Genomic DNA, 556,589 nt, shown 5'->3' on the forward strand with positions numbered 1-556,589 from the left:
CCTACCTCGTATTGCTCATCCCCACCTTCTGCCTCCTTGTCCTCATTGTTAGAATACAAGGAGTCAAGAGTCACTGCTCCAAATAGATGTGTCAAAGGAACAGGTTTGGATTTCTGATTCGAGACTTAGGTTCCTAGCATTACTTCCTTCAAGCTGGCCTGGAATCGTTTCCAAAGAAGAGGGAAGCAGGGATTGGTGTAAGAAAAAGAGTAGGGAAAGAAACGCCTTTCTCTGTCTCTATGTACAAAGAGGAACATGTAGCCAGTCCCTACACATGTCATAAAGGAATAAAAAACACTCCTGGTGTAAGTCACTCCTTTACCATGAAGCAGACATTTCTGGAAATGGCCCTAGCTCTTTTAGACACTGGAGTAACCCTTCATGAATGGTTGCTTCTCTGCACTAATGTTGCCCTGGAAAAGTGTAGCTTCCAAAAATCTCTTGTCCAATTAGGGGCTCTTGTGTGAACTATGGCCCAACTCAAGTTACATTAAGATACACACGTAGGTCCAGTCTTGGGTTCTTGTATGGCAGCCATTCATGTGATATGACCTCAGCAGTTCTAGTCAAACAAACACACACCCCCAAATACTTCCCTGTGTCCCAGTGGATGCCTCAAGTCAAGCTTCATTTCTACGGTGTAGGGCTTTGTCAGCTCCACTTCCATTTAAATGCCATATTCGAGGGTAACATTTTTAGCCTAACATTTTAGCCTAAAATTAGCCTAATGTTTAGCCTGTCTTTCCCACCTAGAATCATGGGGACGAAAGTGTTCTAGAAATATCACTCACCTAGTTCAACCCTCTCATTGTATCAGTGAGGACCCTGGAGCCCAAAGAGGTGACACAGTTCACCTGACATACACCCCAGGACAAAGTGGTAACGAAGCCAGCATCAGGCCTATGGCCCCTTATTCCCTCTCCAAGGCTGTCAGAGTCTTCGCTTCGGTGTAAATAAATTTAATGAAGTATTTCCTAAGAGCAGAGTGAGAGAAATGGCAAGAAGGTGGGTATTGGATTCTTGAAGTAGGTAGAGACGCAGAGAGAAAATGAGTAGACTCAATTCACAAATTTTGCCTAGGGCTAGACCTTTATACATTTAATATATGATAATAATAATAATAGATCCACTCATTCCTTCTTTTCTTCTGAGGGACTAAATTCGCCAGTTCTTTTTGATGGTCAGATAGGAATGATATTTGAGGGCAATGACATTCCATATACATTATGCCCTTGACGTCCCAGGGTGCATCTTCCTTGAGGGTTATAATTCTTTAGCCGGCTTCTCGTCTACTCCTGGTTCTCACACCAATGACTTACACCCAAGAGTGTATATCTATTATAATTGCTACCTAAAGAGAATAAGAATTACAGATAAGTAATTTTCTTTTTCTAATCTAACCCCCTGGAGGCATTTCAGCAGCTAATACGGGTGATGACAGGCATTTCTGCTATAATTTATACAATTTCATTTTTCTTAATCATGAATTTTAGTTCTCTTACGTCACCTGCTTGAAATGGAAGCAGGGCTTTTTTTTGTCACTGCTTTTGCATTTGTAGTCTCTCTTGCAAAGCACTTAAAATGTCCACACAATTATGAGAAATGTGGATTAGCCTCTTCTCTGAAATAGCTTGCCTCTAGTCACCTGTAAATCCTTTTCAAACAATGTATAAAGCATTAATTTAGGTGCTTCGGTGGGACGACACAGTTTGAGTATTTAAGAATATATGTGAAAAGTTGCTAAGTGGATCCAACAGACGATTTATAAATAGCTATTTGCCTTGGCAGAGAAATTAGTGATTAAGATGGATATTTAATATAATCTATATAGCATAATTTGGAAGAGAATTTAGGGAATGCCTAGGGTGAGTTTGTACAGTTTCTTTTTGTGGTTTTCATATTTGACACAATGCTTGATGCATGAAAAGATGTCAGTAAATATTCATTTGCATTTAATATAATTAAGAGGCTATTAAATAATGAAGCATTCTGATCACACCTTTAACCTCCCTATCACTCCTTCAAAGCCAATTCAGTTCAGCCAGCCCTGAGGAATCCAAGACAAATTAGTGTTCTCCAATCAAGAGAGTCTAAACATTCTGATATAGCCCAGGATCCTCTGAGATCTAGAATTGTTGGTGGCAACAGGTCATGTGATCAATTTAGTAGATCGGTAAACAGGATTTTGTTGAAGTAGCCCACAATGATGTAGAATAGAATGAAACATAGTACATCTCACATGTACTATGAATGGTACGGTAAGAGAAAGTACCGTTTCTGTAAAACTTTTTCATTTCCATGAGGCACTTGGGTGGCTCAGTCAGTTGAGCAGCCAACTCTTGGTTTTGGCTCAGGTTGTGATCTCAGGGTCCTGGGGTGGAGCCTCACACTGGGCTCCATGCTCAGTGTGTCTGCTAGAGGTTCTCTCCCTCTGTCCCTCCCTCCATTCATGTTCTCTCTCCTGCTCCCTCTCTCTCTCTCTTTCTAAAAATAAATAAATCTTTTTTAAAATAAATAAATAAAATTATTTCATTTCCTGTATGCAGGGGAGCTAGATTATACTGTAAGCTGTATTTCTTCCCATGATTTAGAAGAAGTTTGAAAGCTACCATAGCAGGTTAAACAGAGGCTCCCAAAAAGACATGTCCACATCCTCATCCCTAGAACCTGTGAATGTTATTTTATTTGGGGAAAGGGTCTTTGCAAATGTAATTAAGGTAAGGATCTGAGAATGAGAAGATCATTCTAGATCATGCAGGTGGGCCTCAAAATCCAATGGCCAATGTCCTTATGAGAGAAAGGAAAGGGGAGATTTGAGACAGAATGAAGAGGAGGAAGCAACGTGATCATGGAGACAGAGATTTCAGTGATTTCACAAGTCAATGGACACCTGGAGCCACGAGCAGAAGAAGGAATGGATTCTCCTTAAGCCTCAGGAGGGAGCACCTGCCAACACATTGTTCCAGACTCCTGACCTCTATAACTTTGATAGAATAGATTTCTGTTGTTTTAAGCTCCCCAGTTAGTGGTGATTTGTTACAGCAGCCACAGGATACTAATACAGCCATTGATCAGAAAGATCCAAAATCCTAGGTGTTTTCAAAAACTCCAGAACCAGCCTTATCCCACCCCAAAGTTACCCAAAGAATGAAGTCCCATTTCTTTAGTTACCCAAAGTTCACTAATATTTCTTCTTTATGAGAAACATAGATATCCAAGGCCCACAATCTGATCCAGCCCCTGCGGAGGGAAAAAGGACCTCGTACTCTCACAAAAACCAACTAAAGACAATCCTCAGCCTATTCTTCTCTGAAAAAGAAATTTTATTGAGCTTCACTTTTTGTTCAGTAGGTATTTTTTAATTTTCCTATATAAATTTATAATAATAACTATGCATTTTCAAACTGAAATAATGGATTAGAACATCACTATTTTATTTTTTTAAGAGTTTATTTATTCATGAGAGACACAGAGAGAGAGAGAGTGAGGCAGAGACACAGGGAGAGGGAAAAGCAGGCTCCATGCAGGGAGCCCAACGTGGGACTCGATCCCAGGACTCCAGGATCATGCCCTGGGCTGAAGGCGGCACTAAACCGCTGAGCCACCCGGGCTGCCCAAACATCACTATTTTAAACTTCTCCCTAATCACTAGAGCCAGCCAATAAAAGGAACTTGGCAAGAATGAGGAAAGATGGCTCACTTAATAATAATAAAATTTTCAATTCTTCCTATATTTTTTTCCAAGATTGGCCAGGAGAAATGTTGTTTCTAGAAATGTCCACACATCAATCACCATGGGGCATGCTTACCCATTTTGCTGGTCTTAGCCATAGGCCTTAGCAACCATAAGATATCTAAGCTGTATGGCATATACTTTAATTGGAGCATGATAAAATGGAGTTATAAGTGCTTATAACTAATCCATTATCGGGGATCCCTGGGTGGCGCAGCGGTTTGGCGCCTGCCTTTGGCCCAGGGCGCGATCCTGGAGACCCGGGATCGAGTCCCACATCAGGCTCCCGGTGCATGGAGCCTGCTTCTCCCTCTGCCTGTGTCTCTGCCTCTCTCTCCCTCTCTCTCTGTGACTATCATAAATAAATAAAAATTAAAAAAAAAAAAAAAACTAATCCATTATCCTATTTGTATCAGCAGTAATTAGTGTTATAAATTACCAAGTTCCTATCATAGTTTTAAGGTCCTGGAATTCTTTGGCTTTTCTCCAGTTTTACATGAGAACTGCCATATGCATCATTCCAAGACCAGCACCTATGTGAAAAAGGAGGCAAGACAGCCCAAATCTCCACGAATTCATTTAGCAATCATCATCTTTCCATCTTCATGTAGCGACTCATTGCACTAATTTTAGAAAACCTAATATAATGCTTTGCACATAGTAACCATTCAATAAATGTATCTAACCTAATTGAGTTATATATTTTGAGAACATGATGAAAATTAGATGGTAAAGATAATTGTCAAGTGGTGGGGTGGGGGGAATGAAAGAGGTTATAAGATGAATTATGACAAAAACCATCAAGTAGTCCATTGCATTTCTGATCAGCATCTTTTCCCATTACATCATTAAAAAAAAAAAGAGTCAAGACAAACAACATTTTCAAACTGGCATAGGTCTCCTCTAATAATATGTCAGTTGAAGTTCAAACCTCTCACCAACCATAACCCCTCCATCGCCCAGCAAACCACGGCAGATGAACTTCACTAGGGACTCTCTGGCCTGGCAAAGACAAACCACCCTTCATCCAGGACAGGTTGGCCTTCAGGGATTGCTCTCTCCAAACTCATGACTCTGTAGAGGTGATTTGTGCACATCGGATGGTTGTAAGAAATGACATGAGATCTTAGAAACTAGCCCTTTATCTGATATGTCATTTGCAAATATCTTCTCCCATTCTGTAGGTTGTCTTTGAGTTTTGTTGACTGTATCCTTTGCTGTGCAAAAGCTTCTTATCTTGATGAAGTCCCAATAGTTCATTTTTGCTTTTGTTTCTTTTGCCTTTGTGGATGTATCTTGCAAGAGGTTACTGTGGCCGAGTTCAAAAAGGGTGTTGCCTGTGTTCTTCTCTAGGATTTTGATGGAATCTTGTCTCACATTTAGATCTTTCATCCATTTTGAGTTTATCTTTGTGTATGGTGAAAGAGAGTGGTCTAGTTTCATTCTTCTGCATGTGGATGTCCAATTTTCCCAGCACCATTTATTGAAGAGACTGTCTTTCTTTCAATGGATAGTCTTTCCTCCTTTATCGAATATTAGTTGACCATAAAGTTCAGGGTCCACTTCTGGATTCTCTATTCTGTTCCACTGATCTATGCGTCTGTTTTTGTGCCAGTACCACACTGTCTTGATGACCACAGCTTTGTAGTACAACCTGAAATCTGGCATTGTGATGCCCCCAGATATGGTTTTCTTTTTTAAAATTCCCCTGGCTATTCGGGGTCTTTTCTGATTCCACACAAATCTTAAAATAATTTGTTCTAACTCTCTGAAGAAAGTCCATGGTATTTTGATAGGGATTGCATTAAACGTGTATATTGCCCTGGGTAACATTGACATTTTCACAATATTAATTCTGCCAATCCATGAGCATGGAATATTTTTCCATCTCTTTGTGTCTTCCTCAATTTCTTTCAGAAATGTTCTATAGTTTTGAGGGTATAGATCCTTTACCTCTTTGGTTAGGTTTATTCCTAGGTATCTTATGCTTTTGGGTGCAATTGTAAATGGGATTGACTCCTTAATTTCTCTTTCTTCAGTCTCAGTGTTAGTGTATAGAAATGCCATTGATTTCTGGGCATTGATTTTGTATCCTGCCACGCTACCGAATTGCTGTATGAGTTCTAGCAATCTTGGGGTGGAGACTTTTGGGTTTTCTATGTAGAGTATCATGTCATCGGAGAAGAGGGAGAGTTTGACTTCTTCTTTGCCAATTTGAATGCCTTTAATGTCTTTTTGTTGTCTGATTGCTGAGGCTAGGACTTATTAAACTCAACACCAAAGAAACAAACAATCCAATCATGAAATGGGCAAAAGACATGAACAGAAATCTCACAGAGGAAGACATAGACATGGCCAACATGCATATGATAAAATGCTCTGCATCACTTGCCATCAGGGAAATACAAATCAAAACCACAATGAGATACCACCTCACACCAGTGAGAATGGGGAAAATTAACAAGGCAGGAAACAACAAATGTTGGAGAGGATGCGGAGAAAAGGGAACCCTCTTACACTGTTGGTGGGAATGTGAACTGGTGCAGCCACTCTGGAAAACTGTGTGGAGGTTCCTCAAACAGTTAAAAATAGACCTGCCCTACGACCCAGCAATTGCACTGTTGGGGATTTACCCCAAAGATACAGATGCAATGAAACGCTGGGACACCTGCACCCCGATGTTTATAGCAGCAATGGCCACGATAGCCAAACTGTGGAAGGAGCCTCGGTGTCCAACGAAAGATGAATGGATAAAGAAGATGTGGTTTATGTATACAATGGAATATTACTCAGCTATTAGAAATGACAAATACCCACCATTTGCTTCAACGTGGATGGAACTGGAGGGTATTATGCTGAGTGAAGTAAGTCAGTCGTTGAAGGACAAACATTACATGTTCTCATTCATTTGGGGAATATAAATAATAGTGAAAGGGAATATAAGGGAAGGGAGAAGAAATGTGTGGGAAATATCAGAAAGGGAGACAGAACGTAAAGACTGCTAACTCTGGGAAACAAACTAGGGGTGGTGGAAGGGGAGATGGGCGGGGGGTGGGAGTGAATGGGTGACGGGCACTGGGGGTTATTCTGTATGTTAGTAAATTGAACACCAATAAAAAATAAATTAAAAAAAAAAAAGAAATGACATGAGAACCCCTTAGGAATGAACTGAGACAAAGAGAAGAGATGGCTGGGAACAGTCAAGGAGCTGCCAGAGTTGATGGGGCCAGAGATGTTCAGGGGAAGACCACTTTCTCAGATAGAAGGATTGAGCGGAGACTTTTTTTAAATTAATATTCTTTCAGGTTTTTAGGCAAATAGCAAGAGATAGAATAGCACAAAGTTATATAAACATACAGTCCTGGATTTGAAGATTGTCTGCCCCATTTAACTCTAACCTTGAACAATGAATTAATAACATCTCTGAGCCTCAGTTTTCCTTCCTGTGAATCTATGATAACACCAGACTTCAGGTGGTTATAATTACTCATTGAGCTAATGTCTGTAATGTGCTTAGCACAGTAATTGACACTACACTCAATAAGGTTTTATATGTTTTAAATGCAACCCTGTTCTTAGCTTCCCTGGGTTCACTTAGCCTAGTAGAATCTAAGGAAATGAATACTTTAACTTTTCTTCAGACACAAATTAGCATATTTCTTTTTTGAGGATAATACTGATAAACTGTATTTTCTCCAGCCCAGCCTACACACTTCCACTAGCTTCCTGAGCAAAGAGCTCCAATGCTGCCACTCTTCTGCTCAAAACATCTCTATAGGCTCCTCTCCTACTGTTACATTAGAGTTTCATTCAAGACAGCATGGAAATATGGAAAAAATGTGTGCATCAGATCTGGGCTTAAATGCTAGTCCTGCTGCTTAGTGAGAGGTGACTTCTAGCAAGTTCCTTAATTTCTCTATGCCCCAGATTCCCTTTGTAGAAAAGGAACAGTAACACTTTACAAAAGGAAAAATAACACTTATTTGAGGACAGTTGGCGTAGAGATTAAAAAAATTATGACATCCTCAAAAAGATATATCAATGCCTGGCACAAAGTAAGCCCTAAGTAAATTTTAATATTTTCATTCTTTTCCAGCTTTATTCCATATCTCCCATCCTTCCATCCCATATTCCTTTCAGACTGAAGGCTCCCCTTCAATGCCTGTGTTGCCTCTCCTTGGCTTTGCCTACACACTGCATTCTGCCTTTCTGGAATGCCATGGCCCCAGCCCTAAGTATACAAATCTTGCCTGTTCTTCAAAACTCAAGTTAGGTGGGCGGGGGGTTGGGGTGACTGGGTGATGAGCACTGAGGGGGGCGCTTGGCAGGATGAGCACTGGGTGTTATGCTATATGTTGGCAAATTGAACTCCAATTAAAAAAATTTTTTTTAAATAATAAAAAAAGAAAAAGAAATAAAATTCACATTTAAAAAAAAAAAAAAAAAAAAAACCTCAAGTTAGGGTTGCCTAGATGGCTCAGTTGGTTATTTGTCTGATTCTTGGTTTCAGCTCAGGTTGTGATCTTGGGGTCCTGAGATCAAACCCCACTTCTGGCTCACGCTCAATGTAGAGTCTGCTTGTCACTCTCCCTCTGCTCCTCCCCCCAGTGCTCTATCTCCTTCTTGAATAAATAAATAAAATCTTTAAAAAAAAAAAAAAAAAAAAAAAAAACACCTCAAGCTAAACACTATCTTTCCCACAAAGCCTTATTATTGCCCAGAAGAGATAATTGCCTCTCTGAGCTTCCTGGACCATTGTCTTTGGCCTTCATGTAACCTTTCACATTGCCTTTGTAATCATTGCTCTGAGTTTTATCTCCCCAAAAAAGTAAATTCCCTAAGGGCACAGTCTTCTGCATCTTCTTCCTTACAGACCTGGCATACCTCAATCACTCAAAAAATATTTGTTAAATGAACAAATCAATAACAAATTATGTGCATTTAAAGAAAAATGTAAATAAAATACCTATACTTAATTAACAAATAAGAAATTTAAATGAAATATCTGCACTAAAGCAAAGATTCTTTCATCTTACTTTGTATGTGTACATAAAGGTAACTGCATATGTTTATAAGCAAGCTTAAGAAGATTCCCAATGCCTGTCTTCAATGTTTCATTTTTAGGGTTTCCTATTTCCTGTAAAAAGCAAATGGGGAGTGATGTCACCAAGACGGCAACATGGGTTGTTCCTGACTTCATTCCCCTTCACAAGAAGAACAACTAACAACTATTCAACAACAAGATGCTAGTGAGGGAATCTTAGAGCACAGTGAACCATTCCCTTGCACCATAGAGACCAAGACAGACTGTATCAGAGGAGGAACAGAAGCAGTTATATGTGGACCACACTGCCTCTCTCCCAGGCCAGTGCAACACCACACAGAGAGGGCTCTCCTGAGCCTTCAGTTCTTTGGTGGGAAAAGACAACCCAGAAGAGACAACCAAACCCCCAGAATTATGGGTCAATTTGTGGAGGCCTCTGCTCCAAACTCACACCACAGGGACTGCAGGGGCATCTGTGTGGCTCAGCACTGGGAATCCGAATATTATGGAGAAGGGAGGAGGGGCTTGCAATAACCAGCACAGGGATCTTAGCAGAGCAAGTGCATACCTGCACTGCCCAAGTAGGAATCCCGGCTAGCAGTTTTGATCATCTGCAGAACCAAGTCAAGGATGCACTCTAGCCAGGGAACAGAGTGGGGTGCAGATCTGCCCGATTTTGGCCCTAAAGCCTAGTCTGCCCATGCCCAGGCAGGGAGCTATGTCAGCACCACCCTCAGTGGGGAGTACTTTCTGCCTCATCTGACCAGAAGTGCTGGAGAAAACTGAAAGAAATCAAAGCACACTGATCCCAAGAACATCAAAACACAAAAAGACAGCTGTATAAGAAACAAGAATCTACAAAACAGGAAACAATTAACAAAATGGTGTTAAATTAGTGTTTACTGATGAATTTATAAAGCATTTAAAGAATTAACACTAATTGGTGTTAAATCTTTACTTGTCAATAATTACTTTAAAAGCAAACAGATTTAATTATTCAATCAAAAGACACAGAATGGCTGAACGGACTAAAACAAACAAACAAACAAAAACCAAGATCCAAAAATACACTGCCTACAAAAGATTCACTTTAGACTTGAGGACACAGATGGAAGGGATGGAAAAAGACATTCAAAGCAAATGGTAACCCAACAACAGCAGGAGTAGGTAGTTATCCTTATACCAAACAAAATAAACTTTAAACCAAAAATGATAAAAGACGAAAAAGTCACTACATAATGATAAAAAAGATAAGTACATCAAGAAGAGGTAACAGTTGTTAATATTTATACACCCAACAACAGAGCACCTAGATACCTAAAGCAAAAAATAACAGCCAAAAGGAGAAATAATCATAATACAATAATAGTTGGGGAATTTAACAGTCCAAAAATATATATAGACAATCCAGACAGAGAATCAATAAGAAACCCGTGGATTCAAACAACACTATAGATCAAACGAAACTAACAGACATATAAAAGACATTTATCCAACAACAGAATACATATTCTCATGTACACAGGGAATATTTTCTATAATAAACCATATTTTAGGCCATTGCAGTCTTACAAATTCAAGAAGATGAAATCATACCAAGTATCTTCTCTGACCACCATGGCATGAAACTGCATATGAATAACAAGAGGAAAACTGAACAATTCACGAACACATAGAAATTACACATCACTCTCCTAAACAACCAATGGATCAGAGAAGAAATTAAAGGGGAAATTAAAATGTTTCTCCAATCTAACAAAAACCAGAACTTGCAGAATGCCGCAAAAATAGTTCTAAGAGGGAAGTTCATAGCAATAAATATCTACATGAAGAAACAAGAAAGATCCCAAATAAACTACCTAACTCTGTGCTTTAGGGAACTGAAATAAAAGAACTTGAGTCCAAAGTAACCAGAAGAAAGGAAATAAGAAACATTAGAGCATAAATCAGTGAAATAGAAAAAAGAAAAACAATAAAAAAAGTTAACCAGACTAAGAGTTGGTTCTTTGAAAAGCTAAACAAAACTGGCAAACCTTTGGCTACACTAAATAAGGAAAAACAGGAAAAAGACCAAAATCAACAAAATTATAAATGAAGAATGAGACATTACAACTGATACTACCAACATTCATATACCACTATGAACAACTATATGTCAATAAACTAGACAACCTAGAAGAAACGAAAAAAGTTTTGGAAATCTTAAGATTAAATCAAGAAGAAATAAAAAATATGTATACATTAATTATTGGTAAAGAGATTGGATCATGAACCAAAAATCTCCCAAAGAAGAAAGCCCAGAACCAGATGTCTATACTGATGAATTTATAAAACATTTTAAAAATTAATACTAATCCTTCAAAAAAAATTAATACTAATCCTCAAACTCTTCCAAGAAAACTGAAAAGGAAAGAACACTCCCAAACCTATTTTAGGAGGCCAGCATTATCCTTATACCAAAATCAGAGGGAAAAAAAATTTTTAAAAACCACTGTAGGTAAACTTTCCAATGATATAGATGCAAGTTTTCCCAATAAAATACTAGCAAACTGAATTCAGCAGCATAATAAAATGATCATTCTCTGTGATCAAGTGGAATTTATCCCTGGAATGCAGGATTGGTTTAACACACACACATATCAATGTGCTACATCACATTAATAGAATGAAAGAAAAGAATCATATGATCATTTCAATAGAGGCAAAATAAGCATTTGACAAAATTCAACATCCATTCATGATTTTAAAAAACTTTTAAATTAGGCATAGAAGGAACATATCTCAACATAATAAAGGCCATTTATGACAAGCCCATAGCTACATCATACTTGGTGGTGAAAGCATTTTCTCTAAGATCAGGAACAAGAGAAGAGTGTCCACTCTCATCACTACTATTCAACATAGTATCAGAAATCCTACTTGAACAATCAGGAAAGAAAATGAAATAAAGGGATCCCTGGGTGGCTCAGCGGTTTAGCGCCTGCATTTGGCCCAGGGCGCTATCCTGGAGACCCGGGATCGAATCCACGTCGGGCCCCCTGCATGGAGCCTGATTCTCCCTCTGCCTGTGTCTCTGCCTCTCTCTCTCTCTCTCTCTCTCTCTCTCTGTGACTATCATTAATAAATAAATAAAATCTTTAAAAAAAGAAAACGAAATAAAATATATCAGAATTGGAAATTAAAAAGTAAACTTGGGGGATCCCTGGGTGGCTCAGCGGTTTAGCACCTGCCTTTGGTCCAGGGCATGATCCTGGAGTCCTGGGATCGAGTCCCGCATCGGGCCCTGCATGGAGCCTGCTTCTCCCTCTGCCTGTATCTCTGCCTCTCTCTCTCTCTCTCTCTCTATCATAAATAAATAAATAAATTTTAAAAAATAAAATAAAAAGTAAACATGTCTCTATTTTCTGATGACATGATTTTATACACAGAAAATCTTGAAGACTCAACCAAAAAAAATCTCTTGGATCTAAATCAATCAATACAGGCAATACAGTAGAGTGGCAGGATTCAAAATTACCATACCAAAATCAGCATTTCTATACATTAACAACAAATTTTCTGAAAAAGGAAGAAATCAATCCCATTTAAAATGGCCTCAAATCCATAAGATACTTAGTAGCAAATGTACCTAAGGAGGTAAAAGATCTCTATTCTGAAAATTATAAGATATTGATGAAAGAAATGGAAGAAGACACAAATAAATGGAAAGATATCTCAGGTTCCTGGATTAGAAGAATTAATAGTGTTAAAATGTCAACACTACCAAAAGCTATCTATAGATTCAGTGTAATCTCTATCCAGATTCTATTAGCATTTTTTGCAGAAGTAAGGGAAAAAATCATACTGAGAAAAAAGAACAAAGCAGTAGGTATTCCAGTTCTTGATTTCAAGCTACCTTATAAAGCTACAGTCATCAGAACAATATGGTATTGACATAAAGACAAATGGATCAATGGAACAGAACTGAAGCCCACAAGTAAACCCACACATATATAGCTGACTAATATTTGACAAGGCAGCCAATAATACTCAATGGAGGAAAGACAATGTCTTCAATAAATGGTGTTGGGATAATGATTCACATGTAAAAGAATGAAACTATACCCATATATATGTCACCCACAAAAATTAACTCAAAATGGATTAAAGATTTAAGTGGTGGGGAGATGAAGAATTAGAGGAAGTTGGTCAAAAGATACAAGCTTCCAGTTATAAGATAAATAAGTACCAGAGATATAATGTACAAGGTGATAGCTATTACCACTGTATGATATACATAAAAGTTAAGAGAGTAAATCCTAAGAGTTCTCATCACATGGAGAATTTTTTCCTTTATTCTTTCTTCTTTTTTTTTAATTGTGTCGGTATGAGGAGATAGATGTTAGCTGAACTTACTGCAGCAAACATTTCATAATATATGCAAATCAAACCAAAGTGCTTTATACCTTATAAGGTGATATACATCAATTATTTCTTAATAAAATTGAGAAAAAAGTAAATGAATTTAATTATGCTACTTGATAGCATTTGACAGCTTTGGGGCTTTGTGTAAGAGAAATCAAAGCAGTTATTTCATTAATTCAATGGCAAGAAATGTCAAAATATCACCTGTCTTTGTGTACGTTAGTGCATTAACTGTATTCTTCTCTTTTAAATTGCTTAGGGATCACATAAACAACACTTCAAATACAACTAAAATATTTAGTTTCCTGAAAATCCATCTTTACAAATTCTTTGTTTTATTTAAATTTTTAAAAATCTTTAACAGTTAAAAAAAATGAATAAATGTTAATTGTTCGAAGTCGTACAAGGAAAACAATACTTTTCCTTTAGGACAACCAAAGATCAAGAAACTGAGCCCATCAGCTAATTCCAAACTATAAACAGTAGAAATGCAAGTCCTACTGTCTTGTGTAATTGGAACCAAATTCCTCCACCCCATTGTAGTGTCCTGAGTATGAAAGGTAAACTCTTTACTCAGGACGAGGCAAAGAAGAAGCCTAGTTATATGGAAGGTCAACAAGGCCTTACACTTTCATCCCACCTTATTATATATTTTGTCTTTGACAAGAGGCCCTGGGACAAGAAACCTTGTGAGGCCTTAGATCCCACAGAAACCACTCCTAGTGCATTATTATTTGGCTACCATTTGCTCGGGATTTAGAAACAATCCAAACAATCCATTGATACAGAATTACAAAACTGTGAGATTTTTGACAGATATATTTTGATTCAATTGTCCTGCTTATAGGAAGAATGTCATGATGTAATGATGCAGACACTACCAGCCTGAAATCTAAGCTTGTCTTGTTCCACAACCTCTAACAAATCCTTTTTCATGGCAGTGACTCCCTTTTCAAATGCAAAGCAAGATATTTCTGCCATCTTCTAAGAATATTATTAGAGCTTATTTTTTAAAAATATTTTATTTATTTATTCATGAGAGTCACACAGAGAGGCAAAGATATGGGCAGAGGGAGAAGCAGGCTCCCTACAGGAAGCCTGATACAGGACTCTATCCCAGGACCCCCAGATCATGACCTGAGCCAAAGGCAGACATTCAACCACTGAGCTACGCAGGTGCTCATGAAAGCTGATTTTTAAAAATATATAGCATTTTCCAAAAAAAATGCTTTGTTTTGTTGACAAACCTCTGAGACTATTAATGACCAATATCATTATATCAATGCTGTTCTCTCCAATGTTAGAATATACCCAAATCTCTTTTTGTGATTAAAGTGTTTTCTGCTGAACCCACTTAATGTTGTAGAAGACTACCTGACGTGATAGACTACAGGATGAGACGGCACACCTATATCAAGTCTGACCTTGTCACCTGGACCTTATCTAATTCACTGCCATTAAATTGTCGAAGAAAAGAGTGACCTCAGAAAGATGATAAGCAAGGAAACTCCAGGCCCTTGTTCACCCATAGAAAACATTGGGAAAACAAAAACAAAAATAGAGACTGACTAAATAACTTTATAGAAAAACAAGTCAAAGTTATAGGAACTAAGTAAATATTCAGGCAAGAAAAAGCCACATTCAAAATAGTAGGATATTTGGTGGCATTTTACTTTCCTTTGTCCCACTTTCTGCTCAGAACTGCACAATCAGAAAGAAGGAGCAGAACAGAATTTATTAGCAACATGTCTGTTGGCTAGAATTACTTTTCTGATTCTGTATCAGTAGGTTACCTCTCAATCCTCAAAGGAAAGCCTAGAAACAGATGGCTTCACTGGTGAAGTCTACCAAACATTTTTTTTTTTTTTCTACCAAACATTTAAAGAAGAATTAACACCAATCTTTCTCAAACTCTTCTTTAAAAAAAAAAAAATTGAAGAAGATAAAACACTTCAAAATTCATTTTATGAGGCCAACATTACTCTGATGCCAAAGCCAGACAAAGACACTGTAAGAAAAGAAAACATAGACTAATATATCTAATGAATAATAATATAGAAATACCAGCAAACAGAATACTAGCAAATAGAATTCAGGAGCACATTAGAAGAACTATACATCATGAACAAGTTGAACAAATTCCTACAATGCAAGGATGGTTCAAGATATGAAAATCAGTAAATATAATATACTGCATTTGCAAAATGAAGGGGAAACCCCACATGATCATGTCACTTCATGCAGAAAAAGTGTTTGGCAAAATTCAACACTCTTTCATAATAAAAACACTCAACAAGCTAGGAACAAAGGGAAACTACCTCAACACAATAAAGACCATTTATTAAAAAACCCATAGCTAAATGATTAAACCCAATGATTAAACATTAATTTTTTTCCTCTAATACCAGGAACAAGACAAAGATGCCTATTTTTGTCACATCTATTCAATGTAGTACTCAAAGTCCTAACCAGAGCAGTTAGGCAAGGAAAAGAAACAAAAGGAAAAGAGGTAAAAGCATTTTTCTTAAATGCAGAAAATCATAAACTCTACCCAAAAACAATCCATAAAACATTAGAACTAATAAATGAATTCATCAAAATTGCAAGGCACAAAAAATTGTTCTTATACACTACCAATGACAAATCTGAAAAGTAAATTAAGAAAACAATTCCGTTCCCAATAACACTGAAAAGAATAACATATTTAAGAATAAACTTAACCAAAGAGACCAAAGACTTGTACCTTGGAAGCTACAAAACATTGCTAAAAGAAATGAAAGTAGACACAAATAAATGGAAAAAAATAATCTGTGCTCAAGGACAAGAAGTTTAAATACTGTTAAGATGTCTATATGACCCAAAGAGATGTACAAATTCAATGCAATTCCCATCAAAATCCTAATGATTTTTTTTTACAGAAATAGAAAATATCATCCTAAATTTCATATGGAATCTCTAGGGACCCCCAAAATAGACCAAACAATCTTGAAAAAGAAGAACGAAGTTGAAGTCTCATACTCCCTGATTTCAAACCTTACTACAAAATTATACTAGTCAAGAGATGCCTGGGTGGTGCAAACGATTAAGTGTCTAACTCTTGACTTTGGCTCAGGTTATGATTTCAGTGTCATGAAATCCAGCCCCACATCAGGCTCTGTGTTGAGTGATAAGTCTGCTTCTCTCTCTCTCTTATTACTCCTACCCCCTACTTCAAGTAAATAAATAAATCTTTTTTAAAAATTACACTAGTCCAAAAAGTGTAGTACCAATATAAAGACATATATGGACCAATGGAATAAAGTAGAGAGCCCATAAATAAATCTTTATATATGTGGTCAAATGATTTTTGACAAGGGAGCCAACCTTTTTTGCAACAAATGATGCTGATTCTTTCATGCAAAAGAATGAAGTTGGACTCTTATACTGTATACAAAAATTAACTCAAAATGGGCCAAAGATTTAAATTAAGATCCAAACTATAAAACTCTTAGAAAGAGTTTTCTTAGAAGAAAACAGAGGCAGGGCTTCTTGACACTGGATATGGCAATTATTTCTTGAATGTGACACTGAAAATGCAGGCAATAAAAATAAAAGTAGATAAATTGAGCTTCATCAAAATTTTAAAACTTTTATATTTGAAAGGATATAATAAACAGACTGAAGAGACAATCTATGGATTAGGAGTAAATATTTACAAATCATATATGTGATAAGGGATTTATATCCAGAATACATAAAGATCTTCTACAACTCAACAATAAAAAAATGGGCAAAGGGCTTGAATGGACATTTCTCCAAGGAAGATATACAAATGGCCAAAAAACACATGAAAAGATGTTCAACCTCACAATCACTAGAGAAATGCAAATCAAAATCACAATGAGATATCACTTGACATCCATTAGGATGGTTATCATTTTTGCAAAGCTTAAAATAATAAGTATCGGTGATGATATAGAAAAAAAACAGAACCTTTGTGCATTGCTGATGGAAATGTTAAATGGTACAATTCATATGGAAAATAGTGTGGTGGTTCCTCAAAAAACTAAACATAGAATTACCCTATAGTCCAGCAATTCCACTTCTGGGTATATACTCCAAAGAATTGAAAGCAGGTACTTGAGCAGATTTTTGTACAACTGCATTCACAGCATTACTCACAGTAGCCAAAATTTTGACATATCCAAATGTCTATCAACAGATGAATGGAGAAACAAAATGTGATGTATACATACAATGGAATATGATGTAGCCCTAAAAAGAAAGGGAATTCTGATGGATGAACCTTGAAGACCTGCTCAGTGAAATAAGCTGGACACAAAAGGACAAATACTATGTGATTCCCTTATTTGAGAAACCTAGAGTAGTCAAATCATAGAAACAGAGAGAAGGGAGTTGGCTGGAGGAGAAGGGGGCAGTTAGTGTAATGGGTACAGAGTTTCAGTTTGGGAAGATGAAATTGTTCTATGGATGGTGGTGGTGGTTGCACAATAATGTCAATGCCACCTGATGCCACTGAACTGCACACTTGAAAACGGTTGAAGTAAAAGAAATTATGAAAAAACAATAAAAAAGATCTGAATCCTTTTCACATTATCAGAAATACTAAACATATGATAGTACTGCTGCAAGAAATGTTGTGCTATAAAATATTTAAAATTGGGGCATCTGGGTAGGCTCAGTCAGTGAAGCATCTGCCTTCAGCTCAGGTCACAGTTCCAGGGTCCTGGGATTGAGCCCCACATCAGGCTTCCTACTCAGCGGGGAGTCTGATTCTCCTTCTGCCTCTCCCCTTGCTCATGCTCTGTCTCTGTCTCTCTCTGAAATAAATAAAACTTAAGAAAGTAATAATAAATATTTAAAATTCCTTAAAAGATGAAAGGATATACTCTATTCGACACACAACGGTGTGTACTGCTCCTGGCCAACAATATCTCTCTATGATCAAATAATGGTCAAACCTCCACATTTCATATCTCCATACTTTCCTCCTATTTTCTTTTCTTTTTTTTTTTGTATATTTTTTTATTGGAGTTCAATTTGCCAACATACAGTATAACACTCAGGACTCATCCTGTCAAGTGCCCTCCTCAGTGCCCATCACCCAGTTACCCATCTCCCCACCGACCTCCCCTTCCACTACATCTTGTTCAGTTCCCAGAGTTCTTTCCTCCTATTTTTCAAACATCTTTACTAAACCATGGTCCTGGAAAAAATAAATAAATAAATAAATAAATAAATAAATAAATAAATACCTCTACACTTAAGACCTAAGTAGCATTGAATTATTAAAATCAGAGTGAAAAATAAAATAAAATAAAATCAGAGTGAATTCGCAGAATTTGTAGTAAGTGAAATCACAGGAATTCAGGAAAGTAAGCCCTAAAACAATCAAAATTAGCAGACCATTCTGCAAAGAAAAGCTAGATTCGAGTTTTAAAGAAGGTGACAATACAGGGGTAGCATGTGGGAGTGTTTCTCGTGTGCTTGTGATTGCATGACTAGTTCTGCATGTGTTCAAATTCGTACAACAAAAAGGAGTAAAAATGTCTTTCAACAGCATAGATCCCTGTGTTTAATTTAATGATTTCTGTCTTTTGCATTTTCTCTCAGTCGGAGAATCCACGTCCTAGGCCTCTCCATCAGCCACGAGAGTGTACTTGCACTTCTACAGGATAAGAGAGGAGAGCTAATAACCACCCTCAAGTACTAAACACTCCACAATCTCTTTAAGCAATTGAAAGAAAGTTAATCTAAATTAAGCATATGATATGACATTCCACTCTTGGTCTCTCCTAGTTCCCCCCTTGATCTCTCTGAAGCTTCAGAAGTGTGCACCCAATAAATATTAACTACCAGACATAGGCCAGCATCTCCTGTTCCAGAATGTGCCTCTTGTCAGCTCTCCTTAGGATGTAATCAGACCTACATTTAATATACTTGTAACAATAGCAAAGCGCCTCCGGGTTACGATGTGAAAAGTAGAAGTCAGAAATCATTTTTGCTTTATTTATTATGCTGTCATTTACTGTCATGTGGTAAAGGCCAAAGAATCTAATTCCCTTCACTACTGGGATTATAGCAGCTTGTCTTTTTTTATGCAGATTTCATATTGGAAAGATGCTTACCTGGGCTCGCACTGTTACCTGATGCTGCTGATCTGGTCTTCCTTTCCCACTCTTTGGCTCTTAGATGGAAAAAAGTGAATTTGGCCCGAGTCATCTTGCTGAACCTTGTCATCTCTTGCAGTGTCTGCCTGAGACAAAACTGAAATATAATATTTTCATGTGAATATAATTGCATCTATGCCCTTCATTATATGCATTTTTAAACTTAGTTGTATTGTTCAGATGTTGACAGCAGTGCCACGCCAGGCCACGCTGAGGCAGAAGGAAAAATGGATAATACTTTGAGTCTGTGTTTAAAATTTTGAGATTTTTGACGCCTGTGTGGCTCAGTGGTTGAGTGTCTGCCTTCAGCTCAGGTGGTGATCCCTGGACCCTACAATCAGGACCTGCATCAGGCTCCCCACAGGGAACCTGCTTCTCCTGCTTCTCCCTCTGCTTCTCTGTGTCTCTCATGAATAAATAAATAAAATCTTTTTTAAATTTTTTTTAAATAAGATAAAATTTTGATATTTGGTTCACCGTGGCTTTCTTGCATTAATTTTAATTTTTTAAAAAAATATATTGCAAAAAAAAAATTAAAAAATAAAAAATAAAAATAAAAAAATAAAAAAATATTGCCCCCATATGCTATATATCTGAATTGTTGAACTTTTGGGAGCTGAGGAGAATGCATGCCTTGCTCACCTCACTCTGGTCCCTGATAGCAGCACAAAATACCTAAGTGAAAAGTAATGGAATTTCCTTAAGAAAAACAAAAAATGCAAAAGACTGAGAAATATAATTTGATTCTGTCGTTCAGAATTGTGTTTTACCAACTATATTCATTTCCTAGGGCTGCCATTACAAAGTACCACAAACTGAGTAGCTTAAAACAACATGAATTTATTGTCTCAATGATTCTGGAGGCCGGAAGACTGAAGTTAAGGGATCCTCAGGGCCTTGTTCCCTCTAAGGACTGTAGAGAGAGAATCCTTCCTTGTCTCTTGATGGCTTCAGGTGGTGGCTGGAAACCCTTGGCTTTGCCTGGCTGGCAACTACATCACTCCATGTTCCGCCTCTTTCATCACATGGCCTTCTCTCTACGTGCCTTCCTATCATCTTGTAAGGACGCCGAGGGTATTGGATTAAGGCCCTATCCTCCTCCTCCAATATGACCTCATTTTAACGAATTACATCTATAATGACCTTATTTCTCAGTTAGGCCAATTCTGAGGGCTAGAGGTTAGGGCTCCCACATGTCTTCTTGGAGGACACAACACAGCACAGAACGCGCACCAAAAGAGTTGATCATTCTTATGTAACTACTTATCTAACCTGCCAGCACACGAACAAGTTCCTTGGTGGGATTTGTGTGCAATGTGGCAGTGTGTTGGTGGCAAAGGAAGGCCTCACTGGCTGTCTGGTGGTCCCCCTCTGCTTTCTCAACCACCGAATACACTGCCTTCTGCCTCGGCGCCCCCTCCTGCTCTCTTTTTCCTCTTCACCCTCTCTGCTCCTACTTGCTGTCTGTTACCACCTACCCTCATTCACTCTATTCTGACTCTCAGCACAGTTCCCTAATCTCTTCTCTTCCCAGTGCCCCACGGGTGCAGAGCCTGTATGTAGCCTAAACAGCCCACCATCCTTTGCTTCGCTTCTTCCTATACTCATTCAACTGACCTGACTCTCCTGCTCAAATCTTGTGCCTCAACTCTGCAACAGCTGGGTTGTGGAGACCTCACATGAGGGGATTCTCATGCATGCTATCTATTTTCTACCAACTTCCTCTCCTCACTACATGGGGAGACTCTCCCAACCTGCTCCTGTGAGCCACCATCAGGCTCCAGATTCCATGAGGGTTGGGGGGAGCAGGAAAAGAGAGAGAGCTAAGACTTAGAAACGCCACATTTGTCCATCTGCCCCACACACTGGTTTTCTATTCTTCTTGGCCAGCCACCACCTAAGAGCAGTAAACCATTTGTTTAATCACTTTGCTTTTCCCCGACTGCTAGTAATGAAATGCTGCCCTCTCTAAAATAATTTCCTGACTATTTGCTAAGATTCATCTCTGACATTTCATTAAATATGATCATTTAACTGTACAAGTACAAATGCATTTTTAATTTAGCTTACTGCAGATATTACAGATGTGGGGAAATGAATTCGTATTGCTCTAGGACAAATATATCATTCACATATGCATGCGACAAAAGAACAAATTATTAAAAATTACTGAAACTTCCATGAAGATTTATATTTAACTTTTCCATTTTCAATCTCCATGTCATTGTGAAAACATATAGCATGTCACTTTGTCAGCCATGATTCTGTGAAGAATGTGGGAGGGATTCCATAAGGATCTTGATCAATAGCCTGCATCTGTCCTTGACACAGTGCAGAACGAAAGAAGATGGAGACCGATTTCAAGTGTGAAGTTATGAGGTTCACAGTCTTATTGCTAAAGGAGTGGGTTGTTTGCCTTCTCCACAAAAGAAAACAGCAGTAGGAAGTGTGTCTTCTATCCCATGTACTCTAAATCCAACCATAATACATGCTAATGTTTTATTTAGTAGAAAAATACTGAAAGTGTAAACTGACATTCTTGGGGCTCTTGGCTGGCTCAGTCCGTAAAGCATGAGAATCCTGATCTCAGGATTGTGGGCTCAAGCTCCATGTTGGGTATGGGGCCTACTGTAAAAAAAAAAAAAATGTTAACTGACATTCTTGAATGTCTTCTTGTTGTCTATCATCACTGAACTCAAAATTGACCAATGGAAAGCACAAAGTTGGCTTTTTTGGCTTCGAGCTGCAAAACCTAGAACTGACGAGTCAGGAGCTAACAATTATTATCTTATAGGGTGCCAAGTATTTCCAGAGAACGGACTTTTATTACTACGGAAAGAAATAAGCTTATTTTCAAAAATCTTTATGGTTTATTATAGACAGAGGACAAAAGCCAAATAATAGAGGTTTGAGGCAGAAGAAAATTCTTTCCAAAGTAGGAGTTAGAAGCTTGTCATTTCCAGATATTAAAAAGCTAAAAGAATTCAAATAATGCTTTACACGTAAGACGCCAATAAAAGAAAAATAGGGATCCCTGGGTGGCGCAGCGGTTTGGCACCTGCCTTTGGCCCAGGGCACGATCCTGGAGACTCGGGATCGAATCCCACGTCGGGCACCCGGTGCATGGAGCCTGCTTCTCCCTCTGCCTGTGTCTCTGCCTCTCTCTCTCTCTGTGTGTGACTATCATAAATAAATAAAAATTAAAAAAAAAAAGAAAGAAAACTAGTTTTCTAGTCATCTACCGATTATAAGATTTGAAGTTTGGAAGAGACTTTGGAGATCATGCAAGTTATGCCTGACTTGGTTGTTTTATAAATAAAAGTAATGAGGCTCAAATAATTTGCATGAACACAAAGAAGTCGGTGGCCAAATCCAAATAAAAAGCCAGGCCACCCAATTCCTGGTCAGCACATGATTCTTAAGGTATTTCTACCTAAAGGCCACACAGGCAGGGAACGTAAGCCTCACTGTTTATGAAGATAGGAAGCTCTGCAAAGGACCAGTATGCAGCTGAGCAATTAGCCACCAACTGAGTGACCTGTGGCTCACCCACCCACATTGGCAGGGGTAAGAAGGTTTGTGCAATAACAAGGAGTTAGAAGAATTTGCCTCATCAGCCTAGTTAAAAAAAAACTAATTTCACAGACCTCTTGACTCCCTGTACTTTGTTAGTTGATGCCTGTGGTGGTTAAGTTTATGTGTCCTTTTGACTTTGTGTGTCAACCATGCCATTCTGGGTGCATCTATTAGTGTTTCTGGATAAAATTACTATTTGAATAGGTAGACTGAGTAAAGCAATTTGTTTTCCCTATTGTTGGTGGGCCTCATCTAATCCAGTTGAAGATCTGACTAAACCAAAAGGGTTGACTCTTCATCAGAGTCACAGAGTCCCTCCTACCTCATTGGCTTTGAACTAGGACATTGGCTTTTCCCTGCCTTCAGACTCAAACTGAAACATCAGCTCTTCCTTCAGGTTCTGTACCATTAGCTCTCCTGGGTCTCCAGCTTGCCAACTATAGACTTTGGGATTTATCAACCTCTAAATCACACGAGCCAACTCCTTACAACAAATCTCTTCCTCCATATACATGAATCCTATTGATTTTGTTTCTCTGAAGAACTCTGCTACAATGTCTGGGGTATCTCTCCTTTTCTTAAAGAGAGAGAGAGTGTGCAAGCACGATGGAGGGGCAGAGAGATAGAATTTTAAGAAGGCTCCATGCTCAGAGCTCCATGTCCAGCGTGGAGCCTGATGGGGGCTCAATCTCATGACCCTGAGACTTGAGCCATAATCAAGAGTCAGACCCTTAACTGACTGAGTCACCCAGGCAGCCCTCCCTGACATCTTTCAATTTCACACTATTTATAATTGGGTTTTTTTTTTTTCATTTCCAGTTCTCCATTCAGAAGAAAGTTTAACTCAGGCAAACATTGTAGAAATCCAACACTCAAAAAGAGTTTGCAGAAATACAAAAACTTGCATACCAGGGCTATTAGATTATAGTTCAAAAATTGATGGCACATAAATATCACACATAAAATTTTCTGTGTTATAATGAGAAGACTGTCATTCTCCCAGTGTGAAACTGACCAACCCAATCATCTTTTGCCAACAGAGGAGGTTTTGAAATAATCACACTGAGTGATCACACTAGTTTGCAAGATTACTGGCCCTGCACCAGTCACTCACATTTGATTTGGTTTTTCTCCCTTTTAACGAACAAAATATCTTTCTCCCTCACCAAACTATGAAGGGGGATGTTTCCAGACACAGCGAGTTAAAATATAAGTTCTCTTACTTTTGAGTGGTAGCCTAGGATCACCTTGCTATGTGATGAAGCAATGAGGCCAGCCAGTAAGAGCCTAATTCATGCGCTCCAGGCTTTACAATACCTTCATTCACAAGTGTTATTTTTCTGCTTCTGTTACAACTGATGGCACTGAACGAGACTATGTGCCTGTGAGGACTTTGTTCATCGCCAGTGAGGAGGAATGAGGGGCCACATAAGCATCCCAAAGCGATAAAGTTGAAGGGAGATGATCATTGACAAAGATTTTTTTTAACATGGGAACACATATGCCATTTTTCAAAAGCTGAACCATAATCTGCTAATGCAAACAGATTTTTGAATGCAATGTGTCAAAACATTAAGAGAATAAGTCTGTCTCTTCGAGACTTAGCAAACAGCTGGACCCAAGATAGAAACGAACAACTCTCCTGCCATAAGTGTTTGTTTCCAAATATTTTTAGTGTGCAAGTCTGCTGCTGAGTATAACATGCAAACACATAATAGTGAGGACTTGTACCACACCTTTAATTTAAGAAAGTCTGGTGGCTGCCTCTCTTTTGTCTTTTATGGGAACAATAGCATTGTTTCCATTACTTGTAGTGTGCGGAAGGACGTTGAATCCTCTGGTTGCTCAAACAGAAATTTTCCTTTTCATGATGAATGGTAAGGAAAGAGCAACTGCATTTTCATGGAGGTGGGAATAATAGAAATGATCCACTCACCTGAAAGGAGATGAAGCTTTAACCACCTACAGTGATAACCCAAGGGGAAATACCAATAGGCTTATCCTGACTGCATTCTCATCCTCTCTTCCTAAGAATTTGGAGTGCCAAGCAAAGCCTTATATGGGACGTACAGTTTGACCCCATCACCAACCCCATTCAGTAGCAAACAAGCCTCTGTAAAACAAATGCCTGCAGTTTCCCAGCCCTGATGCAGTTTGGTCCAGAACTTCCACATCGCCTCAACTTGATCCCATACATGTCTTGACTATTACAGATTTCTACTCATTTGTCAATCACCTTTCTGGTGCCCTCCCTCTGTCCCAAGCTCCATGTTCAAATTTGCTACCCACACCCCCAGCCCTTTGAACTCTGATCTCTTCTGTTCCCTATCAGGAACTGATAAGACTGATAATGACCTCACTGTTGAGAATCAACTCCCCCACCTGTGTATGATGTTTGCATGTAGTGCCTTTTAGAAATGAGTTACCCTTTGGATGCATGTGAGTGGTTACACCGTGAAGGTGGAGGAAGATAGAAATTCAGCTTCCCATCCAAACATAAATCCGCACAAGTTTTCCCCACCCGTGTAAGCAGGTTATCCCAACCTGGAAAATCTACAACATCAGCAAAGTTCATTTCCATAGGCTCAGCCTCCCTCTTGTGTGCTCCTATTCATCCTCCAAAGCCCTGCCTCGCCCCATCTCTCTTGCAGGCATCAAGACTCTCATTACCTTTCTGCTAATCCTTCAACTTTCTATCAGCTTCCACTTTCAAGAAAGGATATACTACCAATTCCTCACCCCCCCAAACAGTGTGAAATCTATTTGTGTTGCCTCTACTGACAATTATTCAGTGCCCAGGAAGCTCACTGCTCTGCCTAATAAGAGAAGCAGCAGGGAGAGAACAGACTGCACCTGCTCAGAGTCCAGAAACCTGATCCCGGGCTCAGCCACGCTAACCAGTTCTGCAACTTTGCCTCTGAGAACATCAGTGTTCTCACCTCTTGAACAAGAGCTCTGGCCTAGGGTAGTACCTAAAAGATCTGTCCTTCTTTGTACCTGTGGACTTGAATCTGCACAGGGTTTTATACTTTTCAACATTTTTTCACATATTTATTCAACATATATTATCTCATCCTTATACATTATCTCATCCTTAGCTTCAAAACAGCCCGTGGGGTAGGTTGGGAAGATATTAGTAGTACTCACATATTACAGATGGGAACTTGAACGCTCGGTCAGATTACATGGCTTCCACTAGGTTACGTCTCTTAAGAGGCTCGCTAGGTGGTTAGAATTCATGCAAGAAAGAATAAATAATAATAAAAAGTAACATTTGTTTTGTAAGGCAGTAAATACTGTGGGGATTCAGAAGAACAACCCCAACCTTCCAAACCCTAAATATCACCAGGGACAGCTGTAGTTGAAAAAAATACCTCCCAAGAGAGGGACATCCCAGGCCACACCAGAATGGAAGAGCAGGTTTTAGTAAATGATGGTGACCCAAAAAAGGCATTTGTGGCAAGGAAAACAGCATGAGCAAAGGACTAACGAGTAATTATCATTTTTCTAGATCTATATTTGGCAGAGGATCTTCCTTTCAATTCTCCCGGGAAACATGTTGATTTCAGAAAGGTAAGAAGTAACTAAACCGCTATTTCTGGACCCTAAATGAGAGAAGTGCCCACTGAGTTCTAGGGTGAGGTGGTACTTAAGATAAATAGAAATCAGGAGAACATTTTCACTGAACCAGATCAAGTAAAATACCTTGCCATGTAGCAGGGCTACTTTTGATCACCAAAGAAATGACTATCCCCAACTTACCATGACTGCTGTCCAGGATCAGCCAAAGGAAACAATCCCACTTTCATAAAAATTACTTAGATAATTTTACTTATATTTTTAAGATTTTATTCATTTATTCATGAGAGACACGGAGACAGAGACACAGACGGAGGGAGAAGCAGGCTCCTCGCGGGGAGCCCTATGCGGAACTCGATCCCAGGACCCCGGGATCATGACCTAAGCCAAAGGCAGATGCTCAACCACTGATCCACCCAGGGGTCCCCTAGGATGATTTTTAAAAAGGTGTCAGTGTGGCTGAAATACCCTATCAAGCAAGACATCTGCTTCCCTTTTCCAAAGCATTTTCTAAAATAATGGTTTTCCTCATTATCCGTCTGACAAATGAGAGGAATGGGTAAAAACATTCTCCTGCCCCTGCCCTGTATGAAGTACACAACAGTTGTAGTTTCCCTCACTCCTCATGCTTTAAAAAAATAAAATAAAATGTTATATGTAAGGGCAACATTTCAATTATTTCTGTGATCTAAGCTCTTGTTTATTCTTTATTCAAAATGCAATCATTTATTGTTAACTTATGTATGAATCAGTTGCCTTGAATTGCATGACAGAGAGGCAGGATTTTGTGCATTTAATTCCATCTTTATGGCATTCCTAGTGCTACGACACATACACACAAGTACCCAGGGGCAGTGAAAACACAGACAACGCTGGTGAAGATGATGCTGGTGAAGGGGAGGAGGAGGATGGCAAGGCTCACAGGATTAAAGATAACGTCTTCCTCTGCGGGAGCTCCTGGATCCAATATAAGCCATTTTTCCATGGCTTTCCAATTTCTTTCCTCCTCAGTGACACCAAGTTTCACTAAAAGGCTTTCACCAGCTCTTCAGAATGAAAGTGGGAAGGAAATCATCTTCGGGATGATTTGGTGGGACGAAAGAAAATGAGAAGTTGTCCATAATTCAGGAGAACTCTTGCTTCATCACAAGGGAACTCTGCAATAAAACATGTCAAGTGGGATAAAGGAGAAATTACAGAAGAGAAATAAATCAGTAGGAGCCCCAGATGACCTCCATCTGAGTAGGAGGATTATCCAAATAGAACAGCAAAAAAATGCAAGAAAGTTACGTTTTTGCCAATAAATGTTTGAAACTTGAGCCCATCTAAGGAGATGCTGGAGGCAAAGATGCCATCGGATAACAGCGCTTGGTCTGAAGAGGCAGGACGAGGCCACCTCTTCCCATCAGCCAGGGCCAGGGCTGACTAGCTGTGACAGGTGGCTTTGAATAATTGCTCTAATCGCTTCAGTGAGCTCTCTACCTTGTCCGAGCAGAGGAGTGATGCGTTAGCCGGCCTCAGAGGCCAGACGCCCCTAAACCTGACATCTCTAACAAAGATGCACTTATTTTAATGCGACCATTCCTTGATGTGGTTCATTGGAAGAGGAGAGGCAAAAGAGTTCTTTGGAGATCTCAGTGCTGGGTGTAGATGTAAGGGCCTCATTCTCATTAAGTGACTCAGAGAGTTTCTATTTGCAAGTTGACTTGATGTGATGACCAGTCAGTGGAGAATGATAAGAGCAAGAAGGCAAAAAAAAAAAAAAAAAAAAAAGTCACCCAGAATTGGGTTGTGGATCCAGCCCTTCCAGAGAGTAGGGATAATTAGGGCGGTGTGTCATCTAAACTTTTCATGTCAACTAAGGAACGCGCTCTCTCTAAATAAGAAACTGTCAGATCTGTTTAAAGCGATGAGCGACAGGGACTTCTTCCCAGCCTGTACCTTCCCACTGGAAATGCCAACTTTCCTTAGAAGGCTACGTGGTGAGATGCTTCACTTGTTTCTTGGCCTCTTTGCTACTAAATAAAACGTAAATGATAAAACTTCTTAACCCTTGAGGGATCGAGTGTCCATGGCTTTCCCCAACGCTCAAGCATGTTTGCCTCACTACCCAAATAATTTTTAGAGAAGCCAAAATAACTGATCCTGAATCTGAGCAACAAATTACCCCACCTGCCCATCCAATGGCAAGGAATGTTCGTGGGCGAAGAGCACTGCATGAAAATCTCTGTAATGTGCTGGAGACTGTGGGAGCTCACAAAGCTTCAGCTGAGTAATCTGTGTAGTGTCACATCACCCATCCGCTCCCCAATGTGTGAACTCTTCTTTGTTACAGAACTTAGCCTATTTTATTGGAGATAATTGCTTTTGCATCTATTTCCCCACATGAACTTGAGCTCCTTGGGGTTGGAATGAGTCTGCTCACCATTTAATCCCTTGTGCCCAGTCCCAGCACCTAGCAATTCGTAGATGCTAAACAAATGTGGCACAACCAATTTTTCTTTAAAGCCTGAATTACTTTGGTTAACACAATGCCAATGATCATTTTAGCTAAACTTGTGCTTCCAAACTAATTTTTATGTCACGCTGACACAATTCCTTTACTCTTTTATTCTTCTCTTTTTTCCTCTCTCTCCCTTCCTTTTTCCAGGGCTTCATTCCTTCTATCTCATTCATTATAAGGTTAATGTAAGATTTCCCTTAAGGAAAGAGTATGTCAGAGAAGAAAGTGAAAAAGAATGGATATTTATTGAGTGACTATTGTGTTTGATGAAATGCTAATTTTTTATATATTATCTCATTCAATATTCATAAAAAGAGAAGTAGCTAATACTATGTCAACTGAGAAGCTGGGTCTTAAAAAAAGACAGACAAAAAAAAAAAAAAAAAAGACAGACACTTTGCCCTGTGTCTATTCTAACTCCAAATGGCATAAGCTTTTCCCTGTACCAAACTGCAAGGAAATAAAATAGGAAAGTTGCCAACCAAAGTAAGGTAAAACATGTTCTTAAAAAAAAAGGCTCAAAGTGCCAGTGGATTCCTTTATCATCCAGCCAAACTTTCTATACCTCTCTTCTAAGGAAACTAAATTTTGGACCAACCAAAGCTCTTCTCATCTTGCCTTCAGCCTTACTGGCTATGTAAATGTGGAAGCTCACAGGGTCTGCTACATAAAAGAATGTTTTAGAAAACATACACATACTCACACAGACAGGGCCTCTGCCCTTCTTTCCAGGAAACCTATAAAAATTCTATGTCCTTTTATGGGGGGAGAAGGTAAAAATGAACGAAGAACTAATCCATCTGCAGATTAGTTAACATCGTACTTTTAATTACAGAAATGACGACTGATAGAGCACACCCCTAAAATTTGGTTAAAGCTGCTTTTCCAAGGATAACACGTGGTTAAGAAAAAATGGATTCTATTTCAGTAGTGAACAAAAATAAGTCATTCTCAAAAGGAAGCATACTGTTACATTTAGAGCTTTAGCCAAGAATTGGAAGGTCTCCAATGCCATGTGACTTTACACAGGGGATGTGCGCTCATCGAGACCAGCATCCACAGGACTGCTTCCCAGTTGAATGCAACCAGGCTGCAGAGCCACTGGAGCATTTGGTTAATAATCTGACAGTTATCTGAGAAACAGGACATTAAAAAACATAACCTTGAGTGAAGTAACTGAATTTTCTCTTCAGCACAGAAAGACACCTGAAGGCCCCCTAAAGCCAGGAGGCACAAAAGTAGCACGACTTTCGGCTTCTATGTAAACAAGAACCTTTTTTATTTTTGTTTAAGCTTGTATTTCTTAAATAATCTCTATACCCAACATGGGGCTCGAACTTACAACCCTGAGATCAAGACTCACATGCTCGACCAGCTAGGCCAGCCTGGTGCCCCTACATGAGCATGTTTTTATGGGGCTATTACACCCATTGGTGCCCAGCTCTCCAACTTTGACCCCGTAAAACAAGCAGAGGGCACAACCTTGCGAGCCTCTCCAACTGGGATTCTGATTAACTGATTGCAAGCTAGTCTGCCTTCTGAAGGTAAGCACTTGGCTTTATTCAGCTGTGCCTAACCTCAGACAATCGTCACAAACATTTAAAAAGACATTAATGGGGGATCCCTGGGTGGCTCAGCGGTTTAGTGCCTGCCTTTGGCCCAGGGCACGATCCTGGAGTCTTGGGATCGAGTCCTATGTCAGGCTCCCGGAGCCTGCTTCTCCCTCCTCCTGTGTCTCTGCCTCTCTCTATGTCTATCATAAATAAATAAATAAATAAATAAATAAATAAATAAATAAATAAATCTTTTTTTAAAAAATAAAAAGACATTAATGTATCCTTCATACATAGATTGAGTGGCTAAAGCTGAGCGGATCAGGCAAGAATCTGGAAAGTTAGGACCTCCATTTATAATTCTTATGCCATACACGTAGGTTGTTGTTGCTGTTGTTGTTGTTAATCTATAGGCCAAATATTCAAGAATTGCCTCAAATAGTTAGGGGGTGATACGTATATAAAATATGTAGATTTGGAAATGGAGAGTAAGATCCCTAGGAGAAAACATGCCTTTCCATGACATGGGAAAGCTGATTCCTTGCATTCCGGGTCCCCACTCCATAAACTTCACTGTAGACTTCCCTCTTAAGAACTTAGGGAAAGCCTCCAATCTCCCTTATAAATCTATGTAATTACACATAACATGTAGCAATAAACTTCTCCCTCTAATTTTCTCTTTTACTTACAGCGACGAGTGACATTTGCTGAAAAGATAACTCTTGAGCTTAAGATTCATGATCCCAAATCTTCCTTTCTGATTCTCTCGGCAACAAATGTTCAGACCCCTTTTACACCTGCCTTCACCACTTTTTGGATCAAAGTCCCAGCTGCACAGACCTTGCTTTATACTTACAACTGCTGCTATCACAGTAACCAGACCCACACCACAGGATCAGAGCCCATTTCTTCAGCTGCTCCTTCCTTCAACTATTCCATTAGCATCCCAGAGACAAAACAAGACAGCACGTGGACGCATGGGAAGACATAATAAAGCACAGAATAAGAACAAACATTGTATAATTACTGCCAAGAACCGACTCACACAGGATAGCCGTAACTACCATGCAGGAAACTTCAACAAACAGGAAACCAAACCTACTGATACAATTAAATACCAGAGTTTACATGTTACAATTCCTTAATTTGGACAAAAATATTGGTACATGACTCTCCCTGCCCCCACCCCCAAAAAAGGATGCATTTTATTTGCTTGAATTCTGCAGACTTCCACTAAACCATCTGTTCCCAATCGTGTCATCTTGAGCACCCAAAAACTGGATGCAGATACTCCCCCTGCATATGGTACAGAATCTGCAAACAGATCAGCTCAAGCTGATAGGCATCTTAAAGCAAAGGGCCTGGGTGCTAACTTCATGTCAATCCATTTCTCGAAAGCAACAAATTCATGCATCTTCATGGGAATACTTCTGACATGTCTCCCTCTGAGCTTAATGAGGATTGAGCTAGGAAGCTGGAGGGAGAAAAGGGAAGGAGCCAGATGCAAGAGGAGATCTGAGAGGGAGGTTCCCTGGGCCACATCTTGGTCTGGAGAAAGCTCTCTCTCCTCCTCTCCTTGGCTAACCCATCACCCTCAGTTTTCTTACCACGTATACCTGAAAGCCTGGGCAGCATCTGTTTTCACACAGAAGTCACTTGGGTGCCAGCAAAGCTAAGTTAATCACTATTTTCAGATATCCCATTTCCACAGGAAATTGAGATATTTTAACATTCCATATTTTGTATAATATTTTATGATGTAATAGAGTTACAGGCATCAGAGCAGGTTATACTGACGTAACAAGCTATACCCCAAATTTCAGTGTCTTGCCGTATCATGTATGTCTTTTGATCATTTTATTTGTCCACGACATGTCACCTGAACATGGGGAGATTACAATCCCACCAGATTTTTAAATGTATGTGCTTTAATCTTTGAGTCATTACATATTGAGGTTTTTTGGTATCATAATTAATTTTCAATGGAGCATGGGTAGGAAAGAAACTATGGAATATATAGAATTTCCAGTAAGTTAAAATTTTCTGACAAAATCTTAGTGTATGTTAGTGATTTCCATTTTTCCAGGAAAAAAAAAAAAAGCAATTGTGTTTAATGATGTTGAATGCCAACTTGTGACCTAAAAAGGAGATTTAAAAAAAAAAAAAAAAAGGAGATTTCGCTGGACTAGTCATATCTTTCTTCAAAAATACCTAGACCAATGCGATAGACCCCTCTGACCTGTCCCTTACAGGACAGCCCAGTCATCGTCCCACAGAGACAATGTGACCATGTCACTCCTTCAGCTTACAAACCTTCAGTGGCTTCCCAGTGCTCTGAGACCGTGGTCTTTGTGGTTGTCACAGACCATCTCACATGGCCCCAGCTCCCTTCCCCAGCCTCATCTTTTGCTGCTCCCAGCTCCACCTAAACACACCTTCCTTCTATCTTTCAGCCTCTCAAATAAGCCTGCTATCGACACATGCTATTCTCTGCCTAGAACGTGTGCTCCCCCTCTCAATCCTCCGCTCTCAAAATCTCTCTGCACTTGGCCAGGTTACCTCCTTCCTGAACACCCTTCAGACTATAGTTTGACAGCAACTTTTCACAGAAGCCTGTCTTGGGAACTTGAGACTGAGTCCAGCACCTCTGATTCACACATCCCCTGATACTCAGTACTTCCTCTATCACAGCACTTATTATACTTTATGCAAATTGCTTCTTTAATTATGAGCCTCCTTCAATAGACTCTTAAGTGAAAGTACTAAGAGAACCAATAGCCCATGGAGGTCTGGAGTCAGTTCAAACAGATCTCAGAGTTCGGGGACCGCTGAATTCCCCAGCACGTGCTAGGAGGGTGCCCAAGGCCCACGCGGAACCCACTGTACTTCAGCAGAATCCCTGTCAGGGTACAAAGTGGCCAGGAAGGAGTGGACACCCCAGCCCCTAGGAGTAGTCATGGGCTTCTCCCTTCATTAACATGCCATCTTGAGAAGAGTGAGTGACAAAAGAGCCTGAAAGGGAATTTGAAGTTTTTGAGTTAAACCAATTCATTTGAAAAGGACTATTTTAAAGAGAAAGAGACCAATACATTTAGTTGTCAAATGTAAGTGTATTCTGGGGCGCCTGGGTGGCTCAGTCAGTTAGACATCCAACTCTTGATTTCGGCTCAGGTCATGATCTCAGGGCCATGAGATCAAGCCCCATATCAGGCTCCACAGTCAGTGAGGAGTCTGCCTGAGATTCTTTCCCCCTCCTTGCCCCTGTACCTCTCTCCTTGCTCATACTCTCTATTTCTGAAATAAAAAAATAAAATCTTTTTTAAAATATGTCTTCAAGCATCAATGAGAATGGGGCTCAAGAGTAATACATGGGTGCCTGGGTGGCTTAATCAGTTAAGCATCTGCCTTCGGCTCAGATCATGACCCCAGTGTCCTGAGATCAAGTCCCAAGTCAGGCTCCCTGCTCAGTGGGGAGTCTGCTTCTCCTTCTGCCTCTCCCTCCACTCATGTGCATGCTCTCTTTCTCTCAAATAAATAAATAAAACCAAAAAAATATATACATATTTAAGTTAAAAACAATGAGGACAACTACATTTTTTTTCACACATCTATAGTAAAGTATTTGATTTTATTCTGCTTTATCAATGGGCAAATTATCAACTCAACACCTTTGACCAAATTATTGTATTTGAACATTACAGATGTATGAAGAATAATGAATTTCATACTTTCAAGAAATACTCATCATCCTTAAGGAGGGCACTTGTTATGATGAGCGCTGGGTGTTGTATTTAAGTGATGAATCACTGAATTCTACTCCAGAAGCCAATATTGCACTGTATGTTAACAACCCAAAATTTAATTTAAAGAAATAACAATAAAAGCTATCAGCCTCAAAAAAAAAAGAAAAGAAAAAAGAAAAGAAAAGAAAAGAAAAAGAGAAAGACTCATCATCCTTAACAGAAACTTCCTTATTGTGATCAATTTATGGGATATATTTTAGAATTCTACAAAGGATAACATTAACCTAGAGCTCACTATTTCTCAGGGAAAGCATTTTCATGTTATAAATGAAGAACCTGAGGTAGAGGGAGGGGTAAACGTACAGCCAAAGATCCCACAGTAGCATGAGGACTTTAAGGCTCCTTATGTTCAATTACAAAGCCTCTGCGGGTTCTACTTTTTCCAAAAAAGTAGTTGGAGTTTCTGTCTTTAAGGCATGTAGTTAAAAATATATTTTTTTAACCTCTAATACAAGATTTGAAGTCCTAGAAATACGGAGTGTCATTGATATAAGTAAACAGCATGATTTTCTAAAAAAAAATAAATAGATAAAGTTCCTATTTTAGGAATCAAAATCTTGACTCTTCTATTGATAGCTCTGTGACACCTTGGACAAGTGATTTAACCATTTTGAGCTCAGTGTTGCCTCAGTGGTAAGATGAAAGGAATGATACTGACATCAAAGAAAGTGCTGGAGGTGTAGTAAACATTAAATGAATCTGCCATTGAACTCCTCCCTTCCCTGGGGGAATCAAGAGGAAAATGAACTTTCTTTGAAGAGAGTGGAGGTCAGATCATGGTCTGACAATGGCTTCTTCCATCCCCCTGTACTACATTGCTCTGGTTGTTGACATGACAGTTCTTGATGCACTTCTCCTCTCTAGCTGCAGGAGCAACAAAGATGGGCTATTCCTCTCCAGCATTGGTCTTGAAGCGTGTAGAACAAGAGCAGAGCTCGGCTACATGTCCCCAGAATCAGACCTACAAAAGAAGTCCTTGTGCACGTGCCTCTCTCCATGTCTTCCAGAGCAAGGACTGCGGCTGTTCACAGTAGACTTCCATTCCACGAGCAACAGCATGCAGGACCAGAGAGAGAAGATAACCTCACAGAAGTGTGCAGCAAATTTAATGCTGATATCTTGATTGATTAAATCTACTAACAGTATGATGGTTTTACATGGCCACTGTTCACTGTTGAGGACATACTTTCCCAAAACTTCATATTAAATTAGGCTGACCTGGTGATAAAAATGTGGTTGTCCAGATGACAACAAGCAAGCCTGGGCTTTATAACACATACAGTCGACCCTTGAACAACATGCGTTTGAATTCTGTGGTCCACTAATACATGGATTTTTTCCCCAATAAAAACGGTACGGTACTATAAACGCATTTTCTCTTCCTTATGATTTTCTTAATAACATTTTCTTTTCCCTAGCTTGCTTTCTTGTAAGAATATAGTATTTAATAGTTATATAACTAACAAAATACATGTTAACAAACTGTTAATGCAATCTGTAAGGCTTCTGGCCAACAGCAGGCTATTAGTAGTTAAACTTGGGGGGAGTCAAAAGTTACACGCAAATTTTTGACTACATGGTGGAAAGGGGTTGATGTACCTAATCCCAGTGTTTTCAAGGGTCAACTGTATACATTTTTCAGGATGGCAGGCACTGTCTTTTGGCTATAATCCTACTGGCTGGTCCTAACAGCAAAGAAAGAGAAAGTCTTTTAAGCTTAAAAAAGAAAAGCCACCCATGTTTAATCAAGAAACTACAGTTTTTTTAAATAAAATTAATAATCAGACATAAGTATAAGAAGGAGTATAAATGAAATATATTATTTTATATCTATTCTTTTCAGGGTTTTTTAAAAAGGCAAGTCATAGTCCAACACATAGATATTATCTTACTATTTAATATATGTTTTAAAATAAAAAATAGAAGCAGGGGCAGCCCTGCTCAGCGGCTTAGTGCCGCCTTCAGTCCAGGGTGTGATCCCGGAGGCCCGGGATCGAGTCCCACATCGGGCTCCCTGCATGGAGCCTGCTTCTCCCTCTGCCTGTGTCTCTGCCTCTCTCTCTCTCTCTCTATCTCTATCTCTCATGAATAAATAAAATCTTTTTTTAAAAAATAGAGGCAGTTCAGAGGGGATGCCTGGGTGGCTCAGCCAGTTAAACGTCTGCCTTAGGCTCAGGTCATCATCTCAGGGTCCTAGAATCAAGCCCCAAGTCAGGCTTCCTGCTCAGCAGGGAGTCTGTTTTTCCCTCTCCCTCTCTCTCCACTTATGCTCTCTCTGTCTCTCTGTCAAAAAAATAAATAAAAAAATTTTTAAAAAGCAGTTCAAAGAAATTAAGTATAAAACATAACTCTCCAGAGTTAGAATCAAGACCTTTGTTGTTAAGAATTAAGGAGCACATTTTCCCTAAACATATATTTGAGTTTCAGGAATGTTTGATAAATTATATTATTTGTAATAGGAAATAAGTAGAATAACAACAACAAGAAAGTTTCCTCATAAGTAGAACCAACCTTCCCAGGAAGAAAATTAAGAGGTTATAATTGTGATGATTTAAGTTTTCCTACATGACCTGTGGGTGGTGTGGTAGAGACCAAGTTTTTAATTTCATGATTATGACCTAAAATCTGTTTAAAAAAAACAAACAAACAAACTTACTTACCTCAAGGCACTGATTCCACTTAAAATACAAAACATTTAAGAAGGGGGTACATTTTAAGCTTTTACCAGTTATTTACCACTTAGTGTAAGTTTTCTACTAAAAGCAAATGTTGGCAGCAAGAGTGTAGGGGAAATTGGGGCAGGAAGAAAGATGGAGTAAGGTCTTAGAGGCACTAGGTCCTTATAAGGTGATGTTTAGAACACTCACCAAAAGAAAAGGAAATTTACCCAAAATGTCTGACCTCCTGAAAGCTATCTTCTATTTAACATTTTTGCTCAATGCAAATGCTGAAAGAACTAAAGAATCCCCAAGTAACTTTAGTGAGAGGCAACTCAACTCCATTTATAATGTCTATTTATTTCCTTTTTGAGTGTGATTCAAATGATGACAAAGGTTCACATCTTTTCTGACATATTGCACATTACTTTTTATCAGTTGAGCAAAGGAAGCAAAGGGAACCAGGAAAGGTCTCCCTGGATAGATGGGGAAAAGCTGGATCAGTACTCCATCATGTGTTACCCTCTGAGGGAGGGTACTATCTCTGCCTTCTTTGATCCTATGCTCCCAACACCAAGCACAGACCTTGGACATGGTCCTCAATGATGGATCATATGAGTAATTATCAGATGCTCATCACTGAACCCCTAAAAAATATGGCGGGCTGGTATGATTTGGCCACTGAGGATACTGAGACCGAAAGAAGTTAAGAGATTTCCCCAGGACAAAAGAGTCACCCAGGACAAAAATACAGGTGTTACTGTTTCCTTCTGCAAACTAGTTCTTATCCAACTGGGTGCCTCTCTTAATGGACTGAATGTTTCCTTCCTCCCAAAGTTCATATGTTGAAGCGCCAAGCCCCAAGGTTTTGGTATTTACAGGTGGGGCCTTTAGAAGATAATTAGGTTGAGATGAGGTCATGAGTGCAGTCTCCATGATAGAATTAACCACCAGAACACACAACCCCACACACACTCTCTCTCTCCCTCTCTTTCTAGATACAGCAAGTAGGGACCTTTTGCAAGCTAGGAAGAGGATCCTGCTGATCAGGAGCCGAATTCAAATCTGCAGGCATCTTGACCTATACTTCCATCCTCCAGGACTGTGAGAAAAAATCTGTTGTTTAAGCCAACCAGGCTATGGCATTTTGTTATAGCAGCCTGAGCTAACTAGTATGACCTCCAAGTCTACTTTGAATTTATTTGAGTCACTTATTACTACCTGACACAGCACCATACTTCATAGAATCTAAAATACTATTGAGGGATGCCTGGGTAGCTCAGTGGTTGAGCATCTGCCTTTGGTTCAGGTTGTGATCCCAGAATCCCGGGATCGAGTCCCACATCGAGCGCCCTACAGGAAGCCTGGTTCTCCCTCTGCCTATGCCCCTGCCTCTCTCTCTGTGTCTCTCAACAACAAATAAATAAAATCTTAAAAAAAAATACTATTGAGACATGCACCAGTATTTTATGTGACCACCAAGAGAAAACCTACTTCCATTCCAGGAAACAGTGCTTCCTTACCCCACAGAAAATCTTTTTACACCCACTAAGAAAGCATTTTTAAACAGAATTAGGCATGGATTTTATCAGAGATCTCTTATGTACACATTTTAGAAAGTGAAATAAATTGGTTAAGATATTCCTCAAACAAATGGGAAGCCTGGGTGGCTCAGCGGTTGAGCATCTGCCCTTGGCTCAGGGCATATCCCGTGGTTCTGGGATCAGGTCCCACACCAGGCTTCCTGCATGGGGGCCTGCTTCTCCCTCTCTCACTCTCTGTCTCTCATGAATGAATAAATAAAATCTTTAAAAAAAAAAAAGATATTCCTCAAACTTTTCCATAAAGTCTAACTTTTTGAATCATTTTTTGATCCAGACCGGTCTCTTTTCTTTTAATTTTTATGTAAAACTCAGCCCCATCCATCTTATGTTTATGTCTTTTCATGCAATGTCATGTTTGGTGCCTTAAAATCTTTGGCCATACAACATTTCTCACAATAAATCCATAGACAGGGACGCCTGGATGGCTCAGTGGTTGAGCGTCTGCCTTTGGCTCAGGTCATAATCCCGAGGTCCTGGGATCGAGTCCCACATCGGGCTCCCTGTGAGGAGCCTGCTTCTCCCTCTGTCTATGTCTCTGCCTCTCTCTCTGCATCTCTCATGAATAAATTAAAACTTAAAAAAAATAAATTCATAGACAACCTTAAACTCACTGGAACTGGGATCCTGCTCAGCTTTGCATCATGCAATGTGGGCCTGTCTTGGAGCCCATCTTCCTGAAGGCTGCTACATTCCTCAGACTCATCACTGTTCCAACTCCCACGCCATGACCAACCATTTCAAAGGAGTTAAAAGACTGATGGCTACTGTCCCCAGAATTTTCTTCCAAGCTCTTGGTACTCACTGTGAAGTCTCTGATGTCACAAGTTTCAGGCAGTGACCAATATAGACCAATGGTGACTATAATATGCATCTCAGTGTCAAAGATTTTTAAAAATTAAATGTATTTGGAATCAATGAAATGCACTTTTATGGATTTTCTACTTGCTCTGTGTCTCTTCATTCGCATGTGAGATCAGAGATTTTCCCTATTTATTTACAGCCGTGTCTCCAGCCCTACAACAGTCCTGGCATGGACTGTGCTCAATGCCATTTAAGGAAGAAATGATTGAATTTATTTATTCATATAGCCTATCAAGTTACTAATTTAGGAGAAGCTTCATTCTTTTCAGTTATAATTTGTTCTTTTTTGGAAAACAGTATTTATAGTATGATATTTTCAGAGAAAAATTTTAAAAAGATAAATAACCCTATGTTAAGAGTTGTAGCTAATTGATTTTTCTTCCTTTTATTTATCTATAACTTTCTAAATTTTCTAACATGGCATTATCATGCTACTAATTTTATAATAAAAGTATAATATCTGCACATTATTTTAACTTGCATTGCTTTCATTTTATTTGGTAAAAGGCTAGAGCCATCTATACTACACAGCAAAAGCACAATCTCAATCCAATTATTTTCGCATTAACTCTATTTTCAATAATTTAAGTTTTAGAGCATCTTGGTATAGGGTTCCTAAAAAATGCATATCTACAGCCTGAGGATAAATGGAAGGAGTCCAAGTTAAGGTACTTTGGGATCAATCAAAATCTCATTATGAACCCCAGGCTTGAGGCTCAGCTCCTGCTGGCTTGAGTAGATCCCGGTTCTCTCAGGTTCTGTGGTCTTCAGGGGGTATCCCTAGTCATCCAGAAGTTCCCTGAGATCTTATAGTTCTGAAGAGACTATTGGCAAAAATAGTCTATGCTACTGAAAAAGACAAAAAGAAGCTAAGGAAATTGAGAAACACTTCTGTTGAATAATCAGCACCCGAGATGATCTATCAATCTAGATATTGATTATGGGCTGAACTGTTTTCCTCCCTAAAATCCACTTGCTAAAGCCCTAATCCCCAGTACCTCTGAATGGGGCTACATTTGGAGACAGAGACATTAAAGAGGTGTTTAAATTAAAATGAGGCCCATAGGGTAGGTCCTAATCTAATCTAACTAGTTTCTCTGTATAGAAAAGAAATTAGGACATACACAAGAGACACCAAGGATGCTCACCTATACAGAAGGGTGGCCATGTGAGGACACAGCTGAGGAGAGGAGCCTCAGAAGTAACCAATCCTGTCCCCACCTTGATCTTGGACTTCTAGAAAGTAAGAAAATAAATTTCTGTTGCTCAAGGCACCCAATCTGTGATACTTTATTACGATGACTCTAGCAAAGGATCCCAGGGGGTGTTCAGTTAGTGACCCTGACTCAGTAGGACTCTTCTTTTAATACAACTTTAAAACTGAAATATAAAGTGATCCCCGGTGGGGGCCTTGGTGGCTCAGTTGATTAAGTGTCTGACTCTTGATTTCGGCTCACGTCATGATCTCAGGGTTGTGAGATCAAGCCCTGCTTCCCTGCTTCGGGCTCCACGCTGGGTGTGGAGTGTGCTTATGATTCTCTCTCTCCCTCTTCCTCTGCCCACATCCTTTCTCTCTTTCTCTAAAAAAAAATAATAAAATAAAATATAAATAAATAAGTAAATAAAGAGATCCCCTGTGGCCTCTGAGAACCTGTATGTGATTTGTCACACTGATAGGACAAGGTGGCATCAATACCATCTACTTCTAGATAGTTCCAAAACTCTTACTAGCTCTTCCTCTCAAAGTTTCCCCACCACTTCTAAAACTTTGTGACCAACAGACTGATTTGAAGTCTCAGGTCCAGCTGGGACTCTGTGATAGCCCAAATAGATCAATGGCAGGCATAGAAAAGGATACAAGGACATAAGTAGTTTAGAAAACACACCATCCGGTTAATCAGCCCCTTTAGAGATAGTTCTAAGTTAGTTGTACCTAATGATGGAAATGAAAGCTTATAGCGTAGGAAAAAGAAACTGACAGATTATTAGCCTGACACTCTCCATTTGCTAAACAGAGATAATAGATTCATTATCTCGGCCCTCTCTCCTTAACAGTATGGGTTTGATTGCCTTCTTGCCTACAGGTAATCCTCCATCAAAATTAAATCCGTCAGCTAGTTCTCAATTTTATAAACTATGCAGGCAGGGGGAGAAAGGAGGTCGGGGCGGAGGCTGGCGCTGGGTGGGAGGGAGGTTATCTTTCCTGGGGCTGCTAACGTCAATCCAAAGTTTTTCTGAACCGAGGGCCTTGAAATATGCCTGCATTCACGGTCCCATAGTGACATCATCTGGTCAGATCCCAAACAACAGCCCAGCTAGGGAGGAAAGGGTTCAGGAAAATGTTTAAAAGTCAACTATAGCCAGGAATCACTGGGTAAACATATTTTTTCAGCACTGGCACATAAGCTAGATTTTCATATTTCTTCCAAATATGTGCAGGCAGGCCTCATTTTACTGCACTTGTCTTTACCATGTTTTGCAGATACTGCATTTTCTACAAATTGAAAAAAAAAATGTGGCAACCCTGGGTCAAGCAAGTTTACCAGCACCATTTTTCCAACAGTATTTGCCCATGTCATGTCTCTGTGTCACATTTTAGTAATTCTCACACTGTAAATTTTTTCAATATTATTGTGATTGTTATGATGATCTGTGATCACTGATTAGGACACACTTGAAAGCCAATGATAGCATTTTTTTGCAATAACGTATTTTTCAATTTAGACATGTACATTGTTCTTTTAGATACAATGCCATTGCACACTTAACAGATTCTAGTGGAGTATACACATAACTTCTGTATTCACTGGGAAGCCAAAAAAATCCATTTGACTCGATTTATTGTGATACTCATTCTATTGCTATGGTCTGGAACCAAATCCACAATATCTCCTGGTATGCCTATACAGTTAATAACTGGTGGTAAATAGAAATTTAGAAGAAGCTTCTAGAAATGGGACTTGAAAGCCTTCCAGTGGCAACAGTATGATAATAAGTCCAAATTAGATACATGAATATTATATATCAGGAGTGAGTTTTATTTTTATAATATTGAGTGACAATTGAGTGCAAGTGAGCTAGGATCTCCAACAATATTAAGACATAAGGTGATTCCTTTTGGAGAGCTACACAGCTGTAGCAATTAGGCCAGACCCAGTTGAAAATACAGGAAAACTAATGATTCAGGGGTTTCATCATAAGAAAATATAGCAAAGCCTATGTTAGACTTCTTTTATTGGTTTACCAGAGGAAGGTCTATGGTAGGAATTTTAGCACAGTGCTGATAATTTCTTAACCCTGTGATTTCCTTTTTTTTTTAATAGTACAGGAGATTCAGTGGTTGAACCTGAACCAGAATGCAAGGATGAAGGAAGAATCTAGAGCGCTATGCTTATAATTCACAGTGGGGAGCAGAGGAAAGATTAAAATATGTTCTTGGAATCAACAGCACAGTTTGAAAACAACTGTCTAAAACCTAACAGAGTACTGAGGAAAAGAAATCAGATGACCAGGTATTAAACGAAAGAAGCTAAGAACTCAGGAAATGACTTATTTAAAAACTCATTGTAAGAGTAAAGGAAATATATTGTTAAAGAAAGAATAAGGAGATTTATTAAAACTGAAAAAGAGCCTTCAAATTTAAATCCTGGAATACTGTGTCATCATTAAAAACACAATCAATAGTTCAATAATTTCAGTTGATTTTCTTATGCAGAAGGTAGCTAAGCTCTTATTTGTCATGACTGCCTACAACAAAGATTTCTTGCTCACTATCCACCTCAGCCACAGATCTGCCCTTGCTCTGTTCTATGTGCCTTCTTCATCCAGATTCCGGCTGAAGAAGTGCCCATGTCTAGGACACAGTAATTTCATGGCAGAGAAAAGAGCTAAGACCAAATCCTTTGATGGCTTTTTAAGTTTCTGCTTCCATTTCATTGACCAAAATGAGTCAAATATCCACCGCTAGCATCATTGGGGCAGGGAAATATAATCCTCACTTAGGGAGACACTGTGAGCCACATAGCTACAAACAAGGGTATATAATGCTCTTAAAGAGAGGGAAGAAAACAATTAGAAACAATAAAGCAATTCACCAATCCACAAAATGCTCAGTGTCTAGTGCAAGATCTTATGCAAAGTAGATGCTCAATAAATGCTTTGAATTAGTGTGTGAATGACTTAACATTAACAGTGACCTCACACTAAATGTAGATTTATCTTCACTAGTACAGAGTTTTATCCCATGAAATGTTACAGAATAATTTCCCCTTTTCTCCCACAGATGTCTTACTAAGAATGAATCTCACAAACATCATGTTGACCAAAATAAGCCAGATGCCCAGAAGTACTTACTAAAAGGTGCATGGGTGAAGAAACTTTGGTACGTCCATGCAAAGGAATACTACTCAGCTGCAACAAGGAATGATCTTTTGATACACACAACAGCACAAGTGAGTCTCAAAATGATTATGGGGAGTGAAAAAAAAAAAAAGAAGAGTACATTCTGTAAGATTATATTTATATAAAATTCTAGAAAATGCAAAGTAATCTGTGGTGACAGAATGTGGTGGCCTGAGGAAAGGAAAGGTAGGGGTGGCAGAGAGTGATAAGGAAACTCGGGGGATGATGGATATGCTCATTATCTTAATTGTGGTGATGGCTTCATGAGTGCATCCATACGTCAAAACCCATCAAATTATATACTCCAAACATATGCAATTTATTTATGTCAATTATGCCTCGATAAAGCTTTTCAAGAGAACTTGCCATATGATTACATTTATATGACATTCGACAACAGGCAAAACTAATCTATAGTGCTTCCTCTTCGGATAGGTCATGACTAGAAAGGGTGCGGGAAATCTTGCTTCTTGATCTGGATGCACGTTCAAGTTACACATGTGTGTTCTATTGGTGAGATTTCACTGAGTCATATTTTTATGATTGGTGTACTTTTCTGTAGGCAAGTTGTGCTGCTATTCTTTTAACAAATCATAACAAATAGAAATTATCCTTTTATAAGATTTATTTATTTATTTATTTGAGAGAGGGAGAAAGCATGAGGGTGGGAGGGGCAGAGGGAAAGAGAAAGGAGAGAAGCAGAATTCTTGCTGGGCATGGAGACACAACATGGTGCTCAATTTGTGACCTTGAGATCATGACCTGAGCTGAAATCAAGAGTTGGATGCTCAACCAACTGAGCCACCCAGGTGCCCCCAAATAGCAACCATCTTAAAAATATGAAAGAAAGTCATCCTCATCAATAATTTATGACAGAAAAAATAATAGTTATGTTAACTGCATTCAGTTACCATCTACCTTTGAAATTCAATTCAAAGGCAGTGAGTGGATTTTTTTCCTGAAAGTCTTCATGATTGAGGACAGACTACACAGATTTATAGGCTGTAGACAAAGGGAGTGAGCAATCACAGAGATGGACCAGTGGAGGAATGCATCAGCATATTGAACACGGGGGGCACTATCTGTCCCTAAAAATGTGTAAATGCTCATGCTTCTCTCTTTTGTGTCCCTCATTTGAATTACCACCGCTTGCACTCTCTTTTAAGGCAGGGACATGGGGAGGCCACATATATATACAGATGGTGCACAGACACCAAAAACAACTCAAAAAGCAAGTGAGCTATGTCAAACTCCCACAGATGGGATCATACTATTGTAGAAGGCTGAGCTAAGAAATGAAAGTTCCCAGCCATTTTTATGAACTCATCATTTTCACCATTTACTATATTTTAAAAAGAAAATCTCATTCCCACTGATTGATTACTTTAATGAATAAATGTAATGTAGAGTCAATAATCTGATGGTCAAAGTGGATTAAATTTCACTTCCTGATAAGAATGAACTTAAATAAAAATGAGTTGAAAGTTTATCATTTTCAACAACTCTCACCCCACGAAATGAAGATAGAAAATCAGTCTGAATGTCAAATGCCTTTGATCTTTGTGTTTATTTTATAAATGATTACCTGGTAATTGTGAAAACTCCTATGTAGTAAAAACACACTGCAGTGTCTCAGATTGCTTATGTAATTTTAAATTACTTAATAATTAGTCATAAATAATTGTAAAAGAAAATTTCTCAAAATGCCATTAATCTGCTGTAAAAACTACTACTACTCTCTTGTCATGCATAAAACTTTAAGATTAAGACTCCATTTAATTAAAAAAATGAAAATAACATAACCACTATGATTATCACTGAAAATGTGAAAAAGACAAAAATAAAGAGCTCACAATTCCATTCCACATCAGATGTCCACTACTTACCAAGTGCTGAGCTACAGACAACACGGATAAATTAAAAACTGATTTGGGTACGCAAAAGTGGGCTACTGCCGTAACCAAATCGGAGAATATATGTAAGTTTTCAGGACACAGTGGTTGGTAGGTTCTCCTGAAGACCTAGGAGCGGCCCTTGAGCAGAATATTAATGATAGCCTCAAGGACACAGTTGCAGAGAGCTCAAAGTAAAATGAAGAAAATGTTCTGAGAAGCTAGAGGAAAGGGGATCCTTGTGTTGTAGTATCAGAAAATTTAGCAACACCGTGGCTCTGCAAAGGTAGAAACGTGCTTCTGAAAAGAGATAATCTAGCTAAGGAGATACTCAACCAAAGTATTGAGAATGCCACCTGCCTCTATTTGCTGCATATAGGAAAATGTCAGGAGAGAAATAAAGTAAATTGAATAAGCTAAAGAACTGATACATATAAAGGATCCAGGGCTTGCTAGGTTCAAAAATAACACTGTTGGGGCACCTGGGTGGCTCCATCAGTTAAGTCTCTGACTCTTGATTTCGGCTCAGGTCATGATCTCAGTGTCATGAGATACAACCTCACATCTCTCTCTCCTCTAAAAAATAGATAGATTAGATAGATGATAGATAGATAGATAGATAGATAGATAGATAGATAGATAGATAGATTTTTAGAAAAAGAAAGAAAAGAAAGAAAAGGAAGGAAGGAAGGAAGGAAGGAAGGAAGGAAGGAAGGAAGGAAGGAAGGAAGGAAGGAAGGGAAAGAAAGAAAGAAAGAAAGAAAGAAGAAAGAAAGAAAGAAAGAAAGAAAGAAAGAAAGAAAGAAAGAAAGAAAGAAAGAAAAAATTCTCCTTATTTCCAGGCTTTCCAGACAGCAAACGATGATGAGACTAAGAAATACCTTATGGACAAAGATCAAATCCAAAGTATGATCAAAAAAACATAGTCTAAAGATGAAGCCAACAGCATGACTATAAAGCCTTTTGTTAAGATCTCAGAAGACTTTCAAATAGGTAAACATCTCTGAGGATCTTAAAGTCACAGTCCCTCAGCTTCCTTTCAGGGCTAGGCTGCAGAGGGGTTCATTCAAGGGATTTGTTTTTGTCTAAGGAATGGGTTGTAAACCAATTTGTGCCCCCCCCCCAGAAAAATCTATGAATTTTTAAAAGGAATAATATTAGTTTGAATTGAGAGAAACAGTACAAAATGAGTGCTAAAATTCACACAGCAAGGAAGTAGACTGAGGAATGACTCAGCTTCCAAAAAGGGCAACATCGGAAGGAAGAGGAAAACTATTTCAGAGGACAGAGCCAAGAACAACACTGAATCATTCCCAAGTATTAATCATGGAACTGGCCTTTATCATGAAACCCAGCTGGGTTTCAGGATTGTCATGAACCTTAGGGGCAATGTACCTTCACCTTTTCTGAACAGGAATGTCTACAATGCTTATCCCATTACTATCCCATCACTGTGTGTTGGGTTAAGTGGGGTCAAGGTAATGTATCACTGTACTTACAGGTGTTTCAGTCAAAAAGAAGAGTTCTCAAGGAGTTGTTTCAGAGGTATAATGTTCAAAATCCTTATCTTCGCCTGGATAAATAACTTAAATGAGAGGATACTGGACACTGAATAGGAGCCTGTGCTTCAGGTGAGGCTTTGGGGCAACTATAGTTTCCATACGGGAGAGTCTTGAATTATTGTGGCCAGAAGGGAGACTCTAGCAGATGGTATTTTCCAAAAATGGCTGCAACAATAGTTCTAATCCCACATGCTCTTCCAGAACTTTGTGACTGCTCTTCCAGAGATAGAGTCTATTTCCCCTGTCCCTGAATCAGGGCACCCTTGATTAATAGACTGGGATAGAACTGATACTCTGAGACTCCCAAGCCTTGGTAATTTTAGAAGTAAATTTTTCAAAATGTCATCGATCTGTATGAAAGCTGCAACTTTCTTCTCATGCATAAAGCTTTAAGATTCCCCATAAATCCCCACCAGAAAAGAGGAAAAAATTAAAACAACCAGAATAACCTATGGCCATCACTTGCAATGGAAAAAAAAAAAAAAAAGACCAAAAGAAAGAAATAAAAAGTACACTCAGAACTGGATATTCACCACTGGTCTGGTGCTGGGATAAGACTGGGTGTGCCCAGATAGATGAGAAGCAATTTCCTCATGTAGTTCACTGATAGGAGGGACAGCACGTGACCATTAACTATGAAAGATGCCCGCATACAATGCTTTAGATATTAAATAGGACAGCAAATAATTCTTTGGTGGAGAAGCCCCAAAAACACTAGTTTCAAGGAGATTATATTTGAATTAAGTGTTGAAGGATGAATAGGAACCTTCCAGGTAGCAAAAGTCATTCACATAAAGGCCCTCAAATAATTAGGACTAGGTTGCACAATGCATGTGACAGGAAAACACACACACACACACACACACACACACACACACATTACTTGGCTTAATAAAACAAGATTTTATTTCTCTATCACAAAGAGGCATCTGGAGCTGGTATGGCATCTCCATGATCATCAGTGAATCAGATTTCTATCTTGCTTATCTGTCATCCTCCAAGTGTGGCTTCCTTCTCATGGTCCAAGATAGTTCTTCCAACACAAGCCATCACATCTGCCTTCCAGCAAAGAAAGGAGAGCTCCTGTGTGTGGCACTTTAGCATAAATCATGCCTGCCAGAATGTGGTCTCCCCTGGATGCCTGAGAGACTGGGCAATGGGGTCTTTATTCTGGACAGTCACGAGTCCAGGGGAGAATCAAAGCTTCCATAACTAAGGAAGAAGGATGGAACACTGGAAGATACTAAGAGTCTCTGCCACAGCTGAGGAGGAATTAAAGTGTGCCACTCATGGAAGGAGGGCGAGCAATTCAGCATCTTAAGAACATAGCAAGTGAGAAAGTTAAAAAAGCAGCTGGAAGGTAGGTGGGAGCCACTTGATGATGCGTCCCCAGCTGAGCTATTTAGAGAATGGCTCTCTAAACAATAGGGAGTCCCATGGAGATGTCTACACAGATAAACTACATGATTAGAGCATTGGTTTATGATAATTTTGGCAAGAGTGAGGTGATAGCTCTCAAAGTAAAAGAGGATATAGGTAATATAGTACATATTCATCACATGTGGCCAACTAGCACCTCTGAACATCTTCTCTACATCCTGGGAATTTCCCTAATTATGGGTTCCACCATCTCAAGGTAGAAGCCAGAAACTCTCAACCCCAGACTCCCTTGGGGCTGATAAATGGAATCAGGTCACAACCCCAGACTCCCTAGTGAAATTGTATAAACCTCTGAATGGAAGAAATGAGATTAGGGGATCCCTGGGTGGCGCAGCGGTTTGGCGCCTACCTTTGGCCCAGGGCGCGATCCTGGAGACCCAGGATCGAATCCCACGTCGGGCTCCCGGTGCATGGAGCCTGCTTCTCCCTCTGCCTGTGTCTCTGCCTCTCTCTCTCTCTCTCTCTCTCTGTGACTATCATAAATAAATAAAAATTAAAAAAAAAAAAAAGGAAGAAATGAGATTAGGATTTGGAAATACCCTTGAGGGTATCCTGGGTATAATTCCTCAGGAATTAGGAATTCCTGGGATAGGGACCAGTTCTTGAACTAACAAGCCAGTCAAATTTAACCTTCTTCCTTTTGTAATTCCCTGTAGGTGCCTTGACCCTTCAGTATTCAGGTGGTGTGAAAGAAAAGAGAGGAAGAGAGCAGAAACAGGTGTGGGGTGTGCCTATCTTGACCCCTCCACAGGCACGCGAAGAGGAAGTAATATGTATCCGAAAAATTGTATCCAGCAGAGAAATGAGTAGATGTCCAAGGGAAAGATGGGAGCAGAGATGAGAGGACCAGTGGCCAAGAGAACAGTTCAGGGGGAGCACAAATCAAAATCTTCTCATTCAACTTATACCAAGACCCTTCAAGACAGGAAAGCTTAAGTTGCCTATAAAATTGAATCATGGGAACCTGAGACATCACCCAAACCAGCAATTTCTAAATTCATGTTCAGTGGCAGCACCTCCCTTCAAAAGAAATGTTCTAATTGTCGAAACTGAGGTATTGGTATAGTATGAGAAATTCATTATATTATTCTATTTGGTGTATATTTGAAATTTTCCATAAATCTTATTTTAAAGAACTATTGCATTGAAATTTAATCTACAAAACAAACTGAATGCATGCAATTTAAACACTGTCAAATTATGCTTCCAAGATTCAGCAGACTTGCTAAGAATCATTTCCAAGGTGGTCTACCATTGCCTACATACTCACAATGATAATTTTGAGGCACTCAGAGGTGGATACCTCTGCTTGTCAGAAAATGATATGACCCCTTATAACTTCAAGTGAGAACCAGACAGTTCCCCCATCAAGAAATTATATTTATCCCTTTTGCTTCATCCAGTGCATTTTCAAATAACCCCAAGTAATGGGCAAAGTTTGGTATTCTGTATCACACTAATACACGCTACAAAGTTGGCTAGAGAGATGCTGAGGGCCATGTTTCCATCCTCTGGGTTAAAACGATGTGAGCAAAATATTTAAGTTAAATTAAGATACCTACAGGCAAAACCTGACAGAGTGTTTTACATTGTGCTACATAACAGATTGAGATTTTTTTTTTTAATATCATGCTACTCTCCATCTTCACCTACCTGTCAGCCCCACATCATTTGTTATTAATTTAACACCAGAGAGCCTGGAAAGAGCTGGAAGCTAGTGAGGGCACACAAATCAAGAGCAAAGATGGCAAAGCCTCCCTGGCGATTCTTGTTCGCAAACTTTAAGGGAATTTGAAAAATGCCTCTCAATTTGGAAAATGCTTGATATGAAAGTCTAGCAACACAAGTTTCAGTTGGTTAATCTAAATGCAGCTACTGAGAATAAGGTACAAGCAGCCAGGTCATCTGTGGGATTCCAAGACCAGTGTAGGAATACGTATCTGTCCTCCTGATCGTCTTTGGCGTCTCCTTCCTTAATTACATGGACCTATTTCCAGCACCAGCTGATTCTAAGCCAGGGGCATCTAAGTGCACCTCAGCCAGATGAGTTGGAGGAAACAGTGTGTCTGCTTTGCAGGCTGATCTTTACCGCTGCTCCTTTACAATCTTGATTGGCCTTGCACTGAAAAATTACATGAAACATCCTTGTCCCATGTGAACCAAGGTCCAGTCTCAGGTGGCTAGTGTTCATTCCAATTCATGTCTAAATGCTATCCTACCTTCAAAAATGTTTTAAAGCAAAATGACATGTTAGTGTCCAGTACATGGAAAAGACCCTCCTCTACTAAATTTCCTAATCAAATCCCATCTACTTAGGTCGGCAAGCATATGTATCCAAATATGTTGAAAGTCGAGGATAAACTCTAAAGGTTGGCACTGAGCATCATGTGATAGTAGCTGATTAAATGTTCAGCAAATCTGTTTCCTCTTCTACTGTCAGTCAGGATTCTTGCAGGAAACAGAACCCAACTCTGATGAATCAAAAAACTTTAATGAAAGAATTATTTATAGAAGTGTGGAAATTATTAAGAAAATCAGTAAGGGATGCTGAGGTGTCCAGGGACTAGCAAGAAGAAAAAGCCATTACCATTGCTAGGTTGCCAACTGATCTCAGGTAGCGTGGCCCATCTTCTTGTCCTCCCATACACATAGGATGGACCCCTCCTCAAGATGGGCCATCTTGACTGATGACGCTTCTTTACTCACCATGAGAGTTGGAAGGAAGTCTATTACTCACACCCAAAGGACTTCAGGGGAGAGAAAGGTAGATGCAAGGCTGTCTAGAATAGCAAGCAAAGAGCCGAGTGGTTATAGCCTTCATCATGCCTAGGGCATCAGAATGAAGGAGGGTTCCCAGGCCCAAACTAGATCTAGGAGGTTCGAACTTTCCATTGACATCGAGGGCTCAAGGAGATGTGTAGAGTTTCCTTACATAAAGTATCAGATGTGTGCTGGTGGGGAAGGGTTAGCTGGAAGCCTAAATGCTGTCAGCCATCAAACATCAAATAGGGAGTCAGATTTTATCAGACGGCTAAATAAATGCAAGAAGGGAGCAAGGCATAGAAACTCCAAACTCTAGCCATCCAATCCCTTACCTGTGCTTCCCACACTGAACCTTTCTGGAAGCCAGAGATGAGAAATCGTGGGTAATGCCATCCATAGGGTGATGTCAGTCTCTGGGGCCCAGAGTGGAGCTAAAGAGAGTGGAGTATGCAACCTGGGAGCAAATATAGAAGAAGCAGAAGATATACAGATACCATTACTCAGCCTCTCAGTTGGTGAGGCTTCATAACAGAAGTGACATGCGACATTTCCAGTCCTAGCCCATGCACTTGGCATAGATAGACTATCCCATAGGATATTCTTGTGTTTTCATCTATAGTCTGGATTGAAAGGGTCCAGAGGAGGATTCTGAGGTCTTCAATGATCATGGAGCCACTAGACTAGCTGAGTCTGAGTTCTTAAATGACTGTCTTGACTGACGTGAGTGAGAAATCAATTCATATGTGCTAAGCTTCTGAGACTGTGGAATTACATGTTATGTGGACAACTGCAACCAATATGCACGTGAACATTGCAGGGAAAGAAAATGAGCTGAAGTTTGCAAAAGAGACTAAGAATAACTTTTTAAAATCCATTCTAAAAAATTATTAGCAAAGAAGGACCATGAAAGAAATAATAGGTTCCTATTTGGGGCCAAAGTGATCGAACCTTTGTTTCATTAGTTGTGTATATTCTGGAGGGATGATAGAAGGTGTGCTCTATTGTATGGAAGAAAAGGAAGGAAAGTAGTTTTGGGGTAGAAATCCTATCACATCTGCCACAGTGAGGTCCTTCAACAGCAGCATGTGGACTGCTAGTCCTTGCAGGTGCGTACAGTTTGGACTACTGTAAAGCCCATCCTCTTCCTTCAGTGCTATTCTGTCTCCCTAAGATTTCATTCCTAAGATTACTATTCATTTAATCTTTGTTCGCTCATTTGAGAAATATTAATTGAATGGCAACTCTGTGCCAGTCACATTCCCAGTGACTTAGCATCTACTTGGAAGAGTCCTAGATGTGAAGTGTAGCAAGTGCTTTGTTAAAAGTACTTTGGGGTTCCGTGGGACCCAAAATGGGGAGTGAAAAGCTCTGCCTTGGTCAGGAGGAGTATGGATGGATTAGGAACATCTTCAGAGAGGGATGCCTGGGTGGCTCAGTGGTTGAGCATCTGCCTTCGGCTCAGGGCATGATCCCGGGATCCAGATCGAGTCCCACATCGGGCTCTCTGCAAGGAGCCTGCTTCTCCCTCTGCCTGTGTCTCTGCCTCTCATGAATAAATAAATAAAATGTTAAAAAAAAAAAAAAGGAGGGGATCCCTGGGTGGCGCAGCGGTTTAGCACCTGCCTTTGGCCCAGGGCGCGATCCTGGAGACCCGGGATCGAATCCCACGTCGGGCTCTCGGTGCATGGAGCCTGCTTCTCCCTCTGCCTATGTCTCTGCCTCACTCTCTCTCTCTGTGACTATCATAAATAAATAAAAAAAATAATAATAAAAAAATATATATTAAAAAAAAAAAAAGGAAAGTCTTCAGAGAAAAGGTAACCCGGAACAGGTTGAAAGAAAGTAGCTATATGGGCACATGTTCTTCCAACAGCCTGTACTCCCCTTATGAGAAAGAATTAGCCTGTCCCAATGGATGGGTCAGTGTATGTTGGTCACAGGCTAACTCTTGACTCTAAGGGTAGCACAGAGGACATGCTTCGTCTTTGGGCCTTCCTCCAGAGAGGTTGGGAAGATATTCTGCTGCTACAAATCCTGTGATTATCTGCCATCATCACCCCCAGGGCTGAGATTGAAGCTGTGCCAACAGCTCTTCCCTAACACATTCTCAGCTCAGCAACAATGTTGGCACCAGCAGCAGCTGCTGGCAGGCGGGCAAGCCACCACTGCGTGGCAGTGACCCCTGGATGGCTCTCAGGCTGAGCTCTAGCTGAGTTCTGATGAAGTGGTGTCCCCATGAAGAGCCTAGAGCTTCACTGAGTTGCCACTGAGTCTGAGAGGTATGAGGCTGCAAGGAACCCATCCAGCAGGGGCAGGCCTGAAAACCTGGGGGAAACTGTGTTCTCTCATTCTTCTAAGTTACTTCCTTCTCTGAATGTTTTGAAAATTCATTTTCTGGCCCTCATGCAAGCCTCAATTTTCTCATCTGTATAACAGGGTTTCATAATAGTATTTGCTTCAAAGGTTGTTGTGAGGACCCACAAGTTAACATGAGTAAAGAGCTTAGCACGGTGTCCAGGACACAGCAGTAAGTGACAAATGTCTGATCATCCAATGACAGGGACGACAGTGAGATGGTGCCGATGCGATGATAAAGAGCCACTTTCTGAGCTCAAAGTAGGTGGTTCAGGTGATCAGTGAATGAATGATTGGGAGCCACTGAAAGGAAATGATTTTTCCTTGAGGAAACTGCTTGCAAACTCCCGATTTGTAGTTTTCTGAATCATTTTATTTGCACTGGCCTACTGACCACCTATGGATTTCTTGCATTTGGGTTTTTAACATGCACTTAAAGGCAGGACTCTATCATATCCTCACTATTTGCGTGTTCATCATTTTGAACCATTGGCCTAGCTTTCCACATCATTCTGTGTCTTTGTACTTTCATTTTTCCCATTCAACAAATGAATTTGAGTCTGTACTTCTGTCCTGAGCCTTGTGTCTAGTGTTGATGACTCAGCAGTAAACAGAACACAGTCTATACCCTAAGCTTGTGGTGGTGGGCAGAGAGACAAGAAAGAGGTTTCAGTGCAGTGGGTACTTCTTGTGGAGGGACCATTCCCAAGGCAGTCGTGAGAGCTCAGAGTCCCAGCACTAGATGAGGGCAAGGGTGGGAGGGTAGGGGCATTCCTGGTGGAGACAACCACAGATGCTGAGACTCAAAGGCAAGAGAGCACAAGGGGCCTTTCAGGACTGTGAGGAGACAGGCAAAGCTGGAGCAGACAACACTGTGTAGGAAGTGATCAAAAGATGAGTCAGAAGAAGTCAATGATGGTCAAGTTATAAAGGACCTTAGCTGCTGGGCCAAGGAGTCTGGACTAAATTCTCATTCCTTAGCAGGGGACTGACAAAATAGACTGGCAATTTAGATAGATGTCTAGAGCTGCAGACTAGAGGACAGAAAGGAAGAGGACAAAATGGATATTGGACACATTGTTTATCATGTGTTTCTAGTGCTTGGTTCAGTGCCTGGCATGTAGTAATGGCTTAACAAACACAGAGGACAACCATAAATATGAGAGCTATCTGTGACAAAGAGAAACCAGCACATGTGGCACATCTACCACCTATTTATCTCACAGTTGATGTCATTTGAACATGGATTCAGAACTCCAATATATTCTGAAATAGAAAGTTACACTCTTGGGACGCCTGGGTGGCTCAGCGGTTGAGCATATACCTTTGGCTCAGGGTGTGATCCCGGGTCCAGGAATTGAGTCCCAGAGCAGGCTCCCTGCGAGGAGCCTGCTTCTCTCTCTATGTCTCTGCTTCTCTCTCTCTCTCTCTCATAAATAAATAAATAAATAAATAAATAAATAAATAAATAAATAATTTAAAAAAAAAAAAAAGAAAGTTACACTCTCCTTAAAACTGAAACTTGTCTGATAGGCACAGCTAAGAGCAATCTGATACAATAACAGTTTCTGGCATATGCAGCTCATTTTAACAGATGCCAATATGACATACAGAAAGCTGTCAGGCCTGCTCCAAAAAGGAAAGTCAGCCAGTTCATGTTCCACTTGCCAAATTAATTTCATTTGACGTTCAATTTGTATCCTAAGGTACTGTGGATTGAAGACAGCAGATTAGAGAAGTGTTCCATCTGACAAAATCAAATCCTCAAGTTACTTTTATTGTGAGTGAGGCAGTCTTGACAGAGATATCTCCAATCAAATATGTAAATCATCTAAGGAATATATTCATTATTTTAAATACAATATCTTTTTCCCCTTCCTTATGCTTATTCTTGAGTGAAGAACATGCATCAGCTCATCATAATCACAGAGAAAGGAGACAGCAGGAAGTTCGAACTCTATGGGTTTGTGAACAGAAAGCTGAGTTGAAATCTCAGATCCTCTGTCTACTAAAGGGGGTCGCAACCTCAGTTGCACATTAGAATCACCTGGACTTAGAGGTTTCTGGGTGGCTCGGTCCATTTCGGCTCAGGTCATGATCTCATAGTTGTGGGATCAAGCCCCTGAGTCAGCCCTGTGGGATCAAGCTCTGCCCTCAGTGTGGAGTCTTCTTGAGATTCTCTCTCTCCCTCTGCCTTTGCCCCTCCCCCCCAGTGAAACTTTCTCTCTCTTCCTTTCTCTCTCTTCCTCCCTCTCTCAAAATAAATAAATAGAGTCTTAAAAAAAAAATCACCTGGGGTTTGTTTTTCGTTTTGTTTTCTTTCAGTACCAATATCTGGTCCCAACCCAAATAAAGCAAATCAGAATCTCCTGGAATATATGGCATCATGCTTGCATTTTTTTAAACTCCAGGTGATTCACATATGTATTTATTAGCCAGGTGAATTTGGGCAAGTAATTTAATATCCCTGGCATACAAAATGGAGTGTAATACAAAATATAATACGTAATACAAATATAATACAAAATGACATCCACCATTATCATGGCTGCCAACCCAACTTTTTTTTTTTTAATTTAGCAGGGTTTTTTTGCTAGAATTGGGCTTAAGAAAATAGCCATACATTGCAGGTAAGGAGTTAAGATGGTAGAATAGTAGGGAAATCCTAATAGTAGGGAAATTCTCACCTATTCTGATGGGAATAATGGTGCTTCTGTGGAGGAGGGCAGACGCCTGGAGCAGACAGCCTGGTCTAGGATCCCCTGGGTTACACTGGGAAAGACCGTTCCCCTTCTTGGAGTGCATTTGGGAGAGGTGGCACTGCCTCTCATGGGACAAAAGATCCTATGGGTGCCATTGAGTTGTCTCATACTTCAGCATAGCAGCAGAGACACCTGCTGAGGACAGCTAACCTGTAGGTCAGCTTTTGGCTGCACTTTATCATAAACCCTGAACCCCTACATAGTTATGCGACTGCTTTTCTGGGACAAACTGACACCAGTCACAGCATGGCAAGACCCTTCCCCAGAAGATAAGTGCAGGTCCACACTGTTGTAGTCCCTAAAATCTGGAGTTTTTAAACCCAGATGCATGCCTGAGATAAAACACAGGAGCATTGTGCCACCAGGTGGGTAAAGGGCTCAGATACAGACAGGATCAAGATAGAAATCTGACAGAAACCTGGAACACAGCTCTTCTGTGAGGGCTTCCTGAACAGCAGTGGGCACAAACTCCCCTCTCCAGAGAGGAGACCAGGCTCACACCATTTTTCGCCCTCCCCATCAGCATGGACTTCAGCAAGTGGCACAGTGCACATAGTGGAGGTTGAGCTGCTTACACCAAGCCCCACCCACTCCCTGCACTCTGCAGGGACTTTTTACTAGGGCAAGTGTGTGTAAAAGTCAGAGCTGCAGTGGACCCCTCCCCCAGAAGACCAGCACAACCCCTGCATGCACCAGGTCTATTGATCATAGAGTGCTGCAAAGCTTCAGCTCTAGTGGAAATAAACCAGGTACAGGATCTCCTAACACACTAAAGACAGAAACCTAGACCAAATGCCAAGATGCAGGAATTCATCCATCCCAAAAGAAGGAACAAGAAGAGGTCATGGCCAGGGAGTTAATCAAAACAGATATAAGTAACATGCCTGAACCAGAATTTATAACAATGATCATAAGAATACTAGCTGGGCTTAAGAATAGCATAGAAGAAACAAGAGAGACCCTTACTGCAGAGATGAAAGATCTAAAAACTAGTCATGCCTAAATAAAAAATGCTATAACTGAGATGCAAAACTGAATGGATGTAATGACCACAAGGATGGAAGAATCAGAGGAAGAAATAAGTGATACAGAAGCTAAATTAGGGAAAATAATGAAGAAGGAAAGAAAAATATTGAACCACGAATGTAGACTTAGGGAATTCAGTGACTCCACAAAGTCTAATAACATTCATATCACAGGAGTCCTAGAAGAAAAAGAAAGGGACAGGAGGCAGGTTTATTTGAGCAAATTATAGCTGAAAACTTCCCTAATCTGGGAAAAGAAACAGACATCCAAATCCAGGAGGCACAGACACTCCATCAAAATCAGTAAAAGCCAGTGAACACCAAGACATATCCTAGTAAAATTTGCAAAATACAGAGATAAGAGCATCAAGGGAAAATAAATCCTTAGCTTACAAGGGAAGACTCATAAGGCTAGCTGCAGACTTATTAACATAAATTTGTCAGGCCAAAAAAAACAAAAAAACAAAAAAACAAAAGAAAAGAAAAAAAAAGAACATTGTCAGGCCAGAAGAGAGTGGTATGATACATTCAACATGCTGAATAGAAAAAAATTTGCAGCCATGTATACCCTATCCAGCAAAGCTGTCATTTAGAATAGAAGGAGTGGTAGAGTTTCCCAGACAAACAAAAACTAAAGGAGTTCATGCATACTACCAGCCCTGCAAGAAATGTTAAAGTAGACCATTTGAGTCGGAAAGAAAGACCAAAAGCAACAAAGGCTAAAAAGGAGCAGAGAACATCTCCAGAAAGAGTGATTTTGCAAGTAATACAATGGAACTAAATTCTTATCTCTCAATAATTACTCTGAATGTAAATGGACTAACTTGCTCCAAGCAAAAGACATAGGATATCAGAATGGGTTTAAAAAACATATGCTGCTTACAAGAGACTAATTTTAGACCTATAGACACCTCCAGATTGAAAGTGACAGGATGGAGACCAATCTATCATGCTAATGGAAAGAAAACTGGAGTAGCCATTCTTATATCAGACAAACTAAACTTTAAACCAAAAACTGTTAAAAAAAGTTAAAAAAAAATAAACCAAAGACTGTAACAAGAGATGAAGAAGGGCATTATATCATAATAAAGGGGTCTATCCAACAAGAAGATCTAATAATTATAAATATGTATGCCTCCAACTTGGGAGCAGCAAATATATAAAACAATTACAAACATAAAGGAACTCATTGGTGATAATATAATAATAGTAGGGAACTTTAACACCCTACTTACAGCAATGGACAGATCATCTAAGCAGAAAATGAACAAGGAAACAATGGCTTTGAATGACACACTGGCCCAGATGGACTTAACAGATATATTCAGAATACTTCATCCTAAAGTAGCAGAATACATATTTTTTCAAGTACACACGGGACATTCTCCAGGATGGATCACTTACCGACTGGGTCAGGCCTCAACAAATAAAAAAGATTGAGATCATGTCATGCATATTTTCTGACCATAACACTATGAAACTTAAAGTCAACCACAAGAAAAGATTTAGAGGGATCCCTGGGTGGCGCAGCGGTTTAGCGCCTGCCTTTGGCCCAGGGCGCGATCCTGGAGACTTGGGATCAAATCCCACGTCGGGCTCCCGGTGCATGGAGCCTGCTTCTCCCTTTGCCTGTGTCTCTGCCTCTCTCTCTCTCTCTCTCTCTCTCTCTCTGTGTGCCTATCATTAATTAAGTAAGTAAGTAAAAAAAGAAATAAAAAAAAGAAAAGATTTAGAAAGACCACAAATACACAGAGATAAAAGAATATCCTACTAAAGAATGAATGGGTCAATCAGGAAATTAAAGAAGAAATTTTAAAAATACCTGGAAACAAATTATAATGAAAACACAATGGTCCAAAACCTTAAGGGTGCAGCAAGGGCAGTTCTAAGAGGGAAATACATAACAATACAGGCCTACCTCAAGAAGCAAGAAAAACTTCAAAGACACAACCTAACTTTATACCTAAAGGACCTAGCAAAGGAGCAATTAAAGCCTAAAGCCAGAGCAGCCCTGGTGGCTCAGTGGTTTAGTGCTGCCTTTGGCTCAGGGTGTAATTCTGGGGTCCCAGGATCAAGTCCTGCATCAGGCCCCCTGCATGGAGCCTGCTTCTCCCTCTGCCCCTCTCTCTCTCTCTCTCTCTCTCTCTCTCTCTCTGTGTGTGTGTGTCTCATGAATAAATAAATAAAATCTTTTAAAAAATAAAATAAAATTTAAAAAATAAAGCCTAAAGCCAGCAGAAGAAGGGAGAGTAAAAAAGATTGGAGGAGAAATAAATGATTTTTAAAAAACAGTAGAACAGATCAACAAAACTAAGAGCTGGTTCCCTGAAAAAATTAATACAATTTATAAACCTCTAGCCAGACTTATCAAAAAGAAAGGAGAATATCATGAAAAATTATATGCCAACAAACTGGGCAATCTGGAAGGAATGTATAAATCCCTAGACACATGCAAACTACCACCACAAATGAAACAGGAAGAAATAGAAAATTTGAACAGACCCATAACCAGCAGAGAAATTCAATCAATAATCAAAAATCTCTCAACAAACAAGAGTCCAGGGCCAGATGTCTTCCCAGGGAAATTTAATCAGACATTTAAAGAAGACTTAACACTTATTCTTCTCAAACCATTCCAAAAAACAGAAATGGAAGGAAAACTTCTAAATTCATCCTAGGAGGCCAGCATGATCTTGATTCCAAAACCAGACTAAGACCTCACTAAAAGGAAAATTACAGGTCAATATCCCTGATGAACATGGATGCAAAAGTTCTCAACAAGATACTAGCAAATTGAATCCAATAGTACATTAAAAGAATCATTCATCACAATCAAGTGGGATTTATTCCTGAGCTTCAGGGGTGGTTCAATATTTGCAAGTCAATCAATGTGACTCACTACATTAATAAAAGAAAGGATAAGATTCATATGATCTTCTTCGTAAATGTAGAAAAAGCATGTGACAAAATATACCATCCATTCTTGATAAAACCCTCAACAAAGCAGGGAGAGTGGGAATATACCTCAATATCATAAAGGCCATATGTGAAAGATCCACAGCTAATATATATCATCCTCCTAAGATCAGGAACAAGACAGGGATATTCAGTCTCATTATTCTTATTGAACATAGTAGTGGAAGTCCTATCCTCAGCAATCAGACAACAAAAGAAATAAAAGGCAGCCAAATCATCAAGGAAGAAGTCAAACTTTCACTCTTTGCAGACTACATGATGTAGAACACCCAAAAAGACTCCATCGAAAAAATGCTAGAACTGATACATGAATTCAGCAAAGTCGCAGGATACTAACATACAGAAGTCTGTTGCATTTCTATATACCAATAATGAATAAAGAGAAATCAAAGGACCAATTCCATTTACTATTGCAACAAAAACCATAAGGTAATAGGAATAAACCTAACCAAAGAGGTAAAAGACCTGTACTCTGAAAACTATAGAAAGAAATTGAAGATGACACAAAGAAATGGAAAAACATTCCATGCTCATGATTTGGAAGAACAAATATTTTTAAAATGTCTATTCTACCCAAAGCAATCTCCACTTTAATGCAATCTCTATCAAAATACCACCAGCATTTTTCACAGAGGTAGTAGAACACAGTCCTAAAATTTGTATGGCAGCACAACAGACCCCAAATAGCTAGCAACGCTGAAAAAGAAAAGCAAAGCTGGAAGACATCACAATTCCAGACTTCAAGCTATATCCAAAGCTGTAGTCATCAAAATACTGTGGTACTGGTACAAGAGCAGACATATAGATCAATGGAACAGAATAGAAAATCTAGAAATGGACCCACAACTTTATAGTCAACTAATCTTCAACAAGTAGGAAATATCCAATGGAAAATGTGGAATATCCAATGGAAAAAAAAGACAGTCTCTTCAATAAATGGTGTTGCAAAATTGGACAGCCACATGCCAAAGAAGGAAACTGGACCACTTCCTTACACCATACACAAAAATAAATTCAAAATGGACAAAAGACCTAAGTGTGAGACAGGAAACCATCAAAATCCCATGTAGTAACCTTTTTGACCTCAGTCATAGTAACTTCTTACTAGACACATCTCTAGACGCAAAGGAAACAAAAGCAAATATGAACCATTGGGACCTCACCAAGATAAAAAAAAAAAAAAAACTTCTGCACAGTGAAGGAAATAACTAAACTAAAAGGCAATGTATGGAATGGGAGAAGATATTTGCAAATAACATATCTGATAAAGGATTAGTATCTCAAATTTATAAAGGACTTATCAACCTCAACACCCAAAAAGCCCAAATAATCCAGTTAAGAAATGGGCAGAAGACACAAATAGACATTATCTCCAAAGAAGACATCCAGATGGTTAACAGACACATGAAAAGATGTTCAACATCCCTCATCATCAGAGAAATACATATCAAAACCACAATGAGATACCGTCTCACACCTGTCATCTCACACAAGAAACAGCAGGTATTGGCAAGGTTGCAGAGAGAGGGGAACCCTCTTACACTGTCGGTAGGAATGCAAACTGGTGCAGCCACTGAGGAAAACAGTATGTAATTTTCTTAAAAAGTTAAAAATAGAACTACTCTACAACCTAGCACTACTAGGTATTTATCCAAAGGATACAAAAGGGGGCATATGAACCCCAATACTTATAGCAGCATTATCAACAATAGCTAAATTATGGAAAGAGCTCTTATGTCCATCAACTGATGAATGCATAAGAAGAGGTGATATATATATATATATATATATATATATATATATATATATAAAATGGAATATTACTCAGCGATCAAAAAGAATGAAATCTTGTCATTTGCAATGATGTGGATGGAGCTAGAGTGTATTATGCTACATTAAATAAATCACTCAGAGAAAGACAAATCCCATATGATTTCACTCATATGTGAAACTTACGAGACAAAACAGATGAACATAAGGGAAAGAGAAAAAAAGAAAAGGAAGCAAAGCGTAAAAGACTTAATGATAGAGAATAAACTGAGGATTGATGGAGGGGAGTGGACAGGGGATGAGCTAAGTGAGTGATGGGTATTAAGAAGTGTTGTTGTGTTGCAATGAGCACTGGGTGTTATATATAAGTGATGAATCACTAAATTTTACTCCTGAAACCAATATTATATTATATATGTTAACTAACAAAAATTTAAATAAAATTTGGAAAAAAAAGAAAATATCTATACATTGCAATTGGTTAGATATGTCCCTAGAACTCTTTAAATTTATAAGTTTTACCTCCCTCCTTTATTTTTTTAAATTTATTAATGAAATAGATCATTTGTTCCTTAGAGCTCTCTATGATAGAATTTGCTGATTGTTTGTCCATGGTACTAGTTAACATGTTCCTCTTTCCCCGTTACTTCCTGTAAACTGGTTGCTAGAGCAAAAGACTTAATCAGATTCAAATTCAATTGGCAAGACTACATCAACTGTCAAGACTACTTGTTAATGAGTAATGTGAACAATTATTAATAATCATTGCCTAGATCTATATTTCCATTATATGATAATAATAATCATCACCTAGATCCAATTGTATAGAATATTATTATTCTATTGTTTTATCTTGACTTATTAGCTGGAACACTTCCATAAAGAGAAACTTTCCCTTCAACAGTATTTGGTTTCCCTGAAATATAATATCAATAGAATAATCAAGAAAAATGTTTTTTTCCCATTATTTATCACTTTTCAAAATAATGAACTGGATCACTAGAATTATCCACATGTGATCAATGCTTTGAGTCTATTCTTTTTTGTTTTTTAGTATCATTATTAGCTCACAGATTCAAATATATTTAAAGTGTTTTAATCCACTGCAATTATTCTGACACTCAAATGATCCTATCCCATCCTAAAAACACTTTCTCATTACTTTTTGATAAGTTCTTTGCTTTCTGCTATGACAAGATGACCTAAACTCATCTTATACATGTCTTAGCCCAGACCTGGAATCAGTCAATTCACCAAAGAACCATTATTTCTTTTAGTGGAAATCGTATTTGAAACTAGAATCTGGGTACAATTGGCTCTGAGTGTTACTGAGTTGTCCCCATTTCTAAGACTTTTAAGTGAACAGAGCTAGATAGGAAATACTTTTCATTTTCTTTAAGATAAAATCATCATGAACTCATATTGATATTTCGATTCAAACTCAGAACTGAGGAGTTTTGATTTAGCTTATCTTAACATCTGTTTCTCTTTTCAACCATACCAAAACCCCTACTTTCTAGCAACAGCACATAATTACTCCTTTGCTTTGTGCCACAGCACACACGCCTTAGAATAACAACACTGCCAGTATGCTAATCCAACAAAAATAAATAAATCTGACATTTTTTATTGAACTTTTTTCTTTAGAATATATCTCACTAAGAATGTACAACTAAATAACCGTGTTATAAAGTCATTTAAAAAAGTTCCACACTATGTGATTGTGCCACCAACTTGATGTGCCATTTGCTTTATTTTGCTTTCAGTTTTTAGGGATAACTTTTTAGAATTTAATATGTTTATAATTATGTGAAAATATGTACGTGGTTCCAAAGTCAAACCTATAAGAAAAAGTATAGTCACAAAAGTCTAGTTTCTATTCCTGTCCCCTTAATTTTTTTAAGTTTTTGGTTTATTATTCCACTTTTTACATAGAAGCAATAATGTGTGTATATTTGTACTATCCCCTCCTTCATTAGATGAATGGTAGCATACTATAAACATTTTATCCACCTTGCTTTTTTTACACTTAACAATGTATTCTGGAGATCATTCTGTGCCACTGTGTAAAGGTGGTCTTCATTCATTTTTGGAGCGACATGGTACTCTGTCCCCTATTTCAGGACATTTGGATGTTTACAATTTTTATTATCATAAACAAGATGGCATTCAATAGCCTTATACACACATCTTTTTGTTGCCATCAGTATTCCATGGAATCAATCCTAGAGGTGGAATTTCTGGGCCAAAGGCTAAACATGTTTGTAATTTTGCTAGGCCCCACCCAATTCCCCACATGGGGATTATATCATTGTGCAGTCACCTGAAGTGTATGAGTTCCCATTTCTTCACATGACCCACCATAGAGTGTGTTCTCATCCCTTTGGATTATTGCCAATATGATAGACAAGAAGTGGTGTCAATGTGGTTATAATTTTTATTCCTCTTATTATGAGTACATAATACATTTTGTGTTATTATGAGAACATAGTGTAAGTACAAATTACTCATATTTTCTTTTAGTACTGGTAAGCTTTATTTTATACCTTAAAATCTCGAATATATTTTGGAATTTATCTGTGGGGGGGGCTATTGAATACCATTTATTAAAAAGTCCATCTTTTCCCCCACTGATTTGAGATCCTGACTTTATTGCATATTAAATACTGCTGGGTCTATATCTGGATTTTCTATTCTGTTCCTTTGATCCATCTCTTTTTTTTTAAGATTTTATTTATTTATTCATGAGAGACACAGAGAGAGAGGCAGAGACACAGGCAGAGGGAGAATCAGATTCCATGCAGGGAGCCCGATGTGAGACTCGATCCCGGGACCCCAGGATCACACCCTGGGCCAAAGGCAGGTGCTAAACCACTGAGCCACCCAGGGATCCCCTGATCCATCTCTTAATATGTCAGTAGCATCTTGTTTTGATTATAAAGGATTTATAATTAAAGTTTTAATATCTTAAAGTGTTCTCCCAGCTCCTACCCTCCATTGCTCTTTTTTCACCCATGGAATTTTTATGTTCTTTCTGAACGAACTCTGTTCTTCTAATAAACTCTTTTCTTATCCAGTTCCATATATTTTTTAAACTACCTGTTATTTTTTATTGGAATTTAGTAATTTATAAATTCATACAGCATGTTTGTCCATGTACTTTTTTTTTAATAAATTTTTATTTATTTATGATAGTCACACAGAGAGAGAGAGAGGCAGAGACACAGGCAGAGGAGAAGCAGGCTCCATGCACCGGGAGCCCGACGTGGGACTCGACCCCGGGTCTCCAGGATCGCGCCCTGGGCCAAAGGCAGGCGCCAAACCGCTGCGCCACCCAGGGATCCCCTCCATGTACTTTTCAATGCACTTTTGCAGCTTTGTGTTTTTATATTGTTATTCATATGACTAACACTTACTATATTTTTATATCTCCATTTTTAAATATTTAATACAAATGTTATCTTCTCTTTATAACTTCTAACTACTGATTTTTTACATTCTTATTATAATCTGCTGCTTTGATAAATTCTCTTATTATTTGTAGTTCTTCCATTGATTATCTTGAGTTTTCAGGATATAAAATCAAATTCTCTACAGATTTTAAACTCTCATTTCTATTTGAATGCCTCTAATTAATTTTTCTTATGTAAAAGCATTGGCTGACACTCTCTCACACAATGTTATTAAATAGTGGAGATGGTGATTTTGCTTTTTTCCTGATTTTAACAAGAAAGCTTCCCACGTTTTTCCATTAAATAAAAAGTAAACTCTACCCTTGGAATTTTGGCACACACGTGCACACACACACACACACACACACTTGTACATTAATTGCTATTTTATTGAGTGTTCTTAATGTGAATGAGTATTAAATAATGTCAAATGGTTTTTGAGCCTGCAGTAATGATTATATGATTTTTCTCGTTAGCCACGTTAACATGATGCAATATATTAACAGATTCCCTAATTTTGGACCACCCTAGCATTCTTGGAATGAATTCCATGTATTTATGATGTATTTTTTAATATGCAATTGGATTCTATTTGCTAATATTTATTTGCCATTTTTACACATATATTTATAACTGAGATTGTTCTGTAGTTTTCCTGTTTAGAGAAATCTTTGACAGGTTTAGGGATCAATGCTTTAGGCTCTTCATAAAACAAATTTTCAAGTTTTTCTTCTTTGCTGTGGAGTAATCTAATGAGCATTAAGATGATCTGATCTTTAATTTCGGTAGAATCCCACTGTGAACACATCTGGAATTGATCCTTTTTATAAGGCAGCTCTTTTATTACTTCCTCTATTTCTTCCATAGTAACTACAATGGAATCTTTAGGATTTCTTTCTCACTGGTGTCAATTTTATTATATTGCATTTTTCTAGAAAACAATTCAAAAAATTTTTTCTAGGAAACTTCATCTAAGTGTACATTTATTTACAGAGACTTATACAAAATAAATCTCTATGATTTTTAAAATTCTGTTATAATGGTTATTGCCTTCTTGACACTTTTAATTTTGTGTATTTATGGTTTCTCCTTTTCATATTTTTCATTACATATAGTAGCTAGTGGTTTGTTAATTTTGTGAATTTTTCAACTTTTATGATTTGAATTTATTCATAAGTTCTACTCTTCTGTTGTTATTGTTGTTTTCTTATACATTTCTTTTATATTTATCATTTCTTTCCTTGTGCTTTCTTTTGGCTTATTTTCAAATTATTTACATTTCAGTTTTAGTTTATTTTTCATTTTTATTCATATAAATATTTCACGGTATAAATTTTCCTCTCAGAACTTCATTCATAGATCCACAATATTCTATTTCAGCCGTGTTTCTCTTTGACCCAAAAGTTGCTTATTAAAATGTTTTTACATTTCTAAAAGACATCTTTTTAAATTTTCATTTTTATTAGTTTCTGATTCTACTGCATTGTGGGTCAAAAAATTAGGTTTTCATTATTTTTAATTTTAGAATTTATTACTTTTCAAATTTATTTTCTTCATGACCTAAGATGCAATCAATTTTCATGAATGTTCATGTGCATTCAAAATGAAGGTATAGAAGGCTGACAATGGACCCCTAATATATTAGGTCTTATGCTTAGAACCTGGAAATATACTACTCTATAAAGGAATATAAAAAAGGGTCTTTGCAGGTATGATTAAGTTAAGGATTTATAGATGAGGGATTATCCTCATTTATCCAACTGGGCCCTGTATGCAATTACAAGCATCTTTATGAGAGAGGGACAGAGAGAGACTTGACACAAAGGACAAGGGTTTCTAAAGATGTAACAGAAAGAAATATGAGGACGCTGGCCTTTATTGGAATGATGCACCCTGCCAACATCTTCATTTTGGTGTAACGAATTTTGGACTTCTAGCCTCCAGAATGCAATGGAATGAATTCCTACTCAAGAGGGTAGGAATTTGTCACAGCAGCCATAGGAATACTAATAAATAAGGTGTTTCCTTTATGTATCAAGATTCAGGGATTTGTACATATGTCTATCTTCTACATTACTGCTTATCTTTCTGGATTTTCTATATTCTTCTGATTTTTTTCCCCACTTACTCTTGTCTCAGATTGAGAGAGATATACCAAAGCCTCCTGAGTTTCTGCTTCTCCTGCATTTTCTGTTGTTTCTGCTTGGGTGAAAATTTTGTCACGTTTTTTGGTACATAACATTAGCATTAATTACTATTCTATCTTTAGCCCATATTGTAGCCTTTAGCCTTTAGCATTGTAAAGTGCCCTTTGTGCTCTTGTAAACAACAGAATGTGAGTGTTACTTTGTTAGCCAATACTTAAATTCTTATCAGGGTGCCTGGGCAGCTCAGTCAGTTAAGCATCTGTCCTGGGATCAAGCCCTGCTTGGGCTCCCTGCTCAGCAAGGACACTGCTTCTCTCTCTCTCCCTCTGCCCCTCCTCCTTGCTTATATGCTCTTTCTAATAAACAAATAAAATCTTTAAAAAAATAAAATCCTTTTATAGGTGAATTAAACCTACATATTTATTAATATAATGTATATGCTTGGCCTCAGTTCCATCAGTACAGACAGACAGTCATCCATGGTCTGCTTTATTTGTTTGCATTCTCTCTTTCTTTTAGTGTTTAGGAAAGCTTATATTTTTGCTCTGAGGTTACCTTTATATAATAACCAAATCCTCCCTTTTTTGGGATACTGCCTATCACTTGCCTATTATGAACAATGTTGGAATTTGCTAGAAATTTTTTCTTTCTCCTTCCCTCCTGCTTCTTCAGCACCTAATGTAAAATAATGGCTTTTTTTCTTCTAATCAGCACCAATAGAGCAATCAGCAAGCTAGTCTCATTTCCAAACATCCTTTATCTTATCTCCCCACTTTTGATAATTATATAAATAGTTATAGTTTGGGATAGTCATACATTTTTTATTATTCTATTGTTCCTACAGTGCACAGCAGATAAGATTGTAGAATGACCAATCATTTCCATTATTTTGATCACTTAGGCATGGAAGTAGAGATTAATATATAATCAATTCCCCTTGAATATGGAAGACAAAATTCAATTTCCTGGGTTATCTTACAGACTGGACACAAGCAAGTGACTAAGTTCTGACAATCAGAACTTTGATCCAGAAGTAAAGAATGTTAGGAAGCCACTGTGCATGCACCTGCCATTTCTCCTGGAAAAGCTAGTAGCCCAGGCATCCAGCTTCCACAGGTAATGATGAAAAAGAAGTTTCCTAACAATTTGAAGGTCATATTCCTGAGGCAGAAGTGGCATTGGTGCTGGTAGCAGGAGTAGCTGTAATAAGATCTAATTTCTGGTGTTTGTACTTTGCAGCCAGGATATAAGTGGTAGAAGTTTCCTAACGGGCCAATTCTCCAACTTGGCTTTGAACCCTATGTTTGAGATTGTTTCTTTAGCCTCCAGCTTAATATTACTGTGAACTTCCTAAAATATTTTCCTTTATTCCCCAGCTCTGCTTAAATTAACCAGAGTAGATACTGTAGTTTGCATCCAAAAGCCCTGTCTCAAATCATACCTGGAGGGTCACACACTTCCTATTATTCATTTGCAGAAACTGAAGGATAAATAAGTTATGCTAACGCATCGAACACACACACACAATAGTGCTCAGCAAGTATTAAGTTTCCCTCTGGGTTCCCTGAGGAGGTAAATAATGGGTACACAGGCAGCCATGCTAGATCATGTTGAAGTTTCTGAAATATATCTGCATTTACTAAAGATCTATTTGAGCACTAGACACAGAATGTCAAAATCTCAAATGCTTGGAATCTTCTTAGTCTATTAAACTCAAGAGCAAAGTTGACAAGCTTTACAGGCATGACTGGCTAGAAAAGTCATGGCGCCCACTACAAAAGGAAAACGCAGGGTCCTTAAAAAAAAAAAAAAACTTCAATGGGGAGCACCTGGGTGGCTCAGTTGGATAAGGGCCTGACTCTTGATTTTGGCTCAGGTCATGATCTGAGGGTTGTGAGATCAAGTCCTGTGTGAAGCTACATGCTAGGCATGGAGGCTGCTTGGGATTCTCTCCCTCTCACTCTGCCCCCACCCCCTGCTCATACAAGTAGGTGTGTGGATACATGCATTCTCTCTCTCTCTCTCTTTCTCAAAACAAAACAGTAATGAATTTCAATATGGCAACAGTATTAAACCAAGCACAGGGTCCTTCTAAGCGTGCGTGTCCACGAAGCCTGCCCTGTCTACATGAAGCACTTCTGATCCCTTTCTCATCTGTTGGTGTTAAGAATAGAGAATACGACAGGGACGTCTGGATCCCTCTCTCTATTGCCACCTCTAACTTCTGTTTAAAACAAGCAAGCCGTGATATTTATGTACGACAACTGGCACAACAAAAGGCTTTCCAGCCAACCATACAGAATTACTTTAGTGGTGCAATCACATTTCAAAATTATAATTACAAAATTGCATCAGTCATACAAAAACACATGTTCACTTTAAGGCAAAAGTATACAATAATGAATGATCACTTTAAGGCAAAAAGTGAAATACATGTGTTCACCTTAAATATTGAAAGACAGGATGTCAACGCCAAAAGGAACCAGAGAGAATCCAAGCCCACTGTGGTTATATTTGGGGAAATTGAGTCTTAATTAGGCTAATTGCCTGCCTACAGCGACATAACCAGTTAGTACTGAATAGAGAAAAGAATCTCTGGTTTCTGAAATCCAGTTTAAATTTGCCTCTTTTTACGTAGTGCCACCTCCTTTGCCTTTCATCTCAGAAGTACTGCAGTGGTTAACCAATTTTCTCCCCCAGCCATGAACATCCACAACAAAAGTAAGAACACCAGAGAATTAAAAAAAAAAATTTTTTTTTTACCCTGAACCTCAAATCACAGTTCAGATCATTTAGGTCAAGCCTTATTTTAAATATACCATCCGCTGATATCACATAACTGTGGAATTTTTTTTAAATGTTTTATTATAAGCAGAAACTGAACCTAGACCCTGAAAATATATATGTAAATTTTCTCAGAGGGCTGGCCAATTCTCTTTATATGGAGAAAAGACAGAAAATCAATGTGCAACAGCAACCTACTTACACTGGAATTTCCTTTGGATTTTGTTTATGTTGATTTGGCCAAATTTCCTTTTCCTTATATTTAATTCTGCTGCCAGTGTTAGCTCATTAAGTATTTGAGGGTGGGGAAGGGACAGCCTTCCCCCACGAACCCTCTACATTTCTGAATTAGTAATGAGCTACCTTGCAGTCCTTCTTTTCCATTTCTCTCAGACTAACACACATTTTGTTTATTCACTTTTCAATGTGGAAAAAAAAAAGTCTCCAGAAATCTTTTGGAAGTAGTCCAAGCTTCAACATACCTGCTCATTTTCTACTTTGAAGATATAAGAATAAAACAGCTCAGGGAAGAACTGCTAGGTGCATTGCTTATTTTCATGCCAAAAGCTACGTAAACCACATCATCGCTTTACCTTTGTGGGACTGCAAATAAAGATCATCAAAACTATTAGCGGCTGATTTTCTTGGGCCTCGGGAATTGCTAGATGGTTTGCTTGATGGTATCTAAGGTACCCAGTGCTCTATAGCAATCCTTACATTTATAATGCTACTGCTACTATTGAGCTGCAAATGGAAAGAAGAAAAATTAGTTTTTCCAATACACCGTTACAGCGCAATTAAACTCCCCACGAATAACGCCGTTAGAAGCTTCTAATAAGATTGTGAACCCTCTGCTCTTCCATTTGAGTGTTCAAATTCACAGGTTCCCAAGGCAAGCTAAGGTACATCTCGACTCCAATTATGCATACAGATTTTTCCCAGCATGCCAAATCAGCTAAGCCGTTAACTCTGGCAGCCTAGAAGTTGGCAGACCCCGTCTACCGCGACACCAAAGCCCGCTCTGCCCGGAGCTCCCTCCCAGAGATGTTTGCCATCATCACCTCCCCACCTGTCTCACCCCCATCCTCCCGCCCCGCCCCTTACCTTGGTCCCGCCTCCCGCGCTCAGGCGCGTTTTCCACGCCCCCTTTACGTTCAGCCAATAGTTGGTCACGTTTGTGGGAGGGGGCGGGGCCTTCCCTCCCAGCCAATGGGGGGAGAGCCTTGCTGTCCTGGTCCCGCCCCTGCCAGCAGCTCCTGCCGGAAGATGGCGGCGGCCGCGGAGTTGACGCTGTTGGAGAAGTCCCTGGGGCTGAGTAAAGGGAACAAATACAGCGCTCAGGGCGAGCGCCAGGTGAGAAGCGGGGAGTGGAGGGGAAGCGGTGGACAGGAGCGCAGGGAAGACGGGCTGGCCGGCGGAGACGGAGGATGCGGTCCTGTCCTCCCCACGTGTCTGCGCCGCGGGGCGGGCGGGCTGGCGTCTCTCGGGCTCCTGCGGCCCTGGCTGCGCCCCGCTCCGGCTTGGCCTGACCTTTTCTTTTTTTTATTTTATTTTATTTATTCATGAGAGACACAGAGAGAGAGAGAGGCAGAGACACAGGCAGAGGGAGATGCAGGCAGGGAGCCGGATGCGGGACTCGATCCGGGGTCTCCAGGGTCACGCCCCGGGCTGGAGGCGGCGCTAACCACGGAGCCACCCGGGCATCCCTTGAACCGCGGAGACTGTCGTCCTGTCCGGGGAAGGCGAGCAGGGCCCGGACACCAGCGTGGAGGCCCCGCATTCGCGTCCGGTGACAGCGCTCGCTGCAGCCCGGCCTTGCGTTCCGAGGCGCGCCGTGCCGGGTGGGAGGGACCGGGGGCCGCTTGCAGCTGCGGTGGAGAAGCCCGACCCCCTCCCTCCTCGGGGAGCCGGGTTGTCCCCCTAGGAGGACACACCTGGCTGCTCTTTTTTTTTTTAATAACGGCAGTAAGTGGAAAGTGCTACGTGGGAGCGGAGCCTGCAGATCGTTGGCCTTGGTCCCGCCTGTAGGAGATTCCAGGAAGGTTGCTTCCTGAGCTGCTCGAGTTCAGTGTGCGACGTGCGCAGGACGAAGGGGAAGGTTAATACAGCCTGAAGTTGGTAAGGTTCTTGGACTCGGCTTTCTCAGGCGTCGAAGAGCATTTGCGCTTCGTGAACGTGGTGGTTGGACGTGGATGGAATGCGTTAGGAAAGGAGGATGATGGTAGGGAGGCTGCTCTGGGGAGAGAGCGTTTTTGGGCCCCCTTGAGATTTTTTTTTTTTTTCCCCATGTGATGTTTCTTTTTTTTTGTTCTTAGTTTTTCATTCTTCGTTTGGTTTATGCGAGAAGCAGTCAATACACATCAGTTAAACTGAAACCGTGAAAGGTCTTGGAGACAAAGCCTCATGCTTTTGCTTTTTCCTCCAGCCTCATGCGGATTCTGGTTCCTTCCCTTTACCAGCTGCTCCCCAGTTTGGTTTCTGTTTTTTTTTTATTATTTTGTTTTTTTTGTTTGTTTGTTTGTTTGTTTGTTTGTTTAGAGAACGTTGCCAAGTCAGGAATTTTGCCCTCAGGAAGCTTATCTAGTATGAGAAACCGACATTGGCAATTAATTTAAGGCAGAATAGAATATACACTAAACAGAGGAAACGTTGTTGAAGAATGAGGGGGAGAAAATTCGTTTCGATTGTAAGAACAGATTTGTAAAATGCACAGAGAAGCTGGTGTTTAAAGCATATAAGACCAAAATTACGGAAAATTGGGACGTTTGGGGCAAGAAGCAGATCCACATGAAGTGCTACAACACAAAGTAAGCCCAAAATTATAGTTTGAGCCCTCTTGGGAGGGCTTTGGAATTCAGAGTGTGGTTTCTTATTTTATTTTAATTTAAACTTTTTTTTTGGGGGGGGGGTCTCAGCAAAGGGCAGCTATTAAAAATTTCTATTTATATGTTTGGAGAAAGGGATGGGAATATATGAAAAGATTCAGTCTTTTTATGTATTTACTTATTTATTTGGTGGGAGGAGGAGCCCACTGATGGCAGTAAGCCAGCAATGATGTGAAAATATTGGGGTCCTAGAATGAATGGTCAAGTAAGAATTCTTGAAGCATCTTTGATGCAAAAAGGGTGGCTCTGTTAAAGCATAGGGACAGAACCGTGGGCAGAAAGAGCTGCCCTGGGGTTGTGAGGAGTGTCTGATTTTTGTACTTTCAAGTTGGGAAGGGGTTAGGGAGAGTGTAGGTCTCTAAGGCATTTGGAAGCTAGGTTTCCAGGACCTTGAGGAGGTCAGCTATTGTTAGGAAAAGGTCATTTACTACTGTCTAGTAAAACCCCTAAGACCCTTCAGATGTATGTCAGTGGGCCATATTCTTGGAGGATGATTGCCAACATATATATCTTGGGGGGTAGAGATAAAGGAAGTTCCAAAAGGGATTTTTATACATTAAAGAAGACTTAAAGGATCCTGGAGGTCGGGCTAATGTTAAGCCAAAGTTGGGTTTTGCCCTTAGCAAAGTATTAACATCGTGGCAGTTGAGTTCCTAGAGGAATATCACTCTGCCTGTCTTGAACATGGGCTGCAAATCACAAGGAAACAATTTTTTTTCTTTTGTCTTTGTTCTCCACATGAAGCAATAAGGCATTCCCTGTAACATTATCAACTATATAGTAGTCACCCTCTCTACCCGTGGTTTCAATATCTGCAGTTTCAAGGATCCCTGGGTGGCACAGCAGTTTGGCGCCTGCCTTTGGCCCAGGGCGCGATCCTGGAGACCCGGGATCGAATCCCACGTCGGGCTCCCAGTGCATGGAGCCGGCTTCTCCCTCTGCCTGTGTCTCTGCCTCTCTCTCTCTCTCTCTCTCTCTGTGACTATCATAAATAAATAAAAATTAAAAAATATATATATCTGCAGTTTCAGTTACCCAGGGTTAGCTATGCCCAGAAACATCATCCTCCTTCTGACATAGTGTCAGAAGGTCAGGAGTAGCCTAGCACTGGGTCACAATGCCTACGTCATTCACCTGACTTCATCTGCTTACATGGGCATTTTGAAGTCTTACATCATCACAAGAAGTGTGAGTTGAGTAGAACAGGATATTTTGAGAGAGACTAACCACATTCACATAACTTTTATTACAATATATTATAATTGTTATACTTTATTGTTAGTTATTGCTGTTAATCTCGTACTGTACCTAATTTAGAACTTCAATTTTATCATCATATCATATTTATGTATAGGGAAAAAACATAGTATATATAGGTTTTGGTACTATCCATGGTTTCAGACCTCCCCTAGGGGTATTGGAACATATTCCCCACAGGTAAGGGGAGGGGACTACATAATTGAAAACAATCTAGGGTAGTCTGGCTGGCTCAGTAGAGGATGCAACTCTTGATCTCTCAGGGTCATGAGTTCGAGCCCCATATTGGGTGTAGAGATTATTTAAGGAAATTTTTTAAAAAATGGAAAAAAATCCAGAGGTCCAGCTTTAGGAGAATGGTTCGTTAAATTATAGTACATCAGCACATTGTAATAGTTCTCATTTGCCATCGTCAGTGATTGCTTAGAAGACCATGGCATCCTAACATGAATATGGAAAAAGTATGTGTCTCACAATTGCAACTACTTAAGATTTGTGTACGTGAGGCTGTATGAAGCAAAGACAAGGGACTTTCAAGTCAATCTTACTTTATTTAAACTCTGATCCTGCCATGACAAAGCAGGTGACCTTGGTTCTTTGTCCATACGATGATGACAAAATTACCAACTTAGAAGATGCAATGAGAAGGTAACTGGGAAGTTTTTGAGTTATCAGTGTAGGATTGTGGATAATTTATTTTTACAAATAATTCTCTTTAGAATTAAATGTCATTTCCCCTCACACACTCATTGATTGCAAGTTCTTTTTCCGTTTTTGTTTTGTTTTATAAGTATAACATACCTTCAGAAAAGCAAATAAATCTTGATGCGTTCCCACAAAGTGAACACAGGTGGGTAACCTCACACAGAACCAACCAACCAGGAATAGAACAATAGAACCAACACCCCCAGGGGATTTCCTTATTATTTTCTTTCAGTGCATTTTTTTGAAAGAGTATTATTGGTGATCATAGAGGTAGAGGCTTCATTTGAGTGTAAAGGCAAAAGTGAAAATTAAGCTAAGTAGTGAGTGGGAAGTAGGTAAGGAAGTAGAAAATCAGAGTACCTTTCATTAATTCCTATAACATGTAGGAGATAACCTTGGAATTTGTATTTGTAAAATGTTAATCTCTATACTTCCCAGAGTCCTGTTGACCTAGATGTGAGCAGGGAAGTGCCCTGCAAGGTGTAAATCATCTTACAAGTACAAGATACTATTTAATGACTGCAAAAACCATCTGTCTTCCCAAGAAAATACTTTTTTTGGTTTGTTTGAGTCGTTTAGATTGTATATTATTATTTGTAACTGGTCAGTCTCCCAGTCTGATTATCCCTTCCATATTCTTTTAAATTTCTCATAGTGCTTTGCTTGGTTGTGCATCAAGAACATTTAAATTAATTGGCAATTTCTTACAATCCGAACCTTTGTATTGCCGTTCTAATAAGGGAAACAAAAACAGGATTATTTTTCAGATGATTACCTGAGCCCGGGCTACTATCAGTGGCCTCAACTGTATTTCGGAACATTTTTTAAAATATGAAATATTGGCCAATAGTGACTTCACTCTAAATGATTCCAAAATTGATGGATATGCAGTTCATGGCAACCAAGTCACTGTCTCAGTCCATATCTACCTAATTAACGAGATAGTGAATTACATTAGATCACATATCACTAAAACCAGGCCAGATCTCATTTGGTGGTTCTAACTACATCAACATTAAGTCACTGTTACTATAATTGTATCCTTTTGTTATTACAGAAGTCAGATTTAAGTTTGTTCGTCTTGCTAAAATTAGAGTATTGGTAAACTTGACTAAAATCAATGCAGTATTCCAGGATTTCCTTTTTTTCCTCTTGTATACGCACAGTTGTAAATTATATAGAAATATATTGATTTTTTGCAATGTTACTACTGGTTTTACTTCAAACATCTGTTATCAAATTGTAAATAACATAACTACTATTTTCCTGATTTTCGTTTGAATATGATTTAGTGTTTTAGAGTAGAATCCCAGGGTGTTTGAAAGGACAGTGAGAGATTTAGTGATTACTTAGAACTTAGGGTCATGGGCACCTGGGTGGCTCAGTCAGTTAAGCGTCTGCCTTCAGCTCAGGTCATGATCCCAGGGTGCTGGGATAGAAGCCCACATCAGGCTCCCTGCTTAGTGGGGACTCTCCTTCTCCCCCTACCTCCTCCCTCATTTTATCTTTTTCTCTCAAATAAATAAAATCTTTAAAAAGAAGAAGAAGAATTTAAGGTCATGATGGTATTTGTGTTTTAAATTTATCTGAAGAACTTCTTTTTCTTAAGATTCCAGTTCTTCAGACAAACAATGGTCCGAGTCTAACAGGACTGACAACTATAGCAGCTCATCTTGTCAAGCAGGCCAACAAAGAATATTTGCTTGGGAGCACTGCAGAAGAAAAAGCGATCGTTCAGCAGTGGTTGGAATACAGGGTAACTCGAGTAGATGGACACTCCAATAAAGATGATATCCGCACTCTGTTGAAGGTACTGTGACTTCTCTTTTAAAATGCATGAACTATTAGTAGCAGGAAGCTCTCCCCCTTGAGATTCACTAGCCAAAGCCATTGGCCTTCTTGTTTCCTTCTGCCTTAGGGTAGTTTTTACCTGTTACTACCTGTACTGGAGACAGGACTATGCCCGCCTTCCCCCTTAGATCTCAGCCCCTTCCCCAGAAATGTTCTTGACCACCTCTCTCCCTAACACATATGGGTCCTTGTTCTATATGCTTGTTGTAAACACTCAACACAGTCAACAGTTATTTGTATGATTTTTTTTTTAATGTGATGTCTTTAATACTTAGTTTCTCCACTCAGCAGTAAAATACTTTCTCAAAGGCAAGAAGGGAATCAGAATCTTTGAGAGCTACTGAGAAAAACTGTTAGATTGATCTGAGAAATGAGAAAGCCCATGTTTTTTTCCTTGAGACTTACTGCTTTAAGATTTGTATTTTCTTTCCAAAGAAGCAAAATCAGAATGAAAGGCTCTGTTGGTACAAGGTATAAGCTGAATATGGAACCAGAGTCACCAGCAGTGAAAAACATTCCAAATAATATTTATTATTTACATAAAAATAAAGCAGATTAAAACCAAATTTTTAATAGAAGCTTAGAATTTGAAGGAAATTTAGAAATCATCCAGACAACCACACATCACTGCAGGAATCCCTTCTGTTTTCTGATTTTATTCCCATCATCATATAAATTGATAGTGTAAGTTGTGCAAGAAGGTCTCATAGAACTGAAAGCATTTCATTTGTCACTCTAGGGAGAATGGTTTTAACTATATTTTTGATAGCTATCAAGAGAACTGGTAGAAAATAAATTTTAGAACTTGTACCTTTATAGGTCTATTCATGCTCAATATCCATATTGACCGCTCCCACTGGTCTCTGCCATGCTCAGCAGCCTTTCCAGAGGGAAGCAAGCATGTCTTTCCTCTAAGGGAATATAAGGATTTCAGCCAAATAAAATATAAATATAACTCTCTCATAATTTTCCAGAAGAAAGGATAGTAATAAAGTACTTAGTTCTAAAAGATACGAACAGGATTTCACTGAATTAGGTTTAAAATTCAAAGTTGTATTCAGAGATTTGGTATTAAGAACATGGAAGTAATTCTACCAAAACATTGTATTTGGGATATGTAAATATTATTTGTAATTCCAATCAAGAGACTCTGGAGATAGTACCATTTTTGAAATGTACAAGGGAACAGATGATTTGGTTGTCATCCTTGCTCTGCCAGTTTGCTTATCTGTACCTGCACTGATTTGCCAGATGCGGTTCTAAGGGCCAGTGGTACAGTAACAGTCCCTGCCCGTGCAGAGCTCAGAGCAGTGGGGGAGACAAATGTATAATGTACATTATACATAATGTACTACAGTGTGATTTTTGCCATATGAGCATAGATGAGAAAGGGTTGTTTTCTGTTTTGTTTTGCCTTTTGCTGTTTTTGTCTTAAAGGCAATAAAAATTTATTATAAAAATTTAGGAGCTATAAATAAGGAAAAAAAATTCCAAGCATTAGTAGTTCCACTAAAAGAGAAGTGCTAATAACACTTATATTTAATCATCAAATACTTATTGAACTCCCTTTGTGATCTTCCATGCTTTTCCTTTCCGTATAGACATGTGTTTTTTATTTTACAAGTGGGCACCTGTTGGACACTGTAACTTGCATTTTTTCATTGACATTGTATTGTGAACATCTTTTGTGTCCACAAAGTACTGATTTATACTATCTTTTTGAGAACCCGTGAGTATTGCATCATATAGTTGTACCAGGATTTAAATCATTTTTATTTTTATTTTATTTTTTTTTTACAAGCAATCATCTGATTTATAGAAAGATGCAACAATACTTAAAATGATATAAAATACTGATTTCAAAACATCAAAAAATGAATATATTTAACCATACTCAGCTCGTAACAGAGCAAATGGGTAAGAAGAATAATTCATACTATAGCATATTGCTAATATGAACTGGCAACAGAAAAAGTTGGTATAAGAAGACAGAAAAACTATCTTTTAAGAATTAGAACCGAGGGGCTCCATAATCATCTGGCATCCGCTCAATGTTGTACCTATGGTTAGAAATGTACATGATGGGAACTCCAGGGCTCTTCCAGATCCTTCTAAGGTCCCGGTCAACTGTGGCCACAATGTAACACTTGTGCTGAGTTACTCTCTGTACTAAGCAGTCATCTGCATAGGTTCCTTTGTGTGTGCATGGCAATTGTTCAAATCTTGGATCCTTGGCAATCCTTAGAGCCACTTGATACTTTTGCCCCAGTTTCTCAGTTTCAGCCATTACACAGTCAGTTATACAAGGGATACACTTGGCATACAGACAGTCCATCATTGACTGTACTAAGTCAAGTTTGGCTTTAATGGAAAAGTTGGTATCAACCAGGATGTGGTAAGGTGGGCCCAGCTGTGTGTTATATTGGGAGAATAAGCAGGAAGGATGTTGGGGGACTTCTCTTTCCTTGAGTGCACTGAGATCTTTCTTTTCTTTCTTTTTAGGTTTTAATCTATCCTTCTCTTTAAGCCTCTGATCTCGGAGACTAAGCATTCGCTTCATGATCGCATACTTTCTTGCTTTCTTTTGCTTCCCATGTTCACGCCGCACCCTTGTTTCTTCCGGAATCCTAAATCATTTTTAAAAATTTCCTTGTATGTATGCTTTACCCCTTTAATACTGGGCTATTTTTCTTTGTATTACTTATTTTTACTTCATACTCTCTAAAGTTCCATTTTAGGCTAAAACCACGACTCTAAGCTCAAATGGCTCATAATTAAGGTAATACATAATTTCAAAATGGCAGGCATTGCAGAGCACTAATATATTGAATCTAGATGGAAGGTATATAGCTTATATATAGTTTATTATACTGCTTTTTTAATGTTGCTAGAAAATGTAATACTAATTAGGGAAAAAAACTCAGGTAGAACTCTAGAGGAGGGGGAATACTTGATAAAGTTTGGAAGTGGCACGGGAAAGTCTTATTTAAAACAAAGGAGTTGAACATTGTTAATTCTGGGAATATTCTGAATATATGAAATTCTGTAATATAGCAGAGAAAATTTGAATATCACTAAGAAAAATATACTTAATTATAAAGATGTTTTAAAGACAGTAACCTTAGAGTCTCTGTTACTAAAACTTACACATGGATTCTATTTTAACAAAAGCAATGTTAAATTATTTAGACCTTTTTAAAAATGCTTCTTAAAATCGAAGATAATTTTATTTTACTCTTAAACTTTATCCAAGCTGTTTCATTTTAAGACATTTAGAGAGAAACCATCTACATTCAACAGATCACTATATAATTTAAGTGGTAGCTTCTTATATGCCAGTCCATTTCACCCTCCCTACCCGAACTTTATTTTGATTTTTCTGCATTTGTCTCCTTTTTGTCCATATTCCTTTATGCCCTCATCTGTAACACCCCTAGCAGTTCCATGTTTATATAGCATTTTGAAAATTACGGTCTTTAGATGAAGACATGGGCATACTCAAAGAGATTAAATTCAGTTCAGCAAATAATTACTACTTATGGGAACTACCATTTGCCAGGCATTTGGGATGTGATTTGAGAAAACAAAATGTTCTCTCCAGTTTACGGAATTTTTCTGGAATAAGTACTATTGACCACTGACCACTAAGGATAACTAGTCCTTAGAGGGCCCTCTGAGGATATCTGATAGGAATCCATGTAACTGATTTATAAATCTTTGTCTAAAAGTTATATGAATCTTTTATCTCATTTGATTTTAATGTAATGTAATGAATGCAGCATGAATTCCTGTGCTGTTAAAGTACATGTTAATTTTGAGAGGAATCCAAAGTACTCCTATCTTTTTTTTAATCTACATTTTTTTCTTTTCTCAGGAAGCTAATTGGTTCATTCATACTGGTCTGTCAGACTTTACTTCTAATTTAGATTAGGATCTCTTAAGATTTTTATTTCATTTTTTAATGTACTTTAATTCTTTTTTTCCTTCCAAAGTACCTACTGGGCACTGAGGGAGCTCCGTGCTTACTAGTATTTTGTTGTTAAAGATTTTAAATCAATTATTTTGTGTATATTTAACATTGTCCTTTGAAAATTGATGATTATAGTTTGGAGAACAAATGGCAAAGAACTTTCTGTAGCTTTGGTGTTTAAAACTGGAGTTCTTCAGGGGTGGCTCAGTCAGTTAAGTGTGGGATTCTTCATTTGGCTCAGGTCATGATCTCATGGGTCGTGAGATGGAGCTCTGCACAGGGCTGTACACTCAGCACACCCACACGTGCATATATATTCTCTCTCTTTCTCAGGTAAATAAATATTTAAAACAACAACAACAACAGAAAAAACCCTGTGGAGTCTTGCAGTTTTTGGAAAAACTGGATCTCCAATTATAAAAGAATGAAGTTGGAATGTTACTTTACATGATATATAGAAATTAACTCAAAATGGATTGAAGTCCTGAATGTAAAAGCTAAATTTATAAAACTCTTATAAAACCTAGGGGAAAAAATACGTTGTTTGATTTGGCAGTGATTTCTTGGGTATGACACAAAAGTATAGGCAACAAAAATAAAAATGGATAAATTGGACTACATCAAAATGTAAAACTTCTGTGCATCAACGGACACAATCAACAGAATGAAAAGGCAACCCATGGAATGGGAAAAAATACTTGCAAAGCATGTAACTGATAAATAATTAATATCCAAAATATATAAAGAACTCTTACAACTCAGCAACAAAAAAACTAAGAACCCAGTTAAAAGTGTAAAATGGTGCAGCTCTATGAAAAACAATATGCTGGTTCCTCAAAAGATTAAAAATAGAATTACCATATATTCAATAATTCTACTTATGGGTATATACCCAAAATAATTCAAAGTGGGCCTTAGAGAGAAATGTGTACACCCATATCCATATCAATATTATTGACAGTAGCTGAGAAGTGGAAACAACACATGCGTCCATTTACAGATGATTAAAGTATATATATAAACAATGGAATATTATTTAGCCTCAAAAGAGAAGAAAATTCGAACCTTGAGGGTATTATGGTAAGTATAAGCTAGTCACAAAAAGACAAATGCCCTATGGTTCCACTTACATGCAGTATCTAAAGTCGTCAATTCATAGAAATAGAAAGAATGGTGGTTGCCAGGGTCTGGGGTGAGGGGGAAGTGGGGAGGTGTTAATAGGATAGAGTTCTAGTTTTGCAAGGTGAAAAAATTCTGAAGACTGGTTACACAACAGTGTGGATACCCCTGATATTTACTGAATTATACACTTAAAAGTGACTAAATGGTAACATTAATTAAAAACTTTTAAATATACATATATAAAAAATGCAGCAAATCAATAAACTATAATTCTCTTAAGAGAGTTGTTAAAGAGCTTTTTATATTTTAATGGAAAAAGTAAATCTGGGGCAGCCCGGGTGGCTCAGCAGTTTAGCGCCGCTTTCAGCCCAGGGTGTGATCCTGGAGACCCGGGATCAAGTCCCACATCAGGCTCCCTGCATGGAGCCTGCTTCTCCCTCTGCCTATGTCTGTGCCTCTCTCTCTGTGTCTTTCGTGAATAAATAAAAATCTTTAAAAAAAAAAAAAAAAAAAAAAAAAAAGAAAAGAAAAAGTAAATCTAACATGAACATAATTTACAAAATGATCTCCCCTTCCTCAAAATTGGTGTCTTTGAAATGGTCATAGATGGCATTTTGAATAGCATTTTTTAAAGTTTTCTTATTTCTTTAAAATAAAATAAGATTAATAATGTTTGCCCTATTTTTAAAAATGAGTTGACTGACATATTATCTGTTCTTTTGAATAAAACTTAGTCTATGAATGTCAGATTCAATTTATCAAATTAAGTCAGTGTTTTGTTTTCTAATAGTCTTCTGAATGTTTGAAGTCCAATGATATGATAGTTAACTCTATTATTACTGGGTAGGGTTTTTTTTTTTTTTTCCAAATATTTATTTATTTGAGAGAGAAAGAGCAAGCATGCATACGTGCGTATGCATGAGTGGGAGGTGAAGGAGGGGCAGAGGGAAACGGAGAATCTCAAGCCGACTCTGCACCGAGTGTGGAGACTACTGTGGGGCTTCATCAGATGACCTGAGCCGAAATCAAGAGTTGGATACTTAACGTGCTAAACCACCCAGGGGCCCCAATTATTACTGTTTTTTAAATTAAAATTTTATATATTTGTTTTTGTTTTAGGATCTTAATTCGTATCTTGAAGATAAAGTGTACCTTACAGGATATAACTTTACCTTAGCAGATATCCTATTGTACTACGGACTTCATCGCTTTATAGTGAGTATTTAAATAGTCATTAGTTTTTTCCTCTGTAATGTTCAGAATGATTTTTTTGTCTTAAATTTAAGTCATTTTTGCACTTTTGCCTTCTCAAATAAAAATGAGTTATTTTTATACAAGGTACTTATGTACGTATTCCTTCCACAAATCCATCAAATATAGTAGCTTCCTGTTTGCTTCCTGTTGTTTCTACTCTTGTTCACAACTACTTCTCTTGCTGCCCTTTGAACTTGATTGTCATAACCTGGCCCCCATCAACACGTCCCACTCCTTGTAACATCTTAATTCCAGTACCCCATGTTCTGTGCGGCCTCTAATCCTTAGCTTTTAATCTCTTACTCACTAATCCCACCATTATCTGAAGCAACTAGATTCCTTCCCATTTTCCAAACTTAGGTACTTTTTTCCCATCCAACCTAGATCCCCTTTTGTGTAACTTCTGATACTTTTGTTAGTGTCTTCAGCTTTGCTCCACCGTACATTCACCACCCTTTACCTGAAAATCCCCACCTCTTGGTCACTTCTAATAATCGCCTTCAATCCCATATCCAGGCTGAGATCTGTTGGAGAAATCCCAAAGCCACAGATTGGTGCCACTATAAATTTATACTATTCAGTTTCAGCCAGGCTCTCCTACGGATCAGATCTTTCATTCCTCCCAGGCATACTTCCAGACTTCTAGCACTTTCCTTAACCCCACTCTTTCCCTCTCCCTTTATCTTCAGTTATCATGCAGCAGTCCTCCCTGTTTGAGCTAGAAATTTGAGACTTTTCTTTTGAATGCCCTCATCTCCCACCCCACCTGAACACTCATCCTCATCTGTCTTGTCTCCTCCCTCTGCCCTCTTACTTGAACTCACCCTCCTGCCCCCCCCCCTTTTTTTAAGATTTCATTTATTTAATCATGAGAGAGAGAGAGAGAGAAAGGCAGAGACACAGGCAGAGGAAGAAGCAGGCTCCATGCAGGATGCCTAATGTGGGACTCAGTCCCAGGTCTCCAGAGCCATGACCTGGGCCGAAGGCAGTGCTAAACCGCTGAGCCACCCAGGCTGCCCTCCTACCCCCTCTCTGCCCCAATTTTGTATCCTTTCTTTCCCATATGTGCAATTTTTCCTTTTATCTGGTCAGTCTCTCTATTTTTTTTAAATTTGTTTATATATTTTAGAGAGAGTGAGAGTGTGAGTTGCGGGAGGGAGAGAGAGAATCCTTAAGCAGATTCCCCGCTGAGTGCAGAGCCCAAATCAGGGCTCAATCTCAGCACCCTGAGATCAAGACCTGAGATGAAATCAAGAGAAGCCCAGCTGACCAAGCCACCCAGGTACCCAATGGTCAGTCTCTAAATTGTATTAATTCTTCAATTTATTTACAGACAATTATATGGTACTGGCTGTGTTCTCTGTGCTTCCTAAATGTTAATTAATTTAATCCTCATAACAACCCTATGAGGTAGGTGCTATTACTATCATCCCCATTTGCAAAGGAAGTAAGAGAGCCACAAAGAGCTCTGATACCTTCCTTCCAATGACCCAGTTAGTAGCAAAACCAGGTCTGGAAACCAGGCAGTTTGAAACGCTCCACAGCTTGTGCTTCCTTAAGTCTTTCTGCACCTAAAACATCTTCCCAACACCCATCTTCTCCCCGTGGAAAAAAATGACCTGTCCGTTTTTCTGTATTCTGCACCTTGTGTGTCCAGTTAATCAGATTCTTTTGTTTCCACCTCCTGGATGCCTCTCACACGTGTCCTCCTGTGATCCTGGGTGATACTGCCCTAGTTCCAGAATTCGTCATCTGCTGTCACGGCTACTGAAATGGCCTCCTGCCACCAGTCTTCTCTCATCCGTCTTCTTTGCCACTGCAGCGATTTTTCTCATGATGTGGCTTCTTTTCTCAGAATAACCAAGTACCTCTTTGCTGTCTAGGATGGGAGCCCCTTCTTCATGTTGACTCTGCCTCCGACCTCATTGCCCTCGTTCTCCCCACATGCCTCTCTCTCAGCCACAACAGACTCCCTGATCTCTCAGCCTGTGCTCTTCTCTTTTGCTCCCTGGGCCCAGCCTTGTCTTCCTCCCAGATTTGTTCACATGTCACCAAGTATCACTCAGCTACGGCACTGATTTCCTGGTGAAGCACCCTCAGGCTCCTGAAGCGTGCTGAAGTACTCATTCCTCTGTGCCTCACACACTCCCTCAGCTCTGGCTTGTTTCACTGTGTACTCTAATCCTTGGAAAACTTCTCTGTCTTTTAAATCATAAGCTGCTACAGATGCCTGGGTGGCTCAGTGGTTGAGCATCTGCCTTTGGCTCAAGTCATGAGCAGGGAACCTGCTTCTCCCTCTGCCTATGTCTCTGCCTCTCTCTGTGTGTCTCTCGTGAATAAATAAATACAATCTTTACAGATAGATAGATAGATAGATAGATAGATAGATAGATAGATGCTTGAGCGAGAGACTGCAGCAATTCCTATGTGTAACACTCCTGTCCAACATAATTCCTCCCACATGCATATAGTCTGCACTCCCCTCCGTAAACATTGAATAACCTAATTAACGGGTTTCTCTAGATTTTTCAGTTTTATGTATAGTTTTTCTTTCTACCTCATAACTCTAAAGGAGGGCAGCCCGGGTGGCTCAGCGGTTTAGCGCTGCCTTCAGCCCAGGATGTGGTCCTGGAGACCCGGGATCAAGTCCCACATCGGGCTCCCTGCATGGAGCCTGCTGCTCCCTCTGCCTGTGTCTCTGCCTATCTCACTGTCTCTCATGAATAAATAAATAAAATTTAAAAAAATAAATAACTCTAAAGGAGATGAGGCTAGTGGTATCATCCTCCTACTATAGAGAAGGAAATTAAGGCTTAGGAACATCGACTTTGTGCACAGTATGTGGGGACACCTTTACATGCTGCTGGATACCATAATGTATGATAGTTTTTCTTTATCCCCCATACAAGCTCTAATTCCTTAGTTAGATTTACTCCACTTATGAAGCATTGTTCCTCTAAGATCTCCAAGAGATTGGGATGCCTGGGTGGCTCAGTGGTTGAGCCTCTGCCTTTGGCTCAGGTCATGATCCCGGGGTCCCGGGATCGAGTCCCACATCGGGCTCCCTGCAGGGAGCCTACTTCTTCCTCTGCCTGTGTCTCTGCCTCTCTCTATGTGTCTCTCATGAATGAATAATAAAATCTTAAAAAAAAAAAAGGATCCCTGAAGGATTATGCTCAGTTCTATAACATTATTGCTGCAACCACCTAGTTAGATCCTTCACTCAGCCCAACAGTCCTTATTGAATTCATTGCATGTGTCCATACTACAGTCCTTGAGAGACATAAAACAAATATAAAAACCTCTTTTCAAGCAACTCTTGATCTCTTCAAAGAGATGACTGTTTCACATGAAAAGAACTGAGTAAGGCAAAGTGCTGATTTCTGCTCAGAATATTACATGAAAAGTTAAAAAAACAAAGTAAAATGTAGAATCATGAAATTGTCAGAAAAATATCTGTAGGATTCAGATGTCTGGCTATTTAAGGGAACTTGTATTGTTTTAGAAACCTTATGATAAGTTTGAATATAAATCTTGCATTTAAGTAGGATGACCATATGATTTCTCATCCAGAATAATACTTTTGACAGTAAAAGGAAGGTTATTAATAATTATTCACGGGCAGCCTGGGTGACTCAGTGGTTTAGCGCCGCCTTCAGCCCAGGGCTTGATTCTGGACACCTGATCGAGTCCCACGTTGGACTCCCTGCTTGGAGCCTGCTTCTCCCTCTGCCTGTGTCTGTGTCTCTCTCTCATGAATAAATAAATAAAATCCTAAAAAAAATTATTATTCATAATTACTGGTACAATAAGAATAAAGTAGGACAAATGTTCCTTGTACATAGAAGAGATAAATAACTCACAATTTGAAGCAAAATAAGAGGACTGAAGAGAATCGTGTCATATTTCTCTTTGTAGCTCTCCAGCTCTTAGCACAATGCATCATGCAACCAAATGCTTACCGAGATCAGCAGGACTTTGCAGTCTCTCCCTCCTGTATTTCCTGTTTCAGGTTGTAGATCATTGTAATGCTATCTTTAGTTTTATACTTCAGTATGATTAACTCTAAAATCATCTTATTTGAATGTGAAGACAGTTCAAGTAGAGCTGATATAATCTGATCGAACCAGCCTCCTTTTATTCCATTCTAGATTCAACATATTTTAGTCACTTTTTTGAATGTAGAATGGTGACATGGCACGTTTTAACCTCATTTTAAAATGCAAAAGCCTCCAAACTAAGAGTTTGCTGTTATGATATCTACATATTTTCATCCTGGTGACACACCTAGGAGGTATCCATAACTTGACTTAGAGAGTCCACTGTTAAAAGCATGGCTACTTTCTAGGGGAGCTTAAAAAAAACTTATATCTAACAACGGCACCCTTGGAGACATCTTTAAAACATTTAAATGTGGCATTACTTAGTTTTAAAGCTTGCATTAGGAGAAATGTCATCTCTAATCCTATGTATGATGCTGTCAGCCGGCTAGTGAAGGCCTGTTGGGACCTTCACAAGGCCTGGCTTCTTGTGACATTGAACTCCTATTAAGAAGGACAGCATTTCCCCATCTAATTAAAAAAAAAAAAAAAGTAATAAAGTATAACTCTTGCAAACCGAGTGTGTATTTGTGTTTTTCTCTCTTCCGGCTTATGCAGGTCATGCAGTAGGGAAAGGAAATAGTCAGGAGGGAGCTTGTCTGGAATTTCTGGGCCAGCATGGTGAACAAGGTCAAAATTCTATAAGGCAAAATATTCATATCACAAGCTACAAAGTTATTTAATTATGAGTCTAGGTACCCTGAGGGGCATTGGGTTTCAAGCAGGTCTTAGAAGTGTCTTGTTCAGTGCAACATGTTAAAACTCAGGTCACATTAACAATATTTAGTGATACGTGCCCTTTTATATTTCCTGTTTGGGAATATATGTTTTCTTTACATGTAGTGACTAGGATATTATGATGAAGGATATTATGCTTATTTTTTTTCAAAACAAAAACGAATATAATAATACATAAATCATTCAGCTCGCCATCCTTTTGGGTTCAAGAAATGAGTCCATAACAAAAGCATCTCTCCTATCCTGGTCCATATGCAGGCAAAGTACATCAAAGAAATAAACACCTTCTCAAGGAACTCCTCACAGACTCAAACCTGTACTGTGATATAATTGGACAGTGGTGTTAAATGACATCCCTCTTGAGTTAGGTGTAACTATATCCAGATGAGAAAAAGGTGATTATTCAGTATTAAATTTAGGCAGAGTAGATGTGAAGCTCAGATTGGTTACCTGCTCACATTCATCAGACAGTTTCTTGTGCTCTGTTTGCTTTGGCAGTATATTTATTTTTGCCCTCACGCATTCCTTCATTTATTTGTTCCTGCTATTAAATACTTAAAATGTAATCAGGCCGCCTGGGTGGCTCAGTCAGTTAAGCATCTGCCTTTGGCTCAGGTCATGATCCCAGAGTCCTGTTATCGAGCCCCACATCAGGTTCCTTGTTCAGTGGGGATTCTGCTTCTCCTTCTACCCCTTCTCCCTGCTCATGGTCTCTCTCTCTCTCTTTCAATAAATAAATAAAATCTTTAAAAAAAAAATACTTAATAAGTAATCAGTACCATGCACAAGACAGCAGTCAGGGAACCTTCAAGTCATCAGATAATCCCACAGTATTTTGTTTCATTTGGAGCCCAATTTTAGTTGTGGCTAAGTTACTCCTAATTTTCAGATCTGGTCTATCTTAATTCTCTTTGAGAATATTACATTGTTCTTCCTTTGTGAAATTGCCAGTTATGTGGCTGGCTGTTTATTATCATACTCACTGACTCGTTGCTTTCTGAGAGTGATTTCACCCGTAGATAGCAGTCCCTGTGAACAGGCTGTTACTCAAAATTATTGAAATCCTTTGTAGCATGATGTGCCGCTTGACTCTGAGATAGTTATCAACTAAAATACATTTGTTTTGAAGTTTGGAACACCAGTGGAGGTATGTCGTTTTTTTAGAAAGAAAGAAAAGTACAAGAAGCAGCTGCAATGCAGTCCAGGAGCACCAGCCGTAAAGAATGTCCGGAAGGTAGCAGACCAGCCTCTCACCCTGATCTGGAATGGGTCACTTAAAGTGGTGTCTCCATGGGAAATTAATGACTAAGAGTATTATCTGTTTGGCTTTAAAGGTTCAGACTAGGTGTAGAGAACCAATATAAATAAGAAAGGATGATTAGTTAGAAAGATCCAAGCTTCATCGCTGCAGACACAGTAGCATGGAGGCCAGTAAGAAGCAGGAAATAGTGACTGGAAAGTCGCACTGTGTCTCCTGTTGCAAGAAAGGAAAAGAAACTAGCCGAGTAGAGAGGGATGCTGGAAAACCAGTGTTGTAAGTGAAAGGGCCCAGGGGATCCTATCTGGGAAGTTCTAGAAAAAACTGTAAGGTTTTTGGGGGGAGGGAGTAGGGAATGGTAATCTGTCTTCTCTTTGTTTACAGTAAGGTCAGAAATAGAATATCTACCAAAAATGTAGCAGAGATAACCAATAGAGATCAGTCATAATTTTCTCAGATTCAAGGGACAAGCTCCAATTTAAACTAAAAGAAGAGTAAGTGATCACCTGATCCTTTTGGAAAAACTCTTGTGTATTTCTGACAAAATTTTCTGAGGGAAAATGAACAGATTTACATTTTCTGAAATAGATCATCTAGTTAAAAATTATTGGAATAAATTGGAAATGTTAGAAGAAGCTTTAGAAGCTCTTGGAATAAAAATTATTTTGTGCCTTAGTGGCTCAGTCTGTTAAGTGTCCAACTCTTGCTTTCAGCTCAGGTCATGATCTCAGGGTCCTAGGAGTGAGCTCTACATCCAGGTTCCATGCCCAGCAGGGAGCCTGCTGGAGAGAGAGTGTGTGTGTGTGTCCCCGCCACACTCACTTGCTCTCTCTAAAATAAATAAAGCTTGGGGCAGCCCCGGTGGCCCAGCGGTTTAGCGGGATCGGGTCCCATGTCAGGCTCACTGCATGGAGCCTGCTTCTCCCTCTGCCTGTGTCTCTGCCTCTCTCTCTCTCTCTCTCTCTCTCTCTCTCATGAATAAATAAATATTTTAATAAAGAAATAAATAAATAAATAAACCTTAACTTACTTTGTACACCCCAAAAAATTAAAAAAAAAATTTATTTCGTGCCATGAGTCTACTCGTAACCCTTTATACTAAAGACTCTAAATGTGAAATTTTTATATTGGAGAATATCGATTTTGCTGTGTGTTGTATCTTACTGTTGTTTTTGCTATTTTAAATAATAGGCCAAGTAGCAGCATTGTAACCAGTCTTCTGCTCTGAAATATGAATAGTAAGCAGACACTGCCCTTTGACTCAGATCCAGAGTCTGAGTGACCAATCTGCACAAAGATCAAACAAGCATTAGTGCTATATTGTCTGGAAATGCTTCTCAGTGTATTTTAATTCATTCAGAAAAATTAACATCTCACAAAGTGGCTGAATAGAGACTTTTAAATGAGTTTTGAAAAGAGTAAATTGTAGAAAATGGTCAGATATGAATCCTGTATTGCAGCAACTGACATGAAATCAGTTTGAGAGTGAAACTTGCTGTTCCCTTATAATTGGGAAAGGTTTGCTGAAGTTGATTTCGAATGTATGTATATATGTGTGTGGGTGACGAAAACTCAGCCCCTATTTCCCATTAGATTTGTAGCTATGTTTACTAGTGGTTGAGCTTTTTAAAAATCTTACGTCTTCTTTTGAAGTCAGTGGTGAAGTTCACATATGGGAAAGATTTAGAAAAAGAATGAAGCTCTTTTACAAAATGTGTTTTACCTTTTGAAATATAAACTGATACTCAGTTTATTCTGCAATGGTTATTTGCCTCCTGTGTACAGACCAGACAGTTAGGCATAAGGTAATTCTTCACATGTGAAAGCCATGAATTCTCTAATAAAAAACACCTTTTATATCAAAAAAGACCAGTTTTTGACCAGTTTTCTTGACTACTGTGTTAATTTTCTATTTCCATGCCATAGACTAACAATAGCGTAGGTGAAACAGAGTAATATATTTCTAATAACTAGATGCAATCTTACACAGCCTTAAAGGAGATGAGTATATTTTCATAATATGTGTAGCACTTACAAGTAAGAACTTAAACCTGAAACTTAAAATTTTTTTAGATAGCAGAAGTAGGAGACTCTCCTGCTAATAATTTAAGTAAACTGAGCCAGCAGAGTTGGATGTCTGAGGCCATCAAAGACAATGTTAAAAGATAAGATATTGATACAATAGTATCCTTCTATCAGAGGTAAAAGGAAATTTTTCCTCCTATCTAAGGAAAGCAGGATTATTTGCATCAGTTTTTCTTTTTAAATTGCCTTATAGTAAACATGAACTGGGAATAGGAGTTCAATGACAGATTTTTTGAGAAAATACTGTGTGTCTACCTTTGAATTTTATTAATATTATTTTGTATTCTGCAACACATTTTGCGTACCATGGTGGTTTGTCCTTCAGTTTTGTTGACCCAGTAACAGCAGAATATTTGCCTGTAGACACAAGTATGCTCAATTCTGACCAGCCACAGGACATCTGTCTCACTAAACCACCTTCCATCAAGCAGGCTACTAATGGGTTTGAATCACAGGAGGGGTTTTTTCTTCCTTGTGTAAATATTCCAAAAAAAAAAAAAATATTCCAGTCAGTTTTACAGAGACTAGCAATGTCTGTTGAATAAATGTTGCTTTAACAACAGAAAAAGGAGATAGCTATACGACTTTTAAACACGGGTCATAGCTGGTAGTTACTGTCCCGCTGGCTCTCTCTTACCTGACAGCTCTCTATGATTCTAGTCCAAATCTCTGAATCACCTACTCTGGACTTAAAGCCCAGTAAAATAATAGGTACCAACTGTTTTTATTGCACCTTTCTCTAACCAAATCTCTGGGCATTCTTGTAGCTTGACAGGAAATTGTGTGACTTACAACATCCACTGGAGATAGAGTTCAGCTTTTTAGCAAACCCAGTTGAGAAGATCTGTTGTTCATCTGAGGCATGTGCCACTGGAAATAGCCAGCTCTTCCTTCTTGTTAGGCAATAATCTCTTGAAATTAAGTAAGTCATTGTCTTGAGTAGTTTTTCCCCAGAATTTAATAGAAAGGAAATTTTATTTATATACATATAAAAAACTAAGTTTTTTTGGGGGGGGGAGTAAAGAATGGGGATAAATTTCAGGTTTAAGTCCTTATAAAATATTATAAAGTTTATATATAAATATATATATAATTATAAAATGTATGTATATGAGTTTACATAGAATTGCCTTGTTAAGAATGTTAGATCCTAACCTTGCTTTTACGTTTGCTAAAAAATGTTGTAGAAAGAACCAATGTCTTAGCCTTTTGGAAGCTCTTCTCTTCCTTTCTCCTTTTGAAATATAAAGGAAAATAAAATTTTCCTTTCCAAAAAGTAAAAAACGAGCTCTTTGTATTAGGAGTTAGACAGTTAGGTAGTCGGGGCCAGGCTCCCCAACAGGAAAATACGGAGTCAGGACAGCTAAGATAAAACTGCACTGACATTCTGCTCTGCAGCCTTTGCAGAAATGACTTCTCCAAAACGTCCTAAAATAAGACAATGAACCACAAATGCATTTGTCAGTATCACAGGCAAGAGGCAGTTAAGACCTGAGCCCACAAATGTGAACAAGAAAAGACCATCAGCACATGGACATTAACCTAATAGGTCAACAGATATGTGACCAAAGCCCCCGTTGGCATGACTCAGCACACCCTGATTGCTTAAGATAGTTCTGCAGAAGAGCTTATTAAAACCCCTAAACTTAGAAACTCCGGGGGCAGCCTACTCCGCCCCCCTCCCTCTCCAGGAGCTTTATACTCTTGCTCAATACACCTTGCTTTGCTGCCCACCACTCTTCATCTGGTCCACCTCTTCCTTCTTCAGAGCGGCGCAACCAAGAACCCGGGGCACAAAGGAAACACAAGTCCTGTGTTGTTTGGACCTCCAGATGCTGGGTTAATGTAATTTTTGCATTTGTTGAAAATCCGAGACTTCTCTAAAAAGCGTGTCTGGTGTTGAACAGAACATAAAAGCATTAAACGAATGGCTCTTCTAACTGGCTGAAACTTTTTGCTCCCATCTAAATATGTTGGCTTTTCTTGAGTGTTTATCTTCTACGCAAATGATACTGATAATTATTCTTACGCACTGTGTTGTGTGTGTTTTTAATCTCTATTTAGGTTGACCTCACAGTTCAAGAAAAGGAGAAATATCTTAATGTGTCTCGCTGGTTTTGTCACATTCAACATTATCCAGGAATCAGGCAACATCTGTCCGTTGTTGTCTTCCTCAAGAACAGACTATATACTAATTCTCTCTAGAAGCTATCGATGACATACAGAAGCGTGATCACAAATATTTAAAATGGAAAGTGTATTCTGGACCAGAGAGCCAATGTAAATTGAATCACAGTCATTCTTTATTTGCTGAAGTTGATGGAATAAACTTATGTCCGAATGTTTTACTTGTTCTCTAGTTGAAATTTTGCAGCTTTTATGTAAAAATTCAACTGTCAAAACTTAAGTCAAGATCAAGTTATAAATTAACCTTTTTTTAATAGATGAAATTTATTTTAGTAAAACTTGCAAATCAATGGCTTAATCTTAAGGAAAAAATAGTCCTTTCAGTAGCTGACATATTTGGCTGTTTATCGACCTCCCTCTCATATTTTAAAATTCATTTTCCCCTATGGATATTTACAGTAATTTGTTTATTAAGGACTATAATAAATTGTGCCAAGGATACAGAAAGGGAAGACAGATGGATTTGTTTTCAAATATTTATGTGAGCCAGTAAATGTGGTTGAAAAAAATCTTTTTTTTTTTCTTTCTTTCCTGTAGTCAGTATTCATTGAGGTGAAACTAACTACTGAACTGCCCTGGAGGGAGCTGGAATAAGATACATTCAGCGGAGTTAATGGTTCTTTTGTTGTTGTTGGGCTTATTGGAATAGAAGTGGCTAAAAACAAGATGGGAAATTCCTGCTATCCCACTAGCTTTAGACTTGACAATTACTAGATCTTTCTAAACTAAACTGGCTTCTAAACTAAAAGCCAACTCAGGGCTGCTGCCGAAACACAATAAAGAACAAAGAGACGTGTTATTAGCAAATCTATACATCTTACAACTTACAGAGTAAATAAGTGATTATTGAGAGCTAAAGAGCTTATATTTCCAAATAATAAGAAAAATGGAGCCTTTTAGGAGTGCCTGGCTGGCTCAGTTGGTTAAGTGTCTGCCTTTAGCTCAGGTCATGCATCCAGCTCCCTGCTCAGCAGGGAGTCAACTTGTCCCTCTCTGCTGCGCCCTTTAGTTCATGCTGCCTCATGTGCTCGCCCTCTCTCTCTCTCTCTCCCATGCTCTCTAGTGCACACTCTCTCTCAAAAAAATAAAATCTTTAAAAAAAAAAAAAGAGCCTTTGAGTGTTTTACTGTTTCATACGACTATTTTGATGCTGATGGTGAATCTAAATAATATACAGTTCAAAGGTCAAGTGAAAAAAAACAGATTGGGGAAATATACAGCCCTTTGGTTGAGTTCTGCTTTTATCACTAGCTATATGACCTTGAGCAAATCAGTTAACCGTATTCCTTAACCTATAAAAATAAAATGAGATAATATATATGGGAAAAGCCTAACATAGAGTCCATGTTTATCAGTAAAGTTTTCTCTGTAAGATCCTCCCCTTCCCATTTTATGTAACTAAGTCAGATTTAAGAGACCAACTGTGTGTGATTATTTTGTAATAGGACAATTTTTATAGGATTAGATCTCATAATTCATTGCCCTTGGGAGCATATTTAATTTTATAATCCCGCCTTTAAAATGAGAAACTGTAAATTTGTATTTGCACACTGAGACCAGAGGAATCTAGTCTTGGGAGTTAGAATGTGTGTCATAGAGGCAGACCCAGTCTGACTTTTCATGCAAAAACACTGCCCCAGCTGGGTCTACTACAACATGCATATCATGTTTTACTGCTGCAAATTCTTCCTTCCCCTAACACTTCCTTCTCTGCCCAGAGGACTGCTGGGGGAGGTAAGCAGGACAGACAGGATGGATGACAGATGGACTACCAAGCTTTTCCTTTCCAGCCATTTCCTTCTTTTCTTCAGGTTAGGTCAGGTTTAGGAAAGGGTAAGATGACACACCTGTCTACCTCTTTGCCAAATGTCCCCTCTCCCCATGTCTATCTTGTGCGTTTAAGTATCTTTACAACCGCTGGTCATTGCCCTTATGCAAGTACACAGTATTGCTTCCACAGATATTACCTGGTGCTATTATGTGCTAGCTAATTCTTGTCACTAACTTGGAACTTACAGGATGACAGTATTGCAGAAATGTAAAGACCTAGCTCCTGAAGCAGCAGCTAGATAATGTTCTCAGCATCTAATGTAGAAATGTTGCATTGCATCATGGTTCATTTGTCAGGTCCTACTATGCCAGAAATGCCCTTCCCTTCTCACCTGATACTCTTCAACTGTGTCATGTCCTTGTGAAAGGTCTATCCTGACCAACCCATCTCTTCCTATCCCTGATTCTGGCCCTTAATGTCATTGTACTACTATGATGATTTGTCTCTTCTACCAGACTGTTGATTCCTTGAGCACAGAGACTCTTCCCTTACATATCAGCCCTCAAAATAATGGCTGGCATGCAACCACAGATGCTCAGCGTATGTTTGTCAAAAGAATATAGTAGGGCAGCCCAGGTGGCTCAGCGGTTTAGCTCTGCCTTCGGCCCAGGGCGTGATCCTGGAAACCCGGGATTGAGTCCCATGTCGGGCTCCCTGTGTGGAGCCTGCTTCTCCCTCTGCCTATGTCTCTGCCTCTGTCTCTCATGAATGGATAAATAAAATCTTTAAAAAAAAAAAAAAAAAAGTATAGTACTAAGTCCATTTTGCAATGGCCAAGGAAAGTATAAGGATGAATTGCAATTCATTCAATTCATTACATACAGCTGTTGGTAGCAGAAAAATCAAGTAAAGTGGTTTGTTTTCCTCTCATGTGAAAGAAGACAGTTCACAATTGGTATAAGGCATCCATCCAGCAGCTCCCATCTTTCTGCTCCATCTGAACGAGTCGTTCCATTTCTCAAGTTCAACTTCTTGTCCAAGATGGCTACCAGAGCACCAGACATCACGTCCATGATCAAGACCCAGAGAAGGAGGAAGAGAGGAAGGGCAAAATGTCTTCTCCCAGTTGAGACAACCGAAGGACCTTTTCTGGAAGCCCTGTTCAGCAATAATCTGTTTACATCTCTGGCCATCCCAGCTGAGAAGAAGGCCAGAAACATAATCCGTTGGCCCACATATTGTCATCCAGAATGAAATCGGTGCTCTGTCAATGATAAAGAAGGAAAGATGGGATACTAGGCAGGCAGCTAGGTACCTCTCACAGTAATATTTAAATGGGAAAATGCCTTCTGAATACCAAATAGTTTATAAAAGAATTTTTATCAGTAAAGTGTTGACACTCCATAGATCATCAATTTGCAAAGGATTAGAATACGGTAAATACTTTTCACTGACCACGATTTACATGATGCAGAAGCTGTTTCAGAATTCTGCAATACTCAAGAGCTGCCAGGAGGATCTATTGTGCTTTTAATAATAATAGCTAACATTTATTGAGCATTTAATATGTATCCGGCAGTATTCTAAGTACTGTGAGTGAGTTCACTCCTTTAATTATTACCCTTTTTTTGCAATGAATGAAACTGAAGCACACAGATTGGTTAAGGAACATGTACAAGATCACACAGGATGCAGGAGCTGGGATTCAGACCAGAGTTTGGCTCAAACTTAACCTGTAAACTAACCGTGTGCAAGTACGGTTCCACTTAAATCATTTTGAGAAATTAGTTTTTACCAACCTTAGGAAAAAAGCTGCCTTAAGCATTGGGTGAAACAAATGAGTACATAACTTCAAAAATAAATGAGATACACACTGAATATGCTAAAGCCCACTGACTTGTACACTTTAAATAGGTAAACTGTCATATGTGAATTACAGCTAGGTAAAGCTTTTTTTTTTTTTTTCTTAAGGAATGGAATTCTGCATCAGCCTCTCCATATATTATGAGGCCTTGAAGAAGTCCATGCCCATGACATCTCTTTTATGAAACAGATAAAAATTCCTGATCTCATGATTTAATTGGCAATGAAAATGTATAAAAACTACCTTGTATGATGCTAAAAAAAATATGCGAGGGATTATTGAATGATCAGTGATGCAATCTAGGTAAAGTGATCAGTACAGACAAACTGCTATGAAGGTTATGATTTCATGACCTACAATTTTATAAACTCAATTTTTTTTTTTAAGATTTTATTTATCCATGAGAGACACACAGAGACACAGGCAGTGGGAGAAGCAGGCTCCCTGCAGGGAGCCCAATGCAGGACTCAATCCCAGGACCCCGGGATCATGACCTGAGCCCAAGGCAGATGCTCAACTACTGAGCCACCCAGGGGCCCCATGAACTTGAACTGTTAAACTAATTCTTAAGTCTTTCCTCTTCTGTCCCTGAGGCACCTGTGCATTGTGGCCCATCAGAGATGGTGTGATTTTGGTAAAACATGAATTTATCTTCTTACTTACAATTCAAAACTCTCTGGTCCTCACGTCTTTCAAGCTGTTCAAAAAAAGGACCATACTATTCATTGTTTTGTTTTCTAAAAGAGCAGTGAGAGGACTCTAAAAGAAAGTGGGGCAATCTTTGTGCATGCCATTTCTTCTGAAAGGCAAATGCCCCTTTACTAGCATTTTCTTTCTGTGATTCTCAGAAGCCTGCATCACTGACCATTCAATAATCCTTCAAATATTTAATACCTACTATGTATCAGAAACGGCTTGTCCCTGAGAATGACAATGACATTATTGCTCACATTTACAATCCAATAGCCGGTGACCAAATTTCTGAAAAGCCATGTAAAGTTTCTTTGGGAGGCTGCTGTTACTCAGCATTGTTTGAAAGCAAGTAAGAACAGTCAGATGCCACTTACTGAATATCTACTATTTTGCAGGCTCTATGCCAGATACTACACATTCACGTTATATTAATTGAGGATTTAGGATGGGGGCATAGACCAATCCACATGCTAATTAATACCTCAATTAAACCATGTGTGGAATGAATGGAAATTGTACAATTCGAGTCAAGGGGACATGGTCTGTCACCATATTTTACACACAGGTTGAACTGACTGCCCTGCCTCTTCCACTTGGTATTTTCAAGATCAGATACAAAATTTCAAATAGAGAAGGAACATTCTTTAGTCTAATTTTTTCATTCATTAAGATGAACACGGATTTTAAAACAAAAATAATAGGACAGGAAGCAATATCAAACGTCATTTGCCTTTAGGCACAGTTATATTCAAAGCGTCTAAGATGTCATGAAGTATTTTATGAAGTTGTGTGGCTGTAAATCTCAAGTAGATGCTGTGGTGATATGATAGAGCAAGTTAACATAGATTCAGGGATGACATAATCACCCATCCATGACCTGACTTTCTGGTTAAAACTCCACTCCCTCCCAATCCAGATTCAGCAATGAGATTATTGGACTGAGGTTTTTAACAGATAGGTGGGCATTCTCATTTTTACTCTCTGTTAAACATAGGTCCTCCATCGGCTCCACCCAGTTACATCTGAAGCCATAGTTAAGCACAGTCAATGATAAGCACATAAGGTGTCCTGTAGGGATGAAGGCAGGAAAGTAGGAGCAGAATGAATGGGAAGATCACCTACTGCCAGGGCATGACATGAAAGCCCTGCTGAAAGTCCTTCAAGAAAAGCCTCAAGATGCATTGATAAAAATTTAAGCAGATCTATTGTTGGGAAAGAATAGAACTCTATTATAACCAGGTACAGGTACATCACACTGAAATATCAAATACGCAACTATTTGACAAGTAATCAAATTAGGATTATTGTGAAGTATAGCTTTTCCATTTTTTTTTCATTTAACTTCATTCCTTAAAAAAAAAAAAAGTCAGACGTTACATGAACTTTAATATTAATCTAGCTTTGGCAGAGGTGTGGTGGTTTAATGGATTAGAGCATTTAGCTTTTTACCCCAGAGAGCAGTATTTCTTCTTTCTCTCCATAATTAGATAATCTGCTCCTACCCATTACCAGGGCACTAAATTTCAAATTCTCCATACACCTGAGCAGGCTGCTACATATCTGGCCATCTTAATTTTAGTCTTGATTTATTGAAGCTGAATTACATTCCTAACTTCCTGGAGCTCTGGGTGAATTTTATTGCAAAAGCAATGGGGAGAAAGTTACCATCATATATCTCTCTTGCTGGGCAGAGCTTTTAGGTACACAAGGGGCTCTATATCCCACTGCTCCATGTCTTGTATGCTGAATTTATAACACTTCAAAGCCCAGCTCTAGGGTTACATACAGGCATATCAGAGATGAGATGGGGAATTTGATTTTGCAATAATGATTACTTGTTGCTGGAGCCCACATTCCTGCAGGCTCTGCCTTTATTCCCAATACTGCTGGTGAATAAAACTAATTCCAACTGCTACCTAATCTAGCAAAACTCATCTTTCACTTACAAGAGAGGCCAAAAGAAGGTTAGACAGGAAGTCAGGTGAATTTGAGATGTTGGCTATTTTTGCTATTAAGTCTCAAGGATTTCTGCTTCCATTATCATGATTCCTTTAGGAATATCTTAATCTTTTAAACTTTCATTTCTTTTCAGGGAGGATGAAAGCCTTGCATCTTTTCCAGCCTGGTGAGTTAATGTGATGGCTCGTTCGTGCTGTCTCTTCCACTTCAAAGAGACTGATCCCCAGGGCTAGCCAATTGTATTATGAATCCGGCAGATTTGGCTTGCCATTCCTGCTGAGTGTCATCTGTCCTAACAGTCTCGCCGTGGATAATTTTTGTCCTCCCTAACATCATCTGCTTGAGAAATTTGTGCCTGGCAGGCCTGTCTGTCCAAGTTAAGCTTGAAATACAGTAGCCACACCACTAATATGACAAGGCATAGCTCTAAACAATAAGGCCAGAGGCTTGCTTTGACCAGGACCAGAAACTTCCAGCCATCTGATTACCAATTCCAAAGTTTCTTTGGTGTAGTCCATGAACTAGTCTGTTCATATAACATAGGCTACCGTTCCTCTATTGTCTCATTGTTCCTGACCTTCTGCAACACACACACTCTTATCCCACAGTCACTTAGAGATTTTTAACCATTTGGTTGGCCTCATAAGCTTTGTAGTATCTGACTGCTTTCAGCATTTGACTTCAGCCCTGTCACTTCCATAAAAGAACTCTAGAGTTGACTATCATTGTCGGAAGTTTGGGGAATGTGTAACAGACATTACACTAAAGCAGTGGTTCTCAGACTTTCACATGCATGGTAAATCACCTAGTACTTTTCAAAACACAAGTTGCTGGGCTCCAATTTGAGTTTGTGTGATTCAAGAGATCTGGTTGGTGACCACGCCATAAGGACCATTGTACTACAGCTGTCCAAAGCTTGGGTGACAGTCAGGCATAGAGTAGCTCTAGCACTCAACAACTGGTACCTTGGAGGCACCTGGGGGGCTCAGTCGGTTAAGCGTCTGTCCATGATCTCAGGGTCCTGGGATTGAACCCCGCATCAGGCTTCCTGCCCAGTGGGGAACATGCTTCTCCTTCTCCTGCTGCTGCTTTCCCTGCTTGTGCATGTGTGTTCACTTTCCCTTTCTCTCTGTCAAATAAATAAAATCTTTAAAAAAAAAACTGGTATTTTTTGTCAAATTCTCTGAAGGTTTGACCAGCGGTGGTGATGGAGCAGTCTATGTTTTGACTGGTTGGCCCCATCAGAGGAGCACAGTTCTTCTTTGGGGTGGCCCTGCATTAGACTCTCTAATCTTTTTCTCTCCTTTGCTTTTATTAGTTTCTTCTATTTTTAATTTTTTTCATCTGCTTCAAAAATAGGTTAGACAAAAGGGGATAAATAGTAATGTCAACAAAAAATGTTTCAGAGGAAATCTCACAAAGTGGATACGATGAAAACCAAAATAAATTTAGGAAATCCCTTCCCCCAATTATGCTTATCCTTGGTGCGCTTATACCAAGGAATAAATTTCAATTTTCTCAATATGTATATAATTAAGTGCCCATTTCATTTCTATTTTCTGATTTTTGTAAGCTTCAATATGGATTTAGCAAATATTACCCTGAAGTCAGAACTTTACTCCTACTAAATTATTTCCATGATTTAGATGTCTTAATTCTCAAAAAAAAAACAATAGTTGGAAAAAGTCTCTTGTAGTTCCATAGTTTAAAAGTGTCTGATATTGAGTCTCTGGAAAATGATCTTGTATGGTGTAATATGAAGAGACCAGCTATTTTTAAAAACAGAATATGAGAACAGCTCTTCTTAAAAACACAGAAGTACCTAGTATATGCTTCACAATATTTTTTGAAAAGACAGAACTTTAGAATTGGAGGATATAATATAGGTTGCCACAGGCTGGGATGGGGACAGAGAGGAAGGTAGGTGTGACTTCAAAAAGGCATCCTGGGGACCCTATGGCTTTGAAACTTTTCAATATATTGACTGTGATGATAGAGACATGAACCTATCTATAGGTTCATGTATAATAAAATTGTAGAAAGCCAGGGACACCAGGGTTGCTCAGTCTGTTGAGCATCTGACTCTTGGATTTAGCTCAGGTCATGGTCTCAGGGTGGTGAGTTCAAGTCCCACATCAGGCTCCATGGAGTTTACTTGGGATTCTCTCCCTCTCTCGTTGTCCCTCCCCCTCCTAACACATCTTTTTTTTTTTTTAAGATTTTATTTATTTATTCATGAGAAACACAGAGAGAGGCAGAGACACAGGCATAGGGAGAAGCAGGCTCCCTGCAGGGAGCCCAACGTGGAACTCGATCCCAGGACCCCGGGATCACGCCCTGAGCCAAAGGCAGACACTCAACCGCTGAGCCACCCAGGCGTCCCTCTAATAAATGAATCTTTTAAAAAATTGCATACAGCTAAATACTCACACACACACACCATAAATACAAGTAAAATGGGAAAAGTGGATAAGATTAGTGGATTGTATCAATGTTAATATCCTGGTTGTGATAGTAACAATTACAAAATGTTACCATTGGGAGGAAAACCAGGTGAAGTGTACAAGGAATCCCTCTGTATTATTTCTTGCAGCTCTGTGAGAATCCATAATTATCTCAAAGTTTTATTTAAGGATACGGAAAGATCTCATCAATCCAGACAACAAGAGATAGCACTAGACCTTCTGCAAGATGACACACAGTCCAAGAACATCCTGATCCTAGCTGGAGATGCAACAGCGCTGCTAATGTGGCTCTTCTCTGACTCCTTGCTATGGACCTACCCATCCCAGAGAAGGACATAACTCAGTGGTGCGCAGAATGGTACAATCAAACAGCTAGGACATGTATCTGCAGACGGTAAGCAACACAATTGCAGAAAAGTAATTGTGTCCTGATTTAATATTGTTCTCTTTGGTAGACTGTACCCTCACTGAGGAAGGGAAAAAGCTGAGCAGTCTTCCTCACCACTCTGTCTCGGCTCCTAGCACTGCACTTGGTACGTAGAAAGTGCTCACTACATGCTTGTCAAATGTGTTTGAATGAAAAAAACGCACAGCCCATACAGCCTGTTGGAGGCAGAATGGCTTCTCTCTTCCCTCTTCCCAACTTCCCTTCCCCTCTCTCTCCTCACCCACCATCTACATGTAAACACACACACAGGGATCAAGGTTCCTTCTGCCACCAGTCATCTAACTTGGGACCAGTCATTTAACCTCTCTGTGCCTCAGCATCTTCTATCCTCTTTGAAGATGCGGATAATAATAACAATTATGCCTCCCTAAAAGGACTGATATGAGGGTTAAATGAATTAATATGTGAAGAGCACTTACAGCATTATCTGGCAAGTCATGGATGTCATGTAGGTGTTTGTTCAACTGCAACACAACCCTGACACTGACTATAGGAGTTAGCTTAGACCCCACAGGTAAAGGACACCATCCTCTACAAGATTGCCCTTGCTTCAGATACCAGGCATAAGCTCCAGGTTCCCAAGCCACCTGTGTTTCTGACCAGCTGTCTACAAATTTTGGAGGTTCCCACTCTACCCCTCTCGGGTTCAATAATTCATTAGAATGGTTCACAGAACTCAGGAAAGCACCATACTTATTATTATGGTTCTATTGTAAGGGATACAAATCGGGGCCAGCCAAATGAGTATATGCATGGGGTAAGATCTGAGAGGGTCCCAAACACGAAGCTTCTATATCCTCAGTATGCCCCACCCTCTAGACACATCAGTGAGAGATTACCAACTTGGAAGATCCCTGGAGCTTCTGTGTCCAGGAGGTTCTCTTGAGGTTGCATTACTTAGGCATAGATGCTTGAATTATTGGCCATGTGACTGGACTCAGTCCCCAGTCCCCCTCCTCTCCTAGGAGGTCAGTTTGATATTACATGGCTCAGAGCCCCAACCCTCTAATCACACGCTGGTCTTCAAGCATGGCCAGGTACCATCTTGAAACCATCTAAGGGCCCTTGAGAGTCACCTTGTTGGCATAAACCCAGGCCACCATGAATAACAAAGACACTGCTGTCACTTGAGATATTCCAAAGATTTGGAGGTGATCTCCAAGGAACCAGGAACCTGAAAGATCAGCCAAATTCTTTATTATACAACATATATAAAGTCTACTGAAGTAAACAGGCAGAGGGGGCAAGGAAAGCATTTTCCTTGGAAAATGAAGGGAGTGTCTATAAAGAGAGGAAGCAGAAATATGCCTGGCAAGTCATGGCACAGTGGAAAGAGCCCCTAGCTGACTGGGCTTTGCTACACTGAAGTGCACCAGCCTTGTAGTGTCTCAAGACCAGAGCTCTGACTATGGTTCTGCTGTTTTATAGCTACGATGCCATCTTCCAGGAGTATGTGGATCATTGTAACCCATCGTAAACCCTGTCTATGGGAGGTGGGCATAATTGAAACACACACAATTTAGTGAATTTATTAATTATTTCTTAAAATCTTATTATTTCTCAAAAATGTATGGTTTCTCACAAAATTCATTATCTCTCACATTCCTATGCGTCGATTAGGCAGTTGTCTGGCTTCCTGTGGTGGTATCAGCTCCACTGCAGTTTGTGTGACTCCATTCCAAAAGGCTGATGGCTGGGATGGAAAGAGCCAAGAATGGCTCCCTCACACATCGGGAGCCTTGTGCTGACTGTCTGGTGCATCAGTTCTCACCCACACAGCCTCTCTCTACCCATGGTGTCTCACCTTCCAGTGCTTCTCCATGTGAGGCCTTGCTACAGAAGGACAGCCTGGACTTCCTGACAAGAGAGCAAAAGTAGGAACTAACAGGGGTCTCAAGGCCTCAGCCTGGTACAACATCTTTTCCACCGTGTTCTATTTGTCCAAGCAAGTCACAGAGCCAGTGCAGATTCAAGGGGAGGGGAAACAAACTCCACCTATTGATGGGAAGAGCAGCATGTTGCATATGTACACAGGTAGGGAAGGAATCACTGCAGTCGCCTTTGGATTCTCTACCATATTCTCTGACCCTCAGTTCACTCATCAAAATGGGTATTTTGATAGCTACCTCAACTAGATTCATGAGAAGATTAAAAGACATGGCATATGTGGTAGCATTTTATAAATGGTAAAGTGCTTTTAAAAAGTACAAGATGGGTGGCCCGGGTGGCTCAGCAGTTTAGTGCCGCCTTCAGCCCAGGGCCTGATCTTGGAGACCCAGGATCAAGTCCCATGTTGGGCTCCCTGTATGGAGCCTGCTTCTTCCTCTGCCTGTGTCTCTGCCTCTCTCTCTCTGTATGTCTCTCATTAATAAATAAATAAATAAAATCTTAAAAAAAAAAAAGTACAAGATATTTTAGTGGTGGGTGATAAAGGTGGATCGGAAGAATGAGAACAGATTACACAGGGCCTTAAAAAGAGATGGAGGAGGTTATTGTAGTCATAACATGCATTGAGCATTTGCTATGTGCCAATCATTGTATTAAGTGCTTAGTGGGAATTATCTTCTTTAGTCATCACAGTCTTGTAAATGGATATATTTTTAAAGATTTTTTATTTGTTCATGAGAGACAGAGAAAGAGAGACAGAGACACAGGCCGAGGGAGAAGGAGGCTCCATGCAGGGAGTCCGACGTGGGATTCGATCCTGGGTCTCCAGGATTACACCCTGGGCTGAAGGCAGATGCTCAACCACTGAGCCACCCAGGCTGCCCTTAGAATTCTTTTTTCAGTTATAATCAGGGAGGTGGCTGCTACCCTACAACTACTGAAACAGAATTTTTGTTCTTTTTTTAAAAAGATTTTTTAAAAAGATTTTATTTATTTATTCATGAGACACAGAGAGGCAGGGATACAGGCAGAGGGAGAAGGAGGCTCTTCGCAGGGAGCCCAACATGGGACTCGATCCCCAGAGTGGGATCACACCCGAAGCTGAAGGCAGGTGCTTAACTGCTGAGCCACCGGGGCCACCCGAAACAGAATTTTTCAATGTGGAACCTAGAATCTGCATACTTAGCAGCCTTGTTATTGTGGAAGAAGCATTAACCTCCCTCTACAATTATGAGCCTTCTCAGGTTTTTCAGTATTTCAAAGGCACTAAGAAAAAAAAAAAGGCACTAAGAAGACAAGCTGAAAGGAAGTTTAAACTAGCAGGTGCAGAAGGAAATATGAATAAGAGAAGTACTTAAAAGTGGGGAAAATAATGACCGCTTTAAAAATAATTACATTTTCTAGAGATTGCTGCTAAAACTTAAGGAGATGAAATTGAGTCTGGAAGGGTCACAAACCAGACTCAACCATGTGCAATTAACCAAATGTGCACTTCATGCATTCATTCATCTACTCTAGGCCTCTTTGCTATTTCCTCTGCCAGAAATCCCCCAAGTTCCATCTTCTTCTCCCCCAACCTAACATCTCTTCGTTCCAGTTCTGAGGACAGATGTGTGTCTAGCACGTGTACTGCACCTTCCTCTACACTATCACTTGTAGGCTTCCGATTGAAAGTGTTGGCTTCCATCCCATCCTCAACACTAGACTGCAAGACCCTTGAGGGTGAGGGTTGAACAGGAGGGGAGGGACAGGGGGAGGCTGGATCATCCTTAGAAAGAGCCCCTGGATGAGCACAGGAGTGAAGGAGCCACTGGGAAGCTACACATTGAACTGTGAGCAAACACGAAGACTCGCTGAGATCCCGGGATGAACTTCATGGAGTTTTCACAAACAGCAGCAATCAGATGCGCGCAGCCCCTAAGCTGACATCATGACCACAATCCAAAGCAGCCTAGCAGGCCGGTCCCTTCCATAATCACATGCACTTTATTTCAGCCTATGTAACACCTGGCTGAAATTTTGCACATACAAATGCCAAGGACACATGGGCACGAATGAGCCTAAGTGGGCAAGGTACCTAACCTTTAACCCTATTTCTTCATTTGTTGGAAAGAGACGATAAAACCCTTTCCCCAGGTTGCTAGGATGACCTCAGGTGGCAATGCACGGCAAGGTGCTTTGCAAAACACTGGTGGCAGGTAAGAATAGAGATAATATACTTCTACTACCGTTAATATTATTCCTCGACTGTGTCCCGTCTCTCCCAACCTCTCTAAACCGGAATAAATTCCAGCGGGTCTAAGGAGAAGTAGGAGTTTCGCTCAGCCTTGCAATACCGGCAGCAGCTGCCCTCACCCAACATGGCCGCAGCTGCTTCCCGCAGTTCCCGTCTCCGGCTACGCTAACGCAGCTGCCCGCCGCGGAGACTCAGCTCTCCCCCGCGCGCTTTGATGACGTCCCGAACCCGCGCCCGGAAGGCGGGCAGCGCGGGGCTGCGCAGGCGCAGGGCAGGAGGCGGGTGGGCGGAGCAGGCCGCGATGAGTGGCGGAGGGACGGAGACCTCTGCGGGTGGTGAGGCCGCCCCGGGCGGCGGCGACAAGAAGAGGGAGTCGCTGGGGACGGCGGGCTCGCCCGCGCATCTCATTATCAAGGGTACGGAGTGGTAGGTGTGCGGCTGCGGGCGCGCCCGGCGCCACTCCACGCCCCGGCGGCGCCCTCTGACCCTGGCCGCTCCCAGGGCGCCCCCCCCCCGCCCGGGCGGCCCCGCCTTCTGGAGGTGGGAGCGCGGCCGGCGTCCGCAGGGCTTCCTGCGCCAGGTGCCTCCCGGGGACGCCAGCCGACCCGGCCCCTCTAAGCTTTTTCGAAAAAGCCGCGGACGCGAGTCGCGGCCCCGCCCCCCGCCCCCTTCCCAGGCCGGGGACCTGTGGGCGCGGATCCCCCCTGGACGCCGCCTGACGACCGCTCCGCGAGCCCGGGAGCCGGGACGGGCCTGCGCCCCGCTGCGGGTCGCTCAGCGCCAGGGCGGCTTCGGGTGGTCCCGCCGCCGTCGGCCCCTGCGTCGTCGACGGGCAGTGACGCGACGTGCGCGACAGCATCTTGAGCCTTACGGCGCCCCGACGTGCGCCCACGGCTGCGTGTCTGGTCGGCCCCGCGCCGCCCGGAGGTCCCGCCCTGGGTCCCGGTAACAGGGCCTTGGCCGCTTGGATGCTGCGCTTTCTCATCCCCATCGTTCCCCCTCCTCTTCCCCCTCCCCCCTCCTCTTCCCCCCTCCTCCTCCCCTCCTTTCTCCTTCTCCCCCTCCTCCTGCTCCTCCCCCTCCCCCTCCCCTTCCCCTCCTTGTCCCCCTTCCCTTCTCCTCCTCCCCTTCCCCTTCTCCCCTCCCATTCCCCCTTCTCCCCTCCCCCTCCTCCTGCCCTTCCCTTCCCCTCCTTCCCCTTCCCCCCTCCCCCTTCTCCCCTCCCCCTCCTCCTGCCCTTCCCTTCCCCTCCTTCCCCTTCCCCCCTCCCCCTTCTCCCCTCCCCCTCCTCCCCTCCTCCCATGCTGATCCCGTCTGTCCCAACATCTTGCGGCGTTGAGGCCCCCGTAGGATGCCAGAGTCCTTCAGCGCTGCCAAGGAAATGACGCCCTCCGTCGCTGCCTATCTCACCTAAACCTCCCCTGTGGGGATTGTCGACAGCTCCAGCACAGCTGGCTGGGGCTGTTTCTGAGACTTCAGGTTGCCTTTTAAACCTGATTAGGAGTGTGGGAGTGGTGCGGGAGTGTTAGCGCTAAATTATAAATGTGTATATGTGCGATCTAAGAGAACTGCTCTTTATTTTTTTAAAAAAAAAGTTTTAAAAGATTATTTATTTATTTATTTATTCATGAGAGAGAGAGAGAGAGAGAGGCAGAGGGAGAAGCAGGCTCCATGCAGGGAGCCCGCGGTGGAACTCGATCCCGGGTCTCCAGGGTCACGCCCTGGGCTGAAGGCGGCGCTAAACCGCTGAGCCACCAGGGATCCCCTAAAAGTATTTTTAACTGCAGTGGAATACATATAACGTAGACTTTCCCTTGACCATGTCTAAGTGTACAGGTCAGTGGCTTTGGTACATCCACATTGTTGTGCAGCCATCACCCCATCCATCTCCATAACGTGTCGTCCTCCCAAACTCATTGTACCGGTGAAATACTGACTCCCAAACTCCCCTTCCCGCTAGTCCCTGGCAACCACCTAAGTTTTACTTTCTCTGTATGTGACTACTCTGGGTAATTCATGTAAATGAAATCATACGATATTTGCCCGTTTTGTGACTGGCTTATTTCACTGTGCGTAATGCTCCCAGGGTTTATCCATGTGGTAGCATGTGTCAGAATTTCTTTCCTTTTAAGAGCTAAAATCCTATTCCGCAGAATATATAGACCACATTTTATGTATCCATCTGTGGATGGACCAGGTTGCTTCTACCTTTTGGTTACTGTGAATAATGCTGCTGTGACCATAGGTATGCAAATATCTGTTTGAGTCCTTGCTTTCGGTTCTTTGGAGCATGTACCCAGAACTGGAATTGCTCCATCAAACGATAATTCTATTTTTGCTCCATCAAACGATATTTTTATTTTTAATTTTTAATTTTTTTGTCTTCCCTAGTGGCTACACTATTTTACAGTTTCTCACAGGGCCCAAGGGCTCCAATTCTCTACATCCTCACCAACACTTTTTTTTTTTTAATTTTTTTATTTATTTATCATAGTCACACAGAGAGAGAGAGAGAGAGAGGCAGAGACACAGGCAGAGGGAGAACCAGGCTCCATGCACCGGGAGCCTGACGTGGGACTCGATCCCGGGTCTCCAGGATCGCGCCCTGGGCCAAAGGCAGGCGCCAAACCGCTGCCCCCCCCCCCCCCCCCCCCCCCCGGGATCCTACACTTGTTATTTTTTATCTTTGGTAGCAGGCCTCCTAATGGTTCAGAAGTAGTGTCTGGTAGTTCCGATTTGCATTTTCCTAATGGTCATTGATGTTGAGCATCTTTTAATGTGCATATTGGCCATTTGTATATCTTTGGGGAAAGGTCTGTTTGTCCTTTGTCCATTTCTCAATCATGTAGTTTTTTGTTGTTGAGTTGTAAAAGTTCTCTATGTAAACTGGATATTAACTCTCTTGTTCATGGATGACTTGCATATATTTTCTGCCATTCCATGGGTTGCCTTTCACTCTGTTGATTGTATCCCTTGACATAGTTTTTTTATTTTCACGTATTTTTTAAAGGTTATTCAAGTAAAGTTTTTCAAATTAATTGAAAATGCTTTTATTTTAGAGTATGTCTAGAATTTCCTTGGCTTTTTAAATGGGACCATTCACTCTTTTCATTATGAAAATCTGTTTTTAGCTCATCCTTATTTGAAGACCTTCGGTTGTGAACAGATGACTGTTGCTTTTAATTGCCAGAGTCTAGTGAAAAGAAAACCTATATAAATGATTTCACTACTTGTACTCTGGGTCTTTAAGGGTTTCTGGCCCGTGGTTTGGGTGTTAGGAGGTAAGGACTAGGAAACAGGAAGGGATTCCTGGACATTGGAGTGTCTGGTCAGAGTCTTGAAGAGTAAAGTGTTAGCACTTAAGAGGGCAAGGGTGTTTTGGACTGAGTTTGGAACAGCATGAGCAAAGCCAAAGTGTGGAGGCCTCAAACAGCATGCCACGTTTGCAGAACTACATGTATTGCTACGACGTGACACTGAGAGAAGTGGAGTGTGGTGGAAATCAGACCATAGCAGATTTCTTGCCTTTTTTTAAGGGGATTGGACTTTTTCTTGAATGACAGAAACTATCTAGCAGTAAGTATGAGAATCGTGTGTTAAATTTGTATGTTAAATAAAGCACTCATGCAGGTAACAGTGGCTCCTCATCTTGTGGATTGGGTGTTTGTGAATTAATTTGTCTCATTGGTAAAATGAATTTGTAACTCCAAAATCAGCGCCGATGGTGCACATTTGTAGTTGAGACCGAACAAGGCAGTGTTTGTTTTAGCTCTTATACCATAAATAAGTGTCCTGTTTGCTTTTTATTTAATGCCATATATTTCACATTTTTGTGCTTTTTGATGGTGATTTTTCATTTTAAAATGATTCCCAAGGTGTGGTGCTGAGTTTTCCCTGATCACAAGAAAGCTACGGTATGCCTTACAGAGAAAATATTATATTCTAGAAGTTTCTTTCAGGTATGAGTTACGGTGCTGTTTGGTGTGAAGTAAATATTAATCAGTCAACAATCTAGAAAAAAGAAAGCGGTTCACCAATTTGTGTGTTTGCCATTTCGGAAAGTGTCAAAGTATGTGATGAAGTGATGGGAAAGCAGCTAAATTTGTGGATTTCTGGAATGATTGAGAGAGCGTAGTGGACAGCATTATGGTGAAGCTGAAAGGCACAGAAATTTATAGTCAGTTGGAAGAGATCAGGAAAATGTTAAACGCTTCTGGTCTAGTGCTGGCCGCACTTTCAGACGTGGTGTAGTGTGAACCAAGTTCCACTTGCGGGTGAAGTAGGTTATGCAAGTAAAAATACCAGGTAAGTGTTATACAGGAAACATTGTGGAATTGGAAGAGCGTTTTGGAGCACTAAGACTGACATGTTTTACAAGGATGTTGGTAAACAAACCTGTGTGATACAAATGGCGTTTTAGTTTGACAAAAACGTGACTAGTGGTGTGCAGGAAACTGATCCTGTATTTCCTCTTGGAGCAGTAGTTCAGTGCTTGCTAGTTCAGTGTTTGAGGCAGCTCTATAAACATTACTGCTGCAAGCGACTCGAACTCTGTGTGAAGTGGGTTACAGAGAGGTGTGACTAACTGTTCACATAGTCCTAGTGAGACAAGCAGGTGCGGAAACAGGAATGGATTTGAGAAGTAGTAAGGAAGAGCATCATCTGGTGATGCAAGGGATGCTATCAGAAAAAATTGCAGTAAATTGTTCCATATGATATTACATTAAAGGCCTGGAAATTCAGGGCCAGAGGAGAAACTTCTTTTATTGGGTAATGAGAGAGCTACAGTTGACTGTTTCTCCTTGTTCCATAGCCACAGCGCATATTGATCTTCCGTGAAAGTGCTTATCTCTGACTTTTGTGTAAAGGGATGTTTGTCCAACTCCCACCTTAGAGGAGGAACATCTGGAGGACAAAAGATTATGTCCGACAACAAAAGAATGCTTTGCACATAGCAAGGTTAGGGTTGAACTTATGTGAAAATCTGTAGCTTTTACATTTACACTATCAGACTTGGAGAATTTGTAGCCCTTGGGACTCCTGCATTGTAATGTGCTTCCTTGTTGTTATAGTGTTATAAAAAAAACTAGTTAGTGGCTTAATTTCTTTTTTTTTTTTTAAGATTTTGTTTATTTATTCATAAGAGACACACAGAGAGAGAGGCAGAGACACAGGCAGAGAGAGAAGCAGACTCCTTGCAGGGAGCCCAGTGCAGGACTACATCTCAGGACCTCAGGATCATGACCTGAGCCAAAGGCAAACACTCAACCACTGAGCCACCCAGGTGCCCCAGTGGGTTAATTTCTGTGGTAATGTGTTTTTTCTCCCCAGATCTTTACTCTCTTAAATTTTGGGGCACAGTCAGGTTTTTAGAAGGGATCACTATCTTCTTCCAATTATCCATTATCAATTCCAGAATTGAATTCTCTCTCCAAAGGCCACGAAAGTTCTCATTATATCAGGCTGCAGAAGATCTCCCTCCCCAGTTCAGCAAAGCTTAATGGCTTCTCCATTATGTAGAAAATACATGTTAACCCATATATCTTCTGTAGATGATATAAGTAATTTGGTCTGAGATACTCACTGGAAGAGAGATGCAATTTCAGGACAATATAGTGAGTAGTATGACAGAATTGCCCTGGGTGCTTTGGGAGCAGAAAGTAGGGGCACTCCTTGAAACCTAGGAGGAAGCTGAATAGAACAAATGAAAATTTCAAGGACATGTGATGTCTGAGCAGTTTTGAAGGAAGATCAGGGATCGGGGGAGGGTTCCAGAGCATGAACTGTGGCAAGGATGCATGAGCAGCATGATGTGTTTGGAGAACTGCAAGTAGTTCAGAATTGCCAACATCGGGGAGAGGAGGCCAGAGCCAGACATGGAGGACCAGATGTGGCTACTAGGAGGTTTGAACCTCAGCATGTTAGCCACTTGTGTTTCAGGGACACTGGTGTTTATTTAAATGTAAACAGATACTCTCTGCCACATAGGTTCTCTTATCAAATAAGGTCCATAAATTTCTGCATACTGTAGCCCTCACTTGGGCATTAATAATTCATATAAGTAAACTATAGGCTCTCAAAGTGTGAGGTAAAGGAACCTCTCTAACCTGATTTTATCTAATGTTTCCCAAACTTACCTAAACATAGACTCAATCTAATCTAATCTTCTCTTCTCTTCTTTTCTTTCTTTCTTTCTTTCTTTCTTTCTTTCTTTCTTGAAGTATTATTTTCTTGTAGAGGTGTTCTGGGTAATGAATCATTGGAGGACTTAAGCATAAGTAATACTCTATTTTTTTGCTTAGCATACTTGCCAATATGTATCCTATTAAAACTCCTTAAATATAGAATTGAAATACTGCCCCATTGCCTGTCGCAAAAATAAAATTTGGAGGAACAGGTTATGACAGTCAATGAACATGAATGGTATATGTTCTTATTTGTAGATTTGATTTCCTCCAGGGGTTTTGAGTTTTTTTTTTTTTTTTCTTAAACTATATAGTTTTACAAAGTAGGATGAATAGAATAGAACCAAAAACAGTTAAAATTCACAACTTTTCCCCTTAATTTTAACTTTTTCAGACTTCTCAAAAAAAACAGACCTACAGTGAACACTCACCACCCATCTTAATAAACATTCAGAGCCCACTAGAGTACCTTGCTCTAATTGCATTGCTCACCCTCCTCTCTGAAGGCAAGATTTGGATTTGCTCTTTATCATTCTCATGCATTTTTTCTAGTTTTATTGTTTCTGTATGTGTCCCAAAAGGAAGTGTCTTGCATATTTTTAAAATTTATATAAATGGCTTATCCTTCTGAAACTTGTTTTTGTTGAACCTTATATTTGTGGGACTTATCCACGTTAATAAATGTAACCCTAGTGTATTCATTTTTACCAGCTGATTTATAGCATTCTATTATAGGAGTATGTTAGATTGTTTCCTTTTTTTTCTTTCCACATCACACATGTCATAGTAAACATTTACATATGTCTTCCATTTGTGTGAGTTTCTTTCTGGGGTACACATGTAGACATGAAATTGCTAGGTATACATGTCCTGAGTTTTATCAGTTATTGCCAAATTGCTCTCAGAAGTACCTGTACCAATTTACTGGCAATGGGTGAAATTTCTTCTCAGTCCGAGTCTAAGCTAGATTTTAACCTACATCTATTCATGGGAATTGGGAAGAATAAAACAAACTAGAGATGCTAGAGATTGTGCCACCCAGTGTGGATTAACTCTGAATTTCATTTTGTTTTTATAGACCTTGGAGAAATTCATTCAAGGCTTTTAGATCACAGACCAGTTATTCAAGGTGAAACCCGTTATTTTGTGAAAGAATTTGAAGTGAGTATTTGAAACTATTTTGTAAAAATATTGCCCTAGTTGTTAGTATGTTAATATACAGAAGGGGAATTCTCTGGTTTTTAAATCTCTGATTTCCATTCATGTGTTCATAAAATAGGCAAAGTAAAACTCCTTAAGAGGCATTTACCATTCATGGAAGGAGCATAAGACTAGACAGCAGGAGACCTGGGCTCAAGTTCTGGTGCCTCTCGGGTATTTAGTATCTGTTGAACTCAGTTTTTTCGTCTATAAAATGAGAATATAGTGGAAGAAAATATTTTAAAGACTGATGGATATAGGTCTTCCAGATCCATTTTCTATATTTTTTTCTCAGTTGGAGCATCAGCACCCACCCAAAGCACTCAGGTTAAAACAGTAGACTCATCTTTGGCTGTTCTTTCCCAGTTAAGGCCCACATTCAATGACCATTTCTTTTGGATATTACTCATAACTCACCATCCCTTCTGATTTGTGTGCCTGCCTCTTACCCAGTCAAATCCAGTCTTTACCATGGTGCCAGAGTGCTCTGACATTTTTTCACTTTTTAAAATCCTTTAATAATATTTGCTGTCTACAGGATGAAGTCCAAACATTCTTCTATGACCTGACCCCTACCTTGCTGGCTTTACCATCTGCCACTTGACATTTCATGTTGTGCTCCAGCAATACCGATGGCCTCAGCCTGCCATCCTGTTTCGTTTTGCTGTTGTTTTACACATTGGTTCATTGTACATTAAACAATAACATCCCAAGCTACTGTCAGATAGATGGCAAATGACGTTGCACAAAAATGTATGTAAGCTGGGGTTCTATTTTCAAATAAGACTCCAGCCAAAAAGGAAATCTAAACCTGCCAAAAGGAAAGAACCTTTTCATAAATCCTTTAAAACTACAGAAAGCCTGTGGTGCGGAGCACTCAAGATAGAGGAACAGAGCTGTTCAGTAGACTCTTGTGTAAAAATCTGCGTAATACCTAACTCTCACGGTTGTTGTACAGATTGTATGTATGTGTACACAATGCCTGTATGTGTCTGTGTGTATCTTAGAATATCATCTTTTACCTAGGAATAAATAAGGAAATGGGATCTTTGGTGTGATATGGATAATCTGGAACACACAGAATATTATCCAGACGTGATTCCCTTATCATGCTCTATGAAGATTATTAACAGTTCCTTAGTGAGAATAAAGTCTAGCCATGGCATGGCTGGGTTCTGTGCTTATGAGTCTCTCAAGGCTAAAATCAAGGTGTTGGTCAGACATCACTCTTTGGAGCTCAGAATCCTCTTTCTAATTCACATGATTGTACCAAGACTCAGTTCTCTGCCCCGGTACAGTAAAGTTCCCATTTCCTTATTTGTTGTCAGCCAGGGGCCCCTCTGAACTCCTAGAGGCCACTCCACATTCCTTTGGCATGTGGCTCTTTCCATCTTCAAAGCCATAAATTGGGGGCCTGGTTGGCTCAGTCAGTAGAGCATGTGACTCTTGATCTTGGGGTTGTAAGTTTGAGCCCCACATTGTGTTTTTCTTAAAAAAAAAAAAAAAAAAAAAAAAACCATAAATCAGTCTCATTCAAGTGATGTCCCTTCCTCTCATGCTTGTCAGGAAGAGCCTAGAGTCTGTAAAGGACTCACCTATTTAAGTCAGACCCACTAAAGATAATCCCCTTTTCTTAAAGTCAGCTGATGTGGGACCTTAATAAATCTGTAGAATATATATATAGTAGCACCTAGATTAGGGTTTGATTGAGTAACAGAGAAGGTGTGTGAACACTAGGGGTGGGGTCTTGGGAGCCATCTTAGAATTTTACTGCCATAAGCTCTTGTAACTACCCAATATTTTTCTTGTTATATGTTTGTTGCCTGTCTTCCTTCGTTAGAATAGAAGTACCATAAGAGTTGGAACTCTTCGTTGTATAAATATACCTTATTTTCCATTGTATTAAAAATGCCTAAACCAAGGGCACTTGGGTGGCTCAGTTGGTTAAGTGTCCAACTCTTGATTTTGGTCTCAGATCATGATCTCAGGGTTGTGAGATCGAGCCCTGTGTCAGGTTCCATGCTCAGCGGGGAGTCCGGTTGGGATTCTCTCTCTCCTCCTCTGCCTCTGTCCCTCTCCCTACCCCCACACGTGTGCCTGATTTAAATAAATAAATATTTTTTTAAAATTGCCTAAACCAATGTCTGATGTATTTTGGGTGCTTAATATGATTCAAAAGAACAATCAGCAGAGCCTTGACTAAAACTTGAGTTTTCTGACGTCTAGTGATGTCATAAGTCATCTTTTTCGTAAGTGTGAAAAGTTACACATTGCTAATTGGTGGCTGCCTTATCCATAGGATCTGTGTCGTCATACTTACATCACTGTTCTTTAAATAATATAGATGACTTATGTGAAAGGGCCATCTATATAAGTGAAACTGAGTGTTGAATGGAAAATGAAAGAAGTGTTAGATTTATGCTGTTGAATATCTTACGTTCAAAAGCTCACTTCCTGTTGAAGCCAACACCTGTTTTCACTGGGATAGAAGATAGTTGCCAAGAGAAGATGAGCTTGGGTCTGAGAGGAGAGGAATTAACTGTGTTTCACAGTGTGTGAAGCCTTCCGAGGTCTTTCTGGAAAGGAGGGTATGTTGAGGAGTGGGAAAAGAACACGGACCTTGGAGCTTGATATCTCTGGGTTCAAATCCTGCCCCCCTTACTGGCTCTGATAACCTGGTTTACTAAGGCTTAAGGTGCCTACTTAAAAATGGGAACAATGACATATACGATACTGTTTTTGTGAAAATAAAATGGTATGTTATTTTTAAAAATCCCTGACACAGAGGTGTTAAATGAATGTTGTAAACTGTTATTATTAAGAGAGAGATTGTAGCAAGTACAGGAAAATAAAAATGGGTTAATTCAGATTTTGTAAGAATTTGAATGAGGTTGGGTTCCATTTTAGTAATTTTAGGGAAAATAGAGACTTGCTAAGCAAATGGCATAAGCATTATATTAGAAAAATGTTTACTAGAAAATAAGATTACCACACTGGGCATGACAGAAACAAGCTTATTCTGTGTCTCAAGCAGTTATTTTGTGTGAGACATAATGTCAGGAATCAGTGCTGTACTGGTGAAGAAGACTGATACAGACCCACCCTTCACAAAGCATTCTCATATTGTCATTAAAGACTGGCTTCTGAAGGTCTCAAAAATATCTTGTCAGCTAGGTTTAAGTGACTGAATGTAATATAACTCCTTTTCTTTCTATTTTTTTAAAATTTACTTTAGAGTGCGAGCAGTGGGGGGAGGTGGGGACAAGCCGACTCTGCACTGAGAATAAAACCAGATGGGACCCCCAAGATCATGATGTGAACCGAAACCAAGATGACATGGTTGGACAGTGAGGAATGATGAAGCAGAGTTATCAGGACTTCTTATAACTTTCATCTCTCTCAAATTTAAATGTAGCTCACCTTAAGAAAACGTGGCTGATATTTCAAACTAAAGTTGTTTATAGTTTTTATATTTCAAAAAGTTAATGCACAGGGGAACGATCATCTTTTTCTTTACAAAATTTTATTTCTAGAAGAGGGGAATAAGTGCCACATGGTGGCAGCATTACTTAAATTATTGAAGTTCAGTTATATTTAAGCTCTCTTTTTGTTTGTTGGTGTTTCTGGACAGTTGACTGTCTTTCTCCTGACCTTATACAGATCTTTTATATCCTTGATTCCAGTGGACAGAGATCCCAGTAGGGCCTTTTCAGTGTGCATCAGTTTAGTAGTGGGTAATGACATTGTCTGCTGTACCATTAACATTCTAGCCATATAGGAAATGTCATGGCCTCTCTCATGTGGAACAGAGGAAAGACCCATGATAGTGGGCACTTCTGAAGTGCTTTTGGAGTATATGGTCCTGTACAAGTTCCTTACTACCTTTTTTTTTTTTTTTTTTTTTTAGTTTCACATGTCTCTCTTTTAATGGAAAAACTTTTTTTATTGAATTGTAGTTGATACACAATGTTACACTCATTTCAAGTGTACAACATAGTAATTCAGCAAATCTCTGCATTATGCTGTGCTCCCCACAAGTGTAACATCACCATATCACCATACAATGCTATTACAGTACCTTTAATTATATTCCCTGGGCTGTATCTTATATCTCTGACCTGTTTTTTCATTTTATAACTGGAAGCTTCTGTCTCCTGCTCCCCTTCACCCATTTTGCCCATCACCCCACCTCTTCCCCTCTGGTTGCTTATTTCATTTTTAGCAAATTTTATTCTTTGAATGCTTTAATTGCATACTTACTGATTACCTAGGTATATCAGTAAGGACCGTGTTCAGTTACTAATAACAGATACTTGAAAAATAGTGTTGTTTTAACAAGTTTTTATGTTTCTCTCACAATACCCAGAGCATAGGACTGGAGTGGTTGCTCTATGATGTCAGCTTTTTCTTAACTTTGCCTTCCACCTGCCTGGAGTGTTCTTCCTATCTTTGTGCTTACAGGGTAGCCTTGGGATTTCCAACCATGAAATCTGCATTTCATGTAGCAAAAAAGAAATGGGAAATAGCAAGCAGTCTCTATACAGGCATATTTACCATTCCAAAATAATATTTGGAGATTGATAGGAAGAAAGGAGAATGGATCCAGAACAAATGAATGTCAAGGAGATATAAAAAAAAAAAAAGAGAGAGAGAGAGAGAAACAATCTATATCTATGAAGTTTACAGTTTAGGGAGAAAAAAGACATGAACAATGAATTTTAATGGTGGATTTATTATAAAATAAGCACAAAGCACTTGAGATCTTAGGAGGAAACAACTCCAGAAACAAATCCCAACAGAGCTGGAAGGAAAATATTCTTAGAGGGGGTGGTATTTAAGCTAAGAAAGAAAAATGGATGTTAGCCAATAGGAAAAAAAAAGATGGAGAAAATAATTAAAATTAGAGGCCAAAAAAAAAGTATTCAAATAAGTACAGTAATTACAGGAGCCAGGAGGGATTATGTTGATGAGTTTGAATGTGGATTGAATAAGAAAATCCCTTAAAAGGCAGGACAAACTAGAATTTCACTTGACATCCTGATCTCTCATTTTTTGTTAGATTATTAGAGTAACTGTTAGATTATTAAGTATCAGGATAAAGTGTGCCCTACAAGGCATGTAATAAACATATCATACACACAGACAATATGGTTTTAAGCCTTAGGGGACTGACCATTTTAATGTTTGAAAGAAAATTTTAAATTATTGTGTTGGTCTCTCATTTCTTTTCTAATAGTATCAAGTTATGTCTTAAATATAAATATTATAGTAATTGCACTAATATTATTAATAATTGGTAGTTTGTTTAGAGGGAGAGAGCCTGTGCAGGGAGTGTTGGGGGAGGGACTGAGGGAGAGGGAAAGAGAATCTCAAACAAGCTCTATGCTCAAAGTGGAGCCCGACATAGGGCTGGATCTCATAACCCTGAGATCATAACCTGAGCTGAAATCAAGAGTCAGATGCTTAACTAATTGAGCCACCCAGGTGCTCTTATTGGTAGCATTTTTTTTTTAAGATTTATTTATTAATTTATTTATGATAGACATAGAGAGAGGCAGAGATGCAGGAGGAGGGAGAAGCAGGCTCCATGCTGGGACTGGGGCCAAAGGCAGGCACTAAACCGCTGAGCCACCCAGGGATCCCCTATTGGTAGCATTTTTAAGCACATAGTGGCAGGCACTGTTTTAAGTACATTACATGAGCACTTGTTATTAATTTCAACTTACAAGTTAACTGTGTGTGTAATATTATGGGGTGTTATACATCAGAAGCCAAGCTTCATTAATGCTGAACTTTGTTCTGAGAATTTATGCCCCAGAATATATGTGTATATATACACAATTAAATGGTAAAGTCCTTGGATTGAACCCCACATCAGGCTTCCCATTCAGTGAGGAGTCTGCTTCTCACCTTCCTCTCCCTCTGCTCCTTCTCTGCCTCTCTCTCTAATAAATAAATATTTTTTTAAAAAAAGATTTTATTTATTTATTCATGAGAGGCAGAGACACAGGCAGAGGGAGAAGCAGGCCCCACACAGGGAGCCCAATGCGGGACTTGATATCGGGACTCCAGGATCACACCCTGGGCCGAAGGCAGGTGCTAAATCGCTGAGCCACCCCGGGATCCCCTAAATCTTTAAAAAAATAAATGGATGTTATAGCTTTCCTTTTTTAATAAGTGTCAACAGTGCACCTTGGTCAAAAATATTAGCATAAAAACAAGCACATACCAGAGAGTAAGTTTAACAGCAGAGACTGTTTTTAATATCCTGTCTTATGTAGCACTATCATTGGGCCTATTTATTCTTTAAATGAATGAGGCTGAAAACTCCCTCTCTACAATGTGAGACTACCAGTTTCCCTGCTAGAAGAAATAACCCTCTAAATAAGTGGTTCTTTTAAAATTTTTATGGAAGTATAATTGATACACATTACATTACTTTCAGATATATAAATTAGTAATTCAACAAGTCTATACATCATGCTGTGCTCACAAGTGTAGCTACCATCTGTCCCCATTTAATGCTATTACAATACCATTGACCGTATTCCCTTTATCCTTGAGATGTACTCATTCTCAAGTGGAAGCCTGTATTTATTACCCTCTTCACTCATTTTGCCCATCCCGTCCTTACCTTCCCCCCCAGCAGCCATCTCTGTTTTCTGTATTTATGGGTTTATTTCTACTTTTTGTGTTATTTTTAAAAATTCTACATATAAGTGAAATCATATGGTGTTTGTCCTTTTTTTTGACCAATCTATTTGTTGGGGAGGAAGGGCAGAGGGAAGAGGGAAAGAATCCTCAAGCAGACTCCCTGATGAGCATGGAGCCTGCCTGATCTGAAGTGTGGGGCTTGATCTCATGACCCTGAGATCACAAGAGCTGGGTGCTCAACCGACTGAGCCACCCACGTGCCTCTGTCCTTTTCTGTCTGACTTATTTCACTAAGCATAGTACATGCTGGGTCCATCCATGTTGTTGCAGATGGCAAGATCTCATCCTTTTTGTGGTCGAGTAATATTCCAGTGTGTGCGCACGTGTGTGTATGAACACACATCTCACATCTTCTGTGTCCATTCATCTATTAATGGACACTTGTGTTGCTTCTGTATCTTAGCTATTAGAAATAATTTTGCGGTAAACGTAGGGATGTATGTATCTTTTTAAAATAGTGTTTTTGTTTTCTTTGGGTAAATATCCAGTAGTGGAATTACTGAATTGTATGTTGTTTCTATTTTTTTTAAAGATTTTATTTATTCATGAGAGAGACAGAGAGAGATGGAGAGACACGGGCAGAGGGAGAAGCAGGCTTCCCTGCAGGGAGCCCAATGTGGGACTCGATCCCAGGACCCAGGGATCATACCCTGAGCCAAAGGCAGACACTCAATCACTGAGCTACCCAGGAGTCCCTGTTATTTCTATTTTTAATTTTTTGAGGAACCTCTATACCGTTTTCCAGAGTGATTGTACCAGTTTGCATTCTCACCAACAGTACATAAGATTTCTTTTTTTCCACATCCTTGCTAACACTTGGTATTTCTTGTTTTCTGATTGTAGGCTTCTGACAGGTAAAAGGTGATATCCCACTGTGTGTTTTTTTTTTTTTTTTTTTTAATCTCACGGGTTTTGATTTACATTTCCCTGATGATGAGTGATGTTGAGCATTTTTTCATGTGTCTTTTGGTCTTCTGTATGTGTTCTTTTAAAAAAGGCTATTCAGTCTCTGCCCATTTTTAAATTGAATTATTTGTTTTTGGTGTTGAATTGTATAAATTTTTTTTGTATTTTGGATATAAACATCTTATCAGATATATCATTTGCAGATACTTTCTCCCATTCAGTAGGTTGCCTTTTTATTTTGCTGATACTTTCTTTTGCTGTGCAGAAGCTTTTTACTTTGGTGGAGTTCTATAGCTAATTTTTGCTTTTGTTTCTTTTGTGTAAGGCCAGTGTTAAAGAGATCACTACCTATGTTTTCTTCTAGGATTTTTATGGTCTCAGGTCTCACATTTAGGTCTATAGTCCAATTTGAGTTTACTTTTGTGTACAATGTAAGAAAGTGGTCCAGTTTTTTCCTTTTGCATGTGGCTGTCCAGTTTCCCCAGCACCATTTATTGAAGAGACTGTGTTTTTGTCATTGCCTACTCTTGACTCCTTTGTCATAGCTTGAGCCTATAAGTGTGATTTATTTCTAGGCTCTGTATTCTGTTCCATTGATATATGTGTCTATTTTTGTACCAGTACCATACTTTTTTTGATTATTGTAGTATATCCTGAAATGTGGGATTTTGATACCTCCAGTTTTTTTTGTTTTTTTTTTCCTCCTCAAGACTGCTTTGGTTATTTGGGGTCTTTAGTGATTCCATGCAAATTTCACTATTATTTGTTCTATTTCTGAAAAATGCTATTGGTGTTTTGATAGGGATTCTTAACTTTATGTCTTATTTTAACTCTGATAGTGTTTCTTAACTTTAATAGGTCATGGTCTCCTTGGAGAATTTTTTTCTCCCAGAAAAATGTATAGAGGACGTATATATTCAATTTGAGTACAATTTCAGGGGGATTCTGGAATCCCAAAGCCCATCCATGGACCTCAGAGTAAGACCTATACTTTGAATAGAACTGCAGACCTCTCTGTTCATGGTCTTTATATTTGAATTGAGAGGCCACTCCTTTGCATCTTGATAAAGAAAAAAAAATGTACCATAAGGAACGCAATAATTTCGGTGTTCTTGATTTATTCAGATTCCAAAGCGATGGGGTTAAGGTGGCAGCAGTTAAGACCTTGGTTTTTTTTTTTGTTTGTTTGTTTTTTTGCTTCAATCTGTCTATAGAGATAGAGCAACTAGGATAGCAAATTCAAGCAACATCTGTAATAAAACCAGGGGACAAGGTACCCCCAAATACCAAATGACCAAGTCACCAACAGCTAAAAAGCTCCTGTGGAATCAGAAACTGGAAGAAGATGTAGAAGAATGGCCACAGGCCTTATGAAGCCTTGAATGCTAGAAAACTTCAAAATTACCATCAGGAATGCTTGAAGGGCCATTCTGAGGAGAAAGCAAAACCTGGGAGGTGACTTCACAGGCTCTAATTTATAAGTGAGTGGTAGCAGACTCCAGGAAAGTCTAATGGGCTGAAGTTATCTGTGAGTTTGAAACTCACAAACCAAAATACCCTTCCTGAACAAGGCCCTGCACCTTAGAGAAACTAAAGGAAATTGGATACTTTGTAAAACAACGGGAAAGGGGAGTTCTAGAACTTGGAAGTTAGAAAGGCCCTCCTGATCACCCTTCCCCACCTTCTAAAGATAGAAGAAAAGTAATTTCACTGAAAAGTAAGCAGGAGTCAAATCCCACAACAATGTCCTTTAAGGCAATGAGTGTAAGTATGACCACGGAAGGAAGGAAGGAAGGAGGGAAGGAAGGAAGGAAGGAAGGAAGGAAGGAAGGAAGGAAGGAAGGAAGGAAGGAAGGAAGGAAGGAAGAAGAGAATAGAGAAAAGAAGAGAAAAGAAAGAAAAGAAAAGAAAAGAAAAGAAAAGAAAAAAGAAAAGAAAAAGAAAGAAGAAAGAAAAAACTGTAACCTGATATTTTAAAGTGAGCTTGGGAAGCATAAGAAAATTATTAGAAGTGAAGAAAGAAAGTGAAGAGAATTATTAAAAGTGAAGAAAGAATCAGAAAAACTCAAAATTGATTGGCTAAAACAAATGGAAAAAAATAGAAGGTAAGGTAAAAAAAATCAGGAAAAAAACTTTAAAAATTATTTTGGGAATGAAAACTAAACTAGAAGGAACTCAAGAATGAATAAACACAATGGATAGTCCTTATGTGAAATTTAAAAGACATAGTAAAAGAGAGAAAAAGAATTCAAGAGAAAGGAATAGTTACTGATAGGAAATACAAAAGATGCAATACAATATATGCATGATAATCAGCCCCTAGAGAAGAAAGCAATTGCCAAAGCAATGTAATGTAACAAATGTGAAAACTAAAATTTAAGAAAACTTCCCTGAAATAAGATACTAGTGAAATTCTGTGGAAGGGCACACAGCTGTCAGGAAAAGTTAACCCAGAACAGCCTACCCTGAGAAATTTTTTTAATATATTGAATTTTACAGAAAAAAAATTCTTTTAGGTGGAGAGACAAAATGGCTAAGTTTTTTTTATTAGGGGAGGAAAATCTGATTGTTAACAGATTTATCTGTCTTATGCCAGAAGACAATGGATTTGAACAGCCAGGGATTTTGTCTAGCCTAACTGACCCCTAGCTATAGGGACTACAAATCCACTATTGCTGGGTCTGCAGAACTTCGCAGATATTTTTCAAATTAGCCTTTCCTGAGGAATCTATTACATAATCAACAGAATTTTACGTGACCAAAATGATTAGCAATAGTTGGTAAGCATTAAATATATATTTCTTACAGAACTAAGACTGAATGGTAGTTGTAAGGGAGAGAGTGCAACGTGCACTGGCTCCTTTCTGACAATGCAGACCGTCTGGATCAGAAAGTGGAAGCAGAGGGAAGGGTATATGAAAAGTAGAATATCCTTTCCTGTTGCTTAATAAACATTAACTTAGTAAAAGGATACTGTTTCACATTGGATCCTGAGGGAGTGAGAAAGGCTAGAGAAGATGATCATAATACTAATAGTGCTTATAGTAGGGAACCAGTAGACACTAACCAAAAAGTGGAGACAAAGGGTATTGTGTAAAGTATTAATATAAATGTAACCATGAGAACAAAAACACCAAATTCTATTCAATGCTGAAAGATATACCAAAAAAAAGAAATCACATGACCACAGAGAAAAAGATTATATACATTATCTGTGTGTGTGTTTATGAATTTCTCTCATAAAGTAAAATAAGAATAGTCTGTATGTTACCATTTAAGAAGGAAGGAATTGGAAATATGTATATACTTAAATATATATGAATAAATATGACTTAGGGAACAAAGGCAAAAGAGAAAAAGTTAAATTTCCTTAAAACTTAAGCTGTTTTTCAATCATCATTTTGTTGATGCTAGTGTCGTCATTGTCATTTTAGTGAAGTGCCGATAAAGTGAATGGTAGTTCCGTTGATGTTTTGAGAACTACAAAGAAACAGGTAAGAGGGATCTCTGGGTGGCGCAGCAGTTTGGCGCCTGCCTTTGGCCCAGGACGCGATCCCGGAGACCCAGGATCGAATCCCACGTCGGGCTCCCGGTGCATGGAGCCTGCTTCTCCCTCTGCCTGTGTCTCTGCCTCTCTCTTTCTCTCTGTCTGTGACTATCATAAATAAATAATAAATAAAAATTAAAAAAAAAAACACAGGTAAGAAAGGAAGGTAATTAAAAACCTATTCTTAATTTGTATGTATGAACTTAATAAATGTATCTTTTCATAGCACATAACTTGTTTTGTGGCCTTGTCCACCAGAAGGCCTAGAAATAATGACTGATCAGTAGCAGTGAACACCCCCCTCGTGATCATTCTCTAAATACCGTTCTAAATATTAGTGGTGATTAGAGACCTGCTAATTCTGAGTCCAGAAATGTATAAGGTGAGCTTGGAGCACCAAGTTAGAGTATCAGAAAGCAAAGAGGCTACTAAAGAACATAGAATTTTGTCTAAAGTATTGCAGAATGAACTTGACCGGGCTCCCCCTGGACAAAGATCGAACAGTTTAAACACCAATAAGGAAAAATACTGTAATGGCTTGAAAACTTCAAATATGTTAATTCTGTGAGTCACAGGAATGCATAGAAACAAACAGAAACCTCTAGAGAATATTAGGGAACCAAATCATTTTTTTAAACTGTTAACTAAAAGGAAATAATCAAGTGTTTTATTTTGCCTTTCACATGTAAGCATTCCTCAGAGTAACCAAACAGTTGAGGGGAAATATCTCTTTCCAGAGGTATGCATCCTGCTGAATACGCAGACGGAATGCTACCAACATCCTGCTGCAAGTACACAACCCACCTCTCAAATATTCTTGCAAACAAAAAAACAAAACCCTGAATCTGATCAAGCCTTTCGTTCTAACTACTAATTTACAGGAAAGAACAGACAAAGGGATACGTTAAATTACACCACAGGGATTCATTCAGCCAAATAACAGACTGTGGGAAACTGCAGAATAGATGACTCACTTTTTTTCAACGAGTTGCTAAGGAAAAAGTGATGGAGGAGAAATCTATAGATTAAAAAATATTTAAGAAACATATTGGCCAGTTGCAGTAAATAAGTTTTACTTCGATTTTGGTTTAAACAGGGATAAAAAAAGAACATTCACGGGATATTTGAGGAAATAGGAATATTGCCTTGGCATATAAGAGTATTGAAGAATTATTTTTGAGCGTGTGTGTGAGCATGAGGGAAGAAGGGGACAGAGAGGTGGTCTTCCTGTGTGGTTTTTTTTTTTTTTTCCAAGAGGAATCTTTGTCTTTTAAACATGTTGAAATATTTACAGTTGAAATGATGTGCTGCCTGGGATTTGCTTCAATAGAATCTAGGATTGTGGGTAGATGTATGGAATGTTACAGAGGGAACAAAATCAGCCAGGAATTGAGAATTGTTGATTGGTGATAAGTTCAGGATTTAGTTTTGATTCTTTTTCAACTGGGTATAACATTTTCATTTTTACTATGGAAGAATTGGAATAAAAATCTGGCCATAGCTGCTCCCTAAGAATGGTTCAAAAGGAAAACACCAGTAATACACCTGATTTATTACTTCTGTACAATCAAGTTTATTATCCTTTTTTAAAGAAACTTTTTATTTTGTATGAATTTTAAACTGACAGTAAAAGTTGCTAAGATAATATAAAGAGTTCTTGTGTTCCCCTCACTCAATTTCTTTCCTTATTAATGTCTTATATTATCATCTAAATGGGTTATGACTAAGAAGCTAACATTGATACGTTGCTATTGATGAAATATCAGTTTATGAGTTTTACTAGTTTTTCCATTATGGCCCTTTTTTTTTGTTCTTGGACCTAATCCAGGGTACCACATTGCATTTAGTTGTCTGTCTTTCTTGTCTTTTTTGGTCAGTTATCTCTCTTTCCTTGTTTTTTCATGACCTTTATAGTCTTGAATACTGGCCAGTAGCCTGTAGAATGTCCCCTAGTCTGGGTTTGTCTGATGTTTTTCTTAAGATTAGACTGGGCTTATGGGTTTTAGGGAAGTGCCCTTCTTGTCACATTACATCAGAGGGTACATGTTATCACCATGACATCACTGGTGATGTCAACCTTCATTGTCTTCACTGTGAAGTCATTATTTTTCTCTTTCCCTACTCTGTTCTTTGGAAGCAAGTCACTAAACCTAGCCTACCCTCAGTTGGTGGTGGTGTAGTGTTTAAGTCTGCTTTCTGAAGGGGTGTGTGTCAGGGGTCCTCAAGACTACATCCAGGTTCATGATTGACAAATAGGCCTTAGCATATGGTCATAGTGGTGGGTAGGCTTTATTACAGCAGAAGGATACAGAGCAAAATCAGCAGAGGGAATAGGTGCATGATGAAGAGTTTAGGGAAACCAAGTAGAAGCTTGCAAGGGTGTCCTTCCAGTGGAGTCACACAGAATGTGCTTCATTCCCTCAGCAATGAGCTGTGGCAGCACATGTGAAATGCCTATCAGAGAAGCTCACCCAAGTCCAGGAATATAGGGATTTTATTGGCAGTTGGTCAGGTAGCAGTCTGTGCCTGCATGTATCAAAATTCCAGATTCCCAGAAGAAAAGATGTGTCTTATCATTTATAGAAAGTTTTATACTAGCGTAGGGAACTATTTACTACTGGTCAAGTTCCCAGCCCCTGGCCAAAGGCCAACTTTGCAAGCAGGCCTTTCTAAGGAGAGCAGTTTCTGTATAGGGAGGTATCTACATATTGTTACCTTTACCACACATTTTTGAGAAAAATAGAATTAGATTAAAAAAACAGCGTAATAATGGGAGCTATTAGATCAAGAGTGTCTACTTTCTTTGCTGTACAGAATGAAATATGTGGCACTTTAAGCCTCTTTTTTTTTCATTTAGTGTTTCTCATGCTCACTTTTAAACATTGCTATAAAAATATTACTCATATTGCAACTTTTGAAGCATTTCATAATAAAAAAATGCCTCCAGGTTGTGACCTCATTTATTGCCAAATAATTGGAAGAAAGCTGTGTAAATTTCATTAATAAGTAATAACATAACAACCAAAACCTGGCAGGAGATCCCAGAAAGTAATTACTGAGATTTAAGACACAGTATGTATTAGTAATTTACTTTCTTTTAATAGGAAAAACGTGGTCTTCGAGAAATGCGAGTTCTTGAAAATTTGAAGAATATGATCCATGAAACAAATGAACATACTCTTCCTAAATGTACAGAAATAATGCAGGACAACTTAAGCCAAGTTCTCCAGAGATGTAAGCCAGCGGTTTTTTTTGTTTGTTTGTTTGTTTTTAAATACTTTTTCATTTCAAATGAATGCTATGACAAAATGTATTTCCTTCAGTATTTTGGTAGTAGGTGGGGAGGGAATTCTCAACTGAAATATATAAAATGGAAGCCCTGTCACAGAGAACATTGACTGTCTAGTGATTAATGTATGTTGCTGTTGATGTTAAGAGCATTAATATCCAAAGTGAGATGCGTGCATCTGGGGTACACAAGACAATCAGTCCTTTTAGGATGTGAGAAAATTGCAACATTTTTTGCCTTTTAAAAAAAATTATCCATAAGAAGTTTGATAACTGGGAATTAGGATATGACACAAAACTGCTTTTTCAAACAGGATATTACCGTTTTTAACTTTTAAAAAAATAATCCTGTCATAAATGTTTCTATTTTATAACTTTTTTCTTTAAGCAAAATATTATAATGTGGAGAGAGATTCCAAAAGAATCCTTATTAAACATACCAGACATTAAAATAAAAGAAGTTTTATTAATAACTGATTTTACTCAAGGCCTCCTTGAATCTATATTGACACTATTCAGGTTGTCCAAGGATAGATAAGGCTGGTAAATAATGATGGATTACTGAAAAAATATCTTTCTGGGAGAAAAAAAGAAAACAAAACTAGCCAGTAATATAATGACCTGTGAAGGAAAATAGCAGAGAGAGTTGGTTAATAATTGAATTAAAAGCAGGTCTTTGTATTCAAGTCCAAGTTAGTCTTGTGTACTATAATGCTAAAAGGAGCTTGGAGAGAATTAATGCCCAAGGATTACATTTGGTTTCTTTGAGTGGAACAGTAGAAAGTCTAAAATTGACTGTAGGCTTTTGTACTTTACTTCAGACTGCCCTTGTTTGTTTATACCAATACTTCTTAACCCTGGCTAACATTCTAGATGTTATACTAAAAGTAAAACTTGAATTATTAATAAGAATACGTATTAATGCATTTGAGATACGCCTTGAACTTTCCTTTTCTACACTTTGAGTATATAAAAATAAATTGGGTAAAATTTGGTAAAAATCTGTGGTTACTGTGACTTACTTAATTCTTGGGCTAATGTTCTTATTGATTTGAGGGCTAGCCTCTTAAAAGAAGAGTTCACAATGAAAGAGAAAGATATTACTGGTAGAATGAGATTCAGACTATACATGTATCCTAAAAAGAAGACATGAAACACATAAAATGCAAAGTTGATAGTTAAGGTTTTAAGATCTGTGGACTACTCAGGGTGTAGTTAGCTCTATGAAATGGCTTTTGGAGGTGTTTTCCTGCCAGAAGTAAGAAAGGCTTCTTCACTAGGCTTCCACCCAGGAATTTTCTGATAAGTTTTATGAGCATGGGTAGAATGGAGATGATGATCTGCATTAGTTTTAACGATTTACCTGGGCCCAGCTGTTGTTCCTGGGAAATTGCACATTTAAAAATCTGCTATTTTAAGTCAGAGTGCTAGCTTGTTTATTTTCAATACTAATTGATCAGGGAGTTGTACAAAATCATGCAAACAAGCTTATATGGAATATATTCTGCTCTAAGTAGCACTTTACAAGTCTAGGGATGAGTTTTGTTTTGTGCCTGTTAGCACAACTGCCACATTTACCTCTTCCCCATGCAGGGTGAAGAGCTGCGTGCCCAGAATTCTGCAGGTGTGGCATTAGGCTGGTAGTCCCACATGTTGCACAGAACTAAGTAATTATTGAGCAGTACAGTGGGGACGTCTAGATTACGGGAATGTAGACCCATGAAGGAATCCTCAACTTGGAACTGTTTCCGCTTTGGGCTGGGTAGCCACCCACCTTGCAGAGTGGCTCTGCGTTGGATGACCAGGAGCTTTAGAACAGAAACTGACCTGTGTCTCCTTTAAAATCACTAAATGTATGGGATCCCTGGGTGGCGCCACGGTTTGGCGCCTGCCTTTGGCCCAGGGCGTGATCCTGGAGACCCGGGATCGAGTCCCACGTCGGGCTCCCGGTGCATGGAGCCTGCTTCTCCCTCTGCCTGTGTCTCTGCCTCTCTCTCTCTGTGTGACTATCATAAATAAATTTTAAAAATTTTTTTTTAAATTCTTTAAAAAAAATCACAAAATGTAAATGAGAGCCGTAGGAGGGTACAGAAAAAGCAGCCCATAAGGCTGCCCATAAGCAGCCTTTATGTTATTTTCATCCTGAAAACAATAGTAGTGTCTGTACCCGGCTTACGGATTATTTCACAGACTCATGGGCTTCACCAACTTTGTGTCTGGAGATCTCACCATGACCTTGATTTGAGAATAAGAAGGGCAGAGCCTCTGGATTATTCCTTATTCACATTTATTAGCATGCAGTTTTCTCTCATTTCTTGCCTCTCTCTTTTTAAAAAATGACTTTTTGAATCATTATTTGAACAGAAGGATATATGTTTTAAATAATAAGAAAAAAAATGAAAAAGAAGAAAGGAATCAATTACCTTAGTAACCTCCTGAAGATAACATTGCTTAACTCTGGTGAACATCATTTCAGACATCTTTGTGTGTCTCCATATAGAAGGACGGATAGAGAGATGATGGCTGAATGAATTATTAGGAAGATATGAGGGGGAAAGAGTGTTTGATAAAATGGGGTCATACCCTTTTTAAGCTCAGGTATTAATTTTAAAGTTTATTTGAATTTAACAGAACAAACACTTAAAGCTGAGGGGAATACCTTAAAATAAATGTTTCTTTACTGTAAAAGATAGTAGTTAACTAAAAGATCAAAGAAAAATAATTAGAAAAACAAAAAAGTTATAAATAACATTCAGAAGTTAGTCGTGTTGTTATTTCTGCATTGATTGAGGCCCCAAGAGTTGGAGGCGTTAGGAATCTCACTGCTCCTCTCCTGCCTTTCTTCCCCAACTTCTCACTTGTGAATTTTAACTTGATTGAGGTTTATAGTATTTGCTTTCTGTCCTGCAGTTCTAGTGCTGCCAATTGTTTATTTAGCCTTAGACCATTTAGTTCCTTCTGATTTATTAGATCTGTAATGGTATTGTCACAGTTCTGTTTCCTCAGCACTGCAATTTCATTTTTCATTTCATATGATGTGTTTGCTTTCTTTTAATACGCTCATATTGTTATTTTATATAATGAGGTACTTACGGAAAACTATCAGTTTTTCTTTCAGAATAGGTGCTTTGTCTGTCTTATCTGTCTCTCAGCTATCATGTGCTTTCTCCACCCTCCAAATCCATTTCTGTACAAATTAAAGCATATTAGAGTTCTAAGAATTTTGTCAACTCGTTTTCTTTTTCTAACTTTTGCGAGATGAGGTAATTACAGTGGGGTTAGGAGTCTGAGTTCTTGGCCGCCACATTTCACACTTTATAGTATACAGTTCGGATTAGTCGGTTCAGTAAATCATGGAATTTCTTACCTTTTGTTTTTCTTAGCTTTTTATTTATTTTGTGCATTATTTAGGGGACTAAATTTGCTTGGTTTTGCTTTCACTCTGTCTCTACCTAGAAATCTTTAGGAATTCAACAATTTAAGATACTAACCAGTTTTTTTATAGCACTTTACCAGTAAGAATTTTCACCAGTATTTTGTCTTTACTGCCTGCCTCTTCCTCGCTCCATCTCTGTCCTGATTCTGGGGTCCTGGGATTTAGCCCCATGTCAGGCTCCCTTCCTCCCCCTTTCCCTCTCCCTCTGCCACTTCCCCTGCTTGTGTTCTCTGTCAAATAAATAAAATCTTAAAAAAAAAAAAAAAAAAAAGGAATGAATGAGAATTCAGCCAACATCTTCTGATACCAAACCAAAATTATTTGCTTATGTATGTATTTGAAGTTTACGTATACACATTGTGGTAGAATGTATTTGCTTCTCTTGTGTGAGGACAGTTGGGATGTTGTTAGCTGTTGTCTGTGGCACAATTTCCATATGTGGTGCTAATTTCAAAAAGTTTTGGTTTAGAGAATATAATTTGATAAATTCTCGATGCTTTAAAATCCTGTCTCCTAAAATACTGAGACAACAGGGGAAATAGCTTCCTACTGAATTAATATAACCAGTAGAAGTGATAGGAAGGTTTGCATAATACACCTTTTCCTCTTAGGGTCTCTAATCATGAAGAAGGAATGTTTGGTATAGTCACATGATTTTCTTGTATTTTAGAAAAGCAAATTGCATGAAATTTAGAAAGTAAACCTTTATTAATATGTGGCTAAAGAATTAAAGTCAGTTAGTTCTAAGGGACTGAAATTTCTAAAAATGGTCATTCTGTCTGAGTATAAAGACAATCCCTATAAGAACAAAAGTGTGCCTCTGTCAGATGTGTTCTAATTAAAAATTTAAAGGACATAACAAATGACAAAATAATGTCATAGTTTTGTAACTCTTCTTTTAGATTAAGCCCAGAATGATTTGAAAATGATAAAGCACCCAAAGACTACAAAATGGATTTTTTAAAGTTATGTTCAGCGTCAGGGGAAAAAATCCAATCAGGAAATGATAGAACCACTGCTTGGGAAAGATGATGTAATATTAATATGCCACAGAAAGAAGGCAGATCTAATCAGCTCCCATTTTGTTTTGTTTTCATCTTTTCTGTTAGAACAAACAATGATTGGGAACATAATTTTCAGTCCTAAAGTATTATCTTTATATAACTAAAATAAATAGTTACTGATAAAAACATTACTTTTGAAAAGCAGAATCCTCCTCTTTTACCATATTCTCACAGGGAGGGACCTAACATTTTTCAGAAAGGGAAATCACAGTCCCTGCCCTGTTATGGAATTTGTGAGCTATTTGGGGCTAGGTTTGGGTAGGATAGGAAAGCAGAATTATAAGACACTAGGCAAACCTCTGTTGAAGCAAAGGCAAGATAAATGGTAAGATGCACACCTACCTGATAAAGGAATTTCAAATAAGAGAAAAATTCTTCTAGGGAAAGCATTAATCTGGGAGGGCTTTATTATGAAGGCAGTTAACCTTGAACTGTTCTTTGAAGACAAGTAAAACATTTTCATTAGAAGAAAGGAGTAAGGAAAGCATTTTCAGTAGGGATAGTACAGTAAGAAGAAAAATAGTAATAATCACATTCCTTGACTGCTTACACTGTGTGCAGAACTGTTACCAGGGGCATTAATATTTCAATTATTTGTAAGCTTAATATCTTATTTGATATCAATTCTGAAGTCCTCTTATTAGTTGTTAGGTTCATTTTACAAATGAGAAATTAAGGCATCAGGAACAGCAACAGTCAAGCGCCTGGCACATAGTAAGTGCTCACTCAGTATTTGACAAGTGAATGAAGGAGCAGGCACACATGCTAAGTCATGCAGCTAAGTCCTCAACTGTAGATTTGACTCCAGTTCACTGTTAACCGGCATGTGAAACAATGAAGTAAGTGAGACATTTGTGTATGGAAATACTATGGATTCAGTCAGTGAAGAGGTCTGAAAAACTGATGGATGAAGACCAGTTTGATTGATGAGGTCATAAGAGGAGTTGAGTGTTGAGGAGAGAATTTTGAGCCAAGTTTTTAGAGGTAGTGGTTGGATTTTAAATCCTGCTCTCTGTACTTACTAGTCGTATTACCTTCTCTTTCTACCTCGTTTTTTTTGCCAAAAATCTGTAAAATGGGACAGTGATCCTCTCCTAAGAGGAAAGTGGGATTAAGAAGAATAATACATGGCAGGTACTTAGCATGGGCCTGGGCACAGAGTAATACTCAGTAAATAACTCTAATAATTATTACTAGTAGTTGTGGTTCATTAGGAAGGGAAATCACTCCATGAGAATAGTGCAGGGAAATTTGAATCTGGCAGTGGCAGCCAGGGTGAATTAGCAGATGAGAGAGCAGAAGCAGGAATAGAAAGTTGTGGAAGTGTTGTACATATCAAGTACTGTCTGCAAGAGAGAAGTTTGTATGAATGAGGAAAAGGGGAGAGAGAGTGAATGAATCGGAGAGACACTGTAAGACTAAAAATGTAATGATAAATTTTTTTTGGCATTTTACATCTTTTTTGAGAATTCTGAAGTTTTTGTTGACAACTTGTCACTAGAATTAGTTAAATGCTTTTATCTCAAGGCTCAAGAATGATGGTGGTTCTGATTATGACATCCTGAATATATTGGCAAAACTTCTTTTTTTCCCTTCTAGCCACGACCAAAATACTATCATATCAGTTCTTTTGCATAGTCTCTTAAGATCTAAAACAGTCCAAGTTTCCTTTTTTTTTTCTTTTCTCCAGGTGAGTCTTAAATATGAGCTGATTGAAACCCATTGTCTGTTTTATTTCAGTGCAAGCAGCTTCTGACTCAGTCTGTAGACTCCAACAGAGGGAGCAGGAACGAAAGAAGGTAAAAGTAGATCATTTGGATAATGGGGCCTATAACTCATATTATTAGCAGTTGCTTTGATTTAAAAAAAACTCTAAATTTGTTTTCTTTATGCAGTGATTTAAAAATATTTAAAAACGGCTAATTCATTGAAGATATGTTGAGGTATGAGCACATGATTGCACCATGCATATTTTTATAAGTCAAATTGCAGACCTTTTTTTTTTTTTCTTTTTCAACACTTCCATCTTTTCCCTGAAAGTAGTGTTCATCTGATGGAGAACAAAGAGTAAGACTTTCATATGGAACAAAAAATACCCACCAGATTGGAAATACACATTTTTTCTTTGAGCCTGAAACATTGATGAGCATGTTATATATATTTCTTCTAGAAAAGGAACCATTCATGCCTGTGAATAGGTTATTTAATGAAAAGTCCTATGAGTATGTGAATCACTTGCTGGGTAGTGCTTTGCTTATTGAAAATATATCTTAAGTAAATTCAGATGTGGACAAATAGCACAAAAATTTAAGTTCCTGTGATAATTTGCTCTTTTCACTTATAATTTCCAAAAAATATATTTATAACTTATTCATTGTTCTAAACTAATAAAGATATATTTTTAAAGAAATGTTGAAAATACGAAATCACTCTGAATGGAATGCCTTTTCTGTATCAACAAGTGTTGCTATCTCCATTTCTCTGGAATGTGTTGTGGTTAATCTACAATAATAGTTCAGATCTGCACTATATAAAAATACAGTGGAATAAATAAAGCTTGCCAGAGTTTGAGTTTCTACCCCCTCAGTTCAACTGTAAATATTGATACAGAGTTTTTAAATGCAACAATTTGATGAATTAGGCCTTACTGAAAGGACTCAACATTTCAGGCAGGTGGGAAGACTGCCCAAGAGGAGGAGGGTCCTAGCAGGCTGGGTCAGAGAGCAGAGCCACTGAGCATGTTGATAAAATGGCAAGGTACAGCCGTGGCCAGGAAAATTTGTCTGGGTGTAGTACTTGGATAGTGTCCAAAGAGCACTTATGCAGGCACGAGAGCTTAACGTGGGCAGTGCCAGACTGGAGAGCAGATATTGTGAGGTGCCACTGGGGAGGAAAGATTTTGGTTTAAGTTTAAGGCTGTTCATACACTCAGGAACTAATGGTCCAGAAGAGGATTCCCAAACCACTAATGCTAGTATGATGTAGGATAAAGTAACAGCTGTTGGTCAGGTTACAAAGAACTTCATAGGATCTTGGCAAAGGGGTAGTAATAATGTGTGAGGAAAAATGGTGGCATTCCAGCCCAATCTTGGTCAGTGAGTAGGAATTCATTTAGTGTAGGGTGAGGGATACAGTGTAAGCAAAGACAAAAGATATGAGAAGTCAGTAGTCTCACATAGCTGTATGTGAGTATCTAAATGGATATTTCTAGAGATGATTGTGGAGAATCTTCAGTGCTACATTAAACAATTTGTTGAGGGCACAAGGAGCATTTCTGGTTTTGAGAAACAGAAACACTCTGATAGAACACTGGCTGCACTGGCTTTTACTCACTGTAAATAAGCAATTCTCTATATTTTCAAAATAAAAATGAACAGTGTTCTGTGTAGCATGTTACTGTGTGATTTAAGCAGATTCATGTGAATATGCACTCATACATTGTTGATCTTTCTTCCTAAGACATTGTCAGAGCAGTTATGATTGTGATAAAATGTCAATTCTTGTCATTCTTGAGCAGAACTAACCTAAAATTAAATTATATTTGGAATAGTTCCTCTTGTCATTTGGAACTTTTTCACATTTGGTATCTTAACTGTATATAAGTATGAAAATGACCAGCTTAGATGAAAAAATATCTAGAGTCTTCTACTTCTGGTAGTTCCTTTTGTTGGCTAGCTGTATGCCCTTACATAAATCCCCTTGAGCTTTAAGCTCCTCATTTGCAAAATAAATACCATTTCTACTTACCAGATAAGTTTTATTATATAATCTATGTGAAACAGCTTTGCAAATTGTATATGGCTCCAGATGGAAGGCACAATTTTTCTCCTCCCAGATCGATTTAAGATGCAGGCAGTCACTCTATGGATAAGAGCCCTGCTGTTGTGTCTCTTAGAATTGGTGAATCACTTGAGAATCCCACCCATTCACAGTTTCATAAATTAAAAGGTACTAAAATACTGTACCACGGTTTGAATAAAAACGGCCTCAGGAAATAAAGTTCTTAGATTATGTTAGTCTTAAATATATTATAGGTATTATGTCAGAGAATATTACTAAACTTTTGAATGTGGAATATACATTAAAAATTAGTATTTTAGAATGTACTAAAGTGTGTTTCACTTAGAATTAGTATGGCATTTATGAAACCTACATGTATAAGAATCCACTCTGATTATTTTCTTTTTTCAAGATAATTTAATAAAATAAACCAGCTGAATGTTACACAAAGTGCATTATCAGAGCTCAGAGAAAAGTAAAAATTCTTTATATTTTGCAGGTCAATCTTTTTTAGTGCTCGTATAGTTAGTAGAACATTTGAAATATGTATTAAGGACTTTCTGGTTTTTGCTGAAACTGACATGGTAGAGATTTCAGTATATATATATATATATATATATATATATATATATATATATATATATATATAAAAGATACAGACATGAAGCTTCATTTTTCATCTGGCAAATGTGTACAAAGCAAAATTGACCTCTAGCTGCGTTTTACAGTCTAATGTTAATTGTTGCCCTTGGTTATACTGTTGGCTACATATTATATATTTGAATGGTTCTCAGAACAAAGAAAGATGGGAGTAGTAATGGAATAAAATAGACTATTGCCGTTAATCTTTAATTCTTTTATGTCAAGACAATTTGTGGAATTCTGTGGGAAGTAAATTATGATAAACGTCATTCATCCAAATTATACTTCCCACAATTGATACCTAAAAGTACATTCAGAAGAACAATAAATGCACATTCCCCAGTTGTTTGACATGTGTCTTGAAAACTACCCATTAGTACAAAGTTGCATTTTGAAAGCTGGCATTAAAAGTAGTGAAATGAAAATACAACTAGTTTAGAAAATTCACTGACTCTTAAAAATATACCACCAAAGGAAATGAGCTGTGAATATCTGTCAGTAGTTTAAACTTAGGTTCATGCACACATGTCAACTTTTGAAGCCACATTCAACCAGACTAGAGATAATAATAAAGTAAATATGGATCCTTTGATTCATCTTGTCTGCAGATATTTACTAGATTTAGTTCTACTCCTGCATGATTTTTTTCATGAAAGCAACAAAATAGCAATACATTGTTTGTGATAGAGTCTGAAAATACAAAGGAATAGATCAGTATGTAGTAGTCTGTTTAAAGTTGTTACTGACGGCTGTTATCCTGAGACTTTTTACGAAAGTAAATTCTGTTTTATTTATTGGTGTAAGTCCTAGGTAAAATTAATGACAGCGTATTACTGATAGATGTTTGAAAGGGCCTTTTAGGCCTTAGTTGGCTTATTCAGAGTTTCCCTATAGACCAGGGTTTCTCAAACTCTGCCCTATGGACATTTTGGAACAGATAATTCTTTGTTGTGGAGGCTGGCCTGTGCTTTGTAGGATGTTTAGCTGCATCGTTGGCTTTTACCCACTAGATACCTATAGCACTTCCCCCTAACCTGTGCTGTGATGACCAAAAATTTGAGGGACAAGAGGGTTATAATACACCCCCCACCCCACCCCCCCAGTTAAGAATCACTTAAAATTTTGTGTTTATTATATATCCCAGAGTTCATTTATAGAACCGTTCCTAGACACAGGTTAGCCTCAGGATTGGCTTCTCTTTGAATGTATCTCTAATGAGATATATGTAAGCCATTTTTTATTACTATTTCTTTCTCTCTTGTAGAAAGAGACAAAATCATCACAGCTAAATACTCTCTGTACATGGTTGTAGCTCATTTATAAACTTTCTCTTCATTTTCTTTTAAAGTTGGCATTTTCTAATTTTATCTTAAAAGCAAATGTATCCACTCATTTAAGAATGAAATTGATTCATTTAGAAAGGACTCTCTGAAACCTGATTTGAGAATTTTTTTGTTGTGGTAAAATACATACAACATAAAATTTACCTTTTTTATTATTTTTAAGTGTACAGTTCTGTGACATTAAGTACATTGACATTTCTCTACAACCATCACTACCATCCATTTCCAGAACTTTTCATCTTCCCCAATGAGACTCTGTACCCATTAAACACTAACTCCCCCTTCCCCCCTCCCTTTATTCTTGGCAACCACCATTCCACTTCCTGTCTATAATTTGAGTAGTCTAGGTACCTGTTCTAAGTGGAATCATACAACATTTATCGTTTTGCCACTGACTTATTTCTTTAATATAGTGTCTTCAGGGTTCATCAGTGTTATTGCCAGTATCAGAATTTCATTCCTTTTTAAGATTGACTAGTATTCTTTTATATGTATAGTCCATATTTTACATATCCCTTCATTTGTCTATGGATAGTTGGGTTACTTCCACATTTTCACTGTTGTGAATAATATTGCTATTATCCTGAGTGTACACCTATTTGTTTAAACCCCTGCCTCCAGTTCTTTTGAATATATACTCAGAAGTAGAATTACTGGATGAAATGGTAATGCTATTTTTAATTTTCTGAGGAACTACCATCCTGTTTTCCACGTTCGCATCATTCTGTATTCCCAACTGCAGTGTGCAAGTGTTCCATTTTCCCTACATCCTTGTCAACACTTCGTTATTTTCTGTTTCTTTGGTAGTAGCAGTCCTAATGGGTGTAAGGTGGTATCTTACTGTGATTTTGATTTGCATTTCCTTTTTTTTTTTTTTTAAGATTTTATTTATTTATTTATTTATTTATTCAAGAGACACAGGCAGAGACACGGGCGGAGGGAGAAGCAGGCTCTCCATGGGGAGCCTGATGTCAGGACTCAGTCCCTGGACCCTGGGATCATGCCCTGAGCTGAAAGCAGACACTCCACTACTGAGGAACCCAGGTGTTTCTTTTAATGATTAGTGATGTTGAGTATTTTTTTCCTTTGCTTATTGGCTGTTTGTGTATCTTCCTTGTAGAAATGTTCATTCAAGCCCTTTGCCTATTTTTGGATCAGGTTATTTGGTTTTACTGTTGTTGAGTTTGTAGGAGTTCTTTATACATTTTGGATATTAACCTCTTACGATATATATGATTTGCAAATACTTCCTCCCATTCTGTGGATTGACTTTTACTCTGTTGATAGTATCCTTTGATGCACAAAAGTTTTTAATTTTGATGAAGTTCAATTTATCTATTTTTACTTTTGTTGCCTGTACTTTTGGTGGGATAGCCAAGAAATCATTGCCAAATCCAATGTCATGGTGCTTTCCTTCTGTTGTCTTCTAAGAATTTTATGTTTTAGGACTTAGATTTAGATCTTTGACCTATTCTGAGTTTATTTTTGTATGTGATGCAAGGCATAAGGGTCTGTTTTCACTTTTTATTTGTATATGGTTATACATTTTCCCAGCACCATTTGTTGGAAGGATTGCCCTTTTCCTACTGAATGATTTTGACACCCTTTATCAAAATTCACTCGACCATATATGTGAGGGTTTATTTCTGAACTCTTCTTTTCTGGTGGTCTCTGTGTTTTTCTGTATGCCAGTACCACACTGTTTTGACTACAATAGCTTTGTGGTAAGTTTTGAAATCAAGAAATATACTTTATAAAATGTAGGTTTTATTATTAGATATGGTAAGGCCAACAGATAAGGGGATGATTGCCATAGAAAGATTGTTGATTATAGTTTCCAAGAGGAGGATGCATGTCATACCATGCCACATAGGACCATATGAGGAAGCATCAGGGTTAGTCGGGGGGTGGGAGGCGGAACTGGTTATTTATGGTTTCAGCAGGAAGGGAAATGTAACAGGTAATGTTTAGCAGGCTTAAGATTGGCTAATTTGAATAATTTTAGCACACTCTGGGGGATAGGGGTTGTCCCTAGCTGTCTGGCCTTGTGTAATTAAGACAAGTAGATAGTGGCCAATAAAGGTGGTTGGGGTATAGGCTCTGGATTGATTGACTTATATAAAAGGTACACTCACAGGGGAGTCATGAGTCCTATTTCTAGGAATAGGCTAGCCTGGGAAGGACAGTCTTTCCAGGGTTAGTGAGGCCCCAGATATCAAAGCCTTATGAATAGAATACATGGTTAATACAGTGTGAGACCTCCAACTTCCTTCTTTTTTCAGGATTGTTTGGGGTTCTTGGTGTCACTTGAGATTTCATATGACTTTTAGGATGACTTCTCTTTCTGTTAAATAGATGAATTTAATAGATGACTTCTATTCCTGTTAAAAAAATAAAAAACACCAAAACATTATTGGGATTTTAATAGGGATGCCATTAACCCTGCAGATCACTTTGGATAGTACTGACATCTTAACAATATTAAGTCTTCCAATCCATGAACATGAGACTTATGTCTTTATTTTTTAGGAATATTTTCTAGTTATCAGTGTATAAGTCTTTTGCCTCCTTGGTTAAATTCATTTCTAAATATTCTTTTCAATACTATTGTAAACAGAATTTTCTTAATATCCTTTTCGGATTATTCATCATTAGTATATGGAAATGCAACTGATTTTTGAGTGTTAATTTTGTATCCTACAGATTTTCTGAATTTGCTCATTCTAGTAGGTTTTTTTGTGAAACCTTATGGTTTTCTACATACAAGACTATGCTGTCTATAAGCACAGATAATTTTATTTCTCCAATTTGGGTGCCTTCTTTTTTTTCTCTCCTAATTGCCCTAGCTAGGACTTCTAATACTATGTTGAGTAGAAGTGACAAAAGCAAAATTTTGTCTCCTTCCTGATATTAGAGAGAAAACTTTAAGTTTTATGCCATTGGATATAATGCTAGCTGTGAGTTTTTACATATTTGCCTTTATTCTGTTGAGATAGTTACCTTCTATCACTAGTTGTGGAATGTTTTTATCATGGAAGGATCTTGAACTTGGGATAAATATGTTTTCTGCATTAGATTGAGATGGTTATGTGTTTTTTTTTTTCCCTTCATTCTATTGATGTAATATATTTTACTCATTGATTCTCATGTGTTTTAAACAATCCTTACATTCCAAGAACAAAATAGTCTATGACCCTTTTAATATGCTGTTGAAGTCAGTTTGCTAGTAATTTATTGAGGATTTTATATCAGTATTTATCAGAAATACTGATCTGCACTTCTTTTTTCTTATATTGCCTTTGTCTGGCTTTGGTCTCAGTACATTGCAGGCCTCATAGAATGAGTTGAGAAGTCTTTCCTCCTAGTCAAATTTTTTGAAGAGTTTGAGAAGGATTAGTATTAATTCTTCTTTAAATATTTGGTAGAATTCACCAGTAAACTCATCTGGTTCTGGAATGACTTGATTTTTAATACCACATGCTTTCATATTTTCTCTTCTTAGAAAAACTATTTCAAAGTTAGTTGCACTTTGTTTTGAAAATTCGTGGAAGCCCCACATATAAATCCCAAAGTGGCTTATAGTGTGTGCCTGTAGACTTTTTTTCTGCCTATTCAGGCATATTCAGTTAGTTTTTTTAAATCTCTTAATTACTTTTGAAATTGAAATGTGAAATACTTGTTAGTTTCTGTCATTTTTAAAAAACATTGCCAATCCTAAGAGCCTAATAATTTAGTATAGTTGGTTTAAACGGCATTGTATAGCTTTTAGAAAACTGGAGTTTTACTCTTGATTCTACCCTGTTCTCACTGTGTGTGTGACTTTTGGAAATATGTCTATATAGGAACAGTATATGTACCATATTTGGCACCTAGAACAGACCATTTTTTAACACTCCCCCCAACAAAATTATGTTTAATAATAAGTCTGATATTAAAGAATAATGACAAGAACAAAAATGCAGGTGGTGGTGTTTTTAACTTCATGTATGTAGTCACACCGGTAAAAAAATTTAAAAAGTACTGTCACACTAGAGAAAAAGTAAGAGATTAATAAATTTAAGTACATTGATTAGTTTTTTGGGGGAAAAAACTGTTATTTACGTATTGGTCTATTGTAATGAGTAATAATATTATAGTTTGCTTTTGATTCTTATGCAGATTTGTTAATAACGTCATCAAATTTGACCTTTGACTATTCAAATTAAATAAATAGTATAGACAGATTTATTAATCTAGTTCGACTCACAGTTGATTAAAAATGCTTTTTTAAATTATGATTTTGAAAAATTTCTTTCACATGAAGCAATAGATACATAGTTCAGGAAAGTTTTAAGCATAAGAAAAAGTCTGGAAGAGCTTCATAAAAATCACATGTCACAATAAATTCCAGAAATTGCAATACTGTCTTTGTTCTTTGGCAATCATTCTAGTGGCTCCCAGTATCCCCACAGGATAAAAAATTTTAAGTACAAATAAAAACATAGGCAAATTTAATTATTAAAAAATGGTAATATAGAATAATGGATTTGAACCGATTCACATTTTATCTCCATTTGCTCTACCATCATTGTTTAAGTCAATAAAATTTATTACCCAGGAATTGGAGGGGCTGAATGGCCTAAAGAAAACTGAAATGATTCTGGACTCTTTGGAATTTACTTTTGAAATAAACATGTATAGCCGACTTCATCTTGGTGCAGGACTGGCTATGTAACTGGAAGTCCTCTAAATTAACTCAGTGTAAAATACAAAATTTATTAAAGGATAAACCATAAAAATGTGTTAATTAGAAACATTAAAATTCAACAGTAACCAATTGTTTAGAGCTTTAGACTAAGGAAAGATTTTTGGTTTAGGAGTATTTTATCACCTACATTTTTCAGTATTGTCAGTGCCTGGTGATGATAAAAAACAGTCTTTCATTTGTTTGTGTCATTGATTTAAATTCTATACAGACAATACACCCTCTTATTGCTTGCACCCAGGGCAGAGCTCTCCCACCCTCCTGCTGCTGCTGTGCCCCTGGTACATATTGTATCATTACTGAAGAGGGAAAGCTGCAGACCATCCTGTGTAATGTGACTTCATTTTTTTTTTTTTTAATGTGACTTCATTTTGTTGTTGTTAAAGAAATATGTTTGTACAAACATCAGGAAATCATCTTTAGTACTCATGAACTATTAATAATACCAGGAAAAAGGATACTAGAGAAAGGATTTGGTATGTCTGTAGGGGAGCTATGACATCCTATCAGACTTGTATGAAGCTATTTGAATATAACTGTAATTAGATGGGATCATTGTTTTTCAAATGAGGGACACCTATTCCAGACTAAATCTCATGTAAGACCCCATTTCTTAAACATAAATGCAGAATTGCTGTTGCTGGAAGTGATGTGCACAGGTGATAATGGTCTACAGCTCCCTTAGTATTTACAAAAGATTTTTCCTTATTTCTGAGAGTTCTTTGTAGGTATGAACAAATTCATTGGTACATCAGGCTAAATCCTTGGATTTAGTGACTTCCTCATGTGTGAACTGGGGTGCACACCGACTTGAGAAGGGCTTCAGTGGAGTTGAAGTATTGTGGCAGACGGTTAGGAGGCGGCATATGTGCTGCTTTCGATTAAGCAGCTGCTCAGCTCCTTGTCATTCTATTCCAGGAAGTTACAGCTGAGCCAGACTGCATTTCCCTGCATTTTGAGTAGCTGTACCCTAGGATAACCTTCACTCCTGTCGGCTTAGAATACTCTCTTAATTTTTTGTCTAGGTGATATGTAATATACAGATAATTGGGGATTTTTCTGCTGTTACATACATTAAAACCTTGTGTGTCTAAGAATGTTAGAAAAATGAATCATTCCATCTAGCCAAGTTTATCACAAAACTGAGGTTTTATCTTCTTCAGGCACACCACTTTTATAACTTTATTTTGGGTAGAAATCTTTAAAAATATATTTCATACTTTTCTAGTTTTCACAAAAAATGCATTAAATATTATAGGCTAAATTTCTTTATGAATTAAGAATTGTTGAGAATAGGCAGTTTTACATTATGGTGAATATGGGGGGTGGTCCTCAAGGAATTAAAGAGAATGAGAGTGTTTCTCTGTACCAAATGCCCTCAAATACTATGTGTTTTAAGTTTTTTTTTTTTTTTTTAAGTTTTTGTATCTGTGTTCTCCTTCCCCATAAGGCTGACTATAATTTCTTCCTATCTCATTTATCAGCATTTTTTTTCTAATTTGTGACTTTTAATAATATAGTATACTTTTGGAAACCAGTTAATTAACATGGTTAGAACTGTGTGTAAAGTAAAGTAAGTCGATTCAGGATCAGAAGAGCTTTTCATGAATACTACAGTATTTGTAATTGGACTTGTTGGTATCTTTTTTTTTTCTTTTGATAGTTTAAAAGTCTTACCATATAGTTCTCAACTAAGTTTCAGGTAGATGTTATTTCCAGGTAGTCAGATTTTATTTATGTAAAGATTGTGGTATTGTCAGTATACATGAATGTATAAACTGCCCTTTTTTCTTTACTGTTTGTTAAGAGGAATGCAAGATTATGTAGCACTTACTGTTCTTAAAACTGAGAGGCTAAGATAAAATAAAAGTGACTTCAAGAACTTGATCAGAAAGCAAAACTAGGGGCAGCCGCCCGGGTGGCTTAGTGGTTTAGCACCGCCTTCAGCCCAGGGCCTGATCCTTGAGACCCAGGATCGAGTCCCATGTCGGGCTCCCTGCATGGAGCCTGCCTCTGCCTGTGTCTCTGCCTCTTTCTCTCTCTCTCTGTCTCTTTCTGTTTCTCTCTCTCTCTCCTCTCATGAATAAATAAATAATCTTAAAAAAAAAAAAAAGAAAGCAAAACTAGATTTTCAACTGAGTTAGAGAGTAGTCAGCATTCAGCTTCTTTTCATCTGAACTGTGAGGCCAAGAACTGATCTATCATATATGCAAAAGCTTAGAACTACAAAATAAACATAATGATATTTAGTGACATCCTAAAGTCTTTTTTTAGAGCCAGATGGTAAGTAGTAGAATCATCAAGGAAGATTGAATTGAATTTAGGAGTGAGAAGGGGAAACTCACTTTTATTTGAGTTGCCTGTATTCAAATTATTAGAAGAATCTATTGCTTAAATTAAATTACAAAATTAGGAGCACCTAGGTGGCACAGTCTCAAATTAAGTGTCTGCCTTTGGCTCAGGTCATGATCTCAGGGTTCTGAGATGGAGCCCCACATCGGGCTCATTGCTCTTTGAGGAGCCTGCTTCTGCTTCTCCCTCTGCCTCCCCATCTGTGCATGCGTTCTCTCTCTCTCTCTCTCTCTCTCTCTCTCGAAAAATAAAATCTTTTAAAAAATTTATTAAAATTAAATGACAAAAAAATGGAGAGGATAAAAAGTGTTTGATCTTCCTTTTAGATGTTTTGCTTATAATTTGTATAATAATGATAATTAATTTTCATTAAGTTCCACAGGCACTGAGCTAGGAACTTGACATGTATTACCCCTGGTCTTCATAAATATTTATTTATTGAGTGTAAAGTATTATTTTCCTCATTTTAAAGTTAAAGAAACTTTAACTTGCTCAGGGTCATGCAGCTGGTAGCAAATGAACCAGAATTTGAAGTGACGTTTATATGCCTCCCAAATCTTCATTTTTCCATTGAGTTGCGCTGGAAAAAGTGCTCTCTAGTGGGAAGTGGAATCAGGGTTGTTGCCTTGTGGTCCAAATCACAGGGTCGGCTGAGCCAATTGTGGTGCATATCTTAAAAGAATAAAAAGAAAAGAAAAATCTATTAAATAGCATCTGAGTGTGCATAATTTTTCTGTACTTATTAAAAAATAATTTACAGCTAAAACAGGATCCTATTTTGAGGAAGTTTATTTTCATCTTCTTCTCTCTTTAGTCTGACTGTGGCTTTTCTCTTAGAATATAATAGTTTTTGCCAAAGTTCCATGAAAAGAGTTTAACAAACTCTTCATGTTTTATTCATCTTTTGGAGAATTACAGTCCATGAAGCTGTAAAGTTAAAAAGTAAAGTTTTGAGTTTTGTTTAACCTATTTCCCAAATGTATTGCATCAGCAAACCCCTCCCTAACCCTCTCCCCCTCACTGTAGAGCCTATGCGGATCCCAGGGGTCTGAGGCCCATATTGTAAGGGAATGTTTGACTTTAACACAAACTTCAGACTCACTTCAACCTCTTTTCACTTGGAAAGCCTCTGTGCAGAGGAACAGCTGATCAGATTGGCGGAAAGAGCTCTCACAATAGTTGTTTTTGTCTTGTGAAAGAGACTTCTGGCTACCTGTGTAAACCTTCCTCTGGAAAGATCCAGTTTGCACTTTGGATAGAAAAGGCATAGATCGGGTGTCATGGAGACCTAAGTTTGAATCAAAAACGTAATAGCTGAGACCATGGAGACATGCATTTAGTGTCCTTTTCACCTTAATTTCTTTATCTGTAAAATGAAAATAATGTAATTTTATAAGAGCAGTTTTTAGGAGTAGATGAGATACGCAGAACAGCTAGCAAAATGTGCATTTCATAGATACTTGGAGAACGATGGATTATCCATCCACTTTTCATCATGCTTATCATGTCAGATGAAAGAGAAAATGGAGCAGCAAGGACATTATGACAGCAGGAAAGCAGTTTCCATTTTTTTCCTAGCTATCTTTTTGGTATGACCAAGCATCTGGGCACCAGTATCTGAGTATAGTAGGTGTCCTCTTTTCATGAGCATTTCTAGAATTTATCATGACTTCGGGTGCTTTATAACTTTTTATGGTATGTATCTGTCACAAGTTTTTTTTTTTGTTTAATAGGATTTAGTCTGTATCAAAACTTCTAAAGACATGTATGTGGGACATTTAAAGGCAGGGATATAAAGTCATTTTTCATACTCTTCCTGTTTAGCTCCTCTTTGTTGTATAATAATTGAAGATAATTCTTGAAATTGTACTAAGCTTATGTCTTTTTCACTTATACATTATTTTATCTTTATTGTTGTGGTACTCAAAAGAAAATTTTTTCTTCTTCATATTGAAATAGTAAGAAACATCTCAAGAAGAGCTGAAGATAGTTGCACAGATGCTTTTGGTGTTCATTTGCTTTAAGGAACGGAGCTGAGCCAGAAGGGGATGTCTTGAGCTCTCGTCCAACGATTAATAATCTATGCATTTTTAGTGCATCTAAAAAATATTTTATGTAAGACACGTACTTTACTTTCTCATAATAAGGATTTTTTTAGTATATATTCTTTAAGCTTGATTTTAAAATTACATACAGTTACATGGAATTTGAGGAGAAATAAAGGCATGAAAATTTACCTGGATTGTGTTTGATTTTATCATTTAAAGATATTTGACATTATTGAAATTTCAAAAATATGATTACCCATCCATGTTCAGTCATAGTAAGAGAAGCCTTAGATGTTTCTAATTTATTAGTCATGTTCTTGTTGGACATTAAAACTGTAATGCAATTTTAGCATTGTGACTTTCAAATTGATTGCTGTAGTAACCAAATATCAAGAGGTAAAATTATGTTTGTCTCTTCTGCATAGAAGAAAAATTGTCTGGAAAATGTTATATGATTTTCAAATTTCTTTTCTCAGATTCTTAATGACCATTTAATAGCTAGCGAAAAACAGCATATAATCCAGTGGGAAGATTTCATGAAAGAACAACACAGCAAACAGGCTGAAGTGGATGAAGAACACAGAAAAGCCATGGAGAGGCTTAAAGAACAGTATGCCGAGATGGAGAAGGACCTAGCAAAATTTTCCACCTTTTAAGAACTTTAACCACAACGGTGACAAATTAATAAGAGAACATTGAGTTCCCTGCAAAAAACTGTTGCCACCAAACCATTTAGCCTCTGCTTCAAGCTTAGCAATATATTCAGTGGCACTCTTATATCGGAAAAAAAGTTCTACTAGTCTTTAGACTCTGTTTAATAGAAGAAGAGTGCTACATCTTCCCAGTTTTAAGTGCCTATATATGATTATTTGAATGGGGAGGAGTAGGAGGAAAAATGAGATAATTTTTTTTTTCTTTTTGTTAATCAGAATTGGGTCTTTTCCATTGATTATCTCAGAGGACTGTAAGTATAGACTTATTAGAAAAATGATTTAATTCATTCTCACACAGGGTGAATATTAGTTATTGTGGCTTAGAAGACAGATGTAATAGCTGCCTGTCATAACGTCCTTGGCTATATTATAAGAATGTATACAGTATTATTCCATGGGCAATGTGGACAAAAACAACTGTCTTTGGAGCAGAGATCACATTTAAGAGAGGCAAGTGTCAAAACCTTTTCTCTACTGAAGCAAAGATGGCCACGTTGGTCTTTGAATTGCCCATTGGGAAAGGTTACAGATTTTGCAGTACAGCATAATACCATGTGTTTCACTGAATGACAAAACACACTTGTTAAGTTTTGTGGCCTTCCAGCACTTAATATTTTCAGCTTTTAAAATATACTTAGAAGGAAAAGCTTACCAAAAATATACTTGACGTTCAGCCTTTCCAAGAACCATAATCTTGTCCATAGTATTTACCTCATTTTTGTCTGTTTTGCTGTGGGTAAGCTTTGTAAGATAAATAATGTCTATACATGTTTCAACTGTTTAATGAGTAATCAGCAAAATCTGCCAAGGAGTCCCTCTGGAACCATATAAAGATTCTGGCTCTGAATAAACCAGAAGTGTTTGCCCACATGGCAAATGATCCATGTTAAATGTAAATCCTTTTTTAGTGTTTAACGTCTGTTCTCATAAGCAGGTGTATTATGATGAAACATGTACCAATTCTGTCATCACTGTGATCTTTAAAAAATCTGCATTTAATAGTCTAATTAAGGAACTAAGTTGATTTTTTTATTTGCCGTAAACCAAGCAAAATTAAATGCAATAATTTCTGAGACTTATGGCAAATGAATTGGAGGTATGGATAAATCTTTCAAATATTTTTTACTGCTCTTCAGTAAAGAAAGGCACAAGAAAATACCCAACTCTCTTGTGTTATCTCAGTGTTGCTACTGCAGAAAAGTGACAATGCTTACTTGTGTAAATTTATGGCTTACTGTCAAAGCTTCATTCTTGGCTGCATGTTGAAAATGTGATTAAAGTTAATAGAGGAGATGAAATAAGTATTTGAGATTTCTTTCAATAACACTGAACTTCTGCCAACTTTCTCTGTCCGCTACTGTAGGCTTGACAGGTTCATCAATCATTCTCTGGTACCTGGACTAAAAAAAGAGCACTTGCTGACACTAAGGCATGTTGGAATTTTCTTAATTCTCTTTCAGTGGATGGAAAAAAATAAGACCTTACTTCCAAAAATAGCCCACACATGAAAAGGGAGGGGAACCTTAAATGAAAATTCTCTTTGTACTGTAGGCAGTGTTTGGAATGCTATTAATTGCCAACGCACCATTTGAACAGATGTTATAACCAAGAAGTCAGGACTGTGTGTGAGAGCAAATGTGCTCTTAACTGTGGTTACTCCACTTGTGCAGCGAAGGTTTCTGATGGTATATGTTCCTCTCATATGAATAATAAATACCATACAAGGTTGTATGTTTTATATGAGGATCTAAAGGACTTCCTAAACCAAAATAAATTGGTAGGCTTTTTGAACCATAAACATTAAGACAGTAAATTCTTCCTTTGTAACCTTGTTAGCTCATCAACATAGTGTATAAATAGGACAGTTGATTTGCCTTCCCCTTAATATTTTCACTTATATTTCACAGTTTCCAAATCATTTTTGATATTTTATTTACATATAAAAATCAACTTTAGTAATTACATAATTTACAACATTTCTGTTTATGCTGTTGAGCAGAGATAATATGGGTTCTGTGTAGCTCACAGGATTATTTTGTAATGAGCAAGTGAAGTAATGTTCTGGCCTTTTAAAGTACTATAGAAATATTTATTTTTAAGGTCTGAGTATTGTCTTTTTTTTTTTTTTGACTTACATGTTTGTGGGTTTGTTTTTTTTTTTTTTTTTTCACTTCTTAACCTGTAGATTTTTAAATTGTTCTTGTTGATTTAAGCTTCAGTTGGATTGTGGTTAGAGAATAGGTTGGTATAAGACCTATACATTGAAATGTGTTATCTTATGACCTGTAAAGTATTGTTAATTTTTGTGTTTCATTAGTCCCTAACATAATGGTGTTTTCTAGTTGTTGGGTATCCATTAGACAAAACTTACTCTGTAGTTCAAATAATCCCTTACTTTACTGTTGTTTTCCTTCCGTGTAATCCCTGAGATGTGTTGAAATTTCCTATACTAGTGAATTTTCTAATTCTTCCTGTAATTCTATCAATTTTTTTCCTATATTTTGTAGCTTTGTTACTAGATACGTGACAATTTTAGAATTTTTTTTATCTTTCAAGCTTAAAATTGAATCTTGTAGTCATAGCCTCTATTTCTAGTAATGTTTTTATTTCATTTTTTATTGCTTTTAAGTTCTATAGGCTACACACATCAGCAGGTTAGTATTTGTAAGTTAAAAGTTATAACTGGGGATCCCTGGGTGGTGCAGTGGTTTAGCCCCTGCCTTTGGCCTAGGGCGCGATCCTGGAGACCCGGGATCGAATCCCACATCGGGCTCCCGGTGCATGGAGCCTGCTTCTCCCTCTGCCTATGTCTCTGCCTCTCTCTCTCTCTCTCTCTCTCTCTCTCTCTGTGTGTGACTATCATAAATAAATAATTTAAAAAAAAAAAGTTATAACTGGATTTTTTTTTTCTATCTAATACATTTAAATTTGTTGAAACTATTAATGTATTAGGACTCATTTGTATCATCTTTTGTGCTTTTTGTTCTACCTTTTCTGTTTCCTCACTGCCTATTGTGTTGGTTTTTGTTTTCTTTTGCTTTCTTGAAGATTAATTTTTATTTGCTTTTCCCATTTATTCTACCTCGACTAGTTGAGAGGGTAAAACTCAGTTTTTAACCTTTAATGCTTACCAAGAAATTTAACATGCATAGTTTAAAAAATCTAAAGTTAGTAACTTTACTGTGTTCCTAAACATGGGAGACTTTTGGGCAAAGTTTGATTCCTCAATTAATTAGTGTCTAAAATTTTAATTTATCTCAGTTTAACTCTAAAAATAGCTCTTTTATTTTATATGATCGGTATTTTTTAGATTTACCCATGGTTTATCATTTTATTATCCTTGAAAGTTAGCTGGGTCTACAATTCTAGATTGATGGTTATTTTCTCTCAGTATTGAGTGATATTCTTTAATTATCTTCTTGTTTCAGTGTTGCTTCTGAAATCTCAGTTTTAAGTCTGATCAGTACTCCTTTGAAGCTAATCTGTCTTCTCTCTCAGGTTTACAGTCTGTATCTTTGGTGTTTCATAATTAAAGTCCATATAATAATATGTGTCTAGCTGTGAATTTTTTAATTATTTTAATTCTAGTGTTTTTAAGTGTTTTGAAATTTCTTTTTATTATCCTGTCCACATTTTTTGAGCTTCCTAAACCCGAAAATTAGTGGTTTTCATAAATTCTGGAAACTTTGAACCATTATCTCTTTTAAATATTGTGTATCACTCATTCTATCTGTTCTCTCCTTTAGGAAGTCATCACACCCTGTTCTCTGTATCTCTTTTATATCGTTCCATATTTTCAGTCTCTTTCTTTAGTGTGTTGAATTCTGAATAATTTCTTAAAATCTGTTTTCCATTTCCCTAATTCTTGTGTTCTCACCATCTCTAACCTATTTATAACCTGTTGAGTTTTTAATTACAGGTGTTTTTTTTTTTCTTTTAATTTCCAAAAGTGTTGTATTTTTCTTTCTCAAACATTCCTGATCATTTGGGATAGTTCCATTATTTCCTTGTTTTCTTTTCTTAAAATATATTAAATGTACTTATGTTCTATATATGATAATTTCACATTTTTCTCTTTTTGTGGCTGTAAATCTACAATTTGTTGTGCGTTGTTTTATTTGAAACAAGTCTATGGTGATTTGTTTTCTAATAAGATCAGTGGTTGTGAGTTGGTATCCCTCTAAGCTTTATATTGGGAGATTTTTGTTTAAAATATGTTCTTATAGAGAAGATAGTTTTTCTTTTTCTTGAACTACCAGTTTCTTGTGGCATGACAATCCCTGGATCACTTCATTTTCCACTGCCCTTCAGTGCATACACATACATTTACTCACAAGTAGTGTGAACTTCATCCTCAAACATATGTATTGGCATTCTCCCCTTCACAGATCTACTTAGAGTAAGGAAGGGGACATTTGGGTACTTTCTGGTTTACTCATTGAGAGTACTACCTTTTGGGGAGTTCACCAGTCCTGCTGCTCATTTAGGTCTGTCCCTGTTATGAACTAATTGTGCCCCCACAAATCATTATGTTGAAGCCCTAACCCCCAATGTGATTGTATTTGGAGATAGCACCTTTAAGGAGGTAACTAAGGTTAAATGAAGTCACAAGGATGGGGCCCTAGTCCTATAACACAGTGCTCTTATTAAAAAAAAAGAGGAAGAGACAACAGAGCACTCTCTCCACTTGCACACAGAGAAAAGGTTCATAAGAAGATACAGCAAAAATTGGCCATCTGCAAGCCTCACCAGAAATCAGATTTTCTGGAATTACGATTGTGGACTCTGCCTCCAGAACTGTGAGAAAACCGGTTTCTTTTGTTTAAGCTACCCCATCTGTAGTATTTTGTTATGGCAATCAGAAGGGAAGAATACAGTACCAAACTGTAATTCCTGTCCTCTATGCAAGCATGGCTCCTTAAAACTGGGGCCCTTCTAGGATAGTTACCAATTCCCAATCTAAATTATGCTGTGGATTTTCACTTTTTTCTGTCCACCTTCAGTTGTTTACCATTACTCAACCAGGAATAAATGTTTTCTCCAGTGTTTTTGATACTCAGTAGCTAGTGAGATTTCTCTGTACAGAAATGTTAGACAAGTATGTGTTGATTTTATTAAAATCTACCTCCAAAAGAAATGTCCATATTCTGGAATTGAAAAGTGATACTTTTCCTTTTCATTATTGTGCCAAATATTGTCCATTTCATTATTTATTTTCTGTGAACTAATTATTCCTGTTACTTCTGTTGGATTCTTTCCTTTTACTATTTGCAAACTACTGAAGATAAGAGCATAGTAGTCTTGTTCTGAACCTACGTCACTTTTATCTGAATACTTCACTTGGATTCTTTTCTGTTTCGGACATTACTGTGGTTTGTGAATATGTAAATAGATATTATCGATACGTAGATATAGGTGTACTAGATCTGTGGTATTAAACCTGACGTGCCACGAAAACCTGAGGAGTCACAAATGCCTCCAAAATACATCATAAATTCTCATAAGGTTTCCATCTGAACACTTCCATTCACTTTCTGAACTGTTTCTTAATGTATGTGTATTTTGATGTATTAGGTTCTGGTTGCCATTGCAAATTAAAAATAGAGGGTTTTATTGCTTTGGAATTTAGCATAATGACTGCCTTTCCCGAAACTGTACCCTAAGGCTCTTATGTTGCCATTTGATGCTGTAAGTCTGTATCTCAGGATGAAAAATACCAGAAAAAATATTTTAAACATTCATTCCGTTGAAGTTACCATTATAGAAAATATATTTTCTAATAGTTTGTTCTTATTTCCTCAGAAAAGTTTTATGATCATTTAATTAATTTTCAACTCCAATAAATATGGATATTAATATTTTATTGATTTAGGTGCAATTCAAGGTCATAGAATGGAGAGTCAAAAGCAGTCATATCATTTACTTCATGCTCTTCCTTTTCATGTTTAAACTTTAATTGCTAAAAACAGTGCTTTCTTATGACTGATCTGGCAAAATTAACAAAACAGTATTTCCCTTTGATATTTTCATATTTATAAAAAGAGGAGAAACTGACATTTTCACATACAATGCATTGCACAGAGTAGCAAATTAATAAGAACACAACATCTGATCCTCACAAAAATTCAAGATTCAAATGATCTCTGCAGAAATAATCAAAATCAATTTAAGGTAAGTAGTCAATTCACATTTGTATAACCCAGCATATAGCTTACAGTTTACATTGCACATTTAAGTTATTTAATCTTATTTCATCCTTGTAACCAAAACTTACACACTTTGTTCTTTTGGAGGAAAAGTAAAATAGTAGAAATAACAGGGAATATATTGTTTTGCTCACCTAACATTGAGCCAGCAGCATTAGATAGATAAGTAATACTTTTATGTTTTTTAATTCCATAAATGATATCATGAAAATCCACAGTATAGATGTGTCCCCTAATTTTTCTTTACCATTACATAGTTGTTGTTTTTTAAATGCTTCATGTACTACAAAGATTAATGGTCAATATGTAAAATTTCAGTTTTCTAAAATCTTCTGAATTACTAAAGGTATTTACTGTTTCTGACTGTGCCACAGGATAAAAATTATATTAGTGTGGCCAAGGTTAAAAGGCAGATAAGTGCCAGTAGGGAACAGACCACTGTGTGACTTGAGGTCACTGAGAACAGTCAACAAACACACCAGGTCCAAATGGTCTAGCCTTTTCTTAAAGAAGAAAGGGAATACAAGAGCCAGCCCTTTGCGATGCAGTTAGCCTTCCTGGCCACTCCATAGCCAACGTGGTCAATACTATACTTTATAAAAATGAAAGTGAATACAGATATGTGATTCCCATTATTCCTATAGAGTAATTGTTTTCCTCCCTTAAAGAAAAGAAAAGTGTAATTGAGGCCAGGTGGGCATGGATAAGTTTAGCTTTCATGGCAAATAATCACCGTGTATGGTTGAAAAATTTGACTATAAAGGAAGTCAGTGTCATCTGCAAATACAGTTTTACTTCTTTCGTGGTATTATATATATAGAAAACTCCTGGCAATTTCAGCAAAATACTGTTAGAACTAATCAACGAATCCAGTAAAGTTATAGGATACAAAATAAACACATGAAAATCAGTTGTTTCTGTACACTAACAACAAAAAAGTAAGAGAAATCAGAAAGTGAAATTAAGAAAACAACGCCATTTACATTGCATCAAAAAGATAAAATACCTAGGAATAAATTTAACCAGATGTAAAAGATTGATAAACTAAAAACTACCAGACATTGATGAAAGAACTTGAAGAAGACATAAATAATTGGAAAGGTAATTCATGCTGAAGAATTAGAAGACTTGAACAATTTATAAAATGTCTGTGCTACCCAAATTCAGTGCAGTCACTGCAGATTCAATGTAGGCCCTAACAAAATTCCCATGGCACTTTTTTCACAGTAACAGAACAACCCTAAAATTAGTATGGGACCACAAAAGACTGAATAGCTAAAGCTATCTTGGGAAAGAAGATCAAGGCTGGAAGCATCATACATCCTTGTTTCAAAGTATGTTACAAAGCTGTAATAAAACAATATGGTATTGGCCTAAAAACAGATAAATCATTGGAACAGAATAGAGCGCCCAGACATAAACTCATATGTATATGGTCATTTAATTTATGACGAAAGACTCAAGAATATACAATGGGGAAAGGATAGTTTTCTTCAATAAATAATGTTGGGAAAAGTGGACTGCCACGCGCAAAAAAAAAAAAAAAAAAAAAAAAAAAAAAAACTAGATCACTACTTTATACCATACACAAAAATTAAAATGGATTAAAGACTTGAATGTATATCCTGTAACCATAAAGCCCCTAGAAGATGGTATAGCAGTAAGCTCTTTGACACTTGATGATGATTTGGATTTGATACCGAAAGCAAAAAGTGAGACTACTTTAAAAAGTTTCTGTACATTAATAAAATGAAAGTTATGGAATGGGAGAAAATATTTTCAAATCCTATCCGATAAGAGGTTAATAATCAAAATATATAAAGAACTACAACTCAATAGCATAAAAGCAAAAATTCAAAAAAAAAAAAAAAGAGGACCTGAGTAGACAACTTTCCAAAAAAGTCATACAAATGGCCCACAGGTGCGTGATGTGTTCAACATCACTAATTATTAGAGAAATGCAAATCAAAAGCACGGTGGGACATGACCTCACACCTGTTAGAGTGGCTACTATCAAAAAGTATTGGCAAAGATGTGAAGAAAAGGGAACCTTGTGCACTGTTGGTAGGAATGTAAGTTGGTGCAGCTACTATGAAAAATAGTATAGAGGTTCCTCAAAAGATTAGAACTACCATAGGATCCAGCATTTCCACATCTGGGTATGTATTTACAGGAAATCTTAACACTATCTGGAAGAGATAACTGCACCCTATGTTCATTGCAGTACTTACAGTAACCGAGATGTGGAAACAACCTAAATCCTCAGTGGTTGAATAGATAAAATGTGATCATATACACACAATGGGATGGTAAGCAGCCACAGAGAAGAAGGGTTATTTTGTCATTTGTGAAAACATGGATGGGCCTGAAGAGCATTTTCTACCTATATGTAGAATCTAAAAAAAAGATCACAACAAACTGAACAGATTGGTGGTTGCCAGAGGTGGGGGTGGGGAGTGAATGAAATGGACAAAGAAGATCGAAAGATACAAATTTTCATTATAAAATTAAGTCATGAGATGTACAGCATGGTGACTGCAGTAAACAGGACTATATTGTGTATTTGAAAGTCGCTAAGAGAATAGTTCTTAAAAGTTCTCATCACAAGAAAATTTTATAACTGTGAAGTGGTGGATATTATTGTGGTGAACATTTGCCAGTATATACATATATCAAATCACATTGTACACCTGAAACTAATGTTCCATGTCAGTTACATCTCAATAAAGCTGAGAGGAAAAAGTCCATATATGAGGTTAGCTAGATTGTATTTAAAAGTTTCTCTATTACATAGATGTAATTCTCAACTTTTATGAAATTGCTTACATTGCAAAAATTACAATTCTACAAAGTATCTTGTAAAGGTTTAATATAATGCATTCCCTTAAAATATATTTGTAGAGAATTTGAAAAGGAAGCCACAAGGCAAATTACTTAAAAAAAAAAAAGTCATGTACTCTGAAAGGCTTACACAGCTTTTTTGAAAATGTATCTTTTTTAAGAAAATAGTTTATGGGGGTGCCTGGGTGGCTCAGTGGTTGAGCGTCTGCCTTTGGCTCAGGCAGGGAGTGATCCTGGGGTCCTGGGATTGAGTCCCGCATCGGGCTCCCCGCCCTCTGCCTATGTCTCTGCCTCTCTCTCTGTGTCTCTCATGAATAAATAAAATCTTTAGGAAAAAAAAAATGGTTTATATAGTTACAGTAAGATCACTGTCACAAAATTTTAAAAATGTGCTCAATTGCATATTAAATATTAATTTTAAAATTAATTATACATCAATTTATTAAGATGGAAAACATTAATGTTTAACTTTACTAAGCACAATTTTGATGCTAAATGGGATCTGCCCTTCACTTGGAATCTAAAATTTATAACTAAAGCCAGCAGGTGTCACTGTGATAACAGATTTTTTTTTTCCTCCTTCATCTAAGCAGTTCTATATACCATCTATGAACAAAGATGTGTAAGAGATAATTTAAGTTACATCACTGGACAAAAATACCAAAATGCAGGAAAGTATGTGCTGGATTTCAGGAGAGTTAGGATTACTTTTGAGAATACTTTTGAGAATTATATTCTTTCTTTATTCGTGTTACAAACCTAGATTTCTTTCATTATATTATTGATGTGAGGGTTTTATTAGTGGTAACAGCGTATAGTGAAAGACCCCAGGTGATGTTTTGGACTTTATACTGAAGTATAGACTAGTACACAGATGATTGGGTTTCAGCTGTGTAACCAAAACCAAATCAAGAAACAGCATTCCCAGGAATGTTTTCAGATGAATTTTGAAAAGCCATTGGTCTTTTCCTCCAAAGTAAGGTAGAGTAATTTCTAAATGAATGTTTAGAGACAAAAATATGTAATCAATGGAAAATAATAGGAATTGAAGAGCTGGTTGTGAGGGCAATTTTCCCCTACCTGATATGGAAGCCAAGGTAAAATTTAATGAACATCTGTTCACTGAGCATTGTGTAGTGTCTGGATTTTATTCCAAGAGAAATATAGTCAACATAGTCCTCAATCTTAAAGGAATTTATGATCAAGTTGTGCATATATAATAATAAAATAGATCAAAACAATAATATGAATCAAGGACCATACTAGTATGTCAAAGACCATTTTTGGCATATATATGTGTATATATGTATGTATGTATACACAGACACACACCCCATTGTATACAAGCAAGTAGTTTAAGCAAATTCCAGGTAGGGACTATCTCTGTGAATTGTAATCAGAGAATCGTTCTATTATTAATACAGGTAGAACTTGAATTCATTAGGATTTAGAGAATGAAAAGGATGGCAAAATATTTCCAGTTCAGTTTAGTTCAGTATGCATTTATGGAGGACCCATGTTCCAGCCACTCTATTCCTCAATACATACTAAGGCCAAAGAAGTGAGTAAAGCTTGGTTTCCACCCTTGTTTACTGAAAACACAGGAATGCTCCTGGCAAATTCGATGGGTAACTTGCAGACTCTTCAATGTGGAAGACGGTGATAGGGAAGACTAGGAATTGGAAAGCTCACTGGTTTGAGAGCCAGAAGACTTACGTTTCAGCCATGCTTCCATCACTACATTTATACAGGGACTTAAAACACATCACTTAGAAAATTTTCACGTCATTTCGAACCTGAGTAATTTGTGTTTATCCTGTAGGCAATGAGACTGTTAGAATAAGTGGCACTGTGAAAGTTACAGGAAGCTTATTCTGTGGACTCAGATGTATGCCTGATTGATAGAGGAAATTACTAACCTGCTCGTGGATTTTGAGAATGTAGCTGAAAACAGCAATTCCTAGTCTAGACAGGGCAGGGCTAGAGATGAAGATCTGGGTTTGGAATTTAAGGTAGTGGGAGTTCTTAACATCCATATATAGATACATTTGTGTGCTGTTTGTATTACGTATGCCAATCACTAGCACAGCTTCAGATTTAGATATTTCCTTTTCATATACATTCTTAATTGGTACCCAAGTGACCAAATTTTTGCTTTTGAGAATACCATCACTATAAGTTAGCAAAGTAAAATGGTACCAAAGGGTCTTCTCTTCACCTTTTAGGTATTTTGCTTTTATATAATTAGTGAGAAAGTACGATGGGGTTTTATTAAGCAGCTAACCCCTCATTAAGGATTTCCTGTTTCCTTTCCCAGAAGACTAAATTGTTCAAGGACAAAGAATGTGTTTTACGCTATTTTATATCCCATGCCGAAAACATGTGCTAGCTATGTAGTAAACAAGGGAAACTCCCTACTTCAGAGCTAGTCATGGGTTTGGTTAAGGAATATTTGAATTATCCTCACCGTTTACACTAGTGTTTTACCAGGATTGAATACGAAGAAATACGTAGACTTGATTAACGTGTTCCATTATTTTTAGTCTACACCATCAGGCTTCTGGTCTATCACCATCTAATTTATAATATTTGCTATTTTTCTTAGGAAAGCTTTTAAAATGAACTATCTACTGCAAAAATAGAAACATGAAATCTTACCTTTTTGTGAAACACACACACATAATTACTCCCAATTAACCTATATATATATTTTTTTTTTCTAAAAATTTAAGTCATTTGTTTGGAACTTGAAATGGATCTCTAGATGGAAACAATGATGTACATAGTGATTAGGCTCTTAGCTAGCCCACAAAAACTAGTATGTCTCAAATATCATGGTACCAATAATAGTGCCAGTAATATGTAATGCTCTAAGCCACTATGTTTAATTTTTTTTTTTTTAAGAAGTCCAGAGTTTCAACTTGAGAGACCTGCAATGAAAATATGTTGCCTGATAGGGTCAGAGGAAGCAGGAATTCCTCAGTTCCTGAAGAGGGACTAATACAGTATAGGCCAAACCCTTCTGTATCCTCCGTCCTGGCCTCCCACCATTCTGCTTGCCTCTCTATTGTTCTACTCACTGTCTTGAAACAGAATGTTCTGCATCTCATTTCCAAATGAAATCACAGTTTCTCTCTTATCTGGTGTTGAAGAGATTTTGGAATTCTTAATAGAATTTGTTGAGAAGCAGCAGCAGATGACAGAAGAGAAGCACCTTTCCCTACCACCACCATGCACACTCACACACTTTTGTAAATGTACCCGGGTGACAATGATACTTTTTAAAACCCTCCACTGGATAAAATAAAGGTATCTTCATTTGCAGATTCGATGAGCTTCATACATTTTTGTCTGAAGTTCTCTAAGTGTAGGATGTTCTGTGACGTGGCTGAGCCAGCTGTGAGGTTGCTGCCTACAGGCTTACACTGGAGCTTGAGAAACAAGTGGCTGCAGAGAGCAAGGGAGTTGCTCCCAATTGCACTACTTTAGTTTCTTCCTTTCCTTCTTGCCCAAACTGGTCCTGCTATCACAGACCTAGGTTATCGTGAAGTGCGTTAGATTGGTGGTGGAGATCCCAGGTCCCAGTGGCTATAAGATGATAACAAAACACCTTCCTGTATCTGATATATGACGTGTAGCTCTTGTGTTGATCTTGGGTTTATTGTCTTATAATCTCACATAAGTATCTTCTTGAGGACACAGAGTGAGACTGTACTTGAGTCCTGGAATGCGTGGACATTACTGCCCATCACCTGAGAAAGCGGAGATTCTTAGGACCGGTGGGGCTGAGGACCTCTCCCCCCCCCCCACCCTCCGTTTCTCTTCTGGATTTTCAGAAATCTAGTTACACTTAGCATTCCTGGTGGGTTGGGGTTACAGATAACCCGTACCACATGGAGCTAGTCAGGGAGTCCTCTTGATAGGAGTGCTTGAGCCTAAAATGAGTGAGATTATTTTATTTTATTTTATTTTATTTTATTTTATTTTATTTTATTTTAATCTTATTTTATTTTATTTTTTTGTGAGTTATGTTTTATAAACCAGATTATCTGATCAGGGAAAGGAAAATGATTATAGTAACAGGAAAATAGGAGGCGATACTCATAGTTGCTGCGGCCACCTGACTGGCTGAGCCAAGTCTAGATGCCCATTTGTATGCTACCTTGTATTTTAAAAAAGCAACAAAACAAAACCTTGATTAAATGTATGCAGAAGAAAAATGCATGTTTCAAACATTAGTTAAGTTAAACTAATTTTATTTCTTTTATTTCCTGTTTTTCAGATGAAGAGAGAAAAATTTAGAGACCATTGCAAAATCATTAATTTAACGAATTACAAATGTGTTAAAACTACCACCTAGACCCCAGATGCCCTCCAGAGGCTCCACATTTACCCTTAGCTACTGCTCCATTTATCTGCTCACATTTAGAGTAAAATGCCTGAATATTTGCGGCTGTCTGCACTTACCTTATAGTCCCTTGAGGCCTTTCTAGCCTCCTTTTCAGTACCACTCCTCCATTGAACCCCCTCTTGTCAAGGTCAGCAGCAACCCCTATCAAGCCAAATCCAATGCTTGGTCCTGAATTCATAGTAATCTATCTCAGCAGTTGACACAGTTGATTACTCCCTCCTTCTAGAAACACTGTCTTCACTTGGCTCTCTGATCGCCATATATTCCCAGTATGCCTTCCGCCTCTCTAGATATTCCTCTTCTTTCCAGCCTCTAATTTTATATGTGCCTCAGGGTCAGACCTCCAACCTATTCTCTTCCCAACAGCCATGACTTTAACCAGCCCAATTTATAGCTGACTCTTCCCCTCACCCATTCAAAAATCTGCCCGATGAGCATCTCTACTTAGATAGCTAACAGGTATCAAGCTTCAGTGTCTAAACAGAACTCTTGATGCCTCTTGCTCCCAAACTGTTCCTCCCCCAGTCTTCCAAATCTCAGGATGAGATCCCACTGTTTATGCAGTTGCGTGGATCGAAATCTAGGCAGTGTGCTTGGTTCTTCTGTCACACACCACATCCAGGACACCAGGTAGCCACGTTGGCTCTGCCTTCATAATATATCCCAAATCTAACCGCCTGATTTTACCAGCTCACTGCTGCAATTCTGGTCTAAGCCACTATCGGGTTTTTCTCCTAGACTCCTGCTTCTTAACCAGTCTCCTTGCATTTGCTCTTGTTCCCCACTGATTCATTTCCCTCACTGCAGCCATGTGTCTTAGAAAGCATTGTCATGGTCATTCACCTGCTTAAAACTAATGATGGCCTCTCCCACTCAACAAAATCTATACTCATTGGCATGGCCAGTGAGGTCCTGTCTATGTCACATTTTATCTTCTGTCCCTGTGCACCTTGCTTAGTTTCATCTAGTTACACTGGCTTTCTTGCTGATCTTCAAACATACCCAACCCCATTCCCACCTAGGTGCCCCTGCCCAACATGCTTTTTCACCATATCCAATTAAGACTCCCTCCTTCACTTTCTTTAGCTCTCTGTTCAAACATCACCCCCTCAGAGAGGCCTTCCTGGATCACTCAGTCTAAAATAGTTCCCTCACATTTGTGTTTAATGTCCCCTGACTGAAATATGAGCTCCATGAGGGCAGGCCCCTCGTCTGTCTCACCCGTTCTGTACTCTTAGTGCCTGGCATATGGGACTCATTGATTAGATGGGTGGATGGATGGATGGATGGATGGATGGATGGATGGATGGGTAAATAGTTGGGTGGGTCGATGGATGGAAGGATATGCTGTAGTCTAGCACTCTGAATTTCTTCACACCTGATTTTTTTAAAGTGTAATATGGAAGAACTGAGGGATTTCTTAATAACTTAATTCTGGCTCAGCGGTTAAGCGTCACCTTCAGCCCAGGGCGTGATCCTGGAGACCCGGGATCGAGTCCCACGTCAGGCTCCCTGCATGGAGCCTGCTTCCCTCTCTGCCTATGTCTCTGCCTCCCTCTCTCTGTCTCTCGTGAATAAATAAATAAATAAAATCTTTAAAAAAAATAACTTAATTCTGCATTTGGTAATGGATTTTTTAAAAACCTTTAAAGGTAGTACATCCTTAAACATTTAATAGTACATCCTTAAACATTTGAATGACAATGCCAGGCCTGGATACTTCATAGAGATGGCTTTCTATTTGCTGACATCCTACCTATAGTAATATACTGTTCAAAGGGAAATGAATTCTCTACAACAACTATTGGAAACTAATGTTGAGTCATAATAGAGAATAGAGACTCCAACTAGAAAATTTTCAGTACTTCCCAATTCATTAACAAACCAATCTATTAGGAGATACGACTATTGTCTGAGTCAGACAGAAGTGTCTGAGAACCATGAGAGATGGGATAACTGAGGTGGTGAGAGTATTCACTGTGAGTTCAGTTCTATCTTGACTCCTTATTAATTAGGGGACCATGGGTAAGTTACTTTGCTGCTCTGTACCTCAGTTTCCTTATCTGTAAAATAGGGGTGGTAAAAGTATCAAAACTTACCTCATAAGTTTGTTCTAAGGGTTAAATGAGCTAACTTATGTAATATATTTACAACATAGCCTGACGTATAAGTGCCATATTTAATGTTTGTTTTTTAACAGTTTTATCATCATCAGCATCATCACCATTGATTCTAGATGTCCATCTGGGAATTTATTCTTTGCAATCCATCCATAAAAATGTTGATAGATCATGATTGTAAACAGTTTAAGCTTCTTAAAGTGAAGTCCATAGCAGTTCCCCTTGAGGCACTTAGCTGGATTAGACTGCTTTCTATGATCTTAAAATACATATTAAAGCAAAAGAAATACTAGTTTTGTAAATCCTTAGATGGCACACCCATACAGCTGGTACCACAAATGATGTCACATTTCAGGAAGATCGGCTAATATATTCCATGGAATCAAAGGTACTTCTCAGGATGAAATGTTTTACTTCTAGCTCCCAGGCTGGTCTTTGATTCAGACCCAAATTAGAGAAAAACCTCGCCTTTCAAATAGGTCTTTGCTGAACCAATTTTGACAGCACTTAATGTACCAGCGTTATTTATTACCACATTTAGTAATTTTGGTGAAATTTCTCATTTCTCAAAACAAGTTTTGCTTACACCCTTTCAGAAGAATGTTATTGGTATGTGGGTAGGTTGTCTGGGGCCAGCCTCTTATCTAGAGCCCAGATTCAAAAAGTCTGAGTTCAGCGAAGTGACTTAGACTGCGTGCTTTTGTTTTGTTTTGTTTAATAAGCATGTATGGGTCTTGCTAAACCACAGAGCTACCCCCATCCAAGAACAATGCCGCACACATCATTTCCTGAAATAATGGAGTTGGAAGGCAATTATCTACTCCCAAAACAGGCTGAAACAACAGTTCCTGATATTCTTCTCAAATACTTTAACTTCCCAAGGAATCCGGAAAAAATAATTCCATGAGCCGGTGTTGTGAATGAAGGTATGACATTTCAGTTTCCTCCGCTGGAATCCAGTGACCAGCAGTAATGAATTACTACCCACTTGGCGTTACTAAGAGGGGCTCTGGCTGGGTAAGTTGTTTGTCTTTGCTTTGGGAACACCGCTCTGCGTTATTTAGCCTCTTATGAGATGGTGGCCTTGGGTCCTTTCTTGTCCACTTCTGGGAACCATCTCAGAGATTACCTGCAGCTTCTCGAACTATGCTTATTTATGGCATTGTTTTTCTTTTACTCCTTAAGAGAATTTGGGGCTCCTGTTTCAGGCTCTCCAAAAGAAGTGTACACTTTCTAGACAGCATTACTATCCATTTCATCAAAACATGTTTTTGAGTAGTGTGAGAGCTTTTTGAACCCTGTGGGTCCTTTATATTTAGTGCGGCTTGTGAGATATTCACAATAAGAACTGGCTTCTCTGTGATCCTTAACAATCTGGACATCACCGAGGTAGCCTCATCGTGTTCATGGCAAACAAGAGAAATAAAGACTTCTAATATTTAGACATTGCCTTCTGGAATTCTCATCTGAAGGAAAACTGGCATAATAAAGGATTTCATCACAGGTTTTCTTCTTTGTGTCCTGAAAACCTGGGGACAGTCGTTTGGACTTTGAGCCTATATACTTTGGACTATGCCAACTATATACCTTTGGAAACTTCCAGAAGATTGCCTGTTTGAAATTTTATCTGAATACTGGCCTTTATATCGACACACTCCATTGACGAAATAAGAGGTATAATATATTGTATGTAAGTGTCACAAGGAGTGACATTTAGCAGAATGAAGAGAAACTCGCGACACGTTACATTACTTAGGGAGGTTGCGTACGCTGTCTCCGAAGTTTTTCACAGTAGGGTAGACTAATTTCAGTCTGGCTTGTTTAGGTATTCATCCATCTTCTCCCTGGAAGCAGAGGTATTGATTTAGTGTCTCTTCATTATGATCCATCAGAATCAAATTGCTGGTCATGTTCTGTAGCGAAATATGTAACTTTTAGAAGTGTAGTGTGAAATTTTGCATTTGAAATTATTTATTTCTGATTGATTTAGAAATTGACCAGCTCTTCAGGAATAGTAGAAATAGCTATATTGAGGTTTTCTTCCTTTAAGATACCTTTCCATTTAGCCTGGCCCTTACTTGGCCAACCAGTATGGTTGGCAGCCTTCATCTAACTCCTCCTGTTGGTCCTGTGTCCACATGAAAGAATTATTCACCCACTTGGTCTTGTCTTTTGACTCCCACTGACCCTTTTCAAGCCAAGAGACTCAAATTGAGAAACTGTAGCTGGAAATGGTCAATTAGAAATGGTAATAGATAAAATTAAGAACATCTAAAGAAGAGTCCATGACAACAACTAAAAACAAAAGTAGGGCCTGTGCCATCACACAGGTCTTGAGGGAAAGCAGACCATGTGTGGATTGTGGTTAAAGTAGTCTTTCTGGTTGGAAGAGAGCCAGGCAGGAGGTCTTGGCACTTTGTTGCTTCTGTGGAGTGTGCCGGGCCAGGTTTTGGTGGTCTTCAGTCTAATTTAAGAACTTAGAGAGAATGGACTATGTCTGGAGCCTTAAATCAGTTGTCTTTGTTGTTTTGGTTGTGGTTTGTATCAGTGGAATCATTTTTGGCCTCTTATCTTGGCTCACTCCCAGGATTGGCTTAACACAATAGTTAGCCAATTCTACAAATTCCAGTTACTTTAATAGTCCTTATAATTACCTCAGAGGGAAATCACCAGCTATGAATAATTAACACGTCCATGAAGCCCTGAAATCCTAATTGCTGCCATACATATTTAAGGATGGGTGCTATTAATGTTTTCTAGTACCGACATGGATTCCTCAGTAGTACAGCGGTTCAGTAATAGAGTATAGCTTCCTAGATACCAAGAGTTTGTTAGCCTTCAACAACCAGGTACACCACAGAAAGAAAGTTAAATTAGAACTTGTTCCTCATTTTCTTTTTTTTTTTTTTTTTTAATTTTTATTTATTCATGATAGGCACACAGTGAAAGAGAGAGAGGCAGAGACACAGGCAGAGGGAGAAGCAAGCTCCATGCACCGGGAGCCCGACGTGGGATTCGATCCCGGATCTCCAGGATCGCGCCCTGGGCCAAAGGCAGGCGCCAAACCGCTGCGCCACCCAGGGATCCCTGTTCCTCATTTTCAACTCCTTGCTACCCAGGCTGGATAAATGATAAATTATGAATCTGTATTGACCATAATACTTTTCTATAAGCATTTTCTAAGATAGAATGCAATTGTTCTAAAGCAAGATCTATCTTAGTATCCAGGGGGCTGCATTGCTGGTGCAGCCAACATTTATCTAGTTCTTATGATGTATTTTGCAAAGCTCAGGGGACGTAAATGAAGGTAAATAGGTTGCTACTGCCTAGAAATTATTTTAGATGGAAAAGCAAAAGCTAACCTAAATGAAATAGTTGGAACACAATTTAAAACTAAAATTTAGAACTCTTGGGTTATACAGGAGGGAGAAATCACTGTAGGCTGGAATAGTTCATTCTTTCTTCCAAGGAGGCTTCATGGACGTGACTGAATGTGAAAGATGAGTAGAATGTAACTGGACAGAAAAGAAAAGGGACACAAACCATTTTTGGAGCCTCTTGAATGCCAGATTGCTTGATAGTAGCTTCGTATACATTATCTCATTCATCCAGCAGAGTGGGCATTTATTCAGGAGAGTGTTTTATACGGGAGGGTGTTAAGGATTGGACAGATTCAGCAGCTTGCTCAAGCTAATACGATACAGCTAGTGAGTTGGGAATCAGTAATGGCCAAGATCAGGGGCTCTGAGTTCCGGGCGTTTTGGGATTTGAATCCCAGCTCCTCTGCCAACTGGCTGTGCTTAATTTCTTTGTGCTTCAGCATTTTCAGCATTTTCACCTATAAACTGGGGGGAAGTAAGAATAGCTGCCTCATAGGTTTAATTTACGAGACAAAGAATCAAGCTGTTTCTGATGTACTGTATCCAGTTAACAAATGTTTAAATATATCTCTCTATATTTAAGTAAATTAAATATATATGTGTGTGTGTGTGTGTGTAAACACACACAAACAGAGAGAGAGAGAGTGTTTGAGATTCTCATCTCTATCTTGTCTGACTCCGAAGTCTACATACTTGGTATTATATCACCTTGCAAAGGGAGTACTTTGAAAATTCCACGCAGGGTAAGAGCAAGCATTCTATGGCTAAAGAAAAGTGTAAAGTTGCCCACATGCCTGAAGGGTTGGGTTGATGAAGTAATGAAAGAGTGATGGGACAAATCATATGGAAGTGAGTTATAGAAGACCTTAGGGGAGAGATGCCACAGGGACCAGCAGAGCCAGCTTGTCTATGGACAGGAGAAGGGCAAGGTAAAAGTGTTGCTGTAAACCTGTATGGGGTTGGGATGGATGGGGGCGGGGGTTGCTGGGAGTCTGCTTGGGAAGCCGCCAGGTAAAGCACATGGTATGTGGTCCTGCTTGGGGGCAAGTCACAGAAAGTCAAAAGAAAGGGCACATATGGGGGATGCTGGTCCTAGTGGCACCACATTGCTCAGTGCACAACAGGACTAGTGGGCTCTCCATGCCGTCCTTGCTGCTGGTGGACCCTGCCCACTAGTGCTGCCCCGCCATGGTTTCTCTGCTCTAGACCTTAAACTACCAAAGCTGCATTCAACTTTAACTAAAGATGACCTGTCTTGAGTAAAAGAAGAAAATCAATGATGTTCTATCCTAGATAAATCACAAAACAAAATGAATGAGAAAAACCAGTCTACTGCAGAGTCCCTTAATAGTTTTTTGGCTTCAGCCAGCCTCACCGGTGCCCATAAATCTCTCCTCTTCCTGCGGCCTGGACTGTGCCCCAAACATGTCCTGGCCTCCCCACTGCTTCTGAGCTGCTGCCCCTTCCAGACCTCTGGAGACCTGTCCCCCAGGGACACCTGCTGGCTGAGTGGCAGGAGGGGAGGGTGAGGGATGGGGTACTGTTGTAATGCCTAACTATAATTTACTAAAGATTTAGTAAATTGAATCAACACTTCTCACACTGACTTCACATTTTGAATTTCATAACCTATACGCCCCCCCTTTTTTTTTTACATTTTTACCCAGTGATATATGTCCACTTTGAATATAATAATGCCCAGTCTTCTTTCTTAGCAATGTGGGCTGGTGGTTACACCGGCTAGATCTTAACAGCAAGCTACACAGGTTGATATTTAAAAAAAAAAAGTGACACGTTAGCAGAATGATTCCTAAGCAAATCCTTTGTTATTTCCTTTTAAGATTTTGTTTATTTATTCATGAGAGACACACAGAGAGAGGCAGAGACACAGGCAGAAGGAGAAGCAGGCTCCCCGAGGGAAGCCCGATGTGGGACTCGATCCTGGGACCCCGGAATCACGCCCTGAGCCATAGGCAGAAGCTCAACCACTGAGCCACCCAGGCATCCCGCAAATCCTTTGTTATTAAACTAAAAGCTATCATCTGTAGGTATTGCTGATCTACCAGAGGAGCCTAAGTCTGGCCAATGATTAATAATTACTGTATGTTCAGCCAGGAGCTGGAATTAAAATCTACAAGAATTGTAATAATAATAATAATAGTAATAATTATATGATCAAGTAGGAAAGTGTGTTGTGGTGATGACTAAGAATATGGAATTAGAACCAGGCAGCCAGGGAGTCAAGTCCTCACCTTACTCCTCACCAGTTGAATAAACCTAGCACATTACTTTATCCTCCCTCCGCTGCAGCTTCCCTCATCTGGTGGCTACAAGGACTAGAGGGGGTAATATTGTATAAAACAGTGTCTGGCACTTTAGGGGCACCTGGCTGCACAGTCCATTAAGCATCCGACTCTTGGTTTTGGCTCAGGTCATGATCCCAGGGTCCTGGGATGGAGCCCCGAGCTGGGCTCCACACTCAGCAGGGAGTCAGCTTGAAATTCTCTCCCTCACTCCCTCTGCCCCTCCCACTTGCTACACACTCTGGCTCTCTCTCTCTCAAATAAATAATAAAATAAATCTTCAAATAAAACAGTATCTGGCACTTTAGCAATGCTCAGGAAATATTTCTTTGGATTTTTGTTTCTTCTTAATATGTGTTAGTACTTAAAGTTCATCTCACATTATACTTTTCGAAAGAAAAAAAAAACACTTGCTCACCTACTTGTTTTATTTGAACCTGTCAGTCCTGTGAAACAGCAGGGAAGGTGTAAGTCTTCTCATGTGATGTCAAGAACTGAAGTTCAAAGAGAGGTTAAGTGACTTAATTAATGGCAAACCCAGGACTCAAAATCTGGTGCTCGTTCCTCTGGGTTTTTCAGTTGAGCAGGGAGCCCTGGCTTTCATGAATGTAAGAGCCAGGCCCTGATTCCAGTAATTTCCAAGTGCCAGTCCACAGGTAGTGATGATACGAGACCGAGTTTCGCTGCCTGCACCATTCAGATCCTTGGGTCAGACGACTGAAGTGAGAAAATGAGGGTCAGTGTAGGGACTTTTAAACAGAGTTAATTGTACTCAGTTTAAGGACTCTGCCTTTTACTCTAAAGCTGCATCTTTCCTACTTTTCGATGTTAAAATATTCTTACAAGGGACGCCTGATGGCTCAGCAGTTGAGCATCTACTTTGGCCCAGGACGTGACCCCGGGGACCTGGGATCGAGTCCCACATCGGGCTCCCTGCATGGAGCCTGCTTCTCCCTCTGCCTGTGTCTCTGCCTGTGTGTCTCTCATGAGTAAATAAAATCTTTTAAAAATATATTCTTACAAAATAATAGCAGAGCATAAGTTATTTTTTTATGAACATCTCTGCCTGATGTCATAGAACTTGGACAAAACTACATTGGGCCACATATTTTGTTTTTGAAATGTTTTCTAATCTTGTGGATTTTAAGAAACAAAACGGATGAACATAGGGGAAGGGAAGGAAAAACAGAGTAAGATAAAAACAGAGGGAGGCAAGCCATGAGAGAGACTGTTAACTAACTCTAGGAAACAAACAGGGTTGCTGGAGGGGAGGTGGGGGGGATGGGGTAACTGGGTGACGGGCATTAGGGAGGGCACGTGATAAGAGCACTGGGTGTTGTGTGCAACTGATGAATCACTAAATTCCACCCTTGAAGCTAATAATACACCATAAATTAACTAAATTGAGTTTAAAGAAAAAAGTTTTAAGAAACTAATCCAGAATTTGAGAAGCCATTCTAGCTCTAGTGTGATTTCATTATTTTATGTCTTAATAGTTCTAAGTTTGCAGTGTTATTTAGTATATCCACATTAGGCCTTACAATCAGGCACTTGGACTTGTGTGCAGTTTTACTTCTATGTCTTTCTCTCTCTCTCTTTTTTTTTTATTATGTAGGTTACTGATTCCTAGCCTTTTGGCAGAAGTAGATCATTTTAGGAATCTAATGAAAATTGTGGATTCCTCTCTCCACCTCCACCCCTCAAAAGCACACACACACACAATTACTGGTACAGATTGAACAGTTCACAAACTTGGTGGTACTAAAACCCAGGAACCTCTAGGTGGCTCTAGTTGTTTGTTCCTGTAACCCATTTTATTTGTTTCATCTTTCATTTTACTTCTTTTTCTCTATCAAGTAATAGAGCTTTCGCAGGTGAGATTGGTTTTACCAGAGTAGAATGTTCAGTGTCAGGACTCAGTGTTTATTTGGAGGATCCTACACCGTGTGTGATTTTTCAGGTAGAACTAGCATTTGATGGAAGATTGTGGGAGATGAGGACTCTTAGGTAGAGTTGGTAAGAGTAGAAATTAACATAACATCTTTGGAGGGCGATCTGGGAATATTTAGAACATGTCAAATACACATACTCATATTTGTATATTAAGGCATATATATACAAAGATCTTTGTTGGGGCTTTTCATATGTGAGCAAACCACTGGGAACACGTAAATATCCATCAATTTGGAACTTACTTAGTTAAATAAATTATTCATATTCAAATTAGTATACGATGCAGCCATGAAGAAAAGATAATGTCACAGACAAAATGGAATGATTTCCAAGATATGTGAAAATGCATTTAAAAAAAAGGAAAAGCAAGAATCTATGGGTTTGGATATCTCTGCAGTATACTCTAGCAGCTGGTGGGATCCTACTGCCTTGGGGTGGGGATTGGAAAGCCAAGGGTCTGCAATGGGAGAGATAACTTGCTTTTTTCATTTATTGTAATGCCTAAAGATTTTAATTAGGTCCATGTATTATTCCATTTTTTTAAAGGCAGCTTTAAAAAATTAATTCCCTTTTTTAAGGTAAAAAAACTGGATTAATTTTTAAAATTACTATGCACCATGAGAAAAAGAGGTTAGAGTCTATTTAGGTTAAGTTGCCTAGATGAAAAGGGGTAAGAAGTGCCTGGGTGGCTCGGTCGGTGAGGCGTCCAACCCTTGGTTCTGGCTCAGGTCATGATCTCAGGTGGTGAGCCCCGAGTTGAATCATTGCCTCCTGGCTCCATGCTTAGCAGGGAGTCAGCTGCAGATTCTCTCCCTCTGCCCCTCCCCCCACCCATGTGCTCTCCCTCTCAAATAAATACATAAATCTTTAAAAAAAAAAAAAAGAAAGAAAGAAAGAAAGATGATGCAAGATAAACAGACCTTTCTTTTGGCCTCGTTCTCTAATGTGGGAACCAGGGGGCACCTGATAGCGCTAAGAACTGGCAAATGAATAAATCAAAGGAAATGGCTGTTCACACGGCATGTGGCCAGGCTAAGGAATTTACCACCACAGGCAGTCATGGAGTCAAATATTGTGGCTGGAGCTTTTTTTTGGGGGGGAAGTCTGGTCACTTATGTCCAGTCATAACATTTGTGGTTATGCAAGAAAAGATAAGGATAATCAAATCTGATGGTGCAGGATGTAAGCTGATCATTACAAAGGAAGGAGTTTCTCCCCAGCCTCTTTTTTGGCTTCTTCCAATGCCTCAGAATAACATTACACAATTAGCTAGGTTCACTTTGAAGAATTGACAGTACTTCCTCTGAATCATTAGGTATTATCCATGGCCAAGGGAAGGATTCCAGACCTGACAGGGCAGCAAAGCTCATAACTCTTTTTTTTTTTTTTTTTTTTTTTTTGCACCCAGAGTGATGGCCCCTTGAGTTCAGAGTTAAGCATTTTGGCAGGGCAGCCCTCCCGCTGTTGTTCTGCTCCTGACATTCCCAGGAAAGAACATGTTCAAAGGGAATTAATGGGTTTCAGTTCTTCTCCTGCGGAGCTGGCAATCTCCTATAAACAGCCAACGCTAGATTATTGAGGGAGGGACTGAATAGATACTCAGGAAATAATTCATGCTTTTTTTTCTCTTTTTTATCCTTCTTTGGCTACAACTTGTAATGAGTCCCTCCACCAGGGGGTAGACAGAAGACATAAACTAGCGCCTACCAATCTCATTTAGCCGCAGTTACAGGTTTGACATTGTTACTGGTCTCATTTATTCACATGATGCAAGAAATACTGCACCCTTCCGTGTACATCTGTCTTGCGTTTTAAGATTAACAGTAGAATGTATCAAATTGACTTGGATTTTGAGCAAGTAAATGGAGTGTAGAAAAGCATACTATGGCAATGTGAGCAAGAGAAGTTGCACTTAGCAAAATCACTGCAGAATGACTCCATGCTGTGCCTCTCGTGTGATCAGGTCAAGGGCAGACCTTTACGTCTCATCACGTGAATAAAAGGACCCTCTTGTTCAATGGGATTTCTCTCATATTATGGAATCCAATAGTAGGCAGACAGGCCAATTGTTAAATTGCAGGATGAATGTGCATCCTTATTTCGGTGCTTTGCTTTGAAGGGGCCTTTTCCATCAAGCAGCGCCTGGAAGACCTGGAGACGACACAGTTAGTGACCCCAGGCCCATCTGGTAGCTGGACACAGGGGCGCAGCGTCTTGCATACCCCACAGACACAGTTCCAACAGTTGGTCATCCAAACACCCAAAGCCAGAAGAAAGTGTATCTCCATCTTTATTGTTTGACTTAATTACATGCTAGAAAGTTCCAAGTGAACTTAAAAACAAAACAAAACAAAAAAACACCTCTCATTCCATTGAATTATAATTCCTTTTTTTTTCCCCCCCAAATCCATTGACACTTGCAACCTTTTTAAGAGACCCATTCCATTTACTGTTTGCAGTGATGGAAATGTGCTGTATCTGTGCTGTCCAGTGTGGTAGCCGTTAACTCCACATGACTATTGAACACTCAGGATGTGGCCAGTGGAACTGAGGAACTGAATGCTTAATATGATTTGGCTAATGATTTGGCTAATTAACTTGTGAGCCATAACGCCATCTGAACTTCAGCACTCCCTACGTCCCCGTCCGATTTTGATATTAAAAAAGTGACAGCCTTTTTCTTCCTTCCTGAGCAGATCTTTGACTCCCTTTTCTGTCATTAGGATTTAAAAGCAAAACTAAGATGTCATTTTGCTGTTTTCGCACGGTTTTAGCGAAAGCCATGCAGGCTTGTCACTGCATAAGGGCCCCAGTTGTTACTCAGATTCTGTCCTGAGACCTGCACTTATACCTAGTACCTGAACAGCCATCTCAATGAACAGCCTTCGGGAGGCCTCTTTTTCTAAATGGAATAACCATGAGCGAAAATCTAGGAATCCAATGTTTGCATAACCAAGAGCAACATGGGGTACTAGGAAATTCCATCAGTAAGCCAAGCAACTTCTTGGCAGCAGGGACCATGTCTTTTATCTGTTTCCTTAGTTCCTAGCATAAATTTTAATAAGTGTTTCTCAAATGAGTGAAATAGTATGTGAAGGGATAAATTGATAGGACTCCGAAGCAATGCTGGTAACAGAACACTGAAGAAGGTATCTTCATTAGCAGATACATTACAGAAACACCCGGTACGACCAGTAATACTCTGCACTTACGGAGCAACTCCTATAAAGACCCTGCCAACCCATCTAGGACTACGGTTGAGGCCTGTACAGAAGAAGTGGTTCCTCCATTTAGAAAATCTCTGAATCCAGAAAAAAATTTCCATTTCCCACAACATTTTTCCTTCTGTTTGGATTTAGTTGTTTTTTGTTTTTTTTTTTTAGGATTTAGTTTTTACGATGGCCTTTAGGCCTTCCTGGCCATCCCTTCCCTTCTGGACCTGCTTTCCACCAGGGCACTGACAGAGGTGCACAGTCAGTCGCCTCCCTTCCCTTACTCCTGCCCCCTTTACCATCATCATGGTCCAGTATGTGAAAATACTTTGTAAACTGAAACACTTAAAAAACAAGAGCCTCACCTTTCTACCTTAAGATGCTTTCACAGGGTAACCTCCGCTTTTCCTAGTCCCCTGTCCACTTTTTTCATTGTTCTCATTGAAACAGTCCATCAGCTTCTTTCTTTGATAACTCACTCCTGCTGTTACAGCTTTTCTTCCCCGCCCCCCCCCCTTTAGGTTGTATCTGATGAGACTTGTATGTGCTACCATTACAAGGGCTTTAGCCTCATTTCCTTCTCGGTATGAAAGCATACTTGAGACCCCAGCTCATGTTGGTTTTCTCCAACAGCAAAAGTGGTGTGTTATGGAAAAAACTCAGCACTCTGTCATTAACTGATACAAGAATTTACTTGTGTCATTAGCTGGTTGTATGATAAACTCTACTTCAATTTTTAAAAATGTAAAAATAAACAGAATAGAATACCAAATGATGTTAAAAAATAGAGAGAGGGGGGCACCGGGGTGGCTCAGTCGGTTAAGCATCTGCTGTCAGCTCAGGTATGATCCCATGGTTCTGGGATCAAGCCCCACATCGGGCTCCCTGCTCAGTGGGGAGTCCGCTTCTTCCTCTGCCTCTGCCTCTGCTCATGCTCTCTCCTTGTCTCTCAAGTGAATAAGTAAAATCTTTGAAAAAAAAAATGTAAATACTAAAAGATTTTTTTAGATTCTCAGCAGTAATCAGGATGGTTTAAGTGAAATTACTCCAAGGTCCCTTGCATTTAGAAGTAAAAGTATGAATGATATTAGCCTTTTTAAAAAAGATTCTATTTATTTATTTATTTATTTATTTATTTATTTATTTATTTATTATAAATGTAATCTCTACTCCAAGTATGGGACTGAAACTCACAACCCCAAGATTAAGAGTCTTGTGCTCTACCGACTGAGCCAGCCAGGCACCCTGATAATTAGCTTTTGACATTCAATAATGCCTGTTTGGTAATCTCTCCAACAAAAATTGTAGAAGATTGAAAACTGCCAAGTTAATGGAAGAAAATTATCTTAAAATATTGAGTCAATTCTAAAGGAGGCAAAAAAGAAGAGGGCAAAAAAAGGACCTAGATCAGGCAAGATGAACATAAATCTGATAGGAAGATGGTAGATTTTGGAACAAATATATATCACAAAATACATTATATATATAGTGACAAAATGCTTTTCTTAATATATAAACATCGATGGCCAAGTTTATTTTTAAAAACTATGATTTTACAAGAGACACACTGAATTATGAGAACACAGAAATGGTTGAAAGCAAACAAATAGAGATAGATAGGAAAAGGTATATTGTGGAAACACTAACCAAAAAAAAAACCTAGTGATTAAATTAACATCAGAGAAAGGATACAGAGCAAAAGATATTCCAAGAGATAAAGAGAAATATTTCAGAATGATAAAATACTTAATTCACCAACAAAGTATAATAATTCTAAATTTCCAGTAAATAATGTAACTGCTTTAATAATGGACAAAAAAAGGCACTTAAAGACCAGTAAAACAAAAGATTTGAACAAGACCATTAACAAGCTTGATCAGATTGGTGTCCATAGGACAGAGACCTATTGCCGCACAATATGCAGCATATATATTATTCTTAAATACACAGGAGTATTTATGAAAAGTGACTCCATGTTGGGCCATAAAACAAGTTTCAACAGATTTCAAAATATGAAGATAATACACACTGTGTTCTGACAACTTAGAATAAAGCTGCAAATTAATAAGAAAACTATTACTAGAAATAAACATTATTTCTAAATAAGCCCAGGGTCAAAGGGGTAAATCACAGTGGAAGTCAGAAAAATACTGAAAACTGAAAGAGAATTTATGAAATTGAAACTTTGGGGATGCAACTAAAGCCACGCTTAAAGGAAAATTTGGGGCAGCCTGGGTGGCTCAATGGTTTAGTGCCACCTTCAGCCCAGGTTGTGATCCTGGAGACCCCGGATCGAATCCCACGCCTGCGCCTTTCATGGAGCCTGCTTCTCCCTCTGCCTGTGTCTCTGCCTCTCTCTGTGTGTCTCTCATGAATAAATAAATAAAATATTTTAAAAAGACAAAGGAAAATTGACAGTTGAAAAATTTTAAACTGTGAATTTAAATTTCAATTTACCCAAAATTATAAAATAGTAAATTTACAAAATAATTTTAATTTACAGAAAAATCACTTATGGAAAGGAAATATTAAAAATCAGTTTTTCTAAGCACTCATCTCTAGAAGTTCAAGAAAAACAGCAAATTAAACCTAAAGAAAGTAGAAATAAGAAGGTGTGCCTGAGTGGCTCAGGGTAAGGATCTGCCTTTGGCTCAGGTCATGATCCTGAAGTCTTGGTATGGGAGCCCCTACTCAGCGGGGAGTCTAGTTGTCTCCCTCTCCCTCTGCCCCTCCTCCACCTCTCTCTGTCTAAAACAATAAATAAATCTTTTTAAAAAAGAGAGTAGAAATAATGAATAAATAGATGAGACGTATTAAAACAGAAAATAGGAATAGAGAGGATCTTTGAGCTAAAAGTTGTATATTTGACAAGACTAAAGAAATGATGCAAGACTAGGTGTAAGAGCATGATTTGTAACAGTCCCCAATTGGAAAGAACCCAAATGTCTATTAGCAGCATAAATAAATTGTGGTGTGTTCATACAATGCAACACTCTACAGATGCCCAGGAACTAACCCAGCTACAGACAATAATGTGGATGCATCTCACAAATGTAATGCGGAGTGAAACCAGCTAGATGCAAAATCATATATACTATATGATTCCATTTACACAGTGTTCAAAATAGTACAACTAGTAGTACCTGGTTATCCTTGGGGAAGTGAGAGAATGTAGGATTGGGAGGGAGCGGGCTCAAGGGGGGACTTCGGAGGTGCCAATAATTTTCTACTTCTCCGGGATCCCTGGGTGGCGCAGCGGTTTGGCGCCTGCCTTTGGCCCAGGGCGTGATCCTGGAGACCCGGGATCGAATCCCACATCAGGCTCCCGGTGCATGGAGCCTGCTTCTCCCTCTGCCTGTGTCTCTGCCTCTCTCTCTCTCTCTGTGACTATCATAATAAATAAATAAATAAATAAATAAAATAAAATAAAAAAATTTTCTACTTCTCCACCTAGGTGACAGTCACCCAGGAATGTTCTCTGGATTATTCATTGAGTTGTACACCTTTTTTTAAAGATCCAAACCCATGATTATGTTTATTCAAAAATAGGATTTGTTATTTAACTGAACTGTGGGTTAAATGCCAGAATCGGAAAGGTGACTCAGAGGTAGTGTCTGTCTGGCTTCCAGGAATTCAGCGGAGCTGTGGACCACGACTTACAGACAGATCGCTGTGACATGATGATGCGCTGAGTGCCATCAGGATCAATACACAGACTAGGACCCGTCTCGCCTCGTGGAAACGGGATTGGTTTCCCAAGGAGTCAGCAAATGAATTGGGTCTTAAAGTAGGATTGGCCTCAGAACGAATAAAGAAGTGTTTAGGGATGTTGAGGTAGAAAATTCATGAACAGAAGCAAAGTGTAAAGGTGCAGGCATGTTCATTCAGCTACTGAAATTTTTAAAAATGATTAGAAAAACCAATACTTATTAAATTTTGCATTAGTGCCGAAGGCTGATAATAAGAGAGAATGGTCTGCTGCCAGGAGACGTGTAAGTAAAACTAGAACCGAGGGAGAAGTCGTCTTTGTTAATCTCACACTCCACGCGTGGATCTTAGCTTCTGTAGAGTGGATTTATTTTATGTTTGGTAGTAGCCACGCACTGATAGGGCTAAATATTGAAATTAAAAAGTGTGCGTTTCTTTAGGGAAGAGGTGAGTGCTTCTGTGCGCCTGCCTGTTCACACTCTGCTCTCCAGAAGCTTCCTGAAGCAAGAAACTTGTCTCCTCCAGGGCTTTATGGTTTTCTGTGCTGCCCCTGCCATCCCCACCTGCCAGCCAGCACAGACCCCAGATGATTTTCCAAGTGGAGGTTTTGAAGACACACTGAGGTCCTAGTGTGTGTGTGTGTGTGTCTGCTGCACGCTTGACACAGGGCCCTGTAGTCCTTGTCCCTCAGACTCACATGGCCACCCCCCTGCCTACCACGGTGGCTGGCACCCCACCTGGGGGCCCAACAAATGTTTGCCAAAACCGCCTTAGATAAAAGCCCAGGTGGTGGGTGGCCCTCAGGGTGCAGCTGTGGCCTCAGGGATGCTTAGCTCTCGCTCCCCTTGGGGTGGGGACCCTTTACCATGCCAGTGAAGAAGACTTTGGAGTGTGAAAAGTGGTGTTAATAAAACATATGAAAAACAAACAAACAAAAAAACATACGGCAGAGGAGGGCCTCCTGGGTGGCTCAGTTGGTTAAGCGTCTGTCTGCCTTGGGCTCAGGTCCTGATCCCGGGCTCCTGGGATGGAGCGTCTGCCTCTCCTCTCCCTCTTTCCCTCCCCCACCTTCTTAAATCAATGAATGAATGAATCAACTTAATTAACAAAAATACATATGCCAGGATTTTCTGGCGGAAACCAAGAGATCTGGTCAGCCCTCCCGCTTCTCTTAGCACAGGATTATTGCGAGATGTGCCTGTGCCCTCCGCCCCCGGGAGTCCCGTGACCCCTGTGCGCCGATCCCAGGGGACCTCAGAGTGTCCGTTCAGGATCTCCGAGAGGAGGGTGGCCCTGGGGACCCGAGCGGACCTCCTCCCCCACCCCCGGGGTTCCTGACAGCCCCGTGCCCCTCGGGGACACGCCACACTCTTCAGGCTGAGCTCGCGTCTCCTGTGAGCCCCGGGGTCCTACCCAACGGCCGGGCGTCGAGGGCGGGACCCCTCCCCCTCTCCCCCTCTCCCCGCCTCCCCTACCCCACCTCCCCCGCCTCCCCGCAGCGCGGGGCGGGGCCGCTTCTCGGTCGGCTGGAGGGGCCCGCGGGCGGGGCACGGGGCTGGCGGCCGGGCAGTGAGCTCGGGACTCAGCAGGTGTCCCGGGAGCCTCACAGGAGGCAGAGGAGGGCAGCCCGGGGGCCCGGCGGTTAGCGCCGCCTGCAGCCCGGGGCCTGACCCCGGGGTCCGGGGATCGAGTCCCACGACGGGCTCCCTGCGTGGAGCCTGCTTCTCCCCCTGCCTGGGTCTCTGCCTCTCTCTGTGTGTGTGTCTCATGAATAAATAAGTAAAATCAGAAAAAAGAAAAGAAAAGAAAAGAAAAAAAAGAAAAGGGAAGGGAAGAGAAGAAAAGAAAAGACTAAAAGGCAGAGGAATGACGGAGGCACGAGTCTGCAGTCCGAGGGAGCAGCCCCCGCCCCGAAGAGTCCCCTCGGGGCTGTGTGAGCCGGGGCCGCGGCGGGGCAGGTGTGGGCCGCGCAGGCGCAGGAGGGCCGCGGGCCCAGGTACGCGCAGGTGCTCTGCGGCCCGGGCTCTGCTGCGGGAGCGGGAGCGGGAGCGCGCGGAGCCCCCCCCCCCCCCCCAACGGGACCCGCCGGGGCCCAGCGCGGTCGGAGCGGCGGGTCGCCCAGCGGAGCCTGCCCGCCAGGCCGAGAGCGGGCGGGATGGGCCGGGCGGGGGCGCTCCCCGCTTCCCGGATGGCCCGGAGCACCGGCTCTGGCCCTGGCGGGGGGGGGGGGGGGGGGGTTGATTTTAAAAAAAAAAAGATTAATTAATTAATTCACTCATGAGAGACCCAGACACTCAACCACTGAGCCCCCCAGGTGCCCCCAGAGATGTGTTAAAAAAAAAAAAAAAAGAAAGAAAAATTGCTCAGCGGTTAGCGCCGCCTTCAGCCCGGGGCATGACCCTGGAAACCTGGGATCGAGTCCCACGTCGGGCTCCCTGCATGGAGCCTGCTTCTCCCTCTGCCTGTGTCTCTGCATCTCTCTCTTTAAAAACAGAGAGAGTGGGGGATCCCTGGGTGTCTCAGCAGTTAGCACCTGCCTCCAACCCAGGGTGTGATCCTGGAGTCCTGGGATCGAGTCCCACGTCGGGCTCCCTGCCTGGAACCTGCTTCTCCCTCTGCCTGTGTTGTTGTGCCTCTGCCTCTCTCTCTGTGTCTCTCATGAATAAATAAAATCTTCAAAAAAAAAAAAAATGAATGCAAGCCAATCATCTTGGAGAGAGAATCTGTCCATGTGCAGTTGCTCTGGTTAAAAAAAAAAAAACCACCACACGATCTCCCATGAATGAATAAAACAAGAGAGAAAGAAAGAAAGAAAGAAGAAAGAAAGAAAGAAAGAAAGAAAGAAAGAAAGAAAGAAAGAAAGAAAGAAAAGAAAAGAAAGAAGAGAGAGAAGAAGAGAAGAGAAGAGAAGAGAAGAGGAGAAGAGAAGAGAAAGAAGAGAAGAGAAGAGAAGAGAAGAGAAGAGAAGAGAAGAGAAGAGAAGAGAAGAGAAGAGAAAAAGAACACACGACCGTGTGATGAGGCGAGGGTTGGGTTGTCTTATGTCCCTCCTCTCAAGGGCTGACCATCCTTTCACTCTTAAGGCCGGGCCCTGACCCCCAGGGGGGAGCTGAGGACGCCCGGAGCCGTCCAGCGAGCATCTGAAACCAGCATCAACTGCTGTCCTGGCCGGGCAGGCTCCCCGGGGCTCCAGGCCTGCGGTGCACCCTTCACAGCTTCCACTGTCCATCTGCCATGAACATTTCCTCCGTTGTGTCGTGGAACCTGCTGGAGCAAGAGCTGAAACAGCAGTAAGGGGACGACTCCCCTATGGGTAGGTTCAGCGCGGGCCTGTGGGTCAGGCCACAAAGGGCTCCCCAAGTCCTGGCCAGCGGGTCGGTGCGAATAACCATCATGAATTTGAGGGCAGGGGACAGCAGGGAATCCGAGTTCTCTTCCCTCTGCGTTCAAAGCCACAGGACTTGTTCTTCAAGAGTGACTCAAAGCAAATGTCACAGCTGCTGGGTTATTGGAATTCTGATACATAATTGATATTTACATAGTGATTTAGGATTCCGGCCTGAAAGCTCCGACGTCAGTGCGAAGTAACTTAATTACACTGTGTGTAAATACAGTATAGTCCTTCCCCGGCCAGCACTGCCTGGCAGGGACTCCTAGTCCCACAGTGACACAGCGGTCATCAGGTGACCCGCGGAGCATTTAGCAGGCATCCGTCGTGGTATCGTGCTCCATCACCTAAAACGTACCCCTCCAGATGTTACAGCAGTCCTTTCTTTTAATATATGGATAGGTTTGTTTTTATATGTTAGTTATTTAAATCCCCTGAAGAGGGGAAGCTCATCAGAGTGTGAGTCTTGCCTTTATAAAAGCCATGGTTTCATTTCTTCTTTTCTTTTCTTTTCTTTTCTTTTCTTTTCTTTTCTTTTCTTCTTTTCTTTTCTTTTCTTTTCTTCTTTTCTTTTCTTTTTTTTCCTTTCTTTTCTTTCCTTTCCTTTCCTTTCTTTTCTTTCTTTTTTTCTCTTCTTTTTCTCTTTTTCTTTTCTTTCTTTCTTTTTTTTTAACTGGCTATCATACAAGGTGTTTTCAGTAAGATTTTGGCAGGTGAAGCCTAGATTTAGCTATAGATTGCATAAGGGAGGGTAAGGACCACACACTGTGGGCAACACTTGGTCCTTAGTCTCTTGGTCTAACTAAAATTGTGATTAGCTGGAATGCCTGGGTGGCTCAGTCGCTTAAGCGTCTGCCTTGGGCTCAGGTCGTGATCCCAGGGTCCTGGGATCCAGCCCGGCATTGGACTCTCTGCTCAGTGGCAAGTCTGCTTCTCCCTCTCCCTCTGTGATCTCTCTGGCTCCCACTCTCTCTCAAATAAATAAATAAAATCTAAAAAAAAAAAAAAAAAAGGACTGTGATTAGTCATCTGATCTCAGTAGTAGCTAGTTTCTTACACTGGGTGGTTCATTAATTTAATATAGAGAACTCAAATTTCAAGGTCAGAGAGGCATAAAATGGACTTACTTGTTATGAAGGGATTTTAATGCACAGAGCCCTAAAAATAGACTTCTGGATTTTGTGTCTCTGCCTCCCTTGGGCTGGCCATCTGGAGGGCAGGTGGAAAACGATATAGTGATCCAGCAGCCCTAGGGTTGACTTCTGAATCATCTTCTCCATATAGAAAAACAGGACCTAGTGGGGGAATAATACCTGCCCGCTCCATGGAAGGCTGGCGGTTTATCCATATACATGAAACAAAGCTGGTTTGTCAACGTAGAATGCATCGTGTGATCAGTGAAGAATCATTTTCCAAAATTCAGTTAATGTAGAAAATCAAGCAGTTTTCAATTTTTAGAATGCTTGTTGTGGAATGAAATAGACCCCTGTCGCAGCCCCTAAGCCCCCAATCTAGACATTTTATTATAAACACTTAGGCTTTGAGACAGTAATGTTTAGAACAGAAAACTGGTTAAGGAAAAAGTGATTCCATTGAACACATAGGGCAGCTCATTTGATAGTCAAAGAGAAGCAAAGGTGGATCTTAATGATATCATCATGTTTTCTCAAATCTAAGATGCGCTTTATTATTTTTACGTTTCCAGTTCTGTAGTGGGTAATATCTTAGAGTGGATATCTATACTGAGTGTGGAAATGTTACTTTCCTCTCCCGATTCTCCCCAAATTCCCCCCAAAATCTGTCATCAACTCATCCTCTGAAAAATCAGAGGCAACTTCGAATTATTTCAAAAATAAGCCAAGAACTAAGCAGAGATAAATTTCTCTACATTTCTGCAGAGCCTGTAACTTTATATATGAAAGTGTAAAGATCAAATATTGTCTTATTTGATTAAAGGAGTGTCCCAAATGAGATCATTCTACTCTGTATTTCTTTGATTAAAAATCATCACCTATCATAACATTTTGAATTCTTGAATGATTGTCAGCAACTAAGAATAGTGGGAAATAAAATATAAAATCCATTCGAAATCTTTCCATTTGGAGCTAGGCCTCTAAAAATCCCTATAGACCTTAGCAACTGTTGTGTGATCCATGCGAGCAAACTATAGGCATTTACCCATGTAAATGCTCCGTGTCCACCCCAAGTGGGTGTCCTGCAACACAATGCCCACAGCAGCTACCTGGTTAGCATCACGCTCCACAGGTTTAAGGGCTCTTACAAGACTGTCCTCACTTCAGACACCACCTGAAAGTCTCAGGGCCACCCATGCTCCTTACCAACCATCTATAAATTTAAGGGTTCCCATGAGCCACTCAGGTTCAATAACTCATTGGGATACCATAGAACTCAGGAGAGCGCTATACTTAGGATGATAGTTTTATCAAAATGGACACAAACCATGACCAGCCGAATGGAACACATGCTCAGTGCAAGGTCTAGGAGAGTCCAGAGCTTCCATGCCTCTCATTGTGGAATCGAGGTGCACTACCCTCCCGGCACATCAGTGGGTTCACCAACCAGGAAGTTCCGCTGACCCTGAGTCCAGAGTTTTTACTGGGGTTTCATTACGTAAGCACGATTGATTAAATCATCGGCTACATGATTGAACTAAATCTCCAGTCCCACTTCTCAGGGATGGGGCTGGTCCATATTCCCACCTTCCAGTTACATGGTTGGTCTTTCTGATTACCAGCCGCCCTCTGAAGCTACCTGGGGGAGAGGGGTCCACCTTGAGTCATCTCTTTACCAGATCATTGACACCTGGCACTCTGGAAACTTCAAGGATTTCTGAAGCTTTGTGGCAGGAAAAGGAGTCAAGTATCAGATATATATTCCCCATTATAGTAGATAGTATAATCCAGATTTTGTATAAGGTTCTCATTTGTGTTCCTCCCTTTCTGCTGGCTTACTCACAGGCTACTGCAGTCACTGAGACATATCTTGCTGCCAGGTAGCTCAGCAAGCTCCAAGTTATGCTTATTCCCCAAATTAGCTTGTCCAAATTCCCCATAATGGTTAATAGAAATCGCTGTCCTCCTGGACATTACAGCTCCAAATTTCAGATTCATCCTTGACTCTCTCCCTAACGTTATTAAGATTTCCTACAAATCTCCTCCGATCACATTACTGAGATCACTTTCCAACCTTTCTGAACCTAGGCCCCTTGCTAATATATGTTAAAAATCCAAAAGCAAACAAAGCATGTAAAATTCCACACACTTCACTTTGTCCTTTATCCCAGAGATTCTGGGACTACCCTTGTGGTTGAAAATTTCTGAGCTGGATGATGGCTGCATCACAAATATGACTTTAGTCATTTTCAGCCCTTCCAAATCAAAGATCATCAGTAATGTTTCAGGGAAACTTGGCTCCCTGGGCCCTTGAACACACTGCCACTAGCTCCATTGGCTCTGAAAATAATAGTAAGGGACTTAAACATTCCACTTCATCAATGGATAGATCATCCAGGCAGAAAATCAATACGGAAACAATGTCTTTGACCATCAGATGAGATGCACATAACAGACATATATGGTACATTCCATCTTACAGAGCACTTTTTTGGATTTAAATAAGCATAGGGGGACACCTGGGTGGCTCAGTGGTTGAGCGTCTGTCTGCCTTTGGCTCAGGGTGTGATCCTAGAATCTGGGGATCAAGTCCCATATCAGGCTCCTCACGGGGAGCCTGCTTCTCCCTCTGCCTATGTCTCTGCCTCTCTCTCTCTCATGAATAAATAAATAAATAAATAAAATCTTTAAAAAATATATAATTAATGTTGGGCTGGGTAGCTTGAGAGCGGCCGAGAGCTTGCAGGCAGTAGGCAGTGGCAGGTTGCAAACACACTAACCTCATTTTTCCTTTTCTTTCCTCTTCCTCGTTGTTCTATTTTATACATCCCACAAATTAAAATTTTCCAACCCACTTCTTTTGGTGCATCCATGCACCCATTTGTTTTTTTTTGTTTGTTTGTTTTGTTTTGTTTTGGGGTTTTTTTGTTTGTTTGTTTTTGTTTCTTGTTTTTTGTTTTTGTTTTTGTTTTCATGCACCCATTTGATCCTTAATTTATTCATTCATTTGATAATCTCTTGAGCACCCCCAGGCCCAGGCACAGTTTTAGTGTCAGGGTAGAACAGTGTTTAACAATATCCAGCCCCTGGCCTCAGGGAGATACAGTCTCATGGCAGGGGTAACAGGTAGATAAACAGACAGCATAACTTCAGAGTGTAATAAGTGCTATGAGAACAATATTAAAATAGGCTAAGGCGATAAAAGGGGGAGGGTGATGGGGGAGGGTGATGTGTAAGTTAGGTCGGGTGTGCAGAGAATGTCTTTCTGAGTGGGCAGCATTTGAGGCAAACCCTGCATGACCTTGATTTGTCTCTTGACTCCTGTTTCCCAGAGGCGGCCCCCATTTCCCTATGAAATGGGGAGGGGAAGAGAGCATTCTAGGATCACACTGCATGGAAGCCAGAGTCTGCAGAAGTTGAGAATATGGGATTTGGAGACAAGCAGACCTGTCTTAGGGTCACAAAGGCTTTTTGATCTTAACTCTGAAATTAGAGAAATTGGGCCCCAATGGAGTTTGCTCTTAGTTTTCATCTTGGGGAACTCTGTGCCCTGGGAGAGCCCTAGCATTCTTTCCTGGAAGCTCAGTGTGAGCAGACCACACCATCAAGCTGCTGCGTCCTCCTACACCGCTTCCCTGAGTGTCCCCCAAAGAGCCTTGAAGGGTGTATATGGGTTTCCTGCTACAGTAGGAGCTCAGCAATGAAGAGCTCTGCTTCTGCTCTCTTAGATTCTGTGGCTCTCCTTCTCTCTCTCCCCGCTCCGCTCCTCTCTCCATAAATAAACCTTCCTTCTGTTTATTTAGGGTGGTGAGCAAGTCGCACTCAGCCCCAGGGCCCTCCTTGAGGTCTGCTGCATTCAGGAATCTTTGTGGGGAGCACACCTCTGGGGATTAATAGGAACAGGCAGGGCAGTGACAGTGAAATGTGAAGAATGTTTGGGGGGTGGGGAGGGCTCTGCAGGCATAGGGCCGTTTTCATAGGCCGGAGCCCCGAGGTGAGTGAATGCCTTATTATTAAGTCATGCAGAGGGGGAAAAAGTCACTTTGGGGCTGAAACCAAATATGGGAACTTTCAACACCAAAGGCAACTTTTTCAGAATATTTTATTAAAGACCCCTGTGTCACGCTTCAAGCCAGTATATTATCAGACTTTATAAAAGATAGGCTTTTGTTGAGGTTCTTAATTGGAACTCATTTGAAATACAGGTACCTAGATTTGCGTCTGCATGAATGCATCGGGACATCACAATATTTAATGCAAAGTAACGTAACAGATATAGGATACTTTTTGTACGTGCTTGTGCCTGGAAGGTCTGGAAATTCCTTCTGGCTTCCCACTCCTTTCCCTCTTCCCAGCTCACGTTCACTCTGTTCCCACACCGCACCAGACCATCACTCCCTATGGCCTGGTAGCAATTCCTCTCCCTTTCTCTCTGTCTTAATTCGTTCTAGAAGAAGTACAAATGGAGAGGAGCAGAAATTAAAAGAGCTTTCTCGCTGGTGTTTCCCAGGGATAAGCTGGGTTTCTTTTCAGGTGTCTTCCCTGCTATTTCCTGCTAAACTTGATGCTTACGCCCAGCCTGAAGCTGCAGAGAAAGAGAAAAGTCAACAGAGGAATCGAATCCAAACCAGAACTTTGCCCTAACTATACCGCAGCTGATTTTGTAAAGACTTCATTAAATATCAGACATGGCCTGCTCATGGCGAATTAAATTAAAAGTTGCCCATAGAGAATGCAAAGCTGGTGCAGCCACTCTGGAACACAGTTGGAGGTTCCTCAAGAAGTTAAAAATAGAGCTACCCTATGATGCAGCAATTGCCCTACTGGGTATTACCCCAAAGATACAGATGTAGTGAAAGACCGAGACACCTGCACCCCGATGTTCACAGCAGCAATGTCCACAATAGCCCACCTGTGGAAGGAGCCTCGATGTCTTTCAAAAGATGAATGGATAAAGAAAATGTGGTATATATATTCCATGGAATATTACTCAGCCATCAGAGAGGGTGAATACCTATCATTTGCTTCGACATAGATGGAACTGGAGGGTATTATGCTGAGTGAATTAGGTCATTTGGAGAAAGACAATTATCATATGGTTTCACTCATATGTGGAATTTAAGAAATAGTGAAAGGGACCATGTGGGAGAGCAGGGAAACTGAGTGGGGAAAAATTAGAGAGGGAGACAAACCTCAAGAGGCTCCTAACTCTGGGAAACAAAGGGCTGCAGAAGGGGAGGTGGGTTGGGGAAATGGGGTAGCTGAGTGACGGGCACTAAGGAGAGCATTGGGTGATGAGATGAGCACTGGGTGTTACACTATATGTTGGCAAACTGAATTTAAATGGAATATTTTTTTAAGTTGCCCATAGAGAGCATATCACATTTAAGAGAATAAGTCGTATCAATGCTAGATGGACAAACAAGCCCGCAAGTCCGAAGACTCTCCATCCACAGTGCTTTAAACCTCTGAGAACCTGAAAGCCTCTGGGGTTCATTAAAGCTCCTGAAGCTCCGTTCCAGTATTGACCAGCTCCAACTGTTAGTTCTTTCTTGAGCTACAATTTCTCTCTACCCCCTGGAAATAGCTCTGCATCTGGTGGGAGGGCGGGCGTGCAGAGTAGGCCCAGTTTTCCTTTTGGTTGAAAGCACTATCCTATCTCTAGGTTTAACACATTTGATTTAAGTGAATACTTTTCACCTGATGTTTTTTGCAAGTCCCCTCAACAGCCTGCTTTCTCTCTTGAATTCTTTCTAATTAGTCTCTAACCCAATTAGACTGGCACGTTCTAAATATCTTCTTTCAATGACCTCTCACTTCACTTTTTTGGCCCACTTTTCCTCTGATGAAACACTGGGATGATATCCACTAGCTGCTACCCCCACCTTTGCCATTTGCTTTTGTGGCCCTGCTCTTTTTATAAAAACAACCACTTAAAAACTTAGATGAGGGCAGCCCGGGTGGCTCAGTGGTTTAGCGACACCTTCAGCCCAGCGCCTGATCCTGGAGACCCAGAATCGAGTCCCATGTCAGGCTCCCTGCATGGAGCCTGCTTCTCCCTCTGCCTGTGTCTCTGCCTCTTTTTCTCTGTCTCTCATGAATAAATAAATAAAAATCTTAAAAAAAAAAAACAAAAACTTAGATGATGTGTATGAATAGGAATCTATATTCTTGATGTAATAGGTAGTTCATATATATTTGTCTCTGTGCTTCTATGCCTGGGAGAGGCAGACTATAGGAAAATCTGTCGTTCCAAAAGGAACTTTTCCAAATGTCTCAGGACACTGAAAGTAGCGCTTTCTTTCATATTGCGGGCTATTTGATAGCAGCCACTGTTCTGAAAGCTTCACGTGAGTATTCTCATATACTTTAATTCTCACAAATTCATAAGGTAGATGAAGCTGAGGCTTAGAAGGATTTTGTGGCTATCGCATGGCTCTGTAGCTAACATGATGGAGTCAGGATTATAACCCACCTTCACAACCAGTGTGATATCCTGCAGCCACTCCTGTGGTCTTTGTCATAATGTCTGATATAAATACGTGTTGATTTACTAATTATCAAGTTAATCAAAACCTAACATTGTCTTCCAATTTTGCCCATCTGGAGTGTTCATCTAAATAGCTTTAAGAAACACTCCAAGTATTTTTGAAGCCCATTCCCTAGGTAATGATCCGAGGATTTGGCTCTTTTAGGACATGTGTTTTTTTCCTCATGCTTATTCTCTCTCTTTTTTTTTTTTTAATTTTTATTTATTTATGATAGTCACACAGAGAGAGAGGCAGAGACACAGGCAGAGGGAGAAGCAGGCTCCATGCACCGGGAGCCCGACGTGGGATTCGATCCCGGGTCTCCAGGATCGGGCCCTGGGCCAAAGGCAGGCGCCAGACCGCTGCGCCACCCAGGGATCCCTTTCTCTCTTTTTTTAAGATTTTATTTATTTATTCATGAGAGACACAGAGAGAGACAGAGACACCGGGAGACGGAGAAGCATGCTCCATGCAGGACTCGATCCCAGAACCCTGGGATCACAACCTGAGCCGAAGGCAGACACTCAACCACTGAGCCACCCGGGCGCCCCTCATATTTATTCTCTTAACAAGATTTGCGGGGTAATTATCACAAACACATCAAAATTATGTAAATGTCTTTCCTCCTAGATCAACTATAATCGAATGACTGCTTTTGTGTGCGTGTTTTAAATAAACTTTACTGAGGTGTACTCTACTTACCATAAAATGTGTACACTTAAAGGGTTGATGAGTACTGACAAATACATAAATCCATGTGACACCACCCTAATCAAGGGACAGGACATTTCTGTTAATCCAGAAAGTTACCTGTGTCCCTTTCTGCAATAGGTCTTCCCTCTGCCCACCCGAAGTCAACCAGTAACCTAATTTTATCACTAAATCTGATTTCTATCACTACAGCATCACAAAGTAGAATGATACCTACATAGATGGGATCTTTTATTTCTGGCTACTTTCACTCAGCCTGAGGTTTCTAAGAACCTTTTGGGTTGTTCTGTGAGCTAGTATTCATTCCTTTTTATTGGTGAGTGGCAGTGTGTTGTATGAACATAGCACAGTGTTCATCCATTTGCGCATTTGAGTCGTTTCTACTCTGTGGCTAATATGAATAAAGCTGCTATAAATACAGACAAGTCTTATGTGGACATATAATTTCATTACCCTTTTGTAAAAACCTAGGTTGCAAGTTAAGTGTATGCGTAACTCCAAAATGATCATACTGTTTTATATCCCACTGGCAGTATATGAGAATTTCAGTTCCATATGTCTGCCAACACTTGGTGGTCAATTGGATTTTTTTTTTTTTTTTTTTTTTTTTTTACTTTATCCTTTCTAGGGGGTGGTATCTCTTTGTGGTTTTAAGTTGCATTTCTCAGATGACTAAATATGTTGAGTACCTTTTCATGTTATTTTGGCCATCTGGTTATTTTTGGTCTTTTTTTTGGGGTTATTTTTGTACATCTTATTTTGGGAAGTATCTGTTCTTTTAGGTTTAGCTTGTTTCTTTTTTTTTTTTTTTTTTGGTGGGGTTTGTCTCATTGTGAGTAATAAGAGATCTTTATATATCCTAGATGTAAGTTCTTTGTCAGATTCATTTATTACAATTATTTTCTCTTGGTTTGTGGCTTGCCTTTTTTGTTTGTGCCCAATTTTTTATTTAAAGTTAGCATCTAATATAATTCTGGTTTCAGGAGTAGAATTTAGTGATTCATTACTTACATATAATTCATTACTTACATATTCATTACAGCCCGTGTTCAACATAACAAGTGCACAGCTTGCCTTTTTAACTTCTCAACAACGTGTGTTAATTTTAATTTAATTTAATTTAATTTTTGTATTAACACAGCTTTATTTGAGGTGAAAAATAAAGTCACACTTTTAAAAACAAAGTAAGCCTCATTGGCCATCTTTTTTATTTTTAATAAATAGGACTGACTCTGCTGATTGGATTATATGGTGGACGTTTTCCATAAATTCAAGGAACTTAAACCAGCAGCGTAAGAGGGTTTTTTTTCCAGCTTTGAGATGTAATTAACATGTAATATTACATGTTTAAGGTATACAAAGTGCTGATTTGATACATTTATAAATTGTAAAATGATTATTACTATAGAATTACTTCCATCCTGTCATATAGTAACCATTTTTGGGGGGCACTGAGAACATTTAAGACCTTCTCTCTTAGCCACATTCGGGTATATGATACAGTATTATTAGCTATAATAGCTATGCTGTACATTAGATCCCAAAAGTTATTAATCTTATAACTGAAAGTTTGTACCCCTTTGACCAACATCTCCCCATTTCCACCACCCTCCCCAACTCTTGGTAACCACCATACTACTGTTTCTCCAAGTTTGTCTTTTTTAGTTTCCACATATAAATGAGACCAATACAGTATTTAGTCTTTTTCTGTCTGACTTATTTCACTTAGCATAAAGCCCTCAAGGCCCATCCAAGTTGTTGCAAACTGCAGGATTTCCTTCTTTCTCAGGGCTGAATAATATTCCATTGTGTGTATATGTACACACATATTCTTCATTAGCCAGTCACCTGTTGACAGGCACTTAGGTTGTTTCCATATCTTGGCTATTGTGAGTAAAGTTACTGTAGACATGGGAGTGCAGAGGTCTCTATGAGATTCTGATTTCACTCCCTTTGGGTATTTACCCAGGAGTGGGACTGCTCGATCATATGGTAGTTTTATTTTTAATTTTTTTTTGAACCTCCATACCATTTTCCATAGTGGCTGCACCAATTTATATTCCTACCAACAGTGCACAAGGGTTCTCTTTTCTCTACATCTTTACTATCACTCGTTATCTCTTGTGGTTTTTTTTTTTTTTTTTTTTTTTTTATAATAGCCATTCTAGCAGGTGTGAGGTGGTATCTCATTGTGGTTTTGATTTGCATTTTCCTGATGATTGGTAATGTTGAACATTTTTTCATGTGTCTGATGATCGTTTGTGTCTTCTTTGTGAAACGCTGTTCAGTTCCTCTGCCTGCTTTTAAAAAGAGTTGTTAGGGGTGCCTGAGTGGTGCAGTTGGTTAAGTTTCTGATTCTTGGTTTCAGCTCAAGTCATGATCTCATGGCTCATGGGATTGAGCTCTGCTGCATCTGGCTCTGCTCAGCAAGGGGATCTGCTTGAGATTCTCCCCCTGGCCCTCTCCCTACCATGCTCTCTCTCTCTCTCTTGAACATAAATAAATCTTTTTAAAAACTTTTTAAAAATAAAAAGAATTGTTAGTTTTTTTGATACAGAAGTGTATGAATTCTTTTTATATTTTGGATATTAACCCCCTATCAGATGTAGGATTTGCAAATATTATAAAATTATACAGCTTCAGGTCTTAGATTTAAGTGTTGAATCCATTTTGAGTTCAGTTTTGTGAGTGGTGTAAGGTAGAGGTTGAAGTATAATTTACAATAAATAAACCACATATGTTTAAATTGTAAAATTTGATTAGTTTTGATATATATATATATATATATATATATATACCATTGAAACCATCATAACAATCAAGATAATAAACATTTCCATCAGCCTCTAAAAGAATTTCTCTTGAAGAACAAAATTTTTTTAACTTTGTAGTTCAGTTTATCAAATATTTCTTTTATGGTGATATTTATTTATTTATTTTAGAAAATCTGTAAAATATTTTTGCCTAAGAGAGTGAAAGTTCTAGCCCATGTATTTTTCTAGAAGAATTTTTAGCCCATATCCATAGGCCAAGAAACCATCTTAAATCAATTTTTGTGAATAGAGAAATAGGATCCAAGATTTATTTTTCCCTGTGTGGACATCTAATTGTTCAAACACCCATTTGTTGAAAACACTGTCTTTTTCCCCCATTGAACTACTTTTGTGACTTTGTTGAAAATTACCACATATATATGGATATATTTTTGGGCTACTATAGCCTTATCCTAAGTCTTAATATCAGATAGTATAAGTTCTCCAACTTTTTCAAAATTATTTTAGCTCTTCATTCTTTCATTTCTACAAAAATTTTAGAATTAGCCCATCAATTTTGCACAAAAAAAAAAAAAAATCTGCCAGAATTTTGTTTGGTATTATTTGACCCTATAGATAAATTTGGAGAGGATTGACATCTTAACAGTATCCAATGATGATGGTAGACTTCTTATATTGAAACTTTCTCATTTATTTATTCAAATCTTTTATTTCTCTTAGTAGTGTTTGTTGGATTTCAGAGGTCTTACACACTGCTTGTTAAGTTTATTCCTAACAATTTATAGGGTTTTGATGCAACTTTAAATGGTATTGTTTAAAAATTCAGTTTCTAATTACTTGTTGCCAGTGTATAGAAAGATAATTCATGTTTGTGTATTGATCTTGTATCCTGTGACCTTGTAAAATTTACTTATTAGTAAATTAGTATTTTTTTTTAATTTTTATTTATTCATGATAGGCACACAGTGAGAGAGAGAGAGGCAGAGACACAGGCAGAGGGATTTTTTTTGCTTTTTTCTGCTTTTTTCTGCTGCGCCACCCAGGGATCCCAGTAAATTAGTATTAGTAGTAGTAGTAGTAGTATTGTTTTTAGATTTGTTAGGATTTTTAAAATGTAATCATCTGCAAGTACAAAAAAAATCATCTGCAAGTACAGATAGTTTTACTTTTTTCTCTCCAATCTCTATGTTTCCTCTTATGTATTTATTTGTTTATTTGCCTTGTTCCACTGGCAAGGACCTCCTATACAATATTGAAAAAAAGTGATGACATTGGGCATCCTTGCTCAATAACTGATCTTTGAAGAAATGTATTCAATATTTCAACATTAAATATGATGCTTGCTATAGGTTTCTCCCCATTGAGGAAGTTTTTATAAAAATGAGGAAGTTTTTTCAATTCCTTGTTTGCTTAGAGTTTGTGTGTGTTGTTTTAACCATTAATGAATGTTGACTTTTGTAAACGCCTTTTCTGCACAACTTGAGATCATATGATTTTTTCCCCCTTATTTTATAATGTGTCGAATTTCATTGACTGATTTTTTGGATGTGAAATCTTGCATCCCTGAAAAAACCCTCACTTCACCATGATACATTACCCTTTTTATATGTTTATGTATTTTATTTTGTGAGAATGTTTGCATCTGTTTATGAGAGATGGTGTGTATTGTCTTTGTATTAGGAAACGTTCCTCCTTTTGTATTTCCTGGAAGAATTTGCTTAAGATTATTATCATTAATTCTCCGCTAGAATCCACTGGTGATATATTTAGGCCTCAAGTTGTCTGTATGGGATGGTGATGGTGGTGATGATTAAATATCTTAAATAGGTATTGAACTCTTTAGAGTTTTTATTTTCCCTTGAGTCAATTTTGGTAAGTTGTGTTGTTCAGTCATATTCTCTGGTCAGTCCTATGTAGTATAATCCTATACATGTGCAGCCCAGCAAAGGACCTGAAGGGAATTTTCACAGTTTTTTGCCCACATATATTCCCCAACTCCTAAGCAGCTCCCTTTTCTCTTGCACCCTTCCCGTATAGATTCCAGCAACTCTAACAGCTCTGAATTCTGATCTCTGCCTTCTCAGCTCAAGGGGACTACCATGTACTGTTTGGGCTCCAGCTTCCTGCACCATGATCAGGAAATTGTCCCTGGAAAACAGCCAGAGCAATCAGAAGACACACTTCATGAGTTTTCCTTCTTTTAGAGCTCACAGTCTTATACTACCTTGTGTCCAATAGCAGAAAACATTAGTTTCATATCGCTTGTCCAGCTTTATAATTATTTATGGTGGGGGGGGGGCTAGTCTGATCCTAGGCATTCTATTATGGCCACAAATAGAAATAACTTTCTTGTGTTTAGAAAAACAAAAATTATTAGTGAAGGTGTCCAAATTTCTATATATAGACTATGTGACCTCTTGTGACCTAGCTTGTCTATCCTGCCTGTCCATCTAACCTTATCTGTTGCCACACTGCCAAGCACTTTATGCTTCAGAAAAACTGTGCTACCTAGTGTTACTCTTTGCTACACATATGCACAAATGAGGCTGGATTCTTGGGTGTTTGGTATATGCTGCCTTTTTTGCCTTAAATGTTTCCTACCCCTTCACCCATGTATGCTTTTTCTCCAGAACTTTTTCTGACCCATATTGCTGGATCACAGGGCCCTCTTTTTTCTTCACTATGTTTTTACTCTCAGCATAGCAAATTAGACTTGGCCATTCATCTTTTTTCTGCTTCTTCCACTTGCAGACAGCAGTTTTTTCTTTTTTGTCTCTAGATAAACATCCAGAAAGTCCTTAATAAATATTTGCAGAATGACTAATGCAATACCATTAATAGAAACTTTAACTTAAGACATATGTTTTAGTGTTTCACTGCTTTAAATAATTACCTTTAGTGATTTGGTTATTAATCTATCTTAGTGTGCCACACTAGAAATAAATTACAGTCTTTCAAGCCCAGCTCCTGCCCATCAACCTTAGTGAGATGGTGTCTTTAGGAATTAGGGGCAATAATGGTATCCCATAGGCCAGACTCCACAGCAGTCTGGAGTGAGACCTTTCATGACGTGTCACTTTCATGTTTTTGGCTCATCTGATATCTTGATTCATGATCTTGGGACTGGTGATTCTTTTCTCTGACAGATCACCTGAGAATCTGGCAGCTGTTACTTCTGCAGGATTCCTGGTGCTCCAGGTTCCAAGGCCGCCCCACTCTGTGTTTTCCATTGCTTCACACATTCTGCAGTGGCTGGTTTCCTTTGCTAGAGATTAGATGTCTGATATCTGAACATCAGGCTTTCAGTTTCTGGGGACTTCTTCTGTTTGTATTCCATTTTAACATGTTCTAATTTTTCCTTGCTCTTTTATCTAAGAGGAGATGATTTCTTTATTGGGTGCATTACTTTCTTGTTTACATGAACATTCTACGAAGGATTGGAGTATCATATGCCTCAGAATTGCTCTAAATGTGACATTCTGAACATAGATTCTGATACTGAAACTAAAACTTTCTTAAAAGTGTGACTTCTCCCTCAAAAGAATAACTTATTGGTCAAAACCCGTTTGCTGAGAGATCTTGACTTTCTAGAGCTTCAAAGTTGAGTCCTTATAAGCAATGTTAGCCAGCTGCTGCCCTTCTTCTAAGGACCACGAGGCCTTCTTTTGTACCTTAAAACCACTAGCATTTATACAGGCAAACACAAGCATCTATGAAAGAGCTCATGACTTAAACTACTACTCAGGACTAAACTTATGGAAATTGAAGTTAATTCAATTAACAATACATAGATAAAAAAAAAAACATAGATCAATCTGTTTCCTTACTATTTTCCAGTAATAACAAAATTTTATATTTACTTTATAGACATGAATAAATAACTTCCTGACGTCTATATTTGAGAACACTTCTATACTTTATAGATTTTTTTTCTTTAGCAGTGGGATGACATCTACCAGCAGAAATGTCAGAACTTATCGGATGGATTATTTGATGACTTTCTACATTTTTTTCTTGATATTTGATCTATTCAAAATTTCATCAATTTCAATCACCTTTTTTTTTTTTTCCAGAATTTTTTTCTATTTCTGGGGCCCCTGGGTGGCTCAGTCAGCTAAGTGTCTGACTCTTGATTTCAGAACAGGTCATGATCTCAGGGATCTGGGATCAAGCCCCACATAGGGTTCCCTGCTCAGGGGGGAGCCTGCTTGACTCCCTCTCCATATGCCCCTTCCCCTCCCTCTGATTGTGCTTACTCCTCTCTCTCTCAAATAAATAAATATTTTTTTTTAAATTTTTTTCTATCTCAACAAGTTTATTGAACCTGTAAGCATGCGATTAAATAGACTCCTCTTATAATTTTAGTGAATTATCTGGTTATTTTTAGGAATTGAGAAGAGACCACGGAGTTGATTTTTCTGATTGTTTTAATATGTTATTTGGCCAGGAAATCCAGAAATCTCCAAATCCGGCCTTGGTCCAGTTGGTCCTCTTTTCTGAAGGGACTCCAAGGGAACTAAAAGAACAGGAAACAATAGCAAAGTGACACAAAGGAAAGCAAAGTTGAGCTTCAACTGGACTCTGCCTTGGCACTGCAGAGCGAATGGCAGTAGGCTGCATTGGGTCTGGGGTGCACAGCCAGGTCTTCTGACTATTGAGAATGGGGAGAGCAAGTATCTCATCATCCCACTCTGATGATCCAGAAGAAAAGTAGACAGAAGACCCACTATTTGCCCCCATAGCTAGCATTGCCCTAGGACATTTCTGGTAAGCCAGTAGTTTCCTGCCCAATCGCCACATTGGAGAAAAGATACAGGAGGAGAAAAAGAAAGATGACCAGTGCCTCCTGACAGCCACAGAGAGGGACCTATGTCTTGGGGATGGGGGAGGTGTTGTGGAAGGAGGGCGCAAGTAATAAATTGGGAGAAACAAGAATCTCTGTACATTTTAAGATTTTCTCCTTTGGTAACAACTTTATTATTACAAATTTATTGTTGACAGATTTTAGTGTTGACATTTTAGTGGAAGCACAATTAACCTCTCCGCCTTCTCAGCCAGGGGTCTGCTGCTGAGTCATTGTAATGCGCATTTTCAATACGAAATGGACGCCCCCTTTTAAATGAGGCCAGAGAAGAGAGAGTTAGGGGTTACTTCATTTTAATCTAATACTTTCTTCTTTCATATTCTATATTCTTTAACGTCTGGTTCAAATATGATTTATCATGGGTGTTATTTTACATGATGTAGATGTCTTCCATCCTTGTGAAATTTTGAGGTGGCAAAGTGGACCTTCTGCTTTGAATTCATCTTCATAAAATGTGAAGAATTGCCAGGTAGGGTTTTCTCTTGACTTATGACCTAAAGGGAATGAAATATATATATTCTACTTTCTGTTGCTGTGAGTTTAATATCGTAAATACTAGTACAAGAAACAATTCTGCAAAAAAATAGGCTTGTGATCCAATCTCCATTATTTTGCCTTGTTCCTGAAAATTGTAGAAAATGAGTTGGCTAAACAAGAATTAATACGGGGATCCCTGGGTGGCTCAGCGGTTTAGCGCCTGCCTTCAGCCCAGGGCGTGATCCTCAAGTCCTGGGATCAAGTCCCTGCATGGAGCCTGCTTCTCCCTCTGCCTGTGCCTCTGCCTCTCTCTCTCTGTGTCTCTCAGGAATAAATAAATTAAATCTTTAAAGAAAATTAATACTTTTCCTAAAATTATCTACCTAATACATTCGCTTACCCAGTTGTTTCAATTGCCAATCTGTGTTCACGATTTAAATCTTGTTCACGATTTAACTGTTTGAAAGTTATGTTGTTTTGAAAAAAATTAAATTTTTGCAGGAACTTTATTCTTGCATGGCAAATATACATCTATATTTTCACTGACTGATAGAATTTCAACCAGTAAAGTATATAAAAAGTTTCATCTAAGTTCCCTTAAATGAGCATTTAGATTTTAACAGTAAATTAGACTGGCAGGTCTCATTGTAAACTGACGTCACAGTACTTAGAAATTTTGATCACATGATCATCGACCATTCTTAAGTTCAGGAACACTAAAATTGAAATAGAATTCAGCTATTTGACCGTGTGACCATGAGCAAAACTGAAACAAGTTTATATCTAGTTGAAAGTTGCAGCTGAAACTTGGTACTTCTTAATATTTACTTACATTTTTTCCTATTTTTTTTCTAAATAATTACAATTATGATGTTATATTCTGCTTAACCATGGTTAGACTTTTTTGGGATTTCTCAGTAATTATTTTTTTAGACAAAAATTTTTTATTACTTTTAAATTTTATATTATGATCAAATAATGTCTACTTTTAACATGACTCATTTTTATATTTTGTTCATTTCTTATGTACTTAGTCTGTCTTATACATTAAGCAGTGAAGGTTAAAATAGTCTTACAGTGACTGGCTGTATAAGATGTTCTATGCATTTTTTAAAACAAAGTTTCCTATATATGTTTTGATGCCATGTTATTCATTTTTTTTTTTTCCATGTTATTCATGTATTAAAAGTTCACTCTAGGGACTCCTGGTTGGCTCAGTCAGTGGAGTGTATGACTCTTGATCTCAGGGTTGTAAGTTTGAGCCCCATATTGGGTGTAGAGATTACTTAAAATGTTAAAAAAAAAAAAAAAAAAAAAAAACATGAAAACCTCACTCTACTGTTTTCTGTTGTGACCATGGCAAGTTGTTTAAATTTTCTGGGCTTCAGTTCCTTCTTTGTAACCCAGGGTTGCAAGACTAACTTTTCTGTAGCCTTTACTGGAGGATTAAATGAAATAATTTGCACAAAGGGAAAGTGCACATTTAATAGCGGTTATTGTACGTTCTTTGTGTTTTATGCATTTTGTCAATGGCATTTTTTATTCTGTTTGATCCATTTTCAATTTTGCCTGGTGTCAAATTAATATTGTTATACTTGTTTTCTTTTGGTTTCAGTATGCCTGAAATATCATTCCCTATTGCTTTATTTTTTTTTATTGTGATAAGCTATACATAACATAAAACTTACCATTTGAACCATGTGTAAGTGTACAATTCACTGGCCTTAAGTACATTCACAGTGTTACGCAACTACTACCATTATCCACTTCTGGAACTTTTTCATCATCCCAGGTAGAAAGTCCTTTCCCATTAAATGGCTCCCTATTCTCCTCTCCTTGTAGCCCCTGGTAACCTCTATTCTACTTTTGTCTCTATGAATTTGTCTTTTCTAGGTACCTCATATAGATGGAATCATGCAATATTTGACCTTTTGTGTCTGGTTCACTTAGCATAATGTTCTGTTTTCAGAGGTCATTCATGATGTGGCCTATATCAAAATTTCATATATTTTTATTGCTGAGTATTATTCCACTGTATGTATATTGTATTTGTTTATCCGTTTATTTGTCAGTGGACCCTTGGATTGTTTCCTCCTTTTGGCTGTTGTGAATAATGCTGCCATGAATATTGATCTCTAAGTATGTGCTTGAGTCTCCTAATTTCAATTCTTTGAGTATGTACCTAGAAGTGGACTTGCTGGATCATATGGTAATTCTATGTTTAACATTTTGAGGTACTGTCATAGTGCTATTCTTTTTTTTTTTTTTTTTCCATTATTCAGAGTTCTGTGTTAGGTGTATCTCTTGTGAGCAAGTATATAGTTGGTTTTTATTTTTTTCAAAACTGTACATATACTCTCATTTCACCCTCACAAAATACACATGAGATGTGCGTGATTATTTTTAACTTAAAAGAAATAAACTTTCACTAATAGGATAGTTTCCTCAAGCCACACAACTGATTAATTTCAGAGAGCTTAAGTGATTCCAGATATCTGATTCTAACTATAGTGTTCTCTTTTTATCTGATGGATCCCATTTCTTTCCCAGTAGATTTTAAGTTACTAAAAGATGGGCCTAAAAAAAAAAAAAAAAAAAAAGATGGGCCTATGTCTGATGCATTTTTATGATCCTCTGCACTTTGATGAGTACTTTGCAAGCAACAGAAACAAACACATACTTGTTGGTTGGCAGATTCATCATGCATCTAGATCATCATGCCTAGAATATCCACATTTCTGACCAACCTTTTACTAAATCCTATGCATCAGCCAAAGGATATATCATATTTCACCAAATTTATTAAACCGTGGCTGCATACGTTTCTCTGAGTCTCTGTTCTCCTAATATACTTGTTTTCTGTTGGGCACTTCATCCTATGACACCTTATTACCTGCTTCACATCTCATGTGTCAAATATTTTATGTTTGTTATTTGATCATTCTTTTCTGTGCTTGGTCTGAGATACTTATTATTTGCAAAGAGGCATAACTCTTCTTAAGATTTTTCTCTTAGTCTTGATTCTCTGCAGTTTGAGTGTGATCTGCCTCGGTGTAGATGTTTTTGGTGTTTATTATGCTTAGTGTTTTTTTTTCTGAGCTTCCTGCATCTGTGGTTTAGCTCTGGAAAATTCTCAATCATTATTTCTTCAACTATTTCTTCTGTTCCTTTCTTGTTTTTACTCATGTTCTGTTCATTGTAGTTTTAGGATATTCTGTTCATCTGTTTCATTATTTTTTCTCTTTACATTTCAAGTTTCAAAGTTTCTTCTGACATCTCTTCAAGCTCATTGATTCTTTTACTGGCCAAATTCAGTTTACCAACGACCTCATCAACTACATTTTTTCATTTATATTACATCTTCATTTCATTACAGTATTTCTTTTATTTCTAACATTTCTTTTTCTTTATTGGAGTTTCCATTGCTCTATTTCTATTACTTTTTGTCCTAGAGCCCTTAACATACTAATCATAGTTATTTGAAGTCATTGGTCTTATAATTCTAAAATCTCTTCCATCTATGAATCTAGTCCTCAGACTTGATTTGTCTCATCACATTATGTTTTTTTGCCTTTTAGCATGCCTTGCAACTTTTTGATGAAACCAGGCATGATGCATCAGTTAAAAGGAACTGATGTTGGTAGAGCTTTTGTGTCAAGTTTTATGTTTATCTGATTAGGAGTTAGGCTGTTTTTACTCTGCTGTAGCCTTGATCTTAGAAGCTAAACTTCTCTCTTCTATCCCTATTTTGGTCTCTTTTGTTATTTGTGGGCGTCCCTAAAATTTCTTAAGTCAGATCTGAAGCTCACAGTTTTGTTTTTGTTTGTTTATTTTTAAGGTGTAGTCCCTTTTTTTTTTTTTTTTTTTTATGGGAGTTCTCTTGATGTGGTGGTTAGGTGAGAAGGGAGGGGAAGCATTCTACAGTTCTATGATTGGGTCTCTGTCTTTTAGTGAACTTGAGTATCTCTCTTCCCCCACATGGAAGGCTAGAAGGGGCTGAAGTTGAGTGTTTTCCTACCCTCGGGTCAGTTTGGCTTTGGTATAACCCCAGTGGGTTAGGTTCTGGTAAAACAGTTTCCTTTCAAGGCAGGCCTTGTTAAAAAGAGTAGAAAGCTCTGGGAATATTTCAAAATGGTTATATTTCCCCACTTTCCCCTGGAAGCACTAAGGGATTATTCTATTATCTTCACAAGCTGGTAGGGCAAAATGTGGGAGCTCTTCAAAGAATGGGTCCCCTTGGAGATTTTAACTCTAAAGAGAGTCTACAGTGAGCCTCCAGCAGTCAATCAGTCAATTGTTTAAAATGTTCCTACTGATATTGTCTCCAGCTGTGGCCTTCTGGCTCTGTTTTGCTCCTGGTGTGCTGCGATTATCTGTATCCATCTGTCTCACGAGTTTTCAGGGCAGTTTGCCCTGTGACCTCAGTTCTGATGGATTTAAGAGGAGTTGTTGATTTTCAGTTTGTTCAGGTTTCTTTTTCTTGTTATGAGTATGGAAACGATGACTTCCCAGCTCTTTACATGTCAGGCTAGAAACCAGAAGTCAAATTTATAAATATTTTCCCAAGTGGTTGGATCTTCATTGCTTTCTCATTCACCTGAGTTGTCTCTAGAGCCACCAAGACCCAAAAGACACATGAATCAAATAATCGTAAGAGAATGGATGAGAACTTTTTATGTTTTTATGATGTTAATTAGCATTCTTTTACTTCCACTGAAAGAATTCCCTTTAGCACTTCTTGTGAGATAGGTGTGGTGGTAATCAAATCCCTCAGCTTTTGTTTGTTCTGAAAAGTCTTCATCTTTTTTTTTTTTTTTTTTTTTTGAAGGTTGGCTTCACAGAGGATAGAAGTCTTGGTTGACAGTTATTTTCTCTTACTCTTTTGAACATGTCATCCCATTCTCTCCTGGCCTGAAAAGTTTCTGTTGAGAAATCTGTCACTAGTCTTATGGGAATTCCCTGGTATGCAATTTCTCTTTTCTCTTGCTGATCTTCAAATTATTTGTCTTTGACTTTTGACAATTTAATTATAGTGTGTCTCAAGGTAGTCCCATGCAGGTTCAACCCAATGGCATTTTGGGCATCTTGAACCTAGACATCCATTTCTCTTCCCAAGCTTGGAAAGTTTTCAGCCATTATTATTTTAAATCAGCCAATATTATTTTAAATTAAAAAAAAATTTTTTTAATTCTGTCCCTTTCTCTTCCTCTTCTCTCTCTGGAATTCTCATAAAGTGAATATTGTGTCTTTTCGTTGTGTCCTGTAATTCCTGCAGGCTTTCTTCACTTTTTTCATTTTGTTCCTCTGACTGTAATTTCCAATGTCCTGTCCTCCAGATCACTTATTCTTTTGTCTGCATGATCAAATCTACTTTTGAAACTCTAGAATTCTTCAGTTCAGTTATTGTATTCTTGAACTCAAGGATTTCTGTTTGTTTTTGATGGTTGCTGTTGCTTTGTCAAACTTCTCATTGTGTTCATGTATTGTTTTCTTAACTTCATATAGTTATCTGTCTGTGTTTTCTTGTAGGTCACTAAACTTCCTTAAGAGGATTATTCTGAATTCTTTTTCTGACAGTTCGTAGATCTCCATTTCTTTTGGGTCAGTTATTGGAGCTTTATTAGTTTCCTTTAGTGGCCTCCTATTTACCTGATTTTTCATGATCCTTGATTCCTTACATTGGTAGTATCTGCACATTTGAGTAACAGAGCTCCTCTTTTAGACTTTACAGGTTTCTTTCAGCAGACACAGTTCTTCCTCACCAACCAGCTCAGTTTGGATTTCTGGATGGGTCTGCTGGTAATGTTCTTGGGCAGATGGGACCTACTAATAAGGTCTATTTGGGGGCAAGACAATCATTTGAGCTCTAGGATAGGGATAGGGGAATGTGCCACTGGCTGAGAATAGTTGGGTAGGACTTCTGGTTTGGCTCACTACCGAAGTAAGGCTATAAGATGGGCTCAGGAGTTGCTTGGATGTTCTGGTCCTGCTTACTAGATGGTCAGGACTGGGTTCTAGATGGTCAGGAGTAGTTGGGGCTACGAATTAGCTTTCCTGCCCTGGCACGGCAGCAGGATAGGACCCCAAGCCCATATAGCTTTGGGGAGCTGGATCAAGCCAGAGTGTATGTTGAATTCCCTGGTTAGGTGAGGCTGCCAGTTTCACTGCAGATGGGGGTAAGCCATGGGCTGTACTCTCTGTTCAATCACCTCTGCACATAGGGATGTTGAATTGGCTACAGAGCTTCTCACATGCTCTGGTTAAGTTCCCTGGTTGGACAGGCTGAACGCTGTGTTCTACAATGAGCAGGACCGTGAATAACTCTATCTGGGCACAGTGAGGAAAGCAGTAAGGATGTTCGTTCATTGTCTAATCAAGCCAACCTGCACCGCAGGGCCACTGGCTTTTTTCTGCAAACCATCAGCTCTGCCTGCCTACCTCAGCTTGAGTACCATTGGGTTGCACAGCTAGGAGTTGTCTCCAACTGTTCTGGTCAGATGAGGTCTGAAAACACTCTCCACAGTAGGTGGGGCTATGTCACAGTCTCGTGGCCTGGGTGGGAGGGTAAGGGCCACTCCAGGCAACTCTCAGTTTCCCCAACAGGATCTCCAGTTTGGAGGGGCCGGGGGCTACACTCAGCCTTGTCTGTGAATTAATCCTCCTGTTTGTGTGTAATGTGGGAATGCTGCACACCTGGTATTGGCTTTGCTCTGGGGGCAGTCAGCTCTGCCTGCCCCCCTCTTGGTTAAAGCACCATGGGCCACACAAGGTCGAGAGCTGTTGCCAACCCTTTTGGTAGGATAGGGCTGGAAAACTCTCTCCACAGTGGGCAGGGTAGGATTCAGTTCCTTGCCTGGGTGTAGACAAATCGGGCTCTAGGGCTAGTAAAACTCCTTGTTTGAGGATCAAAATCAGGCAGATCTGTACCCCACTGAGTTCCCTGGTCAGAGTGTACCCCTGACTTGGTTCTACAGATGAGCAAACCTGCTGGTTGGGATTACTCTTTGGGCACTACAGGTGTGAACTCAGTCTGCCAAGATTCATGTGCTGGTTCTTGCAAGCCCTTCCCCACTTTTCTAGCACCATCAGATTTCCAACGGTTGACTCCCAGGACTCCCCTGCAGTCCTTGTAGTACAAGATCAGCATGGGGCCTCGCACAAAACAGTCCACAATGCTGGGATTGGGGGAGCCCTGGTTGACTTTTCTCACTGAAAAAACAAGTGGCTCGGGGAAAGCCTCTCCACTTGGTGCTGCCCTGTCCGGGGGAGAAACAATATAGTCAATGTGTAGCCACCTCTCTTATCCGTCTAATGCAATCTGTCCTGTTCTCTGTGGTTCATGGGTGCTTCAGCTTCATACTCATGTTCTAGGATTCTCTCAGTGGCATCTTGTTCTTGAATAGTTGTTAGTTGTTCTTATGAGGGGGTCTGAATTCAGAAACAGTCCATGTCACTGTCTTGGTGACATCACTTACTTCTACTTTTAACCCCAAACTGTCTTTGATTTTAACTATCCCAATACTTTATTAGAGTTTGCTTTTAATGGTTTTTCAAAAATCCAATCTCCATCTTCAGACTCAAAAATTATAAAGATGCCTTATGACCTACCTGTCCCACCCACAATTCCCATGTAAGGTGTGAAATTTAAATTGTTTCCACCTCTTCATCTTGATTGTGCTTTAATCCCAATCTTCATTAATATAATCAGGAGTTTAAAACTCAGGCTACTGTTATTATTTTATATTTTGTAGATATACACACATTCATTTTCAAATGTTGCGTCCCACATTTGCCTTGAGCTTAGCATCTGTATTTGTGATAGTGTATTTTCTATAGCCCTATCTTTAACTGCCTTTAGTGCTCTCAGCTAATGCTTTTGGTTCCTGATTTTCAGCTTCTTGTATGTTTATTTGCTCTCTTAGTCAACTAAATAGATTGAACCTTCAAGGAATTTTTTCAAGAGGAAATGAAGGCAGTTCAGATTAGAGGCAGCTTTACCAAGTGCCCCTGAAGGGTAAGCCATACGACATCTCACATAGAGTACTCCTACCCCATCCCCAAGGTTGCATTTGTAATGCTACAGATTTTTCGGGGGGAATGCTATTTTTAAAGAAGTTCCCCAAATTGTATTAGCTTTAGAATCCTCAAGAGGTTGATCAGCCTTTGATTCTATTAATTAACCTTTGAGTGTTTGCAACTGTTACTTTCCCTTGGGAAAGATTTGTGGAGCTAAGTTTGAAAAAAAAAAAAACAATCAGATTTTTAAGTCTTTTTAGGAAATACCCGATCTGGAATTCATGTGAGATCATTTTTTATCCTCAGAATTCAAAAATTTCACTAGATTATGTCCCTCCACCCCCCACCCCCACCACTTTCTATCCTGGGTATTTTCTTGAAGTGTTACTGTCTCCAAATAATGGTAGAAAGAGAGCTGTGGGATGGGATGTGGATGGAGGGCTTTATTCTGGTTGTCTGTAGAATAACCAAAGCATAAATCCCAGTGTGAGTCTTAGTTTTGGTGGCAGGTTTCAGACAGTTGGGTAGGGATGATACTTTGGTCTATCTTTTTCCAAATATGGTAGAGCTGCCATAATTTGTAAGAAGCATGGGCTGTTTTTCTCAGTCCAATCCCACTAGACTTATAATTTGTGGCAAGATCAGCCTGACCATTTTTTTTAAGTAACAGTTTTATTGACATATAATTCACATACTGTATGACTCACACTTTTCAAGTATACAATTCAGTGGTTTGTTGTATATTCACAGATATGTGCGAAGCCCATCACGATCAATTTTAGAACATTTTCATCACCTCAGAAAGAAAGCCCATGTCCCTTAACTATTACCCTCCCTCTAACCATTCATCCCCGTTGTCCCTAAGCAACCACTAATCTACTTTCTATACCTATAGATTTGTCTAGTTTGCACATTTTATATAAATGGTATCATGTAATATACAATCTTTCATGACTGATTCCTTTCCTTTGGCATAATGTTTTTTTTAAAAAGGTTTTTATTTATTTATTTATTTGAGAGAGAGAGAACAGGAAGGAGGGGTCCAGGGAGAGAGAGAGTCTTAAGCAGAATGCAGGCTGGGTCCCCCGCCTAATACAGGGCTCAGTCCCACAACTCCAAGATCATGACCTGAGCCAAAATCAAGAGTTGGATGCTTAACTGACTGAGCCATCCAGACACCCATAGCATAATGTTTTTAAGGATCATCCATGGTGTAGCATATATTAGAACTTTGTGACCAAATCACATTCCATTATGTGAATATTACCACGTTTTATTTATCCCTTCATTAGTTAATAGACATATGTTTCTACCTTTTGGCTATTATGAATGTTGGCTGATGTAAGCATTTGTGTAAATGTTTTTATGGGCATGTATTTTCATTCCTCTTGGATAGATACCTAGGAGTGGGATTTCTTTTTTTTTTTTTAAGATTTTTATTTATTTATTCATGAGACAGAGAGAGAGAGAGAGAGAGAGAGAGAGAGGCAGAGACACAGGCAGGGGGAGAAGCAGGCTCCATGCAGGGAACCTGACGTAGGACTCGATCCCAGGTCCCCAGGATCAGGTCCTGGGCTGAAGGCAGCGCTAAACCGCTGAGCCACCCAGGAGTGGGATTTCTGAGTCATATTCTCACTCTGTGTTTAACCATTTTAGGAACTACCACACTGTAGCTGCTCCATTTTACATTTGCTTCAACCATTTAGGAGATTTCTGATTTTTTTATGTCCCCATCACTACTTCTTATTATCCAACTTTTTGTTTATGGCAATTCTTGTGGATATGAAGTGGTATCTCACTGTGGTTTTGATTTGCATTTCCCTGTTGACTAATAATGTTGAGCATCTTTTCATGTGGTTTTTGGCCATTTGTATGTTTCCTTTGGTGAAATGTCTATTCAGATCCCTTGCCCATTTTTTTTTAAGATTTTATTTTTATTTATTTATTCATAAGAGACCCAGAGAGAGAGGTAGAGACATTGGCAGAGGGAGAAGCAGGCTCCCTGCGAGGAGTCTGTTGCAAGACTTGATCCGAGGACCCTGGGATCACAACCTTTGAGCCAAAGGCTCAACCTTTGAGCTCAACCTTTGTGGCTCAACCACTGAGCAACCCAGGTGCCCCTCCCTTGCCCATTTTTAAGTTGGCTTATTTGTCTTTTTATTATTGAGTTGTAAGAGTTCTTTATAAATTCTGGCTATGGTCTCTTATCGAATATGCTACTTGCAAATATTTTCTCTTACTCTGTGTGTCAGCTTTTAACCCTCTTGATACTGTCCTTTGAACCCTTTTATTTTGATGAAATCCTATCTATTTATTTTTCTTTTGTTGCCAGTGCTCTTGGTGTCATATCTATGAACCATTGCTTAATTCAAGGTTATGAAGATTTACGCCTATGGTTTCTTCTGTGAGTTTTATCATTTTAGCTCTTATATTTAGGTCTTTCTTTTTTTAAACATCTTATTCATTTATTCATGAGAGACACAGATTGAGAGACAGAGAGAGGCAAAGACATAGGCAGAGGAAGAAGCAGGCTCCATGCAGGTAGCCCGATGCGGGACTCAATCCTGGAACTCTAGGATCACTCCCTGAACCAAAGGCAGATGCTCAACCACTGAGCCACCCAGGCGTCCCTCATTTAGGTCTTTGATCCATTTTGAATAAGCATTTTATATGGTGTGAGGTTAAGGGTCTCACCGTTTTTGTTTTTGTTTTTTGTTTTGCTTTTTTGGCATGTGGAAATCCAGCTGTCCTAGCACAATTTATTGCACAAACTATTGTTTTCCTACTGAATTGTCTTGGAACCCTTGTCAAAGATCAACTGACCTCAAATATAAGGGGTTATTTCTGACACTCTGTTGTGTTTCATCGATCTATATGTCTGACCATAGGCTAATTCCACACAGTTTTGATTTCTGTAGCTGTGTAATTTTTAAAAAAGATTTATTTACTTATTTGAAAGAGAAAAAGAGAAAGGAGAGCTCTTTCTGCCCCCCTCTTTCATTCTTGGATTCCCATTATGCATGTGTTGATATACTTGATGGTGTCCTAGGGGTCTCTGAGGTCATTTTTCTTCATTCTTTTATTTTAATTTTTTCTTTCTATCAGACTAGATAATCTCAATTGAACTTTCTCCCTCAAAGGGTGAGAGAGAGAAATCCTCAAGCCGACTCGCTCCTGAGGACCCTGAGATCATGATCTGAACAGAAATCAAGAGTGGGGTGCTTAATCAACTGAGCCACCCAGACACCCCTGTAGCTGTGTAATTTTTGAAATCAAGAGATTAATAGTCTGTTACCTTTATGCTTCTTTTTTAAGGTTGTTCTGGCTATTTGCAGTCCCTTCTGATTTCATAGGAATTTTAGGACCAGCTCGTCTATTTCTGCAGAAAATCCAACTGCAATTTTAATAAGGATGTCTCTTATAGACAGCATATAGTTGAGTCATTTTTAAAAATATTTCTAATCTGCTCTGCCAGTCGCTGTACTTTTATTGAAGCATATAATTCATTTAATGTAATTACCAATAAGATAAAATTTAGGTGTACCATTTCCTAATTTGTCTTATGTATTTTTTGTTCCTTTATTCTTCCATTACTGCCTCTTTTTGTATTAAATAGATATTTTCTAGCGTACCGTTTATAATCTTTTTTCTCATCTTTTACTATATATATATTTTAGTCATTCATTTTGGCGGTTGCTTTGGTAATTACAATTAACATCTTAACACAACAATTTTATTAAAATTAATACCAATTGAATTTCAGTAGTACATGAAAACTTTGTCTCTCCATAACTCCATTCCTAGTTTCCTCTTTTGGGTTATTATTTTCAAGTAAATGACATCTTTTATACATTTTATGCCCATCCTCAGAGATATATGATTGTTGCTTTATTCAGTTGTCTTTTAAGTTAGTTAAGAGGGAAGAAAAGAGTTGCAAAAAATACATTTGTAATGTCTTTTATGTTCACCCATGTAGTTACTTTTGCTGATACTCTATTTCTTTAGTGGATTCAAGTTACTGCCTATAGTCTTTTCATTTCAACCTGAAAGACTGTTAATTTCTAATTAATTTCTTGTAAAGCAGTTCTGCTAGTGACAGTTCCATTTCATTTATCTCAGAGTGTCTTAACTTCTTTCTTTTGAATGATAGTTTTGCTGTATATAGAATTCTTTGTTGGCTTTTTCTTTCAATGCCTTGAATATGGCATCCCACTGCCTTCTTACTTCCATGGTTTCTGATAAGAAATCATCTCTTAATCTTATTGAGGATCACTTCGTTTAACACTTACATGCTTTTTGTTGAACTTGGATGTGTGTGTTAATGTCTTTCATTGAATTTGGGGAGTTTGGGGCCATTATTTCTTCAATTACTCTTTCTTCCCCCCTCTTTCATTCTTGGATTCCCATTATGCATGTGTAGATATACTTGGTGGTGTCCTAGGGGTCTCTGAGGTCATTTTTCTTCATTCTTTTATTTTAATTTTTTCTGTTCATCAGACTAGATAATCTCAATTGAACTCAATTGACTTTGGAATTCTCAAATTGACTTCATGAATGCTTTCTTATGTCTGCTCAAATATCCTGTTGAACTATCTAAAGACCTTTAAAATTTTCATGTAATGTACTTTTAAGTTTCAGAATTTCTGTTTGGTTCTTTCTATAGTCTTTATTGATATTCTCTATTTGGTGAGACAGTGAGACATCATTCTTACACTTTTGTTTAGTTTCTTTTCTTTGATATATTCAAAATAGCTGACTTAAAGTTCTTGTCTGGTAAATCCAATATCTAGGCTTCTTTAGGGACAGTTTCTATTGATTGCCTTTTTCCCTGTATATAGGCCACTTTCTTCTTCTTCTTTATGTTTTATTATTTTTGTTGATTATCAGGCATTTTAAAAAATATAAGTTTACATATCTGGAAAGGAAATTCTCCTCTTCCCCAGGGTTTTTTGCTTTTGGTGTTTGTTGTGGTGGTGGTGGTTGTTTTAATGACTCTCCTGAACTAATTTTCTAAAGTCTATATTCTTGTGTGTGATCACTGAAGTTTCTTTTCCTTTATTTTAGTGGTCAACTAATTATTGGAGAAATATTTCCTTAGATGCCTAAAACATCTGAAAAATAAGTCTCTCAGTCTTTGCTGAGAATCTCTGTGTGCATGTTGGACATGCCTTCAACACTTGGTCAGGCAGTTGACAACTGCCTTAGTCTTCAATTCCTGTTTGCACAGAGCTTCAACATTATCCAGAGGTGAGAGCCTGGTGCCTTCCCAGGTCTTTCCTGAATATTCACACACTCCTCTAGAATTCCAGGAGTTTGTTAGAGATTTTGAAACCCACCCCCCTTCTTTTTCCTTTTTCTTTCTTTCTTTCTTTCTTTCTTTCTTTCTTTCTTTCTTTCTTTCTTTCTTTCCTTCCTTCCTTCCTTCCTTCCTTCCTTCCTTCCTTCCTTCCCTCCCTCTTCTTTTAAAGATTTTATTTGAGATAGAGAGCAGAGTGCATGAAAGAGAGAGTGAGCAGGGGTGAGGGGCAGAGGGAGAAGGACAAGCAGACTCCCTGCCAACCAGGGAGCCCAATGGAGGGCTTGATCCTAGGAGAGGCTTAATCCCCTGAGATCATGACCTGAGCCCAAGGAGATACTTAACCAAATGAGCCACCCAGGCACCCCCAGCTTTTCTTTCTTAAGTGTTTTTGTCAACCTGTTTTTTGATCCCCAACTGTTATTACCGCCTCAGGCAGCTGCAATATTAAGGAATAGCCACTAATTTTTTTCAACAAATACCCTCAAAGGAAAAGCTGTTTATATTCAATGATCTCTGAGTCAGATCAAATGAAGACAAGTTCTCTGAGTGAGATTTTCCGAAGAAATTCCAGGTAGGTCTTTAGGTGTGGGGATTTGTGCCCCCTCCAGTGGCTGCTGGGCTTCTGATATTCGCCAAGATTGTGGGACTGGTTGGTTACAAGGCTACCTCAGAGGCTGGTAGAGAAGGATGGGCACGGAGCAAGTTAAAATACCTCAAAGTTGTTCTTATAATTGGAATTCAGGCTTTTTAAAATTTTTTAATAAATGCTCCCCAGATTGTTGCAAGCCTTTAGTTAATTTCCAGAGTTTGAAAAAAAGTTGATGTGGACAAGTTTTGAGTGTTCTCTTTGCTTTTTTGGAAGAAGATGATTTCCAGAGGTTTTTACTTGCCCATTCCCAGCCACATCACCCTTTTAAAAATCTTTAATCAAATTGTATCACTGTGTCTTGAAAATCTCCCAAAGGCTACTCCTTATAGTTCAAGTTCCAATCCCTTAGCAGGATGTATTAAGTCCTGTGTGAGTCTGCCCCTCCTGCCCCTCTGGTCTCACTACCTATTGCTCTATTTCTCTCACTCTACAGCCTCTCTATTCTTCTTTCCATTCCTTAAATACAGAAGGCTGTTTCTTTCTGGTCACTCATGTCTTGGTTCATTGCCGCCTCCTCACAGAGACTATGCCTTTGCTACCCACCCTCCTTCTCTTTTTTTATTTTATTTTATTTTATTTTTTTTTTCCTCCTTCTCTTTATCACATTTCCCTCATTTATTTATAGCAATAAATAAAATATTTTATAACATTTTATAATGTAATGTTTATAATATTTTATAACATTATATAACATATAAATAAAATATTTATAACATTTAGCACTACCTGAAAAGATTATGTTTTTTATTTCTTTATTGTGAATGAGCTCTCTCCTTCAGGCGACTGTAAACCCTATAAGATCAAAGGCCTTATCTGTCTTCTTCTCTGCCATATCTTCATTGCCTAGAGTGCATTTTCAGCATATAATTAGGTATTCATCGTAGAGTGAATTAAAAGCTAAGTTCATAGTTGCACGGGCCCCCCAAAGAGACCCACTCCAGTTTGGGAAGAGGATTAGAACTTCGTTTTTTTCCCCCTAAAATTTCTCAGATCTGTAATCTAGCTGTTAAAGTGTAGTTACTAAACTTTCTCTTTAAAGACAGTTGTGACAATTATTTTGTGAAACTAGTCATAGTCTTTGTTAGTTATGCCCAGTATACATTCTCAACCTCTTTACACTCCTGGCCTCATATCTTAAGACCTCTGTTTATTTTAGAATTCAACTTTATATGTTATATAACCTTACCTTCCCTTAACACTAGGGAAAAAAAAAATCACAGGAAATTCTGAAGAATTTCAGTCCCTAAAGTGAGAGACCATAAGATCTGAAAGGAAATTGAACTATAATAACCTGTAGAGGGTAAGACCTGTGGAAGTTTTGGTTGTTAAGTTAGGGTCTTCAGCATACAAATCTATTCTTCATGCTATCACTTAATACGCTTAGTGCTACAGTATTCCCACAGAGTGAACAAACCAAATCTGTATTTAATATAAGAAAAATTTCCATCGTTCCCCTGCCACTCTTATGTGTAAGAACCATTTTCCTCTTATGGCACTCCTTGCAGAGATGAAATCTAGATTATTGTGAGTCCTGTATTAGTATCCTAGTGTTGAGCACACTGAGGTGTGGCATTATGACTCATTCTGTGTAACTAACTCCACTCTATCCAGGAACTGAGCCGTATCCATAAGTGTAAGAGATCCAACACCAGATGTCAAAAAGTCAATGTTTATTTAAGAAAGGAAATATGTCATTGTGCGATTAACTCCTAAAAGCAATAGTAATCTTTTTAATCATCTGAGTTTGTTTTAAAGTGCCACTGTTCTTTACTTTGTAGTTGGGATTGTTTACTAAATACTAGGTTTTCAATGAGAAACCAACATGAACACTTGTCAGCCTCAAGAGTTTCTTTCTGATGGTTAGTCGATAAAATTAGCCTGGGAAATTCAGAAGTTAATAATTTCCTGCTTTGAGAGAAGCGTTGAACCTTATCAGGATTGTACCTGGGTGGATTCCGCTGAGGTATATTCTCCTGGAGGCAGGGAGTAGCCTGTGTGCATAGAAGGAGGCTGGAAACCAGACCACGTGGCAGTGAATGGCACAGGCAGGTTATAAGAAAGGTTCATTCAAGGAACCTTTTTTTTTTTTTTTTTTTTTTTTTTCATTCAAGGAACCTTTGATCCCCAAAGGCCTTCCGTGGTAGACATGCTGCAGGGTATCTCATTGACTCAACACACACCAGGCTGAGAGGCACTGGCAAGCATATTTGGTTGGTTCAGTGGGTTGAAGCATGATACTAAGAGGGTCCAAGGACACCCTCCCTGATTCTTCTCAGGCCAGTTTGCCTGGTTCAGGGGTAGAGAGTCTAACCCAAGGCCATAAACATTATCCTTGGTTATTCACTTAAACCAATGCTAATTAAAATTCTGTTTCACAGTTATGCTCTTGGTTCTATAGGGGATAATGGTAAACAGCCTATAGAAGTCACCTTCTAAATGCTATTCTCTTAGTTTGTCCGTGTTCCAAGTTTATTTCTAGAGAGAAATATTTTGTAATGTGAATGGAAAAGCTACATATGGGAGAATTATATAAGTTGTACAAAACATATCCAGGCATTTGCTAGCTGATTCATTTAACCAATATAGAGTATGTGTTTAGGACCAGGTTCTAAGAATACAAAGCAAGTAAGAAATAATTCCTGCTGTCAAAAACTTACAATATAATTAATACCCTGTTTTGATTATTTGTAATATACACACTTTTAGGGAGGAAAACAATAATATGAGGTCACATGAAAGTCAAGTATTCTCACACAGTTCTACAAGTAAGCTCTTTATTTTTTCCTTCTTATTAAAAATATCAAATCTATTTCTCTTGATGTTGCAAAGTAAATGGTTAATATTTTTTAAAAAACTGTATTTCTAATAAACATTATATATACACGTATTATTATATATAAATTAGTTCCAGGTGCTTTAAAAAAGAAATCTAAATTGAGTATTCTATTTAAGAATATAATTCTGGGACAAGTAAAATCAACAACATAAGAAACAACAAGTGGTGGCTAGGATATGGAGAAAGGAGAACCCTTATTCCCACTGTTGGTGGGAATGCAAAGTGGTGCAGCCACTCTGGAAAACAGTATGGAGGTTCTTCAAAAAGTTACAAATAGAACTATGATCCAGCAATTACACTACTAGATTACACCCAAAGAATACAAAAACACTAATCCAAAGGGGTACATGCACCCCTGTGTTTATAGCAGCATTATCTATAGTAGCCAAATTATGGAAACAGCCCAAGTATCCATTAACTGATGAATGGATAAAGAAGATGTGGTATATATATATATATATATATATATATATATATATATATATATTAGATTATTACTCAGCCATAAAAAAGAATGAAATCTTACCATTTGCCATGACACAGATGGAGCTAGAGAGTATTTTTATAGCTGAGTAATATTTCATTATATATCTATATATACCATATCTTCTTTATTTATCTATTGATGGACACTTGGGTTGCTTCTATATCCTGCCTATTGTAAATAATGCTGCAGTAACATAGGGGTGCCTGTATCTTTGAATCATTGTTTTACTTTTCTTTGGGTAAGTATCTAGTATTAGATACTAGATATGGTCATATGGTAGTTCTATTTTAAATTTTTTGAGGAGCCTCCATACTGTTTCACAGTGGCTGCATTGCTTTACATTCGCATCAGCGGTACACAAGGATTTCCTTTTCTTCACATCTTCACCAACACTTGATATTTTTGTCTTTTTTGGTACTAGCTGCTCTGACTAGTGTGATGTGATATCTCATGGTGGTTTTGATTTGCATTACCCTGAGATGATGAGTGATGTTGAGCATCTTTTCATGTGTCTGTTGGCCCTCTGAATTTTTTTTTTTAATAAAAATATCTATTCAGATGCTGTGCCCATTTTTAAATTCTATTGTTTGTTTTTTTAATGTTGAGTAATGTAAGTTCTTTATATATTTTGAACATTAACCCCTTATCAGATATGTCATTCACAGATATATTCTCCCATTTATTAGGTTGCCTTTTGGTATTGCTGTTGGTTTCTTTCACTGTGCCTTTTATTTTGTTATAGACCCAATAGTTGATTTTCGCTTTTGTTTTCCTTGCCTGAGGAGATAAATATGTTGCTAAGGGCAATGTTGAAGAGATTATTGCTCATGTTTTCTTTTAGGAATTTTGTTGTTTCAAATCTCACGTTTAGGTCTTTAATCCATTTTGAATTTGTTTTTGTGTAGGATGTAATAGAGTAGTCTAGTTTCATTCTTTTGCCTGTAGCTTTTCCCCATTGTATAATAATTCATGCTTCCTCTGTCATAGATTAATTGACCACATAGGTGTGGGTGTATTTCTGGGATCTCTCTTCAGTTTCATTGATCTATATGTCTATTTTTGTGCCAGTACCATATTATTTGATAATAATAGAGCATAAAATCTGGAATTGTGATACTTCCAGGTTTGTTCTTCTTTCTCAAGAGTGGTCTGGCTGTTTAGTGGTTCCATACAAATTTTAAAATTATTTTTTCTAGTTGTGTGAAAAAACACTACTGATATTTTGATAGGGATTGCATTGAATCTGTAGATGGTTTTGGGTAGTATGAACATTTGAACAATATTAATTCTTCCAGTCTATGGGCATGGTATACCTTTCCATTTATTCGTGTTATCTTCCTCTTCATATGTTTCGTGGCAGTTTATGATTTAATATATTGTGTATTACTTTCCTTTTCATTAAATAGTCTACTGAGGCATCATTCGGAGTGGGTACATGGTGTTTGTTTTTAAGATTTATTTACTTGAGAGAGAGAGAGAGAGAGAGAGAGAGAGTGGGGGAGGGGCAGAGAGTCTTAAGCAGACTCCGTGTTGAGCACAGAGCCCAACACAGGGCTTGATCTCAAGACTCTGAGATCAGGACTGGAGCTGAAACCAAGAGTCAGAGACACTGACTGTGTCACCTGGGTGCCTCATGCCTGGTGTTTTAACCATAGATGTACTTAATCAAATTTTTAAATATTTTGAACTTTTTTTGATAGTTATGTTGTTATTATAATAAGTGCTAATGAGAAGCATCTGTTGTTTATAATAGCAAATAAAACAAAATACAACAAGCAAGAAAGTATTTTGTAACCTCCCAGTTTATTTTCTTAGGATGAATTCTTAGCAACAGTTCTGAAAACAAGTGCTTGAATAATTTTGCAACTTGTTATAGAAATACCAAGAGCATATTCTTTTTGCATTCGGTGCCTATATTTCCAGAACATAATGGGCATAATGATGATCTGATATTTTTCCATTATTATCCATTCATTTAGTACACAAAGCGAACTATGTTACTGCTCTTGGGTTGTCCATCCCTTCAGCAGCTGCAGCTCTTGAGTTGCCAGGAACTCACTCGACCGGCAAAACCTTGGAACACTTTATTGGGCTCATGGTACCTACTTATAGCACTGGGGGAGATGATGCATTTCTTTCAGTTCAAAGAAATGAATTCAAATAAGTTTGTGTAAGTTTAAATGCCAAATGAAGGTTTTTGTATGTTCAAACCTACCCTGCAACTTTTTTTTTTCCATAGCCCCCTCCTATCACCATAACATCCAGGCTCTAAGACATATCTGAGGAATTATCAAGAAAAATTAGAAAAGGGAATAAGTCTAGTCTAATAATGTGGGGATATTTGAACTTGGAGATCGCATCTGAGGATCTTAAAACCCTTCTGGGCCTGGGCATCTTGAGACATATAGCATTCACTAGCAGCCTTGAAAAAAATCCCTGGAAAGTTTTGGATGCTCTCAACATCAGCACTGAGGAGACTGCCTAAATCTTCTATATGTCCTTGCCAGTGTTTGGCAACTATTGATAAAATAAATACAAAAATTGTATAGAATGTGCATGTCAAATAGTGAGAACATTAAAAAATCAACTCTAGGAGTACTTGGGTGTCTCAGTCAGTTGAGCATCTGCCTTCAGCTCAAGTCATGATCTCAGGGTCCTGGGATCGAGACCTACATGGGGCTCCCTGTGGGAGCCTACTTCTCCCTCTCCCTCCATCTCCCGCCCCCCTACTTGCTCTCTATCAAATATATAAATAAAATCTTTTTTTTTTAAAGTCAACTCTAATATGCCCCTAACACAAAAGGAGATTCTATTTGTTATTTAAGACCAAAGAAGGGACGCCTGGGTGGCTCAGCGGTTGAGTGTCTTCGGCTCAGGGCCTGATCCTAGAGTCCCAGGATCAAGTCCTGAATCAGGCTCCCTACATGGAGCCTGCCTCCCCCTCTGCCTCTCTCTCTCTCTATGTCTCTCATGAATAAATAAATCAAATCTTAAAAAAAAAAAAAAAAAAAAGAAAAGAAAAGAAAAAGAAAAAAGAAAATGCCAGTCTTGGCTAAATACTAGAGAACTATAAAGATTCCCTCTAGGGAGACAAAATGATGATGATGATGATGATGGTGATGATAATGATGATAAGTGATCAAGGCAAATTTGACCTCTAACCTCTCCCCTACTCATAATCTTCCCAGTTTCTTAATTCCTTTGGATTTTGTTCTAAAACTTTCTGGAATCATTTGGTCCTATATTTGTGACTTTGTTTTGGAAAATGGTGTAATGTAATTGGAAACTTTAAAAATATTTTCTCACAAAAATACTAAGCACATAAGTTAAAACAAAACAAAACCCTACCTAATTCTTTGAGTCTCCTCAACTCCAGCCATACTTGAGTAAGTCTCATGTATGGATTCTACAGAAAGGGAGCTGACTGGCAATAGTGGTTCTTTCTTCTGTGCAGAATCCAGCTGTAAAAAATAGTTAAATATCACCTGCACTTTGGTGGGCTTATAAGTACTTTGAAATATTTAATATCATATTTCCTGTGTTAGCTTAGAAGGTGGGGAAGTAGTTGCATATTTACTTTGGTCTGCTGTGGGTGCTAGTGGCAAGTTCTATTGTGTCTCTGACAAGCCCTTCATAATGGGCTTTCTGACTTCCTACTCTACCTACACGTTTCAGAGAAGCACGTAGAGTCAGTCTGGAATAGTTTCTAAGGTAATAACGTCTTTAAGGCTGAAAAACCTTCTTGTACCGTCCATGGTACATTCTATAAATGTCCTTTGATAAGCTTGTGGTTTAAAAAATGAACTTTTTGCCTTGAGGTGGAAATAAAATCACAGATTTAGTTAAAAGTAGGATACTTTCCTGGCTTCTGTAGATTTAGCTAGGCCCCAGGGAATACAGTTCCTGGTATAATATCTTAAGTCTCAATATTACACATTGAGTTATAAATGTTGATGTTGCTTTTTAAACAGGTTTTCCATTAAAGGCATGACTTTTAAAAATTTACCTCCTCCTTTACCGTGATTTTTATTGCTTGACTGTATCACATGTTGGAATATACCTTCAATTTTGTAAGGAAAGCTAATGATGATATAATAAGCATAAATTTACTTTCACTGGGGGCATCTGGGTGGCTCAGTGGGTGAGCATCTGCCTTGGGCTCAGGTTGTGATCCCAGGGTCCTGGGATCGAGTCCCGCATTGGGATCCCTGCATGGAGCCTGCTTCTCCCTCTGCCTGTGTCTCTGCCTCTCTCTCTGTGTGTCTCTCATTAATAAATAAATAAACTTTTTAAAAAATTTACTTTCACTAAAGGATCTGTATTCCATAAAGTGAGGTATGACTTGGCTGGTGTAAAACGTATCAACTTGTAATGTAGATTTAATGATTATATTTAGTATTTAGCAATATCTTTTATTCTCTTACATTTATTACTACTATTGTTTATGGTATATATATGGGTGTGTGTGTGTACATGTATGTGTATATATGTAGTTCTTCTTAATATTGGAAATAATATTTTTTAAAGAAAACATGACTCATATATTCAGCACGAACATTTGTTAGTCATGCATCAAACACTGATTATATGCTAAGTCCGTGCAAATAATTTCTGGTTAGAGATGATAGTAACTAACTGCGAAAAGTCTTTATTGTGCCCTTTTCAAGGGCAATTGAGCATTCAACTTTAAAATAGCTCTTAGAGCTGCTTTAGTTATTTAGGGATGCTTCTATTTTTAAAGACATCTTTACTAACCGTTTTCGAATTACACAGAAATGCTTAATATAGGATTTGCAAATTGTTCATGATGTCCTCTTATTATTATTGTGGCTGTGTGTGCATGCACGTGTGTGCGCAGGCGTGTGTGTGTGTGTGTGTGTTGTCACTCCTTCGGCTCCTTCGTTCTCCCCCACATTCCCACTGTGTGGTTGGATTATATGCGTTCGGTATACCCAGTGGTGTTGTAAGCTACCTCTTTGTGACAGTTCTCCCTTCTCGGGTGGGTTTTCCTTATAGGTTCTCTCCTTAAAAGATGCTTGTGCTCACCTGTATTAAAACCAGGACATCCAAGAAGCATTTGAGTATTTGGAAGAAGATAGAACTTAAGATTCAGTCAGGGTTGGGAGGCCTGGGTGGCTCACTGGTTGGGCGCCTGCCTTCGGCTCAGGGCATGACCCCAGGGTCCTGGGATCGAGTCCTTCATTGGGCTCCTGGTGGGGAGTCTGCTTCTCCCTCTGCCTGGGTCTCTGCCTCTGTGTGTGTGCGTATGCCTCATGAATAAATAAATACAATCTTAATAAAATAAAATAAAATAAGATGGAGTCAGGGTGACAAGCTTCCTGGAACCTGGCTCTCCCCTGAGTACACCGAGTACACCTCTCCCTTGTAGTACCTTCCCGTAACACCTGCCCGTTCTCCATGTGATATTCCACAGGCAGGGAGACTGCAGGCCTCCTGTCTGCCCCTCCCTGCTGCTCTTGACGAGGAAAAGGGACAGCAGTAAACTAGAAGCAGCCTTTCCACCCTCACGCAAAAGCCCTTTACTCCTCTGGAATGGAAGAAATGCCACCTCTGTCATTAATTCACAGATCTTTAGGAGGGTGCCAGATTGGGGTTAGGCCTCGGGGAAACAAAATTGAAGAAAGCAACCTGACATCGCCGAGCTCCCCAGATAGGGAGGGAGATGGACAGTCCCCAGACAGTGACGGGGGACGCTCCCCAGGAGGGGTTAAGAGGTGGAATTGAGGGCAGCCCCGGTGGCCCAACGGTTAGCGCCACCTTCAGCCCGGGGTGTGATCCTGGAGTCCCAGGATCGAGTCCCGCATCGGGCTCCCTGCATGGAGCCTGCTTCTCCCTCTGCCTGTGCCTCTGCCTCTCTCTCTCTCTGTGTTTCTCATGAATAAATAAATAACATTAAAAAAAAAAAAAGAGAGATGGAATTGAGGACAGAGGGGTGCCTGCCTGAGTGAGGGGGTCAGAAAACCAGGGGATGTTCCTGGAGGGAGTCAACACCTGAGTCCCCCCCGAGGCACTGGCCTTCCGGGGGGCCTGTAGACACAGCACACAGCCGGGCCGGGCGCTGGACAGGAAAGGGAGAAGCCACGTCCCCGGGGACTGGGAGCCTTCAGTGTCCAGGAGGTTCCCCGTCCAGGGAGGCCGCGACGGCGGGAAGGGCGCGAGGCCGAGGCTGGCGCCCAGGGACTCGGAGCCTGTCCCGCTGCTGCGGGAAGCCGGTGTCATCGGGGGGCCACGAGCCGCTGGAAGCTGCACTTGAGCTTGGAGGCTTGGCAGGGGTGCGACTGGCTGGTGGCCCACGGGCCGGAGGCCGCGCCTGGCCTGGAGGCCCCCGAGGCTCAGGGCGCGCTAGGCTGGTGGGCCGCGGGGCTGGGACAGGAGCCGGCACAGGGGCCGCCAGCGGGGCGGGGTGCGCTCGGCGCTGGCCCCGCGACACCGGCCACCGTGCTCCCGGCTCGGCCAGCAGTGGCTCCCTCTGCCCCGCAGCGCGTGTGCCCCGAGCCCAGAGGGCGCCTGAGCCGGGACGCGCTGAGCCCCCTGCGGACCCTGTCGTCCTGTGCGCACGGACCCGTGGTCAAGCTCAATGTATAAACTAGGTGACAGAGTGACAATAATAATAATAATAATAATAATTTGAGTAATAATAATAATAATATAATAAAGTAGGGCAGCCCCAGTGGTCCAGGGGTTTTGCACGGCCTTCGGCCCAGGGCATGACCCTGGAGACCCGGGATCGAGTCCCACGTCGGGCTCCCTGCATGGAGCCTGCTTCTCCCCCTGCCTGTGTCTCTGCCTCTCTCTCTCTCTCTGTGTCTCTCATGAATAAATAAATAAAATCTTTAAAAAAATAATAATAATAAAGTAGAGCAATTGTACAGTATAACAATATACTGTAATAGCAGTTGTGCAAATGCGGTCTCTCTCTCTCCCTCTCTTCTCTCAGAGTATCTTACTGGACTGTATGCACCTTTCTTGGGAGGATGTGAGGTGATAACGTGCCTAGGGGACGAGAGGAAGTGAGGGGAATGGTGTTGGCTTTGTGATGTAGTCTCAGGCCACTACTGGCTTCCCACACACTGTGATGACCTGAGGATCATCTGCTTGGAGCAGAAAGCGCTGCTGTTCTGGTGGCCCCCAGACCAGAGGGGCCCCCTCCCTCCCTCTCTCAGCACCCCAGCTCCCGCCTCGCCACTCTCCTTCTTCTCTTCCTCATCTCCCGGAGTAAAGCCCAGGTGGTCTCTCAGGATGGCTTGCAATCTAGAAACTTCAGACTCCCACTTCTCTCCTCCCTCTCACGCAACCCCCTCTCCCTCTTAGTCACCAGATTTGACTGATGCTACTGACCGTTTCCCAGTCTGGTTCCTCTCGGGCCCCTGCTGCTGCTCTGAGTCCTTTCCCTCTGCTCCTTCATCCCTCCCTGCTCCCTGGATCTACCCCTGAAATCCTTGTCAGCACTGATTAGCAGGAAGAAAGATCAGAGAGGCGAGGAAATAGAACTCATTCCACCCAGCCAATTTCAATTTTTGGAAGATTTAAGCAACGAACTAATGACATTTGGGGAAGTTTTTTTTTTTTTTTAATCACAATTTAATCTGCCTTTTCAGGTCTATAAAAGTTGATCGAATAAAAGAATTAGGACAACTTTCTTTTCCCTGAAATACAATGAATTATATAAAACAGTAGGTCTTTATCTAAAATTATTATTGAAGAAACTACCTGTCCCTTCCTGTCTCCTTTTCACCAAGAAAAAGCTAATGTATTTCAATGAGGAACAAAAGGTTTTTAAAAATTCACCCCTCTTGTATAGGAAAGTGATGATACATTATGAAAAACCCCAAAATGAGGGCACCTGGGTGGCTCAGTGGTTGAGCATCTGCTTTCAGCTCAGGTCATGATCCCGGGGCCCTGAGATCAAGTCCCACATGGGCCTCCCTGCATGGAGCCTGCTTCTCCCTCTGCCTGTGTCTCTGCCTCTCTCTGTGCACCTCTCATCAATCAATAAATAAAATCTTAAAAAAAAAACACCTCAAAATGATTGCAAGGGATTACTAGGATTGCAAATATCTAATTCAAATATTCTACACTATTGTATGTATTCTAAAACAGAGATGATGAAAACGAGAAAGAGTTCCCTAAGAACAGTATGGTGAACATCTTTTTGCGCAGATGGGACAAGTTCTTAGGCACTCTTGCCAAATAGTGTGTGCTGTTTAGAGCAGCCACTAATACCAGATCTCATTAATAAGCACTAATCTCTTTTCAATAGACTGCATTGGATATCAGATTCATAAAGTAAACTCTCACCCCGGGGTGCATGAGTGGCTCAGTAGGTTGAGCATCCGACTCTCGGTTTCAGCTCCAGTCATAATCTCAGGGTCCTGAGATGGAGCCACGCATTGGGCTCCATGCTCAGTGGGGAGTCTGCTCGAGGTCCTTTATCTCTCCTCCTTCCCCTCCCCACCTCGTGCATTCTCTCTCTCGAAGAGGTAAATAAATAAAATGCTAAATAAAAGAAAAGAAACTCTCATTTCTCATGATGACACTTTGTTCCTGAGAACTTTCTAGGCTTGCCTCAAAGACTTGATGTTTGAAGATTTTTATGTTTCAGAATATATCTGGAATACTTCTTCCTTGAATGGGAAAGGCTTTCTGTATTGCAGAGAAAAATGTGTTTCTGGAATGGGAAGGCTTAGACTATAAACCATAGAAGCCATTAGAAGAAGGAGGAAGGGGGGATCCCTGGGTGGCTCAGCAGCTCAGCGGTTTAGTGCCTGCCTTTGGCCCAGGGCGTGATCCTGGAGTCCCGGGATCGAGTCCCGCATCGGGCTCCCGGTGTGGAGCCTGCTTCTCCCTCCTCCTGTGTCTCTGCCTCTCTCTCTCTCTATGTCTATCATAAATAAATAAATAAATAAATAAATAAATAAATAAATCTTAAAAAAAAAAGGAGGAGGAGGAGGGGGAGAAGGAAGGGGAAGGGGGCGGGCTATTCCTTCTTAGAACTTGGCTTTAAGACAAATAGACAACATATGAATTTACATTCTTTGCTGAAGGTCATGATACAACTATGATCATGAAAAAGGTGATTTTAGAAGATCAAAACTGGTGAATCGCATACCTTTGTAACACTATAGCAGCAATTATAAAACAAATGAAATGTCCAGTTAAGGCACTGCCATCGGTAGAGGATGGGACATTATTTAAATCTGGCAAATTTCCATCGGTAAAATGCCTGAGAACTTCCAAGACTGTGCTCCCAGGTTAAACTGGCCCAGATGTTGGGGGGATGGAGGTGGGGCCCCCAACAAGCTGGGAGATGGCCTCCCTTAATCGAAGGAGACCCTCCCCCCTTTTAGCTGAAAGCATGTCTCTGCACAATGACCTCTGACACTAGGCATGGTGTTAGGAATCCACAGGAGAGTGGAATCTGATGGCAGAAAACACAAAGAACAGCAAGAGGGAGGACATTTGGGTTGTAGTACCATCATTTCTACTCGTAGGCTCTTTGTCACACACAGCAATTATCTTAATGTCTTTCATCCTGATTTTTCTCACCTCTAGACATGTGTGCGGTCGATACAGCATTGCTTATGTATGACCAAAAATATGGCAAGGAAGGGTCAAGGGAAAAGATGGAAACGAGGGCACGTTGCAAGAGGGTTTCATAAAGATAAGGTGGTGCCCTGTGCTTTGGTGTGTGTGCCTGAGGGGCTTCCTGAAGGCCAGGGAGTCCTGTGAAAGGAAAACTGAGATGAGAAGGGGAATCACTTCCATCTTTTGCTTCATCTCTATTATTGGCATTTTTAAGTAGAGAACGTGTATTAGTAGATTACTTGTAAAATTTTAAAACCTGAGAGTATAGAAATAAGACTATGGCATTTTTTTAAAGGAATATTTTATCAGTTATAGAAATTTAACGTAAAAGAAGTAATTCATTTGTTTTTCGCTTTGAATATAGGTCAGTGGTCCTTCATTATTCTGAAATCCAAAAACTTTGAAGACAAAATGTTTTAAGAGAAGTTTTCAGCAAACTTATTCGATGATAAAATAGAACCTGGACTGAGGTTAGTCTTTATTCCTTTTCTTACACTTTTTGTAAATGTACACACTGAGAACATACATCATACGTGAGTCATTTTGTCTTGTGAAAAGCTAAAAAAATTCTGATATAGCGTGACTCTGAAGTTTTCCTATAAGGAATTGGTGTATCTGAATATGTATATCAAATTCACGAATAAAACCAATAGTCTAGTGGCTCGCTTTCTAGAGATTTAGTCAGGAGAAATCCAGGTGCCTCAGGTCTGGTAGCTTTATTCAAGGCATAATTCTAAACAACAACGTTTACTAAATTGGTACTTTCAGGGGAATTATCAAGATTAATAAGAGGTGATTGTTGGGGCGACCAGGTGGCTCAGTTGGTTAAGCCATTGACTCTTGATTTCAGCTCAGGTCATGATCTCAAGGTTGTGAGATGGAGCCCCTCAAGGGGCTCTGCCCTGGGTGTGGAGCCTGCTCAAGATTCTCTCTCTCCCTTTCCCTCTGCCCCTCCTCCCTCAAAAAAACCCTCAAAACAAGAGATGAGGGATCCCTGGGTGGCTCAGTGCTGCCTTCAGCCCAGGGCCTGATCCTGGAAACCCAGGATCGAGTCCCACATCGGGCTCCCTGCATGGAGCCTGCTTCTCCCTCTGCCTGTGTCTCTGCCTCTCTCTCTCTCTCTCTCTCTCGAATAAATAAATAAAATCTTAAAAAAAAAAAAAGAGAGAGATGATTGTTGTTCCCAAGGAATTTGCATTTTCATGAGGAATGCATTTGCACTGAAATTTAATATAAATTACATCAAAATCAATGCTGTCGCAGGACTATAATCAGAAGGCAAAGACCCGTGAGAGTCCCAGACTCCAGGAGGAGGACGATGGGTCTAGACTGGGGGACGCTGAGAGAGGAGACAGTTTCAAATTTTGAAAACTCAATTCCTTTTCTCTTTCTAAGTAACAGGTCGCGTTGCTGACAACACGTTTCTGCAAGCTCTGGGAGGCCCTGGGGAGTCTGTGTTCCCGGGCCACCCCCCAGAGTTAGGAGACATATAGAAAGTGTAAACACTGGGGACTCCTGACCCGGTCGTTCACAGTTCTGGTGATCAGGAGTCAGGGGTCCTCCTGTTACCCAGGGGCCATCTCACCCAGGTGCACGAGTTCCAGCTGTCCCTGAAAAGATAAGCTTGCAGCCTCACAGTTTTGGTGATAGACACCCAAGCACATTGGTTGTAAAGCCACCGAAAGAGTAGTAGATAGTGAAGAAAGAAACTGATGATTAAAACACGATTAAAGGGGATCCCTGGTGGCTCAGCGGTTTAGTGCCCGCCTTTGGCCCAGGGTGTGATCCTGGAGTCCCGGGATCGAGTCCCACGTTGGGCTCCCTGCATGGAACCTGCTTCTCCCTCTGCCTGTCTCTGCCTCTCTCCTCTCTCTATGTCTATCATAAATAAGTAAATAAATAAATCTTTAAAAATAAATAAATAAATAAAACACGATTAAAGCCAAGTTTTCCACTGAAGCCTAAGTGGGCTACACCAAGCCCTGAGAGTGAGCAAATGAGAGACTTGTGATTTAAACGCCTTATAGTGGGATCCCTGGGTGGTGCAGTGGTTTAGCGCCTGCTTTTGGCCCAGGGCGCGATCCTGGAGAACCGGGATCGAATCCCACGTCGGGCTCCTGGTGTATGGAGCCTGCTTCTCCCTCTGCCTGTGTCTCTGCCTCTCTCTCTCTCACTGTGTGCCTATCATAAATAAATAAAATAAATAAACGCCTTATAGCTTTAGTGCCATTCGTTCCCTTGAAATCACTTCCTTTTGCTTATTTCCATTTTTATGATTATGATTATGGTGGTGGATTTACCGTATCCAGAATGACGGTGCCAGGGGTGCTGCAGGTAGAAGCTTCGCCAGGTATTGAGAAGAAGGGATGTGTCCTGTAACGGCAGAGAATTCGGGCATAGTCCACATGGGCCGAGCATTCCAGCAAATGCATGAGAGCAGCTGCCAAATCAGCAGGCAGGAAATGCTCTCTTGGGGACCCGGGACGACTTCAGGGTGCGTGGGGCAGGTACCAGCTGTGGCGGCCTAAGTGGAAAGTCCGGGGACCAGCGTTATAGGTGGGAAACTAGCAGTACTAACAGCAGGACAGTGTCTACACCCGCTGAAACGTCAGCCTCCGGAGCCCCATGTTGTGGACGCTCTATGGAAAAGGCCTTTAGGCTCTTGTCATTCCACGCGAGGGAGCTGTTGGCCACGGCTCTGGGGACGTTCGTGGCTGTTGTCGCGCTCATCGTGTTAGTGCGGTGGCAGCTGCCAAACCAAAACAGAAAATAGAAGAAAACAACTTCCATGAAAATATCTCCTCTCAAACACACACAACTTGTTGACTTAGTTGGCGTTGTGTTCCTTCCAGCCCGGTGCCATCTTCTGGGCTGTCACATTCGTAAGACTGGTGGGTGGCAAGATGATGTCAACTGGATTCGGCGGCTCGTAGTCATTTCCACTCCCGGCCCCGCTCACGGGTGGAGATGATTGCAGTCAATGGGCTCCGAGCTCACAGATGAAAGCCTCACTTTTCTTTTCCATTGAGATCACAATACTGTCCCCTCTAGCAGGATGACAGTTGTGCTGTCACCAACATCATGTCATACCATCTCCCTCGCAGTGGCCTCGTCTAAGCGTGTGAGCGCAGCCGTGAGAACAAAACATACGTTACCGTGAGCTTTGTGAATCCTCAAGGCACGTATTAATGAGTTTGCCTTTTTAAAATAATGTCAAAAATGTAACGTAAGAGGCGTGGCCACTGTGAGGGAGGAGGAGCAGGACCCAGGAGGCCGGAGGGCAGTGAGTCGGGAGAGGGAGAGGTCGGGCCTGGCTGCTGGCCTCTTGCCGTGGGCCTACCTGCCTCGCAGGTGAAAGTGGGGGTTCCTCTGCAGCCTCGGGACACGTGCCCCTGACCAGCCCAGGGAGACACTGCTGAGTCACCTGGGACCACAGGACGCAGGGCCGCTTATATCACCAGGTTATCACCGGGTGATGACCGAAGGGACATCGAGTGATTGTATCGTGTTCTGGACACAGCACGGACCATCCAGCTCCCGAGATCTGGAGGGCTGAGTCCGTGCTACAGCTGCAGGGCCCCGACCCGGAGAAGCATCAGCAAATACCCAGAACAAGTGTCCAAGGATCAGATATCGTCACCTGGCAGGCAGGGCAAAGCCAGAGAAGGTTCCTGGCGTTGGAAATAAGCTTCAGCTGACCGGATGTTATGCTGATGGACGCAGGAGGATTAGACACAACTAACTGTGCAGGAAAACACCAGCCACAGGAAGGTTCGCTTCCTTTGTTCCCAAGTGGCAAAAACCGTCGAACTCCGAGAAGTGCGTACTTGGTGGTTAGCAGCAGTGACTCCGTCCATACGTGCTGTGCGAAGTGCGCCTTCTGAGAAGCTGAGGCACGGCCTGTGCAGCCCGAGTCGGGTGGGCCGGGAGCAGCGTGGGGCCCTCGGGGGTCCCGCTTCACAGAGAGCTGCGCTGCGGCTGGAGCCCCCCTAGCAACTGGGCCTGGTCTCTTGCTCTTTGGTCTTGCCTTTTGCTGCGTTAAAATGTGCAGAGAGGAAAATAAGAAACGGAAGGTCACCGTGATGTCAGACAAGGGTGCCTCGTTCCGAGAGCTGGGCATCGACAGGCAGAAGCTGTCTGGCCACCTGTCCTGTTCCCAGGGTGCACCGCTCCCTCCCAAAGGGAAGGCTCTTCCAAGGCTCAGCATCACCAAGGGAAGGAAAGACTTGCATGGTGTTTCACGTCGCTGGGGTTGTGCACCAAGAACCACAGACGGGGTGGCGAAAACAACAGAAATGTGTATTCTAACAGTGCTGGCAACTGGAAGTTCGAGATCAAGATGCTGGCAGGTCTGGTTTCTTCTGAGGCCTCCTCTGTCCTTGGCTTGTAGATGGCTCTCCCTGGGTTCTCACCTGGTCTTTCTGCGTGTCTGTGGCCTAATCTCCTCTTCTTTTAAGGACACCCATCCTGTTAGATTAGAGCCCACCCCATATGGCCTCACTCAATTACTTCTGTAAAGTTCCCATTAACTTAGATACAGTCGCATTCTGAGGCACTGGGGGTTCCAAATTCAACATATGAATTTGGAGGACACACAGCTCAGCCCAGACCCAACATGAGCAGCCTCAGAGTCTGTGTCTCCCACCAGCTAAACTCAGGCATGCTGACTGGGCTGACCGGACAGGATCACAGTGGGGTAACTCGGGGGACCACTCAAGAGCCTGCAAGATTGGCCCATTGAGACTTGGCTTCAGGGCCCTAGTGTCAAATTCTGTCCCTAGTCCCCCCCCCCTTTTTTTTTGGATTTAAAAACAGCTCTTAATGTCTTATATGAGGGACAAGGTTTCAAGCTGCTGTGGAAATTTTTTTCCTAGGGAAAGAGTGGATTTCTTCCTTGACTTCTTCCAAAAGAAGTTTCCAGGGTGTAGGGCATTTCTCAAAATCCATATGAGGTCCTCATTATTGTGTCTGTTTTGCAGACAAAACACTTTGCCAGGAAGTCTTTGGCAGAGGCAGCCCTGTAACTCAGAAATTCCAAAAAAAAAAAAAAAAAAAAAAAGAAAGAAATTCCAGACTCCTTGAGTCTTGGGGACACAGAAGGAAGCGGTTCCCAGGACCGACGCATACTGCCTGTCTGCACGGAGCAGCTCCACACACCCCACTAGGCCCTGAGCTTCTTCCTGTGATAGGGGACGGAGGACGCCACTGCGCGTGGAGGGCTTTGGCTGGAACAACAGGACTAGGACTGCTGTGTCTTGAAAACTGCAAAGAGATTTTTAGTGGAGCAGAAAAGCTACAGTTACATCACTGGGTTTGCCCATCATTAAATGCATTGGCTTATTTTATATTATGTCTGACCTACATGTGTGAGGCTGTAGAGTCTTCCCTGTTTAGTAAAACATGGAGCAAGAAGGCACAACTGAATAAATACCAGATATTCAAGACTCGATTTTTAATGTTGGTCGAAAGGTACACAGCTTCACAGCTGGCTCATTATTTCTAAGCATGAAGACTGAAGACCTGATTTTGTTGCCTTAGTGCAATCCGTTATTAAAATGTTTGAAACTTTGGTCTTTATACTCATGGGATTATTTTTTTTTAAGAGGGGAAAATAAAAGGTAATGACATATACAGAAAAAGACTGATTTGGACTGAAAATCCTTAAACAGATACTTTTATTTCTATGGAGACATAATTCTAACAATTTAAAAAGAGAAGTAGATGAAAAAATTTTTTTTTTTTTTTTGGAAAACATCTCTCCAAGTTTCCATAAACGTCTCTGTTTATAAACAACTTTAAAATTAACTTCAGTGCCTTAGGTGCCAAAAAGTTAGACTCTAACAAGGGACATTTGGATATATTCCTTAAATGCAATGGACACCCCGAAGGAGGCATCGCTCTGTGGAAGTTCAGAGGAATACACTGATGCTTTTTTCAGTGCTTGATACCAGCTTGTTTTGGGGTAGATTCTTTTTTTCAGAGATGAATGCTAATTCACTCTGAATTAGTTACACAGAATAAGTGTTAACAATATTTCAAAATTAGCTGTTTATAAAATAAAGCACCATATGGGGGTGAGGATCTCTTCCATTGAAGAACGAGGGCATTCGCTTTTACTAGAACTTCTCAACTCAAAGCAAACAAACTCATGAACAGGCTGTCTTTAGTCAGGAAGGCAGCGTCTTAACTTCCAGTCTATTTAATCCCACGGTGCAAAAGGGCAATGCAAGTTTTAAGTTTTCAAGTTCACAGTGTGCCATTTGGGAAAGGCCATGTTGTTTAAAAGCATCAAGGAAGAGGAAGGAAACCCTAGTGGAATCACTGTGCCTGAGATAATTCTACTCTCATTTTAAAAAATGTTCTGAGACTGCCATACACTGAATATTCATATCGCCCCAGATTTCATCTGTTGAAATCCTAACCCCTAATGTGACGGTGTTGGAAGGTGTGGCCTTTGGGAGGTCATGAGGTCACGAGGGTGGAGCCCTTGTGGATGGGATCTGTGCCCTCACAGAAGAGACCCCAGAGAGCTCCGTGGCCCTGCTCTGCCATGTGGGGTCATCTATGAACGGGGAAGTAGGGCCTCCTTACTACACACCAAATGTTCCACCCCTTGCTCTTGGACTTCCCAGCCTCCAGAACTTTGAAATAAACATCCGTGGGCTATAAGCCATCCATGGTTAGAAGACTGTGGTGGTCAGTGAGAGCAGCTTGACTGGACTAAGACAGGCACTTTTGGGTAGAGAGGCTTGGCTTTTGGTCCCATTTTATTTCTGAACACTCGTCTCCCATCAATTCCCAAATAACTCAAAAACTATAAAGTTGAGAAAAGCAGCCATTTTTCAGAAAACTGTGGAAACAAATCATCAAAATGGCAGAAATAAACTTGTTCCCAGATGCATGGCATGGCTCCTGGGAAGTAAATGTAAAGTCCTGGCCTCCGTGGAGTCTCTGGGGGTGGGGGGAGGTGGGGGGAGGGCTGAGTTCTGGAGGAAAGTGTGGGCTGTGAGGCTCACCCTGGAGAGCCCCCTGTGAAGTCTGTGCAGACCCTCCCCACCCACAGAGCCAGGGCAGGACTCAGGACATCCAGGCTGCCGTGATGAGTGAAGAGCTGTGGTTTCTAGCTCAGGAGAGGATATAAGTGTGAAGGTGGTTGTAACCGTGGTCGGCAGCCTGGGGAGACTGGGACACCCCCCCACACACACCACCATGGAACAAGAAGCTGCTGGGAGTGGTGGGAGCCCAGCCTGGATGGTGGCCAGTCTTTGGGGACACAGCGACAGCCATATAGAGAGATGGGACTGAGGAGACAGATATCCAGATGCCAGACAGGAGGCCTCCCCGTCATCCTGGTGCCAGGCAGAGTGGCTTCACTCTAGATAGAGACCAAACCCCCTAGTCAGCGTAGCCTGAGGCTCTGTTGCTCTCCGGGCTCCCTCAGGCTGGCTCACTGATTAGCAACAATCAGTGAGCAAGAACAAAAGTAATATGCTGTCCATGGAAAGATTCTTTCTCATGAAATCCTATCAGTAAGATCCAGAGAAAGTGTATAATTTTGAAAAGAATTTGTGGCAAAAAAAAAAAAAAAAAAAGAAGAAGAAGAATTTCAGACAGCATCTACTCTTTACTGTCAACGGTAAAAAAAAATATGCTCTCCATAAAATTAGATGAACTGTAAAATGATGTGACAGTGGAAGATTATGCTGAGATAGAGGCAGAACCATCCAGAGAAATAAATGAGGGTTTGAATAAATGTTGTAGAACTAAACAGATAATATCAGAGTGTCATAATGCATCCAAAGCAATGAAGAGCAGAATTATGCCAAAAATGCCAAAAATTATTTCAGTGATACAGAAGACAGGCCAGGAAATATATATAACGCAAAAAAAAAATAATGAAAAAAGAGAAAAAGAATATGCAGTATTTCATAGATATACAATGGAGATTCAGTATGTAGGTGGCTATATTTCCGAAGAAGATACCAGAACAAATTGACCAAAACAATATTCAAACGCATATAAAACTTCTTAAAGACCTCAGTCTCCCAATTAAAATAGCTCACTGGATACTAAGCAAAATGAAGAGATTCAAACTCTTAATATGCCCTGGTGAAAGTTCCAAAATGTATGTAAAATTAGGAACTCTATTAATGCCCTAAAACAAGATTGCATACAAAAAAAGGGGGGGGGGGGATTCAAACTGGTCCCAGAGTTCCTTATTTTTTAAGATTTATTTATTTATGAGAGAGAGACAGACAGACAGACAGATAGGGGGTGGGAGGAGCAGAGGGAGAGGGACAAGGAGGTTCCACACTGTGCTCAGAGCCTGACATGGGGCTGGATCTGAGGACCCTGAGATCACGAACTGAGCTGAAACCAAGAGTCGGATACTTAACAACTGAGACACCCAGGAACCCCAGAATTCCTTAAAAAAAATACTATAGATGCTGAAATCAATGATGCAATCCATGACCATTAGAGTTTTGAGGGAGAAACTCTGTGACCCCAAATTCTTTATATAGCCAAGTTGTCTCTCACTGTCAAGAACATTAAAATATTTTCAGAGATTCAAGGGCTCAAAATACACAATCCATGTGCTTTTCGTGGGGAGAACCACTCAGATGTGGTCCACAGTCTGGCAGCATCCTATCACCTGGGACTTTTCTGGGAATCAGAATTTCAGAACCAGACTCCATCTCAGATCTACCGAATCGGAATCTGCATTTTAACAAGATCTCCACATAATTTATATGCACATTAAAGTTCAAAAAGTACTGCTCTAATAAACCAAGTAATTAATAAAAAATGTAGCTACTCCCTCCCAAACAGTAAAGTCACAGCTTCTCAGCCTTGAGCATTTAAATTAAATACCCTAGAATCAAATCTTTTTTTTTTTTTTAAGATTTATTTATTTATGATAGACAGAGAGAGAGAGAGAGGCAGAGACACAGGAGGAGGGAGAAGCAGGCTCCATGCAGGGAGCCTGATGTGGGACCTGATCCCGGGACTCCAGGATCGCGCCCTGGGCCAAAGGCAGGCGCTAAACCGCTGAGCCACCCAGGGATCCCCTAGAATAAAATCTTAATAAATGTATATTGAAAGTCTATGTATACATTTATATGACATAAAATCATAACCTGAAAATTGATGTCTAAAATTTAACATAAATAGGGGAAAAGAGTAGATGACAGGAAGTAAAATGAGCCTACATCATGTCTTATGGTTCAAAGGCACTCAATGGAATTCTTAAGTTGGGACATTTTATCCTTGAATTGGTAGACAGGTATGTCTTCTTTTTTTTTTTTTTAAGATTTTATTTATTTATTCATGAGAGACACAGAGAGAGAGGCACAGACACAGGCAGAGGGAGAAGCAGGCTCCATGCAGGGAACCCGACGTGGGACTCGATCCCAGGACCCCAGGATCACACCCTGGGCCCAAGGCAGACGCTGTAACTGCTGAGCCACCCAGGCGTCCCGATGGGTATGTCTTCAATATGTTCTTGAAACTCTTAAAGAACAACGATGATCAAATTATAAATTAGCTATGTAACAAACTATTTGAGAGGGGAAAGTTCATAATTCATAATGTAAAGGAAAAAATAAAACATTTGAAAACTGAAGAATGAACCAGAATACATTCTTTGTGAAAATAAAGGTAAATGAGATTAGATTACTTCCTGAAAGAATTAGGTTTTTGTCGATGAAAATAGTTTTGTTGCTTATCTTCAATTCAAAAAAAAAAAAGGGGGGGGGGAGTACAAAGCACCACAGGGGTGAGAGCTGAAGTTCAAATCTGAGTTGTCATTTGCAGTGGCTGTACCATTAACCACTAAAATGTACTGTCGTGCATGTTGTGACTGTTTTGAATATACCTTTCCCTTTTTAACTCAGTCCCCTCCTAAGGGCTGTAGGGTTAACTCAGTCCCCTCCTAAGGGCTGTAGGGTTGTGGGCTATTATAAACAATGCTGCAATGACCTTGTGAAGTTTTCTCCCAAAGATAAGGTCCTCAACCAACGGCTAGGTGAGGGGGTATACTTACTTACATTTAAGCTACCTATTGCCAAATTGCAACTAAGAAGCATTTCTTAATTAAATTTAAACGGTTTCCAACGGCAAAATTACAAAAGTGATATGAAAACAGGCTTATTGCAAACATTCAGATGAACTGTTAACTGCGTATGTATGTGCACATGCGTGCATACACACACACACACACACACACACACACAGCCCTCAGATCCCGGTCCTCTCCTTGTGTCAGCCACTATCACAGTTTAGAATGTTTAGCACACAGGATTTTGAAAAGCAGAGCGAGGATTTCACGCCGAAAGCATTAGCATGAGCAGCATCTGACAAGGGCAATAGGAAGGCCAGCCTGTCTGGGACAGAGTTACATGATGCAAGAAATAAGTTTGCAGGGGCACCTGCGTGGCTCAGTTGGTTGAGCGTCTTCATCTGGTTTTGGCTCAGGTCATGATCCCTGGGTCCTGAGATCAAGCTCCACATCGAGCTCTCCGCTCCGTAGGGAACCCGCTTCTCCCTCTCCCTCTGCCTCCTCCTCCCTACTCATGCTCATGCTCTGTGTCTCTTTCTCAAGTAAATAAATAAAATCTTATTTTTAAAAAAAGGAGTTTGCAGAAGCAGAGGGAGCTGTGAACCCCACGCAGATGATGTGGGGTGTCAAGTAGTAGGAAATACAGAGCTGTTCTTTATTTTGGGGCAAAGCAGTGGCATGACAAAGCTGCTTTTTACAGTATTTTGGACTATCTCTGTTAATCTGTTTATATTGCTTATTAGTCATTAGTCATTAATTAGATTATCATGGCCAAGATGGTTGCACATGGAACTGGTAGTAAGAGCCAAGATCCTGGGGAGAGAATCCAGGGAGGAAATGAGCTCAAGAGTAGTAGCAAAACTCGAGGAGGACGTGTGGAAGGAGACTTCTCAATAAGCTGACCGGTGACCTACTGGAAATTCCCAGCGTATCCAAGCCGCAATGAACCTGCGTACTGTATGGACACACGGCCGAGCACGACAGCTTCTTCAGATCATCCACCCAGCTTCAATCCCATGGTCAAGTGGTATCATTTCCTCCCTGTGTCCACTCTCACTCCGTGGCCTCTCTCTGCGTCTGCGCCCTCGCTTGACTAAAGCAGCAGCCTGGCCAAACTCAACAGCTCGGCTGCCCCATGGCCGGACTATACAGCGGATCCGCTGACAGGTGCACCTGGAGAATGTTCCCATACGTCACATTGACTTCCAAGGGTCCTCAAGACCCCCAGGCAGTCGTACCAGCCTGCCCGGGTCCCTCACTTCCCCATCCTCTTCTGGACCCCCACCTCAGACTTCTCTTCCCTCCCCAAACCTCCAGTGCTTCTTCCCCCATCTTCCGTCCCACCTCCTGACATCGCTTCCCATCACCATGACACAGTAGAAGCAGCCAGAAGAGGATCAGTGCAGGTTCCCATCTACCCACCTGTCGGGATCACTGCTCACCCCTGTGTCTGCCCGCCTCTTGATACATGCGACTGGCCACGCTCCTTGGGCCAGCCAACCTCTCCCCCTATGCAGCTAGTGGCCTCCCCCCACACTCACCCATGAACAGTGCCCCACAAATCCTCCCTTCTCTCTCGTGCACCCTCACTGCTTCCTTCTTTTCTGGATCAGCCTAGAAACCTGCTGGCTTTCCTTCCACGTTGAAGAAACAAAACCCTCTTAGCCACACTCTCTCTTCCTATTGTGTTCCTCCCCCCCCCCTTTTTTTATATACGAAAGAAGTTCTTAAATGTGTTTTTATACTCATTTCTCTGGTTCCTCTCTTCCTGCCCCCTGGAAACCACTCCAATCACATTTTTGTGGCCACCTCTCCACTGAGACTTACCACGATCGAGGTCACCGTGACCTCAATATTGCCAAATTCAAAGCCAAGTCCTCTTCCCAAAGGGACAACACAGCCTGTTGGCCCATCACACCTGACTGATCATAGGATGACCTGTGAACGTGCCGTCCACGCTGGCACACATTTGAGAGGGAATGGGGTACTAACAATGATCACACCTGCCCCTCAGGTGCAAACAGGGATTTCCAGGGCAAGTGAAGACATATTAGCAGATTTACAACATCTACACACTCCCTCCTCTTTGAAACATTTCTACTCTTTTTTTTTTTAATTGTGTTTATTTATTCATGAGAGACACCCAGAGAGAGGCAGAGACACAGGCAGAGGGAGAAGCAGGCTCCATGCAGGGAGCCCGATGTGGGACTTGATCCCAGGACCCCAGGATCATGCCCTGAATCAAAGGCAGACGCTTAACCACTGAGCCCCCCCAGGCGCCCCAACTTTCTACTCTTGCCTTTTAGGGCAACGGTTACCACATTGTCCTCCCATTGTACTCGCTGCTCCCTGTGAGTCTTTTTTTTTATGCTCCTGCTCACCTGCTGGTCTTCTAGACCGTGAGGGGTCCCAGGGCTCAGCCCTTGAACCTCTTCTCTTGTCCAGACTCTCCCACAGGGATCTCGTCCTGTGTCATGGCTTTAAATTTCACCTACATGCTTATGGCCCTCAAATTCCTCTCTGGCCCCATCTCTGCCCTGAACTCGAATAGCCAGCTGCCTACCCCACGTACCTACAGACACCTCTAATTTCATGTGTTCAGTTCTGAATGACTATTTCCCCCCAAAACCTGTTTCCCATCAAAGGGAATGACGTTTTGATCCTCTAGCAAAGAACCCCAAGGTCCTCCCTAACTCCTGTCTTTGTCACACAACCCTCCTCTGCTCAAGTGGCACATCCTATTGGCATTTATATCAAAAAGTGTGCGTGGCCGGCTGGCATGCAGTGACTTCCCTTCCCGTTCATAGAAGCCAGCCTTCTCCCTCTGAGCTGCCCTACCCTGTGGCTGTCCCCCCTCTGATCACCTAATACTCGCCCCTTCGTCCCTTCTGCTCTGAGTCCTCTGCTGTTGCTGTGTCCTCAGCTAGGATGCTCTTCCTCCCAATGGTCACCGGCGTCCCTCTATGTCACCGCCCTTGCACCTTTGCTCAAAAACCACCTTCCCGGCGAGCCCTTCTTAAAACATAAGTGCCACCGGAACCCTAACACCTCACATCTCCCTTCCCCGCCTCGTGCCTGCTCCTTGGCATTTGCCCCCGACAGAGGATGGATCTCCCTTATCTTAAAATTCTAGTAAAACAGGAGGGTTTTGGGGGGACCTGGGTGGCTCAGCGGTTGAGCGTCTGCCTTTGGCTCAGGGTGTGATCCCGGGTCCTGGGATCGAGTCCCACATCGGGCTCCCTGCATGGAGCCTGCTTCTCCCTCTGCCTCTCTCTCTGTGTCTCTCATGAATAAATAAATAAAATCTTAAAAAAAAAATTTTTTTTAAAGACAGGCGGGTTTTTTTTCCCCTACTTCAGTCATTGCTGACTCCCCAGCACCCAGAGGTGTGCCTGACACAAACTGGACCCCAGTACATGTGTGAGTGAATTTCCCTGCAGTTAGGTGCACAGAACGGTGGAGAACATGCTGCACTTACAGCGAGCCCAGGAAGCCAGATATTCATCTTTGACTCTGAAATAGTACCTTAATCGAGCTGTTCACAAAGCGTTCTGCAAAGCATTAATGGCCTGAGATCTACCACAAATAAAAAGCAGTCTGTGATCAAATAAGTTGGGGAGACACTGCATATGATACTGTTGGGGATTCACAGGATGTGTCTACATATTCAAAGTCCTGAGAACTCCTTTGGCAGGTGAGCCTGTATCTTCTTATTTCTTCCCCATCCCCACTTCATCTGGCCACTCTCTCAGTCTTCCCAGCTTCTTGGCTCACCTTCCTGGTGCTTGTGGGGCTTCTAAGGTCACATTCCCGACTTTGAACCTGTTTGCAGGGCGCTGGGCCCTGATGCAGCGGGACTTCTGGTGGAAGCCAGTTTGGTGAAGAAGCAGGTGTCACGCAGAAGCCATTCCTGGGGGGGCTGGGGGGGGCAGCAGGTGCGGAGGCTGAGTCCAGCATCCTGGGCCCGAGGTGGGACAAGCAGAGCTTGTGCCCAGAGGTGGTAGCAAAGGTGACTGCACCTGAGCAGTACTATGGTGTGACCTGGAAATTGCTTCTGGCTGTTTGTCCCTGTTGAAACCCAGTGTTCTGCAAACATGTTGGGGTCAGAACTCTTTTCTTTCTCTTTCTTCTTTCTTTCTTCTTTCTTTTCTTTCTTTCTTTCTTTCTTTCTTTCTTTCTTTCTTTCTTTCTTTTTCTTCTCTTTCTTCTTTTTCTTTCTTCTTTCTCTTTTCTTTCTTTCTTTTATTTATTTATTTGAGAAAAAAAAAGAGAACACGAGAACAGGTGAGGAGTAGAGGGAGAGGGACAAGCACACCCCACACTGAGTATGGAGCCCAGCACAGGGCTCAATCCCAACGACCCTGAGATCATGACCTGAGCCAAAGTCAGGAGTCGGATGCTTAACCCACTGAGCCACCCAGGTGCCCCCTAGACCCCTTTTCTCAACCCCTATTAACCAGGGAATATCAGCATTCCTCTGCTGGTCTGTCCCACATCTGTATCCCCAGTGCCCTGCAGCACCCCCTCCAGGGCCACCAGGGGCAGAGAGCCCGGCTGTGCATTACCTAACCCCCATGCCCCCCAACTCTGGGGGCCAGGCCAGGGGACCCAGCTGATCCTAGTATGCAGCCAGCGTTGAGAACCACTAGTTGAGGTGAACTCTTTTCCTGGATTCTGAAGTTGGAATAGGGCAGCCTTTTAGAGCCATTTCTCAGCACCGGGAGCGTAGGATGCCCCCCGGGCCCGAGTGAGACGTCCCAGGCCACAGCCAAGGCAGCCGCCAGCTGGCCCAGCCACGGGGGGAGCGGAGCTGCCTCCTTGGGGCGAGGCCCGGGTGCTGACGGGCAAGGCTCCGCACCAGCCCGTCTCCTGCACCGAGGGAGCGTGTGGGACGGTGGCAGGAGGGCTGCCACAAACACGTCCAGCAGATGCGGGGCTGGGAGCAGGACCCAGGTGCTGAGGAGCAGGAGGGTCAGCTGTGCAAGGACTGCAGCGGGCCGCGGCGGAGAGCTAGAGCCACAACCCCTGGGCCTTGGGAGACAGCCTGGTTGTTTCCGCTTAATGGTCTCAATCTGTTCGAGAACAATTTTTAAAATGCTCCCCCTGGCATGGATCCCACATGGGTTGTTTTTTTTCTTTTTAAGATTTTATTTATTTATTTATTCATGAGAGACGCAGAGAGGCAGAGACACAGGCGGAGGGAGAAGCAGGCTCCCCGTGTGGAGCCCCATGCGGGACTCGATCCCGGGACCCCAGGATCATAACCTGAGCCCAAGGCAGGTGCTCAGCCGCTGGGTCCCCCAGCCCCCCAGTCCCCCCCAACATGGGTTTTGAGCTGAATCTGCCAGGTCCCAGTGTCTCTCCTCATGCTGAATAATTTGTTCAGCAGGAGGTGGGCCGTGTTGCCCAAGGATGTCAGCAGGCCAGCAAGTCACTGTCACATCTCTGTGGGCCTTTTTCAAACACTGAGAATAGCTCTGCTCCTCTGAGTGATCCAGGCTGGGAGGCTGCCTCAGTCTTGAGACTGCCTCTGTAGACACTCCCCGACGAGAGCAGTCCTCTAGCGCGGCCCTCTCCCTCAACAGTCACATTGGAACAGTCACAAAAGCTCATTGAGAAAAGTGGTTTCTCTCCTTCAGCTGCACCTTCCAGAATGTTCTGACCAACAGAACCACAGGATGTGAATGCTCTCAGTACCTGCCTAAAAGTAGCATTTTCAGCCCCGTAATAACTCAGGATGCACCTGTTAAAGTGGTTCCAATGGTGGCATTTTAGTTTCTGTATTAACAAAATGTTCCATGGGGTCCTCTTCCCAAAGTGACAACCTGCCGGGGTCACATTTTACTCTCAGAAGGTGGACAACGCAGGCTGCAGTTTTACCTCAATAGCAACTGCTCCCGCTTCAGCTCTGATTGCACTCCCTGGGATGAGGACAGCTTTACGAACAAGAGGCGTCGCACCCCTTGGGGCTGCTGTTGGGATGAGCGCACAGCTCTCTGAAGGCTACGGGTTTACAGTAAAGGGCAGCGCAGCAGCACTATTTGTTCGGGGGTGATACTTGATCCTCGCCTCCGGGCCTATAGCCTTATCTGCTGGGGACAAGGCTGTGATTTTAAGGGCCCCAGCTGAAGGAAGCCCTCATCTGAGAGCAAACAGCTGTGACTTTTCGTTTAATCCTTCGTGTATTCATTCAGCAGACACGCAGAAGTGCCTGTACCAGGCATCGTGCTCACAACCCTGGCCCCATGGAGTCCACAGGGGAAGCCCGACACTAAACAAAGAGTTATACAAACAAATAATGACTGTTCTCTTCAAGGGTAGAAAGGATGGGTATTGTGAGAGCATCGTGGGGGTGAGGGCCGACCCCTGCTGGGGGTCAGGAAAGTCTTCCCTGAGAGAGTTAGGTTCAGTTCATCGTATAAAAACTCCATTTCTCCATTCTTAGGCTTTCTCGAGCTGAAAACCAGGTTGCTCAGAGGTGGGGTTCCGAAAGGGTAAGTCGTTTAGTCTTCCTGGAGCCTGGGAAAGAGACATGGGCTGGGAGATGGGCTCCTTCACCCAGCACTTGAGCGTCTACCATGTGCCAGGCCTTTGGGCTCTAGGGAGAGAGCGGTGAGCGTGACGGAGAGGGCTGGCCTTCACGGGGCTGCTGGGCAAGGCCAGTGAGCTAACTTAGCACGTGCATCTGCAACACAAGGACATCAGATTGTGAAAAGGGCCACGCGGCAACTACGCTGCACAGTGACAGAGACAACGGGGTGAGCAGAGAGGGGCTGTTCTGGACGGCTATGCGGGGAAGGTGTCCCTGAGGAGGCGATGTGGGGGTGAGAGAGCTGATGGGGCAACGAGGCCAGTCACAGGAAGAGAGAGGAAACAAGCCTGGGGCACTGTACGTGGAGGGTGTTAAGAAGCATCCAGAGGGGGGACACCTGAGTGGCTCAGTGGTTGAGTGTTTACCTTTGGCTCAGGTTGTGATCCCAGGGTCCTGGGATCGAGTCCCCCATCGGGCTCCCCGCAGGGAGCCTGCTTCTCCCTCTGCCTGTGTCTCTGTCTTTCTGTGTGTCTCTTATGAATAAGTAAATGAAAAAAAAAAAAGAAAAAAAATAAGCAAATGAAATCTAAAAAAAAAAGAATCATCCAGAAGGGCTGGAATCTAGGGGAGCAAGGAGCACAGTGGTATGGGATGAGACCTCAGCCAAGGCAAGGAGTCGGGACGGCAGTCTAAGAGAAAAGGGTTAAGTGACCGTGTTGTGAGTCAGTTGTAGCTTCTGTATGAAACCAGACTGGAGGGACGCATGGGTGGCTCAGTGGTTGAGCATCTGCCTTCGGCTCAGCGTGTGATCCCAGGGTCCTGGGATCGAGTCCCACAGCGGGTTCCCTGCATGGAGCCTGCTGCTCCCTCTGCCTGTGTCTCTACTCTGCCTCTCTCTCTGTGTCTCATGAATAAATAAATAAAATCTTAAAAAAAAAAAACGGAAGTGACTGAGCCTGCTGGTGTGAGCTGATGGCCGGGGTACGGCCTGAGACATAGCAATAAAGAAAATGGGATGGAAGGCGCACAGCCTGTGAGCAAAGCCCCGGGAAGCAGCACTTACCAAGGTGGAGAAGCTGAAGGAGGAGCAGATGCTATGGGGAGTCCTGAGCTCGGTTAGGGCCACGTGGGGAAGATAAACGAGTGGTGGTAGTGACGACAGTGAGAGCTCGGAGGAAGGTCTCTGCTGGTATATGCACCTTGGAGTCACCAGCGCGGGTCCCATGGTGACCACAGCCACAGCCATGGCTCTGAGAGACCTCGCCTGGGCCCTGGAGTGTAGCGAGAGAAAAGTAGGTCGGAGGCTAAGCCCCCAGAAACTAACATGTTAGGGGTTGAGATGAGGGGCTTGAGGAGTGGGGAGTAAGGCGGGAGGCGAATCAGATCCCCATCATGAGTGGATCCAGATGCAGCCCACGTTGACTGTAGGCCCATGGAGGCGAAGAGAGCAGAATGCTCCTCTGGTGAGCCAGCATGGACACCTCTGGTGAACCTGGGGTCTGGTGGGTGTGGGAGCCACAGTGGCATGGACTCAAGAATGAGTGGGATGTGAAATGCAGGTAATTCTTTTTTCTTTTTTCTTTTTTTTAAATTTATTAATGATTTGAGAGACAGAGAGGAGAGCGCGCACAAGCAGGGGGAGGGGCAGAGGGAGGACAAACACTCCCCACTGAGCAGGGAGCCTGACACGGGCTCCCTCCTAGGACCCTGAGATCATGACCCAAGCCGAAGTCAGGCAATTAACGGACAGGCACCCCAAATGCAGATAATTCTGGAAAGATCTTGCTGTGAAAGAAAAGTAAGGAAATGGGATGGTAGCTGGGAGATTGTGAGGTTAAGGGATGTTTTTTATCTTTTAGTTAGGCGACCTAAAGTATGCTGTGCATGCGTGGAAATGTCTAGGAGAGACAGAGCAGTTCATAATCCTGCCAGAGAGAGAGAGAGAGAGAGAGAGAGAGAAGATACTAGGAGGCAAAGCCCGTGGAAAGGCGAGCTGAGATGGTATCAGTTTCCTCTGGCTGCTCTGAGTAACCGCAATGAATCTGGGGCTTAAATAACACACACTTACTCTCTTACATTTCTGGGTTCAGAAGTCCAAGATTAGCTTCACTGGACCAAAGTCACATTGTCAGTAGGGCCAAAGATCCCTCCTTTGAGCCCGAGGGAGAGGCCATGTCTCTGCTTTCTGGTTTTCAGAGCTGCATTCCTCGCTCATTGTCCCTCCCTCCACTTCAAAGCCAGCCACGGAGCATCTTCGGATCTTTCTGTGCTCTGCCTGCCTCTGTAGTCAAATTTCCCTCCGTTTTTCCCTTCTAAAAACACCTGTGATTACATTTTATGTAGATGTTCCAGAATAATCTCCCCACCTCAAGATCCTTAATCTAATTACATCCACAAAGTCTCATTTGTCCTATCAGGTAAGGCTCAGAGTCCCCCGGGATTAGGACCTGGATATCTGGGGGCGGGGGGGGGGGGGGGGGGGGGTAGTGCATTACTCAGCTGGGCATGGATTGCTCTAGAGCACTGTAGAGGCCCGGCCTTGGCTAGAAGGGGGATAGTGCAAACATGAAAGTTTGTGCTTTGGGCTGCAGTTTCCTGAGAGCAGTGTGAGGTCAATTTCCACAGAAAGGTGAAGAGGGGAGTGGAGGCGGGTTTTGTTGGTAGGGGTGTGAAAGCACGGCAGAGAGCAAAACCCAGCTCTTTCTTGGGCCTTGCCAGCGTCACTGCAAGGGAACGTGGCACGGCACCAAGTAAGAGAACTCACCAGATCCAGTCTGGTCAAGAGGCAAGGGGGCACACAGCAGTGTGGACTGCAGTGAGCACGTGGGGTCAGGAGCTCGGGGCCCATGAGGAGGGCACATGAAGCCAGCGGCCTATCGGTAGGGACAAGAGGTGTTGGGCGGAGTGGGGACGCCTGTGATGCAGGTTTTGGAGACAGTGCAGTTTCAGGTCATAACAGGTTCTAGGGATTCCCTTCGGGAAGGAGTCGCCGAGGGACACAGACAGGCCGGCCACCCACCTGGGTGCTGAAGACCCCAGAGAGGAGATAGGAAAGGGGGGCCAGGAATACCGTGAGCCAGGAACCAAATCTTCAGTGAAGGGTCGGGTGGGGGGTCAGATGGAACCCGGCAGGAGTTAGGTGACAGAAGGGGGTGGGTGACAAGGCCCGCAAGAGCAGCAGACGTCACACCCATCTGCAGAACTCGAGCAGCAGACGTACACCCATCGGCAGAACTCGAGGGGCGCTGGGGCCTTTGCAGGAGGAAGGGGAGAGGTGGTTGGGAGGCGACTGGGAGCAAGGAAGGAAGCACCTGCTTCACTCCCCGGCTGGAGGGGCTCACGGTGAGGGCGGGGCTGGGGGCGACACGTGGGGAGCTCCCGTGTTTCTGTGCGCGGCCGGGAAGGGTGGGCGCGCCCCTCGCGCGTGGCAGTGGTCGGGAGAAGAGCGTTCGAGGGGAAACTGATGGTTGGGCACCTGGCAAACTGCGGTCAGGGTGGCCTCCGGGTGGCCGGCAGAGTCGGGGCCGAGGAGCGCCAGGTGAGTCACCCGGCGCTTGCGCGGTCGCCCTGCCAAGGGTACCTGCCCCGAGGCTGCCCGGTCGAGGATGCTCCGGGGCCACGCGGATCCCCGGGCGCAGGCAGGGTTCCCCCGAATGTAGCTTCAGATGCCCGGGCTCGGCCGCGAGACTCCGACTCCCGCCTGCGGGGAGGCGCGGCGCGAACCGGGGCGGGGGGGGGGGGGGGGGCCGCAGGGCCCGACCTCCCCCCCCCCCCGGGTTCCGGAGCAGGGGTGCGGGCAGCGGCCGGGCTTCGGGGCTCCGCGGCCGGCCGGGCGGACGCTTACCGGAGGCCGCTCCGACCCAGGACCCAGGGAACTCAGGCGGGGCGCGGATGACAACCCGGACGGCGGGGCCCCAGGACCCCAGGGCCCCAGGTCCCCGAGCCCAGGCCCCCACCCCCGCGCTTTCTTCCTCCGGCCCGAAATCCCGGGGTCTCCTCGGGACTGAGCGGGCCCTCTCCTCCCCTCTCCGCCCTCCTTTCCCCTCCCCTTCCTCCTCCCCTCCCCTTCCATCCTTACCCCTCTCCTCCATCCCCCTCCTTTCCCCTCCCCTCCCCCATCCCTCCTTTCCCCTCCCCTCCCTTCCCCCTTCCCTCCTTTCCCCTCTCCTCCATCCTCCCCCTTTCTCCTCTCCCCTCCTTCCCCTCCCCTCTCCTCCATCCTCTTCCTCCTCCTCCCCTTCCCCCACCCTCCCCTCCCCCACTCCCGCCCTCCCCCCTTCTTCCCCTCCTTCCTCCCTCCTTATCCCTCCCCTCCCCCTCCTCATTCCTCCCCCTCCCTCCTTACCCCTCCCCCTCCCTCCTCCTCCTTTCCCCTCCCCTCCCTCCTCCCCCCTCCTTACCCCGCCCCCTCCCCTCCCCCCACTTTCCCCTCCCATCCTTCTCCTCCCCCCTCCTTCCCCTCCATCCTCTTCCTCCTCCTCCCCTTCCCCCACCCTCCCCTCCCCCACTCCTGCCCTCCCCCTTCTTCCCCTCCTTCCTCCCTCCTTATCCCTCCCCTCCATCCTCCTCCCCTCCCCCTCCTTACCCCTCCCCCTCCCCCCTCCTCCTCCGCCTCCTTTCCCCTCCCCTCCCTCCTTATCCCCCTCCCCTCCCCCCACCTCCCCCTCCCATCCTTCTCCTCCCCTCTCCCTCCCCGGGCAGCCGGGGCGCAGCGGGCGCGCGCGGACTGGGCCTCGGCCTCGGCGGGCGCGGGGCGGGGCGCGGCCGGGGCGCGGCCCGCGGGGGGCGGGGCGGGGGCGGGGCGGGGGCGGGGCGGGCGGCGGCGGGCGCGGAGGGGACCGGCCGCGGCGGCGAGAGCGCGCCAGCCCCGCCGTGATGCCCGCGCGCCCCGGACGCGTCCTCCCGCCGCTGGCCCTGGCCGCGCTGCCGCTGCTCCTGCTGCTGGGCGATGGCGGCGGGCGCGGGCCCGGGGGCGCCTGGGCCCAGGGCGCGGCGGGGGGCGAGGACGGGCCCCAAGCGGGCGCGGGCGGGGGCGCGGGCGGGGGCGCGGGCGCGGGCGGGGGCGGCCAGGACCCGCACGCCCGGCACCTGTACACGGCCGACATGTTCACGCACGGGATCCGGAGCGCCGCGCACTTCGTCATGTTCTTCGCGCCCTGGTAAGTGGCCGCGCTCCTCGGGGCCCCGCGGGGGCGGGGGGCGGGGGGCAGGGGCGCGGGGGGCGGGGGCGGGGGCGCTCGCGGCTGACGTGGCGCAGGGCGGCCGGCGGTGCAGGAGGGCGGGCCCCAGGCCACCGCCGGGAGGAGGCCGCCCGCCCCGCCCCGCCCCGCCCCCCGAGGCCCCGCCCCCACCCGAGGCCCCGCCCCCACCCCCAACTTCCTGCGCGGCGGCGGCGGCGGCCTGCGGGGGCGGGGGCCCGGGGCCACGTGCGGCGGGGTCTGGGTGCGCTCCCCGCACGCCCGTCCCTGCACCGGGGGCTACTTGTCACGGCCCACCCCGTGCCCGGGGCGGAGGTGGGAAGGGGCAGCTCGGGCCGGGGGTGCCGGGGACCCCCTCGCAGCTCAGAGTGGATGGGGAGCTGTGCCCGGACTCCCGCCCCCCTGCAGCCCCCCGCACCTCCACCCCGCTGCTCCCGTGGGGCCCGGTCCTCTGCTCCCCCCCCTGCAGCCCCCCGCACCTCCACCCCGCTGCTCCCGTGGGGCCCGGTCCTCTGCTCCCCCCCCTGCAGCCCCCCGCACCTCCACCCCGCTGCTCCCGTGGGGCCCGGTCCTCTGCTCCCCCCCCTGCAGCCCCCCGCACCTCCACCCCGCTGCTCCCGTGGGGCCCGGTCCTCTGCTCCCCCCCCTGCAGCCCCCCGCACCTCCACCCCGCTGCTCCCGTGGGGCCTGGTCCTCTGCAAAGCGCGAGCTCCGCAGCCGGCTCCTCCTGCCCGGGCTCTCCGCTGGCCGGTCGCGGCGACCCTTCCCCGGGACCCAGCCTCCGGGGCCCCCCGACGCACGGGAGCCCAGACGCCCGGCGAGGAGCCCGGAGCCGGTTCGAGGGCCCAGGCGGTTCGCAGGCTCACGGCAGCATCTGGCGTGCTTCCCCGGAGCGGGAGAGAGGCTCGCGGAGACGTGGGGAAGGGATGTAGGAAGGAACCGGGAGAAGATGCCCAAGAAAATCCGGCTTGTTCCGAAAATGTGCGGGCGGAAGCTGGAGGAAACTTTTTTTTCTTTCCATAATCAGGCTGTTCGTGCATTTCAGTTCTTTGCAGATAAATCAGCTTCTGGGGCGGGGGCGGGGGCGGGGGAGGCAGGTCTGGGTCAGAGCTGTCACTTATTAACAAAGTATCTCGGGTTCATTGTGTGAGAACCGAGAACCGGCCGGAGGTGAGGTTTTAGAGCTGCCCGAGGCCTAGAAGATATTTTGTAGCAACAAATAATTGTTCATTATTCATAGTTCTTCTGTGAAGGAGTATTTTCAGAGTAACTACTCCAGTTAAATACGCTACTTAATGGGAGCCTTTTTTCAGTGGGATAAGCCCATGGGTTGTTTTTCTTTATTGTTTTAAAAAACTGACCCATAGACATATAAAGTCCATACAGTGCGGATGGAGTTTTAATTTTGGAGTCTCAGTAATACCTACAGCTAGTCCTAGACGGAGTGAGGCACAAGACTGGCAAATCTGGGCATTTGCTCTTAAGGAAATTCCTTTTCTAGATGGATGCTCCCAGAAAAATTAACTTTTGAAGGTTTTTTTCTTCTTCTTAAGAGTCTGCTACAATATACTTAAATAGAGACGCGTGGTTTCTCTGATGGCATTTAAAAGCCTGACTTTAAGAACACATTAGAGCTCACGTAGAACATGCTGTGGGCTACCCCTTTCCCCCATCTCTTTCCAGTTTCCGTCTCCGGAATTTTAGAAGCCCACATATGATCTGGGGGCAGGGGTGGCATGTAACAAAAATATTGCTCTGCATATTTTTGCTCTGAACTTGGTGGATGTAAGGATGTCCCTCTGCTGTAGATTTTGCATTAACGTCAGGCCACAGCTTCTGTATGGCCAGTTGTGGCTCACCTTGAATCTGGTGGACAATGAGGTCAAGGCTGGGGCCACCTCCTGGGGGGGCACCAGGTGGCTTTGCTCCGTTACATGGCCACAGACTGCCTTCTGAATGTAACTACTGTCTCAGAGGTTCATGCTAGAGCCACAAGGGGCCCAACCAGAGGTGCCGACCACATGGCACCTACGGATTGATCCATCACTAAGAAATTGCCGAGCTTAGTACCTGCCAAGCATGTGCTGAGTGCTGGGAATACAGCTGTAAAAAGAACAGTGCTTGTCTTCATGGCACTTGCACCATATAAATTATGTAACTTAATACATAACAGTATAACTTACATGTAACACTGGTTTTCCCTCACAATTACCGTCCAGGAAAGAAGGAATCATACTGTATTTGAGCTTCTTGTAAAGCAGGGGTTCTCTTTGCTGGCCAGGATAGTGCTTGCACAGGGAAGCCACATTAGCTTGAAGCCGACTTGTCCAGGGCTACCTTTCCGTCCTTGTTATGGAGGTCAACTGTCAGAAAAGAAAAGAAGCAAAGAAAAAAAAAAGACGCAATTTAACACTGATTTTCTTGAAAAGTTACTTTGAGGACAGATGGACCATTTTCAATGTCGGGGCGTTCATATAAGCACACATTTTAAAGATCACTTTGAAAAGTAATAGGGCAACTTTGTTCCTTTGTAGACATCGTGAATACACACCAGGTGATTGACCCCCCCCCCCTCCGCCCCAGGCTGTAATTCTGTGTGATTGTCCTTGAGGCTCGAGATCCAAGTTTCCAGTCCCGGCTCATGCAGACTTCAGATACGGCATTGTAGGCAGCTGATAAGTAAAGATGGTCAGTTCTGTCTGCATTTGCAGATACTTATTTAGGAGAGTCTCAGCTAAAAAGGAGCGATTAAGGCGAGCAGTGCAAAGTTGCTGCAGGAGAGCAGGGAGCCAGGGAGGTTTCCAGAACAAGAGAAGGGCACCAAGCAGCCTGGGAAGTCAGAGCTGACTGCTTGGAGGAAGTGACACCCAAACTAGACCTGAAGGGCAAATTCCTGTCTGCCCAGGTGGGCCTAGAGAGGCGGTGTCCGAGGGAGCCGGTACCGCTTCCTGGGGGGCAGGCCAAAGCAGGGCCCTTCCAGAAAGTGCTGGTAGTAGCATTTGGCTCCGGGACCGATGGCAAGGGCAGGCGGGCAGCAGGGGAGGACCGCAGGCCCTGAGCAAGGTGGGTGGCAGGCCCAGTGCCTTGCTGGGTGTCCCTTTGGGGCTGGGAACCCCGCAGGGGCTCCCCGGTGGTGGCGGCAGGGCAGCGTGCTGCAGTGATACCCACAGAGGTGGGTCCGGCGCCCTCTGGCCCGAGACTCAGCGTCCCCTCACCCGCTTCCAGGTGCGGACACTGCCAGCGGCTGCAGCCTACCTGGAACGAGCTGGGAGACAAGTACAACAGCATGGAGGACGCCAAGGTCTACGTGGCCAAGGTGGACTGCACGGCCGACTCAGACGTGTGCTCCGAGCAGGGTGTGCGAGGATACCCCACGTAAGTCGGGGCCTAGTCCCCTGCGCGTCCCGCGCTAGGCTTCTGGTAGCCCACTCTGTGGTCTGAGGGGGGGAGGCGCTGAAGCTAAGCCCGGAGGGCTGACCCTCACGCAAGAAGAAATGCCTTCTTGGGCTTTGTTTGGAAAACGCCTTTCATTAATCCGTGTGGGGTTTTCCTGTTTCTAAGAGTGTGTGTGTGTGTGTGTGTGTGTGTGTGTGTAAGAAGCAGAAACGGTGGCCTCCGCGGCGTCCCGTCAGCCGTGATGCTCACAAGTACCTTGACCCCACGAGCAAGCTTTGTCATCAGTTTTACTTTGAGTCTTTGGTCACTTCTGTTGTTGTCGAGCATCCTTCCTGGAGTAAGTTCCCAAGCGACGCGCGCAGGGCTGCTTCTGTTGGAAGGAAAGGGGACAAAGGAATCTAGCCGCTCTAACAAGGGGCGTTCCTTACGGCCTTGACTGTTAAAATAAATTTTGGGGGGTGGAGGGTGGGGTGTTAAGAGACAGAAATTGAAACTGGCCCAGTAAGCAAAAGGGGATGAAATGGAAGGCGGTGGAAGAAGCTCTGAGGCTCAGCTCCTCCAAGGGTTTAGGGCCCCGTTTAGTCCCGTAAGTGATTAACCCTTCCAGCCCTGCATCCCTCGCAGTCACGGTGGGCTTGGGCTCACCACCGATTGCCCAGCTTCAATGGAATGTTCTTTGCAGTCCTTGTGGCCAAAGGGGCAGGGTATCTTAGGCAGCAGCCCCCCTCAGACCGCAGGCAGGTGGTAGAGTGAAGGTGCGGTTTCCATATGTATGGCGGGGTGTTGGCCACTGTATTCCCCAGATACTGGTTCGTGTTGATGAAAGAAGGAAATTCTTGTAAAACCTGGGCCTGTCTTCAGACCCGAGAGACAGCATGGAAAAGTGTAGCGCAGAAGAGGGGAGGGAGCTCTGGGCTGGAACCTAAAAGCCACGTCAGAATCCTGGTCCTACCCTTTATTTATCACGCAGGCCAGGTCACGCTATTTAACCTCGGAGTCTGAAAAAGGATGTTGATACCACCCCCTCCAGTAACATTGTTAGATGAAATAACATGTTTGCAGACACTGATCTGAACACACACAGTAAATGTCTAAGGTTTTCCCTAACATTTGGAATTCGGGCATTTTCACAAAGGACACTAGAATTCTTGGTCTTTGGTGACCAGTGCTGATCTAAGTGCCATCATTCAGATCAGATCAGTAGAGAAAATTTTCTACCACGTGCACCTACCTAGAGGCATCATTGTCCTATGCTTCATAGCGTTGCCTTTAAAAGAAACTCCGCATAGACGGAGAGCGTCGCCAGGAAGCCGTCTGAGTGGTGGGTCCAGGTGAGGAGATTGATGCTTACCTGTTGAGAGCCCGTTACTTTCAAGGTGCAGAGATGTTAGGCTATGGTGTCCACTCTTAAGGAGTGGGCCGAGTGTGGCCATGTGGTCATGTGTGCCACCAGCCACACCACTGGGAGGGAGGCAGGCCTCGTGAGGCTGAGCAGAGCAAGTGTGAGGGGGCGGCAGAGGGTTCCACCTCCACCTGGTCATCTGAGCTATCTGGCTGCGACATCACTTGCTCCATAGATGTTATCCACAGATTTTTAAATATTTCATTTATTTATTTGTGAGAGGTGGAGCGGGGGGAGGAGCAGAGGGAGAGGGACAAGCAGACTCCAAGCTGAGCACAGAGCCTGACGTGGGGCTCGATCTCCTGACCCTGAGATGGTGAGCTGAGCCAAAATCAAGAGTGGGATGCTCAGTCAACTGGGCCGCCCCGGTGCCCCATTATTCTCAGATTTTAAAGAGCCCCGTTGAATCACATGTCCTGATTTAGGAGATACGGTCTCCCCGAGAACACCATGCACTGGTTTTGTGTCCTTAAAAAGAACTGAAGTGAGCTCGCACGACAGTGAACATTGTTTGGGAAGGACATTCTTCTGCGACCCTCACAGCCCTGAGCCGGTGCTGGAGGACAGATTTCTTTCGGGGAATGCAGGAGGCAGGGTGCACCGCGTTAACCCTGGTCCCACCGGGCATTCACGTATTGACCTGTGTGAGATTTGCTTCCCCCGACACGGTGCCCATCTCAGGGAGATGCAGCAGATGATGGATGCAAATGCCTGAGCACACGGTGTGGGGTCCTTCTAGCCATGGGCCCTCCCACTGAAATAAAGGGTTGCACGGGGAGAGAGTTGGGGTTCCCATTCTCCTAGGATTTCTCAGGGTGCTTAGAAAAGTGTTTGGAGGTCATGCTGTTGAGCCGGTAAGGAATCCGCATCATCTGGGGGAGGTTTGCTAGGGCTGCCGACACAAGCACTGCAAACCAGGTGACTGAAGAGAACAGAAATTTATCGTCTCACAGTTGGGGAGGCCAACAGCGCTCTGAAACCCAGAGGGGAATCCTTTCTGGCCTCTGCCTAGCGTCTGGTGGTGGCTGCACCCAAACCTCTGTCCTCACGGCCTTCTTTCTCTGTACATGGCTCTCTCTGTGTCCAAATCCCCCCCCCCTTTTTTTTAAAGATTTTATTTATTCATTCATGAGAGACACAGAGAGAAGCAGAGACATAGGGAGAGGGAGAAGCAGGCTCCATGCAGGGAGCCCAATGTGGGACTCGATCCGGCCAGGTTCCTGGGATCACGCCCTGAGCCAAAGGCAGACGCTCAAGTGCTGAGCCACCCAGGTGTCCCAATTTCCTCCTTTTTATAAGGACCCCAGACATGCTAGATTAGGGCCCACCCTCGTAGCCTCATTGTCACTTACTTATATCTGTAAGGATCCTATTTCCAAATAAGGTTACATTCTGAGGGACAGGCGGCTAGGACTTCCGACAGGTCGGCTTTGGGCGACCCAAGTCAGCCGGTAACACCACCTCTTCTGTAGCGCTAGGACTGCGATCCTAGATTTCCAGAGTGACCCACTAATGGAGCTTTTTCTCCCCTGCCGTCTCCTTGAAAGAAAAACAGATCACCAGGAAGAGCAAACACCCATGTGGCAGTTTAGAAATAGGGGGAAACATTTGGGGCTGTCCTTTGGGCTCGTACCCTGTGGCCGTCTCCCCATCGCCTCCCTCAGCCCATCTACAGCGAGAACTGGGGCCAGATGCCCCGGACAGTCTGTAAAGGAAGCCCTTAATTCTATCCCTCGGCTCTGTGAACTTAAGGAAGAGCCTCTGGCTTGGGCAGACTACAAAGATTTCTAATCCAACAAGAAGAGATTTCAAAAAATTATTTGTGTGTTGCTTAGCACACACCAAATCAGAAAAAAAAAAAAAAATTCACAGGTGAGGTTTTACTGCATTTTAATGTTAGCAAAGAATTGGAGGGAATGGGCCCGATGGTGCTGGTGGCTCCAGGCCTTTTCCACTCTGAAGAGCCCTGGTGAGGGAGGCCCCCCTGGAAGAGAGATGGGGGGGGGGGGAGGGCATGGGGGGGGACTCCACTAAGCATCTTCTAGCTCTCACGGGCACAGCAGGTTTCCAGAGCTTCCAGAGGTCCCAGGGGTGGGTGCGGCCTTCGGATCCATGAGATCATCCTCGAGCTGCATCCTCGAGCTGCTCACCACGTATAAGTTGGTCAAGTAGCGGGGTCCTGGCCAGGCTGCTGGGAGTCCGGCCGGGAGGGCCGTAAAGGTCCGAGCTCCCGAGGAGGCAGGGCCCGAACTCTCCCCGGAGGCCCGTGGGCGACGTCGCCGAAGCTGCACGATCTCAGGGTGGGAAGGCCCGTGAGCCCACAGGGATCCCACCGCCTCTTCCAGCTAACGCACTGGTCTCGAACCTTCATTCTGAGGCCTTGGGGAGTTAGCTCTTCAGCCCTGCGGCGCCGAAGCCCGGGTACCTTGAGTTCTGAGGCTGCACCCCGCTGCCAGTGCCCACGCGCGTGACGCACAGCGCAGGGAGATTTGGAGGAAGAGGCGCCCAAAACTGCTGGCCTCTGTTTCCCTCCTTCTGTGGTTGCCGTATATTCCTGCTGCATCCTCGACGCCTCCTGTGAAGCCCTATCTAGAGCCTGTTTTTCCGTCACCGTCACCTGTTGAATGGCACAGGATCTGGAGGTGTGCTTCCCGCCCCCGGCGGGGAATCCTGCTCGGCCACCAGAGGAAGCGGCGGGGAATCCTGCTCAGCCACCAGAGGAAGGGCTGTGCATTCTATCTGCAGCCCCCTTCGGAGGCTAATTTACATGGAAAAAGAAAATTCCTGCTCCGTAGGGGAAGTGATAGACCCTTTCAGGCAATGTCAAGGCTGTTCTCATGCTGGAAATGTAAATTCTCCCAGAACCTGGACATTCATGCTTTGTAAGAGTCGAAGAGCTGACAGGGTAGCCCGGAAATACATTTATTGCCAAACAGTACTATGTCTACTACATTTTTAAATTTTTTGTTTAAAGATTTTATTTATTCATGAGAGAGAGAGAGAGGCAGAGACACAGGGAGAGGGAGGAGCAGGCTCCATGCAGGGAGCCCAACGTGGGACTCGATCCCCGGATCCCGGGATCACGCCCTGGGCCGAAGGCAGGCAGGCGCTCAACTGCTGAGTCACCCAGGGATCCCCCCGCCACTTTTTTAAGATTTTATTTATTCATGAGAGACAGAGAGAGAAGCAGAGGCAATAAATTATTTTCTTTAAAAACTGTAAGAGGGCAGCCTGGTGGCTCGGCGGTTTAGCGCCACCTTTGGCCCAGGGTGTGATCCTGGACACCCTGGATCGAGTCCCACGTCAGGCTCCCTGCATGGAGCCTGCTTCTCCCTCTGCCTGTGTCTCTGCCCCTTCCCCCCCTCTCTCTGTGTGTTTCTCATGAATAAATAAAATATTAAAAAAAAAAAAATAAATAAATAAAAAAATAAATAAAAAAAAAAATAAAAACTGTAAGACTCTAAGAACTACTAAAGCCTGGGAAGGATGATGAATACCTAGCAAGGAAAAGCCTGGAAGTCCTGTCTCCTAAACCCCAGTGGTTTGGGGTTTCGTTCACAGCCTCTTGGACTTCATGTGTTCTGCTCGGTCTTATTTTTCTTGAATAAGTTAAGAGACTTCTTAAAAGTGTGGGATTAGGTGGATATGTTTTCTCCCGGGACATCATTTCCCTGTCTTTCTGAGGTCTAGCCGAGGGTGGCAGGCCCGTGCCTGGCTGCATGCGGCCCACTGAGGGGTCCCAACGGGACAGCGCCATCCACTCGGAGCGCTCCCACCTGTTGAAAACTGCTCTGTCTTGTCCTCTCTCGACCTTTCAGCTTGAAGTTTTTCAAGCCTGGCCAGGAAGCTGTGAAGTACCAGGGGCCTCGGGATTTCCAGGCACTGGAGAACTGGATGCTGCAGACGCTGAACGAGGAGCCTGCGGTGAGTGCAAGGAGGCCTCCCCACCTCCCGTCCTCTCTCCCTTCCTACAGTTCGGGTAGTAAAGAGGCCGGTAAGGTCCCGTTTCGAAGCACCTTTATAGTCTTAGAAATGGATCGACGTTTGTAGGTAGAAAGGGACTCTTTTTTCCTTCCCAGTTTCTGTTTATTGTGGTAAAATACACATGGTACGAAATTTACCATCGTAGCCATTTCTGAGCACCCAAATCCGGTGGTGGTCGGCGCGCTGGCCCTGTTGTGCAGCCATCCCCAGCCCTCTCTTCACCTTGCAGAACCGAAACCCCGTCTCCACTGAACACCAGCCCCCCTCGCCTTCCCCACCCCAGCGCTCCCCGCCCCTCTGCATCCCCTTCTTTTGGTCTCTGTTCTCACTGCTCTGAGTAGCGTAGTGGAAAAAGGTGAACTGTTACCGACCGAGCTTTTTATTATGGAAATACTCAGACACGCACACGAGTAGAGAGAAGAGTAACAGGCAGTGCGTGAACGAGGGGGAGGATGACGATGGTCCCCGATGCTCCCCGTCTTGCCCACCTTGTGCTGTGCCCTTGTCTGGCTGCGGAGTCAGCCCTCGGGAGAGCATCATCTGTGGACACCCCAGGGCACATCTCACAGAGGTGCACTTAGTACTTTTTAACATCAACCTCTGTGCCGCGCTCACACGTATACAAGTGACGCTAATTCTTTAGCATCACGGATTGACTCGGGGTCAGGGCCAGGCCTAAGCCCAAATATCCAGTCCAGGCCAACTTCCCGCCTTCTCTTGCCGTGTGAACCCCTCCTTTTCCTCTGGACTCTGAGGACCGAGGTGCTCGCCAGTGTGGCCAATAACGTCATTTAATAAAAACCTTTAATACTCTCAGTGTCTGCCCTCCCTGGCCTCAGGGTAGTGAGATCAGGGCGGTGTGGAGACTGTAGGATTTCTGAGAGAATTTCTAAAGATGCAGCTGTGTGTAGAATGTTACTAAGAAAATTCTGCAGTTCTCCCCCTCCAGTTGATGTTGGGGGTCTTAGTTTTGTCTCACAAATCAGTACGATCATAAAGCATCCAGTAAGCGTCCCTTCGTGTGCGGCGTGTTCTGCTTTAACGCAGATGCTCAGGAGGCTGGGTTGGGTTTGACGGCTCATGGCGCTGTGTCGTGAGGGTCCGGAAAGATGGCCAGCGGCCCGTGCTGTAGGATTCTGACGAAATAAGAGCCCCTGAAGTCTAACTTCAACAGAATGGTTCAGTGAGACGAGACGGCTTTAGGGTCGGAGGTGGGCGCTCGCTGCCTCGAAGGTGGTCCGCGCCCGCATGAGGGACCAGCAGGCTTTGGGGGCTCTGCTGCTGTCGGGGTCACTGCCCAGGGTGACTGCGTGGTCCTCTGGCTGTCCCCACGTTGTGCGTAGATGTCACAGCCTGTCGGAAGCGCACCTGCTACTCTGGTGCCGGGTCCCCTCGTGCTCACCAAGGCTGCAGCTAACTGCATGGTGCAAGGCCTCGAAGGAGGGTTGAGCCGAGACTTCATCTAATTTTAGGTAACGGGGAAAGCCACAAGCCCTCAGAGTCCATCTGCATGTTCGTCAGGGCCAGAGAGTTACATGTGCAGGTGGAACTTTCATGCAGATTTAAACTTCAGTTGGTTTCCTCTGTGAAAATGTTCTCTGATTGGAGGAGACCAGCTTTCAAAAGTCAATGGTCTCACAAACACGTTCATCTCTTTTCTCATCGTTCTTTGGCGCCAAAATGCCAGTCTTCTGTGACGGCTTCGCTCAGGAAACCCGTAGGCACGTGAGGACGGCAGAGGGACTTGTCCAGTGCACTGAGCTCCCCTCTCAGGCCGTGGCAGCCCCAGCGCAGGCGGGGAAGGACCGAGGCCGGCCTCTGCCCGCTGGCGGCGGAGACGTCCTGAGCCCAAGCGGGTGTCCCCTCCGGTGGGGGGCTTGGCTGCTGGGGTCCACCCGCGCCCCATGCCCTCGCTCCCACAATCGCTGGGAACAGTAACGGTGTGCCTCATTGTAGGAAAGTTCAGATACGCCCACCTTATATTGCAAACCGAAAATTCTTTTCAATTTGGAACTTGCTTTTTATTGGAGGTGAAAATGTTTTAAAAAGTTCTTCATCCGTATTTATACCTCAGTAACTCGATGTATACGTTTTTTGTGTATTGAAACAGGATAGCTTTAGATTGCCCCCACCCAGTGTTGTGGCAATAGTAGAGAAACTCAAAGAAAGAAAGAGAAAGAAAGAAAACCTGCTACTTTGTTTTCAATTTCCGTATTTGCTTCTGTATTTTTTTCTTAAATAGTTAAAACCATATAAATGTCATCTTTTCACAAGTGATATTTTTATATAGTTACCTTTATATTGATCATATATTTTTTAAAGATCTTATGTATTTGTCCATGAGAGACACACAGAGAGAGGCAGAGACACAGGCAGAGGGAGGAGTCAGGCTCCCTGTGGGGCGCCCAATGTGGGACTTGATCCTGGGACCCGGCCCGAGCCGGAGGCAGACGCCCCTCCGCCGAGCCATCCAGGCGCCCCTGTATGTATCAATTTGATACTGTCACGTGGGTTTGCCAGAACTCAGCTCCTTCTTGTCAATGGATATTTAGGTCATTTACAATTTTTCCATCAGAAGTGCTCAAGGAATGTGATAATCTTTGTAAAAGACATCTTTTCCTACTTTTGAGTGAGGTTTTTTTTTTTTTATTTAAAGATTTTATTTATTCACGTAAGACAGAGAGAGAGGGGCAGAGACACAGGCAGAGGGAGAAGTGGGCTCCAGCAGGGAGCCTGACGTGGGACTCGATCCCGGGACCCCGGAATCACGCCCTGGGTCGAAGGCAGGCACTCAACCGCTGCGCCACCCGGGGATCCCCTAGAGTGAGGTTTTTAAAAACCTGTCACCAAAAAAAAAAAAAAAAAAAAAAAAACCTGTCACCAGACAAAATTGTAAGGCCAAGCAAGCCAGGCCACTCGCAGGTGAGTAGGGCAGGCTGCCGTCGGGGGCTGCGGCGCGGCCCCGGAGCAGGTGGGACCATAGGAGGCCTCCTGCAGCCTCCGGCCGTGCGCCGTCACTGCTCCTCATGGCTTCACCTGGATGTTGTCCTTCGGAGAAACAGGCGCGGCCAGGTAGGACCTGAGTGGCACCCGCCCCCGTGCGGGGCTCCCTGTCGCCTCGGGCGCTTGGGTTGAGGCCCCCGCTGTGTGGTGCTGCGGTGACAGGACGGCTCCTGCTCTGGCACCGGCAGATGCGTCCCCCAGAAGGCCCCTCGCCGCTCTTCGGGGCCAGCGCTCGGGGAGTTCACCTCGAGCTCCCCGGGGATCGGAGGCCCTGCGCCAGGGAGCGGGCGGCGTGTCCCTTGGGGTGGGCCTGGCCCCTGCGTCTGGCCGCTGTGTCCCCGTGGGGACACCGCCAAGGGGCTTCCTGCAGGAGCGTGGATTCCCGCCTCGGGTTCCCTCCACACAGCAGCATCCCACGGAGTCTGATGTAGCCAGGTCAGGGAGGAGGCCTGTGGAAGGTTCTAGACAGACACGAGTCTCCTCCTCAGCAGGTCTCACTACGTCTCCGCATGGAAACCCAGTGACCGTTGTCTCGTTTCTCCCCATTAGACACCAGAGCCAGCAGCAGAACCGCCCAGAGCCCCTGAGCGCAAGCAGGGCCTGTACGAGCTCTCAGCGAGCAACTTTGAGCTGCACGTGGCACAAGGTATGCCGGGTGAATGGCGTGGCTGTCCGCGGCGGGAGACGCACCTCAGAACCACTGAGCATCCGCCGCTCCTTGATCTGCCGGGCGTTTCCTTCTTGGCACTTGAGGGCTCACAGGAACGTCTGTGGCACTGAGCCTGGTTTCTCTCTTCCAGACCTGTTAGCATCCTTGTTCCCGCTCTTCCTCTTGGCAGTGATTCCTCTGGTCCCTGTCCTTAGATGCCAGTTTTAAGGCTAGCCGAAGCCTTAAGCTCACAAATCACAAACGGGCACACTTAATTTGTACACCAGCTGGACGGTGCCTCCTCGGCTGAGAAAGGATTTACTTATATTAATGTGAATCGTGCTTATCGACCTAAGGCAGAAATAGAAGTGTCTTATGTATTTACACTAGAATTTAGTGGGACCGTCATGTGCAAAACAGAACGGGTGTTCTTTATGCTTAAAATACTTTTCTGTATCACATCCCCCTTTTTTTTGAAAATGGTCTCCCGAATACAGAATGACCTGTGTACAGTCTCTAAGGTCAATGGCACGTAAGTCCCCGATTCGCACGTTCCCGAACAGCTGGCTCGAAAGCACATGCAGCCCCCTCGTCCATCTCCGTGCTCAGAGGCAGCCGCGAAGTCCTCCCAGAAGACTGGGTTGGAAAGGTGGTGAAAAGGGCTAAAAATCCTGCCCGGCCTTGTCACTCCACGGCCGCCGAGTCGCAACCCCACCCCACCTGAGGCCTAAGAGACTTCCTGCGACACCTTGAGCTGTTCTCCCTGGAGTGAAAGGTTTGTCCGGGCGGGGACGGTGCGGCCTCGGAGTGTTTTCCCTGACGGGGCTCACGTTAGTGCCCACGAGCTCCGCTGGGTCCATCCCCAAGCAGGGGCTGCTGACCCTCCAGTGGGCTCCTTCTTGGACGTCTCGTCCCCGCCTCACGGACAAGGCCAGCACCGTCCCTGTCTGGGGGGGCGCGGCTGCAGCCTTGCAGCTCAGGTGCCGATTTGTTGCATCAAGTTTTTCACCATTTCCCTGGAACGTGTCGCGGCTGTGGTGATAACGCGGCGTGGGCAGGTGGCGCGGCCGAGTCCTGCACACGTTGGTGCCTGGGGGTTTGTTCTCACTCTGGTCACGGCCTGATTTGGGTCTCGTCTCAGCCAAACATCTTTTAGTCTGGTCAATGTAGAACAGCCTAGAAAAAATCTTCAGTATCTAAGTAATGAGATTGTGTGGGTTTGGGTTGTGTTGTTTTTTTTTTTCCCTCCTGACCAAGGGGATGTTAACTCAGGTTTTAAATCCGTTTATTTTTATTGTCAAATAAGGTACAAAAAGCAAACGTGGAGCTTAGTGAATTGTTCTAGAGTAGCCACTCTGTAACCACTGTCCAGTTCAAGAAATAAGACCGCCAGCCTCTCTTAACTCTGGCCACGTCCCAGCCCTCCTGCCCTCACGGAGGTGGCGTCCTGACTTTATGGAAACCGCACCTTACTTTATCATTCTCCGCCCAAATATGCATTCCTTTTTTTTTTTTTTAAAGACTTTATTCATACGAGACACACAGAGAGAGGCAGAGACACAGGCAGAGGGAGAAGCAGGCTCCCTGTGGGGAGCCTGATGCGAGACTCGATCCCAGGACCCCGGGATCACTCCCTGAACTGAAAGCAGGGCTCAACCGCTGAGCCACCCAGGCGTCCGCCCAAATATGCATTCCTAAAACTAATGTTTAGTTCATTCTTTCTTTCACATACATCCCTTGCGAGTCTCAATCTACGTGCCTCCCCAACACCTCATTTTCTTCCTTGCGCTCTGGTTGCTGAGCACAGAGGTCATGAGACCTGCGGAATTCTCCAGCCCGGACTTCGCCAGTCCTGTCCCCGTGGTGCGGTTTGACGTGTTTCCCTAAGTCCGTTAATTTATTAGGGTTGCCGGATGCTGATATTCTAGTGAAAACGTCCTTCTTTTCATTGTTTGACGGAGAGAAACTTGCCCTCCTTCGTCACACGGTCATCCAGCGGTACAGCTCGTGTAAGACAGGCAGGGGAATTGCCCGATTCTTCCCCTTTATTGCCAGTTCTTCAAATGAGGAGTTGGTTCCCTGCTGTCCCCCAAAGATAACAAACTAGAATTTGTTTTGAGGCTCCTCGTGGGCTCACAGACTTTGTCGGCGGAGTCACTTGTGACCAGCAAAAGGGTTCATACTGACGTTAGCGTAGCAGGAGGACCACGATGCCTCCCTCCAGTCTCTAGTAAGGTGTGACGTGAGTAACCCTCCTTCTCCCTTCTCTGCCCCGGCTCCCCACCGAAGGCGACCACTTTATCAAGTTCTTCGCTCCGTGGTGTGGTCACTGCAAAGCTCTGGCTCCAGCCTGGGAGCAGCTGGCTCTGGGCCTTGAACATTCTGAAACTGTCAAGATTGGCAAGGTAAGTGAAAGCCCTTATTACCCTGGAAATAGACCGCCTTTGGCTGGATTAATTAGCAGAGTAGCCCATTATTCATTCCGTGTGCAAAGTCGCAAACGTGATTTATTAATTCCATTTAGTGTGCCACTTGATAATTCATTTCGCCTTCACAGATGGCAGGCTGGTTTCAAATGTGCTGGCTTTTCCACAGCCTCCAGATAAATTATGGCTTTGGCTCCTTTGTTTATTTTGAAGCAATGGCCAATTCTGAATTGGCAGCCCCAGAGCCCTTCCTGCAAAGATACGGGGCACAGCCTTCGTGAGTGCTCGCTGGCCGGACTTGGAGGCCATCCACATTTGACCTCACCCAAGAGCTGTCACCGAGAGGAGCCTGAGCTCCGTGCTCACAGAGGCCTGCACAAGGGCCCCCTCCGGTGAGCCCCGCTCTCCCTGCTGCCTGGGAGTCTTTCCAGCTTCCCCCACTTTGCGGAGAGAAGCCAGAAATGGTGTCTAACAACTTCTGTGTAAGTGGATTTTCTGGAAATATCCAGAGCAGCTCCTGGACCGTCAAACACTTTCAGCCTCACCCAGCCTTTAGCACCCACCAGACATCCAGGCACGGGTTTCCTTTTATGAAAATCCCATTTTTTGCTTCGCCAGCGGGCTGATTTGTTTACAGAAGTAATGCTGCGTGTCCAGGAACTGCAGTTAATGAGATGCTCCGCCCAGTACAGGGAGACGGTCCGAAGTGTGAGCTTAGGAACCGGGTAGACCTGGCCGGCCACCCCTCGGCCACCCCTCGGCCACCCCTCCACACCTCGGTCTCCCCGCTGGGCAAAAGCGCGAGGAGACCTGACATGTGGCGGGTGGTGCGGGTGAAAGTCGGATGCTTCGTGGGACGCGTGGCATGAGGCACGTGCCTGGTGAACTGTAAGAGTTGTTGTGAGTTCAGTGGATTGAAATACTTTCGATTACACATTCTAGTTATACATGTTATGCTTTTGAGTTTAGTGAACATTTCATGGAAGTGGTCAGAATTTTCTTGTCTTCTATCTTCCCAATTCCTTCCATCCTTAAATTACTTTATGAGTTTTTATGGGACATAACTTCCAGTTTGTGTCAGTAGAGGTTTCTGGTAGAGTCAGGCATGAGCGGCACAGTCTGTCCCTCCAGGCTGGGGCTCTTCATCTCTGGACTCGCAGGCGGCCGGGTGGCCGGGTTAGCCTGGACCTGCGTCATGCGCCCCCCCACCCCCGACTTCAGGCTGGGCCTCCTGGGCTTCCCCTTAATAATCTAACTGCTGACTTCAGTCTTGTGTGTGAAAGTGATATTTTCATCCTACTTTTTTGACACAGTGAAGAACAACTTAGTGTCCCACTAGCTGATTTTAACGCCAGTAGACAATCAGAAAGAAGTGACTTAGGATAAAATGTTTCATGGAAACGTTGAACAGAATCTTGAAAAGATTTAAATGCAATAAATTTAAAGAGCTGTGATGGTGAGTTGAGTTTATAGAACTAAGAACATAATATAACCTTAATTTGAGGTCTTTTCAGTTATCTTTATACCAAGTACTGCTATTTATATACATTTTAAGATTTTATTTATTTGAGAGAGAGAGAGACAGAGAGTGCGTGCACGCAGGTGAGCACGTGCAAACGGGCGGAGGCAGAAGCAGGCTCCCCTCTGAGCAGCCCGACGCGGGGCTCCATCCCAGGACCTGAGATCGTGACCTGAGCCAGAGGCAGACGCTGAACCCACTGAGCACCCAAGAGCCCCCAAATACTCCTATTTAAAATTCACTGCTTGCTCCTCCTTGATTCCACAGTTCCCTAGGTTGGAGCGTGAGGGTAAATCTGCAGGCTAGCATCGGCCTGGGCCTCTGTTGCCCACAGCCAGGCCTCCCGTCCCCAGACGTCAGGCTAGGCTCCCCTTTTCGCTCTGCTCACCAGCTCCAGGTAAAATGTTAACCCAGCACTGGCACGCATAGGTGAGCTGAGTGAGTCGTTTCTCTAAATCTCCCCACCCTGCTCCCTCAGCTCAGGTGGACCCTGGGGTGGCCCTTAGGAAGTCTGTCCCCAAACTGCACCTTGCTGGCAGGGGTGCCACGGACCCAGAAATCGGTGTGGCAGGAAGATTCCTGAAGAAACGCACGGTGACTGTGGTCTTACTTTGTGCTCAGGTTGACTGTACGCAGCACTATGAACTCTGTTCGGGGAACCAGGTCCGCGGCTACCCTGCTCTCCTGTGGTTCCGAGACGGACAGAAGGTACGTCCGCGGGGCCGGGGCTGCCCTCCCCGCAGCGGGCTGCTGCTCGGTGGCTTCACGGCCGTGGCACCTGCCAGCGTGGCTCGTCTGGGCACGGGCTTGAAGGCTTAGGTGATGGCGGAACCGGTGTCGCTCCCTTACCTGATAAGGTTTGGGTGGTGGACAAAACCTGTCCGTGGTCCTCCCGTTTGGAAACGTTTCGGTCGGCTCAAGGTAGCGCCAGATGAGCTGCCCTGCTGTAGCTGCGGGCGGGTCACGGTCCCCAAGCGGGGTCAAGGTGGGCTCCCGGGAAGGTGCTCGCCCCTGGCCGACGGTCAGCTTCTCAAAGAGCGGAGTGGGCCTGCTCGGCCTGGTCCCCAGTGCCCCGCCTAGGAGCGTGGCTCCACACAGCGCCACCGTGACGGCCTCGTGAAGCCGGCCGGCGGGGGTGAGCTCTGAGCGCAGCACCCAGGTGAGCTAACCCGACGGCCTTTTTGGGTGGCCCTTTCCTCGGACAGATCGACCAGTACAAGGGGAAGCGGGATTTGGAGTCCCTGCGAGAGTACGTGGAGTCACAGCTGCGGAGCGCCGAGCGCGAGGCCCCGGAGACCGTCCAGCCGTCGGAGGCCCCGGTGGCAGCTGCTGAGCCCGTGGCGCAGGTGGGTGCTGCTGGGTGCTGCTGGGTGCAGCCGGGTGCTCGCTGCGGTCGGGAGGGCCCACGGCAGCTCCTCTGCTCCAGCACCGCGTGCGACGGGGCAGCGGGGGGCAGGTCACAGTCTCCAGGTGGGTGCCCGCTGCTGACGCCTCCACGTGAACCGTGCTCTTCGGCCGCTCGCACGTGCTGGTAAGGGGTAAACCTGCCAGCTTCTCTGAAGTCGCTGGGAGACAAATCCTGGGAGCATTTGGTGGCAAAGGCTCTGAAAGGCTCCTCCCTTTGAGTCCCTAAGCGCTACATTTGAGGGCATTTGCTAGGAAAATCTGCTGCCGCCAGTTAGGGCCCCACCTCTGTTCATCTTCAGAACCTGCGGCAGTAATTTGAACCCCTGGAAAGGCCCTGAAAGATCAGCAGCAGCAAAGCCTGAGAGGCCGCTGGCCCTCGCGCACTCCGTTTGCTGAGGCCGGCCGTCTCTGACTCACTGCCGTGCTGCCTTCATTCAGAGAGTGGAAGGTTCTGGATTCACTCGTGCATTTTCTGAGCACATTTCAGGCACTGTCCCGGGCCACCAGGAAACAAAAGCAAATAAGAGCGCTTTCCCACCTGGTGGGGCAGATGGAGGGCCACACACACAAAGAGAGGCCCTGGGGCCGTGACCCACGCGTGCGTGCCAGGCCGTTCAGGGCTGTCGTGGGAGCTGGGGGCAGGCGGGCGGGGAGTGTCACCAACTGAAAGGTGCACTGGTGTTTGCCGGAGAGCCGTGGCGGCTGCGGAGAGACAAGGCTTGTCGGATGGAGGAGAGAGCGGGAGCCCGTGGGTGTGCCGCGGCCGGGCACGCGTGGGGCTGGGGCGGCCGGCAGTCGGGGCAGGGGTCACAGAGGCCTGTGTCGGCCGGCCCAGGACTGTGAGCTTCGCCCTGTATGTATTGGGAGCCAGGGGAAGGTATGAGATTTGCATTTTAGATGCTTGGCAGAAAGAGATGGAGAACCAGCGCACTGGGGCCGCAGGATGAAGCAGCCCCCGAACTAAGGCCGTGGCGGGGGCAGAGGGGAGAAGCAGGAGGCGGAAGGAGCCCCGCTCTGCCGAGCACAGTCGGGAAGGTGGCGTGTCTGGGGGGACACCTGGCAAGCCACGGTGCACACCACGTGTGAGAGAAGCGGGGGCAGGGGGAGTTCAGGTATCGAGTTGCTGATTTCCAGGGCTGTGGTGGGGACCAGGCCGAGGGGTCTAGCGGTCAGTTAGACGGGGCCCCGGAGCGGACACCTGTAGGCTTCTGCATCTGCAGCGTTAGGTAGAGGCCAAGGCCGAAGCCGTGGGCGCAAAGGACATTCTCCAGAGCCTCAAAATCCTGTTCTCCTAGGAAACCCGTGCTTGATTGCCTGCCTACCTGAGAGCCATAAAGCCTGTCAACCTATTTCCAGAACAGAATGTTCAAGCTCGTACGACTGTCGTGCATGGCACGCCGAGTTCTTAGCTGGGACACCGGGACAGGGTGGGCAAAGAAAGGGCAGCGTGGCCTGGTTGCGTGGGGCCGGGGCAGTAAGTGTGCAGACACCACCCCCCTCCCCCGCCCCCCCCCCCCCCCAGCAACTCTCGAACCCTCAGCATTTACGTAACAGATCCTGGCTCGCCTGGGACCACTGCTCCCTGGGTCGTAGTCGTGTGGAATTGGAAAACACCGAGTCCTCCCGCCCCCCACCCCGTCCTGCTAGAGTGGGGACAGGGATGGGCCTCCTCGCCCCCATAGCCCATCCCTGACTTGGATTCTTAGGTTGGGGACGACCTGGGTGTTGGTTCCAAGTTGACGTTTGGTCTGAGAAGCCAACAACAGATTTTGTAGTAGCCGCGACCACGTATGTTAGGGGAGCGTGTGTGTCACGGTGGTTACGAAGGTCACCCCAAATTGAGTATCATTATATACCGAACAGCTTCCATTTATAATACACTTTGCCAGCATTAGGTAGGCCTCCCCGGGAGCGTGGTGTCGTATTTCTGGACACAGAGAAAGCTGGAGGTGCTCTATGGCCGCCCGGGCGGGCTGTGGCCTCGAATCACTGAGACTCCAGGGGAGCAGCCCTGTGCGTTTAGTCCCCCGATGTTTATCACGCTTATCACACGATAAATCATCACGTTCTTGCTCTCGTGAGAGGAGCGCAGGTCCATTTTTGGAAAAACCCACGGACGTAATTCCGTAAAGCCCTGTCAAGGCCACATGGCTTTAGAGCAGGCTGCCGCGTGGCACCTTCCCCCGACATTGCCCAGCAGAACGATGAGCGGTTGGTACATTTACTTTGAATTTAAAAACGGAACGAAGCCTGTGATACGTAAAACATGCACCGTTGCCTGTGGTTTCGGGACCGTCCGGGGTAAGGTCAGTGCGCAGAGACCGTTCACAGCTCCGTGTGCTGGGGGGCCGGAGGGCCGGCGAGGACGGCGTGTGCGCCACGTCAGGCGGGCCAGGGAGTCGGGGTGTTGGACCCCTGCTGCGGGGGCTGGGGGCTCCGAGCCTGGGAGGTGTAGACCGGAGCCCAGGCCACACAGAGCCAACCGGGCCGCACCCCAGAGCCCCGGAGGGCGGCAGCAGCACCCGAACCCACTCGGGCTGGCCGAGGACCACGTCCTGCCTCCTCCGGGGCTCAGGACCTGGGCCCTTCTGGTGCAGCTTGTGAAATGCAAGTTGCGTATTTTTGTACGACCCTGGAGCACGCGTGACGGCATCTTAAAAAGATTCTCGAAGTGTGTTCCTGCTACCCCGAAGCACGGCCCTGCTCTGCCTAAGGGATGCATTTGAACCGCGGCTCCCCCCCCCCCCCACGCAGGGCACGGTGTTGGCGCTCACGGAGAAGAACTTCGAGGACACCATTGCAGAAGGATTAACCTTCATCAAGTTTTATGCTCCGTGGTAAGTGGCTGTTTACCTAGAAACTTCTCTGTCCCGGCGCTGGAGTCCCATCGTCACCTCCCACTCTTCAGCCAGCGCGCTCTGCTCGGCGTTGGCGGGGGCCACCTTTACACACAGGTTCGGTTGTAGGAAGTAAGAGGTGGCTGTTGGCGCCTCCGTTCAGCTCGGTTGAGGCCGGTTTGGTGGTGTCCACAAGCAGTTATTTATGGAGGATGAGGTCAGTTAATTTTAAAGTTCAGTCTGTTCGGGGGGAAAACATGAAAACGGAGAATTAGGATGGCCACGTGACAGCTTAGGTTTTGTGGTATCTGTCCTTTTCCAAATAGATTGATTTTTTTTTTTTTTGGTAAAGTCCATCAAACCACGAGTGTCATGACGTTGCTTCACTCCGTGGCCTCTCGGACGTCGTAGAGCAATCCAGTAGAGCTCTGGTGGAGCCGTTCCGGGGGTTACCCGGTGAGCCGAACCTTCCTGCCACATGGTCCTCGGGACCCAGGCAGAGAGGGAGGACGCCTGGTTGGTGCCCAGGGCCACCTGAAGCGGGGCAGGTGGCAGGGGCCAAGACTCCACGTGCCCTCCCTATCCTCTGAGCCTCAGTTTCCTCAGCTGTAAAAGGGGAAGAATGCTTTGTCTTCAAAACAATCCCCTTAGAAAAGCAGAGTCTCGAGGAGAGAGTGTGAGATTCTCTTTCTAAACACGAACGAGTAAGCCCGCCAACGTGTCACTTCTCTGCAGTTTGTTCCATTCTGGGTGTTTGTGAGAAACCACAGTGGCAGAGATAAGAAGTCAGTGAGCCTGTGACTTGCGGGAGTTGTGCAGGGTTTGTCCCTAATGAATAGAAACACAAGGGGCGTCTGGGCGGCGCCGTCAGTTGAGCATCCAGCTCTTGATTTTGGCTCAGGGCAGTGAGATCGGGCCCCACGTTGAGCTCCACGCTTAGCGGGGAGTCTGCTTGAGGCTTCTCCGTCTCCCTCTGCCCCTCCCCCTGCTCGCTCTCTCTAAATTAATCATTTAAACAATAGAATCACTAGTAAATGATACCAAATAAAGTGTTGAGGCTACATAGATCAAATCTGAGGACAGGAGCTCCCTTTAGTGAAGGGGCGCCGTCACGGGTAGGAGGGCAGGCTGGTGCGAACTTGGCATTGGCTTCAGTGCTCGCACCAAGCGGATGAAGCGCCAGGGAAGCCTTAAGGTGGTCTTGAACTTGGGACCATAGCAATCAAACCTAAAATGAAGTGTTTTCTTAAAAAAATGCATCGAGTTGGTTTGGCTTCCTGTGTGTCGCCTGTGCTCATGTTGCATCCAGCTCCTGCTGCTCCACTTACCGTCCTGGAAAGGGTCTCAGAATCCAAACTTGCTTCCACACGAGCTTTGCTGCTACCGGGTTAGCCAAAAGTCTGCTTCGGATTGACTGGAATTCCTTGTTTGGGACGGAGGAGGAGGAAGCGTTAGTGCCCCCGTGGGCGAATTTGATGTTTTACGAACTTCTAGGCAATGGCTGCTTGCCTCTCACGGCAGAACAAGGCTCGGCTTGGCGGCAAGCTGCAGGGGAGCCAGCCTGACCCAGGGCTCCCACAAAGCTGTGTCCTTCTCTTCCCAGGTGCGGTCATTGTAAGAATCTAGCTCCCACGTGGGAGGAACTCTCTAGAAAGGAATTCCCTGGTTTGGCAGAGGTCAAGATCGCGGAGGTGGACTGTACTGCCGAACGGAGCATCTGCAGCAAGTACTCGGTGGGTACATGTGCGTGGAAAGCCCCCCGGGAGCCCTGGCGGGGAGGGGGGTGCCCACATGGAGCCGTCGTCTGAGGTGGTCGTCACCGGGGTGACCCACGCTGCCCTCAGCTTCTCAACGAAGTGTTGCTTGTGTCCTTGTGAGGTTCCCGCTTGTGTTCATTTTGAAAAGCAAAAGAGATGCTGACTCAAAGGAAGGGCTTTTTCCATGAGCTCTCCACCTGTCCTCATGGGGGGATTTGGGGTCTTGCTGTCTGCATAGGAGATGGCGCAGTGGACTCCAGGCTGAGAATGGGGTGCCCCCTACACGGCCGCTCTGGCTGGCTGAGCAGTCTTCGTTCAAACCCTCGAGTGGATTACTTTGCAGACCTAAGCCCATGTTCTCAATAAGGGAAGCAGCCGCACGTCCTGAAAGGGCCGTCCCAGCAAGCCAGACCGCGCCCGGCTTCTTACTGGGCTGTCGCCCACTCTCTGAGCCGTCAGCACAGTCTGCGCGCCCAGAAGATTTGTAATTGACGTTTTTGCTTCTATGATGTCTTGTTAAAACATTTGGAGGCCCTGGAGTTTCCTCCCTCGTTAGATTGAGAGTAGATGTGGGGGCGCCCGGGTGGCGCAGTCAGGTAAGCGGCAGACTCTTGGTTTCCGCTCAGGTCATGACTTCAGAGTCGTGAGGTCGAGCCCCGCTTAGTGGGGAGTCTGCTTGGGATTGTCTCCTCCTCCCCTGCTCTCGAGTAGGCCCCAAGTAAGTAAAATCTTAAATAAAAAAAACTTCTTACAAGAAGATCTTATTTTTTTGGTACCTTAGTCTTAGAAAAGAAGTGCGTTGCAGCTGGAAAACGTATCCTCGAGGATGTTGCTGCCACACCGTGGGGCCCCCAGAGTGGGGGGATTCACCAGGAGCTTGCTGGGAATGCAGAGCCCCAGGCCCACCTGGCCTGCTGCATCGGAATGTGCCTGTGCACCAGGGCTCCGGGTGGCAGCCTGTGCACGAAAGTTCCGGACGCTCCCCTTTTGGGTGACGTCCTCTCTTTGACATTAGTCTTGAGTGTGTTTTTGGATGGGAAAGAGTAGAGCCCCCAAGGCTTTGCTCTTTGCTTTTTTTTTTTAATACTTTTTAAACGGTACATACCTTTCAAGAATGTAGCCACGAGCTCTCCCGGTCACGACGATAGGAGCTTTTCTGGTTTTATTTAAGAAATAATCTGTACGTGACCTGGACCACTGGTTTTCATCTTTTTTTTTTTTTTTTTTTTTTTTTAAGGTACGAGGCTACCCCACATTGTTGCTTTTCCGCGGAGGGCAGAAAGTCAGCGAGCACAATGGAAGCAGAGACCTGGACTCCCTGCACCAGTTTGTCCTACGACAGGCCAGAGATGAGCTGTAAAACCCGCGCCCGGGCCGTCGGAGCGGAACCGCGCGGGTGCCGTGGAGGCTCTGCTCGTGGCTTTTCAGAGAGCTGAATGTACTAAACTTGTGGTATCCTCTTTGTGTGTGTGTTTTTTAAGCCAACACACTCTACAGATTCTTTATTAAGTTTCTCTAAGTAAACGTGTAACTCATGGTCCCTTCGCAAACTAAATATTTTCAGTGGCCGATCTGTCGTCCCCTTCAACCTTCTCTTGATGAATCTAAATGGTTTCCTTTGAGACTAAAATAGAGTTGAGGAAAATCAAATTGCCCAGCTATTTTTGGCTCCTGAGTGATTCTGGTGAAAGCATCCTCTAAAGCATCGCTGGTGAACTGCCCACGAGCTCTGGAAAGGCGGCAGTAGTGCTGCTCCTCTGATCTGAAGGGCAGAACTGGCTGCTTGATCGCGTGCTTGGTCACTAGCTTGGAGCAGATCTAAAAACAGAAACCCCAGGCCTCTGGAAGATACCTCCACGCCCACCCCCGGCTTTGCTGCCTCTGTCAACGCTTCTTTCATCGCAGAGCTCAGCCATTGTAATGAGAGCAGTGGGATTTCTGACACGTGCCTGAGTAAGAGAATGTTGGTGCCATAACCGTGTGTGTGCGTGTGTGTGTGTGCGTGTGGAAGCCTCTGTCAGTCATGGGAAATCTCATGAGAGATGTCTTTAGTTAGGTCCTCGTGAAGCCTAGAGTCCATGTGAACGGTAAGACTTGACGTCTCCCACAGAAAATGTGGGCAAGGAAGTTCCACGAGGCTTGTCCTGACTGTCCTGTCACCTCCCAGAACGTTTCTGGTTGGATTTGCCACCTGGGTACGGGGACCGGGGAGGCCCTCCAGCCCCGCTCTGCTCTGCGGAGCCCCCGCTCGAAGCGGCTCCAGATTCTGCTTCTAAGTCATTGAGAGGCTGACTGGGCTGCTCTCCGCCGTGGGGAGAGCGCGATTAAATTGGCCTCAAGACCAAAGACTGAGGTGGGGGGGGGTGCTGGGCCAGGGCGGCACAGGCCACGTGGCCACCCGTGCGGGACCAGTGTAAGCCACGCCGTCCTGGTGGTTGAGCATTTCACACTGGAAAATAGGCTCCCTTCGGACTAGGCTCCCTTAGGATACGGACCTGTATGTCCTTTGCCATCGACTCCCTTCTCCTAACAACCCTCCATTTCCCACACGCTCTGCCCCACTTCCCATGCTCAGGGTGGGTGCGGTCCGTGGACACCCAGTAACTGGTGGTGGGACTCTGAGAAACAGAACCACGTCTGCTGTCTGGGGCAGGAGACCACAGAGCAGGATCTCGGCCAGCCTCTGCCTTAAAGGAAATCTTTATTAATTATGTATGGTTCACAGATGTCCTTTTAAAAACCCCAACTTTCTAGAGAAGCACAATCCTCATGAGTGGCTTCAGCTTTGCATCATGAGTCTTGTATTAAAATCCAAGTGGTACAATTTGTTTACACTATGATACTTTCTAAATAAACTCTTTTTAAAAAAAAAAAAAAAGTCTGGTCTCTCCTTAAATGTTACAGCAAAACAGATATAAAATAGACAATAAATTATAGTTTATATTTACAAAAAAGCTGTAAGTGCAAACAGTTTTAGATCATAAATGTATTATTTAATCAGTTTAGTATGAAATTGGCTTCCTAGTACATGATTGTGAAAAAAACACTTTAAAAATATTCTACGGTTTCTTCTGAGTCTTCCTTTCTACAAGAGAAACTGGGATTCGGGTTCATAAGGGCAAGCCCGCTGGACCCCCTCCTGGTGGCGGGGGTCGCCTTCCTCGCTTCCTCTCCTTGCTGGGTCTGACCCCGCCACCCGGCACGCAGTCGAGGAAAAGGCAAGGGACCGTTTTCCTGAAATGGGTGAAATCCTAGAGCCGGCCTTCCTGGGGCTAATGTGCTTTTTCCAGAACCCGAGAGGGGCAGGGCCGGCCTCGGGGCGCGGTCCGCGGCCAGCACCCGTGTACGGGGCCGCCGATGGGGGGGACGGGCCGAGGTGTGGGAGTGACGCAGCTGCTCGACCGAAATCCGTGTCCCACACCCGCGGGCCTCCACCCTGCTAAGGGCAGCGACAGAAAAGGCACTTCCACGCGGCCCCGGGGGCGGCCCGGGCCGCACACCTGCATGAACTGCCCTTCTCGGGGTGCATCCCCCGCCCACCACCCCCCGTTCCAGTTGTGACAAACTACGGACCGGGCCGGCGCCTCGGCCAAGATCACTCTTCCTCCTCTTAGGGTCATTTCCCCTGTTCACTCACTAACACCACAAATAGCTTCATCTAAAGCTAAAGCTAGTTTGGGTGGGCTCTGGGGGGGGCCCTCAAAGCGATGCTTCTGTCGTTACCAGACTCTACCGCCGACGTCCAAACCCTGCTCCCCGCACACCAGCGACTACCCGCGCCCTTTACCGTGTGAGCAAATTCTTCGGAGGCCCTGGGAAGCCGCCTTGGGCAGTGGGGCACCAACCGGCCTGGGGCCGCTTCAAGGCCGCGCCTCCCCCGTCCCCTCCTCCTGGGTTTGTTTTTTTTTTGTTTTTTATTGTTTTTTGTTTTTTTAAGGCAGATGTTATCTGGGAACCCAAGGCTGTATGTGTGTCCCCAGCAGCTGGTTTTGAGGAGTTAGTGGCATCCACAAGCTCTGACAACCATATTCCGGTATTTTTTCAAGATGACATTGGAGTTGTCATCAAAGTAAAGAACGGAGATGGCGTTCAGCTTAGTTGGCGCGCAGCACGGTTTGGGGACGTACTCAGGATTCATGAGGTGGACCTGTTGCCAAACAGAAGGGGAGAGGCACCGTTAAGGAGCCACACCTGGTCGTGGCTTCCTCCTCCCTCACGTGCCAGGGGCCCCCGGGTGCTCACCAGCGTCTGCACGATGGCGTGGTTCGTCGCGTTCATGTGCGCGTTGAGTGGGAAGGAACATTCTCCATCACAGTAGTTGGCGGCATAGCCCTTGGGTGCAATGATCCAATCCTTAGTTGAAGGCAAAGAGACACAACCTACGATCAGCATGTGCCCCTTACGTCATCCGTGCTCTCAGGAATCCTGGGAGCGGATACCCCTCGCCGGGGACAGCTGGGCACACAAACTCTGGGAGGCCAAGTTCATGTTCAGGCGGCAAAAGCTAGGGCATGAGCCTCATCTATCTGGCTCCAGAGCCTTCTCTCCCTCTGCAGGCCCACAAAGCCTTCAGTCGCTACCCACCTGCTGGGCCTGGGAGCACACAGGTGGGTGCTTAACGCACCTGGACCCACAGGCGCGGTCATCATAATGCCACCTGCTTATGGACGTCCTTTCCTATCACTCGTCACTTGTAACTCGCTTCTCAGAAACTAGTGGTGGTTCTCAGGTGTGGGGCTAATCGTCCGTGCTCTTCTAGATAATTCGGATGAGTCCATTGAGAGCCATTGGACCGTTAGAGGAGTTTCTCCAACCCTTTCTCAAAACACCAACAAGGTCCAAGTCCGTACGTGCCTCATGGACTATGAAAGACCAGGGGCAGAGCACCGGGAGCTGTGGAATTGATTCTGATGTACACAGAACGTGGGAACCTGGCTCCCTGGGAAGGTTGCTGGGGGCAGGGAGGGGGTGCGTTGGGCCACGAGGAGGCCGGCCCTTCATCCGCCTTCTGCCAGAAGCCCAGCCTCCGGAAGAGCTCGCAGGTACCGTCCCATGAGGAATCACCTGGGCCCTTAAGCTCAAGATCTTCGAGGACAGCCGCTGCCATCGAGAGGGAAGGGCCTTGGTCTCCCTTGCTGTCCAGAGAACTCACCTGCCATCCCAGGTCTTGGAAGCTCACATACAGCTCATGCTTCCTGCAGGCCGTTTTCAACTCACTGCTGTTGTAATCTGTCAGAGGAGAGCAGAAGATGCGCCCATCAGCTCATCCACTCTTTCACTTCAACACTAACGCGGGGCGGGGGGCGCCTGTGGGCCGGGCCCCGTACGAGGCGCAAGACGGCAGGGAACAAGGCCCCCGCTAGATATACATGTGGTCCCCAAACAGCTGTCAGGCTCCCAGTGGCCTCACTCAGGCCACCTCGTCCACGCAGGTGCGAGTGCTAGGCCGCCTGGCACCCGGTACGTGATCACGGACTTGAGTGGATGTCCGCTGTGAGCCCCTGCTGTATGCAAGGCCTGCGGAGGGGGCGCCTGGGATGCCCTGAAGCCCTCCTCGGGCTCCTGACTTGGGAGACCTCGTGTTCACCAGACAACTACCCTAGGTGGGATCTGCTGTGATTCCCACAGGGACAGCCTTGAGGCTACACCGGGGCTGTGGGAGACCTGGGCCCTCACAGGAGAGCAGCCTGAAGGGAGGGCAATGCAGCAGGGCCTAACCGAGAGGCCTGTGAGCCCGCCAGGGAGGGCCACCCCGCGGCCAAGATCACGTCCCCAGTCTCACTTCCAGGGTTGAGCCCGCTGACCTGCACCAAAGCACAGGCTCCTGGGACAGTAGAGCCTGGTGGGACTACGTGGGACGTGTGCACCTGGCCTGCGTGGGGCAGCCGCCGTGAGCCTGGCCTCACCTAGAGGAGTGTGGGAGCGCCTGGACCATTTAGGCCAGCGGGAGCAGCTCTCCTGGGAGGCGTCCTGTGCTGGGCGCCACGGGGAACAGGAGGCTGGCTCCCTCCAGGAACTCAGAGGCCTCAAGGAGTGGCGTGAGACCAGGAACTCACCCAAAACAATGTGGATGCTACGGGCAGGCGTCTGGGGAGTCCCACGGGGAGTTCAGAGAAGGGTCACGGTTAAGGGTGGGAGTGAGAGGAAAAGTGAGTGGTTCTGGTGGAATGAGTTGTAAGGACATGGGGCGATGAGTCAGGCGAGATAAAGCCAGGGAAATGAGTGGCCTGGAATGGCAACCGGCATCATCTGGACTTTCTACCAGAGGCATTAAAGTAGGCCTGTGAAGGTGTTTGAGCCAGAGGGGCCTGCGACTGGCTTTAGGAACTACTGTCATAGTGAACCGTGAGGCCAAAGGATCCATCCTGTGCTGGTGTCCAGAGACATCAGAAGTAGCCTCCAGAGAAAGGGTCTGAACCGACTGAGCTACCCAAGCGCCCCAAGACTCCAGAGAAAGCTTCTTGATCTACAATGGACTTCGATGGATGCAAGAGCAGGAGGTCCCTTGCATGCCACCTCTGCCCTTTTTAATCACACGAGCCAGTAAATCACCTAATTGTTGAAAGCCTACTTGACCTAGGTTCCCTGCTACCTGGACACCTGGGCCCTGAAGTAAGACGGGGTGTGCAGATCTCAGGAGTTTGGAAGGCAGAGAATCAAAGGGCACGGACACAGCTCAGTCAGCTCTCCCGGGAGGAGAGACCGGCCACCTTTTGAAGGTGATTTGCTCATTCTAACTTTATTCATGCTCCCTTCCTGCCTTTTCAGCTTGCAGGGCAACCCAAGCTGTAATTTCAAGTACCCAGAAGTTGAATGCAAAGCCACCCCGGAGGGAGATTTTCACGATGAAGACTCTCTGTAAAAAAACAAAAAAACAAAACAAACAAACAAAAGAAAAACAAGAAACCACCCACCATCCACAAAGCAAGACAGGAACCTCCTGCTGAAAATAATCCCTCAAGAAAACAGCAGGCACACAAAGGAACTGTCCCAAAAGGAGAGTTAGGATAGAAGAGAAAATACAGGGACTGCAGGCAAGGGTCATCCCTGAGTGGGGTTACAAAACGAATATCTAACGGAAGGGATAAAATAAGAAACAGAAACCCTAAAGCAAGGACATTTTGGATAAACAACGGGCCAAAAGAACACGTGGATGTGAAAGACAACAAAATAGAACTTTATAAAATTCTGCTGGAGAGACAAATGAAATGGATGGGTTAGATAGCAGATTAGACACCAATGAAGAGAGGATTAAAGAAGTGAACAACGAATTTGAAGAAATGCCCCCAAATACAGCTTGGAGTACCATGGCTTGAAAATTGAACTCTCTCTCTCTCTCTCTCTCTGGGAAGAGATAATGAAAGACAGAATGAAAAGTCCAATGCATTTCCAATAGGAGCTTCTGAAGAGAATATTGGGGAGTTATATTTGAATACAGGAATACGTGGGAATTTTCTAAAAGTGAAGGAAGGCCAGCGTCTTCATATTGAAAAGGCTCAGTGAGTCCTGAGCAGAGTAAATAAATTCCTACCTGGCCGCACATGGTGACACTGGAGTATATATTAAACGCAGAGGAATTCTTAAGAGAATTCTGGTAATTCTTCTTATCTTTACCAGAAGATAAAAAGAAAATGAGCCACAGAGGAACACCAAGCAGATGGGCAGCCAACTGCTTTGCAACAAAAATACACAACATAAGCTGTTTAACACCCTGAGAATGATGCCATCAACCCAGAATTCCATACCTGGCTATGGCAGATGTTTCCTGCGTGGGCTACCCGGGTTCCAGTAACACCTCTCCCCTCTCACCCAGACAGGTGGGAATCAAGGCCCCATCTCCCATAAGGTAGCTCCTGCCTTTGTCCCCTGGCGACTGAGTATCAGCTTTTGACGAGAAGTCATGCAGATGCCCCCACCTTTGACAGCGTGACTCCAAGGGGAAACCAAGAACGGGTGGCATGGCAGCGAGTGTCCAGGGTGATAGCATCCAGAGCACACTGTCCTTGTAACCGGGTCGGAGCTTGATCACTTAATTCCCTACGTGGTTCTCCAGCCTTCTTGTTGGCTGGATGAGTGCCTGCTACTCTTATTTTTCGTTAGAGTCTGCTTCTTTTTCATGTAGTCAAGAAGGGCCTTGACCCACTAAATGATTATTCAGTAGTTGGGAGACAGGGAGAGCAGGGCCCAAGGGAGGGGTCACTCTCTCATCGGGGTTGGTGGGCCTGGCTCTCTGTTAAGGTGTCTTCCAAGCAGAGACCCGCAGGAATGTTGGGAGCAAGGCGGGAGGCTGTCTGGGGCAAGGGGAGTCTGCACGGTGGGAACAGCAGATGTGAAGGTCCTGGGGCGGCCTGCTGTAGAACAGCCCGGTGAAGTCCGCTCTGTGTTCATGAAAGACCCCATCCCCTGTCCACCCACTGGGCGCACAGCCCCTGGACGCTTCCCATTGGAGTTAGGCGTGGCCATGTGCCTCGACCCTGCCCACACAGAGGGGAGGCAGGGAGAAGGGAGGTGTGTGCTCCCAGGCCTGGCCCTTCTGAACTCGCCCACAGTCCTCTGCCCCTGCACGTCTTCTCCTGCCAGTTGCAAGTCTGAAGACTCCAAGGCCTCAGTTCCTTGCATTCTTGAAGTCGTCCTGGGTTAGATGATAAGTGATATGACTCCCCAACTTATAGTCCCAGTCTAGAATTATCCTGCCTGATCCCAGTTGGCTTTGTCCCCACAAAGTAAACATTCCCCACAAATGCCTTCTCTGTCCTGGGACCACGATCTCCCCAACGTCCAGCTTGGAATCATGAGCTATGGGAAAAGCAGAGATTTCTGGGGTACCTTTCCTTCCAGGCCATTGGACATGGCGAGGAATATTATAACCCGGGAGATACAAAAGTCATGAAATTGCCCGACGGTTCCAACTCACGGGTCAGGCAACAGGTTTAGGATGGGGGCTGGCCGCCAGGAAGACCAACCAAGGTGTCACGGCCAAGGACCTTGCTTCTGCCTTCCACAGCTCTAGCTCTGTGAGCCTCCTGCGACTCTGACTCTCAATGCGCAACAAAGAGAACTTTCTCTGTAAGAACAGCTATTTCTTTTAGAGCTAGACACTGGTATTTTTGTTAAGATCGGGGCCAGAGAGAGGAATGGAGGGATTCTACTCTGTTTTCCCTCCCACGGACCCTCTCAAGCTGCACTTAGGATGCCTTAGGACTCCATGCTGCATGCGGGCAGAGGGTGTATGAATATTTGGGAAGGTCAGTGCTCCTCAAAATACCTGTGCCTGCCACCCCGGGGTCGGTGCCCTGGGTCGTGGAATTACACGGCCACGCACCGTTCCGTTGGGTTTTAGGAGGGCTGACGGATTGCGGGAGAGCATCCTCCCGCCCTGGCCGCTCGCTATTTGTTGGGATGCAGGGTCTGGAGAGGGCCGGGGAGAGCTCCTACAGCGACAGGACACGCCCGCTGCAGTGGGGAGAGGAAGGCAACCCAGCTTTCCCCAGACGGGGGTTGCCAGGCACGGGGAAGGCAAAGGAAAAGCAGCCGCGCGGCTGGGCACAGCCACAGGCGGGAGGCCGGGCCACACGCCCTGGGGGCAGCCGTCCTCCGTGGGACCCACGGGCGGCCCCATGCCCACCTGGTGAGACGCATCGGGGAGCGCGAGCCCCGTCTCCGACGGTCAGGCCAGAGTCCTCGGAGCCGGGCCCCCGCTGCCCAGCTGAGTCTGCAGACTCTCGAACCTGGGTCACAGGGAGGGGGGCGCGCACGCCGGCGATGCCATCGCCCCTTCACCCCCAGAGCCCGTCTGCAGCCCCCAGGGCTGCCCGGGCGTCCCCGGATGCAGATGTGGTGCAGGCTGGTCTGGGACCTGAGACACATTTTCGAGGAATCTGGCCTTTTCGAAGTTGAACAAGAGGAAGTGAAATCTGGCTTCCGCTCGTTCCCCGGGATTCGGATTCTTCGGCCGAACGCGGAGGGCAGGCCCCGGGCGCAGGCCAGCGCGGAGTCAGGCGCCGCCAGACCAGGCCCAGGGCGGCTGAGCCGAGGCCGGACCGCCAGGGCCTGGCCACACGTGGGTTGGGGCGGAGAAACCCCGCTACCAGGTGACACGACCGGAGGGGCACAGGAGCCCCGGGACCCGTCTCCTCCATATCAGACAAGGGCAGCTCCACAGCTGCTTCCAGCAGGAGAGAAACGCTTTCCCTCACAGGGAGCTGGGGCGGCCCCACCCTGGTGGGGAGGGAGGCCTGAGAGGCCGGAGGGCTGAGTTCTGTTGGTGGAAGCTGTTAGGGAAAAAGTGGTCCTGAAGTAAGCTTCAGAAGCGGGGCAGACCTTGGGGCACCCGACGGGCTCCGTGCAGGGAGCATGCTGACTCTGGATCTCAGGGTTGTGAGTTCAAGCCCCATGTTGGGCATGGGGCCTGCTGGACAGAAAAAAAAAGCCCCCAAAGGAGCCCTGCCTGTTTGCCCCCTAAGGGAGGAGCATCTGGCAAAATCCTCTGGCCTCTGTCCCCGCGGATGCTGCGGAGCAGAGCAGAGGGGCTCTGGGGGGGCCGATGAGGGCAAGGGCGCGCTCCCCGCACAGGGCCCCCCGCACCTCGCCAGGCCTTCTGGGCCGTGGAGCGGTGGTGCAGACCCCCCCACCTGGATGCCCCGGCCGAGCGGGGCTGAGCGCCCTGGGCCAGGTCCTGGCGACCCTTTGTCCCTGGCCTCGGGGCCGTGGCCCTGACACTCAGGTTCATGGGTGACAGTCTCTGCCCCCCCCACCACCTCAGCATCCGGGCTTCCCTGCGATGCTCCAGGGGCGTTTCCCCCTAGGGCGAGAACTAACGAGACTAACGGGGCCTGGCTGAGCCCTGGGCCGCCTCCCCCCGTCCCCCGGACCCCGCAGGGGGGCACTTCTGGGGCTCAGCACGGTGAGGACAGGGTGCTCCTGACCCCGCTGGAAGCAGGTGGCGTGCCCAGCCCCGCTCACGGCACCCCCGTCCCCGGGCACCGCACACCGGTCCTGCCCAGGCACGAGGGACACATCCCGCCACCCCGGAGGGCAGCCCCACTCCTCGCGGCCGCCCCCCGGAAGCTGCACGCACCGCAAGGCCCACCGGAGCCACACGAGGGGAGGCCTTGGGCCCGGCCACTGGCTTCCTCCTGCCGCCCACTGGCCACACGGGACGGGACCCAGGCTTCCCGGGCACCAGGGGCCAGGAGAGTCTCGGGGGCACGAGTCCCGGATGAGCAGGGACAGCACCGCCATGACCCTGACCCGCAGGGCTGCGAGGCCGGCTGGCCCCAGGGGCACCACCGGGAGGAGCAAGGCAGAGAAAGGACAAAGTCAAGGCAACCCGCGAAACCGGGGTGGGGGGAAGCAGGCCGGGGCTCCTGTGCGGGCTGGGCCCTGTAGGCTGGGCTCCTGCGCAGCAGGCCGCACACCTGCCAGCAGCTGGGGACACAGTGACACGCCCCACGGGCCCCCAGTGTTTGAGCCCAGGCTACAGGGACTTCCCAGAGGAAACTCGTGTTTTAGAGGAAACAATTCGTGGCTCTCATTTCCCCTCCCTCCTAGAAGGATGGGGCCAAGAGCAGCCCCGCCGTGGGGAGGGCCCTCCGCCTCCACTGCCCTGGCCCCTCCGTCCACATCCCCCGCCCTTCCAGCCCACCTGATCCAGACGAGGCTCTGGCTCCCCCGAGCTCACGGGGTGGCCGTGGCGCACGCGCCGGAGGAAGCCCAGGTCCTCGAGCCCTGCTGCGCGGACAACTGCAGGTGGGGGTCATCTCACAGAAAGCGGGGGGCGGGGAGCCTGATTTTCAGAATCTAGATTTTGTTTACAACCAGGATGGTTAGACAGGGTTCGAGGCAACGGGGAGGTCTTGTTCCTTTTGTGGGGCCAGAATTTCAAGATCTCCTGCTCCATTATCTTGGGTGGACTTTGGTCTCTTCTCGGCCTTTATTTCGATTACCAAAGAATGCAGAGATTAAGGGTCTTGAAAACAGACAAAGGCTTCTCTCGAAGACTGAGCACTAAGACTCCCAGTACTTTAAGCACCTCTGCTCTCCCTGTTCCCTCCTAGACTGAGTCTCCCGGCCCCCAGCATCCTCTCAGGAGCTGGTAGTGGTTGAACTATTCAGGCCTCCTGCAGCTCCTGGTCATGCCTGTTACTGCCTTTCAGCATCACCTGCCATCAGGACATTCATAAGGGGTCAACTAGGGATGGGGTAAAGGGGAACCTATCACTCCTTGACACCTTTTATCCCAAAGGAGCTTACTGGCAAATGAGAGTCAGGTATTATAAATAGGGAGTTCGACATGATTCTGTTGAATCACTAACGTCCTGTCTGTCCGCCACAGCTGTGGAGAATTAAGATTTGCTTTCTTTTAGAAAGCCCCGAACAAGCCTCTACCTCTTGACCAAGACATCTGGAAGCCAAGCTGCAGGCCCTAAAATTTTAATTTAAGATCAAAATGACAAATTACAATTCCCAATTCCTTTGAAGAACCATAAAGAGTAACTCAAAGCCCTGACCCACATCCATTCTTCTCCAGCTCTGGATGTCCATGGGGTGGGGGTGGGGGTGGGGATGGGGGTCAGCTCACTCAGTGTTGGCATGCCAACCTATGCAAGCACATGACGACCTAGTGGGGACACTTGCCAGGAACTCACAGGCCAAATACACACTGACCGGTCAGGATGAGGCCCCCAGCCTACTGCCTGGAGTTCCCTAAAATCTACAGCAAGATTTCATAGTCACAACAAAGGACCCAAGCCACTATTTTGCAAGTGGTGAAGTCCCGGTTGCCTTTCTTATGCTGAGAGCACACTGAATGGTCCTAATTGGGAAGTTCAAGAGATAAAAGATCAGAACTGGAATTATCAGTAGGGTCACTGGCATATCTATATGTACCAGAACCATACTCCCCTCCCACACCCACCCAAGACCCTTAAAGACACGTGTTTGGCTGGGTTGGAAAGACGTGGAAGGAGGAAGGACTCTGAAATGCTAACACGTAGCACTGGAAGCAGCAAAGGACTCCTCCCAAAGGACAGACAGGGTCTTGAAGGCTCGCTGGTTCGCAGATGGTTGGCAGCAGTGCGTGGTGGCAACAAAAACATCAAGGATGAAAGAGGCCTGAAGGTCACCGAATTTTACACGAATTGTTAAAAGTGGCAGAAAAGTTCCCAAACCCTCATCTGCCAAAACCAAGAGCAATTCCAAGTCACAGCGTTGGCAGCCAGGGGGTTGACATGGCATGGCTGAGAACCTCAGACTCACATCGTGTTAACAACTCCCTCCGCAGTAAGGTCCGGAAAGATCCTGGGAAATTAGCTCGACTGGTGTCTAGAGCTCCCACATGGAACCTTCCCTCAAGGCCATTTGTGCACAGTCCTGGTAGTGAACTGGCCAGGTGGTGTCACAGGCCCCCAGAAGATGAAGCAATGAACCGCAAGAGAAAGTTACCATAAAAGACGGTGAACGGAAGCCACTAGAAAGATGGGAGCTAACAAACCCGAGGGCAGGCTGGCGCAGGGCAGTAGGGTGGTGGAATTGGAGGCTGAGAAAGAACTGCCAGATTCACTGGAATCCCCAACGGGCTGCACAGCACGGCTTGGACCATGACTCGTAAAACATGTGCAAAAGTGATCAACAATACTGTCCAGATGAGATCCAAGCCGCTGGAGAAGTGCGACACAGCCAACACCCGTCATTCACTGGGAGCAGACAGCTGCAGAGAAGCAGGGGCAAGTGAAAACCATCCAGGGAGCCTTCGATCCAAACCCACACTTCGGTGCATGTGTTTGCAAAGTCCGCCTTGAAGGCCAATGCAGACGTTCGAGCAGATTCTGGTGGGCGGTGGGGAGGAGGCCGACGGGGCTCTTGGCCTTTCCCTCGCTGCGGACTTGCCCTGTCGGCCCAGGCATCTGCAGCTCGGTTCCAAAAATAGCCGCACATTTCCCTGCCATGTTTCACCCCGATGACAGGCAATTTGATGGATTATGTTCACTTCTCTGCCCAGATGCAGGATGGTCTCTGATGGGCTTCCGGTGGTGGTTGTCTCAGCGGAGAAATATTAATTCCCTGGGAGCACTCTGTGGAAGAAGGGGGGCAGCAGAGGCAAAGTAATCTCTTCCTTCAAACTTCCAGGAGATTTCCAAAGGGAAAGTCCACCTCGGGTCACACCAGAGAGGACAACTTTCTGTCTCAGCTGCGGCTCCCTGCTTCACGAAGGTGGGCAACATCTGGTCCCACGGCGGCTTGGCACAAACCAGACAACCCATTTCTCTGCGTAGCAGGCAGTCTTTCTGGAAATCCTTTCTCCAGGAGCAACCTCTCCCCTTGTACGTCTGCTCCCATTAATGGCAAGGATGAATAAGGAAGAAAATGCCAAATATCTAAAGTGGCACTTCCGTGGGCCCGACCTGAGCAATTTCTTGACCAGCTTCAGAGGGTCTTTGAAGACACTAAGAGGGAAGGAGGGTCCTTCCTAGTAACACTCTCTTCGGGGGTCTGAGCCTTTGAAGGAGTGAGGCCAGAGGTACCCGTATGAACTCTCTTGTCCTAGTACCGCGGGAAGGAGCAAAGCGTATGGGCGAGGACCAGGCTGGGAGGCGGGGGTGGGAGGCCCAAGAAAGAGCAGATACGCTGGCCTCTTAATACACGTTCGATCAACTTTCATATTCCTATTTAATAAACTTGTCAAATGCTAATTTTTAAAAAAAAGCTGAAAGAGACATGGAAAAAGAATAGTTGGATGATCCTGGTAAAAACCCAAATCAGAGACATGTTTTTCCAATTACAAAATCTGTTGTGTGTACTTGGGGGAGGGGGTGTTGAATAAATCAAGTGAAATTTCAATTTTAAAAAAGCAATCAACATTTCAAGAGCTGCCTTCGTGTCTGGGGTCCCAGCGCCAAAGCGACCGCAGTTCATTAATGAATCGACGCCCGCCACGGGCAGCCTCCTTCATCGCGCCCTGAAGGGGGACACGGACATGAAGGCCTCTCTTTAGCAGGCTTCCTCAGAGGCGAACAAAGGAAAGCAATCATTTCTTCTTCTTCTTTCTTCTGTTTTTAGTGGTAAACACGGGAACACCCACGCTGCACGACGCTTCCAAGAAACACCAGGATGACAAAAGCAGCAAAATGTCACCTCACACTGGGTGGTGGATCCTCTAGCTCTACAGCTCAGTTACTCGTAAGAGGGATGGCTTAGTAGGTCGGAACCTAAAACGGAGATGCCTCTTCCCAAAGAGAAATGGAGCACTCTGGAAAGCTGCGTGAAGTCTTTCTGGCCGCTGACGAGGACACTCTTAAATAGTCACCTGGTAGAACTGGTGCATCTTCCAGAAGCATCTGACATCCTTTCTTGGGTCCTAACATACGCCCTGGGGACCTGCTTCCTACAACTGGATGCAACTACTCTGGGCATTATGAGGGACCAGATCAAATACTTATTTAACCCCAACAAACCGACCGAGTGTGCGTCATCCCCACTTAAAAGACAAGTAACCCGGAAGCTGAAATAGGTTTGCCCAACGTCACGGACTAGTAACAAGGGAAGCAACATCTCTGACTGCAAATCCCACCGCAAATCTTCAACTTCATGCTTGAATCCTGGGCCAATTCAACAGCTCAAGGAGACCCAGGACTTGTAAGCCTTGGCTTTAGAGCAAGATGCATCTCTTTGAATTTGGTGCCTACTAGCGATGTGAGCTGATATTAGGAAGCAACACCTGCTCCCCACACTTCATGTTTTGATGAGTGGACTTCCATATCCCTTTCTAGTAAGACACAGCATGGGGGCGGGGGCAGCGGGAAACACCTCTGAAGGACTACTGAATTGACACTCAAGCAGTAGGAGTTCTTTCTCTCTCTAGCCCTCGGAACCTGCCTGTTTGGGGCAGGATGGGGCTGACCCCATTCCCTAGCTCAGAGGTGAGCACCTGGCCTCAGCCTGGCTTTCTACGGAAGCTACTACCAGAAAGAGATGTTCTCTTCTGAAGCTGAGGTTACCAAGTGGGATAAAATCCTGGGACTACCGGTTGCCTCCACCACACAGAGATGGTCTTTCTGAGAATGCCACCAATAAGGGAAAACAGAAGAAGAGAAGGCAAGGTAGGTCACACTGTGTGAGCCCATGAATCTGGCCAGGCCTAAGATAGAATCCGCAACTTCCGGTTCAATGCACCAATGAAACCGGTCGGAGACGGTTGTCGGAGCTGAGTTTCCATCACTTTCAGCCAAGAGCATGGACAAGTACGAGTCCATCTCACACAAATACACCACGTTTGTTTGTATGCCACAGCCTCCCAGGAGTGACACGACTAGAAGAAAATCTAGGTGTTCTCAGGACCTTTGTGTGAATGAAAGAGGAGTTGGAGAAATCTCATCAAACAGAAGGATGCTCTTCTAGAAAACCAGATGCTCAGGTGTCTAGCCTGCAAACTCAGTCCCCAGAGAACAAACATCCCCTTCTGATGGCTCTAGGAACCCTTCTAGGTAATTGGTGGCTGTGATGAGGCACCTGTAGGCCTTTGTAGTTCTGGGCAGAAGCCAGGTAACAGCTGACACCATCAGCACATCCTTGTTCTCATTGAGACCTGAGTGCTAACCAGGCTTCCTTTCTGGAAAAGAAAGGGGGGGAGGCTCCACCCAAACCTACCTGAGGCGCTGGAGACCCGTGACACATCCTGGGACTGGGTAGAGCGATTGCGGCTCTGCTGGCGGCGCCGACCGGGGGCCGACCTTGTGGTGCGCACGTGGACCTCACTCACTTTGAAGAAGGCCACCATGAAGGGCTGCTTGTCGTAAGGCCCATCTCTGCCCACCAGGCCTGCGGCTCGGGGGTTGATGGGGAGTCCTTGAATGCAAACCACAGAACCGGTCTTTAGTCCATGGAAACTTGTTCCTATAAGCTGCATAGCTGAGCCTCCCTCACCGCGCAGGTGTCAGCCACAAAGAAGGAGCGTGAGGGAAGAGCACTAGGCCTTCTCAGAGCCCTGCTGCCTCCCTTTGGATGGGCAAAATCAAAACACTCCTTCCAAAGCTCCACGAAACCAAAGCAAGGACTGGCGTGAACTCCCAGGCCCTCCCATTCCTGAAAGGCTTCCTGATGTGACCGTTCTTTTCTGATCATATGCCTCCCAAACAGGGAGGTGACTGACTTCACAGGCAGTGTGGGCCCCGTCTGAGGACCTGTGTGGGGAGTCTGAGCCGTTGAGCTTTGGTGCTGGAGGAGTAGGGGGCACTGGAAGGGTTTCTGTCCAAACCTCCCCTCCCCGGCCCCCCACCCCAGCCAATAGTCAGAATGTAGCCTGGCCTCCCCTGCCTCTGTGAGCGGTCTTCCCATTGTTTCTGGAACTCAGACCATCTACTTATATCCAGTCCTTCCTGGAGACCTCCAGGAAAGATTTTGCTTTTCAGTAGCAGTTATGAGGGAACAGTCAGTGAGGTCACCCCAGAGCTGTGGTCTCCACCGGAAACCATGGCTCTATCCTAACTGTTGGAGAGGAAATGGAAGAAAACTGTTGGCCGATTTTGGCAAACTTACCATCCCGGGTCACCACGCTCAGCTGTAGCCCCATGTTGTGCTGTGGGGTCACGACCCACAGATTGCTAGTGGCTGTGATGTCAAATTCCAGCCAGCCTTCTTCTGAGGCCCACACCACGCGGGTGTCCAACAAAAACAGGTCAGAGTCTCTGAAAGAAAGAAGAGATGGTGTGGTGAGTCGCGTGCTGCCCTCTCGGCCCACCCTCTCTGTCCTGCCTTGGCGTTAGGATGAAAACACCAACGTTGGGTTACGTGCACACAGGAGGAGCCACGCACAGTGCCCTACTGCAGCTCTGGCTCGTGTGACACACCGGACACATGCATGGCATGATCTGGAGAGGAATACATGCTAGGGAGCTTCACAGAAATGAGTTTTCTCCCCAAAATATGTAGATCTCTCAACTTCATCAAAGGCCTTGCTATGGCTGTTCATGCCAAGTCTTCCTTGGAAATAAGGAAGGGAGGGCAGGAGGAAGAAAGTAAGTTATATTGTTGCTTACTTTGTGGTAAACGAACTCTAAAAAAAAGAGCAAGGAGGGGTGTGAGGGAAAGGATTGGGAAAATATTAAAATCAGGAATCATATGAGCAAAAAAAAAAAAAAAAAGGGTATGCTTTGTTCATTTTTCTCTTTTGTAAAATGAGGACCCGACAATCTTCATATGTTAGTTCCTGTGAAATAAGGAGAATCAAGAGGCCACATCAAATCTGTGAGTAATCATCAGTTCCTTGCTTTTAATTACGGCCTTTGAGCAGTCCATGCTGAGTGTGGGCTCCTTTCTTGTGTGGACGGTGTAGCTGTGGGTGGATGTTGAGTGATTTTAAAGTTCATCCCGGTGCAGCTGTGAGCCATGGCTGGGCTTCTTGTAGGAAAACCTGGAATCCATTCTTTCCACTGGGCTCCAAAAGGAGTAGTTTTACATATGTATGTATTTCTTATAGTTTTCAACTAACATAACCCTGGGAGTCGTGGGAAGATGGATGAAGGCTTCTTCCCACTCGTGCAACACTTGGTGATAGAGCGGTATTAGGGGACGGTCCCCTTCGTGTGTTTCAAGGATACTCTGAATCTGAGCTGACATCCCAGGGTCACGGGCATGAAATGGCCAGGCACTCCCAGGCCAGGGAAGGGCACCATTTTGGCCATGGAAAGATTGAAATCCTCGGGTACCATCTTTTACAGGATAGAAAAATTACTAGAACCCTGCATCATTAAGATGAGCACTGCAATGCAAACACCGAATGTTGAAATTGGTTATAAGGCGCTCTTGTGCACTTCGTTCTCCTATCAACGATCCTGAGAGATGGTTGAGGATCACGATCCCCATGGGACGGCTGGGGAATCGGACTCGTCCTTGAGGTTACAGCCATGCAACTAAGATCAAAAGCTGGTAAATGAAAGAGCTAGCTAGTGAAAAGCAGCAAGCACGTCCAGTTTTCCGTACTGTGTCCCTGCTGTTCGAGATTGTTAAGAAAGGCCAACCCGTGGCAAGGGAGTACAATTTCTCTCTGCCCCATCAAATCTTCGTGAGGCCAGTGAGATGTTGGGAGTCAAAAGTCTTAGATTTCTGAGGGGAAACAATTTTTCCTGTTTACGTGGCTTAGAGTTAGAAGGAAACTCTACCGTCATCTTTTCCAAGCTTAAAACAGTAGGTACAGCGAAAAGGAGTTTACTCAGCTGCCGACCAGAGTCTGCAGGGGGCCACATGCGGGCCTGCCATCTTTAAAGCACTCCCCGATGTGCCTGTGTCATACCTCCTGTTGACAAATTGCCCCCCAGGCCCTAGGTAACTGTGAGCAGGGAGACAGGGGGTGTTCATAGAAAACAGCAAGAGTGGACTGCAAGTCCAAAGCTTTGAAGTGAAGATATAAAAAGACATAAATTCTCTTCTGGAAGGTTGGAGAAGACCCTCATCCAGGAATAACACAGACACGACGAACAGCACTGTGGGAAAAGGAGCCCTGGTCCCCCGGCAGGGCAGGCACGTCCTTCTGGCACCCTCTAGAATGAGAGTCCAGGGCGCCAAGCTGCCCCTGAGTGAAGGGGGTCACTCGTCGCTGTTCACAGAGCTTAGGTGACGCACCTGTGCACCTGGCAGACAATTCTTAAAGACTTGGCACGAGGATGCAGAAAACTACAGTCTGAGATAGGAGGGCGGCGGAGCTGGTACAAAGAGCTAGAATGAACTTTAATTTGGAAAAAGTAGGGTCTATGAAGCAGGAAACAGGAGTCATTACAGGAGACAGTGTGGGGCAGGGTGGAAGTCTCCCACAAAGGAGAGAAAGCAGAGAGAAGGAGAAAAGGGCACGGATTAAAGGGGAAAAGACGAACCCCAAGTTAATCTTGGGATAAAGGAAGAAGGCTCTGAGGGGAGGAGGATTAGCAATCGGGAGGTGGAAGGGATGCAAGCCACAAGGCGAGTGGGGACGCGTAGATGCGAGCGGCCTGGCTTACTCTCCTGCCTGCTCCTGAGTCACGCTGGGTCCCTGGGCACCTGTGCTGCTTCTCCACCTCCGTCCCTGGCCGGGCAATGGCGAGGATGCTGGTCCTCACTGCTCAGGGGGCCAGGGGGAACACACAGGCAATCAGATAGCTGAGCCCGGAAAGACAAAAGAAGTGGCTCACCGGCCGTGAGGTAGCCTCAAATTGTGATGCTCATTACATCATCTAGGAGGCTCGGGTCCACGGACGGAAGGAGAGGTAGAGCATGCACTTAAAATAAGTGGACTAAATGGAAGAGAAGCAACAAGAGTTACTGTGTGCTTCCAACATGCGGGATGCCCCAAGAGCCTCGCCTTTATTCCTTGGGGTCCGCAGAGAGCCAGATCCTCTCCCCGTCTCTCTTCTACAGCTGAGGGCATGGAGCCCACAGAGCTTAGGTGTGTGACCAGAACGTAAAGTCAGAGCCTATGCTCTTAGCCACCACATATCTAAAAAGCAGAGTCTAGAAAGGCCCAGGGCACAGGTTGAAAATACTGAATGAGGGCTCAGAAGGAGGTAAGGGATCAAATCTACTGCACAGAGATGCCAACATCAGCTGGATACAGAACCATGTTAAGATACTCAGAGCTTGGGGCAGCCCCGGTGGCTCAGCGGTTTAGCACCACCTTTGGCCCAGGGCGTGACCCTGGAGACCCAGGATCGAGTCCCGCATCGGGCTCCCTGCATGGAGCCTGCTTCTCCCTCTGCCTGTGTCTCTCATGAATAAATAAATAAAATCTTAAAAAAAAAAAAGATACTCAGAGCTGGCACATGATCAGAAATCACGAGCAGGTTCTCCTATCCAGGCCAGGGTAGGAAGGGGTGAAAGATACATGCAGGAAGGGACCAAAGATGGCCGCCACCTGCTGTTGGAACTCCAGTGACCTTCCCAGTCTTGCTCTACTCCTCCTCTCATGCAGAAGGCTCCCCATCTAGACTGAGAACACTACCGACATGCATTCACAGCCAGGGTGAAGAACTTAAAAAAAAAAAAAAAAATTACAGCTTTAAGGAGCAGCCTCTTTGGCTCAGCCTCAATGCTCCCAATAACACAGGTATTTAGGAAACACTATTTATGGCAAGTCACTGAAATGGGGTGGGGCCGGCTGATACCTATTTACTTGGCATCAATGACCTGCAGCCTGCCCAGTCTCCTGTGCAAGTATAGCCTCCAACAGGATGCATCTGATTTTGCCAGGTGAAAAACACAGGGATTCCCTTCTAAATCTGACTTCAGCAGACTCAAGGCCTGTCGTTCTTTCTAAAACATGCGTTACCAATGGATAAAGAATCCTAGGGTTTGGCCAAAGTGACCATCATGACTGGATTACTTGGATCTTCCTCTTGGGATGACTGACATGCTCAAGTTCATGTATCATGAAAGAAAATTCTGAAACAAGACAGAGAATTCTGAAACAATTTACTGGCTGTTTTGTTCTCTACCAACTCACAGAACCCCATGTTTCATGATGAATATGCATTCTATCTATCTTCGAGGATACAACAATTTTATTTTCGGTGTTAGCCCACTTGAGGTCTTTAGATCTTCCTGGGAAAATTAAGTTCTTAACAATTAATAAGCCTACCAAGGGATGTCTGGAAAATCTAGAAATTTCTAGAAAATTTTACAAAGTCACCCTGAGGCTAGAATTGACTGACCAGCAAGTCACTCATAGCAAGACTTGTAGAACTAGTGTTTTGTTGTCGAGGTCACCCCACCTGGTCTCTCCTAATACAAGCTCCCAAAGCCCCCGCCCTTGCAGGCGATACTGCATCAGGCTGGCGTAGAAAGCAGCATGGCAAACACAGTGGGTCCTATTTCTTTTCACCCTCGAAGAAGAGCAGGAGGTATCCGAGCTCCTAGTGGCTGGCTTTAGTCTTTCCTGACAAATGGCACCCACTAAGGTCACACTGCCCTAGACAAAGTGCCACTCTGCTTACTACTGTTTTACTAGAAAGAAATGTTCTTGACCAAGTGAAATTTATATGCTTGAAGCAAACAGATTTATGAGATGTTTGATAAGGTGAGCCTGTTGTCTTCTTCCTTTATTTCTTTACAACATCCCTTTGCAGTACGGCTGGACTTCACGGTAAACTAAGATATGAAACAACTCTCATCAAGTGATGGACCTGCTTTATGCAATGTGGCAAACTTAAATTTCAAAAAGAACGGAAGCCAAAAGCCAACCATTTTAGAAAATTAGATAGTAAATAAAGCAAGTGGTTTTACTTTCTTCTTATGTAATATATCATATACAGAGGATTATAAGTTTAAACTTTTACCACTAAAAGGAGGAAAGAATAGGATATTTGAAAACAGAGCACTACAAATCAGGGTAAACTGCTACACACACACGGATTTGGGTAATAAGAGTGAATGCACATTATTATTATATAATTAAGCTCTCACTGATGTTATGCCTCTCAGTATTAACTAATATTCACCTCAAGGACTAGCAGGGTATAAAGAGATGGTTTAAATATCAAAAACACCTTAACTCTGTATGACAGATTTCATCTTCAACAAACGGATACAAATCCGTTTGCTGACACAGTATTAACCTAGCGAGCCCTTACTTGGCGTTTACTACATGGATGCTTTTCCATATGCTAAGTCCTCACAACCACCATAAGAGGTAAATACTATTAATGCCATCACAGGCTTACAGAGAGGGAACCTGAGGCACAAGGGGGTTAAGTAGCTTGCTCCTAGTCATAGAGCCAGTAAGTACAGAGTAGGGATTTGAATATAGGTCACTTGGCTCCAGTGTTGCACACCCTTTAATCATCACAGCAGTTGTTCTCAAGTTCAGCCTGTGTTGGAGTCACCTGGAAGGTTTGTTAGCACAAAGAGCTTCTGGGGTGGGGCCTGAGAATTTGCATTTCTAAGGTACCCAGGTGATGCCGCTGCTGCTGGCCTGGGCACCACACTGTGAGAGTCTGACCTACAGCAGGGTCCTGCTCCTTTAAATATGACTAGTATCATCGTCATCTGGTTTTTAGACTTAAGGTTCAAAGCTAACTGCTCTCAAGATTTCTTGCTCCTCTCCCTAAAACAGTACAAAGCAAACGTAGAACACTCCGCAAGTAAATGTTTGATTGTCTTATGCATTGGCCCTACCCTCAGGGAGTTATCAAGTTAGACTAATAATCAGAATCACAAATAAGATCAAGTCCAAAGTAGCAGTATTATTAGAAATCCTGCTTCTCTGTGTCCAAGGCAGAGAGGGAGGGTGGAGGGTAGAAAGCAGATTATTTTTTACGAATTCATGGCAACCTAACCTGACCTCCTTGGCCACAGAAACAAAACAATGTCCTCCTTCACGGGGATATATACTCCAACACGCCCTAGTGATCAAGCACACATTGAATGAGACATCCTGCTACCTTTTAAACATGTTACGTGCAAATGTTATGTTTTCATCACCAATCCTACATTTCCATTTCCTGTACGATACAGGGAAACAAAACAAGAAAAAAGGTGTTCATTTGGGATTTAAAAAAAAAAAAAACAACAGATGTCTCAAAAGATAATCTTAGCCTCCACCATAGCCGGCCTCCCACAAGGCTGGACATCCTGGAAAGAAGACGCATGTCTTCTTTCTGGGGCAATCTGTTTCTGGGGATGAACACTACAGAAGGCATAGTTTCCAGAAACAAAGACTGATCTTTTCTTCTCTTCCATGTTTACCAAGTGTTAGGTAAACAGTCCCCAAACAACTGCTTCTCTTGCCCACTGCACCCGATTCTCCCTTTCCCTCAAATGGAGCATTCTTTTGAGTGTACGTTCCTCTTTATGATAACCTTAATTCCTCCCTGTAATACGCTCTTCTACACCATGGCTCTGCAAAGAAAAGAACTTAGATAGGCTAAGGAATAAGGTTTGGTTGAATTTTTTGTTTTGATTTCAGGTGGATCACTCTAGATATAATAGGACTTGACTAAAAAGACAAAACTAGTTACATAACCTGAGGTGTTGTATTATCCTCTTTTCGGGGGCAAAGCAACAAAACTGAAAAGCTCATTGCTTGCCTGAGGCCCACACTGAGTGTGCCAGAGATTATCAAATAAGCAAGTAAGATTTCAGGAGTCCCTGAGGATCACACTTGTGAAAGCCAGACACAGAAAGAGAAACAGGTGTGGCTGGGCACAGCGATAAAAGGCTTTGATTTCGCTCTGCCCCAACCACAATAAGGTTCTCCCATCCTGGCTTTCTCAAATTTGCCCTTCTCTTAAAAAAAAAAAAAGTCTCAGGTATCTCACTTATACCTCAGTTGAAGATAAAGGTTCATGTCACTTCACTTTAGCCAGCAGCACTGAAAATCCAGTAGCACTCTAGAGCAATCGATCTGTAAGAAATGCTCTTCTAAGGAAATTACTCTCCTAGATCTTGGAACTGGACTGACTGCCCGGTTCAGGTCTTGTTTCCCAAACTACACTATTTGGTTAATGAATCACACATATCAACATTTGTGGGGATTCATTGTAAAGATTTCAAAATAAAAATAATAAAAATATTATGTTTCAGAGACATATGCTTCTGGTTATGATGTATCAAACTAACACTCCCACTGAGGACAAGTGAAAAAATAAACTTGTTTGTAGTCATCTTAAAGCAACTAAGACAGTCAACACTTGATGGGTCAAGATCACAGGGAGAAGAAAAATACATGGAGGTGAGCCCTACATTTGTATTGTTTTTGTGTTGCCTTTTCATTTCAGTAGATTTGATCATTCCTGGCATGATGCATGGGTATCAAACAGAAAGGAGCAGAAGCCTACAGCTTGGAGCAACATCACTGGCAGGGACAAAAACTGGAGCTTCGGGAAGTTTGGACCTGGAGGGCTAAGGTCCCAGGGGAAAGGGGCTGCATAAAAGTGAGCTCATACAAGTTTGGTTTCACCTCCTATAGAACTTTGGCTCTTCAAGTCCTGGCTGCCTTCAACTCCAACATTTCCATTTGGGATATTTGCCAAATATGAGGCTGTGAATGCGTGGAGTAGGAAGCTGAGAAAACAAGCAGAAAGAAACTGCTTAAAGGACAAAAAGCTAAGCAGAGTTTTTGGCAGTTTCTCAATGCTGGAAGTTAAAAATTAGAGTGCAGAGCCCACCAAGGAAGAGGAGCTCTGGTAAACATCAAACATCCTAGACCTTCAGCTGAGACCCCTAGAGGGCTAAACTCTAGGAGAAAGGAAAAAACCAGAAACAGATCATTCTTAACACATCCTTAAATACCCTTAAATACTTGAAAAGAATGAGAGATCACCCTGTATTTTGTGTGCCTCCCAGAAGACAAGGAAATCCACTCTAGAAAGAGATAACAGCATTTATAAATATTTTCCATAGATAATGGCCAGAACTGAATTAAAAAAATGATCAGTCATGCCAAGAAATAAAGTCAAATGAGGAAAAATCAAGAGAACAAATAGATAATGGGAACAGACCCACAGGTGATCCTGAATAATAGAGTTATCAGATATGATCTCTGAATCTAGCATTATGTAAAAAGGATAATAAATCACAAGTTGGGCTTGTTCCATGAATGCGAGGTTGGTTTAACATTTGGAAATAGTTTAATGTAGTATATCACATTAACACTTAGGGGAAAAAATCAGAAATTTTTAAAAATAAAATTCCACACGAATTTCTAATATTAGAAAACTTAACTCGAAATAGAGAACTTCTTTAAGATTCTAATAAAGAGTACCTATAAAGATATTATATATATATATAATTACATGCAAATTCATTCAGGGATTTCTGATCTGAGACAGAAATCTGACTCAAATTCAAAATTGTACTGCATGTCCAGTCAGTACAATAAAACAAGAAAAATGGAGAAAAAAAATGTAAGAATTACAAAAGAAGAAATAAAACTGATATTTATAGATGACATGATTATATTTATAGAAATTCCAAAAATTTTGCACAAAAAATTATTAGAATGAATAATTGAATTTGCAAGGTTGCTGGATATAAGATCAATATACAAAAATCAATTGTATTTCTTTGTGAGCAGAAACAATTAGACACCGAAGTTTTTAAAAGCTAATAATATTATTTACAATAGCATAAAAATCGTCAAAACCGGGAATATTCTAATGATCTATAAATCAGAATCATCTAATAAGAATATTTAAGACACAAAAAAATCATAAAATATTACTAAGAAAAGTGAAAGAAAGCCTAGGCAAATACCACATTCTTAGATTGGAACATTCAATATTAGTAAGAGTCAATTCTTCCAAAATTGATCTCTAGATTTAATGGAATTCCAATTAGAAGCCCCACAAGTTTCTTTATAGAAATTAAAATGCTGATTTTACAATTTATGTGGGAATGCAAAAGGCCATAACTAGCAAACAGAGTTTCAAAATTTAAAGAATTTATATACAGTTATCAAGCCTTCTTATGAAACTAAGAAAACGAAGAGTATAGATTGGTGCAAGAAAAAGACAACCAATGGAACAGAATAAAGGTCTTAGAACCAGACCCACACATACATGGTCACCTGATTTATAACAAAGATGCTACTGAAGTGCATGGAAAAAGAATAGTATTTCCAATAAATGATACTAGGGCAATTATTTATTTCTATTCTTACACAACTAGGCTATCTAATCTACTTTACTAGTTCATTTAGAATCTCAAATATCTACTACTCCAGCTAGCTCATTCTGCTGAGCTAAAAACTTTCATATTTCACTGCCTCTTGGGCATCCATTCATGTCTCAAACATGTCCAAACCTGAACTCATCCTCATTGCCCTTCCCTCACTTATTCCTGTGTTCTCTATCTCTGTGAATGGTTCAGAGGAGCATTATCCAACTAAAAATTCTGGAAAAATGTGTTTTTGCCCTCTAACAGTGATTTTCTCTCTTGAAACAATTACATTCTATCTGTAAAATATGTAAATGGCGAACTTGGTGAAAAATTTAGTTTAAGCAATAATTCTGTCTGGGATTATTCCCAGGGACTGTACTAGCACAGCTTCTGGGTGGCCTAAGGAAATCTTTCTCAGTTTCAAAATCCATTTCTAATGCTCAGTTCTCTTGATTCAAACATTCATTTTTCACACCCTAAGCCTAATGAAGTTAGGATGAAACATGAACTAAAAAAAAAAAAACAAAAAAAAAAAAAAACAAAGAAGAAAGAAAAAACTTTGCCTGTTTGGAAACAGAGGAGTAGGTTGTGATATTGCTTACACCAGGACACACTGAATTTTAAATTTTGGAATTAATTCTTCCTCTACATGTCTTCCAAAGACTGCACCATGATAGAACACAGAAAAGTTATATGCACAGAAGACAATCACTTCCAGCAATGTAATTTCTAAAACATAGTAGTATATGGGATTTCAAAGCTAGCAGAAACAAGTGGGCAAATTCAAGTACAAAATAGGGCCATCATAAAAACAAAACAAAACAAAATAGGGCCATCTTTCAGACACTGAAAACATTTCTGGCTGGCTTTCAAGAGATGCTATTTGACTTTAACTTCTAATTATATGAAATTCAAATAAGAACCGTAAAAGAATGTCTTTAACCAAATAAGTGTAGATGAAAATGATATTTTTGGAAGGCCCCAAAACTGCACTATTAATCTACAGGAGCTATAAAATTAACGATCCAGTGCTTAGGTGGCTTGATCATTTTAAGCATCTGCCTTCAGCTCAGGTTATGATCCCAGGGTCACGCTCTCTGCTCTGTGGGGAGTCTGCTTCTCCCTCTGCCTCTGCCTGTCTCCCTTGTTCATGCTCTCTCTCAAATAAATATATTTTTAAAAATATAATTAAAGATCATGAGTACACATTCTGAAAAGCAACAGACTACAACCACAAATATAGAAGGTCAAAGGTATTCAGAGCAGCCTTTACACTACAAGCATGAAGACAGCTTAGTGTGTATGAGATGTGGGAGAACAAGGTAAAGTCCATGGACAAATAGGTAACACTCGGAATAAGTACAAATACTTTTGTATAGAATTATTCTAGTCTTTTTTCTTGTCCATACCCTTCCTCTAGAAAAGCTGCTAACAGTTTTATGGTTTCTCAGTAGGTCAACAAACATTTCTGAAGAAAAGCCTGGAAAGTCAAAGAACCAGGGCCTGAACTCTAGCAGACACATCTGCACCCCCAACAGAGCCATCTCATTGAACACCCACACAGAAACATCTTTAGGATGTTTGCATCAAAGCTAACCAGATGGAGACAAAGGGCATGCCCCAAGGGGATTGCTTACCTTTTTCTGGCACTTCACCTTTATCTTGGGACTGTCCCTTTGTCATCAGGGTGACTTGGGAAACAGCAGACAACAATGCAGGCCTAATTTGGACTTGGCAAAATTCTTATGTGCCACGTTTCATTCTCTAAAAGGTAACATGCCTGCCCTGCTTATCTGATGGGGGTCAGCGGTTAAATCCTAGTGAGGGAATATGTGAAAAGGCTCTTTCCAAACTCTAAGTGCTATGCAAATGCCGATTTTTACCAGCGTCATCATAAAAACATGATTTATAACACCAGATATTAACACCCTTTGCTGCTCTGATTTTACTGTACGTGCTGTTGGGTTGCTGATCCAATTCTGCTCTATGGGTTGCTCCAGATCTTTTCAGGACTTAGATTCTATCTCAAAGCTTATTCTCAGGTTTTGAATAAAGTATCAAATGTTTCCCTGTTCTTACTCAAAGCACCATCTATTCAAGTAGTCACTTTTTTGAACTTACCTGTTCCAGTGATTTCTTATCAGTAAGAGGAATATGTTTCTGCACAATTCATAGCAATGGCCTATCCTCCAAGAATCTTTTCTGACCCTCCCCTGGGTTAGGCTTCTTAGCTGCCTTTTATATCAAGAGGCCCAACACATAACTTCTTTTGCCTTAGCTGGAGGTACAATTCAGCACTGAAAAACCTGCCTTTTTTGTAGTTTTCTTTTTCAAGGAGGCCAACTATTTTGCAAAACAAACATTTGTTAAATTAAGTGAATCCATCAAATACTACAAATTTCACTTACACACAGATTAGACAAATAAGTTTCTTCACAAGCTTGGCCGATCATTTTTAGCCAGGAAACCCCAAGACGGTACAGATGGGGAGATCAAACCTTCCCCAGAAGGAGCCCTGCAGTTAAATCTGGAGGCCTCTGGAAGAACATCAGGAGACAGCAGGAGACCTGGGCTCCTAGCCCACCGATAAGAAAAGAAAATCTCCTGTTGGTCAACCTGCAGCCTTTCAAAAGCATGAGAATTTCCCAATTCTCCCATATATCCCCTTTCCTATGCACAAAAGTTAAACACATCCAATCGCCAAATACTCCCATCCTAGAAGGCAGAGAAATTACAACTCTGCTTTGACAGAGTCATCAAAGGTTGGGGCTGTTTGGGATTTTGTTTTCCAAACTCACTGCTGGCCCGGAGAAAGTATGACACCACCATCTTAAGCACAAGGCAGCTGTTCGTTTTTGGCTGGAGTTCAATATAAACCTTACAAATGGTCTGCTAGCTCTATTTTTTAAATAATAATAATTTTGAAAAATCCCATAGTTACACAAAAATCCCAATCTAGTGTTTTCACTATAAAGCCTTTCCTGCGGAACAGAGAAAACCATGGATTCCAAACAAATGTCTGAGCCAGGAAGGTACTGGTAGGTTATTTCTGCCAGATAAATGCAGTGGACATATAATTAGGCAGACTGACAATCAATGGCTTAAAGCAGGCTCCAAGAATCACCACTGAGTATCAATTCTTTCTGAAATATCAAAAGACAAAAATCTACCAACAAATAATTTGTTATTTCAAAAGAGGCCCTTAACAGTTAAGTCACTGATGATACTTTTATTTAGGGGTGAAAATCAGACAACAGAAAACCTTCCCTTCATTCCGAAATTCTAGTCTGTTATAGATACCAATGGCTGTATTTTACTTATAACTATCCCGACAAAGAACTCACATACAATGCTCAGTGCGTATATTCAACACCACAATGTGCCCCCAAAGCCTGGCACGTGTTTTCCCTTTCCTGTTTCCCTCATGACACACTCGAATATGCACAAGGGCCACATGTTGGTAGTGCTTTCAAAATAAACCTTTTATGGGGCCAGTTTACAGTCATTATTATTTTAGCGTGCATATTTGTGGCAGAGCCACACATAGATCCGTAAGTCCAGGAGAAACCGAAGTCATTCCTAAACCTTTGGACATTCTTGGGAAGTCAACAGATTTCCAAGCCCAAAAGCAAGAATCTTGACTTGGTGTGTGAAACCAAAGCTGGCAAATCCCCTACAGAGATTGTAAATGTGGGGTTCCCTCCATCTCTGTACTCTTTCCCTTTGTCGTCTGCCTATTTACCGTATAATTGCCAGGCTGTCCCATCATGTGCTGTGTTCTCCATCCTGGGCACTACGTATGCAGTGGTGCTGACCTTTGCATCAGGCCCACCAATTCTCAAGAACTAACTGACTGACCCCCAAACACTAAGCACAAGTCAAGATCACTGGCTTGCTTTCTATGTGCTACAGGATTGGACCAGCTGCTGTAATATTTCTTCCCTTGGCCCTTCTAATCCTCCAGAAATCACTCCATGTTAGTTTTTTTTATTGGTAGGCAGCCCCAAGAATGTAAGCTGTTGAAATTCTTTCATAAAAATGGTCTAGCCTCATTTCAAAAAACAAGAATATTCCAGACATGGGGTGGGAGGGGGGCAAATAGTCTACTGTTCCTTTGTATCCAAATGAGAAGAGATACATTCGAGATACACACCCATACACACACTCAAAGACAGCTCACATATATGTATTAGAGGCAAACACACAGCTTTCCACTAACTTAGTGAGTATCATTTATAAGCATCCTTACATGACTTTCATGTATGAATTGATTTTAGCCACCCTCACCGGTCGAACCACGGTGGGCAATGTTTTAACCCCAATAAGGCATATGTTCTCTGATCACAAAGGATGCTTAGTAAATACCGTCCACTGGCTTGCTTAGGAAAAGACAACTATTTGGAAAAAAATCTTCATTTTAATAACCAAAAAAATCTTCTTGCTGGCTAAACACTACCATTCAGAATGCATTCCTCATCATGCTCGTGTGCTGCCCCTGAACTCCAAATCACCTTCCACAGACATACTCGGGGTTAGATGATGGCAGGGTGAGAAATGGGGGCCAGCCCCACCCGTATGGGTGCCTTGAGCCTTCATACCTGTGCTGATGCTCCTGCAAGACTTGATAAATGCTGATAAGAAAAGTTTGGTTTTTAAAACTCCCCACAACACAGTCCTTGTAGATTCGGAATTCTGCAGCCGTCACCGCCTCACCCTCAGGAATCTGGGATAAGTTGAACTTGAACTCTTTGTGGTGTCGCTGGCCAGGGGAGAACTCCTTCTCGTACTCCACTATAAGATTAAACAAGAGAGAGTGACAACTATTGTTACTTGACTAGGTGCCACAGGCTCACCTCAAGAAAGCCGCCCCGTTTTCATTCAGAAGTGGATTACCAGTTAGCAATGGCTTGGGAGCGGGATGGGAGTGTGGGTGGGTGGGTGAGTGGTCCCATGAACCAACAGTGGCTGGGCTGTCAGGCTGAGATTCAAATCCCTCATCTTACCCAAGGAGTAAGTAAAATTCTTAGATTTTATTTGGTTTCAATACTTTACATACTTGGTTGAAGTACGTTGCAGGAAAGCAAGTTATTTAAACTCTTGCCTTCAGGTTTCCTCACCTACGAAGGCAGGAGTGAACTGGGCTTCCCGAGGAAGTTGTGAGAATGAAGAGAATGGTGAACAAAAACGTCCCTGGTGATCCTGGCCCCGGTCACCCCCTCCCAGCCCCCTTTCTTTCCTGCTGCCTGGCCCCCTCAGGTTGGGTCACCTCCTGCCATCAACAGTTGGCACCACTGAGGGTAGGTGTGAGCTGACCTTTGGGAAGAGGGGTCCTAGGGTGGTAGGGGAGTGAGCAGCACCTTTGGCCTCAACCTGAAGCTCAGTGGAAAGTTTCACTGGGGAGAGGGGTACGGGGGGAGGGGGGGAGGTTAGGGTAAAGCTTCAGAAAAAATCCAGCTAGAACTCAAGAGCACTGCCCCCCCTTCTCCCGGAGCAGAGGGGGAGCTGCAGGGCTCTGAGGCTAGGGCCCCTTCACTCAAGCTGCACACAGAACCCAGGTGTGAGGACACGGGTGTGGAAGCAAATTACCAACAGCATACCTTGCTATTTTCTCTAATGCTTTTTTTTTTTAAGATTTTTTTGTTTATTTATTCATGAGAGACAGAGAGAGAGGCAGAGATACAGGCAGAGGGAGAAGCAGGCTCCTCACAGGGAGCCCAATGCAGGACTTGATCCCAGGACCCCGGGATCATGACCTGAGCCAAAGGTAGGCGCTCAACCCACTGAGCCACCCAGGTGCCCCTCTAATGCTTTTCTAAAAACTGGGGAAGAATGGAGTCTGGAATCTTTTTTTTTTTTTAAACAAAATCTTCCCCCTGCATGAAGACAATCTATGGAAAACTTCAACCACTGATGATCACTCTTCAGAGTCAGCTTCCACTGAATCTATATAAAGTCCTGTGTGAGAGAAGTGGTATCGACCTCAGATACTTCACTCCTAATCACTGTAAAAGAGAAAAAGGACTGCTCTGCTTCCCACCGTAAATCCTTGACTCTTTTCTCCAGGGATTGGAAACGCTTCTGGCCTACTGTTCCTGTTAGGTGTGTTTTTTTTGTTTTTTTTTTTTATGGCAACTGCAGTGAAATCGCATGAGCAAATTACTCCTTTATGGCAGAGTTCTCCCCAGGGTTGTGGGTAAGGGGGGAAAAAAATCAAATTATTTGCCACCTCCAACTGCCCATTTTGTCCCACATGTGTTATTCTTTATGATCACCAGAGAAAAACTTCAGAGATTTAGCTTCTTTAACAAAAAGAAAGGAGAAAGAAAGAAAGAAAGAAAGAAAGAAAGAAAGAAGAGAAAAAAATGTCAATGACTCTTTATAAGAACCTAAGGCCTCAATGGCATTTGCCGAAGCTAAGGAACTTTAAGCCATCTATAGGTAGGAGGTTTTAAATAAAGAATTTCTGAAACTGCCATAGGACTAAGCTAAAATCTTTTAGAGTCAAGTTATCTCTTTCTTTCCGGGGCGGGGATGGGGTGGTAAAAAAAAAAAAAAAAAAAAAAAAAAAAAAAAAAAAAAAAAAGCTTTGGATTGTGTAAGAGCTTGATATAAATTAAAAATAAATAAATAAATAAAAGGTCTAGCCAGAAAATAAAGCATGGTTCAGTCCCAACAAGAGAACAGGTTTTCAAATTAGTGGCTAAGCATGAAAAGCAATCTTGTGGGTGAGTTCACTGAAGGACACCCATACATGAGGGTGTATCGCTTTTCCCTAAAACTGATCTGCCTTTTAAGTGTGATATGTTATCATCAGTGGTTAAAAAGTGAATCAAATCTGATTTCCCAAAGAGACTTTCTAAAAAACAGTCATGTAGCTTTTCTATAGGGCCCTCTGGGTGCTTAAATTTTAATATCAGTAAATAAAAATATATTGTTAAGATTCATTTGAAAGAATGCATAAGAATTCCTAAAAGAAGTCTTTCAATCGCTAGTAGTATAAACAACAATTAGAAAGAAGAAATTAAAAAATTAAAATAAATAAAAGAAAGAAGAAATCATAAATCATGGATGTGACACAAGACATGAGACAGTAACTTAAGATATTTCAGTCACAAGGAGTCAAATTTCAATAAATCAGAAATGTGGTAGCCAGGTTTGCAGAAGTACATCATCCCCATAAACCATACCTCCCTGTATTCGTATAGGGTCCCTCTCCCCTAGAGTGGGTTTTGTTCTGACTTTCTCTGGACCAATAAAATGCAGCAACAGCGGTGCTGAGTGACTCCCAAGCTTTGAACCTCCTTCTGCTTTGGTTTTTTGGATTGCTTATCTAGGGGAAAAATCGTTACCATAGAAGACCTCCCACTACTCCGAACCTCCATGCTGTGAGGAAGCCCAAGCTAACCACGCAGAGAGGCTGTACGGTACATGAAGGGACAGATGGAGGGAGAGAGGGAAGCATTCAGTCAGCCTCCCACTACTTCACCTGAGGCACCACAGCTGTTCTACCGAGATGCCACCTCAGGTGCCCAAACCAGAGGAGACGTTGGAGGGCTCCAATCCCAGCCAGCCTCTGACTGCAACTGCATGAGGCACCAAGCGCAAGAATCACCCTCTAGAACCTGGTCATTTCCCAAGATTGTGGGAGACAACAGCACATTGCTTAACGCCACTCTCATTTGGGTGATGTGTTACACAGTCACAGGCAACTGACTGACACAAGAAGGAAAGGGAGGACAGGAGAGGACAAGAGAAAGAAGGGGAAGTCTGAACTTGCTAGGATGGGGAGAAACCACATGCGACTCTTAAGGATGTTGAGATGCTGGGAGGCAGTAGGTATGACTGAGGAGGAGCCCTGGCAGGCGCCCACTGACAAACGTGAAAGATAAAGAACCTAAAAGAAAATAGGAACATCGTTCAAAGCCTTCACTTTACTACAATACGAATTAGAACGCATGGGCTTATGTGAGCATTTTCCCATTTCTCTACTGAGATAACATTATCTGGAAGCAGTCTGAACTGTCTTTTGCCTTTCTTTTATCCTTCTCTGAGGAGATTCAGGAATCTGAGCCTCCACTCCCCTATCTCGTTATAAGCCCTCTCACTCAAAAAGTTCACTGTCTTCCAAACCTCTCTTGAGGCCTCTTGGCTGGAAGCTGGACCACCTTCTTCCCACTCCCCATGATACTTCAGCTGTCAGCCATGGGAGTTCGCCTGGAACTCCTTTCCCCCAGTCTTCGATTTCTATAGTGAATTTATATAGTGTGTTCATGAGTGTCTGGGAGGGAGACAAGACATAAATGCAGCTAGATCCCTGCCTCCATGTGCATTTGAAGACCTCAGTGGTAAAACTGTAATGTTTCTAGCGAACTCTGCATTCCCCGCCTTCAAGCTCTATGATTCTGGACTCTACAAATGTCAGACAATCCAAAATATGGGAGGTACTGCAAGGGACCGGGCCAAGTTCTGAATTCAGCTCTCAGGACTTGTTTTGTGGCCCTTAGCATTTTAGCTTTGCACTGGGGGTGTCACGTGTGCTATTCAATTGAGTAGTAGCTATGCGTGTTGATGAAGGGTCGTGCTGCCAAACCGGTTCTGAATTTTTAGCTCCCCTTTCTCTGACTTACGTGATGCCGAGCAAGACGTTAGCCAAGGTTCCAGTTATCAGGGAAATGGCAATAATGCATTTCTGAGCTTTAAGTGGGACAATTTCTACAAAATAGTGGTAGAGAAAGTACTCAAATGTTAGTTTTGATCATCATCAGCTGATGTTTGAGACGCTAGCTCTACTGACTTGGAGTAGGTCTCTGCTGAGTTAATTCAAATTTATTCAGGAGTCTTTAGGTAGGGCCGATCAGCGGTTCCTCTAAATCACCTTATTAAGTTGAAGAGCTGCATTCTGTGTCAAAAGTGGTAAGTAAAATCACTACCTTGAGTATCATCAGCCTTGCTGTTTGGCTAATGAATGCCGTTTCTGTTCTCTGAGGCAATAATTCCTAGAATTTTTTATTTCAAGGACCATAACATTTTTCAATGGTAATGACCTTATACAAGGTCATCTACTTTTTTTGTTTGCCATTTGTAAAGACAATAAAACAAACAACACAACAAACTGCATCCTTTTAACTCTATGATCATTTCTGAAGGCTCTTTTAATACCAAATTAAAGAGGACATTAATTGAAAAACACGATCCTTGAAATCAAGTAAACTTAGCTTTATAAAACTCCCTCTATTGTCTCTGCCTTATACTATGCCAGCTGAAATTCAGACGAGCACCAGATCTTTGACCAACATGTAAGAACCAGAGCTCTAAGTAATAAGAGTTACTGGTTGAGGATTTAAAAATGTAAGTTATGTAATACTAAATATGAAAAAGGATATATGCAATTTATAGAGGTAATGAAGCATCATAATAAGGACCTAAGGAAACCAGCACCCAACTTAAAAACCAGAACATGACCAATACCATGGTATTCCTCTCTGGTGCTATCCCCAACTCTTGCCCGAAAGGTACCTAGAATCATGAATAATGTCTAGCATTTTGTTGCCTTTTAAAAACTGATAGTTTTACTATATATATGTACATATCACTAAATCAGAGTGTTTTCCTTTTTTCTTTTAAAGTCCTTCAGAGCATAATGGAAATTTTATAGGCACACATGGCAAATATAGGCATGGTCACAACTAAGAGTGAAAGCAGCCCAAGCAGATGGCTGTACTGCCTGTCAGCTGGTGGGGGCCTGAAGTCCCATGGGTGGGGCATGACTGCTCTGTAGGCAATGGGTGACTAATAATTCTTCTTCAACTCTACCTCATATAAATCCATTAAAAACAGACATTTTCTTAACAAGCGTTGGCAAGGATGTGGAGAAAGTAGAGCCCTTGTGCCTTGCTGGTGGGAATGTGAAATGGTGCAGCTGCTGCAGAAAACAGTCTGGCAATTCCTCAGACACGCACAGATTTACCACATGGCCAGCAATCCCACTTTTAAGTGTATATATAGGTATCTGAAAGAATGGAAAACAGACTTGAACAGATATTGGTACACCCATATTCCTAGCAGCACTCCCAGTAGCCAAAAAGAAGCCACCCAAGCGTCCATCAACGGATGAATGGATAAACAACGTGGCAAAGACAATTCAGCTTTAAAGAGGAAGGAAATTCTGATGCAGGCTACAGCATGGGTAAACCTTGAGGACATTATGCAAAATGAAGTTTAAGCCGGTCAGAAAAGGACAAATATTGTATGCCCTTATATGCAGTGCCTGGAGTAGTCAACTTCATAGAGGCAGAATGTGCAAGGGTGGCTTCCAGGAACTGAGGTGGGAGGGACAGGGAGTTAGTGTTCAGTGGGGACAGTGTTTCAGCATGGGAAGGTGAAAAACATTCTGGAGATGGATGGTGGCGATGGTCGCACAACAATGTGAACACAATGCTGCAGAACTTGTACATTTAAAATTGGCTAAAGTGCTAAATTTTATATGATGCATATTTTACCACCAAACCCCCCGCCAAACCAGACATTTTCTTACACAATCACAATGCATGACCATACCTACGTTAAAATAATTTGCTGTTTTTCTCTAATACCCAAACCATAATCAAATTCCCTCCCACAGCTCAAAAAGTCTGCTTTTGGCTTATTGGAGGCAGGAGCCGAATAGGATTCACTTCTTACACTTGGTTGTTCTGTCTCTTAAGTCTCTTCCAAACGAGCAAACCAGGAACAGAAAGAACTCCACTAATCTGATCAGGAGTCCATCTAAAAAACCTACAGCTAACAACATTCTTTTTTTTTTTTTTTTTTTTTGTGCTAACAACATTCTTAATGGTGACACCCTCAAAGCATGTCCTTTAAAAATCAGGAAGAAGGCAAAGATGCTCATTTTCCATCTTGAAGTCCAGTTCAGTATTGTTAAGATTAAACAATAGTAAAGGAAAGAAATCGAGTCCAAACTGTTGAACCTAATAAGAAAATGTAGCAGATTGCTTCCTTGACGGTCTCAGTGAGTTTGGGCTGCTATAACGAAAATATTACAGACTGGGGGTGCTGAAACAACCAACACGGACCTCTCACAATTCTGGTGGCTAGAAGTCTGAGCTCAGGGTGCCAGCATGGCTGGGTTCTTGCTAAGGGCTGCCTTCCTGGTTAGGTCTTCACTTCGGCTTCCTTGGTACGTGCATGTAGAGAGAGGGTGTGAGCTCTAGTCTCTTCCTCTTCCTGTAGGACACTAATCCCATCATGGGGTCTCCACCCTCATGACCTCATCTAGACCAGATTACATCCCAAGGCCCTACCTCCTAAAACCGACTCATTAGGAATTAGGGTTTTGTTCATAGGAATTTGAGACACACACACACAGTCTGTAACACGGACCTTAAAGGTTTCACATTACTTGCCCTGTTACCTTTTGAATTTGTGGCTTGGAATTTTTGCATTTGTGTTTATAGGCGCACACGTGATGGGCTCACCTCATACAGTGTTGTTCGGTTTCAAGTTATACTTGCTCTTGGAATAAGTTGGGGAATGCTCCCTCTTTCTTCTCAGGAAATGATCTCTTCCTTCAAAGTCTCGAAAGCTTATCTGTAAAATCATCTGATTCTGTGTTCTCCTTTGGGGAAAATTTTTAATTACCCATTCATTTTCCTTTAAATGTAGAGGTATCTACTATTTAAAAATATCTACTTTTTAAGTCATTATGCATTTTCTAGAGGTTTGTTAAGAGGGGAAGAATTTATCCAATTTATTACCTTAAAAATTTTCAGTCTTCTCTTATTTAATCTCTGCTCTAACTACAGCTTTTTCATTCTAATAGTATTTGTGAATTCCCTTTTTTTGGATTTGTCTTACTGGAGGTCAGTTTTTTCCTCACTATTGCTTAATTTGATTGTCATATTTTTCTTTTTTGAAATGTTGAAAGCAAAGAACTTTTTATTATTTGTTACAAAACAAGGAGACAGGGAAATAATTCTCAAGGCACTGGCTGTAATAATTGATATTTTAACATATTTTCTGAATACCATCCTGCTAACTCTGAATGATTTCAAGTTGTCTAGAGAAGCAGCACCTGGGTGGCTCAGTTGGTTAAGTGTCTGCCTTCAGCTCAGGTCATGATCTCAAGGTCCTGGGATCAAATCTTGCATCTGGCTCCTTGCTCAGTAGGGAGCCTACTTCTCCCTCTCCCTCTGTCAAATAAATAAATAAACTCTTTAAAAAAAAATAAAGTTGTCTACAAAAAAAATAAAGATACAACCTGTTTCAAGTGAAAATATAAAAGAGAAAAGAAAGAAGACAGAGTGGATGGTAAAAGAATAGAACAATCACAATCTTCCTATGTTTAAGAAAAGCCACATACTCATTAGTTTCTCATTATCTGGACTCATTAACTGGTTAATTCGGCATGGCTTATTTAAGGCAAAATTACATTCATTGACAGTAAATTCTACATTTTCCAAATGTTTCATGCTTCCACTTATAGTCCTACACCAAACTTGAAAAACTTGAAACTCTTTAAAAAACAAAAACAAAACAAAACCCTACCATTCCACTGACGACGATAAACAATTTTTTATGCTATGGCACAAGTGTATTTAATTTTAGGCAACAAGGACAGTTCCAGCTGGTCTTTCAAGGTTTGTAACAACAGTGGCCTTCTTACTTTTCTGTTGCAAGCACTCAACCTGAAATAGCCATAGAGACAATAAGCTGGACTCTCCAGCTCACTTGATAACCACAATGAGACAACAGATTTTACCCTCTGGGGTGTACCAAATATTTCTAAATATTTGTTTCTATTAATGTTCTATTAGAATCAGAAATATCAAGAAGAATCTATTTTCCTGGCTGCCATTTTTTTCCTAAACTTTCATTTTTTAAATAATTACAGACTCACAGGTAGTTGCAAAAATAGAAGAAAGGATTAAAAAAACACTAAAGAGATCCCATGTAACATCTTACATAATTGAATAACAATAACAAAACCAGGAAACTGATGTTGATATATCTTAAGTGGACTACAGGTCTGTACTCTGATTTCACCAATTTTCACATGCATTATCTGGTGTGTGTATATACGTGTGTGTGCGTGTGTGTATATACATGCATAAATAATTCTGTGACATTTTATCACATGTATAGATTCCTATAACCAACACCACAATCCAGACACAGAACTATCCTGTCCCTGCAAAGGAAGTCCTTTGAGCTAGGCTTTCAGTTCAAAGGACATTTTAGGACTAGACCTGGCACATATAAGAGCTTTAGGACCAACGCTAAGTACCTTCATATCGTTGTTAGCAGTAAGGGTTAGACAAGTCATTTTTATTTTAAAAAACATTTTAGAATCCTTTTCATACCCAAATGCAGATGTTACCATCGCTCTAGGTTGGGAAGACGCTCAGTAGCGTCTACACATGTCTCAACTATGCAACTATATGTGTCTCACACGTGTTTCACAGACACAACTATATGTGTCTCACAGTGGAAAAGTTGCAGACTCCAGCTAACGTGGTAGGAATACACTCAGGCACTTAAGTCAATAAACATGTGTCATGAGGAAACACTTAAACTGAATGATTGCAGCCTTGATAGAGTTCCATTAATATGAAATAACCACATTTTTGCCCACTTATAAGGACTACTATAAAGTAGCAATCAGACATTTAGTATCAATATATATGGTACGCATTTTTTTCACTACCAAGAAAAACTAAACATCTTTAGTCAAAACACAGAACTGGGACAGCCTAAAAAGAATGGTCTCCCATACCTCTGATTAAGAAAAAAAAATTGTATTCAATTAAAAAAAAAAAAAGACAGTTCACCCATTTCTCCCACCCTCCGCCCTTGCCTCTTGCAACCACCAATCTGTTCTCTGTATCTATGAGCTTCAGGTTTTTTGTTTTGTTTTAGATTCTACATAGAAGATATAGATAGATAGATAGATTAGATGATAGATATAGATATTACAATTTTTTTATCCATTGACTGACATTTAGATTGTTTCCATTGCTTTGGCTCTTATACAGATGTGGTTTATGTATACAATGGAATATTCCTCAGCCATTAGAAATGACAAATACCCACCATTTGCTTCAACGTGGATGGAACTGGAGGGTATTATGCTGAGTGAAGTAAGTCAATCGGAGAAGGACAAACATTATATGTTCTCATTCATTTGGGGAATATAAATAATAGTGAAAGGGAATATAAGGGAAGGGAGAAGAAATGTGTGGGAAATATCAGAAAGGGAGACAGAACATAAAGACTCATAACTCTGGGAAACGAACTAGGGGTGGTGGAAGGGGAGGAGGGGGGGGGTGGGGGTGAATAGGTGACGGGCACTAAGGGGGGCACTTGACGGGATGAGCACTGGGTGTTATTCTGTATGTTGGTAAATTGAACACCAATAAAAAATAAATTTATTATAAAAATAAATGAATAAATAAATAAATAAATAAATAATGCAGCAGTGAATATGGGAGGGTGTATATACTTCTTTCATTTACTGTTTCATTTCCTTGGGTACCCAGAAGTGGATATGCTGGATCATAGGGTAGTTCTATTTTTAATTTTCTGGGAAGCCTTCATATGGTTATCCACCGTGGCCACACCTTCCATTCCCACCAATGGTTCACAAGGGTTCCCTTTTCTCCACATCCTCGCCAGCACTTGTTATTCCTTGTCTTTTTGATGTTAGCCATTCTAAAAGGTGTGAGGTAGTACCTCATTGCGGTTCTGATTTGCATTTCCCTGATGATTAGTAATGTTGAACATCTTCTCATGTGCCTGATGGCTATCTGTAGTTGCTGGAAAATATGTCTATTCAGATCTTCTACCCATTGTTTGATCTTTTTTTTTGCTATTGAGTTGTAGGAGTTCTTTTATATATTTTGGATATTAGCTCTTTATCAGGTATATGATTTGCAAATATACTCCCGTTCAAGTAGGTTGCCTTTCATTTTGTTGATGGTTTCCTTTGCTGTGCAGAAAGTTTTTAGTTTGATGTAGTTCCACTTGTTTATTTTTGCATCTCTTGTTTTGGTGTCAAGATTCCAAAAATCTCCAAGTCCTAGGTCAAGGAGCTTATTGCCTATGTTGTCCTCTAGGAGTTTTACGGTTTCAGGTCTCATATGTAAGTCTTTAATCGATTCTGAGTTATTTTTTTGTGTACAGAGTAAGACAGTGGTCCAGTTTTACCATTTATGGAAGAGACTGTTCCTTCCCTGTTGTGTATTTTAGCTCTGTTGTCATAAACTATTTATGTGTGAGTTTATTTCTGGGCTTTCTATTCTGTCCCATTGATATATGTGTCTGTTTTTATGGCAATACCATACTCTTTTTATTACTATAGCTATGTGATGTACTTTGAAATCATGGAACACGATATCGCTGTGGTCTTCTTTCTCAAGATTGCTTTGGCTATTTGGGTCTTTTGTAGTTTTATATAAATTCTAGGATTATTTTTTCTATTTCTGTGGAAAATATCACTGGAATTTTCATAAGGATTGTACCGAATCTTTATATTGCTTTGGATAGTATAGACATTTTAAGAATTCTTCTAGTCCGCGAGCATGGGAATATCTTTGCATTTATTTGTGTTTTCTTCAATTTCTTTAATGTCTGATAATTTGCAATATATAGGTTTCTGAGCTCTTGATTAAATTTATTCCTAGTTATGCTTTCTCTTTTTACCAAAATTAATGTGTGTTTTCTTTTTTAGTATAGTTGACACACAATGTTACATTAGTTTCAGGTGTACAACACAGGAATTCATGGCAATACTGATTTATGTGTCACTCTATGATATTTTATTCTTTTTAATGTAATCATAAATGGGACTGTTTTCAATCTATCTGATAATTCATTAGTGTGAAGAAATGCAACAGATTTTTGTGTATTGGTTTTGTATATTGCAACTATATTGAATTTTATTCTAAAGGTTTTTGATAGTCTTTAGTTTTTGTTTGTTTTTACATATAACATCATGTCTTTTGCCAATAGTAACAGTTTTACTTCTTCCTCGTGAATGTCTTTTTTTCTTGCCTAATTGATCTGTCCAGGATTTCCAATACTATGTTGAATAGAAATGGAGATTCTCATCTTAATCCTAGTCTTAGAGAAAAAGCTTTCAGCTTTTCACCATTGAATATGGTGTTAGCTGTGGGCTTGTCATATAAGACCTTTATTATGCTGAGATACTTTCACTCTATATCTGCTTTGTTGAGAATTTTTATCATAAATAGATGTTGGATTTTGCCAAATGCTTTTTCTGTATCTATTGAGACGATTGTATGATTTTTTTCAAAGATGAGAGAGAGAGAGAAAGTGAGCACATGTGAGCAGGGGAGAGGTAGGAGAGGGAGAGAGAGAATCTTAAGTAGGCTCCACATCCAATGTGGCTTGATCTCAAGACCCTAAGCCTAAATCAAGAGCCTGCCACTTAACTACTGAGCCACCCAAGTGTCCTAGATAATCATGTAATTTTTATCCTTTGTTAATCACATTGACTGATTTGCAGGTGTTGAATCATCCTTGCATCCCTGGAATGAATCTCATTTGATCATGATGTAGGATATATATATATTTTTTGCACGTCTTACCTTCTTCACCTATTTCACCCATCCTTTAACCACGTCCCCTCTGGCAACTACCAGTTTGTTCTTTGTATTTATGATTTTGTCTGTTTTTGTTCATTTGTTTTTTAAATTTCACTTATAAGTAAAATCATATAGTATTTATCTTTCTCTGTTTGGCTTATTTTGTTTAGCATAATACCCTCTGGGTTCATTTACCCTGTCACAAATGGCAAGATCTCATTCTTTTTTACAGCCAAGTAATATTCTGTTGTATACTAGTTGATAACAACTAGGTTGTTTCCCTATCTTTGCTATTGTAAATAATGCTGTAATAAACATAAAGGTGCATATATCTTTTCAAGTTAGTATTTTTATTTTCTTTGGGTAAAAACCCAGTAGTGGAATTACTAGATCATATAGTATTTCTATTTTTAATTTTTTGAGGACCCTTCATCTGGTTTTCTACAGAGATCGCACCAATTTACATTGGTTTATGATCCTTTTAATGTGTTGTTGAATTCAGTTTGCTAATATTCTGTTGAGGATTTTTGCATCTGCATTCTTCAGGGATATTCCTGAAGATTCACACTTCCCATTCAACTGCAGAGCACTAATGGGAAGAGTGTCTTCACTGTAACTGAGAAGAAATTTACATCTGTAATTCACTCTATCAGATTAACCCTTTTTTAAAAAAAATTTTATTTATTTATTCATGAGAGACACAGAGAGAGAAAGAGAGAGAGAGAGGCAGAGACACAGGCAGAGGGGAAAGCAGGCTCTATGCAGGGATCCCAATGCGGGACTCGATCCCGGGACTCCAGGATCACGCCCTGGGCTGAAGGCGGGCGCTAAACCACTGAGCCACCCAGGGATTAACCCTTCTTTAGTTGACCTGGTTTCCCTTGTTGCTTTCATAATGTCACTGCTCCTGGTATGCCGCGGCTTCATTACAACATGCCTAGCTGTTTCTTTTTATTTATTCCACTCAGATTACATTGTACTTCATGTATCTGTGGTTTCCTATCCTCCATTAGTTGTGGAAAATTCTTAGCCTTTAGCTCATTGATTAGGGCTCCCCTCCATTCTCTTTAGTGTCTTTTTCAAGAATGATAATTAGAGGTGTAGAAGATTTTCATCCTAATTTCCACTGCTTTTTTTTTTTTTTTTCCTTAAGTCATTTACCTCCTTGTCTCTTGGTGGGGAAATTTCAGATTTATCAAGTTCACCAATTCTCTCTTCACTTGTGTTTACTACATAGTTTAAACCATCTATTAGTTTGTCATTTTAATGAGTTTTAAAATTTGCTACTGATTCCATCTGTTGTCATCATTGCTGTGTGGTGTGTCATTTTCTTTCCTTTTTGTTTTTAAGATTTTATTTATTTATTCATGAGAGACACAGAGAGAGAGAGAGGCAGAGACATAGGCAGAGGGAGAAGCAGGCTCCATGCAGGGAGCCCAACGCGGGACTCGATCCCAGGACTCCAGGATTACGCCCTGGGCCGAAGGCAGGCGCCAAACTGCTAAGCCACCCAGGGATCCCCATGTCATTTTTTTTTTTTTTTAAAGATTTTTTATTTATTTATGAGAGTGCACAGAGAGGAGAGAGAGAGAGGCAGAGACGCAGGCAGAGGGAGAAGCAGGCTCCATGCACCGGGAGCCCGATGTGGGATTCGATCCCGGGGCTCCAGGATCGCGCCCTGGGCCAAGGGCAGGCGCCAAACCGCTGCGCCACCCAGGGATCCCCCATGTCATTTTTAATCAATTGTTCTATGTCACTATTATGTATTACAATACATTCTTTATTCTTTATGTATTTCCTATATACCTGATTATAATTTCTCACTTGGTGTCTGTTTTCTGTGAAATCCTTGGTGAACTTAAATCTGCATTGCTGTCCCACCCTCTGATGACTTTCATTTTGATGGTTTATGTCCTGTGTGCTTGGAAATTTTTTAGGTAATTTTTGATTGACATTCATCCTCAATGTTTGAATTGTTTTATTTTCTCCAGAAAAAATTAAATAAAGACACATACGTTTGCATTTGTGAGGAATATTACTGACCGGACCCAGTTCTCTCCCATTTAAGGGCTTACCATGGGAATCCCCGGGACAGCTCTCCCGCTTTGGCCTGGACCCTGAGCTGGTCTCATGATCTGCAGGAGTGTTGGTATTTGCATTCACATAAGCCCAGCTTTTATGTTTGTTTGCTCACAGTAACACACTCAGGGGAGTCCTCAAAGATGTCCCTGAGTCCCTGACATTCATGCTGTAGACATATTTGCTTTTGTTTTTCCTGGATCTCGTCATATTTTAGCAGGAGGGCCTTACACATTATCTAGTCTGCAATATTTCCAGAATTTGACGTCTTTATTTTATCTGTTATGTTTGGAAAACAACATTTGGGACACATCCCTCTCAACTCCTAACAATACCATAAAACACGCCTAATGTTTGAAGAGTTTACAAGCATTTTCATACGTATCAGCTCATCTGTTTCTCAGAACAGTCCCAGAAGGTAGGCAGAGCAAATATTATCACCATCATGGCAATACGAATGTGCGGCCAAAGGCAGTTAAGGGGCCTCCCCATGGCACTCACTTTTATGATTTCAATTATTACTTTATGCTAATGCCTCCCACATTTTCATCTACAGCTCACTGCTCTGCCTTAAGGAACGTGTTTATCTTCCTACCTGGTACCCTTCATCCCGACGCCCCTTATGCATGTGAAGCCAACATGCGCAAGATGAAACCCATATCCTTGCCCATTAATGTGCCCCTGTAGCTTTACCTCTGTACACCAGCACTGCAAACTGGCCAATTAATCACCAACTCCTACTGATTTTACCTTCTGGAACCTCACTGTCTAATATAAGAGCCACACGCTGCTACTTAAATGTAAATGAATTATAATTTAAGATTCAGTTCCACAGTCACACTAGCCACATGGACAGGGTTCAATGCCCACACGTCGCTGGTGGACACTGTATCGCCAGGCACATCGTAGAACATTTCCATCATCACAGAAAGCTCTTTTGGATGGCACCGTTCTGGAAGTTTCTCTAACCTACCTGTCCTGCTCCTTCCGTGACACCACTGCTCTTGCTCAGAGCCGTCCGACTGCCTCAAGTTGTGCCCCTTGCCCACCCCCTCCCCACCCCGTGGCTAGTACCACAGTCAGAGACTCAAATCGTAAACTACCTGCTTAGAGCCTTCAATCTATTCCCCTGGTTCCAGCTTCACCCCCCACCTTTCCCTGCCTCAAACTTTACTCTGGGACGTATTACACCATTCTATTTTCCTGAAAGCCACCCCCCAGGATTGTGCCTTTCCCTTACTTATACAATCTCTTTGTCCTTTCAAAGACCTTTCCCTCCCTCCCCTCCAGGATATATATAGGCTTTTACAGGTTCTGAGTTTTGAAGGTGCTTTGATGCTCCTATGTGATTCTAAATAAAAACAATTCATTAAAGCCACATCTACAATTACACTTCTTGTTTCCCCCATAATGATGAGTGCTTTGGTGAAAAATACCAAAATGAAACTTTTTAAAATGTAGGTCTCCGGGATGCCCGGGTGGCTCAGTGGTTGAACGTCTGCCTTCAGCTCAGGGCATTTGATCATGGGGCCTTGGGATCGAGTCCCGCATCTGTCTCCCTGCGGGGAACTTGCTTCTCCCTCTGCCTGTGTCTCTGCCTCTCTCGTGAATAAATAAATAAAATCTTTAAAAAATTAAAAAATAAAGTGTATGTCTCCACTCAGTGTCAAATGTTCCTCTTTTGCTAAAACCCTCACCATTACTTGTCATACTTAATGGGTAATGCAGCAGTATTTTTAGTCTTACCTTAAGAATGAATTCCAGGAGGTCCAGGAGGTCCTCCTTAACTGCCTTCCTCTATATCCTCTATACCCCCAGTTGGTTTGGGTACCTTGACTTTAGGTTTCTAGAATGTCCCATGCAAATTTTCAGCATTACGCCTCACCTTATATTAAGGTGATCATTGGTCGTGTGTCTACCTCACCCACTGGACTGTAAGCCCCTCAAAGGTAGGGTATTAATAGAGGTATTAAAGTGTCACATTCACTTTAATACCTCCAATACAGGGTTCAAGAATGTTTGTTGAGTGAATGCAGAAGCCAGGACCGAGGTCTGCTCCATGTTCTTTCCTGGGCACCGGAGTATTCCCAGTGGGCAAAAGGAGCCAGAACAGAACTCAGGCTTTGGACTCCAGCCCCAACAATCTTTCTTCAAGACCCAAGGGCATTCTCCAGAACACAAACAGCTAAACTAAGGGACCAACTCAACACATCTGTCTGGGTTTGTTTTTTGAAGCAGCAGCACTATAAGCCCTGAATACCAATTAGCATATTGCTTTGCACTCTGAGCTTGGGATGCAGAGTCCAAACATGTTAAATCTTAAAAAGCTAAGGAAAGAAATTAATCTGCTCAAATTACTTCAATTATACTCAAGCCATATCACAAGGTCATCATGCATGAGAAAGACAGGATGAATTTTAAAATCACATCCTCGATTCAGAGAAACAGACCCCTGGACACACACACACACACACACACACACTCCCTTTGTTTATAAAGAAAAAGAAAGAAACTGAAATTTACAGAAGATGAAGTTAATCATTTTAACGTGAACAATTCAGTGGCATTTAATACATCCACAGTGTTGTGCAATCACCACCTCTGCCTGGTTCCAAAACCTTTTTTTTAAGATATTATTTATTTATTCATGAGACACAGAGAGAGGCAGAGGCATAGGCAGAGGAAGAAGCAGGCTCCCCAGGGGGAGCCTGATGCAGGACTTGATCCCAGGACCATGACCTGAGCCAAAGGCAGACGCCCAACCACTGAGCCACCCAGGTGCTCCTCTGAAACATTTTAACCATCCCAAAAGCAAGCCTCTTACCCATTAAGCAGCATCTCCTCATTCTAGCCACTGGCAGCCACCAACCTACGTACCTCTATGAATTTGCATAGTATGGATATTTCATATGAATGGAATCATATAATCCTTTGTGACTGGTTTCCTCTCACTTAGCATGTTTTCAAGGATCATCAATAATGTTACCATATATCAGTAATCCATTCCTTTTTATGGCCATATAATATTCCTTTGTATGCACATACATTTTATCTGTTCATACACTGATGGACATTTGGGCCATTTCCACCTCTTGGCGATTGTGAACAATGCCCCTGTGAATATGCATGCACAGGTATTTGAGTGCCTGTTGTCAATTCTGTTTCTCTTTTGCTTTTCCTCTTCAGTCTCCCTTTGTAGCCCCTGATTCCTCAGAATTAATGTTGGGTGGGTTGATGATTATCTACCAGACTGAAATCAGAGCCTGTTCCAAACACACGCACAGTCAGGTAGCTAGGCACCCTCTTCCCCAGGGGCCAAGCTAGGTAGGCCATCTAAGAAGAGGCCAGGGAACCAATGGGTGGTGGAGTGAACATGCCCAGCACGCTCTCTGGCACGCAGCAGGTTCACAGTAAACGTTTGCTGAGTCTGAATATAAACAAGGTCACTCCAGATGAGTTACAGAAGAGATGAAGAGAAGAAGAAGTAGATGTTGGAAATCGACAGTCAAAAGAACAAAAGTCAGAGGTCGACACAGAGGAAGGGGAGATGAGAGAGAGGCTAACGATCATGCTGGCGAGAAAGCATCCTGCCGGAAGGAAACCCTGGGAATGCTGAAAAAGAGAGGAGCCCTAAGCAAAGGGCTTGCTTACATTTCTGAAAACCAGGAGTCTAGCGTGCAGTCAGAACACCTCAGCCTTGAGCTGAGGGCAAGATGCGGCAGTGTCTTTGCGTCAAGTTACTTAACCGTTTCAGCTCTTGCCGTATCTATACAGTGGCCATAAAATCTGGAAACAAAGGTACTATTATCATGGATGACAATGTAATATTAATACTTCATTTATGATGGATTTGCCCGTGCTCCCAGATCTGGTAATGCCCTCTATGTGTGCGGTAGGAACATCCATCCGCAAGGGAGCACGAAAGCCAAATGAGAGCCTATGCGCCCAAGTGTTCTACCCAACAGGGCAATAAGGTGCCAGACGATGCATCCTTTTTTATCAAGATCACTGCCATCAGGATTTTTCTTCATCTTCAACCCCTTCCCCTGGCCAATAAAGCTGTACTGCTTCCATCAAAACTTTTGCGGAGAAAGAATGCGTGCCAACAAGCACGTGAAAAATCCACAAAATGAAAAATCCGTCCTTAAAGAATCGAGACATGAACTGTGTGGGGCCACAGTTTCTCTCATTTAGTGGCAGCTTACGTAAACATGAAACCCTGTCTTTCTCCACAGTGGACTTTTGACCATGACAATGGAGCTATTTGGTTTAATGAAACGTTCAAGTTCTAAAAGTTAAAAGTAACTGACAGGCCAAATCCTTGCTTCGGTTCCCAGGGTTACCAGGGTTTCATATTCCTATCAAGTTACACTGCATCAGATGACCTGTTATTATTCGAGGCCCAGCATCAAGCGTGCCAAACACGGGGACGTGGGGAGAGTCCTTTCTCATGATCCCATTCGACCTCTCCTCCCCCCGATTGGTCCAGGATGGCCTGACCCCGGGAAGTCGGGGCCAGTGTGTGGCCCTACTTGGAGGCATCTGCACCACCCCCCCCCCGCCCCGTCACCTTAACAACCCCCAATCCGGTGGCTATGGAGAAAGAAAATGCAGGTGTGTTACCGCTGAGGCCTAGAACTCGCCTCCAACGTATGCCGCAGCCCTATGTGTCCCGGGTGCCCAGGGTGCCCAGGGCAGGTGGTCCGGACGTGTGTGTTGACAGAGTGGACGACTCATCTAGAGCCAGTGGAGCTGTACTTCTCAAGCACCGGGCGGCCTGGCCTGGGACAGACCCTTGACCCTCTCCTGGTCAAACGAAGACCAGTGGTTCCAAACTGAGATGTGACCACGGCCCCCGGGCTGTGTAGGGGACGTGAGCCCATCAGGCCCAGGGGTTCTAAATAAGAGAATGGAAAAATAACCACCGTGGGGGGCCAGACTGACTCTGCAGCACAGCCGTGTGATGTGAACACACAAACACAGAAAAGGGCCATTCCTTTCCTTTAATAGACAAGACTTGGATCCCCACATCCTTGCAAAAACACAACCAATGCATCTCCCAGAACTGTTCTCAGAGAATCTCTTTCCTTTTCTGGGACAATAAGCGCCCTCCTGCTTCCTTTGGAGCAATAGCTGGGCTGGTCTGTTTAGCCCTATGGGATGCCCTGTGCTTACAGGCGATGCTTCCTCAGTCAAAAAACCACCGCCAAAGAGAGCTCAGCAAGATTAAGCACTTGGATATATGGTTTGGAGAAAAACAAACAGCAACGAAAACAAAGAAACAGAACAAAACACAAAAGCCAACTCTACATACGAGAGGCCTTAAGGGTGTGGGGGAAAAGTTAAGTCTATGGCTCCTGCCTTCCTGTTCCTCCCAGCGAGCCACAGAAGCCTCACCTCAACAATGTCATTGCTTAGGCAGATTTATTTAGGGGACTCAAGCGGAGTCCGATCTGCCCAGGTCCCCCGAGGTGCTTTTACTCCCCCATGAGGACAGCAGCAGATGATATGGGGTCAGCGAGACAGGACTAAGCGGGGAAACAGTCAAGGGTGACAGATGTGCGGTATGCTCCTAGTTGTGTTTTTCATTTGGTTCTGATTTGCTCATTAACAAACGGAGCAAGAGAACTGCATTCGGGCCGAGCTGGAAGCGCCCACTTTAACAGCTCCGCATCACTGCTTTCTGGAACCTTCGGTGAAACGATCATCTGGGACTTGCTGCTCCGTGATAATTTCCATGCCTAACGTGGCCTCATCATTTCAACTGCAGGATTGAGTTTAGGAAAAACCAGGCTGCAGAAGAACATTCTTATCCAAGCATCTATCTGCGGGAAGGAAGGGGGGGGGGGGGCAAAAGGAGCAACAAAGTAAGCAGCCAAAGGTTTCTCAGTTACCCGCTCTCCCCTTCTAATTCAAAACATTATACTTTATTATTGGTGCGGCACCAGAGAGCACATTCTTTGCTCCGGTGATTCACTTCATTTTCCTGAGAACACAATGGAGAGAGTCTCCCAGTGTAAAGTTACTGATTTGCCTCCAGATTAAGTCCAAGCTAAACTGCTCACTTAACATTTTGTTTTCCCTGAAGCACAGCAGGTCCACATGCGGGTGGCTCCTGCCGCCAAGTCACAAGGTCTCGATTCTTTCAGAGGCTCAGATCACAGATGGATGAGACCAGCACACAGGCCTGGCACAACTGGGCTTGGGAAGGAACCAAGGAGGGCTATGAAGATGATAGAAAAATGACCAAGGACATTGGCTGCTGGTTCTCAGATTGACACGGGGCTGTGGTTTCCTTGGACCAATTTTCCAGCCTCCTTGGGGTAGACCAAAATGATCAAAAGTCAGTGTGGTTCATAGGACACACACACACACAGAGGCAGATGAGAGGAAATGAGTGGATGGCGGTAGACTAGGGTACCAAGGAGCACCCCGCAAAGTCAGGAAGCACGTTAACCAAGAAATCGTCCGTGCAGCCCTGGGAAGACCAGTGTGGTCTCATATCATGGGCCATGGCCCTGACTCCTAGCACATGCTCGACGCATGTGGCCGTGGGGTTCATGCATTTGCAGTACTGTCTCGGGCTGTGTCTTTGGTTCACCCACATTGGGTTCTTGCTGGACTCTTCTCTTCCCACCTGGTATCGGCAATAACCACGCAAGCCAAATTAAGAGGAGCACAGAAGAAGAAAACGTCAGGGTAATTATTCAAACCATCTTTGTTCAGTAGTGCCCTCCCCAAGAAACCTTCCACCAAAGCAATTAGTCATCAGGGCAACTGACAGTCTGAATTCTAATCTCCCTCTTCTCACAGTTTTCGGATCCCAGGAGTTGGCAGTAAGGAGCCGAGTGCAAAATTAACCACGAACAAAAATAAGCAGTTCTCAGGCAGTTCAAACCCAGGCTGACAAAGGGCTTTTCCATAGGGCCTTCCCAGGGTTGGGACCAGGCCGGCCCCTTGGACGTTCTGGGAGATAAATAAACGACGTAGGAGAGAGTAAGAATAAGAGAAAAAGGAAGGCAAAACCTTCAACAGAAAGAGCCTGACTTCGTTGTAAGTGACCTCTTGAGTAACAAAAAGGAAGCCACTGCCTTACAGCCCGTAGGATTCAAGAAGGAAGTCTACCCAACAAGGCTCAGAAATAGAGAGAGAACGTCGTGTAACACAGCACAGCCACTACCAACCAGCCCCAAGCCTCCCTGAGTAGTCTGGAAAGATCCACAGCCCCTGTGATGTGGTCTCAACTCACAGGACATCCAAAGTCCCCTCCAGCTCTGGGATCCTTGCAGTCTCGCTCCTGCCTGGAGTGTGACCGGATAGAGCCCAGACAGGAAAGGGGAAGCCAAACTGTAGCATGGGGTAACTATAGGAGAGCTGGGGATGACCTGCCTTTTCTGTGGCCCTGCCTCACCCAAAACACTGATGGGAAAGGATAAGATGACTGGGGAACATTCTCCAACGGGCTACCCCCTGGATTATAGCTGATGGGAATCTTTGTTAGCCACATGGTTGAAGAAGCAATGTGCACTTCCAATTAAACCTTGGGAAAACACTTTGTCCCTTAAAATCACTACAATTCTAGAGGCTACCAGAAATGAGCAGATTTTATTGTGACCTGACAAGGTCAACCAAGTCCAGTCCAGCCAAAGAAGATCCTTAGAAAGTGAGCAGGGGTTGAAGTCTGCACGTTTTCAACGAGCAGTAAGTGTGTGGGTCCCCAGAGCAGATGCCTGGGGTTCAGCTGGGAGATTCTCCTGCACGTTCCCCGCCCCAGTGATGAGGAGCTAATGGCATCATCCAGACCAGTTCCTCCCATTTCCCACTTTCTCCCATCTCAGGCCCTCACTGGCAAAGTGCTAGAAACACCAACCATTAATCCCACCTGAAAGGGAGGTGTGGCGCTAATTGCTAATATTAGGGGATGGAAATAGACATGTTTCAGAAAAAAAGCCAAAACTCCATTTTCAACTTCAAAAATCACTAAATTCAACAGATATTACTGAACATCTATGTTCGAGGCATGCGGCTAAACCTTTGGGATTATTGGATCATCCTCTATATGGCTCACACCTGCACATGAGGTAATCGTTAAGGTCATCAGTGGGCTTTTAAAGATGCGACAAATACACTAAACGGTATGCTGCTATTTAATTGGATATTCAGTTAGGGCCACCCTCCCCACCCTCCCCAACCATGACCTTGAAATAAATTAAAAGATTACACAGTAATAACTTGCTAGTGTCCTCCCTCTATTGTGTACCAATCAGGAAGGGTCGATAAATGTCTGTGGTCCAAAGTAGGTCTGACCGAGGAAGAAAGGTCGCAGCTGCATCCATTCTTAGAAGGCTCACAATGGCCACAGGGAAAGGGGCCAAACCAGAGGAAGACCCCCGCTATTCAATGACCCTTGCTCAGAGTGTTCTGGAAAAAGCACAGGGACATCCGGGTTCATCAGGAGGGGTCTGGACCTGCCTTCAGCCAAACAACATCATTATTATATCATTTCTTGAATGCTTCCTCTGAGCTCAGAGCCCCCTGGGCTCCCCTCTTTGTCTCACACCTGCTCGAAGATACCAGAACAACCTGCCCACTCTGTCTCCAAAATCTATCAGAATCCAATCTGCTCACCATCTCCACAGCCACCATCTGTTACCTAAATGATTGTGGCAGCCACCTGACTGCCTGGCTCCACTTTGCCCTATAGCCTTTTCTCTACGCAGCAGCCACAGGGATTCCTTCAGAATACAAATTGGATGGGTCCCCAGCACAGAAGTCTCTAGTACCTTCCTCTCTCAGAGCAAAAACCCCTTCAGAATAGAATTCAAAATCCTCAGGGTGGCGTACCAAGTCCTGAAGTAGTCCCTGGCTTGCTCTCTGACCTCATTTCATACTACTGAAGAAGCTTTTCAGTAGGCCAATTCCACGAAGACACCCAGCACACCCCTGCCACAGGACCTTTGCACCTGATACATCCTCAGCAGGGATGCTGTGACTCCAATAGCCATACGGCTCACTCTCTCACTGCTCGTGTCTGTCTGCTTACATCCTTGCACAGGCCTTTCCTGACCACCAGTAACAGCACGTCCAGTTACTCTGTCCCCTTAAAATGCCTGTTTTACTGACCTCCACTGCATTTGTCACCAACCTGGTATGATATTGAACTTATTGCCTGTCTCCTTGCCTAGAAGGCATGTCCCAGGCACACAAAAGCTTTGTGCTGTGCATTTGTACACTGTGCACCTAGAACTGTGCATGGCATGTGGATGATGGTCAGTGTTCTTTTGAGCGAATGAGTAACTGTCTTGATTTTATTTTCTTCATTGGCTAAAAGGAGGAAAATAATTCATCTGCCTCCGAGGGCTGCTCAATGCTTAAGTGAGATAAATGTGTGGAAGCACCTTGCAAAGTATGGGATGCAGTACCCTAAGTGAAAAGCGCTCTTCCCTTCTTGCCCACCTGCCTTGGAACGAGGCAGAGTCCGTAACTCCACCAGCATCACTTTCTGCAAGTGACATGCATGGTGGCTCCTCATGTCCTGGTCACTGCAGCCCCTCGACTTAGAACTTTTGCCAGGCGGAAAGGAAACCAGGGTGAACGTGAGACCGGGAGATCTGGGGGTGCTGTTGGTCATGGACAGTGTGGAGCAGGCCTTGCTATAATCTGCAAATCCCAGACTCCGGAACTTGACAAGTGAATCCGCGCCAGAGGGAAAGGAGGAAGAGCGTTCACTGGAACAAGTGAAGCAGCCCCATCCCGGGGCAGCGCCGAGGGCCCGCTGCGGTTTCCACAACTAAAGGGCCCGGACGGGCTAGTTGCTAGGGCTTGAGATGCCAGCACATCAAAAGCCTCCTGAATGCTGGCACGAGTGACTTCTGGAACTCGGGCTGTTGAAAGCCACGCCGCTCCTTCGGTCATCTGTCCCATTTTGCTTCACTCTGTACTGCGGCTCCCAGGGCAGTGGGACCGATTAGTGGGGAGGAAAAGAGCAAACAGGCTCCCAGATGAAAGGGGGGATGAAGCAGGGCCTGGGAGCCTCGGCGGCTGGGGCGGCAGGTGGGGGCTGCAGGTGGCAGGCAGCGGGGCCCGCAGCAGGGCAGCTTCAGGAACACGCCCAAGGGGGCAGAGGAAAGAAGGCACCGCCTGTCTCGGCAGCCTGTCTCCCTTCCGAGGGCCACGGTCCCCTTAGAAAGTCCCTTCTGGGCCCGCGGTGACCGGTGACCGGCAGGCAGCCCCCGCTTGCACAGGGAGGAGGGAAAGTCACAACCCCAGGCCGATGCGAGGTTCCATGTCATCCCTGGCAACTCGTGCCCTCAGAGTCCAAACAGCCAGTCCCTTCATTGACCCCTTTGTAGTGCACCCAGTGTCAAATATTCCTAGAAAGTAGACAGCGTTTTGCTTCAATAAGAATGCATGGAATAGGGACCCTGGGTGGCTCAGCGGTTTAGCACCGCCTTCAGCCCAGTGTATGATCCTGGAGACCCAGGATCGAGTCCCACATCGGGCTCCCTGCATGGAGCCAGGTTCTCTCTCTCACTCTCTGCCTGTGTCTCTGCCTCTCTCTGTGTGTCTCTCATGAATAAATGAATGAAATATTTTTTAAAAAAATAATACATGGAATAACTGACCACGTGCCAGCTAACCTGCAAAGTGAGGGCTCTTCCTAATGCCTGCATGCAGTAGTCCCCAGCACCCCACACCCACTGCACAGTTTGGGGAAGCAGACTCTCAAAAGAGGGAAGAAACCTGTCACAGGATAGATAAGGGCACCGCGGGGACCTGACCCCAAACCCAGGCATCCTCATTGTGCCCCGCCCAGCACCTCCAATTAGCTACAGAAGAGATTCTGAGAACACAGATGGCCCGAGAGGTGACCCCAGGCTTGGCAGTCTCGACGGGCACAATGCAGAAACTCTAGGAGCACCTCCGAGTTCTCCCACTTGGACCAGGAGAAGCTGGCCCTCAGGTGGGGACAGGTAAGTCTGAGCCCAGGACCCCAAACCTCACAAATCTTGGCTCCAACAGCCAGACCTGGATGAAAGAGTGAGGCAGAGAGCGCCAAGAAGCCTGGGGCCCCCGGAAGAAAGGATCACGTGGGGAAACAGCCCACACCAGGCAGTATTACTTTCTGTGGGTCACAGATTCCTGGGGAAAACTAAAAGATGAAGGAGTAATTTAATGACTAGTGAATGGACCTTCTCCCCTTGGACAAGCTCATCGGTCTTAAGGAATGAGCAGACAGGTCAGGTCCTGGCTGCCTCTCCTCCACCTGACTCACTTTGGGAACACGGGTACTACGCACGCGTATGGTGCCCTGGCCACAAAACCACCACAGGGCTAGTAAAGCTCCCAGACACAACCTTCCTTGTGCGGGGAAAGAAGGGCCTCATGAAGCAAAGAGCATCTAATCATCACCAAGTTCTGAGACCCACGGAGCTCCTGAACTTCCTAACCCTCTGCCAACCCACCTGGGTCTGACTTCATCATCTACAGGTGAGAGCTTTAGTCCAGGGTCAGTGAGCCCTGCCAGACTCAGAGCAATCTTCGTAACAAAAAAGGACACACCTGTATTGTACATGTGGAAGTTGCAAAGAAAATAGATCTTGAAAGTTCTCATCCCAAGGGAAAAAAAAATTATGACTGTGTGTGCTGGTGGATGTTAACGAGACTTCTTGCAGTGATCATTCTGAATACAGACAGATCTGAACCCTTACGATGTACACCTGAAACTAACGTAAGTTAATTACATCTCAAAAAAATGTTTTTTTTTAACAGAACAGACCTTGGAAAGTATTTATAAAACTATATACGTATGATACCATTTGTATGCATGCACATAATACAAAAATGTACACACATACACACACTTTTTAAAAGACTAACAGGGTATATAACAAGCTGGTAAGCCAGGATGATGGGATTATGAATAGTTCCTATTTCCTTATTTTTTGTTACTTCTATTTCAGATATCGTTCACAAAAAATACAGTCGATTTATAATAAAAATACATTATGTAAAGCAAAAACATTAAGCGGACCACAACTGCCCCCAATTTCACCAACTTTTCACATTATTTCTCAAAGTTAAATACTCTCAGATGACTAGAAACATAGTTGGAATGCCTCTTTCCATCTGATAAAAAGATTATTCACTGTAGTCCAATTTATGTTAACTCTGGTAAGAAAGAAAGAAGAAAGAAAGAAAAGAAAGAAAGAAAGAAAGAAAGAAAGAAAGAAAGAAAGAAAGAAAGAAAAGAAAAGAAAAGAAAAGAAAAGAAAAGAAAAGAAAAGAAAAGAAAAGAAAAGAAAGAAAAGAAAGAGGAAGGAAGGAAGCAAGGAAGGAAGGGAGGGAGGGAAAGAAAATGTAGCTTCTGTTTCTTGGGGAAAATCACAGTATTACCTCAACTCCACAGCTGGACAATGGAAAAACAACATTTAGGATTAAGATCATGTTCATTTACATTCTGAGTTTTGGAAGGATAGAATAATGGAGAAAAAAAAAATTAAGTACAACTAAACGTGACTTCCAGAACAGAGCCTTGGTTCCCGTGGTTGGCTTCACTTTGGTCTGCGGACACTGCTGTGACCTATGCCACACCGTCCAGGGGCCTGCACCCCACCCTCCAGTCCTTCTCTTGCTTCCTTTCTCTCGTCCAACTTTTTCTTTTTCACTTTTCTGCCTATTTAAAGTTTGCCAAGTTCAAGTTTAAACAACTTCTAGATCTCCAGGCCCGACAGTACGAAGACTATAGTCAGGCATGCCATTCCTAAAACCTTAGCACAGAAACCGGCCTGGATGAACTCCAGCCAGCGATCTGTGAGCAGTGGGGCATACAATGCAAGAGGGATGCAATTGGACCAAATGTCTGCATTTCTTCTGGACCATCCTCACCAGCCTGGAGCTTAAGGATGCATTAATAAATAAGAGGTACGGAGACCATCCATGCTGGTTTGCCCAAGACGGAGGGATTTCCCAGGACACAGGCCTTTGAGTGCTAAAACCAGGACGGTCCCAGGCCAACTAGGATGTTGGTCACCCGAGGCCTTAGGATAGCTACTTCAATAAAACCTCAGAGTCTAGAAGGTTCCCAGATTGGAGATCACACGTGCACACAAGCACACGCACACACACAGACTCACACATGGTCACATGTACTCACATGCAGCCACACGTGTGCCTGGTCACAGCTGGTCCCTTTCTTCCCCTCATTCTCTTTTCCGGCTGATTCTTACAATTCACCTTGTCATCAGGAGTGAACTTTCTCCCTCTGAGCACTCACGTTCTCACCACTTTCTCTGGTTGGGCAGGGGATATCCCTCTCTGAAATCTGAAAAGAGCATCTTGCCAATTTCGTGTGTTTATGTTTTTATACAATGCAATCATCAGCTCATTAAAGGGCTCTCCTCTCCCCAGAGAGGGATGGCCTTTTCCTGTTTTGATGATATCAGCATGTCTACAAATGAACTCTGACCCAGGTTGCAGGACCTGTGACCCTGGCAGTCAGATGCCACATGGTCCTGAAGATCATAAGGACCAGCAGCCGCTGTTCACATCAGAAAACAGAAGGCATGGAGCGAGGCTCCAGAAGCCCAAGCCCAGAAAGGCGCATCCTTATTTGAGAAGACAGTGCTCTGACTCTGTGACCAAGCCAGCTAGAAGCATGGCCCTTTCCTGGCTGCTTTGTGATTACTGTTTAATGGCAGACAGCGCTTGTCTACATAAAAAAGAAACCTCTGAAAGCACCAGGCCACAATAAAGAATGCTCCGCTGTTGGGTACGTTGACAAACCACAAGTCATATAAAGATGTTCGTTATTGCCTACAGCTGCTAGCAAGTTTGGGGGAAAACTCCCCAAATCAGAATTAGAAGTGTTGAAATCTTCCACAAGTGGTGGTAGTAAGTTAAATAATATGATTCTACAGGGAGTATTGAAGATTCCAAAATCCCTTCTATTTTTTCCCCCAAGCCCCGTTCAGCAGAATATAAAATGCCCCAAAAGCATACAGCGAACACAATGTTGCCACTCTTGTCTTACATAAAAAACGAAATGTTTAGGAGCTTTTTTTTTTCTTTAATACTTCTGTGGCAGGGAGATTAGAAAATCTGGAAAGCTGTCCTGGCTCTGATTTGTTCATATTTGCTTATTTTTGATCTACTGTGATTCTTGGTATTTTGTAAATTCTGAGAAAAATCAGCAGAACAAAACCGTCTAAACCATGGATTTAGTCTATTTTATGCCTTTTAAAACATTTTTTCGAGGAAACAGTCCAATTACAAATGTGCTAAAAAAACAATGTGTGGGCATGGAGACATGATCTAAATTTATTCACCTGTTGGATCCATAAAGCGATTACCCGTGACAGATGGGACCAGCTGGCTGAGCAACACCGGGCAAATGGCCTGGCTTTCAGGACCTCCGTTTCCTGACTTTGCTAGGTGAGGTGGTGCAAGATGATTCCCAAAGCCCATTCATTCCAACCCTACATTTCTATCACTACAGGAAGTGTTTGGGATCATCTAATAATCCACATTAGACTACGCTAATATTCAGCTGAAGGGAACTTGATAAATGAAAAAGAATTTTCTTAAAGACTGTATTTATTTATTCATGAGAGACACAGAGAGAGAGGCAGAGACATAGGCAGAGGGAGAAGCAGGCTCCATGCAGGGAGCCTGATGCAGGACTCGATCCCAGGACCCCGGGATCACGACCTGAGCCAAAAGCAGATGCTCAACCACTGAGTCATCCAGGTGTCCCAAGATATTATTTTTATTTTTTTTATTTATATTTTTTTAAGATATTATTTTAAAACTTGATGGAATACTTGGTTGGCCAAGGATCTGCCTAAAAGTTGGTTTCGTCAAGTCAAAATGGTGGTAGGCTTGGGAGGGAGCCTACATTTTGACTTGCCTTTGTTTTCGAGTGTGTGTCTGTCTTCTCTAAGTACAGCTCCAGAAACAGACAGGCCTGGTGAGCTGAAGGATCTGATCATAGTAACTGAAGTAATCACCATAACAGAAAGACCAATCAGCTAATAACTGGAATCAGGCACAGGCCAGCAATAATTCCTTGCTTCTATAGCATTCTGTAGTATTTTTCCCTAATGCCATAGTGGGTTTTCTTTTTTTTTTTTTTTTACCTAATATAGAACCCCTCTAGGGAAGCCTGACATTAACAGAAAAGAGTAAAACCAAAACCCACCACAACCAAAACAAACTGTACACCCTGATGCGCTAATGCACTGCATTCGGGTTGCACTGGTCCTCACAGTTTCCTTAGTCCGTCTAAAATAAAGGTCAGCAAGGACAGGACATGTAATTATGGATAAGACTTTGAGAGACATTCTAATGGAAGGGATTGCCTCAAATACGTTTTCAATTTCATCTTCCCCTCCAGAATTACCATGGTGAAATATATTGGCACCTTCTTCGTTATGAATTTCACTTTGGGCCAGAATCTAAAGCTGGAACAGTGGAAAATGCGTAGGTTTTGTGGTCAGACAGATCTATGTTTAATTCAGCTCTCACACTCATCAATTCCTGTGACCTTTAATAGCTCTTTGACCTCTGAGCTGCTTGCTTACCTTTAAAACGGGGAGAGCATCATTCTGTGGCTTGTCCGGAGGATCAAAGGTAAAAAGAACAAAGAACCGGGTATTATGCAAATGTCAACGCCAAGGTCGGTCTGTCCCCACCTCCTCTACTTCCTCTCTTCCCATTCTTCCTTCTCCAATAGATTTGTCAGGAAAACATACACACAAGTCTCTCTAGGCAGTTTTCCATCTTACTAATGGATGGCTGTGCAACCCCAGAGGGCAGGACTTCCTCAGGGCCTGTCGGAAATGTCCTAACATAAAAGCACAACCCCACCCAGAAATGTCACGAAGTCAGACTGTGACCATTTTGCCAGCAAGCATGGCTTAGGCCATATCAATACACAAGCGATTAGTAAAATTTCCCTGCCAACCATTTGGTTTCCAGCCAAAACTACTATTTCTATGCTATGTTCTATTTCCTCTGGTCCTATTTTTGGATAAATGGGCTGTTATTAGGAAGTCCAGCTCCTGGAGACAAAGGAAAATGTTAATACAAGGCACATCTTTGCTGTTAAATGCTTACTATTATAAGTGGAATGAACTAAGCCATTTTCTTCCATTCTGCAAAGACCTTATTATAGTGTCTATTCTCCATTTAAAAATTTAATATTAACTTATCATTCAATGATATGGTCTATGGTCATTTTAACCTTTAAAATGTTTCATTAATAATGTAATTTCAGGGGCTCCTAGATGGCTCAGTGATTGAGCGTTTGCCTTCGGCTCAGGAGGTCCTGGGGTCGAGTCCTGCTTCGGGCTCCCTACAGGGAGCCTGCTTCTCCCTCTGCCTGTGTCTCTGCCTCTTTCTCTGTGTCTGGCGTGGATTAAAAAAAATAGTAATAATAATGTAACTTTAACCAAGACTATGGCATTATTATTGCCACCACTGATTCTTAGCAAAATAACAGTAGCTCCTATTTACTGAACCCTTATTATGTACCAGGCAGTGACAGGCTCTCTACAGACATCTAATCTGTTTTCTGCAACTCCTAATGAGAAATTTGCCCTAATTCCTAAAGCTTATCAGCGTCGAGAGCCAGGATGCAGGCCAGAGATTTCTATGGTGAAGTTGGTGGTGTTAAACCACGCTGCTATTCTGCATGCATAGAGGTAGTTGCCACACGTCCAAAATTACTTCCATGCTTGTCAGTTCATCAGTGTTTTGGTTCTCCAGCTCTCCGTGGAGGTCTGAAATGTGTGGCTTCCAGGAAGCACCCGGAGTAAAGGCTCTAATTGCTTGGGGAGGCTGATCCCTTGATTATATCCTAGGAGGTCTCATGCTTACCATGAGACAAGGGAAGGGAAAGAAAGGGAAGAACGATCTCACAGTAGGTGCCTTAGAGCCTGGCATCCCATAAGTGACATTAATTTGAATATTTAAAAAAAAAAAAACACTTAAATGAGTTCATTTGATACCTCAAACAGGTTAACAGAGGCACACTGGTTACTGCCAGCTGAGAAATCTAAGGCAGTAAGAGATGAAGCCATATACTTGCCTTAGGGACAAGGGTCTCCCAGACCACTTCATTTCTCCACCCAGCCGCCTGAACAAAGAGACAGAGACAAAACAAGAAAGACAAAGGTGGAGAGAGAGACTCCCTGTGGTCGCTAGTGAACAATTCAGGAGATGGCGTGAAAGGATTGAGCAAGTACTTTACACAGAACAAAAAATCCCGCAATGAAACTGAAGAACAGCAGAAGCTAGTGCACAACAGAAAGACGGAAGTGGAGACTACAATAAATACCATCTTAAGGATCAAGAAAAGTTAAAAGCGTTTTTGGCACTTGGCTGTGGCAGGCAGTTTCCTAAAATGGATTCCTGGAACTTCCTGCCCTAATCCCCAGGACTGTAATGTGATGAGAGATAATGTCCTGATTCTCATGACAAAAGGGATTCTGCAGATGGAATGAAGGTAACTGATCAGTTAACATGGAGTTAACCAAGGGGGAGATGATCCGTAAGGGCCTAAGGTAATTCCGGGAGCCCTCTAAAGGCAGAGCTTTCTCCAGGTGGTGGCAGAGGTGGGAATCGGAGAGATTCCAGGCATCATGTGCCGCCAATTGCTTTGAAGATGGAGGGATCCTCATGTTGAGGAATGGGGAATGGTTCTAGAATCTAAGGGCAGTCCTGCCTGGAAACTAGCAAGAAAATGGGGACCTCAGTCCTACAACCACAAGGAACTGAATTCTTTCAAAACCTGGTATAAACTTCGAGGTAGATTTTTCTCTGGAGCTTTCAGATCAGAGGCCAGTTGGGCCAGTATCTTATCGTCAGCCTTGAGAGACCCTAAGCAGAGTACCCAGCCATGCCTCCCAGACTTCTGACCTACAGGACAGTGAGCTAACAAATGGATGTTGTCTTGAGCCTTTAAGCCTGTGATAATTTGTCAAATGGCAGAAGAAAACGGATACACTGACTGGCTTGGATTCAAACCTTAGATCTTTTCATAATTTGTTTGGTCAAGTTACTCAATCTCTATGCTTCCCCATCTTTAAATGGAGATAACTATACACAGCTCAGAAAGTTGGTGGGATGACTTAATTAGTTGGGCTGGTCCTGGCACCTAGAAGCTAACACCTGTTACCTGTGAGGAAGAATCCAAATAGCTGACTTCCCCCCGGAAACTGGCCACCAGGTGGTGCCACTAAACAAGAACAGCTGTGTTTCCACTCCTGAACCCCTGGGTGGACTGGGGTGGGAGTGTGGGGCAGCAACAGCAGTAGGGTGTGGGGGGGGGGGGGTCATCACCCAGCTAACTATTTACACAAGGACTTTTTACAACCCAAATGTAGAGAACATGGGAATTCCACAGAGAGAATAGAGATGCTATAGAATACATGTGTTAAAAGACATTTTACGTCATGATTTACTTAAACCTGTATCATTTTTAAAAGTATTTGAGGTGGTTTACAAAATAAAACTCCACATCATGTTGAAACTTAATAAGTTAAATAACAGGGAAAAAGAAAAGAAAGCCAGATGTGTGCAAACTATGCGCCATTAAGATCTTTTACCCATGCTAAGGATGGTGTTTGACCTTCCTGGCAATTACTGAAAACAAGGAGACATGGCCAGGGACCCAAATCATGGAGAAACGCTGCTCAGAAAAAAACCTGAGCAGCTTTTCTGCTGGTGGGAAGTGTGTGTGGGGGTCCTCCTGTGGGTCCTTAGAAGTGGGACAGCACACCATATTGTGAAAGAGTGCTTGGAAATACACCAGGGATAGTCACAGCTCTTTCTCGATCTCTTTTTGTGCCTTTTGCATATTTAAAAATCAATTTTAGTATTTTTCTTCATGATCTGTATGGGTTTGTTACACAAGAATAGCTTTCGTCCCATTTGTTGTCTATCGAATGTACAACAAATATACCAAAGGGTTCATATCATGAATGTATTTGTTTATATTTGGACATAAGTGGGATTTTAAAAGCTTATCTAGTCTGACGTACAGGCATATATTCGCTGACATATTTATATGGAATATGTATATATGTACAAATACATTATACAATCTCATACTACTTTACAGCTAGAAAGCATTTCTCCATCTAGAGACAAGTTAAATAGTCACCTTGGGCTGGCTCAGATGCCAGCCACCCTTGAGGGTGGGGGGAAGAAAGGGAACAGTAGAAGGGTGCCTGGGTGGCTCAGTCAGTTAAGCATCTGACTTGATTTCAGCTCAGGTCATGATCTCAGGGTTGTGAGATCTCACGACCCTGAGATCAAGAGCCTTGCGTCAGGCTCCATGCTGAGCATGGCTTAAGATTCTCACTCCCTTTCCCTTCCCACCCCTAAAAAAATAAAATAAAATAAAAGTAATATAGTCACCTTTATTTCCTTCCAGGTTCTAATGGTTTAATTTTGGAGATATGTCACCTAAAGAGTACTGAATTTCAAAACATACCTGAGGCTCAGGCCAGTGTTCGTCAGAACTGGAATGGATAGTGTTCTTTAAGCAAATAAAAGGAGATTTCTTTTTTTTTCTAAGACTGAAAGTTTAAAATAGATACTTTTTATCTGGAATGGATTCACTATCAGTCCTGAGAACAAGCAGGAGTTATTTCCTTTCCCTAAAATCCTTCCATTTCCTCAATCCAATTATAACACAGTTCTATCAAAGTATATAGAATGTGCCAAGCCCTGACCTAGCTCAACCCTAACCCAACACAACTAAATCAATGTTGAATTTGGAATGTCAGTCCTGGCTTGCAACCCCCACCCTGTTTTCTCCATTTGAACACCTGCCTATGTCGACACAGAGCTCTGAGCAGAGGCACTACCCTGTTCTCTTAGGACCATCTGCAGAGCAGTCATTTCATACATATTTTCCCCCCCATTGAGTTAAGGAGCCCAACTCGGAAAACAAAAACATTAAGGATTGTCATCGCCAGAGCTTTGACTGCCCTAAGAGAAAATTAGGTGCTTTCACTACAGAAGTTACCTGTAGTGAGTTCTCACCACTGCCAGAGTTTAACAGGGAAGGGCTTAACCAAGAGCGTAGGGAACCCATGTGCAGGAAGGTGTGGACAGATGTTAGGGTAACAATGAGGAGGCCTGGAATCAATCAAGTCAAATTATACCCTGTATTACATGTGCAAAACTCCTCCTGCTACAATCACATGCAAGAGCAGAAAAGAATACTACCTTGAACTTAGACCCTATTTCGGAATACAGAGTGCTTTATAAATAAAGTCTCCTTAATCAAGCCTTTTCAGTGAGAGCGGGTCAGAAACTGCCAGCTGGAAGAGCTTTCCTCTAGGGGATATACACCGGTCCTAACAGGGGGTCCATCCCTATGGCGACTAGTTACCAGGCCAACCCTTATACCTACAAACCAGACCTGCTTCCTAAATGTTTCCTCTTCCACCACTGATTTCCTCCTCCCACCATTTCATCCCTCAAGCAAGCGTTTCCCACTCCATAACCCACTAGATGCCCTAAATTTTTGCCCCCCAAGACCCTCATGCCCGTTTGACTCTTGCTCCTGGAACTGGGCCCTTGAGACTGTCCCACGCATGCCACAGAAGTGCCAGGGATGCTGAGCACCTAGGAGGGGGAGTCCTGGGGTTCTGGGGACAGGGTCCAGCAGGGTGGAGGGGTATATCTGTTCACTCAGGAATCACTATAGTAACTGAGGCCTGAGAACAAGTCAAGAGCCTGTGACACAGGGACAGGCGGGTGCCTTCTCAAGAACAGACCTTTGACAGCATCTAGCATGAGCTTCAGAATTTACTAAATAGGGCTCTAGTCCCAAAGTGTGAGCGGTACCGAGGAAACCACATACTTTTTTGGGCCCTCGATGTGGCATTTTTCAATCCAGGGAAAAGTGGCCTCAGGGGGTCTCCATCGGATGCCAGGTTTCAAAGTATGACTGTGGCTGGGTGAGAATTCCAGGCCCAAGCCCGGCTCCATACTGCTGCCGTCCTCATGGGAACTCAGGGGAAGCACAGCTCATCTCGAACCACCAAACCCCGAGATTCAGAGCTGCTTTAGGTAGCAGAGAAGCATCTCCCATAGACTTTGAGAGTTCCCTCCTCTTAAGAACGAATGCATTTTAGCGCCTTCTAAACACTCCTGGTATAATACCAAATGCAACTACTAAGTATAATCCTTCAGAAAATAATCTTAACAGATCCTCAGGTTAATTTTCCCACTTTGTGAGCTTCCACTTTGTAACATTTGAGGAAGAGAGATCCAAGGCAAATAAAGGCTGTATGTGAGCTCAAGAACAAAGACTTCTGATTTTTTTTTAGTCACTGAATCTGGCTCAGGGGCTGAGGCCAAGTCAGAACCTCCGTAGGAGTTTGGGGAGTATAGAGCATCTACCCTGAGGGAAGCAACGCGGCCCCTGTGCTCGGCTAGCTGCTCCACCGGCTGCCTCTGTAGTCTTGGGACAGCCGCTCGGCCTAAGCTCAGTGTGCTCATCTGTAAATTTAGGATAGTGAACTGGATGTTCTCGAATATCCCTTGGAGCTTTAAGAGTCCATGATGCTATATGTAGCTGCTTCCTTAAATTCTGAGAGTCACACAACTTGAATGGATCCATCTTGCTCTTTATGGATACGATGAACAACTTGGCACAGAGCAAATGTTTAATCCGTATTCTTCAGTGAACCAAATAAATGTGAATTTTGGGTTTTTTTTTTTCTATCAATACAAACGATTAACCAGGAAAGTTAGACTCAACTTTGGGAATTTGTAGAGCAGGAAGGGTAAACATATTTATATACATACATTTTTAAGTGGCTTTAAAACGTTGGGCAAACAGTATCTAGCTTTGTACATAATAAGTAGCCAAAAAATGTATAAATAAAAGTGATCTCACAGTGTAAGAGATTTTGGAGAATGCAACATATTTTCATGTGCAGATTCAGTTTCCTTTAATTTTGCTGTCTTTGATAATGTTTTATGCCCTAGAAACTTCCTGAGCATTCAAACCCAATTAGGCCAGTTTGCATACAGTCTTTTTCTCAAGCTGAGTGTAGTATAAATGCAAACACAATCACACACTGTTCACCCACTGGGCTATAAGCCCTAAAAAACAACAAATAGCATTTGCAGTAATAACCATGTCAGCCTATCTTACAGAGTCTGAAGATTTCCACTGAATGGTGGTGGGTGGAATGTGGTCAATGGTCAGGAGTATCTCCTGGATTAAATGTTTTCTGGCATTTCTCAGAGGAGAGCAGTTAGTCTGCATTTAATTTTTAAACCGCATTTCATCCCCTTTCCGCCTCTACACAGCCACACACAGGAAAAAAAAAAAAAGAACAACAAAACCCTGTTGCTCATGCTACGCATTCTTTTTCCAATTCTTCTGGGCTGTTCTTCCATTTCTGTTTAGAACAGCTAATCTTCCACAAACCTGGATTGAGTGCAAGAGGCACATCTTGCACATCCCTAATCACACAAACATAAATAAGGTTTGGACACCATTAACCCCTTGCACAACAGCTCTTTCCTGGCCACTGACCCAGGAAAGGTTCAGGAAACATATGATATCTATTTCCCACTCGTTCCAATGAGTTTATTACAGGTTGCAAAAAGCTACCAGAGAGTTCCATTGAAATAAACTCAAGCCAAATTTTACAGGATTTAAGGATGAATGTTCAAGCCGTAGTTTTTTAAATCTTTGTCAACACAGACATTCTAAAGAGAGTATATTTCTATACTGTACATCCATTAGAAGAAACAGGACCCTTGCCAAAGCCTTTTATTTTAAGAACTAGCTCTATGGGATAATTAGGTGATGGGAATTTAAGAGGGCACTTGATGCAATGAGCACTGGGTTTTTTTTTTTTTTTAAGATTTTATTTATTTATTAATGAGAGACACACAGAGAGAGAGGCAGAGACACAGAGGGAGAAGCAGGCTCCATGCAGGGAGTCCAACGTGGGACTCGATCCCAGGAACTCCAGGATCAGGCTCTGGGCTGAAGGTGGCGCTAAACCACTGAGCCACCCATGCTGCCCAGTCCTGGGTGTTATAGGCAACTGATGAATCACTAAACTCTACCTCTGAAATGAATATTACACTATATGTGAACCAACTTAAATTTTTAAAAAGTTTTTAAAGAACTCACTCTAGATTTTCTTTATGACCACAAGTTCTCAGGAGTCTCAAGGCCCAAGGAGTGCTAATGGCAAGCGGATGCCATTAGCACTCCTGATCACAGTAGTTGCACATTTGCCTGGCTTGCTCTTCTCAAGGTAAATAAAATCTGATACCTTTGGTGTCTTTTGGAAAGGAAGAGGGAAGCTGTTTCAGAGACCATCTGAATCTTCTTTAGACCTACCATATCCTAAGAACAAATGCAAAACTTAAAACTGGTAATTCAGGGGCACTTGGGTGGCTTAGTTGGTTACGTATCTGTGTTCAGGCTAGGTCATGATCTCAAGGTCCTGGAATCGAGCCCTGTGTCTGGCTCCTTGCTCAGTGGGGAGCCTGCTTCTCCCTCTCCCCCCTGTTCATGCTCACCTGTGCTCTCTCTCAAATAAATAAATAAATAAAATCTTTTAAAAAATAAATAAAACCAACAATTTGGAACCTGTAGTCTTAAAAAGTGAGCTGCAGGGACACCCGGGTGGTTTAGTGGTTGAGCATCTGCCTTCGGCTCAGGGAGTGACCCCACATCAGGCTCCCCATAGGGAACCTGCTTCACCCTCTGTCTGTGTCTCTGCCTCTCTCTGTGCCTCTCTCATGAATAAATAAAATCTTAAAAAAATAAAAGTGAGCTGCAGCACAGACATCCCAGGTTTTGGTAGGATTGCAATGCACTCCCCCCACCCCAAGAGGCACTGATCGGTTTCTGGTCAATGAAATGCACATGGTTAAAGGTCTATTTGAGAAAAGCTTCTCCATCCATCAGTACATGTTCAGATTTCGTAGCAGTTTGTCGTCTCCCAACCAAAAGTATGATTTGACTTTCGAGGTGCAATTCTTTATATGAATATTTATGTTTTTCTACTTTAACATTTCAAGACTTTAGGTTAGGAACACATAAAAGAACTGGGATTGTTCAGAGGAATAAGATAGAGTATGGCTGCATCCTGTGGTTGGCTTCCAGAAGTGCGATGGAAGATGCAGAGGGTCTGCTCTTCCCAGGGCGGTTTGAGTTGTCCTCTCTCCTTTATGACTGCTTTCCCCCAACCTTTTATATAGCCAGGGTTCTCAAACCTTGCATGCATCAGAACTATCTTGAAGGTCAATTAAAACACCCATTGCTGAGCCCCAACCCTGGAATTTCTGATTTAGTAGATCTGAGGGGAGGGCCAGGTGCCCAAAATATGCATGTCTAACAAGTTCGCAGAAGCTGCTGATGCAGCTGATCTGTGGCCCACACTTAGAAAGCCACTGCTACGTGTGTCGAAAAGGTGGAGATGAGACAGGAGATGCAAGATTCTTGCAGGACACTGTTCCCTCCCTCAACTACAATCATAAGGAGAGCATTACCTAGGGTGACCCACTATTCCCTGCTTATAAGGGTAAATGGCCAACTGACACACAGAAGCAAAATATGTCGGGATTGGCTGTTCAGAGAGTTGTTGAGCGTTGCCATGGATAACAGAGGGATCATGGAACCCTCTTGTCAGGAAGTTATTAAGACTAGGGCTGACCCTTAATTCAAAGGTCGGATTTAAACTGAAGACAAGGGCATTAACCCATCCATTCCCATCCTGTGATAGGTGAAGTTTTTCCTTTCCTACCCACCTAACTTTCCGAGATTAATCAGTCTCTTGCTAAAGCATGAAGCTTTTATTCTAAGCTACATTTCTCTTCTAAAAATTGAGTAATCCAATCACAGTTTAAGAAGATAGACTCCTAAATGGAAAATATTAATTTCATTAGGATGTAAAGTCTTTAGAGATGTCCAACCCAAAGAACAAGGTACCTAAGGAAAGGCCATACTAAAAGTTCTCTAGACTACTTTGATATGCTCCCTTTATTTAAATCTCTTTCTTCCTTACTTGTCAGGACCAGAAGTATGTGTTCCTTAGAATCAGAGAAAATAAACAAGAGCCAAGAAATTCATTTACACAAACCACAAAAGCCATACAGTTGCGAGTCAAAAATCTGGAGGGGGAAGGAAAGAAGTTACGATTTACACATGAGAAAAGCTGCAAACATTTTCACAATGAGAATGTGAAGGATTATAAAGATGTTTGCACAAGAGGAAATTAAATAGTTAGTAGTCCTAGAAATGGGTCATAGAAATTGTAACTTACACGCTATTTATGCTAAGAAGTGACCACTATAATAGAAACCGGTTTCACCAAGCTGGGTTGGATAACAACATATATATCCAATTCTCATTTGAAGATCCTGCCCCCCTCCCCTGCCCCCTCCAAGTGAGGAGGAGAGAAGAAAGTCTTCAGGGTCCTGGAAATCCAGAGAACAGCACTTGTCTCATGTTCCCTGGGCCTCTGAAGGCTGGCACCAAGTGGTTAACTTGATGTGTTGAGCAGGCTTTTAGAAATGTGTTCGATGTTAATCTCCTAAAAAAGCATCCAACCACATTGCTGACCCCACATCTCAGAATGCGGCAATCCTTATGTGTGGAAGACTGCATGCATTCTTTCCAAGTGGACACTTCACACTTCAGCAGTAATGAGACTAAATGTGACTGCAGTCATGTGTCATTCCAACTGGAGATAAACAGACTCAAATGTGCCTTCCATGGTGACCTCGCTTAGTGTGGGAAGCCTCACTGGGACATTTTTCACATTGTGGAACAGTTAGGATTTTAATGGCCTTTTGACTTCTGTGCTAGAATATTTTATGATCTCTAGTGACCCTCAAAATGCTCTTTCTGGGGTTTTATTTTGCCTTACATGGTCCTACGAGCTCTCTTCTAAAAGTGACGAGCTCTCGATCCAAATATCGACACGGTTTTCCCCGTCATGATGAAATATGTGCCCACTGGTTCACATTCATTCCTGTTACTTGACACCTCTACAAAACTCTAATAGATGGATCTGGTTTCCTTCCAGAGTATCTGATGCAGCTATACAATTAAAATTCCATCTATCTTAAAGCATTAAAAGAAGACAGCAGGACAGGCTTGATTGTTTAAATGAACCTAGCAGAGAACCACAAAGAATAGTAGCATCTCAGTGTTTCACATTAAAAAGACACAAATTTCATTCTAACTTTTTAAGATGACTGCAGCCAAGATAACCATCTTGTAGGTGTTGAATATGACATACCTGTATGTCAGTTGTAGCTCTGTAATCCAAAAGATAACATTTATGTACTGACAACCAGCTCAGGATTATACTGGCTCTGCTGGAAGGGTGACAGACGGCACGGCCAACAAAGCTCTTTTACGTGGGGAAGACCTACGTGGACTCCTCTGCATGGCTCTTTGTCTACTGGATCTCTAGGCCAGGGATGAAAAATGGAAACTGGGTTGGGGATCTCTGGGTGGCTCGGTGGTGTAGCACCTGCCTTTGGCCCAGGGCGCGATCCTGGAGTCCCGGGATCGAGTCCCACGTCGGGCTCCCGGCATGGAACCTGCTTCTCCCTCCTCCTGTGTCTCTGCCTCTCTCTATGTCTATCATAAATAAATAAACAAATGAATAAATGAATAAATAAATCTTTAAAAAAAAAGAAAAATGGAAACTGGCAAAGAAGGTTTACAGCAGATCAGCATCAGTACTACATAAATAGGTCACATTTTGAATAATAACTTGATTTCTATGAAACATTGCATCACTTCAGTGTGACCTGGGAGTTTACAAGCATCAAATTGGTGATGAAGAGGGGACACTATCTGTGGGCAATGGCTGTTTTTTAAACACTAAAATGTGGCCATAGAAAAAGATGGAATCACCCAGTCTGGTGGGGGAAATAACCTAATTTAAACCCATCCAGGACAGAGGTTGTCAAGACATGTTTACTAATAGTCCTGAGCATAGCCTTTCCCTCCCTGATATTGAATAAATGACCTACTAACCAATTCTCTTTGTGTTTAGAATAGAAAGAAGCTGCTTGAAGGAAGGAAGCATATCTTCATTTGTCTATTTTCTGAACCCAGCATAGCAACCAGAGTTCAGAAAACACCAGATGTTTGCTGAATGACTGAATTTTCCAATGACAGGGGAAGAAAAGACTTCCAGAATTTTTCATGCATCTCTGGGTTCTAAAATATTTATTCCCACTGAAGTTCAGGTTGACTGTGAAATTAGTAATTTAAATAAAGGACTTGGATAATTGGTCCTGACAGTCATAGAACTGCCTGAAAACTCTGCCTTGACATTCACTACACACAAGACTAGGGCCTCTACTGAATAATGAAGAAAAAAAGCAAAGGCAAAAGAAGAAAAGGAAATGTTGGAAATCCAGTTTACATGGCAAGATGGCTGGTGGTAAAGGGAGGCAAATTAAAAAATATATATATCTACGATGTTTTAAGTAGGGAGAATCATGAAAAAAAAAAAAAAGAATGATCAGAAGTGAGGGTTAAAACCAGAAGAGAGGAGGTTAATAATAACCCTCTTGAGTTTTTTACTTCTTACTTAAACCTCTGTTTTAATGTCCTATCTCAGCAGCTGTCTTAGTTCAGGCTGCTTTAATAAAAATACCATCATCTGGGGGGCTTATGGACAATAGACATTTATTTCTCCCAGTTCCAGAGACTGGGAAGTCCAAGGTCAAGATGCCAGCAGATTTGGTGAGAGCCCGCATCCTAGGTCACATGTGGAAGGAAGAAGCAAGCACTCTTGGGACTTCTGGAAGAGCGCTAATTTCATTCTTTGAGGGCTCCACCCAGATGACCTCATCTTAATCCTAGTTACCTCCCAAAGACCCCCATCCTTATATCACCACATTAGGGTTTCAACATAAGAATTTCGTGGGGACACAGCACTTGGTTGACAACAGTGACTTTGCATCTAACTTGTCTGAGATTCCTCAAGAGGAGATGAGAATTCTTTGGCCTGGCATTTGGGTTCTCTACTAATGGGTCACCCACCCCATTCTAGACAATTCCATCTCTTATAATGCTCCAATTCAGTCTCTCAGATCTACCTGGAGTAAATTCCTTTTGGTTCCTGCACATTTTTCTCTCATCATTTCTCAATCATTGTGGAGCACCAGCTTTGCATGTCAGAAAGTGTGCCTCCCTTGGGATATAAAAAGGGGCAGCTACTATGTGGACCCTGAACTCAGAGCCCTTATCTCAGAAGGGGAAAATGCAATCCTACAGATTACAATAGCATATGGCAGACTGGTTACCATGTTTATTCTGATCTAAGGTGCCATTGATTGTAAAACGCAGACTTCATTTACACAACCTTGAAGTTAAAAAGCACTTCCAGCTAAGCTTTGTTGGCATCAACTGTTTGGCACAACCTAACTTCAGGAGTTGAATGTGGAAAAAAACACGCACCTTGAAATTCCTGAAATAATAGCGGTACTCATGAATTACAAAAGGCTCGTGGAGGAGGGAGAGCACATCTGGGCTGAGAAGACTATGAAAGAGGGCATTGTGATGGGGAAGACGTGTGAGCTGGTCCTTGAAGGTGGGGAGTTTTCTGGACACGGAGATAATGGTTCGGACCAAGGCTTGCGGTGGGAAGAGCACAGGATGCAGAGGTTGGTATTAAGCTGGAAGTTAGTTTGCCTGCAGGCAAGAAATGAAAGACAGGACAAGCCGAAGGACACTGAATGCCACTTGGAAGTTGGTGGGGCGTCCTGGGTGATTTTTGTGTAGTGTAGTAACCCACAGAGACCGTTAATCTGGTAGCAGTATCTAGGATTACATCACAACTGTATTCAAACACTTCAATGGATTCTAGTTAGGACACATCCAAACTCTTTTTCAAGAAATCCAAAGCCCTGAATGATCTGGCCACCGCGTCTCTCTGCAGTTCCACCTACCTCTCCCCCTCAACCACGGATCCAGACACACTTGAACCAGCCAGGGTTGCCTGCCTGGGGGGCATTTGTGCTTGCTGCTCCCTTTGCCTGGGAGGCTCTTCCTTGGGTCCACACCGAGTAGGTCCTTCACATCCTTCGGTTTCCTACTCACCTTCTCAAATGGGGGGGCCTCCCCTGGCCAACCCCACCCAACACCTGTTATTTTCCTATTCACCTTTTTGTGTGCTTCTTTCCTAGCACCCAATCACACTTTGAGGTGGCTTCTTTATCGTATTCATTTGTTCAGTTAGCTTCCCTGCTTAGGTTCATCATTCCAGGGACCAGGTCTCCCTTATCTTCTGCTATCCCAGCACTAGCCATGTCTGGCATGGAGCAAGTGCTCAGTGAGCACTCATGGAGTGGATACACGAATATCTACCACGCTCATCCCCTAGCACATACACACTCTAAGCCAGAGCGCCAGATGGGCCCAGGTCTATCTAGTCTCACCACTGGAAAGAAGGCATTGCCTAAGACTATCTCCCTGGAATAAAGAAACCATGAAGATGCTGCATGGTCAGATGACAGTCCAAAGGAAGGCTCTCAGGGCATCCAAGGGCACTGCCACCTCCTCTTCTTTTTAGCAACCTGCTCGGAAGAAGCACACATCGATGGATGCAGTTTCTCTGCTGGTCAAGGGACTCCCTGTCCTTCCCTCTCTCTCTGAGGTCTAACTCAAGCTTACCGAATGGTCCTCTTCTAACTCAGCCATGCCACAAACCCAGGCTCTGATGAAGACTGTACCTTTGCCATTAATTCTGACAACAATTGGAAAAGCCCCTTACTAATAAATATCACAAACCTCTAAAAACCAGGGTTCAAGAAAGATGAACTGTGAGAGCTGTCCTTAGTCTCTGAATGATGCTCCATCATACCAATCAACAAATTCCAAGAGGACAGGGACATATCTGTTTAATTCACCACGTAGAGCTAGTACCAGGAACAAAGAGGCACTCATCTAATACTTACTGATGAAGTGAATGAAATCTTCCAATAAGACATTCTTCCCAAAAAAAAAAAAAAAATAGACATTCTTCCCACTGGGCTTAATCACAACTTTCTTTGAAATCTAAAATATCTATAAACAATAGACTTTCCCCCCCGCCAAGAATGGATATTAGTAAGAGATGAGCTGAATTAGGTGGTAAATTAACCGGCTCACATACGGCTCTTCTTCAAGCTGAAGATCTCTTGAGCATTCCTCCCAATGTCTTCTCAATGGTCTGTTAGCAGGTTCTCTTGTGTTCAGGAAGCAAATTAGGAATCCACCCCTGGACCTCCAGATAGAGTTAAAGGTACTCTCTATCTCCCTGATAGAAAGGGCTTTCTACAGATTTCTGGGCTGTACACATGCCTCCCTGGCCTAGATCAAGCTGACCTTATTCGTGAATTCTACTGCAGAACCATCTGCACTCCACCTCGTTAGATGTCAGGGCGGCTGCTGCTTCTGCCAACCAGAGCCACATCATTATGTCTGCCGTGGCTCCGGGCCTCACGAAGGCACGAGAGGCAACCTCATGTCTAAGTTCCATAAACCTCATGGAGATATAGAAGGGATCTGTATTCACGTGGCATCCTGTCAACCATCTGAGCTTCCCACCCACCCCAGTTTGGCACACATCTCCCAAGCCGAGAGGGAAACGCGGAGGGAAAATATTTCCTCTGACACTACTCTATTATCTGGATAGACCTTTCCAGGCCCTGAACTATTTCAAGAAACCACCTGAGATCACGGGGGATGCCAAGCCTGTGGGCGAAGCATGACTTGGCAACATCCAATTGTCCCAGGCCCCAGCATTTGATCACTGTGGATCTCAGAGCTCACTGTTGACCAGAAGGAAATGATTTCCTGTTCACCTGGGTTTGCTCTTAAGAACGTATTCAGATTCAGTCTGGCAGGGCCCAGCCCGAGCGTCAGGCCCTGCAGGTGCTTCTCACTCGAGTTTCTCGGTGCGTCACTGCCCAACGATGAAGAGCTGGCTTTAAGTCCAGTCGTATCAGGCAATGCCAAAAATAAGAGGACTGGTCTTCAAGAAAGCAATAAACAAAGCAGCTCGAACATTCTGCAAGAAAGCTTCTCAGAGGGCACAGTTTGGGTTGGTAAGTGCGCTGCGAAAAAGTTAATGCCAAGCTACCAGAATGAAGGAACGCTATTCATTTGCATGGGTGGGGGGGTCATCAATGTAGAAATATTTTGCTTAATCATCTTAGCCTTCATTGCTACATCCCCCAAACAGAGACACATTTCTTCTTCCAAATTAAGTGGCCAAAGGAGAACAATCTCAATTTCTGAAAAGATTATTATGTAAGCTTCCCCCAACCCGAGGCAAGCTGACCCTTTGCCCTGAAACTGAAACAGACGTGGCTAGCAATGCCCCAGCTCAAGTGATTGGACTCAAGGTCAGGGATTCGTGGCCCACTTTTGATGTGCTTCATTTTATGGCCACAACTCTGTCCAGTTTAGGTAAAAAAAAAAAAAAAAATCAGTGCGGGTAAAGAATCATGGGTACTAGAAAATATGGGCTGAATTTTTTAGACCAATGAAGTTCTATTGAATCAATTGCATCAGTTAGTTTATAAAATAAAGCTGCTCCAATAAATACTACCACAATGCTCCTGAACGTGGGGATAAAATGGAATAAAAGGAACTTCAGAATAACTAAATAACATATCTACGTACTCACCCTCAAGCCCCAAAGGAAAGAAAAATGTCTTTGCTCAATAGGGAGAGCTGCCATGGAGTCCCTAAGCTTAGTAAGAACAGATGCAAGAGATCCCTCCATCCAGATATGGTTTAAGACCTAGCTTCCCAGAACTGTAGGGCAAAGGAGGGAAGCAGAGAAGAGTTTCTTCAGGATATAAGTATTAACACAATTTGTGAGACATTTGGGCTATGGAAGCAAAGACCAGTATGGGGGGGGGGGGGAGGTGGTGGAAAGGAGACTGAATGCAGTATTTTATGGATATTGATTACCTAACAAAGTCTTCCTCTGGAATTACTTGGATTTAATGAGGTAATTTTTTAAATGTGTATTTAAAATCTTTCTCAAGAGTTCAAAGAATGTTCATATTTATTACCTCCTTTGTCTCTACTACTTACTCTGAAGTAGGAAAGAGAAGGATTATCCCCTTTTAAGTCTTTATTGAAGATAAAGAACAGCAATCAGTGTGATGTTTGGAGGTGGTCATGTGAGGAGTGAGGAAATCATGTGGCAAGGTGGCTATTCTTAAATAAAACACACACACGAAAACACACCCCTCCATTGTTTATAACATACATAAAGATAATATAAGCAATAGAAAAACTCAAAAACCATCATGTACTAGAATCTCATCAAGTCAAGACTTCATTAATTTGCAAGGTCTGCTTTCTTTCTTTTAAGATTTTATTTATTTATGAGACAGAGCAGGAGCAGGTGGGAGGGGCAGAGGGAGACTCCCCTCTGAGCAGAGAGCCTGACATGGGGCTCAATCCCAGGACCCCGGGATCATGACCTGAGCCAAAAGCAGCCACTTAACTGACTGAGCCACCCAGGCACCCCTGGGTTGTCTGCTTTCTAGATGGCACCTGACCCATCACCATATGAACTGACAAATCAACAATAGTCCCTTTAAGTAAGTAAATGGAAATAACACATATGAAGGGATGAAGATGAAACTCAACTGTTAATGAGGCTGTGGACTAAAATCAAGCACCTTTCAAGTTTTAAAGATTCTAAGATTACATCCTTTTAGGTCCTCCCTAGGGACGTTATTGTTTTTCACAAACACTCTAATTCAGTAGGTTTGGCTGGTGCTGCTGTCAACTATAAATAACAATTTACTAAAGTAAGCTAACTGGCTGGGATGCTTGACTAACTCTACCAGCTCCTGCAGGCTTTTTTTAAGTACCAGTCCTATGCTTATAAGGCATTGACACTGGAAGACACCTGAATATTCATTTTGGTGAATGAATGACGGGATGGTCAGGGGATTTTTTCGTTTGTTCATTCATTCGTTCGTTCTCCTTATTTATGGGTGAAATCCAAGGCCCAGAAGAGTTAAATAACTTGTACAATGATATTCAGCTAGAATTAAATAGCCTTTCTTGGGGAAAAAAAGAAATCTTTAATTTCTTCAATAATTTCATCAGGCCTTCCCTGAATTAATCCAAGTTACTGGCAGTTTTCTAAATTCTATCTTACACACAATTACGGATCCCTGACCCCCTGCTTTGATTGGCTGAGACTCGGTGATCATTGAAAATCCACAATGTAAATAATCCTTGAAATGGATAATTGAGAAGCGAGTACAGTAATTTTAACAAATTAGCTTGGCACTCTGGCCTGAAAATGAGGTTATTCTGTTGAATAAGCTGTTCTCTCCTCTCTGCCTCCTTTGGAGTCCTTGCCAGATTCTTCCCATCCAAAACCCTGGAATTCGCAGTAGCCGAAGTTTTCTTGCTCTATGTTGGAAAGTTCGAGTAAGCTTGTTACTCTTCGGCTACTGACCAATTAAAATCAGTACATGATGTGGTGAGAGAAAGTGAGTGAGTGAGGTCAAGAGGTAATAATTAAACATGATGTAATGAGATGATCCAATCTCCCTAGGCCTGCCAGAGGGCCCATGGTGACCACGGTCCTGGTTTCCCTGTATCACTCTGGCATGTAGCCAGAGAATCTGTGAAATGAAGCCACCTCTAATCCTAGCAGGGGTTTCTCTGGTTCCCGAGCTGAGGCCAGTTCTCGTAAAGTCTGAATCTAAGGGAATTACTTTAGAGATCATCTTCCTCAAGCTATGTGTGGTGTGGGGATTAAGGACTTTTAGAAATACTTCATATTGACAGGTGTCTGATTTGCCCTTGAACTCCCATCCTTGGCCCAGTGTGTGGCACACAGCAGTCTTCAGTGCTGGACTATGGAAGGAATGTGGGAGTCCTTACTCCCACGGATGTATGGGAATGGCAAAATGTCACGGTCTTTGGGAATAGGAAGACAGATTGTTGGGAACACAGGAACATATGAAACAGGTGTATTTTTGCTTGCTTCCAACAATAATATGGGATATTTGCTGAGATATCTGTGTACCCTATACCAGAGGAGAACTGGATGGGAAGTGGTCATCCGGTAGCAGCTCTGAGAGACCATGTGATTGTGAACATGGACTTGACATCCTTGGGCCTCGGGTCTCCATCTGTAATATGAAGAAAATGACCCAGATCATCTCTGCTAGAGGCTGAATGTGTCTCTCAAAATTCCTATGTTGAAATCCTGAATCCTCACCCAATGTGACAGCATTAGGAGGTGGGCCTTTGGGAGATGCTTAGGGTCAGGAAGGAAGAATCCTCTTGAATGGAAGCACGACACTTATGAAAGACCCCCGAGAGCTCCCTCACCCCCTCACCAGGTGAGGACACAGCGAGAGGATGGCTGGCTAAGCCTGGTTAGGAAGTGAACTCTCACCAGACACCAAATCTGCTGGTGCCTTGACCTTGGACTTCCCAGCCTCCAGAATGGTGAAAAATAAATGTCCGTTGTTTATAAGCCACCCAGTCTATGGTTTTCTGTCATAACCACCCGAACAGACTAAGGAAATCTCTGTGATTCCTGCTGGGCCCAGAGCCCTCAGCTCTCTGGTCTTGCATCCAGTTCTACCCCATGACCCATGACAAGGAATTGACTGATTTGGCCTAAAAGTGTAGCTTACAGTCTTAAAATGTTAGGTTAATGGACTCTATAGAGATGAATGCACCTGGTACCCTTACATGCATGTGTGAAATATGAGTTTTATATTTAATCTAAGACATTCTCCTTAGTACTTCACTCAACCAAACAAGTCAACTAATAAAGAAAACAAGATTAAACTAGTAGACCGTTTCTAGAGGCAAATTTGGCTTAAGGGAAATAATATTAGAGAAGCACTGGGTCCACAACATAACGGCAAGCAGAAGTCACTCTATCCCAGGAGGGGATGGACCGACCAACATGTCTGACCTTTTCAATTGCTAGTTTCTACATTTCTCAAAGCATCATGATGGAACAAATGATCACAGAGGAGTTCACTTAGTAAAAAAATACACATAAATCAAAAAAATAAAGTCTAAAATAATTTTTTCACTTTGGGGTTCTCTAAAGCTTGCGTCAATCCACTTTTTTGTTGCTGTTATTAATAAAGTTGAAGTCTAAGAGATGAACCAAGCAATCTCCTGGCACATGGAACTTACTACTCATGCAACTTGTACTCCAAGAAAGAGATTTACAGACCCAGTGAGAAAAATAAATCAAAGGTACACTTGTGAATGATGTCCAATAAGAACAGTGGTGTGATGACATGTCGCCATTTGAAGTTTGATGGTTTATTACTCCCTCTCAACACCCACTCTTGTTTCTCATCTAAAACACAATTTCACATTGAAATAATTTATAAGCATCAATTTGCCAAGGTTGATTGCTGTCCTTAGATTTTCACTCAATGAATTCTTAGGTGCTTATTAGAATTAAAATACATCACCTCTTAGAATATTAGTTCCGTAGCTTTATATGCCAAGAGAAAGTTGAGGCAACTATACACTTCACTGCTTGGGATTGGTGACAGCCCATGTTTTGTGTAGTGGATGAAAGAGGGGGTGCTGCTTGTGCTGGAGGATTTATTTTGGAGTCTGTGAACTTAAGGACACATTAAATAGAGCATACATTTAAAAATAAGCACCACCTGAAATTTCCAGTGTGTCATCTCCACAAAGAGTATGATGATGTATATTTGTTGTACTTACTGCAAAGTTTCCTATTGCTTTACCAAACCTCATTATTGGATTTGTGAGTCTGCATTGAAGCTTATTATGAATAGGGAGGACTTCATAAAGTATTCTTTAGGGAAGATACTTTACAGGTCCAGGGTTTTAGGACTTAAATTGATGAAAAATAAAAATAAGCCGCAACCCAACCCAATAATGAATCTACTTGGATTTTTCTTTTGGGAGCCCAAGACTGGGCTGATATCTGGAAAACAGAAGCAATCATCCAGAAAGATGTGGACAGCTGTGAATTGAGAATAACAAGATTATTTCAGGGAATTATTTCACTAATTTACAAAAATCTAAAGATTTAATTGTGAATCCAGCAGCCTTCTCTTATCAAAAAGAAGTCTGCTACTAACTTGCTTACAGAGAAAATATTAAATGAAATGAAACTAAAATTCCAGTATGTATTGATTATACTAGGAGTTAAGTTATAAATGAGGAAACATTATTTTGTAAGTATTGTATTTTCTGGTAAAATAGAAACTACTTCACCATGAATTGTAGGCCCCATGAAAGTTAAAACATTCAACACATACAATTTTTCTTCTCTAAACAGAATGTCCATAATATAACTGACAAGAATTTGGGAAAAATTAGCTAAGATATTCTGGCATCAAGACAAAGTCCAGAGTGAATACTCCTACACACAAGGGAGAAATACTATTAAAATGCCTTAATGCAACAATGTGGAGAATGGGGTGAAAATAACATTTTTTCCACCAACCCTGAAAGGACTTTCCTGCAACAGAACCAAGACTCTCATGGCCACGATGGCTAAGTTGGGGCTTCATCCTCCATATCTCTGTCAAAGCATTTCTCCCTCTAGTCACCAATGAGCTCCCCAGTGGCAACGAAGATGGCACTCTTCTTTTTCTTTCAAGATCTCTCTGCCGGAGATGACGTGACCCTTCTTGAATGATTGCTGCCTCTTTTGCTTTTCGGATCCCGTGCATTTCTGATTTTGTTCAGCCTCCTTCCTAGGATCCTCTTCCACTTCCATCTTAGTCTACCCCCAGAGCTATTTTACCTTCACCCTACGGACCCTCCCGGGGCAGTCACATCCATTTTACAGTGTCAACTTTCACTCCATGATGTAGACCGCAAAATCCAAACCTCTACTTTTGACCTTTCTTACAAATTACAGACTGGATTCCAACTGCCTACTTGGTATTTTCCAAGAGTATCTCAAACTCAACATATTTCAAACTGAACTCAATCTTTCCCCCAAACCTACTGTTGTAATTCCTCATGATTTTATGGGTCAAGTTGGCCACCGGTGCCCAGAGCAAACATCGGGTCTGGGAGGGCGTTTCCAAAGGGGACATTTGTTTGAATGGACAGAAGGAGGAAAACAGATCCCCTCCACAGTGGTGGGGGGGTGGGGGGTGGGGATGGTGCTCATCCAGTCTGTCAGGGCCTGAGTAGAACGAAAGGTGGAAGGTAGAGGAATTCACCCCCTTTTTTCTCTCTCATTGCTTGAGCTGGACATCTCATCTTCTCCTGACCTCAGACTGGCATTATATCATTGGCTCTCAGGCCTTTAGACTCTGAATTACTCCACCAGCTTTTTAGGGTCTCCAGCTTGGGATTTTTTTCATCTCCATAATTGCATGAGCCAATTCCTCATAATAAATCTCCTTTTCCTTCTATATAATGTAAGCCTATAATATATATTTAATATAGTTATGATTGATTGTTTTAATATATAAATACATAATATACAAATTTATATAAATAGATAAACCCAGGATATATCTTATAAAGATATAAAAATAGCAATTTATACATTTATATACATTTGTGTATATTATATATGAATATATGTTATAAACTTAAATATATTAAAATATATAAGCATATATTATAAATTTATGTTATATATACACATGTATAAATATGTATTTTATATATAAATGTATATATGTAAATATATTTTATAATATACAAATATCTGTATCTCCTACTGGTTCTGTTTCTCTGGAGAACCATAACATATCCCTCATCCTCTAACTCATTTAGAGGTACCACCCTCCAGCCATGCACCTAAGATAGGTGTCTGGGAGTCATCTCTAACACCTCACTCCCCACCATCCTTTCCCCTTTCCGATCAGTGCTAAGTCCCACCAATTGGACGTCCCCAGTGCCCTTTGGCTCCTGCTTCCCATCTGCACTGTCACTGCCTCAGCCCAGGCCTTCATCTCTCTGCTGGACAATATGATAGCTTCTTATCTTCAAGTTCTGTCCCATCTACCCTCCTCACAGCCAGCCACTCAGCAGTGCACCTAAAAACACAACTCTGATCACATCACTCCTGATTAATCCCCTTCAATGGCTTGTCATCACTTACATAGTTGAGTCTAAGTAGCTTCATGACAAACCAGCCCCTGTGACCAGGACCTTGCTTCCCTGTCCAACCATAATGCTCTGTGCTGAAAATCCCTGAACTAACAGCTGTTTACAACTCCATAACCTGCTTCCCTTTTCTCAGCCCGGGACCACCACCCACCCTCTAGCCCAATCACACCCTCCAAGATCATCTTCCTGGGACTTGACTCTTCTTTCCTTGGGACTTGACTCCATCCTTGGGGAACCAGCCCCTTCACACTGAGCCAGGGTACTTCTCTGGGCTGCCGTGCCCCTTGTGCAAGTTTCTTTCAAAATCCCAGATTGTGTGTAAATGGAAATATCTTGCCTCGGTGTTTTTCTTCCCCTGTGAAAGGTTCTAGACACAGAGACTATACTTCATTCCCCCTGTGACCACAAAAGCAAGCACCCTACTATCTAACAAAGTATGCTTATTTTTTCATTAACTACGCAGCAGTTCCGTTATTTTGCAGTTTAATAAAAACTCAGAAAACATAACTGTTTAAATGTCTGTTTCCTACACAGTACTGGGATTCTGAAATCTAGAAACTTTCCCCTAGGAATATAGAGATAGCTGACTCTCACGGTTCTTTTCACACTGTGTCCGGTATCTCTTGGAAAATGATTGCTCCTTGGTCTATCTCCTTACAAACAGCACGGCACATGAAGCAAGACCAACCTGGGTCCGAACCCCTGCCCTACCACTTAAGAATGTGGGCAAGTCATAGCTCCTCAAACTCTCTGCACTTCCTCATCTTTAATCTGGGGGTGAGAGTGCTATCTCCTGAGGTTGCTATAAGTGTGGCAGAAAGCAATCCGACTTTTGTCTTTTCTGTTTCGAAAGTCAAGATCCTTCCATAAATAGGTTTGGACAGAACACATGCTAAACCAGGTGTATCTCCCTCCACTCTTTCCCAGACACCTGAAAGGAAATTTCCAGGGCATAGGAAAGCAAGGAATAAGAAGGTATATCAAAAGGATAAGCACTAATGTGGGTCTCTGAGGACAGGCCTTACCCATAGGCAGAGCTCAGGGATGGGAATAACAGAACTTCCAGATGGGTCTGGGGATCCAGACTTTTGTTTCCATCTGAAGCCCTAGGAGATATAGAGCATCAGGGGACAGAAAGAGCAGACTAGAAGTGGCTGAATAGCTGGATGGAAGAGTCACAGAGAATTCCCTAGAGATCCCAGAGGGAATGAGAGAATGATACCCCCCCCACACACACACACACATGTGCTCGAGAATGGAATTAGCAGAGATGTAGCTGGCAGCTCTGAGAAAGCTTTGCAGTGTGAGAGCAGCAGATGCTGGCCTGGGCTAGCTGGCTAGGATTCGGGTACAATCACAGACCCATCAGCAGACACCAAGGTAGACAGAGGACAGTGCCAGGGGACGAGATGAGGATACCTACATCCCGGCGGATATTCCTGGAAAGATGGAAACTGATGACAGATGCCCTCCCTTACCTCTTTGAAGTTATGTGAATCCCCACAAATGAGATGCAACCCCACTACTAACATTTCACTGAGAAAACTTTGGATTAACTAAGTGTTCCTGGCACTGTATTAAGTTTCTGCCATCAGGCACATGTGAGGATGAGAGGCAAACTCATTTACAGAAAACTAAAGATATTATAATTCTTGAACTCCAAAATGAGTGACCTAGAAATGTATAATCGATACATAATGAAATATCATGTGACCATTTTCGAGTACTTCATATGGTACAGGTAACTAGTAGTTGTTGCTACTAGTCCCTTAAGTATGAAATATTTAGTTAAAAGGTGACCCATGTTTTTCTTTCTCTTGTAGTTTATCTGCTACCACTGGATCCAGACCTAGGCTATGGTAAACGCTGAAATGTTGGTAGTACAGCATACTGAATGAAATGCTGTCCATGACCTGACAACTGTCCACTGCCATCAAATATCATTTATCGGGGCACCTGAGTGGCTCATTAAGCATCTAACTCTTGATTTCAGCTCAGGTGATGATCTCAGGGTGGTGAGCTCTGAACTGGGCATGGATCCTGCTTAAGATTCTCACTCTCCCTTTCCCTCTGCCCCTCCCTCCACATGTGCAGTCTCTTTCTTAAAAAAAAAAAAAAAAATGTTATTTGTCACTAGTCCTACATCATTGGGACCACTGTTTGCTTCCTACAGATAATCCATGAAAACACAACTAAGAAAATATTCATACATTCACCTTGCTCCTACATATGTATAAGTGTGTGTGCGTGTGTGACTGTATGCCTGTCTGTGCATTCCTATTTTATGCAGGCATTAAGTAGACAACATACAATCTCTGCCCACAGTCCAGTGGAGACACAGATGAGTACACAGCCCATTTCAATATAGTGAAATATAGGTTAGAAGATGTGTTCTATGGGAACATCCACCCAGGAGGAGAACTATAATGGTTAGTTTTATGTGTCAACTCAGCTAGTTAATAGCATCCAGTTATTAACCAAACACAAGTCTAGGTGTTGCAGTAAAGGTGTTTTGTAGATGTGGCTAATCTACAATCAGTTAAGTTTAAGTAAATGAGTTAAGTTTACGTAAAGGAGATTTGCCTTGAAAACATGAGTGGGGCTTAATCAGCTGAAGGCCTTCAGAGGAAAAACAGACATTTCCCCTGGTAAGAAGAAATTCTGCTTCAAGACTGCAACATCCATCCCTGCCCGAGTTTGCAGCCTGCCGGCTTGCTCTACAGTTTGGGATTGTCAACACTCACAACTGCATGACACAATTCCTTAAAATAAATTCCTATACACCCATCCACCCATCCATCCATCGATCCATCCGTCCATTCGTCCACCTATCATCCATCCACCCACGCATCTGTCCGTCCATCCATCCATCCATCCATCCATCCATCCGTCTGTTCGTTCATCCATCAATCCATCCATCATCCTACTGGTTCTGCTTCTCTGACCCATGCAAAATCCCTACCTGTTTTTGTGAGGATGAGAAAGTCTTCCAAGATAATGACTCTTAAGTAAGAGATAAAGTGTGGAGAAGGATAAAAACAAGTAGACAGATGTGAAATATATCTATTTTAAAGATTGTATTTATTTATTCATGAGAGACACACAGAGACATGCAGAGATGTAGGCAAAGGGAGAAGCAGGCCCCCTGCGGGGAGCTCGATGTGGGACTCAATCCCAGGACCCCAGGTGGAGCCAAAGGCAGATGCTCAACCACTGAGCCACCCAGGCATCCCCAGATGTGAAATATATTAAGGAGGCAGAACTGATTATTATCTGGTAGTTAAAGTGGGTAGGTGGGGGGTGGCAGGAGGAAGGGAAGAGGAATCTAAGAGACACCTTTGCTGCTGGCTTAGGAAGCTGCGTATGTGGCTGCCATTTGCTGGACAGGGAACACAGAAAGAGTGGCAGGATTGGGGCCATGAGAAATGCATTTCCTACATGCTGCATTTGAGGGGCCCCTGGGACTTGCCAGCTCCAGTGTTCAGAGGGCGGTTTTGAAGGGTCTGGCAGGGGGGGAGAAGGGAAGGATTAGACAGATTCACAGACATCAGCTCGATGACAAATCGAAGCCCTGAGAGAAGATGGCTTGCCACAGAGAGCGAGAAGGGATGAGGGCCAAGGGCAGGGCCCCCAAATCTCCCAACATTCCAGTGGTTTGTCAAGACAACAGGGCAAAGCAGGAGTCAGAGAGAGCAGAGGGAAAACCAAGAGTGGGGCCGCACAGAAGCCCGAAGATGATGACGCTCCCCAGAGGGGAAGAGACGGAGCAGTCTCCTGGAAGGGCCGGGAATGAGGGAAACCACCAGGGGCAGGTCATGCGTCTCCTGGAAACACTTCAGGAGTGTGCCCGGCTATGGTACAAATCTCAGCATTTTAACAGAAGAGAAAGCTTTGCTGTCTTCTCCCGTAGGTGACCATGCCCCCCTCTGCCTGCTGATGGGCTGGGGGGGCAGCCAGCTGGGGGAGCGATGGCAGGAAGAATGCAGACAACCACTCTCAGGAATTCTGTCCAGACAGGGGAGGAACAAGGAGGCATGTGCCTGAGGAGGGGAGGCCGTGAAGGGCTCCCGTGGGAGACGGGGCCACAGGAGCACGTTGAAATGCCCGCTGGGGGGCACCTGGTGGCCCAGTGGTTGGCATCTGCCTTCGGCCCAGGGCGTGATCCTGGAGTCCCAGGATCGAGTCCCACGTCGAGCTCCCTGCGTGGAGCCTGCTTCTCCCCCTGCCTGTGTCTCTGCCTGTGTGTGTGTGTGTGTGTGTGTGTGTGTGTGTGTGTGTATGTGTCTCGTGAATAAATAAAATATTGTTTTAAACAATGCTCACAGGAAGGAGCTGCAGGTTTGGGGAACATGAACCTGTGTGGGAGAAGTAAGATAAGTGGACGTGGGGGTGGCAGGAGTTAGAGCCTTTCCGTGTGGCCAAGAGCAGGGGAGGCAAAGACGTTCCTGCGGCAAAGCCAGAAAGCGTGGAGGTGGGGAAACCTTGGGGACGAGTGTTTGGACGTTCGGACACACGACAGGGCCCGGTGCAGGGACACCGGACGTGCCCTGAGAAAGGAACCTGGTGGTTTGGGTTCTGTCCTGTGTCGTTTTCAGTGCCAAGGCCGCAGGACCACGAGGGACAGCGACAAACTCGACCAGCCCTGTTGCCTTATCTTCTCTGCCAGATGCTAGAAAAATTCCGAAGTGGACAGGGCAGGAGGAAGGGGACCATGTGAGGGAAATACTTGAAAACAAACTTGAATAAACACACACACACACACACACACACACACAGCCCAGTAAGAACAGCTGTGTGTGCGGGATCTCGAGCCAGCATCAAAACAAGTGGCACAGGTTCAGAAACCTGGCTGTGGCGATCGGTAAAACACAAGAGGTTTCTGGAACACAGGGTATTGCTCAGAACCGACAGAGGGAACCTGACAAAGCCCAAGCCGGCAGGGACGCCGCCAGCCCAGCGGCCCCCGCTCCTGGGCCGCCAAGGGTGCGAAGCGCCGCGGCCTCCGGGTCCAGTGAGGCACGCTGCGGCCTGGCCGTGCTCATCAGGCCGCTTCTAGCATCTTCTGAATCTTAAATAGAAGGGTAAAAATTTTTTTTTTTTTTTAAAGGCCAGCCAAGGAGAGTCTCTGAAGAAATCCTCCAAGCTGGGGAGTGATTACCGGCTCAGAGTCCTTCCAGAAAGGAAGTTGTCAAGACATTTTGGAACTGGCCACTTAGGAGCACGTTGCCCGCTCTCCGTGAGACTCGCGCAGCGTTTGCCAGCCTGTCTGCCTGTCTGTCTCCGTCTCTAACTTTATCTACACTTCTGCAGTTCGAGGATCCATGTGAACTACATGAGTCTCGTGGGTCTCATTTTTCTTTGCATTCTTCTACCTATTTTTAAATTTCTGTCTACTGTTCGGTTAATTTTTCACAGTGTCTTCGGGGATGCTTTCCCTTGACCTTTCTCTCTACATATATGCCTGCTAAGAGTCATGTGCTCTAAGTCAGTAATCTCCCAAATGGGGTCCATAAACCCCTGGGGAAGGACAAAGATTTTTCTGGGAGAGGTAGCAGCATGGAGGATTTCTAAAAGTAGATTACATTTCCAGAACCTTTTTCGATACGAGTTCTTTCCTAAGACTGATAAGCCTGGGATTGTGCTGGTTTCTCCTTTCCTACCTTTCCTTCCTACTCTCGCCTCCTGCATCTTTTTTTTTTTTTTTAAAGATTTTATTTATTTATTCATGAGAGACACAGAGAGAGGCAGAGACATAGGTAGAGGGAGAAGCAGACTCCCTGCAAGGAGCCCAATTTGAGACTCGATCCCAGGACCCCGGGATCACACCCTGGGCCGAAGGCAGATGATCAACCGCTGGGCCACCCAGGCGTCCCTCACCTCCTGAATCTCAAAAGCACACTGACAGGAGTTTAAAAGCCTCTGGGGGTGCCAAATAAAAGGAGTAATTTGAGAATGCATTCCCAAGGGAGAGCCCTGAGGAGTAAAGCACAGAAAACTTTTCTTTATAATAAACAGAGATATAATAAGGGGGGAGGGAGTGTGTTTTATTTCTTCCAGGTGACAAATTCACTGCAAGGCCCTTGCTTTTCTGACCTATATACTTTAGATACAAATCCAGAAGTCAGATGGTTGTTTGAAGACTTCGTAACATGTTTTTTTACATTGAAAACCAAAGTGACCACTTCTGATTTGCTCAATTAGCTTTATTACAAGGATCGGTCCTGCCACCATTTGTTTTTATAATGCTAGATGTATTCCAAATATGAAAATTCGTGACTTCAACATTGTTTTTAAGTAGGCTCCACACTGGGTGTGGGCTTGAACTCACAACCCTAAGATCAAGACCTGAGCTGAAGTCACGAGTTGCATACCTAACAGACTGAACCCCTCAGGTGCCCCCGTAAGTTAAACATTTTGATGAAAATATATCTAAAGCACATACACAATGGTATAAGTAGTAGAACACTGTCACTTTAAAGCTATTCAAATTCATAAAAAACCTTTAACTGTTGGCCCAAAAAATGTGTGAAGGGGTCTGCAGCTGTTTAGCATATATATGGCAGACGGTATTTAGAGCACGTGACTAATCATTTCCCCATTTTATGCCAGTATACATAGTAGTACACACTTGTGTTTCTTCTTACTCATAATTTACATACAGGCAAGCTGGAAAGGCAAATGTGTGAACTGGGGAGTTCTTTCCATATTGGAGCAAACAATGACCCTTCTTTGTCGAGTGCCCTCCACTGATGGTGACTAAGCCTCTGCCCAGGCACAGTGAGAGGTCTAATAAATTCAAACACTTCCAAGGACTCCATCTTATTCTGCTGATTCAAGAAATACACTCCAGACGTGTACAAGGACCACCCACACATGAGGGACGGAGCCACTCCTATAACTAAACGTTGATCATCACTCTCTACAATTTCTAATAGGTCACAGTTATTGCATGTGGTGTGAAACTATACTTGGAACAGGCACCCCAGCCTCATACAATTGCACCAAAATGACTTTTGGTTAAAAAAAAAAAGTCAGTCTACCATATTCAGCAATCCAGAAGGTGGTTAAATCATGCCAAATGTAAATGTGAACCCACCAATCAGTAAAAAGAAAGGAGAGTCCTAGAAGGGGAATGCCAAGATCAAATGATTCTGGGTAAGAAATCTTATTATTTCCATAATCAAAGTGATAAACATTCCATAGGAGTTAGGAAATATGAATTCCAGAGAAGTTCTAATATTTACTAAATCGAGAGTCTTCATTCCAACCTAACACACAAATATGCTGGAGTCGAAAGTGGCCTTGACCCTTTTAGACAGAGCAGCCTCGGCTGAGAAAAAGTAGCCAAGTGGCACACCACACAAAGCACATGCCCCCTTGGTTTGCTAACAGGGATGCAAGCAAATAGATCCCTGCTCTGAGTAAGGAGTCGATCGGATTCCTCTTAGAGCTTTTTCGCAGTCTGCAACAATTCATCTGTCAAAAAAGTGCATGAATGGGAAAAATCCAGCATCTGAGCCAAGGACTGTGTTGCAAGTGTCTAAGATTTTTGAGAGCTGGCCAAACACGCCTTTATGGATTGTTTTCACTCTCTTGGCTTTGTAGCACCTCATCCCTAAATACTTGATAACTGTTTTAGAGGTGTAACTCCATTTCAGACACTGACTCACTTAGGCTCTTCCAGAGAAATCCATGCACATTTCTCAACACAGATGGTGCATTTGCATATGTACGACTGGCAAGAGGACAAATAAACACATTTTCCTTCTACTAAGCACTGATCTACACTTAGCTATTCAAAGACTGATTTCCTGAACTCCTTATTCCAGTTCCCTCTCCGATGCTGCCCCTCTTCCACTGGACTTTTGCTTCTCCCTAATATCTTTATCGGGGTAGCAGTGGAATGGAAACTGAACGCAAATGAGTCAATTCAGCTCCATATGGTAGCTCTGGGGAAAAGGCTCCTGGGAGCAGGATGTGAAAACCATTATTAAGATTTGGGGATTATTTGTAGATCTTAATTATTCCTGTTCTTCCTACTTGGAAAGGTCAGGGATGATTAACAGCTGGCGGCTGGTGAAGTTCCATGCGGGACGGATGTCCGATTGGTGGACCCTCAAGGAAATCTTCCCTTTGCCCCCGACCTGGGTCACCTGCATGGGGTTTCTACCTAATGCTCTGAATGAGGGTTATAAACTACAAATCACTGCTTTCCTCTCTGCTTTCTGGGTTGTCTCATGAATTGCGAGGTACGGCAGGCTCGTCACTGGGGGCCGTCTGTCTGAGGCTGATTGAATCTACAGTTTTGGTACACACTCACAAAATCCCTTCTAACGCATGGACCAGCAACCTGCTAAATCAATGACCTGCCTATGGTAACAGGTGCTGGGCAGGAGAATGGCATGGCACGGAATGTGAGGGGCTTTACTAGGGAAGCATTGCCAAGGATGTGAGCTGAAAGGTTTCCGGAGGGATTTTATTTAAAAAAAAAAAAAAAAAAAAGAAAGAAAGAAAGAAAAAGAAAAACAGACTAAAGGAGGGAGAAGCAGCTGTTTGGAAATAAACTGTAAAACATCTGTAGCACACGACCAGAATTCTCTAAGTATGAGCATGAGCTTTTAAAGGGACCTCATCTTTCAGAAACACCACCCCAAAGGCACAGCATACACCCAAGGCAACCAATCCTTTGAAGGGCACCTGGCAGGAAGGAAGAAAAGGTGTATCCAGATGTGCTATGATGGGGCAAAGTCCACTTTTCCTGGCAGCCACTGAGCATAGCTGTCTTTTGCTGCATCAGGCCACACAGAAGGAACAACTCAGAGAAAACTTAGCTATGGGGGCAGCACTGTTTCATCGCGGATGGAGTTTAAAAAACCGAATACACATGGACCTGCTCTCCCTCTACTGGGAAGCCTGCACTTCTGCTTCATGAGCCTTCAGGATTCTTTGGGGTACGTTAGTTAACAAAAGAGCAAACAAACTTTCTGCACAGCTTCTTTGGCTTTATTTGCATCACTGCAATAGAATTCAGAGATTTTTTTTTTTTTTAAATCAAGGTTCAAGGGTCTAAGTAGCTCAATTTATTTTTCAGTAACTAAGTTACCAGAAATTTGTAGCATGGCTGTATTTATTTTCTGAAGGAGGCTCCAAGTTGGCAAAAGGGTCCTTGGAAGGACATATTTCTTCACGTTCTCTTGATCTCAGTGTGTGGAGATTCGCTTAACAGCTGTTTTATGTACAAGTGTTTTTTCAGCCACGTCCTCCCCCTCCATAAACAGATTTTTTTTCAGGCAAAAGAAGTCTGCGAGACACAACAAAATACTAGGCTGGTCTTCGTGCTTCGTCCAGCAGCAGACACAGCAAGAGTTTAAGACGATCGTCATGTTGCATGCCACCATTTATTCCTTTAATAGTTTAAGATGAACTGCACTGAAAACAAAAGATGCTCCTTCTCCTGTATCAGCTAGGGAGGCCTTTCCAGGCTTATCATCGCTCAAAAGGCAATCTTGACATAAGATCATAGGAAATGCCAATTTTACTAAGTGTTTGACAATTCTGAATTTCAAATAGGAACGGACCCTTTTCTCATTTACCAGGGAAACTAGTAACAGGGAGTCAAAGTTGTGACGCAGGAAAAGAAATGAACAGAAACAAGTAAATGAACCATCCTTTAAGCTGTATATATTTTTTAATCACAGCAATAATCAGCAATAATCCCTTGCATTTTTTAGACATCAGGTATTTGAAGAGTGCCAAACTCAGTAAATCCAGCACTGGTGGCGGGAGACAAGCACTGTTTTTGTAAATACTGGAAGCGGACCGTCATGGAAGGCTATCTGGTATACCATCACACTCTTAAACCTCCAGTCTTCCTCTAACTGCCTAAAACAGGTGTCTAGGGAGGAAATCTCTTCTCTCTGGAATTCATCTCAACTTTCTAGTCTCCATGACTACTCTTCTTGCTTCACCAGTAAAGTATTAGCTATCCCTTGCTAAGTAGGTGGCAGATGGTTCTAGAGACTTCCCCTTCCAGGACTGAAAAGTTCACTTCAGACTATAAGAAACACAAACCCTCCTTTCACTTCCTCAGTACACTCTAGAGCTCTGGGAAGGAGGAAAAGGACTGTGGAACTGGCAACTCAGGATAGGAGGCAGCCCATCTCTGCGGAGACAACTGGTCCCTCCTTCCCTCAGCTGCTTCTATAAGCTCAGGGTTAGCATCCCTACTGAGAAGTAAGAGGATTTCTTACACTTCTTCCAAGATCAACTTCCTACACTTCCTTCTCTTTTATGTTTGATCTTCCCCCATGCTTGTGTCAAATACTATCATCTAAAGTTCAAAGGATTTGGTAAGAAAAAGTGAATTTTGCCAAATGTGTTAATAAAAAAAAAAAAAAGCAGAAACCATGGGAAAAATATTTGCATTGAGGCATGAATGTAAAAAAAAAAAAATTATCCTGACACAGAAAAGCTTTATTTTGTAACACCTGTGATAACACCCTGAACACTTTATTATCACACGATTTGAACATAGCCTCAGACAGATATAGACCCAGCGAGTTATACTTGAAGACAGCCAACTGATTGAAAAGAAACTGTCACCAAAGATTACTAACTTTCACATTTCTTTAAAAATAAGATGAATTTAGATACTAAGCAGGGGGAGGTGCAAGAGGATGAGTCACACATTTAATGATGAAATGCAAAAATGTCAATAGTCACAAACTGAAGAAGGAAAGAACACTCTAGTTTTCTACGTGCAATACAGAATGTTAAGGTTAGAAATGATGGCACCTTTAATTTTTAAGTATAAAAAGTGACCCAACTGCTAAGGAATGTTCATATCCACTTACCAAATAATAAAAAATACTGAATTTTCGAAAAGAATGAAAATTCAAAGGAACCATTTCTCCATGTAAAAGAAATAAACAGCAAAGAGAAGTCAAATGAAATTGGACCAGACCAGAAAGATGGAGCCTTAAAAAGAATCCAATAAAAATATACAACAGCATAAAGGATGGGAACATCAACTGTTTTGAGAACTTCATGTGTTATCTCATTTAATTTTCACAATAATCTTATGAGAAAGATATTTTCAATTCCGATGCCCAATCATCTGTTCTCTCTCTTGGAGTGTCAACCACTCCCTCTCAACCAGCTCCTTCCCAGGGACAATTAAAACAGATCAAATCTCTCCCCAGCATAGCTGCACACACTCCCATCCTCTCCAGTGCATACCTATTCTCTCTCCTCCCCTTCACAAGCCAAGTGAATCTCAGTAGTCAGTAACTTCCATGTTGCAAAGTTTAATGGACAATTTTAAGTTCTCATACAGATTTCTCACAGCAGCATTTGAAACTGTTCATCACTCCCTCCTCCTCAATACTCCCTCTTCTCAATGCTCCTGGGTTTCTCTCCTACCTCCCTGGCTGCTCCTACACAGCTTCTTTTGCACGTTCTATCCCGGGCCCTCTTCTCTCTCACTCTGCACCTTTTCCCTGGGCGAATGCATCTATGCCCATTGCTTCAGTTACCTTGCATCTCTCCCACCCTCTTGCACCAAGTTCTATCCCCACCTTATGTCTCCCCTTCAGACTTCAGATCTCTAAAAACCAATGAGTATTTAACAATTTCTCCTGGGTGACTCAAAGATCTCTCAAAACTCAACATGATGATCATGCCCCAGATATAATCTATCCACCACTAACGTAGTGTTCCAAATCTCCCTATCTCCATGAGTGACATTCCTTCCATCCACGTCTGCAAGCTAGAAACCTGTGCATCACCCTCCATGCCTCCCTCCTGCTCAATCCTTCATGTCTTATCTATCGCTAGGTCCTGTCTGTTTACTCTCAAAGTCTCTCAAAGTTTACCCCCACTTCTCTCCATCTCCTCTGCCATTCAAGCCACTATTTCTCAACCCAGCTACTAAAACTCCTTCCTCAGTGGGCCTCCCATCCACTCCAACCCCTCCATTCTGTCTCCTCTCTGCACCAAACCACAGTGATCTTTCCTCAAATGCATAGTTGACCAAGTCAGCCCCCAACCAAAACCTTTCCATTGCTCTTAGGATAAAGATTAAAGTCCCAGTTGCAGCCTGTAAGACCTTGCACTTACCACCCCACCTTTCAGTTCTTCCAAAGACCCACACCCCCTGCTGACACAGCCTTTGGCGGAGCACTATTTATTCCATGATAACATCCCAGAATTCGTCTTGCCTAATATCTTTTACTCCTTCTGAGAACTTAACCACAGCTTACCATTATACTCAGTACTAAAATTACTTAGTTGATATTTATGTCTTTTTTAAAAGATTTTATTTATTTATAGAGACAGAGAGAGAGGCAGAGACACAGGCAGAGGGAGAAGCAGGCATCATACAGAGAGCCTGACGGGGAACTCGATCCAGGGTCTCCAGGATCACGCCCTGGGCTGCAGGCGGCTCTAAACCGCTGCGCCACCGGGGCTGCCCTATTTATGTCTTTTTTATTTCATTGCATGCCCACACACAGTTCCTAGAGCTTGATACACAACTGTTCGATGGACAAATGAATGAATGAATGAATGAGACTCATTTAAATAACGTGCTAATTCAGCAGGTGACAGAAGTTTGATTCAGAGGCAGGCCTACCAAATGCTAATGGTCATCTCTTTCCACTTGTGTGTATGTTTGTTGAGCCTGAATCCATACAAATACAGTAAAAAGGGGCTAAGTCCCAGAGTCTGGGTCCACATCACCAAAGGCATGCCTTGAAGTTGGCAGAGACAGCAATATGACAGGTATGAAGGAACGCAAGTTTGTGCACTCACTGGCTATGTGAACTTCAGCACATTAATCTTTCTGTGCCCTGGTTTTCTCATCTGTAAAGTAGGAATAAGAGTAACTAATACAGGACTTTGGTGAGGATTAAATAGAATGCAAACAGTCTCTTGACAACTGAATGCAAGGCATTCAAGGAGAAGGGGCCAGAAGCAGCAGTGGAAGCAGCTTTAATGATCATGTTAGGGCAAATAAAGAGAGTCACATAGTGCATTATACCGTTTGGATTAGAAAGTTCCTAAGAGGTACAGGTTAACAAACATAGTCTCAAATTTAACAAATATCCATTGATCACTTACTAAGTAGAAGCGGTTTGGGATATAAAAGAAGGATTTAGATTAATTCAAGGATTAAGGGAAACGATTGAGTTTGAAGGGTCTTACTTTTTAAAAGGAATTAAAAACGCGATTGTGGTAGGTGAGCAGTCTGGTCCCGGCAACACACACCAGGACACGTGAAGTTAAATCGGTCACAGACACTCAAGGGTGAGAACATCTTGATTCCCCCAGAAAAGTCATGACAAATTAGTACTACAGTTAAGTAGAAGCGGCACAGAAATAAATTACTGGGTGTGTGCACTATCTAGATTCTACTTAATTCAAACACACACTCAGCCACACACAGCCTATGAAGTAAGGTAGAATGAGGTGAACCAGAGCAGCAAATTGGTTTCCCAAAGGCAGCCTGTGGTTTCAGGGCGGAAAGACCATACGCACCCAAACACTCTCACCAGACACCACAAAAAGACACAGCGAGCGCCAAGGAGCTACCAGAAAAGGCTGTTTTCTCATCAATCCCTTCTTGACCTCAGATGGCATGTCTTTGCTATTTACGTGTCCTTTCCCACTTTGGTGTCCCCATCTCTAAAATGGGGACAATGGCCTCCCGAGAACACACCCAGTTGAAGGGAAATACTGCAGCTGGGAGCCCTGTGGAGGACACAGAGCTATCTATGCAAGAGTAGTAACACTTGTTTTCACTGTTATAAGTACACGGTTTGCAAATTAAAAGCCTGTTAGAGATTAAACCCCCCCAGGTGAGGCGTGGAGGCATAACCTGAGCACCTCCCCCCCCCCGGGAGGTGCCTTGGTAACTTGACAATGTGGCCACCACCCTGGAGCACAGGGTCAGCTTACTTGGGAGAACACCTTGCAGGGCTGTAACCAGGGTCCTAGGGCAAGCACTTGAGTCCTTTTGCCTGGCTTTGTAGGATCCACAGGATCCAGAAATTGCCAAAATAATCCACCCAGCAGCCCCAAGTCAGGAATTACCATTCTGCAAGAAGCAGAGCTGTATGGCATTCCTAACGCGTACGTGAAAATCAGAAATATTTGAATGCCTACAGGTTTGAGGCACTGGCCTACGAGCTTGGGGGAAAACAAAACAGATGGTACCTGCCCTCAGAACGTTTCTCATCTTGTTGGAGAAACAAGATGGGTCAGGAGGCAGGATGACTGAAGACCAACCCCCCGCTGGAGTGTCCTGGAGGGGACAGGATTGAAGCCGAGTGGCATAAGGCGGGAGAGTCTGGCATCCCAGACTCAAAAACAAGCTCTGCTCCTGTCTCCGTGAATCTGGGAAGGTGCTTCAGAGAACCAGACTCCAGTGAAATGGTGGGGTGGGGTGGGGGGCATTAAATTTTAAACCATCTCAAACTCTTTCCTAGCTTGAAAAACCTAAGACTATAAACGGCAGTCCCGATTTCTCTACTTCTTCCGTTTTCCCCATCACTCATTTTCAGAAACTTACCAAAGCACAGTCACAGAAATGGAGTCTAGGAAGCAGCTCTATTCTGCTCACTTCAAGGGAGGCAGAAACTTTCTAGTGGCCAAGGGATGGGGTTTGGAGTCAGATGCACCTGACTGCTGACTGAACTCGGCTGTTGCTGGCAACGCAACCCCAAGCCAGGTGATGAGCTTCTTGAGAGCCTCAGTCTCCTTATCTCTAAAATGGGGATGACATCAACTATGTCAAGGGTTGTTGTGGAAATCAAGCCAGATGGAATATTTAAATAACAGCGTGCAACATTTGGTTCTGCTCCCATTTGGACCTTTAGCTGCTATACGCACCAGCTATTTGGTGTGTCGTACTCCATATATGCTGGCTGTTAATAATGTTTGTATTACATTTCCCTATAGTGTGCATTTGTCCCATGTAACCCCACCACCTTGAGATGAGACTACCTCAAAGCTGTCACATCCGCTGTAACACCTCTCCCTTGTGCTCTCAAGGCCTGCCGATAGTAAACCGTTATTTAAAATAATTTCCAAATGGCACAGTTGCTTGCTCCGAGGAGATGCTCCTCTAAATAGAAGCATGTAACCAGACTTCTGAACTAACAGGTAATGTTTCTTATATAAAAGTTATTAGTGCTCATTTTGGGAAGGAGGAAAAACAGAAAGCAATGCTATCACTAACGTTCTGTGGGCCAAAGAAAACACTAATGTATACAGCCGTGTCTCAGGCGGGGGCCCGGAGGAGGGTTGGTAGGCTGGAAGTCACTGCTGTGCAAGCAGCAACCTCCGAGAAGGGTCACTCCCCGCGTGGCTCCAGCTCTAAATATAAAGGTATGTTTGCACACAGTACTAATTTTGGTAGTTCTCATGTGTTTACTAGGGTTTTATGCTTTACTTTCAGCTTTTTCTCCCCTGTTTTTTTTTTTTTTTAAATGATTCCAGAAAGATACAGTCTTCATTAGGTTTCTGTGTTTGTTTTAATATTGGCCTGAAGTTCCTCCCTCTCTTCCCGGCTTCTCTCTCCTGCCTAACCCTTCCCAAACCTGCAAATGCCAGAAGTCTTCTAAGAAACAAGGCAATTCCTATTTGTGCAACTGGCCTCAGGAGAGCATGATTGACTCTGTATCTTCCATTTTCCAGTACATGCACTGGAGAAAGAGAGAGGGCATTCCAGTTGACAGAGTTACTCGAGGGGAGCTTTAACATGCTTTGGAGAACACACTCTTATAAAGCAAGCATTCATGCATTACTTGTATAACTTTTTCAAAACCACAATGTGTAAAAATGTGTCCAGTCTACTCTCTCCCAACTTGATGGCTGCCTATTTGAAGTATCCACACATGGATGTGTGTCCCTGCGCAATGCGCAATGCACGTGTAGGGTGTTAATGGTCTGAAGTTGAAGCGCACCCAGGGGCCACCTGCCAGCACTCAGGGCTGATCTGGCCAACTCAGCCAGCACCCCTGTCCTCCTTCATATTACCAGGTACCCTGACCCAAAAGGTGCCTGCCCATCCGGAGGACAGCCTTCTCAGGTATAAGATACTTTCCTTGATCAGGGGCATAGGGAAGGCTCCACATCCCTGCTGGAACCTTCAGGTGAGTCTGTCATTTAGAAAGCTAAGGAGCCATTCCTAGCTCCACAGCATAAACAGTTTCTGGTTATGACCACCCCCTACTGTGGTAACACCTGTGTGTCGGGTCTTTTAAGAAGAACTCTGAGACTACGTATCAAGTTGTGACCAGATTAAAACCCTGAGGACTCAGTTATCACCTTACCATAGGTCTTCTCTTCTCCTTCCTCTTCACTCCTACCACCATAAACTAGGATATAGTCCTGAGGGGCTTCCCATATCAATAAAAATGACAATGTAAACCACAGTAACTATATTGTACTTCCACTCTTTTATTCTGACAACAAACCAATAGGAAAGTTGAGGAATGAAAAATAAGAACAAATTTTGGGGAACAGACTAATCCTAGTAAACAACCCTAGTGACTAAATGTTTTTTGTTGTTGATGATGATGCTTGCTAACCTAATTGGTTTATTTAATTTTTATTTTTAACTTATTTTTTAAGAGTTTATTTATTTATTCATGAGAGACAGAGAGAGAGAGAGAGGCAGAGACACAGGCAGAGGGAGAAGCAGGCTCCATGCAGGTAGCCCGAGGTGGGACTCAATCCCAGGTCTTCAGGATCATGCCCTGGGCTGAAGGCAGTGCTAAACCACTGAGCCACCTGGGCTGCCCATGACTAAATGTTTGATACTGAGGTTCTTCCTCCTAAAAGTTTGGGACTGGGCAGGGCTGACTAAAAAGAAGAGGCTCCTTGGAACCATCATTTTTCCTGGATCATGAAAGCAGATTATACAAGCAAAGCAGAAAACTAAGCTTTATGTTACTTTCTCTATGAATTTCTCTTTTATTATATCAAAGTTTCTATAAAAAGTCTCCTTTAGATGTTCTGTCCAGTTCCAGATAGTTAAGGCTCTTGGGCCAAAGTGGAAAAAAAAAAAAAAAAAGGGTGGAGCAGTGTGAGAAGTTGTCAATGTCTTCACGTATAACTTAGGCAATTATCTCAATGGCTAAATTCAGCTCTGAAATTTGTTTAATCAAGTTGGGAAACCACTCCTCAAAATTATTCCTGTTCTGGTTACATAAAAAATTAGGGGCACTGATTAATGCTTTATTTAATATTTTTAGAACTAAAGAAAAATATAGAAAGTTTCAAGTGCTAGTTCATCCTAAAGTGATGGAAAAGAGTGGAGACTAAGTTACAAAAAAAAAAAAAAAAAAAAAAAATATATATATATATATATATATATATATATATATATATATATAATTTCTTCTTAAGAGTTAATGGAGAATGATACCTTCTTTGCTACCCCAAATGCTTAGTTTTAAAATTGTGGAAGAGAGATTATCAGTACCGAACTAAGTCACTGAAATTGATGAAGAACATTAGCAAACTTAGCTCCCAAAATTTAAAAAAAAAATGCTAATCTGACCTGGAATGCCAAGCAGTGAAAGTCATCTTGATTGGCAGGCAAAGGGGGAAGATGATAGAATCAGAGAGCTGACCTTGACTCATTCCTCCAACTGGGGATATAAGCCTCAGGTCCCTTGGCTCTCTAGAAACAAGTGAGTAGTTTCATAGGCTAACGGGCTCATCTTCTTGGGGAGTCAATTTCACTCATCAGGATATAATTTAAAATATAATTTTATGTTAAAAACAAACTAGATATATTATGGACAGAAAACAAAACTTGCACAATTTTTTGAGAATGCAAGAAATTTGAAAAATATCACAGGCTCTTGTTGGTGGCTGTGGATGCTCCAGATCCATCTAGAATACAAATTTGGTCATGAAAGCTGCTGTAGCAGAACCACTATTATCAAAATTTCCCACTGATTTCATGCTTGAAGCAGTGGAGAGACAAGTTTAATAATGTAGATATCTCCAGCTTAGCTAAGTCCACAGTTTAACACTTCATTGTTTATCTTAAACATTTGCATGAATTTCCAGTATGCTCCACAATATATCCATGTTTATTCTGATAAAAAAATAATGTCTTAAGGTCTTTATCACTGAGGGTCTGGGGGAAAACATGCTGTTTTGATCCTTTATACCTTAGGAAACCTCCAGGATATGTTCTCCTACTGTAAAAGAAGTAGGTAGAAAGAACCCTGGAGTGGAACAGGTGGGTACTATTCCAGTTCCTGACACTAGCCAGCTGTGGGACCTTAGGCCAGTCACTATCTCTTTGGACTATCTGTGCTCCATGATGGTTAATTTGATGTGTCTACTTAATTGGGCCGTGGGGTGCCCAGATAGCTGGTCAACATCATTCCAGATGTTTCTGCAAGAGAATTTTGGGATGGGGTTTACATTTAACTTGGTAGACTGAGTAAAGCAGATTGCCCTCCCTAACATGGGTGGACCTCACCTAACCAGCTGAAGGCTGAGTAGAAAAAAGGCTGACCCTTCCTCCCTGGAGTAAGGGAGAATGTTCCTGCCTGATGCCGTCAAAACAGAACATCAGGGGTACCTGGGCGGCTCAGTCTATTAAGCATCTGCCCTTGGCTCAGGTTATGAATCTGGGGTCCTGAGATCGACCCTGAGCCGGCCCCATGCCTGGCTCCTTGCTCAGTGGGGAATCTGCTTCCCTCTTCTGCTTGCTCACTCTCATGCGCGCTCTCTCTCTCCCCTTCTCTCTCTCAAATAAAATCTTTTTTAAAAATGGAACATGAACTCTTCCTGCCTGATCAATACTGGCTCTTCCTGGTCCTAGAGCAGCTTCCAGCCTTTGGATTTAAATTGGGACTTTGGCTCCACAAATGTTGGACTTGCCAGCCTCCATAACTGCATGAGCCAACTCCTTATAATAAATCCCTTTCTACACACACACACACACACACACACACCCCTGGACAACCCTGACTAATACAAACTCTAAATCTCCACCATTCCAAAATATTATAATTGGAATTACACATTCAATGTTTCTCACTGCCTCTTTCTCCCACCCAAATTCTAAGAGTAATTGGACACACTTGGCTCTTTCCTTCTTCTAGTTTTTATAGTCCTAGAGCCAGTGTCACTGGGGAGGCCAGGGAGGCAGGGGTAGGAAGGGTGGGGGGGAGGACTTAAATTTTTTTTAAAGAAAAATATTACATGTTTTAGAATTTCATAACACAGTTTAATGTGAAAAGACTAAGTTTGTAGTAAATAAGTCCTTTAAACTGTTTGGAATCCCTTTCTAAAAAAGAAAATATAGAAGTACCTGGGTGGTGCAGTCAGTTGAGCATCTGACTCTTGGTTTTGGCTCAGGTCAGGATCTCAGGGTCATGAGATCAAGCCCTGCATTGGGATTCATGCTGGGCATGGAGCTTGCTTGAGATTTTCACTGTCCCTCTGTCCCTCCCTGCCACTTGCTCACTCTAAAATAAATAAATCTTAAAAAATATATATATATGTCTGTTAGTACCACCACAATAGCTCTTCAGCAGACATTTTTAAAAACAGCAAATTGGAATAACTTTTCAGGCCCCGTATATTGGCATCTCTCTCCCCACCTGCCATCCTGGTAATGCAGCCACCAGGTAACTCTGTTGTGATTCACCTAGGTGGCCATAAAAAGGAAGTACATGGCTCAACTCTAAGAAAACTGGTATGAACTTGGCAGGGAATCATCCCTGGCATCTCTCTTTGATACTAAAGCAGCAACAATGCTTGGCTTACTCCTCCTGACTTCAATTCTCTCCAGCTGCTCTTAGTTTTCAACTGAATCTAAACTCACTTATAGGATTCAGAATAATTTATCCTTGACCCATACAGCCCATTAGGATATATCTGTTGGTCAGAGGTGGTATTTATCCTCTATCTTGATGGGGCTTTGTCCTCAGCATAGTCCCTAAGCACATAAAAAGCACATATGATTTCACTCATATGTGGAATTTAAGCAGCAAAATGAACAAAGGAAAAAAGAGACCAAAAAACAAAAACAAAAAACCAGACTCAACTCTAGGGAACAAAGTGGTGGTTACCAGAGGGAGGTGGGTGGGGAGATGGGTGAAGTACGTGAAGGGGATTAAGAGGACATTTATCATGATGAGCACTGATGTACAGAATTGTTAAACCACTACATTGTTCCTCTGAAATTAATACAATGCTGTAAAGTATACCAGAATTTTAAAAATAAGTAAAAATTTAAAATATTGGCCAAGTAGCAAATGGGAGGAGACATTAGCAACAGATATATATATTTATTTATTTATCTTTTAAGAACCTACTAAATACCTGTAGAATATGTGAATGAATGAGTAAAAGTGCAAAGAGCACTTGAAATACTGGAAATTTCCTCCACAGTATGAATGTAGCTCTGACTCGGGTTCATGACAATAAGGATTAATGGCCTCCTGGGATCTGGGGAACACAGAAAGGCACGCTGTGCAGTATCCTGTGAGGCCAACACAGTGGATTCAGGCCAATTTAAACACCTCCCAGTGAGGACTCCTCTTCTCACCAGAGTCGGGAATGGGGGCATCAGAACAATCTGAACTCAGTGGGTACAGGGGCATGTCCCACCTATCATGGGCAATGGATCTGCCCCTTAGCTGTCCACAAAATCAACCAGGCAACTGACACCATTAGGGTGGCAGCCACAAGGGCCAGTAATAAATTACAGATTGAAGCACTGGAAGCCAGGACTCCAGAATTATCCATTCAATCCCTATCGTTCTACAAACGAGAAAACCAAGGCCAGGAGTTGTTAAATAACTCACTGAAAGTTTCAGATTTCAGAGCCAGAACTTAAATCCAACTCTTCTGGTTCCCAGTCCAGTATGTTTCCTACAACACCACCCTCTGCTTGGGCCTTGCTCAAGCCTTAAACCTGTCGCTAAAGCTTTTAACACAAATGTTTTGAAATTGTTTTAAGAAATTCTTGGAAACATCTGCTTACATTCTTTCGAGTTGTTGGAGGATCCAGAACAGAACAGCAGCAGAACCCATGTGCAATCCACCCAACCACAACACACAAGGTGAAGGGTTTTTCATGTCCTGTTGCAATTACTCATCTCCATCAGGACATCAGAGCCACTATTGCTAAATGGTAACAGCAGCACCTAGCTCATCCATGGCTGCATATAAAATTATCACAAACATATGTTGTTACTAAGAACGGTGTCACTTAATGGGGTCTTGGGGAGGCAGGGTAGCAGGAACATAACCAAGGGGGCTGTCCTTGCTGCTTCTATGTGCTCATCACATAGCATTATGCATAAAACTAAGCAAGATGCCAAACCCAGGTTCCTTAGATGGATTTTATTTCTTTTCCTGATACTTTGGAAGTGTTTTTCTTTTGGTTGGAGAGATGGGAAAGAAAGATACAGGCTTCAGGTTTTTTTTTTTTAAGATTTTATTTATTTATTCATGAGAGAGAGAGAGAGAGAGAGAGAGAGGCAGAGACACAGGCAGAGGGAGAAGCAGGCTCCTTGCAGGGAGCCCAACGTGGGACTCGATCCCAGGACTCCAGGATCATGCCCTGGGTTGAAGGCGGCGCTAAACCACTGAGCCACCCAGGCTGCCCAAGCTTCAGGTTTTACTGTTGCAAAACATGCATAATGCTACAAATGCTTTCATCCAATTAGTTCACATCATTGAATAGACATGACTTCACACTTTTGTGAAAGTCTAAGCTTATTTCAAAGTAAAAAAGTTAAAAAAAAAAAAAAAAGAACAAAAGATGGCAAGGCGAAAGGAGGAGGAGGAGGAGGAGGAGGGAAGGTGGGAATCGGCATGTGAGTGCGAGGCCCTGCTTGCTCTGCAATCCAAGCAGGCAAAGCATCTGCATCCCACGGTGCAGTGACCCGTCCATACGGTCAGGGTGCAGTCGCATGTAACACAAACCAACTGAGCAACTTGAAACAGAAAGGATCTTAAGTCAGGCAAGCAGGTGCTTTGAAAGTTGTGGGAGAGCCAGAGACACAGGCCCTGGGGCTGGGCCTCTGAGAAGGGGGCCTGGAACGACACCCCAGAACGGGGCTGCCAGGGGAGCTGTCAGCAGCACAGTCAGAAAGCCTTGCTCCAGGCTGGCCCCAAGACTCTACCCCACTCAGCCACCCCCAGGCAAACAGGAAGCTGCTCCAGGAACACACCAGGCATGCAAGACACGCACTAGCCAGCAAATGGGTGCCTCAGGCACCTGCCCCTCCTCCCTCAAGCTGGTTCCAGCTTCAATTCCCCCACAGCACATCTGACATGGGGAATGAAGTCGCATGTAGAACTACAACTGGCTGCACGGGGTCTCCCAGGCTCCGCAGCACAGCAAGGCACACCAGGAGGAGGGTGGAGCAGTACATCCCACATCCACCAACCAGAGAAAGCCCTCCTTCCATGGAGCAAATGCCCCCGCAGGCTGACGGCAGGTGGAGGTGAGTTCAATCTTCACTCTGAATGGTCTCTTTCTAGAAGACCCCAAGCTCAAGCATGAGTCTTCTTCCGGGTTAGCCAAACCCCCGCAAAAACAATATGCCCCAATGACAAATTCCAAAGAAGACAAGCTGGCCAACAAAATGCATGGTAAGGTGCTCAGCATCACTCACCTCCATCACTCACCTCCATCACTCACACCTCCATCACTCACCTCCATCACTCACACCTCCATCACTCGCCTCCAGGGAAATGCAAAACCACCAAACCACCTGACACCTGTTAAAATGACTAGTATCCAAAAAGACAAGAAACACCAGAGTGTTGGCGAGGAGGTGGAGGAAAGGGAACGCTCGCGCGCTGTTCATGGGAGCGTAAATTGGGGCAGCCACTGTGGGAACCAGTGTGGAGATCCCTCACAAAGTTAAAAGCAGAGCTACCAGAGGATCCAGCAATCCCACTTCTGGGTGTTAATTTGCAGGAAACAAAGACACTAACTCAAAAAAATAATCGCACCCCCACGTTCATTGCACATTACTTACGATGGTCAAGACATGGAAAGAACCTAAGTGCCTATCAACGAATGAATGGATGGAAACAACCTATCAATGACTGAATGGATAAAGAAAATTATATATACGCACAGACACACAGTGGAATATTACTTGGCCACAAAAAGAAGGCAATCCTGCCTTTTGCGACAACATGGATGGACCCGGAAGGCATCGTGTTAAGTGACATGATCAGAAAAAAGACAAATACTGTATGATCTCATTTACATGTGGAATCTAAAAGCCAAAATTGAGTTCACAGATGCAGAGAACAAACTGGTGGTTGCCAGAGGCAGGAAGGGGTGGAGGGCAGAGAGAGGGTGAAGGGGACCTAAAGGTATAAACTTCCAGTTATAAGACATATATCCTGGGGCTGTGCACTACCAGGTGACTGAACAAACAAAACCCCAATGGGCACACAGTAACCTCACTGGAGCCAGCTGGGGAATCAAATCCTGGAACAGCCATCTGCCTCCACCTTAGCCACTTTCTGACCAGAAGAGCCTGACAAGCAGTGCTAGAGACAAGATGTCCAAAGGCGCCTGGTGAACCAGGTCTGTGGAAGTACTTGGATCATCCCTCTTTCCTGGACCACACTGTGTTCGTGCCCATCACTTTCTCCTCACCTTTCCTGCCCACATGTGCACACCTGCCATCAACTGCCCACCTCTCTGGACTTCCTCCTCTGCTTGTCTGCTGCCAAGCAGCATCCCAGTCTGTAGCCCCTTCCCGGGCCCCTTTTGAGCCTGGTGGTTTTTCAACCACAGTGAGTCATAACCAGATGTAATAAAACACTGGAGTCTGCAAAAGATACATATTTTTCATAAATCAGATGAGTTGAGGCTATCCCAGTCTCACTCACCTACTTGAATGGAAGCTGGCACACTGAGACTCATCCCGGCCATAGACCCGAGAGAGAGCCACCCAAACCTTGGGGTGTGGACTGTGCACCATGTGTGAGACCCTTTGGGCAAAATCCAGGTTCCACCACAAATTCATGTCCACACATCGGCTTGGCTCAAAACCAGCCCTCCCTGGGGCCAGGCAAGGCTGGGATGATGTAGGCTCCTCTGGAAATACACAGGGGGGACAGTTAAAGGCACTCATGGCACCTGACCCTTTCATACATTCCCAAGAAACCACTACAAGCGGGTTTAATAGGTCATTTACCCTAGAATTCCAAGTGGGTTCAAGAAAAGGGTTACCCCCAGGAGAATGAAAGGGAAGGGAGGAGAATCTGTCCCAGTAACTCTAGGCCAAACGTGAAGACCAAGGTAGGATGGTGAACACATGGACATTCCACATCATCTCCTCGGCTGCTTCAGAAAAAGTCACCTGCATATGCTTAGTTTAACCCTTTGTTCACATTTCTCTTCATCCATCCCTCTTCCTTTTTAAACCTTTGGCTTTAGGATGCTCTTCTGAACATCTACAGATGCACATATGTATTCATGGAACAGATTTACGGTGCACCTCCTAAACACACGTGAATAATCTGCATACTCACCATGAGCCTGTGTTCATGCATCATGCAGGCCTGTAACAAAGTCCGGCTCACCCGTCCTTTCTCTGTTCCCGATCTGGTCTGTAGGATACTCGCCACAGTGATCTCTGCTTTCCTGTTCTTCCCTAGGACCCTGCCCAACCACATTCACCAGGAAAATGCTCTGTGATGAATGAACACGATTGATAGCAGATGTTCTCTGCTCCGTCGTTCCTTCTCTAATTCCCTTTGGAATACGGGAAGTCATCTGGCTTCACCAAAAATGCCATAAGCAACAGTAAAACGGGGCCTATTGGATTGTATACATGTGCATAAATGGAGATGAAGGACAGAGGGAGGTTCATATGTGTACCCCCTTGAGAGTGTGTGCAAGCGGAAACCACTGAAAGAGTATCAGGCATTAGTTAGGGGAAAGTCTATAAACACAGAATCTAGGTTCTTCTAAGTATCTTTCTTCTGTCATTTTCCTAACTGTGAACAGCATATAGGGGCCACAGCCAGGAATCCCCTCCAGGCATCTGAGAAAAAAGAGAAAACTGCCCTTGGAAAATGAAATTTTTAAAAAAGAACCCATAATGAATCCAATTAAGGCACCAGAAAGAGAAAGACTGGTTCCCAGGCTTGCAAGGCATGAGGGTAATCAGATCAAATGTTCTATAAAATACCTAAAGAAAGAATGTAAGAATGTGCTAATCAGCAGTGGGCAGAGGGGGTGCCTGTCACCTGTTGGTCACTGGATCTTAGAAAATGAGGGCATCCAGAGATTAAGACACACAGGTTCTACCCAAGCACTCACAGCCCAAAGTTAGGGGAGCCCTGCCCCCGGGAATTTGGAGAAGAATCCCAGTTTTAAAAGTCTAGTTAACTCTTGCATTCGCATTCTCATTTTGCCTAACCATCTCCTGGTTCTAAGTTGACGCTTGTGGCCTCAGCCCTGCAGGAGAGAGCTGGAGAACATGTTCTCGAGGACACAGTGCTTAGTCCTGCTGACACTTGGTCTCACTGGAAATCAATAAACTGGCAGCATGTTTGAAGTCTGGCTTGCTCCGGCTCCCACCGACAGGGAGACAACGCTCCGCTCTCTGGCTACATTTGTCTGGCCCTGCCAGTGATTATAAGCTGGTCCTAAGTTCATTATTGGCAGAATGGGCTGTGAGCCTTTACAACGATGGGACAGGCTCGATCTTGACCAAGGAAAAGAATCCCTGATGGGTGTGATTCTGCAGCAAGAGAAAGGACACATGGGAACACACCTTTAGTGTTTGTTAACTGGAGGCCTCTCTGTTGGCTTAGGACCTGGATGCGTTTGCTCGGGCAAGTGGAAAGAGGAAGTGCTCTAGCAAATAGAAGAAGATGACTATGGAGCTCCCAAGGAGATCCTGAAGTGGGAAGATCGGAGCGGGGGTTAATAAGGCTGGCAACGCAAGGGATACAGACCAAGCGACAAGCCCCTTTTAGTGACAGCTGAACAGACCTCTAAGGAAGCACTGACTGACACACAGTTTCAGATTTCCACCATATGACCTGCTGTGCCATCATTCCCTGCGACACCCCCCCTCCCCTCACCCCCCTGACCAAAGGCTTCCATAAAATCTACTGTGAGGCAAGGTTGCAGGACAATAAAAAAGCATCAAAACACAGTCTCTGGGGCTAGGACGCCTGGGCTCAATGTCTCGCTCCACCACCTACCTACTGCACAATCTTGGAATAAGTCATGTAAGCTCTCTGCCTCAGCTTCCTCATCTGAAAAATGGGGATAATGATAGCAGCCACCTTACATAACCATGCCACATGTATATCGTACTTAGGAGGGAGGGATGATTTCACAGATGGGTACAGGATGCTTCTAGGCACAGAAGCCAACACCCAGGGGCTGCCGCCAACAGAACCACACCGACACCGAGGAAGCAGCAGGTTTGAAAATGGCAGAGTGGGGACTGGGTGCAGTCAGGTCTGGAGCAGGAGGAGTGGGATGAGCCCTGCCGACATCTGGATTATACCATTTATCAAACATCTGCTGTGGGTCGGGGACACATCTGTTTTTCTGCAGAGCTTTAACCTGGTTGATCAGGATGGTTTTCAAAAAGAATTACACTGAAAAGAAAGAAATAGAAGGAGGAGGAGGAGGAGGAGGAGGAGAACAAGAAGGAAGAAAAAGAAGAAAAAGAACTGGAGCAGAAAGGGGGTCTCCATCTCCTTCCTGTTATGCAAAGACACAGAATCCACTCAGGTATATCATCTTGATTTTCCAAATAGACAAGGAATCAACAATGATCTCCCAGAATTCCACTCAGTTCTCAAGAATGCTGAAGGTCAAGGACTCCCGGGCTGACACTGAACATTTAAGAAATACTGCTGCCCAGGCCCCATCTCCAGAGATGCAGTCGCCTGGTGAGAGAGGCCTGGGCATCAGAATCTTTAAAGCCCCCCACTTGATTCTTTTTTTTTTCCCCCACTTGATTCTAATGTGCAGTCAAGCCTGAGAACCACTGGTCTGATGAATTTTAATCTATTTCCACACAAGTTGTTTATCAAGCTTTCCTAACAATAGAGATCACCTGGGACAACTGGTTAGGGGACAGATCCCCTGGGTCCCCTCCCTTGGATTTCCGAGTCAGTAAATCGGGGATGGGGCCTAGGAATCTGCATGTTTACAAGCAACCTGGGTGACGTACATAATCAAGAAGGTTCAGAAAACAAGGTGCAACTTTCCAGAAAGGGTGTGGAGAATCAACAGGGGAGTGAAGAATGACTCTAAGTATACCTATTTATATCCATAAATCCAGTCTCTGAGGTTTTGTGCCAGTCCCAGTCTATGTCCAGGACTCAGATGATAGACAAAATGTGGAAAAAAATTAAAAAAAAAAAAAAACAGTTCTGCAGATACCCAATCCTTAGTGGGCCATGGGCCCAGAGAGAAGAGAACCAATTGTTACATGTGGTTTTCTGTCTTCCCTTAAGGGATCATTTCTCTTCACTACTATTTGAACCAAATCACCAGGACCTAGCATTTAACAATGATGTAAGCTAGACACACATCACTGAACATGCGCTTAGATATCAATTCACTTGAAAGTATGTTCAACCACTTAAAAACAGGATGTGGCTTCTTTTCTCATTTTAAATGTTTTATACTGTATTATTTCAACTGTTCCATGCGTTTTTTTTAAAAAAGGCAGAAGGTTTCCAACTTCATTCTTTAAGTTCACACTATGAGTGGCTATAAAATCCAGATACCAAAACTGGGCAACAACAGAGAAAAAGTGGAAATACATAGCAATCTCATTTGACTATATCCAAAGATCCTAAAATAGTAGTTTATTAGAATAATTATATTATAAAGGATTATTCCGGGATGCAAGAATGATTCAATAGTAGAAAATCTGCATAAATCGCTACTTTGAAGGAGCCCATGGTTGCTATTTTTATATATTTTGTGATAAAACATGTTTAGGATCTCTCAGAAGTCCCAGACACTGAAAGACAAGGAAAAGAAAATTATCAATATTGGAAAGAAAAATACAAAATTATCTTTATTTGCAAATGGGATGGTGGGCTACCTCAAAAATCCTAGAAAAATCAACCACCTTGCATTGTTTTTCTTCTTTGATTTAAATACTTGTAAGTTACGGTTTCAAAATTATACTTTAACAAATTTGCTTTTTTCCTGACATTCCATAACTCTTATGGCAACTACCTTAGGTATTTTCACATGTTTGATCTCTGTGACCCTATCAGATAAGGTTTTAAAATTCAAAGGCCATGGAGACAGACACCTGAGTGACTGAGCGTCTGCCTTCGGCTCAGGGCGTGATCCTGGGATCCAGGATCAAGTCTCACATCGGGTTCCTTGCAGGGATCCTGCTTCTCCTTCTAACTGTATCTCTGCCTCTTTGTGTGTGTGTCTCTCTCATGAATAAATAAATAAAATCTTTTTTAAAAAATTCAAAGGCCAGAAAATGTAGAAAAACAAAAACCCTGCAGAGGTCAGGGCAGTAGGGATGTGAAGATCATACCCCTGTGTGCTGAACTTGACCCCAACTCAACACGCTTCATGCAAGAGCCCATGGCTCTCCCACTCTGCTGCACATTGGAACCTGCTGGGAGTATCTCTAAAGGAGCCTGACCCCCCAGACACCAAGACTACATTAGGATGTATAACCTGGGCATCAAGTTTTTTTAAGCTCTCCAAGTGGTTCTAACGTACGACATAGTCAAGAACCAATGGCTCAAGCAATCTTCAGCGTGCTCAGCTTTTTGACAAATGTAGGCTATGAAGAGTTGGTCAGCATAATTCCACTTTGCCTTTCCAACAGTGAGCTCTGTTCTCTTACTTTTAACCACTCTCTTTTCTAAATCAAAAATGATCTGGGACATGTGAGTATTCTGTTTGCCTTCGGTTTATATTTTTTTCAATCTGCATTACTGTACTAACTCATTACTCACTTACTGAGGATGTTTGGTTTGGGGAGGACATGTGTATCCCTGTAGAACTGTTTTATCTAGCCAGTACAATAAAATTTCTATCAGATTTACTGACTGCCTGCCATGCAGGTGCTGGGGGAGTAACAGTGATGAAGGAGACCCAAATCTCAGGCCCCCTGGATGTGCACAGTGTACAATGTGCAGAAAAGGACACAGATAACTGTAACACGTGACAAAGCATAACGAGCTGTGGTGAGTTCAACACAAGAGGAACAAATGAAGTGTACCAGGAGTTCAAGGGAGAAATATTCTTTTGCACTGCAAAATGTTGAGATGGAAAAAAGTAGTCAAGCCTGAGGCAGGGGTTGTGGAACCATGAAAAAGGAAATTGCATACACACACACACACACACACACACACACACACAATGGAATATTACTTAGCCATCAGAAAGGACAAATACCATTTACATCACTGTGGGTGGAACTGGAGGGTATTATGCTGAGTGAAATAAGTCAATCAGAGAAAGATGATTATCATATGATTTCACTCATATGTGGAATATAAGAAACAGCACAGAAGATTATAGGGGAAGGGAGGGAAAACTGAATGAGAAGTCATCAGAGAGGGAGAAAGACCATGAGAGACTCTAGGAAACAAACTGAGGGTCACTGAAAGGGAGGTGGGTGGGGAGATGGGGTAACTGGGTGAGAGCATTAAGGAGGGCATGTGATGTGATGAGCACTGGGTGCATACACAATTGATAAATTACACACTATATCTGAAACTAAGTATGTACTTTATGTTGGCTAACTGAATTTAAATAATTTTTTATTAAAAAGAGAAGGAAAGAAGAAACTGTCAGGCCCTTGAGCAGGAAGGAGAGATGTGACAAGGTGATGCCAGAGGGGTTGGGGTGACACTTTTCCAGAGGAGCCATGACAATCAGCAAGAATGGGAGGAAAAAATGGGAATGGTGAGCACTTGTGACAAGGACACCCAAGTAAGGCCTCTTAGAGGCTCAAAAACCTAGGTTCAGAGCAGGTGGACAGATCAGAAGACAGCCTAGGGAAGCAGATGTGAAGAACCCAAGCCATGATGAAGGCAGGGCACTGAATGCAAGTGAAATGAGTAATTCTCACTTCTGTTTCCAGTTTGGCAGGTAAGGATCTTGGAAGTCACCAGGCCAACCTAACAGGTAAAAAGTTGAACAAACTGAAAATTAACAGCTCTTCACAGGTCCATTCGAGAGGTGAGGTCACAGGATGAGCCACTGCTCCAGAAACTGGAGACATGGACAGGCAGATATAGAGAATCGCAGTTTACCAGAGCAGAAACCTCCAGGGGAGCAAGGACCCAGGGAGGAAAACCTGAACTGTAGTTGAGCCATTGCTGGAGGCTCCATGTGGACAAGTCTGAGAATTTACAGGTCCAGGGGAACCCCATACTCTTTTGAGTTTTAGCTTCTTTCTGAACCTGACCAGGTTCTCACAGTGAAGATCCCCTCTGCTTCCAACAGGAGGAAGGGAAAGTACTCATTTTAAAATACACTAGAGCTCTCGCTTTTTTTTTTTTTTTTTTTAAGATTTGAGAGAGAGAGAGATTGCACAAGCAGGAGGGGCAGAGTCAGAGGAGTGGGAGAAGTAACCTAAGCAGACTCCCCACTGAGCGTGGAATCTGATTCAGGGCTCAATTTCATGACCCTGAGATCATAACCTGAGCTGAAACCAAGAGTCTGACACTCAACCAACTGAGCCACCCAGGCATCCCTGGAGCACTCTCTTCTAAAGACCTGCACTCATGAGAAATTTTAACAGGAGAGCCCAACTAACCTGGGGGAGGAGGAAATACTGACTCCAGCCCCTCTGGCCATCATATCCTACCTAAGCAGAGAAAAAACTGAGAAGCACTGGTGAAGTTCAGGGCCCAGGGCCCAGGCACGATAAAGACTGTGGAATTTAAGACAAAACAGAGGATCAGAGGGGAAGAGAGGAAAAAGTAAAATGACAAAATCAGAGAGGGAGACAAACCATAAACTCTAAATCATAGGAAACAAACTGAGGCTTGCTGGAGGAGAGGGGATGGTGGCATGGGGTAACTGGGTGATGGGATTTAAGGAGGGCACTTGATGTAGTGAGCACTGGGTGTTATATAATGCTGATGAATCACTGACCTCTACCTCTGAAACCAATCATATATTATATATTAATTAATTGAATTTAAACTAATTGAATTTAAATTAAAAAAAAAAAAAAAAAGACTGAGACCTGGTCATAGGACCATAGAATGTGGATATGGTGTCCCTGTTCCAACACCGCATCACATTACTGAAGATTTGTTTACTGAAGTTCCTTTTATCCAGCACCTCAAGTTTTTTTCCACAAAAAGTTACAAGGCATACTAAAAAGTCAAAACAAAAAACAGTTTAAAGAGAGCAAGTATTAGGATGACTCAGATAGAGCTGGGATGTTGGAATTAGATCAGGAAATTAAAATAACTATGACTGTCAGGTACAAAACATTTGCCCTACACTAACTGTTACATTCTCACCTAACACGTAAAAAATATTATTTTGTAATTAGCTTTGTATCTGGGAGAAAAACAGCTGAGAACTGAGTTTTCTGAGTCCCCATTCCCATCCTGCACCTGCTGAAGCTGAATCTCCAGGGTGGGACTCAGACCTCTACACTTTACAAAGCCCCCGGGCAGCCTGATGAACAAGCAGTTTACAAATAAATGCTCTGTTTCAAGAGAGGCCCAAAGGTTACTGTTATCTTCTCTAAAAAGCATAGTAAGCATAAAAACATCTTCCAAAAATAGCTGACCCTTGAACAACACAGGTTTGAATTGTATGGGTCCACTTCCACATGGATTTCTATCAAAAAATACAGTACCATAAATGTATTTTCTCTTCCTTAGGATTTTCTGAACATTGTCTTGTCTCTTACTTTATTGTAAGAATATAGTATATAATACATACAGCATACAAAATGGGCATTTATCAACTGTTTATGTGATTGGTAAAGCTTCCAATTAACCCAGTTGATTGTAGTTAAGTTTTGGAGGAGTCAAAAGTTGTATGTGGATTTTTGGTTGCACAGAGGGATTGGCACCCCGAATTCCCCCATTGTTCACCAACAGTCCACCATACTATGCTAGTTTCATACCTTTTTGGTTTGTTCTTTACTGGGGCATCTCTAATTGTCTGAAGGTATCGGATTCGTTTTTGCTCTTGTTTGACTTTAAGAAGTCCTCAAAATGGGGCAGCAGGCTCACCAATAGGATAGGGACGGTATCTAAAATATCTTTATACACGTCACCCTGCAAAGTCTCCTACATAGAGGATATAACATCAAAATATATACTGGTTTTTACTTGTGTACATTATTCTAAAAACAGCAAGCCTACATCTAGGCACAAGGAAATAATCTGTCATTACACACCTACTGATTAATGATTTCTGATAATCTACTTTATTTAGGTCATTAAAGTAGATTGAAAAACCACTCAAAACCTGCAAATGGGATGTACTCCTCAAAACTCTCCATAGGATCCTCCTTCCTTCTGCTTGAAAAAACAACCAGAAGCACATACTACACGCAAATAGAATCTCCCACTTGAAAAAAAAAATGTAAGTTATCATAAAGGCATCACACTTACTGCAGCAGACAGAATAGTGCCCCCCCCCCCCCGCCCCAGTGCTCACATCCTAAGGGCTGGGACCAAGGAATGTGTTACGTTTATATGGCCAAAGGGATTTCAAGTGTGTGATGAAGCTAAGAGTTTTGAGATGAGGAGATAATCTTGGATTATCCAAATGGATCCATAGTAACCTCAAGTGCCCTTATAAGGGAAAGAGAGGTGGGAGATGTGACATAGACCCTACCCTGCTGGATGTAGTGTAACATGGAGAAAGGGGCCGTGAGCCAAGGAATGAAGGAGGCTTCTAGAAACTGGAAATGGCAAGGAAATGTATTTTCCCCAAGAGCCTCCTGAAGAAACCCCGCCTGGAAATCCAGGGAGACCCACATCAAACCTCTGGTCTACTACAGAACTCTAAGAGAACAAGCTTGCAGAACTTTGTTACAGCAGCCACACGAAGCACCCTTGCCACCTGCCAGTGTATGTGGAACGAGGGTCAGTAACTTAATGAGAGAACAGGAATCGGGATCTGTCACCTTGGGAGGTGCTGATGCTCATGAGGTGAGGCATGTACCTCGGTTAACGTGTGCTTCTGACAGGCCTATACGTACATAATTGTTACCATTCGGTGGGATCATGGGATAGAATTTACCCAACTGAACCAAGCAAGGATCGACCAGCCAAGGTGGCTGTTTTTGGGGGAGGGAGAGGGATTTTTCTTTTCCCCTCTTAAACTGTAATGGTGAGAGTTGATGCAATTGTGCCCTGTCCTTCCTACAATCCTGAGAAGAGATAAAGCAGTAAATATGGCCAAATATAATGGTGGTTCCCCACTGTGGTAAACTAGCGTGGCCTTTCTGAGAAATAAAGCCCCAACCCCCAGGGAATCTCTGTGCCAACCAACTAACTGAACCAGTCGTTGGGGGCGGGGGGTGCAGAAAACAGTCATGGGGAAATTTGAGGCTTTCAGGTCTCAGGACTGGCCCATTCGGGAACATTTTATCAGTCACTATTTGTTAAGAGGACAGATTTATAATGAAAGGGAATGAGCTACACATGAGTGAGAGTGAAACAGGGCATGCATTGTGTCTGTGTGTTCAACCAAACTATTATGAAGGTGGAGTCCGGGATGAGAGCGTCGCCATAGCTCCAAAGCACAGCCTTTCCCCTTTGGTCCCACTCACCAGGCGGTGTGGGCGCCATGCCGGCCTCCACGAACCAGTCATGAAACATCAAGGGATCAGTCTTAACAATTCCAGGGAACCATTAAGGAATAAGACTGGATTTGCACACTGGAGGGGGGTCAGGTTATTCACGTCAAACATTTTCCAAGTTCAACCTATGACCCCTCTTTAAAACCAAGAACTGACGGGGCACCTGGGGGGCTCGGTCGGTTAAGCATCTGTCTTTGGCTCAGGCCGTGATCCCGGAGTCCTAGGATCAAGCCCCGCATTGGGCTCCCTGCTCAGTGGGGAGCCTGCTTCTCCCTCTCGCTCTCTCACTCTTTCTCTCAAATAAATAATAAAATATTTAAAGAAAAAAAAATTTTTGAGAAGAGGAAATCCAAGAGTTGAGGACAGTGACTCATTGAAAACGATACCGCAGGTTGGAAGAGGAGGGGAAGACCGATGGGGAAGGAGACAAAATTCAAACTTCTCACCAGCCCTAGAGATATTGAGAGAAGACTCGGTCTTGAAGTCAACCAATTACCTGCACACAGTTGAGTACTGAATACACGTCTATTAAATAAGTGGAGGCCTCAGTAGAGCTCCTCGAGCTGTCCAGGGCCGAAGTGACAAGAGCTCCACGCACAAAATGAATCCCCCCCTGGCTTCACTCTTCTCTGTGGCTCTAGTAGGACCATGTGCGGTGACCAGACACCCGAGTTCACCCCCATGCAGCCATCTGACCTCTGCAAAGGGTCATCAGAGCACACAGTCGACACACATCACAACCGCATGCTCTCACCTTCTGGAGAGCATACCATCAGCCCACATTTTGGCAGTAAAGAAACAGCACCGTGGTGCAAGACTTATTCTTGGTGGGAATAACTTATAAATGCAGGCTGCTGGCCCCATGAATTTCTAACATCTTTCTCCCAGAGTCGCAGATTATTCTAAAACAAGAATAAGTGGAGAAAGATAAAACTTCCCTCCCATGGCCTCCAGAGGAGGACAGCCGGGGGCTTGTCTACTAAACAGAGGTTAAATCTGAGAAAAGCAGATGAAATTTCAGAATTCCCTTTTCCCCCAAAGCCTTCCCACACTAATCATTCTAAATGCTTTACTGGCCTCCGTTGAAAACACAACACTGTCCCTCCTCACACCCAGCTTACCCTGGAACACGTGGCACCCCCGCCACCCATCGCGGCCCCGCCGAGGTCCCAGGGCACAGAGTGTCTCTCGCCTGCCGTGGGCTCCCTGGCAGGGCAGCACGGGGTTGTTGTTGTTGTTTTTTTCCTTTCTCTTTTTTTCACCATTTCTGAGGACAGATCCTTCACTCAACAGCTGTGTTTGTTTACAGGACGAGGACTGAGCACAGGACACACACGCTTGACCCAACAGTCTTTCTTTTGGCATCTCCCCCTGCAGACTACACAGTATAGCCAGCCTTGTCGTCCAGTTGTGATTTGCCATCGGTGAGAGCCAAGAGGGTGGGCAGAGAGAAAGTCACCGTGCGGGGGAGCCTGGTATTATTTGCCCTACATTCTCTAGGACAGACAGAGTTTTCCTTTAAGCAGGGCCAGGAGGCCACACCTGCACGTCCATCTGAACCTGCCATTTCCTTACAATGGAGGGACACAGTCCCCACTGTTCAGACACAAGGGCCTGGTAAATACCCCTCTGAGTCCATCAGAGGTTGTGCAGGAGTGAGCCAACTTGCTAGTCACAGACTACAAACCACACTTTCTTATCTGGCAAAGTGTCCCCCGTAGCAAATGGCTTTTCGCGTGAAAACCCATTAGCCTTCATTTTGCAGGCTGTTTTAAAAGCAAGAAGGTTAAAGTCTGGAACACAGAAAAAAATGTGGATGTTTTCCTGAAACTTCTGTTCAGAAAACTTTTTGGTTTTGGTAGGGTTTTTTTTTTTTTTTTTTAAGACGTTTCTTTTTTTATTCCCTTAAGAGTGCCCTTCCCCTTCTGCAACTTTTTAAAAATAAAATCATCTAGAAGAGAACCATTATTGTCTGTAAAAAATATGGAACTTTTATCATTACTTTTCTAAATGAATACTTATGGTCCTCTTGTTTCAAAGTAAGGGGGTATCTTGTGCTTTCATTTCTTTGAGATTCTTTTATATTATTCCTTCCCCTGGGGTTGGCTGCAGAGAGTGGAAGCTGAAAATATCGGCGAACTTTTTCCAAGTTCTAAATTTGCTTCTGAGATATACGCTTTGTACTTCAAAACACGGGTTTCTGAAAGCCAACCTATTTATCCGATGCTTTCAGAATATTTGCAAAGCAGAGCGCGGGGCGCAAACACACACAGGATTTTGTGGGGTCAGGCAGGAAGCAGGGCCTGTCGCACTTGGTCACATTTTATGGGCTGTGGGTGAATCTCAGTCATTCAAAGGCTCCCAGGATGCCATGACTGCACAAAGGCTGAGCAACTGGGTCACCAGGCGGCTTCACCGTCCCGCCAACTACCAAGAGTCCCTCTGTCATTTCACAGCGTACCCCCCAAGGGGAAACCGTGGGAATAAAGACGTACAGTCAATGTTTTGCTAGGACGTCATGGACACTGGAGAAACATTTATAACAGATGGACACACACTAAGGCAGGCACACTGAGCTCTATGTTTTGACTGCATCAGAATGGTCACAGACGCTCTAATGCTCAGAGCTAGAAAGATCACTCGGTACGCCACCACTTACATGGCCATTTCTACGGTCTCTACTGACTGTTTCACTCAGCTAGCATTTAGAACATAGTTAAGTCCTGACTTATATTGTATATTTATCTTATCTTCCCTGACATGTCATAAACTCTGAGGGGCAAGGACTGTTGCATAACAGTTTGAATCCCACACACGGCACCTTAGCAAGAGATGCCCAGTAACACTAGGAGAGACAACTCATTATTAAAACAAACCTGGGATTTTGAATAAAACTGGCAACCCAGGAAGTCACTGGCTAGGCCCAGACATGTCCTTTGAAAAACAGCACATAACATTTCATTAAGACATGGCTATTCAGGGCAGCCCGGGTGGCTCAGCGGTTTAGCGCCGCCTTTGGCCCAGGGCCTGATCCTGAAGTCCCGGGATCGAGTCCCACGTCGGGCTCCCTGCATGGAGCCTGCTTCTCCCTCTGCCTATGTCTCTGCCTCTCTCTCTGTGTCTCTCATGAATAAATAAATCTTAAAAAAAAAAAAAAGACATGGCTACTCATATCCTAATAAAGGACATCCTCTTTCCTGTAACAAATCCAAGGTAAGGGAGACACTGCCCTTCCTCTCCAGGAGGTTACAGACAAGCAGCAGCAGTAAAGAACAAATGACAGCAGAGCGATTAGAAAATGCTATGAAGACTGCAAGGAGGGGCATCTGGGTGGCTCAGTCGGTTAAGCATCTGCCTTCAACTCAGGTCATGATCCTGGGGTCCTGGGATCGAGCTCTGCATTGGGCTCCCTGCTCAGCGGGGAGTCTGCTTCTCCCTCTGCCTCTCCCCCTGCTTCTGTGCTCTGTCTCTCCCTCTCTGTCAAATAAGTGAATATCTTAAAAAAAAAAAAAAAAAGACTTCAAGGAAATGGAGTTTGAGCCCACTCAGAAGAGCCCCATAAAGACTTAATGAAAGGGGTACAATTTGACACTGGCCTTGAAGGTGGTCCAAGAGCAAACAAAGGAGAACCAGAGACAGTAGGGGCCTAAGATGGAGAGAGGCCGTGCCTGGGGCCCAGCACTTCACTGGCTGTATCTGCGCCCTGGCCCCATCCATCCCTCCACCCGTTGACTGCATTAAGCAGCAACCGTGGCTGGGCTTGGTGATTCCCTCAGCTATACTGGAATTTTCTATGCTATTAATTGATCACACTGAGGCTGCTACAGAATATCATATGTCCTTCTTAATCTTACGAAGAGGGAAATGCACTGGGAATTCTATGTTAAAATAATATAATGTGCTCCTTCTGTCTACTGCCCAATTCTATTAGGTTGGAACACTCTACTGGAAAACTTACTATAATGACCGGCCAAGTGCTGAAGGGCATAATGTTTTGATTGTCAGACAGGTTGTACATGATGCAAATATATGACTTAAGGAGTGATTTCACAAACATTTTGGTAACAGTAATCTGAGTCATAAGCTCCAACGTAGTCTCATAAAACAGCTGTGTGTATAAGTAATCCAAAGATGGTCCTTGAGAAATGTTACAGAGAAAGGCCTTAAATAAGAGGAGAAATTTCTGTTTGAATCTTGAAGAGGATATCGTTTTACATCGTAACCTTCAATGGCAAAGGTCAAATTGACCACGCAAACAAAATGTACCGTTGCCGTTCAGATCTGTTGGCATTATTGATCTGAGGAGAAAGAATATACATGTAAATACAAATTTTACAGAATTTACCGGACATTTTCTACCCACTAATTACAGCGCTAGGCAAAGAAAACACATTTGGGAGGCACTGTTAAGATAATGCTCATTTCACAGGAAACTTTTTGATCCATTCCAGACTTTTACTCTGGTTTGTAAATTTTATTCACTGGGCATCCTATTTCCATGTGTGAAAACACTATGACCCAGGAGAGTCAAGGGACTTGCCCAAGGCTGCCCAGCACCAAAGTCAAAGTAGGAAAACAGTGCTCCTCCCTTGACTCAGATTCCTTTTATGCAGGCTGACAAAGATCCTCAGGAAAAGGGCCAAATAAATTATAATTCTACATTTTTCTGTGCCACTTTCACTAGGCTCAGTTTAATCATGCCAGCATAAAAATTTTGAAATTCTGGTTTCTTAAAAACAAGAATCAGGTATCTATAATGGACTTCTTTGTTCTTTTACTTCAAAGAGTTAAAATCTGATTTGTTTCCTCCCATCTAATGTGTCTTTTATTTAAATTCCAAAGCAAATTTGAGCCAAGAGTTCATAGTGAGAAGAACCTTGAGGAGCATGTGTTTTATTGACGAGGCAATTGGGACTGAGGAAGGTCAAGTCCAAGGTCACCAGCTAGTTAGTGGCAGAAACAAAACTAGAAGCCGAGTGTTCCGGATTTCAGTATGCTGAGCAGTGGCTGAATATGAACTGTCTACAGCACACAGCCTGCATGTCTTCCCTTCATCCTCAGACAGATCTCCTCTACTTCCGGCGGCTCAAGGAACCATCTGGCAGAACTCATCTGGTGGAATTATTCTAGATACTGGAATAATGTGGCAATGTATGACCCTCCTAGGGACACAGGTTCCTGGTAGGATTGAAGGTCCTGCTAGTGTTGAGGATACTTACATGGTCATGAGGGACTTAGAAGACATGCTACTTCAGGGGATGCCTCTGGAGTCACTGAATGAGTCCCAAAGCCAGCAGGGAGAAGGAGAGTAACCATTTGGAAGAGAGTTCGACTGCTATTATGTGCCAGGCTATGTGCTTAAAGAGACACAGGAAGGAGAGTTTCTGCTCTTAAAAGCTCTCGGTCTAGTGGGAAGCACTGATAAGTAAACAGATGGCTCGTGTTGGTCTGACATGAGACACCTCTACTCCACCACTGCCGCGTGGCCTCTCCTCAAACCACCGATGCACCTGTGGACAAGGTGAGCAAACAAAAGGGAATGCAGGCTCTACGGGCTCTACCTCCTGCCGCGCACATGAGCACGTGGGAGGTGGGTGCAGAAAGGGTGACGGGGGAGTTTGTGGTTAGGACAAAGACGAGACTGGATAACAAAACTGCTAGTCACAGCCTGACTCGAAGGCTACATTTTTCTAATATGTCAGGTTTGGCAACTGGCCTCCTGTGACCAATCCCTCTAAAGTATCCTAAAGCCTCACCTTTTAGCCACTACCACCACAGCTATTCAAAAGAAGTCAAAATTAACATACAAAGACCACAAGGCAGAGGAGGGAAGACAGGGGTCTTGTTGATCTTGTTTTAAATAGGTTTGGTTGCAAACCCTAGTTGTCGGTATGGCCATCTTCCAAATCGCAGATCTAGCAAGGTCCTGCAAGGACCTCATAGAAACTCAGTTGAATTTCTTGGCCTTTACAAAAATGCCTGGTGGTGAGTGTTCAGCCAAGATTCCCTAAATCTATTCCTGATTCTGCCAATAATTTCTAGCCTTCAGTGAAAATCACTGTACCCTTATTCAGCTCTCTGCATGACAGGAGGGACAGTACTCCTGTAGGTGTGGGAGCCACTCTACCTGCCTTCATGTTCTCGATTTGAATTCACAAAGATGCTGGAACCTGCACAGATTATCATCTTTTGAAAAAAGAAGCTGAGCCCTATGTAACTATGTAAGGCATTATGTGAAATGTTTGTGAAAAAAATGTTACGTATTTGGTTGGTGTCTTCTCCATGCACGAGCATTCTTCTCTAACCAGACAGTCATTTGCCAGGATTCTGTTTCTCAGCTGCAGAACTCTGATCTGGAAAAGGAGCCACTTCCAAGGAAAATACGCCACAAAGGAAACTTGCAAAGATAATTGCAGGCAGGATTCTAAAATATGTGAGCCTTCAGAGAATGGCCATTTTAGCAGAATAGGGAGTAGTGACCAGCAGTTATGACCAAGGTTGTGAAAAGAATGGAGAGAAATGCTAGATGAGATTTCCTCCCTGCTCCACAGTGCAGCGAGCCTTCAAGGGAATGAGTGCAGTGGAAACAGCTATGGAGATGGAGCTTTGGGTGCACTGTGTATAAAAGAACACCAGCAGATTGCTGGGTAGGTGGCTCCCACATAAAGGAGAAGTCTGGAAATGAAGCAAGTGGTAACGTTGAAACTGGTCTTGTTTCAGCATAAAGAATTTCCTTATCAAGAGTAATACCTGATGTGAGTTCCTTTTCCCCTGAGCTATTTAATAACTTCGAGGGATCAAAGGGTCTCTGGGGACTCACAGTTGCCAAATGTATTGGGTTGGATAGTATTCCCCCAAAATTCATGTCCTTCCCAGAAACAGCAGAATGTGATCTTACTTGGAAATAGGATCCTTACAGTTATAATTAGTTAAGACAAGGTCAGACTGGAGTTGGGTTGGCTGTTAATCCAATATGACTAACATCCCTGTAAGAAGATGTGAAGAGACACAAAACAAAAGGCCACATGATGACAGAGGCAGAGACTGGGTGATGCTTTACAAGCCAAGGAATGCCAAGAACTGCCAGAAGCTAAGAAAAAGGCATGAAACAGATTCTTTCCTGTTACCTTCAGAGAGAGTGGTACTTTGTGATGAAAGCTCTAGGAAATTACTACACTCTAGGAAATTAATATTATAGGACTTTCCCCTTCTACCCATGAAGGATTAACTGCTATAGAATTGCCTTCTCACCATAAAACAATCAGAAAACTGACAGTTACGAAACAAATGATGTGAGCCCACAACTGCCCCAGATCACAACCAGGAGAGAGAGTTCAGGAATGAGGGACCAAATAGAACCCAATAATCTCACTGAGTTCTGCAGACAGAGACTGGAGTTTGGGGAAGCCAAGGTAGCTAAATTTGCAGGGCTGAATACCAGAAAAGAGAGCTATATAGAGAGACTGCTCCAAAGATTTTCAAAGGGGTCCTTAGCCTTTAGCAGTTCCGAACTGCTCACATATTAGTAAGACTTCCGAGGCAGGAAAAGAAATGTGAAAAAGCAACAGGCAAAAGAAAAAAAAATTACAAGAGCCCACACATGGCTGGGGAAATTTTGTGTAGAGACCTCTTATGGGAAATTGGGTAGAAACCTCAAAAAAAAAAAAAATGTGCCTTATTAGTGGGATAAGCTATTCCCAAAATAGAGGCTGATCTAGATCCACCATAACAAAGCTTAAAAGCAAACCTCAAAAGGATCCTCAAACAGATCCACAAGTTACTTAACTGCACACCAGAATTAGATCTAACTTTCCTTTAAAGAATATAACAAAATCTAGTACACAGCACCAAATCAAAAATTAGCAGGCATACACAGAAAAGTATAACTCCTAACCAAAAGAAAAAAAATTAATCAATAGAAACAGACTCAGAAATGAAAGAGATAATAGAGTCAGTAGGCAAGGACCTTAAACACTGTTATCTTAAAAAATATGCTCAAGGGTACAGAGAAAAATATCAATATGAGGAAATAAATAGAAGATACAAAATAATCAAATGAAATTTCTAGAAATCAAATGAAAAATACACTGGATAAGAGTAACAGCAGTTTAGACACTGAAGAAGAACATATTAGTCAAGTTGAAGACATAGGAATGGAAATTATGCCACATGACATAGCCTGGGAGAATAAAAGGCTGAAAATAAATGGACAGGATTCAGTGAACTGTAACATAACAGAGCAGTCTAGCATTTCTGCCATTTTTGCCATTATATCAAAACACATGACAATATAATTGCTAAAAAACAGTGATAAGGTGAAAACCATAAAAACCTGCCAGATAAAAGAAGACATTATAAACAGAGGAACAAAGATAAAAATGATAGACTTCTCATCAAGCCATTCAGGGTAGAAGTCAATAGACTAACTCTAAAGTGTAGGAAAAAAAAATGCTGTCAAATAGAATTAGATTTTGAAAGTGAAATTTTTTGAAAAAAATGGAGATACTTTTTCTGACAAATAGAAGCTGAGAAAATTTATTACCAGTACACCTATATTACACGAAATGTTAAAAAAAAAAAAGTTCAAACAGAAAGGAAAATAATTCCAATAGAAATTTAGATCTACACAAATAAAGAGCGTGAGAAAAACTATGTAGATAAATACAAAACTTCTTTAAATTTCTTTAAAACAAATTAACTCGGATGCCTGGGTGGGTCACTGGTTGAGCGTCTGCCTTTGGCTCAGGTCATGATCCCAGAGTCCTGGTATTGAGTTCTGCATCAGGCTCCCTGTGAGGAGTCTGCTTCTCCCTCTGCCTATATCTCTGCCTCTCTCTGTGTGTCTCTCATGAAAAAATAAGATCTTTAAAAAATAAAATAGGGGATCCCTGGGTTGCTCAGTGGTTTGGCGCCTGCCTTTGGCCCAGGACACAACCCTGGAGTCCCAGGATTAAGTCCTGTGTCGGGCTCCCGGCATGGGGTCAGCTTCTCCCTCTGCCTGTGTTTCTCTCTCTCTCTCTCTCTCTCTCTCTCTCTCTCTCTATATATATATATATATATATATATATATCACTCATGAATAAATAAATAAATAAATCTTTAAAAATAAATAAATAAAATAAAATAATTACCTGCTTAAAATTTAAAAATAGGATATTAAACAATTTAGAACATTTGTAATATGTTGACAACATATAATATGAATGAATGTAATGTAATATGATGTAATATGAATGACAACAATAGTACAAAGGACAGAAGGGGTAATTGAGGTATACTTTATAAAGTTCTTACACTACACATGAAATGGTAAAACATTACTTAAAAATAGAATGTGATCAGTGTAATGTGTACACTGCAAATCCTACAGGAATTACTGAAAAAAATAATAAGTGTATAAACCAGTAATGGAGATAAAATAAAATCATAAAAAATACACAATCCAAAGGCAGCAAAGAAAGAGGGAGGAAAAGAACAAAGAACAGATAGGACAAATTAGAAAACAAATAGCAGGATGGTAGATTTAAACTCAAGCAAGTCCATAAGTCATATTAAATGCAAATGGTCTAAACACGCCAGTTAAAAGGCAGAGATTATCAGATCATTAAAACACACACACACACAAGATCTAATTCTATGCTATTTACAAGAAATCCAATTCATATATAAATACTAAAGACACAGAACTGTTTAAAGTTTGGAAAGTTATGCCATGCATATATTAATCAAAAGAAAGCTGAGCTGGCCATTTTTTAAAGATTTTATTTATTTATTCATGAGGGACACAGAGAGAGAGAGGCAGAGACACAGACAGAGGGAGAAGCAGGCTCCCTGCAGGGAGCCCGAAGCGGGACCCAACCCCAGGACCCCCACCCTGAGCTGAAGGCAAACGCTCAACTGTTGAGCCACCCAGGCATCCCTGGACTGGCCTTTTAAATTTCAGGTACAAGATGGCCTCACAACAAGGAATATGACCAGGGTAAAAAAAAGAACATTTCAAAAATGCTAAGGAGTCCAGTTAATTAAGACACAGAACAATCCTAAATGTATATTCTCAAATAATACAAAAAAAAATTACAGAACTGAAGAGAGAAGTGGATAAATCCATAATTATTGCTCTAGAGTTCAACATCCAGTAATCAGCAGAGCAAATAATCAGAAAATTGGTAAAGGTACAGGAGGCCTGAACGACACCATCAACCAACTTGACCTAATTGCCATTTACTGACTGCTCCACCCAACAAGAGCAGGCTGTCTATTCTTCTTAAATGCGCAGGAAACATTCACCAAGACAGACCATATTATGGTCTCCAGACAATATTCAAATTCAAAATTACTGAAATCATACAGAGCGTTCTCTGATTACAGTGGAGTTAAACTGGAAATCAGTAAATCCCCAAATATTTCCAAATTAAACAGCGTACTTGTAAGTAATCAACAGGTCAAAGAAGAATTCACATGGGAAATTTTAAAAAATATTTTGAAATGCATGCAAATGAAAACACAACATAACAAAAACTGGTGGTTAGAGGGAAATCTATACCATTTAATGCTTATTTAGAAAAGAAGAAAGGTCCACATACCAGAGTGATGAGAGTACTTGTAACTTTGGCACTCAGAATAATCGCATTTTGTAGATTTCTGGGCAAAGTCTCAGTGCCATGGGAAGTATGACTTCTTTCCTCCACCTTATCTCCCTAAAAACAAATAGGGACCTTTCTGAAACAAAGATAACCTTGCTGTGTCGCCTCTACAAAGGTGGCTGTAAACAAAATCAGTGGCTCTCAAACTTTAATGGGCCTCCGAATCACCGAGGGGTCTTATGAGAAATGAGATTCTGAATCAAAAGATACAGGGTTGGGCTGGAGATGATGCATTTCTAACAAGCTCCTTAGTGAGGCAAACCACAATTTCAGTAACAGGCGACAAGAACCATCTCCCCCAAAATACATCAGCTCGTTTTAATCACGAACTATTTCTCCTAATAAATCTGAATTTTCGCCTTTGGTTGTGTACTCTTCCTCTTTGGAAAAAAAATGCCAAGAAAAGGTCAGTGGGTGATTAGGGCAAAATCACTTAATATGGATGAGACAGGGCTTGCCAGTGACCGTTTGATCAGCTAAGTAGCAGGTGCATGATTGAGGTCAAGACTGGCTTTAATAACCATTACTTAAAATGTTCTGAAATCTTTCATTTAATTACTTTGGACTCAGACCAGTAATTTTTTTTTTAACAACGGCAGCGTTCTTACCATATATAATGCAAGATCTTAAAAATGAAGCAAGTTCTGTGCTTCATAGTGTCTGCTGCTTTTGCAGTGTGATAGATTCTGACTCCTGGCCAACCCTGTTTCTTGATCCTCTGGGCTGTAGGTGTTTATTATGCCCAGCAGACAATACTCTGGCACTACCAGGGCCCTACAAAGAATGCTAATCAGTAAAGAAGAAACCCCAAAGAGCAAGAGGAAAGGGGGAAAGCCATGGGAGCAAGGCTTCACATAGCTATCCTGTGAATCCACCTAAACTATAATCCAAAGCTCTTGAAGGACGGTTGTATTCAGAGCCATAAAAACATTCTGCACTTTGGGAGCAGAGATTTTTTTTCCACCTGCATCTTCCTCATCTCCACATTACCAACCCTCAACTGGAAAAGCTCAGTGATCAAATGCTCAAAGCACTTTCTTGAAGTTACTGCTTCCCAACATGAAAAATTATGTAGCATTAAAATCACCTCTTTTAGAAAAAGAGAAAACTATCTCAAAGTCCCTCATAATGCCACGCACACTTAGAACGTAATTCTGCTTACACATTCATTTCTTGGACATAAGGACTTTAGATGGACATTCCAATAATTCATCGAGCAGAACAGGTGGAAACCAGCCTGGAACTTAAAGTTTAAGTAATTCACATCTGTAGTAGTAATTCACCTAGATTCTAACATAGCTCTAGAACAGAAGCCAGAAAACGATGGCCCATGAGCCACGCACCTCGTGTGGCAAATACAGTTTAATTGGAATACAGCCACTCTCATTTGTTGGATTACTATTGCAGCAGAGTGGAGCAGGGGTGACAAAGACCATGCCTGCAAAACCAAAAACACTTGCTATCTGGATTATTCCACCCCTGATCTACAAAAATTAGCAAGGATCAAGAATTTTTAAAGATGTAGAAAAACTATTACACCGAGCAGACAGCTATCAACTCTTACAGCACAAAAATTAAATCAAGTGTCTTTGTAAAGTAGTGAGTTTCCTGTAACCGGAAGCATTCAAGCTACTCCTTGATGATACTCGTCATCTCAGAAAAGGGGATACCTGCATGATTCAAATGGTTTATTAATCACTTCTGAGATTCTGCATCATTTTATGCTATCATTGCACAGAAGTCCACATTAGACTTCTTGAAAAATAGTCTCACTTGTCTCACAAAGAAAAACAGCTTACATTATACCTAAGAGAATCTAAAGAAAACATACATCTTGAAAAGGAGAGCCCTGGGTATCTTCTGGTGGCCAGTGTGTCTGTAATAGGCCCACAGAAGTGACTCTACTGGACAGAAGCCATGTCTAATTCTGTGGCTATTATACCTCTTAACATGCTGTGATTGCTCCAGAGAGATTTGTAAATATAATTTAATGATGTCTTTGTGTAATCCAGATTGCCAAATCTTTCCGCAATCTTACTCTTGGGCAGAGAATGTATATGTCAACACAATTATATACTTTGAAATATCTGCTGCACTGTTAGGATCTCTTAGAACAACAGTGAGCATTGTTTCCTAGAAATCCAGGTGGGTGGGCTAATGGAGAAAGAAGGTTAAGGCTGGAAGAGTCAAAGATTCATCATTGTTTTTCATTTCTTAACCAAATTGCTTTCGTAATAAAGCAAATTAGGAGGGTTTTTTTAAGTTTCCAAATTAACGAGTTTGACATGTCTACTACATTTTAGTTAGGGAGCCCCATGAGGTAGATCTGGGCTCCGTTCCTCTGCCAGAGGAACACACTTTGCAATTCTCAAGCCAATTCTTTGACCAATTTGGCAGCGTGATTGGCTGGGTTTGCAGGTAGTAGAGCGAGCACTCTCAGCAAAACGTTCATTTTTATGGTGTTGGCTTTCACCTAAATATCAGCGGGAGGCAATACCACTTGGTCAAGTCTGCCTTTAAGCTACATCAAGGGATGGAGCTTAATGTGGCTGAGTTCAGAGCAATCCAACAATATTCAAGGCTTTGGGTTGGAGGCAAGGACAAGTAGGTTGAGCATTTTAGCTCTGGCTCTAAGTTAAGAGCAAATTAAGTAGCATCCTGAGATGGATCCATCCACCGTCATACTTGGCACAGTTCAAGAAGACCTGCAAGGTGGAAAGAACACTGCAGAACCAGGGGAGGAGTTGAGTGAGGAGGTTATCTGACATTCAACATCAATGTGTTTGATGACCACGGAAACCAGACTTAAAAGGAAATAAATAGCAGCCAGGTTATTAAAAAGCTATTTATTTTCTCTTTCCAATAAAGAATGTTCACTTTGTTTTTGAAGAATAGAGAATAGGGGCGCCTGGGTGGGTCAGTCGGTTAAGTGTCTGACTCTTGATCTCATCTCAGTCTTGATCTCAGAGTGGTGAGTTCAAGCCTCACTTTGAGCTCCACGTGGTGCAGTGTGGACCCCACTTTAAAAAAAATTGAGGGTGCCTGGGTGGCTCGGTCAGTTAAGTGCCAGACTCTTGGTTTCAGCTCAGGTCATGACCTCATGGTTGTAAATCAAGCCCTGTGTCAGGATTCCTGCTCAGTGGGAAATCTGCTTCAGATTCTCTCCCTTTCCCTGCACCTTCTCCAGCTCATGCTCTTGGCATGTGTGCTCTCTTTCTCTCTCTAAAATAAATAGAGAGAGGACAAATAAAAAGTAAATAACAAATAATATATAAGTAGAGAATTTTAAAAATTAAAGAGTTATTTTTTTTAATTTCAAATTCCAGAACCACCTAGAAAAATCTCAAGATACACCGAGGTCCCTCTATTTATACAGTTCACTTAGTTAAGCAGCAAAAAGGCAGATAGAACACAAGCAAACCACCCCATAAAAACTAAAATGCTACTGCAAAAGTCATTGTGGGAGAATCTCCAACTAAATCACTGCACTGTACAATTTTAGAAACTTTAAAGACCAATATCCGCACAACTTGTTTCAGGATCCCTCTGCTTCCTCATCCCGCTCTTATCATTCCCTAACTGATACACTACGAATAGGTTTCTGTTGTAATGCCAGCCACGCTCCAGAAGTCCTGGGCGTCTGCACATCAGCCTCTCCGTTCTCAACAACCTGCAGCTAGAAGAACGTGGCCTCTATATTTTAGTATTCTTGGTGCTTGGCAAAGCAGCCAGCACACAATAGGGACTCCAGTGTGAAGAGATGTACAGGCGGCACTGACAGTAGGAAAAATGCCCTCAGCATGCATAGAATCCACACTTTGGCCTCCCTGTGTCACCCACCCATGCCCATTACCACGAGCTATGCCTTTCCTTCCACTAGTTCTGTCATCTGAGGTCCACTGCCCCTTATCTCCTACCAACCCCCACCCTATAAGGTACTGCTACCCAGAGTCTGGTCCATGAACCACTTCATCAAAAAAGATTTAGGGTGCCTCTTCACATGCAGATCCCTTGGTCCCAGAGCAGACATAATAAATCAAGACCTCTAGGAGGGAAGCCCAGGACTGTGCATGTTAAATAATTTCCTCAAATGATCCTGATGCCCACTATCCACTGGCCACACTGAAAGGCGAATGTCAAGTCAAACCTACCTTCAAAGCTAATCGACCAGTCAATGTCACATTGTCCCATCCACCCTGAGCACTGTGTGTGACACATAACCACTTGGCAGAAGACTCCAGCCCTACACTCATGGTGATATCACAAGGTGTAGGCCATTTCTTTAGAGAAGAGTCCCAAAGGCACGGCCATAGAATAGGTGTGGGACCTACTGGCTCCCATGACAACAGGCAACGGTTTCTTTGACAATTTATTATTGATCTTGAGCAGTAATTTGTTTCTCCCTAATTCTAAAATCAGACCTGAGACAATTTGCAGAGGTACAATTTTACGGAACATTACGCAGATATGGAAATAGGAATAAAAGGTGGAAAGGGCAAGACAACAAGGTTAATAGAGGAAAATAAATACCATACGATAAAGAGAAGTAGTTCTGAGTTTCCTAGTGACCAAAGAATATGAAAACACGATCATTTATACTACTTCAGCATTCATAAAACACAAGTCGTGGTGGGGGGCGAAGGGGAAGCCCCTGAATTTCCCTGATGTTGGCAGTCTGACTCAAGCATAGATTCATATTCTGAAAAGCATATCAATAACATGAAACACCTATGCCCACTACTGCCCGGGGAGGTGCAGTGGCTCATCCGTGGTTGCCTCTGGTAGGTGAAACACACAGTAGGTCATGAGTATCTACAGGAAAGTTATAAGCTCTTGTTACACTGAAGAACAGAGAACCAGTGGCATCGATGTGGGAATTCAAAGTGGTGGTACTAGAGATTTTTCCTCTTTTACTAGGATACCTGACTTGGCTAAATGAAAAAATGGAAATCTTTACATCAGTAGGTGCATCCTCCAGATACCAGCATTAGGACATCACCCTAACACAGTAGCACACTTGCATTTCTAGGGACTGGGACCATCAATGGGTGCAAGAAAACTGTAAGACTATGGAAATTATGGGACTGTGGAATCTCAAAATGATAGGCCTATGGAATTGGAATGTTCCTCGGTACATGCTGATTATTTGGACATTGACAGGGGATCTTAATCATTCAGCCTGGGTAAGCTTAATAGTGGCAAACATCTCCACCCACTCAGAAGCTGACCGTAGGCACAAGCTGACTCATCGAGTATCTCTGGTTCCCATAATCGGTACAGCTCCCAAATGCCCTGCTTTATTTTACCTTATGCTGGTATAGTGCTTTAGCTTATTAAATTTCTCTCAAGCATTACTTCAAGTTCCAGAGAGTACATAATGTCTAAGTTCTTCAGGAAGAATATTTACTGCCTGAAGTTTCCCAGTTGTTGTTTTTTTTTTTTTATGGTTTCCTATCCTTAGCATAAGAGGATGTGTTAAGTTGCATGACACGCAAAGAACCTAAAAATTCTTTGTATTGGCCCCTTACTACAAACAAGTCCAACAGCTGGTAACTTTGCACATAGGTACGTAAAATGTACCAAGCACTGCGCTAAGCTTGTTACGTGTAGCGTCTCAACGAAGCCTCACAACCACCCCAAGAACTAAATGCAATTATTATGTGCTGTTTTTACAGGTGACAATACCACACTGACCTAATGCCACCCACTAAGGGATGAAGCCCAAATACAAACGCAGGCCTCCGGCAACTATTGGTATAACCCCTCCAGAAGGCTACCATCCAATCACCAACTGGAGGGATTTCCAAGGGAACAAGAATGCTATCAAAGCCCTCTATATAAATAACATCATACTCCTTTTTTATTGCTGCCCTAACAAATTACCACAAACTTAGCAGCTTAAAACCACCACAGTTCCGTAGGTCAGAAGTCCAACATGGGTCTCATCAGGCTCAAAGCAAGGTGTCAGCAGAAGTGCTTTCCTTTCTGGAAGCTGTAGGGGAGAGTCTGTTTCTTTGCTCATTCAAGTTTGGCAGAATGTAGTTCCTCGCGGTCGTAGAACTGGTGTCCCCATTTCCTTGCTGGCTGTCGGCTGAGGGCCCAGGCCACCACAGCCCTTGGCCTAAGGATCCTTCCTCCATCTTCCAAGCCAGCAACAGTGGGACGAGTCCCTCCCGCACCTGGACCTGCCTCCTCTTCCACTACATCTCTCTGCCTCTTCTGTTGTCTTTAAGGGCCCCTGTGGCTAATCCTCCAGGACCATCTTCCTCGTTTGAAGATGGCTGTTGAGGAATCTTCATTCATTCCCTTCTGCCAAGGAAGGTGACAACAGAACCCTAGGCTAACACCAGGGGCATATGCCATGGAGGCCAGGCTCCATGCACTCCAATACCAGCACTGACCATGGTCACATGTCTAACCCATCTCCCAACCACACAGTTGTCCTGGGTTTTGTGAACTGTGCACTGGGAATAAAAATGCTTAGGAAAAAAAAAAATGCTTAGGAGCAGGTCCTTATATGATGAGTTAGGGAAGCATCTGAAAGGAGAAGAGCGTGTCACCTGCTTGAATTGACACCAGCTAATTCCCAGCCCCAGAAGAGGACACCTCTTTATCGCGTGACCTGTTACAGGTGTGGGCTGGCCAGCAGAATGGAGACAAACCAGGTGGGAAGTCCAGCTGAATTTCAATCTGGTCAGTCCTTGGGCTGAGCGGCCTGTGAACAAGGCTTTAGTTCACTACTCTCAAGTCTCCTCTTGAGCCAATTAGTTTCAAAAATGGAAACATTCTCTGCAGCTTGACCACGATTCTAAGCTCAAACCGCTGCTTTTAATTGTAAGGAGAAATGAGGGAAAGAGTTCCAGGAAGACCAGGTTAAGTCTATTTAAATGTCTATTTAAATCACCGCATTTCAGATTTTAGTTACTGGAAGTAGCACTTTTTCCACGAGTTATAATCTCTTAGGTGCTATTCGTGAATTTGTCACCTAATTTCCCTTCTTTATTAAACATTCTAAACTTAACTGAAGGAAAGAAAAAAAATTCAAAATACTTTTAAAATTTCAAAAAGCCCCTCGATGCCGCAGATACGCATTAAAGGGGCCGGGCGTGCTTACCCAGACAACTGCAAAAATGTCCTGGCTGGCCTCCCCATCTCCAGCCTCTTCCACACTGCTACCAGAAATATCTTCCTAAGCACACATCAGCCATTCCACAGCCTTCCTGAAAAGTTTTAAGTAGCAACTCACTGCCTACAAAATCAATTCCAAACTCCTCAGAATTGTTTCAATATTCCGCCTTAAGGAATATTGAAGGCCTAAGCCTACCTTTTCGACCTCCTCACCCACCGAGTCCCATATCACCTCCAGGTCCACTTGCCTCAGCTCCAGCACCTCAGACCTCACTATACCCAACGCCCTACCGCCATTCCCCTCATGGTTTCATCAGGCAGGAATGCCTGTGCCTCCCACATCCACCAGCAGAAAGCCAACTCTTCTTTCTACACTCAGCCTGAATGTCATGTCTCCCCATAAATTAATCACCTCCTCCTTGGTGCTCCCATAATACCCTGTTAGCTTTATCACAGACACCACCATATTCTGTTTGGGGTCAGGGTTAGGTGCCCATACGTCTGCCTCCTTCTCTGGAGGCAGCAAGTGCATCTCTCCCTCCCTACTAGAGTCAATGCTTAGCCTGGTGCCCTGAGGGAGCTCCGTACACATACGGGACAACCAAATTAAATCTGTCATTTCTACACTGATGACACTCCCTGGGCTTAAGGAACTTTTTTGTCAGGGTATGTCACCCAGTGCCTCAGATCCCATTCTATCCGAGGCACACTGTCACTGTATCTTCCAGAATTTAAAAGGATGTGACAATAGAACCTATATACTTTTGCCTTCATGTGCTATATGGGAACTTTTTAATAAACAGATTTCTTTTTCCTTTTGCATTCTTTGGGGGGGGGGCGGTGGTATGTAAAATATCACTGTAAAATCTTTCCACTTTTCTGTTTGTTTGGAGTTTTTCACAATAAAATGTTGGCAAAAATTAAAAGATGAACTGCAACTTGGAATTTGCTTCCTCAAGAAAGGTGTAGAAGTAAATCAAAATATTTGCAGAAATCAACATGGAGGAAGCCAAGAATTCATTGTGGAACTGTAAATGAAAAGCACTTAGGTAAGAGTTTGGTAAAACATGTTTGCTGCCCAGTAGGAAAAAGTATGTACTGTAGTTGACCTTAGAGAATCATGGAAATAAATCTCTCATTCCAGCGAAATGTTCTAGTGACATATTTTATTTTTGTAGCGTTAACAGGGCTACCCCGGTTGTCTCTGTGGTTTTAGTGATGCAAGGTGGTACTTCAGGAGAAGTTTCGATTCTGAGTTCAGGTTCCTATGAGCCAGGCCCCGAGCACCAGAAGGGCCATGAAAATGTAACACCCAATGAGACAGATCAAGTGCATGAGAAAGAGCAGGCATCTCTACTGTCCTGAAAACCCAGGTGAAAAAAAAGTCAAGGCGATGACCCATTTGCTTTAGGAAAGAGTGTCTACTATCATCCCACATTGAGACAACAGAAGTTAGACGATGGACCACAGACACAAGATAAATTGTGACAATAACAAGAGCTGGCCAGGTGGGAAAAAAAAAGTGAGAGGACAGAGATTACAACAGCCAAGATACCTTAACCTTAGAAATCCTGAATAATGCAACATTATACACTATTACTTATTCCTAAACACAGCCAAAAAAAAAAAAAACAGTCAAGATATGGAAACAATCTAAGTATCCATGGACAGATGAATGGTAAAAGGATTGTGATATGTGCAGTGGAGTATTATTTGGTCTTAAAAAAGGAAACCCTGATACACCATAGATGAACCTGGTGGACATTACGCTAAGTGAAATAAGTCGGGCACAGAGAGACAAACACTACATGATACCACTTATATATGGAATCTAATGAAACAAACTCAAGCCAAGAGTAGAGTGGTGGTTGCCGGGGCTGGGGCAGGCGTACATGGAAATGGGACGACGTTGGTCATAGGGTATGAACTTTGTTACACGTGTTGAATTCTAGAGATCTAATGGATAGCATGGTGACTATATAGTTAATACTGTGCTGAAATACCTGAAATGTGCTGGAAGGGTAGATCTCAGGTGTTCTCACCACATACACACAGAGAAAATGATGATAAAACTATAAAACATGATGGACACGTTCATTAGCTTGATTGTGGTGATCGTTTCACAATCACTTGCGTCAAATCATCATCATGCACACCTTCAATATATACAATCTCTATTTGTCACTAATACTTCAATAAAGTTGAGGGGAAAAAAAACCCTGCCGAATTGGGTGGGAGTCAGGTAAAGGGAATATATACTATATAATAATACCTCCCTCTACATTTATACATATCTTAAAATTATAAAATATGCAAGGTCATCACTGACAAATAGGAATCTGAAGTCATCTCCTATCCCTCTTGGCCAGACTCTCACAGTTCATCAGACAAAACGTGGAGAACTGGATCTGCCCCTTTGATGGCCGGTATCAGCTCTGTCTCTCTCCCTCGGACAAGTGTCAGCTCTGTCTCTGTCCCTCGGACAACTCCTCTCATCCTAAGGCTACTATCTATCATGGAAATGAAAATGGTTATGTCTTGCATACTCTGGTAGGGAGAGCAAAGTTTAAGTGGGGGGGGGGGATGTTTTCTGTTCCAGGACCTACCTGTCTCTTTACACATAATTTAAGTACTGAAGAGCTGTTTAATTTTAAACAACTTTTATAACAGTCTATAAAAAAAGAGAAACATCACATCTTGCATGTGCTTACTACAATTTGACATTTTTTCCGACCTATTTGGACATGCTTGTGCCTACTTAGGCAGTCTCCCTGGATCGGCCGCTCAGAGATGAATTCTAATTTGTTTCACCAACGCTCTGGAAATACAGTGAGGCAATAACGCACGTCTGTTCGGGCAACCAACCAAGAGACCACCCTCCCCCTGGCCAGACCTCTCTGCTCCTGGGTAGGGGTATCTCAACCCTGCCCATGGCTTTGATCTGTCTTTGGGTTTTAAATGCTCCCTGTTGCCTAGTGGGGAGCTAAGTGAGTTTGCTTCAATAGACATTATGTCACCCCCTCAGCCCTTACGTAAACAGAGTGTCTAACACCTTCGCGATGTAAGCCAAGCCATCGAGCCTGAAGTAGAGGCTGACAAGATAAGTATTTTGTGTCGGCACCTGCAGGCGTCGTGCCTCCTCGCATGCAAGCTTTCTGCATGGCACAACCAGGAAATTTAAATTCAGACTCAGCAGCAATTCTTTCTGACTCCTATTAATACTTATTAAAGTTATAATGACATCAGACAGAGGGAAAATAATATTTCTTCTTCCTGAGGGCTTTTTGTTTCCCCTAAACCATCTAGAAAGTCACAGAACATAAAGCCTAAAGGGAGAAGGCAAGGTCCCTTTTTTAGAACTGCTGTTGCAAACAGAAAGAAGTTAAAGAGCATTTCTCTTATCTGCAAGGTGTTTCACAGTTTATAATTCTCTCACTCAAATGTTTGAAGTTATTGGTGAAGAGACAAAGAAGACACGCATACACCCAGTTTTATTTTTGGACAAACAGACCTTTGTGAGCGCTTATTCAGGATCAAAAAGGTTAAGGTGCCAGGTTAGGTACTTGGGGGTGGGAGGTGTCAAGATGAATAAAATATTACACAATAATGAATCTTAGAAGTTGCAGCTGAAGATGATTTGCCCAAATCTGGGCCAACCCTGGAATTCAAGGTTCCCACACCCTTCCTGTGAGCCACACGGAGCTCATGTGCAAAGGCACATCTGAAGTTACCAAGCTGCTCTGTGGCATTCTGCACACAAGGGAAGGCTCCGAACATTCTTCCAAAGGGTCATGGCATGTGGGTGAGCCCCTGTCAGAAAGGCTACCAGGATGAGATGGCATTTGAACCCAGGGCTAAAGGGTAGAATGGAGAATGTGGAAATGGGCAGTTGTGCAATATCATCGTTAAAACTCGGGAGAAATAAAGGCCAAGAGGAGGCAATCACTGGGAGACTGGTTAACAGAAGGAGAACACACACAAAGATGGGTGCAGGAGGGAAAGCTCAAAGGGGTGGGAATCAGAGGGGCATTGGGGCTTTATTCAGGACACCAAGAGGATCCAGGGAAGGGAGGGCTGGGAGGGCAGAAAGACGAGCCAGCAGAGATGCATGAGTGGGTTAGCCAGGGATGAGAGAGCACACAGAAGTCTAGGCCAACGTCACCGAGACCTCATGCAGGGAACCTGGGGAAAAAATGGAGAAAACCGGTGGAAGAGAAAGATCTCTGAAGCAGAAACAGCAAGCCTAGCCATTGGCTGGATGTGGGAGGAGGGCAGAGATTGAGGCCTCATCCTGGTGCCCAGCTCCCTGGTTCCCAGACCCTGGTAGATTCCCACACCAAATGCCCCAGAGCCTGCCAGGTCCAAGAATCCGCTCCTTAACAAATACTCGAGATCTGTGCTGACCCACAACTGTCACCAGCCCACAACAAGTACAAAAGTGAAAGCCATTCAGTTTGACAGTAATTCAGTAATTTCCTATCAATAGAATCCAGTAATGCAAGATTGAGGGTTGATTTTATATGGATTTGGGTTTTTTTTTTTCATTTCACTTTTCTAATAACTCATTTTTGGTGGATCTTAACAAAAGCATAGGTCCACAGAAATTAAAAATAAAACCAAAAAAACTGGTTCTTGTGCAAAGATAGCTTGAAGAGCACAGTGCCAAAGGGTTCTGGAGCCACATCACGCCTGGACCACACTCTGAATACAAAGGGCAGAGAAAGAGAAAGGAACACATCCACAGGTGCTCAGCACAGACAGACCTCCGCTGGCTCACTCTGGCCCTCTGACTACCCCAACTGCTGGACTCCCCATCCCCCTGGCCCACACTCAACCACCAGGCCACATCACCTCTGTGGCAGGGCACTGAAAGCCTGGCACCTGCCTGACATCATGCCCTGTGGTCACATCTCATCTCCTGAGTCCCGTACCTGGGTGTGCTCCCCCAGCCCCCGACCCCATGGCTATCGCAGCCCCATGGGTAGGTTTAATGCCACATGCCAACCCTTCTCAATCTTTTGCTGCTTTTCAGGAAATGTCTCAAAATACAGCAGGAATCTATAGGATAGACAAAGAACCAAGAGGGAGCAAGTAGCATTACAGAAGCTAAGGAGAAATTTTTTTTTTCCCTTATGGCTAGCTGTATGGTCCTTTCAGAGGAGGGGGTGGTCAAAAGGTCTCAAAGTGACAAAGTCTTGTGGAAAGCAAGACGACGACCTGGGACAGCAGAGTGATGGGGACAGAAGTCAAGGGGAAAGGAGAAAGTGGGTAGAAAGGCAAAAGCAGCTTCCCTTGGTCCAGAATTAGGACATGGCCAGTAACTTCATGAAGCTATTCCATTATGAGACCTGAGCTATTAGGAACATTAATACAACTCCAAGTAACTTTCTCCAAATTCTCCCCTATCTTCCTATCTACTAATATTCAGTATGAGTTTGCAGCTATAAAAGTCTCGGTTTTTGCCTTGTTGAGATAATAGGATAATAAGTGACATCAGTCATTCTTCCAGGCAAAGACCATAAAGAAATACAATACTTATGTTTTCTTGCAAAAAAAAAAAAATGTAGTTTCCACTTAAACTTACAGAACATTTGGAGAAGGATGAGCATAGGGGAAAAGTTAGGGGTAAATTGGAGTCTACTTTCATAAATTTCTTGGACTTGTGCCCTACCTAAATTGCCAGAATTTAAAACAGAAACACAGGAAAGCATCTTTGTGATGTTTTCCAGAAGGATCAAATCTTTTAAACTTGAGTATTTAGAAACAAGATGTCAACAGGATCGCTAACAACCCAAAAGTACCCCTGTATGCTTGATCTCGAAATTAGAAAAGATTATTTGCCTATTTTTGCTATTATTTCCTAAAATAAAGATGGGAGGTGAGCTATAGGATAAAAGCCAATCACAGCTGCAGAGAGCAAGCTTGACCCCAGGAAGGCTTGACCCCCACAGTTCTCTGTTCCAAGATAACCATTCACAAACATCTTCAGCAAATTCCTTTCTTCAGGATGTTCAAAGCTTGTGAGATGAATGCACGAAGAGCAACGTCATCCATGAAAAACGGGGATTTTCACTGAAGTTCCCGTGTGTTAGGATTATTTCATTCCCCAGCATAGGCAAGTGTATAAAAGAATAGCTCAGGATATGTTCATTATCTTGACTGTGGTGGTGGTTTCACAGGTACGTGTCTGTGTCAACACTCATCAAGGCGTACGCTTGAAATAAGCAGCTTAGTCTATCAAGAAAGCGGATTTAAAAAATAAAGCATCATTCAGAGAAACGCAACAGGGCAGGTTCCCAGTGTTGAGTTCTGACACTCTCTCCTTGGAGCTTCTCTGTGTTCCACTGAGTTAAGAGGTCATGGCCACCAAGAATCCAACCAGGGAAAGCAAAATCCCTGCAAGTGTTTACAACGGAGGGGATTTAATGTGGGGAGCAGGTGGTGTGGAAAGCTGTGACAGAGTCAAGCAGCCAAACAGGTTATGGCGAGACACAAACCCGTGGCTTGGCAGAAGCAGAAGGCCACATCCACCCTCAGGAAAGGGAGTGCCCCCTGGAGGGGGGGGGGGGGGCGCCTGCAAGAGGTGGAATAAGGCAGCCCCTTCCAGAAACAGCTGGAGTCCCAGAAGAGCAAGGAGCAGCTAGCCTGGGGTCCCACCCCCTGCTTCACAAAGACGACCGGGGGAAAGTTCAGGAGTGGATCTGGGGGCGTAGAGGCCTGAGTCTGACACAGAAAGCACTTACAGAGCAAAAGAGAATTCAGAGAAAACCCTATTAAAGCAAATAGGCAGACTTCTTCACTGCTGGGCTGGTCAGAGCTTTAATGCACCGGTAGACCTGTAACTCTCAGAGGGGAAAGAGATATAAATGAGATTTCTCCATGATCATCTTCTGCAGGACATTTTGGAAGAGTAGTGTTCCACAAAACACTATTTGGAAAATGCTGATCTAGCCAACACTCTCACATTTTACACACGAGGAAAGCTATTTTACAAGGAAGAAGACAAAGAAATTCCCTAAGTGGCTTGAACAAGATAGGATAAAAAGGGACAGCATAGAGACTAGAGCATAAATTCAAGCATCCTAAATCTTAATCATGTACTCTTTCCCCAAGTCTACATTGAATTGGCCATAAGTACTTTTCAGCACCATTAAGAAAACCAGCAACTTAACCATTCTAGGGGCTGATGGGTCATTTTGCTTGTATAACATCACCAGACTCATGGGCAAGCATATGAATCTGCTGTGTTAGGTCAATGACCAACCAAAGGCATCAACACTATGAGGAAAGAACAGAGGAAAGAGGAAATTAATGCAACGGAGTTGCCAAATTTACTAATAGGAAGAAAAGGGAAAAGCAGAAGAGAGAAGGAAGCTATCCTCCACTGGGGACCTAACTACATCCCTGAAGCCACGTTAGATTCCACATCTTGTAATGAGGATAACAAATGTGCGTGCCTAACAATAGGCGTCAAATGCCCTCAACTAAGCAAATGAAATAACCAAGGTGCCGGGATTTGTGGGAGCAGTTCCCAAAGCTGGTGTTAAGGGATTCCACTGTACACAGATCCCCATAAAAATGCAAAGGCCTATTCCATGGCCCCCTGGGAGAAGTGCAACGCTCCAAAGGTCTTTGGCTGAGGCACTTAGGTCCTCCTCGCTATTCTTAGTCCTGCCCTGTGGTGTCCTTTCACTTAGGGCTCCATCAAGCTTCTATCCTACCAGAGGGCTGTACTCAAACCACAGCACGTCCTAAGTCAGACGTTATGGACCCAAGCTAAACTTCTCAAGCGCGTTGATACCTCCAGGGCCCCCAAGATCTCCCTCCTTTTTGAGAGGTTTCATTGTGAGTGGGGGAGGGAGTGGGGAGGCAGGGGGATTGAGCTAGAATTTGGTATAAAATGGAGGGTTGCATGAGAATTGAGAATTCATGAAGTGTCTCACCTGTACAATGCTTATATATATTAAAAAAAAAAAATACCCACAAGTTCCCAAAACATCTCCAATTGCTGTTTGTTCAACAGCAACCTTTTAGAGTTATGTTATTTTCTTATTTACCATTTATCTGTGTTGCCCTATCTCACAGAAAACAGTTCAAAGAAAATAAGCTTAATCTATATATCACTTAACAAAGACATCTGGATTTATGGGGTGTCCATTAATTTAGTGTTAATCTAATCAAAACAGTCTCTCCTGAGAAAATCTTTTAAGGTCCCCTGATCCTGCCTTTAGGGCCAGTAAAACGTATTTTTGTGAGTTTCTCAATCCAAAGGCACTCTAAGTTCTAATATGTTTTCAGAAAGGAAGGAAAAATATTTCATCTCTCCCCTAACCCACCCCCCAAATTTCAATAATTTTCAAGCACAGAATTCCTATAATTCTTGTCCATTCTTCAGGCTTGACTCCCCCAAATCCTGCAGAGCATGGATCAAACAGGGCACAAGCCAGGGAGAAATTTAATCGCTCATATCTCTGCCTAAGGGATTGTCTAGGTACTATGGTGACAGACACCTCAATGAAAGTATGTGGAGGAAAAAAGATTTTTAAACTCCCAGACTTAAAAAAAAAAAGGTGGGAGGAGGGATTTCTAATGGATTTGGGGTCAACACACACAGAAGCACAAAATAAGGTCTACGGAGTCCATCGAAATCCTTATTTATACACCAATGTGGTAAGACCACAGAAACAAAACATTATTCAACAAAGGCATTTTGTTTTTTTCCCCCCACAAAACTGCCGATTTTGAATTTTCATATTCCCGTTGGTTTGTTTTTCTGGTTACATGTACAGCTTCTCCACGGAGGAGCTTAAGGGCGGTGAAATGACTCTGGGTGATACCATAATGAGAGATATAGGTCCTCCATCAGTCCGAACCCAGGGAATGTTTGAAATCAAGAGTGAACCCTAAGGTGATCAATGAAATTGGGGTGCTAATGATGATCAAGGTCGGTTCCTCAAGTATAATGTTGACAGCAACCCAGGCAATGGTTATGGGGGCGAGGAGTACATGGGAAATCTCCAGACCTTCCACTCAATCATGCTATAGACCTCAAACTGCTCTAAAAAATATAAAGTCCATGTATATGTTTTCAAATGCACAGCTTCTCCGTTAACTTACTCTGACATGGGAGTGTTCAAATAAAACCTGGGGAAAAAAAAAAAAACGAAGTAAAACTACTAGCACCTGATTTTGTAGTTTACAAAGCTCTGTCTTTAGAGTATTTCAACGTAATTCATAGATGTGAACGAGGGGAGAGGAAAGAACTGGTGTCAATTATACAAAATCTCCCAACCTAATCAGCACCTAAACTCGCTCACACCAACGACAGGGTTATTAGCTCACGCTCTGCTGATGCACGAATCAGAATTTTTTTGCCAGCCTGTGTTCATGGACAGGAAGCCAACAAGACTGTAAACACAGGAACAACAATCAACACACACAGATGTCTGAGGCTGGAAGTCACATTCGGGACAAGGTGAAAAGGGTAAGTGGCAGGAGAGTCATAATAAGGATGGAGGCGGATATCAAAGTTCAGTGTGTAGAGGGCTCAGGGCCCGGCTCGGCTCGGGAGACACTGTTTTCTGCCTGCGGCAGAGCCTCGAACTCACCCCACCCCACCCACCCACCCACCCCCACCGAGCTCTCGGATGATGAGAAAACAATCTGAGCCAAAAAAAAAAAAAAAATCAGCAAAACGAAGCAAGGACGTCTGAGGCCCAGCCTGTCCAGCAGGATCAGTAATCAAGGGCGTGTGCCCGTGAATCTGAAAGTCAGGAAGGCAGCCCCGCTCGGAACCAGAACCTCATTCTGCAAAAATGTCTGAAGGAGAGTCTTCTATCCAGTCATCTGGGACTGGGCTAGAGATAACAAGACCGTGGGGACCCATCAAGGAATTACCTGATGTCATTTAGATACCACTGCTATTATAAACCCAATCTTTTAAGAATGGACTCGGGAAGGGCAGGAAGAGAATCAGTGCCTGGAGATATCAGCTGAACAATGCCACTCATAGCAACCTGGATTTCAACTCACTTTCAGAGCAGAGAACAATTCTTTGGGGTCCTCAGTGCTGCGGCATGCCAAACAAGGGGATATTTATAGACATGCCCTGCTTTTTCTTTTCCAAAAGCTGAGTTCTAGGAGAGAATGCTACCCACGAAGAGAAAACCCACAAAATTCCAGATCTGAGCTTCCCCACCTCTCGCCCAGGGCAGTGCTCTTGCATGCTTTTGTAATTTCTCCTTAATTATCCACTCCTGCCTGACCAGTGGCTCTATGGCCCTATTCCTCTGATGTATTAAGGATCTCTGTGGTTGTCCCTCAGCCTTAAGATATAACAGCAGTGAAGAAAGGGTCCTGACTAAATCAAACAAATTTAACTGCAGAGAAGTGATTTAATAATATGCAAAAGCCTTTAAAGCTCTAAATCCTATGATCTATGGGTAATAGATTTACCAAAAATCCCAAACTTCCTATTTAGGATAGTGAAAACCTTGCTTTAAAATGGGGGGTCTGGGGGACGCCTGAGTGGCTCAGCAGTTGAGCGCCTGCCTTCAGCCCAGGGTGTGATCCTGGAGTCCCAGGATAGAGTCCCACATCGGGCTCCCTGCATGGAGCCTGCTTCTCCCTCTGCCTATGTCTCTGCCTCTGCCTGTCTCTCATGGATAAATAAATAAAATCCTTAAAAAAAAAAAAATAGGAGGTCTGTTGCTTGGGCACCTGGGTGGCTCAGTGGATGAGTAGACACTCATCAAGCCTTTGGTTTGGTCATGATCCCGGGGTCCTGGGATAGAGTCCCACATTAGGCTCCCTGCAGGAAGCCTGCTTCTCCCTCTGTAGGTCTCTGCCTTTCTGTGTCTCTCATGAAGACTTAAAAAAAAATAAAATGGGGGGAGGGGTCTGTTGCTTGGGCATGTTTCCCCAGATAAAACAATGTTATGGAAGGGAGCCATGTCCCCAGCCAGCTCCAGAGTCTAATTTTATACATAGGGGACTGAAATACTATATTTACAGTGGAAAAAAAATGACAGAGAACAAAAAAATCCCATCAACTTCAGTGAACTACAATTATTTTCTAATGCTTCCAAGAGGAAGATGAGCAGCTACAACTCTAAGTTCTGAGGATTTCTGACGCTCTCAAAAACTTCAGAAGGGTGATGGCCCTGCTCCTTGAGTGAGTCCTGCTTGCATTAAAAAGAATGGTTTTCCTTCTCCTTGATTTAACTGTCACCACTTTCCTATATTCCAGGTAAGACTGGAGCCAATCTCCAGCTTCCCAGTTTCCAGAGGGCAAGGGTTGAAAGACAGCACAGCCAGGGGGTTAGAGGCAGTGGGGGTGTATTAGAGGAGAGAAGGGGCTTGAATAAAAGCAGCAAGCTGTCACGATGAAAACAGAGGAAAAGGCGTCAGGTTTTTGTCAAGAATACAAGAGAAGTGGGCAGCTGTGCCCCACACCAGGCCCTGGGGCACTGCTGCTTCGTTGGGCTTGGCCATGGCCACCGCCATGAGGGTGGGCACAGAAAGGTTAATGTGTGACAGCTGTTTACATCCAGGAGGACTCTGTCAATTGTTCATCTCTCAGAGTTTCTATACTGATTTCTACTCCTTTCACTTAGGTATTTATGGAAGTTTCTAGCCAGGAACACAATCGTCTGATGAAAATCCCTATTGCCTGCTTTCCTTCCCTATTCTTTGGAAGGGCCAAAGAATATGAGGTGACTAAAACTCAAGCAAGAGGAAAGATAGAAAAAGCAGGATGAGGCTCAGTATAGAAAAATTAAGAGAAAGCTGTCCTGGCTTTATATTAAGAAAAAAATAAGCATTCCATGCACTAATTTTCAAATACAGGAAGGGAGGGCAGAGAGTGAAGGACAGACTTGTGGAAAAAAAAAAAATCAAAGAACGCTGGTGAATCATCCAAGAAATGTTGCCCTCTTCGTTTTTGTTTTTGTTTTGTTTTTAAGATTTTATTTGTTCAGAGACAGAGGCAGGGACACTGGCAGAGGGAGAAGCGGGCTCCCCCGAGGGGGGAGCCCCATGTGGGACAGGATCCCAGGACCCCTGGCATCAAGACCTGAGCCAAAGGCAGATGCTCAAACACTGAGCCACCCAGGTGCCCCTTTGTGTTCCTTTTCTAATTCAGCTCTTGCAAGTGACGGTGAGGCAGGATGTCAGGGCTGTCATCTTCGGGAGTCTGCTAACCAACCACCGTTGACACCCACATGCACCCACCCACCCCCGTATTTAAGTAAAATATCACTTTGGAATCCAACGTTTAAAGTCGCTCAACTCTGAAAACTGTGAGGGCACTTTCTGAATAAAGTGTTGAATGTCATTCCTGCTCCCCTCCCCCGACACACGGATTTTTCTATCAGTAGGAATCCTTCCTCCAAGCTAATCAGAGGTGGGTTCTTCAGGAGAGGAACTAAGCATGATTCAGCACATTTAAAAAGGACTTATACCCATTCTTAGAAGGACAACCAGAGGAAACACCATCTGAGGTCGAAACAATGATATCTGCTTGCCCTTTGATCTGAGTTTAAGAACACTTTGTACAACTTTTTTTTGTTGTTGTTGAAATACCACTATTTGAAATTTCTTTAGGACATCTCCTGCTCCTTTGAACCACACTCTGGCAACCAAATTCTCCAAATTACATTCGCTGTGAGTAGCTTGCAGGCAGGGATTTATTTTCTGCTAACAAAAATCTTCATAAGTACAGGCAGCCTCCATGAAAAATAGTACCACTGATCCTATGTTTATGAGAAAAAGACAGTACAGTGTATCTGGTTACAAATACAAGTAGGGAGTATTCCATTTTTCTTCTAATTTATGTTTCCCAAGGGTAATTTTGTTCAGAAGATTGCCAGTATTTTTAGTACAATAAGTTTCTTGTTACTTGTACTAATACATACTGATTCCCTTTTCTGAGCATAATTTGAGTTTTTTTATTTCATTTTTACCCTAGCATCTAGAGATCAACACCTCATTAATTCAAAATAAATGAAGTCTGAAATGCAGAGATTTAAGGAAACCTCTGCACCACTCTTAAATGTGATGCACATCAGAAATACACATATGGGTAACTAACCAAAAAAAAGGTGCATTAATAAAGCATTAAGATAGACATCAGATGCCATTAACTTCCACGTCCTAAATAAATGCCTTTACTTCAAATGTCTTTGACTTAACAGAAATCAGGTATATGATTTCCAAATAATCAGACCTTCCAGATTACTGAAATAGGAATTTTAAATGAAGGATAGGTCTTTCTTTTCATTAATTCAGTCTTTATTAAGCATCTTCTATGGGCTCAGCATGATAGTAAGACTCAGGTTTCAATGGTGGATAAAGCCTGACTGCCTTTTGAGGCTGCCACCCAGAGGAGTGACGAGTAAGCAAATTTTAAAAAGAAAAAAAAAAAAAAAATACTTGTGATTAGCCCGAGCAAAGGGAATAAGCAGAGTTCTGTGACTGTAAAGAAGTGGGGGGGTTGGGCGGGGGGTGAAGACAGCACGGTTTTCTATAGAGGGGTTAGAGAAGGCTTTTCTAAGAAGGTGAATTTTAAGTCCTAAAGGATATTTCAGGATACTTCTCCAAGGTCACCAAATTGGCAGGCCTGCTTATGGGACTGCCAAGACATTTTTAGCATTGGAAAACAAGCAGAAATTGGCATCTGTGGCCCTGAATGAATGCACCCACCCGTCCAGGCACCCTGCACACCAGCCAGTTGGTGTTACCGAGGTTACACACCTCCAGCCTATTCACCCAGGGCATTTAAGACAGTCAACTTCAACAACAGTGACCTGGTCGAGGGACCAGCATTTGGGATCTGTGGGAGCGACTTAATTGTTGATTCATACTTCCTGATGGCCACTCTGGCTGAGAAGGCTCAGGATGTTTTATTTTTTTTTTTTTTTTTTTTTTTTTTTTCCTTTTTTTTTTTTTTTTTTTTTTTTATTTTATTTTTTTTTATTTTTTTTATTTTTTTTTTTTATTGGTGTTCAATTTACTAACATACAGAATAACACCCAGTGCCCGTCACCCATTCACTCCCACCCCCCGCCCTCCTCCCCTTCTACCACCCCTAGTTCGTTTCCCAGAGTTAGCAGTCTTTATGTTCTGTCTCCCTTTCTGATATTTCCCACACATTTCTTCTCCCTTCCCTTATTTTCCCTTTCACTATTATTTATATTCCCCAAATGAATGAGAACATATAATGTTTGTCCTTCTCCGACTGACTTACTTCACTCAGCATAATACCCTCCAGTTCCATCCACGTTGAAGCAAATGGTGGGTATTTGTCATTTCTAATAGCTGAGTAATATTCCATTGTATACATAAACCACATCTTCTTTATCCATTCATCTTTCGTTGGACACCGAGGCTCCTTCCACAGTTTGGCTATCGTGGCCATTGCTGCTAGAAACATCGGGGTGCAGGTGTCCCAGCGTTTCATTGCATTTGTATCTTTGGGGTAAATCCCCAACAGTGCAATTGCTGGGTCGTAGGGCAGGTATATTTTTAACTGTTTGAGGAACCTCCACACAGTTTTCCACAGTGGCTGCACCAGTTCACATTCCCACCAACAGTGTAAGAGGGTTCCCTTTTCTCCACATCCTCTCCAACATTTGTTGTTTCCTGCCTTGTTAATTTTTAAATGTGTTTCATGAGTAAATTGTTCTCTCTTCTCAGGGAAAAAAGATGTTTACAACTATGTGTCACTTTCTCATACTTTCAGTTTATTTACCTGACTCACTCAGGGTAAAAGTACTTTAAAACCTGTAACTTTCTGTAGGTTCTTAAATGAGTCCTGTGATGCAGCAGCTACCATGCCCCGGACATGGAAATCTGCAGAATTCTCCCAACATCCTTATTCAAAGAGTCCATACTGCTAAGCAATTACTTTCTTCAAATGAACTGTCCTCATGCTCAGAGTTATGATAATCAGATTTTATCACATTTTAGCCTCTCATTCTGAAATCCTCTTTCCTACAGCTAAATGGATTAAGATTAAACAGAATTGCTGGACTGGCAGGTGGCATGGCTTGTGACTTGGATTCTACTTACCTGGAAAAGGTCTCCCCCCCATCCTCATTCCACACCCGCCCATGTGGACTCCACGGCTGGACCTACAGATAGTGACAACTTGTAGACGGAAAGCCCAGTGCTATGACAGGAGGGGCTTGGGGCAGAGTTTCCTACCCAGGAATCTCTGCCAGTTCCACATTAGCCTGTCCCAGGCCTGAAATGACACTTCTGTGGAATTCTCTTGGAGTTTCTCCATGTTGTTTTTTTGGAACCTTGAAGTTTCCCTTATGAGAATTATAAGTTAAGCCATCACCTTAGCAGGCTTAGTTGAAAACCAGCTCCAAGCAGTGTGACTCAGAACCAATGTGTACCTGTAGACCAGGAAAGGTCAGACAAGCAAGGAACGAGGAGAATTTAGAGGTCTTTAAACACAGTAAATGTCACCATCCTTTACAAACTTTGCCTCAAGCCAACTCTAACAATTGCAAATAGCACCTTGGCAATGGTTCCTCAATACTGGATTCACATGAGGAATCTTTAAAACTACAGATACCCGGCTTCCACCCCAGACACTGGTTTAATCGATATGAGGCACGCCCTGAGCATCTTGACTTTTAAGACCCCCCAGGTGATTCTAATGTGCAGCACTAACATAAGGAAGCCCTGCTTTTAATATTTGACTCGGATAACCTTAATCTCCATCAGACATCAGGATCTCCTGTGTCCATGATGGCACATTAGAAATACCAAAGGTTCTTTAAAAAAAAAAAAAAAAATTACCAGAGGCCACCCCCAAAGACTCTGACTTAGTTGCTCTGGGAGCAGCCCCAGCATCCCTTAGGTGCCCCAGGTGATGCTAATGGACAGCTAAAGTTAGCTCTCTGGTCTAATAAGCCCAGGAACTGTTCTCCGGAGACTGTAAATGAGTCTCCATCAAAGAGCCAGAAGTACCATTCTTCCACTTTGCCCAGGTTGGGACTACCCCGAGTGGTAATAAAACATCTTCCCCCAAGGCTGTCAGGACACCAGGGAGGGGGATGGCAAGAGATGGAATTCACTAAGCCACAAGAAGCCGGGAAGGCAGCAGAGTAAGAAGAGCGCTGGCCCTCCACACCGTCCCTCCCTGCAAACTTTACTGACTGCAGTCAGTCCGTAGAAGGCTTCCTGGAGATGCCTCAACCTTGGATTTGATTCCAATAAATTGTGAAAAACCCTACCCAATCAGTACTCCTGGCGCTGCAAGTAGCCAGATTGGCAGGCCTTGAGCCTCCACTCCCTGTGAGATTCTGTTTCATGAATTTCCCAGGAGGATTTCTGCACCGGTTGGATGCCAAGGGGACCTCCCCCTTGGGCTCCCATTCCTTTCTTCCCCCAAAGCCCAGCAGAGCTGAGAACCATCTCATAGACACAGTGATCGTTCAAGTAAATAATGTCAAAGGACAGACGTCTTTGACATGGCTCTGACAAGCGGCTGGTAACCCACTCTGGGGCCTGGGCAGGGCCACGCGTCTCACACGGGAAGGGAAGTGCGCGGACACCCCCCCCCCCCGGAGGTGACCACTGCGCCCCCACATCTCCCTGCCCAGAACGCATCCCCTACATCCCTGATCTACGCTGAGTCACTTTATGAATGAGCAGTAGCACAGATCAGACGCACTGATCCTGGAGGAGGAGAAAAAAAAGAAAAAAAAAAAAGTTTTCCTTGCTCTCACTTAGATGAGAAAACTCGAGGGAAAAAAAAAAAAAAAAGGCTATGTGACTCCGTCCGGGTTTGCCACAGAACATTTGTGGCGGAGCCCGATTTAGCCGCCCTTGAATTTCCATTCTGTTGCCTGGCAACCAGTTCAGACCAGCTCAGCGCCCAGCCCCGGCCCCTAACCCGCACCCTTTCTCTGCCCGTGCGGCTCGGGGAGCAGCGATCCGAAAAAAGTTCAGGCTTTAGGGGCGCCGGCCAACGGCACGTGAGCTAAGGGCCTGGGTGGGCTCCCCCTGGCTGGGCTGGGATCCGCTCCCAAACCCGCGCGAACCCCGTCTGGCACGCCTTCCCAGGTCCGGCCTGCACCTTCTCCTGCAACCCCTCCCTCCCTCCCCCCGAATCCGCGGGTACCACTTAACACGCTCACGCCAAGTTCCCAAAGTGCTCGGCTGCGGCTACCAGACGCCCTACAAGGTCCCGGTGGGGAAACTCGCACTCGGAGCTTTGAGGGTGCAAAAGGAAGGGGGGGGGGAAGCGTGTTGAGAGCCTTGTGCTTCCCAGCGGGCTACACCCGGGCGGGCCTTCCGTGCTCAAGCCCAGCTAACCTGGCCCGGGCCCGGGCTTGCTGCAACGCCGCAGCCCGAGAGCCCGCGCCCCCCGCGCCCCCCGCGCCCCCCGCGCCCCGCGCAGCGCACGTGCAGCCGCCGCCGCGCAGGTGTCGGGAGCGCAGCCCGCCGGCCCTCGCATCCCCGCGCACCTGGGGCGGGGGGGGGGCGCCCCTCCACCCGCCGGGCCCGGGCCCCGCTACCCCGGATCCTTACCCAGGTTCACGAAGCTCATGACCATGTCGGCGTCGTTGAGGAAGGCGCTGTCCTGCGCGCTGGTCAGTGCGGACGCGCCGCCGCCGCCGCCGCCGCCGGGTCCCGCGGCCACGAGGCTCCTGCCGCCGACCGGGGGCGCCGCGCCGGGGGGCGGCCGCCGGGGCGGGGACGAGCCGGCCCCTCCGCGGGGCCCGCGCGGCCGCCTCTGCTCGCCCGCCTCCCAGCCCTCGTCGTCGGCGGCGGCCAGGGCGTTGTACAGATCCAGCATGAAGAGCGGCGCGGACTTCAGCCGCCCGGGAGGGGGCTCCCCGCGAGGCTGCTGCTGCGGGAACGCCGCGGGCTGCGGCGGCGGGAGGCCGTGCAGGGGCCGGGGCCGGTGCGGGAGCCCCAGCACCGACAGGATCTCCTTCTGCATCTCGCGCTTCTCGTGCGTCTTGAGGCGCCGGTAGAGGAAGCCGGAGGAGGAGGAGGAGGAGGTGGAGGAGGCGGAGGGGGACGGCGGCGGCGGCGGCGGCGGCGGCGGCGTGGGCTCCGCGTGGCCCGGGCTCCCGCCGTCCCCCAGCAGCGCCCCCCCGGCGGCGGCGGCGGCGGCGGCGGCGGCGGCGGAGGGCAGAGGCGGGGGCCCGCAGCAGCTGCACAGCAGCCCCCACCACCAGCACAGCCACGGCGCCCGCGGCCCCAGCATCCCCGCCCGGCCGGGCTGGCCCCGCGGGGCGCGCAGCGGCGGAGCGCGGCCGGAGCGCGGCCGCTGTGGCCCTCGGCGTGAGCAGCCCCCGCCACCTCTCGGCGGGCTCGCTTCCCCTTCCTGGCCCTCAGTCCTTATCTCTCATCGTCCCGGGGGCGCCCCCGAGTGCCCGGGCTGGAGGGGAGGCGGCGGGGGCGCGGGCCCCTCGGAGGCGCAAGGTCCGGGCCAGGTGCGTCCGAGCCGGGCCGCGCTGCAGCCGGCGGCCTCGCTCTCGCCCGCGGGCGGGTCACGGCGCGGTCACCGTCGGGCCTCGCGGCCCGCGCACGTGCGCCGTCCCGCGCCCTCCGGGCGGCTCAGCAGCCGGGGCGGGCGGCCGGCAGCATCCCCGCGCGCCTCTGCGGGGCTCGCACGGCCGCCGGGGACCCCCGCCCGTCCGCCGCGGCGCCCCGAGGGGCCAGCCTTCTCCGCCACGCTGAACTTCCCCGCTCGCAGACTCCGCGCCCCTCGACTCTCGGCACCGCCGCTCGGCCCCGCGGGCGGAGGCGGCGCGGCTCTCGGCGCAGGGCTCTCGGCGCAGGGCTCTCGGGGCTGCCCCGCCGCCCCCGCGCGCGACCTCGCAGCCTCCGGCTCCGGGCGCCGCGCTCCCCGCAGGGCCAACGTGGGCTCTCTGGTGCGCGTCTCGCTCAGGTACCGCACTCCAGCCCGGGAGGCCCCGCCCCCCGCGGTGACGGACAGGCCGGCAGCCAATGGCGGGGCGCGCCTCGCCCGCATTTGAATAGGCCCGCCCCCTTCTTTCACCCTCCCTCTCCGGGGAGGCGTCGCCCGGGCCGCGCGTCGGTTGCGAGTCCCGGGAATTCTCCCGGAGGCGCCCAAAGTAGGTCGACGGGTCTGCACCCTAAGGGAAACCCGCCGTCGTTTGCCATCGCCTGAGAGGCCTCACGGGATGCTCTCGGTACATAAAAGCAGAATCAGCTGCTAAGTCACTGCCACCTGTATTAACAGAGGAACAGCAGCGATAGTTCCTATTACTTAGTGTCTTTTTATGGGTGTTCAGCGGACACGTGACTGCCGAAGGCAGCTGCGGGAAGCGGGGACACACCCTCCGACAAGCTGCTGGCAAAAGGGCCACGGGGGGGGGGGGGGCCAAAGTGGAAGCCAGAGCCAGGGTCCTGGGGGTTTGGGGGCCGCATACCCTGATGGATCTCTTGATTTGGGCCCTGCCTTGGCTTCTCAGGCTAGTATCTTAAAGGAAGGGGTGGGGGGGTAATTAGGTAAATATAACAGAAAAGCCACCCTCTGCTTGTGGTAATGTTTCAGGGCTTCTCCAGTTTTTCTGTTAACTTTTCATTTTAATGCATCGAGATACAATAAGGCCTTTCGTGAATTATTATAGATAATTCCAGCACAGGTAGGGGCTTGGCGTGTTCCCATTCAGGGTGATGGACACGGGTGCTGAGCGTTGCCGGCAGCACTAGACAAGATCAAGCGGAGAGGACACATGTTGCGCTTGCATGACAGGTATACTTCCCAGTCATGGAGAGGGCCCAAGCATCAGCACCACCATCTGCCATTCAGGATGCAAATCCTCTTGCTCTCACACTATGAGATCTATGGATCTAGAAACAAATTCACTTAAAACACTAGGATCTTTTACTTGGCGAAAAGTACATAAATCAGAAAAGGAAAACTTCGCTGACAGTCTTAGTTCGCACAGTCCAAGGCATCTCTGAGCCCGTCCAAATAGACATAAACTGTGGGATTCATGGACTTCAAAGATCATGGGGTTTCTGCTGATTGACATCCGATAAGCGCCTCTGATTTCAAAGAATCTATTTTTTCATGGGGAAGGGTGTTCACCTCCCCCCATCCACTGAACTGCTCTTTCTCCCCTCTGGGCCCAGACGCAGTGATCATTTAGTCTTTAATTCCACAAATTTAATTTATTAATTCAAGTTTAATTCTAAGACTGAAGTCTTTAGTTCTACAAAGGTCCATAGCCATTGACTTCAGGCAACACAGCTTCAACAGCACTGAAGGCTGATCTTCAGCAGGGATTCTTTTCATGTGAAAAGAAAATATATCACTACTTGGTCTGGGATGTCAGGATTCTTAGAATTTAAAAGCTTCCATCACTTCTTTCTCCTCTATGGGACTTGTTTGGGCATAAAATCATTGCAGTGCATAAAAATCGCAGCAGCCAAGAGCTCTGATCAAAAGATCTGAAATCTCAGCAAGTGTATGTAGGCTTCCTGCCAAGACCCTTCTCCTTTCTCAAACATAGTCACACCTTCGTCCTAAGACGTCTAGTGAGACACAAGCAGAGTAAAAAGCAGTTCCAACCTATGAGGCAGTGGGGAAAGTACTGGAAAGCTGTAAAACCCCTGAGCATAGACAAGGGCACCTAGGTAGGGCTGTGCCATTTAAAACACAAAGATAGGTTGTGACCCATCTATTATATGTGCACTTATTGTATATGCACATACGATCTTGTGGAGAGCACTATATAGGTGTACACACGTACAATCTTCCCTTTATCCTAAATATTTGGTTAGAAGTAGATAGACCTTGTGACCCGGGTTGAAATGGCACTGAATGTATCAAACATCTGAGCAAGAGTCCTGAATTGAGTCTGCCATGAGCCTCCCATCCCCATCAAGATGACCTCTCAGTTCCTGTTGAATAGTGCTGGAAAAGGAGGCGCCCCCAGATGATGAACACAGGAGCACACAAGTCTTGTAAGAGCCAGAGGGGGAAAATATGTGAAATGAAACATGACAATGACCCTGAGGGCAGTGACATTCAGCTGAAGGCCACAGAAGAGGGGGTGCTCTCTTCATGTCCCCACCACTCCCAACAGGTGCACGTGTTTGCAGGAAAACACTAGAAAACACCCTTGGAGTGGATAGTGGGGCAGAGGGGGGATAAAGAGATGCAGCTCTAACATTTTCATAACCTCGAAATTTTCCAAGACCGCTGGATCTCTAACCCACCACCTCACCCAGTCCCGCTTCTCTGACCCCTCCCCAGCACCCCCTGAGAAGTCTCAGGTTAAAGAGCTGGAAAAAGTCCAGATGTGATTCCGGAAGGATGGAATCAAGGGAGAAGGAGCAAGTGTGGTTGGGAGTCTGCTGGAAATGTGTGAATTGACTAGAGAAAAATCAGAGGTAACTTCGCCCCCTGCAGGACACTAAAAGATTACCTCCCCTTCCTCGGTGCCAGAACAACCTTCATTAAGTTCTCTGTATGTGTCTCCAAAACATCTGGGTGGAAAGAGGAGGAATTCGGTCAAGAAGCCGGATGTGGGAGCCAATCCACATCAAACATCTGGTTGCTTGGCTGACATCTCATGCAGATGGCCTTCAGTTTTCTGGAAATAGGTTGCCTGTCCCACTCCCGCCCATCTAATGAAGGAATGAGGAACCCTCACCATAAAACACAGGTTTATCCCCTGACTTCAGTGATGCTGCAGAGAGGGTGAGAATCCCATACCTGGGTGTTATTAATGCACCGGGTAATTCACACAACAAACTCCTTAGGACAGCAGTTCTTTTAGGAGGATTTCTGTTACACATTTAAAATACACACGGCCAAATGATTTCTATTTTTAAAAGACGCTGTTTACTAATTTAAATATCTCACACTCTACACTTCCCTTTGAATTATATCATTAGCAACAAACTGCAATTGCCATCTTTGATTTTATCCTAAATCACGCATCGTCCTCTTTGAATGGTCTTGCAGATGCAAGGAGGCTCCTTCTAGAATGAAGTTAAGTGTCATATCTTATGTTGCTCTTGTGTCAAGGAGCCTGAGGTTCCATTACCTTGAATCCTTGGGAAATTCCACTTAAAATACTGAATTTTCATCTCTCCTGTTCGTGTAAAGATGTGATTATTTCTTATATGCTCTGATTTTAAAAACGTCAATTTGGACTTGAGTGAAAAGGAAATATGGTGAGTAAATGTTTGCAGAGTGTGAGAGATGAAACTTTGAGAGTTAAATACTGCTTTTGAAAGCTACACCTGTAAAGCAGCCTTCAAAATACATGTCTCATCCAAAAGTCTGTGCTAGCAGTTACATCCACTCACACTTTCCTTTCTCTGTCAACTATTCAAAAATGCTGGGCATTCACACTTCAAAATATCATTCGAGCCATCATATTTTCCTACTCATGAAGGACATCTGGTGGCAAAGTGAAAAACTAATACATAAATCTGTTTCCAGAGATTTTTTTTTTTTCCACACTGTAACCCAAATGGCAAATCTGTTACTTGTGTGTGCTTCAAACTTTTTGGCCAAGCTCAGATCTTTATCGTCCTAGGATTTAGGCTGTCTACATAATATTAAGCAACAGGTCTTTAAAAACATCCAAATGATTAAATGGTTTTTAAATGTTTCATTGGATAATGTACATGTGCAGACTAAGTCTTAAACTTTTTTTTTACTGAGCAAAACAATGCTTAAGACATTTCCATGACTAGTTCTACTATCCCCGAAGAGTTCTGTTCCAAGAAATCATTGGACACTTGGCTCCACGGGGGAGTGCCTGAGGCTCCACAGCCTGTGCTGGCCTCTGAGCTTCCCTCCATTCTGTGGTCCCCTCTGTACCCCATGTCCTCAGTGTGTCTCTTGTGGCAACTAGGAGTCTCTATGAAAATATGACATTACCGTGCTGCCAATTCCCTTAACTAACCGTGCCGTAAGCAATGATGTGTGGGGGCCGGGGAAAACCACACTGACGGGGTAAAATCAGATCAAAATAAAAGTCAGGACCATCTCTAAAAGAAGAAGAGAAAGTCTAAAAAGATGTGTGCCACTGGGAAAGGCAGGTGTTTACACTAATCTCCCAGACTGCATTCATTCAACAAATATTTGAATGCCTAGAGTGTGTCAGGCAGACAAAGATCCCTGCCCTCATAGATTCTAGAAGGGCGGACATGAACAATCAATGGGACAACTAAGAAAATATGGGAGGCAGGATGTTGTCCCCATGATTCCTACCTATAGTGTTACACCTGCGAATATGTGACCTTCTGGTGCAAAGGGGACTTTGCAGATGGAATTAAGATGGGAAAACAGGTGATGTTACATTGGGAAGACTCTCCTGGATTATCTGAGTGGGCCCAATGTAATCACAAGGATCCTTAAAAGTAGAAAAGAAAGGCAGAAGAGATGTGGTAGCCTGAGAGGGACTCAGCCTGCCTGGGCTGGCTTTGAGGGTGAAGGGGAGTGCAGGTGTCCTCCAGAAGTAGAGCGCAAACCTCGACCAACAGATGGCTAGAAAAGAGTGACTTCAATCTCACCTCTGAATTCTGTCAACAACCTGAACAAGCCTGCAAGTGGATTCTCATCCAGAGACTCTGGCACAAGAGCCCCAAACAGCTGACACCTTGATTTTAGCCTGGTGGGACCCAGGGCAGAGAAAGTAGCCAAGCCTAATAGACTTCCAACCTACACAACTATGGGATGATACATTTGATTGTTTTAAACCACTGTGTTTGTGGTGTTTTTGTTTCCCAACAAGAGGAAACAAATGTGTATATAGTATGTTGGAAAGCGCTGTGGAAAAAAACCAACCAGGGAGAGGGAGTAGGGAGCATGTGGGTGGTCTCCTGACAAGTCTTCACTGAGAAGACAACACTCGAGTAAAGGTGTGTCACAGTAAAGAGAACCAGACAGGATCATATCTGGAGAAAGAGCTTCCCCAGCAGCGAAAACAGTGAGTGCAAAGGCCCTGAGGCAGGGGCAACACAAGGTGAATCTGAGGGAGAGAAAGGAGCCAGTAAGGCTAGGGCAGAGGAAATGAGAGGGAATAATTATAGGAACTTGTAACAGAATGCCAAGGAGGGTCAGAATTGGAGGCCAACGTGGCACAGGGTCCTGGGTATCCTTGTAAAGCCTTCAGATTTTAAGAAGCATAAGGTGGACAAATCTCACAGACAAAATGTTGAGAAGATGCCATACACAAAAAAATATACAGTGTAACTCTATTTATATAGAATTCAGATACAGACTATCCTGACTAATCTAGAAGTAGGTTACTGGTTACCCTTGAGGAGAAAGAGTAGGAATAATAATTGAATGAAACCAAAGGGGGGTTCCCAAGAGTTGGCCTATTTCTTTACCCGGATAGTGGTTACAAGGGAGTGGTCAATTTTAACAGTTCACTGAGTGGCATACATATGATTTGTACACTTTTCTGTATTTTGTTATATCATGATAAAAGTTGGACTAAAAAACAAGGGTTACCATCAAGGACAAGCACAAGAAGGGAGGGTCATTGAACGGTTTTGTGCAGCGTGACATGCGCTGACTTAAAATTTAACAGAGCCTCTCAGAGAATATACTGTGGAGTGACCAGGGAAGAATCAGTGGGATCAGTGAAGAAATTCTCATAATGTTCAGGTGGGAGATAACAGTAGCTTGTAGGGGGCCTTAGGTAGAAGCAGTGGGAAGAGAAGAGTGGTTGGATTTTGGACGTATTTTGAAGGCAGACGCCAATGCCAAGAGGATAGGCTAACTGCATGTAAAAACAAGTCATGTCAACAACTTCTTCCCCTGCATTGGGCCAGCAAAGCGTGGCTCCCCCCATTGCACCTGGCCTGGGGTAGCAGTGGGAAGTTGCTGTGGGTGGAGGAGAAAAGCATTCATGTTCTGGTGACTGTGGGTTAATACACGGATTGATAAGGTCTTCATTTTTTAAAAATTATTTATTCATGAGAGACACAGAGAGAGGCAGAGACACAGGCAGAGGGAGAAGCAGGCTCCATGGAAGGAGCTGATGTGGGACTCGACCCCAGGACCCCGGGATCACGCCCTGGGCTGAAGGCAGACGCCCAACTGCTGAGCCCCCCAAGTGTCCCGATAAGGACTTTAAATAACCCGTCTCCATCAGCACCCATGCTACAAAAGCCAATCCGAATAAACAGTGTGTACCCACTAACAGTTTCAAGACAAGTCCCCTAATAGCTTTGCAGCAAGATTCCCTATGTAGCAATATAACAGCTCAACCTCTGAATATAAAATTTCTTCTAAGATAAGAAGTTTGGCCACTAACACTAATATGATAAGGACTCCTAAAAATGTTGTATCCTGGGTGGAATCCTGGAGCACAAAAAAGGATATTAGGTAAAAGCTAATGGAATCTGAATAAGATACAGAACTTAGTTAATCGTAATATATCAATATTGGTTCATTAGTTGTGACAAATGCACCATGATAATGTAAGATGTTAACCGGAAGTACTGGGTGTGGAATTTATAGGAACTCCCTGTACCAACTTGGCAACTGTTCGGTAAATTTTAAATTATACTAAAATAAAAGGTTTATTTTAAAAATTATTCCTGTAGCTTTAATCTTAAGATGCAATAATTAAGGCTTGGCCACATCCTTTGCTCCAGAAAGAAAATATGTCTTTATTCCAATCCAGTGAGCGTTTTATATCTGTAAGTATATTCTTTCAGTTCTAAAACTTCCACTTGGTTCCTTTTTTTTTTTTTTTAATAACTTCTGTTTCTTTTCTAAGGCTTTCTACTTTTTCATTTGTTTCCAGAGAACTTGTAACTGATTGTTGAGCATTTTTTACGACAGCTGCTTTTAAGTCCTTGATGATTTGGATAATGTGGGATAATCCAACATCTGATTGATCTTGATGGAGGGGTCAGCTGATTGTCCTTTCTCATTAAAGTCAGGATTTTCTTCTTCATATGACGGGTGATTTAAAAAAAAAAACAACTGAATGGGAAGAAGTCAGAGAGGGAGACAAACCATAAAGGACTTTTTTTTTTATTTATGATAGTCACAGAGAGAGAGGCGCAGAGACATAGGCAGAGGGAGAAGCAGGCTCCATGCGCCGGGAGCCTGATGTGGGATTCGATCCCGAGTCTCCAGGATCACGCCCTGGGCCAAAGGCAGGCGCCAAACTCCTGCGCCACCCAGGGATCCCGTAAAAGACTTTTAACTCTAGGAAACACACTGAGGGTTACTGGAGGGGAGGTGGATAGGGGGATGGGTAACCAGGTGATGGGCATTAAGGGGGCTCCTGATGGAATGAGCACTGGGTGTTATATGCAACTGATGAATCACTGAGTTCTACATCTGAAACTAATGATGATACATTAGTTAATTGAATTTAAATAAAAATTTAAAAATAATTGTATCCTGGACATTTGTTCTATTACATTAGGAGTCTTGGGTCCCATTTAAATCTTTTATTTTATCAGGCAGTTGCCCTGTTTAGGTTCAGCATGTAGGTCCTGGACTACTTTTGTAGCCCCACGGTTTCAATGGCAATTTAATTGTTAGATTTGTGATGTTATTTTTATCTGCATGGTCTATCTGGAGCTGTACTCTCCTTGCCAGTACTGCCTGAATGGACGGGAGAGCCTTCCCCAGACCAGACTATCAGGTGTCTCCTGGTGGCGAAGGGAGGCCTTCAAGATGAGGAGGATGGGGCCCCCAGGTAGCTCAATGGTTGAGCTTCTGCCTTTGGTTCAGGTCGTGATCCCAGGGTCCTTGCGATCAAGTCCTACATCAGGCTCCCTGCAGGGAGCCTGCTTCTCCCTCTGCCTGTGTCTCTGCCCTTCTCTGTATGTGTCTCTCATGAATAAATAAAATATTTTTAAATAAATAAAAAGAAATTAAAATTCCATTTGATATACATTAATATGTCTAACATAGTCTTTCTTAAAGTGGTAATTTAAAATTTACCGAACAGTTGCCAAGTTGGTACAGGGAGTTCCTATAAATTCCACACCCAGTACTTCCGGTTAACATCTTACATTATCATGGTGCATTTGTCACAACTAATGAACCAATATTGATATATTACGATTAACTAAGCTCTGTATTTTATTCAGATTCCATTAGCTTTTACCTAATATCCTTTTTTGTGCTCCAGGATTCCACCCAGGATACAACATTTTTAGGAGTCCTTATCGTATTAGTGTTAGTGGCCAAACTTCTTATCTTAGAAGAAATTTTATATTCAGAGGTTGAGCTGTTATATTGCTACGTAGGGAATCTTGCTGCAAAGCTATTAGAGGACTTGTCTTGAAACTGTTAGTGGGTACACAATGTTTATTCGGATTGGCTTTTGTAGCATGGGTGCTGATGGAGACGGGTTATTTAAGTCCTTATCGGGACACCTGGGGGGCTCAGTGGTTGGGCGTCTGCCTTCGGTCAGGGCATGACCCCGGGTCCTGGGATCAAGTCCCGCATCAGGCTCCCTGTGAGGAGCCTGCTTCTCCCTCTGCCTGTGTCTCTGCCCTTCTCTGTATGTGTCTCTCATGAATAAATAAATAAAATCTTAAAAAAAAATATGAAGAGGATATCTTGAAGTCAACTCTTAAACACCCACATATTGATTACCCACACAATGTTGGTTCCAGGACCTCTTCCTCCAACGACTATGTAATGTGTTCACTCCTTCTCTCTGTTGATGAATATATGTTCATTTTTCCTCTTACCTGGATAAGCCAGATCTCCTCTAGGATGGCTCCTGTGGTATATTCTAGAAATAAGTAGAAACTGCTGTTTGGATTTTATTCTGATATTATTTCCCCAAATTTCCTTTGGAGGTTAGTGAATTCATTGAGTGACCCGGGGTGGTGGACAGAACAGGTGGCAGGCAGCTAACTTATGTCAGTTTCCAAATATCTAGTCTGATTAGTGAGAATCCACTACACCTCACTTTCACGTAGAAATCTAGACTGTAAGCTCTGTTGTGTCTCAGCACTTAGCACAGTGCCTGGCACCTAGTAAAGTGCTAAATAAGCATGAGTTTATTTTTTTAAGATTTTTTTTAAGATTTTATTTATTCATCAGAGAGAGAGAGAGAGAGAGAGGTAGAGACACAGGCAGAGGGAGAAGCAGGCTCCATGCAGGGAGCCTGACATGGGACTCGATCCTGGGTCCCCAGGATCATCCCTGAGCTGAAGGTGGCGCTAAACCGCTGAGCCACCTAGGCTGCCCCTAAACATGAGTTTAATGATAGAATTTTAATGGTTAAAGACTTGGCCTTCAGGAAGGAAAACACATAGGACCCCTTCCTGGTACATACTTTCTCTACCCTGAGAAGACCCCATAACATAGAAAAAGTATGTGCATTTATAACCCTTAAACTAAATTGTAGCCAATGATAATAAGTTAAAATATTCACGAAATACAACTAAAATGTTAGGGCTTCAAAACTATGTATATTATTCTCTTCCTACACAGACATTAGCATGGGATAACAGAAACTAATTTTAGCAGTCACCTCTACTACTTAAATCACACCCATAAAAATGAGACTTTCATACAGAAATAAAACTAAAATTTGCCAATACACCTCAGAGTAAAATGTTATTTAAGGATTAGTAAAACATTTATTTTCCTAGCATGTGAATAGGACACTTGTTCTCACAACTTTCCTTCACGTCTCTCACCAGAACTGAATCTTCTGGCATCTGGAATAGATTCTTTCAAATGCATACATCCACCTGTTTCAAATTCAGACTCCCCAGAATCAGTAAAAGGAAGCTCTTCCAGATGACATCAGTGGGATGGGGCTCCTGTCATCCAAGCACTTTGCCAAGGAAAGAATGGGATCCATCCCTGTCATTAGAAGTGAGCTGAAGGGAAATAAAAATGCTACTTACTAAATTAAGAAAATTGTGTTATTATCACTTACCAAGTTTACAGAAGTGTGTGTGCCGTATAAAGCGTTTTGCCATAATAAGCTTTGCTCTACGTCATTTTCTCTTGTTTTTTTAGCAGAACAACTCAAACATTTTCTTCAAGACTGTTGTGTTCTAGTTATGCAAGATGAGTAAGTTCTAGAGACGTGCTATACAATATTGTGCCTATAGGTAAATATATTCTATTGTGCACTTAAAAATCTGCTGAAGGTAGATCTCCTAATAACTATTTTTACCAAAAAAAAAAAAAAAAAAAGGCAGGGAGGGGGACATAAGGAACTTTTTGGAGGGAATAGATATGTCTAGTACCTTGATTGTGGTGATAGTTCCATGAGTGTACACATAGGTCCAAACCCACTGAATTGTGTATATCAAATATGTGCAGCATTTTGTGCATCAATTTCACCCTCACTAAAGCTGATTTTTTATTTTTTATTTTTTTTCAGATTTTTATTTATTTGAGAGAGACGGAGAGAGAGTTCAAGCAGGGGGGTGGGTCAGAGGGAGAGGGAAAAGCAGACTGCTGGGTATACACCAGGCACTGTAAAGAGGGTGTTGGGTTTTCATAATGAAAAGAAAAAGTTCCTGCCCTTGAGGAGCTTATGGTCTCTCATGGAGATGGACGTGCAAGGAATTGTCAACATGTCATGGCAACGGCTACCACACTGGTGGTAGATATGGAGATATGTAATGTTTATAAATAATATAGCAGAGGAGTTCCTGGGTTAACCTGAAGGAATGCAGGAAGGCTCCATGACCTGGGAAAGTTATTAAGAAGATAGTTTTTCAGTTCAGGCTTGGAGCACAAGGGGGAGATTATTCATGTACACACGTATTTACTAAGTACTTACAAAGTATTTAGTGGTGGGTATATGAGTGTGAACAAAGCAAATATGGGCTTTGTCCATATGGAGCTTACAAAATAGGTAATAAATAAAGAAATGGCTAAATCTGTAATTACTAGTTTTGACAAATGTATGAGCCCACTGTGGGGAAGTGAAGGAGGGTATTATAAGCTGAAGAAACAGCATGTGCAAAGACCTGGAAACTGAGAACTCAGTGTGCTTAAGAAATGAGAGGGGCACCTGGGTGGCTCAGTGGGTTAAGCGGCTGCCTTGGGCTCAGGTCATAATCTCCGTGTCCTGGGATTGAGCTCTACATTGGGCTCCTGCTCAGCAGGGAGTCTGCTAGTCTGCTTCTCCTTCTCCCTCTGCCTCTCCCCACCCTTGTTCTCTCTCTCTCTCTCTCTCTCTCTCTCTCTCTCTCCCTCTCCCCCTTCCCCTCTCTGTCTCAAATAAATAATATCTAAAAAAAAAAAAAAAAGAATTGATGAGAGCCAATGCAGCTGACAAATAGTAAGTGCAGGGTGAATGCAATGGTCTGAGGTTGAAAAGACAAACAAAAGACATATCATAAAAATTTTTGAGAAATTTAGACTTTACAAAGGATAAGGGGACAACAACAGAGAGTTTTATCTAAGAGAAACACAGTCTGAGATAGTATTTCTAAACTATTTAGTTGGCTGCTTTGCAAAGCAGAAAAGCCAGTAGGGGAAGACTATAGTAAACTAGGTGACGAGATGGTGGCTTAGATTAGGGTAAAGATAGTAGTCGAGGAGAAACAGCTGGAGTGGTCATATATTTGGAAGTAGACAAAGTATAGGACTTGGTGATAGATTGGAATGAGGGATTGAAGAAAAAGAATAATTAAGGATTTATACTCAAGCAAACAGAATGGCTAGTGGCTCCGTTTACTGAGGTGAGGAACTCAGGAGAGAAATAAGTTAAGGAGACAGAAGTTGGAAAACAGAAGATCTGTTATAGACATTACGTTTGAGGCCCCTTGAGATTTCCAAGTGGAATTACCAAGTAAGCAGTTAGAGAAACCATTCCAAAGTTCGGAGGAAGCATTGGCTGCACAAATTCATTTCAGGTTCATCTACACATAAGTAATATTTAAAACCCCAGGAGTGGGTGAGATCACTTATGGAAAGAGGGAGAGAAGTAAGACACAGAACCGAGCCCTGGGAAACACTATCATTTAGGGTGCGGGTATAAGAGAAACCAACAAAAGAGATCAAAAAGGAACCAGAATGATTCGAAAAAATATGTCACGATGAAATGTAGTGTCATGGAAATCCAGAAAGGAGTAGGAAGGAATGGTTAAACATGTTGAATGCGATAAAAAATAAGGAAGAGCTCCTTGTATGTAGCAATATGGAAATCACTGGTGGCTTTGATGAAAATAATTTCAATGAATTAATGGGACAGAAACATGGTGGATTAGGGTCAGGGAGTGAATGAGAATTGAGGTGTAGAGGGACCACGTAAAGGCAACTTATTCAAAAAGTTTTTTGTAAAGGGAAGTAGAGCAGTAAGATGATAGCTTGAGGAGGACAAGAAGACTAGGGTCATTTTTTTTTTAAATTTGTGACAAGGGAGTTGGGCAAGAAGAAGAATAGTTTGCCAGTGATGACAAAAGGAAAGATGGATAAAATGGCCAAAAAATAAAAGGGTGAGACTTGGTTGCAAGAAGATAAAAGATGGCTATTGTCAATTTTCTTAAAGTTTCAGAGGCCAAGTCATCAGGTCAGAGTGGAAGTTATCAAAGGCAGAGAGTAGAGACCTTGTGGTGTGAGGTAAGAGAATTTAGTAGGAAGCCACTAACATGGCTCCCAATAAGCCTAACCTCCTGCTTGTCATGAACTTGTGTAATCTCCTCTTGAGTGTGAACTAGACTTGTTAGCCTTTTTTCTTAAGATTTTATTCATTTATTTGAGAGAGAGAGAGCACAAGCAGGGGTGGGGAGGGGCAGAGAGAAAGGGAGAAGCAGGCTCCCCACTGAGCAGGGAGCCCAATGCGGGGCTCGATCCCAAGATCCTGAGATCATGACCTCAACCAAAGGCAGACGCTTAACCAACTGAACCAACCAGGTGCCCGTGGACTTACTAACCTTTAATAAATAAAAAATGGCAGTGATGGGATGGAAAGTGATAGAACATTCCTTAGGTTATGACATGAATTGGTTCCCTCTTGGATACTCTCTCTCACTCACTCTTTCTGAAGGAAGTCAACTGCCATATTGTGAGCTGTCCTGTGGGGAGGCCCACCTGTCAAGGAACAGAGGGCATGGAACTGTGGCCTTCAGTCCAATAGCCCATGAGGATCTAAATCCTGCAAACAACTCCATGACCGAGCTTAGAAGGGCTCCTCCTTCACTTGATCCTTCAGATGAGACTGCAGCCTGGGTTGGCAGCCCACAAATGCATAAGAGACCCTCATGTCTGAGACTCCCAGGTAGGCTGCACCCAAATTCCTAACCCACAGAAACTGTGAGATGACAAAGGGTTGTTGTTTTAAGGTGCTAGATTTTGGGGTGATTTGTTATATAGCAATTAAAAAAAACTAATACAGAGAAGAAAATAAGAAACAGGAATCTTGAAAAATGAGAAATTTAGTTCACTAGAGAATTATGGTAAGGATTGACAGCATTAAATAACCCAGTTATTAAGAAGTCTCAACTCAAGGGGACCCCTGGGTGGCCCAGTTGGTTAGGCATCTGACTCCTGACTTTGGCTTAGGTCATGATTTTAGGGTCATGAGATCAAGCCCCACCTCGGGCTCCATGCTATGTATGGAGATTGTTTGGGATTTTCTCTCCTCTCCCTCTGTCACTCCCTTGCTCTTTCTCTCTTTCTAAAAAATAAAATAGAAATCAAAGAAGGAGGAGGAGGAAAAGAGGAAAGAAAGAAAAGAAAGAAGGAAGGAAGAGGAAGAGAGGAAGAAAGAAAAGAAGGAAGAAAGAAAGAAAGAAAGAAAGAAAGAAAGAAAGAAAGAAAGAAAGAAAGAAAGAAAGAAAAGAAAAGAAAAAGTCGTCTCAACTTAGGGGGTTGCCTAGCTGGCTCAAACAGTAGAGTGCGATTCTTGATCTAAGGATTATGAGACCAAACCCAGTTTGGGAATAAAGAGTACTTAAAAATAAGATCTTGGATAAAAAAGAAGTCCCAATTCCATGGGGTCAAAATATAAAATATTTTATTTTTTTTTCCAATCTATGCATTCAGTTTTGCTCTTGCAATCCTCATTGCCCATTCCTTCACATAGCTGGGGGACAAATCATAACTCGCCACTCACTTTCAGTTTAAAAGCCCATATGATTTAACATGCCAATCCCTTAGTTAAAATGTCTAAGATTTTGGAGGAGTACCCCAAAACCATCTGTGTGGTTTACAGGTTGCATAACCAGTGCTCTAAACCGTTATAATAACGTGTCACCAAGGGTATCCCACAGAATACTACGGCTCCTTAGCATATTCTTTATAATTCTGCCAAAACAAAACCAAAAGGATATGCTACTTTCTATTTTCTCTAGAATTCATTTAAACTATAAGAACAACTATAAGAAAAATGTCTGACTACATTATAGAGTTGTGTTTCTTCATTCTTGATAAAACCTGCCTTTAAAAATGGTGTGTCCCCCCCAAAAAAATAAAAAAATAAAAAATAAAAATGGTGTGCCCAATCAGTACATGCTGAGAACCTTTGTGTGTGACTGCGTGGCTTTCATCTGTCTGCTGATGTTCCTAAATTTATTATTGCCTCATGTATGTCTTGATTTGATGACCACTGATATGTATTAGGAGTCTTGTTTAGCACTCCATGTCTTTGATATTTGTTTTTTTCCCTTAATATTTCTAATGTTTTAGCTGATATGAATACATTTGGAATGATTTTTGGAGGGATTAATTTATCAGTGAGACAATACTTGTTCACTACTTTAGTCCAAGTTGGCAAAATTATCTCATGTGCTCCTGTTAGCATCGTATCAATTTTATCATTTAAATGTATTCAGTGCCTACGAAAGCCTGAGATAGGCTGACCTATAGGAGTGCTCGAGCACTGGAATTATTTTTATTTCCAAATATATTTTCTTGATTACCAAAACTGTGTGTGTGTGTGTGTGTGTGTGTGTGTGTGTGCAATTCAGAACTATTCTTTTCTCCCAACCTCCTCCCATGCCAGCACCTTGAATTGGACATAAGGATGTGATCTAATTCTGCAACCTATCTTTCCCGTCTCTCTGAGTCTATCTCTTCTGGGGGATGAGGACTTGGGGACACAAACAAGAAAACAGAGGTTATCCTGAGCAACTGATGTCTTCCTGGTGCTGGTGATGGGGAGCATCTTTGGTCCATTTTGTCTCATCTGATGCTGGTACCCTCTGCTAATATGGTGGCTTATAATATATACCCAGTGTATGTGGTTTGAGGGTTGGTGTCAGGTTCACCCTTATCTTCTCCAAGACTGAGGTTCCCTTCAGAGAGGAGCACCATGTGTCTCTTTGTCCCTGACAGTGGTCTACACCCTCAATCACTTCCCCAACCTGGACATCCCCTGCTGGTCCAGAGGCTTCCTGGAGAGTCCTCCTTCCAGCCTCTCATCTAAGTTCTGGACTTCCTTATGTTGAGCCATGGAAGCCACTAAAGCCCTTTCCCACATTCCCTGAAGGCCAAAGGAACTACACTGAGGTTCCCCAACATCCATGTTCTTCATACAAAGCAGGTTAAACCATGGGCCTTACTCACCCTGCTGGCAAGGGTTAGAAGGCCTCACCTTAGAAATGTCAGGCAGAGGAGACAGTTTCTATAGACATATATGCTCCTAAACGCCAGGGGACACATGTCAAGTTCTCCCACAGATCCCTTTATCATCTTCCCCTCTGGTTCTATGGAAGGCATCAGAATAGAGCCACAGGTTTCCACTTTGGAACCATGAAGCCAAGGAGTGAGACACCAGCCTCCTCTTCATGCAATTCATTTACCTCTGTAAGTGACTCTCTGGATGCTCCCTGCACACACTCGACTTTGTGGGAAACAGCCCCGTGGCTCCATGGAGAGAAAATAGAAAAGGCAGGCATTCCCCCCACCAGGCCAATGACTCCTGACCATAGATTCCCCCTCGCTGCCCTACTTAGGGATATGGGGGCAGGATAGGAATCATGGCTGAGGATTGTAGGGAAGCTTCTGTAGCCTCTTTAATAATCCATGACGGAGTGTCTGGCTCTAAATGTGGGCAGTTGCTGGCACTCACTGCTTCTCTAACCTCTACTTTGGAACCCCAGCTCCTGAGCCAGGAAAATAGTAAATGTCTCACTTTGTGTGGCAGACAATCATTGGAGGATATTCCGGGGAAAGAGAATAGCATATGCTAAAGCCAAGAGGCCTTTCAATAGCATCAAAAGACCACGGTTACAGATAAGTAGATCCATATGCTTGATTTGCAAGGACTTGAGTCAAAAGATGAGGCTGAAGACACAAAAAGAAAGCCAAATGTGACAAGACCTATCCGCCTTTCCAAAGAGTAAAAAATATGTATTCAAAGTGATACAGAGTCTACTGAAAAATTTTTTGTAAAAGAGTTGACAAGACCCAATTTGCATTGGGGGCTTAGGAAGGGGGCTCTGTGGCAGTGTGTCAGGGAGATTATGGGGCTGCATCTAGAAAGAGGACAATCTGTCTCAAGTGAGAGTGGAGAAGGGCTTGCTCTAGAGCATTAGTGGCTGTGATGTGCTACATGAGCGGAGGTGAAAGGCATTTAGGATAGACCAGACAGGTCTTTGTGAGTAATTAGGGGAAGAGGGAGAAAGGGACATTTACAATGGTCCACTGGGTTCTGAATTGAGGAAGCTGGTGGATAATATTTGCAAAGACAGAGAGCTCAGCAGAAGAAGACAGGAAGCTCCGCTTTGGACATATTAGGTTTGAGATCTTTATGGGACATTCACATGAAGCTGTCTGGTTGGACATGCAGGAACATCCCCCAGTGTCGGCCTGGCTGGAGATGTTGATTTGGATGTTGGAGCCATGAGTGGGAGTGGGGTAAATATAGAGTGATAAGAGAACTTGGGATAGAGTTCTAGGGACCACTGACATTTTAGGAGTGGGAAGAAGAGGAGGAAACCACACACACACACACACACACACACACACACACACCACTAAGAATTTACCCCTGAGGTAGGTGGGAACTGAGAGAGAGAATAGTGCCACAGAAACTCCTATAGGAGAGGTCAGGTAAGAAGGCATTTGAAGAGTTTCCACAGGAGGTAACCACCAGAATATCATATCTAGAAGGTGCTGGAGAGTTAATGGAAGGTGCAGTAGAGAGGGCAGAAGGAGAAGGCTACTGGGAAGGAAAGAAGAGAAAGAGACCATAAAAGCTGGAGGAGACTCGAGGTCAAGAGAGGATGGTATGTGTGGGCAAGAGGGTGTGCTGGGGGTTCCATTTTAATTCAGAGAAGGGGTAGGAAGCTGATGTTGAGGGCTTCCTATCCTTCCACATGCTGAGATGACCAGGAATTTTAGAGATGCATATTTATGTTAGCCTGGGACTTGCTAAAGCTTACTTACCACTGTCATGAAGTCTGTCATACTTCAGTAGAATTTGGTAGCCAGAGATTTCCAACATCTAACTTTCAATTCTTTACATTAGCCAAATTATGGAAGCGGCCCAGGCGTCCATCAAGAATATTACTCAGCCAAAATAATAATAATAATAATAATATTAATAATACCTTGCCATTTGCAATGACATGGATGGAACTAGAGAGTATAATGCTAAGGGAAATAAGTCAGATAGAGAAAGACAAATACCATATGATTTCAGTCATATGTGGAATCTAAGAAACAAAACAAATGCACAAAAGGAAAAAGAGAAACAAACAAACAAACAAAACCCAGACTCTTAACTCTAGAGAACAAACTGACGGTTACTAGAGGGGAGGCGGGTAGGGGAGATGGACGAAATAGGTGAAAATAAATAAATAAATAAATAAATAAATAAATAAATAAGCAAGCAAGCTTCAATTATTTGCCTAAATCTCTACTTTTCCTCCCAACAAAAGGAATATAGAAACCAGAAATACTGTATCAGTGTCTCTGAAGACCTGTGGATCCACTTCACTTGCAGCGAAATATTCACATCTAGCATTTTGATAGAAACCATGAGCATCTTTGAAAGCATGCCTAATTAAATTAGCAGTCATCTGAATCAACCAATAACTCTTCCACCATTCTTCCAAATCTAGATGATCCCCAAATGCTGCTCAAGAAAAATACCCCATGTGGAGACTGGTCATCAGGTTCATGCTCGGTGGTTTCCCCCAGACGTTGCCTGTGGAGCCTTCCCTCCATCTCTGTGCAATGTCAGGGTCATATCTCCTCAACCTGCTGTGGATCCAGCTCCCTTTCTGCTCTTCCCTATGACCTTGTTTCACACCTTATAGAGGCGAACCTATTGGGAAAAAATGTGGTCGCCTTCCCACGTCAGCTCTTTAAACTCATTTTCTACTTCTTCCTTCATTGTCACAATGAAGGAGGGGACTCTTCTCTGATCCAAGGGGCGGTATAAAATAGAGCAGAATTCACCCCGTGCGCTTGGTCACATCCCCTTGTCATTTCTCAAACACGTTGCTCCTTTGATTAGCCGCCAGCATGTGTCTGACATCCTCTCCCTCATCCGTACACCATCCTCACCAGCAATCTCACCCTTCTGTGGCAGATGACTTTGGTTATTGTGACCAAATGCTTTAGTATGTTCCATGTTCAAGACCTTACCTTCAATCCCAACCCAACATGCACCCCCTCTGGGGCCCTCCCCATCTTTCCCCTTCCCTAGATGGCTAAGTTCCTCTAAAGTGGGGTCTGCTTATGCTGCCTCCACTTCAACCACCCCAATCTGGCTCCCACCCCCACGATGCAGGGTCGGTCACTACCTGCCTCCACATTGTCAAATGCAGGAACATCTTTGGAAATGTCTCAAAGCCATTAACTTGGTCTCTACCTTATTCCTGAAATACTTTCAGCGCTTGGTTTTTATGAAACCCTCCTCTCTTGGCTTTGTCTTTTCCCTTCCTCCAGTCCCTTCTCCTACAGCCGTGATGGTCTTAAAAGTAAGACCCCCACTTAAATCTTCCAAAGGCCTCAATAAATCCTGCCGAGCTCTCCAGCCTCAAAATCATGCCCTTCTCTCCAATGCTCACTGCCCTCCTGTCACCCTAGATTCCTTCCATTTCTGAGAAGGTGGCTATATCTCCTGCCTCAGGGTCTTGGCTCATTTTGTACCCTCTGTCTAGAATACTCTTTTTCCCTCACCCTGACTCCTCACCTAGGTGAAACCTACTTTAATGTTTAAATGCCACTTTCTGAAAGACACCTTCTCAGTCTATAATTAGTTCTTGCAGCCCTCTTTAGATTTTTTTTGTAATATTTATCATAGTTTTTGCTCTTTATCTATTTGTGCATGATTGCTCAACGCACATCTTGCTGACAACCCTGTCACCTCCAAGAAGTCAGGGTCTGTGTTTATTTTCCTCCCAGGAGCCAGCATTGTTGTGGCTCCCAAGAGGTGCTCAACGAATATCTATTGAATAAAATAAATCACTATGTTGAAATAACTTTGTACAATTTGAGCATTATATTCTCAGTATCCTAATTATATCATCTGCAAAAAAAAAAAATTAGAAAACAATTCCTCCCCTCTCTGGTCACAAGATGGTATGGTGTTGTGGAAAGGTTGTAACCCATCTGGGGACACAGGGAGACAGCTCTGGCTCTGCCCTGAGTCACAGCTTTCTCATTTGTAAAATAGGGGCAACAATCATACCTAACTAGAATTAATAGAATTATCATGAGGATTGAATAAAGAAAAAAAAATAGGAAAAGTGCTTTGTAAACTGCAATGTGCTAAAAAAACATAGTTATTAACATGACACTGCCGTCAGATTTAATTCTGTTGAGGAGGCTTATTTCCTTATTCGTTTTCCTTACAAAGAAATAGGCCAATTGGTTGTTTAAGTATTGCAAAAATATAGACCTGTCACCTGGCTCTAGTTCACACTTATTTTTTGATTCACCTAGAAATATACCCTGCACCTGCTGTTGAGGAGAAATCGTGGAAAGCCTCTACTTTTTAAAAAGATATTTTATTTATTTATTCATGAGAGACACAGAGAAAGCCTCTATTCTTTAAAAAGCTGTATTTTGGGATGCATCAATTGGATTAATTTATTGAGACCAACATGTTGGAATGGGAAGTCACCTACAAGGAATGTATGTTGACATATGAAAGGACCTGGGCCATAAAAAGTTGAAGGAGCAAATGTCTTAAGCAAAAGGATTCCTCTGTTATGGCCAAGCTGAAAGGCCATCTACCTCAAAGCACAGTATATTGGGGAAAGAGGGAGGGCTGTGTCCTTGCAGGAGTCTTAAAATTGTATACTTCTTTAATTCTAAATGATGGCTACATAAATATACATCAGCCTTTCTTGGAAAAGAGTGGGTAAAAACCCTAAACAAGTGTTTTTTTTTTCTTTTCTTTTTTTTTTTTCGTACAGCCACTGACAACCCCAAGAAAGTTTCCCATGAGAGGGTTATGTGCATCCTTCACCCATGATCCCTGGCATCCTCTCCTTTCAGTGACACACAAGACATTCCAGCTCCAACCAAAGGGGGACATTTGGAAGCTCAGAACTATGATTTCTACTCTCATGTCAACTTTGAGGGGGATCAACTGTTTCTTTTAAAAATTCCATTTGCAGGGCACCCGGGTGACTCAGTGGTTGAGCGTCTGCCTTTGACTCAGGTCATGATCCCAGGGTCCTAGGATCGAGTCCTACATCAGGTTCCCATCAGGGAGCCTGCTTCTCCCTCTGCCTGTGTCTCTGCCTCTCTCTGTGTGTGTCTCTCACGAATAAATAAATAAAATATTTTTAAGTAAATAAATAAAAATTAAAATTCCATTTGATATACATTAATATGTCTAGCACATTCTTTCTTAAAGTGGTATTCATTGAAATGGGACGTTTCAAAAACTGATTTACTGATTTAGAAAGATCATCCTTCAATCATGTTAAAAGTGTTTTCTCATACAGCTGGCAAAATAATTCAGTAAACAGGCAGAGTGGTTTGTGTTTGCTGCAAATTTCTTCAGTTTTACAAGATCATGGATATATAAGCCCTACCAATATCTGCAAGCATTACAAGTATCTGCAAGTTTGGACATCATCCTGATGTCTAAAACATGCTTTGTAACTACCCAGTATGTGATAAAACTGTCAAAAGTGCATGGAGGCAGCTGCCTAAATTCTGAAAGCAAAGTCAAGGTTTTATTTATTCTGTGACAGTGTAAAAGTTGCAAATTTTACAGCATTATGGAAAGTAAAACCCTCACCCCAACTTCTGTTTGGTTGTTTAACTCATGCTATGGGGATTTCTCCCAAGCACTAAGCATTTACTTCTCTATTTCTAAGATGAGATGCTACACATATTTTTAAACTTTTTATCGAAGGTACATTCCTCTCTACATATACTGCAATCAGAAAAGGTACATGCGGAAAAGTGCTCACGTTGTAACACACTATTTGGCAAATGTTTTCCAACTGCTCACATGCATATAACCAGCACCAAAATCAAAGAAACATGACCAGCCTCTTGGACCCCCTTCCAGCAACTACTCTTCCCGAGGAGAATCACCATCCTGACTTCCAACAGTCTAAGTAATTTTGCCTGTTTTTATATTTCATATAAATGGAATCAGACAGTATGCTGATTTGTGTCTGGTTTGTTGTGTTCAACATTGTGTTCTATGTACTTCGTTAATCTGTTTATAGTCAAATGCTAACGTCCACAACATGGTAGTTCTTATCCGATCATTCAATAAATATTTGTCGGCCTCCTAATGTCTGCCGGGAACAAATGAATCCTCATTCCTAGCGATAACGTTTCAGGGCTCGCTTGTTTATAGAAGGTCATAAATAAAACTTTAGTTTACTAACACATCTTTCAAGGTTGATTGCTTTGCCAAACTGAATTCAACTGAAAAATAATCTTAAAATAATTATATACATAAGGACACAGGCAACACTATTTTTCTTTAAATAGTCCCAATTTCCATTGATATTAGCAGTCTCAATGTTGACTCAACAATCAGTGTTTTCGCTCATGACATTTGTGATACATGTAATTTATTTTGTCATAAGATTTATAAATCCAAATTCTTTGAAGCAGTCAGTTCTTTGGACAGATTTTTTTCTCTACAGCAGGTGGTGTGGCTGCTTGAGGACACACTGAACCAGGGCTGCAAATCCGCAATTTTGCCACATATTAGCTGTGTCACCTCAGGCAAGTTTCTCAACCTCTCTGAGCTACTTTCTATATTCTATTAAGAAGATGGTAAGCCTACATGATTTTGGCAGTCTCTCCTAGAGCCAAATCCTATCAGTCTTCGTTAGAAATAAGTACTACTTCCCAAACCAGTCGAATCTTCAAGTATAGGCAAGAATTTGCTACAAACAAGAGAGCCGCACCAAAGGAAGCAGGAGCTCCATCAGGTTAAAGAGGACTACGTTGCCATATACTGAGCTGGCCCTGGACCAATCCAAGATGAGACATTCACTCAGTAGAGAAGCACCCAGAAGGGCCCTGGAGACAGAGTCTGATGGGTTTATCTACTTGCTTAAAGAGGTGGCTCCCTCCCACATCCAAAGAGTAGCACAGAAATGTAATTTCTTTTAGACAAACACCCCTGCTATTGGAAGGAAAGCTCCAAAATTGTGTTTCCACATTTTAAGCTTCTATTTAACTACCCAAATGAAAAGCCACATCTGGCCTCAGTGGCAGCATTTCGGGATCCATTTTTCCCGAAGAGAACAGTGATCAGAGGTGCTCTTTTTCCTTGGCTCTATGAATTTAGATTAATGACCTAATCTAGCAGATAACAACAAAAATAACACTTCAGGACTTCCTTCAGTCCTTACAATTCTTAAGCCTAAGCCCACAGCTAAAAAATTGTAGTTAGTGGATAAGAGACACGTTCCATTGCTGCTTCTGCGTCTCCTTCCTATGTGCCCTCAAAGAGGGGGAAATGGGATATTCTTCAAATTTAAGGAGTAACTAATAAAATGGAGCCCAAACTGGAGAGGGCGTATGATAAATAGACTAATACATTGTCTACTGAAGTTCATGCCTGCTTTCCAGCTGGTTAGCCATGAGCTCATGGCTCCATTTAGTTCATAAAGATTGAGGAAAAACCCAAGCCAGAACCCGTTGATAGGGGCTTTCTGTCCTCTTCAAATAGGGAATCACAAACATTTAAATCAAACCCCAATCCTATTTTTGGTTTATTTGAGGCAGAAATACATCAACACAGTTTTTTTTTTCTTTTACCTCTGAAAAGTAAGTCACTGCTTACGTAAAACAAACACCCCAGAAAGGAAAGCTTCATCATCCCCAGCCTGCAGTGGGATTTGGGGAAGCGTGCTGACGCAACTCAGGATTTCATTTGCCAAATAACAACTGAGCTCATCTGTACGGAGTTGGTAAATTTGAAAAGGTAAACTACTAGAAATGTTGCATAATGACACCATAAGAAAAAAAAGTCATTTTTCAGTTTGCTGTTCCTTAAACTCTTTGAATTCTTGCTTCAGTGGCTCTGTTGAGTCACAGCTGTGATCCATGTTGGCACGAACCAAAAATAACATGGCTAGCTGCAAAGGTTACGGGGTTTGGGCCAGCTTTTTATGGCCACACAGCAGTACCTTTCTGTTGAGTGGAAATGTAACATTTAGCTTGTAAGGGAAATCTTTCTCAAGCAGGTTCTTATTCAAAGTTGTCTTGGGTCTGGCTCTCTGCTGAGAGCCAGAGTGAGCAGACTGCTCAGAGGATAAAATACACAGCATTAAAAGAACACGCTTATCTTCAGGGCACTTCCTCTGAACATCCTATGCTGGACCAGACCACTAATGGAGAAAATGAAGCTTTTTACTCAAGCAACATGAAATCAGCTCTACATCTGACTTTGATTAGAAAACATAAGCCCTGTTCAGAAGCTTTTCCTCTTCTTTTGCTTACTCCCCCCAACATGGCACTACAGACTGCTTCACTTTTTCCAATCATACAGTGATATTTGGAAAGTTCCATTTGCTTCCATTAAGAAAAATACAGAGAAGGAAAAAATACATAATAGCCATCTATCATTTTGTATGTGGGGTTTAGTTATGGGATTTTCAAAAAAAAAAAAAAAAAAACCCAAACACCAAAACAAAACCTATGTGTTGTAAGAATAATGTAAGTATCGTAGTACTAAGCCTATTCTCCTTTAAAAAAATGATTTGTGTATTTAAGTAATATTTGGTTTTGTAATCTCTCACCAAGGGTTTGTTTTGCCCTGATCTCTTTTTTATTCATTTTTGCCATTTAGTCAACATAGATGCATTAAATACCTATTGTACTTCAGGCATCGAGACATGAAGGTGAGCAGCATCAGCCCTGTGGCAGGGAATCTAGTAGGAAAGACTGACGTGACTCACCAAATAAGTTTGGCAAAACTATGGTAATAAGGACTCCTCAGAAAAACATCACATTTGGTAGAGCATGATGCTGGGAGGGTTGAAGCTCATCAGGGAGGTCAAGAAAGCCATCTCCAAGTAATGGGGCACCTGGGTAGGCAGCCAACTCTGGATTTCAGCTCAGGTCATGATCTGGGGGTCATGAGATCGAGCCCCATGTCAGTCTCTGCTCAGTGGGGAGTCTGCCTAAGATTCTCTCTCTCCTTCTCCCTCTGCCCCTCACCTCGTTTGCACTCTCTCTCTCTTTCTCTCTAAATTAAGTAAGTAGTAGCTGAGCAGAGAGTGAAAGGGTGAGACAAAGTCCACTTTGAGTAAAGAGGGAAGGAAGAGCAATCCAGGTGAACTGTTGCTTCCTGGTGCAAATCCCCTGCGTCAGGAGAACTAGAGGCAGGTCTGGGTAGCCCAAGGGCACAGCAGAACCCGAGAAGGACTTGGGGGTGAGGGAGGAGGCTGGTGAGCTGGGAGGCTCAGAGACCGTGCACGGACTAGTAGCCACTAAATAAACATTTAGTCTTTTTCCCCAGAACAGCAGGAAGCCATTAAGGTGTAGTAATGAGTAAGTAGTGGGCGACTTTGTCAGATTTCAGATTTATTCTTGTCATGCAACTAATGATTGAGTAAAAGAAAAAACAAAACTGTGGGAGATCCAAAAATGAATTATTGCCTTAATTATTAATTATTGTTAGGAATACCCCTAGCAACATGTATTAAGGATAAACTTGGCACACACACCAGTTTCCTAGCGAGGACAGACAATGATTCTTCTCTTCAAGGTCATAGAATCATGGGTCATACCATGATTTGACCAAATCCTGGTAACCTTTGCCATTAGTCATGTCGGTTTTGGCCAACCCAACTTACCTATTTCCAAAACACGGGGAGGAGCTCTGGCAAGACAGGTCCAATGCCCTCACTAAGCCAGTGAATCCAAGGAGCCTCAGTCCCTGGGTATCTCCAAATAGAACACTTGTGTAAGGTAACGGGTGACTCTCAAGAGCCCCACTGAAGACTGCAAATCAGGATGCTAGAGCATTAGCTGGTGCCATCCTTCCAGAAGGTGTTTTTACTTTCTGGTTTGCTTGGAGTGAAAGAGAGCCTCAGACTTTATAAAATTAAAGAGCAACCCCGCTGTGGTTTACCTCTGAAGTCTACCTTCCCAAGCGGGCTTCCTCACGGACTCCCACAAGCACCCCACTGCACATCCTACACCTTGGAAGTCAGCTTCCAGTGCCTTCCTCTCTCTCATGCCTACTTCTGACTAGTGAAGGCCTAGCCAGGTTCACACCCTTAAGACACCCTGCATCAAGAGAACAAACTGTAAGCAAAGTTCTTACAAGGGAAAAGTGTTTTTTAAAGATTTTTAGGCATATTTTCCAGAACGAGGAGGATAGGATGATAATGTATAAGCAAGGCCTCCCTCCCCAGGCCTCTGACACCAGTCAGCCGGTCCCTGCAGAGCGGCCCCAGTGCAGCTGAGGAAGTTAGCTAACCACACAAACCTGAGCAGGCCCTGGATGGGTAATGAGTAGGATGTTCTCGGCAGACCTGGAAGTTGGACTGAAGGAGCACATGTCACATGTCACAAAGCTTATAGCAGAACCCAGTGGAAGACCCGGCAAGGGCTTTGCCTTACAACAGATTAGTCTAAGCAGGGACTCATTATCACTCCCGTGGGCCCCAGGGATTTCTGCTTTTCTGATCCCTTCTCCATTCTCTATATAATGTATATTATATACAACCATTATTTATGTTCTCTATTACATTTCTATATACTGCACGGGTGTAAAGACAAATATTATAGATTAAGGCGAAATCTTCAACGTGAAAGTTATTTTTTTTCTTTTGACTTAAAAAAATACTGAATACCAATAAAAAATAAATAAACAAAAAAAAAATAAAATTGGTGGTATGGTTAAAAAAAAATTCAGACATTTTCACAAATTGGTAAGTATTGTGGGCTCCCAGCACGGAGCCTGCTGTGCCCACTGGCTGGGCAAGAATGACCTTTACACACATTAAGGCTTCTCGGGCTTGGGTGTGCAGGTGGTCCTGTGTCCACACTCTCACAGCCCTGGTCGTACTGTGAAAATCACTGTCCCTCGTCCCCATCGGTCTGTGAGCTCTGGGAGCACAGAAGTGTATTTTGTGCAAATTTTCTTCATAAGGAGGAAACTTAGGAAGAACGTGCCTGGCACTTCATAGGGACTTCCTAAATGTTTGTGAAATGAGTAAGTGAGTACGTTGACCAAGGTTTGGGCGTGGTGACGATCACGCAGCTGTACTCGCTGGGCTCAGAGGGCCTGGAGGCCTGCATCTGAGGCTCAGCGATGACCCTGTGTCAACACCCTCGGCAGACGGCTGGGAGGCAGGGTCAGAGTGGGCCTGCCCGCGGGGGAGCTCGGCCTGCAGCACCTCCCAGCTGGCCTCCCCATGCCTCGGTTTCTCCAGCCTTAAAATGAAGAATCCTGGGGACACCTGGGTGACTCAGTGGTTGAGCATCTGCCTTTGGCTCAGGTCATGATCCCAGGGTCCTGGGATCGAATCCTGCACCAGGCTCCTCCGCAGGGAGCCTGCTTCTCCCTCTGCCTGTGTCTCTCATGAATAAATAAAATCTTTTTCTTTTTAAAAACAAAATAAAATAAAATGAAGGCTCTTGGAATTGGGGTAAATGTCAAGGAGGATAATAGCATGGGGAACTTAGCACGGAGCTGTCAGCACCTGTCAACTATTATTGTCAGTTCTCCTGAACCTCTTCATCCATGTAAGAGGAGCAAAGCTCTCCGTGTTACGGGGCCATGGTGAGAAGGCAGGGGGACAACGAAGACCCTCTTGCCTGTGCGGAGGGAGAGAGGGCACCAAGACAGGCGGTGTAAGGTGACGGAGCACCTGAGTCTGTGTCCCGGCTCCAGTGCCTGCTGGCAGGACACTTCTGAGCCTCACTTTGTTCACTCACAGATGGGGACATTGCCTACCTCCGAATGCAGCTTCGGGCCGAAAGGATGCGGTGAGCGTGGCAAGAGAGCTTTGTAAAGTCCAAGGTGCTATGGAAAAAAAATCACTGCCCAACTCGTGTCATGGGTCAAAAGTATCCAAAGCAATCAGTTCACGGCTGAGGGTAAAGGAGGCAGGGCAGCCCGGGTGGCTTGGAGGTTTAGTGCCTACCTTTGGCCCAGGGCCTGATCCTGGGGACCCAGGATTGAGTCCCACGTCGGGCTCCCTGTGTGGAGCCTGCTCCTCCCTCTGCTTGTGTCTCTGCCTCTCTCTCTCTCTCTCTCTGTGTGTCTCTCATGAATAAATAAATAAAATCTCTAAAAAAAAAAAAAAAAAAGAAGGATGGTAGCCCGTGATCTGTCCCCATCCAGGGCTCCCGTCCGCCCCCTCGGCCTTTAGCATTCCTTCCTTAGAGCTCTACCTTGCAGCTCCTTTGTGTTCCTAGTCCCCAGACGTTGGCCAACCCGAGCGGCTTGCCCCCACGGGCCCCCTGGCAGCCTGAGGTCCCCTGGAATCACTCGCTCCTCTGGGGAGCTCGGCCTGGGTGAAGGCCTCAGGCCCTCTGGCTGCTCCGGCTGAGCGGCCCGGGCCGCACCGTCGGGGTAACCTCCAGGCACCACGGGCTGCCCTCTTTCCCTTCCCTGCAATGCACAGACCCATGAGGTTTCCTGCCCGTTTATAAGGCTATTGTTCTAGGCTTAGGAGGAAGTTGTAAAACAGTAAAACAGAAGAAAAAAAAACCAAAAAACAAAAAAACCCCTGCTGATAGCTTTATCCTCCACGGGAAGGTCAAAGCGACCCCTTCCTGCAAGGGACAACGTTAAGCCCCCCAAAGGGGCACATGGGACTCTGGTGCGACTGCAGACACCGCCACCCAGCCGGTGACTCACCCTCCCGGAGGAAGGGTGCGGCCACCCACGGTAAACAGAGCCGGGCACCTAAGCCTGAGAAGCCTGGGAATGCCCCCCCCCCACCCCCCCGGGACCAGGCTCCCACCGGGATCAGCAGTGTGGACGGTTGGGTCTGGAGGAGGTCTCGGCAGCCCCCTGCCCTCCATGCGGCCGGGTCGTAGTCCAAACGCCAGAACAGTTGGCCTGAGGTTCAGCAGAGACCTCATCTCAGTTTTATGGTTGCAAAGTAGGATTTCCTCCAGTTTCTGAAATTATTTATTCTTTCTCACCCAGGTCATCTGGGTGCCCCCCCCCCGGGCCCCCATCATCCCTCCCTGTACCCCAGACCTGAGTGCTTCCCCCAGGGAGAGCTGGTGCAGCTGGCAAAGGAAGCCTCCCTTGTGCAGGCACTGGCCCACTCACCCCGCCCGGGCCCAGGAGCCCCTCGGAGGACAAGCATCACCCCGGGCCTGAAATCCCTCTGCCGGTGGCCTTCCCGGGTGCCCTCCCGGCCTGGCTTCTCTAAAGGGCCACCAGCCCTGCTGGGTCACCCCATCTTGCCCCACCTGGTGCAGGTGGGCCCTGGCAGCCTCATCTGGCCCCATATGTCCTGCCATCAGGGCAGGTAGGTGGCTTGAGCTTGCCCAGAATGTCCTGCCAGGAGGGAGGAACTGGAAATCAGAGCCTGCTACTCAGTCCGCATGTTTAGGTGACTGGATGGAGGTGGAGGGCCACAAATTTTCAGGAGGTGAGAGGTAGCTGTCTCCCGCACTGAGGTGCAGGATCCAATGGCCTGCAGGTAAACAGTAAGGCTCCCATGATGAGGGGCACCTAGTGGGCTCAGTCGGTGAAGCTTCTGCCTTCAGCTCGGGTCAGGATTTCAGGGTCCTGGGATCAAGCCCTGGGTTGGGCTCCTCTCAGTGGGGAGTCTGCTTCTCCTTCTCTCTATCCCTCTGCCCCTCCTCACCACTGTTCTCTCTCTCTCAAATAAATAAATAAAACCTTAAAAAAAAAAAAAACCTTCCCATGATGAAATAAAGCCAAAGAGAGAGAAAAGTGGAGCAGGTAGGGAGCAGAGGAGAGAAGGAAGGAGAGAAAGGAAGAAGTGACTTCTTGGTGTCTGATGGCTCTCGGGTTCTTGACTCCTGACCCTTCCCCCAATCACACTCTTCCCCGCCCTCGGGTTCCATGAGACACACCTGTGTCCCTGTGACTTCTGATATTTACCGCCTTAGTAAGCACTGGGGCTGCCCCTTGTCCGCATTTCCCCTTTTTGGCACCTATCTCAATTCCATTGTCCACATTTCCACCAGTGTCCTACGCCTGTTTCAGAGGAGTGTGATTTCAAAACAATACCTATGACTTGAGGTTAAGTTAGTCGGCATAACCTGATCACCCAACCACAGCTGCAGGTTACAAATGACCCACCAGCCACTGAGGCCAACGAGATGTGAGGAGCAGTCTGACGAGAAGATCTCTTGGGGTCTTCCAGAATGACCCCACGGTCACGGCTTAGATCCTGATGAAGAGGCATGCACACCAGGGAGCTGATGGCAACTATCTTATAACCATAAAGAGATGACACCATGGAAAACTACATGGGAAAAAAGAAAAAATGGGAGAAAATGTCTCATCTTGGAAGACATCATTGAGCTGTGAGATGAAACCATTTCTAAAGTCCATCCTCCCTCAGACTATCCAGTTATGTGGTCCAAAAAATTCCTTTAAATATCTTAACAAAAGTTCCGAGACACTACCCCAATGTACACATCTCTGTAGCAATAATCCCAACCCACCTCAGTGCATTCTGGGAGAAAAAAAGAGTAAGACAGGAAAAGGTACTTGAAGACTTCCCAGGTACTAGCCTTCCTCTGCCACTAACTAGCCATGGGAGCTTCAGGAAGCCGCGAATCTGCCCAGTAATGTATATGCTGAATGAAAAGTAGGCTTCCAACACCAACATTCACTAATCTTAATTATAGACCATTAGCTCCAACTTTTATTGAGTCCTATGGGGTAGTTCATCATTAGGTATCTGTACTATGCCATGTTCTAGCACAGTAAGGTGGAGAGGGGAAAGGAGGGAACGCAATTGAAGAGTCGCCTGGTTGAGCACTGTTCACAAAAGCCAGTCCTTGGAGCATTTGTGAGTTATAATGATCAAGGAATCTATGGTTTTGGTGGCTCCGCTGGTCACACCCAGCCAGGGGACACCCTTCACTTGAGCTGTGTGGTTGTGGTTGACTCCAACAATGGAAAGAAGAGCTGGCCCATCAGGCTTTGTGAAAAAGGATCTAAGTGTAATATTTAACTTGGGCTTTGAGTTAGTTAGAGAATACATTGGCCCCTTAAAAGTTAGTATTTGTTATTGATATTATTTTTAAGACATTTTTTAATTGTCAGAGGTTGTTTTGTTTTTCCCTCTGGTGGCTTGGTTACTGTTAAGAAAATAAAACCTGTCCCAACCCAGAAACTCAGAACTGATACTCCAGGTTCTCTCACTGGAAAGAATAACAAAAACAAAGACCAGCGTAATTGCCTTACACCACAAAGGGCACCTACAAGATTGTGCGTGCACACGCACACACATATATATACACGCCCCATTCATGGAGGATATTGGACCCAATCATACAGGAATCAAGCTGGGACTAGACTTGCCATATGGATTTATTTTCACTGGAAGTTTCCAAATATTCAAGTTTAGAGCAGACTTCAATACCATGTTTTCAAGAAGTCTCTTCTCCCCACAGCTTTAAATAAGCTGCGCAGAAGTCAAGCATGATCTCAAAAGAACAAAGCAGGAAATGTTCATAGATCATCATTTGGTGAAGTACCAAGGATGTATCACATGACAGGATCAGTATATCAGGCCAATTTTAAGACTGATGTCTATCCATGCTAGGAAATATAATACTGGAGAAAAATATAATTCTGGAGATTGTAAAGAAACAGTATGGTATGCATTTTCCAAATGCCTTTAGATTAGCTTTAAAAAAAAAAAATGATGGTTGGTTTGGTTGGCCAAAAACGTATTTCAAATAAAAAATATTTCACAATTTTCTCGACTCACAGACTCCAAATTTGAGAACTAGAAGAAATCATAGTGATTACCCAGTCCAGTCTCATCAGTGTTACTTGGCGTATCTCTACTTAGTTATATAGAAAACTAGTTTGAAATATAACTAAGCCTAGTAAGAGTGCATACATTCAATGTAATTTTATTTACATGAAATCCAAAAATGGGTAAAACTAGTCTGTGGTGTTAGAAAGCAGAATATTGACTCCTTCTGGAAAGGAGGAAGGAGAGAGGGGCACCTGGGTGGCTCAGTGGTTGATTGTCTGCCTTTGGCTCAAGTCGTGACCCCAGGGTCCTGTGTTTGACTGCATTGGGCTCCCCACGGGGAGCTTCTCCCTCTGCCTGTGTCTCTGCCTCTCTCTCTCTGTCTCTCATGAATAAATAAATAAAACCTCTAAAAAAATAAAAGGAGGTAGGATAGACAGGAGGGGTCTCTGGTGAAGTTCTATCTCTTGATCCACATGATGGTTAGTTTGGTGCATGATATTTGTAATATTTATAATCGAGCTGCACATTTATAATCTGTACACTTTTATATATATGTTATACATCAATATAGAAGTTTACTTCCCCCCAAGAAGAGCATAGATAACCAAATCTAAGTAAAATAAATAAATAAATGTCATTGTGTTCTCAATCCAACATTTAACTTAGAAACCCATTAGCTTTTTATCCACCTTTTAAATTAACATACAGTCAAATTCACTGTTTTTTGGTGTCTTCTTCTAGGATTTGAACAAATGCATGCAATCAGGCCACCGTTATGAAGTTCCAGAACAGCGCTCTCAACCCCAAAGATTTCCTTGGGCTGCCCCTTTGCAGCTGACCCCCTCCCCCACATTCACCCTTAGCAACCACTGATCTGTTCCTATAATTTTGCATTTTCCAGAATGTCATATAATTAGAATCATACAAAATGTAGTCTTTTGAGTCTGGCTTCTTTCACTTTGCACAAGCATTTGAGATTCATCCATGTTGTTACGCGAACCAGTAATTTGTTCCCTTTTATTCCATCCTGAAGAGTATCCCTGTATTTGGATGTGCCATGATTTGTTTATCCATTCACCAGTTGCAAGACATTTGCATTGATTCCAGCTTTTGGCATTCATGTACAAGTTTTTTTGCGAACAAAAGTTTCCAGTCCTCTTGAGTAAAAACCTAGGAGTGGGGTTGCTGGATTATACGTTTGGTATATGTTTAACTTTATAAAAAGACAAAACAAAACTGCCAACGTTTTTTTCCAGAGTGGCTGTACATCCCCCTCAGCAATGGCTGAGAATTCCAATTGCCCTGCATCCTTGTAAGCACTTAATATTGTCTCTTTCTTAAAAAGCCATTCTAACTGGTGAAGAGGTCACGTTCGTAGAGAACATTTGTCCAATATTCTGCTAACGGTACACAAAAAGTAGGTTTAAAATTAAGGAAGAAATATATACATTAATATAGTTCTGCAGGCTGATCGAAAGGATTCCACTTCCTTTAAAATTATGAACTTTCTTTTCAATCTCAATCTCTTTAATAACTGATGTTGAATACCTTACATTCATTGGCCATTTGGACCATTCATTGGTCCCTTACTATGTGAATTGCCTGTTTAGATACTTTGCTCCTTTTCTATTTGTATTTTTAAAAGAAACTTGAAGGAGCTCTTTGTGGGGCACCTGGGTGGCTCAGTTGGTTAAGCCGTTGACTCTTGATTTTGGCTCAGGTTGTATCTCAGGTCATAATCTCAGGTCATGATCTCAGAGTCCTGAGATAGAGCCCTCATCAGGCTCCACACTCAGTGGGGAGTCTGCTTGATTCTCTCTCTTCCTCTACCCTTCCTTGCCTTAAGCAGCCACATGCATGTGCATGCTCTCTCTCTTCCTCTTTTTCTCTCGTTCTCTTTCATAAATAAGTAAACAAACAAACAAACAAGCTCTTTGTGCCTTATGGAAATCAAACTGTTGATTGCCATTATTATAGTCAAATGTATGACTACTTTTCTCTATGGTTCCTGAGGTTGGTGTTATAATTAGAAAGCCCTTTTTCACTCAGGACTTCTAAAAAAAAACCTTCTTACCGATGTTTTCTATTCTTTTTTTTTTTGTTTCATTTTCTTCTGTGTAAACACTGATCTACCTAGAATGAATCTTGAGGGGAACAACTAAGGGAAAATTCTCAACCTACTGAGATTAAAATTAAGAAAAGAAATTGCAATCTGCAGGTAAAAGGTAGGGAAAATTTTCTTGATGTTAATGAACTTCTTTCCCAAAATAATTTTTTAAATGCCGAGGTTTTTTTGTTTTGTTTTGTTTTTTAGTCACTTTCATTTGCTACCACATTCTGGCTTTATAACCTTTTAAGATTTTTTATGTTCTTCAGCTATATTTAAAACTGAATGTAACAGGGACCTCTTGGGGAAATGTGGTATGGAGGTCTGTTCTTAAATTAAATATTTGGGATATAAATGCAAATTTAAATGACACAATTTGATCTTGAGTAGCTAAACAGTAGATACAACACCATTCATTATAAAAACCCCACTGGGAAAAATGTGAATTCCAACGGCAATAGGAAATGCAAACTCAAATGCATAGTTTATCCTCAATACATGAGAACTGTCCCATCACCATTTGTTAAGCGATTCATAGTTCCTCTCCACTGACTTGAAATGCTACTTTTCTTATATAATAAATTCCCATTTGTTGTTGGGTCTACTTCTAGATTCTCCATGATTTTTCCTTAAGCAGTCTATGAAATGGACATTTGTACAGTTTCATCACATTATGCCTTTAAACATGAAAGAGATTAACCATTTTTTTGTATTTTATTGTGAAAATCAACATTGATACAGAAAAGTGCGTAAAATATATAAGGACATTTAAACACTTATAAAGGGAATCCCTGGGTAAACACCACCCAGGTCAAGAAATGGAACTAAAATTTATTATTTTAAGTTGTCTCCCACAAACATCCTATTTAAGAATTATCAGTTAGTTTTGATGATTAGGAAATAACACTCATTTAATAAAAATTGGAATATAAAATGATAGTGGGGGGGCACCTGGGTGGCTCAGTGGTTAAGCATCTGCCTTTGGCTCAGGTTGTGATCTCAGGGTCCTGGGATCAAGTCCCGCATCGGGCTCCCCACAGGGAGCCTGCTTCTCCCTCTGCCTGTGTCTCTGCCTCTGTGTGTATGTGTATGTGTGTGTGTGTGTGTGTGTGTGTCATAAATAAATAAATAAAATCTTTAAAAAATAAAAAAATAAAAATAAAAAATAAATTGATAGTGGAACTATCAAAGCTCTAAGAAATAGAAAGCACTTGGTTAATTTTGTTATTTTTATAAATAAATGGAGTTTAAGCTGCCTTATAATTTCATACTATACAAATGCAATGTAATAATCTTTCCTTATTTTACAAAAAGATTTTTCCAAGTTAATCCATCCTGTAAGAAAACAACATTTACACTTGAGAAGGACCCCTTTTCAGATGTTCAGAAGCATTTATTTATAAATGGTTAGGCCTGCACTGTCCAATATGGCAGCTACTCGCCACAAGTGGCTACTTACACTTCAACTTAAGTTAATTAAAATTACATAAAATTAGAAATTCAGTTCCTCCATTGCACTAGCCACATTTCAGATGCTCCAGAGCCACATGTGGCTAATGGCGATCACTGGTGTTCAGCACAGATATAGAACATTTCTGTCATTGTACAACATTACACTGGATGGTGCTGTTTAGACCCTCCTTGGCCCCCACAAATGATTTGGAGTGTCTTAAAACACAGTAATTTGAGATGTCTTTAAAATATACAAGATCTACAATTAAAATAAATATAGGAAAGAGAGATCAGAAATTATATAACAGAGAGAAAAAGCAATGCACTAGGAACCAGTGATCTTATACAATGGAGCACTAAATCTTCTTCTAACCTTGTTTAGGCAAAGCTAAACAAATAAAGCATCTGATGAATCATATATAGTTCTCATTAGGCAGAAGGAAGCATACAGTTTTATTTGGCAAGACCTACTGTTTCCTGGCAATAACATTTGGCAAGAAAATATCATGGAGAACCTTCTATCAGTGTAACCCATGGGTGGCTGGACCATTTGTGTGGTCTCTGTTCACCCTGCACACCTGAGGTTGGCCCATCACTCATCACATCAAAACAGCAGCAAAAATCATTAGCAAGAGTTTCCCAAGGGTTTTGCAAGATGAAAAAAAAAAAAATAGACTATGTCACACAAAAGACATAACCTCCAACTTGTATTAGCCATGATCTCCGTTCTTGTCCATCCCAAGGCCTCCTCTCCACTTCCTCTTCCGCTAAGTTTTCTCCGTTCTCTCCTGCTATTCCCCATCCCCTCACCCACACCTCTAAAAATCCTCTGTATTGGTTGCAGCAATTCCGCTCATGCCCTTCCACCATACCTCACTCAGCAAAGCGCAAGCTCAGTGGGAAGTCAATTGGCCATCGAGAGTACTACCTGCAGCCTACTTCACAAAAGATGTCCCTTTATCTTCCCACATAAGAAACACTGAGCAACTTTTGAATAATGCCTTTAATGGCAATTTTGAAGATAATTTTTTTTTAAAAAATAATTAATTAATTAACTTCTGATTTAGTCAAAGCAATACTTTGGCCAATTAAGCTATCTTGACCCAGGTATTTTGCATTCTGGTAAGCTTTGTAGCATTCAAGGCAAAACAGAAAAACAAATAGACACACATACAAGAGATGATGTGTTTCTCTTCTGACAGAGAGAAGCATACAATGTTTATGGGAGGACATTCTTTTTTTCCACCTCTACAGCTGGTGACATCTGGGACAGAGGGGAAATGATTTTCCCAATCACAGAGATCATTAAGAAACAAGTCTGAGATTCCAGCATATGCCCATTTGGACAATTCCATTACACCATCCTGCCACCCTTGTTGACTATAGCATGGGAGAGAGCAAGTGATACAAAGTTCATCATGGTAGCTTCCAAACCTGGCCTCTTCTTAGAACCCGGGAAGCCAGCATTGGGCACCATAATCAATTCCCCCCAGGGTGGCAGCCTCCTGTTGACACTACACATTTCAGAGGGAGAACATAAAAGATATGGTCCTTGTGTTTCCCACCTTCCTTGCAGACAAAAATTAATTAGAGGTCTATATAGACATTGAAATCATAGACTCATAGAACTAGGAAAAACTCTGCAGCTTACTGCTCCATTTTATAAATGAGATCATTGGGGTCCAGAGAAGTCATGTGATTTGTTTAAGATAACCAGTGGATTAGAGCCAGAAACAGAGTCAGAACCCGAGATTGCCTGCAGCTCCAGTTATTTAACTCAGAGTTCACAAATCATTGGCCCATACTGTGCTTTTAATTTTTTAATCACCTGCTCAAATCTTAAAGTTGGGAAATTACACCCCCATATGTCTGCATTTCTGACTTTAAAAAGAAAATTAGAAGATTTGCTAACAGGGAGTAGTGGCTGCTTCCCTTAGGGAAGCTATGAGCGCCTTGGTTCACTGCAGTTGCCACATATTCTCTACTTACTACACCTGCTGACGTCACCATTTACATGGCCAGCCTGCCCCCCAAAGTCCTGTGAGTCTTTAAGCTCTGCTTAAGATAACTAGTCCATGTGTCCCCCTCCCCAGTCAGGCAGTCAGCTCCCCAGGCTCAGAACCATGCCTAATGTACTTTGGAACTCCAGTAGCAGTGGCTGCCATATGATTGGTACTCAAGGCACGTCTATTTTTTAAATGAGTGTTGCCTGAATGATGGATTGACATTTAGTTACAGAGAGTGATAAGAAGAGGCATATCCTGCTCTGGCTCACAGCTCTGGCTCCCCTGAGTTGTGAGCTTCTGAGGGACATTAGCATCCGTGAAGACCACTTGGTCGCTTGCCCACCTCACTGATCCCTGAGCACCTCAGCTCCAGTAACTTCACCCCTACTTCCTTCACTACCCAGGCATACACAGAGCCTTGGGATTCCCCTGAAGCATTAGATGGCCAACATCTCCTTTCTCCGATGAAAGCTCCCATGTTGTTAGCTCTGTCATGCCCTTGCTTCCACCACAGCCAGTCTTGAAATATGCAGCGACAGACCTTCAGTGCTCAGCCACTCTCTGGTCTCCCAGCCTGTCACAGTGCTCTCGATGGTACTGCCTCCCTGGCTAGCCGAGCTCCACGTCACAGAACCTCTAAATGGTTTTCAGACTCAAAAGAAGTATTGTGGTCTAATAATTTCAGAGCACTTTTCACAAACATTTTTCGGGTTCAAAATGTGTAATTTAGCAACTTTAAACAAATGCCCGACTTTGAGGAGGTTTTTGCTCTGCCTTTTATCTTTGTTTTTTGTTGTTTTTTTTTTTTTCTCTTGGGCACCATAATTTTTTCTTTGTCAACTATAAGGTTTGTATTGTGGGGTGTGTGTGTTACCCACCAGATAAAGCAATGCTCGAACCTTACCAAAAACTTTGGGTGCATCATTTCTAGAACAGCTGTTTAGAAGTAACTATCACAAGCTGGACTTTTCTGACCACCATAGAGGCATCACATTCGAGCATGCTGAAAATTTAGAAAGGTGGCTTTAGAGGCACCACAAAGGGATAACATAGGATTCAACTATATGACAAATATATTTCCAAATAAGTAAAAGGGGAAAGTGGGAAAGAGTAGGAGCTGAAAAAAATCCAAATTTCACAAAAAGAGTGGTTGCAAACAAAGTTGAATTAACTCTGAGAGCCCCATTTGCATGAAACATCTGTTATTCCATGTGTGTCAACACAACCAAACATCTAAAACTGAAGTATGAATGATCCATTGTTTCACCTGCAAAAGGGCAAGATTGTGTAAATGAAAACACAATAGGAAAAAAGGTACAAAAAAAAAAAAAAGAAAGTTTCTGGTAGAAACCGTTTGATAGAAACTCACTCACATACACAAAAACTGTGCCAGAAGATTGACAAAGATAGACAAAAATCTTGACAAAGAAAGTAGCAGAATGAGGAAAGCCCACTGAGAGGCTCAACTGCCTAAAACAAAAATAGAAAGGAGGGGTCAGTTAAGCTGACCAGTTGGGAGGGAGGGATGCACAAGGGGGGATGGGAGGATTTCAGCCTCCCAGGCTCCCCTCAGCTTCCTCATGGAGCCATTCCTAGATAAATACCCTGGGAGACGCAATGCCCTTGGACCCAAAATCATTCCCTGCTGTGTGAAGTTTCTGGGACTGCCACTTCAAGGAGGCTTAAAAAACGCCAGGAGTTGCTTAAACAAACAAACAAATCAAACAAACAAACAGAAATGAGCGGGTGGGTTAAAAGTAAGCAATGAAAACAAGAGGTGGAAAGTCTTATTGCATTATCTTCCTGGTATAATAGCAATGGTCACTTATTATTATTATTAATATTATCATTATTATTGTGAATAGCTAAGAATATATATTTTACTCATTTGTTTTGCTCTCTACGTTAATCAAAAAAAAAGGGGGGGGCAATAAAGTCAACAGTTAAAGCTGGCTGGGACTCATGATTCTCCCATTTCCAACCTTGTCTCATGAAGTGGTATATGTCCTTATGGGATTGGGGGGTGAAAGTGGGGGTGGAAGGATCTACAGCCACTCCCTTTGGAGCCATTTCACCCAGATATGTACCAAACCACTGCTGAGCAGCCGACGACGAAGAAGAAGAAGACGAAGAAGAAGAAGAAGAAGAAGAAAGAAAGAGGAGAAAGAAGAAGAAGAAGAAGAAGAAGAAGAAGAAGAAGAAGAAGAAGAAGAAGAAGAAGAAGAAGAAGAAGAAAAGAAAGGCAACAGACCAGCCAAGAGGAGAAGCTAAATTCGCCCCTGCCCCCCCATGAGCTAGGGCAGGCTCCGAAAGCTTCTTCCAGGGCACACCTGAAAAACAAGCAAGCAGCCTCAGAAGCACAGAGTCTCAGTACCAGAGACTTCTCACAACCACATTCGCTTACCACATGCCATTTTACAGCGTGTTCTACGAACTGCCCAGGTGTAGCATGAGGAAGCTGTCCAACCACTGGCCATTGCCACAGTCTTCCTGGACACCTTTGTCCCTCCACCTCTCCTCTCTGCTGACTTCTCTGTCACGTACATCCTCTCTTGTCCTTCCACAGAAATATTCAGAGCCAGTTGGGTTCAGTGTCTGGGCATATGGACCCCTCCACCTTCCTTCCCCCATCCCTCTGGACATACACCATAATCCTGCTCAAGAGGAACACTTGCTCTTTCTTGAACACACTCAGTTTCTCCCCTCGTGAAGCTCTCCTCCATCTTTAGAGAAAAATGAACTCCCTACCCGGTGAGCCCTCCATTTTCCATTCCTTCTTTCAGCACACCACCCCTTCCTTAGTTCTAAAATGTCACTATCCGGGTAGGAAGGAGACAATACTTCCCCTGAGGGCTTCTGGAACTTTCTGGCAGTTACTTCCTGTCATGCTTTCCACCCTTCCTGAAGATCTGCTCCTTGACGTCGAGAGCAGGCCTATCACACTCACAAATTCACATACCTCAAGCAGCGAATGCGGTGTCTTGCGCATTCTAGGTACTTATAAATATCGTTTGGATATTTGTGATTGAACTGGATTGAGTTGTAAAATAAGATGTATGGGGTCTGAGCTTTGGGTACCTGGAGCTAGTTTCACAGAATCAGAATTTTGATGCCAGAGGGAACCTAAAGACCATGCCGATGAGGAAGCAGAGGCCCGAGGAGATGATTGACTTGCCCAAGGACATGCGCTCAGAAACAGAAGTCCAAGATGGAGAGCAAGTTGCCAGGACTTAATTCTGAGGATCCCTTAGCATAGTAAGGCCAAATACGATAGGTTAACTTGAGAGTATCTCCTGAGGAAATTGTCTGATTTTTCAGCCATATGGGGAACCCTGCTGGGGCCCAGGCACCGTGCTAAATGTTCAGGGCAGGGGCCCACCGCCTTGCTGTTGTTACTGTCTTGAGAAAGGCGGAAAGACGATTGTCATTCCACCAAGAGCCCACATGGGAAGGTTACGTGGAACCAAACAGCTCCTCATTCTCTACCTTGGTGCTTCTCTTCACCCAACCATCCTCCTCCGTACACGCGAAAGTCCTCTCTGCTCCCCCATCTGCTCTCATCTGTGCCTTCTGTAATAAAAGCCATAGTTTTAAATCCACGCCTGTATTGCTGTCTGCTTTCATTTTTGGCTCCTCTCAGATCACTCCTAGCTACAGCTGCGTGGCTTTTGTCTTTAATGTGGATGATAAATAAGACTCGGATTTTTGACATTATGAGGTTTACGATGGGTCATTTTACTCTAGGAGATACACACTACCTCCCCGACTTCCAGAAGAGGGAAAGGAAGAGGGAGCACAAAAGAACGATTTTAAATGATCTTCACTCCTAACTTGGCCCTTCCCTTGTTTTCTCTCTTTTTCTTTTTAATTCTCTCCTTCCTTTGTAATCTTTTCAAACTCACCGTCTTCTTACGTAATGTGGAAAAGAATGGGACGCTTCTTAAAATGTAGCCCAGATTAGACATCTGTAAATTGACCTCTCTTCTATGTGATTCTCCACGGCTTCTCATGTTGTTTCATTTTAATTCCTTCAGCAGACACGAGTGCTCTGTGATGTGCCCCAAGGACCACGGCATAGGCGGCGGCTATGACACTGCATGGCTTCCTTATGGGATGTGGTTCCTTCTTCGTGCATCATGTAGGAGGAGGTAATAATACCTCATGCGTACAAATCACCCTCCTAAAGCTGACACTGGGTTCTTTGTGTGGCCCTTCTTGTTCAAATATCCAACCGTCTTGCAAACCCGGCACATCACACAGGGTCAGAACTCCATCCAAGCCTGGGTGCAGAGAGCTAAGTCACAGGAGTCTAAGTCAGGCATATTGTAAATTCTCATTTCTTCCATTGGCTTGTGTCCTAAATGCTATTGAATAGCAGTTAGTGCCAATGTCCTTTGTTTCTGGGTGTGTATTGAAGGTGTACCTAACACGAAGTTAATTCCTTATCAGAGTAGAAATAAGAGTTTGCAAGAAGTATGCACAATCCTCTCCACAGATTTAAGAATGAACAGTTTGGGGTTCATTGCTGGATTATGGGTTCTCTTACCTAAGAGTGTTTTGGCTTCTCTGCCTTCAAGCACAGCACGCGGAAGTGGGACACATCATAATGGGTTTCTAGAATATAGGAGAATCCTGAAGATGGCTAAAGATAAGTCCATAAGAAACAGCAGATTCCTGGGGTGCCTCAGTGGCTCAGCTGGTTAAGCATCCAACTCTTGATTTTGGCTCAGGTCATGGTCTCAGGGCTGTGAAATTGAGCCCGGCATCGAGTCCTGCATCAGGCTCTGCCCTGGGCATGGAGCCTGCTTAGAATTCTCTCTCTCCCTCTCCCTCTGCCTCTCTCCCTGCTCTCTCTCTCTAGAAGAGAGAGAGAAAGAGAAAAGAAACAGTAGATTCCTTAATCAATTGGGTCAGTATATCTCAAAGCATATTTTATAGGTGTGTAATTCCAAATATTTCAGATGCAAATTAGTAAATATTGCCTATTTCCTTTGTTCAAAAAATATCTCTATTAGTTAGTATTCTCCAGAGAAACAGAACCAGTAGGATATGTATACAAACATATTCACACATGCACACACAGAGAACCAGAGAGAGGGAGAAATTTGAAGGATTGGGTCATATAATGGTGAGCGCTGGCAAATCTGGTATTTGTAAGGCAGGTCAACAGACTAGAGACTGAGGGAAGAACGGATGTGGCAGCTGTGAGTCTGGAGGCAGGATTTCTTCTTCCTCGGGGGGCCACAGTCTTTTCCTCTTAGTGCCTTCAAGTGATTAGATGTGGCCCACCCACAATTTGGAAGACAATCTGCTTTACTCAAAGTCTACTGATTTACATGTTACTTTGATCTAAAGATACCTTCACAGTGACATCTGCACTGGTGTCTGACCAAATATCTGGGCACCATGACCCAGCCAAGTTGACACATAAAATCAACCATCGTGCTGCCATGTGCTCAATCTGACATTCTCTACGAGAAATTTAAACATTATGCTATTTTATGCAACATCTTATAGTTTTCAAAGCACTTTATCACCTCCCCCTTAAAGACATAATGACACGAAAATTTTATAATTGGGACCCCTTGAAAATCGGAAAGAATAGGCCCTTTTTCAAAAGTTTAAGTCCTTTATCTGGCACTTATAATATAGCAATTGCAACAACTAATGTAATAAATGGTTCAACTTCACCTACTTAATCCATCATATGCCAGAAAAGCGCAAGACTGGTGGTCCTCTTGCAGGTACACCTAATCACCATTTATTTGTAAGACTGTGTCTGTGGGGAAATATATTCAAGCCTGTTATCCCGCCTGTGCCAGCTTCTCACAAATTAGGGATGACAGTGGATACAAGACGAACAGAAATGGAAAGAGAGATGTGCTCCTGGCTGCCAGTCACTTCTCTCCTCTGTGCATTTTCATAATCATGACCAGCGATCAGTCTATCTTTTTGTTAGCTGATATTCTCTGACCCAAACCATCCCTGGTACCCAGGGGCTTATCACAGGAAACAAAGGAAATATGTTCTGGAGAGAGACCCTTCCTACTAAAACTCTTTCCATAAAGGTTATTTATTAGGCAAAGGCCAACTCATCTAGATAAAAGTAGAGGAGTCATTTTAAGTGTTAGAATAACAGCCTTCGGGATCCCTGGGTGGCGCAGCGGTTTGGCGCCTGCCTTTGGCCCAGGGCGCGATCCCGGAGATCCGGGATCGAATCCCACATCGGGTTCCCGGTGCATGGAGCCTGCTTCTCCCTCTGCCTGTGTCTCTGCCTCTCTCTCTCTCTCTCTCTCTGTGTGTGACTATCATAAATAAATAAAAATTAAAAAAAAAAATAGAATAACAGCCTTCAATTGTGATGTGAAAAATTGCAGTTAATTTTTTTTTTGTCTTTGAATATATAAAAAGCATGGAAACAAGAATAGCAACTCGAACTCATGTCATGGAAAAAGAAGCCCAACTATGTGCTAACATGGTTATGCTGTCGGTACCATTGAGCTGTAATTAAAAGCTCCTGAACTGAGAAAGGTAAGAAATATAGTCTTAAGCATTTACCAGATCCCATTTTATTTCTCTCCTACCCGCCCACATTTTCCAGTAGTTGCAGAGGCAAGACTAGGTGCTGCTCTGGGAAGTTAGGCAAGCACTTTCTTGGCCCCCAGTGACCCACCCTGCCCCGCCGGCAGCATTGTCCACAAGCTCTCCTCTCCTGCCAATCTTACAGACCACACTTTGAAGATTGCAGGGTCTTGAGATAAAAGGATCCTGAAATCCCCAGACACTGCTTGATAAAGAGCCACCGAAGAAAGCCATCCTACCAGCGTGACAGGAGCGAGAAAAACCCTTTGTGGTAGTCAGCCGCTGAAATCTGTGGTTTATTTATTAGACAGCATAGCCCATCTTATCCCAGTAGAATGTTATCCAATTCTTGTCATCTGACAGTGGAAAACACCATTTCTTAAAGCAAATAGTATATTCTAAAGAAGACTTGTCATGTGGAACATTATTCAGAGAACAACAAATAGCATAACAGATCACATAAACTGTTCGCGGCTTTCCCACACATTTAGAAGCTTCCTTCATTCAGCTGTTTCTCATTTGGCCCAAATGTCTAGCATGGCATTTGATTCCCTGCACCACCCAGGCATTTCCACCCTTTCTGGTCCCATCTTCCTCTCCCTGCTTCTCGTGTGGCTTCTGGAAACACCAAGCTACCTGTGGTTCCCTGCATAGGCTCCAACATTTTGTGAATCTGCTCATTCTGTTCCTCCTGCCTGGACCATTTTTTCTCCCCCCCAGCCATCTGTAACTGGTCTACCCACCAAGGTTGACCAAAGAGGTGTTACCACTGGAGTGATCTAGAACAAGGGGTTTATTGCAGGGAATTGACCCTACACAACTGTGGGTGCTGGTCAAACGGCTTATGCGCAGCTCTTGTGTCTGCATCTGGTGCTGAGCCTGAAGTGAGCAGGACTGTGTTTGAGTCTGGGAAGGAAAGATGGATGTGAAATGGGGAGAGTCAGGAACAAACCAGAACCCACATGGATAAGCTGGGAGCCCAGAAGCATGAATGGAGCTCGTGCTGGCCTCTCCTGCCTCAAACTTCAGTGGTGCTATGGGGGAAGCTGGCATCCCTCATCACAGAGCTAAACACACACATGGCCTAGGAGTCAGAGAAGTTGATGGAGGAAGTCCGGTGGGAGAGGATGGAGGTGCAGGCCTGGTTGCTTGCCTCACCTCAACTGGGCAGGTCAACAGATCTGTAACCACAAGTGTGAGCAACCATGACGTCTGGTCCTACGTTGACATTCTGGGCATAAATATGGCTGCTGCTTGTCCTTCACCTCCTGGACCTCATGCACATTTCTCTAGTGAGTAATCCTTACTCAGATCCATACAGGGAAGGGAATTCTGGGCAAAGTCATTTCAGCCTAGTCAAGTTGACAAGCACAAGCTCACCACACTGCCTAACTGGCTCTTCTTTTAAGACTCAGGGAAGGCAACACCTTCCTTGGGGAGTTACCTCCAGCTTCCAGATTATGCTCATCAGTGCTTCTCGGTGTATTATGACCACTTTTCTGACTGATTTAGAAAATGCAGGGAAAAGAAGGGCAGGAAAAGTTCCCATTCTCTCCGTGTTCAAACCCAAATGTACTTGTACCCCACCTCGAGCTGACTCAAGTGCGTGACAGTGCGGAATAATCTCCCTCGGTAGGGGGGCTGAGGTTGGTTGAATGTAGAAGGAAAACAGCCATGGGCCATTTCTAGGGTGCCAGGCGTCATCCAACAGAACCTCATGTGCTCAGACTCCTATTTCTGTTCTCCCCAGGGTCGTGGAAAGTGGGTACTATCAGCCCCAGGGGGGACTCAGGGCCACTAAGGGAGCTGCCCACAGCTGCCCCAAACCACCGCTGGACTCTTCTGACTCCAAACTACACACACTCATCCTGCTGCCCTGCATTTCTTCCCCTGCCCCAGTTTGGGGACTGTAGGTGGCTGGGATGGCACCACAGATGGTGACTCAGACGGCCCCACAATAGAAGAGGGAAGTGGCGCCATCAGCTGGTGGGGAAAAGGCTTAAGGTGCTTATGAACAATCCTGTAGGGGCCCCACCATCCTCCCTCAGAGGCCTGGAGGGTTGGCGGCAGGGCTGAGGCCCAAATCGCCACCTTTTCCCCTCCCCATTCGGCTCCCTGGTCCTCCACATCTGGGTCAGTAGGGCATCCCCTCTCCTTTAGCATCTTCTGGCTCCCATGGCTCTTCCTAAGGCTGGTGTCCCTGGTCGTTCTGCTGCTTGAAGCCTGCCTGGGTATTCCTGTGTTCAAGAGGGCCTTCCAGCGGAGTGAGGGAGTGCCTCATAGGCAGGGATATACCTGCCATCCCAAATACCCCACCACTGGTTAAGCTCTAGTCCCAAGCTCCTCCCTTGGGGACATACGGTCCTACAGACTACTGGGCTTCAGGAACAAAACATGATCCCTTTTCAAAAATCATGGAGGGCAGCCAGGAGAGGCAGCCTTGGCACTCAGACAGGCCTCAGTGTGGGTCCCAGTCATGCCACCCACTACGGGGTCTCGGGCTGCTCACCCTCTTTCATCTCCAAACTGGAGACAGTGCCCACTGTTGTTGGGTGGTTGGGAGGGTAAGCGGGGCGGAGGCATGGGACACACTTAACACCAAGGCCGCACACAGCACTTGTCCTCGTGGCGATACTGTGGCAGCTGCTAAGAGCAGGACCTGATTTGGCAGGTGTGCAAAGCCCCGCCTGAGAGTGAGTTCAAGGGTCCCGTAGCTCTCAATGGCTCAGCCCTCAAGGCCCTCAACAGTGCAGCTAAAATAAAGCCACTCCCATTTCTCAATGCAAAAGTCAAACTCTGCTTGTCTCTTTGGTTGGATGGAATTCACGCCTTCAGTGAACCCCACTGCGTGCCCACCACAGCGTCTGCCCTGCATGTGCGGAGACACCTAAGGACACCAAAGACGTAGTTCCCAGCTTCGAGGAGCTTTCTGTTTCTTCCAAGGAAGGCACTTGGACCATGTGAATAAGGAGTTAACAGCAGCTCTTTCTCCCTTTATGCAGTTGCTGGTTAACAGCAGTAAATTCTCATCTGAACTGCGATTGACCCTGTGCACACAATCATGTTATTCATATTCTTATAAACAGAGGGTACAGTATGTATAATTTCCTAGATTTCTGGGAGGGGATGTATCATAACTAAACTCCAACTTTTCCTTTGGAGAAACAGAGCCATTTGTTTCTGGTTAGCTTCAAAGCAAAAACTAATTTTTTCCTTTTATGTGTCAGTAACTTGAGTGAAATTTGTCACTTGTTTTTATGAAAAATTCTTTGCCATTGCCTTCATTGCTTGAAAAAAAAAAAAAAAAAGAAAAACCACCCACAACACTCACACTTCCTACATGGTACAAGGGACTTGAAAAGCAGTGACAGGATGGTGGTGTCATTTCTAGTCATGGAAACTAACAGGAGTCCCGCAGAATGGCCTGGAAGCCGTCAGTCCTACAAGAATCTATTTTCAAGTGCCTACTATGGGAGCAAGATCACTGGTGACATCTTGTTCCAATTTAAGCAAGGTTGAGCTGTGGGCCAGCTCCTTCAAATCATAACCAGCACAGAAATTACCTCCTACCAAAAAACCACAAGGGTTAGACTCTGTAAGAATGAATCCCGGAAAAGTTGGAACCCTCAGGTCCAGGCGTATTTCTGAAGCAATCCAGTCAAGAACAGCATTCTCATTTTCTTTGGTTGGGGCATTTCTTGTTTGTCCTGGGATGCAGTACAAGGGTGGTTGGGGTGATGAAGAGCAGCTTTATTTTGCCTTAAAAAGCGGCTCCTTCACCGCTTTGCTTTGAGCCAGAGCTATTTAGAAAATGCTCAACCTATTTTTACCTTTCTATATACATATTTAATAGATACCATGTCATTAGCAAATTACCAAAAAACATGAGCTGCCACAGTCTCAGAAATGACTCAGAGTAAACAGGATATCTCTCTAGGAGCACACTTCTCTCTGGGGATGGTTTTCTCTGGGCCACATTTTCTTTCCCTGGGCATGCCTCGGTTCCCCCCAAAGGACCAGGAAGATTGTGATACTTTAGGGAGGTTCCCTGTCTACGTCCCAAACCCCAAACATCAGTATATATATTGTGGCTTTGAACTCACAGTTTGCTTAACCTCTTTAAGCTCAAGTGACCAATGAGCAAGGAAAGGAATAGGAGTGGCCCTAAGATGATTCAAATAAGTTGGGTACACCCAGGATAAATGAGGAGCAGTCAATTCACATTTAGGATTCAGGAGTGTAATGTGTGTGTCACTGTGGGAGATGACGTAAGGGACTGAGGAGGGAGGAGGGAGGGGAGCTAGGTGGGCAGTGGTGGCCGCCTTGACCGCTCTTGCAGGGCAGGCAGACCATGTTGGTTGTAGGGAACCACCTGGCTCTGCATCGTGAAATGGCCACCAGGGTTGTGGCCTAAATTGTGTCCCCCCCCCCCCCCCCGCTCCAAAAATTTATATGTTGAAGTTCTAACCCCCAGTATTTTAGAAGAGGACTGTATTTGGAGGTAAACCTCTAAAGAGGTAATTAAGTTAAAACAAGGTCATTAGGATGGGAGCCTAGTCTAATCTGACAAGTGTCCTTATAAAAAGAGATCAGGACCCAGACACACACAGAGGGAAGACCACGTGAGGACACAAGGAGAAGATGGATAGAGTGCACAAGCCAAGGAGAGAAGCTTCCGAAGGAACTAGCCCTGCTGACACCTTGATCTCTGACTTCCAGCCTCTAGAACCAGGAAGTAAGTTTCTGTTGCTTAGGCTCCCCAGTCTGGTATTTTGTTCCAGAAAGCACGGCAGCCCTAGCCCATGAATGCAAGTAGTGACTAGCATTTGCAACATCAAAATATTCTGGAATTGCTGGCAAACTTTGTATATTTTCAAAATTTCCTCAAAGTAAGCAAATTGAGAAAAGTCTTTCTTTGGGATTTTTAAAATGACGAAAGGGGGTAGCATTTGAGAAGCTTTTACAACCACAATCCCTAATATATTCCTATTTTCCTCACTCCTCCTCTGAGTCTCTACTTCCTCTCTCCCCAAGCCGCACTTCATCCTCAATCACCTGGCCTCACCCTCTCACTGCACACAAACGTCCCCAACAGCAGCTCTAAGCCACTTCTATGGTCTTTGTGTAATGGCTGATATTTGACGTCATCATCACCCCTGACTTCACTCTCTGATTTCTTCTAACAGAAGGAATACTTGCTTTCTGTGAAAATTCTACAATATACAAAAGCATATGGAATTAAAAATAAAGACCCACCCCTACTCCCCATCCTCAGCCTTTTTAAAATAGTGGGGTTTCCCTCCACTGATGAAGGGATAAACGAAAGGTGGCAAATTTATGCAACGGAATTTGACAGGAAAGGGAAATGAAGTGTTGACCCACACCCCAACATGGATGAACCCCGAGAACCCTGTGCTAAGTTAAAGAAGCCAGTCCCAAAGGGCCACATACTATACGATTCCATTTACCCAAAACGTCCAGAATAGGCACATCTACAGGGTGGAAAGTAGTTAGTGGCTGTCAGGAGCTAGGGGAAGGGTAAATGGGGAGTGACTGCTAGTGGATTTGAGATTTCTTTTAGAGGGGGCAATGAAAATATTCTAAAATTAGATTATCATGACAGTAGTACAACCCTGCAGATATACTTTAAACATGTACATTTTATACTTTAAAAATTTAAATGTTAGAGATACCTGGGTGACTCAGTGGTTGAGTATCTGCCTTTGGCTCAGGGTGTGATCTTGGGGTCCCAGGATCGAATCCCACATAGGGCTCTCTGCAGGGAGCCTGCTTCTCCCTCTGCCTCTGTCTCTGCCTCTCTCTCTGTGTCTCTCATGAATAAATAAATAAAATCTTTTAAGAAAATGTAGATGCTGCTATTAAAAGGGTGAGGGGGAAACTAAGTGTGGAAGCCAGAGGGTCCTCTGGGTAGCATACAGAGATCCTAATGTCTTGCAATAAGAGGGCAGAGAAGGCCGAGGACAGACTCAAGATTTTAAATCTTTAAGAGTAGATTTAAGTCCTAATCGTCTTTACCAAGACCTGGTCCTGTTTTGAGAAACAACAGGACTCTAACACATGGGATGAGGACATCTGAGTGGATGCAAGCAAAAATTTTGAATTCCCAGATTTCCCTAAACCTTCTGAGCCCACAGAAGTGGCCCACTCCTCCCTATGAAGGGCTAGCACTCCTCCCTTGTTTCAGGACAACAAAGGCCTGTTCCCACAAAATCACATACTTTCCCCCCCACTCAGAATCTGCCTTGCCCCCCACCTCCCCACCTTACCATGAGGCCGATAACCAGGGTTAGGTACGTCATTGCACAGCTGGGATATGCTGGTCCAGCTACGTGGTAAAAGTAGGAGGATCTGCAGCACTGGCCTTCATTTCCTACCAGGAGCTGGGAGGACACATGTAGCACTGGTTATGCTGGTGCTTCATCAAAGGAGCCAGGATAGAAGATTGGGTAAGAAAGGGTTTATAAGGGTTTGTTGCTTTGGGAGCACCCTCCTGGGATGCAAGGTTTAATACCCTGTCAAGGCCCCAGGAGATGGTGCAAACAGCCCTTAAAGTATGGAAAAAGCAATGGCCCACACCAAGTAAAGTAGAAATGCCTGAACTGTCATGGCAAATGGTGAATGAGAAGCAGGCACACTGGAGTGGACAGTGTGACAGAGAAAGCCTAGAGGATACCCTGCTCCCTAAAGCACTAAGGAAGGCACAGGTGAGAGCTCCAGCATCCCTCAGAGGTTCAGTGGTGGCTCCGCCACAGAACGGGGCTCACCAAATCCCCTCAACAATCGAAGGCCGGGTGATGGCAATCACCATCAGGAGCCAAATGGAGGCAATTATCACATGAGTGCCCAGATCAGAGGGGCAGCCAGAGGGCCTGCCCCATGGGAAGCTTGGGAAATAGTTAACAGAATATAGGGCCCCAAAATACAGAATAGATGGGCAGGCAGGAGGGATATGATTGGATCTGTACAATTACAAAGTCAAGGATGGATGAGCTAGAGGCTGAGAATGGTGGCCCCGGTAGTCATTTTACCTTCTCTGTTTCTAGACCTATGGCAATTTATAGACCCAGAACCCATTTATTAAAGGAGAAGCCGAGCCCCAGGAAGAAGAGCCTGATATACCGCAGTAAGTGTGTACAGTAATGAGTCTTTTAGCTCTTTTTTAGAAAAACCTATAGTCATTAACACAGGTGACTGGTCACTCGAGAAAGGAAACACTCAAACATTTCAAGAGTATCAGTTACAGGGTCCAGGTTGATATTTCTACCCAATGACCCCAAGTGGTATCATGACCCATCCCCTGTGACAGTGGGACTGGATATGGGGGCCAGCAGTCCTGGCCATGGCCCAGCTCACTGTAGGTCTGCTGGTTCTACAGACCCGCCCAGGAGTCATTTCCCCAGGCTCAGAATGTGTAATTGGTGCTTAGTAATCTCTTCCACCAGTTTGTTGGCCGGTGGGATCAGAGCTCTCCTGGTAGTGAGACCAGCTTCAATAGTAAGAGCTGCAAGTTACCCCACTAATTTCCATCTTCTGAGCTTCCCTGGAAAAGAGGCCCATTGGAATCCCAATGAGCAGAGAAACTGCTCTCAGACCTGACATAAGATAATGGATTCAAGTAGCTCAGGGATGGAGTGTGGTGGGTGCTGTGATGTGCTCCCCAGACCCCCTCCCAGCTCCCTGTGGAGCTCTTGTTGGCTGAAGAGAGGTCCTCATTCAAGACCACAGCCACTTCCTAGAGGGGCTGGAATCTGATGTCTAATTGTTGTGGGCATATGAAGGCCACGCACTGTCATCCCAACTTGGGACAACGCTACAGACTTCACTCAGTTCCAGAACAACTGTAGTGCTGTTGGGGCCCCACTGAGACTGCACAGCAGCTCAGCTACTCCCTTGGCCCAATCCTGGCTCCTTCTCTTCCAATGTACTGATGCCCAAGAGCATCTCTAGTGAACCTTCAGCTCCTTAACCTTCTCAGAACCTGCGTCACAGGGAACCTAGCCTGTGAGAAGACACACCCGGCTCTTCGTGTTCTCTTACACATAAGAGTAAGATTAAGATTCATTACTCCCGGGATCCCTGGGTGGCTCAGCGGTTTAGTGTCTGCCTGCCTTTGGCCCAGGTCGTGATCCTAGAGTCCCAGGATCGAGTCCCGCATTGGGCTCCCGGCATGGAGCCTGCTTCTCCCTCTGCCTCTCTCTCTCTATGTCTATCATGAATAAATAAATAAATAAACATTAAAAAAAAAAAAAGATTCATTACTCCCCAGGACACTCCCCTCTCTCAAGAAACCATGGGTAAGTGCTCTGCCAAAATATGGGAGCAAACTAGGAAAGAGGCCTGGGACCCAAGAAACCAGGGATTTAGCAAAGCAATGAGGTAAAAGGAAGCTCCGGAGCACCTCTGTGAAGTGGCCTGTTCATTCTGGAACTGGAATATAGAGATATTCGGGCGGGACTTCAGCGGGGAAAGAAGAACGCAAAGAAATCAAACACCTGAGGGTGTCTGAGTATGCTTAGAACATACTGGACTTCCACGGCCTCAGGAAAGGTTTGGAGCCCGTGAGATGAAAGGTTGAAGCAAATGAGATGACCACATGAGGCCGTTATTAACATCTGAAAGACCAAAACATTTCACAAGAAAGAAAATAGACTCTGAGCTCACCACTTGGCTGTGCTGTGACCACTATTTACCTGGTTCTCACAGCGCAAACACTGAATATTGATTCAACCAAAAAAGCGAAGCGATTGGGAAAATAGGAGGAGAGGTAAATTTGTATGCGTGGAGGGTGATGTAAGAGCTAAATCCTCACTTTCTCCAGTGGGAGGCCATAGGTTTACATCTAAAATTGGAAAATAAGAGAGAAAGAGGGTAAACAGATTCTGACCTATGGAAATAAATAATCATGAGAAAGAACTACAAGAGCTAGAAGTTGCAGCTCTGGCAAGAGAAAATCCAAGCGGGGAAAGAGTTAAGCAAAGAGCAACTTGCCCTTTTATATTGTAAATTGTGTCAAACTACTTGACTTCTTACAACTGTGTGTAACATGTTTGAAAGTGGGTGGGGTATGGGCTGCATGGGGGATGGGCATCACGGAGGACACTTGTGATGAGCTTTGGGTCATCACAAGTGACCCAATCACTAAATACTACTAAATCACTAAATACTACTCCTGAAACCAATATTGCACTGTCTGTTAACTACCTAGAATTTAAAATTTTGAATAGAATAAAGTAGCAGGTGTTACTTTGCAGTAATAAATATTAACTTTTTTAAAGTAAGGGAGCCCCATAAATGATGATTGATTGATTGACTAGTTTGTCTAATATAACCAATGGATTGTTTCATTCTTGATAAAAAGTGCCAGAAGTAAAGAGTGGATCCTTGTTATCAGGTAAACTCAGAGCCTGTGCCTTCCAGCTTCAACCATGGTCCCCACCCACCTCACCCAGGGGAGAACTAGGAAAGCAGCCAAAGTCCCACCCTGAGTCACTCCTGGAACAACCAAGGATGCTGCCCCATGGTGCTGGCCCTTCATTTATTTACTCAGGAAAATCCCTTCATTCAGAAACGATGCTCTCTTTAACTTTTATTATGCTAATGTTCAAACATGCACAAAGGTGGAAAGAACCTGCATTTACCCACTTCCTACCTTCAACAATTACCAACATTTTACCCATTTATTTTATTTGCCCCCACCCCACCACACCCCACCTCCAACCTACCCCATTTCTTTTGTTTGGCATATTTTAAAGCAAACCCCAGACATTATGGTATTTTACCCATAAATAGTTTGATTTACAGCACCAGCTGACAGGACCTTTTGTTTGAATCAGGATTCAAATAAGGTCCACACGTTGCATTTGATTGCTATGTCTTCTCTCTCTCTTTTCTCTTTTTTTATTAGTTTGAGAAGTAGAATTTGGTGATTCATCAGCTGCATACAACACCCAGTGCACAGTACATGAAGTGCCCTCCTTAATGCCCATCACCCAGTGACCCCCTCCTCCCACCTCCCCTCCATCAACCCTCAGTTTGTTTCCTTGAGTTAAGAGTCTCTTATGGTTTGCCTTCCTCTTAATTTTCATCTTATTTAATTTTTCCTTCCCTTCCCCTATGTTCATCTGTTTCATTTCTTGAATTCCACATATGAGTGAAATCATATGATATTTGGCTTTCTCTGATTTATTTTGCTTAGCATAATACCCTCTAGTTCAATCGACGTTGTTGCAGATGGTAAAATTTCATTCTTTTTGGTGGCTGAGTAATATTCCATTTGTGTGTGCATGCACACTCCTGTGTGTGTGTGTTTATGTATATGTATATCATATCTTCTTTATTCATTTATCTGTCAATGGATATCTGGGCTCTTCCCATATTTTGGCTATTGTGAACATTCCTACTATAAACACTGGGGTGGAGGCACCTGGGTGGCTCAATCAGTTAAGTGTCTGCCTTCAGCTCAGGTCATGATCTCAGGGTCCTGGATTGAGCCTCACATGGGGCTCCCGGCACAGCGGGGAGTGTGCTTCTCCCTCTGCCCCCCCCCCCCCCGTCACCTGTTCTCTGTCTCTCTCTCTCACTCTGACTTTCACTCTATCTGAAAAAATAAAATCTTTTTTTAATTTTTAAAAATTAAAAAAATAATAAACACTGGGGTGCATATGCCCCATCAAATCACTGTGTTTATCCTTTGACAGCAACCTCTTTGACCTCAGCCATAGCAACTTGTTGCTAGACGCATCTACAAAGACAAGAGAACCAAAAGCAAAAATGAATTATTGGGACTTCATCAAGATGCCTTTTCTCTTTTACTCTTTAACAGCCCCTCCTTGTTTTTCTTACCGTTGATTTGCTAGAGAGACAAAGTCATTTATACTGTAGAATGTTGAGTATTTTGAATTTGCCCAATTACTTCTTCGTGTCACTTAACTTGCTCCTCTAGCTCTTGTGTTTCCTGTAAATTAGTCGTCAGGATCAATGTTGGGACAAGAAGAGTTGCAGGGTGATGCCGTGTGCATCCTATCCCGCCACAGCACGAGGCTCATCATTCTGCTTGTCCTACTTTGAGGTCTGCTGAGACTGATTATGAGGTTCACACAGTGCCAGTCCCATCTCTGTAGCATGAAGTTCTCCACAAACTTTTCACCTAAAAATTTTAAAATCTGTGATATGTTCTTTCCAAAGACCAACAGCAGCAACTCCTTTTCTGTCTGGCCCCAGAATTGTGGGAAATGGTGAGGTGTACTTGGATTCAGAATTGCTATGGAAATGTAACTGCCATGTGTTTCCCATTCTTCTCTCTTTTGACCAGCTGTGCCCTATTGCAGCCTCCCTATTGTATGTCTCATGTGTGGAGGGGGTATAACTTGTCTCCCTTGGTCTCAGATCAACAGGAGCTACACCTGAGGGCCTGATTTGACTAACAAGACCCTGGACTTTCAACAGATGCCAAAATGGTGGAGACACTTGAGGGAGAGTTAAATGTATTTTGCATGTGGAAGGGATATGAACCAATGTGGCTAGGGCACAGATACTGATAAGTGGATTCTGAGATGCCCATCCCTCCCATCAGAGCTGGAGTTCATTTCCCCTTCCTCTGAATCTGAACCAACTCAGTGATTTGCTTCAACCAACAGAAGGTGGCAGGTTTTAGTCCTTAAGAGACCAGTCAGCTTTGACCTCCCGTCCACCCTCATGGAAGCTGACCGCTATGTGAAGAAGTTCAGGATAGACTGAATGATGAGAGGTCTTCTGAAGAGAACCAAGGTTTCCTGGTGACAGCACCAAGGTCTACAATGTGAGTGGGGCCATCTTAGACACCACAGCCCTGGCTGAGCCCCCCAAAGAATGTAGCCTCGGTAGTGACCCCCAGTGGACCCACATGATGGTGGTTTGTTATGCATCAACAGACAACTAAAATACATGATAGATAGATGGTAGGTAGGCAGATATATATATCAATCCATTGATGGCCATTACCTGGACTCATTATGGGTTTCAAAATGTGTTTTTTTTCTCATTTCTTCCTCATTGATTAACTGGAAATCTGCTTTTAAAACACACACACACACACACACACACACAACTTCCCATAACAACTATTTGTTTACCCTGAAGGGGTAAATGTAAGAAAGGGAACACAAACATTTGATGTTACTTTTAAATTTTCATAGTGCCCGGTAATTCCAATTTGCCAATGGGATTTGGGGGTTTTTTTTTTGGAGGGGGGGATTTGGGGGGAGGAGGCTTTTGCTTTTATTGTTTTTGTGTTTTAGCATCATTACAAGCCCTTAGATATTTATATACTTAACTTATTTCAACCTATGGCAGTTATTATCCTTATGGATACTCAAATAGCCTCCTCTTTGGCCCAGGGGAGGCTCAAGTTGATCTGTGTTCTTGTGCCAGAACCCCATTAGTCTTTTTTTTTTTAAGATTTCATTTATTTATTCATGAGACACACACAGAGAGAGAGAGAGAGAGAGAGAGAGGCAGAGACAGGCAGAGGGAGAAGCAGACTCAATGAAGGGAGCCCAACGTGGGACTCGATCCCGGGTCTCCAGGATCACACCCTGGGCTGAAGGCAAGCTCTAAACAGCTGAGCCACCCAGGGATCCCCAAAACCCCATTAGTCTTAATAGCTTCCTTGCTTGCTTCCTTGCTTGCTGGCATAAGAAGATAGCCTAGATTGACCACATTTCCTGATCTGGAGTCAGCCATTTCTTTAAGGAGTCCTAGTTCCTTTAGTGGGAAATGGAACCTATTTACTCTTAATTTACATTCAATTCCAACAAACTTGGAAATTAAGTTTCCTAGCCCCAGATGCTTAGCAAGTTTACATTAGAAATGGGCTGCAATAGACACACTCCCCCAGTTCTAAGAGGGACAGTTAATAGCTGATTAATAGGAGAGAGAACTAGAAACAAATGATGAAGGGCAGACATATGAACTCCAAAATTTCAGCCATCTAGCCCCACTCCACACTTGGATTCTCCAAGAAGAGATCTTCGGTATTCCCATTTGAAATTAATCTCCTTTTCCAGCCATTCCTTAAATTTTATTTATACTTCTATTACAGTATTTATCAAACTGTTGTTGTGGTTTTGGTCTGGTTATCTAGATCTGTACCCCATATGTCCATTAGAATCATCTAAAAAGTTGCTTGTTAACAAAATAATGATGAAAAATAAAAAAAATTTTAGATACCATTGATGCATAATATTGTATATCAGCATTAGATACATGACATAATAATTTGATAAATGTATAAATTACAAAATGATTGCCAAAGTAAGTTTGACTAACACCCATCACTGCACATAGCTATAGTTTTTTTTTCTTGTCATAAGAATTTTGAAGATCTATTCTTTTAGCAGCTTTCAAATATACAATACAGTATTAATTATATTCACCATGTTGTAAATTACATCCCCAGGATTTACTTATCCTATAAGGACGTTTGTACCTTTTAGCCACCTTCACATTTTCCCTGCCCATATCCCCTACCTCTGGCAACTGCCAATTTGTTCCTTCAGTTCTACGAATTCAGTGTTTTTAGATTCCAAATATAATTGACATCATACAGTAAAAAATTAATTAACTGAATAAATTAAAATGATGTCTGGGCCCTATTCTCAGAGAGTCATATTAAGCAGGTCTGAGTATTTTTGAAACTTGCCAGATGATCCTGACATCACTAATCTATGATCCGGGAAGGATAGAGCCTCACTAAGTAGTTCTTGTATCCCTCGTATCTCTGTTACGGAGAACTGCCATTCAATAAGTGCTTGCTGATTTGAAATGGGATTGAAATTAGGTAGCCTGAATCAGAAATGGTTAATCATTTTCAAGATAACAAAGTGTACAGAGTGTCCACCCCATCCCCTCAGAGGACTGGATCCATAGCTATCTAAAAAATTTGACTGTTGAGAATGACATATTTCCAGAGGTGCTCAGAAAGCTCAAGTTTGCATTTATTTGGAAAAAAAAAATCACTCTATTGCAGAAGCTTTTATCCCAAAACATTAAATCTCATTAGACGCGTAGGTTGGAAAGACTCCTACAGATGCAGAGTTGAAATCCAAATGTAGACAATACGAATGTGGGAGGTATGATCATGTGGCTTGGGAGATAAAGCTACTGTGATATGGCCAACAGAAGGTTTTCTGAACAATGCCACAGTGACCGCCTTGGTGGCACATATCCCAAACTGCCTTTGATTCTTTACTGTCCCTTATGTATAAGTGGCTCATTGGAACTCCTGGTGGGAAAGAAAGAAATGTGTATCTTATATAGCATAATTTTTTGTATTCCTTCCACACTTAGCAATGGGTTAGACATAATACATAATCAACAAATAAGTGTTAAATATTTTAGGAAGGAACATGAGTGTGCTTGCCACCTGCCTCTCGCATGGGTCCTGTATCTAACCAGTTAGGATCGCATATTTTTCCTATCTTCATTAACATGATACAGCCACAAAGGCATTGAAAATATGATCCTTTCTATTTTAGGAGAAACAAAGAACTACAATTTTCTCTAAAAATAACCTAGATTGGAATTTTCTTCCACCCATGAGAGCACTATGTTTATGAACACACAGTCCCAAGACCTGTGTCAACAACATTCTAAAACAATGCTTCACTGTGATAATCACATATAATAAGCATTTGGTTCCTTAAGTTTTCATTAGTTTTGGACATTTTTTAGCCTAACAAAGACAGGATCTTTTCCCCCTCCATATAACACAGCCCATCTGGTCAACAGCAGCCTTATTCCAGAATGCCTGAAGAGGGACAGAGAGTAAATTATGGAAAATAGTGTCCCATGCCCTGAATCTATTTTCAATCTCCAGAAGCATAATAGCTTAGGATAAACTCTAGAGCCAAAGTCAAGTCTTGAAATGAGAGTGGGCAACTACCATCTCTTTGGAGAATTTTCTGGAACATCTGGGCTTGGATCAAGAGGTTGGCCAATCTAAAGTCTAAGTCATATCATGCAGGATGAGCTACTTCTAGTGGAGAATGAGGGCATTATTTATCTGTTGCCTATCCTTTAGGATTCCTCATGGCGAAGTAGAGATTCGCCATGTAACTCCCAGACACTCTCTAGAAAGCAAGTCCTCATTCCTTTAGTGCTCCTCAACCAGGTGAGGGATTTCAGAGGTGAAGGAACAGTTTGGGTCATCACTTTAACTGGGAAGAACCCAGAAAGGCTATACGTCCAACAATGAGTAGGACAATCCCTCACACCAAAGAACTTTCTTGCCTAAATACCAGTAGTACCTCCTCTGAGCTTAAGAATTAAGTTATTTAATTACCAAGTTAGAAATTAAGACCCATACTGCTTATTTGGCTCCTCTATTTTAGGCAGGTCTCTGATCATCTACATATTACATTATTGAACGGAACAGCCAAACGTATCTGGAAAAAGGAGAGAATAATAAGTCTCTCCACCAAGTACAGGACCACCCATTAGTAGGGGACATACTCATCTGTATCTGTCATTAGCTGAAGACACAGTTTAGAGACATTTAGTGAATGTAACAGTGAATTAACTCCACCTTCCACTCACCCCATAGTCTGAATGTGAGGATGGTGATAGGACAATCTAGAAATCAGCTTCAGCAGAACTATGCCAACAAAAAGAAAATTAAACCAGAAGCAAGTCCAATACTAGGCAAATGTAATGGAGACAGCCAGGGAAATTATCAGATGAATTAAATGATTGAATACAATGACTACTGACGTGAAAGATATTTCTGAAATGAAGAAGCCAGTCTAAATTCTCTTATATGCTGATAGTTACTAAATTGTTCTGCTTATGAGGCAGATGTGCTTGATCCTCTAGGTTTGTATTTCTTGTACCTAAAAACAAAAATGGGCACCTATAAAATCAAATAGAATTGCTCTCAAGAAGATACAACCCAAAGTGGAAGTTTTGAGATTTAGTGCTTGAGAGACGTGCCTCTAATGGAATCCTACATTGTTTTCTCCTGGCTCAGGCACAAATGATGAGTAACATACTCAGGGCAGCCTTTAGGTGGAAAATATACTCCAGAAACCCAGATAAATACTGAGTTTTAAGGCAGTGCTCCAAATATAATGAAGTGAGGTACATTTTGATTAAAGTACTAGATGTCTAGGAATATTATAAATATCTGCCAAAAACATGTAAACAAACATATCTTCATGTATTAATCAAATATTTATCAATCCCTACTATATACCTCTGCCATCTTGCCAGTAGAACTGGAGTCCCATCCCCCCCAGCCCTACCACCATTACGCATTCTGATTCCACAGAGATGAACAAAAGGATAAACAGTGAAGGGGTGGGGACTACAGGAAAGAGGAGAAAATGGATTATGTAGGATGCTGTGGAGCTGATTGCCTCCACAATGCAAGTCATCCTTGGAAACCATCTTCCGGTTTTCAGTAAAGTCGGGTTGTGGAGGTATGCCCTTAGGAAAGCTAGCAGCATCTCCTGTTAGAATGATCTCTCCTGCGTCTGGAGCCTGTGCTTTGAACAGCTTCTTGGGGACCCTCAAGCATTTGCTTCACGTCTTCTTGGTTGGCCTACAAGATTCTGTGTTAGAGAGAATCTCTGTCTGATTCTGTGTCTACTATAAATATAGATACTGAAATATTCTTCCAGGATATATTCAAGGACATGGTGGAATTTGGATAATACTCTCCAGAATCAGGATATGAACTGTAGGCCATAATAGGATGGCTGGGATTGTCTGCAAGGAAGAATCTTGTATCTGTTTATATGTGGCTATAGCTGGAATGGAAGGAGACCCAGAACAGGGCATAATATAGGCCATCTTTGGAAGTATCTGACATTACTAAATATTCTTATTGGTCCAGGAAGTAGCATGAAATCCAGGTGGATGTTGCCAACAGAGTTCAGGAATCAGGAATGAAGCTATCTCTTTGGGACTTCTATTGGCCTGGGTAAAAATGTCATAGCTTTTACAACAAAGGGCACCATCCTATATATACAAGGTTTCCAAAAATTTCTGCAGACCATGATCAATATTTCACAGAGTAGGGTCATATCCAAAATGCAACAGTGAGGTCTCGGTTCTCCTTTCCCTGGTGTGTTAACTGGTTATTTGGCAGAACACGTCCTTCCTGAAAGTCAGATCCTTTGGGAGATACAGAAGAGTATTTTCAGGAATTGAAATGGTGAGGTTAAATGCTTAAAACTGGAGAAGGGTGGTGACGGATCTCTTGGGTTGAAGAGGCCTTTGCCCCTTCTAACTCTTTCTTTAGAAGGGATAAAGAAATTGCTGTTCAGAGGCCTACACCAGCTGAAGTAATGATCCCATCATCCCATTCCCCTTTCAGACTTATCTAAAGGACAAAACAAGAACAGATATATCTGGTTGGCAAGCCAGCTGTCAGCCCAGTTAGCTCCCAAGACAATTTTTAAATTTCCTGATTAATTCCTACACATAGGCTTATACAGTTATCCATAGGCCCTGAGGAAGAGCCCTCTGCTACATGATATTTTTCCAGGAGAAAAAGGAGCCTAAGGCAAGAGTCTTCAGGTTGTCTCCTCACATTGTAATGTAATAACCTCTTGACCCGGTTTCCAGCTCATATTAGCACAGGTTAGATTTGGAATTCAAGTATGTCAAGGTTTGGATTCACTTCATCAACTATGAGCTTTAGCTGTCCTGGTTTATGTCAGCTTCCTCATAAGACAATAGTCAGATTCCATGTTTCTTGAGTTCTAGATCCACCAAGTTTGGGTCTTCACTGCTTAAATGTTTTTGATTTTTAGAAATGTCTTATATCCCACCGGTAAATTTATCTTGGTCAAACCAGATTCTTTGAGAAGCAGATGTAGGGGCAGAAGTAACTTGTTCCAGAGTCCTCTTATGAAGGGTTGTTCCACCACCACGGTATTGAAGACATCAATTTGATTATGTGGGAGAATTATATTAGAATAGGTTAGGCCCAAGGTAGGTGTGAGTAGGTTCTTCAATTCCCATAGTTGATTTAAAGAGGTCTGTTAAGAGAGAAACTTGTAAAGAAAAATGGGAAATAGATCTTATAGCTGATGGCTTTTGGCACACCAATACCACAGCCCTCTGGCCCATCTGGTTTCAGGGCATCTGTGATGGACAGTTCTATGCATACTGCCGGCATCCTACATCAGGAGCCTTTCTCAGGGTCACTCTGCTTTGCTGACTTTGAGACTTCGCTAAAACTACAGAACTCTGCTGAGCTTCAGCAATTTGCAATCCATATACACACTGATTTAAGACTCCTGGGATCATCCCTCAAATAACTGGGACAGGGGCTAGTGTATAAATGCCACAGACCCCCTGTCTCCAGGTGGGACACCTTTGAGGTGCATTCCACACAGTCCTCAGAAAATCTCCAGCGTGTTGGCCCTTCCTGTCTCCCTCTCCCTACTTTCCCATTTCTACTGCCTGGAATCACCTCCCAAGTAAACTGTGTGCACCTGAGCAAGTCCTTGTCTCAGGTTCTCCTTTCAAAGCATCACCTTCAAGGCATCTCCAAGGGTGGGGATGGATATTTGTCTGGTGGATCAATCAAAACATCTCCAATTGAAAAGGGCAGGAAATCCAACAGGACATATATTTTGATAAATGAGACTGTATTGACTCATTGACCTGAAAATCTAAGGACAGAATTGACTTCAGGCACAGACTGCAATGTGGGGATTTCAAACCTAACATCAAGACCCAGCATTGCTGGGACACCTGGGTGGCTCAGTGGTTGAGCATCTGCCTTTGGCTCAGGGTGTGATCTCGGAGTCCCAGGATTGAGTCCCCTATTGGGCTCCTTGCATGGAGCCTGCTTCTCCTGTCTCTGCCTCTCTCTCTCTGCCTCTCTCTGTGTCTCTCAACAATAAGTAAATAAAATCTTAAAAAAAAAAGAGAAAAAGATCCAGCATTGCTATCTTTTGGCATGGTTCTATTCTCCTCCATATGTTGGCTTTATCCTCAAATAAGATCTCCCTCTGTGGTCATAAGGTGATGATAGAATTTCCATGTCTTCTCTTCTTTAATCTTCAATTGCCACTAGAAACAGCAAGAATATCTTTCCCAGAAATTCCAGAAGGCTCATCCTGTTTATTTGACTTTGTCTGGGTCAGATGCAGGTAGGGAATTGGATGATCTAAATCTACATGTGGATATGTAATCAATAGAATGGGTAAGGGGTGATCTACCAGAAGGAAACTACATATGGTTGTCAGAATAAAGGTAAATGGTTGCTGGGTGGCAAAATGCAACTAAAGTTCAAGAACTAAAGTTCATTACAGTCCACTCTTCTGGGCTTCTCAGAACACACACTCACATACACACACACACACACACATGAATGCATGCTTCCTCCCATATCTTGCAAAGTTGCTGCATTTACTTAAAATACATTCACCACTTCTCCAAAAGGAGATAACCCAATTCTAATCCAGCACCAAACCTAGGATCTCTGGAAGATATGCAATCTTGTCAGTCAAGGCAAAATATTATGGCTCATAATCTTATAGCTAAATGATCATTTTATTTTTTAGAGATTTTGTTTTATATATTTGAGAGAGAGAAAAAAAAAACATGACTGGGGAGAGGGGCAGAGGGAGAGGGAAACCCTGAGGACCCCAGGACTCTGAGATCATGACCTGAGTCAAAGGCAAACACTTAACCAACTGAGCATCTAGGTGCTCCTATAACCAACTGAGCCAACCAGGAGCCCCTAAATGATCATTTTAGCAGCCCCTGACACTCAGTATATAATAGTAGGACAAGAACAAGATAACTGCCATAAAACCATTTGGGAAAAGCAAGAATTGGAAATTACTCAGTGTTCACTAATCCAAAGCAAATATCATGTTCTCCTGGATAAGAATAAGAAGGCTTACTTCCTGGCATTGGACCTTGATCCTTGGTTAGCCAATCTGGACAATCCTGGGAAGTTCTCCCTCAACAGTTTTCTCCCATGGCTCATGGTTTCTCTCTCTTGGAAGATCTCCTTGTCCATTATCCTCTGTAGTCATATCTGAGAGAGTCTTAAGAGGTAATGCCTTGCTTAAAAGCTATACTCTATCAACTCATTTCTTAATGACATGAATTGAGGCTGAAGAGTGTCTTCAAAATCAAGCAATCACAAATTGTACTTGGCTGAAGCTTGTATTTTTATTGTCAGCCCTCATTGAAACCACATATAGTAACCAGCATACTCTAACACCTGGAATTCTTCCTACCAAGTCTCCTGGTGTTACCTTTAGTAGTCCCTGGTGTGAGTGCCAACACACAGCAGGTGAAAATTTGACCAGCATTTTTAATACTGCTTAATTAGTATTGTCAACTTCACAACCTAGGATAGGGAGTTCCTCTGACTTCCACCCAATGCTAACCCAGCCAGTTCCCTATTCCAGAATCTACTACATGCTAACTCTTACTCCTGGTTCTAATTCATTGATCATTCATTTATTCAGCAAATATTTCTTGAGTGCCTATTATGTGTCAACCATTGTTCCCAGTTCTATGGATACAGTGGTAAATTAGGCAGGCAAGATCCCACGTACATGGAACATATAGTTAGAATTCATTCATTTCCAAAAGATACACACACATGAAAATCCAACCTTATAGGATTAAGCCAAAATGTAATTTATTAGCTAAGATAACTGAAAAGTTCAGGGGCAGTATTGGCTTCAAGCATAGCTTTGTGTAAATGCCAAACGATGTTGCCAGGACCCAGTTTGTCTTCTCACATGGTCTACTGGCTATGATCTATTCTGTGTTTTGGCTTTATTCTCAGACAGTCTCTCTCTTCCTGATCATAAGACGTCTACTGAAATCTAGATTGTATATCTTCCAGGCTTTAAGCCCAATAGGATTTCATTTTATTCACTCTGATTGAGTCATTTTGGGTCCCCAGCCAGGGAACTGAGACATGCTGATTGGCCGGACCTGAGTCATATGTTCTGCATCTCGAAGGAGCCAAAACAACCAAAAGTAGATGGAAGGAAAGTGGATTAGGGGTGGTTCCCCAGAGTGATATTGGGGTGTGGTTATCAGAGACGAGTGAATGGATACTGGGCAGCAAAATGCATCCACCAGATCCAGAGGAGTGTGGATGTCTTGACTCACACACACACACCCAGTCCAGGATCTCCAGGAGTTGACCAGGAGTTGGTGGTGCTACATTCAGCGGAGAATTATCTGAATCAATGATTCATAACGGCCAGTGAGTACATGAAGTTTAAGTCCCAAGTTAGAAAGTTATTGAAAGAAAGTATGGGTGTTGTATATGCCAAAGGCTGTCCTGAGCTTGTCTGGAAAATTTGTTCCCCTTCATCACCCTCTAAGATCTGGGTGAGGTTATGTGCCCTAAAGATACAGTTTTATAAAGGCTTGGGCTACTCCAAGTTGCTTCAGAAGATTAGAGATTGGAGGGGAGGGAGTAGTAAGGCTGTAATGACATATTACCAGGCTTCTCAAGTGATTGCCAAGAATTACTCAAAGCTCGAGAATAACAGGGTAACAAGATGAATATGACACATCTTTTCAGAAAATATATTTAGCTCAATAAGAAGTAATTTAAAACAGTACTTATAAACATATATAATGGAGCAGAATGCAAAATTTACATTAATTTTATGAGAAACCATAAACTTCAAAGAAATTTTCAAGCCTTCTGGGGATACTCAAAGGAAAAATCACTTGCATAATGGAGAGAAAAAAACCAACCTTTTTCCCCCAGACAGAGATTAAGAAGCATGATCCTTATCTAAGAAGTTAATCCAGCCTCTCTAAGCAGAAAATTCAGCGTATTGGCAAGTTCTTTTTAGGAGCCAGGGAAGCCGCCATGGAATATGGCTGAGTAATGTGCCTGTTCCCTATCCCCAACAGACCTACTGAGAAGCCACTTGAAATCCAAAGTGAACAGAACAGAATGCAAGTAGGCTTTGCAATACAGAACCATGAGGAAATCTCTTCTTTCTGCTAGGCAATCAGGAAAATAAATATGCACTTCCCCAACTCATACTGGGGAGCAGAGCATAAAGAAAAACCTTGGGAAGTCCACCAGGACAGTGTCTGAGCAGAGTCCAACATAGGATACTCTGAAGCACTGGCACCAAAGCCCACCGAACCCCTACCCTGCCAGAGTCGTTCAGGGGGACTTGAAGTGGCCGAGACCAACACAGCCCATCATTGTCCCAGAGTCCCCGGGATGCTATTTCTGGACTGACTACCTAACACTCTGAGGTACTGCTAAGTAGAAAAAGGTGTATCCTGGGCATAGCAGTGCCCTCCATAGGGTTTCCCTAATTCCCCTAATGGAAGGGGGAGAACCAAGGTGAAGCTTAGAGGGAGGATATACATGGTAGAGGGGTTGGGGACCCACATACAGAAACTGGGTGTATCAGGACAGAGTCCCCTGTGAGAGGCTGACCAATCGCATGCTTGTCCTTAGCTCCCAGGCAATGCCAGCATATCGTTTGCAATTCTTCCTGCTGTAGGTTGTCATTCCTTTTTGTTTTCCCCTGTCCCTCAATAAAATCGGATCCATCCATATAGCTACGTGTGGAAGGCTCTAAAGAGAAGCTCCACAGAGCTACCAAGAGGGGTGTGAAGCCCGTCTCACTGTAGTAGAAACAGTCTGCGAAATGAGGTGGCTGCCCAGCTTACAATTCCCATGGGGATCTTGCCTTGGCAGTTTCTTTCTTTGAGGAAATTGCTTTATGCTTAATACGTGGTCCACCTGTGTGCTTCAGGATGCCACCGCATGCCACAAGGGCCCAACTGAAGCTCTCAGGCCCAGCTTGGCTCTTCCAGCTGGCCCAGGATGCAAGCCAGGCCAATCAGAACCCTACCCCAGCTTTGCCAGAAGAAGCCCTTTCCTCCCAGAGGGAAATGCTGGGAAGATGCGTGCCCAGGGCTATCAGGACCCATGAGTCTAACCCTAAGGAAAACAATACTTCAGGAAAATGTTGGCATGTGAAAAAGAAAGCAGTGAAAGAGAGAGCCCTGTTCTTTCTACCATTTACTTATCTGAGTCAATACATTCCCCCCTTTCTCTAAGCTGCTTGGTATTGGATAATCATCACTTGAAAAGAAAGCTTCTGTTCGACTAGTGTCCTTTATACCACATGTGAACCCGGTGCACGCTGCAGTCAGCAGATTCCAGACTGAGACCCACGGTGAAGTAGGTGGAGCCTACGGTAGAAAAAGCGGACACAGAGCTCTGAGAAGTCACATCAACACCCTGCGAGCTGCTGGCAGACATTCATGCCTCTTTCCCAAATAATACAGAGAGAAGAAACGTTTTAAAGATGGGAGAAATCACAGCTTAGATTTGCAAGCCCTAGAGCGAGAGCTGGAACCCAAGCTTAAAGCCACCTAGACCAGCTCTCATGTTACTACACCAAGAGGGCCCCACAAGTGAAGAGGCATTTTGAATGGTACTAAGAATAGACACATAGCAATAATTTCTAAAAAAAAAAAAAAGTGGTAACAATCATTTAAAATATATCTTGGAGTAACTTTTACATCTTAGGCCTCCGAGTAGATTTGGTGTCCCATAATATGTAGTTGTGATCTAAATACACTGACATTTTGGAGCAGTTGCTGGTAGAATCGCTTTTCAGATATTAAAACCAAGATACTGAGAAGAGTTCTCTTCCTGAATATGTCCCAGAAAATCAGAGCTCCTAGCCTATTCCAGAAGAAAGGTAATTAAGGCAGGTTGATATGAAATGGGTTGCCCCCCAAATTTATATGTTGAAGGCCTAGCCCCCAGTGTTAAGGAGAAGGTCTTTGGAGATGGGGCCTTTGGGAAATAATTAAGGTTAGAATGAGGGCATGAGAGTGGGCCTTCATAATGGAATTCGTGCCCTTGTAAGAAGAGAACCTTCCCACACACCACCTCCACGCACCTCCACCACGTGAGGACACACCAGGGAAGCAGCTTTCTCCAAGCCAGGAAGAGAATTCTCACCAGGAGCCAAATCGGCTGGCACTTTGATCTTGGACTTCCAGCCTCTGGAACTGGGAGAAATAAATTTCTGTTGTTTAAGCCAACCAGTCGAGGCTACTTAGTTATTGGCAAACTAATATGAGGCCAAGGCCACAGATACTGCAACATCCCAGGCTTCCTGGTTCCCAGTGTGGTGCTCCAGTATTTCATCATAGTCAGATAAGGCACCAGACTACTCGCCCCCTTTTCTTTGTTTGAAAAAGAGAAGAGATAGGAATGAATTGCCCCTGAGGGTCTGGGGGTAGCAAACTATGAAGATTTTATAGAACCCTGATACTCATCCTAGCCACCCACAGTGGCTTCTTATTAATAATGATTATTTTTTTCTTTTTTTTAGATGGGGGGAGGAGCAGAAGGAGAGGGAGAGAGAGACTCCCAAGCAGACTCCATGCCCAGCGCAGAGCCTGACATGGGGCTCGATCTCACAACCCTGAGACCATAACCTGAGCCGAAATCAAGAGTCGGATGCTTAACTGACTGAGCCACCCAGGCACCCCACTAATAGCAATTCTTGACCTAAAGAATCACTTGAGCAATTAAATATTTTTTAAATATGAAACATGGCTATTGATAAGTTCCATTTTCACAAGAAGGAAACAAAACTATGAAATTAGAGTCACCTTAGATTCAGAAAGTCCTGGGATGCCTGGGTGAGTCAGTGGTTGAGCATCTTCCTTTGGCCCAGGGTGCGATCCTGGAGTCCCGGGATCGAGTCCCGCATCGGGCTCCCTGCATGGAGCCTGCTTCTCCCTCTGCCTGTGTCTCTGCCTCTCTCTCTCCCTCTGTGTCTCAAATGAATAAATAAATAAATCTTAAAAAAAAAAAAGATTCAGAAAGTCCCTGGCCACTGGTCTATTTGGAAACTGTCAGAATACGACCTAAGATCAAAAGTATACTTTTAGTCTCTTGTGGAGAATCAAAAGGTAGATTTGAAGAAAACAAAAAAAGCCCAAGTTCTAAAAAATAAGTAAGCCACTTTAGTCAAACATCTTTTTGTATGCCCTGAAATAATCAAAATGGTATGGATAGTCCGCTCTTGCAAGCTTATGCTTTTGAATCATTCCCCTGACCTCATGTGCTCATTTTGAAGTGCAAAAATTGCTTCGGAAAATTGGTTGTAAACACAAGCAATGAAGGGGTAACCAACCGTGAAAGTAATTAATTAAAAGAGTTCCCACTTAGTTGCATGTTTTCTCCGGTAAAAAATACTTTCAGAAAATTGCTCACATTATAGACTCAGATGCACTATTAGCTAAATCTTAATTTAGGAAAATTATAACCGCATACAGTTACCCTAAGAAGCTAGCATCCGTGGGGCGGCCGCCCCTAACCAGGAGAGTGGTTTGCTGGGAGCCCCAGGGTATGGCTTAATTTGGAGAAACGTTAAGGCAAAAATAAAGTGGAAGGGAGACTTAGCAAGGAAACAAGTGAGTGCCATTATAATAGCACTTGACACGCACAAAAATCAAGCATAAAGACAACACGGGGAGTAATTAAAATGCCAATGATTTTTTTTATTGTGGCAAAAAACACGTAACCTAAGATCTCCCCTCTTAGCACATTTTTCAGTGTTGCTGACTATGAGCAAAATGATGTATAGCGGATCTCTAGAACCTTTTCATCTTGCAAATTTGAAAGTCTATATACTTATTGAACAGGAACTCCCCATTTCTTTCTCCCTGTAGACCCTAAAAACCACCATTCCACTTTCTGTCTCTATGAATTCGATGACTCTAGGCACTTCATGTAAGAGAAATCCTACAGTATTTGTCCTTTGGTAACTGGCTTATTTCACCTACCATAATGTCCCCAAGGGTCATCCGTGTTGTGGCCTGTGTCAGAATTTCCTTCTTCTTCAAGGCTGAATAATATTCCATTGTATGCACAGACTATGTTTTCTTCATCCATTCATATGCCCATGGACATTTACGTTGGAGCCACCTCTTGGCTATTGTGACTAATGCTGCGATAAACATGGGAATGAAAACAGCTCTTCCGGATCCTGATTTCAATTCTTTGGGAGAAATACCCAGAAGTGTAATTACTGGATCATCTGGTAGTTCCATTTTCGATTTCCCAATAAGATGTATATAAATCTGCGGTAATGGTTTTCTAGGATTAAACTCTATTCACCGTGTTCTAATAGCTAGAAGACTTTCATAATTTTCCTTCTCCTGGTTTTAGTGAAATGCTTTTTTTTCTTTATCACAGATAATGAGCATGTTTTTGGCATTTTTTTGGTAACCGATGTTCTGACATGAAATGTTTCCTTCTTGCTGTGATTCTAGAGACACAGAGCAACTTGTGTGTTTGAGAGGCTGGGTGTAGCCCTGTGCACGTAGGTTATTTCTTCTTCAGCCCCTTCCCACTGCCCAGAGTTACAGAACTTGACTTGCCCAGCATCCTTTCGAGGCAAATCAGGAGCTGTCAGCAGCTCTGATTAATGTTTCAGCTCCCTCCCTCCTACAGACAGGAGAAACTGTTCCAAGTCCCAGATTAGATTTTTCTCATCTTCCTTCCTTTCTCCCAAGTTTGAGTGGAAAAAACTCTCTTCCTGATCTTCCACTCACTGTATATCCCTTTCTATTCCCAACCTCCTGATTTTATCCTTTTCTAACGCACACACGTGAGAAACAAAGTTCCTGCAGTTGACACGATGGTACGCAGAAGTAAACCCCTGCGTGATGCAACTGTACTGGGAAGGAATTACTACTGTCTTCTGAAACCATGATTCTGTTTTGTTTTTTAGAGAGAAAGCATGCATGGGGGGAGGGGCAGGGGGATCTTAGGCAGGCTCCATGCTCAGTGTGGAGCCCAATGTGGGCCTTGCTCTCATGACCATGAAATCAAGATGTGAGCCAAAATCAAGAGTCAGATGCTCAACCAGCTGGGCCACCCAGGGGCCCCTCTCCTGAAACCACATTTTGAGGGGGTTAGTTGAAATTTGAAAGCAAAAAAAAAAAAAAAAAAAAGAAATGTGAAAGCAAAGCAACAGCCATGGGTGTCCACGACCAACTGCATATGCTACTCAATTAGGCATTAGTCCTATTTTTTTTAAGATTTTTTTTTTATTTATTCATGAGAGACACAGAGAGAGAAAGAGAGAGGCAGAGACACAGGCAGAGGGAGAAGCAGGCTCCATGCAGGGAGCTCAATGCGGGACTCGATCCCAGGTCTCCAGGATCAGGCCCCGGGCCGAAGGTGGCACTAAACCGCTCAGCTACCGGGGCTGCCCCCATTAGTACTGTTTTAAAGATCTCAGGAACACATCAGTAACAGAAGTTTAGAAATTGTGGCAGACTGTATTTTCCAAAGATGGCTGCAATGGTATCTCATATCCCACACCATTTATTTGCAATTGACTTTGATAATCCTCCCACAGAGATGTGGAGTCTATGTTCCCAGCCCATAAATTTGAGGAGGTTCATAACTCCGGTGAATAGGATGTATGACTTTAGAGACTAGGTTGAAAAAGATGATAAAGCTTTCCCCCTGATTCTCTTGGGACGCTTGCTTCTGGAGGCCTGAGTTACCATGTCAATAATCTATCTGCTCTGAAGCTACCACTCTGGGGGGAAGCCCAAACTAGCCCATGGGGGGAGACCACAAGGAGAGTATCTGAGACTAAATGAGGAGAGATGTCCAACTAACCACAACTATTCCGGCTCCAGCCACTGTCTGACTGAAACCCCATGAGAGATTTGAGCCAGAACCACCCAACCAATTCCCGACCCACAGAAATCCCAAAAGATAAACCATGACATTTGGGGCTAATTTGTTACAGAGCAAGAGATAACTAATACAGAATTACTTACCTTTCTCTTTCCTCTTAAATAATATTGTCTCACATAATCTTTCTTAAATTGAATAGGGGGAGCACCTGGGTGGCTCAGCCAGTTGAGTGTCTTGCCTTCCACTCAGGTCATGATCCTGGGGTCCTGGGATCGAGCCCCACATCAGGCCTCCTGCTCATGGGAGTCTGCTTCTCCCTCTCCATCTGCCTCTCCCCCAGCTCATGCTCTCCCTTGCACTTCATCTATCAAAAAATAAATAAATAAAATCTTTTAAAAAAAAGGATAGGGAATGGACTTGATGTTTACTCAAGTAATTTTTATTATAAAGATAATTAGATATGTATTTAGGGGTTAAGAGGGCTGACTCTGGAGTCGGTCTGCTGGACTGGATCCTAGCTACCACTTATTAATCACATGACCTTGGGTAACTTACTAACTAGTTGAAAAATGTGATTACTTCTACCCTCAACTCCATTCCAGCAGGCCCTCATTGTGTGGCAGCCATGCAATTTTGTGGGACTCAGTCTCCTTGGGTCTACTCCATGGGTAGACGTCCATGGGCCTATGGAGCCACTCAGGATCATCTCACCCCCACTGGCACAGGGATTATCTCAAGCCTAAACCAATCAGTGCCAGATATTCTCTAAGCTACAGAAAATAGTTTGAAGCAAAACAATCACAGCCATTAAGAGGTATGGAAGTGACTTTCTCCCTAGGTATGAATGAGGAAACATGTGGTCCTGGCAGACGAAGCCAGCCATCTTGTGATCCTCACAGAAGCCAACCAGAAAATGAAGCTGACACATAATAGGAGTTGAGCCAAAGTAATCACAGAGAAACTGAGCCAGATCCCTGGCCAAAGTATATCTGAGGCTCACTCTACTTCTGGACTTGTCGATTATGTGAATTGACCAATCTCTATCACTATTTAAAAACTTTTGAATTGAGTCTTCTGTTCCTTACGCTTTATCTCTCTACGCCTCAACACCCTCATATTAAGATGAGGATAATACTACTATCTCCTTCATTGAGTTGTTGTAGGAAGCAAAGGTAATGATACACGTAAACTTTTGAGATCAGTGCCTGGCACCAAGAAATGAGCTTAATAAAGTGATACATATGCACACATAAAGCTAGGACTAACGTGAGAGGTATAGTTCTCATGCAACTACAGATTTAAAACAAATTTATGAATTAAATTCAAGCACACAGAAGCACCGAAAGTATGTGGCAGTACTTGGCTACAGTGTAGTCATTTAGATGATTCAGAATATGCTAATATCCATTTTCTTCTAATGTCATACACATTAAAACAGAAAATAATCAATCTTTACCAAGAACTTGGGAGTCTCCTAGAACACACACACAATCCCAGCAGAAACCAAAATATCAATTCATTACATCCAGGACATTCCTACTGAATGAAGGAGCGTAACAAATGTGATTTGAAATCTTTTCTAGGGAATTTAAACCAGTTGAGTTTTTTGCCTTGCTTCCAGAAATCCTTGAAATCAAAATGTCGCCATTCCTTACAGGAAAAAGTCTCGAAAAAGGAACTTCAAAAAAATTGATTGAGAGAAAATTTAGTTTCACGCTACATTTCCTAACAATGGAAAAGGTGTTATTAAAATCCTAAAATATAGTTCATTATGTTGATCAGTTTAACACCATTTCCCTTATTGAGAGATCCTGCCTCAGAAGTGATGCCAGTCCTTCAGATTTTTTCACACATTTTCCTAATAAGCCATTACTTTCGGAGGACCACCTGACAAGCATGACACAGCTAAAGGCAGCTCAAGTTCAATTACATGTCCATGGTGCTAGAGCCAGGAATTATGCAGACTGAGTAAATAACATTGATTCTGTTTATTTCATTGTCTGTGTGATATATACTGAGGCTTGAACAGCTGGTAAATTTTGTAACTTGTTGAGATATTTTTTACTCTTATCTGCAAAGCTGCATTCCACGGAGTTCTTTTCTTTCCCTCTATCAGAATTTGCATGGTGAAAATGTCCAGTTAAAGACCATTGCTATATAGATTCCGTTTACATTTGATGGAAGACCAACCTCAACCATCACTCTTTTGTCAACACGGTAAAGGGGAAAGAGTCATTTGATCCGAGGACATTTCTGACAGATCAGAAACGCTGACCTAGGGTACAAGTAAGATACTGTGTTGACGGCAGACTCTGGCTTGACCCCAAGCTCCATGATCAGAGAGATTCAGGCTTACACCGTGTGATGGACTGTAGAGACTGTCCATGGGAAGTCTATTTACAGGAGAGCTGAGATGTAGCAAAGAGCACAGAGTCTTGGGTAGACATGTGAACTCGGGCCCAAGTCAAATCTGGGTCTCTGAGGTGTACCTGTGACTCTCTTCTGCAGAGAAGGGGAAATGTATAAAAGAATCCCTCTTTCTGAGTTAGTTTTCTTACAGTGCAACCCCCAGGAATGGGCTCCATCAAGGTGCACCAGGATGATGCCTGCAGAACTCCTTTACTTCCTGGGTGGCCACTATGCCCGCCCGAGTTTTTTGCCACCATACAAACAAACTGTCCAAAATGTAAAGACTTAAAACCGCAAGTATCGCTCACAATTTTGTATCAGGAACCTGGGGAGGATTCAGTTGGGCAATTCTCCTGCTCCTGTGCTGTTGCCTGGGGTCACTAGAGGGTCTAAGAAGACTTCACTTACATGCTTGGTGTCTTGATAGAAAGGTCTGGAATACTGGGCTCAGAGGGATCCCCCTCCTTCTCCATGGAGTCCCAGGATCTTTCCATGTGGTCTTTCCAATAGAAGAGTTGGACTTGTTATCCAGTGGCTCAGAACTCCAAGACACCAGAGTGGATGCTGCAAGCTCCCCTCAGCCTAAGTCTGGAACTGCTATGGCATTGCTCCTATCACACTCGGTTGTTGCAGCAGACCTAGGCCAGCCCAGAATCAAAAGAAGGGGGGAGGAGACTCTAACTCTCAATAGGACAAATCCCAAGGGAATGACAGCCATTGTAATACCCTCCCTCTGCCCGCAAGCAACCTGAATGAGAACTGAGGTACCAGAGAATCCTAGCTCAAGGGCAACATTAATGGATAGAACTGAGATCTTCTTCCTTAGGATCTGGGGTGGTTGGCCTCAGCCAGAGCCCATACTTTAGAAGTCATGTTCTTCGTACCTCACTGGAACACCCTACTTGACGAGCCAGCCTCTTATCCTTGTGCTGTTTCCATCATTCTCTGCTGCTCATCTGAACCCCTTCTAAGTTAAATGGATCATAAGGTTCTCCTGGAATCTTCCACCCCCATAGAGGCTTAACAAAGTAGAACAGGTCTCCAGTGTCTTCTAAAAAGCCTCACAAATATTCAAACAAGGTTTAATGAGATATCTTCGGAAAAGCAGATTTTTTTTCACCACACCAAAAAAAGAAGGAGGAGGAGGAAGAGGAGGAGGATGAACTGCATGTTTGAAAATATATGTAAATATTTGGTCAGCTTCTGCAGAGCGTTTCAAAGAAAGAATGTTATGTCTAAATCAGAATCTGAACATAAAAGTTCAAAAGATAACAAGATAATGCTTGCTTGGCAACCCCATCTTCCTCATGGAAATGCAAACAGGCAAAGGCAAAGCTTTTTATTCAGAATGGATTGTAAACACTAGGCCCTACCAACATGCTAATTTGAAGATTATTTTATTACTGTGTACTTTTCAGGGCTAAATTGGAAACATCTGTCTTCCTGAGAATTAACTGGAAAAAGATTATAGCTGAGCGTGAGATGGCACAGCCCATTTCAATTGCCTTCTGCTGAAGATGGGTGTCCCTACCTCCTGGATGTTGGAGTGTGTTTTGTGTGTGTGTGTGTGTGTGTGTGTGTGCGTGTGCCTCATTATTTCCTAAACTATAATTGAGAACATACTACTAGTGTATAATGCACTCAGACTCCTCTATATGAAACATAAGTTAATTTTTTTTAATTTCCATTTTCCCAAAAAAAGCATCTGGAACCAGGTAACCCCAGGCCTTACTGACTTCTGCATTCAAATTAATCATGTTCTATTGACTCCATATCTAGACACTCTGACTCTTCATCTACTTGATACTCATTGCCTCGAACCACAGGAAAGCCTGTCTTTTCCCAGGATCACCTTTTCCAATAGTCTCTAAAGTCCCCATGGAAATGATACATGTAACCATATTTTTTCCTTAGGCTTTTCTTCTATCTGTCCCAAGGGAACTTATTTATAATAAGACTGTCACCTACAGCTCTCCAGACCCTCTGTTCCTGGGTCAATAGTCCTTTCCATCCTTCTGCCCTTTGGACTCTTCTCTGCCTCCTTCATGTTGCCTCTCCCAGCCTGACTATCACTGAGTTTGAAACCCCTTCACCTCCCACTATCCACAAGTCTTCCACACATTCATCCTCTGGGAATCTCCTCCTCTGACCTATGGGAAATGCTTCCTGATTGAGACCAACTCTTGCAAAGAGACTTCCCACATAAGAATTGTTGAGTTCCTAAGTTGGATTTGGTTGTTTTCTTTATATGGAAGCCCTCCTTTACCTAGCATCCACGGACACTAGAAGTTGGGGTGAGGGCTGCTGAAAGGGGAGCCTCTAGGTTGAGGATGGGTTGAGAATAGCCTCATCCTATACCTGGAACCATCTGTGCCTTGGTCAACTGAGCTGTGCTATTCATCCTGTCAACTCTTCCTGCCTTCTTTCTCATCCATTGTTGGTTATTTTTTTTCTCGGCAGCCAACATGTCCTTCCTAGAAATAAGGCTTCCTTTAGAGGCTCCCCAGTCAATAAGGGCCATTAGACTCAAGTAAAAAGATCTTCATCCTGAGCCCCATGTTTTAGAGGGCTCCGCTTCAGCTTTCTAAACATGTTCCACCTCAGATAATGAGGAGTCAATGGGACCAAGGGATCATGCGCACTCGGAGACCATGGTCTTCTATGCTCCAAGTACCCTGGATCCCAGAATCTCTGCCCAAGTGGCCCCATGCATACCTTCTTATCTGTCTGTGCCTCTAGTACATGCAACCTAGACCTGGGAGGTGGATGAGGGAAAACTGTTTGAGGGATACTGTGGACAGAGCTTAGAAATAGGGTCTAGGGTGTCTGCATATGTGCATTTGAATCTTCTTGCAGGGACAGATGGAGCTGCATGTGCAAACAGAAGATGGGCAGCACACAGCCCACACTGGCTCTCCCACACTGTGATGTTTAGAAGTGGAAATCCAAAAAGTTGTAAAAATTCTGAATCTGATCTTAGCCATCCAGGTTATCAGGAAAGTACATTTGTCAAAGTTGAAGAATATATTGTATTTGATAGTTTATTAGGTTAATTTATAACTGTGAAATATGTGAACATATAGTTGGGGGCCTTCATTTAACTCTCTTGTCCAGGTCCTGGCCTATGTCCCTTGAACAGGTCAGTATATGCTTGAAGCTCACCTGTGACTAAGACTCAACTTATTTCCTTTGAACCTCTGAGTCACCACAAACCAAGGGAGGTAGTTGAGTGTCTACAGGTAATGGAATACATTGTGATCCTTAAGATGATACCCAAGATTGTGTGGGTGAGAGAACGTCATCAAGAGCACCAGAGACCCTCTAGGGGGCAGTGTTGCCTAACCCTCAACTCTGGCCCAGTTAGGGAACCCCGGTAGATCCAGAAAACTTAAAAATGGAGACTGCGTGAGTCACCAGCTCCTCCCAGATTTTTTGTGTCATAGCCAGGTGAAATCTTGGCTGTTTCTGAGACTCAGTTTTACAAGATGAAGTTCAGTGGAAAAGGAAGGGCCTCTTCCTTTCTCAGCCTTCCTAAGGGCAAATCTGAATATCACTTCCCTCCTTTTCAGGAAACAAGAACCCTCTCCACCTTCCTCTCCACCCACCAAGGAAGGCAGTGTAGGGGACCAGGCTCCACAGGGACACAATGGGACCCAGAAGGGAAAAATTTGTTGAGCAATGACTTTCATTCACCCTTTGGTCAGACAAACTCCATGGTCCTGGGGCTCTGAGTTCTTCCAGAGACTGTCCTAGGTATCACCAATGCTAGTTCCTCTGGGCGAAGTGCCAGGAGACCCATATTTAAAGGAATCACCCTTCACCTCCTGTGTAGACTGAGCTATGGGACTCCTAATAGAAGGAATCCAGAAAGTTACCTCCAGATGCCTAAGGACTTGTGAAGGGCTCACAGAGAACCAGAAGTTACAGGGATCTATTCATCCGTGTCAAGAGAAAGAAGATGAGAAATCCTAGTTGATGAACCCACAAGAGAAATTTCCAGATAAATGGTCAGCTTTAAATATCTGCCCAATTTAGGACATGCCAGTGCTAGATCTCTAGGTTAGTACCAGTCAAGATAGAAGAAACATGAATCCTGCCTGAGGGTTCATTAAGGGCAGAGTCAGAACCAGCCTACCACTAGGGACCAAGGAACACAAGAATCAACCTACTTACTTCTGGGGTGCCTAGCTGGCTCTGTCAGTGGAGCCTGTTCCTCTCGATCTCAGGGTTGTGAGTTTGAGGCCCATGTTGGGAGTGCAGATTACTTAAAAATAAAATCTTAAACAAAAAATCAACCTGCTTCTGATTACCTCAAAATAATACAGTGATTTTTTTTTCCAGGATATGGGACTATAGATTATTGTAATTTGTATACACTTATTCAACCCGTTTTTAGCGTTTTCTGTGTGCAAGGTATCATTCATCTTATTTTGTTTTTTAATGAATGTTTTAGAGGGTTCATTTTAGCGATATGGGGAAAGGAGTCCACGCAAGTGAAAGCTGTCCATGCCTGCTCCCTTGGCAAGCAAGATGGGAGGCAAGAATGTGAGTGTCAGAAGTGAGCACTTGGCATAAACCAGCTCTCCACGGGTCTCATCCAGAAAACACAGCTGCATAAGGATGATGTGCGAAAGCAAGGCCTACTGGAAACATCCCTAAGTGTTAACACATGTTACATAAAATAGAAAACTTGAGCTTCAGACTATTGACCCAAGGATCAAGAGTTTACGAGAGCAGGCTCAAGCAATACAAAAGAGGGAAGCTTGCATCGAAAGGGGCTTTTTCTCTGCACTGTACATTTTGTCATGTCAGGCAGGCACTTGAAGAGTGAAAACATCTCACCGACAGACCCTCTGCTCCCCAAATGCAAAAGTATACAGAGTAGTCCTTCCCCCACAGTCACCATGTAAGTAGACACAGGTTCAAATATTTACAAATGATCCCAAGTATTCATGCTTGTGTCTCTAGCCCTCTCTCCAGCTTGCTCTTCACACGCATGCACACACACGCACACACAATCTCTCTCTCTCTCTTTCTCTTCCCATTCCTCACCCCTCCCCCTTTTCCTACCCTCCATGGGTCAGTAAACTTTTTCTTAGTTTCTTAGATGCATCTCTTCAGCTTCTGTGCATACTCCCCCCACCCTTAATCATCACGAAGCCTCCCCGAAGCCCCAAGTCAGAGTTAGGTACAAGCCCCACACATTGTCTATTCCTACATTTTAGTTGTCTATCTTTTTGTATAACCTCTAAACTCCAAGTTCCATGAAAGCAAGGAATTTGTCTTCCGAGCATGTTCTTAACAAATAAATAATGAGTATCTCTCTGTGCCAGGCTCAACTCTGAGTAAGACATTGCCTTGCTCCCTGTCTGGAATACTGTGGGTTCCTCCCCCAAATTGGCTGACTAGGTGGTTATGTAGGTGAATAGGTATTGCAATTAGGAATGTGTTCAGCTACAGCAAAAATAAAACCTAAACGTGGCTTAAATAAATAAGGAACGTGTTTGACTCACACAAGAAGGCACGGGCAGGCTGTCCAATGGAGGTAGTCCCACGGAGCTGGCAGGGCTTCAATCTTCCTATTGACTATCTTAAGTGTGTTTTATGGCCCCCCTCCCCCCAAAATGTATCCACGTCTTGACCCCTGGTACCTGTGAATGTGATCTTATTTGGAAACAGGGTCTTTGTAGATGTAATCATGTTAAGATGAGGTCACACTGGAGTAGGTAGGGTGGGCCCTAAATCCAATACGACTGGTTGCCTTCTAAGAAAAGAAGAGAGAGCGACACAGGGAGAAGGCCATGTGACAACAAAGGCAGACACTGGAGTGAGGCTTCTACAAGCCAAGAAGCACCAAGGATCACCAGCAACACCGGAAGACAAAAAGAGGCGAGGAAGGATCCTCCCCTAGAGACTTCAGAGGGAGCACGGCCCTGCTAACACCTCAATTATTTTGAACTTCTAGCCCCCAGGACTGGGAGAGGATAAGTTTCTGTTGTCTTAGGCCAGTCTGTGGTATTTTGTTATGGTGACCCTAGGATATTAACAGCACGGGACTTCCATCTTCATAGTTACGGGACAGCAGCTACATTTCTAGACATCTGTGGTCTGGTCAGGGGGAAAAGAGGGGGAGAGCAAAAGTCTGATGGGTCATTCTAGTCTAGACTGTGCCTTTAGGAAGCTTTACTGGAAGTGCAGTCAGTGATACCCACGAACATCTCACGCAACAGGACTGGGTCGCAAGGTCACCCTCCAGCTGCAGGGAAGTCTGGAAAAGTGAGTATTTTTAGTTTTCGAATTCTACAGTTGAGGAGGGCAAGTGGGATTGTTAGAGACTCTGGGTTTGCTGATTCAAAATGACATCATTAATATAATAAAGCATGTCACTGCCCTGTTGAGGGCACTAGTGTCAATATGCCTCCCATGTCTCTCCCGCCCCCAATATATCCTTATTCAACTCATAAATCCTGCAGTCACGAGAATGAGCGCCGTGGCATGGCTGACTGGGTGAGTTATTACAATCAGGAATAGGCGGGCCTCTCATAAATGGTAACAGGTGAGAAATCCCTCTTTGCCCGCTGATCCCCAAGCCCCGGGCTGGGGGGAGCCCAGAGAAGGAGCACTGCTTGTGGGGGAGAGCCGCCAGCCCCTGGCTCCTGCTCCCTGGGCCTCTTCCCTCAACCACTAAGGTCCCTCTGCCCACGAGCTGCTATTTACCCCCTGGTACAACTTACCAACAATCACCAAGCCTGAATCTCAAGCTATTCATAGGCCAGGTCAGAAGTACCTGCAGCCCCTTAGTGTTTGGCTTTGACATTTTAAAATCATACATGTAATAAATATAATATCCTCGAAAATCCACAATTCAAAGATTTATAGATTAGAAATGAAAAGTCTCCTTTTACGAGCACCCCTCATCCCCACCCCCAGCCACATGTCCCTTCGTGGATGCAACCGCTAATAACAGTCTGCGTGTTTCTTCCAGTTTGCCCGCATCTGTGCATTTACACACACACACACACACACACACACACACACACACACGTCTTGGTATGGCTTGTAAGGATTTTCTACGATTTATTTAGGCTCTCCTATACTGGATGCAGGCGGTACAGCAAGCGATGCGGAGCACAGGCTCCTTGCCAGACCGCCCGGGGTCACATCACACAGCAATTCTGAATCCCGCGAGCTCGAGGCCAGGAATAAACCGCTTCTTCCCCGTTTCGTGTCCTTCTCTGCACATTGAGGCTAATAAAAGCACTTACAGGGTTGTCACAGGGGATTAAGTGAGTTCATTTATGTAAAGTGCTTAGGCAAGTTCTGACCCAGAGAAGGCTTTCTGTAAGGATTAGCTGTTATTCACAGTAATGGCAATATTTCCAATTTTTCTACGACAATCCTTCAGCAAACTACTTGCAGGCGGTTCTGTGTGAGCATGTGTGAACACTTCCGTGGGGCAGGTTTCTATCCCTGGACGTGGAATTGCTGTGTTCAAAGACACACACATTTTCACTTGGCTACGCCGTGCTGAGCCGTATCTCCGAGAGAGAGAAAATGTGTGCGCGAGTGTGCATTTACTTGTACCTGAACTGGTACTGGATGTTATCTCCAGTCTCTGGCAGGCTGTGGGTTGAAATGGTGTTTTGAAGTTCTATTTTGCATTCCTCAGATTAAGTGTCAGCGCCTTTTCACAGGTTTGTGAACCACTCTTCCACCCTTGTTCCCCTTTTTCTTCTGTGAATTCACCAGCCACAAATTTTACCAATTTTGCCACTGAGTTACTTTTCTTTTTCTTCACGATTTGAATGTGCTTCTATATGTCATAGTTACTGACCTTTAGCAACTATAAATGCTACCCAGATTTGCACCCAGTGAGTTGTGTGCTTTTCATCAGACTGCCATGCAAAATTATCAAATTTTTAGTGGTCAGTTATGAGTCTTTTCCTTTGTCATTTTGTGTCTTGCTTAGGGAGGCTTTTCCCACCCCGGCATATGGAAAACGGTCCTCATTATCCAAGGATCATGGAAACAATGCGGGGAAAAAAGTCTGGGTTGAAATTTTATCTGGAACAATAAAATTAAATAAGTGTTTCTTATTTAATATCTAACAACATTTCCATTATAATTTGAACCATAAAGTACTTTTCAAAATGAATAAGAAAGAACTCAGGCTTTTACAGAGGGGGGTCATTTTTCTGATTGAAATCTGCAATTGCGTAATATAGCAATTACAGGCTTCAATCAGAAGAAATAAGATTTTACAAAAATATCTGCAGACAACATCAGTTCTCCCAAGGGATCCTCTCAATCCGTGGTTGTTTAAATCATCCCCCTTCGAAGAATCTATCCTGATTTGCTTATAAACGTTCTCTTCTTCATTCCTAACTGGTCTCCTGCTGCCAGAGCCTCCTCTGCTGATGGAGCTGAGCAGGGATCCACCATCATTTTCATCAGCTGCCTGAAAAGCCCTACCTCTTGCCAGGTTTGCACCGTCCCTGCGCAGCCCTCTTGCTTTGGCACAATATCGCGGAGTGTTTACAGCACCAGACTCCAATCAGAGATATTTGGTCCCCGGGACAGGTGTTTGAGCCGAGGAAGATTTTTACATGTGGCCAATCCATTACTTAATATTTTCACGATGTGCCTATTTTTGCTTTTTCCTGTAACTCTATGACTTCAGAAAGTCAGATAATGAGCCCTGGAATAACAAGGACTCCTGGAGCCTGCCGTTCCATTTAAGCGACCCGATCCTGAGGATGTATACTGAGCATTATTCTAGGCACAACAAATAAGGCACTGTAGCAGTCAGGGTTGTCTGGAGAAATAAATATAGATGTTTATAGAATAAATACAGATTATTACATAGACATACACAATGGATAGATACATGCATACACACATGGATAGAGAGATACATACGTACACGGAAAGAGACGTAGATAGACACATACATATTTACTCTAAGGAATCAGCTCCTGTGATTATGAAGGCTGTGAAGCCCTACGATTTACTACTGTCTGCAAGCTGTAGAACCAGGAAGGCCAGTGGGATAAGCCCCAGGCCAAGGGAAGAAGAAGATGGATATCCTAACTCAAACACTCAAGCAGATTGAATCCTCCTTTTCTCCACCTTTTTTGTTCTCTTGGGGTGCTCACAGATTGGATGGGGTGGGTGATCTCCTTTTCTCAGGCCCCTGATTCCAGTCCTGATCGCTTCCAGAAACATCCTCACAGTCATACCCAGAAATCTTATTTAACCAGGTAACTGAGCAAGCTGTGGCCAGGCAGACAGACACAGACAAGCAACCACGGCAGCACATCTGACAGCCGTACTGCCTCCACCTGTGGTGTGTATTTCTTCTTCTATTGACGGAACAGTACCCACTTAACAACCTACCCCCAACCCCACCCTACATCCCCCTCACACTCACCACATAGACCAACACCGCCAGCTTACTTCCTCCTAATCATTCCTATGAAAACCCTGAAAGGTTATTTCCAAAAACATTAGGGACAAATCAAACTCAATTCCCGTGAGAAAGAAAAGTCCTCGTCGGGACAAGAGGAGAGTTGGGAAGTGCATTACATAATTAACATATGGGCCTCATTCTCTCACCTGAAAAATAAGCAGATGAGGGTCAACCTGGGGAGAAGACAAACTCCTGCCCTGTTCCAGCGCCAGCATTCTACAGTTCAGTGTCTCACCCTCCTGGGCCAGGGACAGCCTCGTGTTAGACCAAGTTCCCAAGTACACTGTGTTCAGCAACTGTGTCTGAGCCTCTGATGATGCCAAGTTCAAAGAGAATGAGCTCTCCACCTCCAGCCAACATGTCATGGGTCTTCTCTGCCACCTAGACCTCTGGCCGGAGAAAGGGGATCATTCCCCAGTTTTGATACCTGAGCCTAGGTGAGTGCGATTCTGTGCCAACTTGGCTGGGCCACTGTCCCCAGATATTTGGTCAAACATCATTCTGAATGTTTGTGAGGGTGCTATTGGATGAGATTAATATTTAAATTAGGAGACCATGAGTAAAACAGATTATCCACCATAATACGGGTGGGCCTCATCTAATCAGTGGAAAGCCTGCCTAGAACAAAAAGACTGACCATCCCACGCAGAAGGAACTCTGTCAGCAGATGGCCTTTAGACTTGAATTGCAGCGTTGGCTCTTCCCTAGGTCTCCAGGCTGCCAGCCCACCCTATAGATCTTGGACTTGCCAGCTTCCATAATAGAATGAGCCAACTCCTTATAAGAAATCTCTCTATATAAATATGTACACATCCTATTGACTCTGTTGGTCTGGAGAACCTTGACAGACACTGTAAGTCAGGCCAGGCCTTCCTGTCCACTCATACAGGTCTGGTTTGGAGGCTTCAGAAGGTCCAGGGACATTCTGTAATCTGGCATTGCAGGGCCAGCCACTTCAAGGGTCCATGGGCACTTGCACTGTTGTCAGGAATGAAATCAATACCTCAATCCCTACTGGGGCTCCTTGCATCTGTTCTCTGTTGATTAAAGAAAAGAGAAAGATGAGCAGTCGGCACCCTTAACCTTACGCATTTATCCCAATTGGTTTCAAAAAGGATCTCAAATTCATTCACACAAAGTTATATAAGTGACAGAAGTCTAGAGTACTATTTTTTCCAAAAATACCGGAATTTCAGAAGAGAACAAATATCACCGATGCTCCAAGTAGGCTTTGTTTTTTCTTCTTAATACTTTTGTGATTCTTTCCTGCAGTCTTCAGTTAGGGATATTGTTATTTTTGCATTTGAAAAATAAAAAATAGGGGATCCCTGGTGGCTCAGTGGTTTAGCGCCTGCCTTTGGCCCAGAGCACGATCCTGGAGTCCCGGGATCGAGTCCCGTGTCGGGCTCTGGGCATGGAGCCTGCTTCTCCCTCCTCCTGTGTCTCTGCCTCTCTCTCTCTCTCTCTCTCTCTCTCTATCATGAATAAATAAATAAAATCTTAAAAAAAAAGAAAAAATATAAATTTACTGTGTGTCACCAGCTCCACCTCCCAAAAATCATTGCTATCTTCCCCGTGTGTCTGATCCTGAGTTTTGATACTGATATTGGTATTTGATACTGAGATTGGCATCCCAGTCTAGAACCGGATTGAACCTCTTTGTTTTCACAGATTCATTTATGCATCAGCCCATACTCATTGAGCACATCTTTACGCAGCACCCTTGTGCTTACCTGTTCTAGGAACCGTAACAGGTGCTGGGCCCTCTGAATTCAGTCTGCCCGAGATCGTATCCCAGTTCTGCCCATGACTAGTCCAGTCCAGTCACTTAATCTCTCTGTGCCTGCTGTTTGTTGGTTAAAGTGGAAAAGGCCAAATGGTAGATGAAGTGAGTTGGCCGGTGAAGCATTTAGGGCAAGGCTGGGTCATTGTAAGCTCGCTCAGCTATTATCATTCCAGACGTTGCTAAGGGAATAGCTTTGGTCGGGGGAAGTGAAAGAAGTTTCTGTCAGTTGGTTTCCATTTGCAGAGTGAAGGGGGAAGTGGTCAAGCTGTCGTTTTGAGGAAAGCAAGCAACCCACGAAGAGAGAAGTTAAAAGGATGGAGTGTAGTAGGGATGGGGGTCCTACACCTCTAGCAGCACCGGGCTGGGCCTCGTGGTGTCCTCCAGGGCACAGGGTAGGACCGGGGAGAAAGACGTGGGGAAGTCCAGGCCGGGTCTCACCTGGGGTGATGGAAGGCCAGCAGAATGATGTAGGCTGGCGGGGGGCCTGGGGACAGACGGAAGCAGGAACGCTGTGCCCTGCGTGTTACTGTAGAGGACACCAGACTCTTACATAACCAGACGGAGCCACCCCACCGGCTTAGACCACAAGGAAGGCAGTATCCCTTTTATTTTTCAAATTGAATTCGGCTCAGGCTGCAACGTGCAAGATTAGCAGGAAGTTCCACGTCTCCCACTTGTGGCTTCCGGCCAATGTCTTAGCGTTGTCCAAACGCCCCCCACCCTCCACGTGCTTATCAGTGCTCCAAAGCCAGTGCCCTCTGGTCGCATGAAGCAAAACTGAGACAAATGCCCTTGGGTCTGAAGGAAACCACACCACCCCCAGAACTCAGCTGCTCCAGATTTAGCTGCCCGGCCAGGCAGTGAGGATCGCAAGAGCTACAATTAAGTACTCATCTTGTCTGATTCAAAGAAATCATTGGTGCTACTGTGGGTTTCAAGACATAGCATTTCTTCAAGGCAGCAAAATCCCACTTTCCAAGGGTATTTCCGCACAGGAAGCTACACACCCAAACCAGCTCGGGCTCCCGAGGACCCCCCTCCTACAGGCATGCACCCCACACCGGGCAGATAGGTGTCCCCACCCAACACTACTTCAGAACAATCTTTCCCTCATTACAACCAAGCCATCCTTTTGAGCCCAGGTCACCAGGCCAGACTCCCCCTTCCCTTCCCTCGTGGCCAGTGGCCTCAGGAAGGACCCGGAGATCCCTTCTCTCAGTAGAACTGTCTCAGCCTGAAACCCTCTCAATCTGTAGGGATCCAAATAGCATTCAGCCTCAAAAGGGAAAAGATTGGAGTTTCCATTTATTTCCCCACAGGAAGTTTCTTTTCCTTCTACGTTTTGGTGACCAGAGGGGTGGGTAGCCTCAATCGAGCCATCTAAAGGGCCCTGCCCTGCCCCCACAGGACAAGACTTGCTGCTTATTTCCACAGACGAAAGAGTTCACTTAACCCTTGCTGGAACAGAGAAAATCTGACTTGCTCACTGCATCTCAACAGAGAAACAACTAGCAATGGCAGCTTCTCTCCAGGAAAAAAAAGTGGGGGGGGCCAAAGATGAAAACTTAACAATAAACAGACAGGTCACCAAAGAAGATACAGCGATAGCAAACAAGGGTATGAAAAGGTGATCCACAGCATAGGTCATCAGGGAAATGCAAATTAAAGCAACAATGAGATACCACTACATGCCCTATTAGAAAGAGCAAAATCCAGAACACCGACAATACCAAACGCTGGTGAGGATGTGAACCCATAGGAACTCTCGTTCATTCCTGGTGGGAATGCAAAATAGTACAGCCACTTTGGAAGACAGATTGGTGGTTTCTTACAAAGCTAAACATAGTCTTACCATATGATCTGGCAACTGTGCTCCTTGATATTTACCCAAAGGAGTTAAAAACTTATGTCTACACAAAAACCTACGCACAGATGTTATTAGCAGCTTTATTTATAGTTGCCGAATCTTGGAAGCAACCAAGATGTCCTTCAGAAGGTGAATGGATAAATAAACTGGTATATCCAGACAATGGAATATTATTTAGTGCTAAAAAGAAACGAGACATCAAGCCATAAAAATACATCAAAGAATCTTAAAGGCATAAGGCTTTCACTTTTACTAAGTGAAAGAAGCCAATCTGAAAATGCTACATACTGTATGCTTTCAACTATATGACATTCTAGGGAATTCAAAACTATGGAGATGGTTAGGGGTTATGGTTGCCAGGGGTTGTGGGGGAGGGATGAACAGGGAGGGCGCAGAGGATTTTTAGGGCGGTGCAAATACTCTGTATAATACCATAATGATGGGGCAACCTGGGTGGCTCAGTGGTTTAGTGCCGCCTGCAGCCTGGGGTGTGATCCTGGAGACCCGGGATCGAGTCCCACATGGGGCTCCCTGCATGGAGCCTGCTTCTCCTTCTGCCTGTGTCTCTCATGAATAAATAAAATCTTTAAAAAAAAAATACCATAATGATGGATACAGTTCATTATACATTTGCCCAAATGCTTAGAATGTGCAACACCAGGAGTGAACCGTAACGTAAGTTATGGGCTTTGGGGGATGACGATGTGTCAGTGCAGGTTCATCAATAGTAAACAATGTTCTACTCCGGCGGGAAATGTCGAAATGGGGGAAAACGTGCATCTAGTGGAGCAGAAGGTATATGGGAAATTGCTGTATCCTTGTGTATCTGGCTGTGAACCTAAAAGTGCTCTAAATGAAGTCTTAAAGAGATTTTTAAGTAAACAAACAATTGGTCGAAGATAGGGCTGCTGTTGCTTCATTTGAGCAGAAGTAGATGGATTAGAGAATACATTCCTTCTTTGAAAACTGGATCACCTAGGACAGTGACGCTCATCCATTCACCCAACAAACAGGTATTGTATGCCTACTATGTGAACTTTGAAGCAGAGGACTGCAGATGTAAGAACCAAGCTTTCCGGGCAGAAGGAAAGGGGAAGGCAATGGGTGGGACCAACTCTCATGCTCGAGGAGGCTAAGGCAGGGTGAGTACAGGGAGACACTGATAGGACGTGAGACCCGAAGCTTGGGAGTGGGCACAGACCAGGGAGGGCCTTGAAGATCTCAGTGAGAACCTTGTATTTTGCTCTGTGTGACATGGGGAGCCATTGGGTGATTTGGAGCAGAGGAGTGACATGGCCTTACTTCCAGGCGAAAAGGACCATGCTGGTCCCTGGCTCCGGGTGGAGAGACAGGCCGTGAGAAGGATAAGGCAAACGCAGGGAGATCTAGTAAGATCTAACCATCTGAGGGTGACATGGGCTCCAACGAGGCTGCTGGTAGTGGTGATGAAGGAAACAGTAGAATGCTTGATCCAGTCAATGGGATTTCCCAAGGGGTCAGGTGTAGGCATCAGAGAAAGAGTGAGGGATGGAAGCAATTTGCTGAGAGGAGGGAAACCGGCAAAAGGCTGGCAGGATGGAGGTTTGGAAGAAATCAAGAGGTCAATCTGGAATATGCTCGATCTGAGGACATGCACTGGGCATGCGGTGACAATGTCCAGTCTGAAATTCAGGGGGAAAGGGGGAGCAGTTTGGAGCGGTCAGTGTCTGAGTGCTACTGAGAGTAGAGGGACCGGGTGGGAGGGCCTGGGGAGCACTGATGTACTCAGGGAAGAGGCCAGAAGGTTGAGCGGTGGGCATTCCAGTATTTAAGTCTTAGCGATAAGAGGGGAAACCAGCCATGGGTGCTGAGAAGGAACGGCCTGGGACCTGGGAGGGAGAGCCAGGGGAGAGTGGAGTCTGGGGGGGTGAGGAAAGGGTTTCAAGAAGGGACTCAGCAATGACATCACCTACAGTTAGGTCAAGATGAGGAGTGAGACTCCATCACTGGATATGGCAACGTGGAAGTCATGTTTGGCCTTGATTCAGCCGGTAGGTAGAGGGATCGAGGCAGAAACCCCCAGGAGTAGACTGAAGAGAGGACAAGACAAGAGGAGGAAGAGGAAAGATAAAGTGAGGCAGCACATTTAGGAAAGTCTTGAAGAGATCTGCCCTAAAGGAGAGCAGAGAAATGGGGTGGTCACTGGAGAGGAGAGGGGGGTGAAGGGCAGGTATTTGTGTTGGTTTAAGATGATGAGTAGCTGGAGCTTTGAGTCCCGAGGGGAGATGTCAACAGAAAGAGGAAAACTGACGATGCACGACAGAGGGAGATACTAGGAACACTGTCTCTGGAGGAGAGAGGACGGGGTCCAGCGCACGAGAACAGGTGGTGTTCTTAGATGGAGCACCGAATAATTCATCCATGTCATAAGGGCGAGGATCAAGCTTCTAGAAGTTAGCAGAACTTTTTGCATGGGGCTTTCTTTTCAACTTTTTACCATAAGGTGGCAGTAGATGGCTTCACATAAAGCCAACAATCTTTAAAGACCGCCTTTGGGAAAATGGCAAGAGCTTAAGTCGATTTTGAATTTTTTTTTTTTTTTTTTTTTTTTAACAGTGGTTGTTCAGGACTACACTGGTGCCTCCTGGTCCTTCCAGCCTCGTCTTAAATAGTATCTTCAGTGGGTCCCTCCCTGTCCAACCTTCCTAGGTAGATCTGTAAGTCTTCCTGGAGGAGGTGATAACCCGATCGAACTGCTGAAGGATGTGTGGTCCAACCCCAGGCAGAGCATGGGGGTGGGGGGTGAAGGGGTGTCCAGGCCATTTCCCAGGTAGCCACAGCCGGGACTGATTTGAGAATGATGCCACAGCGCAAAGAGCAACCAGAAGGAGCTTGCAGCAGTCTGAGCCGCAGAGGCCCACAGCCTGGACTCGAGCAGGGTGGTGCAAACACGTATTTAGGATCCTCCACAGCCGTCAAGAAGAGGGAGGAATCCAGACTGCTTCTCCGCTCTCTAGCCACTGGGTGAACAGGGAGAGAATCTCAAGCAGACTCAATGCCCAGCATGGAGCCCGACAGGGGACTTGATCCCACAATCCTGAGATCATGACCTGAGCCGAAATCAAGAGTTGGATGCTTAAGCAACTGGGCCACCCAGGCGTCCCTGCATCTTAAAATTACTGGGCCGTTTAACTATCAAACCACTGTTATGGGCTAAATTTGCCCCCCACCCCGATTCTTTTTCTAAGAAAGGACATGAGGACACGACACATGCGGAAGAAAGACAGTGTGAGCACGTAGATGGTGACACGAGCCAAACACGAGGGAAGACGCAGGAGGCACAGCCAGTTTGTGGGGAAGGTGATGACCTTGGTTCCACACTGTGGAGTCTGAAGGATGTGGACAGCATTTGGGGAAGGTGTGCAGTTTTACACCTAAACATGGTGCTAGCAAGAGAGCAACTAGGCTGAAATCATCGGATCGGTTACCGTCAGTAGTTGAAACACAAGAGTGGGTGACATCTGCTGGGCAGAGCATATAAAAGGAGAAAGGTTGTTTACCCTGAGAATCACCAATATTTAAGAATGGGCAAAGGACAAGAAGTTTATCCAGAAAGAACAGTTGGAAAACAGTTGGAGCTGTAGGAACCCAGGCAGGAGTTGTAGCAAGTTTCCAAAATGAGGCTCTGTAAGTCGGCGGGGCCTGCTATAGCCAAGTGCCACAGACAGGGCCCTCAAACAATAGAAATTTGTTTTCTCGAAGTTCTGGAGGCTGGAAGTTCAAGATCAAGGTGTTGTCAGGGTTGGTTTCCTATAAGACCCGTCTCCCGGACTTGTGGATGGCAGTCCTTTCCCTACGTCCTCACACTGTCTTTCTTCCGTACGTGTCGTGTCCTCATGTCCTTTCTTAGAAAGAAAGACACCCATCGTGTTGGATTAGGGAGCACCCTAATGGTCTCATTTTAACTTAATCACCTTCTCAAAGTCCTTCCTCCAGATAAAGAGTCACATTCTGATGTGCTAGGGGTTAGTATGTCAACATGAGAATTGGGGTGGGGAGCAAATTTAGCCCATAACAGTGGTTTGATAGTTAAACATAGCACAAAGGCCCAGTAATTTTAAGATGCAGGGGCGCCTGGGTGGCTCAGTTGCTTAAGCATCCAACTCTTGATTTCGGCTCAGGTCATGATCTCAGTCAGGGTTGTGGGATCAAGTCCCCTGTCCGGCTCCATGCTGGGCATTGAGTCTGCTTGAGATTCTCTCCCTCTCCCTCTGCCTCTCCCCCTTCCCACCCACCCTGGCTCACATGCTCTCTCTTTAAAAAAAAATTAAAAATGCAAACTGCCCTTTGGATTTGGCAATGCAGAAATCATTAATCTCATTTGGTGCTTCCTGACACAAGACAGCAGGGCATTCATTACAGGAGGTTCCTGAGTGGGAAGAAATACTCTTTGGAGAAATGCGGATAGATGCATATGCATGGAGTGTTTACAAGAGGAGCTAAAATGTCTCTGTTCACTTTCCTCATTTGAAAAGCAAGGTATTAGGATACTTGGTACCAAATAATTGAAATGTTGTGAATATCATGAGATTATCCAAAACAGAATAATTTCCCTTACTGAGCACTCTTGTGTGCTAGAAAAATTCATTAATCTTCACAACAAGTTGAGGAACTGAATCTTCTGGGGTTTAAGCAATTTTCCCCGGGGTGACACGGCTGCAGGTGGCCAGGCTGGGAGTCACCCTCACAGCTGTCAGAAAGCTTCAAAGCTCTCGTCCTTACCCACTTCGTTATGCTGTCTGTTTTTAAAGTAGACAGCAAATTAGAGATGGGATATTTACTAAAAGTTCATTTGTAAGTCATTTGCTTGGATCTCAGAATACATTTTCCCATAGAAATGCGATCTTTGGTGATGGGGGCCCCCACGAGCCCACAAGTGGATTGTTTCAAACACAATGTATGAGAAATGCTTTTTATATACTACCAAAAATTGAAAAATCTAAGGCTTTTGCCATACTAGTGATTAAATAAAACAGCAAAACAAGGGCAGCCTGGTTCCCCAGCAGTTTAGCGCTGCCTTCAGCCCAGGGCGTGATCCTAGGGACCTGGGATCGAGTCCCGCATCGGGCTCCCTGCATAGAGCCTGCTTCTCCCTCTGCCTCTGCGCGCGTGTGTGTGTGTGTGTGTGTGTGTGTGTGTGTGTGTGTGTCATGAATAAATAAATAAAATCTTTTTAAAAATGTTTAAAAAAACCCAGCAAAACAAGAATATCATCAAGCAAAAAGCTTTTGAGAGTTATCTTAAATGCTAGGCCTTGTTTAATGTCACTAAGGGGGATCCCTGGGTGGCACAGCGGTTTGGCGCCTGCCTTTGGCCCAGGGCGCGATCCTGGAGAGCCCGGGATCGAATCCCACATCGGGCTCCCTGCATGGAGCCTGCTTCTCCCTCTGCCTGTGTCTCTGCCTCTCTCTCTCTCTCTCTCTCTCTCTGTGTGACTATCATAAAAAAAAAAAATGTCACTAAGGAAGTGAGTAGGGGAAGGTTCTGGGGCTTTTTATTTTTTAACACTTGTGTTTGAAATGTTTCTTTATTCTGTCCAATTTACTTCAAACATATGGTTCCCCTCCCTGATCTTTGATTCAAGTCATTCATTGGCCACGACTAGGAAGTTTCTCGACTCATGAATGTAATTTTAAGATGAATAGAATTTTTTTTCAAAAATTAGTTAATATATGTAAAATATAGACTAGTGTCTGGCATGTAGTAAGTAGTTTATAGTGCTGGGTACTCTTCTATAGGCTCTTTGAATGTATTGACTCTCATATTCATTCATTTAATTCCTGTATAACAATCCTATTATTGCCCTGGATTTCTACTGGAGAAATGGAGGCCCAGAAAGACAAGTCACTATCCCAAGGTAACACAGCTAGCCAATGGCAGAGCAGAAGTGCAAACCCAGACTTTAAATGGCTATAAATGGGAGGCAAGAGGCTAACGAAAATGTGTAATGGTTAATTTTATGTGTCAATTTGGCTAAGCTAAGGTAACCGATTATTTGATCAAACACCAGTTGAGATGTTACTATAAAAGTATTTTTTAGGGATCCCTGGGTGGCGCAGCGGTTTGGCGCCTGCCTTTGGCCCAGGGCGCGATCCTGGAGACCCGGGATCGAATCCCACGTCAGGCTCCCGGTGCATGGAGCCTGCTTCTCCCTCTGCCTGTGTCTCTGCCTCTCTCTCTCTCTCTCTGTGTGACTATCATAAATAAATAAAAATTTAAAAAAAAGTATTTTTTAGATGCAATTAACATTTACTTTTTTTTAAGAATTAAAAAACGATTTTTTTAAGAGAGAGGGAGAGTAGAGGGGTTGATGGACAGACAGAAAGAGAGAGAGAGAGAGAGAATTCCCAGCAGTCCCCATGCCCAGCACACAACCTACCCAGGGCTTGATCTCATGACCCTGAGATCATGACCTGAGCCAAAACCAAGAGTCAGATACTTAACCAATTGAGCCACCCAGGTGGCCCAATGTAATTAATATTTAAATTAAACTTTGGGTAAAGTAGATCGCCTTCCATAATGCGGGTGGGCCTCATCCAATCAGTTGAAGGCCTTAACAGCAAAGACTCTGAACCCTCAGAGAAGAAGAGACTCTACTTCTAGATCACCACATAGAAATTCCGCCTGAGTTTCCAGCCTTTGGACTCAAGATTGTATCAGCTCTTCACCTAAATTCCAGCCTGCTGGCCTGCCCTGTAAATTCCAGACTTGCTAGTCCCAACAATTACAGGAGCCAACTCCATCAAATAAGAGTCTCTCATTCTCTTTCTGTTTCTCTCTAGAGAGGTAGTTAGATACACGGACAGATGATAGATGGATAGATAGATGGATGGATGGATAGACAGAGAGATAGACAATACAGAGATCCTTGTTGGTCTGTTTCTCTGGAGAACCCAAATACACATGGGATAAATATTGCCCGCAGTCAGCAATAAAATGGCGGAGCAAAAGCTAGGAAAGAGGGGAAGGCTGAGCTTGCCCCCCTCTACCTACTGCAGAGGAAGATATGAGGGGAAGGGCTCAGGTTGGCTCCTGTTATACTGGGAGCCAGATACCAGTTAGTAGCGTTGAACCAAGGCAGCATGGCTTCTCAAGTGAAAGAAGGGGTGTTGGAGAAGGTAGAGGTTCCTCTTCTGACCTGGAGCGTTGGAGTCTGGGTGGGTGGAGACAGTGAGCAATGCCAAAGCATTAAAAAAAAAAACCGGCATGAGCAAGCCGGGGGTCCTTTACACAGGTCTCTCAGGTATCCAGCAACTAGTTATTCACCACCTTCATTCATTACTTTCATCTTTACTCCTTCCTTAGAAGGAAGCCCCCTTTGTCAGCTTTTGGGGCCTTTTTCTGACATACAATGAAATTCACCAATTTTTAAAGTTACAATTTGATAGGTCGTGACAAATGTGCATAATCATGGTACCAGTCACCACAGTCAGGGTCTGGAACATTTCCAGCACTCCCCAAAGCTCCCTCGTGCCCCTTTGCGGTCAATCCCCTCTGCTCAACAACCCCCCCACCACCCCCCCACCCCACCCACCCAACCACTCTGCTTCTTTCCCCGTAGTTTTGTTTTGTAGAGAATTCCGTACAGGTGGAATCATATGGCATGCACTCTTCCATGTTTAGCTGCTTTCGCTTTTGAGCTTCCTCCATATGGTTGCATGTGTCAATAATTCATTCATTCAATTTGCTGAGTAGTGTTTCATTATATGGAGACACCAAATTTGGGTTCCACTTACCAGCTGGACATTCGGATCCTTTCCAGTTTTTGTGTATCATGAATAAAGTTGCTGTGAACATTCATGTACAGCCCTTTGTGTGGACATATGTTTTCATTTCTTTGGGATAAATACCTAGGAGTGGGATTGCCAGATCATGTGGTAAGTGTATGTTTAATTTTATAAGAAACTGCCAAACCCTTTTTCAAAGTGGCTGTGTGTGATTTTTAATTGACAACGAGAGGAAAGGGAGAACGGAGGAAAAATAATCTTGCTGTCGTTTGGTGAAAAATCAACAACATAAGGCTTTAAATGAGGAAAAGCAGTTTGGAATTAGCAGTGGGTTCCATTTCTATGTGCACCTCTTTTCCATGGGCCACAAAATCAAGAGCTGGTTGTACTTTGACTTCAAGTTAGCGTAACGTGAGACCGGTATGACCATTCTCGGACCTCAGGTTCAAGTACGCCAGGAAAAATGCATTAATTTTTTTTTCTAGATCAAATTAGTTTTGAGGTGGTGCCCACATTCCCCGGGCTGGTGGAAAACTCACCCTCAATCACTCTTAGGACTCTTTCCCTATATCCAGGGAAAAGGTACCAAGGACTTACCTAGACCAAGGCCAAGGGATGGGACCTGCAGTGTCAGTCATCAGCTCTGGGACACCGACTGACCAGTCCTCAGGTCACTTGGCCATGCTAGAGAGACATTAATATATTTCTGTCTATCTTGGAGGATTGATGACAGGAGGCCTCTGTTGGTCTAAGTAGCTCTAAATGTCAAGCACCGCAGATATGCCCGTGAGATTCTTGGGACACAGGAATATTTCTTGAAGATTTATATATTTATTAGAGAGAGAGAATGTGTGTGCACCTGAGGGGGGAGGAACAGAGGGAGAGGGACAGGCTGCCTCCCCACTGAGCACTTGATCCCACCACCCTGAGATCATGACCTGAACCAAAATCAGATGCTCAGCTGATTGAACCACTCAGGCACCCCAGGGCACAGGAATATTTGACAAGGCTAGGGATCCACAACCCATTTCTCCTTGAAGGGTTGCCACCTCAAGGGGCAGGACACAGTGTCCAAAAAAGGCTTATAAATAAAAATCAGGGGGGAAAAAGTCTTGGAAATAGCTCCTACTTTCCACCCAAAGAACTTGTTAGCTACTTGAATGGGAAAAGAGAAAGAAAAATACACAGGAAGGAAAACATAAATCAATGCTACAAAATTATCCTGCCAACAGAGTAATGTTTGTGACACATTAATAATAATTCTTGTGTTTAAAACATGATGAAATGAACACAAAATTACTAGAAATATTGGCACCGGCGAAGGGGGAAAAGGATTACTCGTCGGCTCACATTTTGCCTGGCAGAGATGAAGATCTTTCAGGAGACCCTCTAGCTCCATGAGTGACCTTCACCCGGAACCAGCAAGCGTCCTTGACTCAAGGGAGACAAAGCTCTCAGGCTCACAGACCTGGTTGAAGCTGAGAGGAGGACCTGAAGACCAGAGGAAGCCACTCCTAGGAGCGGCGGTGGGAGTGGGTCATCTCTGGCAGGGACAGCAGACTGCACTGGGCTTTGGGGCTTCTCTCCCCACCAGACACATGTCTTTTTCATCTCAGATTTTCGGCTTTTTCATGCAACAGAGGGTAGAAGCTAGACTTCCTGGAGACACTGAGAGAATTTTGGAAGAGAAAGGTGTGGTGCACGCATGATACGCGTGATGGGGATGCTCGGCGTACTGCGTAAGGCCGATCATCCAATTCCACCATCATGGTGGTGACCGAGAATCGTGCTTGTGACACTGCCTCCCTGGACAGTCGCCAGGCATCTATCTCCACCAACCACTATAGATTGATGGCAGTGGGACCCCACTGGTCAAAGTGACTTTCAAGGTGGCCGAGAGTCATTAGCTGGAGGATCAGAGGATCTAACCATGCAAAGCCTTCCTGGTGAGGAAACTTGGCACCTCCATTTGCCAGATCCAATGACAGTACTTAATGCTCACCCCAGGGCATCTGTCCAGAGCACTTAGCACAGCAGACTCATCCTTCCTCCCCACACACCCTCTTCTCTTAGCCTCTCACATCCTGGTTTTCCCCCTTCATCTCTGACCACCCTTCCTCTTTGCTGGTCCTTAATTCTCCACTTGACATCTAAATAGTGGCCTCTGCTCAGTTCAGCCCTCCCTGCACCATCCTGCTTGACAGTCTCCTAGGTCACCTGTTGGAGGCACCAGCTCCCCTGCCACCCCTCAGCAGCGTCTTTTCTGTCTCGCTACAGTGTGGAGGTCATTTGTGCCATTTGTCAGGGTTTCATATACGCATTTCTCCCAGTTTCTATGGAGGGTGGAGTTAGGCACTGAGGGGAATGGGATGGAGCTGCAGAGCCGATTTCTGGACACTCACTACTTACTTTGTAATTGACAATCACTCTTTCCTGACTCTCGCTCTTTGGTTGTTCACACTGTTTGGTTTTGGAGGAAAGAAGTTTCCAAGATCAGAGCTCCCTCTGTCAATGTCAATCAGAGGTCAGACACTCAAGGAATATGCTTTCTTTTTATTTAAAAACATCATTAGAGGATAGATATGTTTCTGTTGTGTCTCATACACCAGCCTATCTACTATTTTCTTTCCCAGCTCTTATCATAACTTATAATTATGTATTTATTTGAGAAGTTATTTTTTAACGTCTCCCACAGCAGCTGGAAATTCCATGAGGGCAAGGATTGTATCTGTGTTGTGGTCTCAGTCATTAGCAAGATGCTGACACACGTATACAGTGTATGAAATATGTTAGATGAATGAATTAATCAAAGAATCAGTCAAGCAATTAATCTATTAATAGGACCAGGTTACCCTCTCTCACTCATAGTGTCATAGTAACAATTAATCAGGCTCCCACACATTATTCTGAGAAGTGTGTGTGTGTGTGTGTGTGTGTGTAATGTTACCATTCACAGACCTATTTGAGTAATATGTCCTTACGTTGAGCTAGCCACCCTGCCACATGGCAAGGTGAATGAACTCAAAGCATGAATCCTTAGTGTCTTTTTATCCCCATGCAGCTTATAAGCTAAAAGAAACAGCAGCTGGTAAGTAGTGTGTCAAAAGTAGGGGCCAAGGAAATACAGATCAAAACCACGATGAGGGATGCCTGGGTGGCTCAGTGGTTGAGCATCTGTAGTTGGCTCAGGTCATGATCGCAGGATCCTAGGATCGAGTCCCGCATCGGGCTCCCCAGAGGGAGCCTGCTTCTCCTTCTGCCTGTGTCTCTGCCTCTCTCTCTCTGTCTCTCATGAATAAGTAAATAAAAATCTTTAAAATAAAAAAAATTCAAAACCACAATAAGAGAGCAGCTGACATCAAAAAGACAAGAAATAATGAGTGCTGATAAGGATGTGGAGAAAAGGGGACCCTGTATGCTGTTGGTGGGAATGTATATTGGTGCAGCCACTATGGAAAACAGTATGGAAGTTTCTCAAAAAATTAAAAACAGGACTACCGTATGATTCAGCAGTTCCACTTCCATGTATTTATCCAAAGGAAATGAAATCACTCACTCGAAAGATTATCTGCACCTCTATATTCATTGCATCATTATTTACAAGAGCCAAGACATGGAAACAACCTAAGTGTCCATCAAGAGATGAATGGATAAAGAAAGTATGGTATGGATGGAATATTACTTGGCCATGAAAAAGGAGGAAGCCCTGCCATTTGTGACAAGATGGATGGACCTACAGGGTATTATGCTAAGTGAAATAAGTCAGACAGAGAAAGGCAAATACCATATTATCTCACTTACATGTGAAATCTTTAAAAAAGAAGAAGAAAGAAGAAAGAAAGAAAGAAAGAAAGAAAGAAAGAAAGAAAGAAAGAAAGAAAGAAAGAAGAAAGAAAGAACAGATACAGAGAACAAACAGATTGGTGGTCTCCAGAGGTCAGGAGTAGGGGGAGAGATGAATGACTGAAGTTGGTCCAAAGGCACAAACTTCCAGTTATAAAACAAGGAAGTCCTGGCATGTAATGTACAGCATGGTGACTGTAGGTTGATAATACTGTATTGTATTTTTGAAAGGTGCTAAGAGAGTAAATCTTAAACTCTCTCGTTATAAGAATTGTAACCATATGTGGTAATGCACAGACTTACTGTGGTGATCATTTTGTAATCATTATGTTGTACATCTGAAACTAATATATTAGATGTCAATTAGATCCAACTTTTTAAAACCATAGGCCAAAATCGTGGTATTTAGATCCAGTGGAGAATTATCAGTCTTGGAAAAGAAGGAAATTCTAACACAGGCTACCACATGGATGAACCTTGAGGATGCTGTGGCAAATAACATAAGCCAGACACAAAAGATTAAATACTGTATGATTCTGGGACGCCTGGTGACCCAGTCAGTTAAGCATCCAACTCTTGATTTTGGCTCAGGTCGTGATCTCAGGGTCATGGGATCAAGCCTCACATCAGGCTCTGTGCTCAGCAGGGAGTCTGCTTGAGGACTCTCTCTCTCCTTCTCCCTCTGTCCCTCCCCCTACCTCTCTCAAAAATAAATAAATATTTTAAAATAAATACTGTATGATTCCACTTATCTGCGGCACCTAGAGAAGTCAAATTCACAAAGATAGAAAGTAGAATAGTGGTTGCCAGTGACCTGGGGGGGAGCAGGGACTGGGGAGTTATTTTTAATAAGTATAGAGTTTGAAAAAAGTTCTGGAGTTGGATGATGGCTACATAACAATGTACTTAATGCCACTAAACTGCACGTTTAAAAACAGTTATAATTGTACATTTTACCGCATTAAAAAAAAAAAAACAACCAATCTTATAAAGTATAGGCTAAGTGCTGTGGGGGCTCAGAGGAACGTCCTGTGTCTCCTAAAAGGATTCTGATACCAACTGCTATGATGATGTATTTTTTCATCCCTAGTAGAGAGTATTAAGATCATATGGGGGGAGGGCAGTGTTTATGAAGTTAATGAAAGATTGAGTAACATGGATGAGAAGTAAAATGCATTTATTAAAGTGTTTTTCATGTGCCAGGATATCTGGAAGCCCTTCCCGAGCAGGTGTGGGGCACAGTTTCCAAACAGCAGTGATCTGATCCTGATCTTGAATCGCCCTGACTGTGGGCCACCATTTCCACTGGAACACGGGTCCCAGGCCTGTTCACTTCCGGAGAAACTCACCAGGGAGAACAGTGTTGCTCAAGTATATTTACTGCTTCCAAATAATGGAGTTTTCTGTTCCATTTTTAAAAAGCTAGCATCCTAGGACTGCCAGCTCCGATCAGTACTTAACCACACAATGACCTCAGCTATCACCAATGTTCCAAGAGGATGGAAAACATTCCCCCTGCACATATGTACGTGGCTCTGAGGCAAATGGAAAGCGCCAAGTAAGGGATGCTTTCAGGAGGTCGGGGCAGGCCTTAGAGATCCCTTCCCTATGAGAGCCTTGCTGGGGTAGGGAGTTTTATTTCCAATGATTTCCCTGGAGCCCGACAAATAATAAATACCGCTCTTACCTCCTGCCCCTTTTTGTGGTTGACTCTCTCCTCCCCACTTTGACCCTGGCATGTGCATTGCTTATTCCCACCAAGGTGGCTGTGTGTGTTTATGCAGCCACAGGAGTGGGAGAGCCTGGAGTAAAGGAGCTCTTCCACCAGTAGGGACCACCAGCACAGCACAGCCGTTCGGGATGCTTCTCATGAGAGCATAGATCCATTAGAACCGACTAGTTCCATCTGGTTACGTAGTGTTCCAGCAGTGGTGTTCCATTTTAGTTCCTTTTAGTATTAAATGCTCATAAAAGTTAGTAGGAATTCTCTTCGAAGGCACCCTGTCTTTTTAAAGAACACAAAAAACTCCACAGATTTACAACCTGATTATTCGATTTATTTAACCATCAATGTGATTATCTTTTTTTTTTTTTTTCTTGAGAGAGATAGAGAGAGAGAAAGAGAGAGTGCAAGTGAGGTGTGGTTGGAGGGGAGGGGAGCAAGGCCAGAGGAAGGGGAGGGAGAGAATCCCAAGCAGGCTCCACACACAGTGCAGAGCCTGGTACGGGGCTCGATCTCATCGCCCCTAGACAGGACTTGAGCCCAAATCAAGAGTCAGACGCTTCAGTGACTGAGCCACCCAGGTACTCTAACATGATCATCTTTGCTAAAATGGAATTTTCATTTTTCCACTACTTTGTTTTTATGATCTCTGGGGTAAAATCTGCACATTTGCTACGTACTCAAGACCACCTTTCAGGTGGGAAAAACTATTTATCAACTGAAACATCTTTTAAGATTTGTCCCCCTCTGGGTAAAACTCTGCTGACTTTTATTTGCCATTTGGTGCACACTTTTCATTTGCTGTTTATGGTACAGCAATCGTGGAAGCACTGGGATAAGAAAGGTAAGAAGTCAGCAGGCGAGAGAAGGGCCAAGCCTCCCAAGACTTTGCTGCACGTTTGCCTGCTCTTAAATAACCCGGGTCCCAAAGACTGATGACTCTTGCCACAAACTGATCCCCATAGGGAAGAACGGCCAACCACTACTGGTCTTAGCTTAGTTATTCATGTACGTATTTTAAGTAAACTCCACCTCCAACGCGGAGCCCTACATGGGGCTTGAACTTGCAACCCTGAGATCAAGATCTGAGCTAAGATCAAGAGTCAGACGCTGGACTGAGCCACCCAGGCACCCCTTGGTTAATTTAATGATTGTTTCATCAGCCAGCTAGGTACAGCACTCTAGGTAGGAGAGCAGACCTTGATGGAGATTTAATGAAAATATGTTTTTAAAGTAGGTGATCCTCATTTCATTCAATGTTCTACCAGTGGATTAAGGATTAAAGGCCCACCATTGGTTACCTCACAGCCAATAGGTGCCCCACCTGTTCCCATGATCCAAGTATCCCCCAAGGCTGTTGTGATCTGTGGCTCTCTCACCTGGCAGGATGTCTGGGGACTTGGAAGAAGCAATTGCAATTAATTTAGCTGAAGCCCACTGTTTTTAACAAATGCTTTTTATCAGATCATATGGCACATTGATCCCACCGCTCTAATAACCCAGAAACTCCAGAAAAGAGAGCATCAGGGGTTCTGGTGACACAGCAGCTCCAACCTTGTAAACTGCAGCCACCAAGTATCCCTGCCTCCACGACCTGGGCTCCTACTACTCCTGGACCACCCAGTTCCTTGCTTAGCTTAGCTGAGGCTTGCTGGTAAGAAGACCTTAAAAGATTATAATGCCATAATATATATTAATATAGAATATAGCATATAATTATATAGTATATATTCATATAAAATAAGGCAAACAAAAGGAAATATAGTGGTGAAATAGTTCATTTAGTAGAGAAATATTTCACCTTTACATAGAGTAGAGTGGCGCTTAGCAGGGGCTGCGGGGAGGGGAGATGGAGAGATATTGGCCAAAGGGTACAAATATCCAGTTATAAGATTAACAATTTTTGAGACACGTGGTGGCTCGATGGTTGAGCATCTGCCTTCAGCCCAGGGCGTGATCCTGGAGACCCAGGATCGAGTCCCACATCGGGCTCCCTGCAGGGAGCCTGCTTCTCCTTCTGCCTGTGTCTCTGCCTCTCTCTCTGTGTCTCTCATGAATAAATACATAAAATCTTAAAAAAAAAATTAACAAGTCCTGAGGGACCTAATGGACAGTGTGGTGATTATAGCTTATAATACTGTATTATATACCTGAAAGCTGCTAAGAGTAAATCTCAAATGTTCTTACCATAAAAAGAAATGGTAATTATGTGACAGGATGGAACTGATGCTAGGGTGGTAGTCACTTTGCAATTAAATGCATCAACTTATACAATGTTATATATCAATTATATCTCAATTAAGCTAGAAAAGAAATATGTTTTTTAATTTGATTTAAAAAAATAAAAAATAGTTCAGCCTTGAAGGTAGAAAGTTCTGGTCCCCCTAGAGTTTGCTTTACTTCAGGTCTTATCCAACACCTTATAGAATCTCCCAGTATGAGGACCCACAGAGGGAATCCTCTTTCTACTACTGTAGTTCTTCCTCCATTTCCTAGTTTTTAGCAGAGCAAATAACCTCCTTCCCACCTGCTTGTACACAGGAACTGGCATTTCCAGGGCAGAGCCAAGAGTTTTAAACCACTTCTTTTTTTAAGGTTGTAAATGTCTGATTTGGGAGACAGTAGAGATATAATAGTTTAAAATAAGGTATATAGGGGCGCCTGGGTGGCTCAGCAGTTAAGTGTCTGCCTTTGGCTCAGGTCATGATCCCGGGGTCCTGGGATCGAGTCCCGCATCCGGCTCCCTGCATGGAGCCTGCTTCTCCCTCTGCCTGTGTCTCTGCCTCTCTCTCTCTCTCTCTCTCTCTCTCTGTGTCGCTCATGAATAAATAAATAAAATCTTTAAAAATAAAATAAAATAAGGCATATAAAAAAACAATAAAATAATGCATATGAACTCAACTGTTCATATATAACAAATATGCTACCTGGAAATTTTTTTTTTTTTTACAAAGAGATGCTTTATTTCAGGTTCCAGCAGAGAAACACAAATACTGCTGACTCCACACAAGTTCTTTGTAAGATACAAAAGAGAGAGAGAATCCAAGTACATAAGGTGTCCATATTCCCTACAAATGATCCCTTCTGGTATATGCACATGTTTGTAGGAAATAAACACGGCTTTGCAGAAAGATAATTTCTATTTGCACTGGGTAATTAGGTGAATGTGAGTCCTGCTTCATGCACACAGGCACCATCTTCAGGACACCCCACGTCATGTATTTCCTACATATGAATTTTAAGTGTGGTCCCCTCATGCTGAAAGCTAGTGACACCATGAGGAAGGGCATGCCAATGAACTAGCAACTGGGTCGCAAATGTTTACAAATGCCGGAGAACCACTTGCAGCAGTGTATTATAGATATTGTAAAAGAAAATAGCACTCGCCAGATAAACCCGCTTGATACTATATTCTTTTAGTCAGTGACATTGGCATATATGCTTCTTTGGTAGCTCACGACCTAAGTCAAATATTCATTTGTCCTCTGACATTTAACAGAGCCTAACCCATGATCTTGCTTAAATATTGGGCCCACTGCAAGGTCATTTGCAATATTCAAAACTGAATTCGTTTTTCTTTGCACATCATCCATGTTCCTTACCTTCTGCTTCCACGGTTCACATATTGATGGTGTAGATGCCTTTTCAGGCTGAGATGAGGGGTCTGCATCACAAGGAGTTCTAGGATCCTTCCATTTAACTAGTTGATTCCAACTTCCAGTAACCATCACATGAATTCCCTCCTGGAGAGTATTCAAAATATTTTAGTTTCTCTCCAAAGCCAATCTTGAGATAAGAGCAACCCAAGCAACCCAAGTGTCCCTAGATGATGGATGGATAAACAAAATGTGGTGTGCACTGACACAGAATCTTATCGAGCCTTAAAAAGGAAGGAAATCTTGTCATATATTGCAACCTGGATGAAACCTGAGGATATTATGCTTAGTGAAATAAGCCAGTGACAAAAGGACAAATACTATATGATTCCACTTATATGTGGTACCCAGAGTAGTCAAATTCATGGACACAGAAGGTAGAGTGATGGCTGCCAAGGGCTGGGGTTTGGGAGACATGGGGAAGTTAGTGTTTAATGGGGATGGAGTTTCAGTTTGGGAAGATGAAAAAGTTCTGAAGATGGATGGTGATGGTGGCGGTACAACAATATGAATAAGCTTAATACCACAAAACTGAACACTTAAAAATGGTAAAAATGTTTAACTTCACGTTATGTATATTTCATACACATAAATAATATGATAAAAATAAAATCATTTATTAAAAATAAAAAGAATATGGATCCAAGTAGTTCCCTAAGGAAGAAACCACAGGAAGTGCCGTAAGGGAAGAAAACCTTTCCATGTAGGGTTCCCACTGGGACAGGGAACTGGGCTCAATTTCTCTGAGCAAAGCACACCTCAGAATGGTCCCCCTGAGGGATGCCTGGGTGGCTCAGCGGTTTAGCGCCTGCCTTCAGCCCAGGGCGTGATCCTGGAGACCCAGGATCAGGTCTCACGTAGGGTTCCCTGCATGGAGCCTGCTTCTCCCTCTGCCTGTGTCTCTGCCTCTCTCTCTCTCTCTCTCTGTCTCATGAATAAATAAATAAAATCTTTAGAAAAAAAAAAGAATGGTCCCCCTGAGAGTGAGGGAGCTGGGGTATTTATCCACCACCTGCAGTCCCATGCTAGCTCCAGGAGCATTTAACTCTCTGACCCTTCCAGCCTGCCTGCACCAGCCAAAGGCACGCACCAGAGGCCAGCGAATGCTCTGGCACAGACAGGTGCAGGGGTCAGGGATGTGTACAAGGGCTGTCGACAGGCAGCCTCAGGGATAGGCCAAGGAGATATAGGACAGGCACCAACCACGTCTGCTACAGGCACACAGCATCCAAGAGCTCAAAATTCATGTTCCATTAAAGCAGGTCTGTTGTTTCATCACACAAGGGCAGCATAATATTTTGGTTGGGGGAAGAGAATCTCCAGCCCCACACAATTTTCCTGGTCATCAAAGCTTTCTATGCGTAGTGGGTAGGTTCTTTAAAAGTGCCTTTACTTGTTGCTTCACTCACAATAACAAACAACCTAGTTACGTGCGGAAAATGTTTCCCTTTCACTCCCTAATTTCAAACTGCACCCTTTGAAAACATTTCCTTTTAAAGATAAACATTTCCATGCTTAGAATATTCAGCCTGAGGGTATTCCAACTAATTTTGGAAGGACCGAAGAATACTCCTTTAAGCCAAACAAATGTAAGTTTAATATTAGGTTTGGTTATGTTTAAATTTGAAGGCTTCACACTGAAAATGCTGGGAACTTGCTTGGAGAAGAAACTGTGTGCATCATTGGGGGAGTGCAAAACATACATAACATAAAATGAAGCATTTTAACAATTTTTAAGTGTAGTTCAATGGCAGTAAGTACATTCACATTGTTATGCAAGCATCACGACCACCAGGACTTCATCTTCCCGAACTGAAGCTCTGAAGTATTTGCTAGACAGACTCCCCACCCCCGTTCCACCCCAGCCCCTGGCAACCACCCTTCTACTTTCCATCTCTGTGATTTGACTACTCTAGGAGCCTCATCATGTAAGTGGACGGTGTTTGTCCTTCTGTGAATGGCTTATTTCACTGAACATAATGTCCTCAAGTTTCACGCCTGTTGGAACATGTGTCCACAGCTCCTTCCTCTTTAAAGCTGAACCATATTCCATTGTATGCATAGACCACATTTTCTGTATCCATTCATCTGTCAACAGACTTTGGGCTGCTTTCATGTTTTGGCTACTGTGCTTCTTCTTTTTTTTTTTTTAAGATTTTATTTATTTATTCATGAGAGACACAGATTGAGAGGCAGAGACACAGGCAGAGGGAGAAGCAGGCTCCATGCAGGGAGCCCGATGTGGGACTCGACCCCGGGTCTCCAGGATCACGCCCTGGGCTGAAGGCGGTGCTAGACCGCTGAGCCACCCAGGCTGCCCATACTGTGCTTCTTTAATAAAGAGACTAATAAGATAAAGACCTCACACAGATTTACTTAACTCTCTGCTTCCTTTTTCTCATCAATAAAATAAGACTGAGAATAATAGTGCCTTCCTCCCAGAGAATAGGAGAGATGACGACTGGCTGAGTTAATACATGCGAAGGACACGGAAGAGAGGCTGAGGCCAACATACAGTAGTCACTTACTGGATGGTAACTATTCTTGTTAGCATCATCATGATGACTATTATTGAGAACCTATTTAAATCTGCTTGTTCAAAAAATAAATAAATAGGGATCCCTGGGTGGCGCAGCGGTTTGGCGCCTGCCTTTGGCCCAGGGCGCGATCCTGGAGACCCGGGATCGAATCCCACGTCGGGTTCCCGGTGCATGGAGCCTGCTTCTCCCTCTGCCTGTGTCTCTGCCCCTCTCTCTCTCTCTCACTGTGTGCCTATCATAAATAAAATAAAATTAAAAATCAAATAAAAATAAAAATAAATAAATAAATAAATAAATCTGCTTGTTCTTTTCTTGGTCTACTAGTCTCATGGGACCTTGAGAGTCTAGCACACAGCTTCTCTTTGTCATCACAAATCAGTTCCTGAAGCTAGTGTGTTTCAGGGTTACACAAGCAATAGAGTGACCGACCATTTATAATGGTGATTTGAAGAATATCAACTGACAAAGAAACATGTTCATAATATGACCTGTAAGCTTAGTGGGTTGAAAGCTATATGTACAGCATAATCTCATTCAAATCTATACTAGATCTATAACAAATACATTTTGTAAAGACATGTCCATTTTCTTTTTCTTTAAAACAGTGGAAGAGAGCACCTGGGTGGCTCAGTGGGTGAGTGTCTGCCTTTGGCTTAGGTCCTGAACCTGGGGCCCTGGGATCGAGTCCTACATCGGGCTTCCTGTGGGGACCCTGCTTCTCCCTCTGCCTAGGTCTATGCCTCCCTCTGTGTGTCTCTCATGAACACATAAATAAAATCTTAAAAAAACAATAATAAATAAATAAATAAATAAATAAATAAATAAATAAATAAATAAATCCAACACTGGAGGAAAGTGATCCTTGGTTTCTCAGCTGGCTAATGCAATCCCCTCCTTGTTTTCTCTGCTCCCTCTCTGGCCTCCATTCATTCTCCATTCAGATTCCAGAATGTTTGAAATATCTAGATCCAATCCCAGCTCAGGGCCATAGCCTGTGAGGTCACCATCTGCTAGCGCCTCACAACTGCTCCGCCTCCTGACCAGCTCCTTGCCCTCTCACCGGGCAAGCTCCTGCCACATCAGCCTTGTCCCTGCCTTGGGGCCTCTCTGCCCGGGATGCCTTCTCCAGCCACTCATTCTCTGCACATAACCAGCAGCCTCTTATCAGTTAGGTCCCAGCTCAGATGTCCCTTCACTGGGGAGGCCTTCCCCACCTCCTGACCACAGCCATCACCCAACCCTCACTATCACAGCACGTCCATTGTCTGCACAGAACTGTGGCATCACCGACAGCTTTCTTTGTGCATCTGCTCCTTGCTCCCCTCTGGACTGTGAGTTCCATGAGAGCAGGGATCTCGTCCTGTGCCTTGCTATGTCCCCGGAACGATGCCGGGAACAACTCACAGACACGGTGGGTGCTCAACATGGGTGCTGAATGAGGAAGTGAGTGAATGACAAAGGCCACATTGTAAACTGCGGTAGAATTTCTGAATGCTAGAATTAGACTACAGATTATTATTTTTTCTGGCATGTCTCTATTTCTCACATTTCCTACAATATGTAGAAAACGTGCTTATGAAACGTAAAGCTCTTTGTATTAGGCAATCGAAAGAAAGTAGTTTGCATAAATAATTGCTTCTGTGGTGTAATAAAACCAGCAGAGGAATAAAATCTTGAAGAAAAAAAATGAATGAAATTTAGAGAAACCATGCAAAGAGGGCTCATCCACAGTTTTGGTTCCCTCGCTTGGTATCTGTATCACCTCTCACTTCCTCAACCTCCTTGGGGCACAAACAGAAACGTCTCCCTTATTCAGGGCTTGGGACATGTGCAGGGACATAGTACCTGTCAACAGTCTCTCATTCTTGCAGAAATCTGAACTGAGCTCCATCAAGGTGTGAGGTGCAGAGCCAGTCACGGAATCCGTACAGTGGTGACAGCACCCCTGATGTCATTCACCAAATAGGTGTTGAGCATGGGGATGCAGACTTGCCCAGACATCATTCTGATTTGTGATGAGTACACTACAAACATGAAGTGACACTGCCAGGAATTGGCTCTACCGAAAATGAGAGAGCATCACTTGAGAAGACCTTTCCAGGAGAGTTAGATTTCAATCCTGGAGATGTTTAATTATAGTCATTTGTATTCAGTCAGATTCAGATGGAGACTGAAGGATCAGTTTCCTCTGGTCACATTCAACACATTCTGGATACGGAGAATGGTGGATATGAAAATGTTTTAGGGAAGGGAGTAGAGGCAGAAAGAGGGAAGTGACACACTCAGTAGTCAGAGGAAGAATAGAAGCACCTGTTTCCTTATCACGATGTGCCTGGCACCTTATCATGAATCCAATCTGAACTCCTAAGATTTCGATAAATGTGCCAAGTAGTGTATGTGAGCACATACACACACACACACACACACACACACACTATGATGATGCCCTTGTGGCCAGAGTGGAAAGATGAACCCTGAAAGTAAGAGGTGAAACATTTAATATTTAATATGTACATTAATCCTGAGTAATGTGTATATTAAATATTAAAATGAAACCAAGCAATTACAAAGGTTGAACCTATTCTGATTTATAGGAATAGTCTCAGTAACTGGAAGGCATAAAGGCAGAGTACAAACTACAACAACCCCCCCGCCCTCCGGAAGCACCATGCACTGTATTTGAAGCTGCCTCAAGAACTGCTCTATAACTCCAGGAAACCAGGAAAAAGATGGCTTGTAAATAGAAGTTAAAGTGATCAAAGTTATCACAACCTTTTGCACTTTTAAATTTGTGTGAAGAGTCATATTCTGAAAGATATCACTTTGGCTCCATAGGATTGGCAATTCCAAATGGATTGGCCATAGGATTGGCAATTCCAGAACTCATGGTCAGGAGACAGTGGGTGAATGGAAATAAGGAGCATCAGTGTGGAGGTGTTAGGAGATGGAGGAGCGTGGAGATAATGAGGGGGAGTGTGGAGGTGATGTGGGTGAGTATGGAGATGATGGGAGAGTATGGAGATGATGGAGGTGAGTGTGGAGATGATGGGGGGAGTGTGGAGATGATGGAGAGAGTAGAGATGATGGGGGGAGAGTGGAGATGATGGGGGTGGGTGTGGAGATGATGGGGAGAGAATGGAGATGTTGGGGTAGGTGTGGAGATGATGGGGGTGGGTGTGAAGATGATGGGGTGGATGTGGAGATGATGGGGGGAGGATGGAGATGATGGGGGTGGATGTGGAGATGATGGGGAGAGTATGGAGATGATGGGGGGAGTGTAGAGATGATAGGGGTGGGGGTGGAGATGATGGGGAGAGTATGGAGAAGATGGGGGTGGGTGTGGAGATGATGGGGAGAGAATGGAGATGTTGGGGTAGGTGTGGAGATGATGGGGAGAGTATGGAGATGATGGGGGGAGTGTAGGGATGATAGGGGTGGGGGTGGAGATGATGGTGAGAGTATGGAGATGTTGGGGTGGGTGTGGAGATGATGGGGGTGGGTGTGGAGATGATGGGGGTGGGTGTGGAGATGTTGGGGTGGGTGTGGAGATGATGGGGGTGGGTGTGGAGATGATGGGGGTGGGTGTGGAGATGATGGGGAGAGTATAGAGATGATGGGGCTGGGTGTGGAGATGATGGGGAGAGTATGGAGATGATGGGGGGAGTGTAGAGATGATAGGGGTGGGGGTGGAGATGATGGGGAGAGTATGGAGATGTTGGGGTGGGTGTGGAGATGATGGGGGTGGGTGTGGAGAAGATGGGGAGAGTATAGAGATGTTGGGGTGGGTGTGGAGATGTTGGGGTGGGTGAGGAGATGATGGGGGTGGGTGTGGAGATGATAAGGGGTGGATGTGGAAATGATGGGGAGAGTATGGAGATGTTGGGGTGGGTGTGGAGATGATGGGGGTGGGTGTGGAGATGTTGGGGTGGTTGTGGAGATGATGGGGGTGGGTGTGGAGAAGATGGGGAGAGTATGGAGATGTTGGGGTGGGTGTGGAGATGATGGGGGGAGCATAGAGGCAGGTGGTGAGTGTGGAAACAGTAAGTGTGGAGGCACTGAGGGGTGTGACGGACAAGCCAGTCGTCCTCTCCTGCGCCTCCCCTCTGTCGCCAGCCACTACCACGATTCCAACGCCCAAGAACAGAGCATCTTCGGGCTTATTGCCTCAAGAGAGATCGCTCCCTTCTTAATCTCCCTGACTCTTCCTTACCAAAGTAGTCCTTCGGGAGAAACCTCACCCCCAGGGCAGGAAAGACCTGGCACCTGGGGAAAGACTAACTAGGTGCAAATAGGCAAATACACGTCCACAAAATCCACCCCGATGGGCTGCATGACGCGCGACAACGTCCACCTCCGGCTCTGGACTTTCGTCCAGCCATCTGCGACCAGCAGGGGACTGTTCCTTCCTAGAAGGTCAAATACTACCCCAGGAACTAGCTAAAAGGGGGGTGGGGATTAAGCACCCAGTCGCCTGCCAAGGACGGAGGGTGGGGGACACCTGCCCCTGGCGCTGCAACGTCCTCTCTGAGACCAGAGGCCTGAGAAGCGAACCCATGGCCCCCGTGGAAGTCCGACCATTGGCCTCAGGCGGCCTCAGGCGAAGGAGACCCTTGGATCTCGGAGCCCAGGGCAACAAAGGAAGGGTTCCTGGCCACACGCTGACCTGTTGTTTAGTCTCTCAAATGTGGATTTCAAGCACGAGGGAGGAAAAATGTTACTGCAACGTGGCCGGAGAGTTTGTAAAATGCCTGCAAACCAAGACAACTGGGGAGTTCCCACAACAAAGTTGTCATTTCACTCACAACAGGAAGGGACATGGCACCTGACGCCAGGGTGGGGCTCCGGGAGGGCTCCACAGGAAGGCCTCCTGTCCCCGCCTGCCCCCTCCCCGCATCGGGGGACAGGCCCGGCTGCTGGGTGAGCTCGGGAGGAGGCCCCGGGGGTGAGGTGTGTGGTGCAGGAGCAGGGCCTGAGGGAGGGTCTGCATGTGCCCAGCTGTGCCAACCTGGAGGGGGGATGCCTCGCCAGGTCTCAGGATGAACATGGGGGTCCCCCATACATCTGCTCTGTTTCCTTAGAGCAGTAGCATTAGGAAAGCTGACATCACCTCTCCATCTGGCCCCTCTGTCCATCCTGTTCTGAATTTGGGTAGGGAGCAAGGGTATCATAAATCATACCAATTAGGAGATAGTGGATGTCCAGTGTTTCTATGGAAACAGGAAGCAGGTTGGTGATTGCAGGGGTTGGGGGCAGTGAGGAAGGAATGGGGAGTACTATGGACTGAATAGTGTTCCCCCCAAATTCATAGATGGAAGCTAAGCCCCAGTGTGACTATATTTGCATATAGGACCTGTATGGAGGAAATTAAGATTAAATGGGATGAGAAGAGTGGGGCCCTGCTACATAGGGGTAGGGTTCTTATACCAAGAGACACCAGGGAGTTTGCCCTCTGTCCCTGATCGTGCACAGAAAGGTCACATGAGCACGCGGGGAGAAGGAGCACCTAGGGGCCCAGAGAGGAAGCCTCAGAATGAAATCTACCTTGACCTTGGACCTCTCAGCCTCCAGAATTGAGAAATAAATTTCTACTTTTTAAGCCACCCAAGCCAGTCTGGGGTATTTTGTTATGGCAGCCCAAGCGGACTCATGTAGCGAGTGACTGCCAAGGGGGCACAGGTTTCTTTCTAGGGTGGTACGAATGTTCTACAACCGATTATGGTGAGGGGCGCCCAACTCCACGAATATAGCAAAAGCCACAGCATTGTGCCCTAAGTGGGTGAATCGTAGAGTACATGAATTGCAGCAATTAAAGCTTTTTTCTTTTCTTTTTTTTTTTTTTTTAAAGCAGTGAAAACATTTTGTACGCAGGTTTCTTCTACAATTATACGTGGCGAAACAGAGTTCAGGTCAACATATGGCAGATTCCACCTGCAAAACGATGGGGGTGAGCACATCAGAAGGGAGCCTTGGGGGCTGCAGGTGCCTTTGCAACAAGAATGTTCCATCCCACACACTGGCAAGTCCAGATGAGGGGCTCTTCCAGGGTTGGTTTATTCAGAGTCCCAGGAGTGCCACCAAGAACCAAAGTTCTCTGATGTTCCAAGCATCGTGCTTCACAGACCCACGTGCCGAGGTACAAGAAGTGAATGCTTTTTTCTGAGATCCCTCTTTTTAAGAGCAAGGAAAGCCTTTCCCAGGAGGCCCCCAGGAGACCGCCTCTTAGGTAACATTGACCACATCGGTGTCACATGACTCAAAAAGCTGATCACTACCAAAGCGGGGGTAGGGTGGGGGGAGGTCACATGACTAGCTTAGACCACGAAGCCCAGAGAAGCCCTTTCCTGAGCACGTGGACTCTGCAGGCAAGAATGGATTTAGGCATGCCACCAGTGGTGTCTGCTAGTGAGCTGAATGATCCCGAAGGGTCCTCAAGTATCTGGTCGCCATGTGAAAAACCAACATGTAATGCTGGCTGACTAGGGCTCCTTATCTCTAACATGCACAGGATTCATTCAAGAGCCCAATCGAGGACAGGTATTCAGAGGCACGCGAAAAAGGAACCCAAAGTCTCTACAGTTAGGACAGCCTAGGATGTGCCACGGTAACGAATTAATCCTGGACTATTAGTAGCTTCATCTAACAAAGATTTATTTCTTCCTGGTGTCCCACAGCCCACGTGGGTCAGCAGAAGGCTCTGCGGTCACTCAGCCATCCGGGGTGACAGGTGGCCCATCAGCTCGTGATGCCCCCATATTAACACAGCTTCAGAGTCTGATGGGACACAGAGCATCCATTTAGGATACCCTAAAGGTTGGGTATTCTCATAAGGGCCTTGTGATTGGAAGTGACACTTGCTCCTGCCCACAACCCATTGGCCAAAACTGGTCATGTGGCCCTAACAAACATAACTGCTAAAGGTCTGGGAAGTCTTCTCATGTGCCCAGGAAGTAGAGAGAAACTGAACGCAATGAGCACATCTAGTCTCTCCACGGACACTTTCTTTCTCAAATCATCAGAACCTGGACTCTCCCTGAACATTTCCACCTTCCAGTTCTACTTTGACATGTACCATCTGAATTATCAGTTAAGGCTCTTGCATTTATACATGATGACTTAACACATTATTTTTTAAAAGCAAAACCATTTTTGTAGGGGGGGGGGAGGGAGGGACTGAGAAAGAGAGAATCCCAAGCAAGCTCCATACCCAGCATGGAGCTTGACACAGGGCTTAATCTCACGACCCTGACATCATGACCGGAGCTGAAATCAAGAGTCAAGATACTCAACTGACTGAGCCTCCCAGGTGCCCCAAAGCAAAACAATTTTTAAAGTACTCTCTTAGTTTTATTTCCTTATTCTTTTTAAGATTATGAACATACTAGGTAAGCAGGTGATCAAAATAAGTGAACCTAAAAGTTGGGTATCCATGACCCAGAGTCTAGGACTGTAATCAAATAATTTTATATTAAATATATAAGTTCACATATTCAGTTACAAGTACAATCATTAGTTTGTTCTATTGAAATAATGCATGAAGGTGAGAAGTCCTATAAAATATTAAAAATCATATTAATCCAAAAAATCATATTAATCCTAGGCAAACCGATATCAACTCTCCAACACCAAATGGGTGTCTTGCGACACAATTTTGACACTATCACAGTTGTGATACCTGAAGTTAGTATCACACTAACATAGGCTTAAAGGTTGTATCCTCCACAAGACGGCCCTCACTCCAGACGCCAGCCTCAAGTGGGGTTCCCAGGCCACATGCCCTTCTGACCAGCCAGCTATACATTTGAGGATTCCCATAACCCCTGCAGGTTCAATAATCTGCTGGAATGACTCACAGAGGTCACTTAAAGCTTTACTTGTGATTACAGTTTAGTATATAGGATGCAACTCAGAAACAGCCAAATGAAGAGACACGTAGGGCGAGGTCTGGGGGCAGGAGGAGGGGGCAGCCCAGAGGGAGCTCAGAACTGCCCTAGGGAACGCCTTCTCCTAAAGGAATCTAGCCACGCCACCCTCCCAGCACACGGACAGGTTCACCCACTGGGAAGCTCTACTGAATCTCAATGTCTGGAGAGTTTATTGGGGCTTCAGGATTACACACGACCCCATGCTTGAACTCAGCCTTTAGTTCCCTTCTCCTCTGCGGAGGATGGGCTGGCCCAAAGTTCCAACCCTTCTGCGTTTGGTCTTTCTGGTGACCAGATCTTACCCTGCAGCTATCTTAGGACCCACCACAAGTCACTTCGTTAGCATAACAAAGACACCCTGGCCACTCAGGAAATTCCAAGGGTTTTTCTGAAGCTCTGTGCCAGGAACGGGGGGCAAAAACCAGATGTCTTCTTTATTATACCATATAGACAAACCACATGTTCAGTCTTTCTCTTCGTACTCTGTTAATCCCACAGTATTTCTGATTAGTGATGACAATGACCGTTTTTCTAATACGAACACAGACCTAAACTAATATCATCAGGAAGGATCTTAGAGGTCCCCCTTTTCTACAGATCAAGAAAGTAGGATTCATAGAAGTGGCTTTACTTACCTAAAGCCATGCTAGCTGGTGAAAGAATTGGAATTAAATCCTAATCTTCAGGCAGCCCGGGTGGCTCAGCAGTTTAGCGCCGCCTTCAGCCCAGGGCCTGATCCTGGAGACCCGGGATCGAGTCTTGTGTCAGGCTCCCTGCATGGAGCCTGCTTCTCCCTCTGCCTGTGTCCCTGCCTCTCCCTGTGTTCCCATGAATAAATAAATAAAATCTTTAAAAAAAGAAAAATCCTAATCTTCTGCTTGGCCTGTATACTTCACAGAAAGCCACAATATCTCTTAATGCCACAGCTCCTTCAATCCAGAGTTCCCCACAAACCTACCTCATAGCCCCGGGCTAAGCTGCTCTTGGTCATAGTACCAGCCCCAGGTGGCTTCTACTTCCTGATGCCCCAACAGCCACCGCTGTCCCCAACTTCTATCCTGGTCCTTTCACAGAAGCAGAGATGACTGAGAGAAGAAACTGGTTCTGTCCCCCCACCGTCCCTAGGGACTACAGAATGACTAGAGCAGACTTAAAGCCAGCCTAAGCATGCCTACTATGTTATCAGAACCCAACTCCCTTAAAAAAAAAAAAATCCCTATGCTATCATCTGCATTTTGCTGATCATTCCCTTTAAGGTAATGGTCCCTTTCATTTTATGATGAGGGATATGTTCCAAAATTTCAAAACCCTGCAGAGGGAATAATACATTTATGCAAACTCTCACTAGAGTGTGATTGACTGCTATCCAATTATAGGTTTTGCTTTGCGTTTCATTTTAGTGGAGAGCATTAACAGTCACAAAGGTACTGAGTATATTAAGTGCATTCTGCAATTATACTCTGAGCTGATCACAGCAACATTGAATATACTTGAGATTTATTTCCAACCCCTTGCCCTTGTTTACAATGGACATGTTGATGAGGGTGAAGTAGGCAATGGGAGGAGGGGCAGGAGACGTATATCAACTGTAAATTGACTAGTAAAATCTTGAACGGTTTAATAATCAAGAATCATTGCCCGGTTGCCTATTAATCAAGAACAACCAAGAATCCTCATGAATCATTGCCTTCTTCCCCGCAAGACCCATGAATAAAGAAAGATAGGAGTTTCTAATATGAAAGTAAAACTCAAAATTCTTTAAAAATTAACTCATCTAAACATGTGTTTGCTAAAAACACAAACATGCCATGTTTATTCATCTAGGTCTTTAATCAAGAGAAATCTCTACCTGTTTACATCCCTTCCCCTCTATGGAATAAAAGAAATTAGTTGGATTTTCTTGACAATTCTTTCCCCTTCTTCCTCAACCTGTAATCAAACAGTTGCTTCAAAGATCACAATTTTCTTTTTAAAGATTTTATTTTTTAAAGTAATTTCCACACTCTATGTAGGGCTCGGACTCATGACCCGGAGATCAAGAGTTACGGGCTCCACCAACTGAGCCACCCAGGCATCCCTCAAAGATCACGATTTTTAGGACCCTAAAAGAAGAATGAACTGTATCAAAACCTGATGGTTTTAAGCCAATAGATTGATCAGTGGATCGAGCACTAGTTCTCCAAGGCTGGCCAGTGAACAATGACCAGGCCTTTTCATCAGAATTACCTGGGGGCTCTGTGACAATGAGATTCTGAGGGCTGATTCTATGAATGTGTAAATGTGCTATGCTCCTGTTTGGGGCACTTATTTGATCTGTAATATATCAAAGTGGTTATTAAAAAACAGTTTGCAGGGCGCCTGGGTGGCTCAGTGGGTTAAGTGTCCAACTCCTTTTATTTTGTCTTTTAAAGATTTTATTTATTTGAGAGAGAAAGTGAGTGAGAGAGAGAACAGAAGCCATAGGGAAGAGGCAGAGGGAGAAGCAGACTCCTCACTGAGCAGGGAGCGGGACATGGGGCTCGATCCCGGAACCCCGGGATCATGACCTGAGCCGAGGGCAGATGCTTAACTGACTAAGCCACCCAGGCGCCTTCAATTGTCCAACTCTTGATCTCAGCTCAGGTCCTGATCTCAGGGCTGTGAGTTCAAGCCCCAAGTTGGGCTCCATGCTGGGCACTAATAATTTTTTTTTAATTTATTTTTTTTTAATTTTTATTTATTTGTGATAGTCACACACACACACAGAGAGAGAGAGAGAGGCAGAGACACAGGCAGAGGGAGAAGCAGGCTCCATGCACCGGGAGCCCGACGTGGGATTCGATCCCAGGTCTCCAGGATCGCGCCCTGGGCCAAAGGCAGGTGCTAAACCACTGCGCCACCCAGGGATCCCTTTTTTTTTAATTTTAAAAATTGCCCTTTGAGTTATGCATAGTTATTTAATGAAAACTTTTTTTTTTTTAAGTTTTTGTTATTCATTCATGAGAGACACACAGAGAGAGGCAGAGGGAGAAGCAGGCTCCCTGCAGGGAGGCCAATGCAAGACTCAATCCCAGGACCCCAGGATCACGACCTGAGCCGAAGGCAGATGCTCAACCACTGAACCACCCAGGCATCCCAAAACTAAATATTTTTAAACCTCTCTGCATTTTTTTTTCTCAAAATAGTAAAGTCATATAACACTTGATCATTATTAAGTGGAAAGACCATAAAAAGAAATATTTATTAAGTATCTGTAATATTACTAAACCTCTACCAAAAGGAAAATTCATAACTTTTGATGATGTTAGTCTTTAATTCCCAAACAAATGCCTTGATTCATTACCAAATAAATATTAGAGAATGTTAGTAAATCAAAAGAGTGATTATTTTAAAATGTTACTAGTAGGAGTAAGTAGAAATAAAAAAGCAAAGACGAGTAATTTATCTCCCTTTTTATGTGCTAAAACATTCTCTAATTTGGACAAATAGTTCCTTATATTCGATAAAACCACAAGGCTATGAGTCATAAGAGCAGAGCAGCTACATAATTTGCTGGGCCCTGGGAAAAATTAAAATGCAGAGCCTCTTGTTCAAAAAGCAGGAAAACAGAAAAGATTCTTTTCCTCTTTCATGATCTCTTTCTTGACCCGTCATGGTCGTTTTTGTTTTTGTTTTCAATGTCATGCTCTCACAGACATGAGGATGGTCACAAGTCAAGATCTGAGCCCCGTAGGAACACCGGGGCGAGTGCACCCAAGCTCCCAAGGAGCCAGGACCGCTGTAAGGGGCTGTCCTAGGGAGGCAGGAGGTGAGAGAGACCACATGTGGACCAAGGTCCCAAACCCCATCATATGCTCCAGTGTCCCATAGGACTACTCTAACAAGACACAAATTTAAAGATAAAAGCTGTTAAGAATTCCAGAATGGAGGGCCACCTGGGTGGCTCAGTTGGTTAAGCGTCTGCCTTCATCTCAGGTCATCATCCCAGGGTCCTGGGATTGAGTCCCACATTGAGCTTCCTGCTCAGCGGGACACATACTTCTCCCTCTCCCTCAGCCATTCCCCCTGCTTGTGTGCTCTCTCTCTCTCTCATGAACAGGCTAAATTAAAAAAAAAAAAAAAAGAATTTCAGAATTCGTTTGCAACGACAGTGTATTCAGTGACAGAGTATTGAATGCCAAGCACAGATTCCCCTTCTGAGCATGGGACTCAGTGTGACATCCATGAGGCTGGCCCCATAAGAGTGTTGGGGTTATAGGAATATGCTCCATGGACATCCAGAAACTTGTCAGAATAAAAGTTGGAAGACACTGTTACGTTCTTTAAAACACACACATGGACAGCCCGGGTGGCTCAGCGGTTGAGCATCTGCCTTTGGCCCAGGGCCTGACGCTGGGGACCCGGGATCGAGTCTCACGTTGGGCTTCCTGCATGGATCTGCTTCTCCCTCTGCCTGTGTCTCTGCCTCTCTCTCTGTGTGTCTCATGAATAAATAAAATTCAAAAAACTAAAAAATAAAAAAAATAACACACACGATTAGTCATTCTTTCAGAAAAGAGAACAAAACCCAGCTTTTTTGATGAGGGGTGGGCAAACTTTCTTGAAAAAGGGGGCAAAAAAGGGGGGGGGGCAGATGGGGCAGCCTGGGTGGCTCAGCGGTTTAGCACTGCCTTCAGCCCAGGGCCTGATCCTGAAGACCCGGGATCGAGTCCCACGTCGGGCTCCCTGCCTGGAGCCTGCTTCTCCCTCTGCCTGTGTCCCTGCCTCTCTCTCTCTCTGTCTCTCATGAATAAATAAATAACATCTTTAAAAAGGGGGGGGCAGCTAATGAATGTTTTAGGTCATACCATCTCAGTTGCAACTCCTCAATTCTGCTCTTGCAGCGCCCACACCACCGTAGACAATATGTAAACAATTAGGTGCAATCGTGTTCCAAGAAAGAGTCATTCTGGACACTGAAATTTGAATTTTATATGATTTTCATGTGCCATGAAACACTATTCTTCTTTTGATTTTTCTCCCAACTGTTTAAAAATGCAAAAACCATTCTTAGTTCACAGACTCAACAAAAACAGGTGGCCTGTTGGATTTGGCTTGTGGGGAATAACTTGCCAACCCCTGCTTTAGAGCAATAGTAGATTTGACATGGATGATTAAAGAGCCCATAATGGGGGTGTCTGGTTGGTTCAGCTGGTTAAGCGTCTGACTCTTGATTTTAGCTCAGGTCATGATCTCAGGGTTGTGAGAATGAGCCCCTCATCAGACTCCACGCTCAGCAGGGAATCTGCTTGAGATTCTCTCTCTCTCTCTCCCTCTGCTCCTCCCTTTGCGTGAGCTCTCTCTCAAACAAATAAATCTTTAAAAAAAAATTTATAAGCATGTCATTTCCATAGCATGATCAAGAGAAGCAATATTTACAAGTATTCAGCAGAGAATGGGAATTCAAATTAGAAATCTTGGATTGTAGACCTGGTTCTGTCCCATGCCAGCTGGACGCCATGTCCCCCCAAATCCAAATGTTGAAGCCTTAACCCCCAGTGTGGCCGTATTTGGAGGTAGGGCCTGGAAGGAGGTGATTACGTGAAGCCATAAGAGTGGGGCCCTGATCTGATAGGATTCGTGGCCTTGTGAGAAGAGACACCAGAGCTCATTCCCTCTGCCTCGTGAGGACACGGAGAGGGCAGCTGTCTACAAGCCAGGGAGAGAGCTCCTGCCAGGGACCAGAGGCCGGCATCCTCACCTTGGACTCCCTGGCCTCCTCAACTGTGAGAAAGTCAATTTCTGTTGCTCAAGTCTGTGTATTGGCATCGGGAGAGACTAATACGCTAGGCGACCTTAGTGTCCACCTATGATGTGACGGGAAAGAAATGATCAGATAAACTCCCAATGGCTTTTCTGACCCTAAATATTTGGAGATGTACGAAAGTATTTAACAAAAGCTTTAAAGAAATATTAAAAAAAACAAAAAAACAAAAAAACACTCCTTTCTGGGGCTCCTGGGTGGCCGGGTGGATGAGCGTCTGCCTTTGGCTCAGGGTGTGATCCCAGGGTCCTGGGATCGAGTCCCACTTCAGGCTCCCTGCAGGGACCTGCCTACTTCTCCCTCTACCTGTGTCTCTGCCTCTGTGTGTGTGTGTGTCTCTCATGAATAAATAAATAAAATCTAAAAAAAAAAATAAATAAACAAAAAAATAAAGCCCTCCTTTCCTTCATCATTTCCAAGGAAAATCCCTGAGGGTTAAAGCAGGGGGCAAGGTCATATGTTCCCATGTGCCAAAAATAAACCCGAGAGCTTTCCTTGGTCATCACAAAGTTTTCCCTCCTTAAATTGTATTCATTTCTATGATTAGTACGCATTGCGTGTGAAGGGGGTGTGGGGGGTGTGGGAACTGCAGTTTTAGGAGGCACAGTGCTTTTGAAACACGGAGTTTATCTAAAAATTTGCGTTGTCTCTAGAGTCATTGAACTTAACACCAACAGAAAATGCACAAGGTGCGTGGCTGATAATTCCAGCGGAATCCTGTTTCCCCTTTTCCCTTCTGTCAGCAAATCTCTAACAGAGAGTCCAGGAAAATGATCATGATCTTCATTCCCCCAGCCACCCTCTTGAATTAGCCACTTTCGTTCTCTGTGCTTTCTCAATCCAGTGAGTTTATACGTTTAACTCACATCAGAATTAGCTGGGACATGTGCTTAGAATACAGGCTCCTGGGTCCTATCTCAGGCCTGGAAATTGAGATCTTTGCAGAGAGAGCCCCCAAATCTGTATTTGTTATCAGCTGCCAGCGTGATCTCGATAGAGGCGGCCCCAGTTCAGGTTCCTGCGCCAACAAGCGGCATCAAACCACACAGGGCCAGTGCTCGGGGGTCACTGTACTTTCCTGTACGTTAACATCCTGGGTCACAAAAACATAGTGACCACAGGTCCTTCTTCCGTGATCTCTCAGTGACCCACTGTAGAATCAGAACTAGGACAGCCAGCCCACCTCCCGCCCCTTACTGGGGATTCTGGTTCTACCTAGAGACCTAGGACATGATGAGACAGAAGCAGGAGGATTGTGGTTCGTCACCTTGATCTTCCCAACAATTAAGTAGAGGCAGGATGAAGATGTGCACCCCACTCCTGCATGCATCCACCTGCCCCCTTCCTTGCAGGTGACAACCCTGCCTGAGGCAGCAGCTGCTGGGGGGCCCAAGGAGAAGAGCTGTGTGGCGGGACAGGTCACAGAGGGCGGTGGCGGCGGAGCACAGCCAGGCAGCGGGGTCGCGGTCCCAGAGGGAGACAACGAGCTCCCACAGCCCCTGCAAGGGAGATGAAAGCCAGGCGCAGGACAGAGAGCCCCGATGGGTGTGGCTGGATGTCACCGCATCACACAGCCCCCCTGACTGTGCAGTGAGGATGCTCAGACCCTGCCCGGGGACCTGCAGAGGCAGCCACGGAGGGGAGACCGACACGGGCACCAGTGTTTGACTTGGTTCAGCCCAACGGAAGAGAAGGGACTGACGTGTGCACAGTGGTGGTGGCAGGGGGCACGGCCTGAGCAACCTGGCCTGCGCCCCAACATCATGCTGCCGGCCCAGCCGGGGAGAGGACACGCTGGGCCACCAGGGGACGGGCTCCGAAAAGACCTCGGCACTAACCAGGCTCCTTTCTTGCTGCTTCTCGAGATCGCCCCTCGTAGACATAGGGAACAGCAGCTACGCCTGGAGCTGGGCCCGGTTGGCCCGCACCTGCAGAGGCCCCCCTCAGGCTCCAGGGAAGCCCTTGCTGTCTGTTGGAAAGGTCCGGGGCCACCTGAGACCCCCAGGGGGGCGCAGAGCCAGGCCAGGCCAGCCGAGGAGGGTGAGCGGGCTGGTGCTGGGGCAGAGGTGGGGGGCTCGGCAGCAAGTCTGCAGGCGCGGGAGGGTGGGCCCGGGGTGCAGGGGAAAGCAGCGGCCAGCTCCCCGGCCAAGTCCCCTCTGGCCTCCGCCCGGGCCCACCAGAAAAACGGATCCTGCCCGACGGGGCCCAGGGTGGAGGGTCACCCCTGGGCGGGCGCCCCGGGACTTCTGCAGAGCGGGCCCCAGAGCTGAGCCTTGCACCCCAGCCCCCCGCGCCACCAAGCCCGCCCGTGCACCCCCTTCTTCGCCGCTCCCGCCCCGACCCGGCCAGGGGCGTCCTTCACCGGTCGCCCCAGGACTGCCGCATCAGCGCAGGTGTGTGAGCGCGCCCAGCCCACCCCGCGGCCGCCCGTCCCACTGGGGACATCCGTCCTCCGGTCGCCGGCTCCGTGCGCCCCACGGAACTTCACAGGGAGCTGGGGGGGGCTGTCCTGCTGTCCAGGCAGACCCGGGGGGGCCTGGGGGGCGCCTGCAGAGGGGAGACCCCCCCGACGGGCTGGACAACCTCGAGGGGTCTTCCATTGTGTCCGGTGAGATGCTCTGGCCTGGTCCTCCTTCCCCTCTCGTGTCCTCCCGGCTCCTTGGAGACCGCGAGCGTGAGGTTGGGTCTCACGTGCTCTCCGAGGTGCGAGGCCCCCCTGGGCGGGCGCGGGGAGGGGAACCCACAGCCCCCCAGACTCCGCTCCGGACGCCGCCAGCCCCCGCCCGCAGTCACGGGGGCGCAGCTGTGGCCCGGGGGCATGGGAGCCACTGCAGGAGCCCCCACCTCTGCAGGCCCCGGGGGGAGGGTCCAAGGGCCGCAAGGACAGTCACCGCCCCCTGGCCCGGGAGGGCAGAGGCATCCCTGCGTGGGAGCCGTGCCTCAGGGCCCCGGGGTCCCCCGCGGCGGTCGGGGCGCAGCAGGCCCTCCCCGGGGGCACAGACGCCGCAGGTGGATGGAGGCGGACGGAGAAGGCCAGAGGCGGGGAGGCTCGGCCGGGAGCCCAGGCCCAGAGGGAAGCGGGGGAGGAGACCCCTGGATGGGGCGCGCACAGGGCGGGGGGCACACACCACCCCACGACACCGGGGAAGCCCAGGGCACCCCCCCCAGCCCCCCCGGAGTCCGGACATTCCAGCCTTGAGGGGGGAGGGGCGCTGACGCCACCATCCAGGCCCTGCCGGACCCGCCAGCAGCGCGGCTCCTCCGCGGGGAAGGTCAGGGCAGCCCGGGCAGGGCGCTCACGGCCGCCAGGGACTCGAGGGCTCGCGACTGTCTCGGGCCTGGGGGCGCACAGGGGCAGAGGGTGAGGGGCTGACATGGGGGCCAGGGGCGGGGACCTGGGGCGGGGACACAGGACCAGGGGGCGGGGACCCGGGACCAGGAGGCGGGACCCAGGACCAAGGGGCGGGGACCTCGGGACCGGGGGGCAGGGACCTCGGGACCAGGGGGCGGGGACCTCGGGGCCAGGGGGGAGGGACCTCGGGGCCAGGGGGGAGGGACCTCGGGACTGGGGGGCGGGGACCTCGGGACCGGGGGGCGGGGACCTCGGGGCCAGGGGGGAGGGACCTCGGGACTGGGGGGCGGGGACCTCGGGACCGGGGGGCGGGGACCTCGGGGCCAGGGGGGAGGGACCTCGGGACCGGGGGGTGGGGACCCAGGACCAGGGGGGCGGGGACCTCGGGACCGGGGGGCGGGGACCTCGGGATCAGGGGGCGGGGACCCAGGACCAGGGGATGGGGACCTGGGGGGCGGGGACACAGGCCCAGGGGGCGGGACCCAGGACCAAGGGGCGGAGACCTCGGGACCGGGGGGGTGGGGACCTCGGGACCCGGGGGCGGGGACCTCGGGGTGACCCCGGGGCGGGGGCATCGGAGCCGCCAGTGCACCCCGCAGGCGCAGCGACGCCAGGGCCTCTGCTCCGAGGAGCCGCCCGGGGCCCGGGGGGCGAGGGGGGCACGTGTTCGCGTCCCGGAGCGGCGCCGACGGGGACCGGGCGGGCCGCCCGCGCCGAGGGACACGCGGAGCCGCGGAGCAGGTGGCAGGAGGAGCCGGCGCCATCCCGACTGCGGTGCTCGCGGGGCGCACGTGCCTGGAGTCCCGGGGGACAGGAGGCCGGGAGCCCCGGGGCCAGCAGTCGGGGTGTCGGCAGGTGGGGGGCCCGGGCAGGGAGGCGCTCGCAGGGGTGACACAGGACAAAACCCCATCACCCCTCCCGACAAGACTAATCATCCCAGGTGACAACGTCGCAGGGTAGCATGTTCTGCGCAGCCTGTTATGAGGCGGAGAAATCGTGCACACAAAGTGCTTGGCACCAACAGGTGCCCTAGAGCGATGCTCATATTCGTACTGTGGTGGGTATTCATACCATGGTTCCTTTTCTCTAAGCACTTACAATCTAGGAAAAAAACAAAAACAAAAAAACCCTGAACATATCCACTAAGGGATCAATGGGATGGCAGAGGTGCTTTAATGTTGAAGAGTGGGAGCTGCCCTAAACAGGAAGCCTTCTAGGTGGGACCTGGGGAAGTGAGCACGATCCTGTTAAAAGGAAAGACGAGGGACACCTGGGTGGCTCAGTGGTGGAGCACCTCCCTTCCGCCCAGGTCGTGAGCCCAGGGTCCTGGGATCCAATCCCACATCGACCAGGGGGCGGGGACCTCGGGAGGGAGCTCCATAGGGAGCCTGCTTCTCTGTGTGTGTGTGTGTGTTTCTCATGAATAAATAAAATCTTAAAAATAAATAAATAAATAAATAGATGAGAAATTTAGCTGAAGTCAGGAGGAAACAGGTATCATGCATTTGTGGAAAGGCTTATAGCGGGAAACTAAGAAGAGATCACATTTAAGAGACACTTTTCAAATGACAACATAAAGTGAAGTCATTTGCAAGACGGGTTTGCTGGCATTTTTCCCCCTTGCAAACATGTTGTACCAGAAACAAACAGGAGAAGCAAACATCCTGGTGACCAATGTAGTCCAGGCAGGGTGGCATGAAGTGACAGGGTGGGGGTGATGCACCTGGGCTTGCACTCCGCCTCCCCACTGACAAGCTGGTGACCTTGGGCAAGTCGCTTGAGTCGTGTGAGCTGTGAACCTGGGACCAGCGGTGCCTGCCTCGTCGGGTACTTGCAAAGGTCAAACGCAGCAGTGCAGTGGCTGCCGTTCGGCTTCCACGCAGGAAACCCTGCTCGCTCGCTCGCTCTCTTGGGTAGAACAGCTCCCGGGGAACTCACCCCAAGACATCTATGCCAAGGGCCTCGTTGGTAGAAGGCACTCAAGAAAGGGAAGCTACCCTATTTCAAGTCCAGGAGGCCTCGGTCACACCACGCATGCTGTAGACTGAACATCTGTGTCCCCCACAAAATTCATATGTTTAAACCTCATCCCCAGTGTGACGGTATTAGGAGGTGGGGCCTTTGGGAGGTGACTGGGTGGTGAGAGTGGAGCCCTTGGGAATGGGGTCAGTGCCCTCGTGAAAGAGGCCCCAGAGAGAGTCCTCACCCTTTCCGCCGTGTGGGACGACAGCGGCCTGTGAGCCAGGGAGCAAGCTTTCACCGGACACTGAATGTGCTGGCGCTATGATCCTGGGCTTCCCCGCCTCCAGAACTGCAGAAATAAGTGTTTGTTACTTAAGCCAGCCAGTCTGGATATTGTTACAACAGCTTGAATGGCCTAAGGCAAAGTATGTTATTTTTTTTTAAAAGGTTTTAGTTAGGGATCCCTGGGTGGCTGAGGGGTTTAGCACCTGCCTTTGGCCTAGGGCATGATCCTGGAGTCCCGGGATCGGGATCGATTCTCACATCAGGCTCCCTGCCTCGAGCCTGCTTCTCTCTCTGCCTGTGTCATAAATAAAAAAAAAAAAACTTTTTTAAAGATTTTATTTATTTATTCAAGAGAGACACAGAAAAAGAGGCAGAGACACAGGCAGAGGGAGGAGAAGCAAGCTCCATGCAAGGAGCCCAATGTGGGACTCGATCCCAGGAATCCAGGATCACGTCCTGAGCCAAAGGCAGACACTCAACCGCTGAGCCACCCAGGCGTCCCAATAAATAAAATCTTAAAAAAAAAAAAAAAAAAAGTTTTAGTTATTTGAGAGAGAGAGAGAGAGAGCAAACACGAGCACACAAGCAGGGGGAGGAGCAGAGGGGGAGGGAGAAACAGGCTCCCCACTGAGCAGGGAGCCCGACGTGGGATTCGATCCCAGGACCCCAGGATCATGACCTGAGCTGAAAGCAGGCGCTCAACCGACTGAGCCTCCTGGGTGCCCCTAAAGTATGTTATTAATTAACACATTAGGTGCTGATGAAACCACTTAGAGGGCTGGAGGGATAGGACCTAGGCTGGGTTCTCGGAAACAAATCCCAGAACACCACGGAGAACTGGCCTGCCAAGAGAGCTGCCCCTCGCCACCATCAGGGGCTGGGACTCAGAAAGCTCCTGAGCGACAGAGATCCGGGGTCACACGGTGGAGCAGAGACTCGACGATAGGAAAGCCACTTGCCATTGTGGCTGCAGAAATCCCGATGGCTCAGAAAACACCAGGGAATCTCCCATGAGCCACACGTGCAGGACACACGCCCTGCTTCCCCCCTGGGGTGCCCACTCACGCGCAGTCCCTCCCCTGTCAGGCGGCCTGCAGGCTCCTGTGCTCGGCTGTCCTTGCTGTCACCGCCCCCACCCCCCCCCCAGGCATGGCCCTCAGCCTGGACGGTGCAGGAGCCTGAGGGAGCAGGGGGGCCCGGGGAGCTCAGAGGAGCGAGCGCCCAGTGCATCTCCCGCTAGAACTTAGCGCAGGGCAGAGCCAGGTAGGAGGGGAAGGCTGGCCTGTTTCTTTTCTTCTGGGTGACTTTTGTCCCCGAGCTGGAAGGCCTCCCACTGTTACCTGCATAGCAGCCACAGATGGGCTTGTTTTTTTGTTTTTTGGTTTTTTTTAAGTGGCTGGTTTGCAAAGCAGCCGAGGAAGGGAAATTCCTGGATAAAGCAAAAGAATGCTTGCGTGCCTGAGATGTAGCAGCTGTGTGGTCCTGGACACGCTCCTGGGGCCCTCCCTCCGGTTCCTGGTCCCTAAAGTGGCAATGGCCATGGCTCCTGCCTCACACGGTGCTGTGGGCTTGACGTGACGCGGGTCAGGTGCGTGGAACACGGTACACGTGCCCAGTAAAGGACAGCTGCTGTCAGTTCCGTCCTCCTTACTGTTGCTGCTGCTGTTACCAGCCCCCACCTCCGGTCTAGAAGTAGGCCTCACTGATGGCCCAGGCAGCGTTTCTGGAATGTTCCCACAGCTAGAGAATTTTCAGGGAATTGAAGAGTTCATTGCGGCTCCCTGGTGAAGGCACGATGGTGAACACCTGCATGGCCCTCTATGGGTGCCACACCTGGAGGCTGGCTTGTCCCGCCTGCTTGCAGAGAGGGTGTCCACTGCGGTCAGCTCACAGCGCCGCTGTCCCTCCAGGGACCCGGATGACACTGGTGCTGTTCAACCCCCTTTCCTTGCACACACCAGTAGGACGCTGGGCCACAGGCCCTACGCTGACAAGGAGACCGGGAAGGAAGGGTGAGATGGCAGTAGGGCTGGGGGGTGCTGGGAGCAGCTGGTCCATTCGTCAAAGAATCCAACTCACCAGCTTTTCCTCGTTATGCCTGAGGCTCTGAAATCCAGACTCGCTTCTTCACTTTGCCGTTTGTGGGCTTCCATTAAAAGAAGCCAGTCGGGGGGGCCCTGGGTGGCTCAGCAGTTTAGCGCCTGCCTTTGGCCCAGGGTGTGATCTTGGGAGACCAGGGATCCAGTCCCACATCGGGATCCAGTCCCACATCGGGCTCCCTGCGTGGAGCCTGCTTCTCCCTCTGCTTGTGTCTCTCTCTCATGAATAAATAAATAAAATCTAATAAATAAACAAAAGAAGCCAGTCTGGAGCCAGAGAAATGCGACCCACCCCCCTTGTGTCTACGTATTACCCACACTCTGACCTCCTGGAATTTTTTGAGAATTCCAAATCTCGGGGCACTTGGGTGGCTCGGTGGTGGAGCGCCTGCCTTCGGCTCAGGGCGTGACCCCAGGGTCCTGGGATCGAGTCCCGCATCAGGCTCCCCGCACGGAGTCTGCTTCTCTCTGTGTCTCTCATGAATTAAAAACAAAACAAACCATAAATCTTGATTCTTACCTTGTCAAACAAAGCTGCATTTACAAATAATGTTTTTTAAATATAGACTTTATTTTTTTTAGAGCACTTTTGGTTCACAGCAAAATTAAGAGAAGGTACAGAAGTCCCATTACAACCCCACCCCCAAGTGCACAGCCTCCCGCACTGTCGACACCCTCCCTGATCATCATCTCTAATAATCACCTCTCACAGAACGATCTAAAGGGGCCGAACCATTTTTTTTCCTGAATCTCATGGGGTAACTTGCCTTGTGTGTATAGTCACACTCGAACCTGGCAAAAAAATTATGGGAAATGTCTCTATGCTTGATAAAACCATAATTCAACAAAACTACCAATTTTGCCTCTGTGGCTCCAAATTCTACTCTTTCTCCAAAGAAATCAAACTCATTAAACCTGTAGCAACATTTTTTTGGGGGAGCTGGGGTTGCTGTTGTGTTTCAAGGAGTTGTCCACATAGATCTTCTGTAACAGGGAGAAAATTCTTTCACCTCTTCAGGACTCAGCACCCATCTCAAATTTGATCCCTTTCCCTTTGGGGCCTGAGTCCTTTTTTTCTTTTCTCTGCTTCTTTGGGGTTGCTATCAGAACCACTAGGTTTGGTACGTCTTCTCCAATAGCCTGCGACTTAAAATCCATGAACCCCAGGGATGTGCCCACACATCATCTTCGTGTAGAAGAACAAACTTTTCTCTATGCAGTCTACGTATTCACCTTTGCTGTCAACCTTCTGGTACTTCTCAAGTGTTGGTTTTTTTTCTCCCAATGATCGCCCTAAAGTCTGTTTTCTTTCGAATTCCCAGGACCCGGCTGGACATTGTGTGTAATCCAGGTAAAGGGCAGTAGTTGCTCCACGCTGCCTTCCACAGGGAAGAATCTGGAGTCCTTCCAGATTGCTAAAAGATGGGAAAGCCCAAGCTGACTTGGTAAGAAGAGAGCTTCAGTTTTAAATTCCTTCCTTGAAGGAACGTGGACTTGCTTCCCTCTTTACTGATCACCATCCCAGGCCGCGTGGTTACAACTACCAACGCTGGGTGTGATGTAACATGTTCAAATTGAATTACTCCTGACTCCTAGTCGTTCATTGTCTTGAGTTTTTTTTTCTGTCTTGACTCCCTATGTAGACTGGGAGTTCCTGGGAGGGAGAAGCCATCATATTCTTTCTTTCCTTTCCCTCCCCCCATTGCTGAGATACAACTTCAATATAATAAAACTCACCAATTTGGGGTGTATGATTTGGTAAGTTTTAACAAATGTTTTCAGTCTTGCAGCCAACACTACAATAGTGATATAGAACATTTTCATCGTCCTAAGAAGTTTCTTTGTGCTACTTTACAGTCCCCTCTCCTCACTCCAACCCCTGGCAACCACTGATTTGTCACTATGTGTTACCTCTTCTAGAATTGTATAGAAGTGGAATCACACAGTATACACGCTTTTACCTTTGGCTTCTTTCACTTAACATGCTTGAGATTCGTCCATCGTATACCAGTAGTTCGCTCCTTTTTATGGCCGGGTGGTTTTCCACTGAATGGATAATTTGTCTCTCCATTCACCAGTTGACGGACACTTCAGTTGTTCTCTGTGTTGGAGCTACCATGAATAAAGCCCCTTGAATTATCTGTGGACTGGCCTGAGTGTGGACATGTTTCCTTTTATCTTTCTTTGGTAACACAGAGGCAATCTTAGGAGTGGTCTAGGAGATTGCTGGATTGTAAAAATCGCATTCTGAAAGTTTTCTAAAATGATCGCACAATTACACAGTCCCGCCTAGCAATAAACGAGAATTCTAGTTGTTTGGCATTCTCGCCAACACTTGGTACTATCAGTCTTTTAATTTCAGCCATTCTGGGATGTGTGGAGTTACTTCATTGTGGTTTCATTTCCCTTCATGATGACGTGGAGTGTCTCTTTCTTGTGCTTATTTACCATTCATATTATCTTCCTTTGTCAAGTGTCAGATCTTTTGTCCATTTTGGGGCGGTTAAGAGTTCTTTATAGATTCTAGATACGTCCTTGGTCTGCTATATACTTGTAAATACTTACTCCCATTCTGTGGTCTCCCTTAACAGTGTCTTGTAAAGAGCAAAAGTTCAATGTGATGAAATCCAACCTAGTGGTTTCCTGCTTTCTCTGTGATGTGTCCTTTTTTTTTTTTTTTTTTTTTTTTTTTTTTTAAAGATTTGATTCGTTTATTCATGAGAAACACAAAGAAGAGGCAGAGACACAGGCAGAGGGAGAAGCAGGCTCCATGCAGGGAACCTGATACAGGACTCGATCCCAGAACTCCAGGATCATGCCCTGAGTCAAAGGCAGACGCTCAACCACTGAGCCACCCAGGTGCCCCTCTATATAATTTTTTAAATCAATTTGCCAATGAAAGAATGGAAGTAGGTCTAGGTAATTTATGTATTTCAAGGAATTTATTCATTTTCTTGAAGTTGTATTTAATTTATTGTGTTGCATAGTATTATAACACTCCCCTCCCACCCTAAGCTCATCCATATGATTAACTTTGGCCAATGCTATGTCAGTGGACTTTTTTTTTTTTTTTTTAGGTTTTATTTATTTGAGTGGAAGAAAGAGCACACAAGCAGGGGGGAGGGGCAGAGGGAGAATTTTATTTATTTATTTGCAGTATCAAGAATATCTTATTTAAATTTACAGCTTAATGTGATGTCTTCTGTAAACAATTTGGGCAACTTTTTTCCCCCTTCCCCATTGGTAAAAATAATTTCTTTTGGGTTTTTAGGAATGTCTCTAACTGCAGGATGGATGTCATTAGTTTCTAGGACTTCCTCTTCGAACAGATGATCGGGTCTCAGGTTATTTGGTAGCCTCCTCTTTTTCAACTGTTGGCAAACTGATTTTATGATATTCCTCCTGCTACCCTTTTAAAAATATATATTAACTCAAGTCCATTTTAAAAATGTACTGGAAGCATGATGATGTAAAGGAAAAGACATGGGCCTCAGAACCAAGTCAGGTAAGATTTTGAACCTAAGTTCTATAGATGAGATTCGATCCATCTGTCTAGATAGAAGCTTGTCAATTTTATCCATCATTAAAAAAAATTTTTTTAAAGATTTATTTATTTGAGAGAGAGAGAGAGAGAGCAAGCATGGGTGGAAGGGGCAGAGAGAGGAGAGAGAAACTTTAGCACTAAGCGTGGAACCTGATGCAGGGCTCCATCCCAGGACCCTGAGATCATGATCTGAGCCAAAACCAAGAGTTGGATGACTAACCGACTGTGCATGAAGGCGCCCCTCATTTTTTAAAAATCTGCTTTTGGTTTCATTTACTTTCTCAGGCTTTTCAGTTTTCTATTTCATTGGTTTCTGTTACTGTTTCCTTCGTTCTGTTTAGTTTGATCTTTCTCTACTGTTTCAGGGTGGGAGCTTAGATCATTAATGTGACACCTCCATCTTTTCTTAGTCAAGCATTTAATATCATAAATGTCCTAAGCACTGCATTAGCTACATCCCACAGATTTTAATATGCTGTTTATGTTGATTCAGTTTAAAATACTAACTTGCCTTATTATTTGGACCTGAATCATTTAGAAGTAGGCTGTTTAACTCCTAAATACTTGAGGATTCTTCAGATATGTTCCGGATTTCTAGTTTAATTCTGTTGTGGTCACTTTATGTGATTTCAATCCTCTCCAATGCATTGAGTGTTGTTTTATGGTCCAGAATGATCTTGGTCACGATCACAAGTGTGTATGAAAAGAACATTCTGCTAGTTGTCCGGGCAATGTTCTACAAATGTCAGGTTGGTTGACAGTACTGTGCGACTCTTCTCTTTCCTGACGTGCTGTCAGCTTGTACTATGAATACTAAGGGACAAATGTTGGAA

The 556,589-nt window shown here is 43.2% G+C and overlaps 4 protein-coding genes, 3 long non-coding RNA genes and 1 pseudogene across 26 annotated transcripts; 3 read left to right on the top strand and 5 right to left on the bottom strand.

Moving 5' to 3' along the window:
* Positions 1 to 1,081: 1,081 nt before the first annotated feature.
* LOC144306501 (uncharacterized) lies at positions 1,082 to 71,867 on the bottom strand. 4 transcript variants are annotated; one of them, XR_013373591.1, is made up of 4 exons: positions 71,410 to 71,867; positions 26,075 to 26,148; positions 19,310 to 19,448; positions 1,082 to 1,351 (listed from the first exon to the last, which is right to left on the bottom strand). It is a non-coding gene; the product is annotated as an uncharacterized LOC144306501 (long non-coding RNA). The 4 variants fall into 4 exon arrangements; XR_013373589.1 differs by having other exon boundaries at positions 71,299 to 71,867; XR_013373588.1 differs by lacking the exon at positions 71,410 to 71,867 and adding an exon at positions 40,636 to 40,725.
* Positions 71,868 to 72,009: 142 nt separating this feature from the next.
* Positions 72,010 to 94,386, top strand: EEF1E1 (eukaryotic translation elongation factor 1 epsilon 1). Of its 3 annotated transcripts, none has more exons than XM_077886106.1 (4): positions 72,010 to 72,169; positions 77,273 to 77,473; positions 83,726 to 83,821; positions 94,106 to 94,386. In XM_077886106.1, the coding sequence occupies exons 1-4, from the start codon at positions 72,026 to 72,028 to the stop codon at positions 94,244 to 94,246; spliced, it is 582 nt and encodes a 193-aa protein (XP_077742232.1). In that variant the 5' UTR covers positions 72,010 to 72,025; the 3' UTR covers positions 94,247 to 94,386. The 3 variants fall into 3 exon arrangements, with proteins under 3 accessions (XP_077742232.1, XP_077742235.1, XP_077742234.1); XM_077886109.1 differs by lacking the exon at positions 94,106 to 94,386 and adding an exon at positions 87,779 to 88,411; XM_077886108.1 differs by lacking the exon at positions 83,726 to 83,821.
* LOC144306654 (rRNA-processing protein FCF1 homolog pseudogene) lies at positions 79,290 to 80,101 on the bottom strand (annotated as a pseudogene).
* A 13,417-nt stretch (positions 94,387 to 107,803) lies between the features above and the next one.
* On the top strand, positions 107,804 to 245,386 carry BLOC1S5 (biogenesis of lysosomal organelles complex 1 subunit 5). 11 transcript variants are annotated; one of them, XR_013373750.1, is made up of 7 exons: positions 107,807 to 107,967; positions 114,815 to 114,897; positions 135,632 to 135,690; positions 165,974 to 166,108; positions 226,782 to 226,887; positions 242,920 to 244,298; positions 245,350 to 245,386. XR_013373750.1 is itself a non-coding variant. In XM_077886111.1 (5 exons), exons 1-5 carry the CDS (start codon positions 107,853 to 107,855, stop codon positions 149,282 to 149,284), a joined length of 396 nt encoding a protein of 131 aa, XP_077742237.1. In that variant the 5' UTR covers positions 107,805 to 107,852; the 3' UTR covers positions 149,285 to 149,419. The 11 variants fall into 11 exon arrangements, 6 of the variants coding, with proteins under 6 accessions (XP_077742237.1, XP_077742238.1, XP_077742240.1 ...); XR_013373746.1 differs by lacking the exons at positions 165,974 to 166,108; positions 226,782 to 226,887; positions 242,920 to 244,298; positions 245,350 to 245,386 and adding exons at positions 140,570 to 140,700; positions 148,712 to 148,867; positions 149,277 to 149,411 and having other exon boundaries at positions 107,804 to 107,967; XR_013373747.1 differs by lacking the exon at positions 165,974 to 166,108 and having other exon boundaries at positions 107,806 to 107,967; positions 237,402 to 244,298.
* LOC144306655 (uncharacterized) lies at positions 240,751 to 246,208 on the bottom strand. Of its 4 annotated transcripts, none has more exons than XR_013373752.1 (4): positions 245,771 to 246,208; positions 245,075 to 245,318; positions 244,070 to 244,277; positions 240,751 to 243,159 (listed from the first exon to the last, which is right to left on the bottom strand). It is a non-coding gene; the product is annotated as an uncharacterized LOC144306655 (long non-coding RNA). The 4 variants fall into 4 exon arrangements; XR_013373754.1 differs by having other exon boundaries at positions 245,075 to 245,328; XR_013373753.1 differs by adding an exon at positions 243,432 to 243,539 and having other exon boundaries at positions 245,075 to 246,208.
* A 315-nt stretch (positions 246,209 to 246,523) lies between these two features.
* Positions 246,524 to 272,234, top strand: TXNDC5 (thioredoxin domain containing 5). 2 transcript variants are annotated; one of them, XM_077886104.1, is made up of 10 exons: positions 246,524 to 246,544; positions 251,430 to 251,579; positions 256,821 to 256,926; positions 260,539 to 260,635; positions 262,928 to 263,043; positions 265,205 to 265,291; positions 265,789 to 265,929; positions 268,745 to 268,827; positions 270,431 to 270,560; positions 271,822 to 272,234. In XM_077886104.1, the coding sequence occupies exons 2-10, from the start codon at positions 251,491 to 251,493 to the stop codon at positions 271,942 to 271,944; spliced, it is 972 nt and encodes a 323-aa protein (XP_077742230.1). In that variant the 5' UTR covers positions 246,524 to 246,544; positions 251,430 to 251,490; the 3' UTR covers positions 271,945 to 272,234. The 2 variants fall into 2 exon arrangements, with proteins under 2 accessions (XP_077742230.1, XP_077742229.1); XM_077886103.1 differs by lacking the exon at positions 246,524 to 246,544 and adding an exon at positions 247,846 to 248,165.
* A 1,034-nt stretch (positions 272,235 to 273,268) lies between these two features.
* On the bottom strand, positions 273,269 to 423,871 carry BMP6 (bone morphogenetic protein 6). Its single transcript, XM_077886105.1, has 7 exons — positions 423,172 to 423,871; positions 301,799 to 301,991; positions 288,117 to 288,265; positions 287,229 to 287,426; positions 275,737 to 275,813; positions 274,827 to 274,937; positions 273,269 to 274,731 (listed from the first exon to the last, which is right to left on the bottom strand). Exons 1-7 carry the CDS (start codon positions 423,854 to 423,856, stop codon positions 274,582 to 274,584), a joined length of 1,563 nt encoding a protein of 520 aa, XP_077742231.1. The 5' UTR covers positions 423,857 to 423,871; the 3' UTR covers positions 273,269 to 274,581.
* An 81,357-nt stretch (positions 423,872 to 505,228) lies between these two features.
* Positions 505,229 to 509,875, bottom strand: LOC144306416 (uncharacterized). Its single transcript, XR_013373531.1, has 3 exons — positions 509,363 to 509,875; positions 507,776 to 508,666; positions 505,229 to 506,224 (listed from the first exon to the last, which is right to left on the bottom strand). It is a non-coding gene; the product is annotated as an uncharacterized LOC144306416 (long non-coding RNA).
* Positions 509,876 to 556,589: the final 46,714 nt, after the last annotated feature.

Source organism: Canis aureus, chromosome 37 (assembly GCF_053574225.1).
Source record: "Canis aureus isolate CA01 chromosome 37, VMU_Caureus_v.1.0, whole genome shotgun sequence".
Lineage (NCBI taxonomy): Eukaryota > Metazoa > Chordata > Mammalia > Carnivora > Canidae > Canis > Canis aureus.

What these genes read in the sequence shown, in the direction of transcription:
- EEF1E1 (XM_077886106.1), top strand. Translation starts at nt 72,026, where the DNA reads ATGGGGGGAGAGCCTTGCTGTCCTGGTCCCGCCCCTGCCAGCAGCTCC. An exon ending in ATATCCGCACTCTGTTGAAG is followed by an intron (nt 77,474 to 83,725) that starts GTACTGTGACTT and finishes TTTTTGTTTTAG; the next exon opens with GATCTTAATTCGTATCTTGA. An exon ending in ACGGACTTCATCGCTTTATA is followed by an intron (nt 83,822 to 94,105) that starts GTGAGTATTTAA and finishes ATCTCTATTTAG; the next exon opens with GTTGACCTCACAGTTCAAGA.
- TXNDC5 (XM_077886103.1), top strand. Translation starts at nt 247,882, where the DNA reads ATGCCCGCGCGCCCCGGACGCGTCCTCCCGCCGCTGGCCCTGGCCGCG. An exon ending in GGTGTGCGAGGATACCCCAC is followed by an intron (nt 251,580 to 256,820) that starts GTAAGTCGGGGC and finishes TCGACCTTTCAG; the next exon opens with CTTGAAGTTTTTCAAGCCTG. An exon ending in GCATCTGCAGCAAGTACTCG is followed by an intron (nt 270,561 to 271,821) that starts GTGGGTACATGT and finishes TTTTTTTTTAAG; the next exon opens with GTACGAGGCTACCCCACATT.
- BMP6 (XM_077886105.1), bottom strand. Translation starts at nt 423,856, where the DNA reads ATGCTGGGGCCGCGGGCGCCGTGGCTGTGCTGGTGGTGGGGGCTGCTG. An exon ending in CATGAGCTTCGTGAACCTGG is followed by an intron (nt 301,992 to 423,171) that starts GTAAGGATCCGG and finishes TTAATCTTATAG; the next exon opens with TGGAGTACGAGAAGGAGTTC. An exon ending in TCCAAGACCTGGGATGGCAG is followed by an intron (nt 274,938 to 275,736) that starts GTGAGTTCTCTG and finishes CCTTCAACTAAG; the next exon opens with GATTGGATCATTGCACCCAA.
- BLOC1S5 (XM_077886110.1), top strand. Translation starts at nt 107,853, where the DNA reads ATGAGTGGCGGAGGGACGGAGACCTCTGCGGGTGGTGAGGCCGCCCCG. An exon ending in CGCGCATCTCATTATCAAGG is followed by an intron (nt 107,968 to 114,814) that starts GTACGGAGTGGT and finishes TTGTTTTTATAG; the next exon opens with ACCTTGGAGAAATTCATTCA. An exon ending in ATTTTGTGAAAGAATTTGAA is followed by an intron (nt 114,898 to 129,207) that starts GTGAGTATTTGA and finishes TTCTTTTAATAG; the next exon opens with GAAAAACGTGGTCTTCGAGA.